Source organism: Coturnix japonica, chromosome 2 (assembly GCF_054131305.1).
Source record: "Coturnix japonica strain WE chromosome 2, WE-NBRP24, whole genome shotgun sequence".
In the NCBI taxonomy this organism is placed as follows: domain Eukaryota; kingdom Metazoa; phylum Chordata; class Aves; order Galliformes; family Phasianidae; genus Coturnix; species Coturnix japonica.
The window spans coordinates 69686009-70262724 of NC_140664.1; the positions used below are offsets into that span (position 1 = coordinate 69686009).

Genomic DNA, 576716 nt, shown 5'->3' on the forward strand with positions numbered 1-576716 from the left:
CGTCAAGGATTTCCAGCTGTTTAAAAAGTAATAAACAAAGGGTGAGAACAAATGTCAAGATAGAACTTAATACAAAGCAATCTGTCCTGTTGAACATACTAATAAGAAAAGCAGGTAAGATGACAAGCTTACAAAGGATACAAAAAACTCAGGATAATCAAAGTTTGATTACAGAGCTGAAGAAGATTTCACAGTATCCTATTGTGGGGCATTTTAAGGACTACCACAATTTAATATTTATTAATGTACAGAGAGGAAAATAACAACTCTTGATTATGCAGATACATTAGTCTCTACCTACGACCTTTGAGAAAATAGACTTCGAAGTCAGTAGGATTGGCATTAAGAATTGTTGGTAGATGAATGTAGAACAAAACATTGTTATCATGTAGACAAATGTAGAACAAAACATTGTTATCGTGTAAATATATAATCTCCATTAAAAAAAAAAAAAAAAAAGAAAAAAGAAAAAAAAAGAAGGAAGAACAAAAGGAAGATACCAATAACTTCTATATAGAGAGAGATTAAATTGACTCGTCAGTGAGGACAAGAGACTACTCAGGATATAGAAAGTTAAGAATAGAACAAGGGAGGTGACTAAGCAATGATTATTCACTTATTTCTCACAGCACAAAAACAAGATAGCACTCAAAGAAATTACAAGGCAGCTGATTTAAAACAAACAAGAGGAAATACTTTTTCATACAGCACGTAATTAAGTAGTAGCATTGTTGAGACCAAAACATAAGTGAATTCAAAAAGCTGTCAGATCTGTAACGTAGGCCCACCAGTGGCTATTAGACATGATATCACAAATGAAATTTTCATCAGGCAGTCCTGATGGCTAGAAGCTGGGAGAGTACAATGAGAAAGCCAATCCATGTTTGGCATTGCTCTTGTATGTTTTGACTAAGCAACCTGTAGCTGTCACCACCAGAGAGAAGGGACCATTCGGTCTGATCAATTAGGGTTTGTTCACATCTTCTGCAAACTTTGCTCCGCTTCCCTTCACCAAGCTCATCACATCTTCAGAGGCTGAAGAATGCACAGGGCCTTCAGAGAAGTTATACACTGAGCTCCTGATTCTCCAGGTGGGCTATGTCTGTTTATTCCCCAATATTTGTTCTGCTGGTCACTAAGTAGTGTCACAAGGATGGTGAGAGGTACTTCCTTGCTCCATTTGGATGGATAGCTGTCCTGAAAGCAAGGAAGTACCTCTCACCATCCTTGTGACACTACTTAGTGACCAGCAGAACAAAGCCATAGTATAAGATGGGGGGAAGCTGCCATCAGAGGAGGTTCAGATTGGATGTTAGGAAGAATTTCTTCTCTGAAGAGTGGTGAGGTGGTGACGGGTTGTTGGTTGGACTAGAGTGGTCTTTTCCAGCCTTGATGAATCCATGATTCTGTGATCACAGGGTAGGACAGATTGGAAAGGTCCTAAGGGGATTACCCAGTCCAAACTCTTGATGAAGCAAAATCAGCTATAAATCTGTGGGATTTCAAAATAAACCCTCTTACTTCTTTTAGTTTATATCTTCAACACCATTTACAATTACAAAGATTTTAAAAGTGATTCCATTTTTTTTTCTTTTCTCCTTTTCAAGTTCAGGAGACTGAGAGGAAGGCCTCATGGTGGAGCAGAGTTTCCCAAAGAGGGAAGCAGAGGGGCAGGCACTGATCTCCCTTGGTGATGGTGAAAAAACCCAAGGGGAAGGCACAGAGATGCATTAGAGAAGGCTGAGGCTGGGTATTAGGGAAAGGCTCTTCACAAGAGTATGGCTGGCCTTGACAGCCAGAAGTGTCCATTGGGTGGGTATGGGCATGGAGCAGTGCCTGTGTCCAAGGGCAGCCTTTCCTCCTGAGTAGCAATAGAGTACAGAGGAGCCATTGCCAGGAATGGGGCCCCAAGTTTCCTCTCAAATCTCCTTGTCTTCCATGTGAAGGCATCTCTCAGACCACAGAATGGTGTGGTCTGTTTGTTATGTTCTCCTAGATTTTTGGAAAGTGAGATCAGATTTTCTGTAAGTATAAGGGAGGAAAAAAGTAGCAAAGATAAAGGAAAATATCTTGGTGGTCAGAACAGAATAGAGGATGTTTCTTCCAGATTCTTAACTGTAAGGAAAATATTAAAAGCCCTAAAATAACAGACTACATTCTTAAGCTTACTTATTTTCTCTTCCTGGAGTGTGATCTAGTAACCTTCAAATGTCTATTTCCACTCTGTTAAAGAGGGAGATTTGCAGATGCAGGGATTGTGGAATCTGCCGACTATGAAAGCAGATATATGATAGCAGCAGGTCACTGAGGTTTGCAAATTCTATGCAATCTCCATTATAGCAGAGGGCGAATGTGACTGTTCTCTTGATTAATAATAATATAAACCATACACAACCTCTTGGAAGAAGCCTAAAAAATGAACAAAAAATGCTGTCTAAAAAAATCTAGCTTCGAGTAGTATTAGGATATGGAATGGGAATAGTAGACTGCACAAGCAGCTGCAAAGCATTCAGTTTTCACTGTTTATAGAATCAAGGACAGTTGCTAACTGTTATGTTTGCAAAGATAATTACCCAAATATAAATTGTGATTTTTCAGTCAAATAAATGGCTATGACTACAGATTATTACAAAAAAAAAAAAAAAAAAAAAAAAAAAAAAGGTAATTCTATGTATTTTCCCTCCCTTTGTGTCACGTTTCTTTTCCTCTCTTGTGAGGGTTCTTGAGGCCAATAGTATGAGCTCTACCAAGAGCAAGTGCTGGTTCCTGCACTTTGGTCCTAACAACCCCATGCATCACTACAGGCTTGGGAAAGAGTGGCTGGCAAGAAGTGAGGAGGAAAAGGATCTGGAGGTGTTAGCTGACAGGCAGCCAAGACCAACAGCATCCTGGTTTGTATCAGAAATAGCGTAGCCAGTAGGAGTAGGAGGTGATCATCACCGGTGAGGTCATACCTCAAAAGTCGTGCGCTCACTATTGGGCCCCTCAGTACAGGAAAGACTGTTAAACTCATCCCTTACAATTTTGCTGTGTTTTTCAGCCGTTCTCGCAGCTTTTTAAAGCTATTCCCACAGCTCCACTCTACAGCTGCCGACCGCTTACAACGCGCTCCGCTCGGACGGCACCGACCCGAAGCGACAGGTGAGGTGGGCGGGTTCGGGGCGGGGACGGCTGTTTGCCGCCGTCGGTGCCGTACTCTCCCGCCTCCCACCATCCTCCCCCCGTCGGTCCGGCTGTTTAGGGCGGCCGTTCGGGCGGCCCCGCCTTGCCGAGCGCCCCCTGCGGCCCGGCGGGCGGCGCGGCGCCGGGCGGTGTCGGCGGGCGGACGGCGCGGTGCCTCCGGGCTCGTCGTCGGTGGCGCTGGGGATGCGGCATGGCCGAGGCGCCCGCACTCCCGCATCGCACCACCGGCTCCACGCTGCTACACCCGCTGAGCGCCCTGCTCGGCATCCCGCTGGACCAGGTGAGTTGCTCGGAGCTTAGGGACGGCTCGGCGTCCGCGGCCCTGTGCTATGCCCGGAGGGCGGCCCGACGGCAGCAAGGTGCTCGGCTTGCTCTGCTTTGCGGTGTTTTTGTGGCGGTGCCCAGACGGGTGGCTGCTGCTGGGGATGCTGCGGAGCGGCTCGAGCTGAGCTGCTGCCAGGAAGTTTGTAACGCGAGCGGCTCAGGTGCTTCCTAATGCGTTCCTGCGAGGGGCCGGAGAACTCGGAGCTGCGTTTGAGGTCGCTGCTGTAGGGCGGAGGTACGGCAGGCTTTTCTGGCAGCGTGCGAGTGCGTGATGAAACGCGGAGCCCCTGTCCGGAGATGCTGCCCCTGTCCGGAGATGCTGCCCCTGTCCGGAGATGCTGCCCCTGTCCGGAGATAGGTGAAACGCAGCAGCCTGGCGGCGCGGTGGGTTTGGACCAAACGCTTCGTGGCTCCCGGTTGCTTGTAGGCTGTGCTGACCTCCACGCGTTGTCCGTGTCCACACGCACCTGCGCCGTTCCCGTGCGCTTTCAGGGACGAGGAAGTTTAGGCTGGGAGTTGTGCAGGGCTTGGCCGAGCTGCAGAGTCTCAGCTCTGGCTCCACGGACACGGGCTGCAGACAGGCTGGGAACAGAGAGCAGAGGTGGGGTCTCACCTGCTCTCACCTGTTCTCTATGGACAGAGGGTCTGATTCTGAGAGCCGTTTCTTACTGTTTGTTTACAAAGTTGTGCAAGAAACGCAGAATTTCAGAGGTTGAAATACAAAACATGCTGATTTTCCTTTCTTTAACAGAAAGCAGTTTTTTGCTGCTCAACACCAAATCCGCCAGATGATAAAAGCTTCTGACTGTCAATGAGAACTGTATCAGTGTGAGAGGCAATCATCTCTGTGAACAGCAAACAGGAGCTGTGAATGGCACACGTCTGCCCCTCTGGTATATCCACAGCCCCATGGCTGTGCAGGGTTAGGTTAGGCTGGCTGACTTGCCATATAGTAAGGACTGTATGATCCTTAAAGGTCCCTTCCAACTCTAAGGATTCTGTGATGTTACAATGACACCAGGCTGAATGCAGGTTTTCCTCCTGAGCCCTCAGCACCCTGACATCTGGTCCAGCCAAGGTGACAAAAAGGCAATGCTGTGTGTAGGGAAAATCCTCTACATCTGGTTGTGTGCTGTGTTTGTCCCAGGGGCAGCTTGTCCCTGTTGCTGATGGCGGGCACTTGCATGTTTTCCTTGAGTACACACAGTGAACAGAGGGACTCCCTGCCACTACAGCCTATGGGGCTATGCTGAGCGCCAGGGCTTCTGGTGATCTCTCTTTGGGTTTCTCTGTGCTCTGAGAGAGGTTCTAATCTATGAGAAGGATCAGAAAAAGAGTTGAGCTGAAGGCAGAAAAAACAAAAGTAGTGATTGTTACCCTTTCTAAGCAAGGTTATGAAAGCTGCAGCAGTGATAGATGGAAAATGTTTTGTCATCTGTTAAGTAGCTCTTGTGTCACATTGATCAGAAAAAAGAGAGGTGAGTCTGAAAAATGTTTTTTTTCACATGGGTTCTTTTCTTCATTTTACAAATGGTGATGGAGGTTTAAAAACCATGCTGAGTTGTAATTAGTAGCTGTGTGGTGTACCAGGCAGGCTGTTCACGTTTTATTTACTAGGCAGCGTATTGCGTGAGAACAGCATTTGCTGCTTGAGATGCTAATATTCTCCCAAAGTCTCAGAGTGCGTTTGCTTGTCTCTTTAATGGATGATTTATCTTTGAATTTAGCATTGAAATATGATTTTTTAAGGAGAGCTATATTCAGTAACAAGATTAATGAGCTTGAAAGAGGATGAAAAGACTCTGTGTTCAATTCATCCTCATCCCCCAGGAAAGCAGACTTTGAAGTTTAGCTGACTTGTACGCTAAAAATATCTGGCTACGTCAATGACACACCTTCAGCAACATTTGGGAAAGGCGGGGGGGGGGGAGGGGGATGGGGAGAAGTGCTGTGTGAAGTACTGATTGTTTTTCTTGTCACATAAGCCACAAATCACTAATTCTGGAGCACTGTCCCTCCAGTATTGCTTATATAGTACTTTTTTTTCTGTCACATGTACCCTAAGTCACTGATTTTTTTGCGATGTTTTCCTTTAGGACAAATCAGTGAGATATGGTAATTAGAGATTAAACTTTTAGCAGTGTAATGTCTCTAAACAAAGTGCATTTTGAATGGATACAGTGAAAATACTCTATTGAAAGTTATTAGAAGTCTGTTTAGTGGTACCATTTATCTATATGATGTTTTTACTATGCCTTCCTCAGCTCTAGGCATCTCTATATGTAATTGAGGCTTGAAGGGTGAAGACATTTGATCTCAAAGTTTCGGGTCTCAGGGTTGTTCTGCAGCACAGCCCCTTGATATCCTGGGTTACCAGTTGCCTTGGCAGTAACTGTTTGTGTGCTGTCTTATCAGCTGCGGTACAGCAAACCAGAGCTGCTAACAGGCCTGACCCTCACCTGCTTCTGACAGCATGAAGGCTATTGAGCAAGGAAATGCTCAGGGAGCATCCCTCAAAAAAAGCAGCATATGAGCATTGTCTTATTTTTATATCAGAGGTTCCTCACAGATGGGGCCTGCTGCGTTGCCCCGGAGGTGAAAAATGGGCGTTCAAATGTAACACTGGATGCTTTGGCTGCTAGTTGTATGCCATGGTTTGTCCTTTCACTGCTGCGTATTTGTGTTTTGGCAGCAGCTTAAATCAAACACTAACTCTTTGAGGGGCTGAAGGGTGCATATCTGAGACCTGAAATAGCTGAAGTACTAGAGAAGTCTTTCTGCCCATTCCTGGGGTTGGAATAACTCAAAGCATGTTCATGAATTGTATTGTTATCATTATCGTTTTTATATGTATGTATGTATATATATATGTGTGTGTGTGTATATATATACAATATATACGTACACCTTTCCTTTATTTATATACCTCTCCTTTAACAGATATCGACAGAAATTCTGATCTCAAAATTGTTGTTAAATCTAGCATTTTTTTTTTTTTTTTTCAACTTCAATTTGCTTCCCCATTTCTTGTTTTTAGCTGGTTGGGATGTTTATTAGTCCTGAGCCTCCCTGCGTGGCTTTTCTATTTCAGTTTTTGGAGTCTAAAAAGACAGAAATGTAGCTTTCTAGGAATTCTGCAGACTTAGGCAAGGAACTTTGGGGTTTCTTTAATGGTCTTTATAGAAACATCAGAAGATGCAGTACAGAAGAAAAAAACCTAATTTGTTACAGATTGAGGCAAGATCTGAAGATAGAAGTTAATTGAAAACATAAGTGGGGTTAATGTCTGATTTTTCTACCGGAAAAATGGGAATTGAGGCTAACAGCAACAACTGTTCATGTTTGGTATGAACTTTTCTGTGTTTTAATTCCTTAATGCCAGTCATTCTGCATTTGGAAGTTCAGTGTTTTAAATTTCAATTGCAGCGGTATGGTCAGATTCACTGCCTCTTTGCTTGACACACCCTCAGTTGGAAAAAATAAGGCTGTATAAACCCTAGTTCTTTGAGAAAAATGATATATGAAATCACTGTGATATCACACCTTTACAAAGAGGCAGCCCATAGGTTACCAAAACCAGCTTTGATGCCCATGTATTTCTGACTTTTCAGTACCCATGTTAAAATAAGACTCATAAAGCTCATAAAAGTAATGAAGGATATACCACCACAGAAATACAGCCTTGCTGACTCCATCTTGGATCCCACTGGGCTTTTTAGTGTCCATGGCCTTCCCAGCCTTTTTGTGCTTCATGAGCAAATCCACCCTTCTGCTTGTACCTGCTTGTGCCAGCTCTGAGACGCTAGATATCATAGAATCATAGAATGACCTGGGTTGGAAGGGACCTCAAGGATCATGAAATTCCAACCTCCATGCCTGGCAGGGCCACCAAACTTCCACAATTACTAGATCAGGTTGCCTAGGGTCCCATCCAACCTGGCCTTGAACATCTCCAAGGATGGGGCATCCACAACTGAGTCATCCCTGGGGTGGAGACATCATGCTTTTCAAAGGGCAAGGGCTACCTCCAAAGCATTGCTTTCTGTTCAGGTCAGTTATTATTAACAATTGCAACAATACACATTTTCCTCTGCCTTAGAAACTAGCGTTGCCATTTTCATTGTGCTCTCACTTGGTTTGGCATCGCAGTCTTGGACCACATGGCCAATCTCTTGATACTATATGTGTAAATATTTCCACATCCCGTCATTCCTTGAAACAAAGTCTGTCCTATTAAGTTTTAAATTTGGCAAGAGGCAAAAGTGCAACTGGAATCAGCTGCCTGCAATTTTCCCCTTTTTAAGCACTTTCCTTCTCATTTGTGTCAAGTGATATCTGGAAAAATAAACATTAAGAGTGCTGCATAAAGTTTCCTGTAGCTTTCCCTGTTCATTAATCACATTTGGAATGATTTAGCAGTGCCCCGCAGCTATTTTGAGATGGTGTGAAGTAGTGATGGAGCATCCTGGGCATCAGCATAGCGGTCTAGGCAATGAGCACAGAGCTGACTCTGTTCTGCAGGGGAGACCCTGGTGCTTGGGTTTTGCTGTGTGTTGGCTGGGCTGGCATGATATTTAGTGACCCGACTGCTCCTTGGCTGCTGTTGCAGTTAGTGAGGATAGGCAGCTCTGGATGAAGGCTTGCCAAACTGCAGATGTTGCTGGTGTTCCCTGGGCATTGGACTTAACATCAGTGCAGAGGTGAACCTGAACTTTTGTACTTATCCAAAATCAAGTGAAGGATTTGATATCAACGAGCTGAGTTTCTCTTGGTGTGAAACAATGCTGTATGTGACCTGGCAGCTACAGGTGGCCTTCAGGGTACAGAAACTCATGTCTCCTGGGTGCTCAGGGAGTCAAGTAAAAGTATTTAGAAGGTTTCCAGACAGTCAGGCTTGCTCTTAGAATTAGTGTCATGCATAGATTTTTACTGTCCTCTGCTAATAAGAGTGCTTATGTTGATGTGTACTTAATGTAACAAATTGGGAATGAATCTCCTGACTCTCCTCACTTGACTGCTTTGTACATGAAGTGTATGGGGAACGTCCAGAGAACTGGGTTGCTTTCAGACCAGGTGAAGCTAGGATAGGCTCCAGGACTCCGCAGTGCTTCAGCTGCTAAGATGCATGCTAATGGTTATCCAAAGCCAGTCTCTCCAGATGCTGAATAATGTGAGTGTGTGGACTTGACATTAGCTGTTTTGTTCTTCAGATCTACTTCTCCGGGCCTTGTTTCTTGCTAACATCTGCAGGGCCAACATCTCTGACTTGAATTTGATGGTTTCTTCTGGGTACAGCACCGGTCAGGCTTGTTTGGTTACTTTTGGGTGGAATCCAGCCTGCTCCATATCAGGTCAGTCTGCTGTGGCTCGGCAAACAGGCAGAATTTCACTTGGCAAAAAATGAGTAAAGGAAAACCCTTTGGCTGATCCCTCCCCAGAGAAAGGTAGGATGTGATTGTTATCCCCTTTTACAAGCTTAATTTGAAAAGTGGTTCTTTATTTCCTGGCTTAAGGTATTTTACACAGCTTTGTGGAACTGCAAAAAAGGAAAAATACAAGCAATTGTTGCTGATGTTGTTTGTTGTTTTTTTATTTTTTTACAACTTCTTTTGTCTGCTTGCATTGTGTTGCATCCTTAACGGGGTTGGATGGGAAATAATCTTAACTGTTTCAGACTTGCCTCATCAGAATAAATTTTCAGGTAGTAGCACTCCATCGTTCCTCTATAAATAATTGACTGAGTAAGTAAGTAAGTCAATAAGTTAACTGATCTGTTTATAGCATGACTTTCACAGTGCTGTCTGGTCCTAGACAAAACAAGTACAAAATGTTAGAACGAATCTTCATTCTTGGTTTCCAGAACATCATTTTTCTCTTTCTGGATGTTTTTTGCAGGTGGTGTTTAAAGACTCTTAACATTTGCCTGGTGTTCCTGGGTGGAGGGCTTGTTGGATGATAGGGATTTTGCCAACGTCTGCTGGGTGTGTCCTCTTGTGAATGAACTCTGCACCATAGTGAGTGGGATGCTTCCTGGAAGCATTTAGGCTGTCTGTCTAGATGACTTATTTGAATAGTAGATGGGGCCTGAGTGCATGTATCTGCCTCGTAGATCCTAGACCAAAATATGACAGTCTCAAAAATTTCCAGCTTTAAAATTCACTATTGAATTATATTCTGCAGCCTTCCAGTTCAGTAAGCAAGTCAGGCTGGAGAACTAGGAGGGGAAAAAGGGGAAAGGAAAATATTCCTTTAGCTCTTTTTTTTTTTTTTTTTGGATGACATGTGTAATAATAAATCAATAGCTATCTCAGGCCAAGAGAACAATTCAGCTGCTGGCTTTCTTGCTCAGGCAGATCATTTGCTCCTTTGACAGGCCCTGGGCTTCTGACAAAAGCTCTAGGTCGACTTGAGCAATTTCTTCATTTGTGGTTTCTTGTTCAAGTGTCGTTTCACACTGGTATGCAGATAGGGCAGGAATGGGGAAAGCAAGGAGACAAGGAAAAGAAACCAGAACATTTGTGGATCCCCCGCTCCCAAAATTTCTCAGATAATTTCCATTTTTGTTTTCATGCTCACACATACTGTCGTGTTTTTTGTTTGTTTGCTTTTTTCCCCAAGTCCAGTTGAGCAGAAAAGATTTAATTATTAACGTTGCTTAAATGGCATTATAAACTACTAAAAGTAGTTTTTTCCTGTTATCAGTGCAAGGGAGTGTTAAAGAAAAGTACAGTATTGACTTTGTGTATCTCATGTGTGCACAGTGAGAGCAGCTTCAGACCACTGAAGGTTTGCAGGAAGTGTTTGCACCATCAGTTTCCAGCTGGTAGACCAGTGATTTATTTACTTGCAGGAGTGATGTTTTTAGAATTGTTTTGTTCACTCAGAAATGCTGCTGCTTCTTAGTTTAATTTATCTTACATTTATATTTCTTACACTACAGGGTTTCTGGAAATGTTTTTCCTCGTCTTCGTTACAGGACATACTGTAAAAGAGGTGTAGGCAAATGATTTGGAGACAGCAGCTGGGAACCTAAGGGAATTACTCTTTGATTTACATCCAGTTTCTGATGGCATGGTGTTTTACATCTGCAGTGAGTTGTAGGCACTGTTAGCACCCACAGCTGTTTATGCCTTGGTGTCTATGTTTGTGTTCATGCTAATTCCCTTGAGGCATAAATTTGTGGTCTGTAGTTGCCACAGCAACAATAACACTACACTCTGTTTTCTTTTTTTTTCTTCTTCTTTTTTTTTTTTTCTTTTTCTGCCTGTTTTGTACCACAATGCTAAAAGTGTTGGCATATTGCTGTGGTGTGTTGTGATATACAGTAGACTTCTAAGAGGAAACATTTGGTTACCTTCTTATTCAGAGTATGTAACTTTGATGTAGTGTTACCTTTCTTGCTGCTTCTCCACAAGGATGCTCATTCCTGACTGCAAACCTGCGGTTGCAGAGAAGAAACTGGGCTCAGCAGTTTGGAAAGTGTTAGAAAGATTCTGCTGGTTCTAAACAGCAAATCAAGTCAGTGTTAGAACCGGAATGGCCCAGGGTAGAAGGGAAATCATAACGCAATTATGCTTCTATCTTGTAGCTGTACAAGTCAGTTGGAGGATGATTGTAGGTATTCTTTGCCATGAAACAAAAATAAAAATGTGAGCAAAGTAAAAAGGGAAAAAAAACAAAACAAGATAAATTTCTTAAACATGCAGAAGCAAAGTGAAGGATCTGGACCGTCTGCTTTAGAAATACGACTGTTAGAGAGGATCATAGAGAAAGTATACATGTGCAGTATAAGGGAAATAGATCTAGGACTTCTTCCCTTCCATTCCCCTGTGTTTCTCTGCATGAGGAGAAAGTCATGATAATGCAGAAGGCTGCAGATTCAGCAGGGATTAAAGTGATTTTTCATGCAGTCCAAAATTGGTCAGTGAAACTAATTTCAACAGGATGCTGCTGAGGCCAAGAACTTACCCAGAGCCAGTGAGGACTTGGATGTTTATACAAAAAAACATGAGTATCCAGAGTGAAATACTTAATAGCTTAAAAGGGAAATCTTTGATTTTGCAGGCTGCTTTTAGGGTTTGTCCCCTCCGTGGTGACTGCCTTCTGGCTGACACCTTTGGACACTGAACTGCAGCTGTCAGTCTAGAGCATGGCTGCTGCCATTATGAGTGGGTGGCTGCCATGGCACTCTTCCCATCCTGGGGCCTGACTCAGTGCTGGGTGCATTGCTTGAGTTTCTTCACCCTGATACAGTGGGAAGCAGATCTCTGCAGGGAGGGCAGCCAGCACTCAGGGGCTCACCTGCCCAGTGTCTTGCATTTGAGGAGCCCAGGCTACAGCTATCCTGTTGTTTTATGTAGAAAATAACTGTCTCCTTATATGCTTTGCACTGTCTTCCCCTCTACATCTCTTCTGGTTTTAACTGGTTGTTTTAACCAGTGGTCAGGCACTGAAATAGGCTGCCCGGTGAAGTGGTTGAGTCACCATCCCTGGAGGTGTTGAAGTAATGCTTAGATGTTGTACTGAGGGTCATGGTTTAGTTAAGAAGTATTGTTGATAGGTGGGTGATTGCACTGGGTGATCTTGGAGGTCTTTTCCAACCTTGGTCACTCTGTGATTCTATGCTGAGCATTTCCTCTCAGCTCAGGCCATGCTGCTTATCATTTGTACAGTATTTGTGTTTAATGGTCTGTCTGTTCTCTCTGATGTGGTGCAGCAGGTTTGTGGTATAGTCTTCCTTCAACTTTGATGGGGCTCTGACATGCCAGTTGTTAGTCTGTCATCTAACTGCTTATCAATCATAAACTCGTCATGCGCCGTTACCTCAATTGCTTGACTGTCTCAGTTGGATTTCTTGTTCTTCTGGCTTAGATGGGGTTGAGCCAGGCTTTAAATTAGATTTCAGTGCTTAAATAATTATGAAGAGAAAATTTATTCCATATCCGCCTCCTCTTTTTTCTTTTTCTCCAACGCTTCTTTCTTTTTTCAGTGTGATCACTAATAAGGGCAATGTATTAGACTGGTTTAGGGGACCCTTATAAATGGCAGGTGTTCCTCTGTTTCCCATGTCTGTAATCAGCTCTTTGCAATTACTTTGACTGCTTCTGCTTGCAGACCTCATTTACTTGCTGGCTGTGTCCTAAAGAGGCTTCAAGCCATCAATGGGTACTAATGTTGCTGTCATCCCCCTCCAAGGCTCCTTTCACTTGTCCTATATAAAGGACATGCTCGGGTGCTTCCCAGAATCAGGAAAAGTGATAGAGTCACAGAATCATAGAATTTTCCAGGTTGGAAAAGACCTAAAAGATCAAGTCCAACCACAGTGTAACCATGCTATCCTAACTCTAACAACCCACTGCTATATCATGGGAAAAATTCCAACTCTATTTTAAGAGAGCTTAAGTTTGCTTTAAAAACAAATAAACAAACAAAAATCAAACTTTAAATATTTATAGAGTGCTTTGGTGATGGCCAGGTATTAGTAGTACAAAACCTTTTGATAAATGGAAATAAGTTTTGCAGGCGAGCTATGCATATCATGCACTGTGCTTTCAAAGCAGTTTTTTAGGATTTACATGTAAAGGGCTTACTTGAAGGGGAACTTACAGTTATTTATGTAACTTAGATGTCTGTTGAATTTCTTTCCTCCAGCTATGTTCAAGTTTACAGTATAGTTTGGGAATCTTGGTTTCAAGATTCTGGCTCCTGTTGCATAATGATACTCTCCTATGCACTGGAAATCAAGTTATGTTTCTTCTATTGCTGACTCATAAGCATGGTGAAAATATAATGCTGTGGCAAAGTAATATAAGTGTGGGTGTGGTTGTTTGTTGGTTGTTTTTTTTTTTGTTTTTTTTTTTTTTTTGTTTCCCCTCCTGGTATCACAGCTATCTTTGGAAAAATTCAGTGTTAGAAACCGAAGTTCTGCTGAATTATAAATATAGAAGTATGGGCCCCTGGTGGGGATGTGTAAAAGAGACAGTATGTTTTTAACGAGACAAGGATTTTCTTTTTCTTTAGATGTAGCATAGTGTAAATGAAGTCAGTGAGATATAATTTATAGCAAAGTCCAAGTTTCTCTTTGTTTACTGTTTACATTTCTTACTCACCAATTGACACTTGCTCATGCTGTGTGTTTTCCTGTTAGTTTTTGTTGTGTTTTGGTTGCTAAGTTTGAAAACCAGAGACTTTTTTTGTGTGTGGAGGAGAGCCCCTGGAATTCATTCAGGGCACAATGCTTCAACAAAGCTCTAATGATTTCCAGATAGCTTAGTTTAGTGACAGTTGAGATGTTTGACTTGCAGGAAGTCCTGAATGGTTATTACTTTCAAGTTGCTTGTTTTCAGTAGTGTCCAAATTTGAGCACCTAAATTTAGACATGTTCCTAAGTCCAGCTTCCAGAGATATTTGCTGCAGATGTAAGGTGCTTTAACACAGATGTCACTGAACAGCTGGCTTTGTTCTTGTCATCTTGCATGGTACAAAATTGCTAATTGTGAGCAGAAAAAAGGAAGGGAAGAACAGCCATGACAGGATATTGTAGCTGCACAAGTTTTGTTGGTGGCTTTTCTTCCTGCCACAGTTCTAAAGTGATTAAAAATAAGTCTGCAGCCTGTATAAATGAAGGTCAGATATACTCATTTTATATTAAACACCACAGAGCAGTAAGTTTTCCTTTAAACTGTATTATATTTGGGAAGAACAGTATCTTATGACTGAAATCTCCTGACTGTGAAAGCAGATATGATATATTGTGATTTCCCAGTCAAATAAATGGTTATAATGAGATTATTACAAAAAAAAGGTAGTTCTGCCTATTTTCCCTCCCCCTGTACAAGGTTCTTTTTTCCTCTCTTATGCAGAAACTTGCCACTTCTGCAGTTGCACTGGTTGACTAGACTGAAAATTTACTCTGTACAAATGGTTTACTGTTGGTTTGGTTCCATCTTTCCCATCCCAGGGCAAACACGGAGCACTTGAGCCCACAGATAGTGGCACCGGAGAAGCATGGAAAACTCATTCTGTCTTGGGAGTCCAGAGCTAAGTGGATTCACTGCAGATTTTGCTGGCCCTTATTGATAGCTTCCCCAAACTGCTGGGTATCCACTTCTGTTGTTGAGGGAGATGCGTGCTTGAAGGTAGCTGTGAATATCTACAGTACCTCTTTCAGGAAATGCTGTGGTTATGTAGAGTCACAAGGAGTGTGGTGGTACACTGAGGTCTGTGCCCCACATTTTGCTGGGCTGAACCAAAGGCAGATGAACAATGGTGTGCGTGTGCCTGTATCCTGCAGGAATACTTTTTCTTGAGCTCAACTTAAAATGTTTTCATAGAATAATATAACGCTTAGAATTGGAAGGGAACTTTAATGGTTGTCTGTTCTATCTCCCCTGCCAGGAACTTGGACATCCACAGCTAGATCAGGTTGCTCAGAGCCTAGACAAACCTGGCCTTGAATGTCTCCAGGAATGGGGCATCACCACATCTCTGGGCAACCTGTTCCAGAACTTCACCATCTTCACTGTTAAGAAAAAAAAACAAAACAAAAGCAACTTTATATTGAACCTTTATCCTCTTAAAGTTTGAAACTATGTCCCCTTGTTCTGTCACCACAGACTGTTCAAGAGTCTGTCCCCTTCTTCCTTGGAGCTCCCCTTTAGATACTGAAAGGCGACTATCAGGTCATACTGCAGCCTTCTCTTCTCCAGGCTGAAGAGCCCCAGCTCTCTCAGCCTGTCCTCCTCGTGGGAGATGTGTTCCATCCCATGGATCATGTTTGTGGCCCTTCTCTGGACACACTCCAACAGGTCCATGTCTCTCCAGTACTGAGGCCTCCACATGTAGATGCAGTACTCTGGATGAGGCCTCAGCAGCGTGCAGCAGAGGGGCAGGATCACCTCCCTCATACTGCTGGCCACGCATCTTTTGATGCAGCCCAGGGTACGGTTGGCTTTCTGGGCTGCAGGGGCACATGTCCAGCTAGCTCATGTCCAGCTTGCCATCCACCAGTACTCTCAGGTACTTTTCTGCAGAGCAGTACCCTATTCATTCATCCCCTGGCTTGTATGGATAATGGAAGTTGCTTCAATGCAGTTGCAAGGTCTTGCACTTGTCTTTGTTGGACCTTGTGTAGTTCTCCTGGGCCCAATGCTCAAGCCTATCTATGTCCCTCTGCATCCCATCTAGACTTTTCTTCTGTGATAACCAGCATTTTCCTTTGTTTCTTCTGTAAGCGCTGGTAGGAGTGTTTTGACGATGTGAAATACTCAGGGAGGAGAGCAGGAAGCGTTGAGGTTTGCAGCACCTGCCTGCAGAAGTAGGAAGTAGGCTGTGAGCGATAACAGCCATTACATAAGAGCACTGCTCCCTTAAAACTCTTCCACACATACCTGGTAGTTGACATACTGGCACATTGTTTTCTGAAATCTTTTCCAACTCTATTTCAAGCAATTGAAATGGGCTCTGTGTATTGTGTGCTTCTGAAATCTTTTGTTATTTTAAGACATCTTGTAGTGGTAAAAAAAAAAAAAAAATAGAGCTCCAGGAACTGGGGGTCATTTTGGAAAATCTCACCTCTTCCAACAAAATTGAAGTTCTTTTTCATAGTCTGGAGACTTCTTCCTCCTGTTAATGCATGGAGTAGGCTTTATCTTCCCACATCTGCAATATGCATTTCTATGGCTAAGCTTATTCATCTAGATTATTTTTATGGGTATTAGAAGGACCTGTGTCAGAGTTGTATTTTAAGATTAGATGAACTGCAACCTGGAACTGCCTTTATTCCCCACTAACAATAAAGGAAATTGTGATGGGCCAACTCCAACAACAACATCAGTGTTTGGAAGCATAAATTCTGCTTCTCCCTTGAGTGAAATCCTTTCATGCAGTTTTAAATCATATCTTATGTTTTACGTCGTTTATATGTTAAGTTACTAAGGTCATGATTTAGATCATTTTAATACATGGTGTTCCAGATTTTAGATGAGTAAGGGCCTGATAAATTCTTATGTAATGCCATTGATAGGTCTAGAAGTCTTTGATCAAGACACTTTATTCCAAGGACAATGAGTTCAAATTTAGCACAGTGCTGACAGTTTCTGCAGGGAATGGAGGAATGGGACAGGACAACAACTTTCTTTTTGTTTCAAATATCTCATGAAGTTGGCACTTTTTTTCCCCTTTACAGATGTTTGTTTCTTTCTATCGTATGTATTCACTGAGATATTAAAATAATGTGAACACAACTGCTCAGTTTATTGGTGTGTTCTTCTGAAGATCATGGACACATTTTTCTATAGAAAAGGAACTGAAAATAGAATTGCATAAACATTGCAACAACATAATGGGGCAAGCTATTCTAGATTTGCCAGTTCCTATTCTGGTGAAAGACTACACTGTTTTGGCATTACTTGCTGAGAGAACAGTAATTACTGACTTGCAGGTGATAGTAGCAGAACATCATTGCACATAAATGATCACAACTTCAGCATCTGTTCAACATATAGAGTCGTTATAGTTCAGTGTAAGAGTTGTTTACAGCAAGCTAAAGCTGAATTTGGGACAGGTCCAAGTATTAAATTTATCAGCCGTCAAAACTAAGTGTGTGAATGTGCAACATAGCATGATGATTTAGATTTGACTTGTCAGACTTACTTTTTACTCAGATGTTTTTCTTTTTTGCTTTCTGATGACTCAGGATTTAATCTGTTCTGAAGCTCTGTTTGTATGTCCTGCTAGTGATTATTCTGTTGGTGACTTTGTAGAGGTAATCCAGAAAGAACATCTGTTTCAAGTTTATAGTCTAAATCATGGAAGGATATTTGACCCTGTAAGTAGGGAAAAAGCAGAATTTACCCATGAAAACAGCATGACAGTCCAAAATGCAGTTCATCTGGCATATTCTGCTTTACCAACTCCATATTCAGCATAAGACATCAGCATAAAAGCCATGGCTGTAAGAATTTAGTGCTGCTGAAGAGGCTGGTAGTCTGAAATTGATCATGCATGTACTATCTGTTTCCCAGAGTGCTGTTTGCTTTGCTTCTGCCCCTTCAGAACCTTCCACAGGGCCCCTGTGACACAAATTAGTTGTTTCAGTGTAATAATGGAGATTTGAATTTTCAGTAGCTTTATCAATATTGCTCCTGTGTAAATGAGTTTGTCTCCATGCTGTTTGCAATTCACAGTGCATGGATGAGAACAGAAATTATAAGATCTTGTACATGGTAGTCAATTCTGACTTCTTCCCAAATGCCTGTTTATGCTGACTCTTGGTGCCTTGAGTTCTGTGCAGAGGAGTATCAATGTGACCATCTAGGGGAGCTAGATGTTAGATGAATCCCTTTTCTTCATGGAATCCTGAGACAAAATTGTAGCAATGGGATACCTGACTTGTTTTCAGTGATATTACTCTCCTTTTGGGGGGCATTTATCAGCTAAGCGATCTCTGCAGAGAATATTTGTCCTTAGGATTTATAAAAATAGTCTGGAAGATCAAAATATTTTGAAAAAAATCAGTAAGTATCAGATATCTTTGAAATGATCTGATTAAAGGATATTCCATCTCTCATTCTTAACACACCCACTGCAAATATCACAGTCTGGATGTTATGAAATGCTATCGGAACAGCAGGCCTATTATTCAACATCAAAGTAGAGATGTCTCCAGCAAAGTGAACTTAAACATGTTGTTTGCCTGGTGTCTTTGATTATATGTGCATAACAATCTTTTAAACAGAGAAAATCAAGTTACTGTACCTCTCTAATGCTTGTTTTTTCTTTGCAAGCAAGATACCTTCATGGAAGTTGGGGCTGATTTTTAGTGAGGAGGAATATTTTATTTTGATACCTCCTATTCAAAACAGTACCTCATCTCTGTTGGACTTCACAATCAGTGGTTTGACTTGTGAGGGAGTTGCTGTTGCTGTCAGTAGTTTCTATTAATATGCTTCCTTATGCCTTTCCAAGTACTGAAAGCAGCTGTTTTGTAATCTGTGTTAAGTTAGTGAGCAAAAATACTAGTTTACAAGATAAAAACCTTGTAGTAGCCTCCTAAACTGTTGCTTAGCGGCTTAGTAGGCAGCAGCAAATACTGAGTATCTTGACTGTGGGCTGTGATGTTGTTTTTATATTGTTTGCACACTTGTTGTGTAGCAGATGAATAGTAGATTTAAAGCCTCATTGTCCAATATTGCTAGTAAGCACAAGGCCTGGAATAACATGATAGTTATCTTCACTGTCTATAAATTGAGGGCAGTCTGCATCCTCTGTTGCCTGTTGAAGCTGGCATGGACCTGAATGCCAGCTGGGAATATTCCCACAGCCTGGCTGTGCTATAACACCTTTGCACCTCTATTTGTGAACATGTATGAGTCTGCAACATACCTACTTATGCCCAAAGGCTGTGTGTTGCAGGGGATGCATCAGCACCTTGTCATCAAATAAGTGACAATCTAGTAGTGTATTTTTTATATAGATTTCCATAGTCAATGAGGTGTAGTTCAAATTAGTAGTGTCAATAAGATTTTCACATACAGAGGACCGGCCATTCTGGGTAAAGAACTTAGCTGCCATTTGGAATTGGGAGAGAATGGTTTGGTCTTTTTGTTATGTTCTCCTAGATTTTTGGAAAGTGAGATCAGATTTTCTGTAAGTATAATGGAGGAAAAAAGTAGCAAAGAAAAAGGAAAGTATCTTGGTGGTCAGAACGGAATAGAGGATGTTTATTCCAGATTCTTATAAGGAAAATGTTAAAAGCCCTAAAATAACAGACTATGTGCTTAAGCTTACTTATTTTCTCTTCCTGGAGTGTGATCTAGTAACCCTTAAATGTCTATTACCACTTTGTTAAAGAGGGAGATTTGCAGATACAGGGATTGTGGGATGAGTGGAATGAAACTTCCTGAGGAGACTGACTACCCTGAACTGTGGTGAGCAGTAACCAAGACTTATATTAGTCATGATTTACTACAAGGGTGTAAAGCCGGATTTGGCCTTCTGCCGCATTTTGTGTTTCATGACCCAAGAATTTATAGCTAAGAACAGCACTTTCCATTTTTTCCTTGTAAGACTTCAGGTTTTTTCTTTTGTTGGTTGGGTTGGTTGGTAGGTTCTTTTGTTTGTTTGTTTGTTTTCTTTTAATTCCACAATCAATTTCCAGTATACCAAACTGTCCATCATTTACCAGTCTCCTTCAGAAGGGGAGGTATGCCAGACTGTTATTTCCTATCCCCCTGGGCCTAGTTTGCTCTCACAACAAAAGCAAACATTTGACAATAAACCAAAGTTTGGCGGGTTATTCAGCTGACCAACGGACAAACTTGTGGTTTCCTGTAGTATCGGATATCAGAAAAGAGCGAAGATCTGTGGGTCTTTTTGTAAAAATACAGCTATTTGGGACAAAGAAGCAGACAGTGATTTTCTGCTAAATTAGGTTTTAGTGATATTTCCTGAAGCACTATAGCTAGAGTATCCACTGCCATTTCACAGAATCACATAATCGTAGAGGTTGGAAGGGACCTCAAGAGATGATTGAGTCCAACCCCCCTGCCAAAGCAGGTTCCCTACACCAAGTCGCACCGGTAGGCATCCAAGCAGGACTTGAATATCTCCAGAGAAGGAGTCTATTTATCCTCCAGCACTGGTTCATTTGAAAATCTGCCTATCTGAAGGTCTTTGACAAATGTCTGGAGAATCATGTGGCAACCCAGCATACTCACCGTGCAGAAAATGACACAAAGTTATGGCAGGAGTCCTTGTGATGCCTATGGTCTTGCCCATGGATGTAGTCCCTCCACCAAGTGTTATGAGGTCCAGGCATGCTGGATGCCTAGAAAACAGCCTTGGAGACAAGGCATGCCAACTGGTCAGAGAAGGCCAAGAGGCACAGACACAGCCATCGTTCAGAGAGCAAGAAGAGGCACAGACATAGCCACCGTTCTTTGCTCAGTGACAAGAGGCACAGATACAACCATCATTCAGAGAATGTCATAAGGCACAGACATGACCACTGTTGTTCCAGCAATAGGAGGCACAGTTATGGCCACCATTCAGAGAATAGTATGGGAATTGTGCATGGTTTTCAAGCAGGGGGTGGATGATGGTATGGGACAATATCTGTGTCCTTTCTCTCTGCATGGCAAAGTGGCACACGGAAGCCATCTTCTAGAAAGGGGTCCCCAGTTCCTCTTGAGCCTTTTTGTCTTTCACATGAAGGTATCTGTCAGACCACAGAACCACCATGCCCAATACAGCCATGTTTGGTTACACCCATCAGCTGCTGTCCCTGAGGCCTCTGGGCATCACAATGGCCCCAGCTGTCTGTGTTTTGCCCTTCACTGAGTGGGTGGTCAGGCATTGAAACAAGGTCCTCAGGACAGTGGTTGTGGCAGCAAGCCTTTGCAGTTCAGGAGACATGTGGACAACACTCTCAGACATAGGTTTTAAATATTTTGTCATCCCATGTGTAGGAATGAGTTCAACTAAATGGTTCTTGTTGGTCTCTTTTCTCCTTTAGAAACTCTGTTTCTGGGTATTTTTAACTGATCTACAGCCATCATTGCTCCAGTTGAGCTGAAGCTGTTCCACACTTTAAGCATCTTAAGTTTTGGAGAGATACTTTTGTATTTCAAGGCTCCTTTAAGCTGGCTTAGAATGAGATGTAAGACTTTCATATATTAGCACTGGATACTGCGATGAGGTAGGCTTTATGTCCTCTAAAGTTTTATTACAGGAAATGAATATATCATCTACTTTGTCAATATCATGAGTTCTGATTTCCAGTTTTATTGCATGGATAATGGAAAAAAGGATTGCATAGAAGGTAAAGGTGTTTATTTTCTACTAACAAAGTTGATGTGGAAAGGTTTGGTTGTTTCTGTTGACCACATGTTGAGTATGTGTAATGTGAGGAAAACATGGGTTAAATTATTTATAATGATGAGTTGTTGTCAGAAGTGTTAATTCCCATATAGTTTATTTTCTGCTTCTATATTATTTTTGTTTGGACGCCACTCATTAAAGTTCAGAAGTCCTCAATTTACTGTTTACAAATTGTTTTTAGCAACAGTGAAAATAACCAATAGTGAATAGTATGAACTCTTTCCTATTTGGAAAGGGGAGGAAAGTGTGACTCATAATTTGCTTGTGATCCATTACAAGCTTGCTTAAACTCTCAGGAATAAATTCACTTCAGCACCTTGAATGTGTATAATGGAGAATGCGATGTACTTTAAATGGGATGTGGTAAAGTCATTGTCAAGCAAACAGGCAGTGTTCATGTCCGTATGCAGGTGTATGTGTTACAGTGTTATGTATTAACAACTAAATAGAGATGGTAGTCATGTGGAAAGCTATCACATCATGCTGTTATTCTGTGGGATAATAGATCAGATCCAGTGCTAGGTCCAGTACTTGGTTTTAAATGAGGAATTATACCTTCCAGACAGATTGACTATTCACAGCACTTAGAGTAGAAGGTTAACTATGTTAGTCTTGCAGTAAGCTATGTGCTGTACCTTTCAGGGAGCTCTGTACTGCTAAATTTGATCCTCAGACTGCACCTCGTATAAACCAGAAGTCACGATGGTGCTTTTGTTTTGTGAGTGCAGGTGTCCAGGTGGAGACATACAGAAACTATTCCTCAATGCTCACATTTATTTATTTATATTCCCCAACAGATATCAAATAGCACTTTTATCAGTAGTTGGTATATTGGTTGGCTTTCATCTTGCTTTCTCCAGAAGCATTGTGACTCCCTGGCACACCCTCAGTTTGATTCTGTGTTTCTATTGTATCATGTTTGAAGATCTGGAGCTGGCCTATTTGTGTTAGGCATCCTATTCCGTGCTGTATAAGGAGATGGAGCTACAAACCAAGTGTAGATGATAGCTATTTTGTGGGAGAGAATCCAAAAGAGTATAATAATAATAAAAGTCTGCAAGCCTTAATCATAGACAAAGACAAGCAAATGCAGCATGTTGTATTTTGGGTCATGGCTGCCTGACAGAAAAATACAGACCTGAGGGGGAGAAAACTGCAGAAGGACTTGTGGTTGCTGTAGTTCAGAAGGAAGGGCAAAAGCAAAGCATGTGTGTTCCCAGCTCATGAGTGAGAGTCTTTTCTTCCTGCGTGTGTTGTTTTTTTTTTGTTTTTTTGGTTTTTTTTTGTTTGTTTGTTTGTTTTGGTTTTTTTTGTATCTTGGGTTTCATCTCCTGAGCAATGCACTGGGTGCAGCCCACTCACTTCCCTTCTCACTTCCCTTATGCTGTTGTGGTGTGTCATGTAATGTTCAAACGACATTCAGGGATTATGGTATATTTTTCTGTCTCTGACGATATCACAGTCACTTATGGATCCTGAAGTGTTAAATATCTCTCTCTCTCTTTTTTTTTTTTTTTTAATTTGTATTTTTATTTATTTTAATCAGATCTTGAAAGGCTTATCTTTAGGTGTTGGGTTTTTTTTAATCAGTTCTGTAACTTTTAATGGTATGTTGTAGCCATTCCTCAGCAAGCTGCTTCCTAGCTAAATTCAGTTAAAAATGTAAATAAGTGCTAGTATTCTGAGACAGTTACTGGCTGAATATATTAGGTATGTGATGTTTGGCTGCTCTGGGAAGAAAACCCTGTAACATTGTAAACAGAATGCAATGTAAGGCAAGGGTTTAATTTTGCTTTTATCCTGCTACAGAGTTTTGTCTCGACTCTGACAAAAGCCATGCAAGGAAGAAATTTTCTTGGTGAATTTTCACAACAAAGTGAAGATGTAATAGTGACATGGTTGGTGTACCCCCATAATCCAAGTAGCCCAGGTAGCACCTGCTCTGAGGAAGCAGCAGTACAGGGTAGCAGCAGGGTATGCTCACAAGACTGTAATGCTTTTAGGCACTTCATGTCAGCTTGTGATGAGGTTGCTGTTGCTTGCTTTCTGCTGCTGCTGTATTTACCTGTCATGTAAACTACATAAATGCTGACATGAGCCTGCCTGCAATGGAAACTCACACTGAACTTAGCGGCACATATGAACCTCTGAATCCCAGCATCTTTAACATCTCAGACTGAATGTGCAACAAGTAGATGAAAACAAAAAAGAAGACGTTGCTTATCTTGGTGTTGTTTTCATGGTGTAAAGCTTCCGTGAACAATATTGCACAGAAAGAAATATTGCCTTTTAAACAGTTGGCCATATCATGTTTCTTGGACTGTTTGGTCTTTCTTTCTCTATAATGAATCAGAGGGCCTCTGTATGCCATGAAGCTGAGCTTCCCTGAATGTACTAGTATAACCATAAGTGGGAGCATGTTGCAGCAAACTTAAGGTTCACCGAGTTTTCATTTGGATGCATCCATCAATCTTGGAAACTTACATGGATAGGATTCAGTCAGAGCAACCCTGTAGAAGATGCCCTTGTTTCAGCCATTTTTCTCTGGAAGGGGAAGTTTGAAGATTTGCTGTTTTGGATGTATGGTATTGCAATGGACCAGATGCAAGTTTGGAATTTGCGCCACAGCATTTTGGTTTAGTGAGACCAGTGTCATTTTGTTTTCTTGTTTTCAGTGTAAGACTTAAAAAGTAAGAACTGTAGCATTCAAGTAAGATATGAAGTGCTGTCATGATAAGACACGCCCAATTCCTTAATTCAGTTATAGATCTGTCTTCTGTTTGGAGGATAAATCTATCTTCTGTTTGGAGATGCTGGAGATTTACAAAAACAGTTAATAAATAGATGTTGTTTCTGCTACAAAGTAAGAAAACTAAGTGAATCCAAGTGTTTGAATAATTACATTATTGTATTGAGTTGCTGAATTTCCTCTGTTTCAGTGATGCAGGTGGTAATGTAGCCAGCAAACCTTTTAATGAAAGCATTTGATTTAACAGCACCATGTTGGTTATTGCTTACCATAATAGAACAATCTGGGGGCTGCACTGTCTTATTAAACATATTGTAAATGTTTTTGACAAAAATCTGGTTGAATCCAACAAGCTCTGGGCAGCTGGCATGTCAGAGCATTTCCAACTGTGATATATCATCCTGTCCTGAGCTGAAATCCTTGGATAATCATCTAATCCAAGTGATTGCTAAAATGTTGCAGCTTATTTAGTTTTGCTCATTCTAGGATGACATGCCGATGGAAAGCTCAGAATGAATTTAAAATAAAAAGACTGTTGCTGAATAAATGAATTTAACCCCATCTGTCTAGGGCCCAGGCTGAAGTTGTAGATGTGGTATCCAAGTCCTCTGCTTCTCTTTTAGGGACTGCTCCTGAGCTCTTCCTTTACTTCTTGTGACTTTTGCTGAAGCTGTCAAAGTGAAGGTGACTGGAACAAAACAGCTTGGTGTCAGCATTACTCAGAGGACACTACAGCTTTTGCTTGTCCTTGTGCCTGACAGGAACTGTTTGTCCTCTATGTGTTCCTGTCCTGTTGCTCCTACTGCCATCATTAGCTCTTTACAACTGCTTCCTAGGCACATCAGAGACTTGCAGCAGCAGCTGAACAATTAAGAAGCATTTTACTAAAGCTATCTGCGTGGTAGATCAAGGTTTTTGGTTTTGGTTTTGGATTTTTTTGCATTCTTGAATTTGGGGGGGGGGGGGGGGGGGGGGGGGGGGAATGGCACATTGAAAAGCCTCCTTGGAGGATGCTGTGCTGTGGAACTTTTCAGCTAGCTAACAAAGCTGTCCAGATACTGCTTGCAGAAGTGTTTCACATCAGATCTGTTGATGTGGCTGGGTTTTGGGGTCTGCTTTCTGGCCTCTGCCTTGCACCAGAAAGAGAGGAGTGGGTGTCCTCTGTACCTGGACTGTGCTGGTAACTGAGCTGCAGCTTGCTCTTGCTTTTCTCTGAGTTTTCAGATGGCTGTGCTTTTGTTTATTCTCTTCTTTTGTCAAGGAGAGTTATCGCTTGGGCTCACAAATGAGAATTTGGAGAAACAAACAAGAGATTAATTTCTCTCACTTTTCCCCTTTCCTAGCTCTGTTCTTTGTTCTGAGAATGGAGAGACTCCTCTTCCTTCCTTCACCTTCAAGAATTACAAGTTTTTCTGTTGTTGTTGTTTTGTGTTTTACAGATAAATTTTGTAGCCTGTCAACTATTTGCCCTTTTGGCTGCCTTTTGGTTTCGTATTTACTTGGGTCCCAGTCATGCCAGCTCTGCAGTTCGCCATGCATTTGCCACCCTCTTTGGAATATACTTTGCTGTCTTCTGCTTTGGGTGGTGAGTATTTAATCACTAGGCAGGCAAGACTTGGGTAATTTTTTTTTTTAACTTCATATCAAGTTTTCTGGGTTGTCTTTTTAGTCTCAAGACCCTCTTAATTTTGCAGTCCTTTTGGAAAAAAAGTGACAAAGTTTATACCAGCATAACCACTCTGAGCCTACTAAGTAAAATGAGCCACAAAAGCATTTGTAAGTGAGACATTTAATCTGTGATATATTTGTTCTGGCAGGTAGTCACACCAGTTTGTTGTGAAGACAGCTCTTTTGGAAAAGAGGCATCCAGTTTGAATGAGCACTTTAAGCTAGGCTGCCCTTTCTCTGAATGAAACACACTGACAACATCTTGTCAGTATGAGTTAATCTATATTGTGTATTCAGGCTATAAAAATGTCATTGTGATAATCCATGTTTTCTGATACAGCATTGCATTTATGCCATTCTCATAAGAAACTGTTCCTTCACTCTGAACTGCCAGCCCCTCCAGGTCATGTAGAAATTATCTAAATATTCACTTTGTTGTCTTCAAGGTATTCCATTCATCTTTTTGTCCTGGTGCTGATGAATTATGGCATTATGAATTTGGCGAGTATTCCCAACATCCACAGGTGAGCACATGTGGTAGCGATACTGGAACCGCCCCTCTGGTCTCCTTTCACTGAGGAATACGTGGTGTTTTTCTTTCAGTACCGCTTTATCTTCTTCACTACCTTTCTTTCCAAGTTACTTGCACAAGCTTTGTTCTTTCAGTTACAGAAGCAGCTGTAATCTTTGTGGTTTTTGCATTGGTACATTGCATTTCTCTATGAAATTCTTGGCTCCAGAAGTAGGCTTTTGTGGGCTTAGTAATTTATGCCCAAGCTTCTCTCTCTCTCTTTTTTTTTTTTTTTTTTTTTAACTTAATGAAGTCATATTCTCCTTAGTAGTGTGTCCTTGAGGATTGCTTTCAATAATCCTTTTTAATGTGTTCTTCCCCTTGCTGCTTGGCCTTTAGGTATTTTCCACTTATTCTTGAATTAAGTAGTTCAGTTAAGGTCACTGTGGCAACTTAACTTAGTGATCTGTGAAATAAGTCTTGCTTTAGGTACTGGACTTGGAACTTGAAAAAGTAGGAAGTGTCACATATGTTATTACTTTGGAGCAGAAGCTTACAGCATCACCATGAGAAGTTCCCAACCATGGGATCTTTTTGTGTTTTTTTTTCCCCCTATATATATATGTCTTGGAGAAAGATACCCATGACACACAAAGGGCTTTGTCAAGTGAGTGCTTTCCTAGCTGAAAGATGAAAAGCACTCTCATAAAAATGAAAAATACATGGAATTTACATCTTCTTCTTCCACTGTGTTAGGGGAAGTTGGTGTGAAAGAACTCTGATCAGTCATTTAGTATTCTCATGGGGGTCTCTGTTAAGAGTTCAGCAAGTAGGAGTTTTTAAAATTGTGTAGGTGGGCTTATTTATTCCCCATTGACCTACATGACAGGGAAATTTTATTTTTGAAACTTCCACTTTACAGCAGACTTGAGGGATCAGGTTGTAGTTCTTCCTACTTTACTTCTACGTTGGCATCCCTAAGATTATACAATTCGTAATGTGATTTGGTTTGGGTGCATAGCTATTTCTGCAGCTACTAATGGCTGCAGCATGGTGAATTTACATCAGTCTGAACTGTGGATCTGAAGCCCTTCCTACACTTGTCTTCAGGGCCAGGACTGTCTGAGCATCTAATGCTCTGATCTCCCCTTCTTCTCTAGTGCTTCCTGAGGTAGCTCCTCCCTGATATCCAAATGAAAACCGTCCATTATAAACTCATCTAGGATTGCTTAGAAGTGTGAACCACAGGCAACAAGTTTGTCCTACAGCAGTCAATAGCATTTTGCACCAGGATAATAATGAAGCAGATCTTGTTACTGGCCACCCAGCTGTATATAAAAGCAAAGCCTACAAGTCCAGAGATAATTAATATCTTTTTAAATGCAGTTGGGCTATGTTTGTGAAAGAAATATCATCTAGAGGCTGTAAGGGAAAGGTGCTTAAAGTGTGTAATATTTGTTTCCCAGTCATTGTACCTGCCCATCCTTCGTAGAAATGCAGGTGTAACTCATTTACATGAAACAAATGAACTGTAGGAACTACATTACAGAAGTAATCATCCATTGTTTAAGTCTTCTTAGACAAGTAAGTGTGGTTGTAAGGAAACAGGCTTGATTTCAACAGGAAACCTCCTTGCTCTTATTGTTTAACCAGTTAGTCATAATGGGAGAAACACCTGTATGTTGCAACACAGATCAAGCCAGTTGGTATAATGTCACCCACTAATACAAGATAGTCATGTGTGTTCTAGAATTGATGTGAATAAGTCAGTCAACATGCCGAAAAACCTCAGGAGGCCTGGGAAGAATGGGTTATTTTACTGTATTTCACTAGATGTGAAGTACATGTCAGTATTTATTTTAGCAAAATTACAGCATATTTAAGATGCATGAGAATAATAAGTTTAAAAAATTCAAGTGTAGTGACTAGATTGTTGCGTAGAGGTCCACTAAGAACACTGGGACCTTTGTATTGGGAGTCCAAGAACTGGTTCTTTTCCCTCCCCAAAATGCGGGTGTAAGTGAACAAAGGAAATAAAAGCAACAACATAGTTTAATGTGCATGCTCCTATCCCTGGTTATTTTCAGCTAGTTTGCTCTCTGGTGAAGCTACCAGCCTTCAAGACTTGTAAGTTGAAAAATTAATCCAGCATTGGAAATGCTCCAAGCTGCAACAGCAATTCACTATTGTCTCCACCTGGTCATTGCTCCCCTTTCAGTCTTTTCACTTGAGCATCAAGGCTTATTTTAAACACTTCATCCCATTTATCACAGTTACATGTTTCACCTGGGTGACCTGCCATTCTCAGTTGATGAAAGGGAGCCTAAGGAACTGGATTGGATGCCTGACTGAGGTAAAGTAAGACAGATTCTGCTTGGAATCTCCTGAAGAAGCTGTCATGTCCCTTCAGTCTGCCTTTCAGACAGCTGTTTGCTTCAGCCATGTGAACTGCAGATTGTCTTGTGATCCTTGTCTTCAAATCCATCACTGTCACTCACACTGCAGTTTATTAGTCCCCAGGGAGGAAAAGCTTATTTCATTTATAGCCAGCCATGATATGAGGAAGGCATGTCTAGTTTTCAGCCAGCTGACTGTTGCTGTTGTTTTATTTTGCCTTTAGTTCCCTTCTCTGATCCAACTTATTCTGGGCATTTTTTTTTTTTTGCATGTAGCTGGCTTCTGATGTAAGGGATGCTAACTGGTGTGGTCCTGACCCATCTCAAGCTCATGGAATGTAAGCCTTTCAGCTTACACCTTTGTACTGTCTAGTTTACTTCACTTGTCAGTCTTTCCAAGTGTCCATTCACTTATCTCTTCAGTATCTTCTTTCTTGCTTGGGTATATGCAGGGAGAAATTAATTATGGGAAAGGCTGCATCTGTCACACCTGGATGCTGCAATGTTCAACTCTTATAATGGAAAATGTCATCTTCTTCTCCTGCCTAACAATTCTGTGGTCATCCTGAAAAATTGAGAGTGAATTTGTCAAGCTTAAGTAACTGCTTCTTCTGGAAAATGGCATAATTCAGCAGTTGGAGCTGAAAACATCAGGCTATGTGTCATTACCTAGTTTTACACATAATCAGAAAAGGGAAACATCTCAAATATTTTGATTTCTAGTGGATCAGGAAGAGTCGTATGTGTAAACAAAGGACATTTATAGGTAGAAAAAGGTAATGGTAACTTCAGCTACACATACACAGCATAACTGGGTGCAAAATGCCTGAGTGAGATTAATTTCAAATAGTATGTGGGAGAGGGAACTCTGAAATTGAAATGCTTGGAATTATCACTTTTTATTTTATTTATTTATTTATTAACAGTGCAAGGAGTAATGCTTCAGTTGCATTTAAATTCTCATAAATCCTGGTAGAACTTAGATTTTTGCCAGATCTTGTCACATTGATTCAGACTTGTGAATAATGTTGTTTGCAAAGATCAAACCATGACCCTAAACAAGCCCAAACCCAATTTGAGTGATTCCATTTCTTGTTGGTACTTGTGTCAGTAACTATGTATTCTGTATCTTATGTTTTTAGGTACTCCTTTGTTGTAGCTATGGGATACCTCACCTTGTGCCACATAAGCCGAATATACATATTTCATTATGGTATTCTGACTACAGATTTTTCTGGGTGAGTGAGTCTGCAGGCTGTGTCCTGTATAAATTAATATTAGTTGAATTACATTTTAAGAATAATGCTTATATTATCTGAGGGGACCTGCAATTTTGTTTGCCTTCTGAGAGGTGGGCTGGGCATCCCATCTTCCCAGGCACCTCCATTGGCTCCAAGTCATCCCTTTTCCCTTTCCTATTTATCTCAGAGGGTTCTTGGGGCAGCTGGATTCCTCTGTAGTCTGATGGGGAAAGTTTCCTATCAAAGGGCTGCAGCTGGTGGGAAGGGGGTTGGGGGCAAGTGTCTGGGGGAGCTGGGGTGTGAGTGAGGAGTGCAGACAGGCGTGCAGTCAGCTAGTGTTGTGGGCTCTGTTGTCATGGCAGGTTATGGCTGTTGTTAAATAGCTCAGCTTCTTGTGGGCACTGCATTTCTGTGGAATGGTGTTGTTCACAGAAACTCTAGGCTCTCTACATTTGATTTTGTGGAAATGGTTGAGAATGCTTTGCAGAAATATAGACAGATAATGTTATATATTTTGTTTATGAGAGGAAGGCATATTTTTTGTGTTATTTAAAAGGTATGCTAATTCATATTCCATTTGTTTAATCGAGTGTCTGAACAGAAGAATTACGAACATACCATGAAAAACCTCTGTAAACTGGCAGTCAGTTATTGACTCCTATTTCAGTCCTCTGTCTTCTTACAGGCATAAAGTAAGAAAGAGTGTGTGTGTGTCTCTGTGAGGTAATGGAGGGTTCAAGCATTTAATTGCACTTCTAAAAAAAATAAATGAATGTTCTTTGAGGACTTCAGAGTTTTTTATTGGAGAATGGGGCAGAAAAGAGAACTCACATTTAGAGAAATTTAGTTCTCTGATTTTTCTGTGATTCTCTTAATACACAAAAGCATGTCCTGAATGAGCATGGCATACCAAGAAGCCTATAAATGGGACTGGAATGTTATAGCTCTATGTGTATTAGACAGAGGAAGAAATGTGAGAGAGCGTGCTTTTCTGAATAGCGTTCAGAATGTACTGTGAGGCGTATTAGCTGTCTCTGTCTGAGAACATCCAGCTGAGATTGGGGGTGGAAGAAGAGGAATGGTGGTTGTTTTATAGACTAGGTAGCAGTTTCTGCTCCCTTGGTGAAAAAGGAGCTGTGTATCTAATGATGAGCTTGAGAATAATAGTACTGAAAGATTAATACTTGAACTTACTCTATTATTTATTTTTGTCCTGATATTTAAGATATGGACCAATTCCTAAACTTCAGTCCAACATAAAACTGTCAAAGAGGAAACAACTGGATAATGTAATACAGAGAGCAACTAATCTTTATGGTATTTTTAAAAACGAAGACTAAATAAAGCTATTGTAATAGTATTAAGAAAAGCTCAGCATCCAAAGTGTTTAAACTGAGATCAGTGTCATAAATCTGTCTTACAGCCTGTTTTCCTCAGCTATGAATAATACATGCCCACTGAGGCTTTGTGAAAATGTCTAAAGAGATGTTATGACTGGAAGAGACAAAATCATAGAGTCAGAGAATGACTTGAGTTGGAATAGATCTTACAGACCATTCAGTTCCAAACCATCATGCCATGGGTAGGATTACCAGTCACTAGGTCAGGCTACCCTGGTCCCTATCCAGCTTGGCTTTGAGCACCTCTAGGGATGGGGCATCCACAGCTTCTCTGGGAAACCTGTTCTAGTGCCTCACCACCCTCTGAACAGAGAATTTTTCTCCTAACATCTGATCTGCATCTCCCCCTCTTTTAGTTTAAAACTGTTTTGCTATCAGACCATGAACAAAATTAGTTTCCATCCTGTTTGTATTTGCCCTTTCAGTACAGAAAGTCCACAATGAGGTCTCTTGAAAGCCTCTTCTCCAAGCTAATTCTCATAGACATCAGTTTTGCTATGTATCTACAAAAACGGAACCTCCTCCTCCTCATTCTCCCTTGTTTGGTGGTTCCACATATGACACAGAAGGGAACCATTCCAATATGCTTCTGGTTAAGACAGTGTCCTTAAATCTTTTCTCAAGACTTCACAAACTACCAAAACAGAATCCATGTAGTGATGTCCACCTCCCTTCAACCTCCCATCCTTTTCATTGAACACAGCTGAGGAGATACTGAAGAAACAAACCACTGGATTTAGGGGAATCTTTAGAGTGAACAAAAAGCCTGTCATCTGCTGACTTGTATTTGAGATCTCAGTATTCCATAAGCCTATGATAATATGCCATTACAAAAAGGCAGTTTAAATCACAAAGGCATGTAACCTGTTCTGGTGTCATCAGCTCTTTCCAGTGTTGATTTCCTGAAGCAGAGACATGTCAGACATTAAATAGATATTTTTTATGGGTGTTGGAAGGGACCTCTGGAGGTCTAGTCCAACTCCCCTGCTGAAGCAAATTCCCTAGTGTAGGTTACAAAGGAAAGTGTCCACACAGGTTTTGAATATCTCCAGAGAAGGAGATTCTGCATCCTCTCTGGGCAGCTTGCTCCAGTGCTCTGTAACCAGCAAAGAAGTTTTTCCTCATGTTTTTATGGATCATCTGTGTTCATGTTTGTGCCTATTGCCTATTGTTCTCTCACTGGGCACTACTGGGAAGAGTTTAGCCACATCCACTTCAATCCTGTCCTTTAGATATTTATAAGCATTGATAAGATTTCCCCCCCCACTCCCCCTCAGTCTTCTCCAGACTGAAGAGTCCCAGGTCACTAAGCCTTTCCTCATAAGGGAGGTGCTTTAGACCCTTAATTTTCTTTGTGGCATAGCTCATTTGCTCTTGTGACCTACTCTGTGCCCTTAAACAGTGCACAAAAGTGCATGCATAACCCCTGCTATGTGTGTTAGTAAATGTATTTTTTGGTTCCTTACTAATGGTTGTACTATTTGTTTGGGATTCCATATTCCTTTTTGAGAACACAGCTTTTAAAGTACATGGAGAGGTGGACAGAGAGCAAGGTAATGTTTGAGTCATGTCTTAAGTAAACAAAAATGAAAGATCAAGATGTGACTCATCACTTCAAGTTTAAGTAGTAAGGAAACTTGTTCTGTACTGGTGACTGTTTAATACTTCTAAGTCCTGGCAACAGCATGTTTGTTCGCTAACAATCAAGACTATGCTCAAGCTAATCGTAGCAACTTCTTGTTTTGAGTTTTCATGTGTTTCACTGTACTTAGATGAAAAGCTCACTTGTTTTAAACTACATTATGGGGAATAGTGATAAATCCCAATTTGTTACACTTAAATTTGGATTATATAAGGATATATATTTGTATATTGTAATTGTGTTTCTTTAATTTATGTTATCTCAAAAAATGTGGTGACATAACTTTTTATCTCAGTGAAAGTTCAATTCCTTTTTTTTTTCTTTCTTTACTTTACACTTATTGTATAATAACTGAACTCTCTGCTTCCCCCATAATTCAAATCAATCTTTGGGAGAAACATGCATATTTCATTTTGCTTTGTTTGCTTGGCATTAATACATTGTACCTAGAAAAACCAAATCCTAACTCTTTTTCTCCTATTTCTTCTTTATGCTAAGAGGATTATGCTGGTAAGTTGCCTGGTTTCTATACAGTGTTATAAAAACAGTAATAACAACATACATTTTTGTTCTTTGTGTCAAGGCTTCAGACCAAGTATAGTAATGTTATGGTGTTAGGGAAAAATGAGTTTAAAATCAAGGGATTTTGGTCAGGATTTTTGAAAATTACGAATGGATATGTTTCCAGTCTAGCAAGCTTTCTGAACAAATACCACATGCATATGATCATCTGGACATAATTCAGGGTAGCTCCTTATCCATGTGAAGTTCTATGTCTGCTTTAATCCTTTGCTTGATTAAGACCATAAAGCATTTTGGTTTCATCTTTAAATTTGTGCTTCATGTGAGCAAAATTTCATAATATTGCAGAAAACAGGCATAGATCTAATCTATTTCCTAAAGCCATGTTGAACCACAGTGCAGAAATGCTACTCGATCCTCTGGATTTAGTTTTGTTGGTTTGTTTGTTCTTCTTAAAACATGTGCAGTGCAGTACATTGTTTGTGGTGTATGATCCAGAAGCTCTGGATGACCTTGGTTAGGTCAAGTATCCAGTGGCAGTATAGCAGAACAAATGCAGGGTGAGCAGTGAAGTTTGGGGATGGTTTCTGCTATTACAACTACTAGTAAAGGTAGTTGTTTCGTTAAAGGGCTATTCTGGTTTCTCTGCTTGCTCACTGCTTGGCTGCTCTGCCAGGCTTTTTGTGCTCTTGAAACCACTTTGAGATGTCTTACCATTGATTACACAGAAGTCCTGAAAGAGCCACACATGACAAGTAGCAGTTAGCCAAGATTTGAGTTGTCAGTCAACACAATAGAACTCCATGTATCTAGTATTCCCTGGGATATGTCTCCAGAAACAAATGATCTTTTAAGCCAAATATTTCTATCATGAAAGTGTTAAAAAAAAAAAAACAAACCAAAACATTTGGATGCTTTCACCAAAAAAAAAAACCAAAACAAAAACAACAACCTACATGAAGCAAACTGGGAATGGAGGACTAGGCATGAGTATATACAGTCAAATGTTTCCCCTCTGTGTGTGCTTCAGTCATTTTTTTTTGTTGAAAGGGGAAATCTGACCTTGTTGCCAGTGAGGCTGTTGTGTCCCTGTCTCAGCGATCCCTCTGCCAGCACAGTTAATATCACAGCAGAGTGTGACTATATGAGCTCCTCGTACTGCTTTCCAGGCTAAAGAGATAAACCTGAAAGAAATGTTTTCTGACTTTTTTGTTGCAGTGATCCCTTATACTCCACCTACTCACTTAGTGAAATCAGGTCAGTGGAAACTATTTGTAGCTCTGGTGTGCCAGACTTCTCCATGGGATTACCTAAGGTCAGGCAGTCTCTGTTTGGTTCATAAGCACTGAGGTTTGCCTAGCACAGAATCCAGTTTCTGATATGGGGAAGATCCCCATAACAGGCAACAAGCTGATGCTGGCATCCTTAGTTCCATTGGTCTGTGTTGCTGAGCATATTTATTCTGCTGGGACAAGTCATGTTTGAAAATGACATGAACTGGCATGTTTTCATTTGGAAGATTTAATTAGGGGAGCAAAACCCTTTGTCCTTATTCAGTATTCTGTAAAGTGTTGCATCTTTGTCTTGTTTTTCAAGACATCTGAACTTAAGTGCGAGAAGAGATTTTTTATTTGTTGAAATATTCCATACTAATAATGTACTATATAAAATTCACTGAAAATTATATTACTATTTCATATTGAATTCCTGAGAATTTTTTAAATAAAAGTTGGCCAGTATGGTTCGTGTATGGGAGGTGCAATACAGCTACAATTTGTTATTAAACTGTTAGTCAGTGTGTAAAGCACAGAGGAAAAAAATCACAAAAAAATCACAAAAAATGTAATTCTATATGTCTGTGCTAGTTTGTGACTGTAGTGTTTAGTAATACAGGTGAAAAAAAGGAGGATGTGCATTTATACAACATAGGAAGTAGCTGCAAATCAACTGGAAGTTGTTCTCATATAGAATCATAGAATTACTCAAGTTGCAAAAGACCTCAAAGATCATCAAGTCCAACCGCGTATGATGGGGTTCAACTGTTTTGGGCTTCTTAAACACATAGTTTATTTCAAACGCTCTGCTCCTGAGGGTAGTTCTTCATGCTTTATCTGTAAATGCAAGTAGTTCTATCTATAAATAGAAGCAGGTAGACCGTCTTCGAAAATTTGTTTAAATATTTCATTAAGTTTTAACATTTTGACCCAACAATTAGTCCCACTCTCAATATCTCATGCACTTCTCTCAGAATCTGGGAGTAAGAAAAGGTCATTGGAAGTTGTGTAGTTTTGTTTACTCCCTTTCTTCAATGCTCTTAATTTTCAAGTTTTAGTAATCAGAACTTGTGTGCATATTTAGGAAATGGTGTTCTTTTGTTTGTTCAGCTTTTTTTCCCCTAAATAAAATCCAATTTTTCCATGTCTGACTTCAATATTGATTTAAGATTTGCGTTCTCGTGCATTGCTCTGTGAAGATGTTTAAAAGGGTGTATTTGTTATTCTAAAGAAACAAAAGCAGTTTTAGACTTGTTCTGTGCGTGTATGTGAGAGACATTTGAGTGGCAGAGAGGAATGGAACAAGCTCTGGTTGTGCAGAAGGGGTGGCCCCACACCTCAGTAGGGTGCCGGGAGGATAGAGTCCCAGTGCTGCCTATTTCATTGTACTGTGCCCTCTCTTGCAGTGAAGATTTGGGCCCCCAGAGGGAGAATGATTGATGGGTGAAGGAGGAAGAAGATACTCCCTGCTCATCTGAAACCTTGCTCACTCATTGTGTGAAATGTCTGATGATACCTAATGCTGATCTTGTGAAAGATTTAGAGAGAGTCATCCGTTGCTCCTGTGCAGTGGGTTTCCACCTCCCCAAGCAGGATGTGGGATACATGGGTGGATCTGTAACATGAGAGTCGCCCTCCCAACCATGGGCCAGGAGTGTCATGTTTGTTATCTTCTTTGGAGTTCAGGCTTGAGGGAGGGAGATGGTGTGTCTTCTCTGATGAAAAATGCGCATGAGACTCATTTGTTCTACTGGGGTGCAATGTGTTGTGAATGAGACAGTGAATTCCTAATATAGATAAAAACGACCTCTGGGTTCTCTGTGTTTACATGGTATACAGTTTTAATGCAGGCTGTGCTCTTGCTTCCATTGATTAATCAGCCCATCAGAACTGTTTGCATTTGGGATCTCTCTGGCTGACAGTGGGGGGCCTGATCTTCAAAGACAAGTATCTAGATTTTTGTCTCTTAAAGGTGTAGAATTTTGGCTCTGGGCCTGAGGTTAAAATTTGCACACTTCAGCATAAAGTGCTTGCTGTAAGACAGACACGCTACAAATTGAAGCAATTTTAAACTAGTGTTAGCGTTCACACATAGAGCTAAAGGGTCAAGTACTGACAAAATAAAAGTCTGAACTGAAAATCTCTGTCTCTCCTAAGGATTAAAAAGTCTGCTTTTTTTTTGTATCCTTAAAGGTTTGGGGTTTTTGCATCTTTGAAAGAAAAGCTAGAATTTGAATGGGAAAACTGGAGAAATACATTGTATAAAGTACTGGCGAGAACAGCTTATAATGAACTTTTCATAAAATGGAAAGATTAATTGGAATAAAAATGACTTTTTCACATTGTTGGAGCTGCCTGGACAATGGAGAAAAGTCATTTTTGTCAATTCTTTAGCTGTAATCTGTGATCTAGATGACCCAAGAATTAATGCTACAGAGACACTTGTGTTACAGTTGTATTCCAGATTTCTATATATAAAAGTTTGTTTTGAGTTTCTTGTGCAAGTAAGTGTTTTTACTGGTATTTCAAGGGGATGCTCCTGAAACCATAGCAATAGTTTCTGATTAAAAACTGGCTGATAATACATGTTGGTTAGAAAATGCAAATTATTCTACCTACGCAGAATTATGTGTAGACTCCTAAATATATCCAGATTGGATATATTTAGTATTAAAAATAAAGAAAGAAATAAGAAACCACTTACAATGAAAAAAAAAATCTTTTTCCAGTAATCTTTTTACTGTGCGCAGCATATTAATTATCTTGAAAATCAGCTTGATTTATCACAGTGGGATGATGAGGATGAGATTGTACACAATTTATCTAGCCTCTGGGTTTACATTTGATTGTAACCAGTGGGTTGGTTTAGGGTAAAAGGATGGTTCAGAATCTCTTGTAAAACCATGCAGGATATTAACATTTGACTGTTATTTTAGACAGAGATGCCACTGAATGTAACTCTTTTTTCCTTATCTTGTGAAGTGGATGGGGCAAATACAGTGCTTGAGCTTAAAAAACAACAACAAAAAAAGCCTTCAACATTTTTTTTCTTTCATTGGATCCCAGAAAATTTATCATGGTGTTTAAAATAAATAGCCATACAATTTTTAATGGTCATCTATTTGTCTTTAAAAAGTTCTCCATACCAGTCAAACTCTGTAAATAGGTGGTTTCCTCTTCTAATTTGTTTTGAAGACATTGTTACTGTTCAAGGTAGAACCCTCTTATGGCTTATCCTGTTAGTTTATGACCTTGTTAAGAAATAATCCATTGTATTAATCCTCAGAGAAATAAAAATTATTGAGTGGAACTGGTGTGACATGTAATCATTGTAAATAATGCTTTAAAAGTAATTGTGTCCTCATCACCCTTCACAATTCAGTGGCTGTTAGAATTCTGTAGGGGTCTGAGACTTGGGCACCCTTTGCTGGCGTCCGTGGTGGCAGAATAATATGGGGAGGCAAGGGCAGCACATGGTCATCACTCCCTTTTCCTGGCATGGACTCTTCCAGATTACAGGTGCTCAGTGGTGGGTTTGGTGTTTAGGGCTCTACAGCACTTAAAAGCAGTACATGGATAGCAATTATGGAGCCTCTCTTTGAGAGGGTCTGATTGATTTTCCTCACAGTTTGTTCCTTTTCTTTCTACTCACAAAGCTGTACTTTGCCTTTCCCCCTGCCTCCCTATACATCAGCTGTGGCAACCCACAGTATTAAGAATCTTGGTAAAGCCAGATATTGGAAATATAAGCAGCGCTATTGAATGTAATGTCTGTTTGTATATTGCTTGTTTGGTTGACCCTAAAGCTGCTGGCACTGTAGCCTATAAACCTGGCTCAGGTTCTGCTGGCTTGTATCTTTGGGAGTCTCCAGATCCCATGTGCCAAACACACCCAGTTGGATGGGCAGGCTGTCCACCCAGCAGTCACAAAGCCAAGAAGCAGGGGGGATGCTGTGTCATGCTGACAGATATTCTGCTGTTTGCACTTTATCAATCGGACTATTCACATATGGAAATAAGTGTGTGTATCTGCAGAGTTGTCATTTGTTTAGGGCAGTGAGGAAACATGATTGGAGAGTTACAGCAAGGAAAGGCAGTGTTATGTTACAGCAATATTGTTATTCTGCTATTGAATACAATGGGGCTTGAATTTGGTTTTCGCGTGGAAGGAAGCATGCTGGGCTGCAGAATCTGGTAGTCCTTAGTGGCATGACTTCTGAATTACAATTTGCACTGCTGTGGGGTGGGGAGGCATAAAATGAGGCTTTGTGTGTGCTTAGCAATTAAAAATTCCAGTGCAAGTTACTCTGGGGTTGTTTTGAACTCAGGCAATTGTCTTATGCCTGAGTTGCTCCTTCAATTTTAATTGGATGTTTTCCACTTGTTGCTAATACAGTTATGCCTTTTAAAGGGATAAAGACATTCCAGAAGAAAGTTGAGAATAATTTGTGTTACAAGATGTGTAACTGCTGTGTCTGTCTTTGTTACAGTCCGCTGATGATAATTACACAGAAGATCACAACACTTGCATGCCAACTACATGATGGTAAGTAAGGGAATTTTTTTCCCATGAAGACAGCATTTTTATTCCCAGTACATTTTGTGGTGGAATAACAGAGAAGATGAATGTAGTTCAGTGAGCTGCTCCAAGTGAAGAAGAAAAATGCTTTGTAGAGAAAAACAAGAGATTTCAAGTTTTGATCAATTCTATAGAATCAAACTGTCCTTTCAGTAATGAAGACAACTACTTTTCCTTGTGCAACCTCTGCTTCTGGCATGAAGTTTGGATTTTATTCTGTAACTGCATTTACTGTTTAAGTGCTATAGTGTATCTCTGTTAAGCTTTCTGAAGCAATTCTTGATTCTCAGAAATCAAGAGCTTTATTTGATCTGTAGCTTCAGCCATTAAAATCAATGTGGAAAGTTTATGGTGTCAATGGTATTGACAGCATAAATGATATCAATGGGGAAAATGGCTTTAAGGAGATTTAGGTTAGATGCTAAGAAGAAATTTTTTATTCAGAGAGTGGTGGGGTTCTGGAACAGGTTGCCTAGAGAGGTTATGGATGCCCTGTCTCTGGAGGCATTCAAAGCTAGATTGAATGGAGTCCTGGGCAGCAGAGTTGCAGGTAAAATAGTGTTGTTTCCATTCTTACTCTGCGCTGTAATAGCAAAGACTAGAAATGCTAATTGTCATCAGTACTATTATTGTGTATATATATTGGTGTTGAACTATGAACTTCCAATGGCCTGAAGCTCACTGTATTTATAAGCTATGGGTGACTAGCCTCTAGAACTGCTGTGTTTAGGTGGTGGCTCTTACAGACTGCAGGATCTGGCATTTGCAAGTTAAATTTATGTTGGATGGGTCTGTGCTGTGATTTCACACTGGTAGGCAACTGAAATCCACCACACTGCTCCCTAACTCCCCCTTCTCAGAGGAAGAGAGGGAGAAAATCCAATGAGGAAGGGCTCCAGGATGAGATCACTCATCAGGTAGCATCGCAGGCAAGACAGACAAGACTGATTTTTAGCCTATTACTAACAGATTAGGGCATTAAAACTAAAAGCAAACTATAAACATTTTTCTTCCATTCACTTTCTTATGTTTCCTGTCCCCAAGCAGCACAGGGGAACAGGGAACGGGAGTTGCAGTCAGTTCATAATGCTTTGTATCTGCTACTCCTTCATGACTGCACAGCTTGAAGGTCTGCATGTGCTAATTGACCTTGCTGTTAACTTTCATGTTGCTGAGGCTTCTCTGCCCCTGTTATTTAAGCCAGTCAGCTCAGGTATCTCTGCATGCCTATAGGCTGATGTGCAGCCTATATCTACCCCTAGAATACTGGAGGTAGATTAAAAGGGAGAAGGGAAGAGATAGCAGAAGGGGACAGGAGCATCTTAAACCAAAACTGCTTATGGAAAAAGCTTATTAAATTGTGAATATCCACACATGGAATGGTTGCTCAAATGGAGACAGCTTGCAGTTCAGACAAATCTAAATTTGTAGAAATTTGATGCAGCTGCCCTTAAATGGAAATGGACAAAATAACCAGCTCTTGAAGTAACTAAGCGCTTAACTGTTTCTCTGGAGCTTACACTCTCTCAGTATTGAGGAAATGAAGTAGTGAAGAGAGAAGGGATGTGAGCAGCTTATAAACAGTCTTTTTAAGTAATGGGTCCTATATATATACATCAATAATTATGGCCAGTACATTGAGGACTGTAATGATAAGTGATATAAAGCCCCTGATGTAGTGAAGATGTATATATGTGTTCTCAGCATCAAGTGCTGTGACTCATTCCATGGTGAGTTCTGCTGAAGCTGGCAGGATTTCTCACAGTAAGCACAACTAAGGCTTCAGAGTGAAGGTTATTAAGATGTTTGCTACTGTAAGCAACATCTGTTTACGTGCTGGCCATTATACAAGATTTTCCTGACTTTTCTGCTTCTGGCCCCAAAGGTCTAATGAACTCAATAGTAGTTTACTCTTCCAGGCTGGACCTTATACAATTCCAGGTTATTACCAATGTGTGAGTTTCAGCTTGCTCCACCAGCAGGCAGCCAGTCTGCTAGTTCACACTCATGAAGCTTCTGTTTCTTGAGTGCCCATTTCTCTTCCACTGCCTGATCCTCCTGCTGTGAAATGCTCCATTTCTCACCAAGGAGACAGCAGGAGGCTGGAGCTTGAATGAGCCAGCAGCTTCTGGGAACAGAGGTTTTTCCTGCACAGGACTGTTAGCAGAGGCTGCTGGGGGTTGTTGCCAGTTGGTGGCATTGTGAGTTGCATTGTCTGTGTGGGAATACTATGACTGCTTCTCCTGGAAGCGTATCTAGGGTGAAAAAGGGGGCATGAGATAAGGAACAGGATAAAGGGAATGTGAATGTACTTGACCTAAAAGTTGGGAATTGAGCTATTACAGCTGCTCGTGACAAAGAAATCTTGAAGCCTTAGGAACTTCCTATCCATGGAAACAGAAGGCTTTGGAGATGGCTTTCAAAAAGGTCTAATGTGACTTTTCTTTCTAGGAATAGGGAGACAAGCTGAGGAACTTACTGCCGAGCAAAATCGACTTGCTGTGAAGTAAGAATTTTAATTCCTGCATTGATGTGTGTTTAATTTCATCTAAAGAAATTTATAATTTGGGTTTTTTCCTTTTTTCATTGTTGATAGTAATTGGCCATGAAAATGTCACCTGCCTCTTCCTAGTCCATAACGGGATAAAAGAGCTTCCAGTTTTTTCTATTTGCTTGAGGAATTTTGTTTTTGTAATAGTACTGTTGCTACCCTCCTAATATGAACATAGCTTCTCTGCTGTATTCCTTATTTCTTCAGCCTATGACTTGAACCTGTATCACCCCGTGCTTGTCTCTAAAGCATTTGAGTGCTTGGCATCATCTCACTGGCTTAACTGTATCCTCCAAGTACAATAAAAGTGGCTTTTGTTGATTTAAACCCTTAACATTCAAGCTAAGGTTGTATTGTGTAGTTTTTTTGCCAGTTGTCTTCATTTTATCTCTAATACACTATTTTTCAACAACAGAGTACTTCTAGGCTCTGTTGGCAAACTAGATACTAAAAATCCTTTTTGACTTTACTCTGACACTCTTAAGTACAGCTTTTCTTCACCATAATTCTCAGACACTGAAATTTTATTTATTCCTGTCTCCCTCTGCAACATTAATGTTCCTACTCCTCCAAGTTATGGGACTTGTCTGCTCATTTTTCACAAGGAGACAACACGTTGAACATGTGCTCATACAGCTTTATGCTACTACTTTTCACCTTGGAGTGTATGTTGAAGGCCAAGGAAATTATTTCTGTGACAGAAAAGAGAGCTCTCAAAAAATCTGCCTGTGAATTTCTGAAACTAAGAGAGCACTTTCTTGAGAAGCAAGTATCTTGTAGGAACGTTTATGTAACTTTTGCTGTGGCCCGTAGCTTTTTGCCTATTTTTAAAGCTTACAGCATATTGTTCAGCTGCACTGGGCCCTTGTGACCATATGATTAATTGCAGTCAAACTCTCACCAAACAGGCTTTTTTTTTTTTTTTTCCTTGTACAGTAGAGGAGCTCATAATGTAGAAGAGGGTGTCAATGGCAGTGGCAGAGAAACCATAATTGAGGAGTTTAAAATCCCCTTTGGTAATACAGCCTTTTGTCTTCCCTGTTTTCGGTTTGTTCTTGTTTCTCACTCATCCTCTGTACATTCCTTTATGCATTGCTCATGTCTCCCCACCCACCTTCATGCACAATCTAAGCTGAAACTAATGACTTTATTTTGAATCTTATTTTCATCTTTACTCTCAGAAACCCAAATCACTGTTCTTATTTCACAGAACAGAAAAGACGAGCCTTGCCTCAAATAGTTCTCTGCATCTTTCTGTGAAATTATTTCAGCAGGGAATGTATCATTCAGACACTAGCATCTACAGTAACCCACAGAGTGAATGCAGAAAATCCTGGCTAAGCTAACTGTTTATTCAAACTAATTCCACTTCAGAATAAAAGTACGCAAGAGCAATTGCTTAACTGTTGCTTAGTTTTTCTGCTAGAAATTTATCTTTAAATCAGAAAGAATTTTAAGTGGGCTTTTGCTTGTGCGTGTTCATCTGTATCTTGGAGAGGAGAGTCCTAAAACACTGTGCTCTGGATTCTCTTTTGATCTGGGAGCTATTAGCACATTAATAGACAACACTGTGTATCTCAGTACAGAATTTAAGCATTCACGTTTTCTGCCACATAAATAAAGAAAGCTCAACACTTTAGAAACTGTACTAGTGGAGAAAGGCCTGCACATCTTTCTTTTCAATCCTACCGCTCTGTTGCAGTGACAGTGGATCTTTTTATATCTGATGCTAAAACCTCCAAAGGAACTGGGGATTTATGCCCTGTGAAATGCAAAAAGCAGACAAGATGAACCTTCTCCGACTTTTTTCTTCAGATGTATTTTAAGTGTTTTCACCCTACTTCCTTTTCCTGTTCGTGCTGCAATACAAGCAATTACTTCCTTTATTTGCACAGAAGGACAGAGAGCCTCTTCATTCTGTTCCTTGTATGTCTCACATTATGCTTCCGTTTTTTGGAGGGCTAAACTGTGCAGGCAGCTGCTTTCAAAAGTGTGGTGGAGCACTCCTGTCAGTTGTCTTAAAAGCTCCCTGCCCTATAGTTTGCGTAACAACACAAAGTGTTGCATTGCAACAGCTTGGTGGGGCTGACATTACTCAGCTGGTGGTCTTCTAGCCCTTACTGACCCATGACTTACTGGGCAGATGTCCAGAACAGCACCAGCTTCTCACTCTTGTTACTGCTGGCCTGATCATAGCATGCAGGTCAGTTTGTTGGAGAGTGGATACTTAGATTTATGGCCTATTTTTAAGCTAATGGCTTCTCATAATAATAATACAGCTTTTCAGATTCGTAGCATTTGCTCACCTGGGGTTTACGTGCTTCCATATTACTCATTACCCTTGTTCTGACTGCCATCTGCCAGACAACAGTGGGATGTAAGAAAAGCTAAAAGATAAAGTTAGCTTTCAGCTATGGGAGGGTATTAGGAGAGGGCTGAGGCAGATGGTACAACTCAAAGTGTTCGTTAAAACATTTGCTAAGATTTATCTTTTTTTTTTTTCTTTTGTTGTACATGGATGATTCTTACAGGACAAGACCTTCCTTACTGGAGTATTTAAGCTATCTCCTCAATTTTATGAGCATCATAGCTGGACCTTGCAGCAATTATAAGGATTACATAGCTTTCATTGAAGGGAGGCATGTGCACATGAAACTATTAGAAGTGAACTGGAAGCAGAAGGGTTATGACAGACTTCCTGATCCTTCTCCAACTGTAAGTTTTAAAACAACAAAGATTGATTGCAAGGGAAAAGAGAGGGTTCTCATAATTTAAAACAAAGAGGAAATAAACAGTTTCCAGTTAAATTTCCAGTAAATGTTACAATGTGTTTTTGTTGTTATTTTTTTTTTCCTGTAAAGTGGCTGCTGTTTTCATCGCAGGGTCAGGGGTGAAGGGGCTGTATCTTCCCTTGAATTCCCCAAATATATTCAGCTTGCAGAATGGGTCATTCATTGGTCAATGGGTGTCCTTTGCGCAGCAGTGGGAATTTTCTTCAGGTTCTAATAACTACAAATTGCAGTTCAGCTCCAGACAGATGAGGAAAACAGCACACATATCAGAAAGCAAAGTCACATCCCACTTGTAATGCAGAATATGTTAGGAGTACAGAAATCGTGGCTAATTAGAAACTGTAGTATGTCCAGGTGCCTTGCAAGACTTCAGATTTACACTAGTCTTACTGAGATCAGATTAAAGCCCTCACTGTGTTACTTGCAAGTCGGCAGCAAATATTAAGATTTGCACTGTAACCATTTAAAAATAAATACCCATTATTAATGCACAGTGGGAAATATTTATATTTTCTGAAATGCATTGTTTTTTCAATAACATATCACACTTTTATTAATCTTTTAATAGTGCATGAGTCAATTTTTGCGTGGTCGCCAAGTGCCTCTTTTACTTTTTTTATTGTGCCCGTATCAAGGAGTGTTTATTCTTGATGTCTACATGAAGTTGAGCTTCTAACTACTGAAACAACATGATTATTTTATATATATATTTATATAAAAAGCTGAAGAGTAGTAATAGAAAGCAGCGTTGTGTAGCAGATATCCTACTTCATGGGAAAGTATGCTGCTGTATGAGATTATGCTTTTTTGACAAGTGATTTTAGCAAGACATCTGGATGGCAGCTGGACAGTGAGGCCTGCCATTGTGCTGAATACTGATGCTTTTTGGCTTCTAGGAGGAATCATGTCTTTCGTTCCAAAACATGACAGTGCATATAGTAAAGCTTTTTCCTTTTTATCTTGGCTTCTTTTATTGTTAGTTTTGTTTGTTTGTTTTTTTTCTTTCTTTTTTTTTCTCATTTTAGGACCTCCACTGCCAATTTTCACTTCTATTTCTTCTTTGTACCTATCTCTAGTTAGCTCAGTAAACAGTGTTAGACATATTCTTGGACTGTGTCTATTTTTGGTCATGTCTTCTAAATTATTGTCAGCGTTGTCACTGCTGATTTAATTGGTTCTCAAATGTTATTTTTATATGCCATGAGCACTGCTTTTATTTGTCATGAACATTGCTTTTTTCTTCCTTCAAGCAAATGCTTCTAATTTACATTTTAATGTCATTTATTTTTTAGGGAGCAGTGATGTACAAGTTGTGTATCACACTGGTATCTCTTGTTTTATTCTTGACACTTACCAAGAACTTTCCTATGGCATATATTATTGATAATGAATTTCTTGATAAAACGCCCTTCTTAACAAGACTTGTTTACCTGTATGTTGTGACACAGTCTGCAAAACCAAAGTATTACTTTGCATGGACGTTAGGTAAGTCTGGCTACATCACTTATTTTTGTAACAAATCATTTCATAATTGGGAAGGTGGGTGAAAAGGTCTGATATGGTGAGAGGGCAATGAAATAAAATAGTGCATAGACCTGTAGTTTACACAGAAGATGTATGCATGTTTCTGCTGATTCCCAATGAAGTAGGGAGATGTGCATAAAATCTCTTCCAATTTGTCGGATATCCTCTGCCTCTGGAAACTGTTCTAATTTTCAGCTTCTCACCAGTAGAGTCAGTGTAACAATTTCCTCTTAAAGTTTCATAATTACACTAAAATAATTTTTACATGCATTCATAGGAAAAAAAAAATAAAAAAAGGGAAAGATTACCTCTTCTAAACCTCAATTCTTATGCTTTGTTCATTATTTGACACTTATGTCAGTGGGGTCAGTAGGTTAAAATTAGTCATACTCAAGCTTACACTCAGTCTGGCTCGGGCTTACAAATATGTTACTATGTGAACAGACCTCTCTTTTGTTATGGGACTTCTGCATGTGCATCTGTATTAGAAAACTGTGGTTCTTGGGGGGAACTGCAGTTAGGCTTTGCCTCCAGGGCACTGTGAGGTGCTAGCCTCGAGCAAATGAGAAAGCAACAAAGAACCATGGGGAAGGTGGAGAATGATGAAGGCAATGAGAAGGACCAAGAGCTTCTGCAAGGAAAATGAAAAGAAAAAGAAGAGAATTCATTATTGAGAGTAGCAAATTGCCTTGGCTTCATTATTAGAATCCAACTAGCTCAGGGGTCAAAATAATCTTTTTCTATTTTACTTTCTTCCTTTTTGAAGTCACCTTTCCTGCCTGTGTGTGAGGATTCAAAACCTTCTTGTCTAGGCTGAAAATTGTGAGACTGAATTCTTTGCTGATATTGCAAGACTTTTGTGTGTATGTAGATTCTGCAGAGACACGTGTGTTTGAGTCTGAGAATATCATTGAGATAGCATGGGAAGAACCAGAGAAATTCATTGTGATGCTGAAAATAAAATTGACAGATTTAGAAAAAAACATTGAGGATTAGCATCTCTGGGGCAGGAAATGCTCTGAGGTAAAGAATTCTTTTCTGAGTAACTCTTTTTTAGAGGTACTCAGCATTAAATCGCCATCTAAATTTTTTCCAACATCGTAGTTAACCATTAGGTCATTATCAAAGAGATTAATCGAGTTAGGACATGGGTGACCCTTAAAGGCTGCAGAAATATCGTGCAGTGGAGGGGTGCTGGGAAAAGCATGCACTGCATTCTGATTGTTGAGTTCTCAGTTATTCACATTACAAACTCAGGAAACAAAACAGCAGACATTTTGTCCTTTTGCTGTTTAGCTTTCAATGCTATAGCATAAGGCATTCTAAAAGTGCTTGCTGAAACTGCTTATAAGCACTTCTTGCTTTTAGAAGGGGACAGTTGTAGTATTGTGTGAGATCTGCAATATTGAATTCCTGCAGATTCATGAAATGTCAGATGCAAGACAGAAAAATGTGGTTTCTCTTTGCACGAACAATATTTATGCGAAGCGTGGCTACAAACTTGACTCAGAGCTGCTGCTGAAAGCAATTTGGAATTGAGTGCCTACCTCCAAGGGTTTTTGTGGAGCAAAATGTATATATTAGAGCTGTTGAAATCAGCAGGGAAACCTCTGCTGAAATTCATGGAGTTTGGGTTTTCACAAGTAATTGGAAGGCAGGACAGCTAAGATACTTCTTTGCTCAAGCCATGTTTTTCTATTGGATGTTAGCATGTGAGGCAAGAGTCTTGGATATCTGTGGTGTTGCTGTGCCCCTGGATTTCTGATTTCTTGCATTTGACAAAAAAGCACTAAGTAGTCCCTACTACCCATCGAGCGAGGAGGAACAAACCTCTACTGACAATGACAGTCTATTAGCAGGTAGAATCCTATAAGTCTTACAGCTTTTCTCTGGTCTCATAGCAAGGTGCTGGCAGGACATACAGTAAATACAATTTTTGACAAACTTTTGTTTTTGTTGTTGTTGTTTTGTTTTTTTAACAGGGAAAGATATAAAAGTTGGAAGACCTTTCATTCCAACAATAAAATCTAGCTTGTTTAATAAACGGAAAGTGTCAGGTTAGACAATGTTGCTTATTTATTTTCTATTTACTTATTTGTTTTCATTGTTGCTTTTATTTAAGTTCTCTCCCTGGTTTTTCACTTTAGGGTTTCTCCAAGAAGTTGTGCCTGTATTCCTGGCACTTACATAGCAAAATCAGTTTTCACTCTCCAGAAATAAACACTGACCTTTTTAAAGCTTGACTTATTGCAAGCTTATATTTTGTAATTGATCTAGAAGGAAAAGCCTTAACTGTATTTTTGCTTTCCTTTTTCTTCCTGTATCTTCAGTGGTGTCTCCATCTATACAATAATGACCTCCTCCTATTTTTTCGTTACATAGACAATAGGTTTCTCATAGGGGCATGTTAAAAGCAGGATTTGAGCTCCATTGATGAAATGGCTCCCAGGCAAGGGCCAAATAGTTACTTGGTGTCTTGGGAAACTACAAGAACTTCAGCCTGTGAGGCTGAGTGTCTTACAAGTCTGTGAAGCCAGATGACATGCTTCCTAGGATCCTAAAGGAATTGCAGTAGCCAAGCTATTCTCCATCATATTTGAATTTTTTTGTCTGTCAAGTGAAGTCCGTAGCAACTGGAAAAATGGAAACATCACTCCCATTTTTAAGGATGTGAGAAAGGAAATCCAGGAAACTACAGGTTGATTAACCTTGCTTCTGTGCCTGGAAGATCATGTAACGGATCCTCCTGGAAGATATGTTAAGCCACATGCAAGATGAGGAGGTGACATGAGACAGCCAGCACAGCTTCACCAAGGACAGATAGTGCCTGACCAATCTGACGACCTTCAGTGATGAAGTAACAGCTTTTGTGGACAAAGGGATGGCAATTGATTATGTCTGCCTGGAGCTGTGCAAGGTCTTTGACATGATGCCCCACCACATCTTTATCTCTTAATGGAAGAAATATGGATTTGAAGGCTTGGCTATTCAAGAGAAAAATACTTGTTTGGATGGTTGTAGCCAGAGGGTTGTTGTCAGTGGCTATATGTCCAGGTGAAGGCAGGTTTTGAGTAGTGCCCCCCAGGGGTTGGTCTGTCTTGGAATTAGTGCTCTTCAACATTTTTATCTATGGCATATTTGATGGTTCAAGTGCACTCTCACCAAGTTTGTGGACAACACAAATCTGAGCAGTGTAGTTAATACAACAGAAGAAAGGGATGTCATTCAGAAGGACCTGAACACACTTGAAAAGTGAGCCCACATGAACCAAATGAAGTCTAACAAGGTCAAGTGTGTGGTGTTCTCAATGAGTTTTTTGGTGTTGTGGATAAGGTCTTGGGGGTTCTGGTGGATGAACAGCTGGACATGAGCCAGCAGTGTGCACTTGCAGCCTGGAAAGCCAACAGTATCCTGAGCTGTATTGAAAGAGGGGTGGCCAGCAGTGTGAGGTAGGTGAGTGTCCCTCTCTGCTCTTCCCTTGTGAGGCCCTATCTGGAGTAGTGAATCCAGGCCACCAGGAAAGGAAAGATGTGGAGCTGCTGGAGAAGGGCCACTGAGATGGTCAGTGGGCTGGAGCAAGGAAAGGGCTCCCTGCTTCTGCTGGCAACAGTATTACTGATACAAGTAATACAGTTGGCTTTCTTGGCCTCCTTGGCACACTGCTGGCTAATGTTCAGCCAAGCTTTGACCAGGACAGTTTCTTCCAAACAGTATTCCAGCCACTCTGCCCCAAGCCTGTAGTATTGCCTGGGGTTGTTGTGGCTGAAGTACAAGAGTACCTGACACTTGGCCTTGCTGAACCTCATCCTATTGGCCTCAGTCTAACTATCCAGCCTGTCCAGATCCCTGAGAGGGCCTTCCTACCATCAGGCAAGTTGACATTTCCTCCTGACCTAGTGTCATTTTCAAATTTGCTGAAGGTGTACTCAGTCCCCTTGTCCAGGTCATCCCTTTGCCAAGACAAACTTGTTTTTAAAAGAGAAGATACTAGTCCTACAAAGATGACTTGAATGTTTAGTGCCATATGCAGCTGCAAGAAAACACTTCTCTAACAGTCTGATTTGACCCATTTTGCTTTCATATTGCAGCAGATGCAGTCAACAATGCAGCTGGGTATGGATTCAGTGGAGTTGACGAAAAAGGTGCTTTCCGCTGGGACCTGTTGTCCAACTTAAATATCTGGAATATTGAGGTGAGTTAAAGGAATAGCAACATCGGCATGACTACAGATAATTAAGTATGATAGTGGGGAGACTGTTTGCTGGAATGAAGGTAAATCCATGCCACCAGTGTGCCTGTCTTTAACTTGGAGAGGGTTTGCATTTTATCTGTTGGGCAGATAAATAGCATCTGTCACACAGCCTTTGTAATGCTCTATATTCAGGTTGCATTTGTAAATAGTTTATAGAGGGCTAATAAATGATTAATCAGATACTTAATAAATGAGCAGTCAATTACTGTAGATTGTAGCTGAGTTCAGTGGGTCAATAAATTGCTTGGAGCTATGATTCTTCACCATCTGCAGTGTATTCCATCCATCTACTTCAAGCAGTCTTCCCCTTTTATAATCCAGATGAGACGAGTGTTGGTAGTGAGAGAAGCTATCAGCAGCAGAAAATGCACAAACACATGGAAGAGCTGAGTTCCTGCATGTGGCTGGAGTGCCTCTTCTAAATAGGGACCAGCAGGGGTGGGAGCTGTAACAGATACAGGGAAACCTGAATGGAAACTGCTGGTGCCATGCTGAGTTTAGATGATAGCCGATCTGGAGATCTGTCCAGCAAACCATGTGTTTTCTCAATCATATATCACATGTTTTTCTTGTTACTGCAGCATGCTTTTAAGTGTCCATTAGTCTTTTGTAAGATATTTGTATATTTTCTTTGATGTAAGAAATAGCCAGCATCATTATTTGTTTGCCTCAGAGAATATTCTCTGAATGCCAGGGGGATGTGAAAACGTTCATGTCTGCGACTGTTTTTTCTAAAAGCTGCTTTTCTTTAGAAATAGGAGGAACTTCCCCCTGTAATTCTGTAGTTATGCTTTTAAAAGGAAAAGCAGACTAAAACAGATTGCTTTATGGCTGAGTGACCTGTGACTATGCAAATGTGCTGTAATAGCTCTTCTCAAAAACGAAACAGCTTTTGTAATTCGTAGCTGAAAAATGTTGAAAGATGCCAAAGCTGGAACTATCTTTGTACATTCTCTCTTTCTCAACATCATTTATCTGTTTCTTTCTTTCTCTCTCTTTTTTTTAACTGCAATCCTTTACACTTCCCTCCTTCAGTGGCACAGAATACACATCCCAGAAATGCTTTATACTCCTCAATGCTAGCAGCACCCTAATTACCACTCTGAGATCTTCGTTCAATATCTAATTTGGTTTTGGGGCAGGAAACAAATCCCAGCTGGGTGAGCTAAGGCAATTCATGTTGAAAGGAGGACAGTTAAGTACAGGTAGTGTTCTCCAGTTAAGTTGAATGAAGTAAACAGGAACAGGAACTCCTCTCTACCTGCTGAACTGTGGGACCCATGGAAGTTTTTTTCCTTTACACAAATATTAGGGCTTGGAGTGGAGAAAGTATTGTAAAGCAGAGGGGCCATTCCAGCCTCAGGAGCCCTGCCAGGTGTGATGATCTGCTGTGTCTTTCCAAATTTCCCAGTTTTATTTGAGAGAGCACCTGAGTCAGCAGGAAATAAAACGTCCTCACTTGATTGGTCATGTAATGAGAAGAGAGGCTACAGACAGTGTCACTTCACGTGAGCCTTGAATTGTTTCTTTATATGCCAATGGCAGTTCTGGGAGTTATAGCTTAAGTGTGACTGTACAGTACATTTTATGCAGGAATCACCACTTTTATGTGTAAAACTACATGAGGATTGAGAACTTGAGTGATAAATATGACTACAGACGGACCTGATTTGTAGTAGTCTGTTGTAGAAAAGCACATAACAGGAGTTGTGAGGGCATTAAAATGTGACAAGTGCTTAAACGTGGGGGGTGGGAATTTGAAGAAAACCTTGGCAGCATACATATTCTGGCAGCCAGTGACTGCTTTCTTTCTTACTGGTGTAAGGGGAACTTACAAAAGATGGCATCAGTATTAGTTGGATGAGAAATACATTTTTCTTGGCTTCTTTAGGTGCAGTAATACAATTACAATGCAGCAGTACTGCATTGGGAGTTGCTAATCATTTTTAACTTTATCAACAGAGCATGAAGTGCCAACCTTCAGGATTCTTGTGTGAAAGCACAAAAATATCTGAATATTTCCCCTCAGAAACATTTCTCTTTATTCCTTCTTTATAGTGTTCTTTTGACTTCACCTGATAGGACAAAATGATGTGGTTTTACTGAATCACCGGAGACTAGTCATTTATCCCTACTTGATGAGGAGACCCTGGGGAGTTGCTGTCAGCAAGCATAGAGCAAGGGGGAGTGGGGTCAGGGATCTACCAGAGATGGGATTTGCTAGGGAGGAACTGGATACTGGACAGGTTCCAGCAGTTCCCTCAGGTTAGGGGAGCTGATTCTGTGAGGATGTACAAATAGTTCCTCCAGGACCCTGGGGTCTGCTCCAGTATCTCAAGCTGAATAGTAGATTGAAAACTAGGTTCTAAATTTAGTCTTGTAATTACTCCAATTTTCTTCCTTTTCCAAATAATAATGCGTTTATTTTAGTTTTCTTAACACTTTGTTTTAATGGCAGTCTAGGGAATTCCACACTTTGTAATGGGTAGCAAAATCTCTCTTCCAGAAATGAAGCTGCTTGTGAACTGTAGGGAAGGCCAAACATTAAAATGGAGAAAGCTCTTCGTATTTCCCATCCTTCGAAAAATAATGAAACATGTTTAATTTTACAAAACAAAGCAAGTGCCAAGTGTTAGCAGCAATCAAACTAGATAATTCCATTCCAAAATATGTTAGTGTAATGATGGACTGTGGCACAACCCTCATGATAATCAGCTAGTAGAAGGAATATTTTTCATGTCTAGCATTTCTCTAATCTAAAATGCCAGTATTATATTACAGGTTTTAATACTAACATTTCACATGAACTTCTTTCTTAGACTGCAACAAGTTTTAAAATGTACCTTGAAAACTGGAATATTCAGACAGCTGCCTGGCTAAAACGGTAAGCATAATGGAAGAGTAATTTGCTTGGGTTTAGACGTCCTGAAAAAAAACTGACAGTGGATCTCTATACGTTTATAGTCTTTTGTTCTTTCTTTGTTCCCTCTGCCTATAACATTTAGTGGAATGTAGTGGTATTTGATGTTCTATAAGAAAGGTGTGAGGTGATCTGATAGTGGCCTTTCAGTATCTAAACTGGAACTACAGGAAAGAAGGAGACAGACTCTGGAGCTGGGTTTGTGATGATGGAATAAGGGGAATCACAGAATCATAGGATGGCCTGGGTTGAAAAGGATTACAGTAATCATCTGGTTTCAACCCCCTGCTATGTACAGGGTCACCAGAGATGGGGCATCCATAACTTCCTTAGGCAGCCTGTTCCAGTGCATCACTACCCTCTGAGTGAAAAACCTCCTCCTGATATGTAACCTAAACCTCCTGTGTCTCAGTTTAAGACCATTCTCCCTTGTCCTATCACTATCCACCCTCATGAACAGATATACCTCCTCCTGTTTATGTGCTCCTTTCAAATAATGGAAGTCCACAATGAGGTCTCCCTGTAGCCTTCTCTTCTCCAAGCTAATCAAGCCCAGTTCCCTCAACCTTTCCTCATATGAGAGAGGTGCTCCAGCCCTCTGATCATCTTAGTGGCCCTGCTCTGAACCCATTCCAAGAGCTGCATGTCCTTCTTGTACTGGGGGCTCCAGGCCTGGATACAGTACTCTAGCTGGGGTTTCATAAGATAAGTAGGGGTGGGCAATCACCTCTCTCTCCCTGCTGGCCACTCCTCTTTTAATGCAGCCCAGAACACAGTTGGCCTTCTGGGCTGCAAGCGCACACTGCTGGCTCACATTCAGCTTCTCATCTACCAAGACCCCCAAGTCCTTCTCTGCAGGGCTGCTCTCAAGAGGTTCTTCTCACAGTTTGTATAATTACCCGGGATTGCCCCAACCCAAGTGCAGCACCTTGTACTTGGCTTTGTTGAACCTCATTGGTTCTCACAAGCTCAGAGAGGGTAGATTTAAGTTAGGAATCAGGTTTTAGGCTGCTCTTTGCCTTCATCATTCTTGCTATACTATATTATGTTTATCATGCATGTTACTATCAGAATCAAACCTCTTTGGGTCACTGGGATCCAGTCAATTAGGACTTGGACAGAAGTCCAAATCTTCAGAGTGCAGTCCAGCTTTGAGTTATCACAAGATGCTTGCTACTGAGCCTCTGTTTAGGATATGGAGAAGAAGTTTCTTATTTTAAACCCTATCTGTTGCTCATGTAAATGCTAGCATAAGCCTAGATTTTGTAGCTCTAACAATCTCCTGTTGCTTATTATGTTTTTTGGCATGATTAAAGCTCAGAGTACAGTCAGCTGATGTAGTGCCTGAAATGATGGCACTGGTATGTTGTAGTTTTCATTACTATTTTTATTGTTAAATGTTATCTTACTATCTGCTAAGTTAATTTTACTATCTATGTTTTTCACAATTCCACTGATGTGGTAGGAAATGCATTATTTTGATTATTTTCTTTGAAACACAACATTTCATTTAAAACTCAAGTGGATACACAGATTTGCTAGCGTGTTCTTGAACTGGTATCATTCACCTGCATCTTTGAAGTAAGATTTTGGGCTGCTTTACAATAGCCAAAGGCACTTTCTGTTGTTCCTAGCATCTCTCAGATGACAGTGCCTAAAAATACTTTTTACTGGGGAAGGGTGATGTCTGTTTGTCCTTCTACTTATTCTTGATTCACCATCAGAGTTTTGTAGAGAAATGTGTAATTCCAGTATAGAGGTGTAATGGTAAATGAGAAATCTTGCCTGCTCTCTGCCATTTTAATTATTCGATTGCTGTGAGTGCTGGAAGTATTTTTACATGTGCTTTTTAGATCCTCATTGCAAAGAAGCATGCTAACTCTTTCTAGCTAACCTGCCAAATCAATGAAGAGAGAACAGCTCATGTCCTGGTCTGTAACTGAGGCAAGATGAGACATGTAGGAAAACAGTGAGATGTTAAAAACTAAGAGATTTGAAGCATAGTTTCCATTCTTCTGCTATATTCAGCCACTTGTTTTGTTTTCCTCTTTACAGTGTTTGTTATGACAGAGCTCCGTGGTATCCTACTGCTTTAACATTCATCCTGTCGGCCCTGTGGCATGGTATCTATCCTGGATATTATTTTACGTTTCTCACTGGAATCCTTATCACACTCGCAGCCAGAGCAGTATGTACCTTTTGTTGTTCTCTTCCAAGGCCCTTAGTAGATGCTCTCCAGCTATCAACTGCAGGGACCACCCTGGCACATCCAAGCAGCTTGTCCCTGCTGTGAGCTCTCTGTCATGCCTTTGCAGGGGTTGATGTTCACTGCAACTTTGTTCTTTGTTAATGCTAATTACCAAGCATCCCAGCAGTTATAGTTAGCACTCATTCTGTGTGTGCTGCGATGCTGCCCCTGGCTGTCAGAGAAAACATTGCATGGGTGTACGGTTAGAAGTTTGTTACTGCTACTGGCTAGATGAATGCAGTCAAAATAGCTTGGCATTCAAGGTTAAGCTTGAGTCCATACCTCTACTAGTTCATGTCCTGTGTGTGTGTTGACTAATAATCAACTCTCAGCACAGTCTTTCAAAAGACATTGTGATGGTCTGAGCATTAGCCTAAGTTGGAGTGCTATAATGTTTATACAATTGATGCAGTAAGCTGGGCTCTGTTCATGGGCCTGATTTTTGGAAGAGCCACCAAAGGCCAAACAGATTTTGCATCTTATTGATGATGCGTTTATCACTGGTGGTCCTTCAGGATGAACCAGCCACTTGGGTGGGGCTGGGAAGCAGCACTATTGACTTGGTGTTTGACTATGGATAGGTAATCAAGTGAATTTGAAAGGTGCATTAGAGTAGTGGTCAGTATTACCCTCTATGGCTAGAGCATTTTGCTGAGCGTGCTATATTAACCTGTGCTTTGCCCTTCATTTATGAGGATCCAATTAAAAGATGGGAAGCTATACCAAAATCTGCGGAGAGCTGAGTACGCTTGCAGATATAAACACACACTTGTTCATTTGAAGTAACTGCTTCACAGTTAATAAGCAGTACTAAATCAAAAATGGGAGAGGAAAATCAAGACAATTTCCCTCCTCAAAGGTCTTGTCCAGGATATGTAACGTGAGAGTCTTCTCTGGTGAGTATAACAGAAGGAAATGGGACACTCTTCTGTTTACCACTGGTTGACTACAGGATCTTTGTACGTCTATCAATGCAGTTCTGCCTGCTTTCTTATTCTTGGTGCTTTCCATGCTAACATTCTGTGGAGAGTGCAGTGCGTACACTTTAGTATGTTTTTGTGACTTAGCCTAAGAAATAAATTTATGCTATTTTCTGTTTATTTCTCTTTGACTTTCAGATAAGAAACAATTGCAGACATTATTTCCTCTCATCAGTGCCTCTCAAGATGGCCTATGATGTTGCTACCTGGGTTGTCACACAGCTGGCGGTGTGCTATACTGTTGCACCCTTTGTGATGCTGGCTGTTGAGCCCACAATTAAGTTTTACAAGTAAGTTCTCTCTTCCTGACTACAGCACTCCAGATCAGCATAGGCAGGATATTTGGTAACGTAAGAAGTGATTTCTGCACTCCTATAACTTAAGCTATGAAGGCCAAGGCAGAGATCTTCTTGCTTACTTCTCAGTTTTTCTATGTTCTCAGTTCATCTGAGTTTTCACATACTCAGCTTCCTTTTTCAAAGTACTCAGGTCTCAACCACCTTTAGCAGTGGCCAAGGCTGGAGAGGCTAAGAATAATGTGAGTTGGCAGAAGGAGGGGCTCAGTGAGATAAGAACAGGTTTCTAGCTGCCAGCTGTGTGGAGCAGTAGTTAAGGAGGGTGCCTGACAGAGCTTTTCTTTGGTTCTACAATGAAATGTCAGAATAACAGTATTTGATAAGAAGAAAGAGGATTCATTCCTCTAGCATAAAAACAAAAATGATGGTCAATATGAAATCACATTGCTAGCCTTAAAACAACAGAAATAAATATACATAACTAACTTAAGTTAGTTACAACTTTTATACTGTGCCAGTATAAAAAAAAAAAAAAAAAAAAGTACTGAATACCCAAATTTTGAATAAAGAAAATTATGTTTCCATCCTTGTCCCCAGCTGAATCATCACTTTAGTATTTTTTTTCCCTAGTGAATTTCAAAGTAATTAACACTTTATGCAGAATCAAGGAAATTTTAAACCATTGGACTAGAACATGAGTTTTTGGAGCTTTGCATATCCAACAGTGGTAGTAAGCACCATGTGAGGATATTAATGACTGCAGCAAAAAGCGCAAGTGAGACCACACAAAGATGCATCTCCATTATTAAGAGCTGGACCACACTGCTCCCAAACTGGTTCCTCTCCAAGCGGGCACAGCCTCATGTGGTTAATTTAAGTATTTTTGGTTTCTGTTCAATTTTGTGTGTACAAAGTTATTGGAAATAAAAATATTTGATATTTACTAAGATATCAAAGAAAGGTATCTCTGAGTAGTTGCCATAAAAAACAAGTCCCTTCTGTAGCTGCCAATATCTTACCTTCCTCAGATAAAAAGTGAATGTTTTGGTTTATTTCAGATCTCAGCATTTGAAATATTTCTTTTTCTTTCCCATTCAGTTGCTTATTTTAATTTTAACTGGTACAATCTGATGTTCATGAAGGATTTATTTTCAGAACGTAGCCCGGTGTACTCTAACATTAAAAGAGAGACGGTGAATCTAGGGTTCATCTATGTGGGCTTATCTGAGCTGTCAGACTTTGGATAGTGGAGTTAGCTGATTGATTCCTTGCCTCATTAACGTCTATGACAATGTTTTCATTGATGCATAGACTGAGTGAGACTCAGGGTTTTATTTTGGTGCTTACTAGGTCATGTTCATGCAATCTGCATTCATCCATTAGAACTAAATTCTATATGGGCTTAATGAGGTTGCTCAATTCATGTTACTACCAACAAACATAATATTCTCTTTCTGGTTTTATTCCCAGGTCTATGTATTTTCACATGCACATTCTAAGCATCTTGGTTTTGCTTTTATTACCAATCAGACCTCGAACACACTCTGTAAGAAAACCTCAAAATCAGGCCAACCAGAACTCTGTTAAAAGCAAAGACAAATGATATCTCCAAAGGAAATTGCCAACACTGGGAAACGATCTGTCATAATGGAAACAAAGAAGAAGACGGAAGCAACAGGAGTTGAAATACAAGTGGCATTTATATAGGTTATCTTAAAATCTTACTGGACAAGGCAGAAGAGAGCCTGAAAGACTGCATTTCAAATGACTCCAGTTAACAGAGATTTACAGGCTATGTTTACAGGCTCATGGGGCATTTTGATTTTTTAAGTATTTTTATGAAATGTTTTTTATATATTTAAACTTTTTCACACAGAGAGGCATTTTTGCCCTTTTACAGAAACATACAATTATTAATCAAGAATCTGGTGATTAAAGGGACAGGAAGCAGGAATCACAGAGTTAAATCTGCTGCCTGATAGTCTGGTGCTGGGATGGCTGACAGGAGGGCTTCTCATATCTTGACTCAGTAGGGAGATGGCATGATGTCATGGTTTTGGAGCAGAAGGGCAAAAGTTCGCTTGATCTTGATTTTCAGTACGAATACAGAACGTGAAAGTGGGGCCTCACGATCCTTCCGACACATGAGCAAAAAACTACAGAAAGGAGGAGCTCAGTATGCTTTTGCTGCCTTCTTCCTGCTCTCTGGGCAGGGCAAACCCAAAAGTGCAAGGGCTGCAGCCTGAGCTCAGTGGCAGGGGTATTTCAAATCCCTTCAAGTGGCACCTCCTGGCATGAGGGCAAGTCCCTTGGGAATAGATGTCTGGGAACACTGTCATCTGTCTAGACCAACGTCTAAAATCAAATCAAAAGAAAAGAGTAGCAAAGGAATTAATACAAACCCTGTAGAGTTGGGCTTCAGTAATGACGCAGCTGGTACTCATTGCTACATCAGCATTACTTTGCAGTTTTACAGTGATGCAGCCCTTCCATTTCAGTATGAAAATAACTGAGAAGCAATGCAAGTTTTGAGTTCCAGGGCTCACAGTTACGAGTTAAATCTAAAAAGGGTTTATAATTGATCAGACTGTTCTATTCAAAAACCTCCTTTCTTGTGGAGGGGTTACTTTCCAGCATGGCAACACTAAAACAAGATCTAAACAGTAATTATCTTAGGAATCATAACTAATTCAGTACAAGATAAAGATTTTGATGGGTTCTGAGCATCACAGGAGTCACAACCAAGTCCTTGTGTGATCTCAGCAAGTGACTGAGCCTTTCAGTGCAGGTTTCCCTGCTTATGAAGTCCCTAGCTTACAGAGACGCGAGGTTTCCTTCTTAAGGGCTTGTAGCGCTTTGGGATGACTTGCCTCAAGGTCTTTTTATTATTGTTTGTTTGTTTGTACACACTTACCCAGGAAAAACAAAAACAGGCTGACAGCACGCATCAAAACAAGCATAAACAAACAAGCAAACAAAACAAAACTTTTCCAGGAATATTTTTCTCAGGATTTTGTAGCAGCACTTCCCTTGTTAAAGTATTGGTACTTCTTGATCATGTAACCAACGTGATTGAGAGAAGAATCTGCTGTTTACTGCACTCTGTTATTCATGGCAGATGAAAATTGTGCAGAGTCCTAATGTTTTGGGAGGAAACAAATCAATGAAACCAGAATGAGGGTTAAAAAGTGTTTGATCTTCTTTTCTCTGGTGGGAAGATTTTGTCCTGTGATCACCTCATGATTTAGAGATTTTATTTGCTAATTTATTTGGAAGGCGAGATGGTATTAAAAGATTGTTCTGAATAAACAAACTGCTTTGTGTCACTGCCTGGCATTGTCAATGGAAGTCAAATGTGAAAATGGGTGACTGAGTCAGCACCTTTTGAACTCCACATGTCTGCTGGATTGGACCGGATGATGTGTTTTAGGTCATGCTCCTATTGAAACAGAGACAAGAAACACACCATGTATTTCTGTGGAAGTAGAACCTGTCCCTAACTTGGCTGGTGCTCGTTTGTCCTTGTGGTACCTCTCTGAGTGGCACTGTATGAGAGGCCAGGCCTTGTCAGTGGGGCACCTTCTGCAGGGGTTCATGTGAATGGAATTTGCTTCACTCTAATGCCATCCACTTCTGTTGTAGGTTTCAGCTTCTGCAGTGCTAGGTAGCAAACTCATATCCTTTCATCACATTGTATTCTCAGTCTGCAGTTCTGCCTGAAAATGGTAGGTTGAATAAACACCATTCACGCTGTTTATATTTAGTTTATATTATTATGTGAAATAAGTTTCTAATGTTTCTTTTTCCCAAAATATTTCATTGTAAGGAAACTAGCAAGTTAGTCTAATCTCAAAGCTGGGAAAAAAAAGGAACCCAAAATCCTAACTATATTTTATTACTGTAGACTAGGCAGCTTACATGTCAGCCTTGCAAGAGTAGTGCTAGATCTAAATTGCTGTAAAATATTCTTTTGAAAAGAGGCATTCACTTTGGAGCTGCCTTTCTAAATCTCTTGCGCTGGGTCTCCCTGTCCTTGTTATTTTCTCAGGGGGAGAAACTCCTGCTTTATAGAAAGACTGCAAATGGTCACTGCTAGCTGGGGGGACTCTGCTGGCTGGAACTAACACAAAGAGCCAAAGCAGGTTACAAGTGCATTCTATTAGAAACTTGAGGTACTGAACTGGCATTGCTCATCTACACTATTGGAAGGTGTGCTTCAGGAGCTGAAATATGAGACTGTTATCAACATGATGCTAGTTTCGAATCACTCTCTGGGTTCCTGGTGCTGCAGAAAGCTTCAGAGCTGGGCTTCTACAGAGACAAAAACAGTCTGGGTGGTTTATGAGAGACAAGTATTGGGCCAACTGATAGAAGTGAAAAGGATTGATTGTATTAGTTTAACAATGTTTCTATTTTAGGTACAAGAATGTAAAAATTAGACACGGCCTCCACACGCTTTGGACTGAAGGCAAATTCCAGCTACTATTTTTCAGTATATTTGGCAGCATTAAAACTGGACTAGAAACTGAGGTCCATTTGGGAGAGAGGTTTGAATAAAGAGTGAAACTTCCTTTCAGCTTAGCTCTGGGACTCAAATTTGAAGAAGGAAAAAAACAGCAATTTCCTTGGTGGGCTGGAAGCACAAACTCTTTTCTTTCACTGTCCTGTGAGCTGTCCCCACTCCCTGAATATATTCCTGAATGCCCCTTTGGAGCATGACAAGGAAAGGAGGCAGTGTAAATGTGGGTTCTGAGGTAGGCAAATATTTTTTCTCCCTTTCTGGCTGCTCTGCATACGTAGCACATAGCTGGAATTTTTGCATTGCTTGAAATGAGGTAGGCGGGTAAGAAGGCCATAGATTTTTTACTCTACTGGGAGGTATTTCTGTGAACCTGCATTTACCTCTCCAACTGTATATGTGAAAGCAGGCTTAGTAAACTAGATCCTTTCTTAGAAACACAGGTTGAAATCTTGACACCAAAGTAGTAAAATTCTCATCAGCAAGGTTGCTGTCTGCTGTATAAATTCTTTATCCCTGAAATGGGGACTTGAGAAAAATATCCCACTGGTTGGAGGAGTAAAGGAAGCAAGTGAAAACAAACTATAGCTCTTAAAAAATGTGTTATAAGGAGTCCCTGTGTTATATTGTGAACAGAAGAAGAGCACAGTTCCCTGCATCCTTGCCCAAGACAAAGTATCATTCTCAGTTACGTATTAAAAAATCAAATACGATTTTTTGAGGGGTTGTTCTCTTTTTTATGTTGCTGAACTGATGTACTTCAATTCCCAGGTCCTAGAAACAAAGTGGGAAGCCTTGCCAGATGCCTCAGCATGAGAAATAATGAACAGCGTGTGCTTCAAGAATAGAATCTCTTGCACTTTCTGCTGCTCCCTTTCTTCTTAGACGTGACAGCAATGATATGCACAAAATGTCTGGATTTTCTGCTGGGTGGAAACTGCAGCTCTCAGTCTGTGTGCTGCTGTGGGGGGGAGTGGATGCACACTGCATGGTTATGCTGACAGCTGGTGCCCTCTGCGGGTGAATGGGCTGAGAGAGAAGGTGCACTGACTGTGGGTTCCACAGATGTGCTCTGCATGCTTAGTGCTGGTGGGAAACGAAAGGCCTAATTAGATGGGAAAAATTAATAGTACACGAGGGAATGCTGCCTTATTTTTAGCAAATAGGTTTATATGCCCTAAAAGCTTGGGTTACACCCTCTTTCATGTGACTTATATAGTCTGTGGAAGGGAACCACAGGATGGGGATAAAACATTTCCGAGACTGCCCTCAAACCTCATTTACTGTCTGTTCACAGGCTAACAGCCTAGAGGCTTTTCTACTGCAGTGTTGTTCCCTGCACATCAGGACCGGAGCTGTGCCTCTTGCCTGAGAAGAATGGCAGCGGGTTTAGGAGCACTTCTGGCACATGAAAAAGCAGGCAGAAATAACAGCAGAGGTGGGACAAGGGGTTATGACACAGGATGGGGAGCATCCCCTTCCTGCCCAGGGGATCTGCCTGGGGGATAGCACACAGCACCATGTGGGGCTTTCCCAGCTGCCTTCTGTTTTTTGGGAGTGGTTTTGTTTGCAGACAGCCCTGTGGTCCCAGCAGCCTGCTGTCAGCCTGCTTCCATTAGACTTCTTGACTGATGTTCAGTTTAATGAGCCTCTGTACGGAGGGTCATTCAGTTTGGCAATTATACCTATAAATCCACTCGTGGCAGGGCTCAAATAACCTTTTGCACATAGTTCTTCATGAAATGACTATCTGATTAATTAACATTAATTTGTCCACTGTATGGAACCAGATGCAGCCAGTATGAAACCCTCCACTCTGATGTGTGGGCACTGTGTGAGCTGGGAGGATTTGGGGACAGGAATGGCTCTGATGTTGCTTCAAGCCTCTCTCAGCTTTTTTTTTTTTCCCCTCTTTCTTCCTCTCTCTCTTTGGTCCCAGTTGATTAACATTCCAGGGCAGCATCATATAACAGGGGGCAAAATTCAATTAATTGAAAATGAAATATTTATAACCTTACTCTATGTGTCTATCAGAGAAGGGTGCTTAATAGATCTTCTCATTAGCATGGACTGGTGACTCACTTCTCTGCTTTCACAGTCATTTGGAATTAAAATCCAATTAATCTAATGTCCCTGTGAATATTATTAAACTATTTGAAAAACTGCATAGAAGAGATATGAGGCAGGGGGTGAGGGGCTAAGAAAAGAAGAGGGAATATGTCTTGAGCTCATGAAGATTCATTTCTTCCTTGCTGAACAAATAGTCCGGAAAGACAAATTTCCTGTTTTCTGGAAAGTGGGGAGCTAATTCTTAATACCAAAAGCCTGAGGATGGAGAAATAGCTCACTTCCTACTGTCACTGTGCAGAGCTTTGTCATCTTTCAACATGCAAAGAAATGTATTTACCTCAGTCGGCCTTCCAGGTTGCTCTCATTTCTTGGCCATTAATGCTCCCCAGTGTTCTCCTGATGCCACGCCCAGGACCTTACAAAAGCTATTTGAGCACCAGATAACCATGGGGCCATTCCCAGCTATGCAGCAATATACAGCTACCCCAAGGCTGCAGAGCTGGCCCTGTGGCCTAAGACCCTGTTGTGCAGGGTCTGAGAGTGCTATTGGCTGCATGGTGCAGACATAGCCTGGAGGACTATTTAATTGTTAAATATCTTCATCTCTTCAGTGGATGGGGCACTGACCCGATTCTCACTGAGGAGGGATCTGAACCATGAATTTCACAGGCAAAGTTTGAGCAGGAGGGATATTTCTAAATTGAATATGCTTCTAATGGGAATGACTTGAGGCCAAAATCCTTTAATGACTCTAAGGAATTCAGAGACACTGCTGCAAGAGAATGTAAGTCAGGAGATAAATATTCTGAGATTGAAGAATATTCTGGATATTCACATATAAAATATTTCTCTTTTACTTAAAAAAAAATAATAATAATCTGAAAGATCTACCTATAAAACTTTGTTTTGCTTCATTTTGTTTGCTCTGTGCTTTAGGTAGAAGTAGTCTTTTCCTTTATAAGCTGCCCCTTTTTTTTTCTTTCCACTAGAAGCCTGGTCCAAGCCTCTTGGTTCACTCTGTGCATCTTCAGGGAGCATGAAACAAGAGTTTGAAGCTGTAATCCTCTTCACTCTGTAGAAACCACAGTATCTGGAATGTGGCAGCACCTCACACCCAACCTGTGGTGCCCTGATGGTGAGCTGAAATCTGCTGCCACCACACACTGCTGCTGTTTGGGCTCAGTAGTGTTTGATACCTGCTTTTTTTCTGTCTGTCTGCCTGTATTTATTTATTGCTGCTGACTTGCCATGAAGGATTTAGGGAGGTGGCTGAGTCTGAACTGCAGGCTGAAAATTTTATTATCTGAGGCTCTAATTGAATTTGCTTTTGACATTCAAAGGGATTGAGTGATCGTAGCAAAACTCTCGACTCCAATCAAATTAAAGGAAGACATGAGTTTTGTTCTCTGTAAGTCTGCTTTCTCTGCAATTGGATATTGCTTTCCATATGTCCTTTTTCCAAGCCTACCACCATTCTGACCCAAGATAGATGTAGTGGCCTTCCTTGGTGCTCTCCCTCTACCCCGCTGTCTGTTGTTTATGGTCTCTGACCAAACCCCAGTGGTCAAGGACAAGCAGGCTGACTCTGGCATCTCCGCAACAGGAAAACAGTGAGAAAGGCAACGTAACATCAAATGTGCTTTTCTCAGTTGAGAAGATTGTGCTCCCACTTTACTCTGCTACAAAATGACTGCTGCTGATGAAGGGCAGTGGAAAATCAAGTCCAGGGCCTTTTTTTTCAGTCTTCTGCGGTCGCCTGCACACTTCAGGCACTGTATTAATCGTAATTTCTTCCACATTGCTGCTCTGTCTGCAGGCTTCCTTTGAGCAGTGCTTTTTGTTCTGTTCTTTCCTCCAGCAGGCTCCAGCCTTTCTGGAAGCGGCTGCCGGAGCTCTTTCCCAGGGCGCGGGCATGCCAGCCAGCGCATCAATCCACTTTTGTTTCCATTATGCCAGCTTCCTGCAAAGCTTCAAATTAATTTTAATGCCTCCTTCAATTTCAAGGCCTATAAAAAGATCTCAGCTCTGCCTACCTTGGTGAGCTGGGACCTGTTCAGGAATCCAGAGGATGCTGGCATGGTGGTGCTGGGGGTATCCGTTTCCTCTTCTTGCATCCAGCCAATTCCTGGCACCATCTAGTGGGAAACATCCGGACCCTTCCTGGCAGCCGTGATGGAGGATAGTGGATATGCACCCTGCCCTCACTGTGCTGAGTCGGGGAGTCCCAGCAGGGCAGTCCCAAGCACTGTGCCCACTGCTGGCTCTGAATTTGCTGGCTCTGTGATTACCCAGTGCAGCCTGACATCTTACCCTGTGGAAATGGTAACTCCTTTTCCACTTTGTGGTACTGACACCTCTAAGCTCCCTGTGAAGCATCTTCCACAATCTTCTGTGTCTGGTGAAAGAAGACACATACAATGGAGCAGTCTAGAAAGTGTTTGCCTTGCTGGCAGCAGTTTGGTTGCCAGGTCTGTGGTTCCAAGGTCCCACTTCCTAAGAGATGCCCCACAGCTGTCCCCTATGTGTCTGATTCATCTGGTTCTCGTTGTTCATATTAGCAGAGGGCCTGCTGCTGGAGGCAGTCAGAGGGTGTTGCCAGAGCACTGATACTGGGGAGGAGACAGGAGGAGGAACTCTTGTCTTTCCCCTGTTCCCAGGCCCCTTCCTAAGTTTACGTGTTTTTAATGAAAGGGGAGAAACTTTCGAAAACTTGTTATTCACAACAATGAAAGAGCAGCCAGGCTCCCTGCTGAAGCCCCATGGTTTGGCATATGCAATGCTTGCTGCACCAGGAGGCTTCCCTCAGCCTATTGCTGAAGGTGCTCTTCTACTGCTGCCCCCTGCACACCCTCTGCTCTGGAGCTTCCACTTAGGTGGGACTGGGGGGCTGTGACAGAAATGGCTTTTCTGTTGTTGTTTCTCTTCCCAGCATCAGGGCTGCAACTGAAAATAACGTTCCAGCCCCACTATTATTACCCATAGGGACAGCACCTTTAGACTGTGCTATTCATTGCTGTAATAGCCGCACCTGTGTACAGAACACATGCTGGAACAGTGGCAGCTGTGGACTGTAATTGCAAAATGTTATTTTCTGTATCTCCTTGAAATCTTTTTCTTCCTCCTGTTCTTGCCTCATAGGTCCATTTATAATGACTGCAGATCTCTTTCTTCCTGCAAGGCTCCATCCTCCTGTTATGTCTCATTCTGAACGCCAGGTTCTTTGGAGCACGTGTGCTGGCTCACATGCATCCCACAGCACCCAGGAATGGTGGGGTTGAGTGAAGGAGGTTAGTGTGGGGCTGGCATTGCTGCTGCCCCGAGCAGGGCTGGCTTGGGCGCTCTGGTGGGTTTCATTCATTTGTTCCTTGAATCTTCTGAACAGACTGCCCAGAGAAGCTGTGAATGTCCCATCCCTGCAGACAGTGAAGGCTGGGTTGGATGATGTGAGCCTGGGCAGCCTGATCTGGTGGGTTGCAGCCCTGCTCATGGCAGGGGTTTGGATGGGCTTTAAGATCCCTCCAACCCAAACCATTCAGTGATTCTATGAGTCGGGGGAACCCAGTTGGGGATACCCAGAACACGGTGGGCAACTCTTTAGAATACTGAAAGTACAGAGAGTGGTTTACAAAGAAAAATAGTTTGTTTGTTTTTCAGTCCCCTTGGCTAGAGCACTGTGTTCAGCTCCCTGGAAGGTGAGCAGCTAAGAGGTGTCTCAGGTTGTAACTTATCAATCAAGGACGTAGCAAAGAGTGTGAAATGTATATTGATGGTGGCTGCTCTCCTGCCTCCTGTTGTAACGATTTCCTCTCTGCCGGCAGCATGCACAAGTATTATGTAAATTACACACAAACACAGACAGGGGAACAGGTTTTCGCAGGCTCTTGCTTCCTGCTCCAGCACTCCATGGGGTGGCAGAACAGAGCCTCACATCTGGAGCAGCCGCTGTAGGACCACCCCGCACTGCAATGCTGGCTGCCGGGCTGAGCAGCGGGACAGCTGCGGGGTAGGAAATATCCAGGAATCTGCGGTCGCTCCGAAGAAGGTTGCTGTAATTAGATTAAAAGCATAAAACAATCCCCACTTAAGTGCTCAGAAACAGAAGAGATGTCAGTGAGTGACCAGGACTGGTGCGTAGAAAACTCGATCAATTCCTTGGCTGCGTTGTCTTTGAGAATGCGCTATCGTCTCGACAAAACCCTACTCCCTCCGCCAAGGAAGAAAGAAGCAAACCAAACCCGAAGCGAACGCAGAACGGCCCGCACAGCAGCTCCCGGCAGCGGAGCGGGGGCACCGGCGGGACACCGCGGGTGCAACCGCGTAGAGCTGCGGGGACGGGCGGGGCGGGGATGCCGACCAGCTCCGTGTCCGGCCCGGCCCGGTAGGTGGCAGTGCTGCCCCAAGAATTCGGGAGAGAGCCGCTTCTCCTAAAAAATAAAATAAAATAAAAAAGCCCCAGAAAACGGCAATTGTTTTTGCAGATGCTGTTGGAAAAGCAAACAAAAATGAGGGCAGAGCTCTAGAGTCCTCCCCCCTCCCCCCCCCCCCCCCCCTTGTTCTTTGACAGGTAAGTGGAAAAATATTTGGTTTTATATTTTTGATTTTGTTTGGTTTTGCCACGCATCTAAAATAGGTTTCTTTTTGGTGCCTAAAGGTAAAAACGAGCAGAGCTGCAGCTCTCCAGCTGGTTAGATGCAAGAGGACATAGATATGTTTCCAGCATCACCAACAATAACACTGTACTGTGATCCCTGCATGTTGCAGAAGGTGGAGAAGGGGTGCTGATGGCTGAAACGCTGTATCTTGCACACAAGATTTAGTTCTCACTGATTCAAGGCCATTGGTTTCTTCTCCAGCCCCCAAAACAGGTGATGTGCCTTTTTGTAAAACCTCATATTGTGATTTATTCCCCCCTTCCTTTTACATCACTGTTTTTTACTTTCTGTTTCCATAGGATGTTTTCCATAGGATGACGGCCTCCTCTTGGCCTGTCCTTTGTTAGTGCCCCAAAGGTTAGAGAAGAAGGAGTATAGTGGAGGCATTTGAATGAACCACACAAAAAGAAAGAAGCCGCACAGGAAGACTGTCCAGATAAGGACAATCTGAGTGCTGCATACAAACCCTGCCTGAATGCTACCACTACACAGGAGTCATTATACCGCAGCTGGAAAACGATAGAGTATTGAAGTTGCTGTTCAGGGGTAGTTTCTATAGAAATTTCTTGAATTCAAACTTATTTCTGAGCTACACATGTACATAAAGGCTGTTTTGCATGTGCATGTGAGGTACTGACGACACAGGGAAGTGACACGGTGTGATGAGTGCTCTGTAACACTGTATGTCTGTGAGTACCTGCAATTCTGGCTGCATTTCTTGGGTCATTTGTGAGCAGCACTCAGAGCCCACTCCGAAAAGTCTCCTGAATTTCTGCAGGGCAAGCAGCCTCACCTCCCTGCACAGTGTTTGCCAGGCTGAGATGCAGGATGCAGCAATGACATTCCCATTCCCACCTCATCCCGCTCCTTCCTGCTCCCTTCAGCCTGCCTTGTCTGCTCTGAAATCAGTGCTTTTTAAACCACTGGGACAGTGCTGAGAAACCTTTGTGGTGAGGAGCTGCTTTATTTGGAATCCAAAAAACTTGTACTCCAAGTCTTTCAGCTCTCTCCTATTTCTGCTCACATTTTTCTTTATGCTGGGTTAGGTAGGAGCCATAGCACAGAACTCAAATTCCCTTAAACTTTTTAAAAAGAGAAACAGATTTAATTGTTAATTATGAGACAGAGCAAAGCGTTGGGTACAAGCTGGTTCTACAGTGCCTGTTTTGCTCAGCAGCTTTTGTGCACAGAGAGCTGAGGATTGCTGTCAGGGAGCACGAGCCGGCAGCCACAACAACAGTTTGCTAAGTCAGAAAGATTTTGCTGGGTGACAGCACATTGGGACACTGTTTCCTTTGTCTGTTGCATGCCTCCGGATTTTTCTGCTGAGCCCAGGCTGAAGCCAGAGTGATGCTGCCCACCTCACGCTGCAGGACATCATTGCACTGAGCTGTCCCCAATGTAGCAGGTTGGGGACATGCCCACACCACCTGCTGCCCGCCCCTATCTGGGTACACCTTCTCCCCCAGTGAAAGATTTTTGTTGGATGGGGAAAGCAGCGACAACATTTGCTTGGTTTATGTACAGCAATCCAAAGTTCTAACGGTAGTGATAAAATATTATAGACAATAAATAATAATGTATTATAATGTGTAATAAATATATTAACATCCCCATCTGTAGAAAGATGAGGAATGAGAACTGACTTCAATCCCCGCCCTCAGGGAAGGATATTTTCCAAAATGCTGTGCTCTGGCATCTCCCACGGAGATCTGGCCATGGAAATTTCAGAGAGGAAATCTTAAAAGGATGGATGAAGCATACAGAGATCGATCACCACGCGGGAGTTTTTACCTCCACGTTGCTGGCTAAAGCCAGCGGAGGGCTGCTTACACAGCCGTTACCATCTGCTGGTTGTGAAGTGATTTGGTGGTTTCCAGTTCTGTTTCTATGGGACGAGTTTCCATATAACAAGAAAACACCAGTGAAACAGGCACCCTCGTTAATCGTTAGAGCGGCCAGGGACCGAACAGATGATGGAAACTGAATTTCTTTCTCATCTTGCGCTTGTCAACACAACGTGAAAAATAGAGCAGTCCTCCAATAGGGAAAATAGTTTCATCAAATCTTGTACTTTCAAAGTTATTTTGGTTGTGCATGGACCAGGATGGACTCCTTTATTTCTTGTGAAACAGGCCACAGCATACTTTAATGCAATTTGTTAGCAAAGTTGTTGAGATATTTAATGCACCGAAAGTCATTTTTGTTAGAGAGAAAATCCACTCATTAGTAACTTCAGTGCTAATTTTATTATAATTTTTAATTTTTCTTGAAAAGTGGTTTTTTTTTTGGTTTTTTTTTTGTTTTTTTTTGTTTTTTCAACCAATATATTTGCAATGCAAAATATCTCTATTGTTCTCTTTCTCCTGAGTGAAAAGTGTATCCCAGACACAGTTCTGCAATGTTCACAGTTCTGCACAGTTCACTCAATGCCAAGTTTGGATCTCCTATTACAAGAGATGGTTTAGTGGTTTGTGGTAGCAATGGTAATGGGAGGGTGGTTGAACTAGCTGATCTTGTAGGTCCTTTCCAACCTTGTGAATCTATGATTCTAAACTATGGTGTGTTTTTTTGTTTTGGTTTGGGTTTTTTTTGAATGTAATAATTAGTAGTAGTGACACTGGAAATCAAATCTGCTGGTGACACTCATTTGAACATCCTGCAGTTGTCTGCCTTTGAACATATTCCAAGATTTTGAAGTGCTTGTACCTTTTATTTTATTTTATTCGTGTGTGTGTTGCATCAACACCAGCAGCCTTGAGCTAAGATGAGGGCTCTGTTGTGAGCAGCGTTGCACAAGCATTCTGCAAGAGCCAGCTACTTCTCTGAGGAGCTTCTAATCTCTGTAATGAAGGCAAACATGTGGAAATGGAAGCAGGCAAATGGAGACAGAGGAATTTGTCCAAGGTCAAAGCTGGGATGAAATCCATGTTTCCAGCATCCCTGTTCAGGCCCTGGCTGATGGATAGCTCAGATTTTCCTGCCGTGACCCCTCAATGGTGTCCTTCTTCAGCACTTTGTGTGGGCCCCTCCTCTGAATCACATCACTTTTTGGAGAGCTCTGTAATCATACCTGAGCTGTCAGATGAACAGCCCCAGTGACCCAGCTGCACCGTGTCATGCCCCAAGCTTATTGCAAAGAGTTTCTGGAGTCCAGTGCTGTGGGGGAATAGGGAAGGAACCCACAGAAGGAAGCTGAAGAATGGCTTAGCCCTGGGAAACTTTCCTTTGAACTGCTGTCAATTAAGGGTGACTTGGGTCCTTAAGAACTACATTTCTCTCTTTTTTTTTTTACTTTTTAAAATATTTTCTATTTAAATTCTGAATGTTCTTGTTATCCAGATCTGTTAGTGCTTGGTCTGCTTAATTTAAGCTAAAACAACTCCTCAGGGCAGAGCTCTGCTCTTATTTCATTCGTAGATTGCTACGCTCCCTCTAGAGTTGCGCAGACTGTTATAAATAAAATAGTAGGGCTGGGTCCTTCTGGATTTAACCAACCATTTCTAGTCAGTCTTTCCTTCCCTTATTGGTGCTAATCAAGCACTCAGATTCACAGAATCATAGAAAGGCCTGGGTTGAAAAGGACCACAATGATTACCCAGTTTCAACCCCCAGGCTTTGTGCAGGATCGCCAACCAGCAGACCAGGCTGCCCAGAGCCACATCCAGCCTGGCCTTGAATGCCTCCAGGGATGGGACATCCACCACCTCCTTGGGCAACCTGTTCTGGTGTGAATGAGTGGATGGATGCTTAGGTTGATAACACCTTTGTCCCAGATTTTAAAGCAAGCAAAAATCATATTCCTGTGAGGTGTGGACCTTCTTTGTGTTGTCCATATCCTTGCTCTTGTACTTGAGGCATCAAAAATTCCTTGCCAGTGAAATTTGGTATCATTTGTCTTCCTTACCAAGTTGACATTTTGAATGAATTTTTGCTGTGGAGAGTGTCTGACACCAGCGTCCCTGAAACTTGCAGGGCTTTATCTATAGTATATTAACTGCTCCATAAAGTGCTGGTAAACATGATTTGGGCAAGCACTTGCAGAAAACTCCCCAAGAAACCTGCTCCTTAATACCTAGCACAAATAAGGTGTATGTGCCAAGAGCCAAACAAAGCCACTGTTGGGAGGCAGGTACTGCCACTGCACCCAGGGTGCTTGTGGTCCTGAAGTGAGGTGTACTCAGCAACAAGGTTTTTTCGCCTTTATCACATCCCCTTTGGTTCTTACATCACTACCATCACTCTTATCCATTTTCCTGCATCCATTCCTCTCTCCTATAGGCACACAGGTCAAACTGGGAGAGGCCAGACAAAAGACCCACTGCTCCTACACATGCCAGACTGCATCCTCAGAGAGAAGCAAGCGTGCTGTCAGCCTGGTTGGGAGTGGTGCTCAGATACAAGCCTTCACCACAGATGGCTGAAACTCGAATTTTCAGTTCATTGGGTGTGTTATTTCTCTCCTGTTTGAACCAGAAATATGTTTGTTTTAATATTGTCTTTGGAATTTCACTTTTGGAAATCTGCCTTGTAGCTTTTCAGAACTAGTTCACTTGATGATTTGTTTAATTTGGGAGCTAATTATTACAATTTTATGATATTTTTTCATGTCAGTTATCAGAACTACTCGGATGTAATTGGTAAGTACTACAAACACTACAAAAACTGAAAAGAACCACCTAAAACATTTTGACATTGAATTCTCAAATTTCATTTAAAACCTCCAAAATCTGACCTCAAAAATGCTAACATGTTCTGAGACTGAAATATCTAACTCGGTGTTATTTCATTTCAATGTCTTTTTTAAAAGGACTACGGAGATCAATGCAAGAAAACCAACAACAAACAAACAAGCAAACACATTGAACAGGGTAGAGTCTTGAGTTTTATCTAGAAATTCACTCAGAATTTCTATTGCCACAAACTGTACCTGCAGCAGAGTTACTTATGTGAGTTATGTGTCTTCATCAAGTCTGGACAGGAAGCTTTTGCATGGATTTTGAAGATACATTCAAATGAACATCCTGTTGAGAATTTGCTTACTATATGGTTACAGTGAATTTATCTTACCATGTCTTTATTTCTTCAGACATATTTGAGCTTCAGCTTTTCTCACTGGGGTAAGTGCTCAGAAACTCTCAAAGTCACTGCTTGCTTAAATATTACACCCACCTGAGTTAAAACAGGAGGGTCTTACTGGTCACAGAATCATAGACTCATGGAATCATTAAGTGCAGCGTTTGAGGCATGGACTCAGATGTGAACGATCCAAATCATTTATTACAAGTTCTCACATCCCTTATATGCCTTCACAAGTTTTTGTTTTCTAACTTTCTTATCCGCCCTTAAAACTTTCCCAACCACCTTTACATGTCAACAAAGCATTCTACAAACACTTTTTAACTGTCCATGCAGGCACGTATCCAATCAGAGCTGTGAGTCCCTTCTTCTCCTTCCAGAGGTGCCCTTGGTTCCCATGATGTTTATCGTGCTCCACAGCTGCTGCTCTGAACAGCTTTTCTTGTATTCCCACATTTAAGGCTGGAAAAGACCACAAAGATCATTTAGTCCAACCACCAGCCCATCACCCATGCCACTAAACCACGTCCCTCAGTGCCACATCTACTCTTTTCCTGAAAACCTCCAGGAATGGCAACTCCACCAGCTCTCTGGGCAGCCTGTTCCAATATCTCACTGCTCTTGTGAAAAGAAATTTTTCCCAACTTCTAAACTAAACCACTCCTAGCACAACTTGAGGCCATTACATCTCATTCTACCACTAGTTAACCGGTGAAACTGGCTGACCTCCACGTCGCTACAACTTTCTCTCAAGTAGTCAATGTTAAATATGATATGAAATATTAATGTGTAGGTAACGGTGATGGAGTGAACCAAAAGAGGGCTCCTGCCACATTACCATATATTTTTCATCACTCCTTCTAAGAGGTCCATGGAAAGAACTGAAGGAGGGGACAGAAGAAAACGAGGTTAGGAGATAGGGCTGCAAGAGTCTGTGTTTAACTTTGAACATGGTGGATCTCGAGGTCACTTTCTTTCCTTGTGGTGGTGTGCTCTGTGCCACACAGACCTGTGATTATAGGCCTGTAGGAGCACAGCTGGTTGCTGCTTTGGGAAGGAGATCCCTGAGGCTGGGCTGGGTGCAGAGCCAATAAACAGATGTGCACTGCACCAGTTGTATGGCTTTGTTTTATGTATAACAGCAGGAAACATTGCAGTGTGCTCACCTCATTTACCTAGGGGTGAGAAATAACCCTTCTCAGGCAGGTGAGAAGTACTCTGTGTGGTTCCTGATGTTTCTTACAGCCAGGGCTGGATCCAGTTTCATTTTTGACAAAAATTAATCCCAAAATCCCGAGAAGGCATTACAGTAAGAGGAGGATGGCTGAAGCCAAAGAAACCTCCCTGATGAGAGAACAACCCAAAACTGCTTGAAAACACACCCTCTAGAGACCTGCCATTCTTCCTACAGGCCCAGCACCCAGAAACGCTTCTCTGACCAGACCAGGAGCTGGGAAAAACCCTGGGACAGATGGGACAAATCCTGAGTCAAACATCGAGCTTTTCAGATGGAGTGTCTCACAGAGTTGGCAGGGAGCACTGCCACTACCCTTTAGCACGAGTCTCCTTGTTGCAGGACGACAACAGGGGGGTGACAGGTCTGTTCTTCACACCATCACACCCTGGATTGTCTCCTCCTATCTCTGCACTCTGTGCCCTTTGCTGAGCAGAATAGCAGAATGAAGATAATGATCCTCATTTATATCAGTTACTATCTCAGCCCACTCTGGAATTTACTTCATTAGAACTGTAGGCTGAATTTATTTTCATTTTTCCTACAGTAGAGCCTCACTGCAGCTTAACTGAGGCAACTCTTATCAGTGTACTGAAGTACTGGAGTTGTCTCATCTTGTTTCTTTTAACCTTCTTCAGGTTCTCCTTTCTTCCCCTTCCCATTCCCGCCCCCCTCCCTCCTTGCAGGTTGTCCACCTAGAAGATGCACATCAGCCTGCCCACACTGGGAGGTGCTGAAGGAGGAAGGGAGGTTTAAACACAGAGCAGAGGTCATGGCCCATTGCCTGGCTGAGAGAAGCAAAGCATATCATAGCTCTGTGTGTCCCTGGTATTGTCAAAAGCGGTAGGCTTTGTCCAGCCCCATTCTCTCTCCGGTGTGAGACTGGGCTGAGACTATCATTTGAGAAGATATCCCATCCTTGAAGAAAGGAGGGTCCCCACTTTCCCCTAAGGGCATCTCAGAATAGTTGAGGTGTGAAGGGACCTCTGGATGATCTCACCCAACCCCCACTCAAGTAGGGACACCCAGAGCTGTGTTCGGGCAGCTTTTAGAGATCACCAAGGAAGAGACTCAGCAGTCTCTGGGCAGCCTGTGCCTGTACTCTGCCACCTATGCAGCAAAGAAGTGCCACCTGATGTTCAAATGGAAATCTTCTTACTCACATTTTGCCTTTGAAGCAGGAAAAAGGAGGAAAGGGAAATTCTGTAAGAGGCCTACTGAAGAGCCCTGGCTTCCAGAGCCTAGGTTTCTCTACATGTATGTAAATGTGGGTGTCAGTCTTTGCTGTCTTGTCACCCTGCAGAAATCCTCTGCCCAGTGCTGGCACCAGGGATGAATGCCCCACCTTCAAAACCTGTTTTCACAGGAGGGGACACACTGGGGACATTATCAACAAGCTGACGCTGGTGTTTTTACTCATTTCTGCTGTAAGACTGGTACCTTCTCCCTTTCTTTTACTTGAAGCCCATATGCACCTGCTGTTGGGAAAAAACAGAGGGAAAAAACAACATATAATAGACAGAAGTAGCCTGCAAATTACTAATTTGACTTTTCACTTTCTACTCTTTGGCACACTTGTGTGGCAGTAGCTGCAGCAAGGTTGTGGCTACAGACTGCCTGGGGACAGAGGCAGCCAGTTTTATGGGCTTTACTCTTAGCCAATGCTTTGAAAGAGATGTAAGGCTTTCCTTATTCGCAGCCTATCTTCTGCAGCACTGGCCAGCCCCTCTGTTTGCCCTAAATGCAGGGCAAAGCCTGCCCCTAAACTCTGAGTTCTGTGAACAAGGGGCTCAACACTCCCATCACTTCTTGATTTTACACTTTCATGGTGGCAATGGGTTCCTTCACTAGGAGTCACACTAGTACAGATTGCCCTTTTCAGGTAGCTTTGCATTGTAACTGCATTATGACACCGTAAATATCTTTTTGAAAAAGGGAACTGGCAATGATTAAAAGTGTGTGTGTGTTTGTGTGGTGCAAAAGTGTCTATCTGCATGTGCTACCAATAGATGTGGAAAAAGTACCCATCAAGCTCTTCATCCATTTTGGAGGTAGTGGCAACGTTTGCTTCTATAGAGAGGTTTATAGACTTGTTTCCTATCAATGGGCAGCCCTGACTGCATTAATTCATTCCATTGAAACAAATGAGTCCGTGGCTGGAACTGACTGCAAGGCTTTCAAGGGAATTCATTCTGTATCTTTCATGTTAGCGATATCTGTGAAAAACAGGAAACTGTTTTCCCATCTCATTCACATAATAGATAAGATGAGAAATTAGCTGCTGGATGAGCATCCTGGGGGCTGTTCATTTTGTCACAATAAATAAGGCTCTGCTGCTGTCTTGTGTGTGCATGCACACACACCACAAATACACGTGAACACACACATACACACACTTTGTCTAGGGACCATTTTCTCACCTCTTTGCTACAGATACTCTGGTTTGGAAATGTTTTCCTCCTTTCACTTTCGTCTCCCTTGCCTCCTCCCACAGTAGCTGCCAGGGAAGGCTGGCTGCGTGTACCCCCAAAGGAGGAAAGTCTGGGCAAGACCTGGGGTTTCATCAGCACCTCAAGAAGGACATTCCATGGGCTTTCCTACAGATTATGCCCCAGTTGCTCCAGAGGCTTGTGAAAAGGCTCTCTGGGGCCCATGCCACTCTCAGTGGGCCAAGGTTGCCTGTCTGTGGTGGTTAGCTGTGTCTATCTCAAGCATATCCAGCACCTTCCTGCACCTCAACCTGGGCACAGCCTGAGTGTGACCCACTGGGACACAACATGGTGAGTAGCCTCTCCTGATCTCCACTCTTCCCACTTCCACATGCATCAGAAGAAAATGAGGGCAGGGACATGGCAGATGTCCACAGTGAGTCAAGGGTGAATCTTAAGTGCAGTATCTTTAGATGACCCCTGGCTTGCATTTTTTCCAGGACAATGAGGGCTGTGCAGTCCTCTTGCAATGCTTCCTCTAAAGGCCATGATAAGGACCATGTAATACAGTAACACACAGACCATGCTCTGGTGCTTTAGTAACATGCAGACTATATGCAGTGTCGAGTTCCTTTTGAATTTTTCCAACACCGTGTTTTATCCACATTTGGACAGTAAAATGAATCCAAGGCCAGGCTGAAATAATCATGGTCAAGAGCTGCAGCCACTGCTGAGGACAAAACAAAAGTATTCTCAGGAGGGTGCTGGAAAAGGAGCGGACTCTTTTGCCCTCAGAGTTATATTCCTGCAGACCCAGCTTGTGGGGAAGCTCATTGCCTTGGAGCAAATTTGAAAAAGGAAAGTGTAGTCAAAGCAGAGGGGTTTTTTTTTGTTGTTTTGTTTAATGTTTAGAAAACTAAAGAAAAGGAAATCAATTATGAGGCCTACCTGAATTTTATTTCCTCACCAAAAACCAAATTACTCAGCAAACTTATCGCTTGCTATTGCAGGCCTTGGTATTAAAGAAAACAATCAGGCCAGCAGGATTAATCTCTGACAGCTGCCTTATCTTTAACTTGCACCTTTGTTATTTTCTGATGAGCTTCTCTTTTTTTGCTGCCACGTTGTACCATACCTCACTGGTTCCTTTCATTTTATCATCAGGCAGGAGCGGAGGACCTTTCAGTTTATTAAAAAACCTTTATTTGTGAAGAACAAAGAGGGGGGAAAAAGGCAAACAATGAGGTCAGACAATCTCCTTCTTGCCAGGAGTCACTCACCTGTTATTTAGAGTGTTATCAGTTAGAGGAGACTTGCATCATTGAAAATCGGTCCCTGACAGAATGCTCTGTTAATGCACACACACGCACACATACGTGCATGAACACAAAAGCCCCCTGTGATTGACTCATACCAACCTCCAGACAAGGTCCTCTCCTGCCAAGGCTATAATATTTTCGCTGGGGGAAGTTCATTGTTGTTCTCGTTCCAGTGTGGCTGTCAGGGTCTGTCGCACAGGAGCACAGCTTTGGCAAGTTCAGCAACACAAGGCTACTTGCACCATAGGCAGCGTCCTCTGCCTCCAGGAAGGCCTGTTCTGGCCAGCATGATGCTGTCTTGGCAGCTAGTGACACACACCATGACTTCGAGATTTGCTCTTAAACAACAGCCTTTCACTTCTGCTGGGCTTGTTCACCTGCTTCTACAATTAAACTTTGCTAATGAGGTTGACTCAGTTAACATCCAAAATGACTCTGCCAAGTTAGGTACATATAACTTCTCGATTGCGGTCCTCAGTGCTGTGCAAACCCTGATTCTATTGGTGCAGGAAATGCTCCCTGCATTTGTCCTGATGGTGAGTTTTGCTGCAGAAGTCTTCACAGAAGCTTGTAGGCGCAAAATGAGTTCTGGTTGCAAAATACAGAAGTGGATTCCCACTCCCAACAAAAATAGTGTTGGTTCCTTCCCTTCTTCTTCATGTTTAGCTCTCAACCTGATGTTCCCAGGATATTATTGCTCTTTCCCTCCCCCAACTACATTCCTCGGGCAGAAATTTTCCCCCAGCTTCTTTGATTGAACTGACTCTATTGCATTCTAGACTTGTTCAAGGAAAGACTGGATGTTGTGTTGAGGGACATGGTTTAGTGGGAGCCATTGGTAATAGGTGAACGGTTGGACTAGATGATCTCTTGGGTCTTTTCCAACCTTGGTGATTCTATGATTCTATGCAGGACATCAGGTCTTTAATGCCTACTCAGTTCTGACTGAATTTGAGCTAGTGGCATTTGATTAGTTCCACAGATCTGAGAGTGTCTCCTATAAAAACAGTTATAAAAACGGACATTACATTCTGGAGCTTAAAGAGCAAACCAACACTGAAGCCATCTATAAAGAGTGACTTGTTGAAGACACTGAGGTTTTTGGTGACTTTTTTATGACACTGGCAATAGATGAAGTGAATTGTAAGTTCATAGTACATAGGTCATCTTGTTACATACATTGGTCAGGTTTGTGCAGTCTAGTGAGCTGGGGGGTACTTGTAATATATGCATTTCATACAAGCCTATCTATGTTCATGATGGGGAAAATCTCTCATGGATGAAAGAACAGATCTAGTCTAGGCTGTATAAACATAATAAACCATCAATAGGTAGAAGCAGAGGGAAGTCAGTTACATATGTGTCATGATACAGAGTTTTTAACAAGTCTCAGATCCAGACAGACAATATTTAAAGCCCTTTTAAACCTTGTCTGCTTAGTTGAAGGCTATCCAAAAACCGTGTACATGTTGCAAGAGCTGTGGAGATGAAGCCACTGAGAAAATGTGCAATATTTAAAAATAAAAAAAGGCTGATAAGGATTAAGAGAAAAGCTAGCAATGGAAACCAGGAAGAGAAAATAAAAGAACAACAACAGGAAAACTGAAACATATAAGAAATCATAGTAACATGGAGTTTCTCAACTCTCACAGAAGTTAAAAATGTCTGGAACACAAACAGAAGAACATAGAGTTGCACACCTTTCTTTTCTGATCCCATGCATAGTCGTGCACATGATGATAGGAAACATGATGATCTAGCAGTATAAATGCTTTATTGGCAGGAGTTTAAATTGGTCTGCTGTAAATCATGCTGCCAAGAGTGGCACATGGCATTCTTGTCCTTTGCCTCTCCTCTGAACCAGAGAGGGAAGCAGATGGTATAAAACTGTTTCTTCCAGCTCTATGCCAATGCCCATCCTGGAAAAAAAAAATCCCTCTTCTGCCTGTTTAAGGAAGCTTTCAGTCCCTTCACACCACTGGAGAGAAAAATCCCTCAACAAAGATTTTCTACAGGAAAAGAAAGAACCATTTCAAATAATTTTTATCCTTTCCTGGTTTGATGTTTTGTGAAACAAGCTTTTTCTCCTTTACTGGGTCTTGGGGTGAGTTTTGTGGTGCACTTTGTCCTGTGAGCTCTAGGCAAGAAGTCTTTTCAGCCAAACATAGTTATGAAAGCTGAACATCTGAATTTGATGTTCCATAGTCAAAAACAACCACAGACCATAGCAGTTTTATTAAATGGACATATACACACCTCTAACTAGGAGAAACATAATTGTCCATCAAAGGAGTACTGTGTTTTCAAACCATGGGTATACTCAAAGAAATGCTTTTTGCAAGAATTTTGTATATGTATTTGTGTATGTAGGTACATGTGCCTTCATAGAGAATAAGTTATATCATGTGAGACCCCTGCTGATTTTCAGCAATCTGACTGTCTTCTTTCTAGATGTTTTCACTTTTTCTTCAGAAGCATTATGCAGTTTGACATCTCAGTTCAAATCTATAATGTACTACCTCAGCTGAAAAAGAACCTGAGAAAATGAGCAGAGGCAGAAACACAAAGGAATAGTGGGAGGGACTAAAAAAGAAAGGTAAGATGATCCTTTGACAAAGCAGTCTTTGGGATCTAGTGCTGTTGCGATTTGTTACTGCACTTCATGCTTCGCTGGCTTTGGGTTTTTCTTGGACAATGTGCATTGGTCAGCATCTCTGTCTTTTTTTATCTAGACCACAACAGTCATACTTCAGTAAACTGTCACTATGAGACTGAAGGGCATGTCAGGCCCGCAGAATCCCCTTGCAAGGAAGCAAGTCAGTGGCAACCTGTAGTATGAGCACATAGGGATAACCCAGCTTATAACCTTCAGTTTGGCCTTACCCACATAATTATTTCCAGTGCAGCAACTCTCTACTTGTCTTTTCTTCCCAGACTCTCCAGTAAGCAACACTGGCCTCAAGCAATTGTAATTATTCATTTTATTTCACTTATGCTGTGCACAATATCCGAATGCCTTAGCTAAAGTTAAAATAAAAACAAATTAAAACTCACGTGCCCTACTGAAACGTACCTCCACGACAACATTGAAAGTATTCTCATCATAACCTCCCTTCTTAGCCCGCCCCAACATATTAAGCTAAAGCTTAACAAAAGGGACAAGCTTTGCAATGTGCCCCGAAGGTTCAACACACAAGGAAGCAAATTTGAAAGCTGTGGGCTTGCTTTTGAGAAAAAAAACCCTTCCCAAAGGTGCTGCTCCATGGACTGTCAGTTCAGATGTCTCAGCTCATCTCAAGAGTGGATCTGACATTCACAAGCAGAGGTAGTCTCTCAGGGACAGCAGGTTCAAATCCCAAGGAGATTTAGAAACCAAGGCCTGAATTGCACCTGGAAATGAATGGAAATTTGGCGCAGCCTGTGTACCATCTGCACTCTATGGTTTGTGTCTGAAATGTGGATATGTAAGCAGGCAGCTGCATACTGCAATTAGCTGAAGTTTCTGAGTGGTCCTCAGACGTAGTGCTGAGCAGACCACATGGCAGAGATCCAGTCTGGAGATGAGAAAAGCACAGACAATGGTGATACAGTCCAACAGGACAAGAGGTTGAAATCTCCTCACCAAGCAGACAGGAGAAGGGGAAATAAACACTCATAGCCCCTGCTGCTGCTGGAACATTCAAAAGCATCTGGAAATCCAGGAGGCCTTCTCCAGACTGGTAACAAAGAACAAGGCTTTCCTGCATCCAGACGGCAAGCATCAAATTTGCCACCTCCTCAGTTATTTCCTGCCACCATTATCATTTTGATTTCACGTTCAGTCAGCTCTTGTCTCCCAAGCCCTGGGTTTAGACTGAGCCTGAGAAAGCCAAATGTCTGCAAAACCCGAGATCCCATGAAATAGGAGTCAAGGAGCTGAACTTAAAGATCATTTTGGCATTGTTTCCCAGTACTATGATGGTTCCTTTATTAATATCATCACAAGCCCTCTGTGAAAAATAGCCAATGAAATAACTCTAATCGAAAATACAAGCAATTTTGAATTCATATGCAAGAAACACTTGACCATAAACCGTATGGTTGCAGAGTATATATCTTCTGAAGCCCAAAACTTTTTAAGGAAAACTTGCTCTAATGTTTGCCTCAAAGGCACTGATCTCCTTGCCACAGTAAACAAAATCTGTTTGTGGTCTGCAAGGGCAATGAAATACAGGATTCAGAAGAGTGGTGAATTTTAGCTCTACTTAAGAGAAAGAAAAGATTGTAGAGATTTTTCGAAGAGACTTTTTGAGGGAACGTGGCACACTGAAGTGGGAAGCTGAGGTTGGGGCCATGCTGCTGGTCAAGAGTTGCACAAGTCAGAGAACCCAAATATGTAGTACTGCGTGTGTGTCTAAGGAAAGGAAAGGAGGGTCAAACTGATAAAATTATATCTACGGCATCATAAACCCAGTGGGTCTGAGTTGCCCCTGTCATGCACTGGTTTTAGGCTGCTGTAACCCTTCTGCAGTTAATTCTGTCAGCTGAGGCATCCTGGAGCAATGTGTTGTCCAAGAGCTATGTGGAAGTGCAGCCAGTGTTGTTTCTTCAGAGCTGGTAATGTGAGTAATACGATTGCACCTAAGAGTTCAGACAAAAGCAAAATCTAATGGCAGCTATTCATTAGCTAAATGGGCATTTATCAATGAAAGAACAAACACAGAGAAACTCAGAGAGACAAATTCATAGGGGAAGTAGATTTTAGGTTTTAAAGAATCGTAGAATCATAGAGTGAATATGTCAGGAGTGGTGATATAGAAATCCACCTTATCATACCAGCCAGGTGTGAAAGGTTCTGTTTAGAGTTATATCTGCTTGCTGTGCTAGCAGAAATGGAAGATGTACTTCTCTCTGTTTGGTAAGCCCTTGCATGGGACCCCCCACTTGATTTTGTTTTGGCACACCCATCTTCCTGAGGTCTGACAGCTAACTTCAAATTGGATGGCTTTGCTTGTTAATGTGAAAGACAGTGAGACAGAGGCTGTGGATGACAGTAAAAATAATGGTCTTTTTACTACTGAACTACATGCAGTGGATTCTCACTCACTGTGAGAAAAAGGATGGAAAAGACCCAAGAGGCAACTGGTGTAGTATCCTTTATAGTACAGTGGGGGAGATTTGTACTTCAGATTTCAGCTCACTTGATATCAGCTTTAATTTTGTTCCTGATACAAGCTGCCCTTGGTTCAGATCTGCTAGTTCATACTTGTGCCTGATAGAAGCAATGCAACAGTGTCAGTGCAAATGTCTGCACAATAAATTTGGTAATCTCGATGAAAAAAATGCTGTCTTAGAGCTACGTGACCTGAAATTTTGTCACCGTGCTGTCTGCCGGATCCTCTACCTAGCCAGATGTCACAACATATCAAATCAGTGTATTATCATGATCCAAGTTTTGTATAGCTTGTTGTGTTGACCATGTCAGTCTGTCCTGAGGGACTGTATCAGTTGTGTATCTTCATTTCTTATGCCTGTTATCACTGCCTCCCCAGCAAGCTTATCACTGGATCACCTCCATCTCTTGCATACTCATGAAATACCTACTTCCTCCTCCAATTAGACAATTTTCTGGTCTCTATTGCACATTTGTTAGACCTTCAAACAAATACCTCTTTGTTTTCTTCCCCACTGCCTTGTTAAAGTTACAAACAAGTGTCTCTCTGTTTTCTTTTCTGCTCCCTCTTGTGCTCAAGATGCATCCCCTGCAGCCATATCCAAACTTGGCTTATTATTGCTATCCAACTTGCCTTGAAGCCATCCTTTATAATGTTATGTATTAAAAGCTGGACAACTGCTTGTGGGTGTGTGGAGAGTCTGCCTGCTTGTCCAGCTGACTGCTATTCTTCTGTTGTTTCGTTATATTTCCTTCCTGTTCGTATGTGCCTGAGGTCTTCTGTCTCCCACTAAACATGGAGAAAAGAGGAGAGGAGAGGAGAGGAGAGGAGAGGAGAGGAGAGGAGAGGAGAGGAGAGGAGAGGAGAGGAGAGGAGAGGAGAGGAGAGGAGAGGAGAGGAGAGGAGAGGAGAGGAGAGGAGAGGAGAGGAGAGGAGAGGAGAGGAGAGGAGAGGAGAGGAGAGGAGAGGAGAGGAGAGGAGAGGAGAGGAGAAAAAAAGACTGTTTGGAACTGTTGACCAGATTTATTTTAACATATAATTGCTTCTTTTTCACCTTAATGGAATACAGAATTTCTGTAAAAATATTTTAAAGATAAGTAGTGGTTAAGTAGCCCCCAAATAATCATATTTTTCTTTGAGCTTTATATTTCTCTTAAGTTAAATCCATTAGCAGATTAGATTTTGCCAGCTCTATTCATGGACATTTGATCCTTGAATCCTTTCAAGAAAATCAATGCATGTCTTTTCAGCTAATTAACATACCACTAATAAAATGTGTGGTGCCGGCAGGATTACTGCACCCAGTTCTCCTCTCACTGCTGGCAGGGAGGTCAGCGGGCACTCAGGCCACACAGGCGAGGGGAGGTCCTGGAGGTTGGGTGGAAAGGGGTGGCCTCTCTCACCCCACTGCCTGTACCTCCCTTTCCCTATGCTGGTTTTTATTTTTTTCCTCCTCTTTCTTCTGCAAATCAAAGCCGCCATCTGCTGTGACAAGTGTTCCCATTCACCTTTTGCCTCTTATCTGCTCCCACACAGGGAAGCGCTCTGGAGGCTGACAGCCTCATCCTGAGGCCGAGGTGGTGTTTCTCTATCCTCTGGCCTCCTCTGGCTGCATTACTTCAAATTTTGGGATGGCTGCCAGGGGAAAAAAGGACCTTGCTTGCTTTCCCCTTCACCCTCTTTCCTGCCAACCTGTACAGCTTGCTGGTATTTCTCATTTGTTGAGAGGAAATCATCTGGGTGAGTGAGAAGCTTAAGATAAAACACGTAACAGGCCCTGATAAATCACAGCAGAGATGGCAATGCAGCAGATTTTAGAAATGCTGGGGATAAATATTTTTTTCTTTTCCACCCAGTCAGCGTATGCTGACACGTCTGTGGTTGCATAGGTGTCAACAGAGAGAGAATTATTTTCTTGACAGAAAGGAAGGGGGAAAAAAATGATGGAGGAAGGTATAAGGATCTCCTGTGAGTACTTTCTTCCTACAGTAAGGGAAAAAAGATCCCCTTTCTTTTGTTCTTTTCTTTCTGGACATGACATTTCCCTTCCATTCTTCTGTACTCAGTTTTAAAGGCTCTGGCTATCTCACACAGCAGTTCTGCAGCAGGCTGCTAGCTGCGCTGAAAGCTGCCAGTGTGGGCTGGCATCTGCCACTCCAGCCTCAAGGTTTTGCCCGTGCAATCCCACAGTGCTCTCATGAAAATCATGAGTGGCTCCTGCCTGATTCCCTGGAAGATAATGTTGATTTCTTGTGAGGAATTCCACAATGTCAGGAGGATGCATTTCATAGTCAAAAGGTCTTTCTTTTTTTTCTATTATTTTTTTAGGTAGATAGTTCATTAGGTGAAGGGAGGTGATGGTTCTGGTCCTGATGACTCTCAGTGACTCCCCAGTCAGAGCAACGGGATAAGGCCTTTCAGTGCATTTAAACCACTGCAAGGGGGAAGAACTTTACAGATTTGGTAAATGGAAACAGCAGAATAACTCCAATTGGAGGCAAAATTATTATAGATAGCTGATAGAACAATATCACTGAACTGGTTTGCAGGGCCTGTAGATGCTGGAAGACCATTGAGAGCACAGCTAAGCCTTCCGCTGCCACTGGTGAACTGGACTTGATACGGAAAATAGATTGCTGCCTGTCAGTTCTCATAGTTTTTTCATCTCTGGGAATGAGAAACTCTGTAGGGGCAATTGTAGGCTTAATGCTCTTTTCCTGAGAGTCATACTTAACATTTTCATCATTCACTTAACAAAATTTGAGCTGCTGCAGTGATGTTGAGGTTATTCAAACATCCTAAAGACTGTGGGGAAATTTACAGCAACCTGATAAACTCTGGTCAGTAGATGGCTCAAAACCAAATTCGAAAATAAAAGGTGATGGACATCTATAGAGATAATTTGAATAAATCATGGAAAAAGGAAAATAATGTCAACTGTGAGAGATCATGCAATTAAAAAAATCACCCCCATTTGTGTTATCATGTGGTTCTCCATCAGAAATCACCTTGCCTTGTGTCATCATGATGTTATCATGGATTTCAATACAAAGAGTGCCTTTAAATTAAAGAACTTTTCCCATAAAACAAAATGTGTGCCTAGAACACTGTCAAAGTGCTGAGCAGTACAGTTTCTGAGCATGAAGCATATTGACAAAAATTTCCTGTCTTGCTAGATGGAATTATGATAAAATGCTGCGGCTTCATCACTGTTACTGCAGTTCCAGGTTTCTGTTTGCTGGTTTGCTTAGGTTAACATTTGTAATGTTACTAAGAAGCAGTTCTCTGTTTGTTCCTAATTCAGGTGTTCTTGTCGCTTGTGTAGGAAAACACAAAACTAGAGGGAAGTAGGGCAAGAATTTGTTATACTCTGGCTAGTGCAGCTCAGCCAGAAGGTCCAGCAAAGAGCTGAAACATCTTTGTGAGGCACTGAGAAATACTGCCTCACAGTACATTACCAGTGACCAGAGCTTTGGCTCGATTTTTCCATGTAACAGATGCAGATTCTTGTTTGGGCTGCTGGTCACCAGCACATGGTGGTGGCAAGAAGGGTAGCCATGAAAGGCATTTCTTCCATCTTTCAGGAAGCTTACCTACCTTGAACTGACTGACAAAGGTCAGACTTAACTTTGTCTTCTGATTAATAAAACCTCTGTGGACAGTGTTCTAGTCAAGCCCATGAGCACTCTCTATCTCTGAATTTCAGTTTGTTGCAGCATTTACATTAACTTGTAGATAATGTGCCCACAAAGCATTAATTTAATACCCTGAATTATGAAGCAGTTGCAGTTGAATTAATGTCTTTTTATAATCAAGTCTTATTTTGATACCCCTTATGCTCAATTTCCTGAAAAAATCTTTGTGCCTCAAATTTGCATATCTGTTTTCTAACAAACCTACTAGAACTGTTTGACAGAAAATATGAGGTAGATTAGCAAAGTTATTTCACAGGCTTAAGCATGCAAAATGAGCCACAGTACATATTTTGAAATAGCTTCCTCTTTTCTTAACCCGTGTCTCAAAATTATTGTGTTTTGGGGGCATGAACCTCAGTTAGGCTGCTCATTGCAGAATATATATCCAGTTGACGTTGAATTTTAATTGGTTAGACACACAGTAGCTCACCTCGTGAGATTAGCAAGAGGTCAGTTCAAAGCTGGAAGATGAGTTTCACACCTGTTTACCATGGTGAAACTATAAGACCCATAGACCAAGTGACTGGTTAAATTCTGTGAGGACCTGCCAAACTGTGGTGACATTGGAGCTGCCATCCTATTTAACTGCTGTACTGAATGTATTTGGAATCACTTCTGCCTTCTGACATCTGCAAGGCAGACCAAGGTCTTCACCTTTCTCAGGTGAACCACATTCCAGCCCCTTTTCCTAGGTGCTGGAAATACCCAGTATTTATTCAATTGAGTAAACGAAATCTCAGACTAACTTGGGTTAAATTCACTGTACATAGACAGCCTGGCAATACTTTTAAGTAAACCAGCAAACCAAATGAGGCAAGACATTGGGATCATTTGTGCATTGCCTGGCTTTGAGAGGATGCAAGTAGTCATTTTAATAAATACAGAAAACCTATGGTAAGATGCTATTTGAGATGTCTGAGGAGTTTAATGGTCATTGGGCATGTGTACTTCAAAAGAGTAAAGCACCTTTTCATGAAAGAAAAAAATCAAACATTATATGGCACAAAGTTAATTTTTTATTGCACCAAAGGACTGTGGTGTTAATGAACTGTGGGTGCAGACTTCCTGACAAGTCAAGTATTTGCCAACAAATGGTTTTCTTGGTCTGTTTGTTCTATTTTTATCAGCTGCTTGTTTGGTTCACATGGTCAATAAGATGGCATTACAAGACATCAGATGAGGTGTGACTGTGATTTTTCAGTTTGACTACCTCAAAATACTCCAGACATACTCAATAAAGTTGCTGGTTTTGTTCACTGACTGGAGGAGAAAAGCCTACAGCTTAGTCAGTTAGTTTGGTAATGGTACATATTCTTAATATTCAGATAAACTCCTAATCCTACTGATTTTTATTTATTTATTTTTTGCTTCAATCATATCTGTTGACAGTAAGTTCCAGAAGTTACTTGTATGTTGTGTACAAATAAATCCTTTTATCATTTTCAATTGAATGCCTTTCAATTTATTCTTTTTTTTTTTTTTTTTTTTTTTTTTTTTTTTTTTTTTTCAGTTATCTCTTGTTCTTTCATTATAAGAAACAGCAAATAGGACAAAAGTAATTTTTCTGTGTGTTGTGTGGGCTAGTAAGGCCATGTTTTTTGTTATTTCTCTAAACTATAAGCCCTCTTCATTTCAATCTCTCTTCCTATGGAAACTTTCCTCATATATCTAATAATAAAGCATTGAATTACACAATAATGAACTGAAACAGGATGTTTCCTGTCATGCAGTTAGCTTCAATGTGTATGTCTGCCAATACTATTGACTGTCAATTGTCGCTTTATATCAAATGCATAGGGTCCATGGATTCAGAAGACTGATACTCTTTCTGGTGAGACAAGGCCAGGAGGGATTTGCTTTTCTTATTTTGGATCAGATTATAAGAGGCACTGTTGTAGGGATGAAGTGCCAACATTTTTCAAAGGAGTAATTGTTGGACACTTTCTCAATAAATCAACTCTTGTTTCTGATGAACTCACCAGTGTTTGTTCTGCCTCTTCTTTTCCTGGCAAGAGGATCTGACTAAGCAGCACGAGCATTATCTGAGCCTTTAGCCTTCCTTAATCCTAGTGAGTTTGTTGTATGTTGTGGTAATGTTACTGAAATGGTGTGAGCCTGGCACTATAATAATACTGCAGAAGGTCACTTACATGTTCTGCTGACTCCCCAGGGTCTGGTGTGGCTGGGATGCCAAGTTTGTCCAATGCAGAAGCGCACAAACTTGCCAAGAGTCCTTTCCAAACACTTGGGACTCCTGGTGGCACATTGCTTCTCCACCGAGTCCTGGAAGAATTCTTTATATCTCCTGTGACAGGAGCATTCATGTATGCAGAACTAGAGCAGAGAAAATATTTGGGGAACTGCTTCTCTAGAACATGTAGATGTTATCTGGGGTGTTATGTAAGACCAACAGCTCTGATTATTGCACTTCATGCTGAAAATCTTCCTTTGTGCAGCCCCGTATCCAAATAATGAATAATCCCACATCTCAACCTACTCACAAAATTTGTGAAGAGATCACTCCTCTTGCTCTTCTTCTGCTCAGAGAACTGTCATAAGCAGGTCTGACTAGAAATTAAAAGAACCAGACGTGGCACCACTGTATTAAAATGAGATTTCAGCAGGTGTAACTTCCAAAGTCTCAGTTTTCATACAGAACCTTTAATGTGCGTATATTTAACTTGTATGGAACAGAATGCTTGGGAGACAGAAAGTTTGCTTTGAGTTAAAGTGATGTTAAGCCTAATATGGTTGCTGACTCTTACAAAAAAATGCCAGATACTATTTCTCAGACTTTCGATGTGACATGAGTAATATGTCCACTGATGCTGTGGATGCCCAGTCTCTGGAGACCTTGAAGATGAATTTGGATTAGGCCCTGGGCAATCTGATCAAGTTGTGATGTCCCTGTTCATTGCAGGGGAGATGGGCTAGATAGCCCTCAGAGGTCCCTTCCAACTCTTAGAACATGGTTCTATCGTACTATGGTTCTATGGTTGTACTTAATTCATTTAAAACTATGGCTTCTGGCTCCTACATTGTATGTGTGAAGAAATGAGGTTTTTTCCAATGGACATAAATTTGTGTTTTCTATTTTTCCATCTGAGTGCATGACCATAACTATAGAACACAGAAGAACAAAATGCTCAGATAATAAACATACAAGTGTCACTATCAGCACCTGTATGGTCCTGGTAGAAGTAGCTGCAGGAGTGGCCTTTGACATATAGTTGCAGGTTTTCAATCTGTGAGAATACATTCTTCTAATTGCCAATGTAAAGGTATAGTACAGAAAATAAGCATGTGACACAAGGAGAGAGCAAGGCAGGCAGATGGAGAATTTTTATAAAATTGGTGTTTTAAGTCTTATATAATTTGCAGCAAATCAAAACACATTATCGTATGAATAATATGTAAAGAGATAATAATATAAATGTGCGCTGTATTTCCCTGTCCGCACACCCAAAGTAAGAAAATTTGATTCACTCCTGCAGTTTTCTCAATCAATTGCTTTAAAAATCTCTCTTCTCTCACATCTGACATTATAGTATCTAAACTATAAATATGTATCAAGACAGTAATGTCTACGTAGACATCAGAAAGGTTCTGGCTTTTCCCTGGCCTATCAAAGAAAATAGCTTTCAAAAAACAAACAAAAAAAAATAGAAAAAAAAAATCACTGCTGCTTTTCCTTTTGAAATCTTTCATTTTTCTATTACAGAGATCTACCCTGATAATTCTGTTTTTTATTATTTCTTCTTTTTTTTATTTTAATTTTTTTTTTTTTTTTTTTTTTTTTTTTTACCTTAACTTGTTTTTCCAGTAAGGAATGAAGTAGAGCTAAAGAAAGTGTGGAAAAACGCAGGCTTACAAGCCTCTAATTTTTACATAAATCTTCAGAGAAAACAGTGAATGAATACAAATGTTTACTGCAGAGCTGTCATAGGAAAACATTACTGGAAGTTGTTACCAATTTTTAAGGAATTTTAGTTGTCACTGCTGGTACAGGAGCAATAAGCTGTGATGGCTTATCAATACAGTGAACCGAGATTCTTTCTCCTGAATGTCAATGTTTAAATATTGTCTTTAGTTCAATTACTTTCTGAAGTGCTCCTTTCCTCAGGCACTGCATTTTGTGGGATGCAAAATGTAGCTATGATTTCTGTAGATTAGATTTATTTCGCATCCCCTGGTGAGGCTCAGCGGGCTGGTACAGAGGTCTCATCCCATGGCTGGTTTCAGTATGCACATTCCACAGCTCAGAAACCCATTGTTCTACACAAACCAGTGAGGCCACGGATTAAACTATCCAAAATGAAGCACTAAAAAGAGAGAACCATTCAAAGCATGTATACATGCATTTTCACTTCAGAAGGTGTCTGTATTTTGTGCAACCCAAGTCATTATTTTATAGGCAAGGAAAAGGTTTTTTTTTGTTGTTTGGTTTTGGTTTTTTTTTTGTTTGTTTTTTTTAAATTATTATTTCTGAAAAGAAGGGATTTGTGATATTGCATTGTTCCCATTGCACCACAGGGTACATCACTGCTTTTAAAGATCATTCAAAAGTACTTGACCTAGGTATTTCATTGCCCGTGGTGTTACCAGAATACAGATGTATGTGTGCAAGTGCTTTTTTAGCGCTGGGTTGTATCTGTTGAAGTGTACGTGATTTCTAGATAGCAGGCATATAGAAAAGCCTTGCATATTTTTACTTGGTGAATAAAAATGTCAGAGTTTTAAGTGTTCGTAGCAAGACACAATGAGGAACATTAAAATGAAATCTGAAACTTGTTACTATCAAATACAGTTACTTGATTCCAGATGATAATCTTTTCTTTTGCCTCCTCTAGTTTTGTGATGTTTATGATGTCTTGTTTACAGCCACCTTTGCCTTCCTTCATTCTGGAGTATCTGACAACAAATACTCCCATCTTCAGGTGGATCCTCAACAGTATCTAATAAGATAAAATGATTTGGCTTCCCTGTCATCCAGTTCAAATCTTTTCTGCCACACTTAAAAAAAGGAAATGTGGAGCATGGCTCCAACACAATCCTTGATGGCCACAAGCAAAACATTGCCATTCCCAGTATAAGCCTCAGCTTCACTGCACTGCATTGTCATCATAATTTGACGTGATAGATTTTCACTCTGCTCTACTAAAATCTTGTTTGTGATTGAATGAATGTGCCACTAGCAGTTGAAAATATATGCTGTTAAAAAAATTAGCCCAGAGCAACAGCAACATGAGCATTTAAAAAAGTGTTTTATATGTTTATACTTGTCTGTATCTATATACACATATATATAATACTGAAAAAGTATGAGTAAATCAAGTACCCAGATAAGAATGGAAGAGAATGTCCTTCATTGCTAAATGGTGCCCCAACTCCATTTTATAGAAGTGTGTCCTACGTCCCCTAGTCAGAGAGGGAGGAAAACATAAAAGCAGTACTGCTGACTGCAGTGGGGGAGGGCTCTCTCCTTAACAACTTCTACTTCTGTTGAGCCACCTGAGAAGTTGATATGAGAAGGGCATTTTAGAATAAAGACATTGCTCTGACAGCAAATACAAATGAAATAAAATTGGCCTAAGGCTTTGATGCCAGAACCTGAACGGAGAGCTGAGAGTTGGCAATGCACTAATTTAATGCACCAGAGAAATAGAACTAGAATGATTTGCGATGCAGTATGATGAAAGAAGAAAATATAACAAACCCAGAGAAACAGACTTGAAACAGACTTCTGGGCAGTATATATTCTCTTCTCTTGCACTAAATTTGACCCACAAACACATCAAGAGAAGTAAATTCAGGTTCTTCCCTTCTTTTGGAGCAAAACCACCAAACATGGTGATAGCACATTATGAGCCTGACCCTGGGACTCTAGAAGATGGAACTGAGGATAAAGTCATCTTCATGGGCTTCTCCTGACCCTGGCAACAGCAACCACTAGTCCTGGTTCACTCTGGTCACTAAGCAGAAAAATTGGCTTTGTGGTGGAAGACAAGGGATGAAAAGAAGGCAGGTACTATTAGGATGTCCTGAGCACTCCACTGATTTTATTTTTTCCTGTGCATGTGCACATGCATTCTTGACTACCCCCAACCCCAATCACTTTATTTTAATGTAAAAACACTTGAAGGCTTTCATGCTTGTACAGTATTTATAACCAGCAGTATCCAGCTCCATAAAGGGGAATCCTGTGAGTTACCACAATGCTAAGAGGGAAGGAAAAAACCACAGTATTAAAGGCTGAGATGGTTTGCGTGAACATGCTAGTCTGTTTATTTTCATATCCTCCAGAAGACATCATTTATTGGTCTCTAATGTTTTTCAGGTTTGAATGACCCAAATACAAATTGTTTGACTTTTTTTGCAATAGGCATTTTGGCAAGCACTGAATTCATTTTATAGTTTTAGTTTGCTGTAGAGAAAAAGAAACAAATTGTTGAAGTATCAGAGCCAATTATGGGCATTGGTTCATATATTGGATTCTGCATTTCTCCTTTAGATATTTAAATGATTCCAGTGCAGAGGCCCAGCCATTCCAAGTCTTTGGATGCATTTGAAACAGTTGAAAATCCCCTTTCAGTGCAAATATCAAATGCAGTTGCATTCCGTTTAACATATACTAACAGTCACCTTAAGACTGAGATAGGATATAAGCTTTACTGTGAAATTCCACTTGCTGATAAGGGAGTATTCATACATAGGAAACTACATAGGAAAATTACCCAGAACTAAAAGTATTGCAAAATAATTACTGTTTTTACTTTTAAAATCTGGATTCAAAAACCACACCATCCTCACTTCCTGGTCTAAATCACATCTGTGTCTTCAGATGTAGGGGAACTGTGAGCCATTTGCAAGGTATGAATGTAGCATAGTCGTATATTAGTCTCCTTAAGGATCTCTCAGCTCAGTTGTGCACATTATCCGTACGAAGGAAAGGAGCAATTCAGATACACCAGTTACTAGATGCTGTCTAAACTGGAAGATTGGTTCCTCCCAATTATTAGTTTAGAGTGGGAAGAACAAGAAATAGTTATTGCCCAGTTCTGACTGTCTGTAAAGTAAGAGGACAGTGGTGCTCTCTAATTCTTGGGGAAATTATGTGTTCTAGAAAACTGTAACTTTGTTGCAAGGATACAAACTATTGCGAATGAAAAGCCTTTACGGCCTTGGTGGACAAAGCTCCAGCAACAGTCATATATTTATGTGTTATTAGAAACAGCTTAACATATTTTTGCACAGACTGGCTGATTTTCTGCTTTTCTCTCACTTGCAAAGTTCCTAGGTTAGGGTGTAAAGGAAGGTGAAGCTCATAAGCAAGAGCTGGCCAGCTGGTGATAGAAGTTATTAACAACGGGCAAAGCATGCATTTACAACAGCGGGGCAGAAAAGAGAATGAAACAGAGATCTTTTGTTGTATGGTTATCTGGAGAGAGACTTTTTATAAGGGTGTGTAGTGACAGGACGAAGGGAAATGGTTTACACTGGAAGAGGGTAGATTTAGATTAAATATTAGGACGAAATTATTTACTGTGAGGCTGGTGAGACAATGGAACAGGTTGCCCAGTGAGGTCTGAATATCCCCTCTCTGGAAGCATTCAAGGCCAGGCTGGATGGGGCTTTGAGCAACCTGGCCTAGAGGGAGGTGTCCCTGTCTGTAGCAGGGGTCTGGAAATAGATGAGCTTAAAGGTCTCTTCCAACTCAAACCATTCTATGATTTTTCTCCTTCAGAAATAGTGCTTTGTCTATGGCTTTCAAACACTTGGGCAGTGGGGGAGAAGGAAAAAAAAAGTAATAATGCGAATCTTTAGGTCTCCCTTAGGCATTTTCCATGCTCTGGATATCCCCAGAATGCAACAGAGCATCCAAGATCACCACTGAATAATGTCTTGAATATGCCCTTCCCCTCTCTAGCTGGAGGGACTAATATATGAAGAGAGATTAAAAGAATTAAATATAGATAGCTTAGCTAAGTAGAAACTGCAGTGGGACAAAAGATTGGCCTACAAATACACTGAAGGGGGAAATTCCTGACATAGGTAAATTACTTAGGACAGTGGAAGTGGGTTTAACTAAGAGAAATGGCATGAAATTAAGAATAAGACAAATTAAGCTGAATAAATAAAAGAAATCCTCCTGACAGTAGGATCTATTTGGTCATGGATGACTGTCCCTTGGGAAGTGATGGAAGCCATCACTTGGAGATGGAGGCATTAGTTAAGGAACTGTGGGAAACAACTTCCAGGGAAATTCACAAAAGGAGCCGATAGGCATTCTCTGTCTGCTCCATCTTTCTGTAGCTTATCTCATCAAATCAGTCCCCCCATCTCAGCCTTTGTCATTATCAAACTTGAGACATGTGGTTGCTGTGCGAGTGCTGCACCACTGCATTCTCTCTTGGCATGGGTTGGCTCAGCGGCTTGGGTGGCTGCCTCCAGCACAGGGAACCTTCCTTATTTTCAGGTGCTGAATTATTTTTTCCCTTTCACTTGTTTTACACCACCCTATGGAGGTGCTACAGCGATTTCCTCATCTTTAAAATCCTTCAGCACAGCTTCAGGCAGTGAGCTCCCTGAACTGGTAAATGCCTGAAATGCCTCCCTTTCTTTCAAATGTGCATTGGGAAGATAGCTCCTGCTATCACCAGCCACAGCAGTAAGTGCTGCAGCTTAAGAATCGTTGTATTTGAGATTTGTTGTTTGTGGTTACAAGGTGGTGAAAGCTTCACATTCATTTAAGCAATGGCAGAAGATTGGTTTCTGCAGCTGGCCACAGGACTCTGCCCTGTCCTACGCTTGTGAACAAGAAATGCATGCAGTACAACAGTGTCTGTCTATATGCTTAGTATGATTAAAATTGCATTAAATAAGGTGACATGAAGTTCATTTCTTTTAAGTAAGAGACAAAACTACACTCGATATGGTTTTACAGATCATTCAGACCCTCAAATCAGGAATAACGTGTTGTGACAAAAAGGGGTGACTTTCTAGTCACGTTGATTCCCATTACAAGAAGAGTTCCATTTTAACACTTGGGACATTTCTGCACATCCCTTACACAATGTCTTAATGTGACCCTGACCATTTGCAAGCAACAAATGCCTGATGGAGAGAGAAGGGAGCTTTGAGGAGCACAAGCATTGCACCAAATGAATTCAGCAGCTCCAGTTTGTCATTTTGCCCTTCTTTTGCTGGGAAAAATAAATAAATAAATAGAAAAATCACACAACACCAACACCAAAAAAACTGAACCATGCTAGTAATTTCTTTTGACTTAAACTGGGCATTCAAAAAGCTGTTTTTATTAATGAATCATATTAAGCCATCAGTGAAAGGCTCCCTGACTCTGTTTAAATAACAGGCTATGATTCCTCCCTCCCGCACCCCCCTTCCCTTTGGCTCCACTGCTATTAATTGAGGAGTTTCTTTGTTTCTTTTCTAATGAAGCTAACAGAACACATCTGTCAGGTGCTTGTATTCTTCACCCGTCTATAGTATGTAATAGCCCAGCTGGAGGCTATAATGCTACACAATACCCCTGGCCGTTACAGCAACTATTTATTCCTGGGCTTTTCCTCAGATAGGGATTTGAAAAAAGTCTGAAATTTGGGCCTAATTGCTATTTACACAGCGATAGACACCTGTTCTAGCTGAGACACTGGCTCATGAATCCCACACCTGAGACCTTAGGGAAAGCGATGGGGAAATTTCAAGCAGCTGCCAGTCCGGTTCAGAAAGGGAGAGCTTTTCTGTGTGATATATACGTACAGTACATAAATTCATGTCTGAGTATTGCCATAGCTACTGTTTCGTGGCCAAATGTTCATTTACAGGCTTAACGTATGCTGGTTGTGTGGACACACGCACACGGCCACGAGCAGGGAGCTTTCTGCATCAAAGCCTGCACTTTTATCAGGCTCCTCTACAGCCTGCATGCCAAGATTTCCTTCTCCAAGACTGGTGGCTGTGGGCTGCTGCCAGCCACTGAACTCACCCCTCATCATGTGGCATAGCTGCTCCATTTTCACCACGTTTTGCATAAGACCCTGCCCTTCCTCTCTGTTATTGTTCCCCTGAGCTCCTTGGGAGCAGCAGCCCTCAGTGATGGGAGCAGCAGAAGATTTGTTCTAATAAAGCTGCTAATGGTGGGGACTTGGTGTAAAACCGGGCATGAATCTAATATAAGTTAGCAGCCTCTCCAATGCAGTTAAGAGCTCAAATTGATTAAAATGCAATTAGCTCATAAAACTCCCTGTTTATTACCTCAGATGTTTGTCAAAGACACGGAACTGAAGAAAATGTTTCCTTCCCTTTCTCTCCTCCCTCCACCCCCCAGCCCCATTTATTTCTGTTTGGTGTTAAACAACCCCTTTACTTGGCTACAGGACGGAAATAAAATCTTATTGCCCTGCAGTGCTCTCAGATGACAGCATTCTCCAGCACTGCTAGGGGAGGAGGGCGGCTGTCTACTCTTCAGGAAACTTTTCCCTGCAGCTGGTGAGGCCTCAGAGCTTTACAGTGAACTGCTCTGTTCTGTGGGAAGAGATTTAACTCAATCTGTTTCTTTAATCCCACTACGTTCTGCTGTCCTGAACCCATCTTTATAACACTCTTGTTTTGGGGCAGGAGGGCGACATGAGAAGAGGTTGAATAATTAGCTGGGAAAATTAGTTCCTGTGTTGTGCAAAAGACATTTGAACACCACTGAACATCAAATGCAGGAAGGAAAGGTGAGGAATAGGATGGTTAATAGATGGATTTTTTAAAAGAAAAGGTGAGAAACACTCACACAAAAGATGAAACAAAACTACTGAGCCATGCTGAATATTCCTGAGGTTTTGAAAAACGTGTATAGAGGAAAGAGAAAAAGGAGTCAAGGTGCCATTAGAGATTTTAAGACAGTGTGGGGTACCTAGATTGGTGAGAGACAAAGGGGACACTGCTAATATTAATTACTTGCCGCAGGGCTCACAGAAGCAGCTCAGTAGCTGAGGATAGAAACAGAAATTCATTTCCCAGAGGAAAAGGAATGAAGTAGTGAGTGATCTCACGGTCACTCTAGGACAGGTGATAATGAAATTAGAGTTAATGAAGATTAGGAAGACACTAGCCCCAGATGAGCCTCCATCCAGATTATGAAGAAGATGCTGGTAATAAATGCTCCCCACACATGAAGAAAGGCCTTAAAGGTGAAGGGAAAACATTACTGCATCTGATTTAACAGAAGCTCTGGGATATCATAGACCTTACCCTTATTCTTCTTCAGATTGCAATTTTAATAGCTGCTGAGTACCTAGGGTCACAGGCTCACCCTATTTGCTGGTAATGCACCTTCTCCACCTCTGAAACAGCCTTCAGGTTAAAGGGAACTGATAACAAGCCAGATAGATTAGATGTCATTTCCATGCTAGTTGGCCCTGTATGGCACCAGAACAACTTTCTTTCTGGTGAAACCAAATCTTGATTTCTAATAGAAAACAGGTTGTCTCTTCCCCTGTGTACCCCTCTTTTCACTACAGAAACTGTACTTTACATGTTTCTAAATGTTTAAGACATGAAATAAGCTGAAAACAAACAACTCAAAGTGTGTCCCTCCTTGCAGAGAGGAGAAGGTTTCTCGGTGGCTGCTCTGCCAACTGCTGGCTCATACCAGGGTGTATTCACCCAGAGAATGCTATCTCAACTATTGCTTAGCCAGTGGATAAGGGCTCAGTGAAGTATCTGCTACAGTGACGCTGACTTTTGTTGCTCCTGATACAGTGTGATGTTCAGTAAGTGCTAGCCTTAGGGACATGCTGTCTGTTCTGCCACTGTTGTGATTCCCCTGGAAATGGGTCTGTACATGCTTAAAGCCCACAAGAAAATAAGTTGCATCTGCAGCCTTTGCAGAGCAAAACTCTTACTGTTTCATAGAATTACAGAATCATAGAATGGCTTGGGTTGGAAGTGATTTCAAAGATCATCTAGTTCAAACCCCCTTGACATATTGTCAGCCACTAAATCATACACCAGATCAGGCTGCCCAGGGCCCAACCAACCTGGCCTTGAACACCTCCAGCTATGGGGCATACACAGCCTCTCTGGGCAACCTGTTCTATCAACTCACTGCTCTCTCAGTGAAACATTTCCCTGACATCTAATCTAAATCTCCCTTCTTTTAGTTTAAAACTATCCCACCTTGTCCTCTTGCTACCTACCCATGCAAAAAAGTTGATTTCCCTCCTGCCTATAAGTTACCTTTAAAAATGGGAAGGCCATTATCCAGTCTAATCTCAGCCTTCTCTTTTCCAGGTTGAACAAGTACAGTTCCTTCAGCCTTTCCTCATAGGAGAGGTGCTTCAGCCCACTGAACACCTTCATGGCCCTCCTCTGGACTGACTCCACTGGGCCTCGTGAGGGCATAATATAGACAGACAACCACCTTACTCTCATTGCTGGCCACCTCACTTTTGATTCAGGCCAGGATACTGCTGGCCTTCTGAGTACATTGCTGACTCATGTCAAGCTTTTCATCTATGAGGATCCCCAAGTACTTTTCTGCAGGGCTGCTTTAAATATGTTCTTCTTCTAGTCTGTAGATATATTTGGGTCTGTCCTGACATGAATGCAATACCTTGCAACTGGCCTTATTGAACCTCCTTTGGTTCATGTGGGCCCACTTTTGAAGTGTGTCCATGTCCATCTGGATGGCATTTCTTCCTTCTGTTCTATCAGCTGCACCACTCAGCTTGGTGTCACAGAATCAGAATCACAGAATCACAGAATTGTAGGGGTTGGAAGGGACCTCTAGAGATCATCGAGTCCAACCCCCCTGCCAAAGCAGGCTCCCTACACCATGTCACACACGTAGGTGTCCAGGCAGGTCTTAAATATCTCCAGAGAAGGAGACTCCACTACCTCCCTGGGCAGCCTGTTCCAGTGCTCCGTCACCCTCACTGTAAAGAAGTTCTTCCGCACATTCGTGCGGAACTTCCTATGCTGAGCGGAACTTCCTATGCTGTGTCATCAGCAAACTTGCTGATGGTGCACTCAAACCATCACCTATGTTATTGAAAAAGACTGGTCTGAAGAAATGCTACTGGTCTGAAGAAATACCCTGTGAGACACCACTTGTGACCTGCATCTGCCTGGAGGTAGATCTGCTGACAACAGCCCACTGGCTGCAATCTTCCAAGCAATTCCTTTTCTACCTAATAGACTGCTCTTTGAACCCCTATCTCTCCAATGTAGATATAAAGATGTGGTGTGGGATCATTTCAAAGACCTTGCACAAGGCAGGGTTAGGAACATTAGTTGCCCTTCCTTTGCCTACCTATTCCTATTCATTATAGAAGGCCACCAGATTGGTTAGACACTATTTACTCTTGGCAAAGCTGTGCTGGCTGTCTCGTGTCACCTACTCATCTTGCATGTGGCTTAACATAGCTTCCAGGATAATCTGTTACATGATCTTCCCAGGTACAGATGTGAGGTTCATCAGCCTGTAGTTCCCCAGATCTTCCTTTCTCACTTGCTTGATTTTGAGAGTGAAATTTCCCTTTTTCCTGCGAAGAGGGACTTCATTTGACAGCCATAACTTTTCGCATATGACTGAGACTGTCTTGGCAACCTCATCAGCCAGTTTCTTTGGGATCCTGGAATCCATGTCATTGCACCCCATAGACACATACACATTCAGCCTCATGAGGCAATCTCACATTTTCTCTTCTCCGACAGTGGGAGGGATTATGCTTTTCAGACCGCATCTAAAGGTTCAGGGATGTAAGGTTCAGAGATAAAAGGGACATGAAGAGCCTGGCTGCCAGTGAGAACTGATTCAAAGAACTCATTGGGTTCTTCAGCCTTCTCTATTTCTATCCCATGTCTTGCAGAACTCAGTTTGTCACTGTTTTTAATGTCTGCAATGGGAAATTAGTGTTCTGCCTGCCTCACCTGCCTCGCCTGTGTTCAGAAGCATGGTGCTTTGAAGGACCTGTTCTGGACATGCGGTTTTGATTTCAATATCATGCTTGTCCACAGCATCTCATCATTAAAATCTATATATTCCTTATTTGACCTAGTTTAATGTATGATTTTTTTCTTAATATTGCCATTTCTTCTGCATGTTGATGAACCATGTTCATATTTCTGCTGTTACAGATGTCTTCAGCTGAGCTACTCTAAATTGATCTCAGCAAAAATCCCCCAGGTGATCCTTTGAAATGCCTTTCTACTGGGAATGTTTTGCAGTAGAAGGCTTCCATTTCTTTTTATGACCTAAGCAAATTATTTCCCAATAGAGAGTGAAAGCATTATGCTTTTGAGCAAATTGTGGTAATCCTCTCATATAAACCAGCTTTCTGTATGATACTGTCTCAAAAGCTTCTGTTCTTGTCTAGGTGAATAATGCTCAGCTTCCTCTTATTGATTCTGGGTGTTACTTCTGTGATGATTGCCTCCAGCTCTGTTGGCCACACTTCTTAACAAAGATACAACATTTACCCTATATTGGAGTAAGTAAGTCCTGCTGAATAGAAAGGTTTCTTTGGTGTCTTTGACTGTTAAACGGTCACACTGCCAAAACATGCAAAATACATGCATGTTCATTTTGAATACAAAGTTTTTTAAATAGCAAATATCAGCAAGGCAGAGGGGTTAAAGATGGTGTGAATAGTGGGCATGGTGGTGAGGGGTTGACAGCTGGACTTGGTCTTAGAGTTCTTTTTAAACCTTAGTGTTTCTATGTTCCTATGATTCTATGACTGTATAAATACTGCATTACTTCTGTTTTGTGCAGCTGATGTCTTCTCTTATGGAAGTCAAACATAGAGCTGTGAACTTTTTTTTTAATAATTAGTTGAGTTTCTAATGCTCACCTTGCTTTCCTTTGTTATCTCTGTAACCAAAACAGTTATCTTAGGACAACTTAGCTGTCAGGATGCCATTGCCAGCTCTATTTTCTTCATCACAGGCTATGCCCTTTTGTGTCACATGTTCAAAGTGTCAAGAAGCATTGGCCTCAGCAAATGTCAGTCAAGCAGCATTGGCCTCAGCAAATGTCAAGAATTTTTGAAAGGTATTAGACAAGCAGTACAAGTTCAGGTTGACAAGAAGGTCTATGGAAGAATTTAATAACAATTTTAACTCATTATGAATGAGTATATTTCTAGGTACATGGAAAAGACGTAATTCATAGATTCCCTACAGTTAGTTGAGTGCCCCTAATTTCTTTTGGTCAGTGGTCAGAAAAATCAGCAGTGGAGGTATATTTCCAGCTTCATCTGGTTTTCAGATTCCTGTCTACACTGTTAAGTCTGAGTCACAGATTACTTCCAACACTTCCACCATATTCTTTTAATGAAAAATTTTAAAAAGCGATTTTCTGAATTGGAAGGTTAGGAGTTCAATCAAGCAGTTTGCAAGTCTTAATTGTAGTTTAGAAATCAGCCCATTTGGGACATTCTTGCAGTATTTTCCTGCTACCTTTGTTCACACTGACAAATGCAACCTCTGAGAAGTCCTGCTTATTTTCAGCAGCACTGCACACAAGATAAAGCACAGTTAATTTTGAAGAGAGAGATTTCAATACTATTTGCTCTGATCTTCCTCTGGGAAATATTCTCTAGTCTAGAGCAATATATTTATGTCTGTATATTATTTGAAATACAGAATGCGTACCTAAAAGAAGCACATAAATCTAAAAAGCAGGTCTAAATCTATAAATGTATAAACTAAAAATAAAAGAAAAAAAAATCTTTCTTCAATATATGCAAAGGCAGAAGGCTAAAAATCAGTTGAATGCTTTAAAAACTGATGGGAAGACAGCAACGTGGGCTTCCTGGGCTTCAAACTCTACAGAGCAATGGCCTCACGTGAATGTTAGCACAATACCTTGCATAAAAGGGCTTCATTTTTTGTCTGACTCTTAGTTACAGTAGTGATGAAAATGATTAAGAGTGTCAGCACAGTTTACTGAGGCTCCTGGGGTCTATCTGGCCACACAGATCAGCTCCTTCTTACTAGGAACTTGAAAACATCCATGTGCCCAGCACAGTAATTGCTTAGAAAGGAATTTAATGTTGAGAGAATGGTTCATGTATTTTAAGCTGCCTTTTAATGCTATTTAGCAGGTGGAAACAAGGAAAAGATTTAACAGCATGTGAACAGCTTTTTCTCAGTGGACTAAAAAAGGCTGGAGCAACAGAGTTGGGCTATCAGGGATGCACAGAGATGTCCAATAGCATCCCTTTGAGCCATTCTGTTGAGTAATAGTGGAGTCCAGGTGTAATCTGAGTTCTCAGGGGAGGTAAAATTCCTGTCCATGATATAGATATTATATGGCTGCTTGGCATAGTCCAGGAGTTTATTTTATATTCAGCATTTAACCTTCTTCTCCAAAATACAAATGTCAATATTGGATTTTCTCTGGTTGAATGAATGAGTTACAGTGGAGATTAACCACTGGCAGAGATAAAGGACTTTCACTTGCCAAAATTCAATTTCTCACAAATGAGTCAAAACAGTCTGAAGTACAGCAAAGAAGCAAGACAGGAAATTGTGTCAAATTTAGTCAAGATGGTTCATTACACCAATCTTATGACGTTGGTGTAGATACTTTTCCAGGAGCTTTCATGTGGTGAGATGGATGAACACTTACCACAGGAAGTTCATATATGAAGTGTTTCTTAAGATCTGGTTCTTAAACCAAATGTGTATCTTCTGCATGTTGAGGATCCAGTCACCTTCTCCTTTCTATTATTGCAGATGTCTTCACCTGAGCTATGCTAAACTGGTCTCAGCAGAAATCCCCAGGGCAAACCCTTGAAATGCCTGTCTACTGGGAATGTTTTGCAGGACAACCACATACCATAGGGAAGGTCTGATTCCCACCCCTCATCCTCGGGGTGACATGGCTGCTAATCCACCAGTTATCTGTTGCAGTGTTGCAGGGAACATCAGCCCATCAGCTCATCTGGAGTATCTCAGCTTCTGTAAAATACAACTCTGGCCTCTACTCCATAAACCTGAGCAGCATGGGTTATTCTTGTGTAAGGAACCTCTCCATTCATTTACATCGTTGCATAGTTTGTTTAAGTTAGCTCAGCTCATCTCTGATTTAGATCTTGCTAGAAAGCTGACCTGGTCTTGTTATTTATTATCCTTCCGAATGTTGTGCTCTCTGCAAAGCTCAACAGCAATAACTTTATATGTTCTTCTGGTTCACTGACTCTTTTTCTTTTCTTGATATCATTTCAGAGGTCTTTATCAGTTTTCCACTTCTGTGATTTTTAAGTTTTATGTGTTTATTGCCTTGTTAATTATCCTGGAAAGGGGTGGGGAAAAAAAAAAAAAAAAGTGGAGAAAAAATAGAATACACATGCATCTGTTATTAATATATAATGGATACAGTAATGTACCAATTGTTCACTACCAAATGTTATCATTCACAACAGTAACTTACAAGACAGTGTGTTACTGAAGTGTGGTGAGTGCAAGATTCAACAGATCTGCGTTCTGTTGCCTTTGACTTTACACGACTCTGTTCACTCAGAGATAATTGCAAACATAGATATTCACTGAGTGGAAAAGGATGCACCAGAGAGATGTGCATCTGATTTTTCTGGGCTGTTAGGGTACAAATGTATGTTCAGAAATAGTGTTGATGGATGTTAAAAACATGAAAAGATGATAAAATATTTTAAAATTAGGGGTTTAAGATCACTTGAATGGAAGAAGTTTTACAGAATTGACTGAGCCTATGTGCCTGAGCAATTGAGAGGTTCCAATAAAATGAAAGCAGGCAGTAGTAAGGGGCTACTCACCTCATTTGAACAAGTTTAATTGCCATTAGGTTGAAGAAGATCCTGGACTAATAATGTCAGTACTGAGTAAAACAACTATCAGTGAAATATATAATGGCAGATTATTTAAGGATGGTTAGGTACTGGAACAGGCAGCCAAGAGGTGTAGTGGGTGCTCTATTCCTGGAGACATTCAAGGTCACTCTGGACTGGGCTCTGAGCATCTGATCTAGCTGTAGGTGTTCCTATTCATTGCAGGGGAGTTGGACAAGATGACCTTTAAAGGTTCCTTCCAACTCAAATGATCCTATTATCCTATTATTATTAACTTTTAAGCAAATTTGGTGTCTTTCAGTGGTGAGATTTTTAGAGTGATGAACAAAAGTACCTGCAGCAATGGGGTAGGCACTTATAGGGAGCTTGACTTCACACTTGGTCCATTTTGATCAGCTTGTAAGACTACCACCCCACCATAGACCTGAATGTGCAACAGAGCAGAGGAGTCATACACCTTACACAGCTTCTTGTTGGAACCAAAAAGTGACATCTCACTGATCCTGAAAGGATACAATGAGGACATCCATTCCCTTGCGAGGACATAAAGCAGTGACAACATGAGTTTCTGGCGCTGGGGGCCAGGGGCTGGATCAGAACCTATCAGTGCTGGATGCTGAGGAGCACAGGAAGGCATGGGCAACCCCACACACTGTAGTCAAGTTGCTTTTTTCCTGCTATGTTTGCAGATCACATTCCCTGTCTATGTCAGGTTGACAGCAAGCAGACAGCTGCAGTGTTAACGCATTATTTGAGTAGTATCCCTTCCTTAGGACTTGTGATTTATGAAGTTTTACCAAAGTCCTGAAAGTAGCATAAGCAGGAAATACCTCCCTGAAAGGTTGGAGCAGCGTATTTATTAGGGAATGCAAATGCAGACGTAAATAGAAAGGAGAGGGAGAGAGGGCTAGCAACCAGGAGCTCTGAGATGCCCCAGGAGAACAAGAGAGCCCTTACTCCACAGAGCTGTGCCCATCTGAGGAGGTTTGATCTGGCTGCTCTGCTGGGCCTGCAAAGAGCCCTTCTTCTCCTTGAAACATAGCCTGAGCCCATCCACCAGCTCTAAGCTTGCATGCAAAAACAGCAAACTGGTAACTTAAAAAGACAACATCAAGGATTGGAGCCACGGCAATAAAAGTGAAGTGCATGACTGCTGCCAGGCTTCTTTCTCACTCCTTGGTGTTCTGGCTGCAGCATTCAAGCAATAGATTTAAATATAAAACAGATCATTAACGGCTGGCTCAACATCTGCTAATATTATTTTCCTTGCATTGTCTGCATGTCTTTGTTTATCTCAGTGTGCTACTTTGTTTTTCCCCTTTTATAATAAGGATCATTCCTTTATTTTAAAGCGCTGCATCAATTTTCAATTGCTTGGGCTCTTGGAGCCTCCCACGCTTTGCCCACATGCTTGCACCGCACGAAGAGGTGGAGAAACAAAGCGAATGCGGAGCGTGGGATGATTGTTGCTTCAAAAAACAGTAATTAAGAATCTGTTAGAAAAATAACAACTGAGTTTAATAAGAGCTTAACTTAGCTGCGTGAGCTGGACAGAGAGAGACTCCTGGGCTGTTTCATAGAAACCAAAAGCTCGGCTCTTCAGGAGACTTTCAAATGACATTGAAGTGGATTCATAAAACTACAGAAAGAGGCATTGTTCTTGTTTCTACTGGAGTGTTGATTTGCTTTTTTTCTTTTTCTTTTTCTTTTCTTTTTTTTTTTTTTCTCCCTCTAAGACAGAAATTATAATAATCAGCGTTGTAATGAAAATTCACATGCAAAAAGTCAAAATTTCAGTATAAAATCCTCCTTTGTGCTAAGATGGCTGATCTATATATCAACAAAATCCTGGGCAATTCTCAGTTAAGCCCCAAAGTCTGTTGTTATTATACATATCCCTCTATCTTCATACCGTGTTGCAGATGATACAATATGCAAAATCACCAGCTGTTCAGATATTCATAGAGTACTTAAGCTAAGTGAATTGAGGATGGAGTGTACTTTTTTACCTTGAAATTTATCTACATTTCTTTTGTCTGCACTCTCCCAACTTCATACTTCTAGAGTTCATCACATTTATCCTAATGAAAAACAACTAAAGCAAGAAATTAGATTTGTAAATACCTACTGAACATAACATTCTATGAAGCAGATGGACTTATGTTATTGTATGACTAGAATTCTCTGCTTAAGGTTTCTTGAAAGGATCTCACTCCTTACTTGCCAGAGATGAACAGAAAGCTTCTCTTACGTAGTCTTTCCTTCTCACAAGCAGAATCAAAAATTCCATTTCCTCTTACTAGACCTCAAGAGATCTCTAGCTGCACAAGAAGGTTTCTGGTTGCCCATTGCCCACAGGCATCCTCATTCCTAAAAAAACAGAGACAGATCTTGAAGCGACAACAAAACTTATCCCCCCTATCTTGGAGATAAATGCCAGAAGACAACTTTAAAGAATGGCTAAATTCCCCTGTAGTACCCTCTTTTTCTTCATAGATTTCTGTTTTCTTTACCTGTTTTCATCTCTGGTGCTTGTAAGGATTTCATTGGAAATGGTAAAAACTACTGTACATCTACCTAGAGGAAGGTGCTGTAGGCTTAGGCTATTCAGGGTCACCCAGAGAGATCTGCTTCTCTATCATAACATCTTGAAATGTGAAAATGAATTTGCAGTATAGGTGAAAGGTGGCAGTAGAATATTATTGGTAACTGTGAGTAAAAACTGAACTACCTCTGCCAGAGTTATTCCCTCTGTTCACTCTGTCATGCTGAGACTTTGCTTGGGAATGCCACATTTCCAAGAAGTTTGAACAGTGAAATGTTGTCCCATGTTTTATGACATCTGGTAGGCAGATTCTACCAGAGAGAAGTGCAAGTTGTATCACCCAGTATCTCAGGACAACTAGGCCTGAGGAGAAATGGACCCCTTGCAAAGTTCATTCCCAGAGTGACAACATTATACCATCTTTGGTGTTCACTCACCCTTTAGCTTAAGGATGTGTTGCAAGACCCTTCTTGGTGGTAACTTAAACAATACTCCATTAGAGCCAAATGTTAAGACAGATCTAATGATACTAGTTGCAGTAGTTCAGCAATGATAACTCAGTAGTCTGAAAATTTTCTTTGGATGTCTTACATGCAACACTTTAAAAGCTGAGGCACGTCATTCTCAGTATGAAGCAAGAATCTGAAATACTGCAGATCCAGATGCTGACTTCCCATTGAATTCATTGTAAATCACATGCATTTGTACTGTCTAAGTCTGGGCAAACAGCTCTCACCCGAGGAAACGAGTTGTGCTCTAATCTGCATAAACAAACCCACACACCAAGCTGGTTCCTCTACACAGAAGCCCACTCCTAAATGCAGGTGGGGAGATTCTGTTGCTGGCTTCCCAGCACTGGGACTGGAAAAGCCACATTGTACCTCTGTGGAAAGCCAGGATATGGTCCTTCAGCTCAATGTGTCAGAATTTACACTCACACAGTGTCATGGTTTTTGTGCCAGGGACACTGGTTTTCTGCAAGCAACTTACAAAGCACCTGCCATGCACCTGGGCAGTGAATGGAAGTGGAGGATGAGATTCATTCCCTCATGAAGGGAGTCTTGGAGAAGGGCTCTTGGAGATCAGCTGGTTCTTAGTCTGTCGGAGCCCATTACGAACTGGAGCACAGCCCATGAAATCACATCAGAAGCTGGGGTCTGCCACACTCTGCTGTCTGCTCCAGGGCTGGAAAATACTTCAGCACATAATAAAACCAAGGACAAGGCACTATTTTACTTCTGGGCTTCTTCAGTACTTCTCTTGTGTTTTAAATAAGCTTTTGATTTCTGCCCAAATGCTGGGAGAAAAAGGAAAACTTGAACTTCTTTACAAAAACAGTTGGCCTCATGTCATATAGTATCTGGGCCTGAAGAAATCATACATTTTCAATCTTTTATCAAACTAATGGGACTGAATTTTGAGATAAACAATTTTTATAGAAGTTTAATGGTAGTTTATCTGCGGTGAAGACCAGATGATCCACACCAAATTTGTTCTGGCTCATCACAGCCCAACTTCTCATGTGCCAGCTGTTGATGATTTATCAGCAACCAACGTGGAATACTACCTGAACTTCAAAAAAACAATCTGTTTCAAAAACGCAAAAGGCTTCAGCATGCAAATAATTGAGAGCTACTGGAAGAAGAGATTCAAAGGCCCTAATTCTTTCTAATGCTTTGAACTGAGGTTGTATGTTCCAGACTGCTGTGATCTGTGGGTCTTCATGAATGAGCTCACATAAAGGAGGTGCCTGTCTGTCAAGCTTTCCTGGCTTTTTGTAAATGTGTTTTTTGCCATGTATGCGAAGGACTTCAGAGAAAGTTATTGTTGCATGAAAACAGACTTCAGTACTTTTGACACATGATGGAAGTTTAAGCCTAAAACCCCATACAGTTTTCTGAAAGTTTGAGCTTGGTATGTCTACAGGCCATTTCTGCTGGGAGGCTCAGACTTGCTCTGAGGCAACACTGTTCTCATATACAGTCTTTCTCATCTGGGCTGATTCTCAGGTTTGGCTCATGCTAGCTTAGCCACACGGTTCCTGATTGATTGGCTTGGAATGTGGTCAGATTGAACTCCAGTCTGCTTGAAAAACGCTGTGAAGGCATAGACTGTAATGTGTTCCTGATCCAGATGTAACACTTGCCAACATAAGGAAGGTGGAATAACAAGTTCTAAGACATCTGGCTTTTTTGGGGTAATGTTTATTACCCCACATTGAACACTGATTCCTATCCAAAATGATAATTTCTCTCTTCGTGGGCTGCACATATTTAGGGTCTATATCCCAAATGCCTTGGTGTTTTCCTCACAGCTTGCATTTGCCCATGATGGTGCCTTGCATGTACATGCATGCAGCAGTTAGATCTGCAGGTGGAAACAACATTTTTTAAGAGCTATAAATAATGAGAAAAATGATGAACTGCAGAAAAGCTCTTCTTCTCATGTTAAAGGTCTTATAAATTAAACAAAGGAAAGAAGTGGTGGCATACGTAATATATGTTTATTGTCCCCAAGTTAAGGGATGTTTTCTTGACTAAGCAATGTTTCTGCCAAATGTCTCATGAAGGACTTTGTTGTGGTGTAAACTGAAGTCAAGGAAAATCTGTATTGTTGCAGGCATTTTGATCTGTCATGGACTGTTTCTGCAGAGTGACTGGACTGTGTGCTCTACAGTGAAGTACTTATGTCAACGCTCACTGGCTACTGCTGTCTAGAGAAGTAGAAAAACAATAGCAGAGCTGTGAAAAAATTGGAGAAGGAAACTGAGTGAGGAGAATCTGTACGTGATGTCTACGGGTCTTGTGGGTGCTCAGCAGCTCCTAAGAGCAAACGCTGATGGTGGCACATCTGTATTGACTCAGCTGCTGAGCTGCAGGCACAGAAACAAGTTTTGGAGGGATCTGGCAGCCGTGCTTATTTGTCCTCCTCGAATGTGCGACAGGAGACATCTAAACGTGTTCTTATTGCACTGTAGCACATGCAGAAGGTGAAGCTAAGGCATGGAGTGTTTAGTAATATCTCCAACATAACTTTTTTATTCTCAGACATTTGTGCATGACCTCAACAATTTTCAACAGGAAAGTGATGTGGGATGTTGTAGAACCGACATGAAAGAAGCGGTGCCAAAAACAAAATCAGTCAGGAAATACTACTCTTGTCATCTTGGATCTTCCCAGAAAGCTGTGATCATTCCAGCGTAGAAATGTCAGTGTAGACAGCACTGGGTTAGGTATCCAGGAAAATATGGGATCAAATCAGACGTAGTATCTTGTCCTGGAAGTGCTGTGTCATGTGAGCACTGATGACTCTCATCTTGCTGATTAAGTGTGCAGGCACAAAGGGTGCCCCGCTGCCCCTCCCAAACTCAACAGCTGCTACTTGGAAGAGGCTTTTTTCCCCCATAATTGGTATTAGATGATGATGATGCCACAGGCTTTGAAATATTGGAAGCCAGCACTGATCACGCTTACAGATAGCTGAACAATGCAGTGCAATGTAAACTAGGCAAACAAATCCATCTGGGTTGCCAGAGAAGGCAGAGAAAAGCTCTAATCTTCTAGAAGCAGCTGTTGGCCAAGCTGACATTGAAAGGCATTATTTTTAAAATGAAAGCTTCTATGCCTGTGATGAAAGCTGCTGGATTTCTTGCTTTGGACTGGAAGCACTTGTCAGTAGCCCAGATATAGATCAAAATCATCGAATGCTGCAGAGTAAGAGTGATAAGCAGGGCCCTCCCCAGTGGGTAGTGGATTCCTGTCCGTGCTGGGACATGGTAATACATGCCAAGAATAGCTGCTTTCTGACAGCAGCAGGGTTCCCACATAGGTGAGCACCTGCTGTTGGCTTTCCTTGGCATGAATTTTATTATGGAAAAGGGGCCCACAAGCCAAAGGATCCTGGCAGGTCAGTGATGGTGGTTGAATGGCACTGAGGGGACAGCCTAGGGCACCCAGAGCATCTTAGAGCCAGGACAGGACAGCTAGTAGTCCCTGGTAATGTTGTTGGGATGCTTAGGTGAACCAAGCCTTCTTCCAGAGGCCCGTGGCAGCAAGCAAGTGGTGGTGTTGCAGGAGATGCATGAGTTGCTTGCACAAACCAAGCAACACTAGTCAAGGCAGATTTGTCCCAGGACAAGTGCATCAAAACTAGGGTTTCTGTCAGCATAACATAACAAAATAACAAGAAAAAGCCAATAGCCTTAAATTACATGATCAAGCTGGCAAGTGTTCTTAGAGCCCTAATCTTAGTGCCTCTAAAGTTCAATTAAAAAAAAAAAAAGAAAAAGAAAAAGAAAAAAAAGGAGAATGATTTAATTTATGAAGATAGCATTATTAACATCAGTAACAACCATTTGGATTTTCATCCAAGATGGGGTGATTCTGTTCAGAATTGGAATAGTGAAGAGGAGATTTTCCATATATGATGCTCTCAGGAGGTCGGTGTTAGGTTACCAAATGGCAGCAGCAGCAGGTAAACTAGTTGTGATTTGTATTGGTTTTAACAGCCTGTGATGCCTCAGGGATGTTACAATGATCTCTATTTTTCTTTTGTGCGCTGTGACTGCCAGAAAAATAAAAGCCACCCCTGCCAGGATAAGTAGCATTATTATCCACTCTGCAGACGGGGACTCTGAGCCACAGAGGGCTTTGCTTGGAGTCTCAGCAGGGCCAGCAGGTGTTAGAGAGGCAGGGCCAGGGCCAGAGAGCAGACATGATGCTGGAGGAGACTGTGTTGGGTCTGCTGCAAGCAGCTAGCAGTGGCTTGGGTGCATTGCAACTGGTGAAGTGGTAAATCAGGCTTAAGGATGGAAGAAGAATATTCAGCGCTAGGGCTAAGCCTGAAAGCTGTCCTTGGAACACTGGTGCTAGTGGTTTGCCTGGTAGTGCAAGCATGAGAGAGAAGGAGGGAGAAAAGCATTCAGTTTCCTCATTGCCAGGAAGTTGAATTTGCTTAGATGCAAAGCTATATAGAACATATAGCCTAAATGCATTTCGTTTTCTTGTTAAACTCAGTTTAAAAGAGTGACAAGACATTATCTACTGAGAACAACTGCAATTTAGCACTCTTTGATAGAGTGGAGCTTGATCTGCTCATAGTATATGCTGCTGTAACTTCCTCGAGACGCACCTGAGTACTAGTATTTCTTCTTTAAGCCTGCACTGAAGGGTGTTTTTTTCTATCACCTTCTTTCTTTGGGCAACATCTACTGCCTGCTTTCTGAGACTCTCCATACAGAACTGTTGCCAGCCAGCTTTAAGGAGAGAAGTTGAAAGGCTCAGCAGGTAACACAACGTCCTGTGAAATAAAATGAACCACTTCAAACTCAAGTTACTCTTATACGATTTGCACTGGGGTGTAGTGACTTCCATCACAATCTTGTCGATCAAATAGGACATGTCAAGGATTTAGAACTGTGTTTGTAGATACGTGCATGTGAGTTTAATGTGTCTGTCAATATGCTGCCCTTTCAGAGGAACCTGAACTCAGTGCCAAAACGTTAGTGGAATAAAACTTTAGATAACATTGTTCTTTCCTTCTTCCTTTGATCTCTTAACTTTTCCATTCATATTTTGAAAAACAGACAAGTGTATTTTAATGAACTTTTAAAAAACACATTCAGTATTCTAATTTGAATACGTTACTGTGAGTGGTGAAGAATAGTAAGAAAAAAAAATAGCCAAAGAAATGAAAACCAAAAACCAGCCTAGTTTTGTGGAATGACTCGTTGTCCAGAATTGAGATTTATGTGGTTATATTCTAATGTCCTACATTTTCAAAGTGATCAGCCTTTATCCTAATAGTCCCTGCCCAATGCTGCTGTGAGGTCACATTATACGTAGTTAAACAGCTGCTCTACTCCGACCAGAGGTGGAAGCATTTCCATGATGGTCTGAATAGAACTGGTGTACAGCATTTGTACAGCTCTTTGGGGATCTTCCTGGATGAAAGGCACTATTATGCGGGTAAGATCATTATCATTATCATGAAAAACCTTCTCAAGGAAGCAATTCCACCTTCTGCTTCTGACACCTCATTTCTCTGTTGTCTCAGGAGCCTCTTTTGTATCTCCTAGGAGTGTCAGTTCACATCTTAATCTCTTTGTATGTAATCTCATTACAGATAATCCCATTTGCTGGAGATGTCAGTACTTCTCCACTATGTGAGGAAGGATTTTCACTTGACTCATTTTGTAACTGATCCTAGCTATGTTTGCTGCTCAAAATAGACTGGCTGGAGCTGGAGTTTCACTTAGGTTAAGTTTGCTGTGGGCAGAGAAATTCAGGGAGACAAAAAAAGAAGGAAAGACAAGGAAGGAAAGAGAAGGAAGGAAGGAAAGAGAAGGAAGGAAGGAAGGAAGGAAGGAAGGAAGGAAGGAAGGAAGGAAGGAAGGAAGGAAGGAAGGAAGGAAGGAAGGAAGGAAGGAAGGAAGGAAGGAAGGAAGGAAGGAAGGAAGGAAGGAAGGAAGGAAGGAAGGAAGGAAGGAAGGAAGGAAGGAAGGAAGGAAGGAAGGAAGGAAGGAAGGAAGGAAGGAAGGAAGGAAGGAAGGAAGGAAGGAAGGAAGGAAGGAAGGAAGGAAGGAAGGAAGGAAGGAAAGGAAAATTAAAGGGGAAGGGGAGGGGGAAGGGGAAGGGAGGGGAAGGAAGGGGAAGGGAGGGGAAGGGAGGGGAAGGGAAGGGAAGGGAAGGGAAGGGAAGGGAAGGGAAGGGAAGGGAAGGGAAGGGAAGGGAAGGGAAGGGAAGGGAAGGGAAGGGAAGGGAAGGGAAGGGAAGGGAAGGGAAGGGAAGGGAAGGGAAGGGAAGGGAAGGGAAAAGAAAAGAAAAGAAAAGAAAAGAAAAGAAAAGAAAAGAAAAGAAAAGAAAAGAAAAGAAAAGAAAAGAAAAGAAAAGAAAAGAAAAGAAAAGAAAAGAAAAGAAAAGAAAGGAAAAGAAGAAAAGAAAAAGTCTTTTCTGCCAAAAAAGCCTAGTGAATTTTTCCTTCCATCTCACTGTTTACATGAAATGGGAATTTTTCCTTTAACAAACAAACAAACAAACACAAAAATGATACAAGAACTTAGGAAATGACTTTCAGTCATTCATCTTCAGCCAGGTTTGCTTCGTAAAGGTAGATGTACTGTGAGCTTTCCTTGCTGAGATTTCTTGCCTTTTAGTAACTCTTGTCAATTAGGGACAATATAGTCTACTCTCAATTCATTAAGTGCACCACAATTGTCAGTTAGAGACAGGCTCTAGGGAGGCCAGGACTAAACAAACATGAAGGATAAATTATACAAGAAGAGCACAATTTGGAGAAAGATGGGACCCTCTTGATATAACACATTTATCCTTAAAATCTTGAGTGAGCTGCTCTCGTGGATAAAAGTCCAAACCCTCATATTCTTAAAGAGTGGGGGGAAAAAAAAACCACAACAGTCACTCTCCTTTGACGGTTTGAAAAAAGAAAAGATGTTTGTACCACTCACTGACTGGCTAATGAATAATCAGATTTCACAGCTTGAGTGCTGGGGTGGTAATTTGGTTGCACGCCATGCTCCAAATCCATGGAATAGTGCTTCATTAATGTGAAGACCTGTATAATCAAACAATTAGCAGTCTCTCTGCTGCTAAAGCAGCTTTTCATCAGCATATATACTTGGTTGTAAGATGAGTCTCAAATTAATGGATCTGACAGCAACTAGTCTTTTACTAAATCACAGCAGAAGTATAGTAGGGTGGACACATATCCACTTTTAACCCATTTCTACATCTGCAAGAAATTCATTCTATTCATGCGACATACTTTATCTAACTACTGTTGAGTAGGTGAGGGCATTATAGGTGAACTAAAATTTCATTTAAATGAGTAAATCACAGGTTAGATTTTTTCAACTGAATGTACAAATGCTGTAAATTGCCAGTGATATGATGTTATTTTTCACTTCACTTATTTTCCAGGAAGCAGGAAGAGACTTCTATCTATATGCCAGCACCTGAACGTCACTCTTTTCCTTTTCTTGTACAGGATTTAACCATAATTGGCAGAAGGAAGTGCCAAAGATTTCAACTCTCCATCTGTACTCCCACATTTGATGCTGCTGAAGCGCAAGGGCAGCTGTCCTTTGCCTCTCCAGTTCATCTAAAAATGCCAGGGGTGGAGGAGATGAGTCTGGTATGAGTCTCCCACTTGCTCCAAGCTCACAAAGCCCTGGTGACTCTTATGGTACTCATGACCATGCCATCTTGGAGTAGATAGCACCTTCCAGGGAACGAAACAGTAAGAGCCTGAGACAAATTCTCCTGCATGTGCTGCCACCTGACCTATGGGCAGTGGAGGCATTCACTAGGTGGATGGGGCAATGCATAGGGTCATAGTAATCTGGCAAAACACATGGACTGGCGGAATACTTTGTTCTGGGGGAATATATCCATCCCCATGCTCTAATTGCAAACACTTCCCCTCATATGAAAAAATAAGTTTTATTTACTTTATTTACAAGTTACATAGCAGGTTTTTTTTTCTTTTCTTTTGTTTGTTTGTTTGTTTATTGCCTTCATTGTTCTGGAAATCAGCTGAACCTCAGTGTTTTTTCCTTTCATGACTCAGCAGGTGATAGATACTAAGGGTACTGGAAAAACTGAGCAAGTATTTGTGAAGTTGGCATCAATATTGCACCAGAAATTTAGCTTCTATTTGACAGTACACTGAAGTTTGTTTTTATTTTGTGAGACAATGACAGAAGACTAGTAAGGGGAGTCCCCTGGGATTCAGTCTTAGAGAGTAAAGGGGTCCAAGGCAGCTGGTTGCTCTTCAAGACGGAAGTCTTAAAGGCACAAGAGCAGGCTGTCCCCCTGAGCTGGAAAATGAGCTGTCAGGGAAGAAGACTGGCAGGGATGAATAGAGAGCTATTCTTGAGGCTCCGGGAGAAAAAGAGAATCTACATCCTGTAGAAGGAACAGGTGACTCAGAAAGAGATGTGTACAGAGAAAATCAGAAAGGCAAAAGCCCAGCTTGAACTCAGCCTGTCCACTGGGGTAAAAAGAAACAAGAAACTCTTTTGCAAATACATCAACAGTAAGAGGAGGACTAAGGAGATTCTCCATTCTTTACTGGATGAGGCTGGGAATGTGACCACTGAGGATAAGGAAAAGGTAGAGGTTCTGAATGCCTTCTTTACATCTGTCTTGAAAGAATTTAAACCATTTATCCTCAGGGTACTCCACTCTGACCTGGGGAGCAGACTAAATCCCCACGATTCAGGAGGAAACAGTCAGAGATCTACTGCTCCAACTGGACTGCCACAAGTCCATGGGGCCAGATGAGATTCACCCAAGAATGCTGAGGGAACTGGTGGAGGTGATAGCCAAGCCATTTTCCATCATCCATCAGCATCTCTTGTTGACTGGTGAGGTCCCAGAAGACTGCAGGCTTGCCAATATGACTCCCACCTACAAGAAGGGCTGTAAGGAGGACCTGGGGTTATCCTTAGGATCACCTTTGTAGGGAAAACTGGTAATCACAGCCTGAAACTCTGATTAATCAGCTGAGGCAAGCATCGGGACAGCTGTGGGAGCACAGGTGAGAGTAATTTAGCTGTGCTCCCAAAAGGGGTGGAGCTTGACTCCACCTCCTCTAGACCTCATTTAAGGGCTGAGCACCACTAAGGCAGCATGTCTTGGAGATTGCTCCCTGGTGGAGGTTGCCTCAGCATTTCTCAGTGAAGGTATCCATATTGGAGAGTTTTTCCCTATAAATAACTTTTTGAATATCTATTACCATCTTTGTATTATTCCACCTTACAACCTTTAATGCAGTTGATATACACCAGTCTCCTCACTGGGATTATGGTCTTCTTTTGACTTACAAACGACTGCAATCACTGAACTGGACTTGTGCTGAAGACCTGCAGTGCTTCACTGGGTATTTTTTGGCTGGGACTTTACCCTAGCAGCTGACTGCCCAAGCAAGGTGAGGGATCCAGCCCCTCTGTTCTTTCCTCCACCCCTGGAGACTTTCGAGGTGGAGCTGGAAGGCTCTGGGCAGCCTGATCTAGCTGTGGTGTCCCTGTTCATTGCAGGGGAGTTGGACTAGATGGCCTTCAAGTGTCCCTTTCAACTGTAAGGATTCTATGATTCTAATGTGCCATCACAGACTCAACCCCTGGGCCCAAATATGCACAGTTTCTACAGAAATTAGACCATATGTATGCAGACATGTATGGCATCTGTAAAGAACTGCACAAGTAAAAATAAACACTGAGGTCATTAGGCTGGCTGCACTGAGAGACTTTTAGTCTGAATTTCCAAAAGAAAAGGGTACTCTAACGTGGAGCTTTGAAAAGATGATTTTTAATCTTTATAATTGCGGGATAATTTGTGAGTTTGTAGGGTCCATTACTACACACTGAATGTTCTCATTAAGTTCCACTGGCATTTATTTTGCTTGCAACTGCTAGAATGTGTATGCAAACCCTCTCATAAAACACCGTTGCTTCTGTGAAATGATGTTGTGTTGCATTTTCTCCAGAAACATTCCTTCGCTCTCTCCTGAAAAGCTATAACTAAAATTTCCCCCTAATTTCCTTTACAAATGCCCTCAATTATTACACTTTCTTCCTGCTGTGTGTCCACCTGGGTGGGATGAGATTCCCAGTCCTGCAGCAGCTCCTTCCAACCCTGCCTGCAGGGAGGTGGTGGGCTGTCTTCCAGTTGTCCTGCACCACAGAGCCCATTGGGCCACTCCAGCACTGTCATCCTATCTGTGCCTACAGCTGTCACTGCTTTTATCATCTTATCCGTAAGCCACTCACTTGATCTCAGGCTCCCCCTCCTTCCTTCCCTGCAATACCTTAAGGGAAGAAGAAATAAATAAATAAAACAGCATTAAAATAAGAACATCCAAACCCACAAAAAGAAATAGACATATAAAATGAATAGTGAGGCAGTGACTTTGCTTTCTTCTTGCTTTTGGAAAGTGCATGCCCCCCCCCCCAAAAAAAAGGGGTGCAAATCACTGTCAAGGTACCCCAGGAATGCTAAAGGAAAGCTGTACATCCCGTCATCATCCCTATTTCAGGGTGTCTTTCTTTCAGACATTAACACACTCTGCAAGTGTGAGACTCTGTATGTGCAAGTAACACACATATGAATTTACAGTATATCGCACACAGCTACCATTTTTAACCACGTATTTTTATGCTAATGGGTATTTTTGGCTATGAATTCCTTGGTTGTAAAATTCTCCTCCTTTCAGAAGAGTCCTGCCTCTACCATGTCTCAGGAGTCAGTCCTGCAGACTCTGTTGCCTGTGTTCAGGTGCATGTGTATGTATCGCTGGGAATGCAGGAACAAAAGAAACAAAACTGAGTAGCACTATAAAGGGAAATAGGATTATGTAAAAAATGTAGATGTTGTAAGAACTGGGACAAATGAGAGAGGAGTATTTCTGCATGATACAAATCATACGGGTACATGAAACTCAGATTGCGTGCACATAAATGTATGTATGTAAAGAAAAATCAGACACTGTCTATTTTAGATTAATCACAGCAAGCACAACAGATCTAAATAAATGTGGTCCAGTACTCATATGAAGTGAGTTTCATTCAATTTTAATTTCTAAACAATAATAATGTTGGTTTCAGAACTAATTACTTAAACTCAGATAATTTAAAATAAATTAAAAAAGAAAAAAAAAAAAAGAAAAGGAAAAAAAAAGAAAAGAAATTCATATAAAGACACTAATTTTACTCTGTTCTTTGAAAGCAGTTCAGCTTTCCTGTCCTTATTTTTCTTCTATAGCATAAAACTTGTGTTTTAACAAATCACTGCCATGAGCTAACCCAGATCTGAATCCAGAAAATGCTCTCAACATTATCCTTCTCTGTTCACATATATTTGAAGTAAATTACATCAAATTGTATTTGAAATACCAAACTGGCATTAATGGAAGCTTTTTTTTTTTGCTCCAGGCACCATTTTAAAATAGATGAGCATAAAAATGCAGTCTGCATCATTAAGTTTATATGAAACTAGTGAGAATAAAAATCACCATGTAAGTTCTAATAAGATGTGTTTTTCATTCCAGTTTAATAACCCAAGACTATATTCATCTTCCACTATAATAAATACACTGAAAGGAATTCATTCTTTTGTGGTTTTTTAACATGTTGAGGGTTTCAGAAGATGGAGTTTTTCTGGGAAGCTGGGTGAAGAAAATTCTTTAATATGGCAGTGCGGAGTATTATTATCATAAATAATTAATGTGCACAGCAGAAGAAAGCCTAGCTTCATTAATAATTCTTATTTTTAGTTGGCATGAGCTAGAGGTGCTGTATCTTCTTTCATCCGATCTATGTCAATTTCCACGATTTTAATTTACTAGATGTTGAAATTTTAAAGGTATGCTACGTTTTGCAATTGATTTTTGTTTGTGACTTTGCATTAAGACCGTGCTGCCAATTCTTACCCATTGAGGTATTTTTAGTAACAGGAGAAAAAGGAAGAAAAAACCCACAAGTAACCAGGCAAGGTAGAGTGGGCATCAGTGTCAGCTCCTTTCATCTTCCGTTTCCCTTTGGGACCAGTTAAGATGCGTCTTTGATTAGGACCTCAGGAAATATTAAAAAGCTCTTCTGTGAATTTAAACTCATCAGACTTGTCTCTGTTTATTTTTTTTGAATGCAGAGATAATTCACCTCCCACATTTTGAGAACACAGGATCCCTCCAACCCCATCGCCCTCCTCTGATCTGCTAAGTCACTTGTCAGCATCACTGAATCTCTCCTAACAAATGCTAGTGCTTCATTAATGCAGTGTCTGAGCAGGAGCAGCTCCTAAACGCTCCTTATTAGTGGAAATGATGAAATAAAGATGACGCTATGGATGGTACCCGGGCTGAATGCCGTGAGACGGGCACAGGTAGTGTCGGATTAAGACAAAGGAGAGTGATGTGACACCTGAAGAGAAAACAGAGAGCAGAGGAAACCATTTTGTCTTGCTAAATGCATGTGGGAGAGAGACTGATTCTCTGATTTAAACTTTGGAAGCATCAAAACCAGGGAGATGCAATGTTAACCTGCACTGTGCCTTTTAAGCATATTTGCATATGTTCTTGTTAATCAGTCAAATGTTAAAGCTGCTTGAAAAGTGGTGGGAGTTTTTTTCCCCTCTTTAAAGGAAAATGTGTTTTTTGTTTGCTTGTTTTTTCTTTCTGAACTGTATAGAGACAGTTGGAAAAAAATAAGCAGTTCCTTCCTCCTGGTTTTTATACTTTTCCTTCCATTTTAGCTGTTTGCCTTCTTCTATTTTCAAGACCAAAAGAAGGAAAAAGGAGAGGTGGGGAAGAAGAAAAAAAGACACTGCAGAGATCATGAAAGGAAAGAAATGTCTCTGAGCTGGGGGAAGAAGTAAGCTGACAAAATGCAAAGTGCATCAGCTTGTTCTTGGGGAAAAGGTCATTTTAACCTTGTTCATTTTTGGAAGAGAGTTTCCAACTAGTGTAAATTCTTGTGGAATTTAAAGTAGCCCTATATAATGGGATATTCAGGGAGGCATAGGTGTTTGTTAGACAATCAGTTAATTTTAAGAGTTTTCACAGCTTTTTCCTATGCTGGTTCATGTTATTTTTCTTTAAGCTGTGCTGTAGCTCACCAACTGGGAAACACAGAATCACAAAATCATAGAATGATAGAATCATTTGAGCTGAAAGAAACCCTTAAAGGCCATCTAGTCCAACTCTGCTGCAATGATCCGGGACACTTACAGCTCCATCAGGTACTCAAAGCCCCATCCAGCCTGACTTTGAATGTCTCCAAAGACAGAGCACTCACCACCTCTCTGGACAACATGTTCCAGTACCTCATCACTATTACTGTAAAAAAAAATGTGTTCTTTTGTGTTCCACTGTGTCTTGCAGAACCAGTCTGGTGAATATGAGGACTTAGATTAAGCACATGCTGTCTTATCTGTGCATAAATGTACACACATCCATCAAAAATTTGAGTTGTGAACAAATATTTCTGTGTGACCTCTAAAGATGTTAGGAAGACAAATTCAGAGATGGAATTCAGCCCTCCTTGCTTGGACATGACCTCCCATGTCAAACTGTGCAGTAGCTGGCCACCAACAAGCTGGGTCACGTCATCATTTTGTGGCACAAAGGGAACATGGAGCCCCCTAAAAGCCTTGGGAAGACCCAGTTAGAAGAGACCAGTGATTAATATATATCGTGACTAAGAACAAAGACATTCTTCCCATAGGGGTGCTGCTTTTGCTAGACTTCAAGGATACCTTTAAGTCACTCAGAAATATTTTAAGTTGCTTTTAAATTCTGTTTTAATCCATTTATTTTTAATTTTTAAAATTTCTCCCTCCTTTCTCTCAGGCAAATGCTCCAGTTGCATTATTTCATAGTAGTGTTGTGTGCATGGCATCTTTCTTTCTTAGATTTCAGGGCACTTTAGAAATCTGATGGGCTGTGATTTTGCTGCATTATTGTTTGCATGTGAAGGACTGTAAGAGGTGACATTCCAGTATTTTCTTTGGATATTTGCTATCAAGTGGAAAGAAAGTACCAAAACTTTGTGTTTCAAGAGCAGCACACTCACTAATCAGCAAAAGCAGACCAATTAATACAATAGGTGAAAGACATGGACTTGCATGCTAAAATATGCACCAAAAGAGATGTTTTCCTGACTTCTTTATTTCCTATTAATCCTCTCTGACAATGGTTTATTTTGCAGGAAAATATGCAAATACCTTAATCTTGTAAAACAGTATGACATTCTGAGTGCGCCTCTCTTTGCAATGCATTGACAAACACTTGTTCAGGAAGAACAGCATTAGGAAAATAAATTTCTGAGTGCCAAATCAGAATCTCTGCAGAAAAACTGTGTAACCCTCTGAAAAATTAAAAAATAAACACAACAAGAACAAAAAGGGCAGTGAGGACCAGTCCCTCAGAATAATACATTTCCATCTTCCCTGAAATGTGATTTATTAGTACATGAGTTGGTGAAGGAATTAGGGATCTTTCGCTGTCCTCTTTCTGTACCCACACCATTAAAAAAGCCCTAATTTCAAAGGTCTGCTGCCTCTTTGCTTAATTTTACACAGTAATTATATAACATCAGCTGTTGGAACAATACTTCTGAAATATTCCTGTAAGTGCTGAAAATATATCTGCAGAGAGTTTTTTGATTCTTTTTAACATCCTAATTTGAACAGTGATTTAAGAACTGATTGGCAGTTGGCAAAAAATGAATGATAATGAACTCATTTCAATAGAGATGGACCAGATACCACGCCGGCTGTCGAAACTTTTCAAAGCTGGTTTCTCTCCAGCAAATGTGATCCTGCAGGCTCTGTCCATCTGCCTGCAAGAATTGAGACATTCACGTTCTGTGGGAAATGCTGTTGAGAAAACACCGCCGAGGATTGTTGATTTTGCCATCGCTCATTGCCCTCAGTGAGGAAACCGGACAGTGGAAAACACAATGGCACAACAATGATGATAGAGATTGCTATTCTATTTTATTTTCTTTCTTTATAAATACATACATACATACATATATACATATATATATTATTACATGAGTAGGTATCCAGCTTGCTTCAGAGTAATGGGGAGTACAGGTTGTCAGGCAGAGCAGCTGCTTAAGCAGGGCGAAGCCTCCCCCACAGAGTGACATAGTCATAAAATCGTAGAGTTCCAAAGCCCAGACATGGGCAGGGTTGCTGACTGCTAGAACAGGTTGCCAGAATCCCATACACCATGGCCTTGAATGTTTCCAGGGATGGGGCATCTACAACCTCTCTGGGCAGCCTTGTCCAGTGCCTCGTCACCCTCTGAGTTAAAGAATTGATCTCTAATGTCTAACCCGAATCTTCCCTCTTTTAGTTTAAGTCCATTCCCCTCTGGCCTATCACTATTAGACAGTGACCTGAAGCTCTTGCTTACATGGATGGTTTGATTATGGCCCAACCAAATTTTTGGCGAAGTAAACTGAGCTGCAGCCACCATGTGAAACAGCTGGTATGAAAAACTGCGCCAGCTGTTTGGCCTCTCCAGTTGCTCTCCTGTGGTAGGAAATGAAAACTGATTGGAAGAAAACCTTGTGAATTGACCCAAGATGCCACATCTAGGGGCAGTCTCTTAATTGCCCAGAGCACACTGGTTATCCTCAGTAGAAACGGCCTGGGTCTGGAAAATTGCTATCGGATATAGAGCCTATCTCCATATAACCTTCATAGAATTGTATCATAAAATCACAGAATGGCCTGGTTTGAAAAGGACCTCAAATATCATCTAGTTTCAACTCCCTGCTGTGGTTAGGGTCACCAAAAACTAGCCTTGCTGCTATATGTATAATCTGTAGCAGTGAAAAAAGGGTAATGAGGCAATTCTTGCAGCATTGACCAAATTGTGTGTGGCTAAAACCCCTGCCTTATCCTGGCTTATTGACATGATGAGAGAGGTAAATATCCACCACAGGAGCATTTACCACCCTGGGTGTCTTTGCTCTGGTACACAGTAGCGTTGGTATCACGTGCTGCTAGACTTGCATGTGAACAAAAATAAAGCAGAGGGAACCACCTCTTCATATAAAGCTGAATTCACCACTACTTCAGGCATTAATTAAACAACTTGGCTCATTTCTGTCCCTTTGCATGATTAGAATGATGCAAATAAGAACCTTATCCAAAAGCTTTTGAAATTAATTAAAAAAAAAAAAAAAAGACTGTATACAATATTTGTACAGCGTTTGCAAAGTAGAATGAAGAAAGGAATACCTGCATTTTCATCTACACAATCTCAGTATAGAGCTTCCCAAATCTTCTCAGATTTGCCCATTGCAGTGTAGTACCATGCACATTTCTCTCATGTCTGTGAGGCAGGGTGCTCTCAGGAAGCTCAAATCTGCCCTTATACAGAGTGTTTGGTCCCAGCCCTGCAAGAGCCAGTGATCTGTGTGCAGGGCTGTGGGCTGATTCACTGGAGAGTGTTCAGTAAGCCCAATTGTCTTAATTAAGCACACATAAGAAACAGAGGAAGGACATTTCTGGGAGAGGACTAGCAGTCCTCCCTTTGCTTGCATGGCTCCAATTGGTGCATCCCTGGGGAGCATCTTAAATAGGAGATACTGGGGTGTGATTCACAGCACTGAGGGCAGAGCTTTGCTTGTTAGTTCCCATGTCTATGAAAGTGAGACCCTATCTCTACTATTTTGTTCCAATCACTTTATTACTTATGAGATTCTCTAAGTTTCACCAAAGATTGAGATAAAGGAGTTTAAGTCAACCAGCCACTTTTGAAGAGGAGGTTAGGATGCTAACCCACCCAATTGCAACCAGAAACACTTAAGTACAATATGATTTACTACTGATATTATAGTAGCTCCTCTGGAACTGAGCAAAGAGTTGGTTTTCTTGTGTTTTAGTCACATAAGGAGACACTAAAAGATATCAGAAGACATACTGTTTGTCCCATTGTTCATATTCTTTAGACAAGCAATTACTTTTAAGAGTTTTCACACCTTTTTCCTATGTTGGCTCATGTTATTTTTTTTAAAGTTATCTATTTTAATGTTGTGCTGTAGCTGAAAGAATCATAGAATCACAGAAACACAGAATTGTTTAAGTAGGAGGAGACCTTCAAAGGCATTCTAGTCCATCTCCCCTGCAATGGACAGGGACACCTACAGCTAGATCAGGTTGCTTAGAGCCCTGTCCAGCCTGACTTTGATTGTCTCCAGGGACAGGGCATCCATCACATCTCTGGCCAATCTGTTCCAGTGCCTCACCACCCTTCCTTATATCTGATCTAAACCTCCCTTCTTTTATTTTGAAACTATTTCCCAACTGGACTATTGCTTGCACTTTCATTCCTATGTTCCTACTGCTCACATCTATGTGAAAAAAAGCACTCGGGTTTTATTTCACCATGACTTTGAGGGGCAATAGCTGCTCAGTAGTTCTTCAGAGGGTAAGTTTAATGCAAGCAAAAAGATAGCGTGGTCCCACTAAATACAACACAGCAGCTACTCATTGCAACATTCTGTCTGTCACAGGAGCTGCCCCTCCACAGGCTCTCTATGACCCCACAGCCTCCAGCTTCTCCAGGGGCTGCTGCAGTACAGGAATCACACTCGTTGTTAATGGGGCTGCAGATGGGAAACCTGCTAAGATATTTTTTGTTCATGCAAAATGGAATATAATATCACTGTTTTCCAGGGATAACCTTTTTCCTCTCCTTTTTTTCCATCCAAGTATATACTGGTATCATTATTTTTTGCCATCAGGAGAGAGAGACAGGTCTAGCACAGAGAGAATTACTATAGTCTGGATTCATTAGAGCCATCTCAGCCCATCTCTTTTTCATTTTTTGGTGTTAAAGGAATATGGAGTAAAGCAGGGCAGAACAAAGTGTTCTGGGAAACTGATAATCAAATGGCCTAAAGCTAATGTTTACTTTTTTGAATGTTTTACAGCAGCATTACTTGGAGACGTATTAAAACCAGGGAGCGAGAGGGAGGGAGGGAGAGAGCCTAATAATAGCCTTCCAGTTACAGAAATAGAGAAGCAGCATAGATATGATAATTGAATTTGGTTTGGATGGGTGATAATCCGCCTTTATGCTACAGCTGTAGTTCTCAGATTTGAGCCTGGTTGGTGGCAGGTGCTGGGCAGCCTCTGCTGCCCCGGGAGGGCTCCAGAACCTTGTGCCGCTCACCGCCCTGTTCCTTTCCCTGCTTGTGCAGGCTGCAGGCTTCAGACTTGGATTTTTTTCCTTATTTTTTTCTCCCTTGTATTTGCAGGGGTTGTCCACTCTTTCTTGCCTGGCCAGGAAGTGCCACCAGTGAGACCAAATGGGAGCAATTCTGCATCCCAGTGAGCACTGCGCTCAGCCCCTCTTTGCTTCTCCCCTGCTCTAAATTACTCAGCCCCACACTCAGGGAGCTGACACTGCTAGTAAACCAAGGAGTTATATATTTTTGGTTGCACTTGGAGATTAAGTACCACTTGAGTTACAGTCTCTACACTCTGAAATATTTGTGTAATTTTAGATCGTGAATTCTCATTCCTGACTGTGTTTAGTATAAATATTTATACACAAAGCTCTCGCTGTTAGATCCCAGGGTAGAAGCCAGGGATGAGAGGTGTCTCTGTGTCGGCTCTGTTGCACACCTAAGTTCCTGTTCTGTCTCATTCCCTGAGGCAAACTCTGATCTAGATTTGACCTCTCTCAGTCCCTCTGTTGTGCAAGATGTCCCAGCAAATATGTGATGGGAGGTCATGGTGGAACCACTGGCCTGCAGTGTGTGGGTAACAGGGCCACCAGCTGTCACCAGATAACCTTAAAACTCATTGCAAGCAGCCTGGGGCTGGCTGCAGGCTGATGTCCCACTAGCAAAAGGAGTGGGAGAAAGATGAAGAGCAGTGCAGCATGAGGAAATGTCACAGTGTCCTTCCTGGGTGATGGGAAGGCTCCCTTTGACCCCTGCTGCTTCCCAGCCTCCTAAATATATCCACTCCTATTACTTTATTTTATTTATTTTAGCAGAAGTACTTCTAAAGGAAAAGCATTGATTAATTTCCCCTTCTTAAAAATAAGAGAGAAGATTATGTTTGGGTTTTTTTTTGGTTTGTTTTTTTTCTTTTTTTTTTTTTTCAAAGCACTGAATTAAACCTTGGCTTCACAGGAGTTTGTGTTTTTAATGAGCCTGTTTTGCAGGTCACCAGAATTGTTCCCCATTCAGCCACTCTCATCATCTGGGTCATTACCACCGATAGCCTGGATCCAGCTCCCACAGCACTCAGCTGGCATTCAGATATCACCTCTAATGATAACGAAGGGCATGATGGCTGATGGAGCACCTTTTCTCCAACTGTATCAGAAGCATTTTACAGCTGTGATTAAATTAGCCTCAGAACATCATTGTAGGGCAGACAGGGAGTGTGAAGGTTTCACAGGTGGATAAACAGAAGTACGTTGCTTAAACCTAACAGCCAAAGAGCAACCTGGGTGACTAATGGTACCTGGGCTTTGTCTATGGGACTCATCAACCCAGCTCAAATGTGAGCTGTTCCTGTGGTTGGCAGGGAAATTAGTCAGAGTTTTTGGAGGAGGCTGGCTTGCCAAGCAAGCATTTATTTTTTGACTGAGCTGTTCTCACTGCTTCCTCAGGGAGCATTCTCACTGCTGTTAGTTCATTGGGGTTGGCCAAGCCCTCTGTTTTTCTTTCTTTCTATTTCTTTTTTCTTTCTTTCTTTCTTTCTTTTTTTTTTTTTTTTTTCCACACATGGAAGGTATGTTTTGTCCAAAGTGCATAGCTAGGAAATGGGAGGGCAAACTTTCGCAGATACAAATGTCAGTGTGCTATGCTTGTTTGACACTATCTGCTCATACTGCTCACTTATTGCTAACCAGCCAAGAAATACCCTCTACATCCTATGAGCAGATATCTGTCACTATGCCACAGTCAAAGATGGGATGGAAAATACAAGATCCACAGGCCCTTCTAGCACTTGGAAAGTGTCAGACTCTTTCTTGTTCAATTTCCAGCTGTGCATCCCAGGGAGAGAAAAATAAACAAATGCGCTCTCTCCAAAACAGCGCTGAGCAATATAAAATCCAAGCCATTCATTTCAGTCTTCTGCTTTGATGGATGTCTTCAGATTCTGAAAAGGACCATGGTAGATGCCTTATTAGAATAATATTCCAGTGTCTTGACAAGCAGATTCAGATTTATATGGCAGCTTTCCTTTCTATGCCAACAGCTGTGTAATACCAAAGGACTGCAAAAGGCCTCATGATCTGCTTGGATTTATTATTATTATTACTATTATTTTAATAGAAAGGGTGTTTCAATGCAAGAATCCTTGTTTTGTCTTTCTTGTTGTTTGCTGGCTCTCTTGTCCCTTTACATTCTTCTATCTGCAGTTCCCCACAGTGCACACAACTATCTTTGCCAAAAGGAAAGGAAAAATTGCCTAAGATTTGTCTCTGTGTGGGGCTATGATTTGGGTACCCCTCCTTTGCCATTGCCTCAGCCAAGTCCTCTACGTTTTCTGAAGAAATAATTTAAGAACTGTTAATATCCAGCTTTTCTGGCAAAAGTAAACACATAAATACTTCAGCTAAGGTAAATTTTCTGGATTTACTGCCAAACCTTCCATTTCTGTTCATGTAGCCCAATATGTCTTAAATTATGTACCATTCGTGACTGTTAGCGGGAAACACCACATACCACTGCAATTAGCATTTTCACTATACACTCAGAAGAATGGGAGAACCTCCTAAATAAATACCAACTTCAAAAGAGTTGGGGTGGAAATTGTGTTTCAACTAAATTGCCCCTTTTCCCTCTGCTTTTCCTTGCTCCTCTGGGTAAATCACAAACCTTCTTCCACAGGCTGTGAGTGATGAGAAGTGTCTATGGATCCATAACTTTGGCAAAGAGAAGGTAAAAAACCTGAGATACGTTCCCTGCTTGAATGGAAGTGCCAATGAAACCTCCCCTGCAGAAGTATCCAAGCAGCAGAATGTCCCCTCTCCTCATCCTGGAAGACCACCCAGATGTCCTGTCCTGATGAGGGAGCTTTTCCACAGCTTTTAATGAGCTTTCAGTCTCTTTTCAGTTTCTGGGTCCATCCAGTTTCTGGCAAGCTAAATACCAGGCTCACGTAGCTGAGAGTGGGGTTTGTTTTTCCAGGATTTGAAGTCCTCAGCTATGTCATATACAGAAATGAACAAGCCACCAAGAGGAAATGCAACATTTACCAACATTAGGGAGTTTAAACCTTTACTCTAGAGAAAGACACAAACATGACTTATAGATAGGGGAGAAAACACCATGGGAATGAACGGGTTCCATTTCCTATTTCCCTTGTCTCAGGAAACCCCTATACTGACCTAGAAGCCTCTTACCCTCTACCTTATTGGAATAACCACCAAAACGGTGTTCCTAAAGCTCATATCAAAAACCTGCTCTCATTTGCTGCCCAGAAAGAGACAGTGTTATTGGTTTTTAATCTTTTTTGGAATAATTATTTTTTTGAAAAGGAATCCAGCGTTCAAGTACAGAAACAAATTAAGGTCAGAGAGAAGCACCTAGCTTTATGTAAGTGTTTAGTCTCTCCTTGTGAAGTGTCTGGTTCTGCATGAATTACCATTAATAATAAAATGTATGTAAGATAGTGACATTCGGTGTGCATGTTCTTAGTTCTCTATTAAACTGTGTTCCCTGAAAAGGTTTCCAGGTTTATTTAAACATGCAGAAAATAATTTAATATTAAACAGAAATAAGATGTAATAGAATTATGTCAAAACACCTGAGGGAATTTTGGGTACCTTTAAGGAATGAGGTCTGAATTGATTCATAGCTTGGGCAAGTGATAATTTAGCTGCTATGTAGAGAAAAGGGGACGAAAAAAGAAGAAATACAAGTTAATTCTTCCACAGCTATGAAATCCATTGCTACAAAAAGTAGTCCACAGGCTCATCAAGAGGCCTGCCTCAGTAGAGGTATTATTTTACTTTCTGATGCTGAAAATGAGTGATCTTGCTAACCTTTTTTGCAAGTGCTGTGCATTGGCAGGTCACAGGTTGCCTGGTGTATAGGGTGGCTGCCAATGGGTGAGGATTTAACCCAGAAGAGGTGTGTTTGGACACTTGCATTCTATCCTACAAGCTCTGGGTGTGAAGGGGAGATTTAGTTGTAGACTAAATTAAAGATCTCACTGTGTCATCCTTCAACATTTTACATTGCACTGTATCCTATAACAGGATAAAAGCTTTAACTCATATCATTTTGGGGAGTTTGGACGCAAAACAGACATTCTGGTTAGTATCAAAATGACCCAAGTTTAGCTTGTAAGAGATTGAGTTATTTGCATTGTAGTGCAGCTATAGGCTTTATCCAGGATGTTTCTATTTAAATTAATATTTTCAGTGTCAGTTCAGCAATATCAGCACACTGCTAATGATCTCCATATCCATTAAGATCAGTTCAAATGCACCTCAGCGTAGCTTTCTCACTCTGTACTCCTGGTGGTATTCTTTAAATCTGATAGGTAGCTTATTATTTTTATTATTCACAAATGTCACAGGCCTTTTCTCTCCCTTTTGGGATTGTTCTTCTCCTATTTTAGGTCTTTTGCTTTCTTCTAATGTTGCTTTGGGAAAGCTCTGGGGATATATAAAGCAAAATAGACAGATGCCTTCACCTACCAGATTGTTGTGAATAATAATAATCACCTCTTATATATCCCTTTTCATTTTCAAAGCACTTTGCAGCAATTAACTAATTTGTCTTTACAACAATCTCTGCTAGACAGGTAGAGGAATTTGCATAGTGGTTATATATTTATTTATTTATCCTACCCTCATAAAAACATGGTTCTCTTTTTCTTTTCCTTCCATCCTTTTGCCTTCCTTTTCGGGATATTTTTACCACTTTTCACTCTCTGAAAGGTAGTATTTCTGTGGGATTGTTATGTTACACCCAATAGCGCTCCTAATCAGTGAACCTAATCAGATTCTTGGAGAAACGTAAGCACGTGCCAACAGAGGAACAATAAATTCCTTCAAGAATACAAACCCTACTTTAGGGCAGCCAGGTATCTCAAGGAACTGCAGCCATGCCTCTGCCTTAAGATGTCTGAAAGAGGTGATGGTGGTACAGCTACTCCTTCACTAATGGTTTCTGTGTCCATTTTGCTGAACACATTGACCTGCAGAATATAAGTAGTCAGAAATGTTAAAAAAAAAAAAAAAAAAAAAAAAAAGGTCTTTTGGCATAATAACTTGAAAAAAGAAGAAAAAAGGAAAAAAAGAAAAAAGAAAGGTCAGAAAATTTGATGTTTAAACTCCTAATCTATTGCTGAGTTAGGTATTTTTTGGGATCAGTAGAAAAATACATCCATGCAGGGCCTTGGTGGCTCCTATAGTCCAGTTCACCAAAGAGAAAATGTTGAATAAGCAAAGTTGGCTGAAAAACTCTACTTCTTGCCCCACATTTTTAGTATACATTAAATCTGTAGTACACCCAGCAAAGAAACAAACCTGATCCTCGGTATTATAGTCTAAAAAATTAATGAGAACAATGTAACTAAGCAGGCTGCCATGATGTGACAGTGGCCGCAGCCTCCCACGGCCTACTCACATCCCAGGCAATGGGAAACAGGGCCTTTCTAGTGTGCTTTATCCCTTGCTGTGCTGTGGGAAAGGAGTTCGCATCGGGATAAGCTGGTTCATGAGGATCACCTGGAGCATCCCACAAGCAACCCGTGCTTATGGCACTATGGCACTGACTGTCTTTGCTTGAAATCCTAGCACTTCTTTCTGCTCATCCTCTGCCTCTTCCCCATCCTTGAATGGCTTCATGATGCTTCTCCCATTGCTTTCCATCTGCCAGAGCAAGCAATTAAGAACATTCTCCAGAAATGGGTGGGAGATTGGTACAAACAGTGTACATTGGTACACTGGGGGTAATATTTTTAATGTGATTTTAAATTAATAGCGCTAATTGCTTTTGTAGCGACAAAGACCGAGTCTTTACAGACAAATCCTAACTTACTGCATAGAGAAGAGCACACAGCCCCCCTATACCATCTTCACGATGTGTTAATACAGCTGGGATCTCCTGTACTTTCAAATAATTGAACCATAAAATAGTTCTGCTTTATCTGTAAACTCTTGAGCAGTGTTTCAAGAGTGTAACCATTTACATTATCCCTGGAAAACTAGGTCAGCTTTTCACAGAGAAAAAGCCAAGTGTAAAAAAAAAAAAAAAAAAAAAAAAAAAAAAAAGAAAGAAAGAAAGAAAAAGAAAGAAGGAAAAAAAAGAGGCTTCCTCCAGAAGAACTTTTCCACTGAGATAGGAAAATGTCACCGTATCCTGCGCAGAATGGCGAGCTGCACAGCCATGCTGATGAGCCAAGGAGTGGAGAGGGATGGAAGAGCACTGGGCAACGTTTGCTCTCAGCTCCTTTGAGTTGGAGCACAGCTGTGTTATGGCTGTGTCATCATTGCTAACGAATTAAAAGGAATGGAAACATTAACTCTGTGGAATCTTTTCAGAAGCTGGTGGTGACTAAACAGGGAGATTCTGACAAAGGAAAGCTTTCAGAAAGTGTTTGGCACTCGGAGTGCAGCACACTCTTTCCATTAAGCTGTTGTGAGGGTTAAAATTAATCCGCATTGTGTGGGGGGAAGGCCATACAATGGATGTTTATTGCGAAGTGAGGCACCTGGAGATTTGCTATGTTGTCAGAACATTTAAATAGTTAGATTCCAAAATTTCACAGCCTATTAAAAGAACTGTCACAGTCTTGCAGGGAATAGCCCTGAAATCTTGAACATCTTTACAAATGAAGGGAAAACACTTGGAAAACAGCAGTGTCCCTGCCAGCAGACTTGCAGAATCGATCATAGTTCCAGTCCGGTATGCAGAAATGCAGCTCCTCAACCCACTGTTTGTTCTGCAAGCGACCTGTTTCAGCAAACCAGAAGGTAGGCATGAAGCCCATCAGAAGGCAGAACAGCTCTCTGCACCTTGCCCTAAAGAGCGATGTCAGCCTGCCCTCCAACATCCTGAGTTCCCTCTGGAATAAAAAGCATGGTACTGGAAGAAAGAAGTTCTGGAAAGGAGTTCCTGCTGGCAGAGGCATTGCATCCATGTAGCTACTGCACTATGCTGCTATGGGCAATGGCGCAGAGGCAAAATACAGGCCAAGACATTGCTTGATTCTCTATTCAAGCAGCTTTTGAGTACTCAAGGAATGGTCATCTGCCAGTGTTTGCAATAGAAGGTTGGTGTATGCTGACACTCAGCAAACTGGTATTAAATGCATTAGGTCTGTACGTTACAGGTTTTTGCTCCATTTTAGAAATATGAAAATTGACCCAAATCACACCTACAACTCTAGAAATACCAATTAGCAAGCATGCTTATGGGGCCCCAAAAACCCAGGTAAGCAGCAGGGCCACGTACTTAAATGAAGAAGAAAATTCTTAGGTAAAGCTTGTGCGCTGCAAAGTTGCCACCTGCATCAAAGTCAGCAGGAGATGGGGCTAACAAATGTCCAGGCTCAGGCTATGTGTAAAAGGATGCAAGAGCTCAGCATCCTCACCCACAGAAACATGCTGGTACCTGGTGATCCAACATGCTGCTGCCCCTAAGCAGGAGCAGCTGTCACAGCCAGCAGGTGGGCATTACCCCCTGCTCAGCTGGTTGCTGCTTGGTGGCACAGACAATTGCTGTCCTGAGGCCAGAATGGCAAAGGCTTCTCCCCTGGGACCTCCATGTGTGATGAAAAATACATCACAGCCCCAGTGTGGTCCCACCAGAACACAGCGCTGTCTTCACCGAGCACAGCACACAGCTCATGATCTGTACCACTGCCCCTGGTACATGGAAGAGAGCCTTGTCTACCTGCCTCCTATACCGTGCCTCATTATCTTTAAATCATGCCTGAATGCTGATTGCGCTCCCTGCTTTTGTACAGCTCACATTTGTACTGTGAGGCCTCATCAGCACAAAGGGTTTCCTGTGCCTACTGGAGTGGGGTCTGGGTACATGGCTCTTCCACAGGATGGAAGCTAGTTGGGAAGGGGCAAGGAGAATGCAGTCCTGTTCTGAGAGCTGCTGCAAGGAGCAGGGTGAGAGGCACTGGCACGACACGAGCCAAGAGTTACATTTGTGTGTCTTTCTATACCGTGATAAATTGCATATTATTCCCTTCATTAGCTTTAGGCTTCAACCACTTTGCAGCACAGACATGAATAAAAAAACTGAGCAGTTTCAGTCTGGTGACAATTTTATTCATGCTCCATGTCAGATAATAGTTGTATTCCACTTCTTTGCTCTGTGAGCTTTTCATATATTTCACAGGCTGAGTGTTTCATTAGGTATCCTCACACACAGTCTTCAGCCTCTCTTTCTGAAAGGCAGTTGTTTAAGTGGATTAGTAGCCTTCAGATGCGAAGGGAGTGTCATAAAAGAGCAACACTACCGTGACACTCTTATTTTGACCTTAGGAATACACCCAGAGGGCTGCTAAGATCATAGGCTGCTCCAATTATTGTCAAGGGAAATTAATATACCATTTTATACCAGTTAAACTCATTGGTCAGGCAGGGGGAAAACTGCGGTACAAAATTTGCCTCTAAAGCAGCAAAAAGCAAACCCTGCTGAGAAATTTACATCTTATTGCATTTACTCATCTACTCCTTATGAAAATATTTTTCACGTGATCTTAACATCATCATATTAGCCAAGTGCCTCACCTCATCCTGATCCTCTAGAAGGAAGGGATAATAGCAGAAGATTCACTCCCTGCTTCAAGAAGCATGGATCTTAATGGGGCAAACTCATTTTACAGACAAAGAGAAAATGAAGATAGGGACATTCAAAGGCTAGCAATGTTAGATACAGGGATAGGCTCTCTTCAGCTCCTGCTTGTGCTACTTGCAGTGATGCCAGCAACATTTTTACATCTTCTTTACTACATCTTCTGTTCCAAGATGAAAGAGGGACCAAAGGTTAAGGCTGCCTGTCAGTAACTGGGTGAAGAGCAGCTGTTACTCCTACGCTGGGTGTTACACTGCAGTCATTCTGAAGTTTGAATACGATTTTTAAAATCACAAGAGGTTTTAAACATACTTTTCCTCATCTCCAGTAATATGCAGTCTGGGAGAGCATCACACACCCAACCATCTCTGCAGCATTTTGTCCTTGGAGCTTGGGGTTAGGTGGTGATATCATGGCTGCAGGGAGAAGGATATGTTTTGGGAAGGTGAGGGGGTAGTCCAACAGCACAGTGTGTGCATGAGCTGTCATTGTGAGAACGACAGTGAGTGGCCTTAATAAATATTTGCGAAGATTTCTCATAAATTTTTTACATTGATGATGTTTTTAATCTAGAAATTTAATTTAAGAGGTCATTAGTATTTATTAAAAATTGATAGGGTGGCTCTTTCTCCTTGCTAATGTTAAACATTTAGCATCTAGTATTAAAAGAGTAACAGTGTCTTTCCATTTGTATTTTGAACAAAAACCAACTGCCCACTTCCATCTCTTTTGCACCATTTTTTAATTCTTCATATTGTCCAGCACTTGCCTTGCACAGATGCTTCTTAACACACATTTGCACTTCAATAGTACCGTCAGAGATCAGCATATCACATTTCATTTTCGCATTTTTCCCCCCATCCTGTTCATCTTCCTGTTTCTTTTTGTCCTTTTCTACCTTTCTGCTGTGCTCCTTACCTAGTTATCATTCCAGCAGAGTAAATATGTAAGTGAGCACAGCTCTTCTGCCTGTGCCAGGCTCTTCGTGCAGGGCAACACACTGAAGCAACTAAGTTCATACTGAGCGTCCCTCTGCTTTATGTCTCTTTACATAGAGAAAAAATCAAAACATATCTGTTCTCGGGTGAAATTGCATTCCCACTCTTCTGCTGGTAGAGGGAAAGAAATAACTGGTTCAAAGTGAATCACAGCAGATGGATGTGTCCTACAGATAAAACCACAATGTTGCACAGCCACAGCAGGAAAGGACAATCAGAGCATTTTCAGCACCTTCAGGAAGGAGTGCTTGGAGCTGAACAGCTCACTGTCCCAGATTGCTGACCAAGATTAGCATCCAGAATGATGCAAAGGTGCTCCTTTATCCACGCATCTTCTGAGCTAAGTTGGTAGTTCTACACAGCCAGGCAAGGAGCCCATTTTACGATGACTGTCAACTCACTGCTCTATTGAAGACCCCAAGCAACCTGATGCATTCATATTTTCCTGATGATTTTGAATATGTCCCTTAATGTCATATAAGCTTTGTAATTGCAAATGGTGTTAAAGTTATAAACTAAATTAGAGGGTTTTTGAAGTCCTACAAGTTCATAGATGATTGTGCTTTTAGCAAGAGTTCAGGTGGGATAATCTCCTTAAGTCCCTTCCAAGATGTCCTGCCCTATGATCATAGAATCATAGATTCTATCATCATCATTTCCATTGGCTGGAAAAGACCACAAGGATAATCTAGTCCAACCACCAACCCATCACCCATGCCCACTAAACCATGTCCCTCATTGCTGCTTCTACCCTTTTCCTGATAACCTTCAGGAATGGTGACTCCACCATCTCCCTGGGCAGCCTGTTCCAAAACCTCTCCACTCTTTGGAGAAATTTTTTCCCAACATCCAACCTGAACTTCAATGCCTTTCTTGTAGTAAGGGCTCCAACACTGAGCGCAGTATTTGAAGTGCAGCCTCACTGCTGCTGAGTAGAGAGAGACGATCACCCTCCTGCTCCTGCTGACTATGCTATTACTGATACAAACAAAGATGCTGTTGGCCTTCTTGGCTGCCTGGGTACACTGCTTGTGTTCATTTTTTTTTTATTTTATTTTTTTTCTTCCAGGAGGTTGTGTATAATTCTTTTTATTATCATTATTATTCAAGAGAACAATCACATTTACCCTTTGCTATAATGGTGATTGCATAGAATTAGCAGACCTCAGTGAACTACTAATATCATTTGTCTGCTCACAGTCATGAGGTTTTGGTCATAAAACAAAGTTCTTCCCAATTATAGTTTAAAAGAATTTTAAAGCTTAAAGTTTAAAGGAAAAATTATTACTCTGTGGTGTTTAATATAAAATGTGCTTATCTCACCTTCATTTATGTGGGCTGCAGACTTATCTTTAATCCCTCCAGAACTGTGTCAGGAAGAGAAGCCACCAACAAAACTTGTGCAGCTACAATATCCTGTTGTGGCTGTTCTTGTGCCTGGGCCTCTTGGTATTCTCTGGCTGCTCCTTGCTGTCCCCTAGACAATGGGCAAGTCTCGGCCCTGTGCCCCTCTCTGGAAAGTGAGTGTGCCACTCCATCAAAACGTTCACTAGTTTGATGGGAAAAGTGGTTGACCCCTTCCTCAATACAGTCTCTTCTGAGTCGATGTAAAGAGTATATCTGACACCTTTTGAAACAGGGGTAAGTACGTGGGTCTTCCCATCATAGAAGAATCAACACTCAGCTTCCCTGCTATCCTTAGGTTGGATTCTCGCACTTTCTGAAGAATTTGTTCAAGTGCATGAAGCTGGATGCTGTATGGAAAACTGTTGATCACAGCCTGAACCTCTGATTGACCATCTGAGGCAAGTGTAGGGTCAGCTGTGGGAGCACAGGTGAAGGTAATTCATCTGTGCTTAGAAGGGGTGGAGCTTGATTCCACCTCTCCTAGGTTTCATTTAAGGGCTGACTGCCACTAAGGTTGCATCTATTTCTGGAGATTGCTTCTTTGTGGAGTTCTGGTGACAAGTCTCAACATACTATTCTTGCATTATTCCAACTGTACAGGAACACTCTGTTTTATTGTAATTAAACACATTAGTAGTGCCAGATTCTGAATCTCAGTTTAAAACAGTTGTAACAGTGTGGGGGCTTCACTGTGTTTTCTGCAATTGAAGCAGAACTCCCTATCTTTTACAACAGGGACTTTATGGGAGGCAGACTATGGCCCATAGAAATTAATATGGCTTTTTTTTTAAAGTTTCCTGGGCTACAAGAGGAGGATAGAGTGTTACTTTCCCAGCTGTGTGTCACCTTATTGCATCCCTCCTATGGACATCAGCAGGTCCTGTGGATCCAAAGGCAGGGAAACCTAGCAGCTTCTTCATAGCTTGCTCTTATCAGGAGTTTGCACTGGCAGACATATTGTAGGGCAGCAGAAGGAAAACAAAGCAACAATCAAGGGAGCCCTTTGTGATAGTTTAAAAGGGTTTAGAAATGTCTGAGCCATGCAGTTTTCAAGCACTCACACTGCCAATGACTTCTTGACTGAAAATGAGAAAATGTGCTTAGTGAGAACACAGACTGAGTTCTGCTTGTTTTCCCAAAGCCTGCCTTTTGTTAGTGGCCTTTTATCTGGATCAAATTTAGACACAGGCTCTTCATAAAGTGACCCTTCCCTTGAAGTATATCAGGTTTATAATATGAGAACAGCACAGCCTGTGAACTAAACTACCAGCCTGTTTTTTTCTTTTTCTCTATTAGAGCATAATTTTCTTATACAACTCATATTCCACCTCTCTCATCCTTTGTGGCACTGACTGCCTGCTTTGCTCAGAGGCTCAGCATTGTGTTAGGGGACACACAGGACCTGGAGCAGGGACAGGAACTGAGGGGAGTCTGCATTTCCCAACACTACTTTTCCTGCCTGCTTAAAAATTCATGCACTCCACCATTTTTGAGGCATAAGACCATCCTCATCATCATCCTAAAATTTTATTGAGCTCAAGCTGATGTCACTGAGGTATCTTTAACTGCTTAGGAGGAGAAGATATGTGCAGGATGACTCACCACCACTCCAGTACTGATATACCATATCCTGCCCTATGAGACTTCAGTCAAGATGCACTCCCATAGTCTCTGGAAACCCTAGCTGATACATGGGGTAGGGGAGGGAGAGCAGTGGATCTGGGAGTGAGTGTTCAATGCTTGTACCTCAACAAAACAGTTCTTGCGCTGCCCCAACACCCAGTGTTCCTTTTGGTGGCTGTTCTTGTTGGAGACAAGATCAGCTGAGGAGGATGCCCCTGGAGAGAGATGTCTCTTAGCTCCAGGCCGTCACAGACTGCTAGCAGAACAAGGGTCAGAAACCCATTAGTGTGTCTGTCTGCATTCAGGCTTTTCAGCCCCTGTGCTACTTACTTACAAGAGAGCTGGGTGACCCACAGTATCTGTTGCCCAGGATTTCCTGCACAATCAACAGACAAAACTGACTGCAGTGCTCCTGACAAATGGTCTGAATATGGTCTGTGCCCTTACACTTGACTCAGCATTTAATCAGGATCTAGAGGAATGAAGAAGGACCTGGTGGTTTGTACTTGCCATTACCCATGCTGCTGAGCTAGTCAGCTGCTGGGCTGCAAACGTATTTTTGGCTTTTCCAGGGTAGCTCTTTTGTTATCGTGTCAAGCTCTTCCCTCAGCTGGCAGAAGGCTTTGGAGCAGCTGTGAGTCTGGAAGAATCCAGTATCCGAGAGACAACTGCAAAGTTTGTTTCTATATTTTCTTCCAGTTTCTGAAAGATGTGTTCATAGTTTTGCTTTTCTTTTCCTTTTCTTTCTTTTTCTATTTTTTTTAAGTGTATGTTTTATGTGTGTTCCTAAAATAAGTCAATTAGATAGCATTAATGGGGAAACTGGCATAATTCATGAATTCTCCCAGCAGATATTACAATTCATATAGCAGAAATTCTTCAAAAAGACAGTCATTTCATTGGGGCAGAAAAGAATGTGAAAAAATTATGTGGGACTTGGGGTGACATATGCAAAAGCAAAAGTAGATGAAGTAAATTTTCCCTTTGCACAGCAAGACCTGCAATAGGAATCTTGCTTTCAGAAGAAGCTGGCTAGCCAGGCTGTATTCTAGTTGATTGGGCAGGCGAAGTGCAGTTCATATAAATATATAACCTAGGCTATTCTCAAATTCAGTTTCTATCAGAGTTGCCATAGTCTTCTTGGATAATGCAAATAGAATAGTGATCTGTCTCCGTGGGGGCCCAAAGCATCAGGAGTGAAGAAGACATGACTTCAGTAACCTATGAGATGGGCAGAGCTGACTTCCTTAACTTACTACCTTGGGAGCAATAGCAAGTTGGAACAGAAAGAAATGGGTCTGTCAGTGGAAATTAATGGAGGGGTGATAAGTTTGTATTAATCCCTATGTATTTTCTTCCAGGGTTTGACCCAGAACATTTTCAAAATAAAAAAGGATCCTTCAGTTATGCTCATGTAAGTCTTCCGTAACACCACTTTGATCAGTGGGACTGCTCTGTAGCAAGGCTTGCATATCTGAAATCAGATGCCAGGCTTCAGAGAAAGTTCCTGGTATGTCTTGAGGGTAAACAGGAATAAAATAGACTTTAAAAATCCTTAAGACTCCTGACCCAGAATTTGAAATACTGGTAGAGAAAACAAGTGGCAGCACTCCTGCTTGAAAAGACTTCCAAGGACACACAGGAAGCTAAGAATTCAATGAGTGAATGAACGATTTTCAGTACCTTGTGTCCCACTCATATTCTATGGCGCAGTGACATCTCCTAGGGACATCACTGTCCAAATAGAATCCTGGAAGTTGCAGGGATATGTGTGGTAGAACTGTTAACCTATAGATGTTCCTCAGCCCATCTGTGCGAATACAGATTCCTAGCCAGCTTTATACCCATGGTTGCCTCAGCATGCATTATCCAAAATTGTCCCGTGAGAGAACAGATATGGCAGTGTAAGAAGAAACAAGAATGTAAGGTAACACTGTGTTTATTAACACAAATATGTCTTGAAATATTTTAGCTTGAAAGAGATCATCTATTGGAAGTTTTATCTTGCTACTCTGACATCCATGCTCATGGATTTAGAAAAAGATTTTTGCCTGTGCCTAGAAAACAGATGTTATTCCAGAAACTTTTCCTCAGACCATATGATCATACTTAACTGCAAAACAGAACAATGTAATGGATCCAACCTAAATATACAAGCTTTTCAAGATTCCCATTGGAAATAAAAGGAATGCTTTATTCTCCATCTTACAACTGATAAGCAATGAGGTGCAGTGAGTATTGAACATAGAAATACTTTTCGTGTAGATGGCAGATCTCAGCATATCCCTGAAGCTCTAGATAGGTCTCTCTGAACTGAGTGACTTCAGGCTCCTCAGGATATTAACATATCACGGAATCGCAGAATTGTAGGGGCTGGAAGGAACCTCTAGAGATCATCAGGTCCAAACTCCTTGCAAAGCAGAATCCCCTACACATATGCAGAAGCAACTCACTGCACATTCAAATAAAAGCCGTAAATTGGCCTGTCTCTTCCACATGCACTGTTGAATAATCAGAGAGAAGACAACTGCTGCTCTTTGGCAAAGGATGAGCTTCAAGCCCTTCAAGCCCTGCTGCCTTCTAGATTCTTCCAACACACTCTAAGTGTTTTTCTATTCTATGTTCTGCTGAGCTTTAATTAAGGGTTTAAGTATTTGAACACGTTGGGAATATCTGAAGGTTTGATTTTAGTGGTTAAGTAATCCCAATATTTTTTATCACTGTTTCAGCTTTCAACTCTTAAGACCTTTGCCCTTGTACAAGGATGTCTGGGCAAAGTTAGCCCAAAGGACAAACTCAGGAGCAATACAGAAGCAATGAATTGCTGCTTATTACAGCAAGAGATTATACAAAAAACTGGGAAGAAAAAAACTGTTATGTAGTATTGCTTCCTTAAACTAGATCAAATATTAAGTATAAAAATCAATGTATATAATTACAGTAAGCTTTTAGGAGATCCTCCAGGGAACTAGTTTTGGACAACAATTCTGGAAGGATTTTTCTGGAGCATTTATTCCTATTCATTTCCAGTTAGAAAAACTTTGACAGTATTTATATGAATGACATTAGGTGGGACATTGTAGGAAATTTCTCTACTTAATGTCTGGGACTTCCAGAAAAGTGCGTAGCCCCTGGGACCCATCGCATTGCCAAAGGATGAGGATGTACTGAAGAGCTGAGACCATCTGTGTGCGTGTGTGTGTGTTTTTTTTAATAGCCCCTCAAAGTGCATTTCTTTTGGCAGTATTCCCCATAGAGTCTTCAAAACAAGGTTCCCACCTGCTCTTCATGCTGTCACTGGTTTGTGTGTGTTTCTAGACAATGCAGCTTCTGTGTTATTTGTTATATGGTCCAGAAAATTCTGCGTTGGCAAATGCTGAGATAAAGGGACAATATTTTTGAAAGATCCTGTCCCATAGCTAAGCATGAATTCTGGAGCACTTAAGCAACCCCTACAAAACCCAGAGGGAGAAAAGAGTGAGGGGGAGGTGTGGAGGAGGGGGTTGGTTTCAGCTCCTTTGTGGAGAGTAAAGTGGCTTTGATTACTCTGAACAAGAGGGAGACTATATAAAATGAGCCCATCTTCTTGTTTCAGTCTCCTCTCTTGTCATCCATCAATGCAAATAAAGAGAAGACTTAAATACGCACCACTGCCTAAGTGCCCTGTTGGCAGAGTGTTTGCTTTAAGGAACATAATCTCTCACAGCGTATACACCTCCAGTTGTATCATGCTTCCAGTGCCATCTCTTCTACTGTCCTTAACAGCCTTTTGCTGCCTGAAATTACCTGCAGTAACTATCCAAAACAAGTAAGGGGAAATTCTACAATCTCCAAATTTCTTTCAGGTGCTCTTACATGCAACATCTGATGAGGTAATTGAATAGAAGCTGTGTTATCTTTTCTTCACTGATATGCAGCATTTGGTGTCAGAGTAAGTGCAAGCTGTTAAAAGGTATTGATTTGAAAAGCAGGAACCCCTGGGCCACCAGAAGATATATGTTCCACTGAGGTCCTTCAGAAGCTTCAGAGAGGAACGTACATTTTGCTGGACATTCCCACACTGTTACTTTAAAGGGGCAAAGCAGCCCCTTTGAAGGAGCAGGGTCGTGCTGTGCTGCTGCAGGACTGCCTGCTAATGGGCTCCCACCTGAATGCAGCACTCAATCTCACACTCTCCTTCAGCACTTAGCCTCTCTTGCTATCTTCAAAGGCACCTCTACCCTCTCCTGTACTTACACAGGGGCTGAGGACAGCCCAAGTACAGATTACGTGTATGACAAGCAAATGTTGCTCCCATCCCAGAGGCTCTCCCTGGCTTGTCTCACCTAGCAGCATTCAGGACAGGCTCTGAAGAGTGGTAGTGCTCAGTGCAAGTTCTCACCTCGATCTGGATTTGCAATCAGCACAGAGAGCCCCTCTCAATAATCTTCCTCTTCACCTCCCCATCCCCAGTCCAGGAGCCTATTAAATTAATGAGACAGAAGTCAGTGCAACGACAGTCAAAACGCTATTGGTGCACAGCACTGGTGCTGTTACAATGTGCCTGTTTTTTCTCCTGGGACATTTAATTTCCGCTTCTCAAATGAGCTGCAAAGCTGTGAAGCCTGGCAGTGTTCTTTCTAGACACTCTGTGATGCAGATAATGAGGGTACTGATAGGTGCCTAGGAGACTGTGATGGCTCTAAGCACAGCTATGGTCTGATAATGCTTTATGCCAGTAGTGTCACAGCGGAACCACTATCATCCCTCAAGGAATGGTTCATCTTTATGTGTAATACAGCAGCTGTCACCTAAACGGCTAATGGGGAGGCAAAGTAGAACCTTAATGCCAGTAATCTTTGACACTTAATAATTTTAAAGGTATCAGACTTCAGTAGCTCCTGCAAGTTCCAATAAAAAGTGCATTTGTTGTTGTTTTTTATTATTATTATTATTATTTTGTTTGCTGCGGATTAAATGTAAATTGAGAAATCCGTGATGCAGCTCTGTGCAGATCTAATTTAGTATAATTTGAATAGCCAAGTAATTAAAATGTATTATAGGTATAAGATGCTGGGATGGTGGAGTGTCTGCATTTAAGAGGAAGATTTATTGGGCTCACTGCATCCACAGTGAACCTTCTACAACCACATTAGCTAACATCTGTTGGAAAATGTCGAGATGCAGGGCGTAAGGCACATCCTCACAGTGTATGCTTGCATGTATTTGAACAACAGGCTGAGAATATAAAGCAACATTTGCAGAATGAGCTCCTCGAGAAGAAGGTGTGTGCCACTCTGTACTGTATTTGACTGAATCAGTAGGTTGGACAGAAGGTATTTGTGCTCTGACAAAACGTGTGCGTGTGTACATACATCCATGTGAGGCAGCGTGGGTACATTCTGTGTTGTGTGTGTACACAAGGAGAAGGGAGACATGCAAATACACAAATGTGCCCCTGCAGCTTTTTTCCCAATTAACACTGGTTTCCCACAGTGCTAGAAACTGCATTTTCATTCAATTCCTGAAGGCAGGTAATGATAATAATTAATAGGACAGTTGACACACATGATGTGAGTATTGACATTGTGCTATTAGTGCTTCCTGGAAGATTGTTTTGTTTGTTTTTCTGTAAGTGCTGGAGATCATAGGTGGTGATTGAGTAGCATGGGGCAAGGGCTCACCAGGAGGAGCTGCATTCAGCCACACCTCTGACAGGCTGGTATCTCCAGGGAGTCAGCAGTCTGACACTGGTGAAGGGCAAGAGGAGAGTGCTGGAGGGTCGTGGCTGTCCAGTAATTGACCTGGTGGTGAGTGACATTTCCCAACACCCCACAGTTCAACCTGCCATGCACCCTGAGAGGATAAATCAAAGGATGTTTTCCTGGAACTTGAGAAATCCTGCTGCAGGCGATGGGAAGAGGACTGCCAGAGGAAGGAGAGCCACTTCCTCAGCAACTGAGGAGCAGCAGGACTGCTAAAGCAATGGCAGGCAGAAACAAGTGGAAGGAGAGGGTTCACAACAGTACAGAGGACAAGGAGGACCTTGACCATGGCAGGTCTCTTAGGCACAATCTAGGACAGGCAGACAACCAGATCAGTGTTAATGGAGAAAGTAGAAAAATACTGGCTAGCATCTAGGCTAAGGGAGATCCTGAACAACTTGAGGGGGATGAAGCAAGCAGCCAGGTCATTGGCATGTGAAATCCTGTTTTAATGAATGCAAAGAAATACTTTTAAAAGAACCATCTGAACTACTCACATCTTGCTAGCTGGTAAATTACACTTGGTAATCTAGAAAAGAAATCTGATTTCTGTAAAAGAAGAGAGTGAGGAATAGAGGAACTGCAGATCTTCACCCATACTGTAAAGTACTGAGGACAGAAGAGGACAATAATACAGAGCTTACAATGTAACTGAGTCTTTTTGGACCTCCTCAGATACTGTCATCTTTCATCCAAACTAAGATGTGGCTTACAATACAATATTGTTTTTAAAATCATTGGAAATAATCAACTAAAACATTTAATTAAAAACATAGCACACATAGAACTTTCCATAGGAAGATGATTGCTATGGTTAGTTCATTTGCCTTATGGAGAAATTGATGAGGATATATATATATACAGAACAATCAAGTTCTAGTCCTGCAGGTAGGATTCTAGAGCAACCATAGGCTTCCCTTTTCTCTTGGCATTGCAGAAGGCACCCACACGTGTTGTTTGAGTGCTCCTGCTTCGTTAGTGTTCAGAAGGACAGTATCTTGGCGAGAAGCAAACCATACTGCTCTCCATGACAGTACCTCACAGAGCTTTCAGGAAAAATGCAGGTGTTGCTGGATAGGAGTCCTGGATTGGAGATACCAGGACCTTATTCAATGTAATGATGATTTTCTTCCCTTTTATCTCAGTCATAAGGAGCCTTACAGCCCCATGAGGGATCTTCAAGGGACTCCTTGCAGATCAGCACAGGGGATGTGGCTTTCAACATGTACTTGAGGTAGGTGTATCAGAATGCCTGTTCACATCAGCTCCTTTTTGGTGAACAACTCTTGTTTTTATGAGATGTGGGTGGTTTTAACAACACATAACTACAAAATCCAGGAGAAGACAAAAATGAGAAGAAGTGTGAATTATAACAGGATCTCAACTGCAATAGAAAAGATGTCAAGAAACCTTAAGGATAACTTTGTGTCTGGGAGAGGTGACCTCTTGGCAGGACATGCTAAATGGGAGAATACCTTAACATCAGTGTCACATAACAGGTAACATCTTACTCCAGAGAGAAAGTCTCCCACCTAGTTTCTAAACCTATCAGAGAATTATGTGATGGTATCCCCACAGCTGGTTCACCTGATCCTTATGCTGCAAAGAGCCAGAAGCCATGTTCCATGCACCCAGTCTGGGTGGTCTGGGGATCTCTGGGCCGTGTCCCTTCTCCCAGACTCTATATTCTCCTTCTTTTTGGTGAAGAACTATATGCCCCTTGCTTGAAAGATAGGACACTTAAATAGTGCACCACAGCATATACTTGTTTTTCCTATTAAACTGGAGGAGGTATGAATATGTATTTCCAAAATCGTGGGGTAACTATGTTCCTGGGGCACAGCTTCAGAAATGTGAATCATTGCATTCCCCTCTCCTGGATCCCTTTGTCCTCACTCGCAGGCAACAGTGAGCAGGGACAAGAATCTGGGCTTCTCCTACCTGGGCTGCCAGCACATCTGGAGCTTAGCTTAGTCCATCCCTATTTTTCTCTTCCAGCATCTTTGAAGCAGGAATGATAATACTTTCCAACCTTCTGAAATACAAGAGATCTGGAGGGAGAGATTGAGGTTTTTATTGGATTGACTGATTTAACTGGAAAAAGATTCAAGCACAGGGTCTTTGTTCAGGTCTGACGTAGGCTATTGCTGCCTTTGCTTTCAGACCTGAGAAACAGACTGTGCTTTTTCCAGCTGCATCAATCTTGTTCATAAGAGATACTGCCCATCCCTACAGACTTTACTCCACTTGTACCCTTACTGCCTCACAGCCATGCCGGCACTTCCGCATATGGAATTAGTGGAGCTCCATCAGACTGACATGCTATCAATGAGATTGTGGAGAACTGTAGATTAATCTAACAGTTAAGAATGAGAATTAAAAATTATAAGGAATGCATTTGCCCTTTCACTGTTTTTCCAAATGTAAATCCTGGCTAGTCACTGGAATACCATTAATCACACTGAACTGTTGTGGTATGCATACATATGTAAGTCAGAAACTCCTGATGAGTTCTCCTGCAATTTAGCATTAATTAATGTCCACTTAGTATAAAATGTGCCATCATATTTTAGGGTAGCACTTCATCGTTCAAGTAAACATTGTGCACGGAAAAAAAAACTGGAGGATATGATTTTCCTGCAGTATCTCTTTGACATGTTTACATAAAATATAAAGCCAATATATCATTGGGCACCGGTGGTGGGATTTTTTGTAGTGCATGTGCTGTGTAGTACATACAGCTCCATTACACTTTAATGGCATCTATTTCCACAGCAGAGTAAACTTTGCGAGGAATTGCTACCTGCAATTCAGCAAAGTGCATCTCAAATGTTTTCATTGCACCAAGCGTCAGCTGATGCACCTCTTATTAGTATAAATGGTATAGATTAGTGTCAGGCATTTTCAACAGTGAAGAAATTACAGAAGCCTGCATGGCTCATTAGGCCCTTGTTGCATGTTAAAGAGGGCCAAACCTTTATTAATAAGAAGAAAAGGGGGAAAAAAGAGAATATAATGGGAAAAGTATAAAACAGCCCTTAAGAAAAGAAAGCTTTCTGGTTTGAAGAAAAATAAAAGCATCAATTAACCTTTCCCAGTCTCTTAATGCTTTCTAAATTCATCTTAGCTTTGTTTCCACTGCATTTATAGATTATTTATAAAGATTTCAAGCAGAGAAATACCTTTCATGGTCACATGGCACCAGCAAGAGCCATTTTTGATGATTAAATGAGTTACACTGTTTGAGTGGGTCACAGTTTACATCCTGTTTCAGGAAGACATCACTCTTTAAGCCTGGACAAGCACCAACATTCAACTTGAAGCTCTTTCTTATATCCCACAGAAGTGAATATAATTTGAGCACTTATTTCCAGTTAAGCACCTGGTATGAGCACATGCTTGGGACAAGGGTGGATTTAAAATACATTTGAGAGCTCACTGTAATTAGAGTCTCAATCAAACGGGTCCTGAACCTGCAGGTTGACCCATCAGCACTTCACACACAGTCTTTTCAGCATCTTGGGGGATGCATGGAAGTGATATACAGGTGTGTGCAGAAATGCATCTCTTTATGAAAAAGAGATCATCTTGGTTGGTATTCCCCCAGCTGGCAGTAGGCAAGGGGCAGCTCATGTTCACACTTTCTTTGTGATTTACTTGGGTGTTGAAGGCCATCTTGCCGCTGATGTTGTTGCTTGGGGAGGTTAACCACAGACATGGCAGTCAAAACTCTCCTCTTTGGGAAGTGAAGAAAAGCTTGTTTCCTCTTTGTTGCAACGAAGTTGAGTTCTGCTCTTGGCACTGAGGATCCTTGAGTCTTTACTCCTCCCTGTGCACTCCAGAAGAGTACTGCTGAACACCATCACTGTTCCATGAGCAGAGAGGGATGCGTGTTTTCTGTAGGACTGTATTTATGGGTTTGGCCTGTTTTTCCACACCATCTTGCTATTTTCTGTCATGGCTCCTAGATCAGACTCACATTTGGGAGTCTTACTGTGGAGCGAGAACATGTAGTTGTCACCATTTTGGCAGAAAATAGATAAATATAAATGACTTTGAAAGTCACAGTCCTAGGCAAATTAAACTAAACTTGCAAAATTTCTAGTTTTCCTCATGTGGGATTCACATGTCCCATGTTGTGAGAACAAATGAGAACACATTATCATGTACCTGGGCCAAAGAGGTCCAAGTTTTCAGGCACCACATCCATGAGGTGGAGTAGATCCTAACTTGAAGCATAAATCAGAAGTGAGTTAGCAAGATACTTTCCATGCCAAGTGCTGCAGATCAGTGTATTGAATTTTTTACATTTTTTTCCCTGTGTGATTAGCATTTTACTTGAGTCTGAGACATTAATCAATAAAAGCAATACCATGTAAACAGAGTAAAATGAAAAGGCAAGTGCTGCATTTTAATAATATAAATAGAAGACTGTGTGGCATGAGGGGCCAAGGCAGAGCTTGCAATCTGAATACCATCAAAGGTATAAGAATTGAAAGCAAAGGAAATTTTCAAGGCTGATTGCACACAGATGAAGGAAAAAAAAGTAAAGAACGATAAAATATTGAACACTGGTTAGTGTGGGGGATGTGTCTGAAATATTTTATTTCGCTGTGTTTTAGAAAAACTTGTCCTTGCTACAGCCTATTTTCAGTGCAGAGAAGAAAAGAGAGGGGAGGGGGAACCCAACCCCTGGACTCAATAAATTAAGCAGAACAACACAGAAAAACATTTGAAACATTGCCGTTAAAGCAGAGCCAAGTTCTTAATAATAAGTCCACTTCACAGTTTTTGTTCTTCAAAGAACGCTGTCACAGCGGTTACTTAAAAAAAAAAAAATTTAAAATTTATCTCATTGTATGTGGTACAAAATATCATGCTGGAAGCCTGAAAATAATAGCCAGCTGCTGTTCAGTGTTCTCCATCCAGGGAGCCTGAGTGCTCAGGGAAGCTGGCAATGACTGTCTGGTGGGCAAAGAACACCAAGAACTTACCCCAGCACAGGGAGGAAGACCACAGTAAATCTGGCCTTGCTCACCTGTTTGTTTAGGTGGTATTCATCAGACATCTTGTACCTGCCCTTCTGCCTTCCCTTCCTCCCTCTCCCCATCCTTAGTATTTTCACTGGCATTCCCACAACTTGGAGAGCAACTTTTGTTCCTGGACTGCTCAATTTATCAGCTTCTTACAGATCTGCAACACTGAGCAGGGTGAGCACCCAATGGTGACCTCCTACAGGCCCCATGCAAAGGCTCACCAGTCTGCGGTGCTTTTTCTTAGCAGCAAAATGCTGGGCTTTGATTTCAGAACATATTTAGAATCAAGAGGCACGGTAAGAAAAATCTGAGGTGTGCAAGAGATGATGCTAAAAACTGTCAAGCTGAAGAAATGGCTATGACAAAGACAAATATCTGAGAAATGCCTGTGTAACTCTACTGCTTACTCAATTGCAAAGTGTGGCTGCCTGTTGATCTCTGTCTTTGGAAACAAAAGGAAGCAACTTCTGGGCTTGGGCTGTCTGTCCAATGGCTGCCTTCCTGCTCATCTGCTTGCTTGAAGCTTTGCCTCAAGGTTGCATGTTCTTTAGAAAACGTTTATGCTGCTCATTACTTGAGCAGGATCAAAATGTCTGCTTCTATGCAAAATGGTTTTGTAGACAATGCCTTGCCTATAGAAAATGGCAAGTCATGGGTCTGGTCCTACAACAAGGGTGTAAGGGTGCAGCTGCAGTGTTCAAACTGTAGGACTGAGATGAAAAACAAAAGCAGAGCAGATGTTTCCCCACACAGAACAGAATAAAAGGAAACATCTGGCCCTTGGCCCCTAAAGGATATTTCTCACTGCAAAGACTAAATTAAAGGTGCATTGAAGACGTACAAACTCAGATAAAGGGAACTGCTGCCTCCATAATCATCTCTACACTGGCTTCTATCTTCTGATGCATAATGACATTTAAAATATAGGGCAGAAATAACTCTTGTAAGATACAAGCAAAGAAACACAGACATCAAAGTATCCACAAAACATATGCTACTATTTTGACCAAACAAATAAGTAAACAAACAAAGGAAATATTTTTAAACACTAAACATGCATCAATTATACTGCTGTGGGATAAAACATCCTTTTTTTTTTTTCTTTTTTTTTTTTTTTTAATCTATTGAGTCATAAATCTCTGTATTTCCCTTTGTGTTTGATCTCATATATTACTTGGAGTTTCTAAAATGATAACAAGGCATGCATTAAAAATATTTCTCTTATTGTTACATTTCAAGCACGTTTACTGTTAGCTGCTTAGCTTCATTATGTATCATAGTCTGAATCTACAAATCAAGTATAATTAGACTTAGAGAACTGATTGGATTTCTAATTAAGCTACATTGGAAACAACAATGCACAATCAGTAAATATTCTGACTAGGTACATTTTAAAGAGCAACTCTTGGGCTTTTTGCTGATGACTAGACACCAGTGTCATTAAATTTGTTGGTGGCAAGCAAATTTTAAAGCTAAAATAGAGGCAATTAGTAAAGATCTTGAAATATTTAATCACGTTTGTCCAATTAGTGTGCAATTAGGCAATGGTGTGGCGTGGGACAAACATTCTGCTTCAGTGTTTGGTAGAGAAGGATCCCTTTGAAATTTTGCTATTTAGTTTATTGATATATAAAAAGGAAGTTATGGTTGTAATTTCCAATTTAAAAAAATACTGTGCAGATGGTCTGACTATATATTTAACAATGTTAAACAAAACTAAACAAGGGAAGCATGTTACCTGAAATTACACAGCTGTGATCAGTGAATAAGCTCCAGATCACATTAGATTACAGCTGTGGGCATCTTGATCACAGAAGGTGCCAGGTAGTTACAGTACTAAAATCTAAGCTGTTCAAGTTGGCATGTCATGTATCGAGATGACATGGTAATTCTGTCTTTGACCAAAGATAGACTTCTTTGAGCCTTGACTGGTTGTTTTGCATTCAGTCCTCAAAGCCTTATGTTGGCAAGTTCGTTGTGAGGAGTCAAGCAGTAGCTTCTTGTGAACAAGCCAGTTAAGAGTTATCATCTTGACTTCCTTTTGTCTTGGGGGTCTGCTTTCCTTTTTGAGACTCCCTTACAAGCCATCACTGTCACACAGTAGCCAATTTACAAAACTGTTTTTCATCAATGCACTGAAGATTTAATGCTTTTTAACACATAACCCTGCACTGAAAATATCATGGTATTGGTATTTTATCAAATCTGTTTGCTCTGTATGACTACATGCAGACAGTAAAGGGAACAGAGCCAGGGAACGTCCCCAGGTGCTGGAGTTCAATTATGTGGATTGTTAAATCGTTAGAGCGTCCTTGGCATGGCTTTAGTTTGGGTCAGGCACAGCTCTCCCAAGCCACCCCTGGACATAGCTCAGGTGTTAGCTCTGGCTGACACCCGTTCCCAACAGGTGCTTTTGGAAGGGTGGAGGATTAGGAGAATAGATGTGGGCTGACTTGTGCCAGCTGGCCCCCACATCAAAGCACATTTAACCTTCTAATATCGATACTCCCTGTGGGTTCACAAGGAATGAAACTGAGGAAAGACTTCTAACATAGCTAACTTTGGATGACATGGGTACCAGCCCAGATCCCTGACTTGTTCTCCATTGCAGAGACCATCTCTTTTTCACCTCCTATTCAGTACAGACTAAAAAGCATGTGGAAACAGATTTTTTCCCTCAGTGGTCATAAAAGAAAAAGATTTGGTTCAAATTTGTGGGGTTTTTTTTCTGAGAAAAGAATAATTACTGATCAAACATTAAAATGCCTTTCCAAGTATATATATATTTTTTAATAAATTCTATCACTTCACAGTGCTGCTTAACGGTTGCGCTTTTAAATATATTCAATTTTCACACCTGAGAATTTTCATCTTCAGTGCTGCATAAAAAATAGAGTCTGAATTAAAAGAAATAATGCTTCTTAGCAATGCTGTGCTTTGTTTTCTTTGATAGGTGCAGACCTGGAAATTGAAAGTAGAGTTTTGCCTTGAAATCCGGTGGTTATGAGAAGGAATTTTATGAGGATTGCTGTGTTAATTTATTGAGCAACATTAACTCAAAACAAAATATCATTCAAGTGAAAAGAGAAGCGATGCTGAGAGAAGCGCTGTGAAGAAGAGGGATGAGACAGGTGAAAGAGCAGACAGTAGAGAGTTGGACATTCATTTATTCTTTGACTGTATTCAAAAGTTACCTCAGTTGAAGACTAAATATTAACTCTTGTATATCTACAGGTTAGAAATGACCCCCCCTCAGCTTGCTACTTCCCAGTTTATCTTAGGCTTTCTGAGTGCTTTCTCTGGGCAGGAATGAGTCCAGTGGCCTCTCAGAGGGATGGGGCTCCATCAGCCTGCTGTGCATTGCACTGAATCTCCTGACAGCTGCAGGGTGGGGATTTGGGGCCTTGTAGGGAAGTATGTGAGCCACTCAAGCTTTTAATTTTGATTATGCCACAAATAAAAAAAACTGATAATAACAACAGTTGCTGCTGTTGTTTTTACAAATACACACATGATGCCCTTAATAATATTTTCTGGTTGCTCTTATGGTTATAGATATGCCCTGATTAACAGAAGAACGATGTTTCTATGGGTGTAAAAAAGATGAGTAGCAGGTCTTGAATGTGTTGGCAAACTGACCGTCAAATCCTATATGGAAACAAGATGTGCAAGCGGTATTTCACAGCCCCTGTATCACCATATCTTTGTTCAATTAAGAGATCGGAAGACCTACCCAATAGGCTGAGTGCCAGAAGATGGGACAGCCAGCTGGAGAGGCAGTGCTATGGAGGGGGTACCTCTTACAGCTAATGCCTTCTGCAAATCACACAGGACCCAGGAGAAGTTGATCAAGCATGTATTGCTCTGAGTTACAAAGGTCCTTAGTCCCTGAAAAAAAAACAACAGTATTTTTTCCAGCTTTTTGGCATCTGTGCAAGGAAAGAAACTCGTCTCCAGTTGTAGAAAGCTGGCAAGCCACATATCTTTAAGCTGCTCACCAGTATGAGTTCTTGTGTAGTTGTACTCAGGACTGTATGCTGAACATCCATCAACTGGGACTTCAGCCTTCAGACATGCACATATGCCATATGCATATGTGTATGCGTGGACAGGAATATACCTGTATATGTATATACACAGTGAGTGTGTATGCTTCAAAGAGGAAAAGAATATTTGGGAGATTCAAGAAAGAAAGAACGAATGTGCTTATTTGATAATGGCAACGAGCACAGTGGTGGTGTGGCTTGCTGTTCACACGCTGCTGTCTCACAGCTCCTGGTGCAGCACAGACTGACAGGCCCACTGCAGCTGCCGAATTCCTCGCAGTGTTGTCTTTATCAAAGTGGTAAACGTAGATTTGAGAAATTGCTTTGATGTGCAAGACATCAGAGAGCAGCAAGCAGAATTCACTGCAGAGAGTCCATTATTTAAGTCTCTCAGACAACTGTGCAGATTCCTCACAAAGGGAAAAATAACAGAACCGTGGAAATGAATGCACCAACAACACGTGTTCTCCCACCCCCGTGTCTCAGTCCAGTCACCGGATGGTGGATGTTTGATGGGTGGATAGGGCTGCTCCAGAGTGATGGCATTGGGTGCTGCAGGGATCCCCCCAAGGCAGTGTCCACATTGTCTGTGCATAGGAAAGGGGAGGACGGTGGGAAAAGGGATGGAGGAAGGAAGACAGCAAGTCCTAACAGAGCCCAGTGGCATGGCTGTCTCCTGGGCTGCCAGGTGACTCACTGCACAGGCTCTGCCATAGGACACAAGGGAACATGGTTTTCCTGCCTCCCCTCTGTATTGTCATAAACTGTGTGAATGTGCAAGAAAGGGTCTGTGAAATTAATTATACTGTGAGTGCTTGGTAACCAAATGAATTGTAAATTGTACATTATTAAAACAGCATCAGAGCACCGACTGATCTATTATTCTTTGGGGAAATGTAGGAAGATAAGAGCTTTATATGCTTTAGGAGTCTTTCCAGCCACCACTGCACAGCCAGTTTTGTAAGAAAAAAATGTGGCAATATTTTGTTTGTCTCAGTTGCAACTGACACAATGCTGCATTGTTTATTTTTATTGCATTGTTTGGTGTTGTGTATGTTTGAGACAGTGTACACTGTCAGTGATGTAAGCATGCCCAGTTCCTTCCCATTTATCCTACTATTTCAGGTGGTATTTGAGACTGACTCCCCTCACTATTGTGCCAAAATAAATAAATAAATAAGTAATAAAAGGTCTGTAGGTGCAGAAAAACAAGATAAACGTTAAGCAGCATATGCCCTTTTGCAAAAATCATGTAACTAATGGGATGTACAGGTATTGTCAGCCTGAACATTTTGGTTGCATATTGTTCCTTGCTGCCTATCTTTTCATTTCAGCTTCTGATAGCTGTGAGAGGGTTGGGTAGGGAGAAACATGTTTAAATAAGGGGGAAGGAAATGACTGTGGGTTTATGTGAGCATTCACATTTTCCTTTCTTTCCTCTACAGTGTGTGGTCTCCTCAACACCCCTCTCATGCAAGATACCTTCTGTGTGTCTAAGATCCTGCTCCCATGTGTAAGCTGCCATCTTCTGGGGTGCTACAGATTGAAAGCTGAATGCCCAGCCCCTGGGGGTGTTTCTTTGGCACAGTCCGATTGCTGCCCCAAGACCTGGTGTGATGGCTCCTTGCACCCATTGCCTCCAGCAGAAAGTTTCATTAAGCAGGGGTGTGTAGGAGTGGAAGAGGAAAGGGTTTTGTCAATGCCACTATTGAAAAAAAGAAGGCGGTGGCTCCTCCAGCAAAGCTTTTCCCACAAGATCTCCTTTATATTCCTTCCCTGAAGGAAGACACACAGAAGTGTGCCCTATCCTTGCAGCTGCTTGTCACTGAGGAGGAAGAATAGCTGAAGAAACACCCCCCTCTCTCTGGATGGAGGTATATCTCCCCAGGAATTTGCTCAAGCCAGAGATGCAGCACTTCCTACAGCCACCACAACAGTGGCTCTGAACCAGTGAGTGCACATTTTGGATTACTATGCACTACAGCATCCCATGTTATGGTACAGAGTCAGATTGAACCCCTCTCCTTCAGAGGTCTCTCTGAAAAGAAGTTTTCCTCCAACCACAAGACCTAGGTGTTCAAGAAAACTCATCACTCAAACAGTCAAAGGAAATAACGCAACTTGATTGAAGACCCATGTATTTCATGACTTGCTCTCCCCTCCATGGAGGCACTGGAGAGAGCAAAATTTCCTTGGCTACGGTATTTCCTTAAAACAGTCGAGCACTTTTGTCTGTTTCCCAATTTTTTTCAAAAGAAAGAGGAGAACTGCTATTTTAGAGAATTTGCATTCTTCCAAACAACTCTCCTGGCTCTGTTTAATAGCAGAATACATGGCGCTGCCTTTCCACTCGATCGTCAGCCCCGCAGGATTCACCAGCATCTTTCAACGTGCGCTGCGTCCTTGCGTTCAAAAGAGGGCAGCATTCTACTGAGGCTGCTCGAGAGGACGGGACGGCTCCGAGGATGTCGGAGTAGGCGAGCAGGGGAAAGGCACCGGTTATAAAACATACCCATCATGTTCTGAAAGGTTAAATTTGATGGAAGAGATACAGTGTTCCCAGGACTTTATGTGTACAAAGAAAAAAAGGGAGAAGAAAAAAAAAAGTAATTAATTACTTGATCGGTGTTGTTAATGCAGACACCTCGTCTATGTTAAAGGAATACTCTGTGCATTCTATCACAGCACCATAAGGCTCCATCTCTGCAGCACGCTGCAATGACTTTCCCTCCAATATTTGCACTGATAGCTAACTACAATAGGTTGATGCATCATGGATAAATAAATACCTTTGTACGAGTTGAGTGTGAAACTGAGCCTGAGGTAATTGGAGAATTTACTTCTCATTCATAAAGTCCCAATTCAACAAAATTCTTCTGAATGTGCCTAAAATATTATCAGGCTGCTCGTTTTTATTTCGTAAGTCCCTGTGTCATAACTGGCAAATACCACCCAAAGTAAAGGAGAGTAAAAACTTGATGCCGTGACCCTAAAAGGATGTGTCTTCTCGTGTGAAATAATCAAGTTTTCAATGAAAGATTGAAATGCCGCTGCTCATTTGAAACTCCAAGATTGGACCCTCCTGGTGACAAGTACGCTGCCCAAGCTGCCCACAGCTCATTCCTGTGTATGAAGAGGCTGTCCTGTGTTTGCACTGCCTACACAGCAGCATATTCTTGACTTGACAAAGAAATTCTAAGCAACAGTGTATGTTTAAGTTGTACTCTGGACCGTAATCAATTCAGAGGACTCTCAGGTGTTCTGCAACACCTTTTGCTTTCCCTCTGCTCCAATTCTAGTGAAATGTTGCTCTTCTGAAATAGCTGTATGCCAGCACTGCCCCCCCCACGATTGGCCAGGTTGTCTGAATCATGGGAGAATCTGGGGCAGTGTAAATGCCCCTTTGTTGTCCGGTTTTCATCCAAAAAACAACAGCTGTGACAGCACTGAAGACACACATCCAATGTAACTGACAAGGGGGTCTAAGACATTTGGCCCAAGATTCCAGCCACACTGCTATTAAACATCTAACCAAATGAAACTTGTACGTGGGGGAAATGTGGAAGAGAGAGCAAGGTGCTAAAAAGGAAGGGATCTCCTGTGAATCTGCATTACCAGAAGGATACAGATTGAAGCTCAGTTTCCCACCTAATTACTTGTTTCCCACCTACCTTAAATCCTCCTACAGAGTCCCTGCCAGTCCCAGGGCAGTGTGTGCCCCATGGCCACCAGCCCGCTGTCCCCATAGTTCCCACAACGTGCCAGCTGAGTTGTTTTGCCTCAGTACTGGGGAATCTGGCACAGCATCTCCAGGCGAGCACGCCAGGAAGCAGGGTCAGCCCTGCACAAACAAGACCTGCCTGATCAGAGTAACACAAACGGACGCCTGGAAGATTAATTCGGCCCTGTAATAATGCAGCCACTGTTAGCACAAACCAGTGGCATGCAAGAGTTTCTTATTAAAAAACTCAGGATGTGCATTACGATCTCACCGAATAAAGCAGGCCTTAAGGACAGGCAAGAGAGAGAACAAGTGCAGAATTTCCTGGCTCACAGTCTGCCACTTTTGCAGCCGATTTGATATAAAGCAACGAGCAGTGCTGCAAATGGACCGACTAGTCATCTAATTGTTCAGAACAGTCTCATGTAATTCATGCTATATCTCCCCATTTATCTTCTATAACCACTGCAGCTCTTGCAGTGAATCACAACATCCTCTGTCCTGGGAGCACACCAGGGCGTGACTGTCCCTGTGGAGCAGAGCTGGGATCCCCCACCTGCCACCCTTCCTTTGATGCAGGCCAGCAGCAAAGCTGTTTGTGAGAAAGCAGGGCTGGGGACAGCGTGGGTTGCCGGGCCACCTCTGTGGCTGTGTGCACAGTGGGGCTGCTCGCTGAGTTCTCAGTGTGAGTATTTTTCCAGGCTCTGTTTCAGGAGGGAGTTAGATAGCAAGGAAGCACAGCACCGGTTCAGCGAACCGGGTAAATCAGGGAGGCCCGTTGTGAAACCTGTCGCCGCACACGATTGTTGTGGCAATAAACGCAGAGAGCTCTGGTTATTGCATGCACAGCCCTGCACTGACTGCTCCCTGCTGCTCACCCGTACTCTCCCTTTAGCAACACCCCACACACCTGTTCAAATAATATTACTATTACCTTGTGTTGACACCACATCCACCCTTTCCTTTCATATAATAAGAACTCCTGGTGAACTGTAAATGGAAAGCTTGTTGTAGCAGAAGCTGATTGTTTACCCGTCTCTGGTTTGTTGCCACAGATACTTGGTGGGGAGAAGTGAACAAAGATCGGTCTGACATCCTTGTTCAGCAGGATCTGCCCCCCACCTCACCCACTGGAGGTTACTTGCTGCCATTCAGGCCTGAGCCCCGCAGGTGTGCCATCACACCTGTCTGACAGAAAACAAAATGTGGTTTGTTTCATTACAGCCATTGCCCTAGCGAAAGAAGGAAGACCTTGCCCTGAGTTTTAAGATTTCAGTGAATCTGAGCAAACAGGTGGAGCTCTCTGTTTATGTTTAGTGCTCAAGCTGAACATGACAAAAGCAGTGCCAGCCTCTAGCTGTGAGCATCCAACCCCTCATGCCCAATGGGCTGGAGGCTGGGGGCAGGGCTGGTGGAGCTGCTGTAATCAAGTCTCTTCACAGCACTGGGCATGGGGGCAATGGGCATGAGCAGAGTGCAAGCTGAGAAGCATGAGCCTGGGCTCAGTGTATTTTCATTCAGTTCCTGTTCCTACAGTGGTGACATGGGTATAGGTTTGGAGTAAATCATGTGGTAGAACTTGGATCCAAATGGAACAGATAGAATAGGGCTTTGTCCATGCAGAGCCCTAATATTCACTTATGTGGATTTGCCATTTGCCATTAGGATCCAAACACTGCTGAAGAGGATGGAAAGACTTCAGCAGGCATTTGGTCAAGAGCTGAGTCACTGTAGTTTCCAATGCTTTAGGTATAAGCATTTTTCACACACACACACACACACACACACACACACACAGCTAGCAAATACAATTTGCCCATCTTCCACCTAAAGTGGTGAACTATTTATATTTCTTAACATCCTTATTAAACACCTTATCCGTAGCTGCTTCCATTCTGGTTGCAACAGCACTGTTTGCATTCAGCCGTAAGGTGTTTCTGCCTTTAGAATGAGAAGCGTGGTAGGTGCACAGTGCCAGCTGGTTTGGAAAGAGTTTGTATACTAGGCTGCAACTTATGTAGAGAAATGTCCTTGAGGCAGGAAGCATATTTTATTTATTGTTTTATTTATTGCACATGCCAACTAAATGGAATCCCAAATTATGAAGATGCAAAACACACTGTGGGTATTTATCAGACCTGAATGTTTTTATGTGCTCCAAAACAACCTGGGTTTCCCAGATGCCTGCGAGCAGCTTGCTGGTTTTGAAGATCTAGCACCTTTGGAACAGAAGGGATATGCTGAATTTTAAGCACTTGGAAAGAGAATTAATTGCATGGACAGCAACATTCTCCTTTTTTTTTGTTGTTGTGTGCTCATCAATAGCAAATGATGAAGCCTCTGGGGGATATTAACACAAGTAAACTAAACAGAGGAATGGGACTGTTTAAACAAGGTGAGACAAAAGCCTTCGTATTACAAGCAAATGACTTTGATAGCATTTTTTTTAATGTTTCCACTTCTATTGTTGCAGATGTCTGCATTAAAACAGGAACTATATCTTTCTCAACCCAGGTTCTCCTGCAACAGTCTGCTCAGAGGTCACATGCCCTCTTATCTCATGGAATGCTTCTGCCAGTGTTCCCCTTGCAGCATCCTTTTGGGATGAGGATGAAAATCCTGCCTGCCCCCTTCCATTCCCATCTGCAAGTAGGAGAGTATTTGCCCCAAGAACTGTGGAGGCATAAGGCCATCTGCATTCATGCCTCCATGCCTGTGGGCCTTCACGCCTGCCTGCTCCAGGGATGCTTAACAGGAGAAAGATGCCTAAAGGCCTCATCCTGAGTGGGTGTGAGCCACAGCATCGTACAGGTGAACAACTCTTTTCCTGCTTCTACACTGCCGCTGAAGAGGGTAAGCAATATTAATTCTGAAATGTTCTGTACCGCATGCATAAATGTTGCACTGCCACAAATAGAGACACCACGTCTCTGAATGAAGGGTTGGCAAACAATAATACATACTAAAAAACGTCTGAATAGGAACTTACAGGATGAACTGTAACAGCTCCAAAGAAGCCATTGATCTGTGGAGTACATAATGTGCATTTTAAAAATGGCCAGAATATTTATTTACATGACACGGCTCAGGAGAAGCCATTAGGGTCCTTAAGTAAATTACACATGTTGTGAAAATTGTCAGAGTGCTTCTTTTACCAGAGACGAGTGTACCCTGCCGCTTGATAAACACATTATCTTGGGGGAGGGGAGCGAGCAGTCCTGAGGCTGAAATAAGGTTAAAATGGGAAGAAAAAAAGGAAAGAAAAAAGGGAAGAAAATAAACTCCAAGCCTCCCACCCTGTCGAAGCATGCTGCATGCCCATCAAAGGAAGAAAGCTGGGGCAGATCTGCCTTGCAGCCCAGCACCCTTCGGATGGAGAAGCACGTTTGTCAGGGTGACTTCTCTCCAGCGCAGGAGGTGAATTTTCTAATGGAAGCGATTGCACAGGGGGAATATATTTAGCCTGTGTTTGCAGATCACATGTGCTCAGAGTAGTGAGCAAAGTGTTTTCAGTGCTGTTTGGGAAGCATGCTATTTAGCACTGCAAGCCTCACGATTGGAGAAGCCTGTAAATTGTGTTGCATCTGAGACAATTACTCGAATTGCTTGTTCTGTGGTTTCTTCTTCGTGACTGCAAAGGTTTAAAAAAAAACAAAAACTGACTTCTACAGCTGTAAAAGCACTGAAAACACATAACAGCAGAGTGCTGCCCTGCTTTGGCATAAATCTGTTTATTCATTAACTGGGAACAACCTGCAGGACAGCTATGGAATTCCTCAGCACCACTTTAGTTAGGGCTGAAAATGCAACTGCTTAAAAGCAGTGTGGTGTGGTTTAGAAAGTGAAAATATCTATTAGCTGCATGCAAAACAGTTGGGGCTAGAATTTGTCTTTCCCATGGAAGCAATGCCTCTGATGGCTTGGAAATGTTGGAGGAGTCCAAGCGTCTGCATGGACTGGGACCGCAGCATCGCGGTATGACAGAGGTGCAGTGCTCATTGCTGCGCTCTGCAGACAGCGCAGCAGGCAAGCTGAGGATGGAATGACCTCAATCCTTCCTCTACCCCTTCCAAATGCCACCTCCCCCTCCTTAATGCCTGAAGCATCTCAAAGAAGGGGTCCTCACAGCCTTCCCATCAAAAGGCTTCCTAAAAACCACCCTGCTTCTTCCTACACTTCCCTTGTAACACAAAACAACCCCAAAGATGAAGTAAAAGCCATGACTGTGTTCTGCCCATTCCACCTCCCTGTTCCTACAAGGCCAAGCACGCTCAGTCACCAGCACATGGCAAATGGGAAGCGGAACCTCAGTTTGACAGCTGGTGACTTGCTCAAGGTCACAATGGAGACACAGTAGCAGAGCTGGGAACAGAATTTGGTATCCTAATTCCTAATCTGGCAGCCTCACCACCGCCCTCATCACGCAATCAAATAGTTCCTTTTAAGGAATGCTTTTGTGACTAAGAAAATCTGAGGCATTAGAAGAAAGAGCCCTTTTAATTTGCCTTTGTTCAAACATTTATGTCTTTTGCTATATGGAAAGCACGATTCAAACAAGGTATGGCATTCAAATATTTTGAAGGACTCTAAAAACTTTGAAAAAACAAAGTAAGTGGTGCTGTATGCTTACAGCATAGCATGAGGAATTAATCACGAGCAGCCTTGATGCTGTGATAGAGCGTTTGGATGCTATACGTTGGCTTTCCTACTTGTCAAGTATCTTCTGCAATGTGAAAAAAAATCTCCCATCTCTTCGGTAAGAGCTCAGTTTTCTGAAGGCTCTAACTTGTTGCTCCACAGCATTTCTAAAAACATAAAACCAAGCTGAATTTGCTAAACTCAAAGGAAGCTGCACCAAACTGAATCATTACGGGATCGGTCCGGTCTGTGATTTATTGGCTCTCCCAGGACACAGCAGCCTTGATGCGGGCAAACTCCACCAGGCAGTTTCACATCTTAAGACAGTACATTTTGCTGCTTCCTCCTCTGTGTAACAGAATACTGTAATTTGGCAACAGTGGAGAGAAAACAAACGAGGGTATTGAGAACTAATGTTACTGAAAATCCTGTATACAAAATAAGCCAAGCTGTGTAAGCTCAACTAAGCACTGGGCTACAAATATTAATAGGTTAAACAAAGAAAATGAATGGAAATGTCAACCTTTCCTGTAGAAAACTGTTTTTAAAAACACAATGAAGAATTCCTAATCTGCCGCAAAATGGCCTATTAATATTATTCCTACTGTCATTGAATTAGTGGGAGACACGGGACAAGATGTTCATGGCTTAATTCGACAAGAACACGTATTTTGCTTGTTAAACTACTACTGCAACATCTGAGTAGGGGGGAAAATATAAAGTAGGGCCTCATCCCCGTCCCTGGGCCCTGTGAGATGCCTCTGCCTTCAAAGCAGCATGGTGACAGGAGGCCTTGTGCCTGCTGACATGCGAGCTCGGCTTTGATTGGAGCTTGATGCAATTATTTTGATTAAGAAAATGTTAATCTTGTTGACATTATCACTGTAGTCAACAGCTAATGACCCTGGTAGTTCATTTCCTTATAAATATTTAACTTAATAGCAGCAATCCCTTGGGTTACGGTACTTTTGACACTTGTATAATCTGAAACAAATCCCCTTTTTCAGTCAAACAGCCCGTGTTACACACACAGTTGGCTAACTATTTACAAAGCACCCAATTAAACCCTACTTAATTCTCCCCCTCCGAAAACCCCATCTCAGAAGCTCATGGGCTGCTGAGCACACCAAGCAAGCATCTTCCACCCAGCCTGGGCAGCACCTGGCACTCTGCAACCACGGAGGTAGAGAGGATGCATTTGCCCATCCAACAGTACATACAAAACAGAAAGCAAAGAGAACATGCAGACTCAGAGAATTGAAGAAATAAGCTGAAGAGTCAAAGGTAAAGACAGGTAAATCTAGTTTAATGTTCACATGTAGTAATTACACATCACAGAGATCAAACAGGATTTTAGCTGTAACATAGCTGCAGTGAAACGAATGTTACTTGGTACTAGAAAAATAATCTTGACACAGTTCAGATTTTTTGGTCTACTTAAGCTCATTTCAGATGAGTTCACACCGCTGATGGTAACGGTGCTGCCCATACGCCTTCCCACAGTCCCCCACTAATACTCTTTGGATGAAGAAAACAGTGACTGGTTTTGTTTGTGGGTTGCCCTTTGGTTGCAAGCAGAGAACTGTTTTCGCTTTTCAAGCAGTTAGTAAGAGCATAGGAATGCAGGTTCCCAAAAAAACCTTTTGGTATTAAAGTTCCAGAGCAAATTTCTTGATCTGATGCAACAGCAGATAGATATTAGAAAAAAAACAGCAGATTAAAGAGCTAAAGCATCGCCCCATAATGCAAAAAGTAGATAGACTGTCTATTTGCAGTAAAAAAACACTACATCCTACTCCTACGCGTATCAGAACGCACCAAACCCCCCCCTGTGCTAAGTGACAAAAGTGTAGGCTCCATGTATAATACATTTACAAACATTTCAAGTCTAGGTCGAGGAAAACACTTCTGTATGACTCGGAACAAATTTATTTGCAATCAGACATGGCATGCAATCATGCAGGACCAGCGCTACAGCTGAACAGCCGAGGCTAAGGGACATGGGGACAAAGAAGCCCTACGCATACGGGATATTTCCATACCGGAGCTCCACATTGAGCCGCGGTATTCTAAAGAGAGAATTCCCACAGATCTTAAAAAAAACATACACACTTTTATCATATTTACAAAAAAATATTTAATTAAAAATATTTTATAATTACAGTAGTCTATTAAAGCATATACTTTTCTCACACTTATAGAACATCTCTCTATGTACACAGTATGAAATGTCACTCGTTTCTCTGTACAGTATGCAACATTCCTGCAGGGAGAAGAAAGTTCCCGGGCCCCATAAGCCATCTATTTTAAACAATAGACGAGGTCTATCTATACGCGCTCCGGAGGTCGGCAGCGCTGCGCGGTGGAGCCGTGCTCGTCCCTCCGTCGCACTCGGTCCCGGGGCAGAGCCGCCGCTCCTCCTGTTCGGTCCGACCCCACCGCCACCGGCGCGGGGAGAGAAGAGCAGCGGGGCCGGGGCGGCGCGCACGGGGAGACTGGGCCGGCAGGAGCCTGGGAGCGGCTCAGGCCGGGCATCGCCCCGCCCGCCCCCCGCCGCGCACCTGTGGGAAGGAAGGAAGGCACACAAGGGGGTGAGCCGCCCCGCTCCAGACGGGCTGGCGCCAGCGGCACTCCGCGATGCCCCGGGTCACACACACACACACATACATACACACACACACACACACACAGAGCCGCGGCCCGCGGGCTGTGATAAAAGCCGATCGTTCGAAGAACGAAAGCCCGCCCCGTAAATGGGAAACAATCCCCCCAGCCTGCAGCCGGGCTCCCGGCCGCGCTCAGCCCCTGCCCCAGCGCCGCGCTCCCCGGCTCCGCCGCCCCCGACGCCCGCACTCACCTGGGTAGCGGCGCTCAGCGGCAGAGGATGCTGTCCCCCGGCTTGTTAACAGAGCCAGCCTGCGCAGCAACGAGACGGCGCGTCACGGCGGCACGGACGGACCACGCATTCTCCCCCTCCCTTATCCCCCCGCCTCCCCCGCCATGCATGGCGCTGCCGGGAGCCCCCCGTTGCCGGAGGTGCGTACAGAGAAGGGAGCCGGTCCGGCGAAGCCGGGATGCTCCCCACGTCGCCCGCACCAAACGCTTCCGTGCTCGGGGAGCGCAGGGGCCGCGCGACGCTCCCGTACGTGCGAACACGCGGAGAGCGGCCGCTCCCCCGAGGGGCTACAGTTACACGGGGATGGATGCGGAGCTCCGCCGGAAAACAGCGCGCCCGCCCCGGCTGCGCTGCCCCAGGGCCCCGCAACGCTGTCTCCCACCCCCGGCTCCATCCACGCGCCCCCGTGGCGGGCACGCACCTCTTACCGGATCGGTGTTGAGGGCCGTCAGCGGGGTGCGCGGGGTGCCCGCGGGGCAACCGCCCGGGTGCAGGGAGGGCGGCGGCTGCCGGAGCAGCGCCGGGTGCGTCTCCAGAGCCAGCTGCAGGTCGAGGATGTAGTCGATGACGTGCTGCAGGATCTCCACTTTGCTGACCCGCTTGTTGGGCGGGATGGTGGGCACCAGCCTCCTGAGCCGGCTGTAACAGTCATTCATATCGCACTGCAGGCACAGGGCCGCCGGCTCCTCGCCCCCTTTGCAGCCGCTGTGCTCGGCCAGGCACCGCAGCGCCGGGTGCCCGCCGCCGCCGCCCGCCCCGGCCGGCTGCGCCCTGCGCCCGGAATGCCGGACGGGGCTCACGGCTTTCATGGTGCCGCGGGCACGGAGAGACACCGGGAACTCCCCCGCCACCGCCGCCCGCCCGCCGCCACGCAACGCGAGCGGGGCACGGCCGCGGCCACTCGCTACTCGCCGCACGGGATCCTCCCCACGGGGATGCGGCGACGACAGCGTTAGCCGCAAGCCCGTCCGCCCGACTGCTCAGCCACCGCCGCGGCCGCTCTGCTATCGCTGCCGCCCGCGCCGCCCGATAAATAGAAGCGTCCGCGGGCGGGGCGCGGCGCTGCGCGGGGGGGCTCCGCAGCACGGCGGCGCGGCCAATCGAGGCTCCGCGTTCCCCCCTCGGAGCGCGGCGCTGACCAATGGCGCCGGGGCGGCGGCGCCGATGGAGGGGGCGGGCGGGCGGCGCTCCCCCCGGAGCTGGAGGAGGAGGAGGAGGAGGAGGCGGCACGGGAGGGAGGACTGCGGGAATGCGGGCGGGACCGGGAGCACGGCGGCTCCCAGCGCAAACCCCCGCGGCCAACCGCGGTGTGACCCGACGCCCGGGGACGGAGTAGCACCTCCCGCGTTACCCTCCGCTTGTTTTCCCCTCTCCGCTTGTTTTCCCCTCTCCGCGTTCCCCTCCGCGTGTATTCGAGGGGTCTCGGAAACTCGAGGAAGGGGAGGAGGGGTTGGGGGGCTCGGGAGGAGCGGTGCCTGGGAACATTAAATTAGAGCGCATAAGTATTAAAAATGCATGGAGATGGGGTATTTAAAATTCCTCCATGACATATAATATTAATCCGTTTTATGTAAAATTCATACCTGTAACTTAATTTGGTCCATTAATGCACGAGATCACGTATTAGTGGATGTACCATGTTTTAAATATGATGCTGGAAATGTCCAGAGTTCTGTACTTTGAGACAGAGCATTAAAATGAACAGACACATACTCCAGAGCCCCTCTCGAGTCGTCTGGTGGCAGCTTGCAACCTTTTAATTTAATAATGCTGCGCTCAAACTTTCTGCTAATTCCTTCCCGGGATTAACATTGTGGCATACTTAGCCGGACCAGGCTGTAGGGACACAGTGCCCAGCCCTGCAGCGGCTGTGGTGCTTCAGGACCTCAGCAGGCACAGCTCTGGGACCTTGGTGGGTGCAGGAAGGAGCCGAGGCTGTGGGATCTGCCCCAGGTTTGCAGATCAGACCCCACCGAAGGAGAGAAATGCATAATGGTGATTATTGGTTGCAGGTACCCGCTGTGCTTAGTCACACTGGGGGAAATGGAAAGGATACAGTGGCAAGCTGACATACCCAGAAGGTGAATGAGCAGAAAGCAGATCATCTGAAGAGTGTAACGAAGCACACGTCCATCCTCTTACCCTTTTAAGAATGTTTGAGGCTATGCTTGCAAATACTCACACTCTTATCTGTTTATTCCATCCTACATTACCAGTGCTATTGATGGCAATCGGGCTCCTTTAGGTAAGAAACAAGGTGTGTGGTGGTGTGAATCTTTGGCTGACACTTGATTTGTGCTCTGTATTGCGAGAATATGATGGGAAGATATACCTCCATACTAGCTACAGGCCGGGTGATCCTGGTTCTGCTGCAGTCATTGCTTTTATTCTGTGAAACTCCACTCTGCAGCCTCTGACTCTCTCACAAGGTGGAAATATATACAGGCCCAATGGCATACATCATTATGGTAATACTTTGTCTCCCAGAGCCTTTGTAACACGGACAGCCAATGTGCTGTTTAAAAAAAAAAAAAAAAAACCTTCAAATTTAAATTACAGCGAGCGTGCAGACACAAATCTTGCTGATCCCATTTAATTAAAATCTATGTGTAAGTAGACATACTGTGTATCAGGCTGTCTGTTTGCACAAAGTGCCTTCTAGGAAGTCCAGTGATCTCACTGGAAATCTCTGGGAAGCCCTACTATGTGACTGGTTCCCCTAGAGCTCTCACAAAGCCACCTGGGACAGACAGTTCATGCTGCAGTGTTGCTACAGAGAACCTACCGACTCCACACCAGCTCTTGTGGATGACTCAGTATTTCTTGTAAGGTGCAAAGGGCTGCAGTGTGCCAGCAAGCTCTCCCCATCATCGTCAATCCCTCCCCTCTGAAGGGAAATCTGAGGGTGGGCATGCGTTGCTGGAGTTGTGTTTGTTCACCTAGAGATATGTGGGAAAGGGAAAAGCAGCCCTCCCCTCTGACTCTCACATAAATATTCAGGGGATTTCCTCTAGTAACTCCCTTTGATACTGGTGGAGTTGATACATGCTAGTCCGACATGCTCTGGTGAACAATAGGCACCAATTCCCTGTTAACAACCCGACTGCTTTTGCTCTCCTTGAAGTCAATGGGAGTTTTGTCATTGACTTAAGTGGCAGCAGGTTGGGTCGGCTGCTTTTTCAACATTTAGATTGGATGTGCACCAGATGCTAAGCAAATTGAGCTAAAAATGGATTGGAAACCCCAGTATGTTAGCAATGGAAACAGGTACGGTGAAACTCTTCATCCCTGAAGACAAACACAAAAGAGAGGGGGTAGTGGCTGCTGTGTGTGCTTTTGTCATATTAACAGCAATGTTTTTCATGACATGAGTATATAGGGATTAACGCTCCTGTTCTTCACCAGACCGAGTCTGGGATTTCAAAATGAATTCTGTGCATCTTTAAGCATGTGGTTTCTTCCTGGCTGGCTGGAGGAGCTCATCTGTCTTGGCCGTGTTTTTCTTTGCTCTCTTCCTACATCCAGAGTGGAGATTCATTTCCATTGCAGCCAGCTCTTGCAATATTGTCGCAAGATGCTTGATTGTGCTTGTGCAGACCAGTTTAGCCAAGGCTTGATGGGTCCCAATCACATCATAGATGCTCTCAGGAGCTTAAGAAGGTTGTTTATCATACAAAACTAAAGTAAACCAAGCTAAAAATGAAAACATAATTACCAACCTTATATTCCCTTCATCATGGGGATAATCCCACTTAACTTGATGAGAGTCCTCTCTTGAGTAAAGTAGGTTGAATTTGTCAGTATGGGTTTGAGTGTATGAATATGTGATTCACTCTAACTGCAAAAATAAGCCTGAGCCATTGACACTGTCCCCAAATCACATTACTTTAGAACCTAATAGCCATGGAAGGGAAAGCACAGTGGACATCACTCCTCGACCCACTTGTGTTTGTTCATAATATAATGCCAGTAAACCAACCAATGGCACCGCTTTAGATAACATGGTCTTGGGACAGCTGAAACTCCAAGACAACACGCTTAGGGATGCAGAAGGAAGGAAGCAGTTGACGTAGTTTCCTCTCTAAGGTTACTTGCTATACCTACCTTAAGAGGGCATGAAATGCACACAAATGCACAATGCATTTTTATTCTTAAATAAGTTATGAAACAATGGCTGAGTCAAATGTCCCTGTTTTGGGCTTTGGGGCATGCCATTTCAGAGCAGCTCGGTAAAATCCCAGTCTTTCCTTTGCTGATAACTACAGCTGATAACTGGTGGGACATGTTTCATCCACGTGGCACAAAAATACATGATATTGAGACACCCCTGTCACTAATGACTTCAGCAGCAGGTAGCCAGAAGACTCAGGATCTCAGAAGAGCTGCTCAACACCTAGACGGACTGATCATTAAAAAAGCATTATAAATCTCTGAATGGTTTATGGTTTATGAGGGAAACAGCAACTGATTCCTCAGTGGTGCCATTACTCTCCACTATTGCTATCATTCAAATGGCAATAATGTTGGTTATTTACCTTCAATTAAAATATCTAGTTAGTTGTGATGTCATTTAAAATAGCACTATAATATGTTTAGTGCTCCCTTACCAAACGCCATAGCTAAACTCCTCTTGGCAACAGGGGGCAGTGATATGAAATGAAAAATTAGCTTGGGGGAGGGAGGAAAAGGAAAGAATATGTAAATTTTTTGCTGGGATGTTTTTTTTTCTATGTGTCCGTATCCCTTTGGATGTGGCCATGCTGGAAGTGAGACTGTGGGCTCCTCAGAATGTGTCAGTGATCCAGGGCATCAGGTGTGGGGGGAGCATAGGGAAGTAGTCTTCCAGTCGACCAGTCTTTTGCTACTCCTTCTTGCTAGGGATGATTTATTGTCAGAACACTGTAAAACTCTTCTTAATGCAACCCTTTTTCTCCACATAATGTGAGCCATCTTCAGTACTGTTCTCTCTGTTTTCTCCAGTCCATAATCTAAATACAACTCACAAACTGGTTGTGGCCATGAGAGAATTTTCTGTTTAATGAGAAAAACCAAGAGATTCTCCATAAACCTACCTCTGTTCGTTACAGCTGCCTCCCAGTTGCCTGATGTGCATTATGTTTATTGTGAAATACGGAGAAAAATGTTTGCTGATAGCCCACAACAGCTCTTTACAGACAAAAGAGATGGGGGTTTTCTGTTTGTTTGTTTGGATGGCTTTTTTCATGTCTGCTGTCCAGTTTAGAGCATTCTTCTCATGACAGGAGCATACTTCTAGCTAACCCTTTATGCTTTCATTCAGTGTCACTGCTAAAAGAAGCAAAGAAACAACAAAAGATGTGACAAAAATTTCAGAGAGATGGAAGAACAGCTTAACAAACAACAACTAAAAAGCAACAAAGAAAACAAAAACAGAAACCAACCTTCTTATTATTACATAAGCTCTTATTTTTTAATGCAAATGTGGAAATTGGTGCTTAAAGAAATTAATGGATAACTGAAAAAGGCTGTAAAGAGTGTTAGCTCAAAAAGAGCTCTACTTGCTGTGCAGCCTCCAGCACGGCTATGCTGTAGAAATTAGTGCAAAGCCATCTCCTGCCTTGAAGAGGCTTCGGGAGCAGACAGCCCCAGCGTGTCACTGACAGACGCCCTGGCATTTTGCTGGTGGTTGTATGTCAGCTGAAGGGTAATGTCATTTAAGAAGGTTGCTTTGTTCAGATGACCAAAAACACTGGGTTTGTTGGGTAATGTCAGGTTTCTGTGTTGACCGAAGCAAGCTCGTGGCAAGAAAGATAACTCGCTTTGACAGCTTTCTGTAGTGTGGTCCAAATGTAAGCAATCAAGATGCTTTTTCTGGGGAAGGGGAAAATAATTTAGGAGTGTTGGGAGCAGCTTCCTGAAGAACACTACATTAAACTGAGTTACATAGTAAGAGATTGAATTTGGAGCCTTAACTTTAACTTTAATTTTATTTTGTGTAAATTTAGATCAGATTTATGTGCAGTGCCATGCCCTTTGTTTATAGACAGAAATCCTCAGCTAATCTGCCTGAAAACTGATGGTGTGATATGGTCTTATATTATTCTTCTGTCTGTTATGAGTTTGCATTAAGGGCCCTATAATCACACAAATAATACAGCCTACAGGGACAATGAGCAGATCAACCTAAATCAAATAAGTATCTGGATATGTACATGCTCATCTGCATATGTTATCATTACACTAACGCTACCAGTATTTATTTGCAGGAGACCTGAACAGCTCCATCAGCAAAAGCAGTCCAAGTTCAAGCCACAAAAAAAGCCAGCAGAAACAATAGCTGTCCTTTACCCCAATGCTACATTTTACATTTTGATAGCTGTTAATGACACATTCATTACTTAATCTCCGTGAGTGTTCTAAGGAATTCTTCAAAATCTTCAGGGCTTGTTTTTGGTTTGGTTTTGTTGTGGAATTAAAAGGCAAAATATCTTCTCATTCCCCAACTGTGAAGACAGCCTTTCCCACAGCAGAGGGACATCCAAGGCAGGTGGAAGTACCTCTGCCTTCTCTGCTGTGATGCAAATGCCCTGATGTTTCTCAGGAGTGGTCATTTTGTTATCAAAGTATTTCTGTGGGTCAGCATCACTTTCAGATATCACCTGCTTGCCAAATATTAATTTACAATTCTGCATGTTGCTGTTGTGACAGCCTGACTTGTACTTAAAGCGCTATAGAACATGCTGCTTGTCAACTGGGTTCAAGTCACACCGGTGTCATGACTGCAAAGAGAAAGAAGAAATAACTAGAAATGCAGGTCTGCTGCTGCTGGGGGAAGGCTTTTCAAGGTGCCTTCAAACTCCCATACTTCTGTTGATGGGCCACCTTGTGCCCTTCCAAGATGAGCAGATTGCTGTGTAACCTTATTATCCATTCATTTACCTGCTGTGGAGTTCCTGTAGCCATATAACATGAAGATCAACCAAGCGCTTAGTGATAGAAGTAAAAAGCTCTTCCTCAGTTTTCCATCCAGCAGAAGAAACCGCGAAACAGTAAGAGATTATTTCTAAGGTTGTCATCACATTTCACTTTGCTTATGTATTTGTGTGTGTTTGAAAAAGCACTGTGCCAAAAGAAAAACTTTGTATTAATACCTGGTAGGATGCTGGAGTTTTCTTTTTGTGATCATTCTTTATAGCCTACATTGCTTGTGAGAAAGTTGTCGCTTAAGGAAACAAAAGCCCTCACCTTTTGTTGGCAGAATACAGCTCCGGTGGGATGCCATGGTTAAAGAGTAACAAAAAAAGTGAGAGGGGCATTGTCTCCTTCAGGTAGTCAGGGTCACACTCCTGGGTTTTAATTCCTACAGTGTTTCATACTAAAATGACCTCATGTATTAGCTAGGACAATGGGACTGTGTAATGAAAACCACTGCGCAGCGCAGTGAATTAAAATCAAGATACACATTACAGAGTGCAAATGGCTGGAGATGCAGATAAAAAGAAAGATGGATGTAAGGAGAATATTGGACAATGATCCATGAACTGCAATTCTTCACCGTTAAGTATACTCTGCGACTTACTAATTTTCCCTTATAAGAAATGGGAATTAATGTTATTTTCCATTCTGGAGTAATTGTATAGCAATTCTTCATGTGGTTTTTCTTCCCCCCTTCTTGTGCAGGGGGCAAACTACGTGGAAGTCAAGACACGTTCAAAATTGCTGTTAAAAATGCTTCAACATGCAAATTTTCTTATGGTTTTGACTTTGTTTTCTTAGAGTTAAATGACGTGCATACATGAGAATATATTCGGTAATCACACAGCTTATGCTAAGTAACTATTTCAAGTTGTCTTAAATACCAGCATGTTTCCACATACTTACCTTGAAGTGTTAATGACATTTATTTTGGTAATTTTTACTCTACTAACATGCTCTTTCAACACTTTAATGCACTGATGTATGTTTTTCAAGCAAATCTCTTAATTTACCTCAATGAGGAAATTGACTTGAAAAGCAGCACAAATCCTTGCTTATGTAGGAAGTACGTCTTGAAGCTAATGAGCTTATTTGCCTAAGGATGCTGGTATGGGGACTGCTCCAGTGAGCAGAAGTTTCACAACTGGATACAAAGATACATTAGCTTATTGCAGACCAACCTCTTGAAATAGTGACTCTTCTTCCAGCTCTGGAAAAGCAATTTCTCCAAACATCTTTTTTTTTTTAAGTCGTGAAAATGCAAATATGAGAGAAAGCAAACATTTTTTTTTTTTCTTCTTAATATAGAACTTTAATTAAACATCAGTGTGTTTCAGGATGATGGTAACTGAAAGCAAAATCTGCCAACAACTGCAGGTAAAACTTAAGTGTTTGTTCCCCACTGCACCGCATCCGGTGTCCATTGCAGTCTTTCCATAGGGAGTAAAACTCCAGGTAGACAGAGAGATCTTTCTTTTGCCTCCAGGATGTTCTTACTACACACAATGAATCAATCCTCCTTGCAGTATGATACAGATTATTATTAGAAATGCATTAATAGTATATTATGTATTTGCAATCTTAACACAGGGCATAATTTATTTACAACCTTGCATCTCAGCTTCTTTTTCCTCTCCCCGACTCCTCTGTATCTTCTTTCTTCTGAGCAGTCTTACACGGCAGCATCAGGATTGTCCGTAGTGTTTAATGTTTTAGTGAGGTGCGTAGTCTCTCCTTTCACTCCCCAGGGTCCTGTTTCATCCTGGTGTGCTGAGAGATGCATGCTTTTACCTTTGCATCTGACAAAAAGTACTCATGAGGTGTGTGAGCAGCCTTGAGGGAATGTGTGCATCTCCTCCTTCCTCTGCTGCTGGAAAGCCTGACTGCTTCAGACAGGGACTAAGGTTGTTACAGCTTATTAAAAACTATGCCATGAGAAACTTAAACTGGCATTGCATAAACAGGACACACAACGGGCATGCACTCGACACAACATTTATTTTCAGTTGTTATTGATGACCTTTCATAAGTTGCTCATGGCTCTACTTTGGCCTGTCACTTGCGAGCTAAAGGGTCATCAATAACTTATGGAAATAACTGTCTTACTGATAGTCTGGCTACTGCATATCCAGCATTTTATCTCTTTATGTAGACACACAGACATTCAAAATACAAATCACAGAGAAAACACTTTTGATGGTAGCCACTGCCCGTTTATCTTTAAAAAAATGTGGCTTTCTAGATCTTCTTTCCTTTCTTTCTCCCTTTCTTTCTCCCTTCCTTCCTTTCTTGCTTTCTGTCTTCCTATCTCTCTGTCTTTGGTATTTCATAAAGATATGCCCCTAATTTATTTATAAGGGTGAGTCTCCAGAACAAGGTAGTATTACCGAGCTGGCTTACCAGTTCCTCTATACACATGGGTACATTCATAATTGATGAAATGGTCTATAGTGTTGTGGGTAGAATAAACTTAAGGTCAAACCTCTGGGAGAGCAAATCTTGCCATTATTCCTGATGAGAAATAAATACGTGCAGGAACTAAAAAGTGCAGAGCTGAAAGGGAATAAAACCGAATGTATAAGGGCACTTTCAACAATTCATTCCAAAGTGAAAGTACTTTTTCTTGTGTATTTTTTTTTCCCCTCCACTGCCTTGATCTTCCTAAAACTGTTGTTGGGGTAGGTTAATGACTGACCTTTGAGGGAACCGCATACCAGCCTTTGTTCCCTAGCAGTCAGGATCTTGCAGAGGCTTGAAACCTTTGAGAGAGAGAATAGGATTAAGCTGCTGTGTGAAGTCCGGCGCAGGTGATGATCAATGGGAGCGGAGCAGTGGGTTTTTCAGGACGCAGCTCCCTTCCCCCGTCAGAAGGAATTCGTTTCGCTTCTGCGGAGTTACCTGATGGAGGCGGCCGGTGTCAGGGGCTGCTCCCAGATCCTTTAAGCACCCACCAGAATCACGCAGCGTTAAAATCCCGCTGCGATCTGAATGGCCGCGGGTTGCTCCAACACCACATCGAGCAGTTTCAAAGGCCAAATAATGAGAAAGACAACTTGAACCTCGCTCTGCAAGTACATTTTGCATACACCCGGCTAACTCGCCATCCTCAGGTTTGCAGAGGTTGCAGCTAATAGAGAAAACCAGCTCTCTGTTGCAGTTGCGGCTGGCCATAAGCACAATTAGATGGATGTTTGCAGGGTGAGCCCTGTATGCCCGGCTGCACACCTGTGTGCACCAGCATTGCCATGGCTCTGATGTGTCACCCAGCTGTAAGTGTAGCAGAAGCCGAGCTCTCACCTTGAGAGCTTGACTGGATCTGCCCCGAAGGAACAGACTGTAATATCACAATCAGCCTTAGGCTGGACGGGATGTTAAGTCCCAACCGAACGCTCTGCTACGCCGGGAGGCGGCGAGCGGTCCTCACCCCGCAAAGCCCGTAGTGCAGCGCCCGAGAACGAGCGGGAAGCGGAGGAGCGGCATCAAACCTCTCCACCCCCCTCCTCCACCACCACACCCCGCTTCCCCGGGCTCCCCCGACCGGCGGCTCGGCCCCGCGGCCCAGACCGGCCGGCGCCGGCCGAGTGACATCAGCCATTCACGCCGCGGCCCAGCTGGCGCCGCCGGGGCGGTCGCTGTGACAACGCGGACGCCAACCCGCGGGCAATGACTTCCAGCTGCACGCCTCCCCCCCCCGTCGCAGCGTGCATGCGCGGCCCGGCCTTCTCTATGTCGGCCCCCCCCTCTCCTCTCTCCCAAGCTTTTCCCCCTTGTGTTGTGTGGAACAGCGGTCAGCGGGGCTCTGTGTGTGGGCGCCTCGGATTACTTGGGTTTGGAGCCAGTGGTAGCTAATGCTACGGGTTGTCTGAGCAAAGTATTTGATGAACGTAGCTGGCACATCCTAATCCTTGGGTTGCGTGCGAGTGAATGACTTCTGTGTTCGCTTTTGGGATGTCACCGCAGTTTTTGCTGCTTTCTCCTTTGCTGTTCCTTTTCCTGTGCTGGAGAAAATACATCTGAGCTGATACAGGATGCTGTCAGCACTTGGTACTGCTGCTCAAGGCTGCTAAGGCCGTGCAGTCCAAGCACCAGCCCATCAGCCATACCTGCTAAACCATCACAGTTCTGACTGTGGCCTCATGGTTTGGAAGCTCACAGTCTGTGTGTGAAACTTGCTGCAAATATCAGCCTAAATATAACTTGTAGTTGAGATGAGAATCCTACTGAAGACAAGAAAAAACTAATAACTTTTTATGTGGTTCTGAAGAGCTTAACGCGTTCTGTAGGAACAACGCGCTTCTGACTCAATTTATCTGTAAGAATGAAGACGTAGCGAAACATTAATTTTCCAGAATTATGGAATGTTTTAGTGCAACTGTAATGGCCCCTTTGTGCTTTTAATTGATGAACGCTGTTATAACACAAATTGTAACTCATTGTAACCAAGTGCTTTAGTTGTGAAAGAACCTGGCTGGCATCTTGATATAAAGGTGCTGTCTGTATAATGCACTCACATAGAATATGCTCTGATTTACTTGCAGTAGCTTATGCTAATACTGATGTTCCTTGGTACTGTTATGCTTCTGTGCCTCTTATGTGTTCAATTTCTAGCTTTTTGTACTGTGTTTCCTTAGGGAGCTGCACCTGGACTTGGGATGGCCAGGAGATCTGGGTGCTGCATGAATCAGGAGCAGTAAATGACCCTGAGGAGGGGAGCCTTCTGGAAACTGTGATGGTGTGTGTGTGTGTGTGTTGCAACTACATCTGATTAGTTCATCAGGAGCCAGTGTCAGCCTGGTACATCTAGCGCTGAGTGAGCCTGGATGCACTCCAGCTGCTGCCTTGCCCCATAGGGCTAAAACTCTCAGCCTTGCTGAACCAGACCTGTGTCTGGGTGTGCCTGATCTGTGTTGCTGTTATCAGGAGAGCTGAGCAGCCCAGTGCAGCCAGTGTCCTCACAAGACTGCAACCCTGATTCCGCATGGCTGATGCTCAGCTAGAGTTATGCAGCATCATTTGTGCCTCTGTGTTCTGCTCTACTGGGGGATAAGCTCAGGTTGTCCTGGGTCTGGGTTGGATTTGTGCTGTGCCCAACCAGGGGCTCAGACTGAGTTCAGCCTGGGGTTAGTAGCATCAATATGACTTCAGAGCCACTCGGATCAATCCAAGCTTTGCTGCTTAGCACAGCGGAGGGATAACTGGGCAAGCTTTGCAAGATGCATTCATACTCCATGCTGTGTGAAAGTACTTGTATGGATGTGAATCTGCAGGGTCCTGGGATGCAGCCTGAGCTGATGAACTCAATCAGACCAAAATTGGCACTGCATGGAACTTGTCTGGTGCCTCTGGCCCTTCAGCATCCTTGATTTGCTGCTCATCAGCTGTGGTGTATAGCTGCACGGTGACTTTATCTACTGCTGTACTTGTAGATGCAAAATCTAAAATGTGGTGATTGGGCAGAAAATCACTAGAAGTTTATAGAGAGACTCAGTAGCACAGGGAAATGGTGTTTAAGACCAGGCCCACACCTCGACACTTCACCATTTATCTTTCTTTCGGATAAGGGAGCAGATCCACAGGAATGTGGAATTTACTGTTGTTGAAAATTGAGTATAATACTGAACTTTAACTGGGCTTGTGCATTCCCTTTTCCAGTATTTGTAATAGTCAAATATTTGTGTTCCTTCATTGCATGTTACAGTTCTGATCTAGCAAAGCGCTTAAATTATGTTCTGTAGAGCTTTACTGGATCAGAGCCACTGTCAGTACTTCCAAAAAGTAAAGCCTAAAGCAGTCTCTGAAATATTTGGCTAGAGATGGTCTAGCATTATTCCTCACCCATAAGGATCTTATCTGGACCCTCCCGTAGGAACTGAAATAGCAAATGTCATGTATGCAGCCTTGGCAGTCAGTTTTGAACTTGGAGGGCTTCTTATGGTGAAGTAACGTGGGCCAACATGCCTATTAGACATGTTCAGAGCTTTTTATGCTTTTCTTATCCATTTGAAACACAAACAATTCCTGCTTTCCAAATCAGGCCTAGCCATGTATTATGATGGCAGCGGCAACTTGATAAAAATAATATGGAAAACACAGTCTTTAGTTGCCTATAGAGTGTGCCTTGTCCAAGAAGAAAAAAAATCTCCTATTCTAAAATTAACTAAATAATTGTTTTAAAAGCTTTTAATGTTGTAAGCAGTTGTTTATTGATTTGTAAACAATTTTTGATAAGTTTTCTTGGTCAGTAGTGCGAAATACATACCTGGATACATCAGTGACAGCTGTCTAAGTTAGAGATTTCTTTTCATCTTCAAAATTTGTTTATATTACTGAGCCTTTGCGGTTCATGCTTCTGATAAATGGAGCAACTTCAAACATGCTGCCTTATTCTGAAATACTTTGTCTTCTTTTCGTTATTACTTAGATGCTAAAGAATGCTGGGTGCCAGTAAGTCAAAAGTTGTTATCCTTTTGTGTGGGATTAGATTATCATGAACTCCCTACGCCTGTTCAAGGAGATGGAGGGCTGGCTAAAGGATGTATTTTCAGGTAGCCTATGCTCTGAGCTATAATGTAGGGGGAAAAAGTTCCCATGAAGCATTCACAGTGAAAATGTAACTCTGTAGAGTGTGTTTGTTGAGGACTTGGCTGTATTTCCAAATGGCAGGTTTGCTGACAAACCAAGAAACATTTATTAGCCCCTTCCAGTTACATCCTGGGAATTTTTTCAGTCTCACCCTAAGAGCCATGCCACCTATGGAGTAATATAGGATCTAACCCTCTCATGGAAAGTCAGTTTAGAGTCTCCTACCATAGTTCACTCAAAATATATTTGCTTCACAATTTTCAGGATGCAAAAGAAATATGCTTGTAAGATATACAGTTAGTACCTTGATCACCCTGAAAGTAACGCCTCACATTTATTTATTTGGAAACTACAACAGACACAAGGGGCACAATAACATTATTTGATAGAGCAAATTCTCAGCTCCAAAATTCTGTTTTTCAGCAAAGTCGCCACCATTAGCTATGCATTTTTGCTAGTGAAGAACAAGAGTCTGTGTGCCGTGATGATAAAAAAAACCTTCACAAGTGGAGGTGACTTGCTGTTACCTCTACTAAAACTCACTGCAAGCATAGATGAATGTCAGTGGGTGAATTTTTTTCTGCATGGAGGAATTCAGTGACACACCTTTACTTCATCTACTCTTCCTTGTCAAATGCCATTTTGTCAGAATGCCTCTCTGCTGCCAGCTGTTGCATGGCAACAAAATATAACAGAATATTGGTCAAAAAGATCAAGATCTGCTGCCATACCAACATCTGCCTCTGACATAATAGGCCAACATAATAAATTAGGAGGCATTACATTTGGATCAGCCATGCTAATTTGGGTATTTTGTGTATAGTGCAGTGAGCACAGAATTCTTACATTTGGCTCTGCAGAGTCAACCAGCAAATGCTGTTCTGTGAAATGATCTTAGAGACAGAAAGAAAAAAACTGCTGGAGAGGATCTGTGAAATAGGAAGAATTTTAGATATCTCTCTACTGTTGATTGGATGTAAGGAGATTAAGGAAGGCTCAGGACTGAGAATTATTTCCTGGGCCCCATTTTGGGATATGAAGCTGCAAATAGCGCATTTTCATTATGTTATTGCATTCCCAGAGCTGTCCAGTAGTCAGCTTTGGTCATGAAAGGGTTCATACCAACTTTATGAACTGCGATAACTGTATGAATTTTGTGTGTGTGTGTGGCTTCTGCATGCATCTACATACATACATACAATCAAAAAATGGTTTCTAAGACTGTAGTGTAACAAACTAATTTATGGAAAAATCCCATTATTTAATAATGTACCTCTTGTTGGAGTGAGCATCAAAAAACCTTAAGCTTTATAACCTTGAAACTCCTGTCTACCATAGCAGTGTGAATAGCGAGTAGATGGCAGTGTTTTATTTATGTAAAGCTATTTCCATGTGAATTTAAAAAAAAAGAAAAATGTTTACAGTGATTTAAGGCAAGAGAGGAAGAAAGTGGCTGACCAGATTTGACCTGACAGTAGCCCTTTATATTGTCATAATTAATAAAGTAAAAAAAAAAAAATTATTTGCATTGATTGTAACATGTTTAGTTAATTACCGCTATTTGTCTTATTCATATTGTCAAATGGGAGGTTCGTGTTTTCAATCGTTCAGGCTCTTAACTGTGGTAAATGTACTTCTGGCAGCCTCATGGCATCTGCTGTGTGCTTGTGCTGGAAGGTTTGCTCGCTTCTGCTGCCAGGGCTCTGTGTTTTTCTTGTGGAAGAGCGAGGGTGGCTTTTATACCCAGGTTAAAGAAGCTCTTTGTCCTGCAATGAAAATGTCGTGTCTTTGGGTTAAATTCATCAATTCAAATGTGGTGTTTCAGTGTTCAGTAATACAGTCTGACATGCTAGACAGTTGGTATCTGCAGAGGTTATATCTAGAATTACGTGGCTCTGAATCCTGGAGGATCTCTGGGGCATGAGGTAAGAGTGTGCCTTAACTCTCCAATGTAACTTAGGTTTATAATTCGCACCAAGATTTACTTGTAACAAGGATCACCATATTGAGAAGGAGACCTACTGCTCTACACCATTTTTCTTAGATACAAATAATTCCTTGTGGCTTTTTTGTGTGTGAAAGGATTCACTTGAAGAGTGATTCTAACAGAAACTCTGAAATGTTATTTTAAACCTAATCAGATACAGTGCTTCTGAAGCTTCAGTGGACCTGGAGATCAAAGGACAGAATTAGTTGAAGGAGGACTTCACTGTGGTGCATCTACTTGTGTTGTATTTGCAGTGTATGGATTTAAGGGAAGGAGCTCCTGCCTGAACCACCACGAGCTCTGTGTTTCCCTGCATGCTCCTTTTTGACATGCATCTTTGTCCTCTGTGGGAAGGTGGGAGGTGTATTTGACCCAGGTACGGGGTAAAGAACTCACCAGTAATCCTGTACAGAGAACAATTATGTGTCATCTTGTTTGTGTCTCTTTGTATTGGTATAAATTGAGATTTGTCATAGAAGTTCTAGAAGATTTTAATTACCCACAGAAAATGGACAGCATGATTAGTTTTCCCACACCAGAGCACTCATTTTGAACACAGAATGAAAGGAGCACATTCAGCCCTTACAATGCTGAGACCATTAACAGTGCTGCTATTTGAGGGGAAGAGGAAAGTAGGTAAATTTTTCAGAATAGAGCTATCTCACTGTATTTTATTCTGTAGAGGTTTATTTGCGGTTATGAAAATTTTTGTTCTCTCTTTAGAGGAGAAAAGACATGCAGTTTTCTTTAGTTTCTGAGAGACCTGTTAACATGTATTCAGAAGTTTCTTGTTGTTCAGTTAAGCTGTGTTGCACTGTAAATCACCATTACTAGTCCAGAATTAAAATAGTAAAGTGAAAACTGTGGAGCTGGGTACCTTAAACTATGGTAAACACTGCACTGGAGCTTCTCTTTCTTAAGTCTACTTCCTTGCTCAGCCTTTGTCTCCTTTCCTGTGGGGAGCGTGTTCATAAGGGAGGTTAGGGCAGATGGTTTGAGATTAATAACCATTGAGAAAGTAGGTCTACCCATAGCGCTTGATTTCAAATTGATTTATCCTTAAGTGTGACCTTGGATACAAGTCATCTACAGGACTGAAGCCCTCACATTGAACCTGCTTTTGATTTTTGGAAAAAATTTTAATGGTCTGAATTTAAGCTGATTTTATTTTTTCACCTGGTTGGCTAAGAACTGTATTTAACATTTTGAAGTCATTTGTTTTGTCCACAGTTCCTGTAGAAAATCATTAGTGCTGTCCTTCTTTGTCTTCTTTTCAGATATGGCAATTGTGATTGATTTCAGAGCCTGACAGACAGGTAAGTCTAGGCAATGCAAAGGGCCATAAAATACTGGAAAAAGATAAGACTGTGGCTAAGCATGGTGCACTCCAGGAAGCATCTCAGTGTTCACTCTGGCCTCTGTAAAGACTTCTCCAAGCTGGTTGGTCCTCAAGGCTAGAGTAAGAGCAAAGGTTTTGTCTCTTTCCTAGAAACTGTAGCTAAGAATGGCCTGTTAAATATTTTCCAGACTGTCCTCTTCAAATACTCATTTGATAAAGGAGAGGTTGTTCTTTGCTACTATGACTTTGTATTTCCTAGGAACCTGACAACGTTCTTGCTTCAGTTGATGGTACAGTTATGTTAAGGTCATTTGAACAGGACAAGCCTGGAACTATGCTCTTGTTTAGAAGCTCCTTCTATTATAGCTTAGCCTTCTTAGTTAGAAATTAACTGCAGTCTGAAACTGCAAAGAAAATAGAACTCGGAATTAGCGTGTGTCTACACATACATAGGGGTCCTTCTGAAAGACACCATTTCATTCTCCTTCTCACTAATTACCTCCCCTCCAAAGAAGAGCCTTTTCACCTGTTTGGTTATACAGTATTCTCTGTTCCAAAGAGCACATCTTACAGTGCTTGCTTATCCATGATCAGCTGTACTTTTCTTATAACTGGTTTGAATGCCAGCTATTCTGTGTAAGTATGAATTATTAGACCTTAATCTGTGTTGTACATCTGTGATATTTAATAACTTATTTTCTTTCTAAAGCTTGTGGGAAAATAACTTCACTTGAGTACTGGGAAAAAGTAATCCAGTAGTTAGATTTACTCATGATATTTACAGTTTAATTGGCTATAAGTTCTTGGTGCAAGTTCACCAAGGATCTGGAATCTGGTGTCTCTTGGAAGTTGTGTGAGAAACAGATTATGCAGATTATGGTCTGTGGTCACAGTTCAGTGTAGCGCTATCAAATCTGTCCTAATAACTGTACATCCACTGCCTTAATTGGAAGAAGATATCAGAAATAAAGCCTGCATTAGCCTCTATTTAGACTTAAGAATTTAAACACAGAGTGTATTTGTATGAGTTAGACATGCACTTACACTGTATCTGTGTGCATATAGTAAATTCTTAAATAACATCTAGAATTTGGATTTCTGAAAAGCGGTATTTGGATAATTATAAAAAGTGAACACCTTTAATTTTTTAAATATTCTTATGCAAATGTCTGCCAAAAGCTTCTCCAGTGTCCTCAAGCAAAACAGCTACTTACTGGAGTGACCATCATAAATATTCATTTGAATATCACAAAGAAAAACATTCCCCCTCTCCCACTTCCAGATTTAACATATCTATGTCATATTCTCCTACTTTTTCCTCTTTACTCTCTTCCTTTCCCACAACTTCTGTTTGTACAAATTTGATTTGTAAGTGACCCCGGCCTAAGGTTTGTGGTGGGCATCCTGACAATTTGCAGTATTAATGATCTTTATTTTGACCTCTAAGGAGACAGAAGGACTGAGAAACGTTATAAATACTGGAAGAGAATATTATAAATCAGCTCTAATCCTGTTGCTGAACTGGAGGCAACTGTAACAGTAAACATGAAATGTGTGACTTCATTGCGTGAGATATACTACTTAATGTCAGGATTTGCCGAGCGTGCATTGAGTTGCGTTTCATTTACTCTGAGAACTAAAACTTTTAACTGATGGCAACCACACTATCTAGCCTCACAAGTGGTGAGATACGAGAAGCATTCCTAATCCAAATCTGAAAAGCTCTAGGAGTTTGAGCTGTTTTGCCTCGGTAATGTTTATAGTACGGAAGCAGCATCTGATGACATGGTGTTTGTCAGGTACTTGTGTGGAACAGACTGAATGGCTTCCTCACATGTATTTTCTTCTTTGAATCAAATATCTGTTCTGAACTTGTTAATAGCTTTCCCCAGACATGCCAGACCACCGTATTATAGACTGAGATGCATACACAGATGCCTACAAATACGTTTTCCTGTATTTGGACAGATGTAGTCACATGTTAAAAATGGAAGACGGTTAATCAAGAAAACAGGTGTCATGTACCACTATATATGAATGGGTTAACTCTAAGGACTGTAGGGATGATGTTTAAATTAAAAAAAAGGAGAATTCCTTATGGTTAGCAACAAGGATTTTTGGGAAAGCAAAACAAAATCATGTAGTGCTGCTGTTAAAACTATTAACTCCTTGAGGGGTTTGTCAGAGAGCACAAACCAAAAAAAGAAAAACACACTCATCATTTAGAATATCAGTAAATGTCAGTGTCTGTACATCCTTAAAACAAACTCAAGAAGACATATGCCTGATTTTTATGGTTCCCTTGCAAAGCTCTATTCTGTGTGGATAAAGGTTTTTTTCTTTAAATCCTTGCATGTAAGACTGCAAATTCAGAAGAAGGATTTGTATACTAAATATGAGATCTAAATACTTAAAACTGTATGTAATACTTCAGTAATGCAGGAATTAAGCTCCTGACAGTCTGCAAAACTCTTGCTTGCTCTACCTGGTGCAGATCTTAATTGTCTCAGGGCATTCATCAATAACTGCAATACGGAAGATACCTAATAGTCTGAACTCAGCAATGATTTTTCATTGGGAGAATTATCTTGGCATGTAGTAGTAGTTATAAATTGATTGTGTGTGCAAGTGGTGTGGTGCTATAGCTTCTGGTTTTTATAAGGATGTTTTACTGATTTTAGTCTCTGGGTTGTGCTTGTATCACTCCCCTTTTGGAACTGTTGCTTATATATATGCACACAGCAAAGGGAAGTAGTCCTAGGTGCTCAGCAGTTATGAGGATAGAGTAAAAAATGAGTCAGCCTGGAGTTTGACTATTTCTTGTATCAACTTGTCAAAACATTGGATTGTAATACAAAGCTTGCAAGAATATTTTCTACACATGTAGAATGTGCTTTGCCTTTTGTTAATTTTCAAAGAAGTGGAAGAAAAAAGATGGACACACTCATCATAATTTTTTTCTTCAGATCAGAAAAGTGAAGGGGTTTCTTTGTTTAATCATTTTAATAGAACAATTATTCTTTTATTTTTAAATATAATTTTCAAGTGCATTAACTTCTTGTGACAGGTGCTGTTTTGACAGTCGTGGAGAATTAAGTAATTTTCTACCCAATAATGCAAAATTGTCAGTCAAAGATTTCTTTATCTGCTGCCCTTAGACATTCCAGCTTCATTTTGGAGTGACCATTCCTAAAAGCAAAAAGACAGCAGTGACTCTGGACCACTTCTTCTGCTGAGATCAATTGTCTGTTATAGTTCTTTACTTTGGACTAAGCTGAAGTTCCTGGCTCATTTCTTGTCTCTGAAGAGCATGAAGGTAAGAAGTTCTAATCTCTATGTGATCTTGAAGTGGAGGACTGATATTGGGATGCCATTTCCCTATTCTTATATTGCAACTGGAACCTAAAATATTAATGAAGAGTTTTCTCCAGTTCTCCTTTTGTGTCTGTCATTACTGTGTACAACAGTTCAGTGCAATCTTGTTTTATAACAGGAGTAAAAAAAAGGAAGAAATAGCTACACACTCATTGGAAACAAAATCAATTATTACTTTTAAAAACTACCTGCTTTCAATTAAGCAGGAAATTATCTAACCGGTTACTTAATTTGCTCTGGCTGGCAGTCTCTCAACTGCTTTATGCTGAGTGGAGCATGAAATTAAATATGTAACAACTATCCTAATGGTTATGTTTTTAGAAAACCAGCATTTAGAAATGGAGGTATTTTGCACAGTATCAAAAGAAATAATGACATAAAAATAAATGACTGCTGCTTCAATGCATTTGGCATTTAAAAGAAATCAACTTCATTTTAGACTCCTTTACTCTATGATTAATAACGAAACAATCTTTGGTTTGACTGATGCATATCTGTATGTGGGAACTGGGTTATTTGTTTAGATGCTAGTTTCCCCTCCCCCTTACTTCAGGTGATGTATAACACGTGAAAGTGTTGATACTGATATCTTGCTGCTTCAAGGGCTATGCTCCACGCTGTGAGCATATATTTTGTGTACAACATGTATTTTAGTGAAATTTCTGTAGGCATCTTTAAGGGATTTTGAAGTTTTCTATTTGATGCCATTTGCTGGATACATTTCTTCTTCTCAGGGTGGCTTTCTGTAACCCAGGTGACACCCTTGCATTTTTTATTGCATAAGACAGATCAATAGAATTGTATGTGGCAGGTTATTGCCTGATTTTCAGAGGTATTCCATTGGAGCTCACCACCGGCATAAAAATAGTGTGATAATAAAAACATATATATATGGGACCTTGATACAGAATTCTTCTGATTGTGCATTTGGAGGAAGGTCCAAACTTTGGTCATGTTTAGGTTTAGAGATATGCTAGCATCATCCAGCTCCCTGTATGCAATAGCTTTAACCTTCATTGAACCTTCCCCTTGCCCTAAAAATCTACAGGTGTTTGCAATGGCAGAATGATCCATAAAACTGCAGTATGTAAACATTGCTATACTACCATCCAGGAAGATATATTTTGGTTTCAGTGCCACACCTTTGATTGGAAAATGCAGCAACTCATCATGGTCCCTGCAGCACATTTGCCAAATCAATGCTTGAGCCAATGGTTAAGCACCAGGTGAGAATGTGTGGCTAACCCAGGGAGCTAAGGTGTAAGCAATGTTCCTGAGTGACAGAAGAGGTGGAGCCTGAATCCACCCCTTCTCAGCCTGATTTAAGGGTTAGCAGTCAGAGGAGTGGTGTTTCTCTGTATGGAGATGACAATCCTCCTAAGCTGTTGCCAGTCATCAGATGGAGTGAGACAGTTTTCTTTCTTTCTTTGTTATTTGTTATTACTCCATAGTGCCTGTATCCCATTAGAAGGCTCTGTCATAGCTTTCTTTTGCGACACAGCCCCTAATACCCAGATATAGGCTATTTTGTCCTTAAGTTGAGTTCTAATGCTATCTGTCATTCAAGGAAGTTGTGTTGTTTTATAAATTCTGTAATGAATGTATTTTTCTTTCCTATGGACTTGCGAATTTGAGCAGCTAAGGCTGTAAATTCATCAGACTTTGCCTTGAATCTTGTCTCAGATGTTTACTGTCTGCTACAGCTCTTGAAAGTATTTTGAAATCTGGTAGAAAGTGTTTGTTTTTCCATGAAGGTAGTCCTATCTTTGTATTGCAGAGCAATATTTGTGGTAGCAGTTGTCTACATCTTAAGAAAGTCTTGGTATTTTTAGTTGACCGTTAGTCATTTCTCAAATGGGACCAATGTCTCAGATAACAATAACAAAAATCAAGCTCTACTTTCATTGAGTTAGAACTGAAAATGCCATCTGACTTTTCATTTATGGTTTAGGTTCCTTTACCTTCTTCTCTGGCATACAATTTAGAATTGGGCCTTCAGTCTTCAAGGACTTTGTGTTCCAGTGACACGCTGCATGAAGAAAGTGGCGGTAAAAAATAACCAAAAAACTGTGAGAAAGGTGCTATGAGTCTCAAAGAACATTCCTATGTAAGTCATCCCAATTTCCTCTAGCTTCTACAGTCACAGCCTTGAAGAAAGTCATCTTTGCTTAATCCAGCCATTGGCATCAATTTTCTTTCTACGTAGCCAGCAGTCAGACCCACTGAGCTGAAAAAATGCCTGTTCTCTCTCAGTAATGCCTTCCACCGAAGCTGATGGTGTCCTGTCAGCAGCTTATCCAGACAGAACCACCGGCGCCATCTTCATTAGGGGAAAAGCTAACATAAACAAATAAGGCGTTAGTGTAGATAGCAGACAGAGTATTGCTGAAAAATGCTTTGAGGCAGTTGCACTGTCTTTAGTTTTAAAAATATATAAATGTTATATGAATCCCAAATCCTCTTCTATTTACATAAAATATTTATACATCAAGCAAGACAATTTCACAACTTTATAATGTATTTTCCTGTTAGATTAATCTTTTCATATGGTAACCACGTTACAAGTAAACATTTTCCCAGTCTCCACTACATGAATGTGGCTAAAAGCTTCCTTGTTATTTTATAGTTACAGCATTTCAAATGTATCCCTTTTTGACGTGGTTAGGCAGCCTGCCAGTTTTACCACTAAATTATAGCAGAGAAAACACTCTGTAGAATTTGATTAGATTTCTTCCTTCTCCCCATGAGTAAGGAAAAGCAAATTTATGTTTGAATTGCAAGCTGGGTTCTAGAGAATTGAATATAGATCCATATTTGTAGTGTTAAAAATGCATGCAAGTTTTGTAGTTGAAAATACACCTTGTTTGTAGTGATGCTTTATATTATTGTTTCTTTTTGTTCTGTTTTGTCACAGTCATCTGTGGAATGATTGAAAAGCATTAGACCATCTTGAAGCCAGGGTCGGTATTTCAGATGTCTTAGTCTCTTCTATTAAAAAACAACCATATTAATAATGTACTTAGTAAGACTTCTGCTCAGCTAGTTGTAAGTAGTCACCTATGAGATCTGATTTAGAAATGTGTAATCTATAGGTTGTTCCTTTAAGGAGAAAGGATACATCTATCTGACCTCTAAGTATGTAGTGCCTGAGTCGTAAGATTGATTTACGTGAATTGAATAGGAGGTCTTTGTATTCTATGAATCTATTTGGTGGGTACAGAAGGATTCAGAAACTGGCATTACACGTCCAATACATTTCACAAGTGATCCTTAAAAGTGTACACTTGTAGCTGTTTGCAGTGTATGCTTTCAGTACTGAAGTGAACAGAAACTTGTATTCATAGCCCTCTCCTCCAGCCAAGCAAAGGAATTAAATGAGTAACTTTAATAACTATACAATTATCTACTATATATAGATTCAACATTAAACAAATCTTTAAAATCTGGTGTATTGAAATGTACCTAATAATTACGACATCTACTAAAAGTGATTGACATGTAAGATTAATTAGAGAGGGGAAAAACGTCCTGTAAAATGTAAGTGGTTGGTGTAAAGATGCTTTATCATAATTTGCTTGGTTGTTGGGTAAAAAAAAATGCCAAAAAGAGAGGTTCTACAGTTGTTGTGTTTTTATTTTTTTAAGACCCATGAAATCTGAAGATTTTTTAAGTTTAAAAAAATAAAAAACATAACATCTAATGGCTGTCAAATAGTGAAAACAGTGAATCAATAAGCCATGCTAGCCTAATTTTCTGACTATAGGAGTAGCAAACATAGCACTGTCTGGATTACTTAGACAGTGTAAACAGCTTTCATAAAAATGGACCAATTCAAAGCCTGTTGGCATCAGTAATTACACTCCTATTATTGTTGTCAACTTCCTTTCCAACTCAGGTCTTGATCCAAAGCCTACTGAAGTTAGTGAAAACATTATAGCTGAAGTGATGTAAGGACCTAAACAAACTATTCTGAAGTCAAATATACTACCTCTTTCTTATGACTCTTTTCTTCTGCTAATCCTTCTGCTAATTTTGACAGTATCCAGTGCTTATTTATTTCTAAATGGGAGTTATTCTACTGAATGTTCAAAATATATCCAACCTGTAACTAATAAAAATATGATGATGTCAGAGGAAGAAGCACAAAAGATGTTCTGTTCTTATAGATACATTTAAGTAGGGCAGCAGAACATCCATTTAACTTGTAATTTGTATACAAATAAAAGAAATAATTGATTTAATTTATGTCACCATGGATCACCGGTAAATGTGACTTGAAAGGGTCTATATCTCAATCTGAAGCTTAATGTGATTTAATTCCCCATAATAGTAATCAACCTCTTATAGCCTTTGGAGAATGAGATACTGTCCACTGAAGACTACAATGCTTTCAGGCATGTATTTGCACTGATGTTCCATTGAAGTGAATGGAGTTGTTCTGTGCAAGTTAGGGCTTTTCTTATTGGTGAGCGTATTCACCAAGACACAAAGACATCATTTATTGATTCCTTTATATAATATCGGTACCCCAGAAGTTTCATGAGGGCAGTCTGAATAAACCAGAAAAGATGAAACAGAAAAGTAATCTTTTTGCTAATTCTGTGGGACTGACTCAAAATGGTACTGCAAGGATTAAACACGCATTAAAGATCTGTTTGGAATATATGATCTTCAGGTTGCCTGTTTGTATGGGAAATTGGTAATCACAGCCTGATCCTCTCATTAATCAGCTGAGGCAAGTGTTGTGTCAGCTGTGGGAGCATAGGTGAGAGTAATTTAGCTGTGCTCCCGGAAGGGGTGGAGCTCGACTCCACCTTCTCTAGACCTCATTTAAGGGCTGACCACCACTAAGGCAGCATCTTGTGGAGATTGCCTCAGCATTTCCTAGTGAGGGTGTCCACATTGGTGAGTTTTTCCTTATAAATAACCTTTTGAATGTCTGTTATCATCTTTGTTACCATCTTTGTATCATTCCATCTTACACCTGTTAACTATGTTTTAATGGCATCTTGCAGAGTGGATGAGTGCAGTGCGTACTTGCAGTTAGGTATATCCTGATCAATAGTCATGTTCTTGGAAATTCTGATTTCAGAGTTGAAATTCTGGATAAAGATGAATTTATTTTTGTCTGTGAGGCACTATTTCAGACAAATGTTACTTCATTTCTTCAGTCAAACCAGTTTCCCATGCTATCTTACTCTGCTACAAAGTTAAACATAATGACTGTGTACTTACTCTTGCATTATCTCTGTGCACAGGTTCTTTGATTATTCTCTGCTGATACACAGGTTTGGGACTGGGTTGCACCAGCTGTTTCCCTGGGCTGGGAAAACGAAAGGCTAGGGGTGAACCGACTCTCCTTTGAGCTCTGCTCTTAACAATGAAAGTTTGAGGGTCCGGCTGTAGGATCCTGTGATTCCATGAACCTCTGATACTTGAGTATGGTATGTTAGGTTTACAAGTGATGATAATCTTTCCACAGTTGTATGTTGTAACATCTGCATGGTACTTACAGCAGAAGTAACAGGGATGCTAGCTGTGTTATGCACTCTGGAACTGCAAAGGAAAGGGCCTCTGGGAGTTTAATAGCAGTGGGTATGCAAACAGATTTGTATAATTCCAATAAGTATATGGGCTACAAGCATTGTGTATATTATAGGAAGAGATATGAAATGCAATCACCAGGCAAAATGTTTGTTTTCCTTGTTTACATGTTTCTTTGTCTTTTTTGCAACCTCAGTGCTGTAATGTCTAAAAAGTTTGTTCTGTAACACAAGACACACTGTGAAGAGGTAGGAATATGATCATTCACATCATGCCAGGATCTTGACTGGCTGATCATCTCTTGCTACTTATGACTGAGCAATAAAGAGAGAGGTACAGGGTATTTCCTGGGGATTAATAACTGGTAGGGAGGAGTTAATGATCTGAGGTGTAGCTGAGGACCATTAACCCCAGCTGGTCATTAATTCTCATTAAAACCTCTGCTACTCAGTTCACCAAACATAGTGAAGGACAAACCAGTGTTTTAAGTGCCTTTGTGATTCCCCTCTCTGTTTGTCTCTTTAAATGAATTTTATTTTAATTCATGTTAGTTCCTGGGATATATTCTGCTTTTTTTCACCCCTAGAAGTTTTATTCTGAATAGTGGCTGTGCAAAAACTGACGTTTTCACCTTTATGGATAAATGGGTTTCTCAGTACTACAATAGAATTAGGGGCATTTTAAAGACACAGTACTTTCAATACTCTAGCATTCAATCAAATGGAAAAGAGGAGATAAGGAGTAAACTTCATAAAATATTTTTTCATAAAGCCTGAATTTACTTTTTAGTTATGTAGCACAGCCTCATCTGCTCTTTGTGATGAGGTTCCCTGTCTTCCAGCACTGAAACACTTAAGTTTTTCTTTATTTCTAAAAATTATTCCTTTAAGTTTGGCAGTATTTGATGCATGAAACACTATTTATTTTGCAATCCATTTACAGACTTAAAAAGCTGTGTGCAGCAAATTTTTGTTTCATTTTAGCTGAAAAGCTTTAGGAATGTGTCTCTTGTAACTGATTTGAAACATGTATCATCCTGAGCAATACTAAATACTTCTAGAAAGTTAACATCCATACTAGGGGAGAATAATTGTCAATGAAGTATTTAGTGCAGGGTAATTTTGTAAATATCTAGCTAATTCTATGTATTCCAAATTTGGATTATGGCAGTAAAATATGAACCTATAGTAATATTTCTGAAGGCCTTTATTTATTTTGTAGGACTCGTAGTTCTGATTGAATCTGAAAGCCTGTCTTCTGGGCCTAGCCTTGCTTCTGATGGTAGCAATACAATGCCTCAGTAGTGTCAGGGAGCTCAGTTGGCTGAATCCAAGGGTAGCAGATTGTCTATGTTCATTGCAGATGTCTTTCTGAAAATCAGCAAGAAAATCTCAGCAGCCTTACAACTTTGTAGAGATGCTATCAAGTGTGATTGGCAGAGTTCTGGATAAGGGAGGCAGATAACAGAATGAAAGAAGTAAGCTGGCAGCAATGCAGTGAAATCAGTTAAGGTTTGGTTTTTTTCCTCATCTATTTATTTTTTTCTTGATTCTGGTGAGAGAGGAATTAGCGTTTAGGCTTTGATTTTAAGAACTGTAATTTTGCCATACACCTACTGATTAACTCTAAATCCAGAGCATGGGCTCTCAGAGTCCTAAACCGTCTCATTCTGGGGATACTGAAATAACTGTAAGATGAAATAGAGGCTGATAGGGATTCACGTTGCGTGGAAAGTTTGAAAACATAACCTGGGCAACATTACTGTATTACATTTAATAACTGGAAAGAAAGTTTGCATCTGGGAATTGAGGAGGATTTTTAACCTGTCCAAGAATCCAAACAAATTTCAGGAGAAAAAAAAGTTTGTGCATTTTTAAGGAAAACAAAGATAATGTACAGTCAAAAGTGGTTTACTATCTACAGTTTTGCTTAGGGGGAAGGCTTCTGAATGCCGTTCTACTATACGGGTTGACTTAGACTCTTTTACTAATGTTTGAGGTTGTGTGTTAGATACCTTTACTCTGCCAAAACACCAGTCATCTTTTCTATGTACTGTTCTGATGGTTGTTAAGTCTTACAGAGCTTTATATTTTCAGTTCCAAGTAGCATAAATAGAATCCTGTTTATAGGATCTGCTGATTACTGAAAGTGGCAACTTGCTTTAGATGTACGTTTTGAAACTAACTTGATCATGTAGCTCTTTTTGTGCAAGCCCATTGCTGTGTAATGCACCCAAGATGGGTGCATATCTTCATTTCTGTGACTTCCACAACTCATGAAATCTGTTGCTTTTTTTTTTTTTTTAATATTTCAGATACTTATAGAGACCATTCTGTTCATTCCTGTCTTAAAGGGCCCCTAATAAAACTTCAAATATACAGGTTTTAGGGCATGCATTGATGATTCAGTCTTCTTTATGCATATTTACTATTAAGACCATCTTAGTTTCATCTCTAGATGCTATAGAGAAGTTGTTATCTGCAAAAGGGAATAGAGTGTGGCACTTTATTCCCCTGGGAATTTGGATTGCTCAGTCATGGCATTGCTTTCTGGAAACCTGTTAAGGCACTGGGCAGTAGAAGTGTCTATGAATGTGATATGTGAAGAGTTGTGCTTGTGCATAGGGAACAGCTGATAAGCATGGAAAAGTATAGTGTTCTTTTGAGAATGACTAGCCAGTAAAGTTATACAGGCTAGCTTAAATTGCTTCGAGAATCCAACTGACAGATGCCAGTGTGGGTTAAGGTAAGTAATACAAATTGGAGGTAGGAGGTTTCAAGGAGAAGGTAAACAAGACATCAAAGCTGTCAAATATCATATGTTGGTCAGCGAAGAATTAAATCTTTTATTCCTATAAATCCTTTGGAACCCCTGTCCAAATCTGTGAGTCATGTGAAAGTTCTCAGTTTATGCCTCCATAGGCTTTGCTTCACTTACTTATAGGTTCATATTCTAGGAAATTCATTTTTCTTTTATCTTTATTTTGATGTGTCCAGACTATAGCCTTCAGCCTTTTTCATATCCTTCAAAAAGGCTTTCACTTCAGCTGATGTCTCAGCAATTTATTTACAACCCTACAGAGTCAAGATTTTTTCCTTTTGCTGAATGTCAATGATTGTGCTGTAAATTCTTCCTTTTAAGGTCAGAGCATCCTATTGCTTTATATTACTGTTCACTTTTATAATGGCTACCAACCAAGTCAGAATTTCTTTTTCCCCTTCTCCCTAAATCTTTGAGTTGGCTTATGGCTTAACAGCTTCTGTATTTTTTTCTGAGCAATCTTTTATGTTTAAGCATATATATATATATATTTTTTTTTCTTTTTCTGAGCTGGTTTGTGACTTCTCACTCTCTGCTTCTGTCCTGTTGATCTCCTTCATATAATAACTGTAACTGTGTTATGTCATTGTATCTCCACACTGAGTCATTTTTACTCTTCATCTTCTGACCGTAAAATGCTGGCATCATTATGGATTTCAGTCTTGTGTTGTTGTTTGTTTGCTTCTTTTAAACTTTAGCTTTCAAATCAGAGAAAGGCAAAGAATTTGTGTAAGATGATGATAACATTTTCTTGTGCCTTCTTGGTATTGCTGTATAGAAGCTTTGACACTGCGTTAATGCACATAGTAACAGGAGAGAAGGAACAATATGCCTGTCTCTTGCTCTGTTTCAATGTGATATTTCAGTAGCCCAAGCAATATCACCGCTAGTAGGAATATGAGCATATTTCACATTTCTTGGAATATAAATGAATCTGCTATACTTTTTCATATTTTTCCTTTTTTTTTTTTTCCTAGAAAATGTAAAAGAGACAGGATTGCTGTATGTATTGCAGGTACATATTGCAGCATGTAGATTCAGAAAGGAAAATAAGAGTATTTTGGGAGCTTAAGGGAGTAGATAACCCACAATGTAGAGAAGTGGAAGAGCAGCTATTTGATAAGAATGGTCACCGGTACAAAAAAACAAACTACAACAAAAAGAATTCTTAAGTGTGCCTTATAGTATGCAAATATTTTGATATTAGTTTGTACCTTTAAAAAAAATATTTGAGTCCCATAGCATTTCACATAGAATCACAAGGTCTGTCCTAACCTACAGCAGCATAGATCAGGAGTCTGTGGAAGATGAGAAGTTAGTGTTGCATGAAACTAGCGTGAGATCAAAACAGATTCCAAAACACTGAGAATATTAGAAGATGCTAATTTATATTGTTGATTAGAATTCCAGTCACTGGTTATAAACCTCATGAAATGAACCTCCTAATTTATAATGCATACCATGGGACAACATCTAATTTAGTGACAAGTGTAGTCTTGCAAATATTCAATAGAAATATCTATTTAAATGACTATATTGCCATCTAATTGCTTATATTTTTCTAAATCTTTGTTATTTAATATACCTCTTATTAAATTGAATTTCATACCTTCAAAATGTTCCAGTAAATAAATGTCCTTTTCTCTGTGAGCTGCAAGGTTAGTGATTATGTTAAATTGGGACTATTTTTGTGAGAAAGATAAGAAAATCAACATATGCTGCTATCATTCTTCAATTTTGAAGCTGCAAAGTGAGGGCCATCCTTGCAAAGTAATTGATATTCCTGTACAGGTTGAAGCTGATATAACAGAAGATAAGCAGAACACTTCTAGTCTGTATTCTAGCTGCAGAAAGCCACACTGATGATTGTTTTACATGGCCTCCAGTTTCAGACTGGGTTTTTGCCATCTTGTACCTCTGTATTGTTTTACTCAGGCAATTTTTATACACCTTGGACCTACGTAACTTTTGGTTGTGCATACAGAATGTAAAACTCTTGAAGTGATGCTATCCTAGTTAATATTTTCTACTAAACAATGGTAAGGATATATGTATGAGTAAGGGCTCAGTTGCATGCAATCATTTTGCACTAAACCTGTCATCTGTACTTTGGATAAGTAACAATCCTTTCTGTAAAAAGTTTTTCCTGATATCCAGCCTAAACTTACCCTGGTAAAACTTGAAGCCATTTCCCCTCATCCTGTCACCAGTGAGAACAGACCAGCCCTGCTCTTGCTGTAAGCACTGTTCAGGTATTGGAAGAGAGCAATAAGGTTTCCCCTCAGCCTCCTCTACCCCAGACTAAACAGCCTCTTTAGTTCCTTCAGCCTCTCCCCATAGGGCATATTCTGCAAGACCTTCACAAGCCTTGTTGCCCTTCTTTGTACCTGCTCCAGTATCTCAATATCCTTTCTATACTGAGGTGCCCAAAACTGAATACAGTGCTCAAGGTGAGGCCTCACCAATGCTGAGTAGAGGAGAAGGATTACTTCCCTAGTCCTTATCACTATGACTAGTTAGAAAGCATAAGGAGCACCTTAATATTATTGGAAAGTAACATAGCAAAAATATTGTCTGAAGTAAAGGCAGTATAAATACTGCTCTGTTAAATTTCATTCTGATACTTCTGGAAATTAGTTCTGGTCTATAATGTGACTGGATTTCAGAAGAAATTTGAAGATCTGTATTCTGGTATAAAATGACTCATCTTAAATTGTTTCCTCCTATTTCTTTTGATCACACTTAGTGATGGAAGTGGCCATGTGAGGTATCCATTACTGTTCTGGCTGCAGCTTCATTGCTAAATGCACACCGTATATTGAGCTGTGGGATTCACTCCCTGTTCCCATCAGCAGTTTGCTCTCTTTCAGTCTGTTTTGAACAGGGAAATTCATTAGACAAAGTGATTACACAGGTATTTATCCAGAAAATACTTTGAAGATAATGGAGCTGTTGAGATGTGACAATCCTTATTTTGTGTACAGGTGGTTTATAACTTGCTTCAGGATGGAGATTTTTTTTCTTAAGTATGTGTACAAAGCTTGGGATTTGAACAGCAAATGCTAAACTTATTCATATTGGGGAATCTTGCATTTCTTATCATATTGTCACTCATCAAATTAGATTTGTGTGTGCTCTTGGAAGCTGCAAATGTTTTTTCTTTTTATTGAGCAAAATTGAATAACTAATCTCATTCTTTGAGTTCCTCGTACACATCATATGGTTTATTTTTGTGAGGTTTTTTTTTTCTGTTTTTTGTTGTTTGTTGTTTTTTTTTTTTACCACTGTACTGAGGAAAGTACCTCTGTGATTTAATTGATTGCTTATGGGACTAAGAGAAATGTCAGGAATCAGGAGCTCAGGATGCAGAATGAAAGGAGGAACCAGAACTCTGTACATGGAAGGCAACTACAATGCAGTTGCAATAACTTGGGCAAGTGTTACTGGAATGCCGGAGCTGACAGCTCTGGGCTCTTCTGGAAAGATAAGAAGGGCAGGTGGGGATTGAGGGAGTAGTCCTACAAGTGAGGGAAGGAAGCTCCTCTGTGGGACAGCTGACAATCATGTTGAGAACTTACATGTCTTGCTAAAGGGATAGACTGGTAAGGGAAGAAGGATTTCATGATGGGAGTTTGTTATAGATCATCTTGTGGTGAGGAGAAAGAAAAAATCTTTAGGCAACTTGAGGAAGTGTCTGACTTGCAGGTTGCCCTTCTGAGGGATGAACAGAACATACAAAATCAGCTGGAAGAATGATACAGTGTCAGGATTGACTTAGTTATACAAACTTGAAGGTGTGAGATCAGTGCAATGCATAATTTCATCTGTTGTTCAAAGAGGAGGTGGAGAGGCAGTTGGTAGTGCAATAATTAACAGCAGCCTTGACTGTAGTGACCATTACAATGACCCTGAGGGACAGTGGAGTTCAGGGTCTTTGGGGGGGGGGGGGGGCGGGGGGGAAAGCAAGGAAGGCATGAGGAAGAGTAACCGAGCCTGGGCTTGAGGCGGGGACAGACTTCAGCTTATTCAGGCAACTGGTGTGTGGGATCGCACTGGAGCTCTAAATGGTAAAAGAGCACATGAAGGATGGCAGGTTTTTTTTTTTTTTAAAGGATAATCTCTTCTAAATGTAGGAGCAGCCCATGCTTGGGAAAGCAAGCAGCTGCATCAGGAGACTATAAGAGGGAAGCATGTGATATAGCTTCAATGCAAAGCTAGAGGAAATCAGGGACAGGCTTACAAAGGTGGGAAGGAGTCCTCTTGGAGCACATATCTTGCAGATTGAGAAAGGATTTGGGAACAGTCAACATTGGCTGGCTATAAGGAATGTCATTTCTCTGTGAGAGCAGTCACAAAGTGGGACAGGTTTCCTGAGAGGATGTGCAGTCTCTGTCCCTGAAAGTTTGCAAGCCTTGACTGGAAAATGCTTTGAGGAAGCTGGTTTGATTCTAGATGACCCGTCTTTAAGTGACTGTACTGGAGGCTTCCTGTGGTCCCTTCCCACTGGAATGATTAAGTGATTGAGATTTTGTAAATCATGGAATTGCTCAAAGATGGGCAGATTAATACTGTTGCTATGTTATTTGCATGTATGGCTTGGTACAGAGAATGAAGGCATTACCTTAACTGCTTGAAAAGGCAATCCTAATAGTCTGCACTTGAATTGTTTTAAATCAGGATGTTACTCAAATTCTGTTAGGAAAAGTAAACTGCATATGGCAAGGAACACAAGCCTTGTTGCAGCATCTCTTATATTTTTATTTGTGATATATGTATTTTCTAGTACTTGAATTTTGTTATTTGAAGAACATACCATGGGTTGTGGTAGGAATATAACAGTAGGCAGAAAGACAGCAGATAAATCTGTGGGATTTTGAAATTGAATGAATGGCATTAATGAACATATGACATGTCCATTTGTTAGTGCTGGGAAGGAGGAAGACAAATCACAGATTTGTAACTTAGAAATTAATGCAGTCATGCAAAACTTCTGTTATGTGGACTCTAAGGATCTATTTGCATTTGAATTTTTATACTTTGATTGGCATTACACAGATGGGAAAAGGGGATAATATGATGAGAGAAGTGTCAGGGCATGAAATAAAAAATTGTGCTAGTGAGTTTTCTGGTTTTGTGCTTCTCAAGAATGGAACTATTCATAGGTCACATGCATGGAAGACTGTAGACATTGCAGAAAATATTTTCTGCATTAAAAAGTAAGAAAGTTCCCTAACTCTATTCTAGGTTATTGCAATTTTGTCCATAGTGCAACATTGATAATTTGTTTACCTAGTATGAGTCTTACCTGAGAAATTCAAGTGAATGCAGCTTGAACTGAAAATAGTTTCTTAGATGAAACAGTTGCTTTTTAAGTAGTATAGATGTAGGTACTACAGAGCAGCTTTCAGTTTGCTCAGTGAAGATTCTGAAAAACCTATTCATATTAGGATTTATAAATAGTCTGGAGCCCACTCCTTGCACTGGCTCTGTGAAGTTGTTTGCCAGGTTACTTAGGAAGAGGGAGCATTTTTCTTCTGGAAAGATGTGCATGATGCAGTTAGGCTCTGCATGTAGGAACTTAAATACACTATGCTGTGGGGAGCAATGTGCATTTGGAATACATCAGCCCCATTGCATTCCTCCATCAGCTGATGTTCTCAGAGCAGGCTGCTTTCAAATGAAACTCTTGCCCTGAAGCCTGTCAGTCCATTAGTCCCTTCAGATAATAAACAATAGTTAATTAAGGCTTGCTACTTGAGAGGAAAGAATGCGCTACATTTGGACTATTTCACTGGTCTTCTATTGTGATTCAGTAGATGGAGGCTTACAAGGTTGTGCTGTGGGATGGAGGGAAAGGCCTTAGTGGAATTTGATGGCTACAGCTCTGAAGAACTTCATTCATCCCTCCAAGTGCAAACACCTTTTGTACAGTGGTGTCTGTGGGATAGCTGGAAAAGATCTTAGCATCACTTAAAAAGGGAGCTTTTTATAGAAGGCATGTGTTTGCAGGCAGAGGGAATTTTCTAGAGGAAAAAGTAAACTGGTTACAGATTGCTTCATGGAATGGTTGAAGACGATCTATAAAAGCCCTTGTTTTGGCTCTATATTGGCACATCAGTATTGAGTTTCTTGGAAGCTCTGATTACTGTTGCTTCTGAGGATCCCTTAGGACTGCTTCTTGAAGATGCCACGCTAAAGATAACCTGCACATCCCTTCTAGGGATGTACGGTGGGTGATACAGAGGTGCCTAGTTTGTGGTAGTGTGAGGTCTGTGGTAGAAGAAAACAGATGCCTAGTTACTACTCTTTTTTTCCCCTTGAGGAAAAATATTCAGTCTCATCATATTCACTTAATAGTCTGTTGGCAGAAATAAATGTTCTTTTGTAGCCGTGTGGATATTTCTATGATGTTAAGTTGGCTTTTTATGTTTGGGTTTGTTCAGCAGTGCTCCCTCCTTCAGGCATGAACTCCATTGAAATATTCTCCATACTGGAACATGAAATTAGTTGAGACAGTAAGTAACATAGCTGCTGCTATGGCCCAAGGCTGCATAATTGCCTCTTGCAGTGCATTATTTTAGTGGTCAGAATGCCACAAGAGTGGTGTTATGAGTGCAGGACCAATAAGCTATGTCTTTAAGCTGTCTTTAAGTTATGCTATCAAATGCTTTTACTGTTGAATATGATTTCTTAATTACATAGGTATTAAATCAGCAGTGGGGGTGTATGTGCTGATAGCATCTGAATAAGTAATACTTAGCTTTCTGTTTTCTGCTTGTGTTGTTTGGAAGAATGTTCTCATTCACCCTGGGGATCTTCCCTTTCTCTCTCCCTGGGTCTGTATCTACAATTTTAGGTGGAGAGAAAGGGAGGGGAGAAAAGAAAAAGCAAAGATAATTATCTCCATTAATAGTCTGTCTGCTTGTGCCTGATTGAAATGCAGGAAGGCTCCTCTGTATCACTGATTTATTCCCAAAGAGTAGTTCCAGTTGTCTACAAAGCCAGCACCTTTGGACAGGCACCATCTGGCCAACTGCTTGTTAACTCCCATAGTCCAGCTCTATTCTATCAGTAAAGAGCCCAGTTTCTGTGAAAGCAAACTAGAGGGATGCTTCCAGGGACCCAAGATCTCTCTTCCCTAAAGAAAGATAAATTCCAATGCACCCTCCCTGGTGGATGCCATATAAAAATAATTAAAAGGGTACTGTGGAAAATCAGATAATTAAAAAGGCTCGATATTGAAACCTCTGATTTTTTTTTAGACTGAGCTGAGTCTTCCTGCAAGGAGACCAGAAGTCAGTTGTGTCTTTATCCTGTCATTTATGTTCTTCTGATTTGAACCTGTGTGAAAGCTCCTTTGAATCTGAGTATGAGTCAGAGCAGCTTGAGGATGCCACAGTTCTTTATGAACCTCATGGGATTTGCTGCCTGGTCACTCTGGCCTAGAGCAGAGAAGGTGGACTCCAGTGAACAGTATCTTTTACCTGTAAGATCCTATGAAGATAGACTTGCTTATCTGAGGTGTGCAGATCTGAAATCTCTTGTCCCATTGATACCATGTGTTTGAATCAAAACATAAAAAAAATCAACACAACATTGATGTTTATTGGTAGAGATGTTTCATCAGAGAGCTGTATACAGAGAGCTTTAGTTTCTGTTAGAAATTCTTTATTCTTAGAAATAAAGGAAAAAAAACCCAGCTCTATCTCAGTATGCTACACCTTATCACCATAGGGATCTTATCTCATTTAGGAAGGTAGTAGAAGTCACTTGTAAGCTCACATATGCTGTGAAATGGCTCTTTAAACAAAATGTGGACACTGACAAAACACAAGAAATTACAAAATATCGACAGAAATATATTTAAAATTAATATGAAAAGGAATATGTATAATGGTTGCACAGTTGCTGCCTTTCTTTGATTAAAAAAGATATTTTTTCCATTATCTGTTGCTAGGTAGTTTCATTACCCTTGGCACTGTAGTCCAAATATGTTTTCTTTGTTTGAAATTCTCGGAGAAAAATTTAAAAAATGAGTCTTCCAATCTTTCTAAAATTTGGTATGATGCTAAAACACATTTTATTTGAATTCTCCTCTGATGTTTGAGAATTTTAAAGACAGAGGGGAGAAATAAAATTAGCCAGAAATATTGCCTATGAGCTTGTTTTTGTTATGTCAAAACACTGACCAAAGCTAAATCTTCATGTTCAGTCAAGTTGGGAGTGTAGAGGAATCCTTCCACCCTTCCCCCCACACTGACTTGATCTTTTGGACAAGGACAAATAGTGTCACAGAACCAGATACTTTATTTTCCTCCCACTTTCTTTCTCCTTTGTTTTTCCATAGGGCTTCTATTTTCTGTCAAGCAAAACACAAAACAGAATTTCTGGCGCTGTTTTTCCTGCTGGGGAATGAATGGTACAACTCATAATCACCAACATTGTGCACAGATGCTCAGAGAGATGATAGGAATGGAAAACTGACCATAAAGCAGCTGCATTTTGGTGTGATTCCCAAAGTACAGGATACTCAGAAGTTTTCCATTTTCAGTAATTAAACCAGAGAATAAATCAAAGAGGAGGCGAAGGCTGAAATAACTATCAGTAAGTTACCTTCAAAAGATGTGCCTGTATAATATCTTATTCTGCAGGTTAGATAATTCTTTTTCCTATCTGTGAAACTACTTTAATCTTTTGGGGGAAATAAAAAAAAAATAAAAAAAAAAACAACAAAAAAAAAACCAGCTAGCTAATGAAGGTGAGTAGAATTTTCTTCCCTTTTAGCTCATTCCCTTTGCGAATCATTCTTACCATTTTGTACCATTCTTACCATTTTGTTATGTTTGAGCATAAGTTTTGGCAAGAATTGTTCAGTGGAGGTGAACTTTGATTTGAAGTTGCTAGTCTGCATGAAATCCCACAGGATCAAACAACAAACTGAAGTAATGTCAGCTGATGTTTGTTGTTAAGCAGTTCCAAGGCATAGTGCCTTCTATGGACTTTCTCAGCTGATCTACACAAATGAGCAAACCATGATTAGTCAACACGGCCAAAAGATCTAATGCTGAGCTAATCTTTCTATTCAAGAAAACAAATTGTGCCTATCCTGCTTTTTTTTTTTTTTTTTTTTTTTTCCCCCTTTCAAGTATCTGTGCCAATATACTCTCACATCATCCCCAGAGTATTACTGAAGCATCACTATATGTTGTGGAAACCATGTAGGGTTGTACAGGTGTGCTGTAAAGAATGCGGTAGAAAGGTTTTACTCAAAGGATGTTCCTGTGCAGGTAAAATGAGAATATCAGCTTGAGTAAGAACATAATATGCTTGCTTATTTTAGCATTTAAGGTAATAATTAGGATCTGGAAGTATTACTCTAAGAATATCCAGGTTTACTAGAAGCGTGTGTGCCCATGTCTGTACACAAACTTCATTTACAGATATATATAAAAATATAACCTGTCTTTGTCAGCAGGGTTAAGTGCTCATCTGTGTGGTGTTCTTTTGGAGCAGTTTAAAACTGAATAGATATCAAGCACTGAAAAGAAGGTAACTGCTTGCTTGTTTTTAAATGGTTGTGCTTGTTTTGTATGCAAAACATGAGATACTCCTGCTTGAACTGTTATCTTTTGAAATGCTATCATATATGAAGGAGAAAGAAGTGTAAATACTGGACTTGTATTTCTCTTGTCCATTGAAAGCACATCTATTGTGGGCTAGAAATGTTAGAACAAGTGCCTCCAAAAGTTAAAGTACAGTCATGAGTGCATTGTCCCAGTGCACCTTGAATAGGCACAGATCACTGACCGCCTTTCTGCTCCTACTCCTCACGGGGCTGCAAAGAGCAATGTCATCTCTTGGAGTAGAGGAGGCCCAGACTGGATGCTAAGTGTCCTCAGCCTCTCCTCATAGGAGGACTGCTAACCCTCTTACCAGCTTTGGTGCTTCCTCTCCAGCCACTTTCTTTGCAGTCTGTACCTAGGGTTTAACCAACATTAAGAGCCAACATTAAAGGACTGATCTTCAGATGTACAGCTAAGGTTTCAGCATCCTCACCCAGTGTTCTTTCCTCCATTCATACTAGTGATCAGGGAGTCTGATTATGGGTAAGCCTGAAGATATTTGGCTCAGATTATCTCTCAAAATTTTCAAGCTTGAAACTTCTTCGTAAATTCATTTAATTGCTGTTTTATTTCTAGTCTGTGAGAACTCCATGACTACCTACATCTATTCTCCAATCCTGCTTTTTTTTCTTGTCGGATGCTGGAACCTACCCAAACTTGTGTTCTTTTGCTATTTGAGCATTGTATGACCTGGTCTTGAAATTCATTTCCACTGTTCCTCCTAGCTGCATAACGAGTAGGAATTAGTTCTGCTCAAGGGTTAAGCTGCAAGACAGGACACACATTTGAGAAGTAAAATGAAACTTTCATCTAGTTTCTTACACAAAGAAAACATTCTTTTAACTCCAACCAAGCCAAATGCAAACACTGTTAACTCTGGCCAATTTTCATAATCTTTATTTTAGTGTCAGGGCCAGGTTTCCAGTGGATGATCCAAAAGATAAATGAAACGCACGTGAGATTTCTTGGGCCAACAGGTGTTACAGCTGCTTTTATAACACAAGGTTGAAATAAACCATTGCATATGAACCAAATGTTCTGGCATGAAAGTCTGCTTCCCATCTTCAAATAGCCTGCATTGGAAAACCTCACAGAGCATTGCAGAATGTCTTCTGGTGACAATTATTTGGAGATGATACTGCCCTCATAATGTAATTTCATAGTGTCAGTATGTAATTAGGCTGGGTGAATAAAGAAGCGTTCACATTGTGAAATACTGAGAAGCTGCTGTGCCCCTCCCAGCCCAGTGCTGCTGAATAAATCAACTTTAACTTCCAGTGCTACAACTTCTGGCTTTCTGATATTTGAAGCCTGTACTGAATGTACTGTATAACTGCTACAGCTGACTTCTGCCTTTGATCTTCAAAGATGTCTCAAACATTATCAGCATGATTAAATTTTCTTTCTTTTTTGCTTTTTTTCCGTATTTTGTTGAAGAGGATTGTTGTGCTCATGAAGTGTCACCTTCATTATGCTGGAAGACAGATTTTTTTCAGCATGAGCTGATCGCTGCTGATGTCTCACTCAGTGTTATCCTGCTTGAGGGACGTTAGAGTCTTTACTGTATCAAGTAATTTTATCATGGGGATTCTTAGTGTTTATATTCTTTTGAAGAGGCAGAGCTATTAAGCAGCTATAATGTTTGTAAAACTGTATATATTTTAAAAATTACTGTATAATCAAGTACTCTTCTATTGGTGAAAATAAAAGCTTCAGTTTGGCTACACCTTTGAAATGCTTATTTAGAGCTGCCAATTTTGAAGCACAATGTGATGTAAAGCTTCATATCTTATTTCTTCTGTATGGTCAAATTTAACTGATTCTTATGGATTTCTATTTGTCTCTTTTTGTGACAGTTTCTGCAGCTAGTCACTCAGCAGGCATAGGGATCTGCTAAGTACGGGTTTTAGCAGCAGTTTCGGCAATGGAGTTTCTGGATGGGAAGGTGATTTGTGGAAATAGTCTCACTTTTGCTTAATGGGTCAGTATACCAATCAAATATTTACTTGTAGGAGAAAAATTTTTCCTGGAGCTGTCTGTTATAGAAAATAAAATTCCTGTTCTTTATATAAGTTGTCCAGAGGAAAGCTATCAGTTCAGACTTGGTTCTGGTTACTGAATGTGATGTAGAAAAATTAACCTACCAAAAGAGCACGCTTTAAACAGAACCCCTTGCGACTGAATGGTTGGAAGATACCTGAGAACTGCTATGAGTTCTTAATGCCTCTAAAGACCAGCCTATAGATGAGAAGCTTGCTGCTTTGTGAAGCTCTATGAACAAGGTTTTGCAGTTTCCTGGTAAGCCATCTCACAGGGGGGAAAAAAAAAAGCAATCTTGCTACTGCTATAGCTCAGTGATGTGGCCTGACAATACAAACTCTTAGGGGCTGGTCTAATAGCACAAGCATGATATGTGTTCTGTTGCAATAGAACTGTTGTTGGCAGCCCCTCAGCTACCTAATTTTAACCTTGCTTGGATGAAAATGTCTTGAACTGTGATGTAGAACTCCCTGAGGATGTAGAAGTACTTCCATTTTCAAATACTTAAAAAGTTTGTGAATGCTCAGCAGGACAGCCCCCTTTCTGGTCACCAGAGAATCATGCTCTCCAGGTTCCTGCACATCCCCATTCTCCTACCTAAAATATTCATTTTAGGGTGAGATGAATCACTGTCTGGAGATGCTTCTCTCTCTGTTGAGGCAGCCTAGATGTCTAGTTTAGATTAGATGCCTGACTTTTAGACAGCAAATGATACTGAGATGAAGGAAATTCTCTGGACTATTTCCTCTTTGTGTTTAGAGATATTATATCCACATTCCATAGGGAATCTTGTTCCTGCAGGATTGTGATAAATAAGAAATGAGGGACTGATCTTTTTCTTCTGGCTAAAACCCTGAATCAAGGTGAAAAATATATTTTATATAACCCTTTATTCTAGAGCATGCTTTCATTTTTAGTTTCAAGTCTTTGTCTTGGAAGGAGATCATGCTTGAAGGTAGATACTTAAATAGGTGCTGCAAATAGATTGTATGGTGTCTTCTGCATAGCATGCCTGATTGAATTAGCCTCTTACATCAGTCTCAGCATTTTTTCTGATTTTTGAGGGTTTTTTTCCTCAATGATTAAATGTTTTTAAAAAATAATAATTAAAAAAAAATAACATGTGAAGTATTAAGGTTCTGTAAACTTGGAACTAGCAGGCATAAATGTCACACTTCTGGCTTGCATGCGTAGAGCAACAGAGTAATCTAGAAATAGGTATGTAATTTCTGGTCCTAAAATTGAACTCACCAAGTTTAAGTAACTTTCAGTGGAAGGATATATGCTTTGAGTGAAGCACATCAGCTTTTGTTCTCTCCATCTGTCCTGTTAGCCAAGATGCTCTTGAAAAGAAAAAGCACTTATTACAGAACTCAAAGGTATGTTAGAGTTCCACTTGTCCTTTTGAAATTATTTCTTTTATGGTAAATCACATTTGATAAAAACTAAAGGGTTGTATTGATTCCTTGGAGGAGAAAGCGTAATTAGGGCAGAATGAAACTCTGCTCAGTAGTTTGAGGACAAATTATCCATTAATAACATCAGAGCTTAAATCGTCGAATTACTGAGTCATAGAATCACCAAGGTTGCAAAAGACCTCCAAGATCATCCAGCCCAACTGTCTGCTTATCATCAGTATTTCCTACTAAACCATCTCCCTCAGTACAACATCTAAATGTTTCTTGAGCACCCAGGGACGGTGACCCACCACTTCTCTGGGCAGCCTGTTCCAGCATCTTTTTCCACTCTTTTGGAGAAGAAATTTTCCTCACTTCCAACCTGAATCTCCCCCATTTTTTTTTAAACACAGCTTTTGAAGCATCTTTTTTGATATAGGAATTCCAATTCACATTTTTTGCATTAATGTGTGAATGCTCTTAAGACTTGAGTATGTTTTAGTATGTTTTCAATTTATGCATCTCTACTCAATCAGCCTGAATAAGAGGAATGTGTTGTCTTCGATGTTTTGAAGTAATATGGCTGTGATGTACTGGCGGTACTATGTACAAGAAGAACAGTTAGGCTGTTTTGTGCTTTAAAATTGGAGAAAATGGACTAAACATTTAATGCACAGACCTGCGTATTGAAATATACGGGTATGTGTGTTTATATGTGAAATATTTGGATACCTTGCTTTTTTTCCACACCAGTCTCAGATGAGGCAGTTTGGGAAATAAGAATATAACATCTTGTTTCATAGGCAGCTAATTCATGAGTGGTAATAGAATGAAGTCTATGTACTTCAAAACGTACTTAAGGCAACAACTTTGCTTTAGTAAAGCACATTTTTCCATATCTGTTGGTATTTCTTTAGGACTTGTTTCTCCATTAAAAGAAACCAAACAAAAAATGCGAACAAACAGAAAGAAACCAAAAATCCAAAGGACTTCTCTTTGAGAAAAGCAGAATCTGGGAAACAAGAAGATATTAAAGCAAAGAAAAATGATGCAGAAGATAAATTTATTACGATTTTCTGTTCATAAATCAGAACTGTGGTGCTATTCTCTGAAATCCTTGCTCACGAACGTAGGCAGAGGAGTGGCAGAACTCTGAGCACTGAAAGATAGGAGTCCTGCATACCAGAAACACTGAAAGGCTCTAAGTTAGGTGTTTTATCTTACAGAGGGGAATACCAGGCCTGTTTTGCTCTTGCAGACTTTTTCAGAAACTGGAAGATTGGACTTCTATTCCTTAGATCAAATGGCAGAAACGTGTATGCATGGAATAGAACATAGTTGTTTGGAGGACTGACGTAGTGAGAAGTTGAATGATAGGCAAGAACCTGTGCTGTTTTTGCAGATTTCTTCATGGGACCACACCACGTATTTCTTAGGGATGCCTAGTAGAGTAACAGATATCTTCTCCCTGTCAGATTCCTTGGGAGTTTTTAGAGGTGTCTTGAGAGTAAAATCTGTGATTGCACAGTCAAAAAATAAATGAGCTGAAGAACTTAACAACAGCCTTCAAATATTGGGCATTGGCATCGTGAATTTCTAAGTTGGTATTGCAGCTCAGAACATGCTTTGTGAGGAACTACAAATAGTTTCTGCGGAACTCCTTAAGATTTGGGTGCAGGTAGCAAAGCCAATCAATATTTTATTATTTTATTTTTAAAAATATTTATTTTTCTCCTTATGTGCCTATGTGGTTTGAACATATACTCCTGAAAAGCACCAATTAGGCTACTAACGTTTGAGTTTGCCAGAAGTAATGTCTTCACAGTCTCATATCACAGTCTCGTGCGGGTTGGAAGGGACCTTAGAGATCATCGAGTCCAACCCCCGGGATTCGAGCCTCTGTGTAGCAGAGCGGCACTTCTACCACTTGCGCCACAGGGGGGATAATAGCAGTTTAGGTCTTCTAGCAGTTTATGACTTTTGCAACGAAATATTTAGGACCGACACTATGGTGATGTGTGTTAAATGTTGGCTGTGAATTCTTTGGAATGTAGGAACTTCAATCTTCTTGTGCAGCAACAGTGTCTGTAGGCCACCTGCTGAAATGAATTGTGTGTATGGGGGAGGTGTGTATGTGAGAGTGCTGAAAATCTGTTTCTCCTAGATTTTGGTCGTATGTCACTCTAGGGTAATGCAGAGTTTTACAAAAAGTCTGACCTAACTTCAGAAAATAGAGCTTGAGCATTTAAGCAGTCAAGCTGCATTAATAATGAGTTTTGCTCAAGTTAATTAGCCCAGCTAAGAGCAGACTGTTCTTAAGGTCACTGCTATGCTAGTTCCTTATTCAGTGTCAGTTCAAGTCACCTGTTGAGTGAAGGACCGTGGCTGCCAATGGAAGCCTAGCCAGGAAACTGCAACAGAGCAGAAGGTGCAACAGTTCCATAATGAGTCTTGAGCTGTACAGTGACTCTGCTCCCTTTATCTTGCTTCTAAACCTGGCGCGCCAAAAGTGGCGGGATCAAAGATCTGTTTGATCATCCAGCTGTATGCCTGGGAGGTGAGATCAATAGCACCACAACTTGTTGTGTGTTTCTCACTGCTGAGTGTGTGAGCTGGAAACCCACTGTGTGAATTGTTCTCTGTAGGCTTATCTATGAGAGTGTCTTGGTGGCAAACTGAGTAAAATAATGGCAGAAGCAGAGACCAAATGCCTGCAAAAACATTGATTTCCAGGCCAGTAGGAGGCAGTGAAAACCTGTAGAAGATCTATTTGTTGTTCTTGACCGTTTTTCCTCTTCTTCAAGGGCAAGGTGTCAACAACTCTTGCCTTTTTAATTAAGTCATCACAATAGTATGCTATGGGATTTTATTAAGACATAGTAGGGGTAAGAATTGTGAAATCCAATGTAAAAACCCTTAGATTGTCAAAGACCCTTTTTAACAACTTTTTTTGACTGAAAATATTCTATGATTCTAGAATAAGGCAGCCCCACAGTTGTTTTCACCATTACACTGGGTGCACAAGTATGCAAGGCCTATCAGTATTTATGTAGACCCCATACATCATCTACTGAGGGAGTCTTCTGATTTAGTCAAACATTCAACATGTCCAGGCTTTTCCGCTTTGGAACATTTGGCTTCATTTGGGTTCTTGTATGCACAAGGAGCAGTAAGGGCAATGTTTATGATTACTGATGCTCTTCCTTTTTCTTTTTCTTTTTTTTTTTCCTCTCTTTTTATTTCCATCTGTGAAAGGAAGAAGATGGGCTGTCAGTAAATGAGAGCTAATGGCCGGCCTTAAGGTATTCATGGCAAGGATCAGAACAGTGGATAAAAGGTGCAAATTCTTTTCTAAGAAATGTAAATCATTTGTTAGGGGGTTGATAAATTTCTAATAAGCTGGTGTATTGGTGAAAGGCTAAGACTGTTCTCACATAAATTATTTAGATGTTAAGACTGGAAGAGACCATTAGAATCCTATTGCTCTTGTATAAAAGGTTCTGTACGATTTCACTTCAGTATTTCTTCAGTGACTCTATGTCTTTTAGAGAAGCTAGGCATATGGTTTTGAAGACCTAGTCTTCACTCAGTCTACTATTAATAGGGAACCTACTACATCCCTAAGTGAGTGTTGCACTGATTAATTTAGCAGATTAGTGCCATAGCTCCTTAATCTGTTTTATATGGTTAATTTAATGTGTCTGATGAAAAGAGCACTCCCACTGTCATCTAGTTGTTTTGTGCATTCCTGCCTCTCCCTTGTGCCAGCTCTGCTATTTGTGCTTCCTGGGTAGAACTGAGGTAGCTTGTTGGCAGATGAATTTCCTAACCTACAGAAACCAGAAATTATGTGGTTTTAAGCTTACTCAGGTTTTTTGGTTTGATTCTTCACACAAGAGATAGTACTGATGCAGTGGAGATAGTGAGAATGAGTGGCCACAATATGGAGGAGGAAAATGGGACTGGCCTTTTAATCAGCAGCACTGAGCAATGAGAGATTAAATGGATTATGGAATTATGATGAGAAATGTAACAAGCACGTAGCTAACTGCTGACACTAGATGAATTCAGATGTGCAAAAGGTACTCATGTGGCCAGTGAAGATAAAAGAATCCTTTGCTATCTGACACTTTCAGTTGGAAAATTTTATTTCAGAGGTAGAGGACTTTGTGTCTCTGACAAAGCATGTGGCATGTCTTTTCTGACAGTCTGCACTGAATTTAGAAATCAGAAGTACCGCTAATATTCCTACACAGAGAGTGGGCGCATAAAAATTCAAGGGTGCCACAAAAAGAAAACATAAGACTAAAGGGTCTCGAGCCTTCGTCTGTGCTGTGAAAATCTTACTGTACAGAAGATGAGACTGTTGCTTCAGCAGTTCAGTTTCACGTACCTCTTAACTCTGTCAAGAAGTGTTTTACCTGGTTTACGCCTAACTTTCTTGCTTTTTTACTTTAACAGTTATTCTTGTGACAAGTGTCTTATGAGGTTACAGGCTGGTTTGAATGGCAATGTGCAACAGGCATTCATAAAGAGACGTCTCTCTGCATGTATTTATTTATTTTTTGGTTACATTGGGAAATAAGGTGCATGAGTGCTGACACTTGGAAGTGGTCAGACAAAATCTTGTTTATTAAATGTTGATTTAAACGCCTCCCAGTCTTTTGGGAACTGGATCCTACAGTTTTCTTTAGAAATCTAGCTATTAATTTGGCATGAAATTTCAGACTTTGAAGTTGCAATTAAACTATTTGTTGATTTAAGAGAGGTTGTGATTTCTCCAGGATTAAATAGGCAAAAATTGCAACAGGCTCAGGCAATGACAGTCTTGATTAAACTTCCACTGTGGTTCCACTTTCATCATGAGTAGTTGTTAAGCATCATTTCATGCAAGCCAGGGGAAGATGTTAAACTTAAATCTAAAATTGTATTGCTTTGCATGGGATGACAGATAATGCCATATGAGCCTCATGGTGTATATACACATCTGATATATTATAGAAATGAAAGGGATGTGCTCTGGTCCTTAGGGGGGGGGGGGGGGAAAAGTAGCTTAGAAGGCAGCATGTTCAGGTGTGCTACTTGCCAGGTATTGCTCCTGTGAGGAAGGTAAGACAAAGTTTGCTTGAAGTTCTCCATCTGGTCAGGACAGGCTTTTGGAAAGAGGGAAAAATACTTTGGAGTTGTTACAGCTACTTGCTTTAAGTGATGAGGCAGGTTGTAGCCTGCTGGAATCTGGCTTTTGGTTTCCTCTTCTTTCTGACTAACTGGGAGTGGAGTTATTTCTGTGCAGAAAGTCTTCCTCATGTAGTGTGAGAAAAATCCAGCTGTTTTGCAGGGATGCTTTCTGGGAGTTGCAAATAGCCAGCTAAATGATTGTGTGGTTAAAATATATATACATATATATATATGCTGGGATTGAATGGATGGCTATCAAGACCCTTGACTTTTGAATATGTTGGCAAGATGAAGTGATGGGGCTGGTTTTGCAAAATGGATTACTAACTGAACTGTGAATCCATCTTACTGGTAGAAAAGATGGAAGTTTATCACCAAGTTCAAACCGATTCAGTTACAGAGCCCTGTAGCCCTGTTTCATGTAAAAGATTATGGGACAAAGAGTCTGAAACTAGAAATCATACCTGTTGGGAGAATGGAATGTACTGGAAAGTGGGGAAGCTTACAGATCACCTGCATTCTTACATGGAAACATCTAGCACTTTTGACTAGGTCTTTTGTCTATAGATATTCACACTGGTAACAGAAGTTAATTTTAAGGCATAAGGTTTGCCAGTGGCCTGACTTAAACACACATTCTGAATAAAACCAAAAGCTCCCAAGCTTTAATTTTTTCCGCAGAACCCTACCTCTTGTTCTCATATAGATATACATGGTTTGGCATTTGCCCCTATTTTCTGAGATAATCCCATAAATTGTAGGTTTTTGTACTTGCATGTAGGCTTGTTCTGTACTTCTATTCCTCTTGAACAATAATTCAGTGCTTATGTTTTTAGAGCTTGCTTTTAAGACCCCTTTAGCATTGGTTGTGCTTTTTAGTCAATAAGCAAATAGGGAGAATTTATGGAGGTTTTCCAAAATGAATCTCAGCTGTATAGCCTGATATGAAAGATCATCCTTTCCGCTTTCACACTTGTATTTCTGAGATACAAGGTTACACAAAAACTGTGTCAGCAGTCCAGCTCTGAACCCTGGAACAGATGTATCTAGAATACCTGTACAAATATTTCTCAACACTGTGGATGTCTCAGTTTTTTGTTTCATCTTTCCTACAGTTTATGATCTGCATGTTTCAGCTGATTCTGGAGAAAAGATTAAATTGCCAACACCTACATTATGTTTAGAGCTTGAGGAACTGGATTTATGCTCATACCTAGTATTTTCTTGCCTCGTCATCTTCTGCTGGTTTCAACTGAATGGAACTGTTGAGAACCGGCTGTTGCTAGCGTCTATTTACATGCTGTTAAAAATCGATGAAAACTTAGAGTGCTTGCGAGTACTTAATGTGAGTGGTATGCAAGGAACAGATCGCTCTGTTGCCAAGGATTTTGGCGCTGAATACTTCGACGCCCTTTCATCTTCTAATCCATCAACATCTGGAATTGTCATATTAGACTGCGTTCTTCTAGTCCTCTAAGTATTTGTTTTTAGACTTGATTGAAATTATTACTTTTTTTTATACATGCTGAGTATTTCTTCAATTGGAAGAAAAGGAATGCATGGGGGAATTGAAAATAGCCCTTGAAGGATCTTTGTCCCATATCTTGCCAGGTTTCAAGACAGTAGCAATACATCTTGCAAAATCCTCAGTAGAACAGATTGGTTTGGAGTACCATATTGTGAAAATAAATGCCATTCCTGAATTTGCATAATTCACACTTTGATTGTGTTTTCTGAATTGATCTCTATGACAGGATGAGGTTTTCTGATCTGCTTTTGTTTTAGACGTGTACCAAATCAAGAGATTAATTGATGATCTTTGTGGGTCCCTTCCAACACATACTCTCTTATGTTCAGTTTAGAACAAACTGGGTGTATATTTTTATTATTGTGCTTCCTATCCCTAAAAAATACAAACTAAGAAACAAAAACCCTGCATGGAAAAGTGTTGATGTTCTTCCTGAGGGCAAAAGCAAACAATCCTTCTGGACTCAGATTCTAACACGATTAGTAATTAAAAGCAGTATACAGAATTTTATCCAAAACATAAATGCATGCGCTGCTGAGGAAAAAAAAAATGGCATGTGCATATAAGAGGTGGTCAGCAAGTGATACAAATTCCTTCTTACTCTCAGAGCTAGTGTGCCACTCTTCCTCTATACAAAGACAATTTGCTTTTCATGTAGTAATGAAGAACAATGTTTTAACAGACAAAGGCACTTCTAGTGTATTATTGTGCTGTCTTTTGACTAGCACTAGATGCTGGGAAAAATGGTAATTCACAGTTTGAATGCTTCTTGCCAGCACTGTGGGCTAGAACTGAGCATGTACAATCTATGTTGCACAAGATACAATGGCGAACATTGTGTGAGAGAGAAAAGCTCAAATTATAGCTGTTGCTGATGGCCGAGAAACTAGTCTTTTATATACATATTTAAAGAGGAAGACAACCTAAACAAAATCCAAAATATTGTCTTTCAAAGTGTGTGTGTATGGTTGAATTCAGTAACAATATGCTCACTTACAGTGTTTGTAAATTCATATAAAAATACATGGCTATATTACCAAAACACCTGTGTTCCTGTTTGTCTTGTAAACTGCTATAAGGCACAGGTGGCTTCTCATTAACTTATTTCACACAAATATAAATACACTGCAGAGCTTCTCTTGCTGTAACTATATAATCCAAGAAACATGATTGCTGCTGATTTAATGTAATCAGTGTTGTGAGGGGAACGTTCTGAGCCCTTGTGAATGGCTCTATTCTGAGGGGATTTACACCCCATGTAAATCTGATTTAAATGGGAGAGTGGTGGAATGTGGCTTTCCTATTTAACCTATGCAAAAACCTATATTCTCCCACCTAGGCTTCTCACTGTGTGACAGGATACTCAGCTGGTACGTGGGGGGAAGGGAAGAGCAGAAGTCCAATAAGGACGGAGAAAGTAGGTGAGAGACTATCTCAAGCAGGCAAGTTACACGTTTTGATTCAATATTCTGATATTCTTATCAAGGCTTTCCAGAATGTGACACTGACTCAAACTGCAAACAATAAGGAGAAAACAGCAAACATGTATCAATGTCTTGGGTGTTCTGCAATGATTTCGTTTTGGTTTTTTTTGTTTGGTTTTTTTTTTGTTTTTTTTTAAGGGACTGATGTTACAGCAGAAATAAAAACCAAGAAAAACAGTGAGCCATCTTAGCTAGTAAAAGCAAATGTGTTTTAAAAAATGATGTTGGTAGTTTAAAGATATCTTTCTGTTTAAATTTATTGAACTATAGCCAGATTTATTCAATTAAGATAATACATTTCAAGGTTAACTACCATTTGCTGTTCACTTAGGCAAGCTATTGTGCAGTTATGTAAATTTCATGAACAGAGACACGACTTGAGTGTCTTAATTACAAGCAAAAAGTGTCATTTAAATATGAATAAGTGAATAGTTGCCTGAATTTCCTGTTCACTTTCTGCTGTCATCTTTAAGACCAAGAGCTAACTAGCCACCTATGCTGTGCTCTCAGTTCTTCTGCCTCTAAAAGAGGGGGAAAAAAAGAAACCTGTCATATAAATGCATGTAAAGCAGATGATGCGGGAATGTCCCGGTCTTACATTTGTTATTAGCACCCTGAATTTTAATTTACTCAGATCACAATGAATAGGAGTAAATATGCTATATTTCTGTGGAGTTCTCCGCATTTCAATTTGATATCTATATTAAAATTGTACCACCTATTATTTCAGTGTAAAATCCTGTGGCAGTAACTTTATGACAAGTCTGCAAAAGGATTATTTTGTATGCTTCTATTTTCAGTGCAAAGCGCAGCTATTATGAATTCCTCTTATTTATTTATATGCACATAGTTGTGTTCAAAATAGTCTGTTTCCTTATTAAATTATAGTCAGTCGAAATTAAATTTTATGTAACAAAGAGTTATGTAGCAATATTCCCTCATCATCTCTAGGTCTGAATTCCCTGTGTTCCTATCGTGTTGATAGTTTGGGATTTTTTTTTCCCCATTGTTTTGAATTGTTTGTCTCTCCAAAAATGACCTAGAAAGAAATCTGTTGTTAATCACATATCAACGAGGGAGGGATGATTAGTTAATAAAAACCATGCCTCGTTTCTGTGGACCAAATGGCTAGCTCTGGTTCTCAGTATGTACAGACCCTCTTGAAAGAGCGTTCCCATCCTTCAGTGATGTAGCTGCAGCTCTCCCTGAGGAATGAGAAGTTCACTATTCACTCTGTGCTTGCATCACCCTTTCCAACATGTTCCCACTGATACATTAAAGGAATTAATTGCTCATAATGATCTCACCATCTGTTAACAGAGGTTCATACCTACAGGCTGGTGGCATGTGGTGGTCCTATTCAGAAATCAATAGGCAATGCTGGGAGAACGCTTTCCCACATTGCCTTCCATTGCACTCTGAAAAGGGGAGGAGAGCTCAGTGTTGGCCATCTGCTCCTTGTCTTTCTGTGCGAGAGACCTTGATGCAGTCCAGCCCGGCTCTGATCTGACTCCAGTCTGATTGGAATGTGGCTGATCTGAGAGCCTCTCAAAGCTGTGAAAGTGAGTCAAAAGGAGATCCCCATTGTCCGGCGGGGCTGAAAGAAAATGATCACTTTAAAATTCATAACTCCCAGGTGCCCGCCATCTATTCATGGGAAAAACTCTCTGAACTTCTCTTCATTAAAAAGAGAGGGAGTCCAGCTAAAAAGAGAGAAAAGGAAGTAGTTTGTGGGAAATGTGCAAGGGATTTCAGGCTAAACAAATGAGGAATTTGGAATTTTTACTTGTATTAAAGGAACTGTGTAAGGAAAGGGAAGCATTTGTAAAAGCAGGGCCTCTGCATCAGGGGCCCTTCCCTAGGGTCCTTTAGCAAAATAAAAAGGCTTTTTTTTTTTTTTTTTTTTTTTTTTTTTTACTTTATTTTTTTCTCTGAGGATTTTTCCCTCCCTTTTCCTCTTTCTTACCTGTGTGAATGAGGATAGGAATAGTACATGAATGAGTCTGTCCTGCTTTATGTGATAAATTAGAATGCATTCAGTCTACCCTCCTCCTCCACTCCCCACATGTATTTTATTGTTTAGGCTGTGTATAAATCTGTCCTAATAGTAAATGTAAACTGAAGCCAAGTATCCCCATGGAGAATTAGACTTTTGAGGGGATGGAAAGGCTGCTCCATTAGCTCTGTGCCTAAAGTATTCCCTGTCCCCATGTGTAGTAATCTGAGGACCTGCTGTATCAAAGGAGAGATTTGGGGGTTCTTCCCTTCCTCCATTTCCTCATTCGTTTACCTCACCTGATCACAAGGTTATACCAAGTGTTTCCTCACTCCTCAGGTGCACTGCAGGGCTCCTCAGTCCTGTGCTCCTCCACAGAGCCTTACACCATCAAGTGGATTTATGCATCTTCCCTCAGCATGAACTGAATTATTTTTTCTGATATTGTTTATGTGATCAGAGGTGAGGAGTGCCACAAAGAATAATGCATAGTAGATTTTAAGGCAAGGACAGACTATTTGCATGACTTAGTCCAACTACCTTTGCAACAAAGGCTGAAGAATCGGTTTCAGTAATTCTCGTTCAAAGCATAAAATTGTAGGCTAACTACTGAGTATCTTCTGAAATCTGATTACAGTGTAATGATTTTGAGGGAATCCATACATTGGTAAATTCTACTGATTCTTATCTTTGACCTATTTCCAATCTAGGGTATTCATTTCAAGCTTTATCCTGTCTTGTGTGACTACCTGGCAACTGTTTTCCTGAGGTGCTTTTATTTGAAGTTGTTATGATCCTTCTTAGTGTGATGTTTTTGTTCACCCCAACTTGTCCTTCAGATAATTTCAAGACAGAGCTAGTTGCTTCTGTCCACCATTTTCTGGGAGATTTTCTTAGAATTATAGAATGGCTTAGGTTGGATTGGACCTTAAAGACTGTCTAGTTCCAAACCTCCTGTTGTGGGCAAAGTAGGCACCCACTAGGTCAGGCTGCCCAAAGCCCCATCCACTCTGGCCCTGAATACCTCCAGGGATGGGGCATCCACAGTTTCTCTGAGTAGCCTGTGCCGATGCCTCACCATGCTCGAGAAACAATTTTCTCCTAACATCTAGTCTATATCTCCCTTCTGTAAGGGAGGTATAGACTCCCTTAGTGTAATGTCATTCACCATTGTCCTATCATTATCTGTCCATGAAAAAAAGTCAGTCTTCCTCCTGTTTAGAAGTTCTCTTCAAGTACTGGAAGGCCACCATAAAGTTTCCCCAGAGCTTTCTCTTCTCCAGGCTGAACAAGTCCAGCTGCCTCAGATTTTCTTCATAGGAAAAGCTTCACTCCAGTCCTGTGATCATCACTGTAGCCATCTTCTGGATCCTCTCCAACAGGTCCACTTTTTTCTTTGGCAGGAAGTCCCAGGTCTGGATGCAGCACTCCTGATGGGCCCTCACAAGGACAGAGGGACAAACACTTCCCTCTTCCTGCTGGCCACTTCTCTTTTGATGCAGCCTAGGATACAGTCAGCTTTCTGGGCTGCAAGGGTGCACTGCTGGCTTATGCCAAGTTTTTTTATCCACCAGAACCCCTAGTCCTTTTCTGCAAGGCTGCTCTCTTCCAGTCTTTATATGTATAGGGGACTGTCCTGATCCAAGTGCGACACTGTGCACTTGTCCTTTTTGAGCCTCATTACATTTTCTTTGGCCCACTTTTCAAGCCTGTCCAGGTCCCTTTGGATTGCATCCCTTCCCTCTGTCATATTGACTAACTTAGTGTCACCTGCAAATTTGCTGAGGATGAGCTCGATCACACTATGTCATTGATAAAGACGTTGAAGAGCGCTGGTCCCAAAACTAACCCCTGAAGGACACCACTCATCATCAGCCTCCACCTGGACATAGAGCTGCTGACTATGAATCATCTGGCTGTGCGTGGAAGGCTAGTTAAGCCCTGTTCAGTCTTCCTTGTCCAGAAATTCCTGAGGAAGCAGGCAGCCATCACCAAATGGCTGAGAAGCAGTGCTCCAGCAGAAAAGGATGTTTGTTTTCTAATCTCATGATAATGTGCTGCATCTCCTCTATTCTCTACTTCTAATCACTACTCCAGCTCTTTTCATAATTGTCAATTTCAGTGATATTGTTTATGTCTCTTTTCTTCACATCTTCAGTCTCACTGCATGTATATTCATCAGGTCAAGTGCTCCTTGTACCATAACCAGAGTCAGTATTTGCATAGCAAATTTCAGAAAGAACAGAGGAGCATTGCACCCTGGCTTACTTAGTGATGCTGGGAGGTAGCGTTATAATTCACACTCAACAGTCCATTCACTTAAAAATAAAATAATAATAATTAAAAGTGTTAGCAGAAAAATACACATTACAAAGTTGCACGTTTCACATTTAGACCTTACTCATTAAATACGCATCCTTGATCTGAATTGATCTTGCTTTTGTGTTCCTGGTGCTAAATTCTTTACTTTTGTGGCTGCTTTCTCTTCTTGGATGAACTGCCTTGTTTCTAGAAGCTATAGGTAAATATATCTAATGTGATACATCACTGTTATTTTTAAAAGTTTTTACTAATGAAATATGCAATGATTACTATAGCTATTTCAATTATAAAAATATTTTTTTTTTCTCAGAGATGTGTTCATTGCTCTGTTTGTTTTCAGTGACTATTTTGTTTCCAACGAGTTTCTCTTACATGAAATTCATGGCTAGTATCAGAGTTAATTGAGCAGAATACTTTAGTGGTCTAAACAAACCATCAGATGTTTATTGCAAGTGAGTGTAAATCTGAAATTGAACATATTATAGTGTCTTACTATTACTTCTTTACCATGAGAATTGATAATACGCGGAAGCCTCCTATGCATTACACACTGTATGAATGCTGTTATAAATGGTGTCTGCCCTACCAAGCCTATAGTCCAAATGAACAAGGCAGATGGTCATCGGTTGTAGGGGTAGTGATGTTATTTAGGAAGACTGTGTAAAGTGATCTTAGACAACATATGCCAAAAAAGGTAAATGAAGTTATTTACTTCTTTAGTTCACCAATGTTGGATAGTCCCTTTGAGCTACAGTAATGCTCCTTGTGAATAATGTTTGAGAAGTGAGAACTGTATGAGAATTTGCATGTTCAAACATGATAGATACAAAGCTAGGAGAGGAGACTGCAGTTTCTATAGGGAGGAATTTGGCAGGAAGAGTTCATGCTGATCACAGATGGAAAGGAAAAAGCAATTTGAAGAGCTTAAAATATGGCTATGGCTCTACACTTTTTTTTTTTTTTTCTTTCAGTAGCAGATATGGTAGATTACACAACATGCTACTGTTCAATTTTGTTTTCTTCAAGCAGTTGCTTTCTCTCTGTTGCCCAATTCAAATATCTCTACTGTGATACTTTAAGGAAGATTTATAAGAATTTGATATTAAAAAGAAAAAAACAAAACACCCTTTAAAACAAATATATATACATGTATATATATACATATACACACACATAATTTTTATGACATTAACAGGATCCTACCAAGGATACTACTAGGCAAACTGTTGAGTCAGCATAACTGAAGTAAAGTACTCTGTTAGAAGTACAGATCTTGAAAGCAGTGGATATATGAACTTAAGCCAGATCTGTCGTTGACGAAGAGCAAGGTGTAGTCACAGCTGAAGACTGTTTGGGTTTTAAGGAAGGTAGGAAAATATACAGTTGGTTTTGGTAACTTAAGTTTAATCTTACTTAAGTAATTTTCTTTTTTAGCTAACGCATCAGTAATGAATTTGAGGAAATCTGCTGAGGTAGATTTTGGGAAAAGGAGGCATACTACGCCATTCTGCTATTAACAATTCTTTTTTTAATAAATATTTTATTAATGAGGCAGAATAAAATCTTTCGATTTTGACTTAAAAACTGAGAATTTGAATGTATCATAAAAGGCTTTGAGTATAAAATCTTACGTAAGGTTTTTCCAAACATCATTAAAGGAAAATCTTGAGGGGAACAGAAGGAGAGAAGTGCTGGGAATCTGAGGCACCTGCCACTTTGAGGTGCATTGATTTATTACATCATAAACACTGTACAGGTGGGATTGAAGAATCTGCTTGCTGCTCTCTCTGCGCTGCCAGCGTGGTACTTCTCTCTTTCTCTGGTACGCACTAAGACCAGGTTTTCAGAAGTAGGAAGACATGTAGGGATGGGCACTTACGGGGGATATTTCAAGGATATTGAAATGGTTTAAGTGTTGTTTAATTTCCTTTAACGTTATTTAGACCGAGCTTGTAAAACTAGTAAGATTGGTGTCTTCAGCTTTAGGTCTCCACCTCACTGATCTGAATAAGCTGACATTTTGTATCAAGTTCCTTCAGCTAGGGCAGGGTGAAGGGAGCATAATGTATAACAGTCACTCATCAGGAGTGATACATGATTTGTCATGTTAGGTGCCTTCCATAGTCAAAGGGAAGCAACCAAATGTATCACTTTCCCCCTTACGCTCCTTCCCCCTTTTCCCTATTCCCCCTTCTGTGGTCCATTGCCTGCTATTAGTAAAACGTGGAACAGCTCCGAGTCCTTGAATAAGGTGATACCTAATGGTCAGACCTTGTCATTGCTGTGAAACAGCTGTGCTGGAACTTGAATCTGAAAATCCACACCAGGTAAATCTTTTGATCTCTAGGCTCTCCTGAGTCATGAACAGAGAGAAGATCACTAAGAGCTGCAACTGTGCATATGACAACTTCCAGATGACTCATCCCTTTTTTGGCTGAAAAATGTGAGTAGGTAAGAATACTTCACACAAGCTTTGTCCCAAATTAGTTCACAGTAGAAATCTGTACATAATGTGCAACTTGAAGTGTTTTATCAGAGGATTTTTAGTGTAACTCAAATTGTGTAATATGTAGGATTTTTGAACTCAAACTGTGGCAGGAATAACTCCACAAACTTACGGAGTATTGCACTGTTGTGAAAGATTGTATTGTTATGGAAGTGCAGACTTGACATGTACATATACAACTAAAATCTGTATATAAAGCTACCTGTATTTCCTTGCAGCTGATAGGAAACTTTCTCACTGGTCTACTATCTATATTGAATCCAAATCTAAACTCAGCATGAAGGTCAAAAGTTTATTATAAAAGATAACTGCATTTCCTCAACTCACATTAGTACAGAAAGTTTAGATGTTGTCATGCTGGGAGCTCTGTAAGCATTTGAAAATGATGATTTCTTTGTTGCAGAATTCTGTCATTAGGGTGGATGACATTAGGGTGGATGACAGTCTATCTTACTGCTCCAGCAGTGACCAGCCACAGATATCTCAGGACCAGGATAAGAACAGGGTTGATGTGCAATGATTCTTTGCCAGAATACTTCTAGCTCTGCATAATCCTGCACTGGTGGTGATATCTTTCTGTTTAATGGACCTTGCAGTAGCTCTCCTTTAGAGACAACCTGAAGTCAGGCACTGTTGTTGATCCTCATATTTTTGGGAAAACTGCAACAAAGTGAGCTATTCCAGATGGTAAATCTATGAATGGAAGATTAGGCCTCAGTGGATATTTATGTATGGGGTTAATAGGTGGTGTCATTCTGGTGGATTATAATTCAAGTTTTATAATTTAAATATAAAACCTATGTTTATCAACAGCCTGTATTGTGATAATTTAGACATTATTAAAATATACAGCTCAATTTATGGCCTGTTAATGCCGCAGGAGGCCCTGGTCCCATTGAATGATCCTTTTCAGTTTGTGCTCCTGCTTAAGTTAGAGAGCATGTGGGACAGCAGCGTTTGCTGCGGATGGGCAACAAGTGCTGAAGCTTTTATTTAAGCTTGACACAGAATGCAATGTGTGAAGCTGAAATGAAACAATTCACTACTACTCTTAAAATTCTAGAGTACAGATATGATATCTCAGTCCCATGCTTGTAGTCTGGTAATTTTGTCAAGCTGTACATGCTTTGTGTAAAGATGGAGAAAGATCAACCAGACACTAGAAGGTTTTGGAGTTGTTGGGAAACGGTGATTTCCAAATGGATGTTTGTGAGTGTCTTCTTTGTCCACTAAAAACAAAGAGAATGAGGTGTGTAAAATTATTAACAGCAAGTTTGGGTTATGGACTGGGTCATCTCTGTGGCAGCAGGTGGATCCACTCTCGTGTTTGGCTTCCTCTGATGGGGAATCCATTTGAGACTTGAGACATCCCCACCTCAGCCTATGGGACCCTCAGAGAGAATCCTCCTGTGTCCACAGTGCAGCAGCCCAAAGCCAGATGAGTCTTATCTCACCCTCTCTTTTGGGGCCCTGTGCAGAAGAAATGGCAGCTCTTAACAAGCGCTTTGGGGTCAGGAAATCAGTGCTTACACCATGCTTGCTGATCAACAGAAGTATTATCTATTGCTGGCAGATCTTGCAAGATCTCCAGTCTGTGATCTTTGATGTAGTGGAGGATGCAGAGTCTGCGCTTTCAGCAGGGAGCCAGCCTGGCTCTCCTGCACTTTCATTGCTGTGCTTTGATGATCAAGTGCAGAGGTTCTGGGTGGTGCTGGGTCATCTCTGTGGCAGCAGGTAGATCCACTCTCCTCTGTTTGGCTTCATCTTTTGGGAATCCAATTTCATGGGTTCTTCATTGTCCACTGCTGGATGAGGAGTCTATAGCCCCATGCCATTGCCTGCCCAATAATGGACACTGCTGGATGTCATGCCTGACCAGCCTCTTAGTGAAGAATCATTTCCTCACACCCAGCTTGAGCCTCCCCTGACACAGCTCCACACCATTCCCTCAGGTCCTATCACTGTCACTAAAGAGATCAGTGCTGCTCCTCTGTTCCCCTCATCAGGAAGCTGTAGCTTCCTTATGGTGGCAGAAGGCCTTCCCCTCAGCCTTCTCTTCTCTGGCCTGAACAAACCAAAGGACTTCAGCTGCTGCTCCTACATCTCGCTTTCTGGATCCCTTGCTATCCTTGTAGCCCCCCCTTTGGATACTCTGTAATTATTCCATAATCCTCTTACATTATGGCAATCGGGTCATTTTAAAATAAATACTGTTGTATTTTAAAAAGGGGAAAAATGTCATTGTTTTTAAAAAGCTTTTTAGTTGTAAGTGGTGTTAAAGATGTCAACCAAAAGAACTGGGAGGGTTTTTTGAAAACCCTCGTAACTGACTGTGATAAAACAAGCAAGAACTTGCTCTGGATAATCTCCTTAGTTCCGTTCCAACGTGTCCTACCCTATGATCCTATGAACATGTGTTTGAGATAACTCTAGATCCATTGCTCATGGAAGGATCACTGGAACTTAATTCAGTATAGATTCACTGTCCACTGCTTTTTTCCTGCATAGCCACTCTGCCATTTTTGTATTCCCCTTTGTAGCCCTGATCCAGAATCTCTTTAATAATTTTATGTCTTTTTATTTTGTGCCACCCAAAACCATATACACCCTGCTGAGGCCTCCATGGCATGAAGTTGGTCATGTTGCTTATTTTTGGAAGTGTGTACTCTGAATGTAACCAGTGCAAAGCAGAAATGCATGAAGCTGCTTATCAGCTATTTAGAAAGGGATGAACTGTTCTTTATGTGGTTTTCTTGGATGAATATATGAAAGAAACTTTTGTTCTGGTGGCATACTTTATGTTGAAGGAATGAACAGTTTTGTAGGAAGTGAGAGAATAGTTTTGAAAGACAGGCACAAGAAGGATGTGTGTGGTGAGACAGCTTGATGAGAGAATTAGCACTTTGCAGATACGTTAATTACCATACCTGCATTATAAGGTGAAGAATTAAGTTGGAGCTTTCAGGGGCAATTTTGAGCTGCCTTTTTTTCTGATCAGAACTCATAGTAAACTTTGGGGAGGTGCCCTCACCTGACTGCCCCTAAATCCTTCCATTGGGGTGATATGGTGTGATTCACCACCTTGCTGGCCTTGCCTGAAAATAAAGGTATAAGAAAGTTCAAGTATGCTGAGTATTGCTCAGGGACATGACTTAGCGGAGTGTTGTTAGAGTTAGGGTAGTATGGTTAGGTTGTGGTTCGACTTAATGATCTTGAAGGTCTTTTCCAACCTGAGCTGTTCTATGATTTTATGATATTAAAACCTTTAACATATGCTTCTTTGTATGGGCCTTTTTAAAAATGATGTTACGTTGGTGTGATTTTATCCAGTAATTTTGAGTGTGTATGCCTTGGTAGACAGCAGTACAACATCCTGGAACTATAAAAGCCATGGCAGAAAATCTGCCATTCCTAGCAATGTTGAATAGACTCTGCTTACCAGGAGGGTAGGTGTGCTATGCTCTGAGCAAAGTGATCAGAATTTAGTCAGTAACAGTTCCTTACTGAGTGGACAATATACTTCATGAAGGTTTGTAACACTGTAAAATTACACAATCATACAGTTAAACAATTATACAGTCAATAGGTAAACAGAGGTAAAACAGATGTTTCATGTGAAAGATTATCATGATAGAAAGATAAACTATGATCAATGGAAAATGCTCACTGATGTTGAAGGTTTGCAGTAAACTCTACAAATGAGCAATCTCTAGAGAAAGAGATCCTGCCTTAGTGGTGGCCTTAAATGAGATCTGGGAGAGGTGGAGTCAAGCTCCACCCCTTTTGGTAGCACAGCTGAATTACCTTCACCTGTGCTCCTGCAGCTGACTCATTGCTTGCCTCAGGTGGTTAATCAGAGGTTCTGGTTGTGATCAGCAGTTTCCCATACAAACACTAAAAGACAATAATAACTATTGATGTTGGGGGAAGGTGTAGGAGAGAATGTTCTTCCTTTAGCTTGCCATTGCTAATGTTTTAATGATTTCTAGTGAGGTATATCAGCATAATAAGCATAAAAATGAGAACTCTGATAACTTTCTCAATTGAGCGCTCTGTTTTCTTACAGATGCAACATAAATTATATAGTGTTATGCCTCTATTTTCTTCCATATGGACTTCCTAAGTATTAAAAAGATACTCAGAAACTTCCACACTATACTCCACTTGTTTGTACTGTATGTTTGTGAAATATAGTGTGGCAATAATAATAAAAGAATAAACTGGGGGAAAAAAAGCCCTAGATATTTTCATTTCTGGAGACTTCTCAGGTTTGCTTTTCAAATATAAAAGTTTTTAACTGAAGCAAAAAGTAGCAATGTATTTTGACTTCAAGCAAATACAGTTGTATTGGAGCATCAATATTAGGTTTGAGATGCTGGAATTACTACTTAGTGAGACAGCTCTTTAAGATTTCAATCCATCTCTGATTATAAATTCACAGTGTTTCTAGCAATAGTCAGCTAGGCCTGAAGCAATAAGTGCACGATATCCTAGCCATACCCCATACCTTCACTACAGAGAAGAGGATTTGTGGCATATGCTGGGGCTCAGTAAATCTGGATTATTTTGACCTGATAGAAGAAATGAATTCCTATATCAACGGATGTTTGGTTACTAGTTTCCTTTCTAATGATCCCTATTATTCTGTATGTTCAATTGTGTGTTAATAAGCTGGTAATAGTGAGTGCAAAATGCATTGGAATACTGGTCAGCTCTACAAAACATGTTTTTATGGATTCGCTTTTGAGGGAGATCTGGGAAGGTACCAGTGGTACAATTAAATACTTGTTGGTTGCTAAGTATATTTTAGTTCTGAGACAAACCTGAGGATAGCTTGTTCTTCAGCCATTTGGAGTTTCCTTAAATCCTAAGTATTGCTGCCTTCAATGAACAAGGAGCAACTCTTTCTAAGAAATGTTTAGGGATGAAACTTGATCTTCTGTGTTTCTTTCTTTTTTTTTTTTTTTGTTTTGTTTTGTTTGGTTTTTTTTTTGTTTTACTCCATAAACCACATTTTTAAAATGTTTATCTAATAAGTATCATTTCCTTTTGTAAGAATTTATATATAACGTTTAATTCTGTATTTACTGGCATGTGCTTATCGCTGCCCTTCTCTACAGACTGGTGACTATTTTAGCACCCCAAATTTTTAGGATAAAGGCTTTTTTTTTTTTTTTTTTTTTTTTTTTTTCAATAGCTTTTCTGGAGTCATTCTTCTTCCTTTATGGTATACATAGAAGGTGAGAAATTACCAGGGAACCCATTTCAAATGTGTATTTTTAATTTAAATGCAGTCTGGCATGGCATGTATTTTCAAAGAAGACAAGAAAATAATAATCAACGCCTTAGCTGGGATGTGAGTTAACATTTGCACCAGCCACAGATTTTTCAATTAGCACTGCCATAGAAAACCCATTCCCCCAGCTTTTGTCAATGTGCTGTAGGAGAAGAAGAGCAAATAGATTGGAAATGCTCTGCAGCTCGGGCTCCTGGGAAAATGTAACAGGTGTTACAGCTCAGCTGGGTATGAGCTTTATGAAAAAGACCCTCTCAGACTTTGCCCATAGAATTCTCTTTCCTAGCTCGAGCTTCAAGTAGGAAGAAACTAATGACTTCATTACCATCTCAATTCTGGGAAATGCTTGGTCCAGACCTGAATCGTTAAAGGAAAGGTATAGCACTCTGTGTGACCTTACAAGATCAAAATGTTATTTAGAGCAATTCCATTAGTCAAGGCTGTAAACCTGAAAGAACACACCCTTTTAGGTTGGCTTTTAGGCCATAAAATGTGTGTCTGTATGTCATGGGAAGGGGGGTGGGAGGTGGAGGTGGGAGGGAGGAGAAAAACATATTCTGCACTCATTGTGCAGCACAATTTCCTCTGCTTTCTTTGAAAAGGCTCCACTTCCAGCGTTTCTTCTCTTCACCCCGTGTTGTGACATATTTAATGGCTCTTGTAGTTCTCACTCTTTGGGGTATTTCTAATTGGGAATGATACTGCAGCCAAGAATGATGTCAAAATTTTAAGCCATACAAACTGAAATATATTTCATTAAAGCCACAGTAATTACAAGCAACTTTTCTTTTCTTTAAAAACGTGTTGCATCTTTTACTAGCTTAAAGAAAGAAAGAGAACTGTGTGACATGTAGAAGACTGACTCTGGGTTATTTTTCTTTTCTCCATTACCGTTAATGCAGTTGTAAGGAAAAGGAACCTTGTTTGGCAGAAGTAAATTCTTGCTAGCTGTCTTGCTAGCATACTGATAACCCTGGGTTTGAAACCCTGTCCCAACAACCTTTCAGCTGTTAAACAAGCTGGACGTCTTCTAGATGAATTTGATCAATAAAAATATTTTCCTACACAAGTCCATGAACTCTTTTCTCTTCCTGCACAAACATCCCTCCATGTGTAAAGGTGGGCATAAGGTAACACAAAGAAATGTATTATGCCTGCCTGAAGCAAAGATTTACTAAGGAACAGAAGCAAGGTGCAGTGTTTTGTAGAAAGTTTGAAGCCTCTGTAGTAAGCAGCCGTTTGCAATGCTGGTGTGCAGAGGGAAAGCCATTAACATGGTTAGTCAGTCTAATATTGATGAACAAGTGAAGAATGCTTCTTTGAGTGGACCTGCATTGGTGTTGGCATTTCTTGATAGTCTTTAAAAGGCAAGACTTGACCATGCATGCAGCTCATTGATGCTGTCTCGTAGCTTAACTTTATCCAGGTTCAGCATGTTGAGGTTGTCACAGTGGTTTCCAACTCATTCTAGCCTCTTCATCAAAGTGTTCTTGTTTTGTATCAGTCCATTTATAATGTGAAATTTCTACAACTCATTGCTACGCTTTTTGAACAGGTGAGAATGAGATGAAGTCTAACATGTTTTACGCTAGTATGTCCAGGGATTTGATTTCCTTATTGCTGCCCTGTAACATTCATTGCTCATTTTCATCCAGTTATGATCTGCTTCTCCTCCCTGTCCTATTCTAGTGATAAACCTGTATTCTCAAGAATGGCATTAGTCCTTACACGTACAACATGTATACAACGTTGTATTGGAACATGTTGCCTAGAGAGGCGGTGGAGTCACCATCCCTGGAGGTTTTCAAAGAAATGGGTAGATGTGGTTCTGGAGGAAATTATTTAGTGAGTATGAGTTGATGGTTGGGCTACATGATCTTAATGGTATTTCCAGCCTTAATGATTCTATGGTTCTGTAACTTTGCACTTCATGCTGTTGAATTTTGCTTCTTTTTGACTCCTTTAAATCTCAGAGGATCCATTTTTGTCCCTGAAGGACTACCAGCAAATGCACTTCTTACTTCTCAGTGAGAGTAGTGTTTGTGACGTTTTTTGAACCTCTGCTGTATTTGCTCCTAAAGCTAAAGTTCTTAGCTAAATTAGTTTAACACTGGACACTGACTAATAACAATTTTGATAAAATACATCTCTGAGCCTGAGATGTTTATAGCAGATATGAGCAATATTGTATTACATAGGTTAAGTTAGCCTGTGTATAGGAGAGGATCTGTTGAGTTGCATTAGCAGGATGTTGTTTTCTTGGTTATCTGTTGTGGAAACGTATTTTCATACTCTGCTATAGCCTTAATGCATATGTCTGTGTGACTGCTTACAATCCATTATTCGTTAAGTATGATTCTTTATCTCTTGGGTTACTGTAGTGGGTAGCAGGCAGTTTTGTTGAGTTCTGAGGGAAGGATAGGAGGACAAATCTAACATCAATAATGTCTTTTTAACATCAATCATCTCAAACTAACACCTATCATCTCATCAAAATACACTGATGTGATTGCTTCTTGGACTGACAGTGCTCATTTCTGATAGACTGTGTGCTCCTAGAAGATTTCTGACATTCAGGAAAAGCAAGCAGTTCAAACAACGTAAAATAAAACACACCGTGAATCTGTGACATTAAGTTCTGTATTAAGTAAAAAGATGGTTGGGTTAGAGTGCTGAGGAATCTGTATGCTGCTGATTGCAACCCACAGCAAAAGAAAAAACAAAACAAAACAAAAATGATGATAGTTTAGCATTTTAAACCCAGAAGTGCCCTTAAAACCCACACTTGCAGAGATTCACCATTTAGAGCAATTTTGAAGCAAAATATTCAAGGTGAAAGAACTAGAAAATGGCAGTGTACCCACTAAAATGAACACACTGATAGAACGTCAGTTATGGAAGATCTGTTGGCATCACTCTGGTAGTTTATCCTTTACAGTGTCCTTCATCCAGGAGTCTGGGAGGACTATTAAAACAGGAGTTGCTTAACCCTCCTGGTTCCTTTCTTTTGCAGACCATATTAGAATAGTTGATTGGTAGTTCAAACCCAGCCTCTCATTCAGGTACTTTTCAGTAATCAGTGTTGAGAACCTAAGTAAAAGTAATTCGCTTTTCTTGATCTTTGTCATAGTTGTATGTCTTGAATATATCCATTTTGTGCAGTCTGGTTATGTTTAGCAGTGAAGGAGACACTTTGGTCTTTTTTTTTTTTTTTTGCCATGTTGATTCAAGTTTTGCTCTAATGACGATTGGCTTAATATGAGCAGAAATAAAGGCTGCTTTTGGTAGTTTTCTGGATGTGTGATAAGTTGAGGGTGATTAAAAAAGAATTTCAGTTATTATGACTTGTATTCTAGAAAGTGGGTTCTTCTCTAGGAACCTTATCAAAACTACATGTTATAATTAAGCACCTCTTCTCTAGCAGTATACTGTAATATATATAAAATAAATAGGTAAAACCTAACAACCCAGCTTAGGTGAGTCTAAGTATTGACAGTTTTTTTTTCTAATAAGGAGAAATGTATGAATCAGAGTGTTTAGGATCATTAAAGTAGCCATTTTCCCTTCACCTGATGGTGCTTGCAGTTTGTATTTCCTGACACCAGAAGTTCATTGTATTTAATAAGCAACTTCCTATTGCATTAGCAAATTTCCATCTGGTTGGAAAGCTACCTGATTCTATTACTATATTTGTCTTCACGGCTGTGATGCAAAACATAATTTGCTTATAGCTTCGTAAATATGGCTAATGTAATGATATGTATATCTTATTACTCACAAAAAGGATTTGCGTTGTGCAGGGTACTTTGGAATTTATGAATGAACAGGGAACATGGACAGAGAGAGGAGGCACCTACTTCTTTTGTAAGCCTTGTGTTGTCTTAATACTTTATAAAGGCTTTGAAGGAAAGAAGATAGAGGAAAAAAGAGGGAAAAAAAACCCAAAATGAAACTGTTGCCTGAAAATATCAACACTTGTATTTGTATTCCTCCCCCAATTAGAGGGGGAGGAAGGTACTATATTTTGCATGTGAGTAGAATTTTGGAGAGGTCTCTGCCCTCTGTGGAAAGTCAGGGGATTCTTGGCATGACAGGATGTCTCCTTAAAATCTTACTCTGTGACAGCTTTGTAACGCAATCTGTAAAGTAGAAACATATAAATTAGTAGCGCCATAAACATACAGTGTGACGTTTTGGAAAGGGCTGAGGAGAACCTACTGAGCAAAACATAAAAACAAATGGAGTTTTATTACCTGATCTTTGCCAGATTCCAACAAACCTCGGCAGAAAAACAGTTATCTTTGTGAATTCTGCTAGCAGTGGGCAAATATGCACAGCTTCATTCAGCGTCCATCTTAGAGTTGTATAAAGGAGGTGTGGATGGCTTTCCTGACCTGCCTACTGTCAGAAAAGACCACAGCAGACAGCGCAGTCGAGCACATGAAATTAAAATCTAGCTTCCTGACAGACACATTCCTTGTGGGAAGTGCCACATAAAATATTCTTGCTTCAAGGAACATGTAGACTAGATGTGAGGAGAAGAGAGAAACACGGATGAAATGTCTTGCCAAACAAGAGTCATTAGCAGTGTTTGTTTAAAAACAAAACAAACTAAACAGAAAAACCCAGGAGGCTTGCCATCACATCAATAGGTGCTTAAATTTCTGGTGGTAAAATAGCATGAATATTGCAGAACAGTATTCTGGCAGTAGGAAGCTTCGTAGTGTAGGTCTTCCTTAGAATGGCAGTCCTCTGCTTTTTGCTTATTTCAGCTCTGCCCATAGTTGACCTTGCTGCTGCTGCAGAGCTGCAGGCCACCCAGTACTAACAACAGCAAGAGCACCGTATGGGATTCAGGCATCTTCATTTCCAAGCAGCATTTCTCCATTTGACACAGCCAGGAGAAGGATCTCTTATTTGCCACATTTCCTGCAGTTTTGAATAGAAACTTGGTCCTGTACTGCAAAGTTGTTGCCACATCACTTATGCTAATCCTGTATCTTTCTGTTCCAAGAAGTATTCAAATACAGTATGCAGGAGACAACACAAATCAAGCAATATGATATCATGTCTTGTTGGCACTTGCTATCAACAGGTAGTGTAGGGATAACATGTGGCTTTCCCCAGCGTATGGAAAGACCACGGAAATGCTGATAATGGATCTGCTGTATGTTTAGCCACAATGCTAATTAGTGTATTGACGATCTGTTCTGCTAAAGTAGTGTTTGTCTTCCTGAAGATGTGCAAGTATATTTACCGGTGAGTACTAGTGAAGTGTGCTTGTGGAGGAAATGAAGCCTCAAGTGTGTGTAATTATGTACCCTTCCTTCTATGTTAGCTGCCAAGAGCTTGATGACAAGAGTCTGTCACCTATAACAGCAATAGGGATTTTGCCTGTTATCTATCATTTGCTCTGTATGCTAAGAACCCTGTAGGAAGCCCCTCTGTAAAAGATGATGTATGTCAGGCCTAAATTCAGAAATGCTTCCATGTTGTTTTCAGAAGCAAATGTGTACGCTTAAAGAGACTTAGTCCTATTGGGTGTATCATGCTGCACTGAGCATCCAGCATGAAGTGTGTTTAGCAGTCTCACCTGAAAGCTCCTAAGTGCTTTCTAAAGACTGCTGTTAATTCCATTCTTAATTAGAATCTATGTGAGATTGACTATTGTACTTAGGTTCCTTAAAACAGAGACTGCAAAAGAAGGATATGATAGGGTCACTCATCTTCTCTGGGAAATCGATGTCTGTTTTTGATGTCAAAAGAAAGAGCTTGAAGCCTAATCTGAGGTACTGATATTTGAAAGCTTTTGCTAAATTTTTGCATTTCTCCAAGTATTTCACAGAGTGGCCTAACTCTGTACACTAATGAAATTCTTTAAGATGTCAAGTTGCAACTATACAACATGCAGAGAAAATAAAAAGAGTTATGTGGGAAAACAAGTGATGCTGGAGTTTATAATTTGTCCAAATAGGTTCATCTGGTGGCTGCACAAACTGATTCTCTGAAAAGAAATCATTCCCAAAAAAGGAGTAATGTTCTTTGATTCTTTGTTAGCAAGTAAATATTACATCAAGGATATAGCCATGCAGTAAAAATCAATGATCTATATGAAAGAACTATACAGATAGTCTTTCTTTCTTGATAAGGACACTTTTTTTTCCTGAGGGAAATGACTCCTCTGTTGCTGCTGGGAAGAAAGGATGAGACAATGTAGGAAATGGAAAACTTTAAGCCTCTTGCAAATTCAGGCTTCCACCATGCATAACCCCATGGGCTCAGCATCATTGTTTCTCACATTTTAGTATGGAAGTGTGGTTGTGTTCAATTATCTTATTTTAAATAATATACAGTATTTGTTGTTTGTGTTAAATGGCCACTAATTACGTCTTTTGGGTTAAAACTAGTCAAATTGAGCATCTGTTGCACCTGCGAGCAGCTGGCTAATGCACCAGGGAAAAACTGTCCCTGCATGTGCAGGATGTGGGAGGATGAAATAGTTAACTGCCCAAGGAGCAGCTTGTTGGCAGGAGTAGCTGCTCTGTCCGGAGCTGTGCTGCTTGGTTCTGGTAAGAAGCCTGGTGGGCACAAAAAGGCCGGTATAAAGTTATTCTGTCTGTTGCCAGAGCTCCTGCAGAGGCATCTGGTTTTGGAGCCAATGGCCTTGCATTTCGGCCAGTGACCACAGCTGCTATATATATATGTAGCCGTGGATTAATTACAGTACATCCAGTGAAATAGTCCTCTAATGTATTTGGTGCATGAGCTGAAGAATTTTCATTCTGTCTTGAATTAGGCACTGACAAACACAACAGAGGCTTTACTAATAATCAGATGGGCAGTGACCTGCTGGGACCTCAATCTGAAGAGCTATCAGAAACAATGTCAGGTGAACCAGGAATTGAGAACAAGTGAATTATTAACCTCCTTCCTCTTGGGCTTGTGATAGTTTAACAGTTTGGGAACCTAAAACTTTATGCATTCCACTGATAAAAATTTGATTAAATAATTATACCTGGTTTCTAGGCTATTGTCAGAAGTTAGTTTTTTGTTGTTAGCTTTTTTGGAATGTTTACATCTTGGAGGTACTTTGAGAGTTTGTGTCACTCTGAGAGACCTTTGGGGCAGGAAAAAAAGCCCACAGGTTACCCACAGAAATTCTGAAGCTCAGCTGCATCAAGAGTTAGATACTGGTATACAGCGGATCCCAGCTCTTACGACATACATTTATGGTCTTGCTCCCTCTACTTCCCTTGTTAACAGGTTTGTGAAGCATGAATGAGACAGAGCTAACAATGTACATCTCTGCCCCATCCTTGCAAATAGAGACTCTGCAGCTGACAGAGTGTACAGGTGAAAAAAACAGTAGTTTGTGTGCATTAACACTGCTTGGTACAGGCACCACTTTAGCTATATAAATGCAAAGAGTGTTTCTGTATTCTGATATTACTGAGTAAAATAAATATAGAAAACCAGGGATTAAATCTAATTTGTGATAAACTGTAAAAATTGCTGGTAGAATATAATGTATGCAGTAAAAGATGTTAAAGTTGTTTTAAACAATCTCACAGCAAAGAGAAGCTGGGAGCTCATTATCCACCTTCTTCAGTGTGTCAGTAGGGAAGACATACATGGCATTTAAGTCTAATCCAATGTCTTCATTTCTGTATTGTTGTTCTTTTACTGGAGGGAAGCAAAGTAGTCTTTTTTTGCCTCACTTTTCCTCTTCCACCTTCCCCTTTCTCTCTTCCCTTCATGAAAAAAAAAAAACCGAATTGTCCCAGTGCCTTGTGAAATAGGTCTACTTTTGTTGTTGTTATTTTGTTTAGGTTATATGAATCTTAGTTTTCTTCATATATGTCCACCCTCCTGCTGAGTGAAGTTTTGTGGATGACTTCAGGTAGGCAAGTAATTGTGCAGGTGATAGCAAGGCTTGGCTGTACCTGCTTTTTGTATCCTGCTTTACCTCTCTAATTGGAAGTGAACTGAAATTAATGCCTACTGTATGCCTTTGCCCTTACAGGGTGATTTTCACTTTGTGTACTGAAGTACAAAGATGATGCTTATGAATGTAGGGCTACCATTTTGATGGCTCTTGAGTTCCTGTTGGGCTATTTACAAGGTTGTTCCTATTTACAAAGAATAGTTTCAGGAAAATTCTGTGGGGTCCTCCTGATAATTAGATTCCTTACTTGGTACTGTGCAGCTCTGAAATAAAATACAGTAGAATTACTTTGCCCTGGCGTAAAATGAATAAACAGTATGCTATAATTATCCCCCCTCTGGAAACTGAAATCTTTACTCAGATGCAGTCCTGAATGTTTGTGTTGAATGGAAGATATCAAGGGAAGTTAGTCTATTCCTACTTCTCATGCTATGTTTGACCAAGATACGGCAAATCTGGTTTGCTGGTTCAAATGTAAATTTGATTCTGATATTAACAGAAAATGCAATGACTATGTTGATCCATTGCTTTGCAGGGAAACAGTTGGAAAATAGATTCAAACCAGTAGCACAGCTAACACAAACTGATGTTCTGGCTGGTGGTAATCTGGTAATTCTTGCTTTATTTCCCTCCATTACAATGAATTATTTGTGTTTGTTTTGGTTATGAGAGAACGTGTTTTGATAACTTCCTTTGGTGCTCAAAATGTAACACCAAAGTCTCTGCTGGCAAGACTTCAAGAACAGAGTTGTGCCAGCAGATAATTTGGCCTAGATTATTTTTAAGAAGGTTGTCAGTCTTGTTTTTCTCTGTCACATGCTTACTCTGCTAATACTGAATACTAATTTTCCTGGTTAGAGTTTTAACTCTGAATAGACTCAGCAGAGATCTCCTGACCTACGCTGAGACGAAGGCAGTTCCCCCTCAGATAGCTGGTTAAAAAACAAGAATGATTCATCTAATGCTAGATTGCACTCGAAACTATGAGGTTTTCATGTTGTTCTTTTCACCTTTGCTGAATTACTTCATAAAATTTCCTCATCACAAACCTTGGGCTGAAACCCATGACTCTTCTCTCTTGTCTGGGCATAATGATGTTAACAGATCAAATACACATACACAAGTATGCATGTGCATACACATGGTGTTAAATATGCCTTTTAAGCTTCACAAGAGTGAAAGGAGAAATCTTAATGTCCTATTAGCTGTAAGGTTCATGCACAGGGTCTGTAAGGAAGTCTGGCTTTGGGTTCCAGAGCAGGTTGAGAGCAAATCATGATAAAACATTAGGTGCTTCACTGCCTACTTGTTCACTGATGTGTGTCTGCATTCCCTCCCCCTGCCTACAACCTCTTCCATCTCCTTGGGACACAGACGTTCCTTGCCTATAGGAAGTCTCATTCATTCATGTTTTGAAGGAATTTCTTAATTCTCTTTCAGTAAGATTACCACCATCCGTGCCCCTTTTCCTTCTCTCTGCCTTTGCCAGAGAGAGAGAGGAGCAGGGCCTGCCCAGATGGTTGAGGACCAAAAAGAAGGAACATTTTCTCATGCTTTTAAAAAGACCACTTTCTTTCCTGCCTAATATTTAGCTCCTTCAAATGCAAATGGAGAGGTTTCACTCCAAGGTTAGCATAACAATTATGGGAAAGCTTTAAATCTGAAGCATTTGTTTACACGATGAAAGGAGTCCACAGTCCAAAAGCTCTGAGGCCAGGGCTTTTCAGTAGCTATTTTCTGACTAAGTAGTGAACTGCAAGTCAATTTTAGACCACAAAGAAAACCAATTTATATCAGTATGTAAGCTAATTTTTGAGGGAGTTCTACATTATAAACGATTTTTTTTTTTTTTTTCTTTTTTAAAGTGACTGTTACTGAAATGAACTCCCGATTTTCCCCCTCCTCCACTCCTTTGCATCTTGATGTTTAATGAGCCCCCAGATGTCTTGGATGCTAATGACCATTCCCTGGTACCCTGAGAAGAAGGAACAGGCAGGATCTGGGGAATCAGTTTCATCAGTACCCAGGTGGGCTGGTGTCCATAAACTTCTGCTGATGCTCAGGAGTGAATTCCAGGCAGGCAGAACTGGTATCAAATATGTATTTTCCTAATTTCTCTGTTTAACTTGCTTCTGTGGTTTCTCACTCTGAGCACAAATTTATGGCAAACTCATTTTTTCTGTGGTGACTTGGTATTGTGCTCTGGAGTGACAACTCCTGGAGTACAATCATGCCATTGAAGCTGTAAGATCTATCAGTCATGGACAGATTCATATTTCCTCAGTGCTGTTCTTTCGCTATGCCAATCCTGAAATAATATTGATGCTGTACAGTATTCTTTGACACTAGACATTTCCATTGCTATTGTTGATTAGAGCTTTCCCCCCCAAATGTCTTGTATCACAATAAATCCCTCAGTCATTTTGTTAAAGTTCTCCTTTATTTCTCACACAAGACAAAGATTACAGCCCAATAATATGCACTAGAACTGGTAAGTCTAGAGGTAGTTTTGGCCAGTGATAATAAGGGAATAGTGTATTTTTCCCTAAGTGTCAGGGCAATATCAGCCTAAAGCAAATAAAGCCTTGTTTTTTGAGATACCTTGCCATCTGTAATCTCTGTCTTGGGTTTGCTCATATGAATTGGGAATGGGTTTTCACTATTCTCTTTTGGGGCCTTAGCCTCTTCATGCTGCAAGAAGTTTTCTTTGTGGAAAGACACGGAAAGTTTCCAGAACGTGGCTGTGTCCCAAGCAAGGTGACTGCTTTCTTTCACAAGAATCTTTGTACAAATGCCACAAAATCCTGCACTGCTGTTCTTAATTGCATAATCTACATACTGAGAAGTACTTGTTGGTTTATTCTCCCTGAGCTTTGGGAAGAACAGAAAATAGAGAACCCTGTAAACTACAGCTGGAGGGGCCCTCAAGAGGCTACCCTGTCAATCTCCCTACCTTCAGGCAAGATCACCTATAATGATGTCTTTCCTGACAGATGCTTTTGCTAACCTGTCCTCTGAATCCATAAAATATTTGATAACTATAGACTCCAGCTCCTAAAGGATAACTACTTGTCCGTTCCTGTGGAAACAGACCACAGAAAATAAGTGGTTGCCTGGTTTTAACTAGAATTAATGCAAAAGTATGCATCTTGTATTTGCTGAGTTCATGTGTGGCTTTGAAAACACTGTTTGAAAGTACAGCAAATACAGCAAGATTGATTGGTGGAAACAAAGTGAAATAAGCAAGTGCAAAACCAAACTGGGATAAGTTGAGCTCAGCAGAACCTGGTATAGTCTCTTGTTTGTCCTTTGGAATTGCTTAACTTAAGTGTTGAGGAACTGTTTCTTCTGATTCTCATTAATATAAGATCATCTTAGTATGTGTCAAGGAATGCCTTGACTCTACAGTAGTGAGGATTTAGCTGCACAGATAAAGCAGTGTAATCCAGCTATCTCTGCCTCGTTGCTTCAGCAGCAGAACTGGTGTGTAATACCTCAGCATATCTAGTATTTGATTATTCACAACAAAGCACGTGTGATTTAGTATTGCATATGACATTGTTAGATGTGATTTTTGTTTTGCTTTTTGAAATGAGTAAATAGTTTGGGTGAATCTTGTAGAACAAGGACTGGGACCAGTTTAGCTGCTGGCAGAGCATGCCACTTGTGTACTTGCCTCAAAGCATGTAATGATAACTGGTATCCCTTGTTTTATGCATGAAAGAGAAGCTTCTGATCTTAACTCTACACCCCATATCAGCTGGTGCAAGGTGAGTGAACTAGAATTTATTAACAATAAATCTTCATTAATATAGTACCATGTTGGAGCTTTTTAGAGAATTCTCTAAAAGACTGGGAAGCAGTAAGAGAACAGGAAACAAAGACAGTCAATGTTCTATGGGTATGAGTTTAATCTGTTCTGAGGTTTTTGCCCCTGAATCAAAAAGAGCACTTAAATGATGTCCCCTTAACTTCAGCAAATATGTTGGTTATCCTACTGAGTGGCTTAAACGTTAAGCATATGCTTCAAGCGGTTTGCTTTGCACAAATGTTTAATGATTGATAATATTACACTCAGCAGCACTGTCTCCTTCTCACTACTGTAGATTTCACTGTTACTTTTTTTCCCCTCTATTACATAACTTTGCAGGGAATCATTTTCCTATTGCTTCAGTATTTCCTATTGCTTCTTGGTAACAGAAAAATCAGTGTGACTCCTTGTGGGAGGGTGTCCAGGGTTCTTAAACTTTGAGATGTTTTAAGCTTTAAAATTCCATAGGCTCAAAAGCTCCATGACTCTGGAAGGAGAATGTAAGGTATTCATAGCTTTCCAGCCAGCAGTAGAAGGGGAAATCTAGTCTGCTGTTCTTGGTATATGGTCTTGACTTTTGTACCCCTTGTTCTCTATAGGTCTTATTCAGAAAGGAACATAACACCTTCTCCTGGTTCTCTGTAGTTGATATAACAATATGCTCTAATTTAATGCAGTTTTGTTCTCCATGCAGAAAATTAGGGTCCATGCGCCTGCTGATGATAGAACAAAATCTTTTTGTTTTTCAAAACAAGTGTGAATATGACTTCTTTTTGAGAAAAGCTGTATATATGTTAAGATTTGGTTTCAATGTATTTAAGTCCAATGGATAACAGTAGGTAAACTTAAAGGAAAGAAAGATATGCAACCTGATGATGTATAAGACTCAAAGAAGCTATTTTATGTCACAGTTGCATAATATATTGCATACAGCTTGCACTCTCAAAGAATAATTAGATTAAGTAATGTTAAAATTCTCTTATGCAGCTAAGAACAGCTAATAATATGCATTACGGTTTCTCATTTGTAGGACCATTTCTGTCCTTTCCCTTGCTGTTTCTCCTTTAATTGGGAATCTAGCTCCATGTTCAGATGAGACATGCATTAATTCTGCTATAAGTAGAGTGACTGCACTGGTCTGTGACTGGCGTGCTTGGGGCACATCTATAATGTAAACGATAGAAGTTCTGCAAGAACTGTACTAGGGTCATACTCTCCTTTTATATTACAAGACTGCTTTTCTTGCTTGTTGCCACTGGTAAGATCCTTTTCTAATGCGTACACTGGGTCATTCATGGATCTTCTCCAAGGTCTGCAGCTTGCAGTGCCCCTGTAGGAGTCACTATAACTTGTCATAGTGGCAATTTCTCCTGTGAAGTGTTAATAGGTCTGCTCACCTGTTACGGACCTGGAGGTCTACAAAAAGGTTTCATCAGTTTTATTTTGATCTTTGTATTTCTTTTGCTGAATAGCTTAAGGGGAAACAAAAAAGAAAAACAACACCACAAACAAATAAATCCTCCCCATACCTCAAAGCCAAGGGCTACTGGTCCACTGAGTGTATTTTTAAGAAACACTTAGAGAAACAAAGATATCCTTATTGCCACTGTAATGAGCAAAGCTCAATCCTCAAGACTTTTTTTTTTAGCAATGACAGGTTATACACCTTTTTTTTCCCCAACCTTTTAACATTCTGGGTTAGAAAGTAAGACTGCTACGAAAGCTTTCACTATGACATCACCTACAGGAGAGCCTGTTTGCTTTAATATTGGTTTTATATGTTAATTCTCTAGTAACGTAATCAAGAAACTGCTGGCATTCAGAAACAGCAAGTACCTAGTTCTCACTTCACCCCCTGACCATAATGAATGTAAAATGCTACTAGTAATAAATTGAAATGAAAAACTCCTTCATCGCGGGATGCAAGAGATTTGCAATCACATTTTGATTCTCAGAGTGCTGGTTGATTGGAGATGAATGCGTGGGAAGATTGACCTCTTTTGCAGTAGCAGTTGTTTTTGTACTAACTGTGTGAAAAACAAATTTCAAATAGATGGCCTGTTGCACTTGTCTTGCAATTCATATTATTGCCTCTTTGATTTCTCAGCGGTAATACCTGATATAAACTCTTTGGGGACATCCTTCTTTTAGTATCTCGTAGGGAAGGGGGTGAATTTTGCCATCAACACAAAGATCAACTTCCGTTGGTCCCCTGTTACTGTCATCAAATCTGACTTCCCCCAATTGACTTGGTTTATTTTAAAATTGGTAATTCATGCTCTTCAAAACAAGATGAAGCTGTTGCTAAATTTTCTAACTAATCTATTTCTGCCTGAAAAATCACTTATGCTGTATGTGTTGTATACAAAAATTCTTGATTTTTTTTTCTGCAACATTTTATTGGTGCTGATTTTTTCTTAATTAGACTATCCTGACCATTTTTCTGATTTATAATCACCAATACATTGGTAGTTATATATGAATTTATGACTCTTCAGGAATTTTTTTCTACTATTTTAAGTGAAATTAAAATAGTCTAAAAAATAGTTATGCTCAGATTGCATTTGTATCCATCTACCCGTTTTTGAAATATCAGCTGCATTGAGTTTCTGGTGTTGGTTTTGGAGTGAGAATATTGCCTGGGCTATATTTTCCAGGATCACTTAGGCAATAGTAGCGTGAACTTGTATACTGCAGCATTCACCTGAGAGTATGAGCCAAATTGTTAATCTCATCCTGATTTATTAACTTAAGAAAAAAAGAGTGTGGTTGGTCTGCTTAGGTGCTTCTTTCGTCCCTATGCTTGCTGCTAAGTAACTCAATTAAAACAAGGAGCAACAAGCTCAGGCCTATGTTTGGCTGCATGTAGAAATTCCACAGCAGACCTGTGAATTTGCACATCTCCAGTCTTAGGCAAAGTGCAGATGTGGTTCAGGACATAGCAATCCCAGCTCACTTTTCACTGTTTGAGGGTTACAAATAAATTAGAAAACACTGTGTTGTTTCTTGTTACCTATGTCTTTCTGTCATTTTTTGGCTACCAGGCAGTTACACTGACCATTATATTCCCCTTTGTTTCACATCCTTCCTTTTATTTTTCTTTATTTTAGTTATTAATTTTGTATTATTATTATTTTCAGTAAAGAGGTGAATTCATTATAACATGAAATCCAGTAGATGTGTGTTAAGGTAACAAGTGATGATTCCAGCTTAACAGCTACTTTATGCAGTGCAAAATGACTTTAATAGGCTCATGAGTTTGGGCAATAAACTGTTAAAATGGAAGAAGTTTTCAGTGTTCTGCTTGTCTGGAGATAGATGGATTTTATCAGAATGATCCTTAAGATGTGTTCATAATATAGGGAAACATTTCTCATATATGATGCTATATATACTCTCAGAGACAAATGCTATCTGGAGTCATAAAAAACTTGGCTTTGCTTTCTGATGGCAGAAACTGCAAACATAATCAGCTATTTCTTTTATATCCTTTGCTGTATCAAAATAATTGGAAATAGCTCTGTGTTCCCTAATGGCCAGACTAAAATCATATGGACCTCTTTGGAATGCTGAATTGTTTGGATCACTTTTTCTCCTGTTCAAGCAAATACTGTTGTGATGACTTCAGCTGATGTCTATTTTAATATTAGACTAAGTACTGTTCAGAAGCAACAAGGATTTGCCTATACTGAAGGCCATTCCAAAGCTCCATTTGTTCTGGCTGTGATTGTCAAGTGTTAGGTTATGTGTAGTAGTGTTTGAACCTTCTTGGTTTCCGATGTGTTGCTGTAATTTTTTGGGATTCCTTTAATTATAGGCACCTGAAATCTCTTTGTATTTAGGACAGGTAGTATTAAGATGCCTTGGGCCAGGGCCTACAGGTCCTTCCTGTAGCAGCAGTAATTAAAAACCACATTCTGCAGTATGCCATGTCTCCTGGTACAGATGCATCAGAAAGCAGCTGGATCTGAGCCTGGCTGGTGTAACAGGTTAGTAGTAGTAGAGATTAGACACAATAAAAACCTGTGTCTGGAGCACTGTAGTTGTACCGGTTCTTCTTCCCATTCTACTTCTCCATGCCAGAAGCTGTTCTCAGATTAGAAATGAAGCAATGATGGTTCTCACTCCTGTGGCTTATGTGTGTGCAGGGTGATGTAAGATGAGTTCTCTGAATCCTGTGTGAGCTAGTGTGTGATCTGAAAACTCACTCCTGTAAATGTATTCTCTGGTTCCTATTACAGGAAGTACTGGAAGCAAATTGTTACTTTGATTATTTCTAGCCTGCTGCTGACATCTGTTCCTAGATAGGACAAGCCTCAAACTCTTTTAAGAGATTGCGGTTACGATACACAAAATGAGTTAGCGGGATAATACCTAGCAATGAAGAGGATTTCTTTTCACTTACCTTTTTTGCTTTTGCTGCCTTTTTTTGCAAATCTGTGGTAAAGTGAAACTTGCAGGAATTTAAGATACTCACCAATAATGTTTCAAAGTGAGGTAAGAAGTCTTAATGTTGGCGCAGCAAGTACCTGCTTGCTTTGAAAAGGCACTGTCTGTTATGATGTAGCTACATACAGATGTCCCTCCTGAACTTGTACATGGTCAACTTTACAAAATATATGTCAAGACCCAGGGTAATGCACTGCAGACTGCCTACCGTGACTACAGAGGCAAGAATCTAGGAGACTATCTTCTGAATTTGCAAAATGTGAGGCAGCATTCATCCTTTGTAATGAAGGCTGTGCTAAATAGTCTTTCATCAGACTTGTCCAATGTCTATATTCCAGAGCAGTCAACATATGAATCTATGTTACCATAGTGGAATGAAAGATTTATGTACTCCCTTAATTATTTTTGTTATCTCATGAAAATGGGCAATGATGTAATTCCTCCACCAAGCCTTTAGCTCACAAAATACCTGCAATAGTATCAGGGTTCTAGGCACAGCAACTGGCAGACTGCACTGGACTCTGTTCTGAGATAATTTCTGCTTTTAGACTTGAAACTGCAATATCTTGGAGTACTTGGAATATGTTTTTATTTTAACTTTTGTGTTGTTTTTTTCCCCCTGAGATTCCAGATATGTACATACAAGAAAAAGAAACTATCATCCTTTTTTTTTTTTTTTTTTTTTTTTTTTTTTTTTTTTTTAAGCCATGCATATTTAGTTTCTACTGAATACTGTCAGATAAAGAAAGAAAGGAAAGCAACCCCAGCACTTGTGCAATATGGATTCCCACGGTGGTATTCAAAGCAGTGTAAGGATCTTCCCCTGTTCTCATTTGGTACTGTTATTGTTTTTTAAAGGTGAATCTGGCAGGTTGTCTGCATTCCAAGTGAAAGAGAGCCCCTGGAGACAAGTGGCTTGTTTTGAGAATGGAACTCCATGAAAGAGCTAGTTCCTTTCATAGTGCTGCAGCTCCTCTACAGCTTATTTCTCTTAATGGGAACTTATGCATTAAAAAAAAAGAAAGAAAGAAAGAAAGAAAGAAAGAAAGAGAGAAAGAAAGAAAAAGAAAAGAGAAAACAAAAATTCTGCTGCACCAGGGTGGGAAGCTTGTGCCCTGGTTCCCTCCTGGAGAGATGTTTTGATGTCTATCTCCTTCCATCTGCCCTCTTCTCTTTCCCCCGCTATTTCTGAAAGCAACATTTTACTTTCTGCTTGCATAGCAACATCTCTGATTCTTGGCCTTTTTCACTGAACTGGGACTTTGGTTTCATCCTGTCAGCAGGTAAATGGCCTTAAACCCTTCATGGTTTTGTCAGGGTAAAGTGGAGTTGAAAAGCATTACATATGTTCCAAGTTGAGAGGCAGCTCTTTTGCCATGTTCAAGTGAGTTCTTCCCCTCCCCCTCCTCTTATATTAAAGGGCTCAGACACAATGAAGCTTTAATCAGCTTCATTGATTTAAAGCTAATTTGCACTTGGCTTCAAGGCTAAGGTCTGTAGCACAAGCTGAAGACCTTTAAATCAGAAGTTGGAATGAAAAGCCTTAGGTATATCATATTGTCTGCTGCGCAAAAGAATAGCAGCTTCTGAAGACTGCAAATTAACTATAAAAAAGAAAAAGCACAAAGCGGTGTTTTCTTCTGTGTTAATGTAACCTCAGCTTGCTGAGTTACACAAGCTTTGCTATCAACAATTCTGCTTCATCATGTAAATTAATAGAGTCGGCTGAATGTGTTTCAGTGCTGTGATGTTTTCAGCACTCCCATTCTGGTTGGTTTCAGTTGGATTTAACCTAATTGCCAAACTGATTCCCATCAGTAATAACTTTTAACATTTATTTTTCCCAAAGGGAAGAAATTGTCTTGTCTGTATTCTGCAATTAAGAAGGTGATGAAATATTCAGTGTATGCCTCCACTCTGACTTAAATTCTTTTGTTGATTTTATCAGATAAATGATAAAATATTAGCCAGCCTACGACCAGAGCATGTGCGAGCTGTTTACTGTTTGTCCGACATTTTAACATGCTTACATGGGATACATGCTTACTGGGATATATTTTTAATTTCTTTACAGTATGATAAGTAAACAGGGAAGTGTCACTACTCCAAGCCTTTGTTAACACTTGAACAGGTGGAGCAGAAATAATGCCTTTCCTTAGTTTGTCCTTTCACAGCACTTTCTGAGTGTGCTGTGTTCTCTTATGTTATATTACTTACTGGAATTTTGGGTCTAGTTGCAAGGCTGGTACAGTCTAAGTGTGTATGGATGCTGTATGAACCTAACATATACAGGTAGGTACAAACTGATCAATTAGATCGAAGCATGGCTATGTAGGTTCTTTGAGAACAATAGCTTAAACTAGCTTATTTTCTGCATCTACTTGTCAACTTCTTCCAATCTTGACCTAAATGCAAATAGGTAAGCAGGGTAGACTTGGGTTTGTGGCAGTATACAGTTGCTGTTTTATTATGTCTATAAAGAAATAGAATACAATTTTGTCAAAGGTTCTCGCCTCTCCTATGTGCATGGTTTGGAAACAATTCATGAGCTCCTTGCAGCAATGGAAGAATTTCAATGTGTTCATTTAAAGATTGACTGCTTTCTTGTCAGGTCTGTGAAGTAAGTGCAAGCCTAAGCCAGGACAATAAAGTCAAGGCTGTATTTAATTTGTTAGCTCCTTTGTAGAAAATGTTTGCTTTTTTTTTCTTTTTTTCTTTTTTTTTTTTTTTTAAATATCTGTTTTTCAACAGATACTTCAACAGATATTCAGAAGCACGGCAAATTAGCAGCATTTAGAAACCACTGGGCACACATATAGTAAGAACAGGATAAAATGGAACGTGTGGAACGCTGCGGGAGTGTTTCACATTGCCTGCTTAGGTATCCGTGACAGGGAGGCATAGCATTCCTCACCTACCCTGCACATTGACATGTCCCTGGTGTAGCTGCATATTGGCATCTCAGGACTTTTCTTACCTGACACATAAAGCTCTGTGACTATAAGGGGTCCTTCCCTTCTGTCTCCCATCCTTTTCTCCTGTTCTCCCTTACGAGATTACATGATGTGAATGGGTTGTAGCTAGGAAGAGCCTACTTTCCAGCAAGGCTCTATGCATGTGCCATGTGCTGTAAGAGGCTTGTTCTCCCTGGTACAGCAACTTATTGGAAATGCTGCACCAGACATAACCACTCTGAGAGCAACCCAGCCGCATCCAGCTGCCTGCTTTCTGGAGCGCAGCATTGTACTGCCCGCCCAGGAGCTGCTGGAGGTAAAGCAGCAAAGTGTGTGATGGAGACGATAAGAGTCTCATATGTAAGGAGTGAAACTGGATAGGTCTGTGTCTAGAATACATGATGCTGTGGGTATTTAAAAAGCTTTTCATTGCCAGAAATTTGAGACCTCAATTGCATGGGAAATAGCAGGGGTCTGAGTGACAAGCATTTCTTTCCAGGCAAGTGGTAATAAACACTCCACTACAGACTAAATTTGTTTAAAATATGGATACCTGTTACATTTGGCAAGGCATTTTGAAGTTGTCTTTCTTTGCAAATGAAGGGCAGTCCATATGCCTTATGTTTGATAATATGGCACGCATGATCTTTTGGTCTCAAATGATATGGAAAAAAAAATATTAAAAAAATGGCTATTTTCACAAAATATGAATTTTTTTGGAAGCACAAATATTGGACTGGCTTTTCAAATCGGAAAATATGTTGAGTGTATGGGAGAAAGATGTTAAACTGTCAGAATATTGACATTTTCAAATACACAGAATCATAGAGTGGCTTGGGTAGGAAGATGTTTTAAGATCATTCAGCTTCAACTCCCCCTGCTGTGACAGGATTGCCACCCATCAGATCAGGCTGCCCAGGGCCCCATCCAACCTGGCCTTGAATGCCTCTGGAATTGGGGCATCCACAGCTTCTTTGGGCAGTCTGTTGCACTGTTGTAGAGAATAATTCCATATATCTAACCTAAATCTCCCCTCTTGTCCTATCACCACATTCCCCAATAAAGAGTCTGTCCCCATCTTTTCTGTAGGCCCTCTTGAAGTTCTGGAAGGCCACAATGAGGTCTCCCTGGAGCCTTCTCTTCTCCAGGCTGTACAAGCCCAGCTCCCTCACCCTGTCTTCATAGGACAGTGGCTCCTGCCCTCTGATGATCCTCAGTGCCCTCTTCTGGACCCACTCCAATAGGTCCACATCCTTTATGTGCCGGGGACCTCAGAGCTGAAGGCAATAGTGCAGATGGGATCTCAGAAAACATAGGAAAAAAACAGAATGGTTGAAATGAAAAGTAAATTTGTTGTTTTGATGTTAGTCTGTATTTTTTATTTTTTTCCTTTATGATTCTGACTTTTTATTTTGACTTTTATCTTTACTGTAGTAGGGATCATGCATTAATTCCCAAATTTTCCTAGCAGTGGTTCTGTTTTGTCAGTCACTAGAGATACAATAAAGGTCAAAGCAGTGAGGATTATGCTGAATGTGTATGCAAGTTTATACTATTTCAAAGCAAACTGTGAAGCTATGCAAGACAGCATAAAATAATAACAGATAAACTAAATTGACTGAGACAGGAATACCATTCTGGAATCAGGAATACCATTCTGGAACTTCAGAAGAGTAGAGCAGACCACCAAGAAGGTCAGAAACCTTGAATAGGCTTTTCATGAGTATTGGAAGCCTTCTTATCTGAAAATACTGCTGGAAATGTCCTGGTCAAGATATTTCAGTTGATCTTTTCACTTTTCTAGTTATCTTTTCATTTTACTGACTTCTGTGTATTAGGATGTGATAAATGCTTTTTTTTTTTTTTTTTTTTTTTTTTATTTTAAGAAAAGGAATATGCTACAGAGCCAGATGTTCCATTTGTAAGATAAATAATATGATATGGACTTATTGAACACTATTGATTGCTAGAAGACAATACATGTGGTACTGAAATGACATTGGAACAGCAGTTTAAAAGCATGTGTTCACTTAAGATTTCTCAGGCATGGCTACATTACCAGAAAATTCTTTTATTGCTTTTGGACTTGGAGATAAAGGACTGAGTGCTGCAAACAAATGCATATTCAATGAGCCGCAATGCTTCCTCTAGTACTCCTGCTGGGAGCAGAGTTAAGTGTTCACAGACTGGCCTTAAACATTACAAACTTAACATGTGTTAAACGTCTGTGGAAATCTCCTGTCAAACTGCACTTGGTTCAGATGATCAGTCTCCTTCTCAAAAGACCTGGCACATCTCATGGTATCAGTGAAATAAAATAAATAAGTAACTCAAGGAGGACTAACAGCCCCAAGAGATTTAGTTTTAGTTAGCTGATTAGTACCTGGGGTACTGTTGGTTTGGTTTGTGATGCTCATGAATGTGCGTGTCCTTTTTTGTGTGTGAGTTTTGCCCCAGCTGTAATAACATCACACATAAAAACTGAGAGAGAGACGGACAGACTGACTGACTTCTAAATTTAATGCTAAAGCTTATCTTCAAGAAGCTAATGTTAGCTTTTGATGATGTCTGTCTTCCACTGCTTGGGAACTTGTGGAGAAGGTTCTATTTTTAATTTTTTTCTCTTTTCTGACATTGAGAATGACTGCAGAATGCCTTCTTTTGTGGAAGAAGGAATCTAACGTGCATTGGAAAAGTCTCTTTTATAACTTAGGAATATCTGCTTTGGCTCTTGACTGCAGCAAACGGTACTTACATTTAGGGCAGGAGTGTTTATGAACCTGTGTCAAAATAGCAACTGCAGCATAGTTTTCCAGAAGCATGAAGGAACTGCCACTGCCAAAGGACAAATGTTAGGACACTTACTTCTTTCGGCTGCCTTGTTGAAGTAAATAATTACTCCCTTTATTTTAACAGGTACCAAGTGCAGATTAGAAAATCAGTTGCTTTAAAGCTATTCTCAGTGGTTAACTTTAGAGAAGCTTCTTCCATTCAGTACTCAGTGAGCATCTTACAGGTTAAATCAGGACACCTGAGCTAAGCTTCTGCTCAGTGTTTCACTCTAGACCTCATGAGAGCACTGTATTTAGTTACATGAAACTCTGAAACTGGAGCTGGTCTAGACTTACCTCACTTAAAACATTAGAGGAATCTATGACAGAAGTACAAGTAAATCATTAACTGTTGTTGTTACTCCTTTTGGACCAATCTGGAGATACTCAAATCACATGTGCGTTGCAGTTTCCAGAGAAACATGTTGTGGTGGCTTTCTGGCTTAGTGAAAATGATTGTTTCTTCTCACTGGTGTGAAATGAGTGGGTGAGCTACCACGCTGCTAACACATTATTGCTCTTACCATTATCCAGATCGCAATGTCTGAAGTGACGTGTATCTTAATTGAAGATACGGTAAGTCCTCTCATCATTAATGACTTGAAACAGAGCCATTGAAATTAATGAGAGAAATTCCAATTTGCTACAGTGCTTGTTGGCAAAGGCATGGAATCCTTAGCTCCACTTTGCAATCTCCCCCTCTAATGTAGGAAGTTGCCTATTAACAAACTGTGTTTTGAATAAGTAATCCATTTTGCAAGGAGTGGATGCTTTTGGCATTGATGTAGGGTTTGGAGTAGAAAACCTGTGCAGCAGCATGGCATTCCTTTGCTCTGAGTGCAACAAAACTAGTTTTGTATTAGTCATACGTCGGCTTGCCAATGTACTTCATGCAGATTGATTCACCTTGTTGATAACTACAGCATGTTGCTAATAAATGAACATGCTGAAAATGAATCCACCTATATTGTATGTTCATAGTTATACTCACTGGTGTCAATTAAGTTCAAAGAGCAAAGAAGGGCAATTTGGATTTTCTTGAATGCTTACAGTTGTTAATATGTTGTAAAGAAGGATGATCGTCTCTCCTGAAGCTTTGAGCTATGATCTAAGATTCACCTTCTTCACTATATACTTAACACTTTCTTGTTTTTCACTTCAAATGAGACAAGTATATGGGAATAGGAGGAGGAGGGGGAAAAGTAATAACATTAAAGCACTTCTACCAACAGACTGTTGGTATTCAGCATGCAGGATGCTATTGGTAACTGTTCTTTTTCGTTGATAGTACCATATTAATACTTTCATGTTATTTGTTGCAATCACACTGTGGCAAATTTCATTTGGTTTCATAATTTGCTATTTCATTTGGAAAAAAAGAGTCTGCATGATATTTTTTTGTTTGTTTGTTTTTGAAGAACTGGGGGTCAACTTTCTCAGATATGTTTGATGCTTAAAAAACTCTAAGAGGGGCTTCAAACTTGAGGCATTCCAGCTGTGGCTGCTCAGTCCCACCCCCAAACCACAGCCTCTTGTCCTGTCAGTTGCGCTGATACAACTATTTGCAGGGCCATGCACTGTTAATCCGTTCAGTGAGCTGTTTTAAGCAGTGGTCTGAAAACAAGTGTTTATTTTTTAACCCCGATCTGCCTTGCAGCACAAATCTACAAATCATTTCTCAGCACAACGGGTGGCCAGTAACTGCTACTTCAGCAGACTTGTGACTTCCAGAGCTTGAAACACAAAGCAGTCAGGTGTCCAAATGTTTTCAAAAGATCTACACCTTTATGTCTGTCTGGTTTTACACTCAGAAGGCCTGAAAATAGGCTAATAAATAAATAAATAAATAAGTTCTCGATTGCCATAGACAACATCTACTAAAAATAAGATCTGGAGGAAATAATGGCACTGTTTTCCTGGCTCTTTTCACCTTCGAAGGACTTTACCAATGAGGCTTAAGTAATTACTTGCAATGTAGTATTAAAGAAATTCTACTTGCATCCCAAATAGAGGAAATGAGAGAAATGATGTTATCTGCACAGTACTGAAACACTGAGTCTCTAGAGTCCCACTTGCAGTTTTCTGAAGTACTTGTGTAGCAAATATCCAAGCAGTCCCTATTGCTTAAAAATTGTGAGTGCCATTTTAGACATCCAAGGGTGTCTGAGTCATCTGCACAGTGGTGGAAATTTTGTTTACCTCACATATAACTCATATGATATACTCTGATCTGATCTCTACAGCACATGAACAGTTGGTCCACTCTCCTTGTTGTGCAGGTTCTGTGTTGTCTGTTGGAATCTTCTGGTCAGCATTTGTCTAGGGATGACTGTATGGTTCAGAAACTTAAGTAAAGTGAGGGTAATTCTTCTGACCTTCTTTGTAAACCATGTGCTCTTTTATTCCTAAAATACTGAATGACTGTTTTGGGCTTTGGTTTTCCCTCTTTGGAAAATGTGAACATATTTCTCAGTCTTACTGCAATGGAGAAAGGCTTAATTAGCCAGCACCTGAGAGGTTTTAGGTTCTCAAAGAAAAGGAGTAAAATATTCACATCTGCTATGAAGTTCTACAGACCAAGTTCAACTCTAGGGTGACCAAACCTCTGCAAGTGGTGAAGTATGACAGGGATGGTGTTCAGTGGGGATGGTGTTCAACAAGATCAGCTGTTCAGTGAATAATCACACAGGTTACAATTGTCAGTATAAGGCACAAAATCTTTCAAAGCTACAAAACCAGCAGCTGTTTTTCTGAGATCAAAATATGCCTACACATGAAAGCCTCTATGCATATGCTGAGTAAATAAATAACAGCTGAAAAGCCAGTATGTGTATTGAAACACTTGTGTTTTTACCTTGTTCTGTATGAATGCTTGCTGTACATGGATATAATGAGTTCTGGTCAAATTCTGTTTCCCAGTTGTTAGACCAACTACTACATACGTTTAGTAACTCCTGTTGTGAGTTACCACTAGGTTGAAAGAACTGGAAATAGCACGGGGCATTGTTTTCTTCCTGTATAACATGTCATGGTTCTAAGAACAGGAATTTCTTTGTGGAGCATGTGTCCCTTTTACTGAGAAGATGGGAGAGAGAGGCTATTTGTGCACAGCTTTTATTATTACCACTAACCAGTGAGATTAATGTCTCCTGCTGTGGCTGCTGTTTCACTCAGGCCTTGTAGAAGGGAGGAAAGCACAGAATTTGATGAGGAGAGCTAGCTTCTGTACTTTCTGATGGATGCTGATCTGGCTGATTATTGGGAATTGCACTGCTGATTACTTGCACTCTCTTGTGCAGTCTCTCAGCAGACTCCACTGAATCATGTGCAATTTGTTATAGTAAATTAGAGGTGATGAATGGAAATGCCTTGCATCCCACACTCTGAGAACTTGGGGAAATGAATTCAAATTTAATGGAACAGTGGTCCCCTCCCCTAAACCCTGACATCATATTTGTCCTGTTTCTCTGTTTTAAGTCTTTACCCTTTGGTTAATTTTCTTGAATGGCAGACAGAAGATTTGCTGATGGTGGGACAGTACCTTCATACTGTGCCACAGAATCACTTATTTATATATCACATGCAACTAATAATATGATTTCAAATATTATATGGATGACTCTCCTGTCTAAATGAAACAAACAAAAAAACCTATTAATTCTATGGACTCTGCACAATTGTGGTCAAAAAGATGGAGGCAGGCAGCTTAAGAAAACCAGCTTTCCTTTGAGAGAGCATTTGGCTATTCTTAGTTGAGGAATTCCTGCTGGTTTTGGTATGTCAGTGTCTGTTTTGATAACAGTCATCTTGTACAGCAGAAGCATTGCTGTTTCGTAGGAACCAAAGGCATGCCAGACACATAAATGTAGGCTAATGGATATTGCAAACTGCTGGAAACCTGAAGGGTTCAAATTCAGTTTTGAGGAAAAGGTTCTAATAGTGGTAAATTGCTCACTGTTAAATTGCTTCAGTCATTTTAGCTGTAAAACTGGGAAGAAAGGAAGACCAGTAAGAGTTTCTGTATATGAGGGTAAGAGTTATCTAGTTTAAACAACATATATGAAACTACTGGTGTTTTGTTTGTTTGCTTGCTTGTTTGCTTGTTCTTAAGCATTTTAGAAACATTCCCAAGGTGCAGCAGGAAAAATGACAAAATGTGGGCTTTGAACTAGGAAAGTAGGAAAAAACAAAAACTACTATTTAAAGTAGTAAATATATACACACATAAATATACATATATATATATATAAACCTGCTATCTCATGCTGGACAACTTTTCATAAAATATAATTTACCTTGTCTTTGGAATGGTGACAATAAGGAGGGATATATAAACTCACACTGTGGCACGTGTTTCTGTGACAATTTCTGTTCACATACCCTACACTACTCACACACAAGTCTAAGGAGACTAGTGTGGCATTGTCAGCACTCTTCACATTGGGGCGTCAGTTAGTTCCAGAGTGCCTCAAACTCATTGCCGGCCTTGTGTTTCAATATTATTAAAAGCTCAGTTGCTGCTCTATGTGATGAAGTCCTTAGATGGAAACTTAGAAGCTCCATAGGCCACCTATAGGTTTTAAATTTCCTAAGGTAAATTTGCTCAATTTCCAACACTGAAAAGTCTCTAGAAAAGGGCTTTTTGTTTTGCTAGTGGCTTTGTTTGTCACTGGTGGAGGCTGTGAGAGCTGGAAATTATGAGTCCATCTCCATGGTCTGTGCTTGTGGTAGTTTTCATGTTGTCAGACTTGGACCAATACTTGCAAAGCTTGGAAACCAGAGCACTCCATGGTTTTGCACAGTTCATTGCAAATTCAGATTTAACCACTAGTTCAAAAAATCTAAATGAATTTTAGTGTGGACGGTTGATAACTGATTCAGTATAATGTCTCAAATGTTTGAAAATAAATATATATATTTTTGTTGGAGAGGGGCACAGAAAAACCCAAAGAACTGTAGTGTTAGCCAAATTGCTTTTAGACGTGATGAAGTGCTTTGAAATTTTCTACTAGTTGTTTAGATGATATCTTTGACACCCACATTCTTAGCAGCAATTCATTAGATGAATTTCTTTTGTTTTTCTGAACACATTTGTGATACTGTGCTTGACTGAGCCTGGTGGTAGGCTGACATCACCCATTCAAAAGTGCTTAGGGCTAGAAGTGACTTGAGAGATTGCAGAGTCACTATCATATTAAATCCCACTGTTATATATACTGTATATTGTTGTGCTTGCAACAACAGTTTAACAAAGCCTGTAAGCAGTTCTTAGAATATTGGCCAATATGGTAAAAGAGTAGGATTGATTTCTCTGACTTGGAACACACAATGGACTTAAAATATTCATAGTCTTCAGCCTGCTGCATGGTAACTTAATAACACACTATTTTGAAGAGAGATGCTGTGAGTCTTGTGGTACTGCTAATGGATTTGAAGAGGATGCTAATGTATTGTACCAGGAAGTGAATTGAGCTCTCGTGTGTAAAGGGGGATTAGAAAATATAATTATGAAAAGCAACAGTCACAGGCTTGAAGTTTCATTGATGTGTGGCTGCTACAAACAACGTTTTGCTGATGAGCAAGATGACTTTGATGGGTGTATGCTGCCATAATAATCTTCTCTATGAAGTAACATGGAATGAATTATAGAAATAGCCGTTTTGTGAACTATGAAGGGAAAAATTAAATGAAAAGTCTGATATTGACAAAAACCCATGAAGCTTTTCATTTGAAATAAAAGTTGTGTACAGAAAGCTTGAGCTTTCACATCAAGAACTGCAACAAGGCTTTGGGAGAGAAAAATGCAGCATGATATAACTGCTAAGCCACACAAAAATTGGTGCCCCCCACAAAGGGAACAAAAAAATTAAATAATTCATGATCTCCAGCTGAGTATGGGAGAAAGATCTGAGCTTTTTTGAATATAATTCTCTAGTTCAGTCAAAATGAATGGCATGTTGCTGTGAGTTGTGAGTATATTGGTTTGGATGTCGTAAATTAGCAGTCTCATGAATACAGCTGCTGGGTGATGATGACTCTAAATATTAGTCATTTTCACATTTGCTGATTCAGGTATCTATTTTGTGATTCACATTTGTTGCACTCATTCCTGCATGTGATGGTTGTGGTTATGGCCTTCCAGAAACAAGTGTTCAAGTGTCTTCACCTGAACAGTTTCTTCTTGTGTCTGAGGCATCCTGGTATGGGAAGCATGGAAATGCCTGAACTTCCAGATTCTTTGGGAAAGCACGGAATGCCTGAGTTCTCTCAATTTCAGGCATGAATTTGGCTGCATTACTGCAATGTGTTGGAAATCAGAAGCCACTGGGGAGCTGGATGTGCCCACTGCCTTTTTCAGGGGCTCACAGCAGAAAATGAGAGCTCACTAGATGGTAATTCCCTTTTCCCTGGTGAGAGTAACACAGTTCACGGTCCTGTGGAATCTGAAGCATTTCTGACTCAGCATCGGCTACGTTTAGCAATGTAGACAGACATGTTGTGGGTCATGGGCCACGGCATGCTTCCAGTTATGAAGTCTGTCGTTCATGCTGAGAGGAGCTGTGCCATCACATAGTCCCTTTTCATGGGGACTTCTAAAACTTGTTCCTTTAGGTGATGTGTGGCCTCAAAATATTTGTAAGAGCTGGAGCATTTGACTGTCTAAATACTAAAATTCCTTAGCAATAAGATAGAAGTTGCAGGACTTGCCTGTGGAAGGAAATGTGCTTAAACAGAGAGAGAACTGAACAAAATAAAGATATCTTACTGTCTTTACTCTCTTTTCAAAATGTAGCAATAGAAACAAATAACACTATAAGCTTCTTATTCAGAGAAGTGCCGTACCCAAATATAATTATTCTCTTTTTGTCTATTGATATAAAGTTTTGTCTCTTGTCATTTAGCCTGTGTAAATAGTACATTATGACAATATGAAGGGGGAAGGGAATAAAATGAGGGCCGCTGGGGTTGAGCGGGTAGTTTGAGGCTCAAAATAGAGCTTGGTGAAGAGGGTGGAGTTCAAATGGGTTGGAGAGGGGTGGGGGGATGCTGCTTCTCTAAAGTGCCTGCACACTAATGCATGCACTATGGGAAATAAACAGCAAGAGTTGGAGATCTGTGTGCGGTCGCAAGGCTGTGATATCACTGCAGTCACGGAGATGTGGTCATGGAGGGCTATGTGCTTTTTAGGAAAGACTGGCTGGCAAGGTGAGGCAGTGGAGTTGCTCTTAATGTGAGAGAGCAGCTAGAATGTATTGAACTCCTCCTGGGGGAGAGTGATGTAGCAGTGGAGAGCCTGTGGGTGAGAATCAAGGGGCAGGCTGGTACTACAGGCTCCCTGATCAGGAGGAGGTGGTTGATGAGGCCTTCCATAAACAACTGGAAGTAGCATCACGATCCCAGGCACTGGTGCTTATGGGGGATTTCAATTATCCAGATATTTGCTGGATGAGCACCATGGCCAGGCAAGCACAGTCTAGCTGGTTGAATGTGTTGAAAACAACTTTCTGATGCAGGTGGTGGAGGAAACAATGAGGGGAGGAGTGTTACTGGGCCTTATTCTCACTAACAAGGAAGGACTTGTTAAGGAAGTAAAGGTCGGGGGCAGTTTGGGTTGTAGTGACCGCAAGATGGTGATGTGCAAGATCCTGAGTGGAAGAAGCAAAGCAAAAAGTAGGATTGCTACACTGGAATTTAGGATAGCCATCTTCTGGGACCTACTTGGAGCTATCCCATGGGCCAGGGTGTTAGAAGATAAGGGAGCCTCTAAGAGCTGGTCAGCATTTAAACAGCTCTCCTTCCAAGCTCAGGATCAGTGCATCCCTGTGTGCAAGAAATCAGGAAAAGGTGGTAGGAGACCTGTGTGGATGAGGTCATACATAGACTCAAAGGGAAGAAGAAGGTCCATGAAATGTGGAAAAAGGGTCTGACCAGTTGGGAAGAATATAGAAATGTTGTCAGATTCAATGTTTGTCAGATTCAGAGGCAAAGAAAAATACTGCAGATTGGATCCCAACTAAGTTCGAGTATGTTGTCCTTCATTGAGAATGTTTTTGATTTAACACAGTGCTATGTGAATAAGTTTTTTCTTGTTGCATGTGAATATCCTTTTTTTCTTTCCTGTTCAAAAACTTTTGGAAAGGGTAGATTATTTTCGGTTAGGTTAAACAAGTTTTTTGTTTAATTTTAAAAAGACTCCAACTTTCAGATTTTGAACTGACTGAAAATAAAACCTTTTCAAGTATTTTAAGTGTTTATAACAGACTAAAACTGATGAAAAAAAAATCATTTACTTAGTTGCCTATAGCTTTTACAGCATTTTTTAATATAAAAACAAGAGCCTCCATGCAAAATTTGAGCAGGCTTGTAGAATTTCTTCTGGTTGCCCAATATGCACAATTTTTAGTGAAAATGTGTCCACTTACTTGCAATTCCACTAACAAGATATAACTTGTACTAAAATGTGCACAACAAAATCCCCTGTTCCAGTAGCCCTATCATGCTCACAGCATTATTCAGTCAGTCTCTTTCTTATGCTGTTGTCCCACATCTTCCATTTTTCAAGCACCAGAACTATGTGTTTATAAGCAGCAGTGGTGTGGGAGGGTAATAGTGACCATTGCATGTGGAACAGCCTAATTACCTAAACTATGCAAAGCATGTTATGTGTTCCAGCATCTCTTGTTAAGAAAATTGTGTGCAACGGTAAAACACATTTACTTGTGCTTTTAAATTACACCAGAATGTAATCTGAGGTTGGGTGTGGGAAGTGAGCTGCAATTACTGCTCATTATAATGTGACTCATTAGTTTCAGAAGGTTGAATTTTTAATATCAGAGTTCAGATTTGGTTGCTTGACCAAGCTATTGACTGAAACTTTTGAAGTTCTATATACACCATTCCTCTGAAGAGTATGAATGAAGGAGCTTAGTCATGAAAGAAATTGGAGATGCTTCTGCTAATTCCTCATGTTACTTAAACAAAGAAAAATTGAGGCATGGATTTCCAAGAGGGATTCTCAAAGTACATTTGCTCCTGTGGAGATGGGAACACATTTGTTATAATATACAAATAGGTAGAGACTTTGAGGGAGGGGGGTGGGAAAGAAAGAAGAATGGAAGGGAGGGGAGAGTGCAGGCTGAATGTCAAAACTTTCATCATCCTTCCCACGTCACCATTAGAAATGGAGAATATTCAGCAGAGAAAAACATGCGCTTACCAAAATCAGCTTGTGGAGTTTCTCACAACAGAGGGAACGTGAATACATACAGCCATGTGCTTTCTTCTTCCCAGAGTACTTGTTTAATTAAAACTCCATGATTAAATAATTAAAAGGTAATCATAAATTTAGCACATATATAATAAAACATACTATGCAAGAAAACATAATCTGAAAAATAATCCACTTAATTTCACCCATAATGTTCATACAAAAATCACTTTGCTACTCTGTAGTTTTGTCCAACTTGTTCCTTCTTCTGCCTCTTTCTGCTGGCTCTCCTTTTCCTATTGATTCATATATAAGCTGTTTGTCTTCACTTCCAAGGCATTTGGGGTTTCTGCCAATTTAACTACCTCTTATTCACTACTTGAGAATATCTGTGCAGTAGCTTCAGTAGAATTTTTACTTCTGCATTTTTAAAATCTGAAATAATCTCTTGGCTTTTGTAGCCAGGGTGTTCATGCTGGTGTTTCACCATATTGAACAAATGACCATTGATGATCATATCTGAGTGGCTACCTGATAGCTAAAGAGCTTGTGCATATGCTATGAGGATTTGTCTTAAGAACATAATGGCAAGTGACCTTGGGTTGCAGGAAGAACTAAAGAGAAGGCAGGGTCATCTAATGAGATATATTCTGGTACGATTGCTCCAATTTATGCATCTATTTTTACTCCTGCTTCTGGTTTAGCTGCGTGCTTGCAGATTCTGTGTCTTTTTAGTGTAAAACAGGACCACTGCTCCGTGACTGTTAATTGTCCAATGACTGTTTGCTTTAATTTCATTGAGAATTGTGTCTGGTAGGCCGTCCTTCAAATGCACTATTTGCCTGATGCAGGGGGTCAAAGGCCTTTGGATTCTTCATGGAATGGATCCATACATGGAACAGTCTGTCATGTTTCACATAGTGAACACTGTGTGGATGTAAAAGTACTTCTCTCCTTGGCTTAGTGCTACTTGTATGTATGTGGTTTCGTTTATGTGAATGAAAGTGCCATGCATGATTCTATAGGTTTTTCACTCCTCAGCATGCATACTATTTTGTTCAAGACTCTGAACATCTTATATTCTTTTGATGGAATAAGAATGGAATCAAACCTGCGCAACTCTGTGTCTTTTCTGTTGGACTGCAAAGGATTGGGCAAGGCAATGAACAAAAGGAATGTTTTTTATACTTTTCTCTGATTTCTCAAGCCTGTGGAAACAGTTTGAAGAGTTGTTTCCTATTTTATTCTAGGGCCTAATCCAATTTTCCACTGGTATTAATGAGGGAACATGCTTTTGTTTTCATTGGGAATTGGTTAGCATACATAAGAAATAGGATACTTTACTACTGCAAGGCAGTCTCCCTTTCCTGTGTAGTACTTGCTTTTCATCCTAAAGGCTATTTCACTAGCTTGAAAATCTTTTCAATTTTTCATTTACAAAAAGGAAGTAGACTTATTGCTTCTGTCTGTGGCTTCTCCCTAAACCTTATTCCTCTTTTTCTTCCTACCTTCATCCTCTTCTTTTTCCTTTTTCACAGAATGTTATAAACTATATTAGTGCATGGACATAGTCCAGCAAGAGTAATGAAAGTATTATTTTGTCTATGCAATGTTTACCTCTTGTATTACACTACCAAGGACTTGGTTTGGCTTAGATTTTGATGTCCTAGTGTTAATGAGACCATAACAATGGTATCTGGGCAGAAGTGTTACCAGTAATGGGTTTCTGTTTCAGTTCCTTAGTAAGATTATTCTGTGTTGAATAGACCTCAGTGTCAGAACACTTGTTGTTTATTTGACCTGATTTTACTCTACACCTTCTCTGTTTCACACCTTTTCTCCTAGTTGTGGTTATCAAAATGATTCATTTTCCTTGTCCTCACTTATTTTTTTTCTCTTCTCATTTGCATTTTCTGTAACTCCTTAAGACTATATTCTTGTTGTAAATATCTATGTCCTGAATATTCTCTGACCATTCCAATTGAAATGTTTATTTGTCTCAGGAAACATCAAACTTCTCCATTAGGGATGGATGTGATAAATGTTAATGAACATGCAAAGTGCACCTCCTATCTCGGTGAGTCTCAGCTATAATTTTATAAATATGGGAACTTACCTGTTAGGTACAACTTTAAATATCATTCTGAAAGCATCTTTTTTTTTTTTTTCCCCTGACAAATTTATTTGAAAATTTCCCTCTTTGTTCCCTTTTTATTCTGATTTTGAGTTTCAGGGTGAAGAGTCCCCTGAATATCATAGCCTCAAACTATCTGTTGTAGAAATGATCTCTTCTATTGGTAATTCAGAGGAGATTTCTTAGAGTAGATGTATTGCTTTCCAACAGTGATGAAGCTGACAGATCATAAGGGAACCTTGGTGAGAGCTAGAAAAATTGCTTGTCTGTGTTGTGCTTGCAGTAGAGCTTGTAGATGCAATGGCATTGGGTTACTTCCAATACATGGGTGGTCAGATATATAAATTGGGGTTAGAGTTGTTCTGGACTGTTAATGGAGGCTTAACTGGGATCTTCCTGACTTCTATGATTTGTGTTTTAAGAATTGTACTTGGTTGGCCTCTTGAGATTTTTTCTCTTAGTGAGAGAGAAAGTGTTGAGGAAGATAAGAGAGAGAATGTGAGAGATAGCAGAACTGAGAATTAGAGCTATAGGGTTGGTTTTTGTTGTTGTTTTAAAAGCATGTTATGGTGCTGCACTAAAATCCAGGTTAATCCACAGAATGTTACAAAATGACATACCAGAGCACATAAAATGCTTTGCATTCCAAATTGTCATACATGATATAAATAATAATTAAAAAGAAACAAACAAAATAACAATAATGGGAATATGGAATAGAAATGTGAAATGAAAACATATCACTCTATTTGTATTTTACAATGAATTTTTCTAGTGACTGAAAACATACATCATGATTCTCCATTTATAGCTACGAGCTGTCTGTCCATGCTTATGTGCTGAAAGGCATTGATGCACTATTGAAAGAGCCCTGTAGTGCTCATTTAATCAGTGTCAGCACTGCATTTCACATAGAGCAGATCAAATCTGACTGATTTATCATAGACTTTGAGGTAAATTTTCCTGTCTGTGCAAGCATATTGTCCATTAACGAGAATGGGAGTTAGACCTGTTAGGAAAGAGCCTTCTATTGTCTGCTTACTGTAATGTTTCACCAGACACGGTTCTATGTAAAAAGTCAGGCTGTAGGAAGAGATTTTGGTTTGGAAGATTAAACTGGTGTAGAACTCTATAGAAATATTCAGTGCAAATGAAACCCTATGCATAATGTCAGAAGGGAAGACTTACGCATGCATTTCAATGTGAATTTCTAAATAATCAGTTTAAATATTTTTTTCCCGTGCCATTTCTTTTATAAAAACTTACATATATTTTATGACGTCAAGAGAGAAGTTATTTTTCACCATTTAGCTTTCATAAAAATGCACAAGCTTCTTTGAACTGCAGTAGCGCTAAGGATTCTCTTACTGTGCCTTATCCACTCTCTGCAACACAGTCACAGCCCTTCCTAAACATAAGGTACACAAATGACCAAAATTCAAAAAATTCTAGATACTCAGCCTATAATTTTCTGAAAACCTTATATGTGAACGATGGCAGTGTGCTCATATGTTTGTGGATAATAGCTTCTTTGGCCCTCTTATGAATTTTTTTTCAGTTTAACGTAATGTCTAAAGCATGAAGCCCTATAAAGGATGGTTTTTTTTTTATTTTATTTTCAATTGAGTACATCATCCAAGGAATTAGATTTGCTTAGAGCAAATATCTCATATCGTGTGCCTATGACAAACTAGCTGGTATTGAATAGACTGCGTCTCATAACTCTGACTGTAAGCATTTGGGAAATTAAGTGGTTATTAAGGGATGACAGGAAAAGAGCTTTCTTCCAAATTTTGCCCATGTTTCATGACCAAAGAGAAGTTGCTATTACTTAAAGATTTTAATGTATTTCTGTTGCCTGTGCTACGTGGAGTACAGAGTGGGATACATACTTTAGGATTTAGGATGTGTCTTAATACCCTAAACTAAGGATGAGGAAGAAAATTCATTTGAATGTAATAAAGGATAAGGCATAAATTTTTTATGTTGAATTCAGAAACCTGCCCTATCACGGACTTCTTAAACAATGCTATCTACAGTGTATCCAAGTGTTTAAAGTGCATCAGGAGAAGCTTTGGGCTCTGTCTGGGGCTTTGTGATTGATCTGTTAACACCTTCTTGAATAGGTTGTGCCTCAGCTTATCTATCTGTAAAACAAAGGTAATGTCTGTGACTATGTCTAAAGTTAGGGTGGGTTTCATTTTGAAAGGTATTTGTGTTAATCCCTTGTTAGAGTCATAGAATGGCCTGGGTTGAAAAGGACCGCAATGATCACTGCTTTTTGCCAGGCCTGTATTCTTCAAGATCACAAACTCCACCAGGGCAGGATCACTGTAGCCCAGTCTGCCTCCAATCTTAACCTCACTAATGTTCTCCTCCTCCTTGGTGAGCACCAGGTCCAGTAAGGCTTCACCTTGGGTTGGTCTGTCTAATACCTAGACCAGGAAATTATCCTGAACACACTCCAGGAATCTCCTGGATTGTCTGCCACCCACCGTTCCACTATCCTAGCAGATATCTGTGTGGTTGACAAGAGCCTGAGAGTGTGATACTTCTTTTAGCTGAAGCAAGAAGGCCTCATCAACCCCTGGTCAGGTGATCTGTAGCAGACCCCAACCACTAGATGCTCTTTACTGGACTTATCCCTGATTTTAACCCATCTCAATCTCTCAGTCTGGTCATGGCTGCTACTCAGACACAGCTCTTCTCAATCTATTTGCTTTATTGCTTCTAGAACTTCTTGTAAAGTAAGTGTTAGTATCAGATTTTGGACAGGTGACTTGCAGGGGGAAATCTTGGAGTAGTGTGGAATCACTGAAATATTCTCTTAATCCAGGTCAATGCTGAATTCACACTTTAACAGGCTCATGGTTAGTCTTTAGTAGGAAAGACTAATAAAAGTATTATTAACAATCATGTAAAAGCAGAGCTGTTAGTTTTGGTATCCTCTTGCATTCTCTCCTTAGAGATTAAATCACACTACTATATACTTTCTACATAAATTAATTGGCTAAAACATAGGTCTTCACTTACTTTCTGCTCAGAATGCCAGTGAAATTAGATATTTATGTAGTCTATAAAATACTTTAAAAATATTCTGGATGAAAGGCATCAGAAAAGTGTAAGGTGATATGTTTTACATACATAATATTTTCATTCCTTAACATGAACTTACCACAATATCAACTGCTGTTGGTATGCAGGTTCAGAGTGTCCCAGGTACTGAGAATTATCAAGAATATATACTATCATTAGACAGTAAATTGGTCAGAATTAAGGTCCTGAGTTGTGATGCTGTTTATACCAGTTTTGAGCCAAAGCACAGTGACAGTTTTTAAAGAGGTTTCCTCCCGTCCTGTGGAACATATTCTCCTTGGACAAAATTGCTTTTGCTGTGTTGAGCATGGGGGTACATAAGGCTGCCACATTCCAGGTTTCTTACCTGCTATCTTCACCCAGAGGACAAGGGCAAACTCACAGTCTGGACACTGTGTGATGCTTCAGTAAGTTGGACACAATGCAGGGACTATGACGTCATGGCACTCTGGTTCTAGTGAAGCCATATTTTCTCAGATTCCTCCTACCAGAGAATAGGAAATCAGTCTATTTCAGAAGAAATACCTGTAGGCTCCAGGCTGTCTATGGAGAGCATTTCTGTGGTGAGTGCTTTGCACACATTTTCTAATGACAAACACAGTAGTAGATGTACATATACACTTATAGGTTCGGGGAGAAACTTGCATTATCTGCCAAACTGTTGTAGGTTTTAGTGTCAAAAGCTGAGTAATGCTGCCTTAAAAAGACTTCACTAGGGAAATACCTCTGGCTGTAGATGCCCTGGTAAAAGAAAAAAAGAACAAAACACAAGCAGCAAGTATTTACCCTCTTATCATTTTTTCCCCCAAGTTTTTGGAAAGACAAGATGTAGTTCCCTTAGCAATGTGGATATTCTAAAGCATGGTCTGGATTTTTTTCTTACAAAAAGTTGTAAGTGCTCCTGGACTTTGCTTGTCAGTAACATTCACTGAGCTGCACTAATTTTATAAAATTCAGAATAGAGTTTTGCCACTTTAGAGATAATCCATGAAAGCTCTCTTCCTGCAGACTGCAATAAATCATCCCCTCCACTAAAAGCCTGGATGTCATTTGAAATTTATTGCATGGAGCTGGTAGTGGACTTAAAAGCCATTTCACATGTCTTATTACTCCAGTCATCTAATTTATGGATTTCAGCCACAATTGTAGTTGGAAAAGTACTTCCCTTCAACTGATTAATATGATTTCTGCTTTTGCATTCATTTCCCTTTTTATATTTTTTCTATAATCATTGCAGGAGACTTTGGCATCCAGGGTTCAGATATGAAACTGAAAGAAAGGTGCCAAGACAGACTGATGCAGATTGACTACGCTTTACTGGCTTTTAGCAGCACTTGTCAAAAGGCATCTTAGTTATTGTTAGTTGAGCAATCTCGCCCTAGGAAAGAAAAAGCTGTCGGAAGCTTCCTTGTTTAACACTGTAGCTCCAAGGAGGCAGCATGAAAGCAACCTATTAAACACAAATGAGGTGAGCATAAGTAACACACTTAACACAAAGAATGATAAGATATTGCAGCCTTTTTCTTTCCATTTCTTAGTGTGAAAACTAGTTTGAATTTACTGCCATAGGTATAGAGACCCTTTTTGTTTCTCTTCAGGATGATCCCTGTAAGGAAAGGCAGTGTGAAGAAGTACAGGTTAACCTCAAGAGGGACCATTTATTCATTTCAGGAGTTCAGTCTTATGCTAAATTCCATTGATATGCATCGTTAGGTGAACTAGTAGCTCTGCAGCACGTGTATGTGGTTTGCATGTATACTTGCATAAATAATTTATGATGCGTGTTATGAAAGTATCAAAAATTTGACTGGCACTTTCCAGAAGGAAATACTGCATAATCCTTGCCCTGAGTAGTTTATGTTAATCTTGAAAAGTGCCCAGCCTACATTTGTACCAGTATATGCTTGCATAGTGATGGATAGCCAGTAAGGAACGGCATCATTAACACTATTCGGTCAGCTCCATAGCATTAAAGCATGGTGTGAGGATTTAAATGCTCTCTTTGTGTTTACCTCATACATAAGTTGTTACAGCACTGACAGGTCAGGCATAGACCCATACAGATCTGCTTAAAGATGGATAGTCCCTGAGGAATTGGCTGAAGTTTGTCTGCAGCATGGATATGGCCACCCTTCCCCTGTCAAATGCCCAAAGATAGGTGGCTTAGGCAAGAGCCAAGCTGTGTGCAATGGCACTTTTTCAGCTGGTCAGAACTATGATCACTGGCCCCCAGGTGATGGCTTTACCTCTGGAGTGAACATCGACATGCTACTGAGAGTTGAAGCCCACGTGCAAATTACTATGTGCCTATAGACAAGAGTCTAATGAGGAGGCATCACATAGCTCTGATTCTCAAATACCTATTGACTGTGTTTCCTGCGAATTGGAAAAGATTAAAAACAAAAGCGGTGTAAAGAAAATCCTGCTGTGGTTTCTACAATGCCTGCTTTCTGCTAATAACACCTGAGAGGCAGCGCGAAATAACAGCTGAGGTGCTTAAGGGCAGCTCTAGTGCCATCTACCTCCTGTGCACATCTGTGAATGTGGGCATGCATCCAAAAAGAGGCTGAGAAGAAAAACAGGCAATGGTGAGACCATTGCAACTGGAGGAGGATTTTAGTCCTCAGCTGCAGAATCTGTAAGTTTCTGGGTGTGACTGGGCATTCCAAGGGTGAGGGTGTTTGCCAAGTGTTAGAGCAGGCCTCAGAGCAATGCAGGCAAGCTGAAATTTCTTCTGCTACCAGGAAGATATACTGCACCTGGGGTGCCTCCTGTTCCCTGCAAAACATGCAGCCGCTGGTAGGCAGATTCCACAAGCCCCAGTAGAGCTGAAATGCTGCCTGCCTCGTGCTCATCTTTGCTGGGTGATGATTTGTGTGGACCCTTAGTTGCCCAGGTTCAGTGCAACTGGATCCAGCAAATCTAAATGGCATTTTTGTAGGGAATTTTCTCTCCAGTACCACTGCTGAATAGAAGGCTGATGCTGTAGTAGAGAATACAACAGTGGAAGTCCCAGGATGATGAAAGATTAATGAATAAGGCTTAGACTTGCCACAGCTGTTTCTTTCTTCTTTTCCAGTGCATAGACAGTAATGTTATGCAAATATAAACATATTAGCCAAATATTAACTTTTTTTCTTAAACACAACAAAAAGCAGCATGTGATAGGTTCCTATATCTAAAAGAGAACAATGTGTGTTGCCAGTTTCAAACTGAACTTAATTGAGCTGATACTGACATTTCAAGAGAAGACTGTTTTATAAAGGCCCCATCCATTTGCATTAGGGTTTAATAATGAAACAAAGATTTGTCTTCCATGCAGAAAAGTTTATTTAGGGTCCAAACCTTGAGCAATTAATGCAGCTACTGCAGCCGTAAGAGCTAAGGTGATTTACCTAATTTGAGGCTTATGAAGTAAGCACTGCTTATTTTCTGTTGTCGATTTTTCACAGTTCATACCTCAGCATAATGATCTGTCTGTAGTTGGACGGTATTTTCGGGAATGTTCAATCTGAAAATTAATTTGCTTCATCTGTAGCGACGTCGTCTTTGTGTTTGCTTCCTGCGAATGTTCCCGCTGTCAAGTACGCTGGCACAAATACGGAAAGGCACCAATTTTTTAAACTATATGCACAATTATTTGTGCTGAAGGTGCATGTGTGTTGTTTCATTCGGGAAACAGAAAAAGATATATAAGTACTCTCAATGAACCAGTAGAGCTTGAAAAGAAAGTACTGAGCTGTTCGTGCTTGCAGGGTGTTGAAATAGAGAATTCCCCCCATCTCAGTTGGATTCTTTCAAATGAATTGTAATCTGCTGAGGAAGAAAAAAAATTCTTATAGTGAATTATTTATTCATCTATTTTAATAGCAATTAAAACTGTTACCTGTTAGTTATTTGCTGCTTCTATTTGGCTTTTGTTTTTCAAAGCAACGTGCTCTTTTTATGAAATCAATGATTTTCATTATCTGGTCTCGTTATCATCCTTTACTGCTAGATGGCAGGTATCAAAGACAGATCTGTAATTTGTGCACCATTTCTTCACCTTGCCATACTGAAGCAGTTTTCCATACACTGCTTTATATGAGACAGAGACAAAAAAGACCAATTGGGAAGTGAGGCCCTGGAGTAGAGCAGCTCAGCAGGCAGCAGATTGTTAATGGCACCTGTATTTCAGTTTACAGTAGTGAGCGCTAACAACAACACACACAGCACAGCACTCTCTGCTTGATTTCCACTCCCCTCTCCCTGTTCTTTCCCCCACTCCCACACGCTTAATTAGAAAATCTGATGCAGCCAGAGACATTATCTGCCCTACCGTGTGTGCTAGTGAGGAATGCATTCTTTGATGTTGCTGATAAGCTTTTCTGTGTTGTGGGTAGTTAATTGGTAGTGGAAAGGAAATGTCTGGACTAGCGTAAAAGGAAGCTTCCTAACTGTCTCTCCTGCAGCTGGTCTCACTGGTTGATGAGCCAAGGTGTGCTACTGATGTAGCAGTGGTAAGGAGGTCCTGCCAATATTGCCCACTCCCCAGCAGAACTACACAGAGCACCTGCACCTTTGGAACAAGTTCTAAATTCTTCTTGTCTTTCATCTTTGCAAGGGAACAAAAATAGGAATAAAACACAGCACTTCCCAAAACCCAGAGGGCCAAATTCCCTTCTGGTATAAATCAACATGTGTATGTGCAAGGTAATCTCTCCTCAGGTCATGCTAGTCCATCAGCATTCTGAGAGCATTCTGGAATGTGCATGGTGAAGCTTTGTAAGTGAACTAGCTGGCTGATTAGATCCTTACAAAACTGTTTGTTTTGTTTTGTTTTTTATTAGAACCTCTGTTTCATTTATTTTCTGCGGCATTCAAGGCTTGCACCTTATTTTGCCTTTGCTGAAAGGAAGAGTTTGCTACTTAATTCTAGTTCCTCATTTACATTACTACAACCTGTAGTCAAATATTTCTTTATTCCTTTATTTAAACTAGATAGTAGAAAGATTGTGATCATTCTCTGGAGGGCAGGACATATTTTGAGATTTTGTTTTCGGTTTGTTTAGTAGTATTAGATCATCTGACATTTTCTTACGTTTCTCTTTGCTATTCTTGCTAACAAGACTACTGCTTTCATCCAGTAATATATTATTGTCACTGTGGAAGATCCTTTTCTTCCTAGTGACCTTTAAAATATTTGTCCTGGTTCTTTAGACTTGTCGGCTATAGGTATGTTATGTAGTTTTAGCTCCTCTTCATTTTCTGTAATGTCTTATTTCTGTTTTATACTTATCACTTTCACCTTTCTCATTCTTCCATTTGTTATATACATTTGAAAAATTACAGCTGCTTTCACTTCAATTTTCAGCCTGACTGCATTTTTGTAACCAGTGTGATTCTTTTCCTAAATCATTACCTTGTGGCTTTTTGGGTATCTAACAGGCAATCATTGTAATCTTTCCATCATATATCTACATATATACATGTAATTCTGAATTTAGCCCCCACTTGCTTTCATCTTTTTTAAACTGGCCATTGAAGAGCAGCAAGTAGAAAGGAAACTGGTTTGATTGTTGTACTGTGTGAAGGTAACTTATCATGAAGTCACACCTAAGCAACGTTAATTTTTCTTTATCTATTCTCATCTGCCAAAATATGTAGTATAGGTTTAAGGGCCTCAGTGATACTGTGACACCTTCCCCCCTTTACATTATTATGATTAATGATTGTTTTTTTCTTCTCACCCACCCCAATATAGAACTGACAAAATTAGCTAATATTTAATGCTAATCTTGCTGGGAGCTCTGTAATGCCTTGAGTTAGTTGAAGGGCACTGGCGGGCCCAGTACTGACCTTTCTTGCTGCTCACTGTGCCTTAGCATTACAAGCGGTATTTGGAGTGTCTCTTTCTTGGCTACATCAGTGCAGTGAATGGAGAACTATCACATGAGAGCTCAAGAACAGAATTCCTGTGTAAAACAATCAGCTGAGTACTGAGAGATTAACCAGATGTGCTGTCCTTCACTACTAGTTTTCTCTAGTCTGATTCACCAGTGTGTATTAAGAGAGGATTCAGCCTGTATTTCTCCCTCACACAAGTGAAGAATTCAGAATGCCAGCAAGTAGAGCCAGATGGTTAGCTATAAGGTTATGTGCCTTTCACAGTACTGTGCTGCTTTTCTTGCTTTGCTCCCAACCACACCTGAAGTGCTGCATTCCACGCTGAAGAGATGCTGAAGCATCTAGAAAGCTTGGAACATGACAGAGGAGAAAGACCTGGATTAGTGAAGTGCAAAGCATGTTCTCCCTTTCCATTTGCAGTAAGGCCCAAAAGAGAAGACACTGAACTCCCAAGCTCTGCCAAAGCCATGGTGAGGGTTCACCTCAGTTAATTAGTTTAAGAAGAAAGGCTGAGAAAGAGTTTTGCAGGGAGATCTTGGAGAGGAAAATTTAGAAGAGAATGTAGAAACTATCTTATTCTTTCTGGCTGGTCTGTAACTCAGCAGGTTGTAGTGGAAGGATGCTCCGGTGTGAATGAGCATGAATGTCCAGTGACCTGGATCACATTCAACTTTCACTCCAGTTTGTTGTGAATTAGGAGACTAAGCAGCTCTGTCTGTAAGCTGTGAGAGAAGTGTGTTACAGCCTCATTTATGATCAACCCTAAGATCAGTGACTGTGTATGGACCATGTCAGGCCCCACCACCCACAGTGGTACCAGTTACTGTCACTCCTGGTTGTATCTGTGGGTGGGATGATGACTTCTAGTACTTTACATGGTGGTGCACAATGTACAAATTGAAATGCTTTGCATACAGCAGTGGTAAACATACACCACAGACTGTTAGCTGCTGTTTCATATCTGAAATATCACAACTCTCTAAAGGTTTTATGGTCACTCAAGAAAATATGGGAAAGCCCGAGAGGTGTGACAAACCCTGCTTAGTGTTAAAGGCATCAGAGGAGGTTTTTTGTATTTTATGTTTTTTCTTTCCTGCTGTTACTGATTCATCCAGCCTTTTTGCTGTCTATTTATGCTCATTTATATGCACTTAATCAGCTGACTGGTTAAGTTCCACCACCTACTTACCACTGCAATGAATAATGTTTTAGGCTCAGTGTCTTACAAGTGCAGGCCCCTCACACATCAATGTCATTACTGGAATTGCTTTTGCTGATAGCAGCCTCGTGGCAGGTGTACAGAGAGCAGCCTGCAGTGCAAACAGGATGAAAAGCATAATTCATCAGGTTTGCTCACAAAAAAACATTTTGTCTGTTAGCAAGAAAATGTTGTGGCCCATCTCCTCCTTCTGTTGCCCATGATAGAGGGAGGACAGGACATTTGTGTCCTTAGAGAACTGAGATGCCACTCACCTTCTGAAGATGGCCTTGTAGACAGTTTTGTTTAATAAAGTTACTAAGTTGTTTGAGAGAACCAATTAGAATTTAGTAAAAGAAGTTCTACCAAAGCTGCCAGGGAGATGGTCAGACATAGGAAGTATGATTGGGTAGGTGAACTGGGAAGGATGTAACAGCTCTGAGTACTTCAGACAATAGGGGAAGGAGGAGAGTCTCATGCGGTTGGGAGCTTGGGAATAAAAGGGATTGTGCCCTCTGGAATTTTGGAGGGATTCTACAAGAATTTACGTCTGTAGGTTCTCCCCTTATTTGAATAAAGGTACTTTTTCAAAACTTCTCTATCTCCTCTGTGAACGTTGACCTCTGGCAAATGAGATTTTCTGCACAACATTAATGTGTGTTCTTCTCATTTCCTTTTTTTTCAGTTCATAATTTCAAGTTAGGACTTCAGATGGGACTAGGTTATGTCATGCCCTTGCACAGAACCTTTGAAGTAGTGTCAGGGAGCCTCTGGTGCTTTTGGAGGAAGTTTCATTAAAGTTGCATTGCTGGACAGGTGTCTGAACAACTGATAAACCTTTAGTCAAAGATGCATTTATCTGCATAATTGAGACCATTTTTTTAACTTAAACTCTTGCTTTAATCTAAGTGCATGCTTAGTGTTACCTGAACTGGAGCAAGTTCAGAAAATACTTTCATAGGGACAGTCACCAATAGATTCACAGTCCCGTGCCTACACTGCTACTCATTGAAGGATGCACTCCACTACTTTAAAGTGCAGGGTAGCAATAGCTTGGTTCTACAGGAGAGCTTCAGAAAAGGTAGAATTTCTTCTGTAGCGTATAATAAGTTTGTTTCTGAGGAAGAAGCCTGTACCAAGTGATAGCATACCCAGAGACTTGACTGGGACACAACTAATTGAATGCATTCTACACTTGGTGTTTTTTGTTTGTTTGTTTTGTTTTGTTTTGTTTATCTGTTTTGTTTTCTGTAGGACTTTAAGTTCCTTCTTTGGTATTCATGATTTATTTGGACTTCTATTTTAACAAAATATCTCAGCCTGGTTGGAATAATTGCCACAAGGAATCCAGTGAGTGTTTGTGACCATAAAAAGTGTAACTGAATATAGGCATTACTTTTAAAGGGGAGTGAGTAGAGGTTGATTGTTCTTAATTTGATGTGAAAGACAAAAAAAGACTTTAAAGATCTCAGATGGCATATGAAAGAATGCCCTCTTCTTGTTCTGTGTTGTATTGTCTCATTAAAAATGCCCCCTTTCCTGTAATCACTATTTCACAGTTCAGCCATCTCCAGATACTGTGAAACAGCTGTGCAAAGGTCAAGTACAAGAGGGCAATGGGAAAAGAAAATGACACCACAGCTCCCAGGGTTTCCAACCACCCTGTTAACAAATTTACTGACACAGGGCATAATTTTTACTGACGCTGCCCATTTTTTACTGACAGTGACTCTTAAGACTCCATGGGGAGCAGATGCTGACATCTCTCTTGACTTTGAAAAGCTCATTGCTGAAACAAAATGGTTTTATACAAAGATTTACATACAGCGTCTAAACATTAAGCGAGAGATCAGTAGTTCTTCAAGTCTGAGTAATGATCCCACATGGCAAAGCTACATTTTAATTAATAAGAATGCATTCATACTTCACCTTTGTACTTTTTTTTTTTTCCCCTTTCTTGGAGGGAGCCAGTGAATCCTAACAGTTTGCTCAAACACATCCCTGTTTCTTATCACATAGTAACACAAGTCTCTTTGGGCTCTGCTTCTGCTTGGTGCCAACAGACCTGGCACCTTTATGACTTTTTAGTGAGGGCAGTGGAGTTTGATGCAAGTATCACACTCTCTATCAGGCCCTTGGATATGAGGTAAGAGTGGCTGGTAGATCTCAAAGAACTTGTCACCTCCTGGATAGATTTAATTTAAAATAGTCTTAGTTATTTGGAAATTGCAGTTATTTATTTTAACACCATGCTTAGCTTTAGTCCCCTTGGTCTCTCCAGGTTTCTTGCTCATGACCTCGTAGTCCTACGTAAACATAGTTTTGCCTGGTTCATCTTTTAAACCTCACCATTAAGCTGTGCTCTGTGTGATGTGCTTATATATTTATTTTTTTCCCCTTTCACTGCTTGTGTTTCCTCTCAGTTGTTGACTATGACTGGAAAATAGGCGTACAAAGCATTTTGCATTCTCTGAATGTACCACACAGTAATTCTGCTGTCTGAAAACTCTGTAATGTCAATAATTGATGCACTTGAGAAGTGGTAATTAAATTAGTTAATTATGCTGGTAAAATTACATGCAATTATGTGACTGCAGGGTATGTTTAGTAAATTAGGCTTTCCCATACTCACTACATATTGTGGTGCCAATTTTGTTCCTTGATGATTAGGTAGCTTTTGATACTTCTTAATTGATTTAATACCTGGATCTTCATTAGCCCTCGATTGCTATGCAATGTATGTCTGACATTTTTCTCTCTGATATTTCAGAGTATCGTTCATCAAAAAAAATCAGTCTATACATATATACGAATTCCTGTCAGATGTTAAAGCATCGAGACTTCAGGGAAAATGCTCTCTTTTACAAGCATCTTGCAGTGACTTGCCCACTAGTGTGAGATGCCAATCAACTAACTGTCCCTGGAAACTCTCTGATGTAGAATAACTGATTTCATTTATTTTTCTCCTGAAAGTTCCAAGTAAATAACTGTCTCAAGGAAGACTGGCGTGGTGACAGCTGCTTTAATGACACCTGTTATCTTTTCAGAGAGCAGTGAAAGGTTATTAAAAATAATGTTAATTCAAATAAAAGTTTCAAGGGGGTCAGGTTTGACTGTGACTGGTGTATGGGTGAGGTTTGCTGTTCCTCATTCATCCGTGCTGAATATTGTACATGTCAGAATCACCACCCAGCAGATGGTTACCTTCATGCTGACTGTGTTTGCTGTGACAAACCTTTACCAGCTCTGCTTGTCTTCACACCTCATGTTCTCCTCCGCAAGCACGTACTCTGCTAATGTCAGAAATGGTGCTTCTGCATGTGATTACTGGGCTTAACTCCCTCTTTAGGGCACTTGTTACAAACTGCTAAAAGCCAGATCAGGTGATTTGATCTACATTCCTTTATTTCTCTTCATAGGACAGGATTTCTGTGGGAGAAAGGAAAGGAGCAATTCCTTGTCCTTTGGCTTTGGAGTGTTGAAGTATGTAATGTTGTCTCTGCCTGAGCCAAGTCCAGCAATGGGGCAAAATCAAAAGCAGTAGGATCTAAATGACTAAGCAGTTAAGCGACTGAGCTGAACCTGAGATGAAAAGGTCCTACTAGTAGAATGACTTAGGAGTAGGACCCAATGCATTATATCCTGCTGATATAATGACTCTGGGAACTTGGTATGAGTATAGGCAGGCAGAGCCTTTGTCAGTTGACTGTTTTGAGAGAAATCCCAATATTTCTGGAGGGCTGCAGATGGTCAGCTAGATGAATTCTGGATCCCCATGTATTGTGACTCTTCAGACTTGTTGGTCTCAAGGACTGAATCCGGCTAGCGGACTTCTAGATTACTGCTTATAGGGAAGGTTCCACTTTTGTGAATGCAAAAATGTCACAAAGTCCTGAGTTGGTTCTGTAGTTTTCAAGCTCAGGGTAAAATTCAGGTTAACTGGCTATTACTGGATTTGAAGGGTTTCCTGTCTACTTGCTCCATCAACAAGAACTGTGATTTTATTTAAGAGGCTAATAGCTGTTATGGAAAGCCAGTTTTGTTTTATGGGAAGAGCTGTTCTTGAAGTATGTAGGAATAGAGCCAATTCAAAGGGAGACAGTGAAAAGAAAAACCCTGCATAGAAATGTACAGATTTTAGTGAGAAAGTGTTCTGAAGACACAAGGGGGATGTATTGAGGGAGTAAGAGAACCTCCTGCAGGCATGTAATGGTCTTACCAGAGAGTGTTTAAATTCCACCTGCTTTGCCTGGCATTCTCTGAGATTCACTAACTTTGTTCAGTTTTCCATGTTTGGGAAGATGCTTGAATATTGAAGACAAATGGGAGATTAAACCTAAAATCACCATAGGAGAGCTGGGACTGCGCAGAAGTTTCTTGATCTTTTTCATTCAATTGAGACAATTTCTACTCAGCACTTGCAATCTTTTGAAAGCAGTGCATTCAAAACAACCTATCTTAATTTGGCACATTTGTGCTAGTGAAGCTGGCATGCTACCTTGTTAGCTGGCTTGGTGCCATCCCAACAGATGGACAGGAGTATAGACAGCCAGGAGACCATGTTCAAGCATCAGTATGTGTGTTGAGGGCAAGATCCCTAGCCAGGAGTGTTGAAACACTTGTCTGTCCTGTGCTTCAGTACTTGTGGCTAAGATGATATACCAGCCCTAAGTGGAATTAACTGTGCTGGCAGAAGCCATTCCTTCACCACCAGTGCAGGGGTTGCTCTGGCCACACAGACTTTGGGTTACTATTCCATCAGGTATTCCTGTATAGACTCCAGGCATTCCTGAAAAGACACTAATGTTTTGTACACGGCGAAATTTAAAATGTGGTGGGCCAATTTTAAAGCCATATGTGTAATAGATCATACTCATATAACAAACTGTTCCATCAGTGGCAGCAAAATCTGAGGTGCAGGAGGTTGAGGTCAGTTCTACACAGTTAATTGCGACAAGATTTCTGCTTAACTTGGGAAGTAGGCAGAGTTTGCCTGACACAGAAATTCATTGTTTAACTCCTCTTGGCATCTTTCACACTGTTTGTCTTTGCCCAGAGGGACTGCACTTTTCCAGTTGGACAGACAAACACACATCTGCAGACACTGGGTGCTTCTGTAAATTGAAGTAGTTACTTGACTGCATTTATGAAATCAAAGACAAAGAATAAGGAGTGATTTGGTAACAAGTAGTCTAAGGGCCTGAAGGAAAGCCATGCCTTCGTTAGAAGAGCCACTTTTTGAACTCTAATCAGCTTTACATTTGTGTCTGAGAATGGCCGCTTTTGTTTTAGTTCAGATTTGCTCCAGGGTAAACTAAAAATCTCCACTCAAAACTGAAGCGAGCACTTGTTTGTAAATATCTTTCTAACTAAATTGCTTTAAATTTACTAGGGTTAAACTGTAATCAGACTCTAAATATAGACTCTTTCCAGACTCCTGCTTGATATAACTTCAGTTAAAGAACTGGCAACCATTTCAAAAGAGTTGAATGGTATTTTCAAAACCATACAGAAGACACTGATAGAAGGCTATGAGGCAGCCCGCCAGGAATTGAGATCTGCAGTCCAGAGGCCTGCACAATTATAAGTTAAGGCAGACAGTGATATTTGCAATAGATTTACGAAGCCGGTGCTGTAGTACATCATAGTAGTACATCATATCTGGAAAATTATAAACGCTGTTTGCTTAGATTTTCTCTTCCATCAACAAAGTATTAGATTCAGCTTTTAGATGAAATGTTGTCACATGGAAAAGTCTCTCTTACCATAGGTGACCAGGCAAGCATTTTGTCTCTTGCCATTTGGAGTCAAGCTCTACTTGTACTTAGTCATCATGCAATATCTTTTCTTCAACATATACTGATAGATATTTTAGGATAATTTTGCATGGAAGTCATGTAACTGTATTTTTCTAATTTTAGCAAGAAGGATAAGTGTTGAACTGGCAATACTCATTCTTACACATAAGTAATCCAGCAGTTGAGTGCATTCCCTTTAAATATGTGTAATCATAACACTCAAAATCTGCTGTATTAAGTAGCTACACAGCTCCCACTGTCTGGCTGTTGGGGTGTACCCAAGGGAGAGGTTTGGATTTTTGGGTGATAACCTTCTTTCTTGTCTCTTGCTATGGAGAGAAGAGTGCCTTGCTCCTTACTCTGCAGTCTTCTAGTGTGCACATATCCATACAGATTTCTCTACTTGCACAGTTTGGGTGGAGCTTCACATTCTCAATATTCTACAGGCTAATCAGTCTGTCTTCTTCCCTTCCTCCCTGGTCTCATGATCATCTAGAAGTGAGTTACAACAACTGGTTTAACTGAACTTGGAAGCTGCTAGAAGTTTTCTGTGGGAACCTACAACTTGTGCCTGATTTGATTTTTAAGGATATGTCACTGGTCATACCGGCTTCAAGTAAATGTCCTTTTATCTCAGTGGCCTCTCTCCAGTTGAGGCTGCAAGTGGTGTGTTCAACAAAGGGTAAGAAAAGAGCAGGTGTGTGTGATACTTCACCATAACATTCCCACATCTCCACCTGGCCTTTCCTTTAGCTGGAAGTTGTGATTACTGTGGTCTTAGTGACTCTCATAGGATTTATCTTCCAGAAATATATCTAGTTTTCCCTCCAGCTTTTAGCATCTGTAGAACCCTTTGGCAAGGATATGCATTTGTTTGCTCTCCATACTGTGGTGAACCATGTTTTAGTGAGTTGAAACAGACTTTATTACCTTCATTACTTTTTTTTTTTCTCTTCACCTGTATTTTTCCAGGGCAACAGAACAAGAGAGAGAGAATGAGAAAGAACATCAGTGATTCCTGTCCCTTCAGTAGTGCTTGTGATTTTGTGGGCCTGTGTTACTTTGTCAGTTATTACTTTGATAGGGCTTTTTTTTGTGGTTGTTTTTGTTTTTTTTTTCTGGATTGAAATAATCTCAGTAGCACTTTCCAAATGGTAATTACATCTTTTTGTCTAAGTTCCTATGATGGAACAATAGAAAAATGTTGAAACTATAGAAAAGTCTGTGTATTTAAGTACTATTTCAATGTCAACTTATCCTGAAATGAGACATGCCTGAAGTGTGTTAGTCATCTCTGCTGGTGCAGGGGAACACTACTCTTGAATGGCTTTAAACTGAAAGAAGGGAGCTTTAGGTTATATGTTAGGAGGAAATTCTTTACTCAGTGTGGTGAGGCACTGGCACAGGCTGCTCAGAGAAACTGTGGATGCTCCATCCGTGAAAGTGCTCAAGACCAGGTTGCATGGGGCTCTGGGCAGCCCGATATACTGGGTGACAACCATGCTCAGCACAGGTTGAAGTTGGGTAATCTTTAAGGTCTCTTCCAATCCAAACCATTCTATTATTTTTGCTTCTCCCTTTTCCCCCAGCCCCTTTTTCTTTTTTTCAGAAGATCTTACAGTGCCTTGGATAGCTTATCTGTGTGTAACTTCTGATTGAGGCTTGGAAAGAACATCTTACCAATTAATGACATTTTTGTGTTGTTAACAGAAATGTTTTATCCTTGTCTGTGATTTACTTTCCCACTGAGGCTCTCTAACTGGGAGATTTCTGCTTTGAACTTCTAGCTCATGTAGCCAGATAGAACAAAGTAGTATAGATAAACGTGAGGTATTGCTAGTAACACTTCTTTTTACAGACATTCCCTTTTCTGGGTGTATGTTGATGCAGGAATACTCTGCCTGCAATGTACTCTACACTGTTACCTGCAGTGAGAATATAATCGTTTGCACATCCTTATATGAAAAAGAGGAACATTTAATTGAGTATAATCTTCTGTATAGACCTGAGGGGCTCCAATTTGATTTCACTGTCTCATCCCAAGTCCACTTAGATTCATAAAGGTCCACATACAGTGCAAGTAAATGAAAACTATTTTAACAGTAGGTTTTCCATTAATATATTATTGTCTTTTGCTTTTTACACTTTAAATCATAATTAGTAGCAACAGGTGCAGACTACATTATCTTTGCAGAAAAAAATAAATAAAAAAGCATCTGTGTAGCTAGCGAGGAAAAGGAATACATCAGAACGGTAAATAGAGCAGCTACAGTGCAGTTGTGTGATGGGTTTGCTGTGGCTCTCATGAACCACTGCAGCATGAGCATTATTTACATCATGTTCAATGGTGGTTCCATAGGTGGAGAGCACATCCTCCACACAAGCTGAAGATGCTTATTTTCTCTTACAGCTCTCTCTTCATCTCTGTTACTTAATTATTCTTGTCTTTTCCCTATTTACTGTCCTGTTAATATCGTTGATAGTGAATGCTGTCCTTATTTTAACCCTTATCAGTTTAAATTTGGGTTATCAGTCACCACCAGGCTCCATTTACTAGCCTAGGCTTCTTCTTGGCTTTGATACAGAGAGAAGAGATGAAAGTGTTGCAGAATGAGGTGGTCACTGGGCTGGTATTTAAACTCTTGCCTGTTTTCTGGTACCACCAGCCCCAGATATTTAAAAGATTTGATGTTAATTCTCAAAAATGTGTGTGTTATTGGCTTTTGAGTCATGTGAGGCAGCAAAACAAACAAGCTATCAATGTTAATTATGAGGATTTTATCACAGAATCTTAGAATAGCTCAGGTTGGAAAAGATCTTCAAGATCATAAAGTCCAACCCCAACCTAACCATACTATCCTAACTCTAACAACCCTCTACTAAATCATGTCCCGGAGCACCACTTTTAAAGTATCTTCTGATTTTTGAGTCTCAAGATGACTCTTGGCTCATGATTTTAATGTTGTGTGTACCAGTGTCAGTTTTAAATGAAAGTTTTGGCTCTCACATAACCACTAACTTTCAGGAGCTGGGACTTTAACCAAATTAGCAAATGTTCTAATGTTTATGATTGGAATTGTGGGAGCTGGAAAGACTAGGCTTTGTCCTGATTGTCAGTTTATTTTATAGGCATGATTGATTATAATAGGTCATCTAAAATGCTGTAAAAAATAATGAAATCATGCATTCCTGCAATTAGTTACAAAGTATTTGAGAACATGCTGTTAGTCAGCTATACCTACACAGCATGTTCAGCCAAACCTCAGATATGTTATATGTGTTAATCTGTTTGCAAGGAGAGTTTATACATACAGACAATTGTGGCGTGAGCCCTCTGTGCATACTTGAAAAGATTTTTGTTTCTTTGCACAAGGAATACTTTTATTTTACAGTGCATCAAAAGTAACTCTAACTAAGCCATATAAAGGCATATCACATCCTTCGACTTTGTGACTCACTTATTTCTTGATCATACGCCAAACACAAATTCCAGTTCCTCGTGTTTTACTTACAATAACATTAGTGTTTAATTCTACAGATTCAATCAAAGCTACACTTAATATAAAGAAAACAAATTATCTACTTTATAGCTGCAATAAATGCTTTCCCCCAAAGTGGTTTTGGGGAGTGTTTTTTATTTGTTTTATTTATTATTATTATTTATTTATTTTTTCACAAAGCTAAGGACTTCATTTTGGTTTTAGTACTTTGTGTGTATAGATATAGAGTGATTGTTTTCTGGTTGATTTCACATTCAGCTCTCTCAAGACTATTTGTAATAGTTCCATGCTCTTTAAATCTTTTCTTTCTATTACTACTATCCTTTACATTCTTAAGCTGTTAAGTCTGAGCTCAGTTAATGATTTGTTGGGTTTTTTGAGTTTTTGTTCTCGTTGTTGTTTGTTTGTTTTCAGAGAGTACCTGAATTGCATTGGTGTTAGCTTTAAAAAAAAAAGAAAAAAGAAAGCAGAAAGAAAAAAGAATGGAGGATTAAAAAAAGTTGAAGAAAAGAGCAAGAGTTTGTTTCTAGGGGATTTGATAACATGGACCAACACATAACAGAGCAAGCTTTGCCTATTTTTGGTTCTGTTTTATAAGTTCTGGGTTGTTTTTCTCAGCCAAATATCTGTATAGGTGTTTAGCAGTTCATCATTTGTTGTGATTTTTCTAGACAGAAGCAATGAATAAATGATTAAGATAAGGACAGGAAGATCACTCACCAGTTACCATCATGGGCAAATCAGACTCAGTGTAGAGAGATTAATATAATTTATTGCCTGTTGCTAATAGACTGGGGCAGTTAGAAACTAACAGTGAATTAAAACACATTCCACCTTCCCACCCTCTTTACCTCCTCCTAAGAAGTGCAAGGGAATGGGGAACATCAGTCCAGGCATCTACCTGGATGCCTACCTATACAGCCTGCTGTAGGGAGCCAGCTTTGCAGGAGGGTTGGACTCAATGATCTCTAGAGGTCCCTTGCAACTCCAACAGATCTGTGATTCTATAATAATGCTTTGTCACTGCCACTCCTCCATGGCTACTCTCTGCCCTTTCTCCACACTGCATCCTTCCTACAGGATGCTGTCCTTCCCAAAGTGACCCACATCCACTGCTGCACTGTGGGCTCCTCTGCAGCTACATGTTAGATCTGCTCCATGTGGTGCCCATTGGCTGCAGGGAACTTCTGCTCTGCCCCTGGAGCACCTCCTGCCTTCCTTCTGCACTAACCTCGCTGGCTGCAGGTCTGCTTCTCTCAACATATTTTCTAACATGGGGCAGCTTCTAGGCTGTGTTCACAGAGGCCACCTCTGCAGAACCTCTGCTACCAGAGCCTTACCATGAAAGCCTTATAATGTGGTATGGGTCCCAATGTCCTCAGAGAGGCCTCAGTTAACCATTATATCTATGGTTGGAACAGATGCTTACTGAAGTTACAGTTTGACTATATATATATATATCAAGTGCCTCATATGAAATTTCCTTATCAAACTTGACAGCATTCCTGTATCCAGTGCCTCTTTTACCAGATAATATTCAAGTTTCCCTCTTAGCTTCCCTTCCCCCACAGGACAAAATGCCAGTGGTCATCTTTTTTTGCTATGGGACTGAGTGCTGCTTTACAGCTTTTGCTGAGTGCTTGCCGTCTTTATTTGTTGGCAAGGATCCTGCTTTTTAATGTCTAGTTTGTTCCTTCTCTATAGTGACTATTTTCAGAAAGTAGTGCTACAACTTAGGGAAGAAGAAGATAAAATTTGTATACATCAAACTGAGGACAGAGCTGCTGACTTGCCTTTAATTTCTGCTTGAGGAATTGGACATGCAGTGTCCTATTCAGACTTGTGATATTCTTCCTCTCTACCTGTGTTAAGTATCCCATATGTAACAAGTACCTGGTGTAGAATTACCATCTATTGGTTTTCTACTGCAAGCAAAACAAGAGAAGATTATAATTTACGGTTAGATGTTAGAAAGGAATGCTTTACTTAAAGGGCAGTGAGGCACTGGCACAGGCCACCCAGTGAAGTTGTGGTTACCCCATCCGTGTAGGTGTTCAAAGCCAGGTTGGAAGGGGCCTTGGGCAGCCTGAGCTGGTGGGTGGCAACCCTACCCTCAGCAGGGTGGTTGGAGCTCAATGATTTTAAAGTCCTCTCCAACACAAGCCATTCTGTAAACTTATTACCTGTATGGATTGTTTTCCATTATCCAGGTGGCTACTGAGGTGATGGTAGCATAGGTTGTCCTTTGAGTCAAAACCTGCCAGCACAAATATTTTTCAAACACTATAGTGCTGTTAAGAGTCCTTGCAATGAAATACTTTGATTTGAGAAACACTTGAGATAACTGACTCCAAATTCATGAAAGTTATTTTCACATTAGAAACATATGGATGTGGATCTAGTTCTTATTATGCTCTTCTAGAGCATTACTAAACCCCTCACCCTGTGGGTTCTTGGGACGGATATAAAGTCCAGCAAAGTCACTGAGAGTTTACTACTCCTACAGAATGTGTTTTGTCAGTGGGGAAAAAAATATTACAGTGCACTGAAATATATTTCATTACTACACTTTCCCATCTTTAGTAGTTTCTGGTCTTATTATTGTATCATTTTTTTGCTCTCTTATTACATACAGATGATATCTTTTATTTTGTAAAGCATCCTTCACATAGTATCTCCCATCACTCCATGATTAAATAGGATAGCATATGTAGTCTGGAATGAGTGTAGAGATAACTGCATACCATAGAAAATGGAAAGTGAAAGTGGAGTACTTCATGTTCCCTTGTCTGAGTAGTCTTGCAGTCTGGACATCAGTGAAGATACCAAGGCAAATGGGAAACAATTGTAAAAGGAGGAAGAAATGAAGAGGAAAACAAGGTGAAGAGATTGTTGTAGTTTTTGTGTGCTTCTGTTGAATTCTGTTTGTGTGGGTGGAATTGATGTATTATTGAAACACAAAATATGAGTTACAGAGTGGTGGAATAGAGAGCTTTTTGCATTGTTGGAAGTGAGAATGTTTGAAAAGCTGGAAAGAAAGCCAGTGCTTGTTGAACACCAGGGTCACAGATCACAGCTTGGCAAGAGTAAGCCTGTGGAGGGTTTTTAAAACAGCAAAGTCAGTTTTGATCTTAATCCTGTGATGAAGTGAAAGCCAATGGAATTGTCCTGCTCTGCCAGGCCCAAGTCGTCACAGTTCATGAGCTTCCTCTCCTCGTTCTATTACTGTATCTTAAAATTTGCCTAAATATCACAAAACTATCACAAATAATCTTGAGTTACTTTTATGTCATCTCCTTTCTTCTAATTCTTATTCTAATGTCTAATTATTTCTTCTCATACAGATTTGTCAAATGTCAGCTTCTTCCATGATCTTGCAGAGCACCAAAGCAATCAGAAATTCTTATGTTTATGTAGGCTATAGGTGGTTTTGTGGTGTCTTAATTCAGTTGAGTGAATTTAGCTCAGGTGTTAATGACGGCTTTCTAAATCTCTCACATCATAAATTATTTGCCAAAACTATTACTTACTCCAATTTATACATATGTATTTTTTTTAATCTTCTTTGATAAAGGAAGACATGGTTTATTACATTTATACACAGAATCAACAGCAAAAAATTTATTTATGGTCTATTTTTAAAAGTTGGCAACTGCAGTTTTAGAGCAAGACTATGAAAGCATGTGGTGGTCCAGCAGTTCCTGAGTTATCATCAGTAATGTTGATCTACGCTTGGTTTGTTTTTTTTGTAATGTTAGGACATGCAGCATACTAACAGAATATAGACTTCTTCACAAACTGTCCAGGTAGTGAATTTTTATATGAATGAGACTAGCATGTGGTTATACCATTCTGTAGTGGCATGTCTGGAGAGAGGGGTAGTTCAAATGCAAGATAATATGAACATTTTTCAGCAAAAAATATCTCTGTGCAGTGCATCAGATTCTCTGCAGCAAACTTTTAGCTAGCACATCAAAGTAGACTTGCTTTTAACTCTCTAAGACAGCAGAGTTAATAGACCACAATTAGTATAAATTTATTCCTCTGTATGTTACATTACATAGCATCTGTTGTCCCTAGCTTCTCATTTTGACCTGTAGCAGAAAGAGATGGAAACCATTATGTAATTAGAAAACTATGACTTAATTGCTATCGCAGAAATGTACTAGGACAAATCGCACAACTGGAATGCTATGATTAAGTGCTATAAGCTTTTTAGAAGGGTAGACAGGACATGAGGGGCGGGGAAGTTGCCCTCTATGTTAAGAAGTGGATTGATTGCAAAGAGCTGCCTCTGAGAAACAGCCATGACCGGTTGAAAGCTTGTGGGTTAAAATTAGGGACCAGATCGATAAAGGACATCTTGTTTCAATTGCAAGAGATGTTCCACTAGCAGGCTGTCATTCTGATGGGAGATTTCAGTCACCTGGATATCTTCTGGTAAAATAACATGGAAGTTGCAGGCAATCCAGGAGACTTCTGTAGGATAACTTCCTAGTTCTAAACAGACCAATCAGAGGTGTAGTGCTACTGTACCTGGTGCTCACCAATGCAGAGGAAGTCATTTAAGAGGTAAAGACTGGAGGCAGTCTGGGCTGTAGCAGCAGTGCCCTGGTTGAGATTGTGATCTCAAGGAAAATGGGCCTAATAAAGAGCAGTCCGAACCCTGAACTTTGGAAAAGTGAACTTCCAGCTGTTTAAGAAATTATTGGATGAGATGCCTGGTGAACTGTCCTTAGAGAGATAGGAATGGATGAGAGATAGCAGCTCTTTACAAAGGAAGGGCAACTGGTGTCATCTACCTGGACTTTTACAAGGTGTTTGACATCATCCCTCACCACATCTTTATCTCTGATTTAGGAAAATAAGGATTTGAAGTCTGGTCTATTCAGTGTTTAAAGTATTGGTTGGATGGTTGCAACCAGAAGGCTGTGGTCGACCTGTGTTAGCATGTGTCCCTCTTGATAGTTGGGCAGCAACAGTGGCTGTAATTTTTGTTCCAGTAGTTGGGCATCCTCACAGAAATATACCAAAAGGTGGCAAGGAAATGAAAAAAATCACCTTTCATGACATTTGTTTTAGTGGACTCAAGTTATGACTCACTTTTCAGGCATGAGAAACACCCATGGTACCACACCTCCCTGGCAAAGCCAGGTGCATGAGTACTCCAGAGGCTGATCTTGAGAGAAGCACTTGGAAGGCACTCGTTCTCTGTGCCTCAATAATAGTTCTTGTTACCTCAGGCATTTTTCTGTCAAGCCCTGTTAGTGAAGGAGTGTCATACCAAACTATTGCTTTGCTTGCAGTAGCACTGTAGCACATAAAATAGGTAGATGTGACCTGAAGAGGTTAACAGGAGAATGCACAGGTTTTGATATATTACTGTGCTCAGTTCTGGGCTCCACAATATGAAAGGGTGTTAGCGTCACTGAAGGCTTCCAGAGGAGGCACCAAAGCTGATAACAGGGTTGGTAGGTGTGTCCTGTGAGAAAAGGCTGAGGACATTTGTGCTGTCCAGGCTGGAGGAGCCCCAGAGGTGACTTCATTGCTATGCAGCTCTGTGAGGAGGGGAGCAGTGAAAGGTACCAGGCTCTGCTCCTGGTCACCAATGGCAGGATGGGAATGGCACAGAGCTGCCAAGGGAGGGTCAGACTGGGCACTGGGAAACATTTCTGTGCCATGAGAGTGGTCGAATGCTGAAGAAGGCTTCTGGAGAGGTGGTTGATGTCCTGTGCCTTAAGTGTTAAGGGTCATTGAGACAATGCCCTCATTAATGTGCTTTAACTTTCTGTTAGCCCTGAAGAGGTCAGTCAGGTGATCTGGTCCCTTTCGACAGAACTGTCCTTTTCTGTTTTTGTTTTTTTTTTCACCATACTTGCTTGAAGTTACTACATTTCTTCATTTAATGATTATGTGTTGTAGTTGGAACATGCTAAGTGAGTGAAATGCTGCAATTCCTGCTAAAAATCTGATTTCAGTCAAAGCTTTATAAGACAGAAGAATGGGTTTGGGCATGTATTTTATTCCCCTTCTGTCCTTTTGAATGAAGAAGCAAGGATATTGTAATTGTTCTACCTGCTTGCAAGAATAAGGAGATGACTCATGCTGCTGCTTGTTCTGCTACACCACAACGGCAAATGTCATGCTCCTTTCTTTGTCTTTTGTCTGCTGAGATCTGTGGTTAGGTGTCCATGACAGCTGCATAGTTCAGCGACACTCAGATAAGAAGAAGCTCTCTCCGAAGCAAATTCTTTTCTTTGTTGTAATTCATTTAGCTATCCCTGATCACAACAAAGACTACCAAGCTTTAGTAAGACTTATTTTTTTACTTTGCAACACTGCATGCTACTATACACTGAAGTATATCTTCAGCACCAAAAGGGATGTTTATTGAGGTCTAAGCGTATTTCCTTTAATGTGACTCCTTTGTATACATACCTACTTATTCCTGTCATCTTTATCTGTTCCCTGTGCATGGGAAGGGAATGTGCACTTCTCTCCTTTTACAGGCTGGGAATTTAAAATGCTCTGGAATAGCTAATGACTTTGTTCTGCTGCTCACATGAAAAGCTTTTTTTTTTTTTTTTCTTTTTTCTTTTTCCTAAAAGATGCTTATTCTAGTAAAAATGTCAAATAATGGAAACATTTTTCTTTTGTGCAGATGCATTAATGAGCCTCCCAGTTAACTGCATTGCTGGACGTGATGGGAATATCCCACTCGCAGAGTTCTGCGGGGGTCAGCAACTGAAAGATAACTCCAAGAAGTAGGTTGTTGAACAGACAGTTCTGTACAGTTCAACCACTTCTGAAGGATGAAATCAAGTGATGACTTGCATGTTTAGCATGCAAACATGACTAGGAGGATTCTAGATAGAGCACATTTTGTATATTTTCTAATTGACTATCCATGAGAATGTAGTGATATTAGCCATTAAAAGGGTACAAAAAGTTTCTTAATCAGGCAGTTGGAATCCATTGCGTAAGTTAGTTTTATCTGTGTTGCTAATATCCAGTACCATTCCCAGTTTCAGGCCCATTTCAGATTTCATTCTCAAAATCTCGATCTTCCTTTGTTTAGAAGAATCAGAATTTCTTAGAAGGGTTTGATTTGCTTGATTCAAGTCATAAGTTTAGAAATGTCCAAGATAACCACTGCATCAAGGTGATGCAGCCAGGAGAGTTTGGGAGGCAGCTCCTTTGCTGTGTCTCTTGTGTGACCTGACTTATTTAGTGTGGATGCGGTTCACTGTGATCAGTCTAATACACTTCCAATCTCAGAACTCATAGAATAATTTAGGTTGATAAAGACCCTGAAGATCATTCCAGGGGGGTTGTGTACTCTACCTGGGCAGCCTGTTTCAACTACTTGCTCATCTGACTGTGAAGCGTCTGTTTAACATTCCTATGTGTGCTTAATAAAGCCCTTTGCTTTGTTCATCCACCTGCAAGGATCTCTGTTCTGGTCTTCCCTGTTCCATGCCATTGAAGTTAGGTTAGGGCTAGAATAGTCTAACAGCTCTTTTATTGGAGATCAAGATAATAGGTCGATTGACTAGTTTTATGTTTTTAAAACTTTTTATTAGCTAAGTAATAAAATTCCTTGCTCAGTTGAATGCTTAAGCATGTGTTCTCTTGTAGCTTTTTGATGCTGAAATTGCTATCCAATTTTAATCAACTCTATCAGATAGAATGAAATATAATCAAAAATCAAAGTTCTCTGGATATCATGTTCTGTAGTTCAGGTGTAATGATATGTATAGTATTTCAAGGTGTGTGAACTGGTACCAGGTGTTTTTCTTTCCTATTCTCTGCTGTACTTTTGGAAATATATGCTTAGCTATAACATCTTTGACCATTATTGCTAAGTGAAGCAGGATAAGGTTTCATCACACATTTGTGCTAGATGCCACCAGCAGTAGGACTGCAACTCTTGAGTGCAAGATTCTTACTTGTTGTGGAGTATTCCAGTTCAAAGTGTCTTGATTAATTTAGGTGGAGATTTAAGACTGACTTATCAAAACTGAATGTAAGTCTTCAGAGGATTAGAACAAGTAATTACAATCAGACAAAAAATTAATCCTATGTAACTTAACTCCTATGCACTTCAGCTTGTAATATGTTAAATCTTTTGGTACATTTTGTTAGTTCAGTGTCACTTTTCTGCTTCTTGAAGTTTAATAGTACTCACTCTCTTAGGGTCTTCTAACTTCTAAAGCATTTTGAACATAAAGTGTTCTGTCTTCTAAAACTTTTTGCTGTGTAAATGTGCTGTTTGTGGACTCCAAAAAAGTTCTTCTTTCTCTTGCATCTATTGTTACATAGGTTTCAAGGTGGCTTAAAACTTAAATTACCAAATGAAGGCTGATATGGGAATATTAGTGTTGAAGATTGTCAGAGCAAACAGCCTGAGAAGCATATAACCATAGAGACAGTAACCTTGACATCATAAAGCCCAATGGAATTCTGGTCTTCAGCCCCAGTGACTGGTATTCTGGCCCAACTTTCTTACCTTCTGCTCACAATACTAAAGGAAGGGAGTGAGAAGGAAGCACGTAGCTGTCATATTCCATTTACTGGTGTGCCCAAAGGTTGGAGAGGTGAGTGCCTGCAGGCTGGACAGCTGGAGATTGAAGAAGACGAAATCTTGTTTTTGCTGTTGCCCCTGGGGCATGTCTCTTTCTGCATGTCTGTGCCTCACTTATCTGCCAGTATCTTTTTGCTTTATCTTCACTACAGAAGTCTGCAATGGAGACATGCCCCCTTCTAGTGAATCTTACACGATAATTTGGTAGGTGTCAAGAGACTGGAAGTTAAATATTGCCACGTTTCCACTTAGGAAGAGTGTTGGTTTTCTGGAACCACTGTGAATCCGATTTGATCTTTTCCTTGACTTTCCAATCTGTATTCTTTTCTCATGTGTCATCTCTACACTGATCAAATGAAGATTTTAGTCCATGACATTTCTTAGTGATATCTGTTGTCCGAAGGAATATATCTGAGAGGCCTTGAATTAACAGTGCAAATCATTTTAGAGTTGAGACTTTAAGAAAAATATGTCTTCCTGCTCAGAAATATGCTTTTTTGAGGCCCTATACACCAAGCTATACTTTGTATTCTTAGGTCTAGCTCATATTTGCCATAAATACCTCAAATATCCTTTTTCACTTCTGAATATTTCCTAGCTGTGGCCCTGAAATACTACTCTCCAGGTAAAGGGAATTTATTCATCTCACTGACATATTCACAACTTTGCAGTTCTTGAGGTTATATCTAAATAGGGAATTTACTTCTGGTCCTCTCTACTTATGGAAGGAGAGAGCTTACACTCACTCTGCTTGTAGCAGATTCCCAAAGGTCAGTGACTCATCTGATGTGATGGAGGAGGCTGTATAAAATGTGATGTATAATCTCTTCATCTGTCCATTGAGTTTAGACCCTATCTTTTACACTGGCAAGGGAAAACCACTCACCCATAAATCAAAATGCTGATAAATATAAGAAGTTTTGCTGGGATAGTAGTTTTAAAATGCTAAAGGTCTGCCCTAAATTACTTGCTTTGATAATTAAATATAAAACATGTACCCAGTAGACATTATCATTTGACTCAAGACTGCATATTTGGAGTTTATCTACCAGCCAGATACATCAAAAATGTGGAAATGGTTGAATGCTTCCAATTCAAGAGTTGGAGATCTAGTAAAATGTGAAGGTATTTGTGTAAAAGATAAATGTGCTAACTGGAACATTCAATTTATATTTATCATGTTTCTAGTCCTCATATTTATCAAGTATTTTATCAGATTTTATTAGTGTTTCAGAGTCACTATCATCTTGGAAAGAGCTTTTAAAGAATATTATACTTAATGCTTTTGGCTTTGTTTCTCTATTCTTAAACGATCTCTGAGCAGTGTAGTGTTTTCATGAATGTATTTAGCATTTTAAATTACATCTTGATCTGTAAATTGTTCTCAAGCAGCTTGTTATGACTACACAGGATACAAATTTGAGCTGTGTTGGTTGCTGTGACTGGATTGAGCTAGTGCTTGGAATCAGAATTTGGGTGCAAATATGTAGAATTTCATGTCCAAATCTGATTTACACAAATATTTCCTAACACTCACATTATGCCTGCCAATGGGTTTGCTTGCTGGACTTCTCACAGAAGCAGCTGAAAGTATTTGCTAGTTGTTACTAACCATAGTTATTTTGGACATATTACATTATTTTAGTTAATCACAGCCCTATTTTTAAAAGAATAACAATAAAAACATAAAACAGAGACTATACCTGGTAAAGTATGTTGAAAAGCTTCTTTTGGGTAAAGAAAAACAGCAAGTGAGAGATAGCACTGCTTTTGGGATGTTGCAGAAATATACTGATTCACATGATTATGGATTTCTAGAAAAAAATTATCTTACACATAAAATGATTAAGACAACTCTGCATTGCTTCTTTGTTGTTAAACAAAGATGTTATTCGCATACTTGTAAGATTTAGTAAGACATTAAGCATGTGTGCATGATGTCAAGATATTGGCTGTAGCATGTGTTCTTACAGCCTTTGTAGTTTGTGATGACATAATTAGGTACATTCTGTGAGAGTAACTTAAAACGTTGCTGTCTGTTCCAATGAACTGAGTGCGTTTGGTCCAGGATATCTTGCTGGAACATTAGCACAGCCTTTTGTTTGGAGGCCTGGGGGGTTCAGAAGTAAAACCATCTTTCTTTTGTTCAGTGCAGTCATATGTCTGCAGGTTTCCATATGTTTTCAATGTCCAGAGATGCTGTCACCACTCAGTGCCTAATAAAGAAAAAAACACAAGATCACTGGCCAGACTCATCCTCTGGATCTCCTGGCATAGTGAGCAGCTGTACCTCATTGCAGTTTGCAGGCAGACTGGTGCACTGCCTGGAACTGAAACTGCTGGCTTAATATTCAGAGGTACAGATCACCCAGGGGCACTTAGCTTGCTAAGCCCACCTTTTTTGTGTTTTCCATTTTTCCTCATACAAATGGTGTAACTCTTACCATTAGCTAACCATTCTGTTTCTGGCTCCTGGTTATTAAATACTTTGCACCTGGTACACAGCCATTCTTTTCAGGATCTCAAAGCATTAGGAAGCCCTAATTCACAATCCCTTTTGAAATGGATATGTAGGGCATCTATTTTATGAGTAGCTCAGCTGGTGAGCAGCAGTCAAGTTGCACCCAAGGTGTGACAAGTGTGTCAGTGCACAGCCAAGTGTAGACAGCAGGTACCCAGGCTCCAACTTCTGTTACTGTATTATTATTCCTTGCTACAGTAGTATGTACTACAAATGTGTTATAACATAAAAGGAAAACAAACAAAGAGAACGAGCTGCTATTAAATTGCTAGTGTTCACTGGTCAGTGCTACCAGGAAAAATAGGTGAGTCAAGTTTTGGTTTGAAACCTAAGCTGAGTTTGTGTATATATTTTATATACATACTAAATATACTTGTGTATATATATATATACATACTAAAGTATATATATGAGGGCTGCTCCAAAAGTACCTATGTTATTATGTTGGCCCATGACATCAGAGTCAGATGTTGGTGATATGGCAGTAGAAGTTGAACCTTCTCACATTTCTGCAAAGGAGTTTTTAAGACAGAGTGGACAAAGCAGTAGTAATCTGCAGCTGCAGTCCTTCATCAGTCTGGAACTATTCTAGCTGTATCAACTCCTTGGTTTCTATAAATCAGTTCTTCCTACGCTTGCTTTGTGGCTGTGCTCAATATGAGTAAGACTAGTTGTAAATATTCCTTTTTACTTCTGTTTTTCTAAGTCAGACTTGGGACTCATTGGGATATTGACACTGCAGTATTTGTGAAAGTGTAATTGTGGTTAGATTTCATAATACAAGAGCTTGCTTTGGGAGTGAACTAAAATGAAGCATGTGTGTGTGCTCCCTGCATCCCGGAATAAGGGCTTGTTCAAGCTGCTTTTTCAAATGTGTTGCCACTCAGCTGAGAATGGAAAAAAACTCAAAACTTGCTCCAGCCTGGACTTGGCCGCACCGTTTTTCTTTCTCTCTGGGGGAACTCAGCTGGTGCTACACGTGTCTGCAGGGTGGAGACTTCCAGCTTTTGCTGGGCTCTCCAAAAAGCAACAAGGGATTCTGTTTTAGTAGGTTTTTAGCAGCACAGTGGTCATTGTAGCAAATCAGCTGGGCCCCGCACATGGAAATTTTCATCTGAAGTCCTCAGGAGATCTGTTCAGGGCTGTGCAAATGAATCACTGCCTGCATGCCCAGGTTGGGGGGGAACTCACAATACCCAAGTAATCGAAGGTGTATGATCACACTTGGAGAGTGAGCTCCATACATGGGTTGTGGTGAGAGGGACTGGTTCAGGCCACTGCTTCAAATCACCTGCTGAAGGAAATGCCCTCTTTTTCTAGAGTGAGCCTAACGCTTATTTGATCACCCAAGTTAGGCAGCTGACATCACTCATGTGGGTATCTCTCCCAGAGCTTGCTTGGAAATTGGTAGCTTTCAAGCAGATGTCCAGCTTTCTTGCACATGGAGCCAGATGAAGAATAAGAGTCAAAATTTGTACAAGGTCCACCAACCTGTGGTAATAAACAGGTATGGAAAGAGGAACTTAACTGTGGGGGAAGTGGAAACAAGCAGTGTATAATGTCATATGGCTGTCCTGAAAGGCACTTTGCCACTGTACTTGTGTTTGTTTCTCCACCAATTAATGGTAAGTCACCTGGTAAAAGGTAGAGGGTTAAGTAAGTGCTCCTAGTGGGGCATGCCACCAGATCTGCCTGGCTCCATTTGACCTTTTTTTTCTGCATTTTGGAACCTGTTCTACTGGATTCAAAACAGTTTCATTGCCACATGGAAAACAGTGCAGTTATAGACTGAAGACCTGGCCTTGGATTCATAGAGAGCTTCAATGGAGTTTGTATCTGGATGTCTGTGACTTGAGGTCATCTCTAAAATACAGTGAGTCTTATTTCTGATCCTCAGCTGCAACAATGAATTGATCAGACTGTATAAGTTATGGTAGAAAATAGCTTCTGAGCTACCTTCAATTTCTCTGCTACTTACAGTGGAGTCAGCATGTATCTGACTTCTTGATGAGTGTCTGACTTTCTCCTTTCCTTGACTCCAAATATAGATAGAAAATTCAATGGGGGTACTACTTTTTCTTCCCTGAGCCATACAGGCTTGTTTTGGGAGCAGTTATGCAGCCTTCTCCCTTCTTACTTGAGTGCAGAATCATGTGTAGGAAGGAAAGTTCTGGTGTTTTGGCACAACATCAGATTCTTTTATAAAAAGACAGGTAGAGAGAAAGGAGAGGCAGATGTAGCATCTTGAAAAGAAAAGATTGCATGCAGCTGATGTGTTTATATCTGTGCAAGGAGCTATCCCCTGAGGTGCATGCCTTGTCTGACTGTATGTCTAATATAATTCCCTTAAGTCTGACCTCTGCTTTCAGCACAGAATATAGTGGAATTACTGCTGTAGCTGAAATATTCCGTGCATCCAAGTGTCCCGCTTGCAGAGAATTTGCTAAGTCTGTTCTTACTGTGGGAACATTCCCAACTCTTTCAATTGTTAAATAGATATATTGCTTCCCTCATCCTTAGCTCATCCTTTGGCCCACATGGAACTGTTATTACTTGACTTTCTAAATTTAGCAGTTTTAGACACCTTGGGTTATGAATTTTGTGCCCAACAAGACTGCCACTCAGAAAATGTTCTCCTTCACACACAGAATCACACAGAATGGCCCGGGTTGGAAGGGACCTCAAGGATCATGAATCAACAGGGCATAGATATTAAAGATACCATCTTCTCCCTTGTAGCTGGAAGATGTTATGAAGAATGATAGCTTTAACTTGGTTTACAAGTCAGCAAACTTCATGTCTACCTTGCTAATAAAGTACAGCATGTGCCAGGTGCAATAATATGACTTTGTGGGTCTTATCTCCATTCTTTTATTTGAATTTGTAGCCTCCAGAACTATGATAAAAGTTGTTTTTCTACTTTGGTACCCCTCTCTGCTCTGTTTGGTAAACTCTTGGAATGTCCTGGAAATCATCTGCCATGCAAAGTGTAGTAGGATAAACATGATTCATTTCCTCTGTAGTGGTTTCCCAATACTCTGCAGTCAGTCTACAGAGTGTACAGAGGCTGATTTTAAGACCTTCCTGGTAGACGTTGTCTCCCATATCACTTCAAAATTAGTGCATGTCTTGCTATACTTAGTGTCTGCTAGAGATGCATTTGATTTTTTTTTTTATTCCACTGGTTATCCACATTGTGTATGAGTTGGTAGGTACCAGGGCGCATTTGGAGCACTTCTGTTCCCTTCATGTGAAATGCTGGGCTCTGAAGGTGGGGACCTGCACGTACTGGCCATGCTGTTCCTCTGAGTTGGGATGTGAATTACATACACCAGGGGCTGTTGTCTGTACAGTGTGAATGCAATGGGGTTATGCCCTCAGGATGGGGGACTAATGTATGTTGTGATTGTTTCCCTGTGCCAGAAAATTCTTCTTTCCTGGAAAGGTAACACCTTCTGCTGAACATGTTTGGTTTTTTTTTCCTCTCTCTAATTATCCCTCCGCTCTTTCAACAACACTGCTGGAAGCCCTTCTTTGCCTTTGGACCTTCGCTTAGCTGGGATGCAATGTAATCCATCCAAGCATGAGATGCAGCATAATCATCATCTGCTGTCTCCCATTTTGCCACCTGCAATGTATCTGTATTTGCCCAAGGGTCTGCGCTTACATGACCATGCTGTGCTAATGGAAGACCAGTTCTCTTTTGAGGGGTTGTCCACACATATCTCACATGTTCTTGTCCCAGTGGCAGTGTTCCAGTGTGATCTATCCTCTTCCAACCCGGCTCTTGGGAGTTAGTTTGGCATCTTTACCCAACGGTTCCAGCCTTGGAGTTGAGTCTTTGAATCATGGCACTTCAGTTTGCTGTATGGTCTGGATTTTTCTCCCACTTTTCCCACATATTTACTACGAAACATGAAAATAATATTTGACTTATAAAATGTTTTCTATTTTTTAGTGTCTGAATGTTAGAAAATTAAGATAATGTTTGGCTAGCACACTGAGAATGAGAAATGCTAGAGTTTCATTATTAGATATACCTATAATGCTTAACTTTGCTTAAGTAAGGAGTTTGTATGTGATTGCTCAGAAGATTCCAGTGGTGAGTGGAGAAGTTTAGGAGGTGCCTGGGATGGCAGAGTGACTTTTAGGAGATTTCTCTGCCCAGGAGATCCCAAGTCGATGCGGACATGTGAAAGCTTAAGCCAGTAGGTGGCTCCTAGGAGCATTTTTCTATTCATGTGAGGCTGAGGTTTTGGTGCGCGGACAACCTCCAGTGCTCCATGAGGTACCAGCTGGTTTGCAAGGCATCAGGGCTTCTGTACCAGGCTTGTGGCACTGTTCTGTGGCTAGCAAGCAATACAGATGGTGTGCACTGTCTGGGAAGATCTCATCTCCCAGCTACGTGGTGGTGGTGGTGGGAAAGAACTGAGTTAAAGCATACAAAGGAGGCAACAGGTGGAGATCCCAAAACAGCAGCTGTGCTGTGCAATGACTCAGTTGTATATCTCCAATGTTGACAGGGTACAGGTGATGAGAGAGGTTGAAAACCCTGCAGAATGTTTCTATGCTGGCAAACAGAACCTGATTTCTGTACATTTGTTGAATGTTTCCAAGAATTAGGCTCTGATGTCTCTTCTAGAAATAGAAACGATAAATAATTGTTATCACAGCTTCCAAATGGATTTTATTTCTTTTTTTCCCAGAGATTCTAATTAAGTTTTACATTAATTATAAGTGTGCAGCTTCCTTTTACCAGCAGAAGGGCCTTCTGGGAATTTCTACCGTGTTGAGGTTTTAAAGGCCTGGTTTTAGTCTGTTTGCTGAGACCTGTGATCCTTGGGGCTGCTCTTCTGTTTGACTCCCTTGTTAAATATCCAGAGAAGTCTTTCCTTCTCCAGGATCCAAAATCCTTTAAAAGCTTTATATTTTCTCAGGCAAGTGTGGTTTCCTGGGAAAACTGGGAAGGTATTCTTTTTCAGTATTTGGGGAATTCTCCATCAAGGTAAGTCAGTCAGGGATACAGGCAGAAGAGGCTTTGTTTGTGCATAGGGTATTTGCCATTACTAAGAGAGGCTGAGATTCATGAACAGGCAAACAATTTTCTGAAGGGTATTTTTCCTTCTGCCTTACTCTTGCAGCAGAAATGTCAACTCTGAGTGCAGGGCTGCTCACTCAGAATGAACAGAGTGGATGAGAAGGTGATACTGAAACACAGCCAGTTCATGGCAAAAATGCTGTGGCTGCCATATTTGTGGAGGAGAATTTTTCTACTTGCTCTGAAAATGATGGGCAGATTGGCGTAGACATGCTGCTTGGATCAGTTTTACTTCTGTGCCTGCACAGTGCTTTGAGTAGTGGGGTTATTTTCTTTGCCTGGGGTTCCTAACAGGATGCACGTATGAAAATAGCATGGAGATAAAAGGTGGGCCTCAGAATAGGCTGTTCTTGGAGGAGAATGTTATGACCGTATTATAGTAGTTTTCCCTCAGAAAACATCAGAGCTGTGCTTATGTGCCTGTTTGGCTGCTTTTTTTTCCTCTGTTGCATCATCCTTGTGCTGCCAGCAAGGAGCATCATGAGTCACTCACATTTTTATTATGGTGCTGTAAGACAAACACGTCTCTCTGCAGTTTAGGCAATGCTGTATTGGATGAGCAAACTTCTGGAACATGTTGATGATGGTATGTATGCACAGCAGCACTTTTAAGGAAGGGACACAGTGCATGTGGCTGAACATCAGTGATATGCTTTATATAGGCTGTTGTGTTAGAAACTCTTGGACAGTTCTCTGGCCTTCTAAGTGGTAAATTTCTCCACTCTTTTGATTTGTGCTGTAGGAATGGGGAAGTATATTTACATTATTGGTTCTTGTGTGTGCATTTATACATCTGGGGTGTTTAAAGTATAGAGACAGCCTTCAGAGGCATTATTTGCCTTTTCATTGCAAGTAACTGGATAAATGACAAGTATTACCTACCTCTGTTCATTGATAAGTAATGGATGGACATGGAGATTTTCAGGTTTGTGTAATGCTTTAGTGAGTCTGTGTGCAATGCATTAGTCTTCAGTAGAAGTCTGGCTCCTGCTGACTTACGAGACTGCAGTGCAACGTATGTTTTAAGTTTGTTATTTCTGAAATAAACCAGCCACCTGAGGGCAATTATCTTCTTTGCTGTGTCTTTTTACATAATGGTATTTTAACCAGGATATGGGCAGTGAAAGTGAAGGTGGGAGTTAGAGAAATAAGCACTAAGTAAACCAGCACCTGTGTATTCTTCCTCAAATAGCTTTATGTGCTTTTCGTGTGCCTGAATAGCCTAGTGGTGGTTGTAGCTCTTCCCTTTGGCAAGTGTTCTATTCCCAAGGAGTGGAGCAGTCCCAGGGCTTCCTGCCAGCTTCTCTCACTGCCAAGTGTTGTGGGGTAGACTGTGAATACTCTTGTTTTGAGATCCACAGGAAGGCTGAGAAATTCACTGTAGGCCCAGCAATTCAACTCTGTTTTACTGTTCTGATGCATCTTTGGCATATTTTTAACATGCTTGTTAGCAAACATAGGGTCGGTGGAGCTTTCTGTGTTACTCTGGGAGCTTTGCAGTTGACTTTGTCACATTCTCAAGTTTGATGATGGTGTTGCCTGTCAGAAAGGAGTCTTGTTTGTGAGCTGTGCAGAAGTGGAGGAGACATCAGTAAAGGTCTTTCTGTAGTCCTCAGACACTTCCACAAGAGTACAGTGCTTGAAATCTCAGCCTCTCCTATGCTAGAGCACCTTCCTGTTTGGTGACAGTGTTATGCAGTAATTGAGAACATTGCCAAAATTGCCTGGAACTGTTTAGAAGAAACACAGAAATACAGCAGTGATACCTCTGCTCATATAAATAAATGAACTCACCACAAGTAATACTCTGTGGATATCAAATTATAAATTCAACGTCTCATCCTAAAAACTTGACTTTCAGCAGTAGGGGTTTTCATCAACAAATAAGTTATGTTTCCATTTTTGAGATAAGTATGTAAGTAAGTTGGTTTCATTTGTGGTCATAATGACTTATTGCTCTGGTAAGCTGAGTATATGCATCTACATTCTTGTCAGCTTTTTTGGCTTTGATATAAATTGCTCTGAAAGTTCTTCATTGCAGATGTAGAGATGGCTCAAGATAAATGAATATTTCAATTATTTATTTGCCATGAAGACAAGCTGTAAACATTACTTATTTCTGACTTAACATATCTGAAATCAACTCTAAACAAAAATAGACCAAGTCTAGATGTCTGAGAAACTGTTTTGATGAATAGCCCGAGATGCAATCATAAAACCATCAGACTTGATGTACTACTCTTTATTGTATAAATTATCTTGTTGCTATAGTGAAAAGGTTATGGTTGATTGCTAGCTCCTGTAGATCACTGAGTTAATGACTTAGATCCAAGTCTACCTGACTGGGCGAGATCTAAGACCATAAAAATACAGTTCAGTTCTATATTCATTACTTTATGTATGGATTTGATACATTAATGGGAGACTGAACCTACAACCTAGAAGTCAGTGCTGTTGTTGCCCAGGTGAGGACTTTGGTGCTTTTGGTGTTCTCTGCTAAGTTAAAGCATAAACACCTAATTTCTATTTCTATAGAAATCAAAATATTTTTATTATTTGATTGATCTGTTTTGATTAAACCATTTGTTTGAGCTCTTGCATAGAAATAAATAGCATGTATGTATGAATGAAACTTCTAATGCCGGTCTCAGAAGGATAATTCCTATTACCTTCTATTTCTGACAAATCTGGGGTTTGTTTCCAGAGAAAATTCATGCAGGAGAAGGCAATGCTCATTGCAGGGCAGGGTCAAGGACAGATTTGGAGAGCTGGCTGAAATGGTACCCTTCATCTCAGATGCAGGGATTTCTGTGGATGACCCTGATGGGAGTAGAATAACCTGCCAGGTTTATCACATATGCACATCTCCAGAGGAGAGGGCAGCAGTGAAAAGGACCTTGTTAGAAGAAAATCAGCATAAGCCCTCTCTGTACAGCATTTCACTAAGTTATCAGTTATTAATGAATATTCTTTCTGAACTTGGTTAGAGTCATTATTTTTATAGACATGCTATTTTACCTCATTCATATTTGGATGGGTGTCTCCATTAGGTGGAGAGAAGAGCTAAAGGGAACATCTTATAGAAATCACCGTTCGGATGATATGCTTTTTGTACCTAATAAAATCCAGTAATCGCTGAGGATTACTGGGGCAGAGTTGTGGGGACTGAGAGAAAATGGGGAGTGTGCTGAAATATGACTGATAAGCATTTTAAAATTTGGTGAGTCTGCATTGTTTTAACAGAAATTGTCTCTGGAATGGAAGATTAAAAAGCTAAGTGATCATAATTACCCTGATTGACCTTAGGCTGGAAGAATCTTCCTAAATCTGATTCTTGTTCATTAATACTGAGTCATCAAGCAGCACAAATATGATCTGGATCAAGTGTCAAATTAAGCAGAACACACAGTGTGGAATTTATGCTGGATTTGTGCCAGCTGTGGGAGGACACTCAGTACTTAATCCAGCATCATATACAATAGAAATGAGATACCCCTTTATTTTTATTTTTTTTCTTTCTAAACATGTTTGTGCAAACAAACTGAATTTGCAACAGCTCAGCACTTTCCTGATGGGTTTGATCCAGCACAGGTGGCCTTAGAACGGAACTTTCTATTATACAGGAGAATGACCTTATCAAGTCTTGTGGAATTGAATCATGAAGGAATTGAAGCTTGTGGGAAGAGCTGCACACCCTTTACTTTTCAGAGGGCTTTGCCACTTTCCTTGCCAGTGGTGGAAGCAAAGTTGTACTACAGGGTGTCTTTAAAATGAATTTCTTGCAGTTAACTCTGGCTGGTTCCATTCTCTGCATGAAGGTGCTGGGAAGACATTGCTCATGGTTTATTTTCTGTGCAATATTGGTGTGAGCCACTGGTCTTGCCAGCACAGCTAAGTTGCAGGAGCTGTGCATGCAGTTCATTCGTCCTTTTCTCAAGCATGTTTTTTTACAGTGAGAGTATATGGCTGCATTTAATAAAAGAAAATAAATGTCAGCCTTGCAAACTTGAAATTGGAGACTGGGGAGTATTAGAAAAGAGCTGAATGATTTTACAAGTACTTGACATTGTCATGCATTCCCCGGCTTCTCCATGGACATAAAGCTGAAAGTTGTAACCCTGAGTCAGATCATAGGCTTACTGTAGCTGCTTTAACAGAAAACACAGAAGTTTGCTGCTGGGTCTGCCTCTTGCTTTGCAATTGCAAACTTACAGCTTAGCTTACGGACAAAAGCTCTCTCAAATCAACAATCACTTCAAACTTTTGATTGTGCACCTTATGAATCTGTGCTGTGCTCATCAAGCTCTGTTTTCTGAAGCCTTGAATGCCATTACTGAAAAAATGTTATTCTTTTTGAGGTGGCAAAAGCATGAATCAACTTTTTTTCAAGGCAAAGGCACTCTGAAAACAAGCTGCTCTCATTTTACAGCGAGATAAATTTGCAAACAATGGTTTCAGACAGGTGTGAAATGTTGAATTAGCTTTATGTTCGGGTTGCCGAGGTTTTATCTAAGGGATAGCTTCTGCATCCTGGTTTCTACGAGGTTAAAATTGCTCCTTTTCTTAGCAGTGAAGGGAACTCTAAATAATGATAGAACAGCATTTTATGCTGCCTTTGTTTCTCACAATCTTGTCCTTTTCCAAACTACTGGAATACACACATTGCTGAAGTTGAGTTTCCAAAATAGCCTCTTGTCTTACATTTGGAGAGATGAAGTTTGGCTGGGAGCAAGGAGAAGATAACTATATGCTGTTTCTATGGGAAGTATTTATAGCTGTTTCTGAATGCGACTGCATTCCAATAGTTTAAAAAAGGCATACTGAACAGGATATACAATGTATCTCCTTATTTGAACTAGCTTTGAAAAAACGCCCACCATTCACCTTTTTTAGCCTATTTTCCTGAGGAAACTTGGCTTGAAAGATCATGATCTCTGTGTACACCATGCCTCTCTTTTGCTCCTAACTTCTCAAAAGTTTGAGGAGTTCTAACCAAACTTGAAAGAAGTTCTATGGATGGATGATTCCTATACAGCTTACAAAATAGCGTGGCACATGAAAGTAAGTGGAGGAGATATATTGTTGATGCCCATGTTGACATAAAGGCAACAGCATAAACAAGTCACTGGACAGTGGGGAATCAACAGAGAAGAATGCTGGTACAAATGTCCCTGACATGGATGAAAATCTGCCTGGAGCATGAATATTGTTAAATGTTGAGAGTTCACTTGTGTTATCCTGAATGATAGGTTACCAACCAGTTTTCAATAGTTCTGCTTCTCACTGAATTTTGTACTGAGAGTTAGTAGCAGAAGTATGTCAACACATCCCATAACCACCTATTCAGTAAAATAACGTTCTTGTGTCTGCATAGCACTGGAAAAAAAATAGCATTGTGTTTCAAAACATAACTTTAGTCCAGGTTTTCTGAAGAAATCCTTAATGTTTGTCCTCAGAAAAGAGCTCTATAGCTCCCTGAGTGAAAATACAACAGATATGCCTTTCCAGAATAATCACACATTAAATGAAGTCAATTTGTCTGGAAAAAATAAAAATAAAAATAAAAAAAAAATAAAAAATAAATATATATATATATATGTGTGTGTGCAGTCTTATTTTGCTTAGTACAATTCTGTATTGAACATGCAGATATGTCCAGACTGTGATAGTAAGTTTCAGTGACTCAGGGTATTTCTGCTGTGAGTTGATTCTTCCCTTCCAAGGGAAGTCATCTGCAGCGTTTCAGAAGAAACTGAATGTCACATCTAACCAGTAGATGCAAAGAGCTAGGCTTTTCCTGAAGCATCATTATATTGTAAGCCCAAGGATAAGATTGTGAGAACTGAGAAGTCTGTATGGCAGACAACCCAGTTTTTTGTTTCCTCCTGTGATTTGGCATAGCCAACATAGAGGCATGAGAAGGAGCATTCTGTTCTATCAGTGCTGTAAGTGAAATAATAGAGGATTACTGTACTGCTCATTTGGGCAGTAGGGACTTTAACCACTTCTCTCTCCCTGACTAAAAATACTGGAAATGTTTACCACATTTTAAGATTTACTAGAACATCAGTGACGTTCTATCACAGCTTTCCCATTTATAACTAAAAAGATAAAGACTTGGTACTGAAATATGAATCTGACAGTGTACAAATCTGCCTCCAGCTGAACCATTTCCATTTCCTTAGATTCCTTTAACATGAAAGTCTTTCCTTCTCTGCACACACAATGGCATCCAATTTTCATCTCACTGGGTGCTGACACTGCATTCCTGTCTGTCTACTGAGTTATTGTCTGGATTAATGTTCATTAATTATGTTGGTTCAATGAGGCTGTACTTGGTAAACAGCTTCTCGAGGACATTAACCATTTTCCTGTGAGTGGTGTTTAGCATCCTGAACATTAAAGTGTAAAATGATGAGTATAATCCTAATCCAACAAATGCTGTTCTTTCACAGGGTATTTTAGGGCAGAGGGGATGGATAAGAGGAAGTAAAGAAAGGGAGGAAGAAACTGTGGAATTGGTTTTCCATTAGTAGCGGGGGCTGCCCATTCATCGTGCTGTATGGCCAATGCTGGCAAGCCCACAATATGTGGTGTTGCTCATGTGCTGATAAAGGCAAGCGTACCACACCAACATTTTCCTGCTGCAGTTCAGAACTCTAAGATATGTTTCTTAATGTTATTCGTCTTAATTTGCATAATCAGTTTTTCTGAAAATGATTCAGACATTAAGATGCATCTGAACAGGCCTCTTTCCTGCCTGCAAAGGTAAATCCCTCTGGTGAGCTGAGCATTATAAATTTAAATCCAGGATGTGGGCTTGGTTGATGTACTGTACTTACTGAGACAGGTACAAATGATTAGGAAGAAAAACTTGCTCTAAATCGCTCTGTGCTCCTATACCCAAAGGGTTTTGCTTTAAAGAAGATTACTAATGTTTTAAGACTATCTTAAGGTAATATGTAAGTAATTAAGGAACCAAGAGCAGAGGAAAGTTTTTGAGCACAAACGTTGCTCAACAGTAATCTTTTTAATGAATGAAGGGTCATGAGGATGATGAAAGTTCACAGAAACTGAATTAATTCTTTCTCAAACAGAAGATAATTCTGCAGGTAGCACTTGTCAGTATGAGTATGACATAAAAGTCAACATGACAGTAGAAGTTAACTTAGTAGCAGCTGGAATCCATAGATCTGTATACCTGCAGATAGTTTAAAGGCTGTTAGGGGTATGTTACCTATGCTGATAATGGAGAACTTCTGCCTAGGTCTGGCCTGGTTGACAGTATCCAACCAACTATCAGGGCTCTATTAGCATACAATAATATTTCTCTTTTTTTTTCTGTCTCTGTAAAAAAAACCACAAAACACAACACCCATAAAACAAAAGAACACAACAATTCCATTCTGAATGCTTCACTTTTATTTTTTTTTTCCAAATACATCTCTTTTTAAAGGGAGTTACTGCTGGGAAACTGCAGCTCATGCTCTTTTACAAGAATTAGTACTTCAGTCTGTTTGAAAAAGCTGATTTATTCATTGATCCTGTGCCACCTTCCATGTACTAATTGTCATAACTGTAAAGTGTACTATATAGTAAGCCAGTGCTTTGAGGTGCATTCAAGGATTCCATCTTGTACCTACTTATGTTTGACTCTTCACTGTGCTAAAATCCCTTTGTCAATAGGTAGCCTACAGAAACGTTTTGTCACACAAAGAAGGACTTTCTGAATAGGGCACCTCACCATTCCTTCCTTCATACACAAGTTCTGAGTAAGAAGTTTAGATAGCAAAAAAGCACTCAGCTTCCTCTGAAGAAGAAAGTACTACTTCAGCTAGCAGTCTCCACTTACTTACAGTATTGTTTATATACAGTATGTATGGCAAACAACATCGTATTTGAACTGTGTCCTATGGAACGCTGCACATTGTATTGTGTAACCTTTAATTGTGTTTTGGTTTTAGGAAAAAATACTAACATTTTTCACCTCAAGTGTAAAAGAGATGCTCAGCAGAATGAAAGCTAGCCTGACTTAACTTGTGGATTCATGTTAATTAGGCTTTAAGGAAACATGACAAGTAGGGTCTCAATCCCAGGTAATGCTTCCGAGGTCTGTAGGCCTTTTGGAAGAGAAGCAGCTTCTGGAGAATGGGAGTCTTCTTACCAAAGAGTTGGCACTGGGAAAAGCCCAACTTTGTGAATTAGTCTGAATATATATATATATTTTATTATATATATATATATTGTTTTTATGGACAAAGTTTTGCAGTACCTTTGGTATCCCTGGGATTTTGAAAAGGAAGTGCTCTTGTTCCATAAGCTTACACATCCATTATGCTTCTGACTGAGAGAGTGAAGTCTTATGTTGTTGTGTATTTTCTTAGTTTTCAGTAAAAATTTTTGTTTATTACAGCTCAAAATACCTTCCTTTCACATTCTCATATCTCTTGGGATATTGGTGAATGGAGTGTGTAGAAAAATGACATGACAGTTAAACAGATTTCTTTGTTTAAACCTGGAAGTAATGCTTCAGGTGAAACTTTTAAGTCCCTCTTCAGCAACTTTCCTTTGTAATCAAGTGCCCCCTTAACAGATTGAAGGCTTTTGTTTGTGCATCCCCCGGCATGTTATTTCTACTGACTGCTGATTCACAGTATTAAATGACATATGTGGCCTGTGTAAGTTTTCATTAACAGTAAAATGTGTATGTGTTTTCATGTTAACCACTGAATCTCTCAAGGAGCTGTGAGCTCAATTACTTTTTTTTTATTAAGTTTGTTTTATTGGTAACAAAAGATTAAACTTTTTCTTCAGGGTATCTTTCTTTCTTTAGATTACTTCTTGATATTACTTCTTGATATGTTTTGATTTGTTTTGGTTTGATTAACAAAGTCAGAACATACATCAAAAGGGTTGTGATGGATTACTATCCCGAGAAGCTCAGTGGCAGAAGGAACCTAAGCTACAATTATTTTTCTGCAACTAATGTTCTCAGTTGTCTTTTTTAATTCCACTTGTGAGCTCATCATGACAGGAACTTATTATCCATGTGTTAATCTTCCGAAGAAGTAATGTTTACATAGCTAGGATGTTTCATGGTTTAGGCAAATGATGCTAAGGATCTTTTTGCAGCTATAATTTGACATATGACAAATCTTCATAGTTTCTGTTTGAAGTGGCGAAAGTTATGTTGCTTTTGTGGGCATATCCCTTAACCCACACACAGTTCTGCCCAAGTAGCAACTTCAGTAACTTCAGTTTCCTTTGCCAATAGCATTCTTTTGTCCAATGTGTGCAAAACAAAGCCATTTATAAACTGAATGTAACCAAACAAAAAATTAATGAACACCAGTTGCTAATGATGCTGTTGCATAGTTGCAAATTATTCTGCTTACAACCCATTCCACTGATATTCCGCAAGGCAGATCCCATTCAGTCAGACTATCAGGATAAGAGTCTATCTGATGATCTTATCTCCTCAAAACACTGTGGAGGAAAGGTTTAAGTAATGATGAGGCTGGAGGCTTGCTTCCACAGGGATTCCTTTGAGAAGGAAGCATTCATTACTTTTTGCCTTGAATAGAACTTCAGTAATGAACACTAATCTTCAGTAGCTGCGTGAGTGCCTGCACAGGGCAAGCACTGAAAGATAACTGCATCCATGGCTGAAGCAGATGGAACCTTTTACAGCACTGGCTGAGGCAATGTGGGAGCTGGGGGGTAATACTGCTTTCTCAAGTCCTGAACGAAGAAAAGCACTCTTCCTTTGCTTCTGTGGAAGAGGGAGCATTGTGCTCCCTCTCATTCTACACTCCAACTGGCAAAGGGCTGCTTAGCAGTGCAGAAGCTTTGGTTTATTTGACACAGAAGAAGCTTTCTTTCTGTTCATCAATAATGTTTTATCTTAGCTGGGAACAAGAAGTGCTTCACTTATTGAGGCTGTTTGGCAGTAACATAAAGGCATCCAGTGTTTAGCAGGTCCTCTGAATGTACGTTGCTTGGAAAGAAAATTGAGCTGCTTCATGTGTAAACATCTGGCTTAGTCCCTTAATGCACAGATAGCTGCGAAACATTCACTGCATTATGGGCATACTCAAAACTTCATCCTCTGATCTATCTCTTTGCAGAACTCAAATAATTCAAATTCTTGGGAATTGAATTGCTTTTCTTTAGCTATGACACTCAAAGAGTTCCACTGTGCATGTTCCACAAGTTGGGCTTGTACTAAGTTTTGTTCTATTGTTTCTACTTAGTATTGTGTCAGATATTGTTAACGACACTAAGAATGGTGAGTAACATCTCTTCTGATTCCTAGCTCTAGTCCCAAGGTCATTGGAGAATACTTTTTGGCAAGGTCCCAGAAGCATTTACTCTATGTGGGCCATGATCTAAAAGAGCTCAACTTATCATCTAAGCAGAAAAATAGAAATCATGATGAGATGTATAGACATGTGTATTTTGTTTTCATGTGTAGAAAGACAAATCCACATAGTGGTACTGTTTGTTTTGGTCAGCCCAGGCAATAAGATTGTTTGTGCATATGCTACTCTGTACCTTCAAGTACCACACCACATCCTTATTTCTAACTTGCAGAGATATGGAGCTGAGGGATAGATTATTTGTTAAATAAAGAATTGATTGGATGGTCACAGCCAAGAGTTTGTGATCAGTTGTACATGTCCAGGTGGAGGCTGGTGGTGAGTATTGTCCCGTAGGAGCCCATCATGGGACCAGTGCTCTTCAACATCTATCAGCAACATAGACAGTAGGATCAAGTTGTTCTTGTTTGGATTTCCAGCCAAATCTTGCCTGCTATTTTCCAGCTTCTTAAGCCACACTTAAAAATACTCCAAGGCTTTTCTCTTCCTCCTTAGCATAACTGGTATGACATTTTATTTTGGAAAAAACGAGAGATTAAGTGGCATTTCCTTGAATTTGATAGTTCTAAAATAGTAGATGTTTTCTTGGAAGGAACGATAGGATGTTTGACAGAAATTGGTAAATCTAGTGACCTTTGATTAAAGCTCACAGCTGTGTGATAATATAGACAAAGACAACTTTGAAGACAGATTCAGAAGCCAGGAATTTAGAAACCATTTTCAACATTTCAGCCTACACGGATTACTAAATAAAGGATTTCAACAACTGAGGCAATGTTTTTGTTTGTAGAAGTGGGCGCTTAGTACAGTCAAATGATGAATTAAGGACAGCCGGAATATATCAGAATATACTTTCCCACACAGCCAGTACGATTGAGCATTAATACGTTTTCATCCCTTTGTAATTATTTTCTCTTTGCAGCTATTTCCAGATTGTTACCATCTGTAATTGTGACACTTTTACAAGAAAACTGATTTAGTCAATTCAGCTTTTGTGATTTTTATTATTGTTGTCATTGTTTCAAGTCCAGAACCTTCTAACTTGGCTTGATTCTGCAGACCTCTTTTATATTGCACAACCAACAACCAGCTTTTTTATTATTATTATTATTTAGTCAGAAACCTGGCCTTTTTTTTTATTATTATTATTTGTTTGCTCTTATAACTTTTGATAGAGACTCCCTGACAGACAGTGTTCAAGTAAGTGCTCTGTTGACATTTCAGTAAAGAGATGAGCAGTTTTGCAAATTAAAGAGATTGTGGACTATTGGAGGCAGACCTTTAATTGCTGTTTCTGAAAGTTGTACACTGGACAGTGAGAGAAATAGCTTTATTGTAAACATGTATTGTATGAATGAGACAGGCTTCGGGCTGATTAAAATGAATTCTTTCAGGACAAAGGTAGTTTGAGAAACTTGTCCTTTGAAAATCCAATCCTGTGGTGCCGTTTTCCTCCTGTGAGATACTGAAGTGTGTTTCTCCCATAAAAGTCAAGGGAATTGAATTCTATTAGCACTTTCGGGAGCTCTCGATAGAAATTATCATGGTATGGGAATTATTTTTTGTTTTAAACAACCCAAATCACATCACTCAAAATGGACCTGTCTTCAGCTAACTTTTCTGTGCTGTGTTTCACTGAAAGCTACATTAGAAACAAATTTTTGGGGGAATAATTTTCAAAATAACTTGAAAGTCCTAATTCACAGAAAACAGCAGGGGTTGCATTCTTGTTTAGTGAAGGCTAAAAGAAGACTGCCTCTGCTGAAATAAAAAAGTCAGTGATTTTGACAATTGCTTCAAAGTGATGTGGACATTTTAAATGAAATGATGGGAAGAAGTTTTCTGAAAGATGAAAAAAAAAAATAGTGACAATTCTCCAGTGATGCTGGTTCAGTGACAAAAATGTTGTGGGGACTCTTTTAATGGTAAAAGTGCTGCATGTGTGGGGAGAGAAAAACAACTTTGTGACACAGAGCAGAATTGTGTGATGGCTTTGCTTGCTGATGCGTGGAACATAGTGCCTTTAAATAAATATGCTTACATATCTGATAATAGAATCATGGAATCGCTTGGGTTGGAAGCAGACTTAAAGATCATTCAGTTCCACTTCCCTGCTGTTGCCAGCCATCAGATCAGGCTTCCAGAAGCCCATCCAACCTGGCTTTGAGCGCCTCTAAAGGCAGAGGCATCCACAGCTTCTCTGTACAGTCTGTTTCAGTGCATGTGTTGCCTGGATTTAGATACAGATTGTCCAGTTGTCTTCCAAATCTGTTTAAGCCCCTTCCCAGAGAATTAGCTCACGTGTGATCTCTGGATTGCAGCAAATGCCTGGCTGTTGTGAACTTCTAGATTTCCCCTTGACTTCTTTGTCCTGCTATAGGACACCTAGCATGGGATCTTCAGTGCATAGAAATAACATCAAAGTAAGATTCTCCATCAAATGGAGATCTGCAGTGTGGCAGACAGCTTGCTCTGTTCTGCCTCATAGCTAAGACTGATCTTTGTGCTCTCTGCTGTACCATGGTTTTCTTGCATGGTACTTAACCCTCGCAGGCCAGATCTTGTTGTGCATTCCAGCACTGTACACTCTGCATGGATAAATAAGCCTATCAAGATATTTCTGAATTCTCATTTTCCCTTCAGAGCTTTCCTGTACAAGCTGGTGTCTGTTAGGGGAGGTAATGGTTGATTGACCCTTATTCCAGCAGCAAGGTGTGAGCACCAAAAGCTTTTCAGCCTCTGAAATCAGCAATCTGACAGCTAAAGCAATACAAGATGTTCTCTTACATAAAGTTATGACATAGCAGATGTCATCTGCTATGATGACAGGTAGGTGATGTATTTTATGCATTGCCTATTATGTGTTATCCTTCTGCTAAATAGGCTTCCATGTGGAAGAGTGTGTTATTTTTGTTCTTCTGCACTATCCAAAGTAGTGATTTTACTGGCAGATGAACAGAAGATGCATATGTTTAATCAGACCTTAGATTTGTAGTGGCTGCACATGTGAAAGCCAAGTGTAAAAGCAAATGGTGAAGTAATTTACACAGAAAAACATCCTCAGCAGTTTCAGTGATGAAACAATTGCTGTGTGCTAAAACCCATTAAAAAAATGAGGAGCATACACGTGTCATGATGAAAAAGGAAACAGGAAGGAAGTGGTCTAGCAAGTAATTTGCTCAGAAACAAGTGAAAGAAAGAGTTGTTCAGCTACCATGAAGCAGCAGGTATCTGGCAAAAAGAGTAGGATTCATGTAAAGTTAGTGGAAGTTGCTGTCTTGTTGACTTCGGAGGGAAGGAAGATCAGCCTCAAGATCAGGCAATTAATGTTGGCACCAAAAATGGTTTGAATGATGAGCCTTCCTGTAAGTGATGAATATGAAATGGCTTGCTAATGATTAATGCATATATCATATTAATAAATCATATTAATTGTTCTCTTCCTCTTCCCCTTGCATTCTGTTTCTCCCTCTGTATAACAAGGATCTGAAAACAGAAAGAGGTCTAAGAAGAGATTATTATTATTGGGTCTAGGTAATATTTAAGGGGATTAAAGCCAAGACCTTACTTTGCCTGTAAAACTATCAATCTGAATTTGATGGATGTTTGAGAATACTGTTGCCTTTGTATCTTCCATTTGTTATGTGATACTGAGTTATTCACAGTCTTTAATTGTCATTGCTATGGCTATGACTCATACGTTTTGAGGGAGTATGGCATGAGTGTAAATACAAAATACTGAACTTTAAAAAAAATCTAAGAACACAAACACATTTTCCAGTTTTTTTTTCTGAAACTGGAGAAGGATATAGGCTCACAGAAGAAGCTGTAAGAAGTAAAAAAGGTACATATGGGGAGGTAATGTAAAACATAACGTGATGTGGTTTAGGGCAGTGAGTACTTGGAGTCAGAGCAGAGTGATGAGATTTGAAAGGAGTCTGAAAGTTTGTCATTTCTACCCTTGAAAATGATTCTCTTTTATTAATTGTTATCAAAAAGCCCAAAAGACGAGCTGTTGGTTACTTTTCACTAGATTGTTAGAATCTTTACTATTTAAAAGTGAGGAGTGATGCTGATTTTAATCAGAAAACATTCCAGAGTATTGCAGAATATGAACACAGTCTTGCAAGCTGTTCCTCGTGAAATTTCACGTGAAGTTAATAATACTCACAATATTAAGGGCTGCTAATCTGAGCAGGATATCACAGGATTAAGTTATTCAGTCCACCTGTAACATTCACCTGCTTGTTTTTAGCTTAGTATATGACTCTTCAGTGGCCATTTCCCAACTGCCCCTGAATCGAAGATGTAAAATTTGTTAAATTTTGTATTGAAATTGCATTGAAATGGAATTTGGATTTGAATTTTAAAAAAGAGGGAAGCAGAGTTAGAAGGTTTGATTTGGAATGTACTTCTACTGTGTTTTTGACTCGTTTATAGAGTAGAATGTTTTAGAGCAACCTGAAGTCCAGATCACATGGTAGATTTTATTTTTTTCATCTCCTGCATGGAATCCCCAGCAACTGTTAATTAAAACAATAAAGAGTTAAGAAGCATTTTAAGGACATAGTTAACGGTGAAGCAGACAAAGGTAAGCAAACTTCTAGGCCACACTAAGGGGATCATTAAGAGAAGACCTAGATTTGGAGCTTCAAATGGAAAAATTTCAAAGGCTGTTCAGAATTTTGTGGCTAAACAATGTCTGAACTGTCTGCCCGATGTCCTTCAAGCCCTTATCCCTCACTAGGAGTCTCCTGTTCAAGGACCAGTGATGCCTAATTCTGATTAATCTTTGGCATTTGAGGAAATAGCAACAGAAGATGGCACGAATACATCCTTGCTGGAGTAAAGTCCTATTTTGGTCACAGTAATGAAGCATTATTGGACTTTTTATAACACTGTTTTCCCCAGCACCATCTCCATATAACGTGTTAACTACTGAATCGCTTACCTAATATAGTACTCAACACAGGCATGTCCATGTAGCCAAGTTTCTGATAATGTCTTCAGGCTAATGAAGTGGGATTTCTTTTGGTCAGCAATGATAATTATGTCCTCAGCAAACTGATGAGTTTATTGATACTGTGATGAAAACAACCTCTCTGTCATCCAGAATGAGAAATACAGAATTTATGAGAAGAGTTTTTAACCATCCTTTTGTGTGTGTGTGTGTGTGTTAACTTGAAGTTAACTTTCAAATTCTCAGAGTTGTTTTAAATTATATCTTATTTATTAATATCTAATTATTTTGTGTTTCATTTTTTATGTTCTTGTTATTATCAAAATAGACATTGCTGTGTGCTGAGCTGAGCACCCTGAATTATTTGTTGTGTATAAATAATACTGTAAAGAACCTACTTTTTGCTGTTTGCAGGTCAAACACGTTTTCTGTGACTGTTACTGTCAGTTTTCAACATTAGGTGCAGCTATTTTAGTCTATGGATTCATGACAGGTTCATTTCAGCTAGGCAGTGTTTGTGATCTACAGTGAATTTTCTAGTTCACATGAAGATTTTTTTCTGATTTATTTTATTCTTTTTTTTTAAGAAAAAGAACAGTAGTTAAAATTGGTGAAACCATTGGGAGCTAAAAGGATGTTGCAAATGACCTGACAATTGTCTGCATATAATGAATAATGCAACTTGGTGAATAATAGCAAAGCTAACTTATTAAACGACTTAATACTGAATTGCTTAGTTCACTGTCAGGCCAGCTATACTTAATTTATCCAGCTAGTACAGGACGCAGGCTGGTTCTCCTATTCTTATTTCTCATCATCTTCTTTTTTTGTGATTGGACTTGATGATGATTAAGGTCTTTTCCAGTCTGAGCAATTCTATGATTCTGTGATTCTTCTCTTTGGTTGTGCGTTGGTCTGACTCCAGTTCTCCACAAAGAGATGTAAATGGTGAGAGAGCTTTGCAGTTGTGAAACAAATATGGACAGCCTCCATACTGGGTAGTGTATTTATGCTGCTCTAGAGCAGTAATGGCAGTAGAGATTGGCTGTAATTGTCCTGATTTCACAATAATATCCCAGAGCTCATTTAAGTAGAATGGTTTATGTGTAATGTTAATGTAAAAGAATATAAATAAATATTTCAGGTGTTTTTGGTTTATTAGGTACTACTTTGTACTGCCTAAGGAGGTGGTGTAGCACAAGGATGACCCATTAGGTTCTATTTGACCCACCAATTAACACTTGAAGATTTGGAAGAATTTGAAGAGTTCTACTTGGCAACTACCCACAAGACTGCAATTTGAGAAAGCTTCTTGACAAGAAAAACGTAAGCAGTGGTTATATGAGAAGTGCCTGTCATGAAAAATCTTTGAAATTTTGGCTTGGTGGTCAGAAGAGAAACCCGTTTCCTTTGAGTTTAGCAACTCTGTCATGAATTATCTCAGTTTGTTTAACACAGTTTTCAAAGGTGTGTTTTTTGTTAAAACTGTGTATGTAAGTGCTACAATTTTCGTGACAGCTTGGATAACAAGTGATGAACACAGTGAATAAGCTGCACCAAAGAGGGCCAGGAATTATCTGTTCTAGTAATGTCATTTCATTTTCATACTGCATTACTTGGCACTACAACTTTGTAACATTTTATAGCTTGTTTTTTCTCTCCACCTTTCCTCTCCAAACCCCACCCACTCCCACCCTCCAAAAAAAGAAAAAGGGTCAGGTTGCCTTCTGATGCTTGCACTTCTGTTGCATTTCTGTATTCCTCTTGGTACAGTCTAAAGGAATAAGAGGACTCAAGTTTGGGATTTATGATCAAGTTACAAGGTTTCTCAAGTTTGTTTCTTGACAAGGCATCATCTTTTGGCTATTTGCAAAAGGTCTGCCTTTTCTAAGGAAAAAAAAAAAAAAAAAAAAAAAAGAAGAAGAAGAAATTGTCATTTCTTGGCAAGTTATTTGTTTTCCAGTGAAAGCTGTTGCATTTACTGTAAATGACCATTCAGAACTTTGAGCACAGCAAGAATAATGTGTCTGTTTGGCTAGAAGACGTGAGCTTAGGGATTATCTACCTCTTCTTGTACAAAGAGATCTGTTAACAAGCCAGCACATTACTCAGATGCTGGCAGCAGATAAACTGCAATTTAGAATGATGTCTAACTTATCAAACTGATGGATATTTTTTAATATACTAGGTAACCACACCTTATTGTAAATAAAAGTCTGTTTTACTGGGTTCTGAAGGCTTAGTTCTTTAAATACAGACTGTTCTAAAATTATGACAACCACAATGTTTTCCTTAGACACAAATTAAAATCTCTTGCAGGGTCCCTGTGTTATTGCTAAAAAAACCGCTATTTGTAGAAAGGAAAAACTCTGTTTTTTTGTTTTAACATTAGTGAACTAAAATATAATTGTTTTTTCTTGCAAATGGATGAAGTTTGGAGGTCAGGCTTTTAACACAATAAAGTATGGTCTTAGCTTAACTTCACTATTTCTTTTATTGCATGTGTGTTGGGTGTAGGGATTGTCTCAGAAAACTGAAGAGACTTTCCATAGTTCAACTGATTTTTCTCCTCTTTATTTTTGTTTGCTTGTATGAAGGGTGAAACTTCACTGGAAATTTATGCTTTTACATTCCAGGTCTCATCTGTTCATTCTGAGCTGTTCTGAAGCCTCTGTAAGAGTTTAACAAGCTGCTTGAATAACTGCAATTGTTTATTTAGGCAAATCACAGAGCACTAGTAGCTTGTACAGCTTGGTATATATTTCAGAAGTAGGCTCTTCACTTGATTCATATCCACAGTTGCACATCAGCATAACTCTTCTGTGTGGCTGTCCCTGGTGATTGGGAGAATGATGGAAGAGAAGTCTGTAGGAATTATAACTGTTGTCTTTTGGAATTTGGGGAAAAATTGTGTTAATTTGAGTGAGCTTTCCTCATTTTTGCTGTTTTTAATAATAAGTATCATATTGCACATACACTGCTTAGCTCAGCGGCACGTGCATGCCTGCATTTAGAATGTAGGATATGAGAAGATTTTCCTTTTGTTGGGAATCATGTTAGGGGCAGAAGGGTCTTGGAAGGTCCTCACAAAAGCTAATGGTCTTTGACCACAGTTCTTCTGCTCCAGTTCTGAATATGGCCATATGTAGAGATTTAGCTGAGTGTGTTTTCAATTACGTCTTTATCAATAAAGTAATGGGATCAAATACACTCTTGGCAAGTTTGCTGATGACACCAAGCAGAGTGTTGTCATTGATATGACAGAAGAAATGCCATCCAGAGGGACAAGGACAGGCTTGAAAGGTGGATCCAAGGGAACTTAATGAAGTTCAACAAGGCCATTTGTCAGATGTTGCACTTGGATCAAGGTAATCCCAGTTGTGTCTGAACTGGGAGAACTCACTGAGAGGAGGCCTGTGGAGAAGGACTTGGTGATTCTGGTTAATGAAAAGCTTGATATGAGCCAGCAGTGAGTGCTTACAGCCCAGAAAGCCAACAGTATCCTAGAGCTGCATGAAAAGAGGGGTGGCCAGTAGAGCAAGAGACATGAATTGTCCCTGTCTGCTCTGCCCTAGTGAGACCTCCTTGCCTGGAGCCCCCAGAGCAAGAAAGATGTAGAGCAGTCAGAGTGAGTCCAGAGGAGGGCCACAAAGATGATCAGAGGGCTGGAGCAGCTGTCCTGTGAAGAAAAGCTGAGGAACCTGGGCTTGTTCATCATGGAGAAGAGGAGGCTCCAAGGAGACCTCACAGGTGGGAGACCAGTGTTTTACATTATCTGATAGTGACTGGACAAGGAGAAATAGTTTCAAACCAAGAGAGGAGAGTTAGATTAAATATTAGGGGGAATTTTTTTTTCAGTCAGAAAATGGTGAAACACTGGAGCAGATGCTCAGAGACATTGTAGGTGCTCCATCCCCGGAGGTGTTCAAGGGTGGGTTGGATGGAGCCCTGGGCAGCCTTGTCTAGTGGTTGGCTACCCTACCCACAGCAAGGGGTTTGGAACTTGGTGGTTTCTGAGGTCCAGTCCAACCCAAGCTGTTACATAATTCTGTGTGATACAGAACTGAAAATGACTGAGGTAAATGTTCTTTTTTAGGTAAGATACTGATTGAGGTTGTGATCCAGACAAGGTGAAGAGAAGTAGCTCCTGAAATTGCAAAGTCACTTTACTGTTACTGAGTGTTCTGCAGCTTTTCCTTCACTATTTCATCCTTGGGAAAATAAAGACAGTAAATGTTTCCTTAACCAATAACAGAAGTTCCTCTTCTCCTGCCTCTGTGCTGTAGGTACCATGACAGCATTACAGAGACCCTGTCCCCCAAGAAAGTGATTTAACATCTGTGACAGCTGGCGGAGAGAGTCCAGACTTCCACTGGCTGTTCAGATGACTCTTCTGGTTGGAGAACCTCCACACACAGCCAAAACAGTCCTCTTTTGTCTGAGCTGAAGTTCTCTTCAAATAAGACTGTTCTCTGACTGCTACATGATCACTGTTTTTTTGGCATTTCTGGATGTTTTTATGATGCTCTTTTTAATGTCCTGCATATTTTTTCATTTTAGGACAGTGTTCAAGAAATTGCCCATAAATGCCACTTCAGCTGGGGTGAATGTTGCCTTTTATCACTGCATTGCTAAAGGCATTTCTGTTGTTTTCCCAGACCACTGGTTTGGTTCGTTGAAGTTGAAATGAATTTCACAGTGGGTTAATGTGTTCCTGCTTGTTTGTGTGGTGATTGCAGCTCCAAGACAAACCTCTAGCAGGCAACAAAACACAGACGTTTTATAACAGAAGCACATAAGGATCTGCACAGTTTGAGAGGAAAAATTTTGAGACAGAGAGAGTCAAGATGTAAAAGGGGAAAAAACTATGAAAGCGTCTGATGAAATGCAGTGTCTTTGGGAATGGAATAAAGGTTTATTTTCCCTTGTAATGACCTACAATTTTTTCACTGTGCAGCTTCTTATTACATGGGAAATGCCTCCTTATTTCAGGGTGCTCTGACAAAGAGCATGCAGCCCTAAGTGGGTTTGGCAGGGATGTTCAGCCAGGGAGCCTTGGGGAAGGGCAGGACGGGAGGCAGTTCACAGCCATATTGTTCCAACAACAGCATCTACTTTGGTTCTTCTAGTTTCATCTTTTTGCTAGATTACTACACAAAGGGGGAAAAGAGACAGCGTTTGTCTCATCTGACCCACCTCTGACAGAGGCTTATGTTGGTAGCACAGAAGAATCAATCTCTTTGCTTCCTTGTGGGAGCCTGTCAGTGAGATTACCCCAGTGAGATTAGGAGCTGCAAGACCAGGCCCTGACAATTTCAGTCCTTGTTGAAGTTGTTAAGGTTGAACCCAAGGGCCTCTGAGATTTTTTTTACAAGCTTCTGTATAAAAAGCCTCACCACTAAAATCCTCTTTGTTTTTTAAACTGGCTTGAGCAGATACTTTAATTAAAAACTACCAGTGGCAGTACGTAGCTGGGCATTGGAAAGCCTTTCTCTGTGGCAGTTTCTCAGCACAAATACTTCTGTGTGGCTGTGGTCACATGTTTGATTGACTTGGTTCCCAAGCTGATGTTCACAGTGCTGTATTCATCTTGTTCAGATGACTGTGACATGCGGCTTGAATGCACTGATGCTGACAGTGAATATGAGGAGAACCAGGCGGCTGACAGCCTCTCTATTTTTTTCAGGGCTGATGTAAGATGATCTGTCACATGATGCTAGGCCATAACGTGTCATTTATTTAGCTACAGCTGTAATGTGGGTAAAATGAGCAGAAGTGAGATAGAAGTGACAAGAAGCAAAAGACGTAGGAGGGAAGACTGCTCACCTCCTCTCACAAAACTGCAGAAGCATATATATCTTAAGAAATGCAATATTGACCCCACATTTCAGGTCTACCTGCTGTTTCTACAGGTAGGGACAACACTGGTAGATCATCTGTGCCTCTGTTGTTCACAGTAAAGTGTTTACTCAGGGCTGCTTCATGTCGTGTTGGAAGGGCTTTGGAGCTGATCCTGTGCCACACCTGTTATGGATATTAAGGTAGCCTTTCTCATAGTAGCTAGGAGTGTGCAAGTAATAACAGCCAGAGTCTCAGAAGACTGAAAACAAATACAGCTTTATCTTGGTCTGAATTGCCAAACCTTCAAGCTGGGTGCAGAGGAAAGTAAGCCCCCCCCCACCTCCCAACCCTCCCTGTGGGTATATACAATGCTGTCAAACTATAGCACCTAAAGCAGGTTAAGGGACCTTTTCGGGCAGAACACTAGTAGATGATACACACTATCCTTGCTGATCAGCCAGCTTGTGATATTTATACAGTTTGACTTGCACCATTCCTTGTTTGGTTGGTTTTCCCTGTGACTTAGAAGCAATATAGCCTTGGAGCATTGGGTTGTTCAGAGCTGTGAAAGGGAAATGCAGCTACATCATTAGGGCAGTATTCGGAAGTTCAGTCTTCCACTTGCCTTCTGCTTTTTTCCCTAACTGTTCCCACATGACTCCAAAATCAGAAGTTGGATGCAGCATTCAAGGGAAACTTTTCTTAAAGCATCTTAAAAGCCTTGCTTGACTGTACATTATGTTGCTGTGTCTGACTTGGATTAAAAAGAAAGCCCCATGATGTATGTGGTATTTCTGTGACAAATGTTACATTTTTCTTGCTATCATATACTTCTGTTGAGATGACTGGGGCACCACACTTGACAATGATGAATTATTTACAGCAGATCAACAGCCATTTATCCTGTGGTACCATCTGCCATAAAGATCATGTTTTGTCTTAGCGGTTTCCTTCCTTTATTATTCTCTGAAACAATATTTGAAGATATGGAAGCAGTGAGGAATGGACAACCACCTCTGGGCCAAGGTTTCAGTGGTGTGTTCAAATTCTGCTGGACAACAGAGTTAAAGGTTAAATGCTCTTGGCATTTGATGGGAAAGGCTGTAACAAAAGTGGAGTAAATGATAGAAACTTAGCATGAGTTTTAACTGTTTAGGATGTTTCCCATGTGCATCCTTTGCTGGTCTCCTTGGTATAAGGGTCATGTTGTGGGCAAGGAGGAGGTGTGATTGGAGCAGAACTGGCAGATGGTCCCTTGAAGGTCGTTTCTTGTTGCTATCTCCTGTAGTGATGCCATATGCTGTGTAAGGGGATGTTTCCTTCCTCTTCATGGAGTGTAAACTCATCAAAACAGTAAGTGCAGCATACCATCAACTTTCAGTTCTTGAAGTTTCTGATTATGTCTGTGGCTTTAAGACTTTGTTGTGGGTTGTTTTTTTTTTTTAGTAAGTTGTCAAACAGTATATAAAATAAGTGTGTTTGAAAACAGATTAAACCTCATCTCTCCAGGGTGGTACACAAAGGTTTTCTCTTTGATGACGTAGCTTTTGTCTCCTGAAAGTCTGTTTGTAAGTGTATTTGTTTGCTGGTATTTTTTTGTTTTGTTTTGTTTTAATTTCCTAAGATCTTTCTAATCTGTGAACACCCAGAGTATGAACAATACCCCCATATGAAATTTGGATGAACTGAATGCCACCACTACTCCTCTTAGCTGCTGTTAATGGAAATTATTTCCAACAGAAAATACCTGAAACAAATTGCCACAACAATTAGAGGGTGAGCAATGTATCAGACAGAAGTTGGCTGTTTCTCAAGTGCAGTTAGTGCTTCTGAGCTGCTTGTGGAAATTTCACTGTCTCACAGACAAGTCTTTCTGAGTCTCATTAAAAGCCCATGAAAACAATTGTTTTTCTATATAATATGTGAATATTCAGAAAGATTTTTTTCCTTTCTTTTTGTTGTTGTTGATTGTGATTGATAACATTAAGAGAAGAAAATATTATCCTGAAAGTATAAATGAGGGTGTAAATGCTGGCATATTTTCTCAGGCAAAGTTGCCATTAAAATCTGGCTGAAGCAGTAGAGCAGCAGTTTAGCCATTAGAATGATATGAGTGTTTGAAAGAGCTCTGACTAGCTTAGTATTATGCCACCTTAAGCCACTGGCATTGGTGTTTAAGAACTATAGCTGACAGGCAGACAGTTGGGCTGGATGATCTTGCAGGTCTTTTCCAACCTTCATGATTCTATTATTCTATTCTCCCATCAGTTCTGGCTATGATCTTATTGTCCTACATGATAACTGTCACCCTGACCTTGACAGATCATTGGAGAAAGGAAAAGTTTTTATGAGGTGAGTCTACTCATTTTCCCAGGGCTTAGACTGGTACAGTTTTCCTTTTTTTTCAATTGTCTCTTCTGCTGTTTAGGTTTTATTGCCATACCTCTGTCAGCCTGTTTATGATTTGCTATTGAAACTACACTTTGAATGATATATTTCATGGTCTGTGTAGCCAAGCTGGGGGTTTTCTGATTGCAAGGACTGCGCATCAAGTTAATGTATCAGCTGTAAAGTGATTTTTGGTGCTACTGTCTGAAGTTTTTAATTCTTACCTGTGGGTCACAAGTGAATACCAGCAGTGTGTACAACCATGTAGTTTGTCTCAAAATGTTTATAATTAACTTACATTTTGATATATTTTGATATATCGATGCATATTGTCGCATATTGCCTCATTATTTTGCTTCATTACTAACAGTTACTTTGTTAAATATCTACTTTCTTTTTTGTAGGCTGTGTGTATTTAAGAAACTACACAGTTTCCATAGACTTTTTCACAATTATTCATAGTTTGGAAAGGAAGTAGTTCTGAAAGAGAAAGAAAAGGTTAATAAGACATTTTTGCAGGAAAAAAGATGAAACTGATAATTTGATGCTGTCAACATAATGGTTAGATTTCAGGATGCAAAAAACCTAGCTTATACTTGCAGTGAATTCAGTACTGTAGTGCTGAGCTTATATAGCAAGTCCACATAGTATTAGTATTACATAGTATTTTGTATTGTATACAAAAGATACACTTTAAAACTTCATTTTCACATTTCTGTTAACCCAAGTGAGCCCTTACTTTGTCTTTTATGAATGTAGACAGTGAAAGGTTTGCAGATTTAACTGTGTACATTAAACACGAGTTTAATTCAGTTCAATTACTATTTTGTACGGGCTGCTGTTGAAATCTAATACTTTGTTGTACAGACTTTATATATCACAGTATCACAGTCTGGTGCGGGTTGGAAGGGACCTTAGAGATCATCGAGTCCAACCCCCAGGATTCGAGCCTCCTGTGTAGCAGAGCGGCACTTCTACCACTTGCGCCACAGGGGGGATTCGAACCCAGGTCTCTGGTGTTGCAAGCGGCATTCCTACCACTGCGCCACCAGAGTGTCAGAGGAAGGATCAGCAAGATTGCATCTAAAAAACATAAGTAATGTTCAATTATGGAGTAGAGTCAAGGGTTGAAGACACGTTGTTGAACCTTTCTTATGTTTCAGAAAGTTATTACTTGTTGGAAGCAGCTCCTGTGTTTAGTTTGGCTGGGAACTAATAAGTAATAGAATAGGCATGGAATAGGTTGGCAATGGAGAAAGAGATTAGAGTGATGCAGAACACCCAGTAACAAAACCCCATTTGAAAGACAGGTGCCGAGAGCTGGGCAGATGCAATTGAACTGCAGTAGAAACACCACTTCCCTGTTGCCTCAGTGCAAAAAGGCCACTGGCAGATTCTGCTCCACATCCCCATCTTACAGAACAGTCACTTCCTTCATGAAGTGAAGGTCTTTCTGGTAACAGGAGTGTAGAGTGTATGACAATGTAATGTGACATTTGGAAAGGTTACAGCAAGTTTTGAATCATGTATGAAATGAAAAATCCCTGCCTGGTGCAGAGGGAGTGTGTACAGCATTGGATGATACCCTGCCAACAATTCTAACAAGGGGCTCCTTCACAGATTTTCCACCTCAATCAGCAGCACAGTTGACATCCCTTGAGCGAAATCTCTCCTTTGCTGGTTTTTTTTTTTTGTTGTTGTTTGTTTGTTTGTTTATTCGATTGGCTGGTTGGGTTTTTGTTTTGGTTTTGGTTTTGTTTGTTTGTTTGTTTTGTATGAGCAAAGAAAAATCCTTCCATTTTATAACTTACTGCCTAAAATACACAATAATCTTTCTCTGCTTCCAATTGTGAGTTTTTCTCTGTATGCATCCTCTGTCTGTAATTCATTTGGGATCTTTCAGGCATTTTTTGTGCTAAATTTATTGAACACATTGGGACAGTGGAAAAGACAAATCTCGATCAGTGATCTCATCAGTGGTGTGTAACATTTACTGGTCAAGTCTAATGCAAAAACTAGAGAGGAGGTAAATAACAGATCAGGTAAAAAGCAATTACCTAGTTTAATCTTTCCACTGTGAAAAAAGAGCGTGTTTTACTACAGCCAAACTCTACCTAGTATGTATCTGAACACAGGATGGAGTACATCACATTTGGAAAGTAGCAACTTGTAGAAGGACTTAGGAATTATCTGTTATACCACCTTTAACTTGAATTTTTTCTTCTGTGTTATGACAAAAAAACCCAAGAACAACATCAACAAGAACACAGCAGAAAAAAAACAACACTATTTCAAAGTTTCCTCCTAGGATAGAGTGTCCTGATCTGCTCAAGGTGGATTCCAACATAAGTTACAGACTGGAAAACAAGCACTGAGATGAGGGGCTGAAGGAATTCAAAGCATTCAGTTAATTCAGGAACAGACTGAGAGGCTTCTCACCTGGCTGACAGAAGGCATCTGAATCAGTCTTGAAAGAAGAAGCTGCTTCCTGGTTGCGAATGCCTATGTTCAGTGCTGTTGAACATCAGAGTTGCATCTTTAGGGTGGAGGCAGAGAGTTGTGACCTCTTGATGAGCCTGTGGCCCTGTGTAGCCAGTCTTGCTCATCCCTCTCTTTTAGGCAATGGTAGGCATTGGGCTGAGAAAACTACAGCCAGGGACTGCATGTGAAGACAAATAACAGATGTGAATGTTATTGCTCAGATTTTCAATGAGTTGTCTGAGGAAGACCAGGGCATGTTTCTTTTCATCCCCTTCCTTGCCCAGTCAGCAAAGAATTCTGGATGCACTTCTTTTTGTTGTTATTAATTGCTTTCCTCTGCAGCATCAGAGTGGCCACAGCAGGAGATCTCTTCGTTGGTGGTATAGAGGGTGATTAAATATTGCCTTAGTAGGGCTAGCAGAGAATTTTCCCTGGATCAAGTTGGCAGGCTTTGTGGATCTTTCACCTCATATAGCATGAGGTGTGGTTCATCTGCTAGGATCATTTATGTACATCTCACATGATTAATTCTTTGCCATTGCAGGGCTTCCTCTAGTCTTGCCAATTCTGTGTCTGTGACATGGGAGAGTTCTGCCCTCACTAAAGTCTTTGGGCATCAAATAGGATATTTTGCTTCAATTTAATGATCTGCAAATACACAGTAGGTGCACCTGATATCCTTTCTGGCCATAATTTTTAAGGAATTATATATGTATGCAGTGTCTGAATGTTAAGGCTGAGGTGGTTATTTAGAAAAGGATGATCATCTGATCTGAAAAATGGCCTGAGTCCTTCAGAGGACTTGCCTTGGCAGTCTGAGAGAAGCTCTGTCTCTACTGACTACAAGCTCAGCTTTCTTTAGAGTAATTGTAGGGCTCAAACAGAAATACCGTTCATACATTTCTATATGTAAAAACATGCAGTTCTGTAGGTTGATCTCAGAAAGGAACCTGTGCTGTTAGGAAGGACATCCCCTTTGATTCACTTTCTGTCTCTGCACAGAAACAGCCAATGTGGGGGGGGAAAAAAAAAAAGAAGTCATTTAGAATATTCTTTTTGCAGTATCCAGGTAGCAAATGAATTAATGTCTTGCTGTGTATCATTGCTATGAAAGCATCATTTCTACAGTGACTTTCACCGTAAAGGCATTCACAGGTGTGCAAAGACAATATGTGCATGAAACGCTAAGTTGAAGTTCTACTATTTATAGAATAACGTATAGCAGCAGAATAGAAACGGACATCATATAAGAAGCAGTGTTTGATAATTGTCTTTCATTTCCCAATCAAAGAGAGAGAGGTTTGTATTTTTCATGAAATGGCCTTTGCAGGAATGCTATAAGCAATAAGCTGTGTGCATATCAAGAGAAAACATGGCACTTGCGCATGTTTGGCTTCATCCCGTAAAGCAGAAAACAGAGGCAATTGTATGACTTCATACAAATGCTATCTGTTGGTCTGCATCTTCCTTCCTTGCAACCCAAACTAAAAAACTTTAAAGTAAAAATAATTGAAAAACAGAGTAAAGTATTTCTATGCTGAGTTGTCCTTAAAAATTCGAATGAGTCATTTAGATAACATTCACAATACCAGCAGCTCCAGGGCACTTTAGAGAATACATTTCAGCGCAGAGACATTTGAAACAAAAATTGTAATGTTCTAAATGGAATTAGATGAGCGAAACCATGTCATACATAGATGAAATATAAATAAGTGCTTTAGGCCCACTCCATGAAAAATGTATGTGTTTTTTTAAGAGCATTTTTCTTCTGCGATGGTTTCATTTCTGTGGAAACCACTGGTTGGTGTTTTGTGGTGTTTTTTTTTCTCCTCTTAGTGCATTCTCCTAGAATGTGCTTCTGCCACTCAGTAAACCCTTTTTTTCCACTAAATGTCTGTCTCTGTATTAAGCCCCCAAGGAACTGTACAAGCCAAAGGCAGATGGAAACAATAGGCATTCCGTGTTCAAACGTACAACCTACAGAAAGTTCATTTGTCAAAAGTCTGAGGAACATTTCCAAGGCGGCTGCTTCATAAGCAGCATCCACATGGGGCAGATCTGACTAGTGTTACTGCTTTTCATGCCCATATTCCATAAGAATTTAATGTGATGTTTACTCCTCAATTAATAGTTAAAGCAACATTTACAGAAACTTGTTCCGAATCCCAGTCCCAGTTTTTCTCTCCTTCCCCTCCCACCCTACTTCTTAAATCTCTTCACCTTTTAGACACCCCAACTACTTCCTTGCTTTTTATAGAAGTCATATTCTAGCCTCTCTAATAAGACCAAAGCACTCTCAGAGTTTTTTGAGCTCTGTTTTTGTACCTCTTGGAGATTTGCTTCTTCACAGGTAAGCATGCAAACTCTACCACAATGCCAGTCTTTGAGATATCAGTCGTTAATACCATTGAGATATAAATCATTAATACCAATAAAGGAGTGCTGAAAGTTAATCTAACCCTCTGACTCATGCTTGAAAGATGAAATTCACTCTGGTTGGTACTGTCCAGTAGACACTACACCAGCTTTTTAAAGCTCTTATTACTTACAGTTGATGTTTCCCTTCATTCCTTGACTTTGTATTAATGAAATATTTTCAGCATGACTAAGATGCTGATTTGGGGTAGCTGTGAAATCACCTTGACTTCCATGGACTTGAACACCTTCACAAGATTACTGGCTAGGAAAACAGGGAAGACTTTGTCAATATCTGGATGCTTCAGGAGTGTTTTGGATCTTGTTGAAGTGCAATACAGCACTGACACCAGCAGAGTTAGAATGCTATAAGCCACCTACTCACAGGTCATGTGAACATATGTTCTTCTATCAGGCTATGCGTATGCATATTCTACCCCCAAATCCTTTGAACATATGGACTGACATCACAGGCAGCTGATTCAGAGTGCTCTCATAGTACAAATGGAAGCAGCTAGCTTCTGGATTAGGCCAAACGCAATTCACCTAGGGCACCCAAATCTTGTACTTGCTGCTTAGATTCCCTGTTAGAAGTTTCTGGTACCAAAAATGATGATTAAATGGTGTCATTAGAAAATAAGCTCCTATTCCACATGCTTTAATCACCCACAAATGCAAGATTCAGTTTTTATCTGTGGTTAATCAATGACCATATGTCAGCCTTCAAAGGTATAAAATGTTGGAAGGCAACGTGAAACCACAGGTATATAATGTACATTTCTGTGCAAAATCTGCAAAAAGAAAGTATAGCCAACTCTTAGCCTCTGGACTGGACTTCAAAACCACCATTTGTTCATAATTGATGTGGAAGAGTTGAAAACTACTTCAAAGGAGTGAAAACTACCAAATTGTATTATATCACGTGACTAGAGAACTTCATCATTTCCTGCTGAATGAAATAAAACACATATGAACAAGCCATGTCCTGGTTGGCACAGTCTGAACTTGGATCTCTCCCTTACCTGAGCTGCATAGAGATGTAAGAGTGGGAGTGGAAATGAGGCCAACTGCTTGTTGGCAGCCTTGAGTAAAAGTTCTCCAGTGGCTTAGGCTTTGATGTCACCAATATTGTTTTATCCATTACAACTGTGGCAACTGTTACCTTTGCAAGGCTTGACGAATGTCAGGAGAGAAACTGCAGTCAGAGCCTCTTGTATGGCTGAGCAGGAGCACAGAGTAGATCTGATGTTAAAATGTATCGAGGCCACCTCACGGCAGGTACTAAGTGTGTTTCTGGAAGGCTAACGACAGCAGTTTTTCATCTCCTAGTCTGGGGGCCCAGAAGCTCCAGCTACAAGATGCAACACAATCGAGGGTGTACCATTGCCCCCTGGCGGCCGGTCCAACGGAGGCTAAAGCAGCAGCTGTTCACTGATGCAGGTGTGTGGTTTGATTAAGAGGAGGTACTAGAGGAAGCAGAGTTAAAATGGGCAAATATTGATCGGGGGCCTTATTTCATATGAACTTTTGTCTTCTGTTGCTTTCATTTATTATGGAAGTTGTAAACCAAAACCAATAGGCCAATGTCTGCTATCAGTTATCCCTGTGCAAATCCAGAGATGTCTACTGGAGCCAGCCTCATCACAGAAAGCTGGAAGGTGGCTCAAAGGAGAAGTGAGAGCCTTAAAATTGCCTGACCATTAATCTGTGGTAAAATAATGACTTTGTCCTTGCAGCACTTGGGAAGCTTCGTAGAGCACGTGCAAGGAAAGAAATTATTCGTGAAAACCTGACTGCATTCAGTACATCATGGTCGCAAAGGCCAAAATGCCAGCGGGCTGCAGCGAGAAACTTTTCCTATAATAGCCCCCATTTACGTAAGTGACCTGCTCCCCAAGGTTGGGCACTTCACCTCCCAAGTACTGTAGCCCTAAATTACTGACAGTCCTTGACATGTTATATTGGGTTTTAGCAGATGAGGTCAACTTCTCTTTGAGTTATGCTGATTCTAGTAGAGTAAAACTTGGATTTATACCCATGGGCCTGCTGTTTGAGATATAGAAGCATATGAATGTTTTAGCAAAACCAACCCACTGTAAAGCATTCTGTTTCGTTCTTGCTGGAAATCGTTCCCAGAAGAAAAATACTGTGAAGGGGAGTGACAGCCTTGGAATCCAGTCCTTCCATTTTTATTTATGTATGTTAGTTTGTTTACTTCTGTAGCTGTCTACATACATGCTAATAATTATTTGCATGTCTGTGGTATTTTTATAGGTGGGGAAAGGAGCTGAATATATTAAACAGTTTGCTACCAGGAATGGGTCTTAACAAGTTACAACAAAAGCGCGGTAGGAAGTAAGCCAGAGAAGCATTGCTTTTTCCATTTATGCTGGAACAGTTTTGACTTCACAAGGTTATCTGCTGTCACAAAGGAGTCAGATCAGGAGAGCCAATGGAGAATTTTCTTTGTGGATTCTTTGCACCCCAGCTACTTTTGCTTGCATTTGTCATGGAATATATTAAAATAGTCATATTCCACAGTCCACACAGCATGTCAGCTTTGAGACAAGTACTCTGAAATGTGCTCACAGATGATAAATTGCACACTATGTCAACTACATCTTTGTCATGAGAATCTATTTTCTATTTATAGTTGAAATGAAACACTTGAGAAAAAACTCTAAACCAAAGCAATTTCACAGAAATCTCATGAGTTTTCCTTATGTGTATATCAATGAGAAGACCCTCCTGTGCTATTTTTTTGCTCTGTGGGGGCTCCAGCAATCAGCTTCTGAGATCAAAGTGGGATGCTCTCCAGACTACAAAACTTATATGGGTGCATGTAATCTAGATAGTGTGCCTTTGGACTATGTTCTCTTTCAAAAATGAAGAGGAAAGAACTCTTAATCACAGCACAGTGCAAATACACACAAAATTTGATACAGTTTTTGGGAATCAAAACCAATTATCTCCATAACAGATATGATTATTTGTTACTCTTTTGGCTTGTCATACTAGCTTTGTTTGAAGCTGTCATTGATGTCTGTGGTGTACTTTGCAGTTCTGTGAGCATTTGCCTTCTAAGAGGACTTCCCTTCCACTTAGGCATCTTAAACACATAATCTGCTGCAACAAAGTCGTGGGTAGCAGAAACTGGGAAAGAATATATGTTTGGAAGATAACACTAGTTCAGCTTTGAAGCTAGAGATGCAGCTGTGTTTTTTCTCTGATTACAGCAGCCTACTTCAGGAAGAGAGTGGTTGGGTGGCAGTGATAGTACACTTTGACCGGAGATTCCCTGGCTAACACTGACCTAGACATGACTGTATGTCCTGCAAAGTGATGAATGATTACTTAAGATAAGTAAACTTTGTGATGACTTCCTTCTGCCTTGGGCACCAAAGTCTTGATGGGTTTTACAGGAAAAATGCCTTGCTTCAGAGAGAATCATCTAAGTAAGCATCTAAGATTAGTGAAAAATGAAGTACACACAGGGGAGAAGCACTGCTGCCAGGTCAACATCCTCTTTCTGGGATTGAAGAAGCAGCTTGCACAAGAAAGGACTTACATCCGTTCATGTGATAAGCAGGATGTTTGTCCTGGAGAATTCAGATCTCTGGAACCTGTATCCTGAGGAAACTGGATCAAGAACAAGCTACAGCTTTCTTGCAGCTGTGGTGGTGTCTTTTTATGGGATACCACTAGAAGTGTTACATTTTCTATGGCCTTTGAGGCCTCACTCTACTTCTGAACTTCTCCAAGAGTACTGTTTACCCAGCTTTTCTTTCTTAAATCTAGGAGGAGTTTTAGTGGCTTATTCCAAATTTACATTCGCATGATTCCAAATATAGCACTTGGACAATAGAATACCTGGCCTGGAGGTGTGGATCCTCCTTCAGTATGATGTACTCCTGAATCTGATGCTTCTCTAAAGCTGTAGTGGAAGTATAAGGGTTTAAATTCTCTTCAGCTCTGTACTTTAGCCATCCAATGAGTGCAACTATCTAGATTAGAAGTATATGCAGGACATTAACTGCAAAGGAAACCATTATATTAGTGTACTGCTGAACTAGAAAGGCTGAGATGGTTAGTAAAGCAAGTTACACTAGAAAGGCCATTGATCATATTCAGAAGCTGTTCTACAAATAGCAAGTTAGTAACTTGTGCCCAGACTTGTAAAATATCTGCATCATTTTTTGTTTTTTTTTCTTTCTTTTTATTTTTCTACAAAGAATCCCATTAAAGTTACTGTGGAGTTGCACTTTTAAGAAAACTATTTAATAGAGGGTGGTATATCTAAAAGCTACGTATCAGAAAAGTCCTGACATTCTTTAAGTTATTTAGCCATCAAAAACCAAATGACATCCCCACTGTTTGGAGACAGCACCTAAAAACAATTTGGTTTTTCTTCCCTATCTTCCATCTCTCTACAGTCATCATCTCCAACTCTTTCCTTCCATTCCCCTTCAATGAGCTTTTTCTGTGCACTCTCCTAACAAATTCTGGATCACCTCCGAAGGTGAACCTTACTCTGCTGCAAGTTTGGTCTGCTCATTCTGCCAGCTTTCTGCCACCACTGCTTAATCATGCAACTTCCTCCTCTGCAACTTGTCTGTCCTGTTCATCCAAACCTTTTCACTCAGAGCAGCAATAGTGTTTTGATTAACCAGTGTGCTGGCAGAGATTACTAAAGTTATCTGTCTGGATGCTGCTGTGATACGCACCTGGCTCTGATATCTTTAATTTTTGCTACACTTGCTTTGTTGTTTGCTTGCTTGTTTAAAATGCTCTTATGTTATATTTGCAGTGATGAAAAATAAACTAACTGGCATCCAGCTCTGAAACTGTGGTGTTGGTGGGGGAGAGCTGCCCACTTGAAAACAAGCAAGAAGTCTTGCAAATATTTGGACTAATTAATTCACCAGCTTTTCTTTACAGAACTCTTTTGTGATAATAAAGCCATTCACTGACCAAGAGAGTACATTGCCCATTTAGTTACTGTTTTGTATCTCATGTCAAACAAAAGGCACTGCCTCCTACAACAGTAACAGCTGAATATTTTCACTACTTAGGCAGTTTCCTCTTCTAGCTGCTGGATCGTCAAAAATTCTAATCAACTCTGATCTAACACAAAGTACGACATGGCATTCATCATCTGTTTTAGCCTTTAATGCACCATGCAGGTTTTAATCAAAGGCATGCAACCATTAGCAAAAAGGAAAGACAAGAATTATGACAGTGTCCTAAACAGACCTCTTAAGCTGACATCACAGGCTGCAGATAAATTCATCTCCCCTTGTTGAATACAAAAACAGGCAAATAAGATGGGCCTCACTTGAAATAATTGCAGGAGAGCACCACTGAGATTTCAGGGCAACAACTTCCATTGTTTTTGGTACTAAGCATTAAGGCTTGTTTGCTTGGCTTTCCTATATGTTGAAAGCAAATGTTGGCACTCTCAGCTTGATGTGTGGGGGCTGCTGGATGATCTCCTTGTTTGGGTGGGTTTCCATATCATCCACTGTTGTCACAGGGAGTCAAGGGGTCTGGTAGCGATTGGCAAAACCTGACCCCAGCACTTTCCTTATGGCAGCCAGGTCTTCTGATTTCTCTTCCTAAAAGAACTCTGTTAGTCATCTCTCCACGTTTTCTTTAGCACAGGACTAGATAAGATGCTGCTGCTTGTGTGTAAAACAAAATAGGACAATTCTGTCGAAAGGGACGTTCAGTGATCAAGTCCTACTACCTGACCACCTCAGGGCTAATCAAAAGTTAAAACACATTAATGAGGGCACTGACCCAGTGACCCTTGAATGCTGACAGGCAAGGGGCATCAACCACCCCTCTAGAAGCCTTTTTCAGTCTGACCAGACTGACCATAGAAATGATAAGAAATGTTTCCCAGTGCCCAGTCTGACCCTCTCCCTGGCAGCTCTGTGCCATTCCCATCAGTGCCAGAAGCAGAGCCTGGAACCTCTCTGCTCCCCCTCCTCACAGAGCTGCAGAACAATGAGGTCATCTTTGTGCCTCCTCCAGCCTGGACAGCACAAGTGTCCTCAGCCTTTCCTAAATAGGACCCACCTATCAACACTGTTATCAGCTTCAGTGCCTCCTCTGGAAGCTTTCAAGGACCTTAACATCCTGTTTATATTGAGGAGCCCAGAACTGCACACAATATTCAAAGTGAGGTTGCACCATTGCTGAATAGAGTGGGATAAACACCTCTTTTGACCAGCTGACTGTGCTGTGTTTAATGCACCCTGAAATGTGGTTTGCCTCTTTGCTGCTAAGCATACTGCTGGCTCATGCTGAGCTGCTGTCACCTGCACCTCCAATTCCCCCTCTGCTGAGCTGCCCTCCATCACTCTTATCCATCTATGCCTGTGTCTGACATTGTTCCATCCTGAGGCTTCTTACTTACATACAGTGCTGGGTTTTCTTCCTGCATGTGTCCTGGCAAGTTGCAGCTGGTGACTGCCAGTTTCTAGATAAAGTGGCCTTTGTTTCTTGCTCTGGTTGACAGAGTATGTTATCAAGCTTTGAATCAGCTTGACATGTGGGGGAGAGCTGGTTCATGCAGAGTTCCTTCATTTGTGCCTAGTTGAGGGAAGGGTGAAGGTTATCTTTTCGGAGAGTGAAGCAGACTGTGGGTACAGCAGTGCAATCTCCCTTCTGCCACCTTCATGAGTGCAACTTGTTGAGAGTGGCTGCATGAGTGTGACTGACCACACATTCCCTTGTGCATCCTAGGGAAAGCTACCCTTCATAGAGGTACAGACTGGGCTACCATAGGGACAGCTGCTGTTTGCTCAGACTTCTTTTTCCTGCTCCTATTCTTCTCAGTTTGTGTGTTGGCAGAGCTGTTTCAGGTCCCATCTAACAGATAAGTGGCTGTGATCTGTGCCAGCTTGTGGCATTTCCTTGAAGCCATGATAGCAACAGGGAATGAAGGCACACATTGCTCTGTAGCTGGTGCAAGCAGGATGGGAAGCTGATAGTCACCCAGGGAGCCTGTTGTGAGTGGGGAGTCACTGTTTAAATCAGTGAGTGAGGGGTCTTTGAGCTTGAGAAGCCATGCAAATTGTGCGTGGATGGATTTATTCCTCAAGCATGCTCACACAGTGTATGAACTTGGTAGAATATGTTTGTTGATTAGGAGGTATTTAATAGAATTTCCCCCCATCATGGTAAAAGTTGAGGAGAGCACTGTGGGCTCAATTCTTGTAAATCATTTCCACTAGTGGGAGCTGGCCCTGGATAGACATTAGAATTGGTCTTTCTCATGTGTCATCTGAGGGCTGTGACCTGATTTTGCTCATGCCACATTCAGTGCATAACCTCATGTGGGGACTGGTGTTTGGTCCCACTGTCAGACCTACCTCACTGCACTCTGCCTGTAGAAGAAACCCTGTGTAAATTGCAGTCTTTTATTTTGAAATAACCTTTAATGTGCAACATGTGGGTCTTTTAACAACCATTTCTGGCAAAAGCTTAATTTGTTTGAGGGGTGCAATGCTTTAAATCTACCTGTGCCTCCTGTGCCTGGCATGCACCTAGCTGTGCATGGAAGTCAGAGATTTTCCACATCTAGAGCCCAAACAGTGGGATTATATTCTCCATTTCCTCTGAAAAATAAACAAGTTTCTGTTGTTTTAACACAGGTAGGTCATTTGCTTTACCCTGTATGTAGTAGGTATTTGTTCATCATTGCGGTGCATTGTTTTGGGTTCCAGAAGTGGATAATCAGCAACACAGTGTTGCAAAGATTTAGTTCCAGGTCACAGGCAAGTAATGAAAAAACAGCAGTCACTGAGGATTTGATTTACACACTGCAATGACTGTGTGATAGCTCCTTTTGTGAGAAGGAAAGTCTCCCTCTGGAGAACACATTCTAACCAGTAGCAAACATTCAAGCTCCCTGGTGCTTCAGATGTCAATTATACCAAAGCCTCATATTGTATAATGTATGTCTGTTATAATAATACTGCCTGGAACATTAATAATAATGTGAATGAACTTCCAAACAGTGGAGATGGGAGGGGGAGGATGATCAATACGGCACTAATGATGGCCTTGTCTTTCACTAAAATAATTGTGATAGGGTTTATAGCACTTCCTTCCTACACCATGCTGTGTGGCAGTGTTGGTTTACTACCTGCTGTTATTGCTTTTGTATAAAAAGGTGTTAAAAAGAAACGTCTGTCAAGTTTTAAGGCTGCCAGTCTTTTTTAATGCAGTGAGGTTGTTCTAGTCAAGATGGTCGAAGGATATGAGACATGCGAGGTTCACAGTGAGAAGTGAATTTTTTTATAAGACGTGCTGATACAGTCAGGAGGAGGAAAAAAAGAAGAAAAAAAAAGCCTTTATGCTCAGAAAATCAGTAGTAAGGTTCCCATTTTTATAGGGAATTTCTCATTCTTTATCACAAAGATGCCATTTAAAGGCCAGATTTTCTGAGTGATCTCATCCTGCTTGCTTGGACATAAAAGGTTACTCCTTTGAGAGAGCGTGTGAGCACTTGAACACATAAGAGTTCAAAAGAAAACCTCTCTTGCACACTAAGTATGTTTTCCATTTATGTGACCCTGTTCCTTGTCTAATAATGAGATGGGGCTTTCTGTGTTGTTCCACCATTGAACCTTTTGGTTCAAAAAGATGTTTTCTTTTTTAAAGATGGTCAGATTTCACCACAGTATTTGTATTCATGCAGTGGGAAGCCATTCCCTCCTAGTGAGTTCCTGAATTTTGTTGGAGAAACTAGGAAGGTAGAAGTGTATAAGAAGTTATTTGTTTGTTATATAATAAGTAAGTCCTAACATTTTTCTGCGGTGTCTTGGAGTTAGTTTATTTCTCAATATACTGGAATGATGGATTCCATACATTTTGTTTTGTGAAGTGAGAGAAATTGAAAGAAGTCATAACCTGAATCTCATGATAAAAATCCCTTCAGTTGAAGCTCTTCATTACAATACTTTTCAGAACAGAAAAGATGAACTGCTTTTGCAGTGGCACAGGTCCAATCTCAAACTAGAATCAATTGCTTTGCCAACGCTGAACACAAAGGATGTTCATTGTTTGCAAACTGAATTTTTCTTAGTGTGTGCAAAACCGATGATCAGATTTTTTTCTTTATAGAAACCCCTGCAGTGAAAAAACTGCAGCTGATTCTATGCTTCCCATCCTGGTTTGCAGGAAGGCTTCTTGCCTCACAGTGTGATTTCTTCATAATAGCTGCATGACAACAACATGCCAATGTTTTGAAAAGCAATGGCCAATGTTATAACATGGTTGCTTATGTTGGTAACTCTCAGTTGCTGATTTTTCTTTTCATCAAGGAAATACATTTACTTTTGTAAAGGTAACTGTTTACTCTCCCAAATCACACCTTTCTATGTACAACAAATCTATACCTACATCTGTCTATGTACATAAGCTCTGACAGGAGAAGAGGGACCTTCCGAGGTGGTCCCCTCCTGTCCCAAATTAACTGCACTGTATCATGCTTGGCATCAACTGATGAAGTTCCATGTGAAAAATGAGGAAAGGGTTTTCCCTTGCTATTTTCATGCAAAATATGTCTCAGAATCTCTTTGGAAGCTCATGACCATTTTTTAAAATTATTATTTTTTTGCTACTATCTTTATATATAATATATAAACATACTCTGGCTGACTCTTCTCTGTTCCTGTGCCAACACTGTCTTGAAATTCTTCTTTCCTCTGTTCTTATTCTTCTTCCTTGGTGCATTTAGAGAGTGATCATCCCTTTCCATATATGTTGATGCTAAGCCAGCATCCAACAATACAAATTCATGAATGATGGGGTAGCAAAATCTCACCCAGATTTAAGCCCTGGAAGATGTAAGATGTAAGATGGGATATCCACAAGACTCATCCAGGTATTTTGTGCCTTAAGAACTGGTTTCCAAGAGGAGGGCAGTGATGTTAATGTTTCTAAGTTTCCTTATAAGTTGTAGCCAACTAAGGGCAGTGCAGAGGATTCCCTGACAAAGAAAGCTCCTCTACACCATTGCTCAAGCTGTACTTGTTCCATGGGAAACAGGCTTGCTTGCTGATAGGAAAGTGATAGTAATCCAGATGTTGCATTAGCCATTAATCAAAGCTGTATTAATTGCTTGTTTGAATCTTGCTATGTGTCCTTATGCAACATCTCCCAGCTGGATACAGTTTCCTCAAAGTTCTTTGCAGCTAAGTAACATGTAAATTACTTGTTGTTTGTGGAGGTGATCAATACTGGAATTTCAAGCCATGCTTGCTGCCTGTTTCTTATTGATCAAGTGTGGCACAGTTTCCATTCCCTGACTGAACGAGCTTAGTGGGGCTAAATTTTCTGTTGATTACTGATGTGAAGTTGTTTGAAAACTTTCTGATGAATATGCAGGGATGAAGATTTGCTTGCTTTTGCATGTTTGCACTGACTTAACAAGAAAACACAGAAATGCTGATAGAAACCTTAAGAGGGCTGTGTATACAGCAACACTGATTTGTTTTCGAGTCCTTCAGAAACTTGTTTGCAATGTTCCTGAGTAATCATGTCAATATATTAGCATAAAACCTCACTAATTTGTCAGCTGCTGATAATGCATCTGAAAGTGACATGGGTCTTTTTTGAGAATCTTTGCTAAACATCTAAGAAAATACTGTGATGAGATTTTCTTCCCTATATATTACGCATAATGTCATATATTGGAAAATACATAAGAACCTGATGTTCATTTGTTCTCTTGATAAAATGCTATGCAGCACTAGTTATGATTTTTCTCACAAAAAATAAATGGTATGCATTCTGTGAAGCCTTCTGCTTTACTTCTATTTGTAGATTTTTTTCCTGCTAGTTCACTAATTGGCAGCAGGGAGTAATTTGTAATTGTCTTCCTAGTGAACCAGTGATTGTTCTGTATGTGTATGCATGTGTTTATTAAGTCTTAGGTTTAGTCTATGTGGTAACTAAAATGAAAAGAAATATCTGCATTCTAATGCACAATATTTTGATTGCGATCTGTTTGTAGACCCTCGTTATGTTGTAAATTAAGCTGATAAAAGAAATCACATTAAGTTGCACTGAAATGGCTCTGAAATCTGTGTCTCATGCTAACTGCTGCTGAAATGCTAAGGGTGTGATTTACAACAGATTTAATTGGATTGGTTCCATTTACCATCTAAACAAGCCTTTAAATGTTGGAGTGTTTACCACCTGTTGTGTCTTACCTTACAGAGATCTTTGTTCGCAGGCAGGAGGGTGTGTGGAGTAATGAGAGAGGAAAAGGAGTGATACAGATGCGCATCTCAGTTTATGCATGCTGTTAAGTTTGCCCCTAGTTGTTTTTTTACCCCCCAAAATTAGAAAGGATCTATTTAGTGTATTGATTATGACTATTTCTGCTAAACTTCTGATAATTACAGTGTTCCCTGCTCACCAGCTGGGATAGCTAATGATATTAAGCTGGGATGGCATGATATATGCTATCTCCTCTTAGTCTGCTGTTGTACAAAACTAGGCTTCATAATAGTGTGTGAGCAGCTCTGATAAAACAACTCTGAAAAATATGAAGGTCTTTTTAAATTTTAGTTGTCTATATTTTAGAATCAAAGAATCACTGAAGTTGGAAAAGACCTCTAACATAATCAATCCAGTCCAAATGGCTATCCACCTATCACCATTATTTACCACTAAACCACCTCCCTCAGTGCAACATCTAAACGTTGTCACCTCAAGGGACAGTGACTACACCAGCTCCCCGGGCAGCCCATTTGAGTCCCTGATCGCTCTCCAGGAGGAATATTTTCTAATGTCCAACCTGAATCTCACAATGCAACTTGAGGCCATTCTCTCTAGTATTATTGCTAGTTGCATAGGAGAAAAGGCCAATCCATACCTCCCCACAACCTCTCTTCAGGTAGCTGTAGAGAGTGGTAAGGTCACCTCTGAGCCTCCTCTTCTCCAGACTAAACAATCCCAGCTCCCTCAGCTGTTCCTCATATATCCTGTGCTCCAGACCCCTCACCAGTTTTGTTGCACTTCTGTGGACACACTCCAGGACCTCGGTGTCTTTCTGTAGTGAGGGACCTGAAGCTGAATACAGTACTCAAGGTGTGACCTCATCAGGACTGAGTACAGAGGGACAATCACTTCCCTGTTCCTGCTAGCTGAACTATTTCTGATGCAAGCCAGGATGTCATTGGCCTTCTTGGCCACCTGGGCACACTGCTGGCTTGTGTTCAGACAAGCATCTTCCAGTACCCCTGGGGTCATTTCCTCTACACAGTCTTCCAACCACTCTGCCCCAAGCCTGCAGCATTGCCTGAGATTGTTGTGGCCAAAGTGCAGGACTTGGCACTAGGTCCTTTTGAACTTCATCCCATTTACCTCAGCCCAGCTATCTACCCTTTCAAATCCCTCTGTAGGTCCTTCCTATCCCCTGGCAGATTGATATTTTCTGCCAAATTTATGTCATTGGCAAACTTACTGAGGGTGAACTCAATGCTCTCATTCAGGTCATCAGCAAAGATAGGGCCTGATACCAATGCCTGAGGAGCAACACTCATGACCAGTCACCAGCTGGATAAGAATCCATTTACCACCACTTTCTGGGCCATCCAGTCAGTTCTTTACTCAGCAAAGAGTGTACCTGTCCAAGCCATGGTCTACCAGCTTCTTCAGGAGAATATTGTGGGAGTCAGTGTTGAAGGTTTTGCTAAAGTCTAGGTAGAACACATTAACAGCCTTGCCGTCATCCACCAGGTCGATCACTTGATCATAGATGGAGATCAGGTTGGTCAAGCAGGACCTGTGTTTCCTGAATCCATGCTGGCTATAGGCCTCATCCCCTGTCTGCACCACACATACCACACGTGATCTCCCTCAAGATGACCTGCTCTATAACCTTACCTAGAACCAAGGTCAGGCTAATAAGCCTGTAGTTCCCTGCCTTCTTCTTCTTGTAGATGGGAGTCACGCTGGTAAGCCTCCAAACCTCTGGGACCTCTCCAGCTGATAAGAAAACCTGATAGCAAGGTTGATAACCAACCTCAGATAGATTCCATCAGGCTCCATGGACTTGTGGCAGTGCAGGTGGAGTGGTAGTTTGCTAACCGTTTCCACCTGAATCATGGGGGGTTTATTCTGCTCCCCATCTGAGACTTCCAAGACATTCAGGGGATAGAGCACCCCAAGGATAACTGGATTGACTTTTAAAGACAGATGTAAAGAAGACATTGAGAACCTCAGCCATTTCTTAATCCTTACTGGTTATGTTCCCCGACGAATCCAGTAAAGGATGGAGATTCTACTTAGCCCTTCCCTTACTGTTAATATATTTGTAAAATGTTTTTATGTTTTTTGTTCTTTTTTCTTTCTTTTTTTTTTTCACCCAAACAGCCAAACTGAGTTCAAGCTGGGCCTTTCTTTCTCCCTGCATATCCTAACAACTTCTTTGTACTTTCCTTGAGTTGCCTGCCTCTCTTCCACAGGAGGCAGATTTTCTCCTGGAGCGTAAGGAAGAGCTCCCTGTTCATTCATGCTGATTTTCTTTCCTGCTGACTTATGTCGTGGCACAGAGGGATAGCTTGCTCATGCATCTTTTAGACTTCCTTCTTGAGGAGAGACCAGCCTTCCTGGACCCCATTACCCTTCAGGACTGGATCCCAAGGGACTCTCCCTGCCAGAGTCCTGAACAGTTCAAATGCTCTGCCACCATACTGAGAGGACCACCTATCTGCTCATACCTCACACAGGTGGAACCTCTGCCACCCTTCATTGGCAGCAACAGGCTCAGGCACTCACTGCAGCCACAGACCTTAACAACCACATTTCTAGGCAGGCAGTCCATCTGAGTCTCCACATTCCTTCTTGCCAGAGCTTTCTGTGTAGGGAAGACCATGGCTGGATTTGTTGTCTGGGAGCAGATGGATAAGCTGTTCTCCTGAGTGGATGGAGATACTATCCCTCCTCACCCTCCCTGCTTACCTGCCCTGTGCAAACTGCACCATGCCCTTCTGACGCACCATACCTGCTGGTTGCCCATCCTGCTGGTGCTACTCCTGTGTCGCTGTGCTCCCTAGTAGCAGGAGTTATACACATGGAGTGACCCCGCTGCTGCTCCTGGCTCCGCCCCCATGATGTCAGAATGCCGTTTCCATGCAGGTGACAATGGTGCCCAGCAGCTGCTCTCTGACAGAGCCACCCCTCAAACAGCTTCCAGTTCCCTACTTTGGCATGGAACTAGCTATACCAGACAGAGCAACAACAGCAGGTTGATAGAGCTGGTCCTTCCCTCTTCTCAGCCTTAGAGATAGACACCTAGAGTGCTGGGTCCAGTTCTGGGCAAGAGTGATGTTGATGCACTGGAGTTTGTCAAAGGATCATGAAGATGATTGAGGTAACAGAATATCCAGCATATGAATATAGGCCAATAATGCTGAGACTCTTCATTCAGACAAGGAGACCTGGTGGGGGTCTTTTCGACGTACCTAAATGCCTGAAAGTGACAGAGTAAGGCTTTTCTCAGTGGTGCCTAATAAAAGGACAGGAGGCAAGGGGCCCAAGGTGAGGTACAAGAAATTCCATTTAATCATGAGAGAACTTTAATGCTGTACAGATGCTTGAACACTGGAACAAGTTGCTCAGAGAAGCTGAGGGGTCTCGATCTTCAGAGTTACTTGAAACTTGACTGGAGACACCTGCTATAGTTACCCCTCCTTTGAGCAAAGATGTTGGATTAGGATACCTTCAGAGGTCTCTTTGAACCCTGTTGTTTTGTAAAACAGTAGTTTTTGTAGTATTCCCTGCTTCAGGTAAATTTGCTTGTGGGTCCTGGTATAAATGGCTCTAGAAAGAAATAAGAAGCCTGCATTTGTCCATAAAGAAAAAAAGAAGCATTCTCCTTTTCTAAGGAAAGAACCTTTGTAGCCACCTTTTCTTCTTTGCTTCACTGATTTGATTTCTACAGCAGAGATTTTAGTATCTAAAATAGAAGGGATGATTGTTTTTAAGTATTTGATTACTACACGATATAATGAGCACGTATCTTAAACTCTGAAGGATTCTAAATGTATTGCAGTGACTTGTTTGGCAAGAAGAATCCAAAGCAAGAGATACAGATGAAAATCATGAACTTACATCTAAAATGAGATAGAATTCACTTGCTTAATCTTGTTATGAAACTTCACTTTCCCAAATCAGCATTTCTAATACAGAAAAAAAAAATAAAAATGGAGTGAGAAAAATATATTTTGAGTTTTGGGAGCAGTTTCAGTTTTTCTTAAGCAACAGTTTGTGTTCTTTACTACATCAGTGTTCACTTACTGAAACTAAACTAAAGCTAATCCTGAGATAGCTCAGGCCAGGACATTACAAGGCCAGCACTCTCTGGAAATACATTAAAAATAACAACAAAAAACACCTCAAAGGAGAAAGACATCAGCTTTTCCTTTGAGGCATGCTTACACTTGTTTCTATCAGTTACTACCATCCTCGTCTGCAGGTAACTCATTACTTTGTCACTTCTTGTCTTCTTTGGTGTTCCCCACTGCTCTCTGCCTGTTCTCCCAATTCACTGGCTTGATTTAAGTATTACCAGCCCGTTAGGCTCACTATTTACTGCTGGCCCAGCAATCACAATTAAAATGTCTCACATTAGAGTCTGATTCAGGCAGAAAGCCCTACCGAGACATGAGCTCAGTGGCAAAAGCAATAATCTAAGTTTCAATAGGATTTACACTGAACCTTATTGCTTTCTTAAGTTACTGAGAAATCAGATGTCCTTAGGCACCAAATTCTGGCATCTGATTCATTAGATTTACAGTTCTTTCTTTGTGCCTTCCACTTTTCTCCACTGTTCAGCCCCAGATTTCTGTGATTTTTAGGATATTGCTATCTAAATACCACTTTCTTTATGATTTCCCAAGGATCATCAGAATTATAGATCTCTCTGCTTACAGGCTGTGGGGATCATTGGTGTTCAGATCTCAACCATCTCATTCCATCCAGGCTAATGATGTAAAAATGAAACACATTACTTGGGTGGAGGTCTCTTTTCTCGTATGCTGTCATCAATGAACATAGCAAGTTGCTTCATACATCGGCTTTCACAGCATTCTTTTCTAATGGTTTCCAGCATGCCTACTTTCAAGCTTTAGTAAATTCAAAATGCTGGATTTAATCAGTAAATGAGTCTCTAAGACTCAGGTGTTTTTCGACCTTCATGCGCTCCCTCCTATTAAGGCTGGTCTTTGTATTCCTTTGCTGCTCAGAAATGTTCATCCATAAGGTGAAGAGTAACCTATGTTGTATCTACCCACCTTGTACACATTCTGTTCTCCCAGTTTAGCCCTCCTCTCCTTTTCTACTTTTTAACCCCAGAATATATTTCCACTTACAGTTTATTTACATTTCTATTTTATTGTTCTTACTGACATGCTTTTCTCTTCTTGTGCATTTTGGCGAAGAGGATTTACAATTTATTTTATTCCTGATATTTTTTGTAAACAGCAAGATGTTTCATTTCATATGGGAGCAGCCAGGACTTCTGCTTCTAAAAGTTATTTTGTGTGGGACTCGCTGAATTCACGTTACATCTGTATCTCCTCTTCCTTGGATTAGGTTTTGATACAGTAGGCTGTGCAGATGGAAGTCGGAGAGAGTCATGTCATCTCACACACTCAGATGCAGTGAGCAGGTGTTAGGGCACTGCTGGTAGATACTAAGAGGAAAGAAATCTTAGCTCTAAAACTCACTGAAATTAAGGACAACATTTTTTTTATACTTGCAAAAGGTTTTTCATTAGGCTGCTGATATCAATCAGATTTTGGACACCTGTCACCTATAGTAGCTTAATCCACTTTTTTTTATTTTGAATGGGAGGTGCAGTGAGTAGAGCTGAGATCAAATACTCATGCTCTCAACACTACTGTTGAACCCAGAGAAATAAGATAGCAGTTATGGCATGGCATATGTGATTAGGTAAACTTGCTCTTTCCCCAGGCATATTTCTGAAATCCTTCTTTGCTTTTAGTTCTCCTTTACAGGCAGCTTGTGAACATTTCAGCAGAGATTGTGCTGAGGTGAATATCTTATGAATTAAGACTGGTACATCTAAGCTAAATTCTGCTTCCAGTATTCTTCTAGATCTAGGACAATTGCAGTAATGATAAAATCAAGGGGAGTTGCATACAGAATGGCAATAGTAGAACAAATAAAAGAACACTACTGCAAACATTGGAGAAAATCATTGCCAAGAGTATGTAGTCAAAACTCGATTGGACTTAAGTTTCTTAAATGTACATTAAGATGTACTTAAGTTTCCTAAATCTTCTTAAAAAACAGCACATCTGGAAATCACAGGAGGATGTGAATGTTCTTGTCGCCTTTGGAAAAACAGCAATATTGTATCCCACCAAAAGCTTCTTGCTTCCTGTGAACACTTGTAATTCTATTGTTAAAGCTATTTAATAACTTCTACAAAATCAACATGAAAAAAATGAATGAGGATTGTGAATGGAAAAATGACTTAGTAGTAACTGATCTATGGATAATGTTTACAAGAAGTATTATTTGTCTCCTGCATTTTTTTTCCTCTGCTAAGAAAAGATTCATATTTAAAATTCAAAAGCTGAATAAAAATAAGTTAACAAAAACAACCAGTGTTTTCTGGCATGGTTCTGTTTATCTGTCTCGTAATTATAGCATCATAATCTGGATTTTACTAAACATATGCCCAGTGCTGAAAGTATCTTAAATACACAGACAACATGCAAATCTACTGAGTATACAGGAAAAAATCGCATTACTCAAGATATATCTGCAGCTTGTGGGTTTAAATATGGGGATAAAGGGAAGTAGGTATATAGGTGATAAAGTGCCTATAAGCATATGCCTCTTCAGATGTATCTATGGTCGCTGGTGAAACTTCTGTTGATGTCTTCCCTTAAAGCTATTGCTGCTCTTCTGTGTCACACAGAAATAAGGGTACATGAGGTCTTGCAAGTGAGATCCAATGAGAAGTTTCTGGTTTTGTTTTTGTTGTTATTGCTGCTGCTGTTGTTGTTGCTGCAAGATATATTCTGCTATGTCACTGTGGTTGTGGCTCTGAGATGATAGTATCATAGTATCATAGTCATAGTCCCGTGTGGGTTGGAAGGGACCTTAGAGATCATCGAGTCCAACCCCCAGGATTCAAGCCTCTGTGTAGCAGAGCGGCACTTCGACCACTTGCACCACAGGGGGATTCGAACCCGGGCCCCAGTGATGCAAAGCAGCATTCCTACCATAGTGTTTAAATCTTCTGAAAAACATCATTAGCACAGCTCCACCTTTTTCCATTGCTCATTCTGCCTTCAAATCCAACTAAGTTTGAGGGAGGATTTAAAGTCAAATAGGGTCTCAGGACAGAATATGGCACATTAGACTCCCATCCATTTGCATATGGACTAGAGCAATGAACTACCTTTAATACCACCTTGTGTTAATTGTCATTGAACTTTCAAAGCTCTGCAAAGCCAACCCACTGACATTTTGGATGGTAAATCTCTGGATAGTCTTACTGTTGCTCTTAGCAAGGGATTGATGTGGCCATGGGAAGGACACCTTCTTCAGAAACACTTCTAAATGATCAGAAACTCTATGGAAGCTGATAATTGCATACTTAGTCTTGTACTCTGTACACATGTAAATACTTCATTGACTTGAGCCAAGAGGAGGAAACCGGCCTTGTTTTAATACATTCCTGATGATTTTGATAAAAAATCTACGTGAGTGAGGAACACATGATCCTGCCCACTAGCAAACAAAATGACAACGTTTCACATTTGTTACTCCAGGGAATCAGAAAGAAAAAAATAATAATAAAAACAATAATGCCCAGTAATTAACCAGTAAAGTTAGAAAGAAATCAAGAGAGAAAAGGAGTGTTTAATCCAAGAGCCATTTATCAGAACAGAACTTTACATCTCTTCGCACGGGGAAGCATTCTGTTTCACCCATACTCTATGTATACTCTCAATGGGAGAGCTGAGTAGTGCTTCCTAGCCTGCCTCATCAGGTTGCTGAGTTGGTGGCTTTTGATTTGATTGTTAATTATTCTTCTTTATTGTATATTTTATATTACATAGTTAGCTCTTCTTTGTAATTAGACATAGCAATTATAGTATCTTTTTATATTACACTGGAGTGTTCCTTTAATGCAGACATCAAATAAAAATAAAAACAAAAAACAATGTATAAAGCACACACACAGAATAAAGGGATAATAATGCCTGGGTCTGAAGGAGCAAAGAAGTGGGAAAAAGTGAGTTGCAGTTAGTGCTTTTGGCTCCAGCAACCCGTGTCTTTTTATTTTACTCTTCTCCAAATGATGTTTTTTCATTTAGTACATTTCACTGAATGAATTAAGTATAAAACCAATCCAGATTTTTGACAGACATTATGTGTTGTACTTAAATGCAACTTTCTTCTTCTCATTCAGTTGTTGGGAAACATTTTTCTTGTTAATGTAAATGTTTCCTTGAGGAAAGGGTTATGTGGGGTGAGAATACTCAGGATGAAAGATGATAAACAGTGTCCAATGGCACAGAGCTGATCCGTGCTGTACTTTTATGGCTTCATTCACACGGTGATCAACAGACCAACAGCTTCTCTTTATCTAAGGGATGACAGGTATATTTCACAAGTACTGTTGCACATGGGCACATAGGGAAGTTTGAGATCAGAAGTGAATGGGTTTGCACAGCATTACCTTCTCCATGACAAAAAGCATTGCTTGAGGTATTATACTGGAGAAATGCAATCTGCTGGGGGAGGGTGAGTGATGAGGGAAGGAAGAAAACAATGACATGATTCAGATAATAAAGCTTTGATTACTTCCCTCCTTGGAGTATGAATTAAGAAGTAAAGGTTTAGGGAACTGTCTGTGGAACGTATTTTAGAATAAACAGTTGCTGCTGACTGAAATGTGGTGAAGTCTTGTGTGAGATATGCAGCTCAGCTCTGAACTGAGCAGGTCTCCCTCCATCTTATCTTCGAGAGGTCTTTGAATAGTGTGCAAGTGATGAGGAAGGAGATTCTTTCCTCATACAACTATTATTAATGCTTGGTGAGATCTAGTGGAACTGGTATAATGGAGTAAGATCGAATTGCACTAAGGAGGTAGGGATGAGATGTTTTAAGGGGGAATATTATCAAATGTTTGCTGAATCCAAGACAGTTAAGCACCTCAACAGAGAAGATAGCAAAGTTGGTCTAATGATGTTGTATTGCTTGGAGCTCTGCTCAGTTACACCTTCTAAAAAATCCCTGTTCGTTCATTATAAAGTGCCATATACCAAAGGATTTCCACACAAGATATACTGATGTTACATTACTTTAAAAACTACTTTTATTCTCTCAGTTGCTTAAACAAGCCCAAATCAGGAGTAAATTTTGGAGTTACTCCAGAGGAAGGTCAGCAAATGAAATAAATCCCTTACGCTGTCGGACACCTGGGTGGAGGAGGACAACCATCCGTTACAAGAGCTGTGTTTGACAGTGCACAGAACATAAGATGCACCAGCTGTGTTAAAACAAGCCATTTTGTTCTCAGGCATACACCCTGCAATTCTACTTTTTAATTCCTAGGCAATCACACTGTTGGAATCTTAATCATCCATTGAGAAAAATATATGTTTGTCTTGCAATTATGTAAATAAGGTAAGTGTTTAAGATTTAGACCTGGAATAATAATGCTAACATCATTGTCCCTTCAATAAGCAGCAAGCTTTGTATGTAATGTTAGTTTTGCTGTATATGTTCTGTGCTACAGAAAAAAATAAAAAATAAAAAAAAATAGGCTGACACAGAGATTATGTGGTATTCTTATTGTATTTAAAACAATGTTTAAAGATGGTAACTCCTTCTGCCATTTACGTATTTGAATGAAAGCCCCTTTTCATCAGTGGGAATGTGTCAGAATTTTGTAACAAGGCGTGCTGTGTAATATATTTAAACACAGTCCAAATTAATTAAAGTGTAGTGGACATGAAAGATACATGCTCGATGTGACATTTCAAATAGGGAGAAAATATGATAATGAGCTATATCCATGTGTTGCCATCCTTCTGGTTAAATAATACTTCTGTTTTCAATGAAGCCACTGAGCAATAACATTCATTTTTGGAGTTCCACAGTGGTTAAAACTGATTGTATACAGGCTGTAATCATTATTCTAATTCTGCCCAGGAAACCCTCTCTCCCCACCATGGAGAAATTTGGAATAAAAAGTCTCATTCCAGGAAAAAGAATTTCCAAATAATCCTGGGCACTGGATCAAAATATGAGCTCCAAATCCGTTCCTTTTTCTTAATAAGAATCAGCACTATGAAAAATGCTGCTTTGCAAGGAAATAATTGCATTAGTCAGCCTCTTGGCACTACTGTGGGTTGGAGCCTTCTCTTAAAATGAGGCCCAGCCTCACCCTGCAGTGTAACCAAGTCTCCAAAGATGCAAATAGCCCCAAGACCCTTCTTTAGCAGGGCCCTTTGTTCAGTGCTGGAATTCCCATAGCTCTGTTGCTGTGAATGGCTGTGTTCTCGCATCCAGAAATACACAGTATGACACAGCAGTCCAGAGAGGGATCTGGAGAGGTAGCCTATCCACACTGATGCTTGAGGCAGTCTCAGGTAAGAAATTATCTTAGGTGCTGAAGAGTAGAAGTCAATAAAGGAGTTACAAACAAGAAGTGTATGATTACATCCTGTCTTTTGTTTACGTTGAATCTAATCATGCAGATGTCAAACTTAGCATTGCTACAGGTGCTTTTGGCAAACCATACAGCCTAAAATGTTGGTGATAACTGGTTGTGTATTTTAGAACTGTTCTTCAGATCTTAGTACTTATGATCGGGACAACTTTGGTCCTGAGGACATACCCTGCCCTGACAAACTCTAACAAGATATCTCTTCAATATTCTCACTGACTGCTTTGATTGCTCCAGACTGGAGAAATCTTGGGTTTACTTCAGGGAGTAAAGCTATATGCCTTTCGCTTGGGTGATTTCTACAATCAAGCAAAAAATATTTTTCTTTATTAGTTATTAAATTATCAAATTTCAACAGTGAAGCACATCATTGGTGAAGAGTAATGCCCATCACTGGAAATCAAAATGCAACACCTGAGCATATATACAGGAAGAGAAACAATTCTTTCCTAGCACCAAGACCTTAAACCCTGCAAAGAACTATAATAGATGGACAACACCATTGACTTCTGTGCTAAAGCACTTTTCACATGTTTGTGCCTTATGTTATCCTTATGTGGATCTATTTAGTTAATCTGAACACTCCATCCCGTCATCAGCACAACTATTTCTTTCTCAGCTACCATTCAGTTAGATGAATAATCAGTACCTGTTTGAAGTAATGTAGTAGAACTTGTACTAGAAGCTATTCAGATTGGTGTGGAACAGAATGTGCCACTCACCTCTTTTATTAAAAGACTGACAAGAAAGGGATCTGTTTCCTAAAGTGCAGGCTGCTGGAAGAGTAGTTAATTTCCAAGACAGCTGTAGAGTACAACTTTGTACACTGGTACCACTTAGTCTGTTGAATACATGGGAACTAAGTCCCCAGTGAAGCGGATGAACAAGACGGGCTATGAATTGCCTGACCCATCCCTACTGATGCTCTGTTTGTTGGCAATATGTTTTGAGTGCTCTTGTTTTCTCCCTCCTTATAAGGACATGACACCAGTTGTAATTGGTTTCTGTTCATCTAAATAACTGATAGGAAATACTCCTGTGTTGGCTGCCATTGACCTAATGGGAAAACTCCATGCAGATGTCACTTTTGCTCATGAATTTGTATATAACCAGAAGATGAAAGCATGATTAACCTGTTTGTGTCAAAACTGAGCACAGGAATGTGCACATGTCAGTATGGAAAGCATAAAAAAACAACCATGCCAAATCAGAGCTTTCCAGAATCCTCAGCACCTGGTGAAGGAGTTTTACCCCTGTGCTGCAGATATAGTGCTGCAGTACAGAAAGGAAACTTTCAAAGGTGTTGATTAGTTGCAACCCTCTATCAGGCGTTTGTGTGTCTGAAGCTGATTGAAAGAGAAGCACAATGGATAAAGTTCAGAGCTATAAGATCTAGGAGTGACAAGGTCAAGGGGCTGTCACCTTACGTCCTGCCCCAAGAAATCAGGATGTTATCCTCAGACAAAATGTATGTATGTTTGGGAGAATGAGCCAATAACAAATCCAATGTCTTCCACCACCAAATAATTAAGTCAGAAATAATTAGAAGGTCATTATACCTGATAGTGTGGAGGAAGTCTATGGCATTGAAGGGGAAGAGATATTTGTAGTGTCCAGAAATGTTCTGCTTAAATATTATTTTTCTTAGGGGGAGAATGAGCTTTAGTTATAGCAGGGATGGGGTTTTGTGCAAAAGAGACTCTCATCCTCATATGCAAAATGTACTGAGTGTGAGAAGGGTATGTGCGTACCTGACCATCCCAGTCTCTTCCAGCTTGCCAGTACCCAGTGCATAAATCTGAGATTTAAGTGTTACAGTGATCCCCTTTGCCTTCTCCAGGCCGGACACTGTTAATTCAGTCCAACATCTCCTGGATGAGTGACCTACTGAATGGGAGCTTCACTGGCTCAGGCTGTGATAATCATTCCTCTGGCTGCTAGTCCAGAGATCTCTGTTCTTTATCAGATGGAGAGTAAGAAAAGATTGCAAAGCTGCTAAATCTGCTACGGAGTACAGGGAAGACTTGTTTGCAATCAATGCAGTTATCACTGGCAGAGGGATGGTGGGAGTTGATTGTCTGAACAGCAAGGAGAGCAGATAGTGGGCTGGAAGGCAAAAACAAGAAAGCCATTTGATGTGGTGAAGGAGAGCTGTCAGAGAGATGCATTGAGGGGCCAACATACAAGAATGAAAAGAAATAGCTGAGAAGCAACACAGTGGATTTGAAGAAAGCACAGAAGTGTCGACTTCACAGATTGAGAGCTGGACAAACTATAGAAACTGGTCCAAGGTTTAGACAGAAATGACCAAGCTCCCTTGGCTTATGCTCGCAGACTGCAAGAATGCTACACAGTTATATCCTGTGGGAGCCCAGAGGGCTGTCATTTATAAAACCTGCCCAAGAAAGAGACAAGGACAGAGGCAAGGCTTACAGAAAAAGAAGAGTTGAAGCAGATCAGTTCATCTGGAGTGTTTGGTACATGGTGTAAGGTACAGAGACTGTAGCAAAAGCATAAAATGAGAGTGATTTCAAGCAAATAAATATAGACCGGAAGGGAAGGGAAATGAATTAGCACACAACCTCTCATGAAATAAGGAAGGAAGAGAACATGGTACCCAGAGAGAAGGTAGCATGGAGACAGAAAGAAGGGGATTGCCTCTCTAATTATGGGTAGCTATCTGTAACTTTCTTGAAATATAATGGGCAAAAGATGACTAACAAATGGCTGAGTCATGTAAACCGTGTGACTGAGAGTCTAAATTCAGCAGCAAATGAAACTGAATATTCACATGAAACTTGGAATTTTTCCTCTAATGCTGCTCTAGTGCAGGTGATCCTAAGCCTCTCATAGCCAAAAATTTTGCCATTTGGAAACATGCAGTTCAGTAAATAACTCAATATTCATGCTGACAGGCCAGTATATTACCCAATTCACCCATTCCTAGTGGAGAAGGATACCTCTGGCCAACTAAACTATTTGTCCATTTTTTGTCCATAGGCACATTTACAGGGAAACTTAATCTAGTGTTGTTTGAGCCTTCACTGTGGCAGTTCTAGAAACTAGTTCACTTATAACAGAAACAATGGTTTACCAGTCTTAAGTGTATTAGAAACACTCGCCATCTAGTTACTACCTGTAGTAGTTACTTTGGGAAATAAGGAGAACATGTGTCCTTCATTTCAAGCTGCTGTCTATTACACAGAATTACAGAATGACCCGGGTTGGAAGGGACCTCAAGGATCATGAAGTTCCAACCCCCCTGCCTGGCAGGGTCATCAAACATACACATTTACTAGATCAGGTTGCCCAGGGCCCCGTCCAACCTGGCCTTGAACACCTCCAAGGACGGGGCATCCACAACCTCCCTGGGCAGCCTGTTCCAGGGCCTAACCACTCTCCTAGTAAAGAAAATGCCTTTGTATCGTGTATCATTGACACATAGTGGTACTGCCACCAAAAGAAGCCTTTCTCTCCTCCTTTCCTTGACCTAGACTGAAGAACTAATGTAGGTTAAAATTATCTCCTTTCCTTGACACCAGCTGACCAACTGAGCATCATCGCGGTTATCTGAGGTATTTCAGATAATATCTTTATGGAAAAGATATAAAGGTGAAATTACCTTCATCCTCACGATGGAATAATTTGTTTGCCTGATAGCAATTACTGAAGAAATGCTGTCTGATGGCAACTGGGATTAATGTTCCTCCCCAGCTGAGCTGGGGTTTCCCATGTGTGCAGGGGGAATATCTGGGCGGCAGTGGGCTTCTGTGGGCAGTGTGGATTAACTGAGTTTCTGATTTGGCAATCTGTAGTTTCTGTGAGACTGACAAGTTGACCCACTTCTCTCTTACATTTTATCACAGGAAAAGGGCAATAAAACAGGCAAGCTGTTTACTGAGGGCAAGTCTAAAATAGATATTTAGCCCTAGGCTTCAGACATTAGTCACATGCAAGTCAGTGACAGATCAATGCCTAGGAAATCACCAACTGGAAATATTTTTTAAAAGTACACAACACATCTTCTTTATAAAGAAACAGATCTGACAGTGCTGGTAGCATCGCTTTTATGAGCAGAAGCTGGACTTCTTCACAAAGTTTTGTGGAAGTTAGCTAGGGGGAGAAGGGAAGCAAGGTGCTACCTGGCTCCTAACCCTTCCTCATTCATCTTCCATCCCTTTTTCTTCTTAGCCAGTGCTACTCAGCAACTGATGCTTCTATGAAACAGCTGCGAGGAGGTGGCCTTCATTTAATTTCTCTGTGGAAAGTTTCACTGTCGCAATTCCCTGAGTGGTACACAGTGCTCTGAGCCTCTGCCTGCACAACAGCTAGGTTTAAACATTTCTGTTTAATCAAGAGTGAAGTAAATGTCAGAGATTCAATGTTCTAGATCAGCAGTTTACAACACTGATACATCTTAATCAAGCAATTAGGTGCTTTTTTTTTGTTTTGTTTTGTTATTGTTTGGTGTTTTCCATGTTAGAGAAGGGAACAGATTTGCTGCTTTGCTCTGCTGACTGCTAGCAGCAGTGTTTGTTGTTAACAGAGACATTTACACCTAACCACCAGTTGGCAGGTGTTAACACTTTGTTACTTGCTATTCCCACATGCTGGGGATTGTGGGAAAGCTGTCAAGCTCTCTGTCTTGTGTAACGCTTCTGTTTTGCGATAACAACAACAACAAAACCCCTGAACGAATGCAGAAGCTCTGAAGGAATGCAGGGCTACCAATGGAAGCAAGAAGACAGTTTTGGATGACTGCTGGCTTTCAGGATAGGTAATATTGGGCTTTGCATTAAGTTTGAGATATTTTCCTTATCTTGGTTTGGAAGCAGGTGGATAGAAGTTGAGCAATTTTTTTCTTTTTCTTTTCTTTTTTTTTTTTTTTTTTTTTTTTTTTCCCTGATGTTATGGTCTGAAACAAGACTGTACTGTGCATGTGTACCCTGAGGCTTCTATTCTACCTCTGACACTGTACTCATTTGTACTTAGGAAAAAAGGTGTGATAAATGCAGTCTGTGAAAATAACATGGGAAGGGGACAGTAATGCTTTGATTCCTTTGAGGGTGACTCTTGGAAATGAAAATTCCTATTGGTGCAGCCCTTCTGCAGAGTGCAGATGTGGCCAGAACTAAAAGACTCACTATGAACTATAGCAAATGCATGCATAAAAATACTTCTTTGTCTCTTCTGCTTTTGGTTATCCACATACTCGCATACATTGTCTTTGCAGCTGCAAGGTCATTGTTTTATAGTCAAGTGATCCAGGGGATTGATTTATTACTGATGAAGTGAGGTTTGATTGATTTTTGATTTACGTGAAGACAGGAAAGAAGAGGGAATGGGAGGTGAAAGGCAGCTGCAGAGTCAAGTACAAAGCGACCTGTAGCTATGAAACTCACAAGTGGGCCAAACGCTGCCATAACTCACATCAGTTCATATTGCTGACTGTAATAGGGCAGCAGTGGCTAATTGCACTTCTGAAGCAGTGTTACAATCAGCATTTCCTTAATCTAAAGAATTGTGCCTCAGTGAGGAGGGACATCACTGACTTACTTTTTGATGGGAATGCTTCAGGAGCTGACATGAAGAAAGAAGTGGTGCTCAGGGATATGATTTAGCAGAGGGTTGTTAGGGTACTATGGTTTAGGCTGCAGTTGGACTTGATGATCTTCAAGGTCTTCTCCAACCTGGGTACTTCTATGATTCTATGATTCTATACAGTGTGGTTAAGCTGGGTTCAGGATAGGGCATTTCTTCAGATATACCTGTGCTGGCTTGAATCCATTAATGCCTGTCCTGTCGGCTTGAAGCACTGTGTCCTGACAAATGGGTTGGCTATGATCTTTCCTGGAAATACTGCATGACATGAGGGATTTGGTGGCAGCTGAGCAGCAGGTTGTTAATACTGTGGATGTATAGCCATGCTCTAGTGGCCTGCCCCAGGTCTGTGTTATGCAAGGCACTGTTGACATAGTTTTGAAATCTCTGAATTTAAGTTGGTTTTCATTCTGGAAGACAAGCTTGAGATTAGCCAAAGCATCTTAATGAAGGACTTGCTGGATATAATCTCCCAGGCTGTTTTGCAGAATCCCAGGATTGGGTCTGAATGGCCTCTTGTGACTTCACATGTCTGCGAACTGCAGCAGTAAGTGGTTTATTTTATGGAGTCAGACAATTTCTTAACATGAAAATCATTTGTCTACCTGTGCATCACTTTAGAAAGCCTAAATGTAGCCACCTCCTGCAAGCTGGTACTGAAATTTTTGCCTGCTAAACTTGGATATGTGGAGGAGGTTCTGGCTTGTATACATGCACAATATATTCCCCAACTTCAGACTTGTCTTTAAAAATCATTTTCCTTTGCTTGGCCACAGGGAGCAAGTCAGAGGTGTCACTAAGCTTGATAAAATCAGTATGTGGAACGAATATTTGCAAACATACGCTGTGTGTAAGTTTGGTCCTGAATTTGTTTCTGTGTTTATTCAGTGATAATTTATCTTCTGAAAACCCAAGGTAGAAAAATGATGTAGTTTACGAAAGCCCAACAGAAAATCAAAGAAGAGTGGTCATTTCATGAACAGGACTCAGAAAGCAGGCTTGGCTTCTGCTACATATTGTGGCAGTCTACCCTGTGTTAATTTGTTTGAGCAGTACTTCTTTTTTTAAAGAGGAGTCAGTATGATTTGTAAATCTTGCAGGGCTTGACAAACATGAGGTTTTTGAGGCTCAAGTGAAAAATAAGTGATTTAAAGCAGTGAAATAGTAAGCTGGATCTGAGGGCAACAAGTTACGAGGCAATAAAAAGGTCTTTTCCAAAGACTTAGAAGTCATTCCTCCCAACTTGAGACAAGACGTAGCTGTTAACACAGTCTTATCCACTAAGTGAAATAGGTTATCTTATGTCCAAAAAGGTTTCTATCATTTTACTTTGCAGTGCAGCAGGTTGGGAAGGATGCTAGCAATCCTATATGTCCTTTGTTTTGTGGGAGGATGAGATCTCCCTGAAACATGGCAACACCTTTGATGCAATTATATCCACAGCTGTTGTTTTCTGCCTGTACACTGGAGAGGCCTACAGAGGGGCCTACTATACCAGAGGCTTGCAGAGAGGCCCGGGATGTGGCTATGTTGTCTGTAGGCATGCACACAAATCAGTTCCTCCTTAATAGACTCAAACCCTCTCACCTAAGCTTCTTGCTTCAATGAGTATCTGGGTGATCTTAACTGTCCTGCGTTTTAGTAGAGTCCTCGGTATTTCACGAGAGGATTCGTGTTTAATCTGAATTATTTGATCTCCGTAAGTGAAACAAGGAAGGAATGATTTCCTGAATTCCTGGCAGGATTTCTGTTCTTATTTTTTTCCTCTTTATAAACTTCACTTTCCTTTTTTTATTATCCTTTTTTTTTCCCACCCCACCCAAGTTCTGACAGTGCCGGGAAATTCTGTACTTACCCAGCTGTACTGTCTAAGGAAAGCCAAGTTTTTTGTTGTTGGTTTTTTTTCCATGAATCAAAACCATAATAGCTCAAAATAAATTATTAGCTCACTGAGTTTCCCAGAGAGAAGTATCAGATACTTTACTGATATGCCCCTTGTACTTAGCCAAAAGGCTAAACAGAGGTTAGGACAAGTGGATACACACGACTTCTTTATCCAAGTCCTTGAGGACTTCCCATTAGCTAAGTCAGAGATTCTTAAATTATCAACATGAATCAAGTAAAACAAGTTAATTTATTTTGGTTGCAGCCCTTTTCCTCATGCAAACAGTGCAGCCTGTGGACCGAGGTGTCATCATGTATTCTTCACATTACTCTCTTGTCTGGAAAAAAAATACACCTCAAATTGCTCCCATCAAAATGGTTTAGTGTTTGGGAAAATGTATTATGAAATAGTTTATGTTTATTTGATTCCTTTGCTAACATACAAATCAACATCTCCTTGTATATACAGCCACTGCTTCTGTGTTGATGAAATAGTTAATGCGTTGTGTTTTTTGTTGTGTTTTGTTGTTTTTTTTTTTTCTTGTGACTGTTAAATCAACTCCAAAACACTGGAGTTCTGTGAGTTAATACTCTCTTGCTGCACAGGAGTAGAAAAAAGTGTGTTTGGACTGGCAAGAAACACTTATTTACTGCACCTCTCGCTGGGTGCATTATAAGTTCTGCGCCATGACAAGTGATTATACAGTGTGTAATCAGTGTTCCCTTACACAAACATTTGCACCCAAATCAGAAGGATGATAAAACCTGACTCAGTCACAATGCCATAAGTTAGAACTAAATGTTATCTGTGGCTGGAGTTCCCCAAATGCCTGGGTATTTTCACCCAACAAGAACCAGTACACCAAAATAGAAGCCTGCATGAGAAAGCCTTTTAGGCTGCAATAATATTTCCTCAGCCGCACTCCTTGTTAGGTCCTTCCTGGCAGAGCTGGATTGCATCCACAGGTCATGTTGACTTTGTCTGAATTGATGGGGTTTCAGCAGCTGTCCCCTGATGCTTTCAGGAAGTCAGGTTCGGGGCTATTAGGTGAAACAACCTTGTAAGATCAGGAAAGGGATACTAGTGCCTGGCTGCGAGTGGGGTTGTGATTTGTGCTCAGAAGAATACCATCCAGCAGTAAGCACCACGTACGTACCCATGTGTAGGTGTGCCGAGGGCTCCATAGGAAGAAATGTGAAATTCATGACATCAAAGTTCCCTTCCTGTACTGACCCTTGAGGAGCAGAGTAGATGTAATATAGCTACAGCATTATTTCCCAGCAGCTGACTAGTGAACATGCAGGTTCCTTGCTGGAATGAGATCTGTGCCCATTCTTTCTAACTCTGTCCTTCCTAAAAAGCTGTCCTCCCTCATTCAGTTTGCCAAGCTGCAGGTTTCAGGGAAGCATTAGAGAAGGAGAAACTGAGAAGAGGTCTGCATATCCCCAGAATAGGCAAATTGGAAAAACTTGCTGAATGCCTAAGAAATCTCTCCCTTTCCTTGGGTTTGTTTTCATCTTACCTGCATTTTGCTGCCAGAGTGGTGAAGCCTGTAGCTGATGAGAAACTTCTCATGGGAAATATGTTTTTCCAATAGTGAGTCTGAGCAATAACTCAGATAGTCAAGAAATAGTCTTTTCTAATCAAAAGGTCACTCCTGCAGTACAGATGTTTCACAGGCAAATATTAATATGTGGAGCTGTGATGCTGATCCTTCACTTTAGTTTGGTGCTGATTAATTATCTGATTTTTGAATAGCGTGGTCCTAGGTGGCAAATGGTAAGTAGTGTGGACATCAGAAATGGAACAGCAACTTTTCTTCTTAGTTTTCCGTTATTTATTTATTTAACTCGGGAACTTAAGAATTCCAATCTTGCTGCATTAAGCTAAGTCATGCAGAAATGCTCCAGCTGTTCTTCGCATTACAGAAGCCAAATTCAGCATTTTGATGTTTTTTCTCTCTCTGTTTTTGAGAGACCGATTGTGAAATGACTTGACTGTTAGGTATCAGAATCTTACCTCTTGCTCTCCTTTCAGCTGTTCACATTTTCATAGCTATCTTATTTAAGGTGGACTAATTTCAACTCATTGTGTTAAACATGGAGTCCACCAGCAGTCAGTCTCCTTTGGGAACTGGGATGTTTAGTGGCACTGGTAGACTATTAGCCCCTTAGAGTCCCTGTTCTCTTTCATTGAGTGTTTTGGAGACTGTTGGACACACAGGAACTTTGGTTGAAAGCAGTAGAACAAATCAATAAAGCATAGCTGCAGTTTGTTTTCTGTATTTAACAAGAGCATTCTTGTCTGTGGTGTGTAGTGAACTTTTCTCAGCTTCTTCCATTTGCGGGATGAGAGAGTCCTTCTTTTAATCTCCTGAGGGAGGATTAATAGAAAACTTTTTTTCTTTTCAAAAAGAAGATTTGTGTTATATTTTTTCCTAGCAATTTTTAGGTGTGAGCTCTCTCTGAAATGTGAATGATCTTCACCACGCTGCTTGAACAAAGGCCATGCATAGCATGGAGCTCAGCCTCACCTCATACTCAGTGTATGAAAGAGTACGAACACTGAGTTTGGGAATGCTGAATCCACAATGTTAATTCCTAGAGCAGTGTGACCCTTGTCCAGTTTTGGATGCTGAAAATATGTGAGTGATTATTTCAGAGCCCTGCTTGTATCTTTCTGCTTATGCTGTGTTTATTGAAGGCACAATTAGGAAAACAGCACACACTGTGTGCAGCTGCTTGCACCTGAGCAGCTCCAGAGATTGATCGAGATATTTGATAACCCACATGCTCAAGTGCAACATGGGTTAGCCCCATTCTTCAAGGAAACATGGACTTTCATTGCTCAGTAACTTCTGGCTTAATGGGGATGAAAATAATAGGTGTCCATGTACCAAATTATGCTTAGCCTTTTTCACAAGACTTGTAATTTCAAAGTTGTTCACTTTGTTGTTGTTTTCAGTGGAATTGAGGATTTCCAATATTACTAATATTCTTAATCCAAGTCTCTTTAACTTAAAAGATAATCAGCTCTCATATAGCTAGAGCCAGATGACTGATGAGTGTCATGACAAAATGACAGGTGCTTTGATAACTAGCCTGTTATCAGTGAATGTGCTAGGTATGATTCTGTACTCGACTAAGTGACAGCACAATGGCCGGTTTTGATCTCCTTTTCCTCATTTTAGTATGGTGGCTTTTCTTATATCTCTCCCTGCCTATAGTCTTGTTGATTTGAGAGCAAGTGGACAGGAAATCAGAAGACCATATACTTTAAATGAAAAAAAAAACCAACAAAAAAACATATAGCACTTAATAGCAATTCAAAAAAATATGAAAGTATTCAAGCTTCTGATATCACGTGTTTTGTATATTGAAGGTTGTGGGGAGTAAATCTTACAGGAAGAAGATGCCCTTTATTGGAAAAAAAAAGTAAAAAAAAAATAAAGAAATGGGCAATAGAAGTTGTCTTGGGAGGTGTAACAGAACAAAGGAACATGGCTTAGTGGCCTATTTGGTTTCAAAACCTTAGTGCTTCAGCAGTGCCACAGATTTGACAGCTGTAGGAAAATGTCAAACCAGTCCTTTTTCTGGGATTTGCCAGGAACACAGAGGTACTTGTACAGAAATCCATCAAATACTATTACTTCCATATACATGGTAATAATACTCTTAATCTTTATTACATTTTCTCTTGGGCCTCTACAGTGCATGAATAGTTCTTGGCATGGTCACAGATCTGTAATTGTTTGTATATTTGGCTTTTCTCTGGCCAACTCTAAATGAACATGTGTGGGAATCTTTGCTGTGTATGGGATTATTAAAGTACCATTACTGTACCTGTGCAGTGTTGTTGATTGTGTCATCCCAATCAAAAACAAAACCCAAGGGAAATGCAGGAGAATCTTGGTGAGTTTTTGATCAAAATGGTATACTGGAGAATCCAGTTAGTGATGTGTCGAGGATGTTAGGGCTACCTCTGGACGTGTCAAATTTATGTTGGCAGCAGTAACATTTTTATTTTTTCAGCATAGTATAGAGGGGATAAGGCTATGCTTGCAACTCATCTAGGAACACCTGAAGTAACTCTAAGCTACCGTGTCTGATAGTACAGTGTTCAGTGCAGGCAGAAGTCTTGCCTCTGACAAGATAATTGTACAGGAGACATTTCCTTTCAAGCCAGCTTGCTTCTTAGTCAGAACAAAACAGCGCTATCTTTTTTCCCTTCCTCAGCAGCCCTTCCTTTGGATCCCAGCATTACGCACAGTACATGAAGCCCTCCATTTTCTGTGTTGGGGTGACAAAGCTGCCGCTGGGGATGAGCAGCCAGTGACCTGAATACACTGGGAGCAGAGATCATGAGTTTCTGTGTAAATGACAATGAATGGGGAGGTAGAGGCAGGGGAGAGAGCAGGAAGTTGGGCTTACAACATAACAAAAGAAGCTATGAAATGTGATGCTATCAAAATTCTTCTATGGGGTCTTTGAACCATTGACACATCTCTATTGTGGTTTATGATGTTTCTGGCACCTTTGGGGAGAGTGCCAGCCCTGTCATCCATGTTCAGGGTTATTTACTGTGTGCCACTGACTCTGAGCTGCGTGCTCCAGACAGGTACTCTCACACCCTATCTCCACTCCTACACTATAGCTCAGCTATTTCTATGTGGTGAAATCTATCACCCTGGGGAAAAAAAGAGGTGAGAAAATGTGCTGGTGTATTTACTTGATTAGTGCATTGAAGGGGCCTGATTTTTCAGGGAATTTCTGTGCTTCTGTGGCATCAGCACTTGAAGTGGGACAGAACAGCATGGCAGAACAGGCCGTGCAAATATCTGCATTCTTCCAACTGACCATGGCTAACATGTGTATACAACACAGGAATAAATGCAGATTTTAAGGCTCTGTGCTCCACCAACAGCACACTCATAAGTGCTTCATAGTGGTCATGACAGTGTTGGGGTTAGGGCTGTGGCATGTGCTTGTGCATCAAGCTGCATGGGTTTGTCTTCAGACCTTATGTGGCCTTTGGACCACCATTGATCCTCTGAACTCTGCTCCTCTTGTGTATTCTCTCTGGTGGTATGATTTGGACAGATTTCTAAATTGTTCTAGGTGGCTTTAATGTCATGATGTGGTAAATGGCCTGTTCAGTCATGCTAAAAGTCTTTTATTGTTCAGTCCTTCTGTAAATGGAACAGAGACTCTGGCCCTAAAGTGTTGAGAAGACTTCCCTGAAGGCAGGGAGGCAAACTAGAAGTGTGACTATTCACAGTTTCTCTTTGGTTCATTCAAGCTCAAAAGTCAGCCTCACATGTGGAAGAATAGAGGAGGCCTCTGTTGGCTGCCTTGACTTACACTTTACTTTTCCTAAGCCATACAACAGAAAGCTGAGATCTCTTTCAGTTTTACATATCCTTGCCCCATTACAGATCTACCTACCCTGCCTGTAGAGGTCTCATAAGGAGTTTGTGACATCTCTCTCTGCCCCATCTTCAGCATCTTAACAGCTGTTTATGAGGGTGGATAGTGATAGGACGAGGGGGAATGGTTTTAAACTGAGACAGGAGAGGTTTAGGTTAGAGATTAGGAGGAAGTTCTTCACTCGGAAGGTGGTGACATACTAGAACAGGTTGCCCAAGGAGTCTGTGGATGCCCCATCCCTGGAGGCATTCAAGGCCAGGCTGGATGTGGCTCTGGGCACCCGGTCTGGTGGTTGGCGACCCTGCACATAGCAGGGGGGTTGAAATTGGATGATCATTGTGGTCCTTTACAACCCAGGCCATTCTATGATTCTATGATCTTTACCACTCTCCCAGTGGTCCCTCCCTTTTTGTTTTCCTCATGTCTGTCTTCATTTCACCTCCTATTAGGCAAAATCTCCCCCCAGATCTGTGCTGCAGTGGTGGCTGTATGTGGGCTGAGAGTGTCAAAAGGATTTAGATGCTACAGAGCACAGTGCATCTTCTTGACAAATAGCCTGGTTACTCTGGATGAAGTAAGAGGGACGGATCTGGTTCTCAGCCATCACTGCCGGAGCCTGAGTTGCTGCTACACCCCAAACAGCACTCAGTTCCCGTAAGAGGAACAGGTCAATGGGAAGTTTTCTGCGGCCACGCTCCAGAATGCTCCCCGAGAGTCTCTGGGAGTGTCAGCAGATTTCTGGTCTGAGCCAAGAGAAGGGCCTCAGCACATCACCGGGTGGGCTGACAGCACCTCACAGCTATGTGTAGGACTAGCCCGTGTCACACACACAGCCTTCCTATAAGCTCTGTGCATCCAGCTGCCTTCAAGCTCTGCTGAGGACAGTGTAGCAGAGGCCCTTGTTCTGCAGGAGAGTGGTGCTACCTCTCCAGACATTGAAAAGGGAGGAGAGCAGTTCTGACTTTGTGCTTTTTGACTTTGTGCCCTATTTCCACACCCTGTGTTCTGTCTGAAGAGAGTGCTTAGCAGATTCATGAACCTGGACGGCCATGGGCTGAAAAAAAGTAAAAAGAAAAAGTGAGGGAGAGAGAAAGATGAAGGGAATCCGTTAAAAATTGCCTCTGTTACCTCATTAATCTTTTGCAGCAAATAATACAAGCAGAATTTGGGCTAGCAAAGTCTCCAAAGAATAACATTTTATTTTTTTTTTTGTGAGGTTTTAACAAATTAAAGAAATAAATTAAGTCACAGCCACAGCAGGAAAGTGCTTGAGGCCTCCAGGATTTGTATGTTTTACCATTGTTCTAAAAATAAACCACGAAAAGAAAAAAAAATTAAGTCTTCCCTTTGAAAAATACTATTTGCTCTAAGTGGCTGTGCCTGAGCTTTAGTCCTGCATGGCACCTCACCACCTTCATGGCCCTGCAGCTTTGGGCAGCAAGCAGCACAAGTGGCTGGGGCAGATATAGCAGAGCCCTGCAGAGAGGGGGAGAGGCACACTGGGCAGCTGTAGGTGAATATTAGAGCTCCTGCGCCTCACCCTGCTGCAAATGCTGAGGCAACGCATGTGGTAGAGATTAACAGTCAGCCTTCTGGTCTCACTAGACCCAAACACATGGAAAAATTTCTGGCCACTTTGGTAGGTGTTGCCTTGTGCCTCAGATAAATGTCCATGCTCTGTCCTGGAGTGGAACAACGTATACAGCTCACTGCCTGCAACAAACAGCATGAGCTGGTTTCTCTCCTATAACCACCCACTCACCTCTCATCCCAGCTGCTGCCACAGCATTGCTCACCACCTCCACACCAGTCCATCCTAGAATCATAGATTGGCTTGAGTTGGAAAGGACTTCAAGGATCATCAAGCTCCAACCCTCCTGCTGCAGGCAGGGCCGCCAACCTCCATATCTAATACTAGACCAGGCTGCCTAGGGCCCCATCCAGCCAGGCCTTGAGCACCTCCAGGGACAGGGCATCCACAACCTCTCTGGGCAGCCTGTTCCAGCACCTCACCATCTCCCTGTCCCATCCAGTGTCTGCTCTGCTTCTTCTAGCTCCATCCAAGCCTTGCCTTGGGAAAAATAGCTACTCCTTCTAGCCCATCCAATAAACAGGAGCAACTCCTTTTTTATTAGAGTCAACAGAGTTGTGTGATCTACAGACAAACAGATTTTTGAAGGAGGTTTTTTAAAGGTATAAATGATGAGTGGGTGTCTAGCTTCCCACTGACAACTACCAGTATAAGTAGGGCTTTTTGAATTCCTCCTCCAACCATTGTTCACACTGAAACTGAATTAAAATAAAATAAAATAAAATAAAATAAAATAAAATAAAATAAAATAAAATAAAATATTAAAGGATGCATTCAGACTTGTGAAGGCAAGGTTTCTGTTTTCCAGCAGGTAACCTGCAACTTGCCTGTAATTCATACTTGCCTAAGTTCCACAGTAGTGGCAATTACATGTTTGCACGAGCAATGTAAGGAAGAGTTTACTCTGACTTTTTTCATGTTTCTTTTGGCTGCTAGAGCCCTATCACTCATTCCTTTAACTTCAGTTCTCTTCTCTGTAGAAGCTTCTCAGTGGAATTGGTTCCTGTTTTTGTGTAATCAGTGGGGTAATCACATGTGCACAACATGCATGCAAGTACTCTTGTGTGTGGTGCTTTTGGGTAAGGGAAAGCCAGTTACCCATGGTATTTCAGGCCCTTTACGAATCTGTTTTTCTACTGTAGCCTTTAATTGCAAACACTCCTGCTATTTTTCCCCCTTCATCCTTTCCTTTTTCGGCGCACAGAATAAGCTGTGCTCAATTACTAAGTAGCAACTTAATGCTTTAGTTTTCTCCCTACTGCTCAGTGTGTGGCCCCTAGCCATATTTACTGTGCAATATTCAAGCCCTGCTCTGATGACAAAATTGCTGGTTTCCTCATGGGTTTCTCTGTGTCCTCATCATTTTTGTATCTGTGGCTATGCAAGTGATTTATGGTGGAACTTGTTCTGGTGCTTGTCCCCAGCCTCCTGAGGGTGCTCACTTACTGCTTTCATTCTCAAGATGGTTTTAGAGTGGAAAAATATGCCAGAGAAAGCTGTATAATTTTCTCTGAAGGGAGGTAACATCTTTATTTGTTTGCAGATGGTGTTCTGTTCTGTTTTGTTACAAAAGCTGTGGGTAAGTAGCAAGAGCAAGGCCACTTTATTCTGCCTGCTTCAGTTTTGGAGAGAGAGGGAACTGCCCCTGGACAAGGGTGGTAGGACAAGAAGGAACAGTTTTAAACTAAAAGAAGGGAGACTTAAATGTGATGTCTGGGAGAAATCTTTCACTGAGAGAGTTTAAGGTGCTATAACAGGTTGCCCAGAGAAGCTGTGGGTACCCCATCCCTGGAGGTGTCCAAGACCAGGCTGGTTGGGCCCTGGGCAGCCAGGTCTAGTGCCTGATTTAGTGGGTGCAGCCACAGCTGAGGGTTGGAACTTCAAGGTCTCATCCAATCCAAGCCATTCTATGAATCTTTCAGTTATACATGAGAGAGAAAAAGAGCTTTTATGGAGGGCAACATGGGGTATCTGAACAAAGAGGGTGATGAAGGTACGTGTCTTGATTAGTGCTTTCCAGAGCGGGTGGCTAAACAAAGTGGTTTTTCTAAGTACTGCAGTTTCCTGAAGTGTGTGGGACATCCTTTAACAGCCATCATTTAAAATACAGGGAAACACGCATACATGAATGCTGTCTCAAGTCTACTACTGTGGGAAAAAATAAATCCTTAGACACTGCCTCTGTCACTGTTGTGTGAGGCCCCAGCTTGGCAGGAACCATGGTTCAGTCTCCTCTGAGCTGCCAGCTCTCCAAACAAACTGTGTATTACTGAAACGGAAGAATCTGTTTTCCACGGGGACTTAATGTGACTTGTATTGAGCCCTGGGAGTTTCCAAGATACTGAATTTTGAAATTGTCATAAATAAAAACAGTCATGGTTTAAACAGGAAAAGCATCCCAGAGTACGGAGATTTTGAATCAGTGGTCTGTATCTGCACATCATTGAAGCAAAGGGAAGATCTGCAACTGGTTTCAGTATCTGAACAGCAGTGTTTATCAAGGCAAGGGATGCTTATAGCCTCCCCTAAAGGACTTTGCATGTGAGCAGTGAGCAGCTGTGTTGCTGCATGGTGCCTTCACCATGCTGATGATCAGCTCCAGCCTTGAGCATGAAATGTCTGTAGTGAGAGGATTCTGGCCTTACAGAGAGAAAGTGAGAGAGATAAGCTCGCAATAAATGTTCTTAGCTTACTTATAAGGCATTGCCACATTAGTAAACAAGTGTTTTCTCATTTGCTTAACAGAACATACTAACTCCAGGGACAAGAATTACGGGGCAATAAGACAGGTTCCTTTGAAGTGACTATGGGATGGCCTGCAAGGAACCAGGCTAAAGTGAAGCCAAGGACTGCTTTATGAGCAGCAAGTTTTGGAACACATTAAAATGTTTTATTATTTTTTAAAGAAGGCAGCTTGGAATCTCTGAGACAGTTCTGAACCAGAGTTTAAGCACTGTGGGTTTAAAAGGGGCTGACCAAGATGGAGGTTATTGTAGGTTCAGCCTCGGATTTGAGTCAGATACCTGTGATAAGAACTACCTTTAATGTAAAGCTGGAAAGGTAATATGAAGATGAAACAGTTTGAAATAAAAGAAGTCTGGCCAAAATTTTCTGTTGCATGGGCTGCATAAACACCTCTCTCTCAAGCTGTAGTTACTGATCTATTTTGGTTTTCTTTGTTACCCAGAGGCAAAAGTAACAACTCCATGCCAAAAAGGCCAGTTTTCCCAGCCTTTACCAAAATTAGCCTGAATTCACGAAGGGCCAAATCAGTGAAGTTGCTCTAATATTTGAGATTGTTCCTGGCATCAATGCCAGGAACAGCAAGAGGTGAACTGAATCCCAGGCAGAGGATTCTAAGGCCCTGGCAAAGTTTGGATCTTTTTCCCCACTTTATATCTCATCACCGTGATTTAGATTCCTCTCTGCTTGATGTCTTTCCAAGATTTCTCTGTATTCAATTTATCCGTGACAGACTAGTGAACATCTACCAGCACTTCTATCAAAAGTTTTGGAAAGGGGACAGTTGAATATAATCTTCAGATAAATGCAGCATACCATGACTGCAGATAAATGATCTCTCTCATGAACAGATAATTCAGTCCTGTAGCTCTGAAAAAGTTTTCAGTGTAGACTCCTCCCCAGAGAACAGTGAAGATGATATTAAAGTTGAGATCCTCTATCATGGTGAGCTGGATCTGGAAACTCTCAGGTTTATATCTGTATCTTGGTTACCCAGAGGGTTTTCTGACTTGGGTCATTAATGCCCTCTAGGGTGATATGCTGTGAAGGCTGTGCAGCTTAAGCCCTCCACAAATTAGCCAAAAAGAAGAAACTGCATTTTCTACTCCTGATGCAGTGGAAATATACATGCAAATGTATTCATCTCTGCTGGGCCACATTTACATGCACATGTTTGTCTCTCATTGCCAGATCCTGCTATGAACACCATCTCTGCATGCTGTTAGATATGGCAGAAAGAGATAGATATCTGTATCTGTACATACTTTTCAACCTGTAGCATATGGTTATGTTTGTATGGGAAACTCACATACCCATACATGATGTAACATGTATTTTATCCACAAAATGCAAACCATACTTTTACACTGGGCTGTATTTCTTACAGGATCCTTAAGTCCATTTCTGCTGCATAACTGGACAGGTATGCTTGGTATTTTGTGTGGTGTTTTCTCTCTCTCTCTCTCTTTTAATTCCAGTAAAAAAAATATAAAGAGAAAAAACATAAATAATTCAGAACACATGCTTTATATCAACTGTTCCCCTGTTACTATTTTATCTCTATAAACAGGGCAGAGGCAAACCCATCCAAACATGGAAGGGGAGGAACATGCATTGCAAAATTGTGGATGGGTCATATGAGTCAAGAATACATCCACATATTTTTTTTCTGGAAGGCTTTGCTCAGTGGTATGTGATGCCTTTATTTTCATGCTTCTGTATAATGAGTTGATGGGTACACATATGGTAAGTTGTTTGCACTTTGGCTGCATGTGACTTGACGCCTATATGCACTCACTTTTTCTCTAGGACTTTGGATGCTCAGGCTTCCAGATATTCAGAAATTCTGTGCTAATATGTTGTATGTAACAAGGGACTTTGTTGGAGGATGCTATTCCCTAGGAATTAAGCTCCTTCTAAAACACAATGTTTAGGTCAATTTTTGTAAAAGAGGAAGCATATTCTAAGCTCACTTAGTTATGTGAAAGTGCTCTGTTGAGTTAAAAAATAATTTGGACTGGGCCCATGTACAAACCCTTCATTTTCTTTTGCCTTTTCATCCTGTTGGTTCAACTGATCAGCTGCTGAGATAGTTTCTGAAAGTTGCTTTGATTTTTAGCATGCTCTACATGCTACCTGTACTTTCTGAGAGAGCCCATACCTGGTTCTTTGTAGCTGTTTGATTCCTTCCAATAAGTTGATGAGATATATTATTGTGTATTTTATCTGACACAACACAGCATGACCTAACCCTGTTTCACTATGGTGATAATAAATGTCACAATTACTTGTGATTTAAGTTCTGCAGACTTAGTGCTAAAAAGTTAAAGGTAGCACAACATACTAGGCTATATCCTAGGCTGGTGCATCTGCAAATGTAGAATGTAATATGTCAGTTTAATGTTTCAAAATGCTCATTCCTTTGCCCTTTAAAGAATCTATGTGAAGGGCATGCATGCCATTCTTTCACAGTACCTCCTTTCTTTGTGGCTATAATCATAAAATCACTCAGAGTGGAAAAAAGTTCACAGTTACCAAGTCCAACCATCAGCCTTATCTGCTGAGTCCCACAACTAAGCCAAGTCCCTAAATGCATCACACTTTGCTTAAATACCTCCAGGGATAAGGACTCTACCACCTCCCTGGGCAGTGTGTTCCAATGCTCTTCTCAGCATGAGCTCAAGGAAGTCGATATCTTTCTTGTAGTGAGGAGCCCAAAATTAATGTTTAACATAGTTTTATCTGATGGGAGTTTAGTTTAGTTCTCAATGGACATAAACAATCAATAACAGTCACGTATATACCAGATACAGTGGGGGATCCTAAAACATAGATGCATCTGCTGTGGTTATGGGAACCAGAATTCTAGACTGAAGGTCTTGCTCTGCCACGTTTCTCATCTGATCTCTGACAGATCTGTTAATGTCTATTTTGAGACATAGCACCAAAGGGGTGCTATGAGGGTAATTTTGTTATTGTTTAAGTGTTCAGATACTGCACTGATAGGGGCTATATAGGTGAATAGAGAGAGGAGACATACATTTATTAATCTGGTAGAGGTCTGGTATTCAACTCCCAGTCCAAACTGCATTATCAGCATCTCTTATCTCTGAAATTTTGCTTTGTGCTACTTTGCTCATTTGTGGGGTTTTTGTTTGTCTTGTTTTTTTTGTTTGTTTGTTTGGTTGGTTGGTTGGTTTGGTTTGGTTTGGTTGTTTTTTTGACACTTCCCAGAAAAAAAGAATATTAAAAACATTTACAACAAAATACTGGTGAAAGTTGTAAGCAGGTCTGACTGTCTGTGGCATAACAGCCAACAAATACTACCCCCTGATCATTTACAGATTCCTGGGAGATGTGATGTTTGTTGAGTCTCAAAGAACTGGAAGGAGGACAAATTACCCAACCTGCCTTTCAGGAAACAATGTAATGTATCCACCCACTTCACGCTCTCCTAATTTAGGACATGTGTAGTATCTAATGATGAATGAGCCAACTTGTTATGTTGCTATAAACCTCATTCTCCACCTTACAACACACCCTTGATTGACCCCTTCTTTTGTGGAAACTCAGCCCAGGGTTTTCAGTTCACCTCCTGGGAGGGAGACAGATCTCACTAGCTGCTTGCAAATGTACTTCTGTGGAAAGAAAAATGCAATGTTTTGTTGCTCTTGTTCCAGTGGGCAGCCTTTTCAAGTGATGTGACCTCCTTTTATGTCCCTTTAAACTGTGACCAGTATTTATTTATCCCTTTTTAAACACAATAATTTAATTAAAAAACTAGCCAGCAGTGTTAAGATGATCTTTGAACTACACCCCTACTACTGAAGGAGATTTGTGAATGCGTAATACAAGAAAGATTCTATTATCTAAAGAGCTTTCTACAGAAATGATTTGGCATCAGAAAAGACTTGAAATTCTGCATTAAATTTACAATATAGAGACGTGAAAGTATTCATAGATTTCAAAAGATGTTCCAGCTGAATCTGATAAGATTGTCTGGATTGTTTGTTATGAATAAAGCTGTTTCAAGTCCCAGTGATTTGGGAAGTGAGTTGAGTTTTTAGGAATCCAAAGGACAGATTGTAGAGTTAGTTGCCTATGTGGCAAACAGAGAGCTAATGGTCTGGGCTGCTTTCTCAGTCAGTGGAGAGATACTGGCACTTTCAAGACATGTTCTGTTTTCATAGACATTTATCTTTGGATGGAAATTTATTGGTTGATCATGTCAGTTGGGACAGAACAGAGGAGTTGTAATTAATCTTTGTCATCATCTGCCAATTCTAATTCTCTAGGCTTCCAGTTAAGAGAATGTTTCTGAAAGTTACCTGAAATGTAGACACATTGGGCAGAAGGTGACCACATCCACAAAAGTGAATGCCTCCTGTGCAGTCCTAGGAAGTGAGCTCTTGCTGTTTGTGTAACAAAAGTGATTTAACAGGACTGTCTCCTCTCCTGCAGTCATGTACTAAGTTAAGTTATGAACAGCACTAAAGGACCTACTTCCTCAGTTCCAAATGGCTTCTATGCTAGAAAGGCTCCAAGAAGTTTGGCTCAAACTAGTCAAGACAATTATGTTTCTGGACATGCTCAGCAAAAGTGCTAAAGGTGTTTCAGTACTCTGAAGGAAGGCCCATGAGGGGCAGTTGTTCACTAACTTGATGTCAGGCTCCTCCAGTCTGTATGAGTGGCACTGTGGGTAGGTACGTGCAGGCTTAGATCCAATCCTTTGTCCCCTGTAGCCTTGAACTGTAAGGTAGATGTAACCAATTAGTGGAATCCCACTGCAGTCTAGATTCAGGATCTGATAGCAGCACACGTGAAGCATCGTTTTCTGTGGCTTGGGACTTTGTGACTTAATTATCCCGTATCTAAGAAGGTGCGAGTGCTATTCCAGGCTCTGGCTGTTGCTGGGAAATTCCTCAAAATGTTTGCCTCTGAGGATTCTCTGGTGACTAATAAATATGGTAACACAGCTTTTCTTAAGGCTCTCTTGTTAAGAACACCACAAGTTTTTTTCCTGTGCTGCTTCCTTATTGTCTCAATATTTGTGGAAATTCATCTTTCATTTCTTAGTCTTCTAGCAGCTTGACTTGAAATGTGCCATCAGGTTCAGAAGGCTTTGTTATGAAGTGAAAAGTTAGATAGGTACAGAATGACATCAGGTGCTTTTGTGAGAAAAGTAAAATAAGAAAAGAGCAGAGTATCTGTCTCAGGAAGCTTACTGTATGGGGGAATATACTGTATGTATACTTATATATAATATAAGTATACATACAGTATACTGTATGTATACTTAATGATGGGGAAAAGACAACAGTATGAACTGAGGGGAGCCATTTTTGTCTAGGGCTCATTTCAAAAAGACTGATTAATTCTTTGAACAACTTGATGAGGCCCTCAGTTAAGTTTGCAACTACCTCCATTGCTGGACTGTAATGATATGAACTTGCTCAGAGGTATGATGCAGGAATTAATATCCTTACCTGTCTTCCATTGCCTTATTTGCTTTGTTATGTATTATATACTCCACAAGGGTTATGTAGGGAAAAGAGAAATAACAATGAGAATAAAGATGAAAGGAGAGGATTGCTATTTTTTCTATAAAGAGCAGATTGCAAAAGTGTGGCATTTTTCCCACACATCTTGCATAGTTTTGAATTTGGGTTTTTGAGGAGTTTTTAATTAATGTATTGTTTAAGTAACTGTAATGAGAAGAGCCACTGCCACTCTGATTCTAATGAGGATTGCTTGTGCTCTGTGTCTTTCTCATTGTGGCCTGCATCATTTAAATATCTTAACCAACATGTGCTTTGGCATATTTCACTTACATCTACTTAAATTAAAGCATGTCAATTTAGGAGCTAGGAAGAAAGCAAATATTTGAGAGAGACTTGACATTCACTGCTGAAATCATTGCACTAAATATCTGGCACCAGTAAGATTATTTGAGAAGGGTTAGAAATTCTTTCTGTGTATACAGGCTGGACATTATGAACTTAAAGGAAAAAATACGTACTTCAACTTCTGTGCTTATAATTCAGGTCTCCACCAAAACTTGTTTTTCTTTTCTTTTCTTTTCTTTTCTTTTCTTTTCTTTTCTTTTCTTTTCTTTTCTTTTCTTTTCTTTTCTTTTCTTTTCTTTTCTTTTCTTTTCTTTTCTTTTCTTTTCTTTTCTTTTCTTTTCTTTTCTTTTCTTTTCTCTCTCTCTTTTTTTTTTTTTAATTAAATTTTCTTTTAGCAATATGTGACTGTTCAAGTTCCTCAAAGTTGCTCCTAGCAGAACAAACAGTACCAGCATCTCAAAAGTAGTTGGAGTTATAGCACGAATTTAGCTGTAAAAGGAATGGCATTTCCTTATGTTCTCATCCTGTAGAAATGCAAGAGAAGATGGCGTTGAGCTGGAAGAGTGCGATGGAACTTAAGATATTTGGACAGACCCAGCCACAGGAGATGAAGCTTAATTTCCCATGTGTACATATATACTTTCCTTCTTATGGGTCACTTCAGCAGAACTTCATACCATATGTAGTATGTATAGAAGTACACAGTGACAAACCTTTCCGTGCTGGAAACAACTTGCTACACTGAAGTCAAAATTTGTTATTAATACAAAGATATTATACATCAAATGTGAAACTCATTTGCAGTCTAATTGTAATGGTACTTAATTGGCCATTGCAAAAGGGTCCAGAACCCAAAAAGGGAATCTTTGCTAATAAATGTAGAGTACCTTTCTTTTCTCCTGAAGGGACAGAAAATAGGCAGAAGACAAAATAACACAGAGGGGGCAAGATCACAGGATAATTCAAATTGGAAGACACCTCAGAGGTTTTGAGTCCAACTTTTTGCTCTCAGCAGGATCAGCCACGAGATGAGTTTCAGGGCTTTATTCAGACGCACCTTGAAAACTTCCAAAACTCAAAGGAAGATGCACAACACAGAACCATAGAACCATAAAATATAGTGAGTTGGAAGAGACCCACAAGGATCACTGAGTCAAATTCCTGCCTCAATGCAGGACCACATGAAAATCAGACCGTATGTCTGAATGCATTGTCCAAATGCTCCTTGAACATCGGCAGCCCCTCTGCTCCCCTCATTGTGGGGGAAAAAAATTGCTTACACTTGAAACTTGATAGTTTCAAAAGGGGTAGCAAATATGAAATTGCCAAAAAAATAACCAATCAATAAGGCTTCTGAATGTGGGCTTGTAGAGTACAATCTACTAATAACAAATGAAACGTGATGTGCATCATAATAATTTTTTAACATAGTTCTTGGAAGGGTAAAAATGACTGTAACATCTGTGGTGTCTACACCTTGGCACAGGAAAAATAGAACTGCAATCAGACATTCAACTTGACAAAGAATTAGATCATGTCTCTTTACCAGACATGGTAAAGCCCTATCGTACTACAGAAAAGTATTCCTTGCCTCACTATCCTGCCTTAATCATGTTGTTGATTTTTGGCAGTACATGTATTTGTGAACAACTGTTTTCAAGAATGAAGCACAGGAAAAGTAAAACTAGATCAAAAATCCCTAGCAAACACCTTGAAAGCTCACTAAGAGTTGCAACCACTGCCATCAAATCAGACACTGATGCATTGGTTTCACAAAAGCAAGGTCAAATATCTCACTAGTTTTATGACTTTTTTTTCCCCCTCTTTTTTTTAACATTTTAATGATATATAAATATACACATATATATTATTAAAAAAAATAATTCTACTTACATATATTAACTATATTATACATTTCTTGCAGCTCAAGACAATTCATCTTCACGCAGTGCAGTCCAGGCAAGCCACAAGACTGGGAACCCATGTTTTAGAGCTTGGCTCGCTATTCTTGGTGACCTTGTTCAGCAATGGTGTGCTCCTCTAATGGCTGACTTCTGGTGAGTCAGATGCAGAGATGAGGCCTAGCTGATGTTCTGATGTCTTAGGTAACATAAAGACCAGTAATGGATATTAAACACAGAATTTCTTCTTCCAGACTATTGACCTACTCCGTGAAACTATGACCTACTTATTCAGCTACATCTCTCTTTTCAAAACATTTTATGCATATCTGTATTAGTTTCTCTTGTCTGCAATTACTCACAGGAAAAAAAATGCTTTTTCACACAGAGGTTTTTCAGTATCCCATTATCCATACTTTATTCCCCATAGTTTATTCCTCGTTTCCTTTGGGATTTAACTCAAACATTATCATCTGTAGTTACCACTTGGCTGTTTTAGACTGTATGCTTATAATATGACTTACTTATTGTCAAACCTTGCATAAGGTCTTACAAGGCCTAAGCACAGATTGCTCAGCGTAGTCTTATCATAACCATGGGAGGAGAGTCAAGAAATCTGCATACTGGCCCTGATTTGCCACTGATTTACAGCTCACCCATGTGTTCAAGTCACCAGCTTTAAAGTGGCAGTAAGCTGCCCCTCTACCTAAGCTTAGCCCATGAGAAGGTTAGCTTTGCTGTGCAAAGGTGTTTATACTGATTGATGTTGGGTAGAACAATGATGAGGAAGCTGGAGCTGACAGAGCCGAGCCATTCTTTGTAGCATTTGAGCTTTCTTGTAGGGGATTTTTGCTTGGTGTTCAAACTCAGATGATGTCCAAGTGGGTCCAGCAGAAACCATATGGAGAATTGGGTTCCTTCATCAAGAAACACTGTGTAACTCATCTCAACTTCTGACATTATTATTCCATGCCATGGAAAAGTCTCTCATCATCTCCCTTTCTTCCAGTTCGTTCCTTTTCAGACCCAGAATCCTGCTAGCAACCTTCTCAAAACACTGGAGTGCTGCATGTTTGAAGCAGACAGGTAAATCTTTACTCTTGGGTTAAGAAAACTGAGATATGGAAAGAGGAAATAACATGACAGTGCCCTCTGTGCTTGTGGAACTGCTAATTAATGTTTGCTGGGCCCCTTTTAATAAAAAAATATTGGCGGGGCTCAAGAACATCAAACACTTAGGGCTCCTCTGCATTTTGTTCTCAGTGATTGTATGCAGTAAATTTGTGTCTTCTGGAGAGCTGGACAGGCTTTCTTCAGCTTTCATGCACATTAATTTTTATGCATAATGTGCCTTGAAGAAAAGATGAATTGGTGGGTAGTATGGAAACCTGAGGCACATTGCCCTTTCAAATAATGATTCTGCACATGGAAGGGTGAGGGGGAAATATTGCCATTAGGGCCTCTGTGATCTGTTCAAGGATAAATAATTATTTAGAAAACCATATTTGATTTGGAATGAAAAGTCCTGACGGTTGTACAGCAATGCGCAGAGTTAATGTGGAAAGTCAGTCACAAGCCACATTCATTGCTGAACAAAACAGCTCTTATAAAGGTTTTATTTTGGGAAACAGAGAGCAAAGCAGAGCCATGTTAATTGTAGATGGAGAAAAGAATCCTCTAGGCATCTGATATTTTTAAGAAACAAGACCATGTACATCAGATGGATCATCCTCAATACTATGTTTATGCACATGAACAATATCCTTTCAAGGGAAGATTGTGCAAATTCTGCTGGAGTTTCCAGCGCATGTAAAACTGTTTGAGATGAACTTGTGTAAGGTTTCATGGCATGCTGTGTAAGCTAGCAACATGGGGCTGGAGACTCAGGAGAGGTATCTGAGAAAGCAGAGGTCCCTGGTAGTCTTTATTAACTTGGATATTCCATTCCTAGGCTTCTGTTTTCCAACTGGAAAATCACGATTGTGCCAAGATGTGATGGAGAGTCATCAAGTGTCTGCTTTATTCATTCCCATTTTGTAAGTTATGTTATAAGGACTTGACCTGTAAGGATGCAGTGGTAGGGAAAAAATTGTTTTACATTATCCATGTTATGATGATTGTATTTGACCTAGTAATCCAGTTTACATTGCATTTTTTAAAAAAGGAAGGTTTCTGATTTCTATTCCAGAAAAAATATGGTTATTCAGTGTTCGAAAACCTTTCTCATCTCTTTTGAAGGTCTCTGGATAAAGAAGGTTTGCCTGCCAAATTGGGATTCAATGGCACAGGGATACTATTTAGTTGAATGATAATTTGGAATTGTTGGAGCACAAAGTACCACAAAAGAGTGTTCTCCTAACTACTGAATTCCTGAATCGTTAGTCTCACCTAGAAACCCACCACATGCACACATATGGAGCTTCTTCCTGTTGGCGAGAGCGTTCCTGAATTCTGCAAAGATTATAAGAATTTCGTCCTCGACGGTATGCCATTCTTCTCTGCTGATACTTAAGCAGAAGATGAAACATCTCCAGACAATTAAACATTGAAAATTTTGGTTTTTGATCCTTTATTTATTTATTTATTTATTTTTATTCGAATCTCTTTGTTACAGTCTTTTTTGGTGCTGAAGTGAACGATTTTTGGAGACAAGACTATCACTGGTTTTGTGTCCCTGGAGGTGGGCAGATCACTGCACAGTGTTGCTGTGGAATGATTCCCAGCAGCTCCAGGTCTAAGCAAAGCATGTAGTTCTGTAGACATAAATGTAGAGGTAACCAAGTTTTACCCAGAATAAATGCATGCAGTAAAACATGCGACACATGAAGCAAAATATGTGATATATGGCTTTCTTTCTTTTGATCCATTTTTTTCCTGTAGATAGCAAGCACACGCCAATTTTAACTTAAATAGTTCCACTGAGATCCAGTTTATTAGCTCTATTAATCATTAAGTTTTATAGATGGAAACCTCCATTCTTACCCGTTGCTGCAGAAGTCCCTATACTAAGTTTCCAAAATATAATGGGATCCTATTCAGACATCAAGGTCCTGCTAACTTGAAAATGTTGTTGCTGGAAATTCTGAACACATCATTCAAAGTAAATTATTAATTATGAATAATAATATTTATTTTTATTAATTGTGAGTATAGAATTATTCTGGACCCTCTCCATGTTTTAGTGTTTTAGGCAATGCTCCATGGCACTTTGACCAACATTAAGAAAAATGACCTGTACCTCAGAGCAAATAAATTAATTTTTATGGAATGGGAGTGCAGGGTAGAACTGAATAAGCTAGTTGCAATGGAAATGGAGTCTTTCAAAACATTGGAAAAGTTAGGCACTTGCAATAGCATGTGGTCTAATTTCCTGAACCTGTGAGAAAGGACATGAGTTATTATATAGCTTACTGCTCAGCACATGTTTGCTTCCTCATGTATGTGGATGGCAAGGGTGGAATATGTGCTTGAGTCAAGTCCAGCATGTCTTGAACTGTTTTTAGCTAGTTCAAAACCAAAAGCAGACACTATGAATGACAAAAAGGCATGCTAAGAAGTGAGCCAGAGCAACTTTGAGCACCCTAGATGATTTTAGGCTGAACTGAAGTAGAAAAAAAGTTGCTTTTGTTAATAGATGCTTGTCATTGTTCAATAGCTTTTAGTTTGCTAAAAATTTATTGTCCGAATATTTGGAGGTTATATATTTTTATACTCTGAATTGAAATGATCAGTTTTGTGTAAAAACCATATTCATCTGCTGCTCCTGTGACACAGCAGTCTTTCTCCAATTTTTCTGCATTCTTTTCACATTACCTAATAATTGAAGCTTACTGAAGCTTGAAGTAGAGGTGGGAACAATGTGCAGTGCTTATTTATTTATTTTTCATTTATTTTCAGAAAGAAACATATACCTAAGTTTAAAAGTGGGGAAGAATCTTGGCTTCTTTAAGGCTGCATCAAGATGGGATCCTGCAAACAGTTTTGTTTGCCACCTAGGAAATGTATTCACAATTCATATTCAATTTCCTGCCTATACAAGAATGGATTCTGGATTTCAGAAACTGATGGTGGGGTGACACTGAACAGAAGATTATGTGGCACTTCATAGAACTTTTCCTTTATTAGCTGCTCTATAATCACATTAAGTTAGACTGAAAATTTGAACTAATTCTTTCCCATGAGACCCAGGCTGTAATAATGGTAAAAATCTGTGAAATAGGATAAATACAATTCAATAATTATATTGATAAATAAAATGAAAATCAACTAATTGTGTCATTCACTCAGTTGCCTGCCCCCGTTGTTGCTGCCTTTCTGCATCAGCGACTGCTAAACTTTTTCTGTCACACTTCAATAAATTTAATTGTACAGAATAAATGAGCTAATTTTTGAAGTCACAGGCTCTGTTTGCAAGATAAGGTTGGTGATTTATTGACCTCCTCTAACTCCATAAGAGTGTCACCCTTCTTTTCACTCTGACAACCATGAGGGTTTTTTGTCCCTCTTCAGCCACAACACCGCTAAATCCTACTTTGTGTATTATTTACCTTTCCATCTCATTTTCTTGAAGTCACATGATACAGTACAATAGACCAAGGATCCCTGTTTCAGTTGGTGGCTACTCAGACTATTCCAAGTCATTAGGAAAGCTGTGGGGTTAGTAACTTTCTTTTTAATGCTGTTTTCTTCTGATGATCATTTCATTTGTTTTTCAAAAGGGTGGCTGTTGAGAGGAGGTACAAGAAAAGGAACAAAGATGAAAACCAATTTTCTCTAGAAGCTCTGGTCTATTTCTATTTCACGAATCCTGTGTTTATCCACCTTACAAGGATGTGCGCTCATTTCAGTGTTCATTCAGAATGATCATTTAACCCTGAACACAAGCAAATATCAGCCATTAGACTTGCCTTATGAAAACACTGCTTCCTTTTTAACTTCTGTTTCATAGACTCATAGAATGACTTGGTTTGGAAGGGGCCATAAAGGTCATCTAGTTGCAGTAGAAATTATAGTAGCCTAGAAAAGAGAAGGCTGCAGGGAGATCTCATTGCAGCTTTCCAGCATTTTAAGGGAGTTTATAAACATGAGGTTAATCAACATTTTACACAAATAGGTAGTGATAAGACAAGGGAGAATGGTTTTAAACTGAAGGAAGGGAGATTTAGATTAGATGTCATGGTGAAGTTTTTTTTACAGCGAGTGGTGAGCTGCTGGAACAGGTTGTCCTGTTGTAGATGCTCCATCCCTGGAGGTATTTAAGGCCAGGTTGGATGGGGCCCTTGGCAGTCTGATCTAGTACTTGATCTAGCAGCTAGCAGCCCTCCCTGTGTCAGCGTGGATGAAAAATGATGTTGAATATGCTGAAGAGCATTGGTCCCAGGATAGAACCCCTGGGGTACACTTTTCATCACTGGCCTCCACCTGGACATGACTGGACCACAATAACCAATTCCTTATTCTCTAAGTTGTTAACTCTTCAAATCTCTATTTAGAGATAAGGACATGATGTGGGACCATATCAAAGGTCATGCAGAAGTCCAGGTAGATGACATCAGTTGCCCTTCCTTTGTCTACTGGTGTCATCACCTTGTCATTGAAGGCCACCAGATTATTAAGGCACAATCTGTTTTTGCTGAAGCTGTGCTGGCTGTCTCTGTCTTTGTTTATGTGTCATGAGTTGCATACATAGATGCTGAGAAGACTAGAAAAAGATACTGGCCATAGTGTACCTGCTGCAATTGTGGCAGCAATGGGTTTGTCAAACTGGCGTAAACTGTAATAGACTGCATCCCTTCTCCGTCTCTCGTTTTGACTGTTTGTTTGTTTAGCATAACATTTGTATGGCAGCCATAATGACCATTTTCCATAAGTCTGGATCTTTTACTCTGCACATTACTTATAGCCATAAAACAATCTATATGCATATAAAAAAAGAAGGGTTGGTTAGATATTGTGGCACAACACTCTCATCAATTGTCATGCTCTAGCAATGTGATCTCTGAAAAAAAAAATATATAAATTGGTATTATATCAATAAAACTCTTCAGAGAAAAGTGAAAACAGCATAAACACATCAGCTGTTTTAAAAAAATGTACTTAAAGTTATACTTCCCTGTGTCTGACAAATAAATCCTGTTAATGAGAAGGATGGCAGCAGTTTTTCTGTATCATTAAATGAATACCTGCTGAGGTGCATGGGTCTATGCAAACCAAACATTTTTTTCATCTCAGGATACACTATATCTGTTGTTCAGAGTGTGATTAATTCTGCTCTTCTCTGACAGATGCTAAGCAACACAGCAAGTCAAATATATATGAAAACTAGCTAGTTTTTAGCAAACTTGGCCTCACAGAAATGAACAGCAAAACACTTTTTATGGAGCCAGGATTTCAGTTGGGCACCTAGAACACAAACTGTGAAAGCCTTTTTCTCATGTTTTAGTTGTTATATTGGACTTGTCTCCACTGTAATTTTCTTCTAAAGAAGACTTATATCCTCCTAAATATTTTCTGTCAGGTGCTGGCTAGGAGAACTGTATCCCAGGGAATTGTAGATGGAGAAATCACAACATCCCGTGTACAGAGCAGTCCCAATTTCTGCCAAACTCTTCATAGTGTTCTTAACTCAAACCTCTTGTATTCTTTGTGACCGAAACTTGTAGCAAAAGGCAGCCTAACTCAGGAAAATCTTCTGCCACCTGGCTCTCCCTTCCTTCAGACAAAAATTTATGATGACTTTATCAGCCTGCCCTGGGAGCTCAGTAACAACCTTTGCATAAGATAGCAATTGTTGCTTCTCACCATCCTCACCACGTACTTGATGTTTGTGCCTGGGTTGCTGTGGGTCATTTAATTTAGACCATCTCAGGTGCCTGTGGATCTACACATGAACAATTATATTTATTTGGGGTTTTTTGTTTTGTTTTTGTTTTGTTTTGTTTTTTCCTGAAGGGAATGAAATTAAATTAAAATAAATCTGAGTCAAAGATAGTCAGTGGGGAAGAAATCTTTGCCAACTTTAACAGGATAAAATTCCACAGATACGTAATGTTTTATTGGACCGTAGTGGAGTACTTTGGAGAAAGATTTCCAGTTCGTACAACACTTCCCAAACATGGATTGACCTTGTGCTTTATGGTCATTATCATTTTCCTACTTGCCAAACAAGTTCCAATTGTTCTGCAGATTCCTTGAGCGGAGATCTAGAAGATAACATTTATACTGAATGGATTTGTCGGAGGTACACAAGACATCTGAAAATGCTAATTGTGATCCACATTAACTTTTTTTTTTTTTTTTTTAAACTATGGCTTCCCTTGAAAGAATGTATATTTTCTATTAAATAGGAAATCAGAGAATCCACACAGGAAAAGAAATGCTCATTTTCCACATCATTTTTGTTTTCTGAAGTGGCCCTTATCACTTCTTAAATTCTAAGTAGAGGAAGAGAGCGTATTTTTTAATTAACCCAGATTGCACACAGTCATCATGCTCTGTACACTATAATGCAATAGGACCCTTCTTTATCCTTTCTGTTTGTTTGTTTGTTTGTTATGCGGGTGTAACTGAGACTTGGTCTGATCTGGAACTGACTTGGCCAAATGCCACCTTCCTGTCACTCCAAGTCTGATCTATGGACCTACTGAAGGGTATAAGCTCTGGTGAAATATGAAGTCTGTAGATGAAGCCAAAGTCACACAAATAATGGCTTTTTGTGAGAGAAAACCTATTTTTTTCCAGTGCTGATTGTAGAGGCTGAACTGCGTAGGTGTGGAGATAAATCAGGACAGAATACAGAGATGGGACTACAAATTATCTGGTAGAATTTAGGTGATTTTCTGAAATATCAAGCTTTTGATTCATTCTGCTGAAGAAACAGAAGCCAATCTCATTACTGGGGCAATGCGTGGCTAAGGCCAGGGCCAAGATCCAAGATCTCCCTTTGTTCAACTTTAAAACTGTGCACTGAAGCCCAAGTGAAAACAAATGGATTTCACTTGGAAAGAGAAGCCATTCTCTGCCCGTGCTTCACTTCGGTCTCTATATTGCTAGACCTCATTCAGTCCCCAGGACAGATATAATTGTATCAGGGCATCCCCCCAGCTCACAAAATGCATTTCCTGCAAGGCAGTTGTTTCCAGTTAGGATTTTTATTTTATTTTGGTTGTAGTTTTGAGACTGGCTGACTTGGAATTTTTTATATGACGTCAGCCACCGTGCAGATTTATGCATTGTACTATAATTACTTAAATAAGGGATTTTGTACACTACAGCCAGTGATTCATAAACTGTAGGGTATCTGCAAAAACAGGCTTTCATTGGGATTATGGGATGTAAAATGCCTGAAGGTTTTTGCCTTTGATAGCAGAGCTGCCATTGCATCCACACAGGGTTTGTCTAATAAATTGTATTAGTGCTTTCCAGCATCCTGATAACTTCCCTCCCCCAACCCTTTGCTATTCTGAAGTTTTTTGAAAGGAAGCTGGTTCTCTGAATTATTGTCGTGACAATCACTGAAGTGTACATTCAGCATGCTTGGTGTTGATCATGCAGTATAACAGAGAAGAAAGCTGAAAAAGTTCTTCAGGAAGGACTTAATATTGCCATATTTGCAATAGTATAATATAAACTACAGTAAGGAAGTTGTGGAGGGTGTGGATAGACAACTAGAGTTGGATGTCCTCACTGCCTTCAAGGCAATTAAGTCACTTCTCTTATTTCAGTTCAGGATTATGTGGCTAAATCTCCTCCCTGCTTTTGGAAATAGTCTCAGCCACTGAAAAAAAATGGAGCTGTTGATTGATTTAAGGTATTATCTAACTTGACGTGTCAAATAACTTTAAGTCTGTGAAAAAGAAGAGGACATGCTAAAGCCAGGATGTTTATACATGTGTGCCCAACCAGTATGTTAGACTATCTCTTCTTCTGAGAGATTCAGCTAGAACTAGGCAAGAGGAATCAAAAATATCTGATAATGGTTGTCCACTTGATAAAATAAGCAAATAAATACATAGAATGAAAATCAACCAACTGTAATTCATTTAGAGGATAGCCGGCTTCTCTCCTTGCTGACTTTTCTGTCAGCTCATTTATGAATGTCTGCAAGTCCTGTGCCGTGAAGACAAAAACAAAATTGCTTGTGAGCTTCAATTATGACAGACACAGTATTTCAGACATGTTGACACTTGTTTTTATGTTGGGATCCACATGGCTGCATTTTATTTCTACAGGTTTGGAAAGATCCTGATCTTATTCATATTTCTCTCAGATTTAGAGCTGTACAGCCAAGAACAAAACAACAACAAAAGAAACTGCTGTTACAAACTGCTTGCCCTCTGAAGTCATTGCATCTCAGTTAAAGATGATCAGTGAATAACAAGTACAAGTCAGGGTTAGTAGAATTACAGTGCATGTTTGGTGCTCATTAGATTCTTTTGGAGACTTTTGTTCCTGTGCATTAGGCATCATGTCAGCCATTAGAAGCAAGAAAATCCAAAGCCTCCTGGTCTCCGCTTTTATTCACTTCTGACTGCACCTGCTTTGAGATGCCAAGTGTGCAGCAAGTTGCTTTCAGTTTTAAATACTTGCTAAAAATCCGAGGGTAGCAAGCAGGACTTATCTGTGTATATGGTGTTATTGAATAACACAGACAGAGCGATATGTTTCTGGCTGAAATGCTCTTCTAAGCAGAGGTCTTTTAGGGTTAGGTGCTTTGTAAGTATTTGCTTTTGTTTTTAAAGCCCTGCGTGCTTCCACTCTGGCTATTTTCAGCTCTTTTTTACAGTGCTTGGCCATGCAGAGCAATCCCAAACAGGGCATCAAGAGATACTCAGCCCTGCAAAGCTGCACGTGGAGCAGAACTTGCTGCTGCTGCTTTCCATATGTTCCTTCCCATGGGGCCCTGGCTGGACCTCGACCTGAGGAAGAAGCAGAATGGAAACTTAATGGAGAAGCGAGTCCCACCTCTCAGGTATATGAGGTTGCCAAACTCCTTTGTTCTAGTTCTCTCTGGTTTTAGCATGTTTCTGTCCATGAGGGGATAATAAAGGGGCAGTGTGTTCCTCCCTTGCTCTCCCTAAGCCCACAACAGTATCTCCAAGTCCTCAAGCTGAATTTGCAGCATTCAAAAGAGCCTTCCCCTGTTTGCTCTTCTTTTCTTAATATCTTTTATCTTTTTTCTTTTTTTTTTTTTTTTTTTCAAGTCAATTCACATTGATTAATCATTTCATAAATGTTTCGGGGTGGGATTGTGAAACCTTTACTGGCAAGAATTTTTCCCCTGGAGTCAAGGAGACTACTCATTAGCATGACTGCTTGCCAGCATGAGGGAGGGATTCGCAATCTGGACGTTTGTAGTTTTAAAAATATGTCTCTATTTAGCTGATTTGGGCAGCTGAGCAGGGCTGGTTATGGAAATCAAACTAACAGGCTGTCACACTCTGTTTTACTTCAGAAAGCATCTATAGTGAAATGTATTTTTACATAACACACGCGCATTTAAACAGTACTTCAGTAATCTGATCGGTGTCTTCATTCTGACAAGCATTCTCTGAGACCCTTTCATCATGGACCAAACCAAACCCTATGTTGTTAAATCTCCTCTCCATATACCTCTGAGACTACACACAGTCTGAAAATGTATATGGGTCACTACTGACAGGAAAGCCATCGTGTGCTGAGTACACAGACCTGTCAGAAGCAGTTGGTGCTTGCAGAACGCCTGGGCTTGAGCCAGGTGGTACAGGGTTTAGTGGCTGAGGAGCTATGTAAGGTTGTGTCTGCAGGCCATGAATGTGGCATGGCTATACCTCTTGTTCCTGCTTGCAAGAAACAGAACTCTGAGGAAAGAAGCCTGGCTCTCCGACAGAAACCCTTGTCTTTTACAAGGGCTGCTCTGAAAGCAATGACTCCTATTTTATTATATTGGCCCATGACATCAGAGGCAGATATTGATATTATGACAATAGGGGCTGAACCTTCCCACCAACACTCCATTACATTTTGTTGCCATGTGACAGATGGCAGCAGAAGGGCAGTCTGACAGAATAGTGTTTGACATGGAAGCGTGTTATGAAGCAAAGGTGTGTCATTCAATTCCCCCATGTGGAAAAAATGGCACTCACTGACAGTCATCAACTCTTACTGAATGTTTCTGGAGACCAAACGGTGGATATGAGCACAGTGAGGCGGTGGGTGGCATGTTTCAGCACTGGTGACAGTGACAACGGGTCACCTCTGCTGGTGCAGATTTTTACAAGCACAGCATGAAGGCTCTTATACATTGCTGGTGAAAATGCACAGCTAAAGGTTGTGACTACACTGAAAATTAGTGTTGTGTTGCTAGGAACTTACTCTATCAAATAGTGTTATTGTGTTCTTCGTATCTTTTGTAATTTGTAATAATGGAAATAAACAAGAGGCATTACTATTGGAGCAGTGTATATTACACCATTTCCCTACCATGAACTGGTCACTTTCCCGTTGCTTAAGGACAAGCAAAATAATTCTGCTGCTGCTCTGAGTGGCTAGTGGCAGTGGTGACCTTCAAGCTCGCCACTTTAAACAGCCTTGGGGTGATCCCACTGAAAAAGCAAAACAACATTATCTTTTCTTCCATGCTCCTCCACCTCATTCCGCTGCCGCTCTGCATGCAGCCTGGATATTCAGCTTCGGAGCCGGGAGTTCCCTCCTCTGTGTCTCCCTCCACCTTGCGCAAAGCTGACAGAGAGATTTTTCACCTCCTTACTTTCCTTTTTTCCTCTTTGATTAACTTTGGACCAGATGGCCAGTCCCCAATCTCTCAGCATGTATTTGACTGACAGGAGCCTTTGATAAACCTCCTAAGAATGAAGTCATCTTCAGGTCACCTCCTCTGCTTGGCCTTTAGCATCCAGCACATACCACCATTATCTGCTGAATAGGAGACAAAGGAAATTAGCTCCAATTCCCTATCATCCCCATTATTTCCACACTGATTTAAACAATGAGGCAATGAGATGCCCTTCACTTTCCTCAGAAAGGTACAAATGTCAGCTGTTAAGAAATGCAAACAAGAGGGTTCCCATGTTAATGGATGGGCTTCTTTGTAAAGCCATGAAGTGGTAAAGTGGATTTATTCACTGCCTGCCTGCTTAACATACTTCTAAACAAATTCTTTAACCACTTTTATTTTATACACAGTGCAGAGTGCTTGAGAAGCCTCATTGTTTTGGTCTGGAGATTTATAATGAGGTGATATACCACACTACCTTGTGTTGTTTTTTTTTTTTACATATGCAGTTGTCAGAGCTTCATTTGAGCTCTGATATATACAAAAAGGTTTAGCTGCATACGAATCCAAATACTGAGATGTAAGAAAACCACCTCCAGGTTCAACTCAGAAAACAGATCTGGATATGCTGGATGGAGGAAACAAGCATGAATCAGAACAGAATCTCTCCAGAGATTTGTAAGTAGCTACATCATGTCCACTTGGCTATGAAAGAGAAACAACAATATGCTTTGAAAAGTGTTGCCCTAGGGGTATTTTAGGCTAGGCAAGCTAGAAAATATCTTTAAAATTGCATAGATGACTCTGAAAGTAATGCCTTCTATTTATTTCTATGGAAATAGCATCAGATATAAAGAGTACAATAACAGTTTAATAGAGCAAATTCTCAGCTACAAAACAGTATTTTTCAGCATAGTCACACCACTAGCTGTAAATTTTTTGCTAGCAGTGAACAAGAGCCTGCATGCCATGCTTGTAAAAATCTGCACCAGCTGAGGTGACCCATTGTTTCACAGTTGTTATGATGGTGTTGTTGCTAGGAAAATGTTGCCCATGTAGTCCATCTTTCATCAGCCTGAAAATATGGAAGTCAGAAGGCACCAAATTCAGACTATAGGGTAGGTGTGGTAGAACAGTCCAGCCAAGACTGGTGATGTTCTCCACAGTCCTCAAACTGGTCTGAGTCCTGGTGTTACCTCCTTGCAAGAGAAAGGATGTCTTTATTCTGTAGCTGAACGCTGGAAGTTTAAGCCTTCAGCTTAGTTAGCATCACAATGTAATGGTCAGAACTGATTGTATGGATTTCTTGGAAACCAGAAGGATTACCCCTTTCCTATCCCAAAAAGCAGTGCACATCACTTTACTTGTTGAGGGCTGCATCTTGAGCTTTTTACTTGATGGGGAGTTCACTCCATGCGCTGCTATTTTGCCACTAGCTTGGTAGTGGTGACACTATGCCCCATAACTGGTAATAGTGTGATCCGGGAAACTGTCAGCTTCAGCTTTGTATTGGATCAGTAGGTCCTGACAAACTTGTATTAGGTGTTCTTTCAGTTCCTGTGTGAGCATTTGTGGGACACACCTGATACAAACTTCGTGATATTTCCAGCATTGCCATCATTGTTTCCAACGCATTGAAACCAGTGTTCAGCTCACAGTTTCCTGGTTGTAATCTGCTTATTTGTGGAGGTGAGCTGATCAAAATACTCTTCATTTTGTAGTTCAGCAGATGTTCATGACCATCCTGAACATGGCTTGTCTTTCATGTGTCTGTTACCACTGCTGAAACACACCACCCACCACCTCACTGTGCTCACATCCATTCACTAACACACCTTTGCTTCATACTCACTTCCATTGCCATTTGGATACCATTTTGTCTGCCTGTCCCTCTGCTGCCCTTTGTCACATGTCAACAAAATGTAATGGGATGTTGGTAGGAAGGTTCAGCTCCTAGTGCCATATCACCCACATCCACCTCTGACATCTTGGTCCAATATAATAAAAGAGGAGTCATTACTTTAAGAATAGCCCTTATGCTTACCTTGATGAGCTTTATTTCCCAAGATTGTGGTCTTCCACTTGAGCTGATTTTACTGGCAGTTAATTCTGTTCTTTCAACAAGAGAAGGTATCAAAATGTTTAGGCACTTGCATGAAACTATTCTCCAGATCACTGGCTCACCCACATACATTGCAGAAGACTAAAACAGCAAAAATTTCAAAATTAACTCTTCAGAAAACTTGTCTATACAGCGTGGTTTGCATTAAAATACAATTGTTCTTTGCTTACTAGTCATAATCTGTCCTCTGAAAGAGAGCTTACTACAAAGTCACTTCCTGATGTACCATTGACAAGCACTGTACAAGAATGTATGTATTTATTCCACAGAACAAAGATCGGGCTGAGTGAGGAATTGTGTTCCAGTTGCCTGGTATGAAGCAGCATAGGAGCAATGACAACATGTCAAGTCAAAAGTCTGGTGAGCAATTCTGACCACCTGTTATGACACATTGCTAGATCTTAGTTTCCTGTGTAGTCAGTGGGAAAAAGTCATCTTGGTACCCAAGTTAGACATGTAGAGAAGTCAGTCATGCCTACTTGATGTGTTGTGACTGCTGCTCATGAAACGTAGGAGTCTGAATTAGACCTTGCTTATTGCCCTTAGATGCCATTGTAGAAGAGATTTCTAAGTTGGGCTCTTGTGTTGGGCAGCATAAACATGGCACTGAAACTCTCAGCCTTTGAAGGACTTCCTGTTGCTTTAGAGTCATAGGCAGAGTTTGCCACATACCTCTAGTCACTAATAAAGCTGTCTTCCTTCTTAACAATGTTTGCACAGATACCTTCATTTTGGCAGAGACATGAAGAATTCTGATGATGCTTCCAGCCAATTTATGCTGCTGGCCACAGTCTGGCTGGCCAAGAACTGTGTCTGGAGAGTGGTGGCAGAACTGGAGCAAAAGGAGTCAGTCTAGATTCAACATATTGGTGTTGCTGGAGGAGGGCATTAATGTATACCGAATCTCGCTATAGGAAAGTACTTTTATGCATGGCTCCCCCAAGACCAGTTGTGGCTAGCAGGATTCCAGCTGCTTTTCTGTTCTACCTTGTTCCTCATTTCTCTACACTCCACCTTGAGGTGGTCACAATTTTATTGGTGTTGACAATAAAAGGTCAGTCCTCTGACAGGTCTGGGAAACCTTTAATTCATGTTACTTCTTCAAGTATTTAGCCAGCTAGCACTAAAGATGAGATGCTTGTTTTCCCTTTCCCAACTTTCCCCTTTTCCAAAATGATGTTTCTGTCTTGACAATGATGGACTTTGTCACCAAACTGCCTTTTTTTCTGACCCTGACATCAAGTTGTCATTCTGAATGAAGATGAGTCCTAGGCTTAGGCAACTTAGGCCATGGTCTAGTCTTGGGAGCATCCATCAGCCTCTCCAGTATTTTTAAGTCATTTGAAATTGTACCTTTGCACTGAATAAGGGTGGAAAGTTCAACATATTTCCTTGTGTACTGCTGTATGCTGACTGAAATCTGAAGGAGGAGTTGAGCAGTGGTTATGAGTTTGGCAACCACAAAGATTCTCTTATAAACTCTGCTGTGTAAGAGTGCAGATCAAGGTACAAAAGCACTCCTCTGGAGAGCTTGTTTTCCTTAGATAGGGACGGCTGAGATGCATGTAGCTACTCTGTGACAGAGATTGAAAGCAGTCTGTTCTGCCAAGTGTTTTGGTTTTTTTTCAAGCATGACTCTCTCCCACAATTTGTTCTTCACATGCAACCTGTCAGTACTTGAGGTGTTCAGTTTTCCCTCTATGCAGATAAATGGACACACCAAAAAATGGACAAATACACTGGCACCAATGCAATTTCATTTAGATCACCTTCCAGTAAATAGGAAGTCCCTCTGAGGAAGCAGGAGCTTGGTGACATCTCTAATCTCAAGGTTTAGGTTGTTTTGTGTGTTGTTTTTTTTTTTAAGCAGAAGTGTCATCTGTCTGCAGTTCAAAGTGAGGGGTTGAGGGTGGGGGACTTATGCTTCCCATTTTGCTTTTAAAAAGGTCACAGTGAAAGCATGTGATTGCATATTTTGCATGGAACTGCCTATGACAAAGACAAAGACAAGGGGTTTGACAGAGCTCTATGAAAAGCAAGTGAGAGAAAAGGAGAGAAAGATCTGTGTTAGATTTTTGAGGTGTATTTGAAAGAATGAAATAAAAAAATGCTTTCAAATCCTCAGGGACTTTCCAATTTATCAAGAAAGACACATTCTTCCTAATGAAAGGTTACTGACCTTCATGAATGTGACAGTTCAATTACAGCCCATTCATATGCAGAGCAGCCGTTGATAAAGGATTTAGGAAATGTGACTAGCATAGCAAAAAAAAAAAAAAAAAAAAAAAAGAAGGGAGAAGTGTCTAGAAAATTATTTTTTTATTGTGGAGCAAGAAATCTAAATAAGATTCAGTCAGGTAGTAGAACCTTTTCTTCTCTGGCCCAGCAACCCATTAGATTTGCTTCAGTGAATACATTGACTTTTTTCCTCTTTTTCTACTAATATTTCTGTCTTTTTAATCCTCTGAACTACTAAACCTAACAAATCATAAAGCCCTTGGGGTGCTGAGATGCAAGGTTTCAAACATTTTTTTCCTCTGACTGGCAGAGAAAGCTGGAATGTGTCCTAATGTTATTTTAAGTGCTTGACTAGTATTTAAACTCTTAAATGGATGGAAAGTTAAAGCAGCAGTGAATGCACATGCACATACATGTACCCCCCCTCCCTTTTCCTTCCACCTTCTCCTCCCCCTGCTTCCCCCCACACACTGAGTTTGGCCTCTCCAAGGCTGTTAATAGCCAAAGCAGATATTGGCTAGACTCTCTGGAGCCAGCCTTCAGCCAATGGAGGGTGACACCTGTGAGCTGATGTTTGCTGAACTCCTCCAGGTGGAGGAAAGATGCTTAAATTGACATAAGGCAGGAGCTGTAAAAACAGGCAAGCGTGTCACTCATACATAGAGCTCTGTGGAAGATCCCAAGGCCAAGTCATTGCGAAACAACTAGACAGAAAGAAAAATGTTTCACTTGGTTTGAAATAATTCCAAAATATCTGTTTATCTATCTGCATGCGTACACACATTCATGGATTTAGGCCTATGTGCACATGAAGTATTCCTACAGGATAATGTGAGTTGCATGTCCCTACGTACACAAGTACAAATCAATCTTGTGTTTCAAGGTGATGGCAAACAGAGGATTGTGAAGGTGGATGAGGACAATCCCTTGCTTAGTGTAAACTCTCACAGGTGGCCCCAGGAGTGGCTGTGGAGGAAGTTTACTGCCGACCTGTATTTATGTTAGGTCATGATCATTGTAGCCTTGCCTTCTACAGAGCAGCGAGCCATATTCTTGATTTGAGGCAAGTGCTCAAATCCAAGTGCAATCAAATGGGTGTAAAGAAGTGCTAAAAATGTCTGTGGAAGGGAGAGCCAGAAGACATCTCCTTGACCTCTGCTCAGTATCTGTGAAATGACATGCTTGTTTCTGAGAAATTAGAAACTTGGTTAATTGGCTCTACCTCCATCCAGATACTGTGCTGAATTTTTCCATGGTTTTCAGGCAGGGAAGGACTTCAGGAACTGTGACTGCGATCTTTGCTCTTGGTAGTAGGGCAAATGTGGGGGTAGTGCTCAATATTTTCTGCTTTTATTATGGCTACTTACAGTTTCTGGAAAATAAGAACCCCTCTCAGTACTTGAATTCACTACATTAGATGCTCATTTTCCCTGACTGGTTGCTGAATTTCAAGACCTATCCCTACTGGATATTTTGAGCACCCTGCTGAAAATTGCATAAGTTCTCAGGAAGGTCTAGAGGGGCCTGTTCTTGAGGTCGTGAGACTTTTTGTCAGTAATCATCCATTACTACTGACTTTCACCCTCTGTTGCCTCATTTAGGCAACAAATGATCATTAGGTTTAGGTGATCGTTGTAGAGGAAAGAACACTTCCTTGTCCTTAGTCTAATTTTAGATCAAGGGCTGGCATGGAATTGGCTTTGGCAGCTTAAAGTAATGACGTCTCATAGTGAGGTATACAAATAAAGTAATCAATCTGTCTTTATTGGTTCTTTCAGCTAACTTTGAAATGCAAAATTGTAGGGTATTGAATTATGGAAATCATGGTAGAAATTGCTGGGATCCCTTTGGAATGGTCACATTCTCACTTCTCTTTTAAGCAGAAGTTCATCTGATCAAAGGGCATTTTAGGGCAGCTTGGTTTATTTTCCCTTTTGTTTGGAGTGTACCTGGGACATTCAGGAGGATGTTAGAAGGCCCCAGAGAAATGTAGCCATTACATTTCATAAAGATATGTTCCCCAAAAGCAGGTAGGTGCAATGTAACGGGCAACCTAGTGTCTATTTTGCACACCCTGAATATGCTTCTTGTTCTGGTAGCCTGCAGTGCAGTCTGCACTAGAAACTGGTCAGGCTCTGGGAGATGATCATCTCCCCTCTCTCAGCCTTCAGCTGCCTCATAGCTCAACAAGACAGAACCAAGGCCCTTTCGCCACAGGAGAGGAGCTTCCTACGAATATGCTCATCACTTGCTTTTAATCTTGAAAATAATAACAAGATAAAGGAATTGAAAATACTGACATTTCAAAGGGCAGAAAACCTCTTTCAGATTCACTGCAGATCGGGTCCCCGTCCAGCAGAACATTTAAACACTAGAACATTACTTTTGCTGAAGTGAGGATTGAATCAATTATATTTAACACTGAAAGAGTACAAGAACTAATCCAAGTACACCCTATAAAATTCCGTGTGTCATCCCTCAAATATGTTTTCTGCAACCTGCTGCAGTGTATTTGGATTATAATGTGATATAAAGAGTTCACTGGAATTCATCTGGGCTAACCACTCTGCAGTGTTTTGTCTTTGTTCTAGTAGATAATGCCTGCCATCTAGACTTTATTTTTATTTTTATTTTATTTTATTTGCTTCATAAGACCCACAAAACAAGGCTATAAAAAACATAGCACAGAATATCTTTACTGCCTTTCAAAAGCAAGCTTACTTTCCACCACTGGTAAAAGGCATTTATTTTACTTTCATTGGCCAGTGGACAATCTGATCAACACTAATTTTTAGATCAACCCTAGATTTAGATTTTTAGATCAACACGCATTTTTTTGACAGATTTATTGTCATGGAGATTTTAATATTCAAATTCAATTTAAAACCATCTTTACTGAATGCAAAATAATAATTATCAGTAGCAACATCATGAGAACATCTCTGATCATATTTGCTTTGGTTAAAAATATCATCTTTGTTTTCTGCTCGCATTTAATTGGCAGGGTGCCTTTAAAGTTTGCTCTTGGCCCTGAGACTTGAAAGTGCAGTCAGGCATGTGGCTGAGAGCAGTGCTAATAGGCAGCCTGCATAACCTCACCAGCTCACAGGCTATGAAGGGGTTGTTCAGCAGGGGAAAAACGCAGCCCACTGACGTTCAAGCTAGCATGAACTTTACATGCTGCATGCCTTACTGATTGATTAAAAATGTAGTCATCCTTAAAGACAAATCACCTAAGGACTTATAGTAAGTCACAAACAGAAAGATGGTTTTATGGAGCATACTTTTACATAATGGGCTCTTCCAGGACAAGGACTTTGTTTGCAAAGTCGGTGAAAGTTGGTTGGTGGCTCCTGTTAGCTTGCTGGTTGAGGCAGGTTCTCAGAATCAGCTCACGTGGAACCCAAACTGCACCTGAGCAAACATCGGAAGGTGGGGAAAGAATTGCTTTCAGTTTGCAGCCGCAGAAGTTAAAGTAACTTGTGCATGTACTAGTGGAGAAAACTTTCTCTTGTGTCAGATTGTTTGATAAGATAGGGCAGGAATTAATTTTAATGGGGCTAGTAAATGTTAATTGCTATATGGCTTCCCCCTTTCTAGCTGGATTTAAAATATATCTGGAACAGTAAAAGGAATCAAACCCTCTGTCTCTCAGTTGCTCTGATGCTGTCAGCTGCTATGAGATGATATACAGGAAAGTCTGATATATTTGTGTATATATAATGTACCTGACTGCCCACGTGCTTTTTATGGTAGGCTTAACAGTATGTAACTACAGTTTCAGCTCAGCATGAAGAGCATCAGGGACAGAAGAGCAGGTCAGCATGCAAAAGCACATTGTGTCTAGGCCAGCAAAATGGCTTCTGAAAGAGTATTCAACCCATCCCATTAACATTTAGTCACTGTATCAAAGTCAACTGATTTTCTTGCACAAAGTAAGAAGAAAAAAAAATCCTATTCTAAGCAAATGTGATGCTACTGGTGTGTGCTAGCTGCTGTCTTTCTATTTAGGCAGATTTCAATGTGGACATAAATTCTTTCAGGTGCAGCTAGTTAAAACTGTGCTGAAGAAGACAAAGGCACAGCGAGTGCATGCATCATCTGTCTGGCCTTGTGAATATTTTACATGTTAGGGTAAAGACAACTCTGTCTATAGTCTTACACACATTGATATTAAGAACCGGACCCAAACAGACAATGTTGGCTTGTATCCAGTAACTGCTACAACTGTATGTGTATATATCAAGCTTGAAGTATTTTAAATGACTCCAACTCTGGTGTATCAAAGTGTCTAGAAAATACGTTTATTCAAAAGAGCCTTTTCTACTTTGGAAAAAGCAAGGAAAATAGTAACAGGCAAGATATATTACAAAACCTGGGCCTGCATCCAGGAAAAGCACGAGTTTCCAAGATCCTCACATTTTTACATTATGGCTTCTATTGAGGTCAACTCTTTTTAAGGTGCCCATTTTTCTACTGGGTACTTGAAGAGGAAACAATGTGGGTTCATTTCCTTTATTTCTTTATAATGCATAAAGGAATCCTGTGATATTTGGTTTTTAAAAGGTTGCATCTTCTTTTTTGCCTGCAAGGTTCTACTCTTGTCTTGTTTCCTTGTTTGCAGTGTGCCAGTTTTTAGGGCTGAGGATTTCAGATCCCTCCTTCATGAGAAAGGATACCAAAACTTGAACAGACTTTCTTTGACACTTTTTTTAGTGATCAAAGAAAGCCTATGAACACTTGAAACTTCTGAATCTTTGTTCATTTAGAATGGATTTTGCTTTCATTATCACTCTTAACCCAATCAGTTTTCCAGTCCTCCCCAGGTCTGGAATGAGATAATGAAAGCATGAAATTGCTACTGTCTGAAAAGACACTGAGAGAATAAATCCCTTAAAAATAATATTAATAAAGAAAAAAAGAAAACCTGGGAAAAAAAATTAAAAAATCCAATCTTTTTTAATACCATTAGGATAGCCCATAAAGATTTATGTAAGATAAAGAAAAATCTCCTTAGTGAGTTCAGCAGTTCATCTCTTCTGGCTGCAGTAATGGAATGCTCTGCTCTGGGTGCCATCCCCTTAGAGAGCAAACTGGCATTGGCACAGATTGATACTCAGGGTTGCTTTCTTGTTCCTCTCCTGGGTTCTTTCGAGGGCAGAGCTGGGATGTCTACAGCTCAGGAAAGGGTTCAGCAACCGTGAAACAGGTCCTGTCCTACTGGTTTGTGCCACCTGAGTTACAGCAGATACATTACGTATTGCTGTCTGCCCTTGGCCTCTCTTTGTACACTCTGATGAAAATCCTTTCCACTTATCCCCCTGCCTGCCACAGTTAATCCTATACAGCCATGCTTTTTAATACTGCATGTGGATACATGCAAAATTCATTACTAAGATGCCTTGTTCAGGTTTATCTTACTTTCTATTTGCCTTTGAAAGTAAGGAGCCCTAGGGATTTCGTATTGTGGCACATACTGACCATTTAGTGAAGCTATTAAGAAGAGAGGCAAGATACAGTGATGCATCATCTCTTGCTAGCCAGTCAGCTACATAGTTTAACAGTGATGCTATTCTAATTTTTTCTTTGCTTGATTCATGTTTTTCATGAATCATTGACAGAGCTGGTGTCAATCTCATGCAAAAAAGTAACAGTTTCCAGTGTCTGCTTTATTATACACTGGTAGCATGTACATCCATCGTACAGGCTTTGCCTGGACAGAGATACTATTTGAACATTTGCACATACTGACAGTCTGACAGATGGAGAACACATTAGGCCTACCATGTATGTGCTGTGCAGATGCCCCTACGTTCATACCGAGTTCATCCAACTTGCTGTCTGTGCAGGCTGGCTGTTGTCTCACTGCAGCTGTATTGGCCAGTCTTGGCATGAGAAGTGCTGAGTTGGGCTCTGTGATGGGCTCAGGGCAGTTGTACCTCTGCAACCCTGGTGAGAACCGTGTTACTGCTCCTGCTTGGACCCGTCTGTAAGGCAGCCAGTGTGCCCAGGCAAATACCTCAACACTTACTTTCCACCGGATTCCCAGGCAGATAAAAGCAAGTTTAGGAAGTCTTCTCCTGTGTAGTTCTGGAGTGCCACAAAACTACCCTGTCTTTGCTCCACGTATCTCTTTTCCTAAAGATAAGGCTAACAGAAAGGGCAAAGCTGAAAGGAAATGACACTTGTGGATAACTCCCAGTGACTGGAATAGCCCTGTGACTTGCTAGAGACAGCATAATTTATAGTGAAAGCTGAAGTGATGCAGAAGAATCAGTCCTCAGATTTTGAACCTGGACACTTTCCATAGTGAAATCCGTGCATTTCCACAGGATGGAATTGCAGAACTTCATTGTTTCCTCATTGTTTTTGTTTGTTTGGTTTTTTGGTTGGTTGTTTTTTTGTCCTGTTCCTGGATTAAGTGGTAGCCACTAATCTTAGTATCTCATATCAAGATACATGCCTTCCACTTTAACCACAATAACCATGCCTACCTCGTGTAAGAGCTTACTTTATATACAGTGACAGATAAGAGGTTTATTTTCTCTGTTAGAGATTGTGTGGGTAAGAGAACATCCAATCTGTCAAACTCTTCATGACTAATAAATATTAACTGCTTCAAGTTTCTAATTACCTCCCTTTAAAAAAAAAAAAAAAAATCTGTGGCCAACTACTTAAATATTTAACCATCTGCCAAAAAACACTCTTGGAGGTTTATTCCACAGTATATAGGCAGTGTTGGAAACTATAGTAGTCTCTAAATTAATATGACACTGATTTTTTTCCGTAAGTCAGAAATGATAGCCTGTTAAATTTTGTCAGGATCTTCACATAATGAAACCCTAAACATCCTTCCAGCATCATTCCAACATGTTGGAAGTCAACACAGAAAGGTTTAAAAACTCCCTGTGTTAAGATATTGAGCAGTTAGTTAACCCATGATGAACACAAGGGAGCTAGACATAGAATATGCCCATTGCCTCTTCTGTGTGATGCATTAACTGAACACAGTAGGATGCATGCAGAACAAGAATAATGATACTCATTTTCAATTCAAGCTTAGCAAAGCAGATGTATACCAGCTGGGCTCCCAGCTCATCGTCTTCTCACCTTCACTTTCCTTTGCATTCTTTGCTTCTCTTGATCTGGCAATGTCTGTAAGAATGATACCTTGTGGGGGAAAAGAGGGAGAGAGAAAGACTTTGAAATGCTAGGCAGCAAGCAGAAACGACCTAGACAGCAGGTGATATTTCAAAGCTTCAGGTCAAGATGAGTCACCAAGCCCTGAGGCTTCATATCACTTCAGATTCCAAGAAGTCTCTGAATTCCAGAAGCTAAATGACCTCTTTAAAGTTGGTAACAAATAATCAATATTATATTTGATCCCTTGTATGAAGGTATTACAGCAATGAAGGCACTATGCCTTTTGAAAGGAAGAATAACATTTTGATCTTACCTGCTAAAACTGCCACACTCAAGAGTACTTCCTGGCTCCTATGCTTAATTATGTAACGGCATCCAGCCAGGCTATGAAGGCCTCTCACATAAACCAGAATCCAATGAAAATAAAATGCCTGAGAGGAAATGTTCAGACTCTCTGATCCTTTACTGCCAAGCTTTTGAGAAGGTTCCCGTGTTGTCTCACTTTTATGGCATTCTGTTCAAGACTGGGCAACCAAATCAAGACAGTGCAAAGGCTTCTGATTCTGGGAGGAGACCAAGAAGACTTTGGGTCTAATTTCACCAACAGATGAGGGAAAATGCCATTCAGTGAGACCTTCCAAAAGGCTATGGAAGAGACATACGTAAGGTCAAACTTCTCTCCTTACACCTTGTTCCTTCTCTCTTATCAATTCTACTTTTCCCCTGCTGTAATAACTGAATCATCTAGTGAAACAAATGATTGAGGGATATCAGCAAGTCCCCTTGCTGATAAGGGAAATCAAAGTATCCTTTGAAAATGGAGTAAGCACATATGTACTTCTATTGCTGCATTTGCCATACGGCAAGGTAAGGAATTCAGGAAGAAGTCCTGGAGAACTGAATTCCTCCCTTAAATGTGCTGGTGTAATGTTTAATTTTGTTTGTTTGTTTGTTTATTTTACTTTATGTCTTACTTTACATTCTGTTTTTTTTTTAAAGATCTGAAAATCTCTCTTGTAAGTTAGGATACTGGGATGCTTCCCACACTGAATTATGTGTGGGACACATGTCTTTCTTGTCTTCCAGGTTGGTATATGTACATCCTTATTGGTTTATGTAACAGTTGCTTCTTGTTCATAATGAAGTGCTAATTCAGTCTTGTGTTTTGGAACATGAGGTTCTAATGCTATCGCTAATTGTACACCAGGGGCATACTATGGCACAAAATCTCTAGTAATAATTTGGAAATGGACTTCACACCTTCCATGCCAGTAGCATAGTCCATTAGTAGAGCTTTGGCTCTGGTTGTATGTTGTATCAACAATTAAAAGCTCCTAATGCATGGAAGAGGCAGAGCAGCTTCACTTCCTGTCATTTTTGGCTGTTGAGGAGAAAGACTTGAATGAGGCCTGCCAAGTAGCAGCTTCATAAGTTCTCCAGATGAAGAGTCTTGTTTTTAGTATGTTTCATGTGGCTAAGGATTCCAGGCTCTATTTATGAGGTACAGCATTTACTTGCAGGTGATTTTTCTTATTTTCTTTTCATTGTGTTTGGCACAGACTAGATGAAATTAGAAATATATTGTTATTACTGTTGTAGAGATTCCTAAACTTTAATTAAGAAAGAAGAGCCTTTTGAGATGATCAGAGACCTACTATTAAGTCTGGGGTGGAAAGGCTGGCACCAACCCATGATCTGCTGGAGGTCTGTTAAAACATGTTTCAAGTATGCTCTGCTTTCTCAGTCCTACCCCTCAGTTGAGTGAAATTTGCATCCATATCACTATTAGAAGCAAGTATGTATGGAGAGAGTTATTTTGTGGTAAGAAAATACAACACAGAAACAACTTTTGACCTTGGATCAATGCTCCTTGGAGTTGGCTGGAATGTGTAGGCTGCCAGTGGTCAGACACTGTTAGTTTGAACTTGTTTGTCCCCTTCAGCTCTTGCTCAATACCAAAGACTTGATAGCTATTACTACTCTTTGCTGACTTGACTTTAATCATAGAATCATTTGCATTGGAAGGGACTCTTAAAGGTCATCTAGTCCAACTACTCTGCAATGAATAGGGACATCTACAGCTAGATCAGGTTGCTCAGAGTCCAGACTGACCTAGAATGTCTCCCAGGACAAGGCATCCACCATAACTCTGGGCAATCTGTTCCAGTGCTTCACTACCTTTATCATATAAAAAATTTCTTTTTTATATCCAATCTAAATATCTCCTATTGTAATTTGAAATAATTTCCCTTTGTCTTATCACAACAGACCCTGCTAAACAGTCTGTCCCCTTCTTTCCAGGAGCTTCCCCTTAGATTCTGAGAGGATGCTATCAGGTCTCCCCAGACCCTTCTCTTTTCCAGGCTGAACAGCTCCAGCTTTCTCAGCCTGTTTTTGTAGGAGAGATGTTCCATCACTTAGATCATTTCTGTAGCCCTCCTCTGGTTGTGCTTTAACAGGTCCATGTCTTTTCTGTACTGAAGACTCCACATCTGGACACAGTACTTCAGGTGAGGTCTCACCAGTGCAGAATAGAGGGTCAGGATCACCTCTCTTGATGTGCTGGCCACACTTCTTTTGATGCAGACCAGGATACAGTTGGCTTTTTGGGTTGCCAGGACCCATTGCTGGCTTATGTCCAGCCTACAACCCACCAGTACACCCTAGTCCTTCTTAACAAGGCTGTACTCAATTCTTTTGTCCCCCAGCTTGTATTGGTAGTGGGGGCTGTTGCAACCCAGGTGCAAGACCTTACACTTGACTTGGTTAAATGTCATGAGGCTTTTCTTTTGCCCACCACTCAAGCTTGTCTAGGTCTCTCTGAATGGCATCCCATCCCTTTGTCATGTTGAGTGCTCTGCAGAGCTTGGTGTCATCTGCAAAGTTGCTTAGGGTACACTTGATCTCACTGTCAGTGTCATCGATGAAGATATTAAAGAGCACTGGTCCTACTACTGATCCCAAGGGACACCACTTTTCACTGATCTTCATCTGGACATTGAGCCGTTTACCACTACTATCTGGGTACAATCTCACAACCTGTTCCTTGTCCATCGAACAGTCTACCCATGAAATCCCTGTCTTTCCAATTTAGAGGAAAGGATGTTATGGCAGACCATGTCAGGGGCCTTACTGGAACCCAGGTAGATGACATCAGTGGCTCTTCCCTTGCCCACTGATACAGTTACACCATCATAATAGGTCCCTAGGTCTAGGTATGCTGGCTGTCTCTTATCACCTCTCTATCTTCTGTGCCTTAGCACAGTTTCTAGGAGGATCTCCTCCATGTAGTTTAAGGATCATGAAAAAGATTTAACCTTTACTATAGCCTTGTTCCTTTCAGGCACGTGCTTTCAGAGTTATTCTGTCTATACAAACTAGTCAGATCATTTTCTGTGAGTATCCTGACTGAAAGAGATCTTCTAAAAACCAGTCTCTCTCAAGGTATGAAAGTGCAGGAAGAAAAAAACTGGGTTCCTAATGGTTCTGCAAAGCATCAGTGAAGGAATTTGTATTGTCTGTCTCACAGAGAAGTCCATGACTTTGCATACAATAAACTCATGTAAATTGGGACAGTGAAGTGGTGGAATTCATTGATAATGGATGCAACCCTCTTTCAACTGATGATAGATCTTTCTACAGATAGTATCAGTAGGCACAGCAGAATTGAGATGCAATGTATTCCTTCCTTGGAAGAGAGCTGCCTGGTTGCCATTTTCCTGCAAGTGGCAGCCACTGTTACAGCTTTCGGTACAAAATCATCTAGGAAGTTTTAAACTAGTCAGAACACTGGTTGAAGTCAAGTTGTGGCAACACAGCTGAGTTATGGCACAAGTTAATTAACCATACCATTTCATGTGGGTTTTCTGAACTCTGTGTTGACACAACTGCTGCTGTTTCACAGGTGTTTTTTAAGTTTCACTATGGGTATGCAGCAGCCTGTGCAGCACAACAGCAACCATGGGGCTGCCATTTAGGTGCACACTTGGTGTTAGCAGGCTTGCACTGAATGAGCCCTGCTGTTTTTCCATCTCCCAAAAGAAATATGTGAAAAGGGGGAAAGGCCTTAAAGTAAGAGTGCTCTGAGCAGTGACCAGGGAGGATGTATACTGCAGTGCTTTTCAGCAAGTCTCTTCATAGAGACGGTTTAAAACCTCTATAAGCACCAACTCAACAGCTCAGTTATGCTCAAGGCCCTCTGCTACCAACTTTAAAGGCTTTTGTTGGCCAAGCAGGCAGACTGAAGAGTCTGAAAGGCTAATCTGCAAGCAAATAGTACCTTTCAGTGGATGATACCTTTGATTTCAATATTCACTCCTAAGTCACTATTGAACATAGTATTTGCTCACTGTGACCCAGATGGCTCTGCCTGGCTTCTGTGAAAGAACATTAAACAAAAATACGTTTTATAGGAAGAGACTTGAAAGCGTTAAAAAGCAAAACAGAGTCAATTTCAAGCCTTAACATTTTGAAAACATTGATGAAATTAGTTTTTCACTGTTTTACCAGCACTACTTTCAAGCTTCCTTCCCACGCTGCTGTGCAAGTTACTTGCAGAGTACCCAGGGATACGAATCCTCAGCAAGCCTGACTCTTACTTTTCTCTGACAAATGCTCATGCTGTGAAAGAAGAGGCATTCAGCTGGTCTGAATTGAGCAGGCTGTCAGACTTCCCTAGAGAAGTTACCATGGAAAGAAGCTTCTTCAAAACTTTCTTTAAAGTGAGGGCTGTTAATCAAGGCCGTGGTGCTCTCATTAGAGAGGGGAGGAACCATTTAAAGTCAGGAAGCTGCAGTATGTGAAAGTCATGAAATTGAAATGAACGCATCTTTTGCCAGCTGGTTTCACACCCCCAGTTGGCAAACCACAAAGGTTTAGAGGGGGAATTAAATCCACTTTTCAGCTGAAATAACTATTTTTGTGATTATCATATAGATTCCATGAGCTACACTTTGGTCCTATCAAGACAGGCAGGCAGATGCATGAGAGGTGGAAAGAGAGAAAATGATTGAGATGAAATCACCACCAACAACTATTGCAGGCAGCAAAGCAGCATTGGATCCCAGCCACAATACTTCTGCAACCAGGTGTGAATGAGCCTGATGGGATGTTATTATGGAATCTACACTGAAAAAGGTATGTGGAAAGCTATCTGACATGGGCTCTATTTCAAAGAAAAAAACACAGATTCCATCCACACTTTAATTGCTTTTATTTTACTCATTTTGCTCTTGGGGCTAAGATTGACTTGAATAAAACAAGATTTAAAAAGTCGAGTGAAATAACTCTCAGAGACAAACGAAAGAGCTCAGAGAAGAAAGTGTTTCTCCCAGTATCAGTCTTTAAACAAACTGAAAAGCCTGAACAGAATGGGCAACTGAAGTTCCTTGTTGCTGTTCGAAGTATAGATCTGTTCTTACATGTTTTTCCCAAAAGCCACTTGCCTACAAATTCCAGGGAGCTTTTTTAGGGCGGAAGCAGAGCAGTATCTGATTTTGGTTGGGAGACTGCTGCTTGAGTCCAAAGGGATGACTCAGCTCCCACCTTTATCAGCTCTGGGCACAGTCTTACCTTCCAAGCACAAACGCTACAACCGGGTTTCCAGCTGCAGAGCAAATCTGTTTTGTGTATCAAAGGTCAGGATCGAGTCCTCAGCTGTGAACTGCAGGAGTATAAATACTTTCTGGCAATTGGACTTTTGTTGTCTGGTGTATCTTCCAAGCCAACAATTGTAGTGCCTGCTGTTCCTGATAGCGATTTCCCCATCTCCTTTTGGATTACTGGAAATACATCCCCGTGCAAAGAGCACATGTATCTCTTGAAGTACCAATTTGTGTCCCATTGTGATTATTTAAGAAGTGTCTGGGAGCCTTGTAGGGACTCAGGCCTCGGGATGAACTAAAGATTAGTTTCTATTTACTGCAAAGCACCAGCAAGCATGCTAGCCAAATATCCCTGGCAGGAAAGCAGGGAGCAGCAAACTGCAGCACTCTGGTACCTCACCAGTGGTGTGGCTTGAGGGCTCAGAATGTCTCTGGCTGGGCACACAGGTAGAAAGAAGGTCAGCATATTTCTGTGTTTAAAGGGAAAATGAGAAGGAGAGAATAAAATATGAGCTCTCTTAAAAACTGCGGTAATTTTGGCAGGATAAAATAAGGCCTAACTATAATCTCTAAGTGTTGCTTTACAAGTTACTGAGTATTAGAAAGCAAAAATGCTTTTCTGTTTAGAAGATGACATACTGGTTCCTGAAGGCTCAGTAGCAAGAATTAATTTTGTCACCCCATTCCTTCAAAGAACTCACCCGTGACTATTTCTCCTGTTGTGAAATAGAAATAAATATGGTCCTGTCGTGGTTTTAGAGACCGGTACATTTCAGCTTCATCCAGAAGACTCCACTGATTCGTGCAGTAAAAAGAAAAAGGGAAAAAAAGAACAGAAATATTCACAGTCTCTGTGTTGCTGGTTTGCAGGAAGACTATAGAAAAACTGCAGATCAGTAGTACACAACCTTTTCAGAACTCATGTGTCATTCTGATAATTTTCCAGGACCAAGGGCGGCAGACTTAATCTGCATACATATTAACATAAATTTACATAGGAATTGAATCAGAGATGAATGCGCACAGTTGTTATTATTGTGTATTTACAATAAACTGCGCCGTAAGTGTTGACAGCGCTTCACAAAACAGAGAGGGAGACAAAACATTCTTTGAGAGTCAAAGAGTTAAGTGAAGCACCATTTTCCGGCAAGTGGCTCTTCATGTCTTCCCAAAAAAATTTGATATGGCCACAAGCATTGAGGAATGCATCTTTGAGGTTGTCAGATGGCTACTGCATTTGTCTGAATAGCAGATTAAACCTGATCTTCCACAGAGAGGAACATGATGTGGTCTGTGGTTTGGAGGGGCCTTGATGTTTTTCAGGGATGGAGGCAAGAAGTCTGAAATTTGTACACCCTGGTCCAAACTTGTATCTCAGATCCTACTTTTTTTACCGAGTTTTACCTTTCTGAATTCCACATAGCAAGAGGAGAAGTTTCTCACACCTTATATTTCTGTTTGCTGGTTAACTGTTTGTGCACTGAAGCAGGCATCTCTGAGTTTGTGCTGAAAGAAGGGTTGCAACAATGCTGTGTATTTGAGGGCAAGACATGGAAAATCTGCAGTCTCTTGGTATGGGAAAGTCAGCGATGCACAGTAGGATTACAAGTACAGAACTTCCATGCAGTTTCACTCCTAAAGAAAGGAACTCCTCTGAAAAGATCTCCAAATAGATGTGCTTTTGAAGTGGAGCAGAAGAAAAAAGTATTCTAAGATAGATTTTGTTTTCAAAAATTAATCAGCAGTGGGCACTGACATTTAATAAAATGGCCTGTAGCATTCCTGGCCATAGAACACCCTGGGAAAATCTCCAGACTGCCAACACAATTGCTGGATAAGCCTGCCTAAGGGACCCGGAGGGCACTGCCAGGAGAAATATCCCCTTTAACTTTCAGCCATGGTGAAGCTGTGTATTCATTACCAAAGAGGTGGAAGAACACCATGATGTGCTCTGAATAAATTGTTTAATGAGCCTTTTTAGATCTTGGAATTAACTCTTATTTTGACCATTATATTTGATGCCTTTTCTCTTAAGAAAATGCAGAATAATAGGGGGAAGGAGGTATGTGTCCAGCACAGCCCTTTCTGTACTGTGTTTTTGGGGATTGTGTTGTTCAAGATAGAGAGGAAAATTAATGAAACTGTAAAACCATACATCTGTCAGTTCAGATAAGTCTGACTTCTTAGATCCACAGTTGAATGGTAGAACTAAGTGGATTTCAGCAGAGGAGTGAGGGTCATACATGGTGCAGGTGTAAATCAGACTAAGACCCTGCATCCTTTGCAGGAAATAAACCACAGTGGGAACTGGGTGTTGTTCAGAATGTTCTTTGACAGACATCTAACCTCCCTTGGGACCTTAGGAATGAGAGAAAAGCAGTTATTAACTGGGTCTCAGAGTCCCAAACAGTTTGCCATGTCAGCCTAACCCATCACCCTGCATCAGCTACTGCTCATACGTGAGTCCTTAGCCTGTAACGAGTGACATAATGCAGTAATACACTTTATCCTCGTCTTTTTTTTCACTCCATGTAATCTCTGAGTGTCTAGTGAATAAAGAGAACCAATGGCCTTTTTTGATATTTCTCCTGCGTCTACAGGAATAGAAGATTGATATTGTAGCACGTATCTCTTTGTCAAATTGATCTAGGCTCTTTGGTTCAAAAGCTTTTATTTTACTGCATGAGTCTTTCTTTTCTATTTGAGTCAACTTTTCTATTGGCAGACTAAAAGAGGCGAATGAAACAATCCTACTGCAAATCTTGGGACAATTATTGGCCATCCTAAAACATGTTCATGCTTTATATCTGAACAAAAAATCATAAATAATGTTACCCCTGTGAATCAGAGTAACACAACTCAGTGCTTTTGCTAAAAATAATCTAATAAGTTATTCAACCAGTTCCAATTTTTGACTGAATTGTTGAACAGAATCTGGGTCATAAATTGATATTTCCTAAATTGAGCCAGTGACAGGGTGGATTATGTAAGGACTTTCACTGCAGATCCCCAGGTCCCAGACCTTGCCGCAATAAATAATTAAGCATTTTAAGGAGTATAGGATAAATCCAAGAGACTAGGAAGGCTTTGGTTTAAAATACACTACAGCCTAGTGGTTAGAGATGCTCCCGGGAGGGACAGGTTCTTCTCCCTGGTCTAAATCAGGCAAAAGAGGAAGGTGAGACCAGTTACAGCCTTACTAGGGGGGGATAATAGATGGGAAGGGTGATTGTGTTCCCTCTGCATGCTTTTTGTGAGGCACCTATCTAGGAGGCATGTTTTGAGGGCTTGAAAGCCGGGCAGAGGAGTGTTTACTTTGTGAAAGTGCAGATATGAGCATCAAGTTCCTTACAGCCAGCATAATGCATGTATGTCTCTAGCAACTGAAATGTAAAATACTTCTGTCGTGTCACAATATGCATCTGTAAACTCAGCTGAGCAGTTGAAGGTATCTTGAAGATCTGAATTGGAATTTTGGTGCCTAAGATGGCAGCCCATTCCTGTAGGCTATTTATGACTTGGGGATCATGTGTTTTTCTGTTTACTATAATTTTTCAATTCTTTCTCCAGGCTGCTATTTTGAGTTAACCTCAGTACCCACAGAGGGCTCCATGACCCATCCACCGACTGCTGAGCTTGCTATGAGATAACTGCAACTCTGAGCCTGGTTTTCCCTCCCATCTGGCAGTGAAAATGAACTGCTGCTGACTGAATGACCACTGATTCTCTTGGAAACAGAGCTCTGCTAAAAGCAACAGCCAACTCTGTCACCATTTGTGAGGATTTGTAGCTAGGGCCCTGAGACATCTGGCTGAGATATTTACACAGTCCTGTATTGCACTCACTGAGGCTCTGTGTTCACATCTGGAGTCTAGACTGAGTGACTCTATGGGCTGGCCTTCAAACCTCTGAACAGCTCATGTCCCTCTTGTTCTCTCATTTTGTCTTTTTATTGCTTTATTGGTTTATTTATTTGCTGTAGGTGCTCCTATCACAACTCTTCAGACATTCCTGTCATGGCCACTTGAGAGCTTCATTGAGGAATGGCAGCAACTGAAAGAAACCAAGCAGAACCAGATGGGATGGGTAGAGAAAAAAGGTTGTATTGAGGCAAGGCTTTGATTGCATGGTTATGGTGGCGGGGGAAGCCTGGTGCTTGATTACGCTTGTTTCTTCTGAGGCATACAGCTGTGTTTGTGGGAAATGACAGTGCTCATCTGAACAGGGTTTGCATTCAACACATGCAACAGGGAGCAGTGGTTTCTGTAAGCTGTTAGCTGACCACATGACTGAGCCAGGCAGGGGGATTAGTTACCCACTACCCCAAGTCAGATCCATCAGTGGGATGCAGTTACAACGTGGGTCATGACTGAGCTTTCTGCCTCAAGTTGGCTGAAGCAGTCCCCTGGTTGGAGATAACCTCCATTCAGTGTTCCTCCGAGGTAAATCAGGGAGCCAAGACCTAAAACAGGATATGATGGGTAGAACTCAATGCCAAAATGTAGAGATCTGAGGTACCTGAGTTGCTGGCACAAGGCTGGTATAATAGGAGAGACCTAGAGCATCTAAAAGAGACATCCAGGTTTAGGAAATAAATTTCTTCTACTATTTCCTATGTTCTGCCTTTGTGTTTAGTGGGGAATCGTGTTTTAAATTTGGGATGCTATGAGCTGTAGCCTTGTACTGGTGCCATACTGCAACAGGTGGACTCCTTCTTGAACTGAGCACAGGCCCCAGCAACACTGGCTGCTACTGCTATTCCACGCTGGGAGTGAATCTTCCCAGATGGTGCTGCTCTCATTCTCAGCCTCTTCATTTCTTTCTCTGAGCCTTTAGTCTATTAGTTCCACTTGCTCCTCTGTCTGTCCCATATTCTCCTTTGTTTTAGATTTCCTGGTTGTCTAACAGGCCTGTTTGCTGCTGCTGGAGAAATACGGCTGGGGAGTCAAGAGCCAAGTATTTTTGATAACTGTGAAGTTATGGCCAGGAAATGCAGTGGAGAAACTGAATGACCTAATAGGGAAAATGAATGTAGTGCTTGAAAAGATGGGCATGTGGATGTACCTGTTTGTGCAGGTAGATCTCCATGTATTTGGATATAGATAAGCCAGAATCTACATTAAGAGAATGTCACAAACTTTAGAAATTCAAGCACTGAAATACAGTTTAATTCACACATTAAAAACGGGTAAAAGGGGATTTCAGATATTCTCTGTGTACTTTAAGTAGCCAGTAACAACGTGATGGCAGTTCTAAGTAAAGGGCCTTAATCAGAGTATATAAAAAGCCTGATGATGTTTGAAAAACAGGTCCAACTCCCAAGCATTTTCTCTTTCCCACTATCAATGACACTCATTGTGCAATAACAACATTTGCACAGAGATATGTCTTGTTTTGTGCACAGAGAATGTATTGAAGCAGTCATAGGGCTGCACTAGCCTTGGCTAAAAACATCCCCAAGGGCCCGTCTGCCAGCTGCTGACTGATGTAGAACCACCACTGCTGATAATAGGGTACATGTGCTGGCTTTGAGCTGAACTAGGCAATCTGGGGCACAGTTAGATGTGCTCAACAAGGATCAAGTTCAAACCTGTTTAAGAAGTTAGTTCCTGTCAGCAGTGATTTAAGCTAAGTAGTTTTTCTGTGGATTAGGAAGGACGAGAAACGCTCACACAGTCAGCTACTTCATCTTGGCTGTCACAACGGTGATTTCAACACAGCCAGGGGAGTCAGAAAGACAACAGCTGAGATCTGTAACTTCCTAAATCACACAGGCACAAGCTGCTGAAGGTGTTTTTTTCCATTAGATGTTTGCTTGTATGTAGCAGAATTATGCTGCCTACTTTTCTTCTTGCAGGTAAATGGAATCAAGAAGTGCCTAGACTTTGAAGACATAGATCTTTTCCCAAGACTGGGAAAAGCTGCTATTGACTGAATGTTGCTGATCCATTCAGGAGCTCAGCTGCAGCAGGAGTAGTGTCAGTGTGGGTGAGACTCGAGATCATAGGTTTTTGCTGCAGAGATTGACATACCATGGCTAAAGAGCACATGCAAATTTCCTCTTAAAAAATGATTGTTGCAAGATTCAAGAAATGTAAACATGCTAAGAATTAGACAAAATAACATTGCACATGGAATCTGTGTTAATGTCACCTGAATTCTTTATCAGCCACGTTCCTTGTAGGAATATCCCACATGTGGTAAGCAGGATATACTTTTGTGCAAATAGTGTTTCACACCATCTGGCATCACTGAGGTTAGCTGCACTGTCTTCCAGGCCTGGGAGCCAAACTTGTCCTTGTATCAGAACAGTCATATTGTGAAGTAGCTAAGCAGAGCTCCTCCGTGTTTCCCAAAATTATTGAGTTCCTTCTTCAGAAGATCATGCTCTACACAGCAGGAAATGCAACTAGAGGTCTTCCTAGTAATTCTTGCCTCCTCAAAGTATGAACGCCGTATTCTCATGGAGTTCTGGAGCAGCAGCTCGGCTGTTAAGCATTCTTTTTCCTGAGAGATCACAGTGAGATCACTGTCAGGAAGATCCAGAAAATGATCTGAATGTTTCAGCTCTAGGTAGGCTCTGAGATGTAAGTTAACCCTGATAACCCGAATGATGAAATTCTGGTTGGTTTTATCAGCAAGAGTTTAGAGATATTAAACAAAACAAAACAGTATAGTAAGTACTAAGTGACTACTCTGGCTTGGCTTGGACAAGCTACAGTGAAACAAAAGTTACTTTGGTTTGGAATAAATTCTTCTGTCTCCTAAGTGATCATTTGATTTTATAATGAAATGGCAAGTGGAAAAAAAAAAATCCAACAAAAACAAAACAAACAAACAAAGCAAACAACAACAACAAAAAACAACAAGGAAAATGGCTTAAATCTTATTAACCTGGCAAGGGTCCCACTGACCACAACAGTGTTTTACCTTTGCAAGGATTAACAGAACAGCAGGGTCTGAACAGTCAGTCACTGAGTTGGGTTGTTGGTGTTTCTAAACCTTTAATAAGGCAGTGCTGAATGCAAATATCCCATAATCTGAATGCAGAGATCTTATACCATCACTCAAGACCTCTTGAAGGCAATGCATACAACATACAAATAGAAGCTGTAATCTATAATGCTGCAAATCCTTTAGGAGGATTATCTCTGTTATCTCATCTGACATCAGAGAATTACATGTAATATAGGCACATAAATGGCTTAGTCACAGAGAGATCCTTCAGAAAAGGGTAGTAGAGTGGCAGTTTTGTTTGTTTCTAAGCCAAGAAGAAGAGGGAAAGCTCCTCCAATGGCAAATGGATCTGAGTTAAGGTCCTCTTTGGGGTTCACAGCACAACTTGCTCACTAGAGAGAATTAGCTGGGGGAAATGAGCTCTCACTGTCTTGATTTGCATGTGGTCATTTACAGCCATGCAAAGAGCGGGTGTCACACTTGCTTGTGCCTCCATTACCCTTTGGCTAAGATCAGTCAATCTGCAAGTATTGGGGCCTGCTGGAAAGTGGCAGACAATCAATGATTGAATGCTGTAGTTCACACTGTCTAAACGAAAGTCCTAGATTTGAATAACCAGAGCTCAGGGTAAGATTGCTTGACTTACGAGGTTTGGTTGCCTAGCTAAGCTGATGATTTACTCATTTCAGAGCCAGCCTGGGGTTCATCTTTCATAGGTGTCTCCTACTGTCTTCACTTATTTGTCTTTATAGATTCCTGCTGGCTTTTTCAAAGAGAAAGTGAAAAACTGATACAGTATGATGCAGTTTCCCTGTTTTCTGTGACTTTTCTCATACTTCCTATCTATCTTTTCTCTTTTTTTTTTTTTCAGTAAGGTGAATGAGGTTCTAACCTATTCATGACTGCTTGCTCTAGTTACCATATTCCTTTTTCCTTCTCACCTGCGTATCACCCTTCTATTTTCCTTCTAAAATCTCACTTCAGCTTTTTTTTTTCTTTTTTCTTTCTTTTTCTTTTGTCTTTTTTCTTTTTTCTTTTTTTTTCTTTTCTCTTTTTTCTTTTTTCTTTTCTCTTTTTTTTTCTTTTTTCTTTTTTCTTTTTTTTTCTTTGACAAACAATAAAAGCAAAATTTGTCTGTCCTGCCTCAAAAAATATTTAATTGGAATCCCATCCCTCTGTAGTTAGCAAACAATTAACAACTCTTTCCTTCCTTTCATCTCTAATTGCATCTCTGACAGCAATGAATGTGTTGCTTATTGCCCATAAGCCAATGCCAGAGGTGCTGTCCCAGATCTTCTCCAGTCTGGCCACTCTCACTCTCTAATGATCGTAGGACAAAAGGAGAAGGGAAAGGATATGTTGACATACCTTGTAGTTTTAAATACCTATTTTATGTTCGCCTGTTTTTGGGACTGATTAAAAACCCACTAAATCTAATTAAGTCTTTCCATTGATGTAATGATCTTTAGACCAGGTCTAGGAAAATCATAAATTGTGTGAGTCAGGGTTCAGAAGGAATTCCAGTATTTTTGTTCATAGATGGCTTGTTTCCTGTAGCTTTCACACTGTCCTTTCCACTCCACTGACCTCTGTCTGATCGTATACAATCTCCTTTATATTCGCTTTTACAGGATAAGTAGTTGGATGTGCACAGAAGAATGTTCCATTTTCCGAAAGAATTTCTTGGATTCCCTGAAGAGATTAGTACAAAATTTTAATTAGGGGCATTGGCAGAGTTCCCAAATGCTGGTATATTAGGCAGCAGTTTTCATTTTCATCCCCCCATTTTGGTTCCTATGCAGTGCATAGGATTTCAATGGAACTGTGAGACTGATGATTGGTTTCCTTTAAATGATGCACGTCTCGTCCCCCTGGTTTTTGTTCCTCCCATTGATACGGATGAGTCATGATTAGCAGCAGTCTTGTCTTTCCCTTCCAAAGACTGGGGAGATTGCCCAGTGTTCTGGGAACAATTGTCCAAAAGATGTCAGAGTCTGAAGTGACCGGTAAAATTTCCACTAAAGCTCTGGAAGGCTTACAGGAGGCAAGTATCATTAATTAAGTTCTAAGAACCTCTACAGTGCTGTGGGAACCTGGCATAAAATACGCAAGCTGAACTTTGTTTGCAACTTCCTTCTCTTTAGGAATTCATTAAAGGACTGGAGCATTTGCAGAGATTTCAGGACCCAGCGCTAGAATGGCTAATTGCTGGCTTGGTCTTTTGTATACAGAGTAACACATAAAAGGACTGTGATCAAAGAATGCAGGTGCTGCTGAGGGCAATCAGAATGCAAGTATGGTGATTGCTTGCCGGATACAATATATAACGTTTCATTTAGCTGTGCTTTGCTTTGGTCAGTGATTGGATTTTGCAGGAGTTGGTGAATGATTTTGACTGAAGTGATTTAATAAATGCATTGTTTGAGCAGAGCTGGAAGTTTATACCTCTTCTTTCATCTTCCCGTTTTCTTTTTTCCCTACCAGCACCCAAGAGGAATATAACCACGACTGCAGATTTAACTTTGTTGAAGTCTTTAGTAAGTTTAAGTTGCTGTTACCTTCCTCAGTATGCTGCAGGTGGCCACCAGTTGATTTTATCTGCATCTGGGGTCTTGCAGTGGAGGAGGGCCAAGTTACATGGTGTAATTCAGCTAACATATCTTCACAGTGAAAGCTTAAGAAATTCCCAATAATGTTATTATTCACTCTATAATACTTATATTTTCTTCAGTTCCTTCTGCAACCATTCTCATCAAATGGCAAAGTCTATACTGAAGCTTTTTCCTTTTTTAATAACCATCTGATTTGATCACCCCCCAAAATGGCACAAACCATATGAAACAAGTAGAGCTGTGGCCCCTGGCTTGGAGAACATGCATGAGTAATTAAATCATATGCCCTTCTGTCACCATTTTTGCAGGGAGAGGGATTAAAATCTGTGTTCACAGGCTGAGAGCAGGTGTCTGCGATGAGATCCCATGCTGTGACATGCATGCAGCACATTCTTACATGAAAAGCCCTGGCTGATGAAATGACCACAGGAAGATAACACAGAACCCTCCTGGCAGGATCAGAAGAAGCTTAATTAAGCTCTGTGGTTAATGTTAAAGTGAGTGTGTGCCTGTTTCAGATGAGCATTAAGAAAATTGAAAGTATGATCGTATTTTAATTATATCCAGGTCCTCCTGACATTCCTCAAGCAAACTGTGTTGCCTCTTGCGTGGTCATGATACAGTGACTCAGAAGTGAACACACATGTATTTACGTAGATGGAACTTGGTAACTGATCCAGTGTGGTTTTAGAGTTTGTTATGGATGTATTTTTCTTTGGCAGAAGGCAGCACCAAACTCGCTGTTTCTGCTGTTATTCTAAAGACAGTTGCTGTACTTGTAACTAAATTACTGAAAGCATAAACTGCAGTTTCTGCAGTTTTGCTAGAGCTTTCATTAAAGGAGGTAGAAAAAAATAAAATTAGAAGACTCAAAAAACAATGAGTGTTTGTGGTAGGATAGTTAAACAGCACAACAATAGCACTGAAGGCAGCAGTCCTTTGCTTTTTATTACCATGCTTTGCTACTACAGACCTTAAAATGCTTTCCCAATTTCTGTGAAGCAACATGAGAAGTTCTTTACGTGTGAATGACTATAGCTATTGTAGTAGTGGTGAAGCAGAGGTTTGACAAGTGAAGTGTTCTCACAGAACAGGGAGTCAGTGATGAAACAGAGAAGACAAGACCGAAGTGCTCATGCCCAGCTTAATTCAGAATATGAAAAACTGTAGGCTGGCAGTGTAGCCGTATGTGGATTGATGGAGTGACAAAGAAAAGCTTAAGCTTTCTTAAAACACCTTTGCTTTTCTCTCTATAAGAATTTGTTCTCTTGCTTGTTTTTTTTGTTTTTGTTGTTGTTGTTGTTGTTGTTTTAAATCACAGCAGGCTAGGACTTTCTCAAACATGAAAGAAGGCTCTGTTTGAGAAATTCATTAGCCAAATTAGACATAAAATAATGAGAGGGTGAGCAAAAGGCAGCTAGGAATGGGGGTGGGAGTGGAAACATGGACAAGGATAGCCAGATACAGTTTTCTGCAAGGATAGCTGATTGAAACAACGGTACAGTACCTTGACTAATGTAGAGCTAATTAAGCCTGTATAGGACAAAGCATTATCAAATATACTATAGGGAACAATCTTTCTATGGTAAATCAATCCCTGATGAAATTCCATTGACTTCAATGGGTTTTCTTCTGGGATGAATTTGGCCTGATAACCTAATAAGTCTTTTCTGTCTCTAATTTCTAAGGTCCTTTTGTCAGAAGCATAACAAGGAACTTCAGTCTGGCTTTCAAAAGTGCTGAACACCCAAATCTCCTACTGAGGTCTCTGTGAATCACAGGTACTTAATACCACTGCAAATCAAAGCTGAATGAACTGTTTCATGTTTGCTGTGAGTGTGCTCTCTGTACAGTGCCATCACATCTGCACAAAGACCCTAAGTTAACCCCTAAGCCTTTTGAGGCAGAAACTTCCTATGTGTAGGTACCTCATGCAGTGCAGCACAGAGTTTAGGAAAGGCCTGCAGGCATTAATGCAATACAATTAATTAGTATCAACAACAGTAAATTGTAAGTTCACAGTATTTGTTTTTACAAGGCAATGGGGAACATATATGTACTGGCTATGTATGTACTATATGTACTGGCTGGCTATGTACAGACAGTCCTACTTTTGTTACTCAGCTTTCAACTGAATGACTGACTTTTCAGATGAATTATCTGATTTTTCAGATAAATCATTTCCAGATTGTTCACAGTATTTTTTTGTGAACTGCTGTGGCTTAACCTGGCAGCTGCTCAGCACCACCCAGCCATTCACTTGCTCTCCCCACCAGGTGGGATGGGGGAGAGAACTGGAATAAAAAACAATGAAGTAGAACTTGTGGGCTGAGATGAAAGCTATCTACTAAGGCAGAAAAGGAAGAGAAAATTAGAATAATCATAGTAAGAACAATAATATAATATAATAATAATACTAAACAGGTGATGCACCATGCAATTGCTCAGCACCTGATGACAGACCTGAGCAGCAGTTGGCTTCCCATTCAACTCCATACCTTTTTAAAAGTTTTTGTGTGATATCATATGATATGGAGTATCCCTTTGGCCACTTTGGGTCTGCTGCCCTGGTTCTGTCCCCTTCCAGCACCATGTGCCGCATCAGCCTCCTTGCTGGCAATGCAGTAGGAGAAATTAAAATGTCCTTGGCTCTGTGCAGCCACTGCTTAGCATCAACTGGAGCATCAATATGTTATTAACATTGTTTTTCTCCCAAAATCAAAACATGACATCACACCAGATATTATGAATGGAGAAAAACCTTTGTCCCAGATAAAACCAGAACACAAACTTAGAAAATGTGCCTTCTTAAGAGTCTGAAAAAGCAATCTTGGGAGATAGCCACAGGTGAAAATGACTGCATCTTATTATGCCTGCAGCAGAGAACAAGTGAGACTTCCCTTCACTCTGCAAGTGATACAGATTCACGTGCTTCTACTAAAATCTCTCCGTGTGCCTGTTAAGTTTACACTGGATGCTACAGTTAGCATTTGTGAGGTGACCAGGCCTGTCGTGTAAAACCATATCAGAATTGTTTTGAAAGGTCCAGATCAAACACGGGACATGTTCCTTGGAATGTTATCACTTTCATTGCACTGTTATCATTAAGTCTGCTCTTTTTTGGCGTTCACTTCATGGAAGATGCACACTGTATAGATAATGACCAACATTTTCATAACAATTATCTCTGTGTCTCTCTCAGCTTCTTGGCTTTATGTAAGTCCCCAAAACAGGAAGCCCACCATTGAGTGAGCTGTGCCCTGATTTTGTTCAGAGGGCTGGCTTTTTATCTCTGTTATTTAAAAAACAGATCTATTTGATTACCCAACGTTTGGTTTTCAAAAGGACAGCTCCCTAGGATCTTAAAGAAATCCATAATGCAACCGGGATGGAATATAATAGAATGCTTTGGAAAAAATACAAGGAGAGGAAAGCATAACGTACAATGCATTTGGTGTGAACTTTTCCCAGAAGATTGCTTGAGCTTCATAGTTCACTTACAACCAGAGTACAGTGATGCTGGGCAACCTGCCAGTGCTTGTTATTGTAGTGCTGTGTGAGCCAGTTCCCTGGTGAAGTAAGAAACAGAGAGATAGACTTTTCTTTGCCTTCCATAACTGTCCTACACACTCCTCTCTGCTGTCTCAGGACACCATCCTGTTCTCCACATCAGGGTGGTTTGGTGCATGCAGACCTGAGCAGATGTCACACTCATGGTTTTGCATGCAGTGCTTTCACAGTTCACTAGGACTGACACAGGCTGTATCACCTCACTGCACTGGAATTTCAGCCAGCAGCTCTAAGGAAAAGGGACACTGTGATTTGCATAGTGAGGAAGGGTAACACCTTGTCCACACAACAGGAGTATATGAAAGGGAAGGGAAGCATTCCTAGAAGGGATGCAAGGCTAGGGTGCATGTCTACTCTGAATTTTGCAGTCAGATGTGAGCTAGGATGGCTTGGGCTTAGAACCATGCTACAGATACTGAGGAGGCTTCCAGTTGCTCAGAGCACTGGCTGAGGTCCTTCATGCAAGCCTGAAAAGCAGCCCCAGACATAGAGGAGTTAATGGCTCACAGTCTGGTCATGAACGTATAGAAAAATCAAGTATGGATGAAGGAGGCCTCCCACGTTCTTGTATCTATATTCTACCTGGAAACCCATCCAAGAACATTTCAAAATCAGCAAACATGGAATGGGGTTGTTTTTATTCCCCTCCTCTCCACATCCACACACCTCCTCTTCATGCTGGTATATTGCCTTGAACCCTGAAACTACTGTGCTCTCTGGCAAGCACTTGCACAGCCTCCATCAGAAGCATGCTGGGCTCCCAAATGTGATAAAAAGCTGATAAAAACGATCTGGGCGTTAAGACAGCCTCAGTGGAAGAATGTTCAGCTAAATAGATACCATCTGTCCCTCAAAGTAAGCACGTCCTTGTTCTGCCCTGGCCTGACCAGTATGAGCTGTTGCTTTTGTGGCGCAGTCCATGTGTAGTCTGACCATTGTTCCCAGGACCTGGGGTGATTGTTTATGCAATGGAGACTTTATGAGAAACAGTTTCAGTTGCGGGTTGTTTTTTTTTTTTTAATTTTATTTTATTTTATTTGGGTTTTTTTTGTTTTGTTTTGTTTTGATTTGTTTTAAAAAAAGGATTAAAGATTTGTAATGAAAACAACATTTTTGCCTAATACAGAAAAGTGATGGACTGGAGCTCGGCTGAACAGTTATGCTAGCCTGCACAGCACGTTTCTTTAGGGAAGCCAAAGAAGGAAGGAATCTTGAAGAACTAAAAGCAGTGAGCAAATCACCAAGAGACTTTTCATGTCAATAATGAATAGTGAAAATATTTTTCAAGGGTCATGGGCAGTTAAAGCAGAGCACTGACTATAAGGTTCTTAAATGTGTTTTTTTTTGCTTTCAGAGGGGGCTGATACTGCTGACCATTGATGCAGATACATAGGAAAGAGGTTACAGGATCAGATGAACCAATTTTTTCTGAGAACAACTGAACAAAATCTGGGACTCTCTATATTAATGGGAGAGTACAGTCTGCCTAGAATCCTGCACAGCTCCAAGAACAGAGGTGCTGTCATGCTTCCCCAGGGAAGATCAGGCAGGACATCTACAGTGGGACAGTGATGTTCCTTACTGAATATAAGCAGAATCCTGCTACCTAGTCAAAGCAAAGCTGAGCATCTGAAGGCCTGGGCCCCCAGGTCTGCTAGAGCTATATGTTGTTGTTATGTCTGTCTCTAGCACTGTCTTTAGTGCTGCCTCTTGGATGGACTTCCTAGGTCATTGATAACTTGCTTTCTGGCTGTCTCTCTCAAACCTATGTTGTAGCTCTTCTTCAGTCCTGCCTTGGGTCCTGTCTCTTTTCATTGTGACTGGAGACCCTGTAGAGCCCCCTGGACCTGATTAAGCTAATGCCACATCTGGAGCTGTTGATAGCCCATACTACCAGTTCTGCCTATTGTGAGCAGGCCCTATGAGATGGCACCTTGTTGGTGAGGGTGCTGCCTGCACTCCCATCTCACCTTCCCTCAGGGAGAAACCCTGCTCTCGCAGCTTCCTCAACAGCATCATAGCCTCTACTATAGTAGTCATAGGATGATATCATGTGAACTCTATCAAGTAGTCACACAATGTAAAAAGGTGTTATCCTATTGTTTGTTGGCAGCAGGGGCCAAAGAACCTGTGGGCAGCAGAAGTGTATATTCCATCATCCGCTGTAGCAGCCATAATGTACAACAGCTGCTTCTTGGCTGGGAAAGGCTGATTGTCAGGACAAGGGAGGTCAGGGTCAACTGTTTGCCTGTGCAGTTACTGTTGTCTGTAATCTAACTGAGGGAGTGGGAAACACTTCAGTTCTCTGAAACTCTGGGCCAGTAGCAAATTACCAAAAGTGTCCTGGAGCATAGAATATCATCTGGAGTGTTGCTTACATACTTGTGCAGGACAGTGCTTCCTAGAATCAATCATAGAATACCCTGAGCTGGAAGGATAGTTAAAATCTCACACAGCACCTCACCATCACAGCTGCTGTAAGGGTCAGAAATATCCTTTTCTTTGAGCAAAAGTTTTTTTGAAGAGGATAGCCAAGCTCAAAGGAACTGCTTGTTCCATTCATCTCCAGTGAAGGTTGGGCTTTAAGTAACTGAAGACAAGGGCAGCTGGTGAAAGAAGCTGAGATCTCAGGAAAGAGACAATATTTCTGTCATTCTATGCCTCAGTATGTGCAAAGGTCCTATGGACCCCCAAGAAGAGGCTGCTGGCACTGCAAGGGATTCTGAATGATTTTGATGCTTTACTTGAAGAGGAGTAATTTTTGTATTGTCACTGTGTAAATCTGTATTCCTTTTTCTCTTAGTTACTTTTAGGTTGAAAGTGAATCCATCAACTTGGAGATGTGGCCTGGAGCAGTGGCAATACAGAGGCTGCATGCTAGGAAGAGCAGCCAGAAAGTATCTTCACGTGCAGTGCATCCTGCAGTCCCACACTTGAAACACTTCCAAGGCTGGACATAGACCCATCTGTCCAGGAAGTATGTGAGATCCTCATTTGAATCAATTAGGTCAAACAAGAAAAACCCAAGAATATGAGTTAAAAATTGTAGAAGTTACAAGTGTATACTACAGAGGCCTGTATTTTGGAAGCACATTCCACAAAGCAAAGGATTTTCCCCATATTTTTGAATTGGAATGAGTTTCTGGCACACAGAAGACAAGAAGAAAGTTCAGAAGTCAAATTGTTGGGATTTCTGATTTTTGTTGATCTTTCCTTCCCACTTCTATGACAGATGACAACATATGCTAACAGCTTACAAGCAGGCTGGGGGATGGTGGCCACTGATTTGCATGCAAAGGGATGCAGTGGTTACAAAAATGGAGAGGGGTTTCTGCCTGGCTGCACAAAGATTGTGCTTTATAAAGAACATGTATAACAGTGATATTATTCAGAACAGTACTTGCTGTAGTACTTGCTATGCCATCTTCTGATTAAAGTTTAAAAGCACTTGGGGTCTTGGGGTAGGGGCAGAAGCTGAAGCCTACAAAGTGTTTGACTATTCATACAAGAAACTATTCACATATTCATACTTACATACAATGGATAGCCTATTAAGAGGTAAAATTCTGCTCTGTTATTTGAAATGTTCAAGATCAGACCCCAGTAAAAACATTTCTTGTTGTAGTTGGGTGACATGAAACTTCTTTTGATGGCTGTTTCAGTTTTGCCTTCTTGTGTTGGGTAGAAGGGCTGATCCTAGGACCTGGTCTATTTTCACTGCATGTGTTACGCAGATTTCCTTAAAAAGGAATCTTATGCCTTAGCCAGGAAGATAAATAATGAGAAAACATCTGCTATTTAAGCTCTGGACTGACCTATAAATCTTAATGATGAATGCAGTACCAGAAGCAGAAATCATCTACAGATTGCAAAATACTCACACTCTCCCTTTTTGCTTTCTTTCTTTCTTTCTTTCTTTCTTTCTTTCTTTCTTTCTTTCTTTCTTTCTTTCTTTCTTTCTTTCTTTCTTTCTTTCTTTCTTTCTTTCTTTCTTTCTTTCTTTCTTTCTTTCTTTTTTATTATTATTTTTCTAACAATGTTGTTGTCATTCCTTTAATTCCTTTAATTCCTGGTAATTTGGAAGCTCAAGGTTTTTTATTTTCCTTCTCACTTTTTCATTATAAGTGATAGGAGCTGCTGAGAGGAGGGCATGGCAACCATAATAACACAAGAAGGATGGAACAGACAGCCTCTACAAGAAGCTGACAGGCAGAGAATAATGACAGAACAGAAGATGGATAGCTAATAGGATGATTTACTCTTGAGAAGCTCTGGAGAGTGGGATACTTCTTTGCCTTTTTAATTCAACCTCACATGGTGTAGGAGAAAGGGGTTTGCTCAACTGCTTTAATTCTTTGCTGCATTTTCTTCTACCAGGGGATGGGAATGTGCTTCTTTCCTCATTGCTTCCTTGTGTCCTGTCTCCAAAAGACAAGATTGCTCAGCAGTGTAACAAGAGACCTCTCTCCTTGTGCCTATAGAGTTGCAACATGAAGGACCCAGCATACATTTAAAACAGCTGTACCTGTGATGACCAAAGAGTTAAAGATGCTGAAACACAAAATGCCATGGAGAATATCAAGTTCAGAATTCAGAGAAGGAATGGGGCATGGCTTACCTGCAGCATGAGCGAAGATAAGGAAATTTGAATTTAGCTGAGATGCTGAGTAGAACTAGAGGGCCTCTCATGCAGCAAGTCATTCTGTTATCTGTTTTTTTATTGCAAGGTCAGGCTAATTTTATTCTGCATTTCTTGTTGCTTTAATCTAAACATTGAAAGAGACAATGTTGGGGTAAAAGTCTCAGGAGATCAGGAACAGCATATGGACCATATCCCTTGGTAAATCATGGAACTATCCCCTTACAAATGGGGAGGGATGGAGCATTTCTTCTACTGAAGCTGTCAAGGGATCCTGGCATCCCACGAGTCAGTATTCTTTGTCTGTAATTTCAAAGATAGGTCAGTCGGTATGGAAATCAGTCCATAGAAATTAATTCACTTACCTGTCTCTGATTGGGCCAGGTGGTACAAGTAAGTTGGGCTGGAAATTCAGCTCTCCTTTGGGACCGGTTTTCTCTGGGCAGAAATTACCCCATCCTGAATTACTCTTGAGACCCAACTGTAGTGCTGGAGTAACTGGGCTGGCAGTGTTCAAGCACACAAGCAGACTGCAAATAAGATAATGTTCATTGGTTGAAGCAGCAATGGAGGGAGGGAGGGCTAAAATTAAACACATGGTGATACTCTGTTGTGTTTTTTATTTTTCCTATGCCCTGAATACCATCTGCTTGAAAATCAGGTGAATCCAAGTGTTATTCTGAAGGGCTCTTCTTGTTGAGATTTTCATAAAGTGGAGCAAAGAATTTTGTCTGAAAGACAAATAGGAGTCTAATAAGTAAATGCAAAAGAAACTGCAAACTGATGGATGCTCAGAAGAGGGTGAATGAGTTTGACTGAGATCTGGAGTAAAGCAGTGCTGTGCTCTTTCAATTATAGGTTTAAGACTGCCACAATTGACAGATTAAAGGTGTTCACCCTAATCCAAATTATACTTTCCCCAGTCAAATTGACCATTGTGTCAGCTTCAATTTGTTCAGATATGTCACCCACAGAGACTGATTGGACTGATTCACTTGCACACTCTTTGACAAGGTCCTTGTTTTGTGTTCACTCCTTGCTATTTCCTTGCCATTTCCCTTGTCAGACAGATACTCTAGAGGCATTTCCATTATCTTCCATGGAGCTGTACCTCATAAATGTAGTGGACTGGAAAGAAAAATCCTCAGGCCAATTATTCTGACATAAACTCTACTTATCAAGAAGCACTACAATATGAAGCGTAAGTTGAAATAGCTCAAAAATAGGATGCACATGTGCACATATACATACAACCCAGACGTACACCTAAGTAATGCTCTGCTCAGAGTCTCTGCTGTGACTGAAAATGGATGAGCACTTTTAAATTAGAAGCTACCCAAATATCTCCAAATTGAAGTCCAAATTGAAAGTCTCCTTAAAAATGGAAGCACTTTAATTTAAAGCACAACTAACAAATTACTTGCACAGTTTTGCCCTGTCTCGTTTCTGTTAGAGGGAAATACAGCAAACTGCTCAGGAAACAGTTACCCTGTAAGCTTTCAGGCTCTCTGAAAAAAGGAACCAAGGTCATGTTTTCACATTCCTGAGAGACATGCTGATGCTGATGCAGGTACACCTTCTTGGATTAGGAGGTGAAGAGGACGCAAGTATCATTTCACTCAGTGAAAGAAGTAGAGATGTTGGTCTCATAAGCATAAAGATATAAAGTGACATTTAGATTACTGGCTTTCAACTTTAAGCCAAATTTCATCAGGTGGGCTCTCCCTAGAGAGCCACTGACATAGCACTGAAGAATGTTCCCTTTGGGAGTTTATGGCATCTGGAGAGAACTTACTGGTGTATCCTAAACTTCCTCAGAGGAATGGGCAGGCCTCCAGGGAGACACATGGCAACATGAGGGTGGATTTGCATCTCTGGTAGTGTTGTGGTTTTGGGTTGTTGTTTTTTTTCCCTGTTATTTTACTCTTAGAAATAGACATTAAAATGAAAAAAAAATTGATCAGGTTACAAGTACATAAAAATACCCAGTGTTATCTATCTCTGTAATCCATCTGTCACAGTGTCACACACAGCCATTAGTGTAGTTTCCAGACACTGCAATATATAACATTTTTAAAAGATACTACAGCCAAAACAAACATTACTTGCCTATCCACCAACAAGGGCTCATGGCTGAGTTTGAACCCACTAAGCCTGAAGGAGGTTTTCTCCTCTGCTTGTAGTGTTGAGTGGGGTGCAGGCACAGGTTTTGTGTAGGTGGCAGGACAGTCACATGCTACAGAGACTTACAAAGCAGTACATTAAGGACTGAGTAGAGTACCTCTTGTCAGTGCTAGAAAGTCCAATTTCTGGATTTTATTTTGTACTTCTGGATTCTTTTTCAAGTTTTGAATTACAGAGAATGGGGGAGAAATGCACTCTTTTTATTATGTTTTTTATATTTTAAGCAATTCTAACACCTTAGAGAACTAGTGTAGTGTTTGAAATTTGACAAACAATACCCCGAAACACACCTATGCCTTTGGATTTTAAGTAGTTATAATGAAAGATACATGAAAAGTGAAACATAACAGCAGAGCAGTACCTGGCATTGTCTGTTTGTCTAACATCAGATAGTCTAAATTTGTTTTTAATGGCTGATTTTCCATTTCTTCATGGTAATGGCTCATGTTCCATGGAGCTCACGTTCCCACTGTCTACATCTCTTTGGGTATGCTTGAAATCCATATGCAGAAGCAGGTTGATTGGCCATTTTTTGTCAAGATGTATGTGATGCAGCCTGTGAAGTCTTGGAGCAGCTACATTGTCTGTTTATTGACTGTGAAGTTATAAGGTACTGATGAAAATGTTTATGTGACTCAGGGTTCAGTTTTCATGGAGATGAGCTCAGGCTGTCACTCCCACTTTAATTTGGAAGTGAGAGATTTTTTTGGTAAGCTACAAAGGCATGCAAGGCAAGAAGGCAAAAACTAAGAGGGTCCACAGAGGTGAGCTGTTGAGTCAGTACTGGTTAGCAATAGTTTGAAACTGAGAAGCAAAGGCATCAGAGATTCAGCAGGGAGAGAAAGCAGAAAAACATCATTGATTTGACAAGATTGAAAAACCCTAAGAGAAGAGGCAGAGAGGAGGAAGGCAGGGCTGGGGATCAGCCTTTTTCTGAGGATAAACAGAGGTTGATGTGTCTCTGCATGATTGACAGCACCTTGGCCAGCAGAGACTCACAAGGTGACTGCCCTGTGGATACTGAGCATATGAATGCTTAGCCTAATAATGTTAGCTCTGGCCCACTGCTGCTTGTGGTAGCAATAAATATGAACAATTTGTGGTTTCTGCAACCCTGCTTTTGGGCCTCTATGCCCAGTGAAAATGCCCATAACATGAGGGTTAAATTTAATGTGATCTCCTTTATCGTGCAGACTGCAGCTTTGGCCTCAATTAATTCCTCCTTGTAATGGAGCATATCTGTCTGAAGAAAAAAACTGTCTGTCTTGATTGAAAAGTTCTATGGTGATGTATACTCTATTAGCCCTTGGGAAATAATTCTAATGGTTAATTATCCGGAATGTTAAAAATCTGCATGTAAACTTTACTCTGAATTTGACTGTTTTCAACTTCCAGACACAGAATATTATTGTGTTTGCTGAACTTATTTCTGATTTTCTAATTGCTGATCAGATTTCTGCTGCCTGTTTAGATGGTGAATACAACATTTGCCTTCTCGATGATGAGCAATGAGCTGCCTGATCCTCTCATCTTCATGTATCCTCAGCCTGTCATGCACCTAACTGTTCACCAGTTCTTCAACACCCAGAAATATTCACAGTGCTGAGAGATCAGATCACTAGAGAATGCACAGGAGACCCAGAAGCAGCAGGAGAGATCCTCTTAATTTAACTGAGCACTTCAATGGCTGAAGCATCAGCCTGAGGATTTCTACTGAGTAAGCCACCTGCTGTGTCACCTACCTCAACTTTGGGCACTGCCTGTTGGAACAGCCTGTGCACCCCATCAGTGTGAAGAATACTTTGATGGTGTCCACAGACATGTTGTTTCCTTACACCTAATTTAGCAAGTACCCCTGACTGATTTGCAATCTTTATTATTTCTACTGACTCTTTTTGTCAGGGTGGGCTTAGTCTGTAATGTGGTTAAGTTTCCATCCACATCTTTGATAAAAGTGTTTGGTAATGGAGAGGCAAGAATTAATTTGTAGTGGAGCTCACTCGAGTCCTTAACTGATGTCACTTGGCTTTAATTCTTCCTGAACTGACTCTCATAGCATGCTGTTCTCTGCTTACCTGGGGTTCATAAGCATAGAGAGGAACATTTCTTGAAGCCTGCTCCAGCAAACTTGGAGCCATGACAGTGTCCAGATAGGACAGTTCAAGTGAAGCAATGTACCAGGTTAGAAGCCAGGTGAAGTCCCAACACCAACATGTTATATTATTGGACCTGCTACCTCTCACCTCTCTGATGTTGCTGCTTCAGCTCTCATATTGAAATAGGGCTGAAAGCTGATCCTTGAAGATTCGCACTTGTAATTCATCACCCAAGGAAAATTATGTTTGCGTGTGCCAACGGATTCATTTCAGAGTTGCCAGTTTATGTACATAGGGCAAAGAGCGACTTAAAGTGTAATGTTTCCTGACTTCCCTGTACCTCTTCTTGCAACATCTATATTGCCACAACATTGGTCGTAAAACCAGAACAATACATAAATGTGAAAATAGCTCATTTAAACGAACCAACAATATAGCAGACAATGAAGGAAAGTGCAGAGGACTAAATGTGTTTCGTACAGGGAATACACTATATTAACTAAATACAAACATATTTTCTTTGGTTTTATCCTTTGGAATGAGAATGAATGGGCAGATGAACAGAAAAGAGATGCCCCTGGTGAAGCTATGCTTAAGACAGTAGAGTTACACCAGGGATACATTTGGCTGATTCCTTTGCTAGCGGCTGTATGAAAACTTTAATATAGAGTTTCTGCATGTGTGAAGTGTATGCCAAGACAAATGCAACATGCTAAATGGAACCTCCTGATTTATTTAAATTAAAAATACGCTACAAGAAAACAGTGTGTAATTGGAGTGGAATGGATCCAGACTAGAATCGTCTGTCTCATGTCTCCAGAGTGTCTGAGGGAGGAGCAGTATCTGACTTGTAAACCTAAGTAAAGTAGAACATGCATATCACAGATAATTTCTTGAAACTGCTAAGATCCAGCAAGGGACTCAGAGCTCTTTAAAAGACAAAAGCTGTAATCAGATGTAAAATAGTCGTTTTGGCTGCAGCTGATATGGGATAATAGATTACCAAATGCAGCCTGTTTTCATCTGTTCTTGAGTTACCTTACTCATTGGCATTTGCCTCCCTCTGCCCTTGCAGTTCAGGTCTCTCAGTATCATTGTCACTCTTCAACTGGCCAAAATGTTCCAAGTGTATACGTAAAAAAAACAAACAACAACAAAAACCTATAAAAATGTATTTAATTACATTTATTTTGCTTTTACTGTGTTAGAGTTTAAGCCTGGAGATGTGACAGAGGTGGCGTCTACAGGTTGTACCAAGTACTTGTGGCTGGGCTAGAAGGGACAGTATCTTGATGTAGATCATCAGGAGCCAGAACAGCATTTCTTAACAGTCTAATATTAGTGTTGGAACAGTACGAAACTTCTTATAATCCTGATCATCTGCTGCCTACTGGTGCCCCAAGCTCTTCTTTCTCCACCTTTCTACCTGTCCTTAACCTGCAAAGCCATTTAGGCTGTGTAGTAACTCTTTTGCTGCTCAACGATCTATCTCATATCAAAGGTCTCAGGAGTTTCTCAAGCTCTTGGCCTTCAGTATTTGCTATGCCCAACTAAACACACGCTGCCAGAGCATACCTAACTTCTACTAGAAGAAATTGCTGGGAGAAGGAAAGGGAAGAAGCATTTGTGCATCCAGTATCTTCAGACATGGAAGACTCAATTCTGAAGGAACACTACAAGGATATCTAGTGCTCCCATGTGCACTGTTGGAAATGGTACAAATAAGTTTCCTCAACACATGAAGAAGCAGTTCTACTTAGCATGAAATAATTATGCAAATGCTTCTAAGATGAGGTCAGTGTAATCATGAAAGCTAATTCCCATATTAACAGTGCATCAGATATATTGAGTGTCTACTGCTCCCAAGAAGGAGCACAATTGAATAAAAATCCACAGCAGTTCTCAGCCAAGATGGCTCACTACTGAGAATCACAGGACAGTTTGTATCCTGAAAAATACTCAGAGCTGGCTGCAGACTGTTTTAATTTTAAGGGCCTGTTTGTGATAGGAAACCACCAGCAAGAGAAGAATGAGAAATTCCTCATATCCCTGGATGCAGGTTGTCTGGCGCGTTGAGAAGAGCGATGCTGCAGAATGTGTTTCAATGGAGGAGTTGTCTTGGTTGTGTATGTACTGCAGTTTTCCTTTGTTTGGTGGAAGTGCCTGCTAAAAGAGAAAGATGGTGTGGCAGCCCTTGTGTAAATCTATTGGGATGGAAAAATATTGTGTGGTCCATAAAAAGAATTCAAAGTGAGATTTTCAAAGCTAGTTTTTGGGAAGCTGGAGCAGTTCTCTCTTGATTCTAGTGGAGAAAGGGTATCCAAACTGAACACCTCTGAAAATACTTCCTTTTTTAAGGAGACTTAAATTCATTCTAATTGGTTTCTATTATTCAGCTGTTTAAGCACTTCAGAAAATGTCATAATGAGGCAAAATAAATGTGCTAATCAACTGAATCAGAGAGTTTAACTTTAGCAACCTTACATTAAATTAACCTGAGGCTTTGTACATGGCTTCCTAGAGAAGTTGCCTCCCATATCAAAAACAGTAGGTAACCCCAGTGCTAACAAATCCAAAAGCCTTGGAGCAGTGTGAATAGCCTGACTTTGATGTCCTGAAGTTTGAATACTGAACTGTTCTTTCACAGCTTGATCCCGTGACCACAGAAGTCAGACAGAAACATTTCTGATGACTCCAACAGGTCTTGACTCAGGCTTTTAATATTGCTTTTTCCACCCTATTTAATATCTGGCCTCATACAGCTCTGTTCCTGTAACAAAAGTCCCAGGGAACCTCATTCTGGACAGTACCTGACTTCTGCTTAATTTCTTAGAAATAGCAAAGTCATTTGGTAGCGCTGCTGAACTCAAAGCCTAAAGACGTGGGAATATGCATCTTCTGCAGATGTATATGTCTAGACAGTAAGGTTCTATAGAGTTTAGTGGATTTGATGGGTTTTTGGTTTCTTTTGCTAATACTGAAGTACTGTGGTGAGTACCTTCAGTTCCAGTTCCAGTTTGTGAGACATGCATATCCTTTTTTTGAAAGAGTTATGCAAATGTTAAAATACAAAGGAACACCAAGCGGTGCAGAATCAGGCCTGTGATAATCTCTGATGTTCGGAGAATGTTCTGTAATCAGGCTCATCCACTGGAAAGAACAACACTGAAGATCAGCAGTTAATATGCTGAACTGAGCCCTTGCAGTTGTGTATGATGGCTGCTCTGAAAGTAATGACTCCTATTTTATTATGTTGGACTAGGATCTCAGAGGCAAATATTGGTGGTATGGCAGCGGAGGGTGAGCCTTCCCACCAATATCTCATTACATTTTGTTGTCATGTGAGAGATGGCAGCAGAGGGGCATTCTGACAAATTGGTATTTGTCATGTAAGTGTGAAAGAAGTAAAGGTGTGTCCCTGAATTCTTCCATGCAGAAAAAACAGCTCCCATTGACATTCATTGGTGTTCAACCTGCTGAATATTGATGATGACCAAACAGTGGATGTGAGGCAATGGGTGGTGCATTTCAGCAGTGGTGAAAATGATGTGAAAGACAAACTGTGCTCCAGATGACCATGCACAACTGTCACATCATGAAAAGAAGAGCTTCTCAATCGACTCATCTGTGTAAATTGGCTAATGGTGGTGAATATATGTTGAAAAATTATCTTTTTGTAACAGAGAATTTGCTCTATCAAATAGTGCTATTGTGCTCTTTGTAGCTACTGTAGTTTCCATGGAAATAAATGAGGCATTACTTTCAGAGCAACCTATGTATTTGATTTCAGTCCAGCCCTGCAAGCTGCACTGCATGAATTGTTACAACTCTGCCAGCCTGAGTTTCTCTCTTTTTAAGGGAAGAGGATGATAATTTCTTCAAAAAACTTTTGGTAGGTGCTTGTGTTGTTTGATTAGAACCAGTTTGCTTATAATTGCCCAGAAAACAAGTAAAATTCAAAGAAATGAGAATTTTTCAGACAGTGCTGTTAATTTGTTGATGTCAAGTTTTGCATTGGTAATATAACGAATGGGAAAGCACCGCTCTCTTTGAACCTCACTTTCTCCCTGCACATGGAGTTTTTCAGTTTCACAGTGCACCACTGATAGCGGAGGGAGGGGGCAGAGGGGAGAAGTAATGATTTTGGCAGCAAGATCATTGTGATTTACTAAAATAGCAGCTCAGCAAATCTGGTTTCTCAAATATCTTGTGTTTTGCTAATTACTGACAGCTTTGTTTTGAACTGAACGTGAAACAATGTGGAGAAATGGGCAAGCATGTCCCCTGACTCACCACTGCCTGGCTGAGCTCGGCAGGTGGGAGCAAGCTCTCTCCAAGAAGGGGCCCAAGCAGCACTCGCTGCCCCAGTTCATCTGGCATGAGGCTCTGCAGATGGATGCAAGGGAAGAAGCCCTGGGACCCAGCTATGAGGTTCCCCAAAGGGGCTCTTTCCACCCTGTGATTCTGGTCCAGTGTGAACATGGAGATCTGGTCAAAAAGATATGTGAAGCAGGGTGTACAGCCCATGGGGTTTCGTGTGAGGTACCCTTTTACCCAGTCATGGTTTGCTGTGGGCACAGGTTAATTGTAGAATGGCATGGGGGAGCCACTGGCTTCAGTTCTGTGCTGTGAGGAGACATGGGGATCTAGCTGCTGTAGACTACAGCAGCTCAGATCATAGCAGATACTCTTTTTAAGGACCTTAGCAGGATAATACCACTTTTCCAGCCAGCTTTGACAAAAGCAAGAGAAATTCTTCAATTTCAAGTTTTATACCTATTCTAATGAAAGGATACTGGGGTTAAAATTTCTGTGGGAAACGGTTCCTAACAATGCTTCTGTGGTGACGAGATATTGGACTAGCAAGAGTGCTGGCTGTCTGAAGCCATTCCTGTGTAAATGTGCTCCTAATGATCCCATGGTGACTTATTTTTGACCTATGTTTATTCTGTTGGGTAAATGTCACGTCCGTTTTTTGTCTCTTTATTACCACTGGTTCACCAGGCTCTGTGCGTGTGTTTGTGTATGCATAACACATAGACATAATTACACATAAGTCCTTTGGTGTCACTTTTCCCAGAGCAGTGTAACACTTGGCATATGAAATGAATTTGTATAGAAATAAAGCTACAGAGTATTTTTTTTTTGTTGTTCTTTTTCTTTTTCCAACCATTTTTTCCCCTCCTTTTTACTAATATATAAGAGCAGTGGAAATAGCAAGTCAGAATATATCTGTAATCACATGGCATAAGAAGAAATTCAATTTCAGAACAAAATGCTGTGCTTTTTGTCTGCATGCAGGAGGAAGCCTGCGAACTAATGCAGCACACATCAGAGATCCAGCATTTGTGACTGATAACGTGTTTTGAAAAGCAGCAGCATCCCAGCCCCGGTTTGTCAAAGCTGTTTTGTAACTGCCCTCCCAATGATGTTAACTGGAGCTAAGGACATGCCCTGGGAAATCAAGCCTAGAGCAGTGTGCTGGGAATGCAGGCTGCAAACTTCAACTCTCCCACTAACTCGCTGCTTGACCTTGTGCTCATCAGAAGGCAGACAGGAGTCCAAGAGTGATTTGGGGTTGCTTTTCCATCACTGGGTTATCCTTCTTTAACTAGCACGTGTTTGTCCAATTACTCATCAGGATCTCATTTGCACAGCCTGAAACAAAGAGAAAAAGGGGATTCTGAATTACAAATTCCAAGTCGCAGTCCCAGAAACCTTGCTGACAGGCTTTTTCTTATGCAGTGCAGAGGAGGAAACATGGCTCTCTGTATTGAGATTTTGCTGGATGGAGCTCCAAATAATGTTTCTGCTTCCAGCACCTGCCAACCTACACAGGCTGTCTCCTGGCCCTGTGCTCTTGTGTGTTGAGGAAAGGCTACTCTTCTGTGTTGCAGGTGGAGAAATCCCTTGGCCAGACCGTGGTGGATCCTCCAGACCCAGCCTCTGTCCCATGGCTTCTCCCCAGCACAGCATTCATTTCTGCTGCAGGTCAGTGCTTTGGCCTCCGCACAATGAAGTTGTATTTAAAGAAGGAAGGGATGTAAAAAGGAAAGAAAAGAGCCAAAATGGTGGGATTAAAGAAAAGAAAAAAAATAATTCAGGAGTGCAAAGTACAAAGGGAGTTTTAAAAGGAAAGGGAGAAAGATATGAATAACACTGAATATTTGGATTTCTTTTGTTTGAGATCTTTTTTTTAAGCCTCTTGGAAATGTGGAGATGTTTTTTCTTTTTGTTGTGCATACATTTTTCCAATTAGAAGAATCTCCACTATATATTTAGCACTATTTAGAGGGAAATGGGAAGATAAGGCTGCAGAGGAATGCTTCAGGCTAAAGTTAGGTTCTCCAAACTGGCTTTTGTTGTGCCAATGTGAATCACTTAATAATTCATATTTCAGAATACATTAATGCAAATGATAATTTTAGCTTGCTATTGAATTTTTAAATATGCAATACAAGCAATTTATGTTTCTGTTCATTTTCCCAGGTAAAACTGTTTAGACATTTTTAACATATGCTTGGTTTCACTCATCATATATCATCCCATTGTTTTAATATGGGGTAATTAAAAATTAGGAGCATTGCAAATAATACATAGGGCCCCGTGTTCATGGAAAAATAACATGGGACTGATATTCAGCCGAGCACATTGAATAGGAGAGATTTCTCAGTCATGCTGCAGTAATAAAATGCCAGTGTGCTGTGTTTATGCAGATAATCTATATCTAAATAGTAATTACTGTGATTAATCTGTATCTATCCCTTTCTTAAACTCTTTTTTTTTCTTTCTTTTTTTTTTTTTTTTTAATATAGATATATTTTTTCTGGAAGGTATTTTAACATTACAAATAGTATTTGGTGTAGGAAGGACAAATGTGCAGTTCCTCCTGCTGAGCTGGCTAGACAATTAGAAGACTGCAAATCAGAGGTTATTGAGGATTCACTTTCTTTTTACCCTTCTGGAAACTGATGGTCAGCTCCAAGCCTGCTTCTCAGAAACCCGCTGGGAGCACAAGTGGCTGACAAATGGGCTGGACCCAGAGAGCCCACTGTGGGCTTTGCCAAGGGAGCATAAGGAGCTCTGTGCACCCTGCGTTGCCTGGCAGCCCCATGGGATCCCCACTGTCAGTGGTAGGGCAGGAGCCTGTCTTCCCTGCACAAATGGTGATGGTCCAGGACTATGCCACATGGTGGGGAAGCATTTAAAGGAGCAGCTGGGGACGAGAGATGCTGCACCTTGCAGAATCTTGCTCTTCCATCAGTAGTGCATGCATTTTCAGGGACATGCTGCTGAAAAGTGAAATGTCCATATAAAGGGCTGCAGGGTGAGGAGGATGTCCTGAGGCCTTGCTGTCACTTTACTCTTCCTTCAAGTCCTCTTCCTCACCATCCTTACAGTGACCCCGAGCTCTGGCGTGCCTGTGAAGATGACAACTTGACTCTCACTGTGTTCAAAGGACCACATGACTTCTCTTCCCCTCAGCTGAGGAGGGTCAAGCACCCAACTTCCACACCTCTTGCCACTCCTGAATGAGATGATCCCCTGCCCTTCCCGCTTCTATCTCCAGGGCAACAGAAATAAAAGACGGTTGCTTTCCATCGCTTTTCTGCAATGGAAACCCATCCTTTACCAGTGATAACACTGGATTGCTTTCCACAAACTCCTACTAGCCCCTGGCTTCCACTTGGCCGTGACTGCTCAGCTGAGATAAAGTGGGAGCATTTCCTAGATACAAGATCTACAGGCAGATATAACCCGTCTCACTGCTGGACCTATCCCTGAGCTCCCATATGCAAATCTCATCCTGTACTTAATCAAATATCATCTGTCCCGGGTTGTGGGGGGAAGAAAAATGACGGTGCTATTAGAAAGGAAATGGTAATGAGAAGAAAAGAGGTATTAAGGAAGCAAAATAATTTGTTACAAATTAATATTACAACCTGGGGATATAAATATGTCTGCTTATTGGAACGCACATACTCCCCCTTAAACCATTGCTAGAAGCATAAAACTTCCCACTACATGCTGTATTGGTCAATGTATCTCTGTAAGAAGGTGCTTTGTATCTCTGAGGTAGCATAAGAGCCATTAGATGTGGGTGTTGCTATGGTAACTGCTCTTTTTTTTAATTGAATAGCATAGTAAGTAGTCTTGTAAAACCCACGAACCCGTAACTTGCTGGTGCCCCGAGGCAGCATTAATGCAAGCACCTTTTCTTTGTCTTATTTCCTTCCCACAGAGATGCAGGTATCTGAGAACAAGCTACATCCGTGAAAGGCTAGTTACGGTGCCAGGAGAACATGTCCAATCGCCTCTTAATAAAAGGATGATAAAGAGAAGGCCAGGTAAGATATACCAGATTTATTCCAAGGCACTTTGTGTATCATGGGGTTAGGTAGATAGAAGACTCCCTGTATCTTGCAGCTGAGAGGGGTATCCAAAATCTTTTGTTACTGTTCTTTCACTTCCTTCGTACATACACTAGGGCTTTTACCCCATACCGCCTGCCCCAAGCAATAGTGTTGTACTGAAGGTAATTAATGAACCATTGAAATGAATCCTTCTAGAACAAAAGCCAGGTTGGATTACATGAGTTAACTGTATTGCATTATAGATTATGTTTAAGGTTCCTTCCAACCCAAGCCGTTTATGATTCTATGATACCAGTTTTTTGGGGGTAAGATTTATTGGTTTTCTTTTAACATATGCCAAGTGAGATGATCTCCAAATCTCCAACACTTTCTGCTTATATAGTCTTCATCTTTCCAGAAGAGCAGCTTTCCATCTGACCGCAGAGTTGATCACCCACCTGGATCTTGGATCCTGCCCATTTTTGCTGCTGTTCATGCTTTAAATCATTAGCAGAGCATTTTTATGAACACAGGAGTACCAATCTTCTTCCAAGCAGGAGGCTATCTGCCTGGTTGAAACAAAATTAGTTTAATCTGGTCAAAGGCAAGAATTGTTGAGCTTCAGCTCCAGAACTTCCCTTGCCACTGCTGTCAGGCATGCCTTGTCACCATTTTGCTGTGGGGTGCTTTGCACTGGCTGTCTCCCCAGTTTACACTTAGTTGTCTCTTCTGTCACTGGCAGGTCACTACCAGGCTATAGTTGACCTGGCTGCAGCCGAAGGGAGCAGGTGACCCTTCCTCCCTGAGCAGCCCCCCAGCCCCACTCAGCTGGTGCGGTTTAGGTGTGCTCAGGTCACTGAATGGAGCACCTCACCACGATGGCTTTGATGATGGAAGAAAAACTCACCGCAAGGCTTTTTTTCTTTGGAATTTTCGTTTTTATGTTCTCTGGGGCAAAGTCCCCAACTGAGATCCTGGGAATCCCCATTCAGATGCTGCAATACAAGGGTGGTATTGATACAGATTTCGGAGATAACCACGATATTTTCAAGGTTTCCTGGTCACCTAAAAGTTCTGCTTTGAACAGAACGATTTTTTTTCAGGTGCCCTCCGTTCTCTCAGCATGGTTGTTCCACTGCAGAAAAACAAGTCAGGATGTACTGGGGAGATGCTGTTCTGAGGCTCCTGCCTGGGTATTGTGTTCAATGACATTCTGATGTCAAATGAAAAGAGGAACAAGAGAAATGATGCCGAACAGAAATCTCAGCTTCAGACATCTGTTAACTTTGGGTATAGTAGAGGGGAGCTGAGCAGTATGGCCAGGGCCTATGGTGTATTAATTAACAAAAAGTGAGCACAGTCACTCTGGTTCAAAGAGCTGAAGCAAACTTAGGGTGGTGCAGAAGCCTGGGGTTCCCTTGCCAATTGGGAAGATGGTTTCCCCCTGGGAGGAAGTTACGGTCTTTAATCAAAGGCAGGTAATTTTCTTCTGAAAAGTAACTTGTTTTGCTAGGGTGGCAAAGGCTTCTAATTTGGTTTTTATTTTTATTTATTTATTAATTTATTTTTAATTCTACCTGAAAAATGTCCTTTAATGGAAAAGATAGATATAAAAAGAAACCAAACAGATAAAAAAGAGAAAATGTGCACTTGAGGAGCCTGGCTTTGTACAAGCATGGAGAGCCTGAGTGATCTTCACATTCAGATCACAACTTTGCTGCAAAGGAAAGGTCACTTTTGCTTGTGTTCTGGGTCAGCTTTTTCTCTTTGGTCCCCTTGGTAAGATCTCTCCTTTTGTATTATTATGGATCTACCTTAGTTTTGAACTTTCTCCTTTATCTTTCTTTTGTGTGTGTGTGTGTGTGTGTGTGTGTGTGGAGAGAGAACTGATATTTCATCTCTTAAAAGATTTACAAGAAAAAGAAATAATATATGCACCACTGTGGAAAAGCATGTCTCTGTTCATACCTTTGCATTTTACCGGAAAATATGTCATTCCTTTCAGATCCATGAATTAAGATGCACTATTTTTTGCTGAAGGCTATTTTAAATTAGGCTAATAAATTGCTGCTCTCTGCCTTGCGTGATAATGCATTACATTATCTACTGATGTACACGTATTGTTTGACTCTAATGGTGTGGAAATTAAATGTTAGACATGGGCCAGATGTTCCTATAGATGAATATGAAGTATGACTGTCGTAGCTGAGTCTCAATGGGACAGAAGGGAGACTGGGAGGCTTTCTGAACAACAGCAATGCAATCCTAAGTGGGTCACCCGCACCCACACCCAGGATCCAGTCCTAACACTGAGTGTTTATGGGCACTATCACCCTCAGCTCTGTTACAGTGCTTCAGCAAGAGCCAGTGCCTCTCTAATTTCAGATGCTTCAGTGCTCGTAAGGTCCTCGTAGTGAGGGCAAATGTTTGCCATTCTTGCCAGACTGACAGAGCAGCTGAGGGAGCATCATTGCCTGAGCTGCAAAACGTTCTGAAGCACTCCCTCTGCCCTCCCCCTCTCCCTTGTTTTCATGCAGTGGCTGAGGGGGCAAACAGATGTACATTACAGTGAATATTAATGAAGGTCCCCCACTGGCATCTCCTCTCTGGAAAAGAGCAGGGGGAGAAAGACTTACAATCTCCCTTGCAGGGCTAAATTACCCAGTGGCTCATAATCTAAGTACTGGCCGAATGTTGCTGAACACGGGTATTTAGGATATTTGATAATGATGGACAGGGGCATTTTCAAAATTGGTAATGAGGCAGCTTTGCTTTGGGGATCTTCTGATTCACTACAGCTCACTAACATCTGAAAGGAAAAAAATACTCCTAACAATGAGATTAAATAAATGTCCATGTTCATGTTGTGTGTGAGATGGAAAGAAAGAACAGTTTTTACACCATCAAAAGAACAAACCAGGACTTGCAGAGCAGCAAGCAGGGGATTCATGGCTGCTCTCTTATTGGGTAGGAGAGATAGGCATCATCTCTGCTGTCAGCCCCACTGGAGCAGCCCCCTTTGGCCCCTGAGTATTTTTGTAGGCTGACCTGTGGCTCTTGGCCAGCGAGAGAGGGAGGGCAGTGAATGGCAGAGTGGGAGTGGAACAAGGGAATGGGCAGTGGAGAGCCAGAAAAGGGGTTTTCATAGCTGCTGCTGCTGGCACATTGATATGCCCTGAAGGGTGGCGTGATCTGAGGGGAACTAGCTGTGGCTGCAGCACTGTGCTGGATGCAGGCTTGTTTTTGTGTGCCTAGGCTCACTGATGGCCATGCATCGTAAAGCATTATGTATGCCATTACCCCTGCTGCATGTGGCTGTGACCCCCAGGAGCATCAAGCCCCAGTGGGGAGCACTGGGCCAGCCACATCTGTGTCTCTCACCAGATCTCTGAGAGGCATGTGGTGTGGCTGTGCGAAACTGGGCACATAGTGGTGGTGTCCATGGGAATCCCCAAAGGAACACGAGTGCCAGCCAGCATCCCTGCCAGGGGTGATGCACCAGCACAGACACCAGGAGCAAGACAGTATCAGGTCTTCACTATATGATTTTTAGAAAGCCAGGCGCATTCTCCATTTAACTACAATGTTTCTCAGGCTCGTCAGTGGCAGGCACCATCAAAGATGCTGAAGAATGTTTTCATCACAGCTAACAGAGGGCTATCCAGATTGCTCGTAACTGTTTTTAGCACAGTAAACATGTAAACTGAGTGCCTAGGGGAAAAAAAAAAAAAAAAAAAAAAAAAAAAAAGTGGGAAAAAAAAAAGCTTGTCCTTGCAGTAGCTGATCATTTTTAATTAAATCTTGATCTATCAATCTGTTTATTGTGTGAGGGAGAGGGAACTAGACCAGAATGATTTAGAATGTGGGAACTGTTGACATAGTTTACCTAGACTTCAGCAAAGCCTTTGACACTGTTCCCCACAGCATTCTCCTGGAGAAGCCAGCAGCCCGTGCCTTGGACAGGTACATTCTTTGCTGAGCAAAAAACTGGTTGGAAAGCCAGGCCCAGAGAGTGGCGGTGACTGAGGTTAAGTCTAGCTGGCAATCTGTCATGAGTGGTGTTGCTCGGGGTTGGTACTGGGGCCTGTCCTATTTACTATCTTCATTGATCACCTGGACAAGGGGATTGAAAGCACCTTCAGTAAGTTTGAAAATGACACCACGTTGGGAGGAAGTGTTAACTTGCCTGAGGGTGAGAAGGCCCTCCAGAGGGATCTGGACAGGCTGAATCACTCAGCTGAGACCAGCGGGATGAAGTTCAACAAAACCAAGTACCAAGTCCTGCATTTTGGTCACAGCAACTCCAGGCAACACTACAGGTTTGGGGCAGAGTGTTTGGAAGACTGTGCAAAGGAAAAAGACCTGGGGGTGTTGGTCAACATTTGAACATGAACAAGCAGTGTGCTCAGGTGGCCAAGAAGGCCAGTGGCATCCTGGTTTCTATCAGAAATAATGACATCCTGGCTTGTACTGGAAAGAGTGTTACCAGCAGGACTAGGGATGTGTTTAACACCCTGCTCTGGTGAGGCTACACCTCAAGTGTTGTGTTCACTTTTGGACCCCTCACTACAAGAAAGATGTTGAGTCCCTGGAGCCTTTTCTAGTATCAAGAGAAGGGTAGCAAAGCTGGTGAGGGGTCTGGAGCACAAGTCTTATGAGGAATGGCTGAGGGAAATGGGATTGTTTAGTCTGGAAAAGAGAAGGCTCAGGGGAGATCTTACAGCTCTCTACAACTACCTGAAAGGAGCCTGTGGCAAGCTGGGAGTCATCCTCTTCTTCCAGGTTTCTGGTGATAGGATGAGAGGGAACGGCCTCAATTTGCAGAAGGGGAAGTTCAGTTTGGTTGCTAGGAAAAAATTCTTCTCTGAAAGAGTGGTAAGATGCTGGAATGAGCTGCCCTGCTAGTGATGGAATCACTGTTCCTGGAGGTATTACTGGGCAATACTGGTGGTAGATGAATGGTTGGACTAGACAATCTTACTTAAAAAGTCTTTTTCAACCTTGGCAATCCTACGACTCTGTGATTCTACTGAGATGACTGCTAGCTCAACGCCTCCACACAGCAGCTGAACCCAACCCTGCTGTTGGCACGGGGACACAGGGACAGGATGGTCCCACCTACACAGTTGTAGGATTCAGAGGCTAAGACCACCTGTCAAAACAGGATGCCACAGGGAGGTGCTGTGTCCCCCCATTGCCCTCTCACTTAGCTCCCACAGTAAGGCAGCTTTACCTGTTGTAAGATGGGCACCAGGGCATGGGCCCTCCACTCTAGACATCTGCAATCCTATTCTGAGAGTGAAGAGATTAGAGTTGCTTTTTGGTCTTTGTTTAGGCTCAGAGATTTACTCTCAATGAAATTGGGTCCAAGTAGTTTAAAATGGAAAGCCAGAGGGGAAGAGGAGGGTTGATTTGACAAAACACTGTATTTACTATCATCTTTTCTCTTTCTGAGTCAATATTAGCAATATTGTTTATGAATGAAGAACAAAAAAATATCATGGCAGTTGCCAGTTTTGAATACACTTTTGGGTCTGAGTGGAGGCGGGAGGGGGAGAGAGTGTAATACATTCATCTGCATTTCAGGAACAAAGAACCTCAAATCTGGAATTATTCCCTATTTGACAAAAACAGTTGCATAGATTTTTATTGACAAAGCCAGTTTAGATCACAGTATAGTCCTCAGCATCTAAGCTCTTGTAAATCACCTGTAACTTTCTTCTCTTCCCCACCATTTTCCCCATAGTGAATACCATATTTCATATTTAACTAGAGCTGGTCACCAGGAAGCTGAAGAACAGTGAGAGAATGTCAGGGCAAGAGAGAGGCATAGAAAGAATGAGGAAAATCTGAAACCATACAGATCTTTCATTTTATCTATCCTATGTATATGGATGTACATATTCATATAGGGTCCTCTGAAAGTAAAGAGTAAAAAATCCAACTCAAACTTCTCTTGCAAAGGTGGGTTTTCACCACTGATTGGTTATGGGTATCCATACTCAGCTTTCCCTAAGGAAGATGAATTCTTTTTCCTATATATTTTTCTTGAAATTCTGCATCTTTGCTCATTGCATGAAGTGTCATGATCACAGACCCTTGTTATAATGACTTCTTAGAGCATGAAGGGACTCCCACAGAAGCCAAACAGTAATGGCAAATAATGTCAGGCACCTTCTTTCCCTTTATCAGAAGGTGCTTAGAGATCCAGCATGGGATGACCCCTTGTTTCTGTGACAGAGCTGTGATGACTTACTTTGCGAGCAGCAAGTTGATCAGTTTGTAGAATTTTCTTCTTTATATCTATACTTTCCTGGTCTCTGCAGACACTTCCAAGGAAACTCCTTAATGAGGACTTGTCCTACTTTCATACGACACAGACCCATGGCCAAGGAAAACTACGCCAAGATTTCCAAGCTTGCAGACGCCACCGCTGCAACATCTGATCGGAACAACTGCTACCATCCGGAGTTCAGCACATCTGAACTGGCGAACTAGCTGACTGATCCCCGCTCACGTAAGCCAGACAGCTTGCTTATTACTAACAGCTTTAGCTGGAACAGTTACTTAATTAAGTAAAAATGCCTTGACCAGTCCCATCACTGCAGGAAGCCAAGACCAAAAAGACTAAGAAAAGTCATTGTGAATCCAAATGAAAACCTGCCATGTCTTTTCCTTTGCTTTTCAGTTTCCAATGCAGATTCACTTCCTGATGAGTCATGAAATGTGTACAGCACATCTGCATGAAATAAGTTGTTTCTTCTGACCATCCCCTTCTACATCTCCTCCCTCACCCCTACACCTCATTCTTGTTTCTAGACCTTACTCACCAAACCTTTCAGAGAAAGAAAGAAGTGAAGAGCTTAGAACTTTTCATGCCCATTGGTGCTGTTATGACATTATGAACATTGGTGTAGATTCGACCTACAGCTTCAGCCCAGGACTGTGAGCCTTATCTCTGACTGGTGACATGAGCAATCTCCTTGCCACAACAGGGGGAAAAACATCAAACAAGTGGAGGTTAAACACTTGAAGAGTACCAAGAAACGCCTCAAGTTACATCCCTAGCCTGGACTTTTGTCCCACGGGAATGCTCCCAAGCACCCTCCTCCTGGTACATAAAAAAAGGATGGTTACATAGAGAAACCTGTGTGCGCTGTCATACGAGGTGCTACCAGAGCTTTGTTTGTTGTGTGAAGCATGAGGGCTTACTTCTGGCCTAGGAAGTAGAGTTTAGCTGCAAGTTTATCCTGCTACAGTGCTAAAATATTTCCCTCCTGGACACTTTCATCTCTTTATTTTTTATTAAGTGCCATGCCTCTGCCACCTTGCTGCTGCCTGCCGCTCTTTTCTCTGACAGTTCTCTTTTATTCCAGCCTCTCTTTTCACTTTTGTCTTTGCTCATTTGTTTTTCTCTTGGACATTTTGTACAGCGTGCTGTCATGTACCATCATGTTTTATCCTCTCTCAGCTCTACATAGACTCCAGACAGTATTTGTAAGCTTCCCTGGCAATAGTCCTGGACCAGTGTTTCCATACTAGCACTTCCTTAGTTCTTTGTCCCTACCCAACTATGGGAATTTGTTTGCATTTGCACTAAGCATAGACATTCTATTGTAAAGATGTTATCCCACAACTATGTGAAGTTCCTAACACTGTTTGCATCATCTGAAAGACTGCATTCTTCAAAGACAAAATGAGAGCCTGCTGGCTGATTACACTGACTGATAACACAGCAAACTCAAGAACTCTAAAAAAGAAAATAATAATCTATGTGGGTTAGTTCATGACCCTGACAAGACTTTAGTCTATGTCATAGTCATAGAATGGCCTGGGTTGGAAGGAACCTCAAAGATAATCTTGTAATCCCTGTCTTCAGTCTACTACTGATCTACTTTATACTACTGATAAAGGAATTGTCAGACTTGTGTTACCTAATGGCAATCTACCTTTTCAGAGATAGATATAAGGAAGCACATACTACCTTGGCAGCATACTATTTAGCAGGAGAAAACTGACACTCTCATGTGGAATATGTGTGATCTCTCTTAACACAGGCAATACTGCAGCTTCTCCCAGTTGATTCACACTTTCAACCTTTTTGAATTTACTCAGGAATCAATTTGGTGGAGAAATTCTGATGCTCCTGAAAATCCTACTCATTGCATATAAAGGTTTAACTCATTGTCTATGGCAGGGCTGAATATCAAGATGCTTATGGACACTGCCAAGTCTCTACTTCTTATGTCACCTCAGATTCTTTAGTTCATCCAAGGCTCAGAGGAAGCATCTCATTCACTTTTTGCAATATCATATTGCCCACACCCAAAGTCTGACTCTTGGCTGTTTTGTTTTTTTTCTTCTCATAAAGCAGCAGCCAGAACCTTCCCTGCAGCCTCTAATGTCTCTATCAGACAGGGCTATTCTGCAGACCATACCGCAGACATGGATATCTGTTCTGTGCAGGGGATAGCTCTGCTTTAGAGGGCACACCAGCTGCAGTTTCTACTGCAATACCTTACTTGCTTTTGTTCATAACTTTATGACTGTTTAACTGTTTGAACTGAATTATTGAACAGACTGTTTTTCATTTCCTCTTACCACCCAAACCGAAGCATATGGGAAAATCTCAACTACAATATTTCACTCTTTTTCTAGAAATTCAGGCCAAAATCAAGGAAAATTGTTTGTTTAGGAAAAAGAAAAAACATCCTAGAACCTTCATTAAGATGATTTAACATTCTGCTACCTGGAAATAGACATCTGCTTTCAAAATGCTACTATGTGTCTTCTTTGTCATTTTTGTGGACATTTTCCCGTATCTGACAAATTACATATATTTTAAATAAAAATCTCTGTATGTTTGTTCATGTCTGGAGAAGACTTGTTGAAGTTGAGGAACTAAAGTATCTGAGGAATCCAATTTTCAGACTCTTCCCGTGAGGACATTCCATCTTCTCATGCTTGAGGACCAAATTGTATGATCTTGCTATCAAGTGACTTGACATGTTTTAGCCAGCAGTAAAACACAGTCCTTCCTTGCTGAAGCATTACCATCACTGGAACATAATGCCAGGAAATTCTCTCTTTTAATTCCCAGTTCTCCATCTGCTCATGCCAAAAAGAAAGAGTGAATGGGATGAGTTGGAATATCAAATGAAATAATTCAAATGAAAGCAATATTTGCTAACATAGCATCAAGTACTGTGACTTTATGATGCTGATGGTGATAGGGATTAAGCTCCCTTCCAACCCAAACCATTCTAGGATTCTGTGAGATGTGGCCCCTTTGTGCTCTGCACTCCTGATTCAATATTTAATAATAAAAATCAATGTGAATCCTCTGTGCTCCTGAAGAGCTAACTATTGCTAAAAACAGTGTGCCAAATATTCTTCTTCCATGCAGCCCCACTGATGTTCCAGGGATGCAAAGACAGGGTTCGACAATAAGAGACTGCCACAGTGTAAAGCATGAGTGGGATCCAGAGCATTAAAAAGCAAGGTTATGATTTCTCAACATGAAAAGTCTGAAGGAGGATTCCTGTTCAGAGTGATTTCATTTTAGATGGGAAACAAATGGAACAGAAGACTGCACATCTCTGTAAAGTGCTGTAGTAGTTTGGCATGATAGAGTGGCAGCTGGGGACTTGGAGATACACTCTTTGGAAAGGTAAAGGTATAGACAAAATGAAGTCATATTAGGCACAGAACCATCTATCTTTCAGCAACGGAGCTATCTCTCCCTAATGTATGTCACATTTACTCAAGAGTGGGAGAAAACACTCTTCAGATTCTGTAGTATTTATGGGACACACTGATATAAATTGTACCTCAGAACTTGCCCCATAAAACAAGGGGTGACACTGATATAAAGTTGATTTTCTTGACTGCCTTTCTCAGCATTCTGGAGAGCTTGATCCCAGGTAAGGCAATTTGGCAGATAGCAAAGACATGCATTTGTTGGAAGGAGAGGTGAAAAGGAAATGATTTAGCTTTACCCTCTAAAATCCAACCCTCTACTTTAAGAACAAAGATAATTTAATCACCTTGGTAGCCAGTATAGCCAATTCTGATGTAGCCAAGGTCAAAGATATAATCCTTCTATTACCTAGATTCTAGTTAGGTTGTGAGTAAACAAGGAACACTGAAGTTGTTTACACAGTGATTTTCACGTGCCCTACTGACTTGAAGAGACCAAAGACTCCAGCAAGTTTCAAAACTGTCCATTGCCTGTGTACATGATTCTACAAAATGCAGAAGGGGGGGCTCAGGGGAGAACTCATCTCTCTAAAACTACCTGAAAGGAGGTTATAGTAAGGTGGACACTGGACTCTTTTCCCAAACGACTGACTAGTGATAGGATGAGAGGTAATGATCTCAAGTTGTGCCAGGGGTGGTTCAGATATTGGATGTTTAAAAAGATTTCTTCTCAGAAGCATGGTGAGGTATTGGAACAAACCTCCCAGGGAGGTGGTAGAGTCACCATCCCAGGAGGTTTTCAAGAAAAGGGTAGATGTCACACTGAGTGACATGATCTAGAAGGGTCACAGGCATGGGTTGATGGTTGGACTAGATGAATTTAGTGATCTTTCCAACCTTAATGGTTCTATGACTCTATGAAATACGTTAAATTAGATTTTATCCTGGAAGATCCTTTTTAAGGACATGCATGATTACTCCAAAAAAGAGAACTGTAGGTCTCCAAAGAATATCTGAGAAGTCAGTATTGTTTCCTAAAGTGCTAAGACCTACCTGTCTGCTCTCCACACAAACTTCATACAGACCATGGTGTCTTAGTTTAGCTGAAGATTATCTGAGCAATAAAATGGCGTAAGGGATGAATTCATCCAATTTTTTGGAAAAAGTTCTGCTCATTTCCATGAAAAGCTCTGAAATGGTTGAGCTCCTTTTGACTTACGATGAGAGATGATTTTGACCTGCTCTCTATCATCTGTTAGGCTGCAGCTGTGCCCTCTAGCACTGTATATGTATTCCAAGCTCATCTAGATGTGGAAACAAAAGCACAAATGAGATGACAATCTTCCATTCTTTCTGTGTGCTGCCAATACCTGTTTGTCCCTATAATGACATTAATCATCTTTTATTTATAGTGGAATATTGGAAGCTTCAATTTTTCCCTTTTGATTTATTTGTAGGACAACAGGTGCACAACTTAAGCAGGTGTATGGATGTGCACATATGCTGTGAGTTTGCCAGTAGCCAAAATGCATCTTTAGTAAATGATTACTTGTACCAAAGCTGCCATTATTTTTATTTCATGCCTAAACTTAATTCCACAACTGTTAGCTCCTACAGTCTATTATGTGCTTTGTATTGCAACTGCAGATATGCGAAACCTCTCACCCTTCAAAGCCCTTCGCAAACATGTCCATGTTGCTCCCAGTTTCTAATACTTGGAAAAGGTACTGAAAATGTATCAACAGTTTCCATTGGCAACTGCTGCAGAATAGAATGATACCGGTCCAACAGCTGACACGAAATGCCTTTCCATATGTAAAGCTGTGCCTTAAACACACAAGGGACACTAAGAATAAACGTATTTTCTTTTTCTTTTGTCTGACGGCAAATGGGTTGTGAAGAAGTGCTGGATGCCTTAAAAAATGCAGTTATAATTTTGGATTCAAGCTGTGAGAACACTCATTGGAGACAACTGTTCTCTCATGGGCAAGCCTTGAATAAACAATCACAGCTCTGTGTGATATTACTTCTTAACCAGATTCTAGCATTGAGCTGTTGCCTTGCCATGGTTACTTGCCTTTTAAACCAATGTTTCTTTTCCTTCCTTTTTTTGCCAAGATTCTTGCTTGCTTGGCAGTGGCTCGTTCTCCTTTGAACTTTTGCCCCATTTTAATCTCCACCAAATTTTTATTCTAAAGGAACCTTTTCAGTGATATCTTTTGTTGTCCTGAATTTCTTTTCTGTCTGTGAGAACTTACTTGGGGACATGGCTTAAGGGAAAGTGCCCAAGTGACTGTCTTCTCCTGAGTATCCAGCAGCTGGCATGCATCCGTGAGGAGATTATGAAACAAAGCCACAACAGCACAAGACAGTGGCCACTCCTGAAATAAAATTAAATAGTAAAAAAGGACACACTACACACACACACACAAACTACCGGGTCATTCACTGGGAGATTTACTTGTGCTTATTAGCTCCTGAGCTTGCCTCAACTGAATTCATCTGAGGATAACACCATTAAAACCCATGTCAGAGCATCACTCTTCCACACAGGGGTCCAGAGCAGAATCCCTTGCTTGGGCTGTGCCCCAGGAGCTGGCAGAGCACTGCATCCCATGGATCATGTGGGAGTCCTGGGAAAAGGAAGCATATCTCCGGATGCTTCAGAGTAACTCTCCAGGCAACCTGGAAGAATCAAACTCACAACTTCTGTGAAGAAGTTAAAATTCATCTTATACAGATCACCTTGGCATATTTTGACTTTTTTTTTTTAATGTATTTTGTCCTGTTTGTAGATTCAGAGGGGAGAAAATCATGCTCTCTCCAAAATATTTCTTAGCCAATAATATTACTCCCACTTCTAAAAAGAAAAAGGAACCAACACAATTCAGTTTCAGATTCATCAAAAGACATCACTGTGATTTTCTAGAATAAAGGCAAGTACACGGGTACAACACTCTTGAGCGTAACATACATGTGCGTACATATATGTGTACAAAAACAGTGGCAGTCTTTTATATCCACATTTATTATTTGGAAAACCCATTTTCTTACCAGAAGCATAACTGTCAAATTTCTGGCATTAGTGAAAGCCCAGCTATTACTGTTTAGAAATCAGGCTGAATCATTTTTTGGCTGAGTTTTTAATGTAAAGTAAAACCTAGCACAAGCCTCAAGGACAACAGACCCCTGTGGTGTGCTGTATGTAAAATGAACCACACTCATGCCATTCTGGTATGTGCATCATATATTCTCATAGAGAAACTGGGGCCAATAGTTTAGTCATATTTATTCACAGGCTAATATGAAATGGTGTTAATTGACTAAGATACGCCTAAGACCATCTTTTCACCATTTAAATAGCAGAGATGAATGTGGGAAGAACAGCAAGATACCTATTTCCTCTAAAACATAACCTTACCAACGTTTTATGTTAGATGATTTTAAATTAAATCAAACAATTCAAAGTCTATCCTTGCTCACTCTTATTTATTAACTTTTAGAGAGCAATTTTCTTCACAGTAGCAAAATCAATACTCTGAGATAAAACTTCTAACAAGAGTTTCCTTTCTCATAAAATTTTATTGGCAATTTAATTCTTCATCTGTATTGAAATGGTAAAATGTAAAGAGCAATGTTCTTTTTTGCTAGTAAAACATCCTTATTTACTTTGGAACACATGCAGAAGGCACATTTTCAGCTGAGTTCAATCATTTTCTGTTTCCTTGATATCTTCATATGCAGACAATCCTGACTGACAGAAAAATCACTAGCTAATTGACTACAGCATGCTTTATATGCAAGCTTTATATGCAAGTATTGCTTACAATCTACTCTTTAGACTCTCCATGGTTGGGCTGGAGGTGTGGGTAGCAGAAGTGTACAGCCATACGCAGCACTGCTCTTCAGAGACTCAAGATGTTACCTTGGGGTAATTTGCCCCTTATCGCCACATGTGCAAACTTTCAACTGACTCTATCTGGATTTTTGCATCTTGCTGTAGGACCCATACAGCAACAAATCCTTGTTCAACCTTGAGCATGGAGAAGAGGTGAAAAGGCACACCATGCTCCTCAGTCCAGGATGGGAGCATAGGTATTTATGAGACAGACATGTATCCTTTCCCTTTAGAACGGAGGAGACAGAGAAGGAAGGCTATGCGACACCGTGCACGGGGTTTGACCGCAGAGTGGTAATGTGTTGCCATTCTCAGCTCTTCCATCTGGCATTTTCAGAATTACACTGGTAGTAAGTGAGGCTTGAGGGGCCAGCTGAGCTCAGCTTTTAGGAAGGAGGCTCCACTGCTTACAATGCTGACTTGAGTCCCAGTGTCACTTTCCCACACGGAGCAGCCCCTTGATCTGTGAGTAGTGCCTATGACTTCTGCCAGGACCACTAGCAAGGACAATGCGGCTCAGCAGGCTCTTTGTAAATGTGTGGCCGTGATACATTCATCAGCAACAATGACTCCTGTAATCATTTACAATGCCTTTGGGCCTCTGTGTGTAAAAAAAAAAAAAAAAAAAGCATTGCTGTGCCAAACCAATGGGAGAAAAGCTTGTGTGGTGGTGGCTTTAAAATCAGAATTGTGAAGCATTATTTGCATCAAGAGATGAAACAGCAAAAAGTGGGAAGGGTGAGAAAACATGAAAAGAAATGCACTTAGGAAAACAGAAGCTGGAAGTAATCAATAAATCATAGAAGAAAGTAAAGAGAAAGAACCTTTAAAGTGCCCAAGCTTAAATGTCAAGAGTATTAGAACAAAAGAGCTCAAAGCAGAAGACTGTGTGACAGAGGAATATTCTGAAACTCTGTCAGAAAGCAGGCTCACTCCTGAGCGTGGAAAAGAATACAGACAATGAAGGGCAGCAGAGAAGAACAGAATAAGAAATGAGGACACCGTGTACGTTCCTCTTCCTTAAATAGCTTGAACACACAGGATTGGGATTATTATTATTAGAAGACTCTGAGGAGTAAAACTGGAAAAACACCATCACAGTTGTTGAAAAGATCAGCTTTAAGCTGTGTAATATGCTAAGAATGTGCTATCATATATGCATGAAGGTATGCCATCAATATTGCAGAGTAAAAAGATCTTGCTTACAATGTCCTTCGCCAAAAAGAAACAGAGCCAACCAAGGCAGAGCTGTTGTTACATTTATCCCTAGACAAATTCCTACAGTTACTTTTTTTTTTTTTTCCTAATGACACTCTTTCAGTGATGCACTTAATCACATATAGCTCTAGGCACAAGTGCTTGCCCCACTGAAATCTACGTATATAAACATACACTTAAAGTTAAGCTGGTACTCAAAATGTTTTGCTGAGCCAAAGCCTGTGTGCTGATGGATTGCCTAGTTAGCCATAAACTGCATGGTTACATCTGTTTTTGACTTCTGGCTCAGAAACAGATACCTGTTATGTTTGAATCAAATCTATCGTGGCTGTTACTCATATAAAAAAATGCTTTTGGCACCACACACACACATCTATGTTGTGAAACCAAAATTTTATGTTAAAAATGGATTTGTGGTCAACTGAGCAAAGGTGGCTTACATTCTCCTCAGCAGAAACCTGTATGGGAAGAAATTAAACGTGCCTTGATGTACCTTGAAAAACAGAATTCGAGAAGCCCTCACAAAAGCTGCTGGAAAACATCTGTCACAGCAAAAAGTGGACAAAACTCCGGGCACTATACTTTGGGTGATGGACTTTGCCAAGCACGACAGGCATGAGGTCTGCAGCAGCTACTACTGGCAGGCAGTAGGCCTGAGCTGCATCTCTTTCTTAAGAGCCCTGGTGGTACTGCCTGCTGCACAGGGCTCTTTTCTGGGTCAAGACTGAACAGATACCCTTTGCAAAATGTTTGCTTGAGGCCGGAGTATGACTGTAGTAAAAACCATTACAAAGGCATACCTCTGGGGTATTTGTTCTTGTGGGAATAAAGCACTTACTTAAAATCCACATGGGCCACTCAGTCAGTGGCAGGAAAGAGAACACATATCGAATTTTTTGTAAAATATTGTTAGCTTGAATCAGGTGGTAAAACCAATAGGGAAACACAGCAGCTCAGTCCACTTTATTAAAACTATCCTGCTATTTGACTATATGCACACAAATGACAGTACTGATATGCCATGCCAGAGTAGCATCAGCAGGTAAATTGACTGTTAATGATTGTGTTAATGTTACCAAGCATGTCCACAATAAAAGAGATGTTTCCAAAAATCTGATCGATCTGATGACAGGAGAGTGCTGAATCAAGCAAAAAAAATGAATGTTACCGCAAGTGTTCATTTGACAGCAAAGAAATTTGTGGAATGGTTCTATGAGACATTTAAAATTTCACTCATAATTTCAGGAGATCTCTCTCATTCAAATTGTCAAAGCCTAGCAAGCTTGTTAACAACATCAAGGGGTGATTGGTCCTTCATCTTCTTGCTCTTGTTCTACCGAATGATCGATGAACAAACTAAAACTGACAGCTATTGCAAAGATAACAAGAATTAGGAGATACAAAATATGTTTCTACCCCTCCCTGTCAAATTCAGCCTAAGGTAGTTGATATTCAGTTCCAGAAAATGATGAAAAACTAAAAAGAGCTGTAGCTTAGATCCTGGGTGTTCTGTCCTCACCAAACAGGGCTACTAGATTGGCATGATGCAGGGCAGCTAATGGAACTGGAGTTCATCAGTTCTCTTCTTAAAGGGTGCTAATTCTACCAGATACAAAGGAGCTGGGAATCCACTGAAAGAATTCACATAAAAGTTCTAAAGTCTCCCCATGATTTTCATAGTATTGTGACAAATTTGGTCATAGGAACAGCAAAACAAAACGTTAAACTATGATCTTTTTGTTAAATATTTGATCTCCGTTAAAATATCAAGACTTCTTGGTGGTGTGAATGCTTTCAGCCCATGCCTTAGTTACTCTGAATTCCTAATTGGAGGTATTCAGTAACTGTTTAGATGTTGTACTGAGGGACATGGCTTAGAGGGTAGCCGGTGGACAGTTGGACTGGAAAATCCTGGAGATCTTTTCCAACCTTGGTGATTCAATGATTCTATGATTAAGTAAATTATTTCATAGGTGCTATTCAGCTCTCTCCAATCAAATCAGCAAGATTTTAACTGAAGTTGTCTCATGCTTGGCCAATCTGTTAGATTTCAATGATGAGATGACAGGTATGGTAAATGAGAGGAGTACAGTAGATGTGATTTATCTCAGTTTTGGCAAGGCTTTCACCACACTCTACCATATTATCACCTACATAAAATTCCAGAAATTAATGAGTTGCAGACTAAATGAATGGACAGTGAGATGGACTGTAAATCGTGTGAACTGCTAGGATTAACAAATTGTGATCATGAAGTCCAGCTGGAGGCCAGTCATAGCCATGTACTTGAGGGGAAGATACTGGGGCCAGTAGATTTTAACACCTTCATTAATGACCTGAGCAACTCAACAGAGAGAATCCTCTGAAAATGTGCAGATCCTGGGCTGCACTAGGCTTAGCATTACCAGCAAGTCATATAAGGTGATCTTTTCTCTCTGTTCAGCCCTGGTAAGAAGACAAACCTGGAACACCGAATCCAGCTCTGGGCTCTCCAGTAAAGTAGACCTGGGTACACTGCAGCAGGTCCAGTGAAGGTCCAGAAGGATGACTAAGGGCTTGCAGCACCTAAGCTACAAGGAGAGTCTGAGAGAAGTTGGACTGTTCAATCTGGAGAAGAAAAAGTTCTGGAGAACCATTATCAGTGTGCATAAACAACTGATGGGGGATGATATGGAAGCTGGAGGCAGTATCTTCTCAGAGACACCCATTGAAAAGACAAAACGCAATAGGAACAAACTGAAATACATGGAATTCCTTGTAAATGTATACATATATATATGTTTCTGTGGAGGTTACTGAATATTGCAATAAGTTGCCCAGAAAGTGTCTGGTGTCTTCATCTTTGGAGATCTTCAAAACCCGAATGTTTTGGGTTTTGGGGTTTTGTTTTGTTTTGTTTTTTGCAGGACATCTGCCTGCTCTTTCTGTATGAACTGCAAAAAAGTAATTTCCTACTCTTCATTATATTGTTAATACAGGCAGATGCTCTTCATAAATGCAGTGTCAGCCCACAAATCAAATGTATATCTCACCTCCTACTTCCCCTACAATTTTAGGACTTGGGACAACGCACAGGCTGCACTGTTAGTGCCTCAGCTCAGCCCCACATGTTCCTCTGAGCCAGTCTCTTTCCTCAACTGCCCCAGTGGGATCACAGTTGTCTGTAACCAAAACATTGCTGCAACTGTAAAATTTGCCTGAAAGTTCATTTCAATCTGCTGCTTATAGTAAACAGGTGGGTTATGGCTTTGTCCTTCATGTTCAGCCTCATGTCAGTTCCAAAAATCTTGCTTGACTGCTGTTCAGAGATCTCAGCTGGAGCTGTGAACAAAAATATCACTGAACTTCATGAAGTATTTGGAGTATAACTGACACATGACCGGGGATAGAAGGAAGGCAGAGCCAGCAGGGGACAGAGGACTGCTTGAGAAAGACTTCCAAATGGAAAGAATTCATTCTAGTTGATGAGAAGGCCCTGAGGAACTCAACCTACAAATTATTACATTGTTGCAAGAATAGGAGAGAAGTCACTCATTACTAAAAGAGCCTCATAATGCCGTTCAAGCACATTGAAAGCTTTTCTGAGGATGTACCTTCTGAGGAGCAATGGAGCCAGAGTTAATATTTTTCCAACTTTGTTCCTTTACAATTCAATTTATCCTGTGATGTTACCTGTCCTTTAATGCGATTATACAAATGCATACATAAATGTAAAAATAAACGCAAATATAAACGATAAAAATATGAATATAAATATGTGTGTGTGTGTGCAGGAAAATAAACATATTTTTGTTTATTCCTGTTGTGTGTGTGTACAACTATTATAGCAAAATCCTCTCAAAGCAGAAGTGTTTAACAATCTATTATTTTTTGCTTTATTTCTCCATTTGTAATGCCAGCACCAGTTAATTTCCAGGGCTCATTTCTAGCACTAGTCAGTGGCAACAGTGCCCAAATGAGGTAACAGTGAGCTCAAAAATAATTCTCGGCCAGTATTTGTCGAGATCTGTGTGCCAAAATAAACACAGTACTTGTGTGTTTGTATATGAGGCTCATCCTGCCCTTCACTGCTTCTAAGTAAACAGCCCCCAGCCACTTTACCTGCATGAAGCAGGATGGTTGGGAGCACAGAGGCTGGGTGCTCCACAGCACCCCTTGCAACCCAACTGCATTGGGAACTGGAGGCCTGGTGACACTGGCAAGGTTGAGGCTAGGCCCCAATTGCCAGTGATGCCCCATGGTCCCATTAGCCATCCAGCATGAAACCCCTTCAGCCCCAGTCTGAGTGTGTGCTGAAGTTACTCACTTCCTGCTAGCATAGCTACATTTATAGAAGAACGGCGTAAATTTGATGTAAGATACATTTGATTTGTTGTTGTTTTATCTATATAGTAGGGCAAATGTGCATTTCTCCTCTCCTTCCGTTTTGGATAAAGCCTTACTTGTTTTCACAGGAACGTTAGCTCAGAGCTGCTGCTACTGTGCACAGCCGATAAAACTTGCTTGGAAAGACCATATGTCACATGGATCTGCTCAAGAGGCATGAAGCCCTGCCTGTTTACCGATCCTTTAAAGATACAATTTTATGCTCAGTTAAAATGGAAAAGAGCATTATGTTTAAAGATAAACCCATTTACTGTGCGACTGCTTTACTGAATTCTGTCACCAAATTACTTGTTAGTAAGACATTTCGACTGCCTGTTAAAAAGGAAAAAAAAAGTTGTTGCACATCTCTTTCTCCTTGTTTATCAGTTGCTATGACAATGCTAATGACAACATCATCGCAGACCAGCATTAAAATCTTTTACTAGAAGCAAGAATAGACAAAATCAGTTCTGAGGAGAAAGCTCCCTTTATTAATGTAGTTCTTTGACCCAGGGTGGTTAGACAACATTCACGGTCCCTACAGGTTGTTTCCCTTTGGAGAACAAACGGATGAGAGAGTGAATTGCGTTTTTCAGTGTGCTTCTGTTTATTTAGAAAGACTGTAGACAACATCCTGTTACTCTGGGCACAGCAAGAGTCTAAACAATAGGCGGTGCTTTCTCTTTTCACACTTCCAAGCTTCTTTTGAGCCATAACTCAAGCTTGCTCCCTCTCAGCTTTTTCTCAGGGTCAGGCTACAAGAGTTTTCCTTGCTGGCTCTGGTGTCTGTTCCTTGCTTCTTCCTCTTGTCTGCCTCTATGATGTTTCTGCTGTCACTTTCTGAATCACTCAGTTTTATCATATCCCACCTTGTCCACAGAGCCTGATCCTGTAGGAATGCCTTGGTTCGCCCATCTCTCAGAGCTGCCAGGCATGAGCAGTGTGTGAAGTATGTGTGTGGCTCCTGGAGATTTCAGTGAGCATGTTCCATAAATAAGGTAATTTTTAGGCTTTTCCTAGAGAAGGGAAGCTTTCTCACCCACCATCGTCAATGAAGTTTCTCTGCCGACTTTGAGCATAGCACTGAATTCATTTCCAGTTGTGTATTTCATCAGTCTAAATGCTTGTTTTCTTGGTTCAATCAAAGATTGTTCTTCCCTGTCAGATCAGGTTTTGTATAGAAGTGCTATGGGGGGGAGGACCAGAAAATATGCTACTATTTCTGAACAAATCAGCCTCCAATGCAACAATAATAAAGTTGTGAATAAGTCCTAGAGGAATTAAACAGATTTGACAGCATTTAATTTCCATAAATTTAGGGCCTGATCCTACTTTTGTTTTGCTAACAAGTACTAGAGGGAGATAAAGCATGAACTGAAGAGCATAATAACATCCCAGCTACGCAATGACAGGCAGGCATGTGATGGAGCTGTTGGGGCACTTCCTTGCCCAACAGAGGTAACTTCGGTATTCCTGCCTGGGATCCAACCCATTTTTGCTGTTCCCAACAGGTCCCCTGGCCAAGCCTGACTAAGCTACACAGACACTGCTTTTGTCAGCAGCTCTAGGGCTGGCACTCACAGCTTTATAGTGTCTGGAACAAGGGTAGCATATAGTGTAATCTCTGCTCAGTCATGGCAAAATCATGGACTTTTAACAACAAAAACTCCCAACAGTTGCATTTTCTTTTTTGAGGAAACAAACTCAAAGGACTTTATTTTATCTTGGACTATTGTCATGACTCACTCAACACAATGTTTCTTCAATTTCTTAGGCAAGACACATCCCTGGTTCCCATAAACTTTCTTATTCTCGTTCCTTCCATAACTCCATTCCCTACCACCTATCTTCCTATCTTTATGTAGGTGATATGCCATGATTCTGAGCAGAAAAGATTGTCTGACATGATCTTATACAACTACAACTTTGAAAGCAGTTCTTCACTACCTCAGGTGAACCAGTTGAAAATGTTGGAATGTCCCAGCAGAATAAATGGGCATCCTTGGCCACACTCACAGCACTGAATGCTGTTCTTCTAGTATGGTCTGCCACCCACTGAACTGGGGGCATGGATCTATAATCAGCAGTGAACCTAATGCCAGGAAAACTTTTGAATTCAATATAAAGTAATTTAAATGCAACTCCCCATAAGAGAATGGAGCTTGCAACTTTTAATTAGAAATCTCAGGCCATCCACTCACTTGGTGAGCCAGTAATATGCAGAAAATGCCCTTTTGCTTTTGACAACTATTTCTTATTAAATGTACAGTGAAAAGTATATATTTGTTTTAATCTTTGAGAGAGGGGTAAGAGTTCTTTAAGCACAGTAGAGGGTGAGCAGATCTCTGTATAAAACACCCAGTTATGGACACATGCTATTCAAACTGAAGTGTATGATTCAGCTCAGTCCTCAGCAGAAGATGGAGTTTGAGATTTCCAATTTTCTTTTGTTTCTGTAGGAAAACACAGGCATTCTGAACAAGAGAATAATCCATTTTCTTTTAAAACTGCTTTTGAAGGAAATCATTCAACAAGTTTTAGCAAGATTCCCCACAGAGTAGATGTTCTCAGGATTGCATGTTCTTAATTTTGTCAGTTTTTCAATAAGCTGACAGTCTCTTGATCAGGGTCAGAAAAAAAGATCTCCCCGCTTGAGCAAGTATCTTCAATAATCCACTCTACAGTAATTGTTCTCTATTCCAATTACTCTCATAGCAAGGATTTGAGAATGCGACTCCCACATCTGAATCATGGATCAACCTTAGATTTGTACAAATCTGTACACATGCCAGAAGTACCAATCTGATCCAAGCCAGAAAGGAGAAGACAAGTTTATTTCTTCTAAACCTGCCTTGTGCTTATCTTTACGCTGCCTTCATCCTTGCACTGTGACCCTTTGCTGGCTGCAAGACAACAGCCAGTCTCAGTCAGCATAAAACTGTTATTGAAGACAACCCATCAACATTTTTGGAACTAGTGCAAATCCAGTGTCAGCACTTGGAGTATAAATTCAGACGGGCTGTGTGTGATCACACAGGAGGAGCACCGGAACTGGACTTGCTGTATCACTGAACCACAGCTTCAGAAGTGTGCCCTAAATGCAAGGAGATTGCCTTATGAGGCCATTTTGCCTCAGTCTCTCCTTTTGGCTCTGTTCCACTTTGCTTGCTATGTTAATATTCACTGAGTCAGAGAGCATGAGAATAACTCTTTAGTGAAGGACTTAAGACATTTGCTGGAGAGGGGAAACACGTGGGTGCCAGCATGGACTGAAGCATTTCAGTGAAGCAGAACAGTGCCAATAGGAGAGACAAGCAGCCACCAGCTCTGTAGCACCTGTTTGGCTGCCTAGGCACATTCACACCTCACCTAAGAAGGACCGACATGTCATTTAGATCAATCACTACCACCATCCCCTCCCTCTAGCTGCGACTACTGCCCATAGGGATACTGGAACAGTCTCACCACGTCCTTGCTTACTTGGCCTCTGTGCGCATCCAGCTTGGAGAACCCTCCTGCCTGCAGTGACCCCTTACATTAGATCAGACTACATAGGCTGCCTTTTGCCAGCAGCTATAGTTAGGCACAGCCTCGGAAGTAAAACATTAACACATTCCCGTGGGAAAGGAAAATTCTGATTTAATGATAGCATTTTGCACTTTCTGGTTCTTTTCCTTAGCTGCTCCTGGCTAAGATGTTTCCTTGGAAAGTCACTGCTAACATTTTTCTAGTCCCATATGCCCAAAATCAAGTGCTGTTTTTAAAAATTGCCATCAGCTGCTTGTGATCTGCTTCATTGTCTACATCCTTCTGAAGTTCATTAGCAAAAGTCCTAGAACCCCCCACCCTCTGCTGTATATTTTCTCTCCCTTTTCAGAGCAGTTCAATTATGCCATTTTTTAAGGCTTTAATATTTTGTTCCCAATCCTGATTTAGAAGCATCTGCTAATAAATTGACAGGTTGTGACATGTCACTGTAATTTAGAGCATTTTCACCTTAGATTCAGAGTGATGCTTTTATGATTTCAGCAGGCTTTTTATTCATAGCTCCATAAAGCTCCCATCTTGAGTAGCTCTTTGAATGGGGTTGTCAAGACAGCTATGTTTGGTGCACATTTTTCCTGGAACCGAATTCAATTTTGCCTATAAAGTTACAATTCCTCTGTCCGCAGCTTGTTTTATTCTGCAGTGGCTTAACTTTTCATTTAAGTCATCTCTTCTCTTGCTAGCACAGGATATATTCAAAATACTTACATAAGGAGCTTATTTTTATTGGTTGCACTTGAAATTCATCCCCTTCAGTGTCCTTCCCTCTTTCATTACATACCTAACAAATCTCAGCTCATCATTTGCTTTGTGCTGTGATGTACTGTTGTATTGTGCCCAGCATGTTCACTGGAACAGAAGGTTTGAATATCTGCATCTAGCAAATGGGAAACCGACTGTAGTTAGAGCCTTATGATTACTGTTTAGCATTTGCATCATGGTGTTACTTGGAGACCCTAGTGACTGAAGCTCTGTTTAGTTTGGATCTGTGCATATCTATACTGAAAAGACAGTATGTACACTAAATAATTCATGGGAGAAGAAATAATTCTGTGCTGAATGTAGCTTGCCAGCAATGTAGTTTTGCTTGACCTAAGATGGGAACCCCTGAGCAACCTCTGTCTCCGGTAAGATCTCATTATGGAGTGGTGGTATTTTTTTACCTTTATTTTGCAGGTTTCTGCTCTATGGCTTTACTTCTGAAGGAGGTCTGTGAAAGGTGACCAGGACATACAAGTCTACTGTTAGTTTGTGGGTGTAATTTTGCCACACAGGGATTTGCATTTACTTCAGAAAATGTTTTAAAATGTTTTTTTTTTGTTGTTTTTTTTCTAAATTTCTCTAAAAATGATCTAAAATCACAATTTTAAAGACCACACACCAACTCTCTAAAAAAGTTTAAACATTAAAATGTGGTTTTTTTTTTAAACATTTCTGTGTGAAATGACCAAAGTGAGTGAGACAAGCTAACAGCAGTAGTTCAAAGCTCAGAGAGATTTGAAGACAGTTTCCATAGTGCTATGGTCCTACAAGTCAAACACAAACTGTGGGCATGTGTAGGATGTGATTTTTGGTTTTGAAAAGCTGGACATACAGGAATGGTAGTCCACTGATTCTTTCCTAGGGCTCAATGAGGCTTGGTCAATGCCTACAAGATGAAAATCTGTGCCAGGCACATACTTTTTCCTCAGCCTTCTTCCACAAGCAAACCTGCAAAGTGAAGTGGAAGCCTCTCTTCTGGGCCAACCAGACCAGCTCTCACAGCCTGCAAACTAGTAACCAGAGGAAGCAGCCTTTCAGTCACACTTTCTATTGGAACTGCTTGAGGAGACAGCCTGGAAAATTTGGAAAGCTATCCATTCGTTTTAGAATATACACACAGACAGAACCAATGGGACTGGTGATAAAGTTCTGGGGGGAAAAAATCAGTTTTTCATAAAACTTCCTATGCCTAAGCTATTTCCAAATGCAGCTATTAGACACTTTAAAAAATATGAATGTTATTTGAAAGGCTAATCTAAACTAATGGCTAAGGTTTGGAGAAACCTTTTTACAAGATGCCTGCATGTGTTCATAGCTATAGGACATGTGTATGCATTATTACTATCTATGTAATAATTTGACAGTTGTAAAATGGTTTAATTTTACTGTCATATCACTAAAGACTTGCTATCTAGTAGCAAAACAACTGTAATACTCATGTCTCCTATTTACGCTGTAATGAAATAATATTGACAGTCTGAGCATTACAACATAAATGGAAGACACTCTGAACTAGAAGACAGTTATCCTAAGTGGATATTATTATCTTTATCTGCCACTACTGGTAATCCCTAAATAGAAATTACCTTTAATATTTTTTTTAAAGAACACTGGAATTAAAAAAAAAAATAAAAAAAAATCAGTTATCATCTCTGAATCACGCTTTCAATTTTTAGAACTGTTTTTCTTTTCAGAAAATTTCGCAATTGCTTTTTCCTTATCTTTAACTACCTCCAGTGAAACATAAAACTTCGAAGCTTCCTCAGCTGTGAAGGTAACAAAGACTTGCAGTGGCATGTTGCTGATCTAGCACAACCCACAATATTTTCCAGTAGTGTTTTGTTTTGTTTTGTTTTTTATTTTTTCATTTTTGGTACTACCTAGAATAGCAACTTTTATGCTTTATGTTTCCCTTTGGAACAACATATCGGATCAAATCACGTGTTTAGTATCTGTTATTCATTGATGCTAGCTCACAAAAATTTGCGGAATTCCATCCATCAAAAACTGGGACACAGTCTCCTAACTCTGTTTCATCTTGCATAGCCTTTTTCATGAGTTACATTAAAAGAATGTACCTTTCCAGTCCACCAGGATGGATCAGTTCTGTCCCCCTCCATGCCAGAGAGGGCAGATATCTTAAAAGAAGCCTAGAAGTTTCTTGCTTTGGTTTCTATTGCACTATTAAATGGTGTAGAAGGTTTTTTTGAAACCATTCCTTCCGACACTTTATTAAATCATTGTTCTTTCATGTCTTTTCTACCCCAAAGTTCCTCAGAGGATTGTTTGACCTTGTATGATACTCGAGGAGTGCAAGACAGGAGAGCTATATCTTATTCTGTGTACAAACAGGGGGTTCTCAAACTCCGACAAGGGCAGGCCCAGCCAGTTAACCTTCTGCAAACTTACGCCAAACTGACTGCAAAAGGCTCATTTGAAGCACTTGTCTTCAGCCTCCCAAATGACAAATACATGTGAATGTATTTCCCTGGGTATTTTGCTAAACAAGCACAGCGTCAGGAAAGCAGTTTGACATTCCAGGGTGTGTGTGGGTAAAAATGAGTAAGCAAAGATCACATACTGTACTTCAAGTTCACATGCCAGTAGCCCTTAGGAAGAGTGCAAGAGGGAATATGCTGCTTTACCCTGCCTCCTGTTCACGGAGGACAGTGAGGGCAGCTGGGCAGTTACCAAGTGCCAACAGTTGCTGCAGGTTGTTGTAGAAGTCTTGCCTCAAGAAAGGTGGCATCCCAGCCATGCAGTAGGACTCACCAAAAGATCATATTCCTTTTCCCTAACCCGAATGTAATAGTTCTCAGTTATTTTTGCAAAGCTTCGTTTTTCAAATATTTTGTTAACTGCATAGCAAAGTAGGAAGCAGAGATGTTAAAGACAGAGGCTAGAGATTAGCGTCAGTCAGATCCATCACTTGAAATTTTACCTAATGATAAATGCTTTTCATGGTTAGTTCTTATAATGCTTATGCTAACACATTCAGGCACAAGATAACATGTGCACCTTGATGTTCTGCACGCCTTTTCTTTCAATAGTCCCTCTTCTCACCAATGAGAACTATTTCCCTAATATCAACACATTTTCAGTGAGATCTGCGTTTGACAGATGAAGAAAAATATACCCTCCAATTGCTATTTATGATATGATTACACAGGTCAAGTTTAATTTCAGCATTGTGGATGAATATGTTACCCTATCATTTTAATGATGCACTCTCAAACCAGCAGTGGGGCTTGAGGATGGAAAGAAAACCTCATTTATAACTTGCCTGCTGATGATTGGAGTTTATTATGGAAGCATTCTGATGCAATCATCAGCGATACAAAGGTAGGGAACGTTCGTACCCTCCTACTATCACCGTAGCAGTATCTGTGTGACAGGTGAGAGAGGTATGGCAGAGAAGGTGCAATATTGCAGGAGGGATCAGTCAGTTTTCCTCAGGGCTAAAGCAAGAGTTTACTTAACGGCCAGCGGCCTCCGGGCTCCCCCTAGGGGCGGCGGGGAGCGGGCTGCGGTGTTGCCGGGAGACCGGCGGCAGCGGCGGGATGGGCGGCGCCCGGGGGTCGCCTCAGAGGTGGTTGCCTGTCCGCTGACCGGCCGCCGTTCTGTGGGACGGCTCGGTGGCTGTGTCCATTAATAAGTAAATACATAAAAGTAACGGCAGGTGTCAGTCCTCGAGGGGGGCTCCGTTCCTCCGGGGTTGGGCCTAAGAGTCCAGCTGAGGCACAATGGCAAAGCCCTCAGGGGTGCATGATCCTCACAGGCAGTCCTGCAAGCCAGGGTGGCCAGTCCCTGGTGCAGCAATAATAATGAAATGACTGAAATTCAACAGCTGTCCTGGCGTGGATATCGCTCTTTAAAAGACAGAAGACTCTGGAATTAACCTTAGCTGCCACATACAATAGCTAGGAGCACCAGGGACCCATTAGTTCATACATAATTTCCCCTGGAACGCTGATTAATGTGGTTGTCCCAAACGCATTTCAGTGCTCTGTGAGATACAGAACTGGGGCTCTGTGGCTGTGCTGCTACTAAAGTGTGAAAAAAATGCCATCCTGTGCTCAAGCTGCACCCCGGCTTCTTGTAGTGCAAAGAAGGCAAGTGGCTTAGTTGGGAAGGACTTCTGAGACTGGTTATGTGTTGGTTTTAGAGCCTCAGAAAGCTGCTGAACACAATTAGACCCAGGCACACTGATCTCAGTCTATATCTGTTGGTGCAGTGGGCATACAGCCCCCTTGCCTTTAGAAGACTGCTTCCTCGCTCACTAGGGGTTTGCTTATGCTCTCACAGTCCCCAGCAGTCATCTCTGGTCCCACAAAAGTGGGATGTCAAAGTGTGTCTCTGAGCTTTCTGAGAGCTGGATTTCTTGTATGTGGTGAACCCTGGTCTGCTCAGGCTTTGAAGACTGAGGTGCGTGGAAGGGGGGCCAGGAGCCAGCAAAACAGGCACCTGCTGTCTTTCCTCATGCCTTGCAGATGCACTAACACGTTCTGCACAGGGCACTGTCTGCATTGCCTCAGACTTCAAATGCCATTACAGGTGATTACAATAATCGAGAGAACAAATTCACAAACCATCTTACCCAAGTCCTTGTATGAAAGAAAGGGCAACATTTCCTACAGGCTGGATGTGGAAAAAATTGATTTCCTGGCATCCAAACATAAGAACAGCCATGCTGGTTGAGACGAGTCCATCCAGCCCAACAGCCTGTCTCTTGCATAAAGACCAGCTGATGCTTAGGGAATGGCAGAAGAGAGGGCTGATCACACAGTGATGGCTCCCTGGCACATTATCCCAAACTCCAGCAAGCTGTGGCTCAGGGAGTTCCCCGAGCCAGATGTGGTATCTTTAGTAGCCCTTGATAGATTTTTGCTTCCATGAATTTGTGTAGTTGCTTTTTGAACCTGTATCAGTTCTTGACATTGCAGCATCCTGTGACAATTAGAGGCAGGCTCTAGCAAAGCAGGGTGTAAAGAAGAGCCCTTGTTTTGTTTGTTTTGAACAGATCACCTAGTAATTTCACCCAGTGCTCCTACTTCTTGCATTCTGAGAGTCAATTCCAATCATTCCCCATTTGCCTTCTCTGAGCCATTCATGATTTCACAGGCTTCTCCCATATCCCACTCACTTTTCCATATTGCAGGCAGATACTTCTAATTTTTTTCAGAATTTAGAATTTTTAGAATTTAGAACCTTTCTCTAGTTCTCATATGCTGTGTTGAGGGCATCAGACTTGAACAACATAGGATGCAGGCATATCAGTGAGATTTATACCAGTGCACAGCAGTGTTTTTGGTTTTTCTCCTTCCATACTAATTGCTAAAATTTGACTTGCTTTTTTGAACACCACTGAGACATTTTCATAAATATCTTTAGATTTCATAGAGATGAATTATGTTTTCTTGGTACAGTAAGGGCCTCTCCAGCACCCTCAGTTGTGAATGCAAAGTTGTCTGCTTTGCCTGTCGGCACTGCAAGTATCTACTCTGCATTTCCTCCTTCATTTTGTCACCCGATTACTCAGTACCATGAGACCTTGTTTTTGTCATGTGTCATGTTTTTACTACCATAAATAACATAGCATCACCCACAAAGTTTGCCACCTTGCTGGTCATCCCCTTTCCTAGTGTATGAGTTCAGCAGATGGATCTGGTAGCTATTTAAATCTTGGCAAAACTGGAGGGGCACAGTGGGAAGGAAACAATGAGTACCTCCACTACTTATCCTCTCTTCCTCAGCACAGCTTATGTCACACTTGGATTTAGATTGAGCCAACTGCTCCTCACACAGTGCAGGTGGACCCACCTTGATTTTGCTGCAGATTTGGAGGGATGCTGGTGAAGACTGGCTGGTGTGCAGATTCACAACATGTCAGGATACAGGCTCAGATGGGAGCCAGGAGTGTGTTCAGCCCCTCACATCACAGGGATGGGGATGTCTACGGTGGAGGCAGGTGGGCAGCCTGAGTGGAGTCCTTAGGGCAGTGCTGGGATGGGGGTGAACTCATCAAGGCAGCATCCATCCTTTGCCCACCTGAAGGTTATATCACCATACCTCCCCACATGCAATTCCTGACAGGTACGCTCGTTATTAATAACAAGCTTTCTGAGGCAGGCCCCATGTTTTCTCACCACTTGCCTGTGCTGAGAGAGGCTGTGCAGAGAGTGCTGTAAGCAGTGCTTGCACAGCCGGAGCTGTCCCCGGTGTGTCCCCATTCCAGCGCGCCAGCCAAGCGTTTAAGACACCTGCTTCTTTTCGCTCCTGCGCTGGCCACAGACTAATAGGGACAAACAGGAAGAGGACTTAACAGAACGCAGAAAATAATTGTTCTATGCCAAAAGGGAATGTATGATCAAAACTACAATGGGCAGGCAAGCAGCGAGGCAGTGACCCGAGGCAGCGCAATGTGTCAGGAAGAGAGAGCAGCAGCCCAGGGACAGCAACAGCCCAGAGCCTCAATTTGTAATGACTGTGTGGACCACATGCCAAAAAGTCTCTCCCCACCTCCTTGCTCCAGAGAGCTCTCCTAATGTTCTTAGCTGCTTGGACATCAGGAGAAAAAGAGCCTGCACGCAGCCAATATGCGACCCAAGGCATCTGCTTCAGCAGAGCAGCACTGCAGAACCAGCCTCTAATGCAGAGCACTCCAAACACCTGTGAGTCAGATGACGGCAAATTCTCCCTGTCTTCACAAGCACAGATGAGTTTGAACCTTCTGGGCATTTTAGCAGTTTACCATCTGCACATATAACCTTCTTCTTTATTTTTTTATTTTTTTCTGAGCACATGGAAGTCTTGTAGGAGGATGTTAAAACCAGGAAAAAAATAAGGAAACATGTTTACACCTGCTACATCTGTTCAAGAATTTCCAGCTTCCATTTCACTATTGACTTTCACATTCCCTCTCCTCCTCCCTCCTGTTTGGTCAAATGTCACCATGTTATAAGCGATACTTATTTTTTCACCCAAATCTCTCAGACTTTCTATTGAATCTTATGAAATCTTAAAGCAAATGAAGTAAGCTGTGAAATGGTCTAGCGAGCGATAGAAGCAAGTGCTGGCTGCTGTATCTCATGCTTGTCCAGGATTGACTGGATATTTGGATTCACTGTGAAGAAAAATAACATCAACTATGTAGAATATTATGATTTTAGTTTTTTTAAACTGCAACAAAAAAGTGAACTATAAACCATTCCAGATACAGATGAATTCTTTGTGTAAGCCAAACGCAATAAAACAATTTCATGAAAAGTAGATTATGAAAAGGATTATAGCACACACAAGCGCAAAAATATCAGCACGAAGAGGAATGTCTCTGTTAGCAGATGCCCCAATCAATTATAACTCGTTTATTATAGAAAACACACCGGTACCTGCTGTCACAGGGGATCTGCTGAGTTGAAAGAATTACCTGTACATTTATACCTACCATGAAGTCAGACCTGCAGATATGAAATAGTTATGAAAGGGAGGAAAAGATCTTCAAATGTTAGGAGGGAAGTAGCAAAATAATTCCTCCTAAGCAGAATTCAAAGGAGATTTATTTTCATATTTTTCTTTTCCCAAACATTATGTTATGATTGTTGCAGCAAACATTGTATACAATATTTTTCAATTAAGCAAATGCTTTCATTAAAACGATTTCAAGAGTGATTGCAGTGGCCTTTATACAAGCACAAAAAATTAAGATGCTGATACAGACATTGAAAAACTAAGAAAAAAAGATTGGATAAATTCGGACTTTTTCACCAAAAAAAATCTACTTTTGCTGATTCATTTCTTTCTTGGAAGATTTACACTGGCTTTGTGAATACATGAGCTGGATTCTTAGTAACATGGGCAAGGTGGCAGTACTGGGAGGAATCGCCTGCTCCCCATCATTTCCTAATAAAGCCCAGTTAATGGAAGCAAAATGCCTTCACGGGTCAACAGGTAACTTTGAAATGTGCTATTTAGTGATTGTGGCATTCAGTATTATGATAGCGCCTCTGTTTCTTTGAATCGCTGTGCGATGCTTGTGTGAAGAGCATGCAGTCTGAAATGGCAAGAGAAATTAACAATATTGAAGTTAATGCAGGACATGCTTGCAAAGGGTTGAGGCAAGTGCTGTGGTCCTAATACAGGCAAATTCTCACTGACAAGCCTTGGCCAATACAATCTGCAGGTGTCCACTTTCTTTCAGGATTTAGTCCAGTATTCAACCAGAAGAAAACAGTTCAGTAATTCATTAGGATATGATCATGCCGGGCTGGTTACTAATTGTTCAGAATACCACTGGAGGCACTCCAGGATGCTGCACAGCACTCCACAGCTGGCAGCCGTGGTACACAGGCGGGTATGCCACCCAAATAGAGCTGAATAGTTCGGGAGCTGCAGGAGAAAAGCAAAATCCCTGGCGGCCAAGCCCATGGGAACCTTCCTGTGTTGTAGGGAGGGAGCTGCAGGTGCAAGGGGCTGCAGGCAGGATGAGCGCAATGCGCAACCCCACCTTCTCATGCTGAAGAGAAATGTTACTGGCAAAATAATTTTACTGCTGGCTGTCAAATGGGAACCGCGGGGTTCCTCTCCTAACAATGAAAGGCTGACTACTGTGCATTAACAGCCCTGCCGGTGCACAAAGTGGCCTAGCCTGTTATTAAACTGTACAGCTAAAGCTGTTGTTCTCCACTTAGCTGAAAGTGAGTTACCATATTGCAGGTCCCCCAAGACGTTCCCTACCCTTGACATATCCTCTCCCTCGCATGAGCGGTAATGACTAGGATCAGATCCCTCAGGCTCCTGCCTGGACTGCTTTACCTTACTTTGGAGCAGCTTCTCTGCAGAAGGGCTGGTCTGCCCCTATGCAAATTCCTACCCCAGCCTTTATTCCCAAAACTCCTTAGTGGCCATAAGGCTCTTTCTCTGCAACAAATATATCCAAGAAAATTCACTTGTCCTCTAAGCAGGTTGCAGGTGGATTTCCCATGCACAGCATAGACTGGATTTTAAATGTATGCAAATAAGCATTTGTGTGCCTGACACCATGACACAGAAACATCAGGATTCACTCACTGACAGTTTTTTTTCATGCACTTTTAAATTCACACTTGCAAATTTGACTCTGAAAGTAACAGAACTGTAAAAAATAACAAGATCCCATCATCCTGGGAAATTTCACAGCCATACTGAGGAAGGACTTGAGCCAAAAAAGCAGTACAAAGAAGATGTAGATGCCTTTTGTTTCATACGCATTACTTTTAATTACAATTATTTAAAGAAATTATCTGCTTAGTATTTGTCTCAGTTCCTGAGGACAGTGTGGATGGCCTTCACACACAGTGCCACGAAAGATAAAATCACTCCTTTCCCCAGCAGCCTTTTTGTGTCACCACTTGTCTTTGCTTATACTGCATGTATCTAGCCTTGATCTGTCACTTTCTCCGAGGCCAGCAGAGTAAACTTATCCTCCTGACTCGTAGCTCCAGATGGATTCAAGCTCCAGCACACTGTCCCCCTGGAATTTGGCATATGTAGGGTTTATATGCCCTAATCAATCAGGCTGATTTCAGTTAATCCTAATCGTCCTATTAGGGTTCCCAGATAGCAACAACAGCATCTAGAAATCCCCAAGCAGCCTAATTGACTTCATCTAATTACATTCCTTCTTGAGATTTCCATTAAACTACCCCCTGAATTCATTACTGTTGTTGGCTGTAGGTTTCTGTGACTTCTTAAAATACATATGCAGGTATAGCTCAGTTCCAGAGAGCTTGATCTCACTATGTGAGAGACCTGGCCACCTCCACATAGCTACCAGTCAGTATTCCTGCTCCAGAATATATCAAAAGTGCCATCTAAACAAATAGTGGAGGATGCTAGTTTTGACTCCTGGCATTTAGGCTCATTTCTGCCATTGTGCTACTTGTGGTTCCTTCTTCGTAGCACTGAATGAGCTGCACAGTTCAGAGACTGCCAGATCCTATTAATGTCTCACATAAAGAATTTATAGATATGTCTCATTACAAGGTAAGAAGCTGACATTCATCTCAAAAGCAGTTTGCTTGGAAAGTAATGCACTTTTGTCAGTATTCTCCTTCTTCTATGCTCTTTCTATAGTAGAAAATTGTAAACATATCAGCGGGGACGACATCTTTCTTAGAGGGTTTCTTGGGCTAATTTGATCACTTCTTCCATTATAATAATGTTTGGGATTCCCAAATGTTCCTAAACTCTCAGTTCCTACCTTTTCTAGGATATAGTATTGTATCCCTGGAGAAAGGAACCACTGTCTTCTACCCATAGAACTCAAAAAGTGGAAACTTTGCAGGTAAGGATCAAATAGTTTAACCTAAGCTGGTTTCTTCTGCACGTGTGGCAGAGCAGCTCCCATGAAATACAGTGAGGCTGAAAGGGAAGACTCCTTTCCATTGGGGATTTCACATACAATATGCATGCAGATCAGTTCTTTGAAGTTCATTTGAAAATGAAAACAAAGCCCACATAAGACACCGGAATGCAGGTACTTTGACAACTGTCAGGCTGGAAAGTGTTTTATATGTAAGACAAGTCATAGCGTTCAGTCTGTTTGGAAACTGATGCCACTGCTCACTTTTACAGACAGTTCCTCTAGGTGAGAGTGACACTGATATCATTCACATTGACACTGGCAGATTGATGTCAGTGAGACAGTAAAACGTTGAGGTTCACTGGAAGGAATATAACACCTTGGCTAAAATGAAATCCTTGACCATTTAGAAAAGGAGCGGGTCGGAAAGGTACCTACGCCTGCCAAATGTTTACTCTTGCATCCCTGCCTCACAGAGGGTGTGTGCCATGTCGAGTCAGAGCCAAGGACAGTTAAGAAGTTGTGTGTGAATAACACCTGACTGTTGTGGGCAAAGAACTATGAAATTAAGCCATAAACTATGTATGTGGTCATTTTAACTAAGTTTTAAGGCTTTGTAAATCAGGGTTATAAAGCAATGCTGGGGAGAGGTTATATTTTACAAAAATATTGATGTTTACGCTAGATTAATGATTACTTGCCTGTAGAGAGGAACAGCAAATGGAATATCTATCCAAGGTCAGGCTGTGTCTGAGCTGCAGACACAATAAGTCACTAGAAGTTTTTGAGCGAGAGGATTTGGCCTGAGCAGATTTTTTTCAAAGAGCTGGCTAAGATTGCTAATTATTTCTTTGAATAACTTTGAACTGCTAGTTTCTGAATCATCGTCATTCCAGAGGGATTAGTAAATCTTTTCAGTAAAGGAACACACACCAAAACTTTAAAAATGCATTTAAAGAGACCTCCTTCTTCTTTTCTTGTTCTTGGCACTAAACACATGAGAGGAAGCTCGCTTAAAATAAAAAAAGTAGAAAAGAAAAAAAAGGTGAAAAGGAATAAGAACACAAGCTAGAACTGGAAAAAAACCACCACAAACCACCCTTAAGTGCCTTCTTGGAACTGGAGACACAGGTGGCTTTATAAGAGATGCAAGCAATCAGTCCTTAGTAGGCATTTGGGGGGGCAAAGACCCAATTCCTCTGCTTATCAGAGGCACTGGCCAAGCAAACACAGGCAGTATTTTCCACTAGTGCTGTATATTGCTCAATGCTATTTAAGCTCATGTAGATAATTTTGCTCCTTATCTTAAATATTAAGCTCTACAGCTTATTTGTAGTTTCAGACTCCTTGTGAAATTACGCTTTGCTATGTGACTCGATTTTAAATGTTCAACTTTCTGCATTCAGTCTAGAAAAGTCTGAGCTGACAAATTTATCCCACTGATACAGATTTCTATGTCTCAAACTTCTCTGTTTTCATCAAATGATATGATCTAACGGGTTGGCTAAGTCAGAGGGGCTAGAGAAATATGAGGAAACATAACAAGATGCATGTTTCTACTTGCCTTCTCCTGAGAAAATTAGTTTATCTGAAAATGTTATGCAATGTATCTTCTTGGTCCACTGAAAGCTTGTTGATGGTTTTGTTCGTTTTAAGGAATGCCTGGCTGGTAGAATCCCTGCTGTCAACCAGACGTAGCTTTGGGGGTCTAAAGCCACATCAGGTAGAAGTGCCTAGATGATCTGGGAAGCTTCCAGATTACATATCATCCATACTATCTCCCGGTGGCACCAGGACAAGTTCTCTACCTGTTTCTGGTTCAGCACTCACAGCTGTGCCCACACTCTCCAACAGAACATAGCCACAGACCTATGTGTGGGAACAGCTGCCTCCCCAGGAAGCCCACAGAAGTCAAGGGCAGGGCAACATTAGTGAACGACAGATTATGGGGAGGTCCCCAAAGTGCACTTTTGTTCATCTAGTCAGCCATCAATTTCAGCAGCTCAGCATGCTGGCTGGCAGCTCCTTTAGGTTTACGAAAGACGGGAGGGCAGATTGCTTTTTTCCTGTTGCACCAGCTAAAGCAAGAAGTGGAAATGGTGATGCTCCTGATTTCATAGAGAAACTGCTGCTTTCCTTCCCTTACTAGCATGGAGGCTGTGCTGTTTGTTCATAGTGGTGCTGGGCATGCCATTATCTGCTGGGGCTAAAGATGTTTTTTTGGGGGGGAGAAGCTGGTGCTTTAGGGGTGAGGGGTGGGAAGGTGGATTGCCTCCATCAACCTGGATGATGCTCAGCAGATGCACGGTGTGAGCATGAGGCCAGGGTTTTTTCTGTTGAGGAGGCCAGGTCTGTGGCTGAGCTCCTCCATTGTGCTGTCAGATGACAATGCTTTGACCAGTTGAGCAAAACTCTCATGGTGAAAATTAATGCTAGCATTTGCTTCCTTCAGTGGTACGGTGTGCAGCGAATGCCTTGTGTGAGAGATGCAGGTGGATCCTGCAGTTTCACTTCCTCTGACTGTCATGTATTTCAGGATGACAGAAAATCTCCTGTTCCTGCAACATGAGCTAAGGCAATGCTGATCTCATTGTGAGAAAGCGCTAGTTTCTTAATCTGCGCTATTGAAACTGCTCTGTGCACTTCCATTTGGTCGGGAAAGGAACTCCAAAGTAAAACAACTGCCATGCAGGGGAGGCTGCAGATGGCTCGGTAGTAACACAGATACTGTACACCTGCACATGTTTGGCACAGAAGGGTTTGAGTGCAGATTTGTGAGCTAGCCAAGGGAAGACAGATTTATTTTTTTGAGGAGGCGGGAAGATCAGATCACCTCCAGGTGCTACCCTGATAAACACTGAGAATAACTCACCAGTCCTCTTCAGTTCTTCTCTGATCAACTTCATCCTTGAGATAGGAATTAGAGGGACAGATATGTTATCTGGGAAACTGTCCAGATTCATTTACAAGGAAGTTAGATACGCAGCACAAGCCTGCCTTAAGTAAAGTTGTTTGGTTTTTTTTCACCCCTTGGTATGTTTGGAGGTGGTGGGGGGTTAGGTTCTTTCTAACATTATCATAGGCAGCAGGGACATTGCACATAGGTCAAGCTTTCACAGTTCCAACAAGACATTGAATTTTGGAGTCCTGAATATAATTTATACATATGCAAACCAATCCTCATTTTGTTTGTTTAGGTCTGCTCTGCAAACTGTAATTCAAAGAAATTTTGTAAATTAGCCAAGCAGTCAGCACTAACCTTCCCTCCCCCAGCCCCATTCAGAAGAAAAAGATACCTCCTCCAGAAGCCTGATAGCAGCTAAGGAGGAAGTAACCTAACCTGGGGATTTTTCACTTGTTCCGGGAGGCTCTGAGTTCATCCAGTGCTATGGGGAATGGTGTTAGGTGTCCTGTGACATATACACAATGCCCAACTGTTAGCTACAGAAGAAGGGTGTCATCAAGAATAGGATTAAGTCCTCAACCATGTTGAGGACATTTTAAGTTCTCAGTGACTTGCCATGTAGGCTACAGTCCTACCTAGCTGTGCTGTTTAGGTTAAAAATAATCCCCTTACCTAGGTTGGACATACCACTGCAGAAGTCATCGCATTTCACATGGTCCCCAAGCTACTCATTTAGAACTAGCAGAAGCTACAACACAGAGCTGTATTGTACCATCTAGGTGTGCTCTTCCTTGGAAACCTCCTGAGGTCTCTACACAGTAACACTGGAAAGTCTTGACAGAGATGCATACGGATGGAGAAAGCAAAGAAATGCTCATTGGTGGTCCTGTTTCTGCTAAAGCCTGCAGGCAACATGACTGAGGGCAGAGCAAAGCCCCTGCTTTACAGGGTGGTCACAGTATTTTAACGCATCTTATTTTTAAAAGTGAATTAAACTAGTGAAAAACACTGTGTGGTCACTCAGTTCTATTTAACATTGGCTAGCATGGATGACAAGTCACATTGATTCTTGTCTGTCTAATCTAAATTGATAGAAGCAAGATTTCAAATTAACTAAGCTGTCTGAAGAGTGTTACACACTTGTTTAAGTCCATAAATTCAGAGGAAAACCTTAGAGTAAATGGCAGCAGTTTTCTCACTGAGACAAAACTTGCAGCTCAGTACTGATTTTGACAGATCTCCCATTAAATTTCACTACAGACAGTTGAGGAAAGTTATATGGGGAGCAGAATGGTCAATATTTTGCCTAAGTAAATATATAACACAGCCTGCAAGAGATACTTATTTTGTCTGACATCAACAAGAATTGGTTTTCTTCATTCTAAGGAAGCTTCTCTGCAGACAAAATAAACTCCCAAATGAACCCTAATGTTACATGAAAAGGCAAGGACTTTATTCCCACTCTTGTGCTGTCATTAAACTCTTCAAAGCGCACTTTCTTGGCACCTTTCAGAAACAAGGTGCTAAGCAAAACAGACAATTGATCTTGCATAACATTTTGCAAATCTGGGGCCAAGGGAATGACCACCATGCAGTGTTGAACCATACAAACAGAAGTGAAGGAGAGAAAGAAGAAGTAAGAAAAAGGAAATAGAAACACAAAATACCCAAAGAATAAGACTGTAGAGAAGGTCTTCTGGGGTATCGCTGATATGTTTTGGGAGAAAATTTGTAGGGAAATAAAAGGGGACAAATGCTGTGGAGCACAGAAGTTCACATTCTGGGCATTGGTTGCCTGTATGCATTCAGGCAGTGACTGTCAGAGATCCTTCTAGGCATAAGCAGCTCTGTGTCCACTCCTTACATTTACTGGAACAGCCCAAAGTGCGTGCCTCTGGCCCAGAAGCAACAAGTCAGCTTCTCTTTGGCACCATGCTCTTTGTCCAGCTGAGGAAGGGAACAGAGCCCAGCTTTCCACTGCACCTTGCTATGGCAACTACACAGTCCTACATGGGCAATATCCTCTGGGGAACACAACATTTGCAATTGACTCAGCAAAACATTTCACCTGCTTCATTTCATTCTGTAAAGCTGAGGCCCTGCTACATGCACGTTCTGGGGCAGATGAGAAAGCCAGCCCGTTCAAAGTCACATGTGTGTTGCTTTCTTGAAAAAAAAAAAAAAAAAAAAAAAAAAGGAAAATAACAAAGTTCACTTTTCTTTGCAGTTGTTTTGAATGCTTTTCTTTCCAGCTGCTCATCACATTGCCTTAAGGTCGCGTAAATAAAAAACTGCAGATCATTTGCAGTGCTTGAACTTCCATGCACAATTTTCATGCACAGCCTGGTAAAATCAAGCACAAGCAGGAAACAAATCACAGAAGAAACATTCTCATGCCTTAAATTACACTGGGAAGAGGGAGAAAAACAAAACATGCAAACAGTAAACTTGTCCATTCACCACAGCTGTGTTCCAGCCAGTAGTTCCCACAGCTTCAAGACCAATATATTAAGCTGACAGAGAAAATGGCTGCCATCTTCTGGGGCCAAGTTACAGCCAACCTTGTGGTTTGAAAGTCCAAAGTGCAGTGCTCAGATAAAGCAGGCAACTCTGCTCTAGCCTGGTAGAGACATTAAAACACATAAGAACTTCAGCAAGTGAGTTCCTCACTTTCTCTCCTTTTCTGTTATATTTTTCCTCTGGTGGGTTGAGTTATCCAGTTGGAGCTCCCAAAATAGATGAAATCCAGGCAGAAATGCCTACCCAGTTCTTCTCACCTGCTGTGAGTCTCACTTCATCAGTGAAGCTTTGCCTTTGGGCTGAGACGTAAAAGTTATTGGGGTTTTGTACTTCTCCCCCCCACCTTGTTTGTACTTTGGAAATAAATGTGGAATAGAGTCTGTCCCTTTAATGCAAGAGACAATGAGAAGGGCAAAACTGTTCCCAAGAAGTCGGTAAAAGTGGTAATGCCTATTAATGATTGCAGCAGAGTGCTTTTCAGTTGCCCTATTAAAGGAGCTCTTTGTCCTAATAAATACCAATGAAAAAGCTTGCTCTCAGAGCACCTACCCTGTACTTTATTTATAATGAGTCTTCTAATGAGTACATAGTGTTTATGCTTCCTTGAGAGACTCATCACTCCCTCTCTCAGTCTGTTACTTAACATACAGTACTCCATGAAGGTGTCCCATTTCATCCCTCATGCCTCCCCACCTCCTCCTGCACACAGACTTCTCCGTACTGCTTTTTTTCAAGGGCGTAGGCAACTCCAAAGGAACAGTGAGTGCTGGAAGTGAAGCAGACTTCCCAAATGTTAGGCACAGTGTGGAAAGAAGGGGAGAAGTCACCCCAAATTGTCAGTGAGGGCCCGCTGAGGACACATTCAGCATTAAGCCAGTCCCAATGTGTACTTCTTCAATCAGCAACATGCTGGTGCTGGTGTTTAAACAGGTGCGCAGTCACACATCCATCTGTTATACCTGGTGAAATACCTACTAAGCCACAGTCCATTTGCCTGTGTCAAATGGATGTCCTAGCTGATATTAACCACCACTGACTAGCAAGACCTAAAAGCAGTCACCTCTAAGAGTCTGAGAAATCCTGCTGGTAGCAATGAAAAGGCTTACCTGTTCCTCTTTGATGGGTAGTTTGGGGGAGATCATCAAGACAAAGAGCTCACTTGCCAAGTAGCATTTTTATCAAAGCTCTTTGTGGCTGTAATTTAGCATGGTACATTCTGTATGTGGCTGTTAGGTCGTGACACAAATTAATAACTTTGTGAGGCTTCACATGATATTCTGCTGCCATTCAAAGTCATGCCTTGAGATTGTGGGATCCTACATGACACATCCCTAATGTGATCTTGTGACAGAACAGAAGTAATTTATGTTAGCAGAGTATCTGAGGAAACTAAAAAAAAGAAGCCTATTATAGGGTTGCTCATTGCCTTAGGCCAGAAGATTGGCTCTGAAGACTCTCTTTTATTCTGTTTTTCTTTTAGGCTTTGAAGCTATGAGTAAAAGGGTTTCCCTTCCTTAAGCAAATCAATTCCCTGTCCTCTTTCTGAGTCTCTGCAATGTGTGTTTTCACAAGAGACCGAAAGTACGCGGAAGATTGTACAAGATGACTCAGTATCAATGCTAAAGATGAGCCTTATATTTGCTACCCATCCCCAGCAGAGCCACATCAGCATAAAATCACAATAGCAGCAGTCTTTGTGGTATCTAGCGCTTTGGTGTGTATAAAATCAAGATTGTGTTTGGAATTGAGGAAGTCCTGAGAACAAAAGGGCTCTTTCATCTGGAAGAATAAAAGAAAGCTACTGCTTAAAGAAGAATGTTTTTCAGGGCTTCAGACAGACTCATAATTCACTTAGTCTTCTTTGGAGGGTGCTCCCCTCTATAGCTGGGCTCCAGAGGCAAGGAACATGGGACTCCTTGTCCATTGGGTTGAATCCAATTCCCTATGAAATGATGGCTCCAGGACAGTACTCAAGGTGCTTCAGTGTCCATCCCTCAGGGAAATCAGCACACAGAATAAGGTCCTGTGTGCTTTGAAAGATTCCAAACTACTGTTTTACTTGTTGAAATCAGAGAGTGAGTTTCAGTGAGTACACTTCAAGAATAGTATCTTTCCTATTCACCTCACAGTTAGGTATATCAGAGGATCTAAACCTTGACATTAAGCTTAGAGACTGACTAGCTTTCAGTATACATTACACAGTGAGTTCTGTGCTACCTTCTGAGCCCACTAAAAGCTGTTAGCTTATTCCTACAACAGAAGGCATTGAGATTTTGCTGTTAATTTCAGTATGAGTAAAACTGCACTAAACCAGCTGTAGGATAGCATTTAATCATAAAGCGTGCACAGCAAATATGTATATGCTTTAATCATAAAACATGCAAGCAAATTCTGAGATATAAAGAAAAATCCTTTTTTTTTTTTCTTTTTTTTTTTTCTCAAGAATGAGGAGGGCACATTCATGGCTAATGTTTTGTTTATCTGTTTCAAACATCATTTGATAGTAGGCGTGTGCATGTACACATGTATGTTTATGTGTGTAATGATACACTCTGAATCACTGGTATCACATGGGTAAGTCTCCTACACCCCAGCTTTTTCCCACAGCATGTTATCTCACATTTTTGTGAAACGTGCCAAGTTCTGAAATACTTGTATACTAGTTATTCTTTCATTACAAATATGCTGCTTACAGTTAATTAGTTTGTGTAATGAGTGAAGAGCATAACCAGTACCTACTTCCCAGAACAGTAAGAAAAAAATGACTTCGGTGGGTTGCTTCGATCTGATGATAGTGATGATCTCTGCCTAAGCAAGATCTGAATTAATAGTAGGACTGAACACTTAAAAGAGCTGAAGTTGGATCACCTGCATTGAGCAGATCATGTGTTTGCAACAGCAGAAGGATGCTGCCTGCTTATGGCAGCATTACCAAATGTCCAGTGAATGTTCTACACAGTAGATACAGTTCCACTTGTCAAGATGGCACTGAGATTTCATGTCAGCTATTCCAGATTACCAAGATAAAAGATCTGACTTAATTCTGTACTAGCCTACCCAACATGAAAATATCCATTTCAGCACCATTTTTTGGTACAAAGTTATCTTCAGGCCAAGCTAGACTCTTAGCGTACTTAGAGTTTTTCAGTCCCAATTTACATCTGTTTCAACACCTGACATGTACTCAGCTGGGTACTATTTCATTTTTTAAAAGAGTTGGGTTTTATTGTTGTTGTTTGTTTTGCATTGCCTTTTGTCTTGACCAGTTTGTGCATGAAGTACTTTGTTTTATCGATACTTTAAAAGTTCAAGGGCTCTGATGAGGTGCATCTGAGGGTCCTGAGGGAACTGGTGAATGAAGCTGATGAACTATGATCCATTGTATTTGAGAAGTCATGACAGTCCAGTGAAGTTCCTACTGACTGAAAACAGGAGGGGAAGAAAGGAAAGCGGTTTTATAAAGGGAAAAAGGAAGACTCAGGAAACTGCAGGCTAGTCAGTCTCATATCTGTGCCCAGCAAGGTCACAGAGAAGATCTTCTTGGAAACTATTCTAAGTCACATGGGGCCCTGAGCAGCTTGATCCAGTGGAAGGTGTACCTGGCTATCACAGAGGGAATGGAATTAGACAGTCTTTCAGATCCCTTTCAATCCAGACCATTCTATGATTCTATGGTTCTATGACTTTATGTAGTTTCTCTGGAAGGATGCAAAGATATTGTGGAACAGATGGAAGGGACGGGGCATCAATTTGGTTTTCTTCCAGTAATATGAAGCAGTAGAAGTAAATACTTCAGTTCTGTCTCTGTTCATTTCTTGCTGCTTGGGTGGTTGAGTGATAAGGGAAAATTCTTTTTTTCTCCTCCTACTCCTATCAGGCTGAAAGGGTTATATTTAAATAATGGCTCTTGTAGTCCTGTGTGCTTTGCAAGCTGATGCTCAAGTGCCTGCTTCTTTATTGTAAAGTTGATAACACCATTTTTACATGTAAAGCCTTCACAGCAGGCAGCTGAATGGCTGTCCAGATGGCAGGGTTGTTGTTTGGGAGTCCCTGAGCTAACAACTCCTTAGTCATCAAGGTTCTTCAATTATTGTCATCTCCCTCTTGTAAGTGTCTCCATTGATTCATATCAGTATCACAAAGGGACATTTACTGGACTTAAGAAAAAGTGGTAGCAAAAATGTATGGCAATTCATGATGGTCAGAAGGGGTCCCTACCTTTGGAAGTGAGGTTTGCTATTATTTGTGTTAGATATTCAGCAGTTCACAGTAATGGCATTCTGCATCACTTGGGACCAAAAAAAAAAAGTAAGGTATCTCAGTAGCAGGGCATTGGTGCAGACTTCCAAAAGTAAGACTGTCAGGGAACCACTTCTTAATCTTATTTGAATTCAATTGCAGCATTGCATGTGTTGGATGCATATGGTTTTCCACATTAAGATGTAAAGTTTATACAAATCTGAGGTGTGAATGGTTCCCCTGAGTGCTGATGACTAATATTCCAGTATCAACACTTAGCTGTTAAGCTTACCTTAAAAACTTGCTGGGGTGAGAAGCCATTGGTAATTTCTTTTCTGACATTAGACAGCAAAAAAAGCAGAGCTTCTGAGCACTTCTCATGGAGACTAACTGGAGTACAGGCATGTATGATCTACCCTTCCTCGCTGTTCCAGCTGGTTGGCAATTTATGATGAAAGATCCACAATGTGAGAAGTTAGAGCCCAGAGTCAATTGCAGGAAGTTGAAAATGAAAGGCCTTTAAGTCCTGAGAGTAGCCAGTCATGCTCTCAATGCAAAGGAGCCATAAAAGTCAATTAATCCTTTATGACTGGGAGTATAGATACTTCTGTTGTTTGTTTGTGTGTGTGTGTGTGTGTGTGTGTTTTTAATTACCCCATATATTCTGTCAACAAAATGAGTTCCAGCAATATTTCTATAGAAGAAATGGCAAAAGGTATGAGAAAGCAGAAAAAGCTTATTAACTTATTTCTACTTTTAAATGTCTCCTAGATATCTTGCTGTTTTATTGAGGGGCATAGCCGAGATAAGAGAATGCCCACTTTCCACAGATAACTTTAGCTGGCATAGTCACCAACAGTGATCTCAGAGCAGACAGAGATAACAGACAATTGAACAAGTACGTCTCTTCCCTCTGCAACTTCTTTAACCCTGATGATCCACAACACTTCATTGGGAATGAACAGCACTTTTTTGTGAACTGAAACCTGGACAAGTTTAGCCAGAATCTTGGGAATCTAAATTAATATTCTGAATCAAATTTTAGAGAGTTTAGGAAATTCCCCACAATGGAATCTGAAAGAATGAGTTTGAAGAACTGTTTAATGTCAAAATGTCAGCAGAAGAGATTTCAAAATGCATAATTAAAATTAACAGTAAATCTGTTCATTCACGTGGTGTTATCCAAAAGTTCTGAAGATACTCAAACACTGAAAACTAATCCCCATTTCAGAAACTGGAAGAATTGATGCCATTATTTAATAATAATAATAATAATAATAATAATAATAATAATAATAATAATAATAATAATAATAATAATAATAATAAAACTCTATAAGGCTGGTGGCCCATAGAACTAGAGACAATTTACCCAATTTTAACACCAGGTAAATTACTTCTGAGGAGGGAAGTCACAATACCCAAATTTACGCATAAAGACTGTCAGAGGATGAACAGACGGAAAAGGGTGATCTCACTGATTGGGTTTACTTGCATATCTAAAATGTTTTTCATGAAGTCTTATAACAAAATATAATACTTTTGTATGGAGTAAACCAGTAAATGATAGGAAGCAAAGGAATATACAATCAATTTTCACTGTGAAGGGATATCTAGTGGAATCACACAGTGATGTGTACTGGGACTATATTCATAAAAGAAGGTGGAAAATGGGTAAATAAAGAAGTATGATGATGATGCTAAATAATTCAAGGCAGCAAAAATGTGATTTGTCTGTGAGGGATTCAAAAATACCTCATGATATTGAGTGACTGGAAAATAGCAGGGCAAAGTAAATTCGATTCTGGCAGTTGTAAATAACATACATTAAGAAAACGACATCTATATATGTGTGCATATACAACAGTGTGTTGTAGTTAAGCTCTTGCCACTCAGGAAGGAGATTTTGTGTTGTGTGGACAAGGCTTTGAAAGCATCACTTTGGTGCCTATCACCTGCTAACTGACTTATAAACTGTCAGGAATTATTAGGAAAGAAATTGAGTGCAAAAGAAAACACATAATTATGGCATTGTATATTGTCACATATTGAAGTAGGGCTTCTGGTTTAGATCTGAAAGGAACATACTTGATACAGTAAGAAGCCACCAAGCAATGAATAGTAAACAAAGTGAAAGATCTGCTTAACACCTCACTGTGAACAAAAATTATAATGTAGATAAAGGGTTTGTGTTGTTTGGGGTTTTTTCATTTGCTTGGTTGGTTTGGTTTTGGTTTTCTTCATAGTTCAAGGCAGGAGAAAGGCAGTTGTCAAAGGCTATAATAGAGACCAGTAATATTAAATATTGGTTGGGAAAGGTAAATAGAGAACAACTACTCCCTCTTTCTTCTAATATAGGAAGTAAAGACATCAAATGAAATTATCAGGCAACAGGCTTAAAGCAAAAGGAAGTACTTTTTCACACACTACATAATGAAATTGTGGAACACATTACACAGGATGCTGGCAAGGCCGAAACCATAAATGAGTTCAAAAAGAAATTATACAAATTAATGGAAGAAGGGCCCTTGATGGGTTAAACCTGATGATGTAGATACAATTTACAGGTCAGGAAAAGTCTTAGATTGTCTGGAGCCAGAACCACTGTGTACATTCCTTAATCTTTCTCTGAGCATCCTCTACTAGCCACAGTCAGAGAGACAATGTTGCACTTAGGTCTTTGTTCTGACCCAGAAGAACTTGTCTTACATTTTTTTCAGGGAAATGTAACCCAAAATTCACTATGAGTCTGGAAAAGCCAGTCTGTGAAGCTCAAGCACAAGATAACCCTTGGGTTAGACTTGCTTTTAACAGCTACTGAGCTCATCATTTTTGATGCTTTCTGATTTTAAACTCTCTCAAATTATCCCTGTATTGCCAGCATGCATATTCATAGGGACTAACCTGGTCTTCACCTGGGGGAAGTAGTAGCAAGCACTTTAGGAAACTGTTGCTATTCAGTAGTAAGTACTGTGACCAAAGAAGCCCCCATAGAGTGGGATAAATGGTGCTGGGGGTCCTATATCTGCACTCTGAATCTTTGTCTGGTGGTTAATTCCAGCTTTAGTTTGGTTCCACTGAGGAATACTGCTAGCAGCTGCATCACACTAAGTGCATAGTTGGAGCACATATTGCAATTGAGTTTCATACAAAGTTTGCGCATTCCAAGACCACTCCACAATGTGAATCAAAGCACAGTAAGAGGGTAGGAGTACTCAGGAGATTTATTGCAGAAATGTATGCCTGATCCAAACTGAAATGCTAATGTGGTACACCCACTGACTGCTACAAGGAATCTTTCTAAGAGGCTATTGTCAATGTGCCATAGGGTAAGAATTTAACCTACTGTGAACAATTAAAGTTTTCCATTTTGTTTCTCTTTTCCTCCCTTCCTTCACTACAGTTTACATTCTGATTGTGTCAACCCATTTATTTAGCAGCTAATTCATTGCTTGTAAGTCAAGAAATATGGCTCATTGAGCTTATAGACAGTATCATTTATTTTCCTGGCTTTTAAGCAAAGGCTTGAACTGTTTTTGTCTTTTTAAATAAAGCTTCCTAAATAGTAAGATGCCTTGTGAGGCAGGGGGCACACCCACCAAAGGACATGCAGCATGACAGATTATGCGATGGAGTCTTGAGTACAACATGTAACTCTCATCAGCGTTTGTGGATAGACCAGTAGGGCCCTAGGAACAGAAAGCTTGTATTCCTTCGCACTCAAAACATTGTTGCTACCATGCAAGCTACTGCATCTGTGTATTACAGATTGTGTGTGCTTTCAGGATTTATGAAGGTGGGATGAAAGAGCCAGAGTTGAGATTCACCTTAGAGTCTTCTATGTGTGAGCGGGGCAGAATTCAGACTGGAGCTCTGTGGCAACACTCACACTAGCAGTGCTCATTAGTAACACTGAGCCTCAACAGGCTCTATTAAATCTTTGAGTACTTGTGTCAATTTCAGGACAGGTAAGTTACTGACATCAAACATTAGACCCAGCAGTAGCCCTATTTATATGCGCAGTCTTTCTGTCCCAACCTGTTCCTAGCAAACCATCACCAAATAGCAAAGCAAAATGAATGTTAGACTAGCACAATGTCTATGTTTGATTCTAAATGCTACTTAAGTCAGCTACATGTGTGTTTATTTTTCACTAAAGAAGTCGCGAGAAGAGCAAATATGCTTGGAAGGGAAGCATAATTCATTTTGACTCCAGTATCTCCCAGTTCATAATATTAAATATTTCCTAGGAACAATAAATGTGACCAACACCCCTACATTACAGAAACAGTGGTTTAAAATCCATTGGCTTTACTAAAATTTTCACAACATAAATAAAATGATTTCCTGTGATAGTAATAATTCAAAGCTCTGTCTGGATGTAACTTAAATTATCCTTTACAGCTGTACTTTCAAATGTCTCATCTTTTCTCAAGTTCATAGTATCACATCAACCTAAAATCCAGGTGGAGCCAAAGTAGTGGAGCTCACATGCAACCAGGCTTTGCTATTTCAAAAAGCTAACAAGTGAAAGGAAAAACAACCAACCAACCAACCAACCAAACAAACAAACAAAAAACCACGGTAACCACAACTATCATTAATACTGAGGGGAAAAATTGTTGTAATTTAATAAAAGGTTCCTCAAACTGCCTGTGGCCAGGGCAGTGTTTTGGATTGGAACTTGACTACTTTATCCAGCAGGACCTCCATCCAAATAGCAGCATATTCATACTATTTGGGCATCAAAAATAAGAGTCTTCTCCCAAGACAGTGCATGCTACTGTATTTCACTTGCAACTGGAGAGCAGATAATGACATGGAAGGTAGCAGTAGCTAAACAACAAAAAATATTCACAGTGCTACATTAATGTTCCCAGTCATGTGTCTGAGAGTTAAGAAGATGAAAATCTGCATACTGTCTGATAATGAGGTTAGATCCTCAAGAGCTTATCATACTAGATATTAGATTTACAGCTGAATGGGTGGTAGTTCTGAGCCAAGGTTAAGGCTTTTCTACTTCCACAACTTGCTTTTTTATTTTCCAGTCTCTCTCTGCCTCAAACCCACATATCAATTGAAGGTCAAGTACTGAATCTGCGAGGATTCTAGTGCGTTGTTCCACCTTTTGGAATTACTTTCTCTTCTGTGTGATGCTTAAGTAGGTGGTGATACAATGTTAAATGGCATTGGCTTCATTAACATTATCTCCCTCCTTCTGTTATATCCTAATATAAATGTTCATGACAGTGCACTACAAAAAGGTTCGTTTAACTGCACTCCAAGGGTATGATGTCTGATCACCAATTCCACACAACACATCTCTCTTCTAAACAAACAAACAAACAAACAAAAAAACCTTGCAAATAGGTCCAGTGTTAATCATAAACTTCTATATTAGAGCACTTTGATCAGCAATTGCACATTGGAAGAAAAAGCCCAAAAAACCTTACATAGGGCAAGCAAAGTTATATCCAGGATCTGACCTATAAAAAACATCTTTATGTGAGAGGCTGAAATCTGAGTTGTAGTTGCAAAGCTGGAAGAAAGTAGTTCTCTGCATTCTTTAGAAGATCAGCTAATGACAAATCCAAAGAGTAATGAACCTAGTGAGTTTGTTTCCTTTCCCATTTCTTATTTTTCATAATTGACTTCTATTAGATTGGATTATAAAGTGGACTCAAATTACTGACTCACCAATCCCAAGAAGGCAAGTCTTTAAAGTAATGAGATTAACAACTGTTGATCAAAGAAAATCATCATAGATGCAGAGCTCTGCATTTGTTGATGAAATGTATTTTTAGGGAGTGACTGCTGGTGGAATTGGTGGTAGTTCAGACTGACCACCACAGGCAGCTGCACACAGGAGGGTTGCTCTTGAAGCAACTGTGGCCCCCAAAGAGGAGAAAACAGTCAATTAAAGTTCAGCTGTTTCTTCAGATCCCTTTTTTATCCTCTTTCCCCTGTCTTTCAGAGATACTAGAAAACACAGTAAAGACAGGAAAGAAACTTCCCATAACAAGCAGATGTTGTTCTGTTAAAATGAGCTCATCTGTGTGTCCTTTATTATTCCAGTAGCTCAGCAAGATTTCTGGGCTTAGCAGGAAGTTGCACAGTAGTATGGGGAATTAAACAACGTGGTCTTTTTGAGGCTGTGATCTTTCCCCAGATTTCTCTCAAATATGCCACAGTAAGTGTGTCAGACTATCCTCAGGAAAGGGAATTCATGGGGTTCCCTGACACCACATTGGCTATCTCCATAGGAAAGGAGACATGGAAACTACCTTATTAATCCAGGGGGCAACATTTTGTGGCAATGTTAAAAACACAAGAAGACTGAAGTAGAATGGATGCTCCTGGGATTTATGGAAGGCAACGGGAAATGGAGTAAAACTTTTATCTCTATATCTCAGATTAAGTTTTAATGAGGGTTGAAACTAGATGATCCTTAAAGTCTCTTCCAAACCAAACCATTCTGATTGTATGATTCATTCCTAGAGCACAAAAGTGGTAGCTGTTTTTTCATATCAATAATTTCATGTTTTGGTCCACTTAGTTTCCAGCTGGACGTGAAAACAAATAAATAAATAAATCAGAGTACTTCCTGAAATGACCTACATTGGAAATACTGCTATTACAGACAAAATGTGACATCCAAACTAGTTTCTCAGATCAAAGTCATTTGGATAACTTGGATTTCTTTTGAGTAAGCATTGAAATAAAATAATAAATAAATAAATTGCTCTCTGCTTGCCTCACTTAAAGGGATTTAACTTGGAGTAATGTTCACAGAACAAGTCCCTCAGTTCCAAACTGTGGTTGTTGATGTTGATACAGAACAGAAACAGACAATCACAGTGGTGCCACTTGCCTTTACCGAGAAGCAAAGATTATGCTGACTAACTCTGGGAAGTGTTATGTCCCAACCTCAAACTAATAATTCTTGGGCATGTTGGGTTCTCCAGTTCCCTTATTAAGGTAATTCCCCATTTTACATAGTGCTACAGTGTATATGCAAGGTATAGAGAGGGACTTGAACCCAGAGGCGAGTATGCTGCTGATTGGGTTTTTATGACAGAGGCACCGAGAGCTCCATTTCCAGCCCAGTTTTCCTTTGTAAATCATAGTCACTATGAGTCTTTCACAAAGGAAATCTGTTTTTCTATGACACTTGGGGTTACATTCACAGCATATATCTTCCATTGACCAAGCTACTCTTAGCTATTAAAGAGTTTAAAAGGCTTCCGGCTGTAGCATTTCATATGTTTTAGCACAGCATGATCATGAAGAAAGTGACTTGAAGCAGGTGTGATTTCAGAATATGCCAGTTGACCTTAAAAGTAACCATGAATTTTAGCACAGTGATAACCACAGGCAATTATGTACATCTATCTACGTTCATGTCAAGAGAAAGATGGGAACTAGATTCTCCAAATGTCAAGACCATGAAAGTATTCAAATAAGCCCCTCAAGAGCAATAGCAGAATCTCCCAGTCCTCCCCTCTCTTCATCAAAAGAGGTGAACTTCAACTGGCAAAGTAGATAGAAAAAGGAAATACAATGACTGCCACCAATGAAGCATCGTTTGGCTTCAGTTGCAATAGTACTAGGACATTCTGCATACAAACCTGCTCTGCCACATTATGAATTCACATCTAGGTTGCAGTCAAAAAGAAAATTTTGTGCAATGCTTACAGTGAGTTTTGCAACTATTCATACTTATGCCTAGGCTGGATGCATATCAGCCTCTGGCCACATTCCTCCCTGATCCTGACTCACTGACTTGGCTTCCTGGATTGACCTCAGATGTGCCTTATCACTGGGAGCTTTCCTGGTCATCGCTGGGCTGAAGCTGACTGTTGTTACTAATGCTGTACCATTCTCTGCCATCACCCTGAAGCCAGTGTCTGATCCCAGTTCCCCTTTCCCATCAGAGAACCCTTCTCTGGCTGCATGCCTCAAGTTCAAGGAGAGCGATCTGGATAAGGAATATTGCAGAGCTGGTGTGATTCCTATTATAAACCTTCTAAATGTAGAAACGAGGGTAAGAGCAACTTGAATCTTATTTTTCTTACCATTTCTTCAGAGACCTGGAGAGGGGAAAATGAAAAACAAAATAAAATAAAATAATAAAAAAGATTCCAAATACATCTTCAGTTTTACATGACTGCCTGTTGATTTAAGGAAATCAAAAAATGTAACCAGATTTCTACTTCATGACTGTCTCAGTAATTTTACTAGCTCTTTTAGCCAATCTGAACACTAAATCCTGATTGAGCTACCAAATGGAGCCTTATACTGCACCTCATGTGCCTGCCTACATCAGTGTGTCTGAGCACTCCTGCTGAAATACTGTAGGGTAAAGGTACAGAAAAGCCCATCTAAAAATCAGATGCAGAGCTCTGTGTGGGAAGCAAAAGCCTCCTGAAGACTATAATTTACTTCAGTGATTTTGGTGCTATTATACTTTCAACACTATTTCTGCCAGAAATTTGTGTTATGGCAAGTTACTAGCTCACAGTACAAGAATGAAAAGAAGCACTTTTTCTAAGGATTCATTTCATGAATAATGCATCACTGAAGAACCTTATGACAAATTATTTTGTAGAGCATGATAAATAATATGAAAAAGTGGATTCTGACACATTATAGGCCATTATGGTAAGAGCAGCTTAACTAGAAAGTCTCTATTGGTCTTCCTAATGTATGCTTCCAGCCTACCCACAACATGAAGACAAAATGTACCCATTCAAACCTTTTGCTTTAACTTAGGACATCCAGTAAGACTCAATTTTCTGATGAGAGCTGGCACTATTATGGAAAATTCATTTGAGAAAGAATTGAGATAGTGTATTTTGTGCTGGCATAATTTCTGTTATTAGGTAAGAGAAGCTGGGGAAAGAAAAAAATGGAAGGGAAAAAAAAAAAAAAAAAGGAAAAAGAAGAGAAAAACACCCCCAACCTATAATTTTGGTGAACATTGGAGTAAAAAAATGGGGAATAGAAGGCACATGTCACTTCATGCATTGAACAGAGGATACAAGAGGGAAAATGGAGATGCTGAGAAAGGTGTTGCTTTGACCACAAGAAGACTGCAAGGATGCAGGGCACAAATACATATTAAAAACAGGTTTCACTGATTCCTATGGTCATAGAGAAACTTGTTTTTTGAAGGGGAAGCCATTTCTCTATTAGGCCCCATTGTGCTATTTCGAACAAGAAACCAACTTTCCATTACCAGCAACCAACATTAGCCTTCTTCATGTTTGTCAGATTCAATCTCAGAAGTCTAGCAACTACCTGGAATTGAACTCAAAACAATACCAGGGTTTTATTGATAGCTTCTCAGTGGCTGGCTGTTCCTTGCCTTTCAGATGACAGCCTGGAGAGTATCCAGTTCTTCTACACCATGCCCAACAGGGTCAAATTTCAGTGAGGTTATTGACTGTGACTTTTAAGGTACATATGACCATTGTGACATAAACAGCTTTTTACCAGCTCATAAATACTGCTTGACTGAGACATCTCCTTCCTCATGCTGAAAACTGAATCATTATTCCTTCTTTCTGCTGTGGCTCAGCGTTTAATATTGTAATCCACCATTTCCTAGATTTCCAAACTGCAGAGATAAATGCTGTTGCGAGACTTATTTCAGGTACTCAGTCCTGGAGTCTCTACAGGCTGGGCTAAAAATGAGACAAATTTTGTCTAACACAAAATTCAAAGAGAAGAAGCAATAGATATGTCAATACTACACTGATTTATTTATGACATCTCTCAGCAACATAAAATACCTTTTTTATCATTATTTATTTATTTATTTTTGTTACCATGGTCAGGCTCTGGCCTTTTACTTGCTAGGAGGGATAGAGGCTGTCTGTCAAGAGAAGATCAACTTTTCAAAGATGTGACTTATTTGTGTAGAAACTGGTCTTTGCAAGGGCAAAGCAGTGCTATTGTGTTCCCTTGATTCCCATTTTTAGGTCTCCACTTCAGACTAGAAGCTATACCTGTCTGTTTACTGATATGCTAAGCTCTGAATCTCACAGTAATTTGAAATGCTATGCCTCTTTAAATATTAGACACTAAAGGAAAAGAGAAAAGACACTCTGGAGATTCAAACACTTACTTTCACTCTACAATTCAGAGCTTGGGTTTTACTAGCAAGAAATCTGAGACCACATCCCAGATAAACTGAAAATCAGCGTCCCCAAAGAGGGCACGACTACCATGGACCCAGCTGTTAGAAAAAGATCACATTGGTGATTCCATGAAAACTCAAATGGCTTTACCTCATTCTTACTAGAGATTTTATTAATTACTGCAATATAAGAGCAATATAAGGCTTTGCCACCTTTCATATTCATCTCACTGAGTTCATTCTGAAGCAGAGATCGCTGGACTTAGATGCCCCCATGGCTTGATATTTTTGCAGCATGTGTTTAAAGGATGTGATTCAGTTGCACTGCAAAATATAATCAACACATCTTTTTTTTTTTTTTTTTTTCTTTTTTTTTTCTTTTTTCCATCTGCTTTACCATAATGTTACTGAAATGCAGTAACTTGCCTGGATATTATATTTCCATACAGCTGAAATAATTTTTCAATGCCAAATGTGATTAGAAAGACATTGGAGATATGTTCTTTCATCAGAGAGTAAACTTCGTTACAAAACAAAGACAAAATCCAACTACTCTTCCAAAATAAAGGTGTTGATTAGACCATTTGGAAAGTATTTCATTTTTCTATATGTGTTAGTGTATTTTATATTCCTTATTCCTGGAAAAAATATGTATATCAAGCACGTATTCTGTTCTAACCTCCTGACATTGTAAAACGTACATATTTTAACCTTAGAAAAGACAAGACTTGGTGTCTTTGATTTTTCCTGTTTGCTATTTTTGCAGCATTCATTCCCTTGGTCACTTGAAAACTTTGACTTGGGAGTCAGATTCAGAGCATTGCCAACCTGAAAAGGCTGCAGTTCCCTGAGGAAAGGAGGTTATCTATGGCATATGCATGTAGCCATAACCTCTACATAGAAAATGCGTAGGCATGGTGTAAGTCACAGACGGATAAGAAAGCCCTGGTGGAAGGAAAAGTGCTTCATAGGAGCTGGGGCCTTTGGCTGGAACCTAACCCTAATATGAATTACAAAAGGAATGTGTCACATTTTGTCTACAAGGAGACTTAAGAAGTGAGCAAAACAAGAAAGAACTCAGCCATGAAAACAAGTAAATAAACATTAAGCATGATAAAAACTCAAAGTTCCTGCTAAATGTTTCCTCTTTATTTTAGCAGTGTAGCAACATGTTGATTATATACATTGCTAAACATTTCCCTATGTGGTAAAAACAAAAAGCAAAACTATTTTAAAATTGCCCAGTAAAGCATCAGTCTGAAGCACTCCAATGGAAGCTGAGGTATGGAGGAGCTCTGCAGTGCTATGACTTGAGTCATCCAAATTACCTACCCGTCAGGTGAGAACTAGCAGGACCCAGATACAGACAGTCAATTCTGAGATATGTGTTTCTGTGTAAAGACATAAACAGTATTTCCAGATTTTTTTTTCCACTTCTTGACGTCAACAGGGCAGCAGAAAGTCCCTGTAGAAAACTGGAAGTACAAGAACTGCTTGAAAGCCAGTCAACCAATTTTATTTCCAGGTCTTCCTTGAGAGATGAAGAATGCAATTCCTCAGCCGCAGTGCTGAAGGCTGGTGAAGGGAGCAACTGCAAAAGCAGGAAGAAAAGGAAAGCTGACCAGCCCTCACATCACGCTGACCCTTGAAGTCAGCCTGCTGCTTCATAGGCGATTTCACAACTGAGCCACGGATGATCCAAAAAGCCTTTAAAGATTCTCTCTGACTTGTTTTGCTTGTTCATGAGAATATGTTGCTCCTGGGAAGTGATGTGGCCAGCATGTTGTGAGTCATGAATTGCACTGATTGCAAGCACAGCTGGGAATCCTCTTCAGCCATTCCCAATTGCTTCCTTTCTCTAGCCTATTTTATCATTTGATTTTTTACTGGCAGAAAAAAAAAAGAAAGAAAGTTAAATTAAAAATAGGCCTTTGTTGCTTTTTCTGGCCCCAGCATTCCTTGGCAGCTGAATTCATTCTCCTTTTCTTTTCCTTTTTAAAAATATTCTTTTACTCAGAGAGCATCGCACCACCCTTATTTGCCCAAAAGGTCTCTCTGCTCCTTCTGGTCAGCCTGGCTGCTCTCTGTGGGGACGTCTATAGGTGACAGGGTGTTCCTGTATTGCACCTCTTCCCCTTCCGTTTCTGTCTCCTGCCCCACTCCTGTATGTCCATCCATTCTGTATACAGGCTCAGTGCTGGAAATGCTTTTATTTAAGCCCTATTATTGGCCTTCCTGCAGAACGGGTAAGTGAAACCTGGCACTGTAACTCAGTAAAACCTTTTTGTGTTCCTTGCTCCATTTTACACAAAAGCCCAGAAATTTTCCCCGCAGGCTTGTAATTGTACTGCCGTTATAGGATAGCTCTTTTAAGCCAATCATCTGAAATGCCCATCTTTCCGTGTGCTATTGTGTGTTGGAAAAGAGCGAAGCTCCCTCCCTCCTTGCTGTGCAGACATCCCAATACTGAAATTAGGCTGCACAAATCTGCCTCCTCAAAACCTGAAATAAGAAACGAACCTCGCTCCAAAGGCAATGAAAAGTTTCCCATTGGTTTCACATGGCTGATGCTAAGGGCGAAAAGGAGACTTCAGGCTTTCCTTGAAGCAAATTAAGTGGTATGGCCAGTTATTAGTGATGATGATCATAAAATCGTTTGAGTTGGAAGAGACTCTTAAAGCTCACTGAGCCCAGTTCCCCTGCAATGAACAGGGACATCCACTGCTAGGTCAAGTTGCTCAGAGCCCTGTCCAGCCTGGACCTGAAATTCTCCAGGCAGAGAAAGAGATGATGAGAGCATCCAAGTGAATTGCTGCTCCTGGTCCTTCTGCCTCATGTGTACCCAACAGCTCTCTCTCTGGCACAGGGAGCCCTGCACTGCCTTTCAGCTCAACAGTTATTTGCCTGCAGCCCAAGCCATGTTTAGTATATTGTATCCTCTTTCTGCTGTCAGCAGTGTTGTATATAACCTCATCAAGGCATGAAATTCATGGTTGTTTCCCCAGCTTGCAAAACAAACCAGGTCCAATAGGCCCAGGGTACGAGGCCATTATTCAGATTTCTACCAAAGCTGTTCAAGCAAATGAAGTGGTTAATAAAGTTACTGTTACACTCCCCTATCCATCAGCTGCCTCTGATACCATCAGTGCTGGAGCATACAGAGGTGAAGTCAAGGGCAGAGGTGGAAATAACCAGGAGAATAAAGAGCACAAGTCTCTCAGCTGAGCGAATGTGCACAGAAACATCCCATCCATCTGCACAGATCAGCAGAGCCTGCTCCAGCCAGTCTCCCACCCATTTCTGAATGCTGAGGGATGAGAGGCAGCACAAGCAGCCAGATGTGCTTACCATTCTGCTGGCTTAGACCCACCACACCAGATATGCCATTTTGAATTGCTTCCTAGAACTGCTGGCAGGGAGAGAGGGTGGTGGTCTGAACTCATATCAGCTGCCTGTAGGCACTGATCTCTTTCTCTGAGTTAAGAGGAATGAAGGAAGACAGACAGACATCACTAGAAAGCCATACAAATATCAGCCTGGAAGACGCGCTCTCTGGCAGTGCCTTCCTCTCCACGAACAGGCTGAAGTTAGGCAGGGCATGTCTGAGATGATACGTGTGCATTTTATCCTCTGTAGTTGCATTTTTTAAAAACAGTTTAAGCTCTGATACTATGAGGTAATGAGTTTTAAACAGCCTGTTTGCTAACTGCCACGCAGCTCCTTTCACTTAATCTGCTTTCACCTGCTACCACTTGGTAATTCCTCACAGATGGAGACAAAGGCTGTACCTGGTCACTCCTTGCTATCAGAAAGCTTCGTCGCATCATGATCCTGTGGGAAGGGGAATTACATCACTCTGTGATGAGACTGTGTGTAGGCAATCATGTACTTCAGGACCTCTTGCTACAACCATCATCCTCTCACAGTACTGTACGATGCTCACCATTCATGGGTTTAGTGTTCCAAGTGTTGTAGGAAAGTATAAGATCAGTTATGTGCTGGGAAATGGTAGTTTTAAGTCCATGTGTTCTTGCTTTTATTAGACATTTCTATTTGTGTCTGGATTTGCAAAGTATATGATTTCAAAAGAAGGTAAGTTTTGTGTTTAAAAACAGTTTGGATGTGGTGCTAAGGGCCATGATTTAGCGGAGGGTTGTTAGTTAGGATAGTATGGTTAGGCTGCAGTTGGACTTGATGATCTAGAAGATCTTTTCCAACCTGAGCAATTCTGTGATTTCTTTTTTTAAGGAAATAAATGCTATGTCACATGCAGTGTGTTCTCTCTTCTTCTGGAAGGGGGTCTGAAGTTCGAGTGCTTAAAAGGGACATGGATGGAAATGAAATGGCTGCAGTAGGACTTTTTACATGGTCACTGTGAAGATGCTGCAGCATCCCTGAGGATCAGGTCCCCTATATTTTACAGGCAGATAATTACTAAGTATTCTAGGATATTGTTCCCTTCTATGTCCTTGATCTGGGGACTGAGCCCTCCTGGAAAGCCACTGAACTGGTCTGCCCCGTTGTTCCAGGTAGCTGTTCCTTGGGGATCTTGAAGAGTGCTTCAGAAACACCAGGGGGCTGAGCTGCAGGGTTACAGCAAGCAGCTGGGAAAGAGCAGTGCAGTGGCAAATCCCAGCTCATGGTATGTGACAATCCTCAGTTCTGGGCTTATTCTTTCAGAATCAGGATCTGCTTCTGCTTTTAGAAACAGTAATGGTTAGAACCTACCATATGTAAGACCAACAGTCAAGGAGCAGGGAGCATTTGAAAAGCTCTGCCACTTCTTTCAGATGATGAAAAACATCATTTGTGGAAGAAACACTCTTTTCTAATGAGTGTCTGCTTTAATCCAGAGCACACCAAAGGCTAAATAAACTGAGTGGGTTTAGCCAAATATGCACATAGTTCACACAGGCCTTGCTCAGGCTAATGGATCATTGTTATGCCAGGATATAATGGATAAATTGGCAAGGGTCTGTCCCTTGCTTGTTTGATGCTGTCTCTGGTCAAAACTGTAGGGCCACATTTGCTTGCATTCTGTAGTATTCTTTCTTATAGTCCAGCCTTTTTTGTGTGTTCTCAAAATGGAATAAAAAGTTCCAGAAATAATTCAAAGTAATTAAAAATAAAAGGGCAGGAATCTGATGCCAGGGAGGGGAACATTTTTTCTTTTAGCCCATTTCTGAGGATCCCATTGTGCCAAGACAGAAAACAGTGAGATGTTCAAATATTAATAAAGTGGTAGCACAGCCAAATTAAAATGCCCCAATTCTCGTAAGTAATGTTTCCAGTAGAGCACAAAAGAATGATCAAGCCCCCAAACTGGTGAAGGAGAATTTATGACCTGCCATCTGAGCTGCCAAGAATTTCCTTCACACTGATGCTGAGGATGGCGTGGGAATTGCTCTGCCTTTAAACTTCACCCAACTCTGCACTCCCAAAGTGACACAGCACTGCTCCTGGCAGCAGAAAGCCTGCTTCCGCCTTCTTAAGAAGATTAGTCTCTGCTCAGCATCTACCTCCATACCTGCACAAACACATTTCTTTTTTTTTAAAGCAGCAATTCTCAGAATGGGATACAAGTTATATATAATGTGTAATTCCACAAGATGGTATGGGGAAAATCACCAGATCCTGGTGAAGTTCAACAAAGACTCTAGTAAACTAGCAGAGAAAAATAGGATTTGGCTTTAATTTGGCTTATTTTTGTTTGGTTTTGTTTTTCAACAGCTGATTCAAGAAGCTGTATGTTTCTTTAAAGTACTACTTAAGCAAACCATCTCAGATGGAATAGCTTAGATATTGACTTGCATACACTGTATGTATCTATCCTATACAACACCTAGGGCACCACACCAAGTCTGAACTGGTCATGACCTATGGTTCAGAGTAGACGTCAAGTGTTATCCAAGTTTAAGTAAGTGTCATCTAAGTAAGCTGTCTAAGTGGGTATGAGAAAGCATTTTGTGGCTTTTAGTTTGAAGTTCTGGGGGGAGTGGGGTTTTCCTGTTGACATTCCTGGACTAGCCATCTCCCATGTGGCTGGCCACAACAGCAGGGAACCTGGCATTTCTTCCAGAGTGGTTTCACCCTCTCCCATGCTCCTAAGAGATCTTTTCCTCAACACCATCAAGTTTTCATGCATAATCCGCTCTCATTCTTCTTATGTTTAAGTGGTGAGCTTTGTTCATCCACTGTGCAGAAACAAGGGTAATATGGACTTATGCATGGTGAGCAACAAAGCCAATTAGTCATAAGAGGAAGCAAAACCCCAAAAACCATAAATGTCTTTTTAATATAACTCTTTTCTGTAATATCCCTGTCTACCTTCCATGGGTTAGGACATAAGGACAGTCAGACATTATGGTCGCCCTATTCTGCATATGCAGTGAATTTGGAAATGTCATTTTTCATTATATTCTCCTCTCCTGTGTTCTGGTTCACCTCAACTTCCTATTATGATATACTGAAGTTTCATTTAGCTGGCTTTTAATACTGCTTTCACTAGTCGGATAGGCCATTCTCTGTTTTTTCTATCCAAAAACTGACACACATACATTTCAGTATGGATTATGATCCAGTCTCTGGTTGGATATAGACAGGTTTTCTAATAACAAGAGTTCCAAGTGAAAATCATGGGAGGTAATATCAACCTCTACCTCTTGAAAGGCTTCTGTATAAAAGATCTGATCTCACTTTAACCAAGGTAGAGTGCCTTCTCCCAGAATTTTTCTTCAAGTATGTATTATCACTCATTTAACACTTAGCATATTTACACATGGATTAATGGGTATTTTCTCTATCTCTCCTTATAGAAAAGAAAAATCCAAAGAATCAGCTGAGAAGGACCTGACTCAGTTCCTAGAAATGTTGACTTAGTTTCCAAAACCTGTAGAAGTGGCTGAGTTCCTCCACCTCTAGCATATTTGATCCAAATTTCTACAAGTGGATCATGAATACTGATATCTTTGAGAGAACCTCTATTTCAGTGTTTAAATGCATAGCTCTTAAAAACATGCAGCCCTGCCAAGGAAACTGGTAGGCGTTTGTTACGTGCAGTCTCACACAGTCTCTCAGATAAATAAACTGAATGTACCTGTCCTCTCCACATCAGGTATTTATCTTCTGCTCAGCCCTCCCTGGTATAAAACACCAGGCTCTTCTACAAGCCTTACCATCTCCTACTCTGGTTTCATTATGCCACATGCCAGCCTCACATATATGTCAGTTGGCAAAAGTCATGCATATCTTGGAACCTCCTTGCATACATGGTCTCAACACATCTTGTTCTGGATTAGAAGAGTAAACGTGCACCATGTACAAAAGGAAACAGTATTAGTCCATGCTTCTCTCCCTACTGCATTCAAGAGCAATATTCTGTAGAGAAAATATAAGAGGCTTATTCTGGTTTGCATTTCCAATTCAGGCAGACAGCTGTGGTACCTACGTGATAGCACAATCAGTGCTGACACAGCCAGACATGCACAACATTTACAGAAATGTAAAAAGAAAGGTTCCTGGCCTAAGATTCTATCCTATTTGAGCCAAACATGATAAATGTGATAATTATTTCCTCTCATAGTGAATTGAACAATTCAATTTAGAAGGAAAGATGTGCCATAGCTATTCCCCAGTCCTGCTGTTACTTTATTTTATATGCACTGTTACTGCTTATCACAGAGATTTTCCTCATTCAGTCTGGGAGTACCTTTGCCAGAGAGTTCAGATTATGGTCTAAACTTCGGTTAATGGGGCTTCCAAGGGTTTGCCTACACAAGGAAGTTAGAGTGCTGTATGAAAGCTGTTAAATTCTAGCACTTTCAGGACATCCTTGACCAGGCACAGATGAGCATGTGTTCACATGCTAGAAGTTGAGCTGGCCAGGCAGGAGGAAGCATAAGATCTGGCAGCTGTAGAGCTGCAAGAACACAGCACTCTCCCATGCTCTGCTAAAAATCTGGCTGTGTCATCCAAGCTTGGCACCCCCAGGAAAGTGCCCATCATCTTCATGGAGAACTGGTGGGCCAGCCCTGCCACATGGGATACAATGCCCACCACCCAGCTTGGTGGCTGCTGACTCCAGTGTGAAAAACACACCCGAGAACATATGGTTCTCTGCACTCTCAGGCAGGGCAGGCCATCACACACCAGCCTCACTGCACAGTACACTGGGGAGGTCCTCTGAAAGCCTGCCATCCTGCACCCCTTCCCGATGCTACTTTTGAATGATTACAGCTATTGCAAAATCACTGCTGCTGTTGCAAAAACAAAAGGCGCCAGATCAGTGCACAATTTTAATATGGGTGATGTCAACTACAAAAAAAAAAAAAAAAAAAGGAAAACAATGAAGAATCAAACTGGGGGCTGTGCTCCTGCACTGTTTCCTGACACTGCAGTGTGAAATACTCCAGTCTAGTGAAGCTGTGCAGCATTTTAGCTACTTCCTCATCTCCACTTAGCACCAAAGAGTACCACTACTTACCTTTTTGCACCATCACACATCAGCCACCAGGTTAGAAGGGAAAGGTGATAAATGGCTTTTTTCTCCCTCAAGAAATGTAATTTTATTTGTTAAAATTTGTGTAGTGGTTGCTCGCTTCTACATCTTGGCCTTTGCTTCTTGCTTTGAAGCAATGGCTCGATCTACCTAGGGCTGCAAGAGCAGCACTGTAGGTGGCTTGCCACCATGGAAGACGCTCTTGCTTACCTGCTGCCCTCCAGTCTCCCATGAACTGGGCAGCCTTGCATGAGTGGCTGTGGGGCCATGCTCAAAAGGCAACATACACTCAGGGCTGCTTTATGGAAAAAAGGAAGAAACAACAATGAAAGAAGGCAGATGCACATAAGACACTTACACTGCCATCTGAGCACAGGGCAGGTCTGTTGCAGACACATGGGGCTTTCTCAAGCACAAAGATGGACTAAACTCTGGAGCCTCTTATGGTAAAGGAGAGAATTTGTAGATATTTAGTATGGTCCTACTATCCCAGCACTGCATGAACAAGTCAGCCACAGTACAGAACACCACAGGCTTTCCCCAAAGTAGGTGTCCCCAACCTAGGGGACTTCTATGATGGTGTCCCTGCATCAGTGGACAAGGGAAGAACTGCTAATGTCGTCTGTCTCTACTTTAGGAAGACCTTTAACATGGCACCTCACAACATCCTTCTCTCCATACTGGAGAGAGACGGATACGATGTATGGACAGCTTAGTTCAAAGATGAAGAACTGGATGCAGGACGGGGTCCAGAGAGTGATGTTCAATGCTTCAGTGTCTGTATGGAGATCAGTGATGAGTGGTGTCCCCTGGGAGTGCTGGGACTCATACTCTTTACTATCTTCCTCAGTGACACTGACAGTGGGGTTGACAGTGGGGAAAAGGGGAAGGGGGGCAGGGAAAAGGCAGGGAAATGGGCCAGGATGAGGAATAACAGTGGCCACCAGCTAAGGTGAAAACCCACACTCACTACAAATGACAGCAGAATGCGAGATTATACAGTGCAATGCAATATAATTGGAAATGAAGCGAATAAATCAAATAAGTCAGAGAGTCCAAAGCCAAAGGCCTCACTCATGTGCTGTAGAAAAGGTGGCCAGGGAGCACACAGAGCCACAGCGGGCAGAAGAGGAACAGCCTCGTGACTCTCGGTCAGCTTCGTCTTTCCCTCTGAACAGAGAACAGAAACAGAACAATGAAGCCTTCTGGGAGCCGCAGTTCACTCTTCGGAGAACCAGGTACCCGGAACCATCGGCAGTCCACGGAACTGTAGCACTGTCATGGTTTTGTAATATTGTAATTTTGCTATCAGTATTCCACATAATAACATCATGTAAAGCATGGATACTTTTACCGAATGTGCAGTTCAAAGAAGAAGACTACATATCCCAGAGAACATCATGGTCAGTGATAAGTCATGGGACCAGGACGCTATATAATCTTGTTCCCAGGCTGGAGTTCTCTCTCTCTCGGACTTCTTGGAGAGTGGGAAGCGTTCCAGCCGTGTCGCCTAGAGTTCACAGTAGGCCTCTAGGTTTTCAGGGATTCTCTCTCTGTTTCGTTCAATTTATTAGCCTCAATTATATTATATTGTGTTATCTTGTATTCCGATATCATATTTAGTAAAATACAATTTTCCTCCTTAGATTGCTGCTGTTTTTATCCCATTTCCCTTTCCCCCCTCCTTTCCAGGCCCTGGGGGGGCCCTACAGGGTGGCTCCCCCCTGTCACGGGCATAGGTAAATCTAGGTAACCCATGACAAGCACGGACTCTTTAACTCCCAGTACGCTATGTGATGCTATGGTGTGACATACCGATCACAAACCACCACTCCATGATGAGGCCACAGAACACGCTTCCCCCTGCCACGCCCAACACGGCCAGGGTCAGCCGCACGCATCACACGCTGTCACAGTGGCCACTGCAGCGGCCTGCGGACATCACAATGGCCACCAGTGCCGCGCCCTTTATGTCACAACCCACAAGTACGGGAGCACCGGCAGCTGGCCCTCACTTGCCGAGTTCAGGCCTTCTGGGTGCCACGCGTGCGTGGACGGGAGACGAGCCAGAGCAGGAAGGCAGGCGTTTGCCCACCTGGTGTGGGGCGAGAGAGAGGCAGTGCCAGGAAGCTCAGAGGAAGACGCCACCTGGCACGCAGACCAAGTGCGACGTGCGCACGAGAGACACTACTGCGTGAGAGCCACAGCCATCGTTCTTGTGCCCAGTCTCTTGTGCAGCCCACCAGAGGCTAGACTCTAGTCTCCAGGAAGGGACAAGATGAAGATCACACGTGTGCTTCATCAGCCCAAGAACATCGTGGAAGCAAATCTTTTCCTCTGGCCGCGGCCAGGCTGGAGATCTCAACATGCTCGCCGTGAGATGAATGTTCTGCGGGCAATGTTCAGGTACCCGGAGAAGACAGCAAAGAGCAGCGTTGCCCCTTGTGGGCAAAATGGCATGGGGCTCCTCATCCCTCGTCCAGCAACGGATGCCGAGGAGCCCATGGAGGTGGGATCCCCTCAAAGTGCCCTGACACCCAGCACGATCCCGTGCGGAGTCCTGGGCATGGGGCTCATCATTCCCCATCCGGCGGTGGATGCTGTGCAGCCCATGGACATAGACTCTGATGAGTTTTCCTACAGCCCCAAAGGGAGCCACTGGGGATTCAATCGCATGGGTCTCCTCATCCCTCGTCCAGCAGTGGATGCTGTGCGGCCCATGGAGGTGGACTCTGACGAGTTTGCCTCCAGGCCCAGAAGGAGCCGCTGGGAAGTCAATTGCATGGGTCTCCTCATCCCCCGTCCAGCATTGGATGCTGTGCAGCCCATGGATGTGGACTCCAATCAGTGTTACTACAACCCCAGAAAGAGACACTGGGGAGTCAATCTCATGGGGCTCCTCATCCACCGTCCATCAGTGGATGCTGTGCGGCCCATGGAGGTGGACTCTGACCAGTTTGCCTCCAGGCCCAGAAGAAGCCGCTGGGGAGTCAATCGCATGGGGCTCCTCATCCCCCATCCAGCGGTGGATGCTGTGCAGCCCATGGAGGTGGATTCCGATCAGTGTTCCTATAGTCCCAGAAGGAGCCGCTGGGGACTCAATCATATGGGGCTTCTCATCCCCCGTCCAGCATTGGATGCTGTGCAGCCCATGGATGTGGACTCCAATCAGTGTTACTACAACCCCAGAAAGAGACGCTGGGGAGTTAGTCTCATGGGGCTCCTCATCCACCGTCCATCAGTGGATGCTGTGCGGCCCATGGAGGTGGACTCTGACCAGTTTGCCTCCAGGCCAAGAAGAAGCCGCTGGGGAGTCAATCGCATGGGGCTCCTCATCCCCCATCCAGCGGTGGATGCTGTGCAGCCCATGGAGGTGGATTCCGATCAGTGTTCCTATAGTCCCAGAAGGAGCCGCTGGGGACTCAATCATATGGGGCTTCTCATCCCCCGTCCAGCATTGGATGCTGTGCAGCCCATGGATGTGGACTCCAATCAGTGTTACTACAACCCCAGAAAGAGACGCTGGGGAGTCAATCTCATGGGGCTCCTCATCCACCGTCCATCAGTGGATGCTGTGCGGCCCATGGAGGTGGACTCTGACCAGTTTGCCTCCAGGCCCAGAAGAAGCCGCTGGGGAGTCAATCGCATGGGGCTCCTCATCCCCCATCCAGCGGTGGATGCTGTGCAGCCCATGGAGGTGGATTCCGATCAGTGTTCCTATAGTCCCAGAAGGAGCCGCTGGGGACTCAATCATATGGGGCTTCTCATCCCCCGTCCAGCATTGGATGCTGTGCAGCCCATGGATGTGGACTCCAATCAGTGTTACTACAACCCCAGAAAGAGACGCTGGGGAGTCAATCTCATGGGGCTCCTCATCCACCGTCCATCAGTGGATGCTGTGCGGCCCATGGAGGTGGACTCTGACCAGTTTGCCTCCAGGCCCAGAAGAAGCCGCTGGGGAGTCAATCGCATGGGGCTCCTCATCCCCCATCCAGCGGTGGATGCTGTGCAGCCCATGGAGGTGGATTCCGATCAGTGTTCCTATAGTCCCAGAAGGAGCCGCTGGGGACTCAATCATATGGGGCTTCTCATCCCCCGTCCAGCATTGGATGCTGTGCAGCCCATGGATGTGGACTCCAATCAGTGTTACTACAACCCCAGAAAGAGACGCTGGGGAGTCAATCTCATGGGGCTCCTCATCCACCGTCCATCAGTGGATGCTGTGCGGCCCATGGAGGTGGACTCTGACCAGTTTGCCTCCAGGCTCAGAAGAAGCCGCTGGGGAGTCAATCTCATGGGGCTCCTCATCCACCGTCCATCAGTGGATGCTGTGTGGCCCATGGCGGTGGACTCTGACCAGTTTGCCTCCAGGCCCAGAAGAAGCCGCTGGGGAGTCAATCGCATGGGGCTCCTCATCCCCCATCCAGCGGTGGATGCTGTGCAGCCCATGGAGGTGGATTCCGATCAGTGTTCCTATAGTCCCAGAAGGAGCCGCTGGGGACTTAATCATATGGGGCTTCTCATCCCCCGTCCAGCATTGGATGCTGTGCAGCCCATGGATGTGGACTCCAATCAGTGTTACTACAACCCCAGAAAGAGACGCTGGGGAGTCAATCTCATGGGGCTCCTCATCCACCGTCCATCAGTGGATGCTGTGCTGCCCATGGAGGTGGACTCTGACCAGTTTGCCTCCAGGCCCAGAAGAAGCCGCTGGGGAGTCAATCATATGGGGCTCCTCATCCCCCGTCCAGCATTGGATGCTGTGCAGCCCATGGATGTGGACTCCAATCAGTGTTACTACAACCCCAGAAAGAGACGCTGGGGAGTCAATCTCATGGGGCTCCTCATCCACCGTCCATCAGTGGATGCTGTGCAGCCCATGGATGTGGATTCCGATCAGTTTTGCTACAGGCCCAGAAGAAGCCGCTGGGGAGTCAATCGCATGGGGCTCGTCATCCCCCATCCGGCAGTGGATGCTGTGCAGCCCATGGATGTGGACTCCAATCAGTGTTACTACAGCCCCAGAAAGAGACGCTGGGGAGTCAATCGCATGGAGCCACAGCTCCAGCCACCACTCAGAACACCACTCGCGATACGGACACGACCACCGATCATACGGCCGTGGCAGCCACAGCTTCAGCCACACATCCGACTCCTGTGGGAGACACGGCCATGGCCACCAAGAAGACAATAACATCTAACCAAATACTTCCCATTCCCCCATAATATCCCTGTCCTTTTAGTAAATAAAACCCCATCCTCACCCCAGCTGACGGTTTCTGCATCTATTTCTTTGGGTACTCTGGGGAGGAGCGGGGGGCAGATGGGTGTGACCTTTCCCTGGCGTGCCAGTGCAACAATTTGATTGTAGACCAGCGTTTGGCAGGTGATCCAGCTTAGCGACTGACAAACCCGTGTTCTCCTCCAGAGCCTGATAGCAAAAAAGAGCACCGTCCTGTGGGTCTTTCTGTGAAAGTGCGGCTATGCAAGAAAAAGCAGACCACGAATTTCTGCTGAATTTGGTTTTACAGATGTTCCCTCCAGCAATGGCTCTGGAGTATCCACCACCAAACCAACACAGGCTCACAGACCACAGGGTAGGCTAGGTTGCAAGAGAGCCAAGGTGCTTGTCCAGCCCAAGCTCGAGCTCAGCTATGAACCTGTTGGTTTCCAAAAAACCCTCCAGATCTTTGAGTATACATCCCTAAGGCCATTTTCAACTAGAAAGCTTTTACAATTACTTGCTTTCCCCTCATGTTTAAATACAAAGGTGTTGACCTAAAAAGGACCCAACAGGGATGCCACAGTGTAGGAGGAACCCGTCATAGAAGCGCAGACGAGCAGACAGTGTCCAAAGGGGAGTTCCAAAGATGCTGAAGGATCCAGAGGGCAAGGCGTATGAGGAGCAGCTGAGATCCCTTGTCTTGTTCAGCCCAGAGCAGAGGAGGCTGAGGGGAGGCCTCACGGCAGCCTGCAGCTCCTCAGTACTGGAAGGACTCAGTACCGGGGGGACACGGACCTGTTGGAGCGCATCCAGAGAAGGGCCACAGACATGATCCACGGGGTGGAACACCTCTCCCACCAGGAGGACAGGCTGAGAGAGCTGGGGCTCTTCAGCCTGGAGAAGTCTGCAGTATGACCTGATTGCGGCCTTTCAGTATCTAAAGGAGAGCTCCAAGGAAGAAGGGGACAGACTCTTGAGCAGGGTCGGTGGTGACAGAACAAGGAGAAATGACTACAAGCTCAGGGAGGGTAGGTTTAGGTAAGGTACAAGGAAAAAAATCTTTTGCAGTGAGTGTTCTGTTCTGTCAGCTGCTGACATTTCAGCTGTTTTGACTTCAGCAATTGAATCCAACAGATTTTCTTTTGAAAATGCAAGTCAAAGTTTTGTTTGGCCGAGAGGGACACAGCCATTTTGACACATGTGAGACCCACTGTCTTTTAGTCACAGTTTCACAAGCTGTAGATGCTCCCATTTTCATACATGCTTATTGCAGTCAGCTCAGTTCCCAAGTGCTCTGGCGTACATAATTCCTGAGAAAGCAGTTCTTCTGGCAGATTAAGAGAACAGTTTGCTTTTGCCTCAGGCCATTAACATTTTAATAAAATGTTCGTCAAGTGTGATAACAATTTATCTTTAGGAGACTTTATCTATTATTAGCCTTATTAGGAAACATGTTTATTTTTGCTGAGGTGTAGATTTTCCAATCCTAGTCAAGACTGATTCCATTTTTTTCTTCTAATTTCACATTCCATTGTGTTGTGTTCGTTTGCTATAAGTCTGTTTTGTGAGTTTGTTAGATTTTGCACTGAATTTCAATGCTTTCCATCCCCTTGGAGTTAGGATAAAAACATGATCTTGTCAGAAGTGGTTACAAAAAGTCTTTTACTCCAATCCATCAGTCTCTTCAGCACAGGCAAACTTCTAGTTACTCACCTCCTGGTTTCTCAGGCACTGGGTTATCTGAAAATTATTACTGTCCCCCAAACTCAAAATTCAGAGAAGAACTAAAATTTGTTTAGCAGAAGCTATAATTATCCAAGGTTTCAGATGTCTGCCAAGATACCAGGGTTACCATTATTCAGAGTAATTAATGCTTTCACCAATTTAGAAGACTGTACAAACATCGTGGCCTCGTGCTACTAGACAATGAGCTCATTCTATGAGATGATGAATGCCTTTGCCTCCTATAGATTTATCAGCATCTTGCAGGTTCAAGATCCATGCCGGTCACGTATAGGAAAGGCTGAACCAGTTAAGAAAAACATAGCTTTCAGCCGCAACTCTCCCATCCACCAGCTGACTGACAAACACACTCTATTACAGGGAGTAAACACAACCTGTTTGGTTATTTTTATTTTAATTTTTAAAGTTTTTCTTGCTTTGAAGCAATGGCTCGATCTACCTAGGGCTGCAAGAGCAGCACTGTAGGTGGCTTGCCACCATGGAAGACGCTCTTGCTTACCTGCTGCCCTCCAGTCTCCCATGAACTGGGCAGCCTTGCATGAGTGGCTGTGGGGCCATGCTCAAAAGGCAACATACACTCAGGGCTGCTTTATGGAAAAAAGGAAGAAACAACAATGAAAGAAGGCAGATGCACATAAGACACTTACACTGCCATCTGAGCACAGGGCAGGTCTGTTGCAGACACATGGGGCTTTCTCAAGCACAAAGATGGACTAAGCTCTGGAGCCTCTTATGGTAAAGGAGAGAATTTGTAGATATTTAGTATGGTCCTACTATCCCAGCACTGCATGAACAAGTCAGCCACAGTACAGAACACCACAGGCTTTCCCCAAAGTAGGTGTCCTGAACCTCACCTCCTCCAAGCCCAGCATGAACCTCAAGTGGAAGAAGTGCCATCACTGAAGATAGAAAGGTGTTCAAACACATGGCTCATTTCACTCTGCAGAAATACCCACAGATAGCAGCTTTTTTGTCCCATTACATTTCTTAACTACAGTCAGTACGCAGTAATTTTTACATCAAAGAAAAGTTACTTCAGAGCTGAGAATTCTACTCACATAAAAAACACAAAGCAACTGCTTTTCTTATACTGAAGCTGAAGGAACGTACATGAGACAGTTATCTCCCATTTGTTCAGGAAGACTGATATCTGCTGTGGAAGGAAATGACTGAACAAACTGCAGGTGTAGCACGGTAGTTAAATCAACTGGGACCAGCAAATTGCAGCTTCTCTAAAGGAAGGTTAATAGTTGGCCTGGAAACCACATGCTAAAGGAGAACAAGTACATACACAAATGTGACAAAGAGAACAAGACAATCCTACAGATCTTCTTTTATGTCCTCGCACCAAAATGTCAGTGTTGTCTCTGATTTAACCAGCACAGAAAGATCTACAAAAAGCACAGTGTTTCCCCAAAAGACTGATAATTGGGTGTATATACATAAAACTTCCACCTTTTATTTTATAAAGAAAAGGTATAGGATGAATCTTCGCTTTAAATATTTGCAGTCTTTGAGTGAAAGTGGGTAGCCAAAGTTAAAAACTGCATTTATATTATACAGATGAAGAGTGGTTATGGTAAGGTAAGAATAAATAACACCAAAAAGATCATACAATTCCTTGTGTTCCATCACTGGAGATCTTAAGAGTGTGTACCTACATACGTAGGCAATACCTTCTGGCTCAGGGTTTTTTGCTTCTTCCCAGAGGCCTGTCATGGGCCCTCTGCCCCAGAAAGCCTACAGCAAAACTTACCCCATTGTTGTCACAGTCCTGAGTAATACAGGGAATAATACACCAGTAATCACCAGTAATAATCACCAGTAACACACAGGGATGTGATGAGATAAAGCTTAGCTATACTCCTCCCCAAACCAGACTTCATGGAGTCTGAATGCCTTCTGCATAGTGTCTGTGGGCTTCAGTGGTGGAACCAGTGGAACCACTGATTTAACCGGTGCCCCAGGTTTTTGCATTCCCTACACTAAAATGACTTGGAAATCAGAATATTCCTCCCTTGTTAAGGTCAGAAACAATCTCAGCTCTGTTAAACTGCGGTAAACTGACTCATTCCCATTTAATTCAGGCAACCTTTGTTAGAGGAGATTTGGGTTTTAGGCAGGTATTGATAGTGTAGCTTTTATGTACTTTTCTGCTTTACCTTTTCATTCTTGTTGCTCAGGTGTCTGAGGGCTTTAAGGGATATGCATTCTATGTGTCACAAGGAAAGACAGGACGTGAACTAGACTTCATCAGATCCTTTGTTTTTTTGAGCCAATACTGTGCTCATAGAAAAAGCCTCTCTGTACAGCTGAGCTTCTGTCAGATTCTGCACAGTTCTTTTTGATGTTCTCAGACCAAACAAATCATCCATGCAGGCATGCTGGTAACAAAAGACAAGGAGTAGGCTAAGGTACTTAACAACATTTTTGCCTCCATCTTCCCTTATAGCTGCTCAGGGAAGATCATGAAACACATCCTCCTGGAAGCCATGATAAAGCATGTGGAAGGCAGGGAGGTGATAATAAGCTTGGCTTGGCCAAGGGCAAATCCTGCTGCACCAACCTAGGGGACTTCTATGATGGTGTCCCTGCATCAGTGGACAAGGGAAGAACTGCTAATGTCGTCTGTCTCTACTTTAGGAAGACCTTTAACATGGCACCTCACAACATCCTTCTCTCCATACTGGAGAGAGACGGATACGATGTATGGACAGCTTAGTTCAAAGATGAAGAACTGGATGCAGGACGGGGTCCAGAGAGTGATGTTCAATGCTTCAGTGTCTGTATGGAGATCAGTGATGAGTGGTGTCCCCTGGGAGTGCTGGGACTCATACTCTTTACTATCTTCCTCAGTGACACTGACAGTGGGGTTGACAGTGGGGAAAAGGGGAAGGGGGGCAGGGAAAAGGCAGGGAAATGGGCCAGGATGAGGAATAACAGTGGCCACCAGCTAAGGTGAAAACCCACACTCACTACAAATGACAGCAGAATGCGAGATTATACAGTGCAATGCAATATAATTGGAAATGAAGCGAATAAATCAAATAAGTCAGAGAGTCCAAAGCCAAAGGCCTCACTCATGAGCTGTAGAAAAGTTGGCCAGGGAGCACACAGAGCCACAGTGGGCAGAAGAGGAACAGCCTCGTGATTCTCGGTCAGCTTCGTCTTTCCCTCTGAACAGAGAACAGAAACAGAACAATGAAGCCTTCTGGGAGCCGCAGTTCACTCTTCGGAGAACCAGGTACCCGGAACCATCGGCAGTCCACGGAACTGTAGCACTGTCATGGTTTTGTAATATTGTAATTTTGCTATCAGTATTCCACATAATAACATCATGTAAAGCATGGATACTTTTACCGAATGTGCAGTTCAAAGAAGAAGACTACATATCCCAGAGAACATCATGGTCAGTGATAAGTCATGGGACCAGGACGCTATATAATCTTGTTCCCAGGCTGGAGTTCTCTCTCTCTCGGACTTCTTGGAGAGTGGGAAGCGTTCCAGCCGTGTCGCCTAGAGTTCACAGTAGGCCTCTAGGTTTTCAGGGACTCTCTCTCTGTTTCGTTCAATTTATTAGCCTCAATTATATTATATTGTGTTATCTTGTATTCCGATATCATATTTAGTAAAATACAATTTTCCTCCTTAGATTGCTGCTGTTTTTATCCCATTTCCCTTTCCCCCCTCCTTTCCAGGCCCTGGGGGGGCCCTACAGGGTGGCTCCCCCCTGTCACGGGCATAGGTAAATCTAGGTAACCCATGACAAGCACGGACTCTTTAACTCCCAGTACGCTATGTGATGCTATGGTGTGACATACCGATCACAAACCACCACTCCATGATGAGGCCACAGAACACGCTTCCCCCTGCCACGCCCAACACGGCCAGGGTCAGCCGCACGCATCACACGCTGTCACAGTGGCCACTGCAGCGGCCTGCGGACATCACAATGGCCACCAGTGCCGCGCCCTTTATGTCACAACCCACAAGTACGGGAGCACCGGCAGCTGGCCCTCACTTGCCGAGTTCAGGCCTTCTGGGTGCCACGCGTGCGTGGACGGGAGACGAGCCAGAGCAGGAAGGCAGGCGTTTGCCCACCTGGTGTGGGGCGAGAGAGAGGCAGTGCCAGGAAGCTCAGAGGAAGACGCCACCTGGCACGCAGACCAAGTGCGACGTGCGCACGAGAGACACTACTGCGTGAGAGCCACAGCCATCGTTCTTGTGCCCAGTCTCTTGTGCAGCCCACCAGAGGCTAGACTCTAGTCTCCAGGAAGGGACAAGATGAAGATCACACGTGTGCTTCATCAGCCCAAGAACATCGTGGAAGCAAATCTTTTCCTCTGGCCGCGGCCAGGCTGGAGATCTCAACATGCTCGCCGTGAGATGAATGTTCTGCGGGCAATGTTCAGGTACCCGGAGAAGACAGCAAAGAGCAGCGTTGCCCCTTGTGGGCAAAATGGCATGGGGCTCCTAATCCCTCGTCCAGCAACGGATGCCGAGGAGCCCATGGAGGTGGGATCCCCTCAAAGTGCCCTGACACCCAGCACGATCCCCTGCGGAGTCCTGGGCATGGGGCTCATCATTCCCCATCCGGCGGTGGATGCTGTGCAGCCCATGGACATAGACTCTGATGAGTTTTCCTACAGCCCCAAAGGGAGCCACTGGGGATTCAATCGCATGGGTCTCCTCATCCCTCGTCCAGCAGTGGATGCTGTGCGGCCCATGGAGGTGGACGCTGACGAGTTTGCCTCCAGGCCCAGAAGGAGCCGCTGGGAAGTCAATTGCATGGGTCTCCTCATCCCCCGTCCAGCATTGGATGCTGTGCAGCCCATGGATGTGGACTCCAATCAGTGTTACTACAACCCCAGAAAGAGACGCTGGGGAGTCAATCTCATGGGGCTCCTCATCCACCGTCCATCAGTGGATGCTGTGCGGCCCATGGAGGTGGACTCTGACCAGTTTGCCTCCAGGCCCAGAAGAAGCCGCTGGGGAGTCAATCGCATGGGGCTCCTCATCCCCCATCCAGCGGTGGATGCTGTGCAGCCCATGGAGGTGGATTCCGATCAGTGTTCCTATAGTCCCAGAAGGAGCCGCTGGGGACTCAATCATATGGGGCTCCTCATCCCCCGTCCAGCATTGGATGCTGTGCAGCCCATGGATGTGGACTCCAATCAGTGTTACTACAACCCCAGAAAGAGACGCTGGGGAGTCAGTCTCATGGGGCTCCTCATCCACCGTCCATCAGTGGATGCTGTGCGGCCCATGGAGGTGGACTCTGACCAGTTTGCCTCCAGGCCCAGAAGAAGCCGCTGGGGAGTCAATCTCATGGGGCTCCTCATCCACCGTCCATCAGTGGATGCTGTGCGGCCCATGGAGGTGGACTCTGACCAGTTTGCCTCCAGGCCCAGAAGAAGCCGCTGGGGAGTCAATCGCATGGGGCTCCTCATCCCCCATCCAGCGGTGGATGCTGTGCAGCCCATGGAGGTGGATTCCGATCAGTGTTCTTATAGTCCCAGAAGGAGCCGCTGGGGACTCAGTCATATGGGGCTTCTCATCCCCCGTCCAGCATTGGATGCTGTGCAGCCCATGGATGTGGACTCCAATCAGTGTTACTACAACCCCAGAAAGAGACGCTGGGGAGTCAATCTCATGGGGCTCCTCATCCACCGTCCATCAGTGGATGCTGTGCGGCCCATGGAGGTGGACTCTGACCAGTTTGCCTCCAGGCTCAGAAGAAGCCGCTGGGGAGTCAATCGCATGGGGCTCCTCATCCACTGTCCATCAGTGGATGCTGTGCGGCCCATGGAGGTGGACTCTGACCAGTTTGCCTCCAGGCCCAGAAGAAGCCGCTGGGGAGTCAATCGCATGGGGCTCCTCATCCCCCATCCAGCGGTGGATGCTGTGCAGCCCATGGAGGTGGATTCCGATCAGTGTTCCTATAGTCCCAGAAGGAGCCGCTGGGGACTCAATCATATGGGGCTTCTCATCCCCCGTCCAGCATTGGATGCTGTGCAGCCCATGGATGTGGACTCCAATCAGTGTTACTACAACCCCAGAAAGAGACGCTGGGGAGTCAATCTCGTGGGGCTCCTCATCCACCGTCCATCAGTGGATGCTGTGCGGCCCATGGAGGTGGACTCTGACCAGTTTGCCTCCAGGCCCAGAAGAAGCCGCTGGGGAGTCAATCGCATGGGGCTCCTCATCCCCCATCCAGCGGTGGATGCTGTGCAGCCCATGGATGTGGACTCCAATCAGTGTTACTACAACCCCAGAAAGAGACGCTGGGGAGTCAATCTCATGGGGCTCCACATCCACCGTCCATCAGTGGATGCTGTGCGGCCCATGGAGGTGGACTCTGACCAGTTTGCCTCCAGGCCCAGAAGAAGCCGCTGGGGAGTCAATCGCATGGGGCTCCTCATCCCCCATCCAGCGGTGGATGCTGTGCAGCCCATGGAGGTGGATTCCGATCAGTGTTCCTATAGTCCCAGAAGGAGCCGCTGGGGAGTCAATCGCATGGGGCTCCTCATCCCCCATCCAGCGGTGGATGCTGTGCAGCCCATGGAGGTGGATTCCGATCAGTGTTCCTATAGTCCCAGAAGGAGCCGCTGGGGACTCAATCATATGGGGCTCCTCATCCCCCGTCCAGCATTGGATGCTGTGCAGCCCATGGATGTGGACTCCAATCAGTGTTACTACAACCCCAGAAAGAGACGCTGGGGAGTCAATCTCATGGGGCTCCTCATCCACCGTCCATCAGTGGATGCTGTGCGGCCCATGGAGGTGGACTCTGACCAGTTTGCCTCCAGGCCCAGAAGAAGCCGCTGGGGAGTCAATCGCATGGGGCTCCTCATCCCCCATCCAGCGGTGGATGCTGTGCAGCCCATGGAGGTGGATTCCGATCAGTGTTCCTATAGTCCCAGAAGGAGCCGCTGGGGACTCAATCATATGGGGCTTCTCATCCCCCGTCCAGCATTGGATGCTGTGCAGCCCATGGATGTGGACTCCAATCAGTGTTACTACAACCCCAGAAAGAGACGCTGGGGAGTCAATCTCATGGGGCTCCTCATCCACCGTCCATCAGTGGATGCTGTGCAGCCCATGGATGTGGATTCCGATCAGTTTTGCTACAGGCCCAGAAAGAGACGCTGGGGAGTCAATCGCATGGAGCTACAGCTCCAGCCACCACTCAGAACACCACTCGCGATACGGACACGACCACCGATCAGACGGCCGTGGCAGCCACAGCTTCAGCCACACATCCGACTCCTGTGGGAGACACGGCCATGGCCACCAAGAAGACAATAACATCTAACCAAATACTTCCCATTCCCCCATAATATCCCTGTCCTTTTAGTAAATAAAACCCCATCCTCACCCCAGCTGACGGTTTCTGCATCTATTTCTTTGGGTACTCTGGGGAGGAGCGGGGGGCAGATGGGTGTGACCTTTCCCTGGCGTGCCAGTGCAACAATTTGATTGTAGACCAGCGTTTGGCAGGTGATCCAGCTTAGCGACTGACAAACCCGTGTTCTCCTCCAGAGCCTGATAGCAAAAAAGAGCACCGTCCTGTGGGTCTTTCTGTGAAAGTGCGGCTATGCAAGAAAAAGCAGACCACGAATTTCTGCTGAATTTGGTTTTACAGATGTTCCCTCCAGCAATGGCTCTGGAGTATCCACCACCAAACCAACACAGGCTCACAGACCACAGGGTAGGCTAGGTTGCAAGAGAGCCAAGGTGCTTGTCCAGCCCAAGCTCGAGCTCAGCTATGAACCTGTTGGTTTCCAAAAAACCCTCCAGATCTTTGAGTATACATCCCTAAGGCCATTTTCAACTAGAAAGCTTTTACAATTACTTGCTTTCCCCTCATGTTTAAATACAAAGGTGTTGACCTAAAAAGGACCCAACAGGGATGCCACAGTGTAGGAGGAACCCGTCATAGAAGCGCAGACGAGCAGACAGTGTCCAAAGGGGAGTTCCAAAGATGCTGAAGGATCCAGAGGGCAAGGCGTATGAGGAGCAGCTGAGATCCCTTGTCTTGTTCAGCCCAGAGCAGAGGAGGCTGAGGGGAGGCCTCACGGCAGCCTGCAGCTCCTCAGTACTGGAAGGACTCAGTACCGGGGGGACACGGACCTGTTGGAGCGCATCTAGAGAAGGGCCACAGACATGATCCACGGGGTGGAACACCTCTCCCACCAGGAGGACAGGCTGAGAGAGCTGGGGCTCTTCAGCCTGGAGAAGTCTGCAGTATGACCTGATTGCGGCCTTTCAGTATCTAAAGGAGAGCTCCAAGGAAGAAGGGGACAGACTCTTGAGCAGGGTCGGTGGTGACAGAACAAGGAGAAATGACTACAAGCTCAGGGAGGGTAGGTTTAGGTAAGGTACAAGGAAAAAAATCTTTTGCAGTGAGTGTTCTGTTCTGTCAGCTGCTGACATTTCAGCTGTTTTGACTTCAGCAATTGAATCCAACAGATTTTCTTTTGAAAATGCAAGTCAAAGTTTTGTTTGGCCGAGAGGGACACAGCCATTTTGACACATGTGAGACCCACTGTCTTTTAGTCACAGTTTCACAAGCTGTAGATGCTCCCATTTTCATACATGCTTATTGCAGTCAGCTCAGTTCCCAAGTGCTCTGGCGTACATAATTCCTGAGAAAGCAGTTCTTCTGGCAGATTAAGAGAACAGTTTGCTTTTGCCTCAGGCCATTAACATTTTAATAAAATGTTCGTCAAGTGTGATAACAATTTATCTTTAGGAGACTTTATCTATTATTAGCCTTATTAGGAAACATGTTTATTTTTGCTGAGGTGTAGATTTTCCAATCCTAGTCAAGACTGATTCCATTTTTTTCTTCTAATTTCACATTCCATTGTGTTGTGTTCGTTTGCTATAAGTCTGTTTTGTGAGTTTGTTAGATTTTGCACTGAATTTCAATGCTTTCCATCCCCTTGGAGTTAGGATAAAAACATGATCTTGTCAGAAGTGGTTACAAAAAGTCTTTTACTCCAATCCATCAGTCTCTTCAGCACAGGCAAACTTCTAGTTACTCACCTCCTGGTTTCTCAGGCACTGGGTTATCTGAAAATTATTACTGTCCCCCAAACTCAAAATTCAGAGAAGAACTAAAATTTGTTTAGCAGAAGCTATAATTATCCAAGGTTTCAGATGTCTGCCAAGATACCAGGGTTACCATTATTCAGAGTAATTAATGCTTTCACCAATTTAGAAGACTGTACAAACATCGTGGCCTCGTGCTACTAGACAATGAGCTCATTCTATGAGATGATGAATGCCTTTGCCTCCTATAGATTTATCAGCATCTTGCAGGTTCAAGATCCATGCCGGTCACGTATAGGAAAGGCTGAACCAGTTAAGAAAAACATAGCTTTCAGCCGCAACTCTCCCATCCACCAGCTGACTGACAAACACACTCTATTACAGGGAGTAAACACAACCTGTTTGGTTATTTTTATTTTAATTTTTAAAGTTTTTCTTGCTTTGAAGCAATGGCTCGATCTACCTAGGGCTGCAAGAGCAGCACTGTAGGTGGCTTGCCACCATGGAAGACGCTCTTGCTTACCTGCTGCCCTCCAGTCTCCCATGAACTGGGCAGCCTTGCATGAGTGGCTGTGGGGCCATGCTCAAAAGGCAACATACACTCAGGGCTGCTTTATGGAAAAAAGGAAGAAACAACAATGAAAGAAGGCAGATGCACATAAGACACTTACACTGCCATCTGAGCACAGGGCAGGTCTGTTGCAGACACATGGGGCTTTCTCAAGCACAAAGATGGACTAAGCTCTGGAGCCTCTTATGGTAAAGGAGAGAATTTGTAGATATTTAGTATGGTCCTACTATCCCAGCACTGCATGAACAAGTCAGCCACAGTACAGAACACCACAGGCTTTCCCCAAAGTAGGTGTCCTGAACCTCACCTCCTCCAAGCCCAGCATGAACCTCAAGTGGAAGAAGTGCCATCACTGAAGATAGAAAGGTGTTCAAACACATGGCTCATTTCACTCTGCAGAAATACCCACAGATAGCAGCTTTTTTGTCCCATTACATTTCTTAACTACAGTCAGTACGCAGTAATTTTTACATCAAAGAAAAGTTACTTCAGAGCTGAGAATTCTACTCACATAAAAAACACAAAGCAACTGCTTTTCTTATACTGAAGCTGAAGGAACGTACATGAGACAGTTATCTCCCATTTGTTCAGGAAGACTGATATCTGCTGTGGAAGGAAATGACTGAACAAACTGCAGGTGTAGCACGGTAGTTAAATCAACTGGGACCAGCAAATTGCAGCTTCTCTAAAGGAAGGTTAATAGTTGGCCTGGAAACCACATGCTAAAGGAGAACAAGTACATACACAAATGTGACAAAGAGAACAAGACAATCCTACAGATCTTCTTTTATGTCCTCGCACCAAAATGTCAGTGTTGTCTCTGATTTAACCAGCACAGAAAGATCTACAAAAAGCACAGTGTTTCCCCAAAAGACTGATAATTGGGTGTATATACATAAAACTTCCACCTTTTATTTTATAAAGAAAAGGTATAGGATGAATCTTCGCTTTAAATATTTGCAGTCTTTGAGTGAAAGTGGGTAGCCAAAGTTAAAAACTGCATTTATATTATACAGATGAAGAGTGGTTATGGTAAGGTAAGAATAAATAACACCAAAAAGATCATACAATTCCTTGTGTTCCATCACTGGAGATCTTAAGAGTGTGTACCTACATACGTAGGCAATACCTTCTGGCTCAGGGTTTTTTGCTTCTTCCCAGAGGCCTGTCATGGGCCCTCTGCCCCAGAAAGCCTACAGCAAAACTTACCCCATTGTTGTCACAGTCCTGAGTAATACAGGGAATAATACACCAGTAATCACCAGTAATAATCACCAGTAACACACAGGGATGTGATGAGATAAAGCTTAGCTATACTCCTCCCCAAACCAGACTTCATGGAGTCTGAATGCCTTCTGCATAGTGTCTGTGGGCTTCAGTGGTGGAACCAGTGGAACCACTGATTTAACCGGTGCCCCAGGTTTTTGCATTCCCTACACTAAAATGACTTGGAAATCAGAATATTCCTCCCTTGTTAAGGTCAGAAACAATCTCAGCTCTGTTAAACTGCGGTAAACTGACTCATTCCCATTTAATTCAGGCAACCTTTGTTAGAGGAGATTTGGGTTTTAGGCAGGTATTGATAGTGTAGCTTTTATGTACTTTTCTGCTTTACCTTTTCATTCTTGTTGCTCAGGTGTCTGAGGGCTTTAAGGGATATGCATTCTATGTGTCACAAGGAAAGACAGGACGTGAACTAGACTTCATCAGATCCTTTGTTTTTTTGAGCCAATACTGTGCTCATAGAAAAAGCCTCTCTGTACAGCTGAGCTTCTGTCAGATTCTGCACAGTTCTTTTTGATGTTCTCAGACCAAACAAATCATCCATGCAGGCATGCTGGTAACAAAAGACAAGGAGTAGGCTAAGGTACTTAACAACATTTTTGCCTCCATCTTCCCTTATAGCTGCTCAGGGAAGATCATGAAACAAATCATCCATGCAGGCATGCTGGTAACAAAAGACAAGGAGTAGGCTAAGGTACTTAACAACATTTTTGCCTCCATCTTCCCTTATAGCTGCTCAGGGAAGATCATGAAACACATCCTCCTGGAAGCCATGATAAAGCATGTGGAAGGCAGGGAGGTGATAATAAGCTTGGCTTGGCCAAGGGCAAATCCTGCTGCACCAACCTAGGGGACTTCTATGATGGTGTCCCTGCATCAGTGGACAAGGGAAGAACTGCTAATGTCGTCTGTCTCTACTTTAGGAAGACCTTTAACATGGCACCTCACAACATCCTTCTCTCCATACTGGAGAGAGACGGATACGATGTATGGACAGCTTAGTTCAAAGATGAAGAACTGGATGCAGGACGGGGTCCAGAGAGTGATGTTCAATGCTTCAGTGTCTGTATGGAGATCAGTGATGAGTGGTGTCCCCTGGGAGTGCTGGGACTCATACTCTTTACTATCTTCCTCAGTGACACTGACAGTGGGGTTGACAGTGGGGAAAAGGGGAAGGGGGGCAGGGAAAAGGCAGGGAAATGGGCCAGGATGAGGAATAACAGTGGCCACCAGCTAAGGTGAAAACCCACACTCACTACAAATGACAGCAGAATGCGAGATTATACAGTGCAATGCAATATAATTGGAAATGAAGCGAATAAATCAAATAAGTCAGAGAGTCCAAAGCCAAAGGCCTCACTCATGAGCTGTAGAAAAGTTGGCCAGGGAGCACACAGAGCCACAGTGGGCAGAAGAGGAACAGCCTCGTGATTCTCGGTCAGCTTCGTCTTTCCCTCTGAACAGAGAACAGAAACAGAACAATGAAGCCTTCTGGGAGCCGCAGTTCACTCTTCGGAGAACCAGGTACCCGGAACCATCGGCAGTCCACGGAACTGTAGCACTGTCATGGTTTTGTAATATTGTAATTTTGCTATCAGTATTCCACATAATAACATCATGTAAAGCATGGATACTTTTACCGAATGTGCAGTTCAAAGAAGAAGACTACATATCCCAGAGAACATCATGGTCAGTGATAAGTCATGGGACCAGGACGCTATATAATCTTGTTCCCAGGCTGGAGTTCTCTCTCTCTCGGACTTCTTGGAGAGTGGGAAGCGTTCCAGCCGTGTCGCCTAGAGTTCACAGTAGGCCTCTAGGTTTTCAGGGACTCTCTCTCTGTTTCGTTCAATTTATTAGCCTCAATTATATTATATTGTGTTATCTTGTATTCCGATATCATATTTAGTAAAATACAATTTTCCTCCTTAGATTGCTGCTGTTTTTATCCCATTTCCCTTTCCCCCCTCCTTTCCAGGCCCTGGGGGGGCCCTACAGGGTGGCTCCCCCCTGTCACGGGCATAGGTAAATCTAGGTAACCCATGACAAGCACGGACTCTTTAACTCCCAGTACGCTATGTGATGCTATGGTGTGACATACCGATCACAAACCACCACTCCATGATGAGGCCACAGAACACGCTTCCCCCTGCCACGCCCAACACGGCCAGGGTCAGCCGCACGCATCACACGCTGTCACAGTGGCCACTGCAGCGGCCTGCGGACATCACAATGGCCACCAGTGCCGCGCCCTTTATGTCACAACCCACAAGTACGGGAGCACCGGCAGCTGGCCCTCACTTGCCGAGTTCAGGCCTTCTGGGTGCCACGCGTGCGTGGACGGGAGACGAGCCAGAGCAGGAAGGCAGGCGTTTGCCCACCTGGTGTGGGGCGAGAGAGAGGCAGTGCCAGGAAGCTCAGAGGAAGACGCCACCTGGCACGCAGACCAAGTGCGACGTGCGCACGAGAGACACTACTGCGTGAGAGCCACAGCCATCGTTCTTGTGCCCAGTCTCTTGTGCAGCCCACCAGAGGCTAGACTCTAGTCTCCAGGAAGGGACAAGATGAAGATCACACGTGTGCTTCATCAGCCCAAGAACATCGTGGAAGCAAATCTTTTCCTCTGGCCGCGGCCAGGCTGGAGATCTCAACATGCTCGCCGTGAGATGAATGTTCTGCGGGCAATGTTCAGGTACCCAGAGAAGACAGCAAAGAGCAGCGTTGCCCCTTGTGGGCAAAATGGCATGGGGCTCCTAATCCCTCGTCCAGCAACGGATGCCGAGGAGCCCATGGAGGTGGGATCCCCTCAAAGTGCCCTGACACCCAGCACGATCCCCTGCGGAGTCCTGGGCATGGGGCTCATCATTCCCCATCCGGCGGTGGATGCTGTGCAGCCCATGGACATAGACTCTGATGAGTTTTCCTACAGCCCCAAAGGGAGCCACTGGGGATTCAATCGCATGGGTCTCCTCATCCCTCGTCCAGCAGTGGATGCTGTGCGGCCCATGGAGGTGGACGCTGACGAGTTTGCCTCCAGGCCCAGAAGGAGCCGCTGGGAAGTCAATTGCATGGGTCTCCTCATCCCCCGTCCAGCATTGGATGCTGTGCAGCCCATGGATGTGGACTCCAATCAGTGTTACTACAACCCCAGAAAGAGACGCTGGGGAGTCAATCTCATGGGGCTCCTCATCCACCGTCCATCAGTGGATGCTGTGCGGCCCATGGAGGTGGACTCTGACCAGTTTGCCTCCAGGCCCAGAAGAAGCCGCTGGGGAGTCAATCGCATGGGGCTCCTCATCCCCCATCCAGCGGTGGATGCTGTGCAGCCCATGGAGGTGGATTCCGATCAGTGTTCCTATAGTCCCAGAAGGAGCCGCTGGGGACTCAATCATATGGGGCTCCTCATCCCCCGTCCAGCATTGGATGCTGTGCAGCCCATGGATGTGGACTCCAATCAGTGTTACTACAACCCCAGAAAGAGACACTGGGGAGTCAGTCTCATGGGGCTCCTCATCCACCGTCCATCAGTGGATGCTGTGCGGCCCATGGAGGTGGACTCTGACCAGTTTGCCTCCAGGCCCAGAAGAAGCCGCTGGGGAGTCAATCGCATGGGGCTCCTCATCCCCCATCCAGCGGTGGATGCTGTGCAGCCCATGGAGGTGGATTCCGATCAGAGTTCCTATAGTCCCAGAAGGAGCCGCTGGGGACTCAATCATATGGGGCTTCTCATCCCCCGTCCAGCATTGGATGCTGTGCAGCCCATGGATGTGGACTCCAATCAGTGTTACTACAACCCCAGAAAGAGACGCTGGAGAGTCAATCTCATGGGGCTCCTCATCCACCGTCCATCAGTGGATGCTGTGCGGCCCATGGAGGTGGACTCTGACCAGTTTGCCTCCAGGCCCAGAAGAAGCCGCTGGGGAGTCAATCGCATGGGGCTCCTCATCCCCCATCCAGCGGTGGATGCTGTGCAGCCCATGGAGGTGGATTCCGATCAGTGTTCCTATAGTCCCAGAAGGAGCCGCTGGGGACTCAATCATATGGGGCTTCTCATCCCCCGTCCAGCATTGGATGCTGTGCAGCCCATGGATGTGGACTCCAATCAGTGTTACTACAACCCCAGAAAGAGACGGTGGGGAGTCAATCTCATGGGGCTCCTCATCCACCGTCCATCAGTCGATGCTGTGCGGCCCATGGAGGTGGACTCTGACCAGTTTGCCTCCAGGCTCAGAAGCAGCCGCTGGGGAGTCAATCGCATGGGGCTCCTCATCCACCGTCCATCAGTGGATGCTGTGCGGCCCATGGAGGTGGACTCTGACCAGTTTGCCTCCAGGCCCAGAAGAAGCCGCTGGGGAGTCAATCGCATGGGGCTCCTCATCCCCCATCCAGCGGTGGATGCTGTGCAGCCCATGGAGGTGGATTCCGATCAGTGTTCCTATAGTCCCAGAAGGAGCCGCTGGGGACTCAATCATATGGGGCTTCTCATCCCCCGTCCAGCATTGGATGCTGTGCAGCCCATGGATGTGGACTCCAATCAGTGTTACTACAACCCCAGAAAGAGACGCTGGGGAGTCAATCTCATGGGGCTCCTCATCCACCGTCCATCAGTGGATGCTGTGCGGCCCATGGAGGTGGACTCTGACCAGTTTGCCTCCAGGCCCAGAAGAAGCCGCTGGGGAGTCAATCGCATGGGGCTCCTCATCCCCCATCCAGCGGTGGATGCTGTGCGGCCCATGGAGGTGGATTCCGATCAGTGTTCCTATAGTCCCAGAAGGAGCCGCTGGGGACTCAATCATATGGGGCTTCTCATCCCCCGTCCAGCATTGGATGCTGTGCAGCCCATGGATGTGGACTCCAATCAGTGTTACTACAACCCCAGAAAGAGACGCTGGGGAGTCAATCTCATGGGGCTCCTCATCCACCGTCCATCAGTGGATGCTGTGCGGCCCATGGAGGTGGACTCTGACCAGTTTGCCTCCAGGCTCAGAAGAAGCCGCTGGGGAGTCAATCGCATGGGGCTCCTCATCCACCGTCCATCAGTGGATGCTGTGCGGCCCATGGAGGTGGACTCTGACCAGTTTGCCTCCAGGCCCAGAAGAAGCCGCTGGGGAGTCAATCGCATGGGGCTCCTCATCCCCCATCCAGCGGTGGATGCTGTGCAGCCCATGGAGGTGGATTCCGATCAGTGTTCCTATAGTCCCAGAAGGAGCCGCTGGGGACTCAATCATATGGGGCTTCTCATCCCCCGTCCAGCATTGGATGCTGTGCAGCCCATGGATGTGGACTCCAATCAGTGTTACTACAACCCCAGAAAGAGACGCTGGGGAGTCAATCTCATGGGGCTCCTCATCCACCGTCCATCAGTGGATGCTGTGCGGCCCATGGAGGTGGACTCTGACCAGTTTGCCTCCAGGCTCAGAAGAAGCCGCTGGGGAGTCAATCGCATGGGGCTCCTCATCCACTGTCCATCAGTGGATGCTGTGCGGCCCATGGAGGTGGACTCTGACCAGTTTGCCTCCAGGCCCAGAAGAAGCCGCTGTGGAGTCAATCGCATGGGGCTCCTCATCCCCCGTCCAGCATTGGATGCTGTGCAGCCCATGGATGTGGACTCCAATCAGTGTTACTACAACCCCAGAAAGAGACGCTGGGGAGTCAATCTCATGGGGCTCCTCATCCACCGTCCATCAGTGGATGCTGTGCAGCCCATGGATGTGGATTCCGATCAGTTTTGCTACAGGCCCAGAAGAAGCCGCTGGGGAGTCAATCGCATGGGGCTCGTCATCCCCCATCCGGCAGTGGATGCTGTGCAGCCCATGGATGTGGACTCCAATCAGTGTTACTACAGCTCCAGAAAGAGACGCTGGGGAGTCAATCGCATGGAGCCACAGCTCCAGCCACCACTCAGAACACCACTCGCGATACGGACACGACCACCGATCAGACGGCCGTGGCAGCCACAGCTTCAGCCACACATCCGACTCCTGTGGGAGACACGGCCATGGCCACCAAGAAGACAATAACATCTAACCAAATACTTCCCATTCCCCCATAATATCCCTGTCCTTTTAGTAAATAAAACCCCATCCTCACCCCAGCTGACGGTTTCTGCATCTATTTCTTTGGGTACTCTGGGGAGGAGCGGGGGGCAGATGGGTGTGACCTTTCCCTGGCGTGCCAGTGCAACAATTTGATTGTAGACCAGCGTTTGGCAGGTGATCCAGCTTAGCGACTGACAAACCCGTGTTCTCCTCCAGAGCCTGATAGCAAAAAAGAGCACCGTCCTGTGGGTCTTTCTGTGAAAGTGCGGCTATGCAAGAAAAAGCAGACCACGAATTTCTGCTGAATTTGGTTTTACAGATGTTCCCTCCAGCAATGGCTCTGGAGTATCCACCACCAAACCAACACAGGCTCACAGACCACAGGGTAGGCTAGGTTGCAAGAGAGCCAAGGTGCTTGTCCAGCCCAAGCTCGAGCTCAGCTATGAACCTGTTGGTTTCCAAAAAACCCTCCAGATCTTTGAGTATACATCCCTAAGGCCATTTTCAACTAGAAAGCTTTTACAATTACTTGCTTTCCCCTCATGTTTAAATACAAAGGTGTTGACCTAAAAAGGACCCAACAGGGATGCCACAGTGTAGGAGGAACCCGTCATAGAAGCGCAGACGAGCAGACAGTGTCCAAAGGGGAGTTCCAAAGATGCTGAAGGATCCAGAGGGCAAGGCGTATGAGGAGCAGCTGAGATCCCTTGTCTTGTTCAGCCCAGAGCAGAGGAGGCTGAGGGGAGGCCTCACGGCAGCCTGCAGCTCCTCAGTACTGGAGGGACTCAGTACCGGGGGGACACGGACCTGTTGGAGCGCATCCAGAGAAGGTGAGGTTTTCAGAGCGTTCACTTCATCCCTTCTTTGTATATAACTTCACAAATCTGTGTTATTGCTGAGCTTTCAATGGGATGACGCACTGGGAATTTTGCAAGGAAGAAAAATCCAACTGTATTTTATGTGCTCAGAATGACGTGATAAGCTTCAGGATATGGATCTGCACAGATTTATGCCACACTATTTCTGCTGTAATCTTAGATATGACTACAGTGTAGGGTGGAGTTAGTGCTGGTGGCAGGCTGGCTGCAAAATAAAATGAAAAGCCATGAGGTTGTGAACTAAATCCTCTCTCTGACACCATTTAAAAAAAATTGAAAGCTATCTAATAATAATCTGTGAATTAACAACAATGGAATGAACAAAAACAGCCAACAGGTTCCTCCCTGGGATATAAATAGAGATAGTTTGAAAAGATTTATGGGGAATTCTGACTTAATAATTCAGAGTAATTGTGATTTGTTATTAAAAAGCCATAAACTATGACAAATAGACAGGAAGCTCATTCAAACACATTCCTTACAAACCACTCTGTGTGAATCACTTGGTTTGCAGAAGATGGCCTTTTGAGTCAGTAATGAAAGTCTGAAGACCAGGATTACATTCCTTACTCTATCACAAAATCTCTCTCTAGCACTGGTTGCAAATTGCTCTGGGTGCACTTTTGTCCATCAGAGTAAGGAGAACAAAGTGTCTGCTACCACTTTTTTAAGAATGTAGGTCCATTCATGTCTCTAAGACCTTTAAAACTATGATGCAAAAATGAACTCCAAATGCAAAATGTTTGTGGTAATCCTTGAAACACACATTAAAACTTAAGGCCTTTTCCTTTGAGAAAATTCCTGGAATTGCATGCACACTTGTACCTTAATGTACCCTTGTCCTCTTCATCCTGGGGAAACAGCTTGTGGGTCAGAGCCACATCAGCCATTCACTAAGAGGAAATACGGATCACAGAATGGCCTGGGTTGAAAAGGACCACAAAGATCATCTGGTTTGAACCCCCCCTTCTATGTGCAGGGTTGTCAACCACCAGACCAGGCTGCTCAGAGCTGCATCCAGCCTGGCCTTTAATGCTTCCAGGGATGGGGCATCCACAGCCTCCTTGGGCAATCTGTTCCACTGCATCACCACCCTCTGAGTGAAAAACTTCCACCTAATAGCTAACCTAGTCCTCCCCTGTCTTAGATTAAATTTAAACTTAGATTAAGTTTTCCCCCTTGTCCTGTCACTATCCACCACCACCCTTGTAAACAGCTATTACCCCTCTTGTTTATATGCTTCCTTCATGTACTGGCAGGCCACAATGACATCTCCCCAGAGCCTTCTCCAAGCTAAACAAGTCCAGTTCCCTCAACCTTTCTTCACAGGAGAGGTGCTCCAGCCCTCTGATCATCTTAGTGGCCTATGTCTGGACCCACTCCAAGAGCTCCATGTCTTTCTTGCACTGAGGGCCTCAGGCCTGGATATGGTACTCCAGATCTAAGTGCAAGATCCTCAGACAACCCAAAATGTATGCTTCTGTTCTATTACAAAATTACCAAAAATGGGTCTTCTGTATGTGGACAGTTTAGCTGATAGCCCTTCTCCAGGCAGTACTGTTCCCAAGAAATGGCCTCAAATGGAGGCTGTGGAGGTTGAGTGCTTGGCCTGACCCAGGAGAGCAGTGAGCAAAAGCTCTTCCTGCTAATATGCTGCCAGACACAATTGCTAACTGTATTGTTTGCTTTCTAAATGCAACGCAAATGAAGTAGTCCTCACCGTGAGCAGGCAGAATCACTCGCATCTAATTCATCTCCTGTTTTATTACCCATTGAAAAGACATGCAGGTTGCCCTAGTGGCATGCAACAGGCAGCTGTGAGACAGCAACCATCCATTTCTACATAGCGTACGGATTTGATCTCGTTTGGCTAATTATCCCATTAACCTGTACCTAAAGATCCAATTACTGCAGCTGTGGGTGACTGGGTAAAGGGCAGCAGCAGTAAGCCTGGAGCCTAGGGTCTGTACTAATATTCTGTGTTCTGTACGTATCTGCATGAGTCAAGCCCTTCCTGAAGAGACATAACAAAATTTACATTTTTATAACGACCACGAATGAATAGCATTTTTTCTCTCTCTCTATCTGTCTTTTAAGATAAAATTTGATTTGTATTGAAGTACTCAAGTACCAAATGCCTGAGTTCATAAACCAGTCACAACTTGCATGAGCATGGCATGCTGTGTGGCAAGGTATATTCTTCAGTGCAACTGGAAAGGTTTGTAGAGGAACAGGGAACAGAGGAACTATAAAACCTGTCACTGTTTGTACCAGGGACATTTGAACTGGTCTTGTATAAGGGCCATCTAGCTTCCTCTCTTCAACCACACACATCTGGGCTTCATTCCTTCTTGGAGGAAGGGTGGACGTTTATCTTTCCTAGAGCATAGATGCCACATTCATGGTCACTTACACAGCAGAACAGGAGGTTAAAAACAATAGAATTGCCATGCCTCTGTTCTCATACAAAGTTCTAGGGGAAAAACAGAAGAGGGAACAGCTGCAAAAAAGCATGTGTTAAAGTCCCACTAATATCAAAGATTCATAAGCCATACTCAAATGCGACCAGTGCAGAAAGTTAAGATGAGGACACAAAGGGATTGTCTGTGAAACTCAGAAAGAGCATGAAAAGCAGTGGTATTGATGAGAAGGAGTAATTATTTTGAATGCTACTAAAAATGATATAAATAAAGAAAAGAAAAGAGAGAAAAGGAAAAGGAAATGGAAAAGGAAAAGGAAAGAGAAAACATACTAATTAGAAACCGCAAGTTCCATAGGTAGGGAAATATCCAACATTATCTACGACAACTCTCAGCCAGAAAAGAACAGGGATGGTAGAAATGCATTCTTGGGACATGCTTGAAGAAAAGGTTTATCATCTTTCAGGAAATATCTTCAACAGACAATTAAAGAATCTTCTGAGGCAAAAAAATCCTCATTTTTCCTGATGGTATGTTCCATTCTAAGGGGTATTTATGTAATCCACTGAATCAGAATCAGAGATTATCCCTACCAAAAACTTCAGCAGCGGTTCTGGGAAATACGGCTTTGGGTATTTGGAATTTGGTGCAGTTTTTTAAACTGGCAGTCAGCCTACAAGATCAAATAATTTATCCTGCCCTATTCTCAAAAGCAGCGAATGAAATCCAGACAAGCAGCCTTCTCCGTGAGAAATATTTTCCCTCCTTAGTTTGGGAAATGTTCTATTTTCTGGCTAAATAAGGAATAGCAAGAACTCAGAAAGCTACACACTCTTCTAATTAGACTTCGCTTCTGAATATCCTTTTGCATTATTTTCCATAAACCTTAGCAGACAGTGTTTCTCATTGCTGTTCTTTGCCCATCTGTCTTTGTGTATCGACTGTCTCAGGATATCTGCTCAGCAGAAGAACCTGCAAGGCTGAAACCAGGATGGAGCCTGCTCAGAGACTGCTATATTGGTGACTGCAGATAATTCCCCTCTCTACAATGGGTTATCTTCTTCTCACCCAGCAGCACTTTGATTGACTGCCTTTACTGTTGTAATTTTTGGTGTGATTTCTGAGCAGCATTTCTAATCTCATATGGTAACAGGTTGGTGGTTTTCATTCCTAAGTAATTTCTTGTGCCCAAAGTCCCCAACACTGGGCACATTTCACATTACAAAACAGAATACACAAAAGAAACCACACCTGCTATACCTTCAACCAGGGTTCTTTTGTTACGTGTGGTAGGAATACAAGAAGAACTTCTGCATCCACAGTGATGCAGCAACTACACTTCACTTCCAAAGGCTTCCTGCAAATCCAGGCATCCTGTCTTTCTCAGGCTTGCTTTCCCTCCTCCTCCATGCATTTGCTGAAGGTGCTGGTGATGTCCCTTAGTATTTCACACCTGCTGCACAGAGGACACACCTTTGTTTATAGATTTATAGTTCCTCCCTTTGATCTGTCTGTTGGTGCATGTCTCCAGAGGGCCACTGGAGAGGAGTTTATTTGGCTTAGCTCTTGGTGATTCTGCAGGGAATTTAGTTGTTTGGCATCCAATTGATCTGAAGGTAAAGCTAATGAAAGGATGGTGATTTTAACTGAATTCATTATGGGTACTAAGTTTTTGCTCTTATTTATTTTTATATGAAGTCTTAATGTGTGACTAACTGCCATGTCAACAGGTACTCCAAATCTTTAAACAACGATGCAGCAAAATATCCAGGTTTCAAGAGCACTCGTCTCTTTCTATTTAGAAGCTGAAGAGGTTGTTACATTGCACAGTGTACTGGGGAATATCACATCCTACAGTAGCACATCATTTGACCTAACGTGATAGAAGCTGAGTTACATCATTCATGAGGTAGCACAAAAAAAGAAACCCAAAAAAATAATATGGGAAATTCTGAGCAGTGCAGGAGGCCTTGGTCCTGTAAATATTTAAATTGATGTATAAATATATATGCCACTCTATAAGCAATAGATTTGCCAGGTTACCAACCTATTGCTTTGAAACATAACTACTATAGATTGCTGTGGAATTCCTCTTCCTTTATTACTGACAAAGTAAAACATAATGTAGTTGGTAACACACAAGCTATTTCTAGGCAGGACATAAGCTGTCTTCTCTCTGGCAATCACATGCACCTAAAATTGACACCACTTTGAACCTTCTTGTTCTGTTTATACCAGAGGCAGGAATGATCCTTGGTTTTCCTTCCATCAGAATATAACCTCTGCTTGATATTAATTTGCTGAACTCTGGTTTGTGTATATATATATATATATATATATATATATATGTATATATATGCAACTTCCTTTCTCCCTTTCTCCCTGTACTCAAATATATGTTATTAATAGACATTTTTTCAAGGTTGATATTGTTTTCTGGTATTAAACACACAATAACACCTCCATGAAACAGTTCATAAAGCAGATGTAAAAAAGATTTAAAAGCCCAGAAATAGCAAATACACTGAGATGAATCCTGCTAATGCTGCAGCTACTGAAAATGATGGGAAGGCTGCTACCATCATGCAGCAAACTCCCACGGGCAGTTAGCAGCCCCACTGCAGGTAGTTACTCTCTCTGTCCAGTGCTAGGATGCAGGAAAGCCCCAACAGGAAAGGGCTGTTTGAATGAGTTGGTAGGAACATGGGAATCCCTCCAGGTTCTCCCCGAACACCTTTGTAGCTAGAAAACTTCTCCGGTCACTAATGGTACGAAACAATCATTTGGACAAAGAAATTCATTTTTACTCATACGGAAACTCCTATTTGACCCTTCAGATCATACAATTGCCAATTTCAGACAAATAAAATTTAAGTCTACTTTGATGGAATATGTTTTTTACTTCAAATCATGAGGCATCTTGTGTAAATGTTTGTATTTCCATATCTGCCATGCTAAACACCTTCCCACAGTACACCAATGAACCAACAACACATACAGTGCTTTAGGAACTGACAACACATGCAGTTATGCTGTGTTTTGGTACTGGATCACATAAGCAGGCACCAGCAGCACCAGGAAATTTTCTACTTAATACTGTAAGCAACTGGTCTGTTGGACATCTTCAAGTTTTCATCTGCTTGGATGTGAGCCATTGGGTTCAGGTAGCCTTGTTAAAAAGGGATTTGCAGGTCTTTGTGGTGTTACAGCCCTGCCAAGCTGGAAGCTATAGACAAGGTCAGTGTCTAGGACTCTGTTGTATTAAATGAGCAAGTGAGCTTATATGCATTGCAGATTCCCTGCCCATGAGATCTCTTGTCTAAAGCAATCTGCTGAAAGGTGATAGGGTTGAAGTGTAGGCTAGACAACATGCATATGGCAGAAGGTTTGTAATATTCTAAATAGCATCCACTGTGTTTTCTTGGGTCAACATACAAAGAGTGTTGGTAAATCAATAGTTTAATCCGAGCGTGACAGGAGCATTTATCAAGGCTCTCACAGAAGTGCTTCTCTGCTAAACAAAGCAGATTTACAGCATTGCTGGCAGAAGCCATTTTGCATCATGTGGCATGGCACACTTGCTGCAGGAGGTGCTTATGGTCCATCCTGTCTTCAGTGAGAGCAGACAAGCCAGGCCATCAGAGCACTGGTGCTGGGGAACACTGTTGCTGTGTTGCCTTACAGTATTGTAACACAGAAGGGTTGGAAATAATGATTGTGTTTAATTACAAGGGGGAATTTGTTTTGTTTTTACTTGAGGACCAGCAAGCTTCTGTTCCCTGGGCATTATAAAGAAGCTACTCGCTGGTATAAAAGTTCTTTCAAAGACTTGGCTAGGGGGCTCTTACAAGAGGAGAGAGAGATATATCTACATTACGGTAACATCTGTGACTGAGAATGAAAGAAAGGGGCACTTGCAATTCAACACTAGATAACAATGTGTGAGCCAAGGGTAGCATTCACAAAGCCTGAGTTCCTCCAGTTTGGTCCCAAACAGCGTATTCAGATATCAGATTCCCTCCCTCAGCTGCTGAAATCAAAGGGAACAATGGGGCATACACACAGTTTATCAGAAGTGCACAATCACAAGTGTCAGGCATGCAGGTCTGAGTGGCTCAGGCCAAGACTTTGCAGGCATTCATCTCCACACATTAAACAGAGACAACCATCTAAATGCCCAGATTCAAATTGTGCATAGAACCTCTACTAGAAAACATATATTAAATATAAACATTATTTGATCTAAGGTCTATTCTTTGATCTAAAGTCTTTATAAAGCAAATGAAATTAAAGCTGAAAGAAAAGAACAGTGGCAGGAAAAAAAACACATAAGTATCCCTCATAAAATATGTATCATCACCTGAAACACAGAGGTTTTCTTCTGATACAAGCTCATGTAATTGTATTTCAGGACAATTCTTGAAAATATATTCATAGGTAGGAAAAGGAGGCTACACCTCCTGCACATATTGAATATTTTTATTATAAAATGGCTGTTGGACTATAGGATACTGAAAAATAAAATTCATAGGGCCACCGCAGTCTTACAGCTGTGTTAAACCCAAATAAAATTGCTCACAGGAGAAACACCGCTATTCATATTACTTATATTTCTAGACTCAGCTGGAGACAGCTGCCAGTAGTGCAGACCACAGCGCAATATGAATGAGCTCCAACCTTTCTTCACCAGAACTGGTACCAAAAGACAATGGGCTTGTTTCACTCTGTGGATAATGGAGATAGTTCTGTTTCTCATTCAGATACCCTCCTCATTGTGCAGGCTAGCTAGGTAAGCATCCTAGGGCAACAACTTATGTTTTTATTCTCCTGGTTCTTTCTTCATTTTGTCATTTGGAGATACCCATGCCTGTAAGGGTGCTTATGGCTCTACCTAGGAAGAGGCCTTGCCCTGGGCTTGTGCTTGTCTGGCTCCTTAGCTGTAACAAAGATGCAGCTACTTCAGCATCCTTTGCTGGGATCAACACACTGCCAAACAAAGGGCAGTGCCCCACAGCACACCTGTAAACATTTCAAAGGACCTGTTCCCAAGGACAGATACAGTTGATCTTTACCACAAACACCACTTTTTTTTTTTTTTTTTTTTTTCCCTAGCTGGCTAAATCCTACCAAAACTATACATAAAAGTCCATAATACTGAGTCAGCTGGGAACATTTAGAACAACAACAAATCCAGGATGATAAAAAAATACATATTATTTGCTTAGTATTTTAACTGAGACCAAAAAATCCAGTCAGTTTAGTTAGTTTCAATCGCTATTAATCTATACAGGCCATAGAAATGGAAGCAGAGTCTTAGTTTTGGACAGAAAATTATTAAAAACATTAAAAATAACTGTTCCTTAATGCATATCCAGTTTTTCCTCTTCCTTTTTGTGCATGAACTTGCATGGAAGTAGCCTTTTATTTATTTCACACTCCAGTTCTAGTTGGAAAAAACTTTCCTTTTTCCCATTGCATTCTTAATGCACAGTTCAGTTCAGAGCAGAGGTCAGATGGTGATTTCTCTCATGTTTTTGCATATTTCCTCTATAAAATCCACTCAGTATTCATGGATAATTCACACAGTAGAATGATGTACAGGAATTGTCCTTTACTGATATCCAGTGGCCAAATATATTTGTAGAATCATACAATCATAGAATGGTTTGAGTGGAAAGGTGTCCTTAAGATCCTCTAGTTCCAACCCCCTGCTATAGGCAGGGACACCTCCCTCTAGACCAGGTTGCTCAAAGCCCCATCCAGCCTGGCCTTGTACATGTCCAAGGAGGGGGCATCCACAGCCTCACTGGGCAACCTGTTCAAGTGTTTCACCACCCTCACAGAGAAGAATTTCTTCCTAATATCTAGTCTAAATCTACCCTCTCACAGTTTAAAACCATTTCCTTTATTCTGATGCTACATGCCCTTATAAAAAGTCCCTCCTCAGTCTTCCTGTAGGCCCCTTTCAGGTGCTGGAAGGCCATTATAAGGTCTCCTCAGAGCCTTCTCCAATTTGAAGAGCCCCAGCTCTCTCAGCCTATCCTCATGGGGAGGTACTCCAGCTCTCTGGTTATATTCATGGCTCTCCTCTGGATCCACTCCAACAACTCCATGTCCTTCTTGTGTTCAGAACTGGATGCAGTATTCCAGGTGGGGTCTCACAAGCAAGCAGGACACACTGCAGCTGTTCCTTCAATAGACTACAGCCCAGACAACATTCCCCGCCCTACAGATTAACCTTGTCCCAGTTTCTTCAAGCTTTTGTGAGATGGGAGCAACCAGCAGAAGCAGGCTGACCTGAAGTCTGCAGCATGTACCTGTATGACCATCTGTGATGAGATCTAGCACAGAACTTTTTTCCACCTAAAACTGTACACTCCATTTTACAACCCACGTAATGCCCGAGCTCTTTACACATACCCTCAAAGTCTTTCAAGCAAGTGGTCCTCTAAAGATACAGCTCTCTATAGGTTGTGCAATGCCTGCTACATGCAGAAGAAAACATGGGGGAAAAGGGTTATGCTTGTGAGCATTAAAACTTCCAGGAAAGTATGAGGTACCATCCTGAAGACATTCCGTGCAGCAGCTTTGTAACCCTTGTTTGGAGTGATTTTCACATTGAAGACGCAGTTTCCACAATGCTGATTTCATTCCAGATTTTCTTCCTTTTTTGATGAAATTTTCTCACTCTTTCTTTTTCTTTCTGTCACAGATACCAGCATTAAAGACTGCTCATTCTTGTGCCAAATGAGAATTCCTTGGATTGCTAGACTGACCTAAAACATTCATGCTGAGGCAGTTCCAGATTAAAATGAATTGCCTTTTAGTGTCACATTACCTCCCCTGGGCCCATGCCTCTTGTGATGTCTCTCAGCCCCCTCCTTCAGGGTAAGGATTTGCCATGGGCGCTGTGTCCCTGCAGGTGCATCATGAGAGATATACTCGAAACAGAGAATCAGGACCTTGTGGAAAAAACAGGAGCCTGATTCTCCCAGTCTTCAACATCAGCGTATTATGATGGGTTAAGAGGCTATTCTAGTGAGGCAGTATGTTTTGGATAAGCTTCTTTATCAGTGTTTCACAGTGATGTCAAAAAGCACATTTCCCAGACAGTTCTTTTGGACTTTGGATTCTCAAAAAAATCAGTGCCCCATCTCCCCATTTTTTGTTTATTTATTTATTTATTTTTGTCTCAATTTCCACAATCACAAATATTAACATCAGTTTTTGGTTGGGTTTTTTTTTTTTTTTTTTTTTGCAGTTTATGAATTCCTTTTCTTCCTGCCACTCTGATTACCTGCAGTGCTGTCTTGCTATCTTCCTCTTTATTTTGCTTTCAGTAATTATATATAACATTTTTCCCACGTAAATTATCACGAGGACATAATCCCAGCTCCTCAGATCCCACAGTAAAGGTCTGTTCTCTCTGAGCTGACACAACAACAGGCAATTCACTGAGCACAGACAGACGGACACACATTTTCCATGAACGCATTTAGCATCATTACCAAAACTGGCTCACTAGCAATTTTAGCTAATAAGAAAATGAAGTTAGCACAAAGCATCTGAAAATAAATTCTGTGGAAAACGTTTCTCTGCTTTAACAGAGATTGAATGCAGGCCGTTTCTCTTTCCCTGTGTCCCAAACAACGCATCAAAACAATGTTTAGCAAGTGAGCTACATTTCACAACGCTCTCACATCATAGATGGACGTAAAATAAGTTAACTTGGCAGTGTGAATGCCCAAGAGAGAGAAAAGTTGGTGGGTTTGTTGTCCAGCCTGGTTTCTCCCAGTCCTTTAGGATTGCCCAAGATTTTTCCATGACCTCACTGCATCTCTGGCGGCTGTTAACCCCCTGATCTACCAACACAGTGCAGCTGTGGGAAGCCTCCCTCTGTCCCTTTGAGTCCCTTAATACCTGGCATATCCCATGTGGTTAAACTCAGACTAAAGAAGATCACAAGCAGGAGAGAGGGAGAGAAAGACTAAGAGATTCCATGTTTTCTTTAGCAAAGTGTTGGGGAAAGAACTGAGGATGTAACCCAGAACAGAGTATCAGTTCAGTGGTTTTCCCCAGTTTTTCGAGTTTGCTTAACAGTTCTTAAAACTCCTCTCTGGGTGTTCTGACTTCTCTTACCAAGAATATGAGAAGCTTGGCAATTCAAGTCCACTTTCCTGAAATACTCAGCCTCCTGCATCTCCTTTGCATAGTGTATGTGGCAAGCAGATGTAGCAGGGTCACAAGCATTGCTGAAATGAATGCTCAGCGATTCAGCGGAGGATGTGTGTGGTTTCTGTTGTTGCCTGCTGCTAAACAACTTTGTACGCTGCTGGTAATTACTGTATCTGTATGTTGCTGTTGTTGGTTTTGGGTTGTTTTTCTTTTTGCTTATGCCTTACCTGGTAGCTTTGTTTGTCACTATAAAAATATTGAGAACAGCTTGGAGACTTTCTTTTGCTCTGACTTGAAAAGGCTGTATTCAATTCCCAGGATACACACTGCAAGCTGGATTAGGATCTATGGCAAAATCCTCTTCCTTTTACCATGCTGCCTTCGCAGCAGGTCCTGAATTTTCTTTTACCATATGTTTATTTTACCTTATTGTGGTATTGATGTACCAAAACCCCTTGAACTTCTTGCATTACAAGTAGAGTTTTCCTAGATTCACGTGGCAGAAAAGATCCAGAGCCTCTGCATCTTTTTCAGTGTCTATCCCTAAAACTTTCCCTTTCCCAAGATCTGCTCTATACTAGAATTGCTCTATATCAGTCAAGATTATTTGTAATATTTCATACTCTTTTTCTACACACTTTATCTCTGGACTAAGCTTGTACTCCTATACTTCCTCCAGAGTATCTTGCTGATTAGAATTACAGTTCTGGGCTGGAGCAGAAATGAGGACAGGCACATCTTCTTACAACTCAAGTCCTCTTACTTCAGTTTCCCACCATTCTTTGGTGCCCTTTAAACCCTTATGCCTGGTATTTTAAAAGGCCTGAAGAACTGCATCCAGTTGGGAAGTAAGTAAAGTAATTGGGCTTTACCCCTATTGCTTAAGCCCCACATGGGGCTTAACATCCTCCTTAAATGTGATTGTTGCCCTCAGTCTTTTCGGAACATGCTGATTCATTTAACTCTTGCTTGATAAATGCTGAGGTATCTATACTCAGGCACACAATTCTTATCATGTGATAGTAAGATGTAAAAAAATCATCATGGTGTTAATACAAATTTTAAAAGGTATAGGTTTCTAATCATACCCAGCAGTTGTTACTGATTTTGATATATATATTCTTGATTTTCACCTGTATGTTTTGGAAAAGAAAAACATAACTTTCAGACAAACTTATCTGAAGTTTAAGGTTCCGGGTCTTTTACTACCAAAATCAGCTCAGTAACAGCTGCTGGGTATGATTATTAAAGTGTCAGTTTCACTTTGGGCAGAGTAGTTAGAATCAATGGTTTGGGGTTTTGTTTGTTGTTGTTGTTGCTGTTTTAGAGTACCTTTAATAAATAGCATTTAACCACAGGCAGCTGTAGATCCAGTCCTGTAAATCACACTAGACGAATTACAAGAAAAAAGGAAAGTGCACATGTTTCTAAGTGTTGCCATTTTCCCACCACTGGAAATGGGATTTTTAAAACAAGTTTTCCATAATCTTGTGAATGCCAAAATACCACAGGGCTGAAACAGAAGCTGTAAGCCGTCACCATGCCTCACAATAAAACAAAAATATTGCACCAAACTGGAAGGAAAAGCAAATGCACTTTCCTTCCATGTTACTGTAAATTAATTTTAGAGATGGGCACAAACCATAAAATTTAGATTCAGCCAGAAACCTGGGAGCATAAAGCTTGAAATATATCTGGATCTTTGTACCAGACCACCGTGGTTGCTGGCAGACAAGTATTAGCTGATTAGTTGGAAAAGTCCTCAACACATCTATTCCATATGCCCCATATCTCACAGTATGTCTCCCAGTCCCCTACATCACTGTAAATCTCGTACTGTTACACCACAGACATTTCCAGTGTCTTAGGATGATAGGTATCACAAGCTTTTCTAAAACAATGGGTGTTCTGAAAGAGCAGAGCTTGGATAAAAGTTTTCATCCAGATATATAAGGCTCATCTGTGGAATCTCCACCAAATCAATCTCATTTAGTGAAAGATAAATTCTATTTTAAAATCCAGCAAGAAAAGACATTTAAGTAAAGCAACATACCTAGAACATGACTCAAAGCTGAATCTTTGTGTTCATTAATTCCAGGCCATTCCTGTTGAGTCTGGGACTAGAAACAGAAATGGATGAATACATGAAAATGCACATGTAGTGGACAGAAAGAAGGAAATGGATATGATAAGGGTATGCTTTTCGTCTGAGTAAAAAGTAGGTTACTACAGTGTGATTGAAAGTGTTACTTCTCAGCTAATCTATTGTGTTGCCAAAATTTGTTATTCAATACAATGAAATAAAAAAGACTTGGTAGAGCAAAGTAGATGAAGGCAAGTAACGGGGAGCGAGGTCCTAGAGACCCATGCTGCTTCTTAAACCATCACAGTTCCAACTTTGTTTAAAAAATAAATTACACCAAATGGTCAAAATCCAGCTTTAATTCTCAGCTTAATGATTACATTGGTCCATTTCCAAGACTGCAGCTAAAGGCCATGAGAACTTTCAAAATATTTTCCCACCCATATACATATTGTCCCAAGCTTTGAAAAAAAAAAAAAATGGCAAAAAGGCAAGTGAGAAAGAAAGAAAAAGAACAGTGATCATACAGAAATTGCACTGGTGAAATAAAACATTCAGCGTGAAGTTCTGATCTGCAAGGAAGCTTAGAAACTACTAGGTAACAGGACAGCTCTAATTTAGTGGCTCGCTGAACTCTCAGAACAGTGTTGGAAGAGGTGGACAGAGCGTCTAAGACATGGCGCCTTAGACCTCTTCTCACGCCCCTTTACTATGAGTTTGAGGAGTTTCAAGTTTCCTTTTATATTCTTATTTTTCTTTTTTCTTCTTTTCCTTTTTTTCTTTCTTTTTTTTTTTTTCCTTTTTTTTCTTTTTCCTTACTGTGTGAAGTTTTTCATAGAAAATTATTTCAAGAATTTTCCCTTCACTTTCCTATGTAGAGCTACACCAGGCTACTTTTAGCGTCTGGCTCTGCATGCCTAGAACCCATTCACGTCAAGCCATTTTCAGAATCTGGACCCTGACTTGTAATAATACACTAAGAATTCTGATATGTGTGTTTTTTCACAGTACTTTAAATTTCAAAATACCCCCAAATCTCTGCAAGCCTCCTCCCAGGAGAGTAACTTTCTGGAAGAAGCATGACATTCTTCACAGCGTTCTGATAAAGAAGCAGCATGACAAATACTTCGCCTGATGAAAAAGCTGAATAATATCAAAATAAAGTACGAATACAAATTTATGAGCTGTATCAGTCATAATTAACCAGTCAGGAGAAATGTCACTGTATACAGATCTGCTACGTGAGGAGTGCAGAATATTGTACTGAATATCTTAGTAATTCTTTAGGAAGGTATTGAACTTTTCTCGCAATTAATTATTCATCCATAAAACTTTCCTTTCCTTATTTCCTCCTCAAATTATTTCAGAACTTTCCTTCCCTTTGTGAGATCAGGAGTGCAATCCCATGCATGTACGCAGCACAGAAACACATACCCGTGAAAGAAGCCACAACAGACACCACCCCCAACTTTCCCCAGTTGTACATTTGATGCTTGCCGGTGCCATTAAGCAAACACAAAACAACAGCAAGCGCATTCTGTTGAAATGTTTAGCTAAATGGAACCAAAACAGTCACAGTTCACAATTTCATAAATACATTAATTAGAAGTGTCTCCAAATAGCATGTGATTTTGAATTATTAACATAAAACACTGCATTATAAATGACTGCAAATTGCATTCCTTAGTGCTCTCCATGCTTAATTTATTATGCCGTAGGAAAATTTGCAAATTACTTTACTGTTTTATATTTAATGGATAGTTTTATATGTATATTGTTTCATTAAGACAAAATTAAACCACAGTGTACATATTATATGCCTTTCCAGTGACATAAATGTCACAAGAGACCCTCAGACTTTGTCAGGAGGGGTATGTGCTTCTGTCACTTCCTAGATTTAGTAAAGAAGCAAAGAACAGGTTCAAGTTTCTGCTTTTTTCATGTCTGGACACAACTGCTCCTTCTGGACAGTCTGTTTCATAGGCAGGTGAAGGACATGCCAGGAAAGTTTCCTGCTGCTTGAAAGTAGGGAAGAGGGGTGGTAGAGCAATGGCTGGAAGACAAAGGACCAATTCTAGCAGTGGGCACTGCTACAAGGATAGTGCAGTCACCATGTCACTGTGCTCTGAGATAGAAAGAAGGAAGATAGAAGCAAGCCTCCTGCCCTGAGCTCCGCGAGCAGAGAGAGGTTGAAAAGACCTTCAGTCTCCCAGGAAGAGACAAAAAAGGCTGGCATGGATTGATGGACCACACTGCCAAGTCTTTTGTTGCTGCATATATTAAGATTTGGGACTGTTTACTCTGGAGGAGGCTCAGGGGAACTCTCATTGCCCTCTGCAACTACCTGAAAGGAGGTTGTAGTGAGATGGGGGTCAGCCTCTTTTCCCAGATAACTAGTAATTGGATGAGGGAGAATGGGCTCAGTCTGTGCCAGGGAAGGTTCAGGTTGGACGTTAGGAAAAATGAGTGGTGAGGTATTGGAATAGGCTGCCCAGGGATGTGGTGGAATCATCATTCCTGGATGTGGTAGGAAAGGATGTTGTAAGAATAAGGAAAATCCAGTAAAACTGTAACTGTAAAGACATTCATCTTTGACAGCTTCTTTGTATGTTGTCTGTTCTTGGCCATTTGTCTTCTTTATTTGTAAATTCCTCAGAAGAGGAATTGCCTCTAGCTGAGTGTTTGTAGAACACATGTTACAGTGGAGACTCCATTGAAAATCCAAAATGCAAATAGAGTGTAAATAATAAATATTATTTATGATACATAAATAAATAACATTAGGCCATGAAAAGGCATTCTAGATTTGTTTAAGCAGACTGTCCAATCCCCTAGATTATGGAACTAAATAATATCCCTTTGGTGAGTGTAACAGAAAAAATGTTTCTTCAAACTGACTTTCAGACTTTTGTATAAGAGAGGAAAAGTACCAGTTACCTTCAGAACAGTATCCACAAAGTTTTCAAATGCGTTTCCATTTATTAAAAATATAGCAAAATAAAATGTGGCAGGAAGGGTAGGAGGTGGAGAGACTGCGTATTTGGGGAAAGCTTTAATTTTGCTTTAAAATTCCATTAATGAAAATGAAGTTACAAGAAAATGAGTGCAAGAGAGAGAGAGATAGCCCTCTGAGCTATTCTTTTCAAGTAATAAAGATGAGACTCTGTCAGAAATTGAGGTGTCAAAACTGGAAGTGCTGGAACAAATTCACAAATTAAAGAGCAACAAGTCACCATGACCAGATGGCATACATCTGAGAGCTCTGAAGGAACTTAAGAATTAAGTGGTTGAGCTGCTAACAGAAAAATATGCAGCCTTTCATTACAGTGCTACCATGCCAGAAGATAAGAGGTAACAAATACCTCATCTCAAAAAATCTGGAAGGTGTGTTCCCGCAAGCTTGATTAGGGCTGTAGATTGCTTTTCTCTTTTAATCATCCTGTCTTCAGAGAGATCAGCATATCCAGCAAAAAGAGCCAGTCTCAGCCCATCAGGAGCCACTGACAAAGGCAAGCGTGGGTGGTTTCCTGGCTCAGCATACTGTGGTGACCACTGACCTGGAGATCAGCGGTGGTCCTTGAAAGGATTGACTTCAATGATAATTAAAAAACAACTTCCCTAATTAACCCCTGCCCTTCTTAAACTTGGCCTAGCTTCATTGAATGTCTATCCCTTGCAATAATGTTGGGATAGGTTAAGCCTTTCTTCGGCACATTTATGAGTGGGAAGATAGGACAAAGTTATTGTCCAAATAACTCAGGATTTCCTCTTGGTTTTATGCCCTATTTGCAACTCCTTACCATTCAGATAAGAGGCTCTCTGCAGTAGAAGAGAAGACATGGAGAGGAAACAAACTAGTTGAGCATCCATCCAGGCAGCAAAACCATGTACTTGTATCATTGCATAGATTTTAACGTGAATGTTCAGTCATTTAGTCCTGTGGTGCACAGCTGCTCTGCTGTTACTCACTGTGCATGGAAGCACACAGTCCAGATGATGCATGTGAAGCAGCCCACCTCCCCACAGCCTCAGGTACACCCCGCATTCACTGATGCAGGGCATCTGTGTCAAGCCCCTGTCCTTTCCCTACTGCTAATGAAGAAGTCCTCATAGGTAAGGCTGAGCGATGAAAACATCTCTGATCCTATCTTCTGGCTATTACAGGGCATAAGTTTGCATTGCAGTGCTCATACCAGGTTTATTCATTCTAGTGCTAGATAATCACCCTGGGATGCTTGATAACCAGATTTAGGAAATCATCAGATTTACAAAATCTGGCTGTGAAGGTTTCTGCCTGTAACTGGCACCATTATCTCACTTCTAAGTGGAGTACACCTGGCTTTCACACTCAGTTACCAGTCCTTTCGACATACCTGTTGTTAATGAAAGCCCTAAGAATACCAGTTACCGCTTTGAAGATTGCAAGTAGATTTCTTAGTATCAAGTCAAGAGCTGTGGGAGAGCAGTTTATCCATCTCAACAAACATTTTGAAATGTTAATAATATATACAGACAAAAAAAAAACCAAACACCAATTCCTTCTTCCACAGAAGAATCACCCCATGCCTTATAAATACTCATTTACTCATTTTTTGTTTACTGAGGCTCTCCTGTCACCTCAAAATTATCTACAAATGTACTATAGAACTCTTAAATAGGATGCAAGAAGAGAGGATGGGAGATATTAACTTGAAAATAACCACTCACTTGGAGCTTCAGACATGTGCGCAACAAGAATGACCAAGAATCATGTGATTGCATGGAGCTCAAGCTCTCATTCAGGGGAAAATAAACTCTTCTCATAGTCTGGATGAGAAGTTTCATTCACATTGAAAACAAAATGTAAACACATGTAAGAGGCTTGTGGTCAGAAAATACCTTTTTTTGCCCCACCACAAATTAAATTAATTTGTAACAGAAAACTCTTGGCAATAACATTCTTGTTTTCTTAGGGGCTTCATAGCACCCTGAAGTGACTTTCTTGCAGAAGATCATAGCTTTAAGGTAGATGATAAGGACCCAGACACTTGGTCTGGGACCAGCCCTTACTTTGCCATCATTTACCCTTATAGCAGTCAGACTGGAGGCATGGGTGCTCTCAGACATCTTGCTGAGTGCAGGAGTGTGCAGCATTTTAGTTTTTTAATTCAAAGTGCTTAGTTTAGAGGCACTTTTTCTTCTGCAGATGCAACAGAGAAGTGATGATCATGTCAGCCATACTCAGTAACAACTTCAGGACTGTAATGCTTTTCAACCCTGCATTGTCTCTAACTAGAGTTGGCCAGCTGGCATGAAGGAGGGGGAAGACTGCTGCTGTCTTCTGTGAATTGATGATAAACCTGCTGTCTCTTTGCTATGCCTATACAGCCACATTTTAAAGAAAAAACATGAGAGTTTCTTAGGGAAAAATAATAATAATAATTTTTTTTAAAAAAAAGAATAATAAATGTTGTCTTCTTTTCTTGATGTTCTTAATGCATATAACTGTGAACAAGCAGCAGGGGCATGAGCAGAAGTCAGTATCTGAGCAGGCTTTCTATTCCAGCAATAGTCTGGATGGGCTGTATCAGACCACCATCTTTCCTGTTTTTTCTGTCTTATGGATCTGATGGAAAAGACAGCCTACTTTTCCTGATGTCTCAAAAGTACTCACATAAGTGCCATTTCTACCTCATCCTGCCTCAATTTCCACCTTCAGAATCCATAAGTTCTGATGGGTATATCCAGGTTCTGCGGATGGTCAAAGCCACCTGATCTTCTTCTGGAATGGGTAGTCTTAGGCTTTGGGCCACAATGGAAAATCCCATCATGAGTGACTTTTGCATTTTCAAAATCCGCTGGAGGAACCACAAACAGATGTTCTCGCAGAAATGTGAAAAACAGGATATGTGTGGGAGTCCTCACTGGGAAGAATGGTGGCAGTCTTGCAGATTAAGTAATGGACGTACGATTCACACTCAGCAGAAACCAATGGCTTAAAAATAGCTGGCCCTCTCAATATATTCTCTGTGCATTCTTTTCACAGCAGTCACTTCCTTATCCTATAGCAGGCAATAAATACAAACAAATTCACAACTTACTCTAGTGACTTTTAACCTAGGAATGCTAGTTGCTTTTATATTTTATCATAATGAATTCCACCCATAATTACGAAAACCCAAGCTTTCCCATGCTTGACTCAAATTAAGGCCCATGCTGTTTAGGCAGCCAATATTTTTGCAGTCTCTAGGCTGAAGAAGTACAGCCTGTTCTTCACAAAGCTATCAATGGAAAAATTCTAATAGCTGAGAAAATGGATGTCCATTGGATCACTGGTTGCTTTCACATGCAGCTGTGCTGCCAGATATCTGCCTGCTTCCTCCATGGCCAGAAACCCACTTAGAAGACAAAGCTATATTCTGTATGTCCCATTATAACCACCACATTGTGCAGAGTTCTTGCAGACTTTGAGGTTCTCCTGGTTGAGACTTCCACAGTGGAGGGACCAGCTTGCTTCTGGTTGTCGTTCTGCAGCACTTACAGTAAGGCCATTAACTTTCTCTGAATGTAATTTTTTTTCATTTTGATGAAGTCTCCAGTTCCAGAGCTCTGCTGAAAACTTGGAATGTGATGTCTTTGTCTGTTCTTTCCTTGACAAGTCTCTGAGATATTAAAAATCAAAAGAAGACTCTAAGGAGCAAATAAAGCCTTGTTAAAGTACTGTTTCACTTTTGTGCTAACTCACAGAAGCTCTTTGCTCTCTCTGCCTGGCCCCCATCAGATCTTGCATAAAAGGGAAAAAACGCACTTAAAAGTGCTGTTTTCTTTCCACTTCCCCCTGTACTTCAAAATCATTAGTCTTTCTGCATTTCTCTTTTATTCCCAGCCTGGCTTGTGCCGAATCAGATTATAATACATTAAACCTCCAAGAAACACAAAGCTCTGCGAAGTGCTCTTTGGGGTCTCAGTACATGTGTTCTCTGGCTCTTTCTGCAGTAATTACTGCCATCTCAGGGTCAGCTCCTGTGCGCAGGTCCCACTCAGGCATGCTCAGCCTCATCTCCAGATCAGTGCAAAAGGAATTCAGGGTGGGTTTGGCCTGTGCATTGCCACTGCTCTGCTGTGCAGAGGCTGGGGAACTGTTCTGCCAGCAAGGATATTGTACTACTTTTCCAGGCCAGTTTTACAGCAAGGAGAAGAAGCTCCTTTGGAAACACAGGGACTGTAGCCTTCCAGCTAAATTATCTGGACTAATCGTAGTACCTTGCACTAGATGTGGGGCTGTTGGAGCACAGCTGTAGCCAAATAGAAATCTGCACCAAGGCTCCTCCAGTTCCATTAAGACCAGGACAACTTGCTGTGTGCAGCACTAAGTGATGACATCCATGCTGGGAACAGTTCACATATATTTGTGCTTTCATAAGGACACTTTGCCCACAGCCTGACCTTCACCATGAGTAGGAAGATGGCTGTATACGGCAATTAATGCTAAAAGGAACACCTTTATCCCAAGGCAGCACAAGGAAAAACATGGACGATAAAGCTACCACTACTAACATTAACATCAGCTAGAAAGCTTACAGAAGTAATTCACAGAGAGGCACTTCCCCTAGTGTTGTTTGACTCCATCCTCACAGGTTATAGGAGAGCAGCAATGTTGCTTTCCAGCAGTAGTGTTCCCAGATTTCTCCAGGAGGGTCTCCAGGAGGGGCAGAACACAGCAAAACCCTTGGTACTACCAATATTGGCAGTATGACTGTTAATCAGGTCTTACTTCTGAAGTATATAAGTAAGCAGAGAAAAATATCTGTCTTTAAGCTATCATCACAGACTCTTCCTTTCCTCTGCAGAAGGTGAGCACACATTTCTTTTGAGGGCAAAGAGATGGGAGTGCAGAACAAGGGGGAGTATGCTTCTACTACAGCTTTATGAACAAACCTGAATTTCATTCTGAAATGTTGGCGTTCTTCTCATTCTGGTCTCTACTTCTACAATGACACCTGCTCTCACACTGCAGTCATGCTTTGATAACAATAGAAAAATAGCATACATGATGAAAAGAGGGAAGGCTCAATTCTATTCCTACTGTCGCCTGAAGCTAAAAATGAACAGATACCTCCCAAATTGAAAGCCTGGTTATCTACTCGGCTGCAATACCATGCCAATAAAGATGCCTTTCTTTCTGTTTAAATAAGTAATATAATAAAGTGTTGCTTCATTTCATTATAATGGCTAAGAAGGATTTGCTGGTTTCACAGCATAAATTTAGATTAATTTTTCAGATTTGACAACGTTATAAAAATTATATTGATTCTGAAATTATAATTTTAGATTGGTTCTGTCATTTTAGCCTATTAGCAGTCTTTAAATGAAGTGATCCAACGTTACAATCAATCTTATCTTCCATTATGCACTTCCTGGTGCTAAAAAGTGAGATCGATTCTAATTAACTACACTGGTTCAGTCATTTGGGTGGTTTGTTCAGAGAGGGAAAAAAAAGTTACTATCCTACTGTCACTTAAACAATTTATTATACATTTATATACTGAATTTATAAGCGTAATTAATGTCATTTCTATGGTAAAAGCAACATACTTGCAGCTCCCTAAAATATTAGGATAGCAACATTAATGCTATTGCCTTATCCAGTGCAGCACGTGAAATGTTTTCAGGGTCCACTTGTGCTACAAGAAGCAAAGCGAGGTCAGCAAAAAATACTTCCTCTGCAGCACAGTTATAAATCTATGTGTACACTGTGAGCAGCTAGGAGATGTTCTGAAAATGTCATTTCTGATGTGCAGCTGTGGGCTAACAGAACAGGTTTAACACTGCTTAAGAAGCCATCATGATGAAAATAATGCTGTGAAGTGGGTGATGTGATTTAAATACGAATCAGCTCAAACTTCTTTATTTCTTTCCACACTCTCTAGCTTTAGCTTGGGCTGATGTACTGAGAATCCAAGGGGCTAATGACAGAGACCTTAATACAAGCCTTGCCTAGCATCAGTGTCACACTGTAGAACATTAGCCTTTGAATCAGCTACAGATGTTGGCATAGGTGCAAGGCAGTGGAGGACTGATGTGCTGTGCTCCAACCTGAAACGCAGAATCATAGAATCATAGAATTGCTCAGGCTGGAAAAGACCTTAAAGATCATCAAGTCCAACCACAACCTAACCATACTATCCTAACTCTAACAACCCTCTGCTAAGTCATGGCCCCGAGCAAAGGTACTTCCACGTACTTGAAAGTCTAGTGAACACCGAGGGAGAAAAGAAGAAGCTGGAAGATATGCACCCAATTTTATAGAAAGGACAGTAAAGGATAAAATTAGACAAAATCTAGTGATAAATGTACTTTATGTATGATTTTATCCATTAGCATCCTTATTTCAGTCTTTCAAGCCAAACAAATTATATTACTTCAAGTACCAGTCTGTTACTATTCTTACCAATAGTGGTTCTGCCTGGAGTCTTTTCTAACTTCTTCCCTGATTTTCCCTGCTACAGCTTTATAGAAACAGAGCATGTATAGAAACAGAGCATATATACTCTCCATATTAATTCAACTCATCTATTTGTTATAGTCAGCGCAACTTAGAAACAATCTGCAGTTCAAGCAATGCTACATTCACTTTTCAGCACCACTGCATTTTTTCATGTAGAGTAACATGTAGGGAAATGAGTCAAGAGTAAGAAATGCCAGCCTGGCATCCTGCTGCAGAGTCTTCCTTGACCTCCCTTCCTTTATACACCCTCACACATGCTTTCTTCCTGTCAGGCTAATGACATTGCCTTACTGAGAATCCAAAATAATGAAAATTCTGTGAAAGAGAGCAGTAGATTTAAAATCATTTGCTTACTTTTATTTCTTTGATGCTTTTCTTCAAGAACAAATCCTTGAATATTTAATGGAATAAATAAATAACAGAAAATTACTGTGAGTCCCTGTACCTGTCCCTTTTGAGCTACTCATACTGCTCCATGAAGATGGTCTTTAACTCTAGCCAGCCCCTGAGGAACAAGGAATTTGCCAAGTCCTGCAGAGATAGGGGAAAATGTCAGGTAAACCAGAGCTGCACACCTGTAGTATTAAACACCTCAAGTATTGTCAGTCCTCATGAAGCACAACACTAATTCTCAGGGAGGAAATCTGAGAGCCATGGTTGTTACATGGGCTACTTTTATTCCTCTCCTGAATATGTCTTGGTACTGAAGATGTTCTGGCACAAAAGAGTAACTTCTGGTTCTGAACAAAGAAAACAGTCTGGGCGCTGGCAGGAGCTTTGCTATGAAAATCTTCTTTTTAAATGAATAGTTTGCTAGTTCAGTGACTGAACAACTGTTCTGCAAGAAATCTTGATTTCATTCTTTCTGCTATTGCACTCACATTGCAGACATTATTTATTTGCATCTTGCAAAAGGCCTTCAGAAGCCTTATTTTCCACTGCCTCACACCTCATGCAATCATTTCCATTGGTGCATAGTGAGTGTAAAACACTATCACACCACTGTAACCAAAGAGGAGGTCTTATTTCACCACCTTCTTTCACCAGACTGAGCAATGGAGAATTAGACTGAAAAGCTCCTGAGATGGACAGATAGCATGCATGCAATCTGCTCTTGTTTGCGTGAGGGACAACATTGGCTCACCTTTATACCTTTCACTCAAGGACTCTGTGATTGTTCAGTCTGGAGAAGAGGAGGCTCAGAGGAGACCTCACCACTCTCTACAGCTACATGAAAGGAGGTTGTAGTGTGGTGTGGAGGTTGGCTTCTTTTGCCAGGTAACTAGTGACAGGACAAGAAGTAGTGGCCTCAAGTTGTGCCAGAGGTGATTCAGGTTGGATGTTAGAAAAAGTTTCTTCTCAGAAGAGAGATGAGGTATGCACAGACTCACAGGCTGGCCAGGGAGGTGCTGGAGTCACCATCCCTAGATGTTTTCAAGGAAAGGATAGATGTGGCGCTGAGGGATGTGAGTTAGTCAGCATGGGTTGATGGTTGGACTAGATGATCTTTGTGGTCTTTCCAATTATAATGGTTTTATGAACATATGATTCTATGCTTCCTGACTGCCCAGCTGGTATGGAAGCCATCAGATCCTCTCCATGCCCAAAAAGCGAAGTTCTGGTGTGCCTGAAGGAACAGGTGTCTGAGGATGATGAGGAAAGAGTCTGTGCTGCATGGACACTGTAACTTGGAAAACAAAGGGTGTGAGAGCTGGGTGAGGCAAAATACTGCAAAAGAGAGGTGACATTTGTGTAGAAAGCTGCTTTTGTTTCTTTCCCATTTCACAGGCAGTGTGTCTATTAAACGTGGCTTTTGCTGCCAAAGGACTTGTCATATTACATTAGGTTTAGCAACTTCTGCTGTGGCAAAGTGTGCAGTGTCTCCCTTCACATAAAGAAAATATTTTCACAAGTCTGTTCAACCTGCTAACTGTGATTACAGACAGTTGGCCCCTAACATGACATTTATTGTTCCGGCTCCAAGAAAGAGCTTCACAGCACTGTCCAGCCAGCTACCTGAAGAGCCCATATGTGTGTAGAGATCTTAAACAAGCTTCTGCTAATTACTTCATTTTGCACCCTTTTAGTAGATCTTTAGCAGTTTGATAGAAAAGATGTTATAGGGAAGTGCTAAAAGCAAGAACTTAAGAATATATACAACAAGACTGAACCTTTCCAAAACCATTCTTTCCATGCTTACCTTAAAACAGTTATTATAACATATCAGATCCCTTCTGCAGGTGTATTTTTGCACACATTTCTACACTGCTCAGCAATGTAAATAACTGTGAATTACTGGATTAAAAATAATTTAAAAATAAAAAAATAATAATAAAAATAAAAAGAGCTAAAATACCATCATCTACCTCCACTTGGGAAACCATCACACCTGGAGGAAAAAGGGTGAGAAATCATACTAAAATTAGGGGTTACAATGGGGCAAATAATGCCAATGGCAACCACAAGGAACAGGTTGACCCAGTTCAGTCCCCACATCAAGAAGTCCCTGAGAAGTTTGCCCTGAGGAAATTCTGTCATGAAAAAAGAAACAACAAACTAAGCTCACAGTGTAAAGCAAAGCAAAGGACATATTTCCTCTCTTCCCTGTAGGATATGCTGACTGCAGTCACAGCAAAAGAAACATCTGCAGAGACCGACTTTGCTACTGATGTATCCAGTTGATGTTTAGACTACCTACTCAAGGCCTACCTACTTGTTTTCCTGGCATTTGGGAAGAATGCAAAAACAATTAAGGTTTTATCAAGACAAGAGCATTTGGTTATTAACGTCTTTATGTGAAAGGAGTGGTGAGCAGTTTTAAATTAAACTCATTTAAAATATTTTGTATGAGTTGCAGTCATTTAAAAATGTGTTAAATGGCCTTGACTTCTTCACTTTCCTTTCTTGCACAAGGCATTTGTAGGGCCTGAATTCTTACATGACTTGGCCTATGCTGCCTTACTTTTTGGCAGGTCACTTTGCTCAATTCTTTTCCAAACAGAAATTAAGCTTTGGCCGAGGGAGAAGCAGAGCAGAATGCAGCCTGCTGCAACAGCTTGCAGTGAATTGGAAAGAACTCTGTGTTATAGATGAGAGCTAAGCAAATACCCTTTTTTTGGTTTAATTTTACTGTCTTATTTTTAAACTTGCATGTGCATCAGCCAGCAGCACTGTGCCTTATTATAATACTCCTATTAAACAAGTGGATATACATTGTGAGCAGGGAAGAATTTAGCTATTTTGTTTAAAGGCATGCTCTTCTGTGATTAAGTTGCGTCTGTTTGTTTGGGAATTCAGCTTATTTGCAGTGTCGCTCTGAACGATCTCCCTCACAGTTTTGTCTTGTATAACATCAGAAAATCATTTACAAAAAGGCCAAGAAATTTACAAAAGGGTCATAAAAGATTCAGTGGTGGACTTTCATAATTTCTTTTATTGGAGTTATACCTCTGTCGATAAAAAAACAACTTATCCCCAAGAAGGATACATGAGAGCTTCTGCTTTCTTCCTTTTTTGTCTTTAGTTTATTTAAGAACAAACAAACAAACAAACACATTTATTCTCTACTTGTCTTGAGATCAGTTAAAGAGGGGCTGGATGAGGAACAGGAGGTGTGTGTCAGTATCCAGCGAGGAGGAGCTTACACTTCTAAATGAAACCGTTTTCCTTCCTTCGTGTCTCCCCACAGTTGAACCTAAAGAAATCAACATACCCTGATGACAAGATCTTTTCCTACAGATTTCTGATGTACAACACTAAAAGCCATTTCCCAAGACCCTCTAACAATCCCCAGGGATTCTTCGTGGTCTAGTCTGAGTTAAATTAAAAAGCATATTCATGGGGAAATGAGTAATCCCCTGCCTGAGTGCAACATGGCTTTGTCAAAGTTTGTGATCTGGTATACTAACTCTCTGATTTGTTTGGCCATGTGAAAATCTTTTAAGCTGGCTTGAGAAATTCACCCCTAAAGCCTTTTCTGGGGCTTGTGTTTTTTTATTTTTCTCCCATTTCCTCAGATCTTTCCCTTGTTTCTAAAGAGTGCCATAGTCCGTTCCTGAGCCCTCAAATCCAATTACCAAACAATGTACAAATATATGGCTGAGCGTGGTCTATGGGAACAGCTGCAAAATTGCTAATATTAGGTCTAATTTAGCTACAATAAATTAGCAAGTGTGTGGAAGCAAAATGATGACAGCATAATTATAACAAAAGTCGATGTGTTGAAGTATATGGATGACAATACATACTAATTTTAGCGAAAAAACGCACCAAATGAAATGCATGCAATGAACAGACGGGACTAATAGCTCAGACACATATACTTAATGTGACCAGTCAGTGTAAAAACAAAAAGATAGATGAAGCTGTTCAGAATCTAGTGCTAACAAGCACTGTAGTCTGAAACCATTAACTGTCAGGGGTAATAACACTCAAAGTATTGAAGTGCAGTAAAACAGCAGCACTTTTCTCGGGATGATGTGCTGATGTACAAGCACACACCTGTGAAGAGGGTACTAAATCTATCCTTGCGTTTATTACTATGGAGGGAGGAAAAACAACACTAATAATGTAAAGTATAAACGAAAATAGCAGACAGCAGAGAGTGACATTTGCATGGTCCCAGTCAGCTTGTTAGCTGAAGTGGGTTTTAATTAGCTATTTTCCAGCAAGCAAACGAGCAAATTAGTGGCAGCCATAAACAAGCAGAGACAATCAGACCCAAAGAAATAAAAAAGATCGGACCCTTTTCTGTGTGTTTTCTTTTTGGAAATACAATGCCTTCATGCTTCAGCTAAATATTTCTATTAACCAGAAGAATGCAGTGAAGTGAAGACCTTGGCAATGATGTGAGTTCTCAAAGTGGCTCCAGGCACAGTGTTAACAGCACAGCAAGACCAGCAGGGACAAAAAGCTCTGCTCTGACCCAAACTCAAGGGCTAAACATGGGGTCTCCTGCTCAACGCCCCAGTGTATCTGCTATGTTCCTTTATAAGATGGATACTTGCCCGTCTGCTGCTCATGGGATTGCATAGATCCAGCACCCTCCCTTACCTGACTCAAATGCAGGATAGCAGATGTTTTGATTGCTAAATTCATGATTAATAAATAAAACCAGCCCAGATGTTACAGTAGCGTGAACACAGGATGAGGAGAGTTTGGTCAAACAAGGGCCAAAGTTAAGCTCTGAATTTAATCTACCTCAGGGTAGCAAGGTCTTACAGATGGATCAGGACAGGCTGGATTGGTAGGCTGAGGCCAATTTTATGAGCTTCAACAAGACCAAGTGCCGTGTCCTGCACTTGGGCCCTAACAACCCCATGCACTGCTGCATTCTTGGGGCAGAGTGGCTAGAAGACTGAGCAGAGGAAAAGGATGTGGATGTGTTAGCTGACAGGCAGCTGAACATGAGCCAACAGTGTGTCCAGGTGGACAAGAAGACCAACAGCATCCTGGCTTGTATCAGAAATAGCATAGTCAGCAGGAGTGGGGAAATGATTGTTCTTCTCTGCTCCACACCGGTGAGGCCACACCTTGAGCACTCTGTTCAGTTTTGGGCCTCTCACTACAAGAAAGATATCAGGGCCCTGGAGCATGTCCGGAGAAGGGCAACAAAGCTTGTGAAGAGCCTGTAATACAAGTGTAATAAGAAGTGGCTGAGGGAAATGGTATTGTTTAGTCTGGAGAAAAAAATGCTCAGCAGGGACCTCATCTTTCTCTACAACTACCAGAAAGGAGGTTGTAGTGTGATGGGGGTTGGCCTCTTTTCCCAGGTAACTAGTGATAGAATGAGAGGGAATGGCCTCAAGTTACACCAAGGGATGTTCAGGTTGGATGTTAGGAAAAATTTATTCTCCAAAGACTAATGAGGTAATGGGACAGACAGCCCAGAGAGGTGGTAGAGTCACTGTCCCTGGAAGTCTTCAAGAAAAGGATAGGTGTGGCACTGAGTGGTGTGGTTTATTGGGCATGAGTTGATGTCTTGCTTGGTGGACTGGGTAATCCCTGTGGTCTTTTCCAACCTTAATGATTCTATGATTCTACCTCAGGATTAAAAAACTGTAGGACTTCTGCTACTAAGCTTAATACATTAACAAACACCCATAATGAAAAGCAGAGCAAGTGTACCCCTTAAGTCAGTTGTGTTTCTCTTCATTTCCCCTCTGACTGTAAAAATGTGGATGTCACAACAATTAGAAACCTAATACAGAGGAAAAAATGTTTCAACCATTAGATTTTATACCTGAAGGATAGGATTTAGGCAAGTTCAACACAAGATACAGGCATGCAGAGTGAGAGAGCAATAAACATACTGAAGTAGTTGCTACACAAGGGGGTTAGTGGTTAGAGCACTAGCGTAGACCTTGAGAAACTTGAGTTCATGTTTCTTTCCATCAGAGACCTCTCCCATCACTATGGGCAACGCACCGGTCTGTCTGGAGGTAATAGTAATTCTGCTTCTGAAGTTTGCTGTGAGACATTCATTAAATAATGCGTAGGGCTCAGATATTGTGGAGTAGGGGCTAATTAGCGAGAAGGAAGGCAAAACTCCTAATAAAAATTAATCTTATTTATGCATCGCTATTGGTACACGTGACACTACAGAAAGACATTGCAGCAGGCTTTCAGTTGGTATAAATTATCAGAGAGCTGCAGAAGAGACTCTTGCATCCCTGTCCTTGTCTTGTGCCAAGGGTATTACAGTCTAATTAATACAGATAACATGAGTGCAGACGCCTACCTGTTGGGTGCAGTTGGAATACTAACACAGGCAAAGGGTTGGGGGAAGGCCCTTGAAGAAGGCTTACTTTTTACTTTGTTCATTTGTTTAGTGTTGTTCTGACGGTCACAGAAAACCCTGGCAATGAGCAGAGCCCAAGAGGCAATTAGTAATGGGGCTGAAAATGCAATGAGCCAAAAAATGAATTAGCTTGAGCAGACCAGGCACAGGCACAAGGGGATGATGCGTTTTGCTATTTTCTAACCCCCTGTGCCTGTACTGAATTTGGGAAAATAGAAGGAGGTCTGATTGAACACAGGAACCTTCCCTGTAGCACCCAGGGTAGCTCCTCATCTCCCAAAGCACCAGCAGCAGGCAGGTAGCCTGAAAGAGCTCTTGTCAGAGATAGTGCTTGCCCCTTAAGTTTCCTGCCATTGCTACTACTATCACAGAGGGACAGCCCTGGGACAGCCAGCAGGGAACTAACCCCAGCTGCATTCAGGCATGAGTTCCCAGGCCTGCCAATGCCAGCAAAGATGGGCAGCAAAACAAGCCTGGTACAAACAAGTCTCCTCTGGCAGATTTTCTGCTCCCTTTGCCTCTTCTGAGTTTTGGTCCTCTGTTTATTTATTTATTTATTTTTCCTTTGATAGCTTTCAGTTTTTGCTATTAGCAAACATGCATGCTTTGAATCAGGATTGGGTCTTTTGTTCTGAGTCATGAGTTGGTATTGTTTTCAGCTCACACAAAACCATAAGCACTTTCACCACATTCAAACTGTTTGCACATTTTTTTACAATGAAGTTGTTTCCCTGTCTCTGACAGCTGTACCTGAACACCAGAGGGAAAAAAATAGGTAATTGCTCTTGCAAGCAGGCATGTATGGTAACTATCTAGCTAGCATTCACGAGAGGCAGCAAGAGGTAACTGTCACCCAAATTGTCATGTTAGCCATCATGTTAGCCATTAGAATCAAAGATAATGATTCCTAGTTTAGAGGAGCTGCTTGACTGAATCACAGAAAAACACAACTGCCCCCAAGTGTGTGCTAGGATGATTTTCAATGCATGCTACAGTTCTGCAACATTCAATCCTGTACGGCCCATAAGCTTGGTCCTGAGAGAGACAAAACTCCAGCAAAAAAATAAAGTTGTTTTGTGGAGTTTAGGGAGAGAAACTTTGAGAAGAAAAAAAATATATATTAATTTAAATTATCTTCTTGCATGGAGAGTTCAATGCTAAATGAGTTTTCAGGAAGGCCACAAAGCACACGTGCATTTCAACACTTCTCCTTTCTTCCTGGGTCATGCCTGACGCCATTTCATCATGGCCAGGGGACTTGGGGAAAGTGGGAGCAGAAGGGAAAGAAGAAAGATGATCTTTAAAAGAACAAACTGCTGAAAATTCAGAGCAAAGAAATCAATTCAAAGCTTTATCAGCATACAGCACGTGGAAAAGCAAGAGATTCCTCTTCAAAGAATAAAGTCCCCAAATAGATAAAGGTTAAGATAAAGGAGCAGAATTTCTGCCTGGCTCCATCCAGCTCACAGTAGCTCTGATACTGTCTGGATCTTTGGTTGTTTTTTTTCAGGTGAATTATCACTGAGCATAAGAAAATCATGACCAGCTGCCTTAGTATCCCAATGGAAAAGAAGAAGGGGTCTAATCCAATCCCCTGACACGTTATATCCGCAACTGCAAATCTTTGCCTCAGTTTCTGCCTGCCATGAAAGTTAAATGGACAGCACCGACCATTTCTTATGCCTGCGCTGCTCTGCTGTTTTCAGTGAAGATGCACTGTTGTAATTGAGAGTCTGGTAAAGATCCCTTTCTGCTGAGTGATGTTACTATCTTCCTTTCCAGAACTCCTTCAGCTTAGTAATAGCTCTTCTTAAGGGATGGTCTGATCTACTTTCCACAGCCTCCTGCAGAAAAAAAATTGCATTCACAGCACAGGAGTAAAGTTGAAATTTGAAGCCCACTCCAGTGATATCTCACGCTCCTCAGGACATATTCTGATGACTCCTCTATGCAGGAAAATGAGGAACAGCTTTCAGCAAGGACCCCAGCTGGACATAGACAAGGACCTCCAGCAGCCCAGGGAGACAGAGCCACAAAGAGTCAAGGCACTGGGTAACCAGCCCTACACAAATCCAACCTGCCTGAAGGCAGGGGCTATATTAGCTCAACCTGGGCATTGAAGCAGTTATTCCTAAAACCTGTCCTCTTTGGCTTTTCTGGCTAAACCATCCCACATAGAGAATAAATGGGAAAGGGTGCTTTGCTTAGAGTTAGCCCTGCTACTGGTCTCTGGGAACTTGTCTAAACACACTAAGAAAGACCCCTGAATTTTCATGACAGTGATAGAATGGCTGCACCACAGATGCACCAATGGCCACACCAAAACTATTCCTTCCCTCTCTGTCTCTTGTACTCCTTCCTGTGCAGTTCTCTTCTTTACCTTAAGACTAGTGATACCATCCTTTTTTGCGCTGAATGTTCAATAGCCAATAGGCTCTTAGGAATTAATGAGAGGGCCTAGCAAAGGCAGAGGAAGATTACGTAGCAGTTATGGTAGCAAAACTGGATGCTTCATAGTATCTTCTCTATGACTGGATCTTGGAGACACAAATCTATCTACCTTCAGTTCTCACTAACTGCAGAATAGCTTGTGACACTACTTTCCTCCTCCAGATTGCTATGAAAGAACTCCTCGTTGACAGGAAAAATTAAAACCTAACCAAGAGCACAGTAAAACCCACAGAGACAAGAACATGTGGTAACTGTGATTGCTCTTTGCTTGAGCACCATGGGTCAAGCCATGAAATCAAGAATCTGCTACACCATTTTAGAATAGACAGTAACTTTAATAAGGGCTGTTCTGTACTCTATCTGCAATATTTTTAACAGTCAGTATTTTGTGGTTAATTTCCCTTATAAAAAGATGTATTTCTGTTGGAACTGAACTGTGGCCAGGCTGACTGGCTGGAAATGAAAGCAGCTGGCTTTCTACTTTGCTTACAGAGGGGAAGAGTTAATCCAGTCACAAATTTCCATAGGACATAGACCAGACTGAACAAGAACAAGTGTCTCTCCTTTCCCTTCCTGGTAGATCCCCTTATGAGAAAAAAAGGGAAAAGAGCCAAACTTCTAAATACAAATGTTTTCCACTGGGTAATGGAAAGAAATCAAACATCTCCACCCTTATCTTTTCCTCCTCTTTGCCTTTTTCCCTCTCAAAAGAAAAAGGGGAGTCATTGCAGAGATCTTTGAGGAAAGCAGGGAAGATGCCTCAGGCTGCTGTTTTGCAAATGAATGATGAAGCCCAGATATGAACTTCAGATCAGACTGTACTTGTAATAGAACTACTCCTTCCATATGTGATTATTGGTAGCAGTGGGAATATGAGAAATTCATAGGCTGAGACACAATGAGCTCCTCAAAGTCTCAGTATTCTTCTGTAATTTAAATAGATTAAGGATACAAAGCCCTCAGGACGTAATCTCACAAGTATATTTTCCTGGCACTTTATGCTTAGCCAAGAAGTTCTTCCCAGAGATGTCTTTTTTCCTCCCACTATTTCCATCCTCCTGCATCTAGTTCCAGCAGCAAGCAAAAAGCACTACAAGAACTGGGCAAAACCAGAAACCCTCTTAGTTTGAAACTGGATGATCTTCAAATCTCAGACATTGGGTCTAGCTCTATGCTGGAGAGATTTCTTACATGTCTTGTAAAACAATAAAAAATTTGATAACTAAAATGACCTTCTTGGTATTACCTTCTAAGCAGAAATGGGCAAATAGAAAACAAAATCTCATTTTAATTCTTATATTCAGATAAGAATGCATAAACACTTTGCATTTGCAAAGCTATGTTGCATATTTTGAATTCAGGTTTGCAAAGAGTCAGGCAAGTATATTCTCTGAACTTCTGTCATTAATATTTTCCCTTTTGGTTAAGTCTAAGGGGTGATGAGAGAGAAAAAAAAGGAAAAAAAAAAACAACCAAAACACCCACAAAACAAACAAAAAAACAAAAAAACACAAAGCACCACACACTGAGAAAAAAATCAGCTGTGTTTCTGCATGTGGAATTCTCAGAAAGTTATTTCCTTACCACTTCTGCTGCAGTCTGGTCTTCATCATGGCTTTGGCTTTGCCCTTTACTGCCACACTGCTGCAGATAACTGGCAGTAATGATTCTGGTGCTGAGCACAGCTCAAACCTGCACAAACACCACTGGAGTACATTGCAGATTGCTTTTTCTGTCTCCTTTACTTATTTTTTTCCTTACACATTCCTTGGCTTTCCTATGGCATAGCTGTTTCTGTGCATATCGCACAATAATCTCAGAGTAAGCAAGACATAAGATCTTATAAAAAAAGATATTTTCAGGAAATTCATATAGTCTTCTGCTATGGTAAATATTTCTGTTATGGTGTGTTGATGACATCTAACACAGGACCCAAAACCAAAACAAACAAGCTGTGGGAGTGATATTCATCGTCCTTCTCTTAGTATATTTTCCTTTAAGCTCTTTCCAGATTAGAAAATAAATTGTTTTTCAGGACTTAGGTGTTTCCAGTTATGGAATCAAAGATGATATGAACAGAATTAGTGAGAAACACTGACAACAATCTCTGAGCATAAGGGAATTTTCAAGCTATGACTAGAATGGAAGAGATGGTTGCTTGCCTAACAACCACTTCTCTTGAGGGAAGTGTGAAAATTCAGACAAATTCCCATGCTGTTCCAAGTCAATGTAAAAAAAGATATAGACTACATACTCAAGATTTTCTAGTATTTCCGGAAAAAAGAATTGTTGTTCTATAGTAACGCTGGTTGACTATCTACGTAGTCAAAAGGACAGAGATTGATCCAGCTCCCAAGGCAGCATGCCTGGACCAATGCCATTTTCTAGATATTCACAGGTAATGATTCCATGACTAGCGTGGTAGCAACAGACCACATCTGACCATATCTAAGTACTTGTGAGATATAAGTGGCAGGCCTTCTGAGTAAAATCTTTGACTGATATTGTATTATCTGAAAGTAAGAGATCCTGTAAAGCAAAAGGCCTTAACCCCAGGAAGATAAGCTGATGAAAATTGGAGCACTGTCTGAACTATTACCTCCAAACACCTGGCCTCCTCCAGGCATTTTGAGTTTTGATGCCAGTTTACTTCTCTTTACATTGTTTTGATCTCTTCTCATTTACTTTTCACTGAACCTGTGATTTGTTCTCCAAAACAGGGCAACAAATTTCTTGCCCAGAGCACTCAGCCAGAGGCAACACCCAAAAAGAATAGCCATGAGACACCAGGATCACTAAGGGAGATGGAACATGGGGACAAAGGTTACACCAAACTATTTCCTTGTTTGAACAGCTGAAGGGACGACAGTTAGCACAGTTAAGCCAGAAGGAACCTGGAATGTCATGTGGTCCAACTTTCCACATAATACAGGCCAAAGAGACACTTCTTCTGTTTCCTGTATATGCACCAGAAAACTGTTCTGGAGAAACTTCTAGCACAGGAGTATCACTCTGTCCTGACACAGAAGACTCTTTTTCTCAGTGAGCCACAAACCAGGAAGGAGAAAAGGGTTTTTTTACTTTCTCTAGGCCTTTCTTCTTTGTCTACTTGTCCGTGTTTCTTGGGAGCTTATGGAGGAGTCAGAAGGCTTCTCTCAGCTCAGGTCTCCATGGTATTAATGCAGCATGCTAGCTGAATGTCAAAAAAACCACATCCAGACTATCCTTTCCAAACTACAAGTTCTTTGCCTTCAGCAAGTCATCCTTTCCTCTCCCACCTTATACTACTCTCTCCCTCTTGCAAAGTTCTGGACCCCAAACAGAACAGCTTTAAACGTGGTTTCATCTAAGTCTTAAAATCAGCTTCTGCTTTAAAGTTATACCTGATTCAGTGGGAGAGCCATTGCAGTTATGTTTTCCGGAAGCCTTTGTTCCTTTTGCACAAGTTGCTTTACAGCTCATGAGATGTCCTCTGAGGACACTTCACAGGACATCTCACCCAACACTCCAGGAAAGCTGTCCTGTCAGATGTCACTCTGCGTGTTGATCTGGACTTCCCTACCTCCACATACACACACAGAAAGGACAGGAACAAAACACTATCTCAAATGACTGATAAAAATGTTCTTAGCACAAACACTCCTATGAGACACAATTATTCCTAAGTGCTTTCATTTTAGATGAAATATTTTCATCCTTAGAAACTTCTAGACCCTCAATTCTGGAATACTGTAAATTCCCACAGTGTGGTGTGTTTGGAAAATACTTGATCCCTCTCACCAAAGAAAACAGTCATGTATCAGTCACGTCACACGTTCTGCTTGCACATGATCACTCCTTACACCACCTTTTCCATTGGTAGGAAGAATAAACTCTTTTCTCACTGTAAATGCTTTCAGCAGCATTAAGCTGAGCTTTTCATTTCAAGAACAAATAATTCATGAATTCAACTCACTTGCCTTTAGATTGGATGGAAGAATCTTTCTCCAGCAAGAGAGAAATGGTCACTGTCCTCATTTTTCACCACCTCCATTATTGATTACTTTCTTGCTGGGAAAAAAAAAAAAAGAAAAAGAAAAAGAAAAAAAGAGAGAGATTCTCTTCTGCAAAACAAGGCATGTCCCAGCACTGAAAAGAGCTAACCCAACCATAAAACCTTAATTCCTAGAGTTTCCTTTATCACAGCTTTCCTCACGTAATGTTCCTTCAGATGGGTTCCCTCACAGCTGGAACCTGAACCTGTGACCATTGGGCACAAATGCACAAGCTCTACATGTTGCATTAATGTAGGATCCCTACTGGCTGTCACTTAGAGTAGCCCTGATGTGCTCTTCTGAGCTCAAGGTCAGAGGCTGCTGCCACCCTGCACAGCAGGAGCCCATACTTGCAGGCTTTATCGATCTCAGTATGCACTTAGGCAAGCCATTTCTTTTTTCTTATTCTCTTTTTTTCCCCCAAAACATTTATTTTACAATTGCCTACACAGCCCAGCACAAAGGTGGAGGCTTGCTCTCATGTCCCTGAAGGAGAAGCATCCTGACATGACAGACAGGACACAGCACTGAGGGCAGAGGGCAAACAGTTCCTTTGTGTGCTAGGGGTGGTAGGAAGCCCAGGGGTTTCCACACTACCATTGCAAGTGCTGGGTGGATGAGAGATCAGGAGCATGCTGTGCACCTGTTGGTCATCCAAGAGGCAGCTGAGAAAGCTTGTCAGACTGGGAAGGGTCAATAACAAACATTTTTATCCATTTAAAGAATGATCCTATCTGTCACCTCAGGCTTAGCCTGGCAGAAAGCTTCTGTTCTTCTACCTTTGTAGCAGGACTGCAGACATCACAGATGCACTTTGTTTTAGTAGTTTTTCCAAACATACTTAACAAGAATGCTGGTATAAATTGTTTTGAAAATTATTTTGTTCCCCAGACAATCCTTTAGTTTCCCTGTAATCACAGATAAATGAAGAAATGTTCTGGTAATTATGCCAGCAAAGAGCCATTGCTTTCAGAGATGGATATTATAAGAAGGATCCTGAGAAACAACAGGTGGAGGAAGGACAAGCTGGGTTTGGTTTATCTCCCCATTCCCAGCTCTGGAGATGACTGCAGCCACCCTATCTTTCCCAGGAAGGGCACCATGGGGATCAACATCTCCCCTTGCCCTTGGCAGAGCCAGAGCAAGTTTCGGGTCTCCCACACCACAGCAAGGAGCAGGATCCTCCTCAAGGGAGCCCCTCTGCAGGTGCTGCTTTGCATGTCTGGAAGCTTGAACCTTTCCCTCCCAGATTTAGCCAAGTCAAATGCTGTCTCACAATGCATCTCACAAGCCTTGAGATCTTCTGCAAACCTCTCAGCTCTTAAACAATGAGGCCTTTCCTATCTACACTACAAAGCAATAGAGTCTCCTCTAGTCTTGGGTCTGGATTCACCCCATGCTCGCACAGTTTTTATGTTCACAAACAAGATGCCTAATGACAGCATTTGTATACACATCTTTTATAGTTGGAGAGGGGAGGGGAAAGGAGCTGCAAGCCCAGGCTCCAGCAGGTTCTTCTTCCAAGCAGAAAGCTTCCAGGACAAGGAGGCTGCTGGCTGCCACTTGGAAAAGGCACGTGATCTGCTAACAACGCTCTAAAATGCTGAGTTTGCTGATTTGAAGAGGGTGATGGCAGAAGTGTTGCTGTCAGCTTCCTCTGTCTTTGCTGAGACCATCTGTACCAGAGGAGTGACAAAAGGAGGACATGCAAGCTGCAGTCCGGTGCAGTATGCGATAATGATGCATCTCCCGGAGACAGCACTGCCTTTAGATGAGATGTTTCCCCAAGAATGCTGTCACTCGTGGCTTGCTGCAGGTGTCAGGTGCTCCGACCGTTGCTATTATTGTTATTCGATGTTTGTCAAGTGCCAGCGGTGCACCTGGTGCTCATCAGCACAAACAAGCTGCCGATTTTTAACAGTGGGCCAAGTGCATTTTCACTTGTGAAAATTTGCCTATTTGCTTCTTCAGGCACTATCCTCTCCAAGGGGGAATGCACAATGTAGTTCTGTTTCCTTCCTCCGGGACTTTCAGTACCTGTTATATTTTCCAAAGCACAGCAGCCCAGTGCCTCACCATAGTGAGCCCATCTTTTTTATCCATCATATCTCCAAGATCAGACCACTAATTCATGTACAGGATAAGACAACTGCCAAATTATTATACTACAAAGAGAAGATCTTCAGACACCTGTCATCCTGATGAAAGCAGCACCATCAAGTGACCTTTGCCAGTTCAAGGTCGATAATGAGACGAGTCAGGCAGGAAGAGCAGCGTGTGCTGACTCCATTAACGCTGGCTGTGTGCACACTCAGTAGCGCTGCGTCTCCTGTCAATTAGTGTGGGTAAACCAGGGACTGCTGATTGCCAGAGACATGGCATAGCGAGCTGCTGCTACCTTTACTTCTACACCCTGCTGCATTTTAATTAGCTCCAGTCCCCTGACTATTTCTTCAGAGCTTCATTACTGCCGTCTTCAAGAAACTCAAGGCAAGCCTTTTACATTGCACATCGCTAATGAGAAGAAATGTGAACATCCGCACAATGGAGTTTGATCATGTTGGACTGTCTGTATGCATGCCTGAAAGCCTATGAAGATTTAAGGGGCTTCTCACTGCAACACAGTGTAAACATCACCCAGAGATTGCAAAAATTAGGATGCATCAGATTGGTGGGGGAAGATATTCCCAAAACAGCCCACAATGCAGAATGGAAAAATGGTGCACGGGCCATAATGGGCACAGGTGAATGTGCATGCCTGCACAAGGTGCTATTGTAATAATGGTTATTGCAGATTGCATACATACATTACAGCTTAATAGTATCCCCAGGGGACACTGCTCTGCACCATACAGCCCACACAGAGCCCACCCATGGATGTCCCATAGTGGCAGCCATGTGAGGGTGCAGATGAAGGACCCCAAGCATTACTCAGTTGTTCTCCAGGTGGAGCACCACAGCTTCACAACAGAAAGCCAATTTGTTTGTTACTGTCTTTTTAACCTTTCTGCAGTCATGTTGATAGTATCAGCATAGTCACACTCATTTGCCTTGAGTTTCAATTATATTTGAAGCAAATTGTGATAGATAATTGCTGTCATTACTGCAGAGCTCTGACCAGACCAGCCCCAAATAGCTTCAGGTTAAAACACTGCAGCCTGTGCAGCTCTCTTCTCACAATGCACAGATGTGCTTGGGCAGGTCAGCTTGGACAAGAGTACCAGTGAGGGATTTACACTGTTTTGAGGCAAATTCTTGGTCTCGTTCTGTTCTTCCAGCTTTACCAGCTGACAACTCCCTCAACATATGGGAGGGCCTGTTGCTAATGCTTGGCTTGGGCATCTAAATATCCCTGTTATAGCTCAATATTAACACTGCCAGAGTCCCACTCCCACCCTATATGACCACCAGCATTCATTCACTCCTCTCAGCAATGGCTGTTTTAATTAACTTCTCTCGTATGTCACTTATGCCCTTACAGACATGCAGCTAATGAGCCAGTAAAGCTACGTAAGGATTGTTTTCCTCAGTTAACACTGTTATGCATCTTGCAGAGGCAATGAAAAGTTGTGATGCCTGTGCACTTGCTGGAGATGAGATGCAGAAGTCATGGGCTGCCCTGAAGAAATTGCAGCAAGCCAGTGCTCCAGGAGGGGATGCTCCCATGGATGTGAAGGAGAGGGAGGAAATCAAGCCCAGAGAAGCTGGCTGTCTGCGGGGGAAATCTTGGATCATCCATCATCCTGCAAGGAAGTGGTTTGGGACTGCACCTCCCTGGGGAGCCTGTGGCCTTTGCAAACTGACCTCCAGGGCTATGCAGCTCCATCCTGCTGCTCGTCACAGGGCTGTGCTGTAACAGCATGCTTAGATTTCCATTACCCAGAAAAAAATGCAACAAACAGTCCCTTGCCCCCATGCCTTATGCCCTCTTTATACTTGCTTTCAATTACCAAGAAAATAATCTCTGTACCCAGTCATAAAATGTGGTTTGTACAAAAATACACAATCAAAATTGAGGTTGTTATTCAAAAGTGGCTCTACCCAGAGAGGTTTTTGCTTTCCCTGAAACAAGAGCCTGGTGTCAGCAGTCAGACAGACATGCACACTGCCCCAAAGCTAACTAGAAAAAGCTAGCCCTTTCTTAAGGCTAGTAGGCCTTATCTAGAAAACATGGGATACACAGCACTCCTCTGCTATTCCTCACCCACAAGCAGTCAGATTGCTTCGGTGCTCATGCTGTGCCTTCTAACAAACGCTTGCTGGCCACCTGTGTGGTTATTTTTAAAACAGTAACTTTAAAAAACACCCACCAGCATCCAAACATATGGATATGTGCCTGAGGGCTGAATACATTCAGTATGTACGGCTATTCCTGTGCCTGATGCAGCCTGATACTCTGCGGGGGCACCTCCCTATGTACTCCTACAGGCGTATACAGAGTGCTTTGGGATCGGGCAGTGGGTATCATCTTGTAACCGCAGCCAAAATTCACCTCTTCGTTTCAGTGCTGGAGCATAATTGTGCTGCCTTGAGTGATAAAAACACAGTTAATACAAACGATATGCAATTCTTTTGAAATGCACAAACACCTTACCAATGACAGCAAGAGCGGCTGTGCTGCATTTTCCACAGGAGAGCTCTGCTTCACAAATCTCTACGCAGAGCAGGTGAAGCCACTTTTACCAACTCAGGCTGTTCTATTAGAAATCCCTTTCTATTTATTTTTCATAACGCTCCCGCTGTGTGTCTCGAGAAGTCTGAAAACATGAGCTTCAAGGCTCAAAACCAGAAAGTGCCCCAGCTCCCCCCCAGAAAAGTGGTGTGGGGTTTCTTGTAGATTCACAATTTTTGAGAGTGCATCCCCAAAGCTAGAGGACAATCCATTATTTTTTAATGACCATGGTAGCAGAAGACCTCCCGCACTTGAAAATGAAGCAGCAGGTCTGGAATTCAGACCTTCCTTCACCCTCTCCTCTCAACAGAGAAAAGTGCTGTTTTTCCACTCTCATTTGCATATTTTTTTTCATGGAGATGAACTGATTTCTTGACAGAAAACTGTGTCACCAAGAACACTAAACATATTCCTTCCCCCACAGAACCGATGTACCTTCAAAGAGGAGAAAACATTCAAAACCAAAACATTTTTGTCACACACTTTATTGAAACCCGGAAAGAAAATATTTCTGATGTATTTCACTGAAAATCAAAATGTTTTGGCTGCAAATATAGCTGAAGTGTCTCAAGAGAGGTTTCAATGCACAGAGGCCCTTTTTCCAATGGTGTGGGGAGGCAGTGGACCCCTGTTGTGCAGCACATCAGCTTCTAGAGGGAGGCTGTATCCTAGGGGAGAATCTGCTGGGACAAGATAATTTGAGCACACAGATTCCTCACGCACCTTTACTGAAGTGCAGCAGCAGTCTGTCAGAGCCTAAATGCTTTCTTTTAAGGCTCAATTGCTTCATCTGATTCTGGGCATTGCTCAAAATTCTAATTTTCCCCACCTTTTTAAACAAAAGGATTGTGGGGAAAAAAAACATCACATTTACACAGACTGTATTTTTTGCTTTTCCCACACTTCCTCAGACCAGTTGCTGTCAAGCCAGGTAGCCAGCAAAAGATGCCCCTGAAGCAAACTACAGTGATGCACATGATGCAAGGTCTCACAATGACCTTACATCTGAAAGACTGAGAAGAACTGAAAGGAAATTCTCCCATGACTATCTCCAGACTGGCCTGTATTGTCTTCAGCAGTGACTCCATCCCTACAGCACCAGCCAGTAGGACCCCAGTGTGCTGGCCACCCCGCTCCAGCTATTTTTCCCAAAGAGAGGCATCCCACAGCATGTGAAGCGCCAATGTAGGTTATCACGCTGGATGTCTGTCACACATCATGACTCACTCTGGGGCTCTGGCACATCCCAAAGTCTGCTCAGAAATGCCTGTCACTCTGTATCCCCTCTGTTCAGCTGACAGCTTGGTGAGGGGCTGGGCTCTGATAAATAGGAGATAACACACAGACAGCAGCATCCAACCATGGGTACCCAGCACACCTCCACAGACAGACATACATAAAAGGTTTCCTTCTTCTTCATTATTAAAGTCTATTTTTGATCACAGAATATGTGGCAAATGAGATAAAACTTATGCAGATGTCTAAAAAGAAAAATAATGCAGCTTTTGAAAGCGCTCTGGTACCTACTGCTCTTTAGAAATAAGCTGACAAGAAAAGCATAAGAAAAACCAAACAATGCTGATGAAAATAAAGAAAAAGAAGGATTTAGGGATTTATGTTTGCCCAGTAGTCAGCTACATAAATTGCCTGTGAATAAGGGGTTTAAATGTTTTAAAAGTTTTTGAGGCATATCTAGGCTTGCTTATTTGTCAGGGAATAATATTTGTGCCTTTTTATCTGTCCTGTTCTAAATCACCCCAAAGAGACTGTAATGCCGCCAGTAATGCCATGTGAATCCAAAAGAGCAGAAGCAGAAGAAAACACCCCTGGCAAGGAAAAAAAAAATTAAAAAACATGTACGGCTTCTGCAGCTGAGAGTAATTCCTGCAAAACATCAAATCACAAAACGCAAAACAAAGGAGCAGGAGGGAGAAAACATGCAATTTGGGAACTGCTGTGTATCCATAAGAGATTTATATCAGGAATTCCTGAAGCATCCTCATTCTCTGTCTGCTAGGAGCGTGGAAACAGGAACTGTTGGTAAGGTCTCTCCTTACAAAGATGTGAAGGTGAGAGGGATGTGCATGATTTTCTGTTTTTCCCAAGATTTACCAAATTTCCCCAGAGACAGAGCCAGGAAAGGCAGCATTTTTTTTGGGGGGGGGGGTGGGGAAGAAAAAGGCAGAAGCTGATAGAAACATAAAACACAACCCAGGTGCAGGTTGTGACCATCAACTTGGTGCTGCACTGCTTGAATTCACCCTGGGCTCCTGGCTCTGCACATGGCTCTTGGCAACTCCTTCCCCATGCACCCCAAAGCGGGCACAGCTTGGAGGATGAGCTTTGCCTGAGCAGGCTTTCACAGGTCAGGCTGTAAGCAAACCAGCAGCATTGTCAACTGTCAGATTTCCTCCATCTGCCCTAGGCACCGATGAAGGTGAGAAGTGGCCCCAAAAATATAAATGTGTTAAAAATATGTGTTAAAAATACAAGGAGTATTTCAGAATATTTGCTTCCCTGCCTCAGCCACTGAAATGAAAGTAATTTCTACTGGGCATGTACTGCAAACATCAGTTCCTTGCTGTAAGGTTAAAAGCAGCTTCAAATGTTTTGTTCGATACATACTGGTGAAGGAAAGGATATATTTGTACTACAAGGAATGTAATATAAGATAGTTGAAAACACTGGTCGAGTTGATGACTGGACTTGATGATCTTGAAGGTCTTTTCCAACCTAAATAACTCTATGATTCTGTGAATACAAATTTTGCTAGAAGAAAGGCCAAAGATAAACCAGATTCTGTTTTTTCTAAACTCACATGAATTGGTATGGGGAATGTCCCTTGGCTTCAATCTCTGCCCATGCTGATGCACTAGAGAAGGACTTGCCTACAAGGATTTAAAGCTCCAGTGGGAACCAACATGCTAAAGCAACCCTAGGCAGTGTATGTGAAAGAAATCTACATGGCTCCCCTCTTTCCCAGCTACAAGGTAGCAACCTTTACAGACTGCAGTTTCCCCAGAAATTAAATGATGAATCAAATGCTGAAAGCTATATAAAAAACAAAAGTATGTGTCACAGCAGGAAATGCGAGAAAACAAAGAGACCTCAAGATCCCAACAGCACTTACTAAAAAAAGTGAGAATGGAATAAGTCTCCATCCTTTTACTTCCCATTAAAACATGCTAGTTTCCCCCTACTGACCATCTTATTTGATTTCTCTTTTTGTTGGATGGGTTTCTCTTTTAATCTCTGAGAAATCAAGAATAAAAGTCCACTTGGTCTCCTGGGCCTTGGCAGAATTATTTTACATTCAGCAGAGCAGGGAAGAAGGAGGAAAGGTTTTCATTTTCTGTTTCAGTCTTGGATCTTCCTTTAGTGTACTGCAACCCTGCATGGTTTCAAACATGCTCATTAGGTGCAGAGCTAAAGGTAGCTATAATTAAATGCAATTTCCCATCTACTGCCAAGGTGCATAGGTTTCCAGGGAGCCAGCTCCTTGTCACCTTTTCTGTGTACTTGTGGCTAAATATGAATATTAATGAACTCTCAGCTCTCCTCACCCTCCCCTTTCCTAATTTATTCACAACTATTCTGTCTTTCTGCAATGAAAGAAGAAGAAGAAAAAAAAAAAGCAAAATATAATTAGCTTCTCCATGAGCCTTCAGTCTGCTCTGGCATCACTGACTGAGCCTCCCACTTTTTCAGTAGACAACATACTGACGAAGAGAAGGATCTTTAATAAGATGAGGTTTTGATTATCTTCAGCATCCCTGACAAGCTTCAGAAAGCCCCGGAATGAAAATAAGATTTTACTGCTCCTGTTTCTAGCCATGTCATTCAGAGAAGATGTTCCCTTGTCCAAAAATAAACATTTCACCCAACTTGGGTCACAACGCCTCTTAATTGAAAATCAGCAAACTATCAGGGGGAATGAGGACAGAGGATTTGGTCTAAAACTACCATTGCTAATAAGAATAATGACATTTCTGCTCTAGCGAGCCATTGCTCCCCTAAAGCTTACAAATTAGCTTCAGTACTGGGTTATGAATCCATCCTTAGCACATTCTGCTGACATTGCATATGACAGCTCTTGGGGTGCACTCTCCTCTTGACAGTTCCAGTCCCTGCCTGGTGCACTGCAGGCTGATCACTGCTCAGGAGTTGGCAACCATGGACAGACCTCACAACAGCCTGTCATCTTCTCCCCAAGTTAAACCATCTCCAAAAGCTAACAGCAGTGCAGCACTTTTCCAATAACAGAGGAAAGGAGAACACACAATGAAATACCATTTGTAGAACCTGGTGCCTCAGCATCACATGAAAGAAAACTTCAGAGTAGTGGGCGAAGGACCCAAAGAGGCATCCCCAAGCATGCATGGTTGCTCTCACTAGCTTGGCTGGTGGCTGACCCCCACCAAGAAGGAGATGAGTCCTCTTCTTCTTCAGTGTGCTTGCCTCTCTTGGGCCCTGTTACCTCAGGAAAAGGCCAAGTCTCACCGGCTCTTTGTTGCTCAACACTGCACTGTCTCTACCAGGGCTGCTGCAAGACCTCAATTTTCTGCCTCTTGCCCCTCCTAAAAGCAGTTTTATCACAAGGTCTCATGTTCAGGGCCTCACAACACAATAATTCATTGCTCGTGCCTGGCCACATGAAATGGGTTGGTTGATGCCATGTGTAGGGACACTGCCAGGTTGCACTAAGCGTGCTCACATCACTGTATCTTGTACTATAAAAACCATGCTTCATTTTTTATAGCCCCAAAGGTGCCGGCTTGCGCAGAGTGTTCCCAGGTTTGAACTGAAGAGGATTCCCTGAAATACAAGACAGAAAGATGATTTCGGCCTTCCCCAAATTATTTTATATTAGATATTATTTCAGTTCAACTGTGTTCACACTTCTGTGGTATTTACTGACTGAAAACATGCTGGCAAATGTGTTTACTGAAGAAACATTCCCTACACAGGCAAATTTCAGGCAAATATTTGTGGTAAGTAATTTTCAAAACTGCAAACCCAAATATTTATCCCAGAAGAAGGATGCTAAAAGTCCAGTCAAAGAACAGAAACATACCATGTAACCTCTGTCTCCAGTTGGTTGGACAGCATTCCAGCAGATCTGTGGACAAAGAATCCTTTAGAGAGATGCTGGGTGCACTTGATAAAAAGCCAATGCATTTATGGGCAGATCAAGACCCAAAGGGGAGAAAGGACAAAGTTTATGGAGCAAGCAACTCATTGCAGTAATTTACTCAGAGCACCCATGACATTTTCTGGGCTAGGGAGCATACTCTGGGCCTGAAGTAGATCCTGAGAGGTCCAGGTAAAATGCAACCCATTTCTACTTGATTATTTGTCAACTGAAAAGGGATATTCACTTTGGATTACAGTTTGCAGGCTATACCTTTAGAAGCAGAGGCAGGGGGTGGTGGCCAGCAGACCTCAATTAGATATGAGAATATCACATAGATGGAAAGTATGTATCTGCAGTATGTATCTTCCACTTTTGCTGTAAAACCAAAGGATAAATAACTAGCTTGAGGCAAATCTTATACTAAACCCATGCCAAGTGTCTATAATATACATTTTGTTTGGTATTTATACAGAATCAATCTGTAAATGAAGGTGCCTTTAGTTGCCAAGGCTGCCAAGCAGATGTTTTTTCTGGAACCTACTGCCAAAAAGCAAGTTAAAAGGGGGAGTAAGGAAGAGAGAGAAGTTCGACTCCTTCAGCACAGAAATTTTAGTGTCCGAATATGCTAAGTCAACCTACTTGCAATAAAATTTAAAACATTTAACCCAAATGGCAGAAGCTGCAGCTGGCTATTTTTAATCTCACTGACAACGTAGCAACAGTACGTGAGGTTCAGGGTTCAACCTTCCTGACACAAATATTTGCCCATCACCTACAAGCAATACATGGGACTTGCCAGAATACTGGCCCCAGGGAATAGCCTGCAAAACTGTAAGAGCAGGATTGGCTCAGGGACTCCTCCTCTGCCTCCTCCAAGAAACCTGGGTAGCTTGGTGCACCCAACTTGCTCTGGGAGCCCAGCTTGGCCCTACAGGCTGTCCCTAGTGTCCTTTCACCTACAGAGGCCTGAGGTCTGGTCCAAACTCCAAGCAGCTCACAGCTCCTTCCAATTCAGCACCTTGTTGAAGCCTCGGGAGGACTGTATGGGCACTGGTCCATTACAAGAACCATAATGCTCTCTTAAATGCAGAGGATTTTGTTTTTCCTAGTTCTCAGCCTTTGCATCTTTCATGATGTAGAATTTCCTTCTCTCAGCACTTCCATGAAGATTTTTAGGCAGAACTACACATTAAAAGCCCAAATGGCCTACAAAAGTTCAGTAGTGTTTTCCCTATTGAGACCAGTGAAAACTGTACTTTTTTAATGCATACCTACAACCCTTTCTGACTCAGGTTCAGCAGTCTAAAGAATTAAATAAATACCTAAGAAGGTAATGAAGGAGTAAAACCTAGTCTAAAGTTTATTCTCTCTGGAAACCTGTCAGCAGAAAAGGCTTAGAATGGTGTTTCACCGCAAAGAGAAAAAGAAACAGAAACACTTTTGTTTTAAAGCAACTGAGAATCTGAGGAGACTGAAATTTTAGAAGAATTTGTCATTTATGTAAGGCAGAGCTTGAAAATTTGAGAGGGCTCCCCAACCCTTGGTGAAGGATCAGAAAGTGATGGGTACCAGCAAGACAGAGCCTGCTGAGGAAGGGAGCTCTTAGGTTACATGAGAACTTGCCAAAGCAAGAAAGGCCACTAAGTCCCTGCAGTCATCCATGGTGCTGTTTCACCTGCAGGAACTGCAGTACAGCAGAGATTTGTGAGCCCCTCTGAGGTTTAACCATTAGCGCACTGTAATTAATGCCAATGCTGGTCACTATGGCTGCATCTATGTTACCTGCTGAGATATATATCACAGAATCTGGAGCAAATGTAGGTGGCAGTGTGTACCACAGCTCTGACTGGGCCTGGTGGTCCCTTGCAGAAGTTGTCATGCAGTTGAGCATAACCCAAAGAAACCCTGCACTCAGGCTCAGGAACTGAGAAGTGTTGCTGCATTCAGTAATGCGCTGCATTGTAAGGACAGAAAACCACACTGACTGCCTTACAAGCCACTGCAGAAAGGTGGACTCTCCAAGCACTTATTGTTGGAGGCCAGTTACAAGAATAAAAAGGAGATCATTCGCATTCCTCACTCTCCACAAAGGATGAAGTCTATTTTAAAAGAAGCCTATAAAGGCAGAAGCAATTGACAGTACTTTCTGGGACAGCAATAGCTGCAGAAAACTGCACAGTGGTTCAGCATCTGCAAATTGCAGAGCCCTTCCCTCTGCGGGATTCACAATTCTCCCCTCAGCCTCACCAAAGCTAATTGAAATGGACAACACAAACTATTGAAGCTCTTATTTTCAGAGAAAGAAGAAAAACAACAAGAGAAACATTTATATCAGTACAGTTATTTTTTGTGTGTCATTCGCCCTTTTTCTCCTAACCTCGGTTATTAAATAGATGGCTCTAGCTAGAAGTTCTTCTTATAAATTCCTTACCTATACACCAGTGCTGACTGGTTGATTATGCTGTCAGCCTCCCAATGCCACAATGTTCTTTCAGAAAAAAATGTGGGTGTTTTTCTTTTTTCAGATGACACACTATTTAACAAAAGACAACAAACAACAAACCTCCAACTTCAGATACTGCAGAAAACCATCATCCTGTGACCAACAACTGCAGAATGCCTGAGGTAAGAAAATACTATTTATTCTTGTAATGGATTTTATGAAGAAATCAAATGAGGTGAGATGTTTCTGAAAATTTGATCATTCATCACCAAAGCTTTTTTCTCATCTTGTACTCATCAGTTCTATTACTGCTGCTGCTGGAAATGTGCTCTGTACATTGAAATAGTTATCGCACGCACACACACACACACACACACACAGACAGACACACACACAGACACACACTTACTCATAGGCACACACTCCAAGCAAGTGTCTGGCCTTCTTTGGAGTGTAGCAGATTTATAAAGATGCAAGGAACATTTAATCAGTCATTTTTATTTGCTTTTCTTTTAAATAAAAAAAACCTACTCCAAATACGGAATGTGAACTATTACCTACTTCTTAAATGCTGTACTTAACTCTCCTTTCCTCTTGCTTTTCCTCTCTCTCAGAAATAGTTTTAATACCAGTGCATGGGTTATGCACAGTATTTGTAAAGTTACTTCTTAATTTTGTCTTTCAAAATGGTAATGATTTTACAGTCATGGAAGTACAAAAAAAAAAAAAAAATAAATCTGAAATATTTGAGAAAACTGATACTTTAGTTATTAGTTAAGTCATGACTTAACCTACAAGCATTTTCTGAGTTTTTTGGGAAAGATGTGGTTGCAAAAAGGCAGTTTTGATTCTGGCAAATTTTTTGCATATGTATATGCATGTTTTGTATGTTAGTTTTAATGTCATAAAATACCAGAGAGAAGTTTTGGGGTTTGTGGGAATAAATTTTCGGCGTTTTTGCTCATTTAAGGGAGGGCAGCCAAAAAACGTCTATTCACAGAAGCTTGGCAGCCATCCCTCACAGAGACAAATAAGTACATTACAAGATAGTGCTGTTCCCTTTCCACTGTGTAGCAATGTAGGATTTCACTCTCTGTTCACACTGCAGAAGATCGAATTAAATTTATCAGTGCTTGAAGGGATCATTAAAAAAAGAGCAAAACACAATCCTCGCCCTGAAAACGCATGCAGTTAGTATCTGCTCGTATGGAGGTACTGTATTGCATTCAAATGATGGAAGATAAACCTGCTGGGGCCACACCAACTTTTGAAGGCTGATTTGTCTTTACTGCCCATAGGCGGTGTGGTCAGTCCCGCAGTCATTCATGGCACTTCCTTGCAAGCCTTCTCTCAATTTATAAGACTGGGGACAGATGGTTTTCTGCTGTTCCTGGCTCCTGTATGAGGGGGGAAAAAAAAAAAGTGCAGTTTCTCTCACTTTCTTTTTCACCTACCCTGGCGGTTGGTAAGCAAGCAAGCAGTTGATAGAAACTGTCTTTGGATACTATCCATCACTTTCAAACTGAATGGCACTTTGCTCAGAGGAAGAACGTTGTGACAATAAGCAATTCAAAACAACACACTTAAAATACCTCAAGGCTCCAGCTCCAAAACTGTTGCCCAAAAATAAAACCACAGATTCTATTTTTCTCTTCTCTTACCCTATCACCTCTTTTCCTTCTGCTCTGGAAAATGCTTTCTCCCATGTATTTCCCTTTTCCTCTCATCTTATCTCCCTGACGTATAAGAAATTTTCCTGACATCAACTTAACTTTTTTCTTTTCTCTCCACCTTACAACAGTCTTAAAAGAAACTCTTTCGGTTTCCTTGCTGGATCATCTTCGGCTATCTTGCCCCTCCAGAGCTCTCCACAATTTGTGGCACTTAGAGGATGCACTGAAAAGCATTGCATCTTTCTGAAATCCCAGGGAAGCTGTGCAACTTCAGAGAGAGGCAATAAGCAAGCTGCAGAATCTGAGTGAGAGCAAGCTGGAAGGACACCAAAATGGATATATTTATTATTATTCTTCACATGTAATAAAACTGCCTTTGCTGGAAGCCTCACCAACTCTTTGCCATCTTCCTGACCTAGGTTTTCGTATAATTGAGAAACGCAAAGATCCAAACTGAGAAAGTATTCAGGTTTGACGCCATAATTGAAGCATATTTGCAGTGGTAGGGCACTGTGAAATAACACAAGTGTGAAAATCATTTCAATGAATAAGGTAGATTAAAAATAATAATAATAATAATGCATTGGGAAATAAATATATAGATGTAGGGCTTATCACATTAGACTGGTTTTAAGAAAATGGACCATACTGCTTTTCTGGCAAGAGATTTGGCTGTGAAAATACTTCTGTTGCTTCTCTTATACTGTACAAGTACCAGGCAGGCTGATCGGTGTAGAGAGAATTGAAGTAGGATTTTTTTTCCTCTTGTTTAAATGTAGTTCTGAAGTGGTTTCACAAACACACTTGAATATTATCATACTGAATGAAAGACAAATGTCTAAAATGTACATTTTCCTTCCTTCCAGTGTTGGTACAAGATGGGTTTGCAAAGGCACTTCACATCCTTCCTCTGCGACGCTGAGATGGAGAGCTGACTTCACAATTTCACAATATACCAAATAGGTTTAACTTCTTTCTTGTTTGGTTGGTTTTGGCCTCAGTCAGATAGCCTGGAAATGTCCATACAAGTTAGAAATGTATAACTTCTGTTTGGACCAAATGAACAAAGTTTTCAATAGTTTTCCTGGTCAGATAAACTGATGACTGTTGCATCAGTGTTACCACCTGAGAGTCCTCAGGACAGTGTAGGAGCACCACGCATGTACGAAGCACTGGAAAATCCCAGCAGACTGGAGAGCAAACCTTTGATTGCGGGATTTTATTACTAAAGACACCACAAAACAACACCAACCAAGGGACAGAACTTCCAATTAATGAATGTGTAAGACAACACAGCTAGCATTTCACAACAAAGGTTGTGACCACAGTTAAGAAAAATTTCTGATTTAGTTTCTTCTACAAAGGACACCAACTTATTTCATCCTGATGATTCTAAGAACTTGTTTTTCTTTGCTAAAGGTTTCCACCACTGAGCCTTGTTACTATTCTGTGAAGTAACAATTGATTATTTAAGAGCAGAAGAGCTTTATGCATTTATATATCACAAAAATGTCTGAATGCTAACTGCCTGCACTTGTAAGATAAAAGCTGGGTGCTCTGCCTGCTGTTGCACTGATCTAAATGCAGACACATACAGGTTCACACAGCCTGTTTACCATATAAATGTCCCATGCTTTCTGTAGGTGTGGCATTGTTCCTGTAGGCTTCAATACAGAGACTGGAGGTGGAGAAGGAAAGCACCTTGAGATATTCCATGGCAGGAGAAGCTGTATCTCAATACCACTCACATTGGATGCTTGTTTTCCCTGCTATAGAAGGCAGTTCTACAAGGAGGGCTTCACAACTTCACAGACATTCTTGTTATGCTCCTCGCTATCCTAATGTGACTTCTTGATTTCTAATTTTCTTTGCAGTTTATGACCAATATTTCATTTTTGTTCTCCACAAATACAGAGAACATTCCCTCCTCTTTCCACTTGAAAACTGTTACCTTGCCCCACAAGTCTGCTCTCCTTTTATCATCTTAGACCATTTCCTTAGTTCACATTTACTAGATATCAGTGCATTGCTAAACTCATAGTCATAGAATTATAGAATGCCTTGGGCTGGAGGGGACCTTAAAGATCATCTAGTTCCATCCATGCCATGGGCAGGGTTGCCAACCACTAGATCAGGCAGCCCAAGAACTCATCCTGGGATGCTCTATCCTCTCCAAGTGATCTATGGCTTTCTTGAAGTGCAGTGACTGATACTGAACACGAAATACGCATTCATCTGAGGATGGACTTTCTCCTTTTCACAACAGGCTGATGCTCACACATGCTTAGCTCATGATTCAACATAGTTCCTAAATTCCTTCTGAAAGAAACTGAAGTTTTTCATCCTATATTTAATAGATCATTTTTTCCAACTACTATGCATGATGTTCTATGGAATTCCGTACTATTTTTAGGAAGTTTCTCCAATTTGTAAAAATCATTTTTAATTCCAGCTCTTTCCCCTGTTGTGCTTGCAGCCTTTCTCAAACTTCTTTTATCTTCAGATTTACCAAACCTCCCATGAACCTGCTCATTAAAGAGAGTATTAGATGAAGCTGCATGGCGAACAGACACTCGTGCACTACTCACAGGCAGATATTTTCTTATCGTAATTTAATAATATATATTTTGAAATTCCTGTCCCCCTTTTGACATCAACAACCACTTTTCTGAGCTGTGAGCTTCAAATTCACCTACACAAAGGCTGTAATAAGATCCTAGAAAGCATTTCCTAATTGATACCTCTGAGCTTCAGCCAGGCATATGAATCTGAGATCTTAAATTATCTTAATTCATATCCGTGTGGATTCACACCTCATGTTAATACTGGAGGATTTGTGTCCCTTCCAGATGTCAAAAAATGCTTGAAAAGCCAGAGCCTTTCTTTCTGGTGCTCTGCATCTCCTTGCTGAGGGTAATTGTTGCACACAGTGTTTTTTCAGTATATTATTTATCTTTCACTTGTGTGACTGGTGAATGTTTGTTTTTTCTCTACTGAACTCCTTAAAATTTGAATCCCTTCCTTCAACACAACAGAGTTGTACGTCAACAGTTTTCAGTGCACAAGCAGTACGCTCTGATGAGCTGGGAGACAGAAACTCCCCAGTTCCAAACCTAACTTCACCATGCAGACAATTGCATAGACATAGAAAGGTGTTTTCTCTCTCTCCCTTGCCTTCCTACCAGCCAGAACTAAACCAACAGAACAATGATGTTAACTGTGCTTTCAGTCTAAGTGGAAAATTAATACCCCCAGTGACTTGCACCCAGCTAAAATCTCTTAACTACGATTCCTCTTTCACATTTTTAAGCATATTTGCAAACAGCATCTTGGAAATAGGCTACCAGATCTTCAGTTGGTGTAACCATGGGGCTCCACAGATGGCCAGGAGAACAGTTCGTGAAGGCATTATGTTATTAAACTGTCTGGTTCTGTAAATCCAATTTGACAAGAACTGTTATAAAACCAGTTTCTGCACCCTTGAGTTTTACTGCAAAATACCTGTTTTTAGCCTTCTTTCTTTCTACTGTGGGTACAAATATTTTAGAAGCTAAATCTCTTAATGGAATTGATGTATCAGGGAAGAGCAGGAGTGTTTCTTAAAAAGATAAATAAATTAAAAAAAAAAAAGTAAACATATGGAAGAAAAGCAGAAGAAGGAAAGCATAGTTTTGCTACAGAGAGTCTTTCTGTGTAATAAAATAGTAAAGGGATACTGTGAGAAATCAACCGCAGGGAAATTAGGAGCTACAAAACTGGAGATAAAGCAGAATTGGAAGTAAAAGAAGCAGAGCAGGAATACAATCTGGAAGGTCAATTGATAAAATATGTAGCAAGCACTGAACCAACACCAATCAATACCACACAGTATGAACCAAATAACAGCCTAATAACCACATCACATCCACTTTATGGTACTATCTATCACAGCAACAGCAGGAGGTTGTGGCAATTCCACTTTCTGTGCACTCAGATGGACTGGCCTCACCCAGAGCTCCCAGTGTCGCTTCATGCCACTGTGAAGGCAGCAGTGCTGTCCTGCAGCAAGCAATACCATCCTTCAGTTGAGCTCACCAAATGCTTGGGACAGCAAATCCCAGGTGTGTGATAGGCAGAGTGCTGAGGAGCTGAGCATGCAGCCAGATGTCAGGAGACATCAAATCTATTTAATTTGGGGTCAAACTTGCTGGAGAGCACTGTAGGGGAAAAGGAGCTGGGGATGCTGGTGGGCAGAAGAATGACATTGAGCTAGCACCATGCCCTTGAGGCCAAGAAGGCCAGTGGCATCCTGAGGTGTATTAGAAGAGGAGTAGTTAGTAGGTTGAGAGAGATTCTCTTCCCCCTGTACTCTACCCCTGTGAGACCTCATCTGGAATATTGTGTCAGTTCTGGGCCCCTCAGTTCAAGAAGGACAGGGAACAGCTTGGAAGAGTCCAGCACAGAGCCACAAAGATAATTAAGGGAGTGAAGCATCTCCCTTATGAGGAGAGGCTGATTGAGCTGTGTCTCTTTAGCTTGGAGGAGACTGAGGGGTGATCTCATTAATGTTTATAAATCTGTAAAGGGTGAGGAGAATGTAGCTAGGCTGTTCTTAGTCACATCCAGTGATAGGACAAAGGGCAATGGGTTTAAGCTGGAACATAAGAAGTTCCACATAAATATAAGAAAAAACTTCTTGACAGTAAGGGTAACAAAACACTGGAACAGGATGCTCAGAGAGGTTGTGGGGTGCCCTTCTCTGGAGACATTCAAAACCCCCCTGAATGCATTCCTGGGTGACGTGGTCTAGGTGTTCCTGCCCCAGCAGGGGGATTGGACTAAATGATCTTTCAAGGTCCCTTCCAATCCCTGACATTCTATGATTCTGTGACATAAAAGAGGACAAACTAACAGTGAAGACTGGACTGAGATGAGACCGGACTCCAGACTAGATGATGAGCTCAAACCTATCAACCCTGGCTCATTTCTTATAATCTACAATGGAGAAGTATTGGCCCCTTTCAAATCAGTAAAAAAAAATCTTCCAAATGGTTCCAAGAAGCCTGAGAATTCATCTCTCATTTTGATCTAATGTTACACAGAATAATCTATTATATCTTTCCTAGAATGCTTGTGGATCCTCTTCAAGGTTTTAATAAAGAAAGATAATCAGCAACACATATGAACCAGAAAAATGATAGAATCATAGAATATCCCCAGTTGGAATTGTCCCACAAGGATCATCAAGTCCAACTCCTGGCTCCACACAGGACCACACAAAGTTCAAACCCCACATCTGAGTGAATTGTCCAAATGCTTCTGGAACTCTAGCAGCCTGGGGCTGCAGCCATTGCCCTAAGGAGCCTGTTCCATGCCCTCCACCCTCTGGTGAAGAAACTTTTCCTAATATCCAACCTGACCCTTCCTTCACACAGCCCCATGCTGTTCCCTTGGGTCCTGTTGCTGTCACCAGAGAGAGATCAGCTCTGTCCCTCCAATCCCCCAGTCTCCTTGTGAAAACGTTGTAGGCCATCATAAGCCCTCCCCCCACCCCCTCAGCCTCCACTTCTGCGTTAATGCTCAAATACAGGAGTACATATAATATAGGCTGTGGTAACTACTTTGATCCCAAAAAGGAATGCTGAAAGAAAATAATCCACTCTATTTCCAGTTATCCTTATTCCAGAGGCTTACAAGATATTAAGTATGAATGTATACATATATATGTATATATTTATGCTAAGCTGCAGAAAATCAACTATTCAGCCTAAACCATGACCTAGGCCTGGACTCTGCTCAGTCTGCAACCATCACTGCATGCAAGAAGCAAGAGTGACTGAGAGCCACCACCATCCATCACAGTGCCCGTGTGGCATGGCTAGGCAGGACACGAGGGCTTTTGGTTGTACTGAGTGCCTCAAACCTTCTCCTAGTGATAGGGTAAGCACCTGCACAAGATGAGCAACAGTAGATGACCTTTTACAAGTGGCCAAATCTCAAGAAGCAATTAAAAGGCTTTGTAGTAATAAAGGTGCTGAGAGACAGATAGATAGTTTATTTAATAATCATACTGCAGCAGTGGGCAACATTGAGAAGGGGGTCTTGTTCCCTGGTGGCCCACAAAAGCAGGGTTATACTTCAGTCCCCACTTTCTGGCTTCACTACCAGAGAAAGACATGAAGCTCTTACAGCTATAGATGCCTATTACACCCATGACCAAGATCTGCAAGAAGAAACCACGCCAGCAACCTGCAGTAGATATCATAAAATGAAATGCCATGTGCTTGGTGGGTGACTCCCTGTTCAAAGGCACCAAGGCTCCCATCTGTTGGCCTGACAGGGAGTCTCAAGAGATTTGCTGATTCCCAGGAGTCAAGAACAGGGACATTTCCAAGAGAGTGACACAGCTCATCAACAGCACAGATTATCTGCTATTGCTCTTTAATGCAGGCATGAATGACACCGAAATCTGGAACATGGGCAGAATCAAATGACTATAAAGCCCTGGGAATGCAAGTGAAGATCATTGGTGCCCAGGTTATCTTCTCTTCAGTTTTGTCATTTGGAGGAAAGAAGGAAGCCAGAAATAGAAGTATAGTTTATACAAATTCCTGGCTATGTGGCTGGTGCCACCATGAGAGTTTTGGTTTTTATGACAGTGGGACTTTCTATGAAGATTATAACCTGTTAAGAAGGGAAGAGATCCACCTGTCTAGAAGAGGCAGGGCAGTCTCTGGCAGCAGGCTAGTTGGTTGACCTACTGAGCTGAGCTTTAAACTGAAGGACTTAGGGAGTGAGGTCCAAAATGGCAACCCTCATATCACTGCAAGCATCTAGAGATTATCCAGACCAAGCAGAATAGTGACAAATGTTCCTTAGCTGCCTCCCATGACATGAGCCAGAAGACCAACTATTGCAAGGGTGTGGATAGCTATGGAGAAAACTCTTGCATCCCTCTAGGGAAATCTGCATCCTCTGCTCCCTTTTCATATCTGAAGTGCTTGTATGTCAACACATACAGCAAGGAATCACAGAATCACACAACGGCCAGGGTTGGAAGGGACCTGAGGGATCATCAAGCACCAATCCCCCTGCTCCCCATTTAATACTAGACCAGGCTGTCCAGGGCCCCATCCAACCCAGCCTTGAACACCTCCAGGGACTGGGCATCCACAACCTCTCTGGGCAGCCTGTTCCAGCACCTCACCACTCTCATAGCAAAAAACTTCCCCCTGACATCCAACCTAAATCTTCCCTCCTACACTTAAAACTATTTGGAGCACTTAAAACCAATGGAGAATCAACAGGATGAATTAGAGATCAGTGTGTGGTTGCTGGGCTATAATCTCATTACAGTCACAGAGATACAGTGGGGCAGTTCACATGACTGGAATGCTCTCATGGATAGTTTAATGTACTTTTTGGGAAAGACAAGCCAGCAAAGCAAAGCAGTGGAGTTGCTCTTTGAGAGAGAGCAACTAGAATGTATCAAGCTCTGACTAGGGATGAATGATGAACAAGTGGAGAGCTTGTGGTGAGAATTATGGGTCAGACTAATATGAGTGACATGGTTGTGGGTATTTACTACAGGCCACCTAATTAGGAAGAAGGGGTTGATGAGGATGTTACAGAAAAGGAAGGGTTTTCCTTTATATTTTCCAAATATTTTTCCTTTTTTTCACTTGGTCTCGTGACTGGGGAAAATTCATTTTAAAAGTTAGGAGTTCTTTTCTTTTGTTTGTTTGATTGAATACATTTTCATAATTGTCTGACAGGAATGCCAAATTCACAATTTTGAAAACTCTGCACATTAACTTAAAAAAAAAATAAATCGATCAAATGCATTTAACAAACCACAGAGAGATGAAGAAACCACATGTTTCAAAATGTTCATAAATCCATGGTATCTGATGGGGTGCATCCATGGGTGCTGAAGGATCTGGCAGAGGTGATTGCTGAACTGCTCTCTATCATCTTTGAGAGGTCTTGGAGAATGGGGGAGGTGCCTGAAGACTGAAGGATAGCCAGTGTCACTCCAGTCTTCAAAAAGGGCAAGAAGGAATATCCAGGTAATTACAGAATAGTCAGCCTCACCTCTGTCCCTGGAAGAAAAGGAGGTTATCAGGAGTACTCAGCATGTATTCACCAAGGGGCGGTCATGCTCAACCAACCTGGTAGCCTTCTATGATGTTGTCACTGGCTGAGTGGATGGGGGAAGAGTGGTGGATGTAGTCTACTTTGATTTGAGCAAGGCATTTGATACTGTCTCCCACAACATCCTTATAATAAAGCTGAGGAAGTGTGGGATAGATGAGTGGACAGTGAGCTGGGTTGAGAACTGGCTGGCTGGCAGAGCACACAAGGATCATCATTGGCAGTGCAGAATCTGGTTGGAGATCTGTAACTAGCGGGGTTCCCCAGGGGTCGGTGCTGGGTGTGGTCTTGTTCATCATCTTCATCAATGACCTTGATGAGGGGATAGTGGCCACTCTCAGCAAGTTTGCTATGATAAAGTTGGGAGCATTGACTGACACACCTGAAGGCTGTGCTGCTATTCAGCGAGACCTGGAAAGACTGGAGAGCTGGGCAGTAAGAAACCGGATGAGGTTTAACAAAAGCAAGTGTAGAGTCTTGCACCTGTGGAGGAATAGTTGCATGCATGAGTACAAGCTGGGGGATGACCTGCTGGAGAGGAGCTCTGCTGAGAGGGACCTGGGCGTCCTGGTGGACAACAGATTGACCATGAGCCAGCAGTGTGCCCTCATGACCAAAAAGGCCAATGGCATTCTGGGGTGCATTAAAAAGAGCATGGCCAGCAGGTCAAGGGAGGTGATCCTCCCCCTCTACTCTGCCCTGGTAACACCCCATCTGGAGTACTGTGTCCAGTTGTGGGCTCCCCAGTACAAAAAAGACAGGGGTCTCTTGGAAAGAGTTCAGCAGAGGGCCACAAAGATGGTGACAGGCCTGAAGCATCTCCCCTGTGAAGAAAGGCTAAGTGAACTGTGTCTGTTTAGCCTTGAGAAAACAAGACTGAGAGGGGACCTGATCCGGGTTTATAAATATCTGTGGTGTGGGGCAAAGTGGAGAGGCCAGACTCTTTTCAGCAGTGTGTGGAGACAGGACAAGGAGAAACAGCCAGAAGCTGGAGCATAGGAAGTTCCGCATGAATGTGTGCAAGAACTTCTTTACAATGAGGGTGACGGAGCACTGGAACAGGCTGCCCAGGGGGGTTGTGGAGTCTCCTTCTCTGGAGATATTCAAGACCTGCCTGGATGCCTACTTGTGCGACCTGGTATAGGGAACCTGCTTTGGCAGGGGGGTTGGACTCAATGAACTCTGGAGGTCCCTTCCAACCCCTACAATTCTGTTATTCTGTGAAAATGTTCTGTCTCACCAAAAATGTTTTTCACAACTTTAACCTGCTTTAGGAATGATCCACCAGCAAAGCAGGCTCACCACAATTATGAGCTAGCACAATTCTTCAGTTCGTAACTAAACTTTCAAAAAAGATGCTCTACCATATTTTTTTCATTTATAGTCAATCATCATTATGCTATAGAACTTATGAGACACATTTTGAAAATACCATGTGTTGCTTATACTGCTATTTCAGAAATTTAAGGAAATAAACCATACTGCATATATTTGTAAAGCTGTTTGCAAGATTTTGGAGCCTAATTAATTGCATGTTCTACTCAAATGAGAAAATAAAGAAATCACAGGGAGATTGAGGAGCAGCACAAGAGTGGAATTATCTCAGGAAATTAATCAAAATGTGCATAACCAATTATTTGACAGATACTGCTTCTCCTAATTATAGACAGATACTACAGCTGACAGAGAAAGCAAGGTGGCTTTTTATATAAAAGCAAAATACAGGATGCACAGAATCACAGAATCACAGAATGACCCGGGTTGGAAGGGACCTCAAGGATCATGTAGTTCCAACCCCCCTGCCTAGCAGGGCGACTACACATACACCTTTACTAGATCAGGTTGCCCAGGGAACCTATTCTATTCCATAGAACCTATTCTACAGCTATTTCTCTTAAC

General features: G+C 41.3%; 2 protein-coding genes and 3 long non-coding RNA genes across 32 annotated transcripts; 3 read left to right on the forward strand and 2 right to left on the reverse strand.

Moving 5' to 3' along the window:
* The first annotated feature begins 3298 nt into the window (after positions 1 to 3298).
* MBOAT1 (membrane bound glycerophospholipid O-acyltransferase 1) lies at positions 3299 to 60258 on the forward strand. 4 transcript variants are annotated; one of them, XM_085540153.1, is made up of 13 exons: positions 3299 to 3463; positions 25576 to 25721; positions 26251 to 26328; positions 29854 to 29975; positions 39281 to 39336; positions 41821 to 41875; positions 44452 to 44635; positions 46005 to 46197; positions 50325 to 50428; positions 53308 to 53372; positions 55464 to 55596; positions 56775 to 56926; positions 58403 to 60258. In XM_085540153.1, exons 1-13 carry the CDS (start codon positions 3367 to 3369, stop codon positions 58533 to 58535), a joined length of 1518 nt encoding a protein of 505 aa, XP_085396279.1. In that variant the 5' UTR covers positions 3299 to 3366; the 3' UTR covers positions 58536 to 60258. The 4 variants fall into 4 exon arrangements, with proteins under 4 accessions (XP_085396279.1, XP_015710237.2, XP_085396277.1 ...); XM_015854751.2 differs by having other exon boundaries at positions 29854 to 29949; XM_085540151.1 differs by lacking the exons at positions 25576 to 25721; positions 26251 to 26328 and having other exon boundaries at positions 29854 to 29949.
* Positions 60259 to 163305: 103047 nt separating this feature from the next.
* ID4 (inhibitor of DNA binding 4) lies at positions 163306 to 165919 on the reverse strand. Of its 2 annotated transcripts, none has more exons than XM_015854752.2 (3): positions 165345 to 165919; positions 164878 to 164936; positions 163306 to 164581 (listed from the first exon to the last, which is right to left on the reverse strand). In XM_015854752.2, the coding sequence occupies exons 1-2, from the start codon at positions 165723 to 165725 to the stop codon at positions 164892 to 164894; spliced, it is 426 nt and encodes a 141-aa protein (XP_015710238.2). In that variant the 5' UTR covers positions 165726 to 165919; the 3' UTR covers positions 163306 to 164581; positions 164878 to 164891. The 2 variants fall into 2 exon arrangements, with proteins under 2 accessions (XP_015710238.2, XP_015710239.2); XM_015854753.2 differs by having other exon boundaries at positions 165338 to 165919.
* Positions 165920 to 173153: 7234 nt separating this feature from the next.
* LOC146761929 (uncharacterized) lies at positions 173154 to 174978 on the reverse strand. Its single transcript, XR_014942731.1, has 4 exons — positions 174769 to 174978; positions 174566 to 174629; positions 173480 to 174423; positions 173154 to 173389 (listed from the first exon to the last, which is right to left on the reverse strand). It is a non-coding gene; the product is annotated as an uncharacterized LOC146761929 (long non-coding RNA).
* A 5230-nt stretch (positions 174979 to 180208) lies between these two features.
* LOC107309719 (uncharacterized) lies at positions 180209 to 449000 on the forward strand. Of its 23 annotated transcripts, none has more exons than XR_014942738.1 (18): positions 180209 to 180377; positions 181717 to 181755; positions 184937 to 185094; positions 369731 to 369828; positions 371125 to 371257; positions 372111 to 372187; positions 380886 to 381071; positions 385263 to 385353; positions 399310 to 399510; positions 403960 to 405965; positions 409419 to 409471; positions 409855 to 410043; positions 411235 to 411327; positions 414471 to 416093; positions 427933 to 428026; positions 430278 to 430383; positions 436716 to 436906; positions 447648 to 449000. It is a non-coding gene; the product is annotated as an uncharacterized LOC107309719 (long non-coding RNA). The 23 variants fall into 23 exon arrangements; XR_014942733.1 differs by having other exon boundaries at positions 414471 to 414765; positions 415920 to 416093; positions 436716 to 449000; XR_014942735.1 differs by having other exon boundaries at positions 403548 to 405965; positions 436716 to 449000.
* Positions 449001 to 564715: 115715 nt separating this feature from the next.
* LOC107309708 (uncharacterized) lies at positions 564716 to 567657 on the forward strand. Of its 2 annotated transcripts, none has more exons than XR_004306121.2 (3): positions 564716 to 564902; positions 565094 to 565193; positions 567551 to 567657. It is a non-coding gene; the product is annotated as an uncharacterized LOC107309708 (long non-coding RNA). The 2 variants fall into 2 exon arrangements; XR_014942754.1 differs by lacking the exon at positions 567551 to 567657 and adding an exon at positions 566813 to 567079 and having other exon boundaries at positions 564773 to 564902.
* Positions 567658 to 576716: the final 9059 nt, after the last annotated feature.

Coding starts and splice junctions, on each gene's coding strand:
- MBOAT1 (XM_085540153.1), top strand. CDS start 3,367: ATGCGGCATGGCCGAGGCGCCCGCACTCCCGCATCGCACCACCGGCTC. Junction 25,722..26,250: donor GCTGTCTTCTGCTTTGGGTG/GTGAGTATTTAA, acceptor GTTGTCTTCAAG/GTATTCCATTCATCTTTTTG. Junction 41,876..44,451: donor CAAAATCGACTTGCTGTGAA/GTAAGAATTTTA, acceptor TGATTCTTACAG/GACAAGACCTTCCTTACTGG.
- ID4 (XM_015854752.2), bottom strand. CDS start 165,725: ATGAAAGCCGTGAGCCCCGTCCGGCATTCCGGGCGCAGGGCGCAGCCG. Junction 164,937..165,344: donor CGGCCCTCAACACCGATCCG/GTAAGAGGTGCG, acceptor GTTGCTGCGCAG/GCTGGCTCTGTTAACAAGCC.